Raw genomic sequence first — 576,716 nt, 5'->3', positions numbered from 1 at the left:
GAAATAAATATGATTTTGTTGATTTCTTAGTAATAGTATTCATCACTAGACAACCAAATTAATTGGGAAAGATGAATGATTTATCATATCTTGAATCAGCACTGTTTCAAGCTTATTTTTTTCATTTACATATCCATATCCATCTATAACATAATACATCTGAAAACCATCAAGACAGTGAATGGTATGGAAAATAAACCTTTAAAGAGATGTCTCAGAGCTGTTATCATGTAACTTGTTTAGAAAATGAGTGCATTCAGCATACATACAATTACACACCATATTGCTCTGTAGTAATACTTTATCCATGTGTCTCCGCATGATCATAGAATCATAAAATCATAAAATAGTTAGGGCTGGAAAGGACCTTAAGATCATCTAGTTCCAACTCCCCTGCCATGGGCAAGGACTCCTCATATTAAACCATGTCACCCAAGGCTCTGTCCAATCTGGCCTTGAACACTGCCAGGGATGGAGCATTCACAACTTCCTTGGGCAGCCCATTCCAGTGCCTCAACCACCCTTACAATACAGAGCTTCTTCTTTATATCCAACCTAAACTTTCCCTGTTTAAGTTCCAACCTATTACCCCTTGTCCTATCACTACAGTCCCTAATGAAGGGTCCCTCCCCAGCACCCTTATAGGCCCCCTTCAGATACTGGAAAGCTGCTATGAGGTCTCCACGCAGCCTTCTCTTCTCCACGCTGAACAGCCCCAACGTTCTCAGCCTGTCTTCATATGGGAGGTGCTCCAGTCCCCTGATCAACCTTGTGGCTCTCCTCTGGACTTGTTCCAACAGTTCCATGTCCTTTTTATGTTGAGAACACCAGAACTGCACACAATACTCCAAGTGAGGTCTCATGAGAGCAGAGTAGAGGGGCAGGATCACCTCCTTTAACCTGCTGGTCACGCTCCTTTTGATGCAGCCCACGATACAGTTGGCTTTCTGGGCTGCAAGCACACACTGAAGCTGGTTCATGTGCATTTTCTCATCAAACAACACCCCCTTCTCTGCAGGGCTGCTCTGAATTTCTTCTCTGCCCAACCGGTAGCTGTGCCTGGGATTGCTCTGACCCAGGTGTAGGACCTTGCACTTGTCATGATTCAACTTCATGATGTTGGCATCAGCCCACCTCACAAGAATGTCAAGGTCCCTCTGGATGGCATTCCTTCCCTCCAGCGTATCAACTGAACCACACAGCTTGGTGTCATCAGCAAACTTGCTGAGGGCGCACTCAATTCCACTGTCCATGTCACCAACAATGATGTTGAACAAGACCTGTCCCAGCACTGATCCCTGAGGGACACCACTTGTTACTGGTCTCCATCTGGACATTGAGCCGTTCACCACATCTCTGCTTGCAGCCATCCTGCCACTTCTTTATCCACCGAGTGGTCCACCTATCAAACTGATGTCTCTCCAATTTAGAGACAAGGATGTCATGCGGGACAGTGTCAAATGCTTCGCACAAGTCCAGGTAGATGACATCAACTGCTCTACCCCTGTCCATCAGTTCCGTAGCCCCATCATAGAAGGCCACCAAATTGGTCAGGCAGGATTTCCCCCTAGTGAAGCCATGCTGGCTGTCACCAAGCACCTTGTTGTTTTTCATGTGCCTTAGCATGCCTTCCAGGAGAATCTGCTCCCAGATTTTGCCAGGCACACAGGTGAGACTGACTGGTCTGTAATTTTCTGGGTCATCCATTTTCCCCTTCTTGAGAATGAGGGTTATATTTCTCTTTTTCCATTTGTTGGGAACTTCACCTTACTGCCATGATTTTTCAAATATGATTGACAGTGGCTTAGCATCTTTGGCTATGAAATATCAGGAATGGTATCCTGTTTCTTTTTTAAATCTCTGAAATAGATGTTTGATGGACTTTGGGAGAAGGCAGGAGAGCTTAAAGAAAAATATCTTAATAGTGAGATTTTTCTCAAGTTTCTCAAGCTGTATTGCACAAAAAGGCCTAAACATGTACAGGCTTCTATGCTGTAACTTAAACAAAATGCATTTCATGCTAAAAACTATTGGCTATTTTAATAAACTCTGCTCTGTTAATAAATATATTATGAGAGAGGAATTCTTCTGCAAATCTTTATATGAGTTTTTATTTTTAATTATTTTTATTAGAGAGTATCAGGGATAGGCTGGGATGTGTGAGAACCGAGTTTAATTTCTGGCTTTTTGATAGTCTTGAATAATAATGGGAAAGATAATTAGAACAAGAACCTCAAGTCACTGAAAATATTGCCAGTGATTATAATAGGATCAGAATTCGGTCTGTTTCCTTTCCACAGAATAAAGATGTAATAATGCTTACCAGTCTCACATGGGAGTCCTAAGAATGAAAACATTACAGTAAAAGCAATGTGGGTCAAGTTATTACTAAGGAAATAAGTTATAGATACCTATTTATAACTGAGAGATTCAACAATAATATCAGGGTACCAAAATATTTTTTCCATGAGTAAAATCGTGGAAACTGATGGTTTTTTTTCCCTCAAAATATAATCTAAGAATTGTAGAATATATGTCCTTATATAGGGTCAAAGTATAGTAGCTGATGAAACTCACCAACTACTGTAAAAGTCACGGTGTGAATGCAGTACCGGCCCTTGCCTTTAAATTTGAGTCTTGAAAGTCAAGGAAAATTTGGGTGTTTTTTTCTTCCTTCTGTGTTTTCAAGTGTTTTTAAGAGAGACAGAAGATTTGTCTCTCTTTTCCATGCACACTACTTAAAATTCCTGTATGTAAGAAATCAAGACAATATTAGCCCCCTACAATGGTTTCTTGATTAAAACTCCAAAGACAAAAACTAAGCCCATGACCCAGATTAAATAGTATCACTCTGTTCTTCTCCAAATTAATGTGAAAAGAGAAGGAAAGCATTAACATTGTTAATTTGGAGAGAAAAAAAATATGAACATCAATGCTCTTACCATGACTGCCTTTTGCTGAGGGGGAAAAAAATTACAATATCTGGGACTAAATGTTTTAAATTATAGTGGATTGGAGTATAGTCAAACTGAATTTAGTAAAATGGAAAACAGGTTTTACGACAGCATAAATGAGTGAAAGGGAGCAATCTCAATCTGAAACACATAGAATATAGCAAAGCAATCACTCATAAACCAACTTATAAACAGGAAAGTAATGTTCACGCAGTCTATGATTAAGTTTTAATAATGGTATACTATTGAGTATCTGTAGGAGCACTTTACACACCTTGAATAAGTTTTCTTTTTAAGTTACCATGCTGTACCCTTCCATTTTTTGGTATGAAGTTAAATCCACAGCATTAATTCCTAATTAGAGAGGAAGCAGCTCTTTCCAAAGAGCAGCTCTTCCTATAAGCCTAGATTCATATTGCCTGCAGGAAACATGTATGGAAAACACAAATGAACTAGAGTTCCACCACAGTAATTTGTTAGTATGCCTACACAGGTAAAATAATAATTAAAAAGCCCAACCAAATCTTCCTCTTCTAATTCATATCTGCTAAAGGAGATAGATTTTATGACTTGTTTGGTTTCATCTCCATTTTCCTTTCAAATGCAACTGCAGTGAACTTCTTGTAGGGTTGTAGCAAGATTTATTTAAATATTTACATATTTAACTGAGGAATACATATTAAACTGAGGAATGAAATACATATTAAACTAAAGAATATCAGGTGAAATAAGCATTGTCATCCAGACCTCGAGGTTTTTGCCAATATTTGACAAAGTTCAGATATGTGTTATACAAGTTCTTCAGTATTTTCTAATTCTGTAGCTGGAAAATATAATTACAGGCATTATTTCTGGCTTTGTCAGAATGAAAAATGCAGTTTTACAAGAAGTCTGTATTTTCGGTAGTTTTACAAATGTTATAAAAACTACTGTATGTTACTGGACCTGATGAGACTATACTAAGCCTCTGGGATTTCAGTGGGAAGGCACCACGAAGGGTCCCTCCTAGAAAGCAGTTTGAAAGGTTGGTAGGGAAAAGGTACCGAAGAATAACTTCAACTTGCTCATAACATCTTTCAGACATCTGGTTAAATTACCAAGTAGCATATTTAAAACAGAAGGAAGTTCTTTTCTTACTTCTATTATTTAAATTATGTACATTATTGCTGTAGGATGTTGCTAACGCTGAATGCATAAGGGGGCTCAAGAAGGGATCAGGAAAATTAACCCTTGTGGAAGGTAGAAAGCTCAAATCTCTGATTGCCAAAAATTACGAAGAGTACTTGAAGATCATAGCACATTTGGTTTGTATGAACAGTACTCAAGATCACACATTGTTTCCACAGTCTAAAAGTTGGGCAGCACATTTGGTCCTGTTTTAGTCCCTCTGTGTACATCTTCCCAGCAAATGTCTTATTTTAATGCCAATAAGTAAATAGATGATTCAGGGGAAGAGGAAGTGTGCTTCACCATCCTTTCTCTGTTAGCCAGACAGGTTAACTTGTCTGGCCTGACTCTCTTTGACAGCTTTTTTTTTGTTGCCCAGAGAACAAAAGACCAGCAAGCTAATAAACAATGAAATGAGCTTCTTCAAAACACTGCAACAAGGCTGGGTTATAGTCCCCATTCAGTAGCTTCCCCCTTTGTTCTTTCGTTAAGAACTGTTGTTATGATCCCTTATATCTTTTTCTTCTTTGTTTCCTTTTGATTTTATCTTTATAAAGCTGTGTCAGATAGTGTCACACAAATCTACTGAGGTGAGCATGGTATGTATATATACTAATACAAATACTTCTTTATTACAGTAATCTGAACTTAGGTAAGTTTCACTTACATTTGCAATAAACAATTGAAATGGAGGTTGTGGAGTCAAATTAGCAAAATTTAAGAGGGCAATGAAGACAATGCACAACAAAGTCTCCTATTATACAAATACAAAGCAAGCACATACTTTTTTAACATACCATTTAACAAGCTTCAGATCATGATGCTTCTTCAGCATAAATCATGAAAATAGTGCTTTATATCACAGAAATTGTTTAATCCATCAATAAAATACTGAATTAGTTTATTTGCCTCTAACCTGTGTTTTATGTTTTGGTTTTTAAATTGAACTAATCAGCTATCCTCTGTATTCATCAGTTTCCCCATCTATAAAGTGGGGTTAATGCTTTCCTCTTAAAAATCTTGAGACTTCATATATTAAAAACAATTTCAGATCCTCAGGCTGAAAGCACTTTAGCAGTGCTATGCGTTTTTATTATTAGAGTATTTATAATCAAACCCTTTATCGCGGGTGACAAAATGCTCTTCTCTTAATGGAGATTTCCTCTTTTGTTAAAGCAGTCTAGGAAAATAGCTGTCAGCATAGCAGTCAAAATCCTCAACAAATTACTATTGCATGTGTTTCTGCCACAAGGTGGTGATTAGATAGCTGTGCGCATCATTTCACATAAACGGAATACTGTTTGGTGAATGTTGTGTGATGATAGTGAGTTAAATGCTAAGACCTTGACAATCTGCATATATAAACCAAATATTTTCATAATATGAAAAATAAAACCATTCTTTTCTTGCAAGATTGCATAATTCCAAGATCATCATCCATCTGTGTATATCCTCTTTTTTTTCCCTTTTCACTTACTTTAATAGCTTTATTTTGCAACTTAATGTTTTTCCACCAGCAGGTGAAAGCATTCATGAATCTGTCACAAACAGTTGCCAATGAATATTCATACATGAACTATCTGATTGGAGTACTTTGACATTTTTATTTGATTCTAGGAGGAGAGCAAACTTAGACATGCTTCTTATTTCCTAATGTATTCTAATTGATACCTCAGCATTGTACTGCTGAGTAAGTTAATGTAATTGGTGACATCAAACTACTAATTTGGAATATAAGCATACACGAAACAGTTTAAAAATAAAATCAAATGCCTGACTACACGGTAAAGGAGAGCTAGAAACCTTTACTCTCACAGTTATTTCTACATCTGGCAAATACCTAGGGCCTTTTAAAGCCAAAACCTCAAACTGTTCAGTCTGAAACTTACCCAATTATTTCACTGTTTATCTGTAACATAGAAGGGGGGAAAAAGAGGCAGTCAAGTATTTCAATTCAGTTTGTCTCAATTATCGTTCCAGTATTTTTTTATTCTCTACTGGCTTTGTTATTTAGTCATCAGGAAAAGAAAATGAGGGTTTATAGTAACTCCTTATAAACCGGTATTTTAGCTGCTGTGGCTGCTGTGTTTAGGAAGTTGCACTTTTGTCCTTCACAGTTTGTTGTGCTACTGACCTGGTATGTCAGCTACTGACCTAGTATGTTGGTTTTGCTTTCTACAGCTAATGCTTCTCTTTCTATGAGTTTGGTCATGTATGACAAAAAAGAGTGTGCAATGTTTTTGTTGTGTCTCCCATCATCCCTCCCCACCCCAGCAGCAATCTTTAGTTTATGCTTAGAAGGGACCAAGAACCTTAATTTTTCAGCCTTTTATCTCTGGTTCATCCATCTCTTTTTCAATTCAAACTTTAGAGTAGGAGTCAAGGGAGAATCTTGGGAAAGTTTGATACATAAATCCTATGAAAATCAATGATATCTGGAAGCTTACCTTCTAGATAGGTGTCTTTGGGAATGTAAGCTTCCATAGTTTCTCTTCGTTAGAAAAAAAACAAAGTTACTGCAAAGGTAGGCAAGAAAAAATATTCTAAGGCTGTTTTTCTCCAATCAGTCATGTAAAATAGCCATGAAAATGTGTACTGCCATTAATTTATGACGAGATCAGGTCAAAGTGAATACTTCTGACTCTGAAGTTGAATCCAAGTAACAATTGTATCTTTCAAGGAAGCCTTCTGACTGTGTCACAGGTTGTGCTAGCCCTACCTAGTTAAAGAGGTGTGACATGACTTACACCTTGAATTTTCAATATCCTCAGCCATATCTCATAATTCACCATTTAAAGTAAACATAGAGGACAGAGCTATGGGCAGCATGGTCTAGTGTGAGGTGTCCCTGTCCATAGCAAGAATTTGGAACTGGATGATCTTAAGGTCCTTTCCAACCCCAACTGTCTGTGATACTATGCTTATTCATCATTTATTGGTTTTAACACAATATAAGTAGCACTTAGCTTTAAATGAGCCTGGAATTAAAACAATTTAAAAAAAGTTTTCTTTCTGGATCACTAGCACATCTTCATCAACTTGAAGAACCTGGCAGCTGGTGAATGAAACTAATGTTATTCATTAGCTGTGTGGAAGGCTAAGTCAGTTTTAAAAACAAGATTACAACTATGGGGTCACATAGGCATTGCTGAAAATTAGATATAAAATTAGATCTATAAAATCAAAACTACGCTCATGAAACAAGGGAACAGGATTTGAAAGCTTCCAAATCCATCCAGCTGATGTTGTATTAATGTTTAATAGCAGTTTTGCATAACTTGACTATGAACACACATGTGTATATATTATATTGTAGGTTTCAGTCACAAAGAATAACAATGTATTGTCTAGAAACAGGTTTATGAATTAATGCAAAATACATAATTCTGCTTGTGCATAATGTGGGGAATATTTAGCTTACACAGAACTAGAAACATGGAGTTAGTGGAAACTGACACCAGCATCTGATTGGATGTATCGGTTTTGGTCAGTCAGGTCTCCAGTGCTTAATACTAATGCCCAGAATCATAGGAGAAGTCAAGATGTTCATAGATAATTTATCTGAATGACATAATTTGATTCCAACTGAACACTGATGTTGTTGACAAAGTTATTCTCTGCAGAAGGATTTTTCTGAAGTGTGTGACTAGATTGTCGTGGAAGGTGATAATTTAGCAGCAATACGATCTTTAGTTCCATACAGCTTTGGAAGGCAATTGGAGGTTTGTTTTATCTTAGTGAAGTAAGACTGCCCATTTTTTTAAATCAGTTTTTTACCATCAGCAGGATGGAATTTTATTTTTAAAGTAATGAACAAAAGGAATACTGACTTTGCTCAGGAGAAGGTTTGGGTTAAGGTGTCTTGGCAATTAATTCTGGTTTTCAAAGTAGCCTGTAAGAATGTCAGATCTGGTTCTTTATTCTCTAGTAGTCCCAGTTAGAAGTTACCTCTCATTTATTAGCATTTTCTACAGAATTCAAGCCTATTTTGTTGACTCTCAAATTAACTTTGTGAAAGCAGAAGTGTACTCATTATTTGATGAGTCATTTTTCAGGAGTAATGGACTAAATTAATGCTTTCTATATCACAATGTGAAAGTTGATTTGAGGCCATTTTGTCCTTTATAAGACACAGTTCTTAGCATGAAACTAACACTTTGATGTAACTATATTTCTAGGTCTAGGCAAGAGTAGGTAAATACACTGTAATTTCCAATTCTAACTTGTACAGTGTGCTAAGCTCCAGTAAACAACAAATGCAGTTCTTTTGTCCTGTATCAAATTCTTATATGAAAATTTGGGATGCCACTCTTGATTGGCAAATTACTAGTCTTATATTAACTCAGCTTTTCTGTATCAAAATAAAGCATGTCAAATGCAAAGTATGATGAGGGAATATTTGTATAAATAAGTTTCTAGAGTTCTTCTTTTGTGTTGCTATTTGGAAGTTTAGCCATTTCAGTCAGGAAAATGTTTGTGAATCCTAAAAGCTTGCTGAATGATTATCCATCTAAAGCATCAAAACTCTAGGAAATTAGAGACAAGACAAAAATGAAATTAGAGGAGAGATATGAGTCATGAAAAAAATTTAATTCGTAAGGAATACATGCACAGAAGCCAGAACTTGTTTATTTATTAACCAAAGCGGGGTACAGTTTGAGCATATAATTCTCTTCTGATGAATAATTTAAACAGACCTACTCCTTAAAAACAACTGGGAAAAACAAAGAAAACAACAAAATGAAAACAAAAAAGAAGAAAAAAAGGAAAAAAACCCCAACAAAGCAAAATAATAATTAAAAAAAAAACAACTCAACACATGTTGAGTCAAAATTAAGGTAGTGTTATGCATAATACAAGGCTGTCTCTAACCCCAGAGCAGTTTCTTAGCCAAATGTATGGATCTTGAACCTTACCAATACTAGTGCAGGATGTATTTTTTTTAGTCACAACATTTGAATTAACACTGGAAATGTACTATAATTTTACTTTTGTTACTTTTTTCTTTTCCATGTGGTCTGAAAAATGCACTAACTTTTGAGCAGATCCATTCCGTTAGGCTTCACCAAGCAAATTGCACTGTAATAGCATCTATTTGATCTTTCAGTACCTAAAAACTGCCTAAAGGCTACATGTTTCACTTCATTTCATTGGATCAAAGAGAGGGAAGTCTAGGGTTTTCAAAGCACATCCAGACTCCAAGTGGTGAAAAGTGTTCTTTTGATTTCAACCATCCAGAACAAGCAGTGCAGATTTAGTATGAACCCCATTAGTCACTGCACTCTCTTCCATTTAATAGTGAATGATTTTTTCCAAAGTAGCACGGTTATAAATTTGTCCCAGACAGTTCACTATTACACTCTGTAGATGTTTAACAAGGTTCATGTAAATTTAGGTTCAAACAGATTTGATTTTAATTACATCCTGGGTTTATGCACAATTTTTTCCTATTGAACAGACTCCAGTGAGTAGAAGATGTGTTCATGATGTGCTCTCTTCCTAATGCTGTTAGTTTGAGACACTCATTTGCAATTTTTAGTCCTGCAAAAGTCCAATTTTAATATTATCATGGAACACTCTTTTAGAATAGAAGCAGAAGTAGTAATTACCTTTTTTCCTCTAATATCTATGCATATCTTTGAAAATGCTTAGGAGAGCTTTAACAACTGTGGCATCTCTAGGAAGATGAGGTATTTGAATCTGAAAGAAAAGAGGCCTTTTTAATCCAGTGTCCCTATTTTGAATGAGAAGCCTTAAGATGCCAAAAAGAAAAATGTAAGAAAACGGAATGTAGAAAACAGGCTTTCCTCTGTTTAACTCCAAACAACATTTAGATTTAATAGATGAATTTTCAGTGGTAAACAGCTGTGGTGATTTTCACACTAGAACAGTATTTCAAATTGTAACTATATACTGAAAAATTCAGCTCACAATATTGGTTTTAGATTCTAGGATAAAATGAATGATCAGATATCTTCCTTCATGAGTCCTTCAAAAAGCTGAACAACTCATGAGAAATTAAACTCCAGGAAATGACTCTTTGTCTGAAAGGTGACCTGAATGATCTAATATATCTCTAATTCCAGCACAATTATGTATGGTCTTCATCTGTGAGTGCAATTCGGTTGACCTTTTACAGTTACTGTATCATGCATAAATTTTTAGCCGCTTAAAGTGCATATTACCCAAAACTGACCAACAGCTTTTAGGAAAATAAATATCCAATAGGTTTTTATCAGAGAGGTCAAGCAAATTTTAATATAATGGTGGAAACATCAATAGGATTTCACTGAAATACATTTGAAATAACTGCTGGCATTTTTGTTTTGATTTGAGTGTTTGCAAAAGTGCATCTTTGAGACAGTTATTTTAAGGCGTGAGCAACAATAGCCTTAGCCTTCTATTCAACAGGTATTTGGGGTACACATGCAGTATAGCCCTTACAGCAGTTTACTTTAGAAAATGAGTCATGTATAAAACACTAACAACATTTTGCATTTGAAATTAGATTGAATTAAATAGGTGCCAGAAGAGGATAATTTCCAGAAACTGAGTAGTAACACCTGCACATCTGAACAGCTACTCGTCATCCTGTGAATTTCTCAAGAGTCTGATGTAGTTCAGTCATTTAGCAAAGACTTAATCACTCAGCCATTCCTACTGGTTGTATAAGAGAGGTTGACTTAACTGACCTCAACTATGTAGCTAGAGAAACATCTCATTAACAACTTGTTTCTTTGTGAACTGTGTTCGCTTTGCTTCCTTTTAGTCATAGCTCCAACACTTTGAATTCTCTAGGATTTAAAACTTGTTGCTGAGCAAGCGTTAGGAAAAAAAAAAAAAGCATTTCAATAAAATTATTTATAAAATAAAAGATAATTTTTGCTTCACGATGTTATGCTTCATCTTATCTGACTCTCCCTGAAGTGCAGCTGTGGAACCACGTCATGTGTGGACATAAGGCAGTCTCTAATCCAGACATGGAATTCAGATAAAATCTGTCCATGTGTTTTTCTAGTTTCATGTATGTTCAGCTTTATTCCTCTTAAGCCAGAACATATCCATTTACATATCTGAACACTGTGTTACGTCTCTGATGGACATTTATATATGATAAAATGCCCCCATAAAGTATGTAAGCAGATGTTAAAGCTCTAAGACCAATGCTCAGGTCTAAATAGTCCATGGATGCCCTTATATGAGATTCAGACTAATTTTTTTTCCCCTAGATGCTCATAGTGACATACTTTGAGGTCTAAGAAGTCTGGGAAGTAATGAGTTGAGCTTATGTATTCACTCTTTGCAAGCTGCCTTGGCTTAACCTAAAATGCTACTGTAATTCTTTCTTGGCATAGTAGACTAAGTAGTTTATTTCTCCCTGTATCACACCCAGAATATGAAAACTGAAATAAAAATAATGTTTTTTGTTGTTTTCCTGATGGCATCCAGGACACTTATCTTGACCTCTGTTTTCCATTAGTTTCATCAGCTGGATATGTGTTACAGCAATCTTCCCTTATTAAAGTAACCATATACAAAAAGCTTGAAAGGTTAAAAGAACCACCTAAAAGTAAAAAAACAAAAGATAATATTGGATTTCAAGGAAAAAAAAAGTGAAAGGTAATATCTCTCTTTTTATCACACTTCAGTCTCATGTTAAATGAAAGCAGATGTACTCTGAATCCAGTCTAAAGATCAGGAAGGTCAGAAGGGTCTTTGATAGTTTCTGTGAGCTTTTGTTCATAGACTCTCAACTAGACTTTCTCTAATGGTCTAGGTTTTGGACCTGGAAAACGTTTTGGGCCAGTGCATTAGCAAATAAATTTTAGTACCACAATTTATAAACAACTTGTGAAATCAGTCAATTATCCAATCCTGCAGTTGCACAGCAATTTCAGTAAATACTCTCACCATGACCATGAGACTCAGCCAGAAACGACTAAAGTTGTTCAGGGCTCTCAGTCTTAGATCCCAGCATTTCATTCGAACATTCTGACCCACACAAATAACAAATTACCTCATATCCAAACAGCTTATTTTATAATTAGGGTTAGGGTCTGTGACAAGTAGAGGTGTTCTATAAAGTATCATACATTATTTTATCAAACCACACACTTTTTAATGGTCATTATACATTTGATTACCTGAAAGAATGATCTTTTCAATTTCAGCTGTTTTTTGTCACTAATTAGCCAAGCCAGTGACAAGTCAGCAGCTAGTAACCCTTTGTGGTATTTTTCTCTCACTACTTTATTTTCATCTCCTCGCAAAGGGTTCTTGTGTTCTGGAGAAGCATCGTGTGTCTGTATGGACTTCTTTATGCATTCAACTTCAAGATGCTGCCTACCCTCTCCTTTTTCTTTCAAGGCTATCACCCCTTTAGTCTCATAGCAATTTCCATTAGGTACGTTTAAAAGGTTATAATTGTTAGGTCAGTGCAAACAAGAACAGCAAACAAATCTTAGAAAACAGCAATAGGGGGATGCAGGTCCAGAGGACTCGGAAACACCACATGGTCCTGGGAAATAGTGGTAACTGGAGACAGGATTAGAAAAGAGAAATAGTACAATTCAGGTTTCAGCTAACAGCAAATATTTCCAGCACTGAAAATCTGAAAGAGGAGGAGACACTATGCAGTACGAGCCCATGAGAGAGATTTTTTTTAAGGCATTGCAATGCATAATTGATAGAACAAAGCTTGATTAAAGATTCAGGTGTTTACTGAGATCAATTTGATCTTAGTATTATCTCACAGAATATGTTTAGCCTTGATTTCATTGAATTCCATTCAGTATATGAGGATTATAATGTTGTTATAATTATATATATGGATTGATCATACACAGTTTTCAATAAACATTCCGTTCTTAACTTGGTTTACTTAATTGCATTTAGTCAGGTGTATTTCTTGGAATTGCTTTTTCTATCCCAGTGGTGATAATCTCTTCCAGTGAAAATGTTTGTGAGTAGTGGCATAAGATATCTGGCAGTCATTTCCTATCATTACATGTGAAAGTAGAGCTCAGCTGCACGCTTTTCATGAAACAGAGTAGTGATAAAGTCTACAAGATATATGTGTGTTTTGGCAGAAGTGCTAAATACTCCTCTGAAACACAGAGGACTGATAAAATTAACATTAAAAGAAATTAATTAATAAATGATATTTTCATTTGACAAATAATCCACACAGAAAGAAAATGTTCAATATATACACATAATATATTTTCACAATAGTTTAGAGTTTGGAAACAGAGGGAAAAGAGTTTTCTTTCTTTTCATTCTTAAGAGATTAGTGTGACATTCATTTGTTTCAGTCTTAAGAGATTAGTGTGACAAAAGGGAAGCTGCTAGATATGACTCTGGAACCTCATCCTGGGTGCAAGGAACGAATTTGTTCTTATTAGAAACGTAGATGTGAAATTCAGCTTCTTGGTGAGGCATGATGAAAGGTAAATTCCAGTATTACAATACACAGTTTTGTTGCATTTACAATATATGTGTTGGCTTTTAAGATGATCAATATGAGTTTAAAATGTCTGTTAAAAAATTACCTTAATTTTAATTCTGAGAAGAGCTAACTGAATATCACAATCTAGAACTGTATTTAAAAAAGCATGGTAAAAATAAAATCCATAACTCAGTCATGCCATGTTTTAAAGTTGTTTATTAATTGAGTTTCAATCTTTCATTCGAGATAACAAGACTGCAGTAATAGTTTTATATTTTATCATAGGCATTGCATCCCTGTAAGCATCCCACAAAGCAAAAGAAGCTTTATAATATTTTTCAGCAGATCCAGGTGCAGGTTAACAAGTTACTTACAAAATTAGCACTCACGTTATTTCATGACTCTATAAATGACCAACCTTTCTGCTTCGAGAATTGCATGTAAATAATACACTAGAGAAACCTCATGCCATAAATCTACCCATTCATTTTATGGCCCCGGTCTGGTTTTACTTCCACTGTTCAGCATACATTCTGTTGCTGGCTACAGAAATGTGATGACAGTCAAAGTTCTGAATCATGAAGAGTTACAGAAAATATTAGATTTAGTAAAAATGTGTATTAAATTTGTTTTCCTCATTTTCTTTATTTTCTTTCCTGAGTGTTTACCAAAGGGTACTACTTCCATATCTTACAGTACTTACAATAGATAAGTGGGTTTGGGATTCTTGCAGCTTCAGCAGTGTGTTTCTCCTTAACATCAAAATGAGAAGCACCAATGTGCTCTGTACATCACCATGACATATTGTATTAATATTACCATGTCACTGCCATCTTTCAATAGTATAGGCATGATAAGCAGTAGAATCATCCCAAACATCCAGAATCCTTACAGGAGTGCAGTATTAGACAAGGATATCCTGCAGTCCACATTAAACATTGTGTAGGCTAATTGATATCCATTGATGATGGGTCACTTAATAAATGTTAAGCCTTTGCTGAGACTGGCTCTGAGTCTCCCAGGGCAATGGAAAACACTTTATAAATATTTCACTTTTCTTAAAGACTTACTCCAAGCTACAAAATGTTTAGGTTTGAACCAAAAGGATACAGTTGGGCTTCAAGAAACAGTTTAGTATTTTTATTTTACTGAATCTTCCTGTAGTTTTCAAAGTTGGAAGAGAAAATACGTGCTAAAGTTTATTTTATAATTTGGATACATTCTCTAGAGACCTATGATACTGGCTTACTGAGAAATATATAGGTTATCCAAACAGCCATTTGTACTCTAAAGTTGTTTTGTTTGCCAACATCAGTTTCTAGGGCTCTATAAACTTTAATTTTAAAAGCTCTAACCCCAGATACTATTATTAGGAATAAGTAGTCTATTCTTTCAAGTTTAAGATGTCTGTTTTATAATTTCTTTATACATTGCACATTCTTGGCAAAAATAGGTTACAGTGATTGATATCACATTGTTAAATGTCCTATAATGTTAAGATCACTTTCCAGATTTGTTATTATTTGTTTGCTTGTTGAAGTTGGACCTGATGTAGGACAGCAAACCAAAACCTATGCAGCACATAAGACAGCAAAACACCAAGACAGGTGTTTGCATATCCTCTGTAGAGAGTAAGAGAGATTTGGTTTACTGCTTATTGTTTCCTCTGTTAATGTGTATAGCACATTAATGAAAAATACTTAGCATAGAGCTAAATAGTATGTAAATGACTGTTAGGCAGAGAGAGTCTTTGCCTAATACCTGCTTTTTAACTAAGTTTCTTCTACTTGTGTAGAGTACTCAAAATATAGTTTCTCCCCAGTTTTGAACTACTATCTTGCCTCTTATATAAAAGCTCACTTGGTGTGCTTTTATCCTGTTCTGCACAGGCAGAAGGCTTGTTAGATAGAGGTAAATTCCTCCTAGGGTTTTCTTGCCATTTGCAGGGCAGAGACTCTGCTCTTCTTATTGAGATGTTTATGGTTCAGACTGAGCAAGAGGTCCTGTGGAAAGTGATCTTAGAGATGTACATACAATGCAATCAATCCTGGCGGCAATGAGAGTGAGAATTCTTGAAAAAATAGCCATATTTAAATCTTTGGATCCCATAAATTACCCCACCAGCATTCATGTAATTCTTAAACTATATACTATCTGAAACAATATTCCATTGGTAAGATGAAAGGAAATAAATCAGAGAGATATCTTGGAGGAGCATGAGCAATGCCCAATCAAATCACTTAGATGAACATCTTCTTAGAGGTTTTCTTTGTGAAAGCATCCAAATGCCTCTAACATTTTTAATGTTGCTGTGTTACATTTATCCCCAAGTTAAGGGAAAATCCTAGCCTTATAGTGCTGTTTTGGGCCAAGGAATAATACTCCATTCAGATCTTGCTTCATTTGTGTGGTCCTGGACAAATCAGTTAGTCTCCACTTGTCACCTTGTAACTCCTTGTCAGTTGAGTTGATTTAAACAAAGCCAAAGCTTTGTTTAAAAACAATGGCAGAGCCCAACTGAGTGTAAAAATCTCTGCTACAGACTATAATCATTCACCATCCTATTTGAGAGGTAGGAGAACAAATCCCACCCCTATGACTGTCACCACACCCTTTCCTGTCTTTCAGTCCCTTTGGCAAGGTAGAGCCATGTTGCAAGCATTTATGCAGGCCACTGGCCTTGGTGAATTTGCCCAACCTCATAACCATAATACAAGTCAGATTTTTGGGTTCAGGCGATCATTATTCCTACCTTCTGTGTCATATTATTCATTAAGTTTTATTAGGTAGATATGTATCTGTAGCTTTTACTTTCTCAGTAACATCTACATTTTGAAAAGTATTACATTTACCTGGCTAAACCCTAACAGTTTATAGAACAGGTAACAAAATATTCTGCTCTCTTTTACAAAATTATTTCTTTTCTTTGCACTAAACACGTGTTAGGAGGTCTAGAAGCTTTTCTGATTCTACCATGATTTAGATTGTACATCACTGTAAATAAGAGTTATATTGTTTGCTAATAAGCAGTGAAGGAATTTGTAAAGAATAATAATTTTGTTAGGAGGACATTTAGGGAAGAATACAGATAGGCCTTAACCACCATATCTGATACACATCTTGCATGCCTGTGGGTGAATTCATATGTCCTTTTTTTCTTTATTTATAACTTAGTTTTACATGGAAAATGCTTGTATGAAGAGTACATTTATATAAAAAAATATTCTGCTTATATTTTTTCTTTCTGTAAACACAGAAACTACTCAAGAATTAGTAATTCCACTCCCAAATACACAATGAAGTTACACTGCATGCAAGAATGTGGCTTATTAAATTAATATTAAAGGCAATTATCTCTGGTATTCCTCTGAAGATTTTGGAACACAGTGTAATAATAGCTTATCTTCTCTGTTAAATTCAGTGTGGCCTACTTAATCTGACAACGTAAAGAACAAAAGTGTGCAAGTCATGTGAACAAAATTACTTGCCCTTCTTCTCGAAGAGACCTTTCTGCCATGTCCTGATTGCATTTGAACATGTCATCATGCTAGAAAGTGTTAGCTAAAATGTTCTGGAAATCTAGTACAAGAAAGCTGGAGTAGTTTTACTGTCAGCTAACAGGATTAACTTGAAAGCTGGAAGCAAGTCTCCTCCCTTCTTTCCAATATGTTTCTAATTGTGCTGATTTTAAACTTAACCAAGAAACTTTACATGGAATTGGAAGAATGAAGATTGGTGTGGCATAGTTTGTAAGAAACAATAAAAATGTATATGGCTGTATATGGCCTGGCAGTTCAAGGAAACATACCTGGCAAGGCTTCTTACTGCTCTGGAAATATGTTTTCTTTGGTAAGCATCTGTCTTTATTCTGTCTTATTTAGCAGCTAAGTACTAGCCAGCATGTGGGCAGGGTAGTTGATGTGTCTGAGGTTGTACCCTTGCTGCCTTAAGGCTGCATATTGAGAGGGGAAGGTGAGGTTTCCTTGCCCCTTTCCACTAACAAGAGAGGGGAAGGAAAGTGCCCCAGGATAGTAGGAGGAAACAGTGATTATGCTGTGTTTTGTGTGGGGCTAGTTGTGAGGATTCTTTTTCTTTAATCTGAATATGAATTCAGACACTCTTAAACCCCAGATACATATGCACTCTACAAAGTCTTCTGACCAGAAAATCAGAGTGGTATTAAATAACTTGGATGCCTGTTTTCACACCAAAATCAGGGATGGGAATACTTAGGAATATTGAAGCAACATATTATTCATTAGAAGTCAAGGAAAAGTAGCAAGAATAGTTGTTAAACTAAATCATTTAAGGGCAAATCTTGTATGTTTCCCAGGGACCATTATGCCTATAAATAATTCATGCCCTTCTATTTCTACGTTTTTGATTTCTTTCTCTGAAAATGTATTTTATGACCAGGTCACATGGTCAGAGTTATCCTTTAATGTCCTTTAATGTATTTTTTCACTTTATCATTTTTCCATTTTGCTGAGGAATACATTAGCCTTTGCTACTTACCCTTGAAACATCTACTTTAACAGCAGGCTTTGAAGAGAAAATGAATAGTGAAATATTACTTGTATCATACATACATGGGGGCGAAATTTTACCTGAAAGATTGAACATGTCCAGGGGAAAAAATAAAGGCTTATATGTAATTTCTTAAAATGCCAACTATGTTAACTTTATATATTAAAACCAAAGTTCAGGCTTCTAAATCTAAAGAAGAATGTGTGTTTGTGTTCAAGCTGCTAGAAAAGGAATTACAGATTTGAGAATGTAGCAGGACAGTGCAGTGTTACAGTAGCCTCCAAATAGGAACCCTCAAGCTCCTTCCTGTTCTTCTATAAAGCTTAACTAGTGGTTAAGCCTTCCAGTAAGTGATAACATCTCAAATTGTTCATATTTCTGTGGATTCAGGCTTGTAAAACCATTCTTCCTTAGTCTTTCCCATGTCTGAATTTTGGACGTATTTCTTATGCATTGTAACAAGGTATACATTTCCTCTGAAATGCATATGAAGTTTCCACAGGGAAGCTTCAAAGTCAGGGGTCCATAATCATACATTCAGAAACCAAATTTCAAATCATCCCAAGATATGTATCCAAAACAAATGTTTTGACTTTTCAGGCTACTAAAGTTTTGAAAATGGATCAAAATCTTTATTCTAGCCATTCTTCTGGGACAGCGCTCCTACTGACATTGAAGGATGCTTCAGCAATGACTTTGTTGGTCCCTCCAGAAAGTTGTACTATTCAGAGGAACTGGAAGTATTCTCTTTTACGTACACATACATATGCATTTATTTATTTATTTTAACAGTGCTGCCTTTCCAACCTCAGGAGAGTTTTCCTATATTAATTGCCTCTGTGCTTAGATGCCTCCAATTATTAACCTGCAGGTGTCTCTAATCACTGCATATTCCCATGGGCTTTAGGTTGAGGGCTATTAGCTATGGTGGTTAAATACAACACACATTATGTGGTCTCTGTTTACTGTTTTATCCCTGAATTTGGCCTCAAAGGCTCCAGAAAACAGTCATCAGCAATCACTTCTTTTCATTAACTGCAGTGCCTTGGATCACATTTTCCTCTTTCCTTTCTTTCTTGGGGAAATACTTAAAGACAGTATGTAGGCTAAAGCAAGAAGAGCTTTCCAGACACTATTGCACAGAATTGAACTTGGAACACAGTTTAGCCATCCAATACTTCTGCTATCCAAAGCCATATATATACCACTTGGGAAGCTTACATATTTTTGCTAAAACTACAGAGCTGGGATATATGAAAATATAAGAAAGCAGTGGACTCTGTCTTCATTTGTATGGGGTTATCATGGCTTGCTCAGCAGTAAAATTGTATCTAATTATGTTGGTACTAGAGTGAATCTCTTTTAATTGATTAATTATAATTCACATGTAGATTAACAGCTTTTAAAGGTCAAAACCTTTCAAATTGCTCTGAGTACTTGTTTATCTCTCCCTGTGCTGTGTAAACCTGGTATTCTATTGCAGTCTGAAAGTGACACTATAATTACAGTTTTAGAGGATGACAAAAATTGATTAGCAACCAAGGCTACTTAGGAACAATGGAACTGGGTCTGGTTCTTCTGGTTCTCTGTCCTTCCTCCTGAAATGAGCTTTGATTGTGTTTTAGAACATGAGATTTTGATAGCATAAGGTGTTTCAGAAGTGAGCAAGCACTGTTTAAATAATAGGTGTCATTGATCATGAAGCTAGCACACTGCAACCCAATATATATTCTTCCTTTAAATTCTGAATAGCATGAGATATTGGTATGATTACTTTTTAAGCAAGAGTCAAACAGATAAAAAATTAAACAATGTTTAATCTAATACTCCATTATACTTTGTTCTTCCTCTCACTCAAGTGCTAACACAGAGCACTGTTTTTAGTGCGTGCCACCCCAAGGGCCTGGAAGTGGTTGAATAAAACATGTTATTTTCACCTGCTGGAAATATCTCCAATGTTTTCTGTACTCTACTAGCCGCATGTGATTGTTATCACATCTTAAAAAGTGCTCTAAGTGACAGACATAAATGAAAAATATCAAAGTTTTCATTTGTGGTGGAAATGAAAATACATTTTTCACAATATGAAATTTGCCCTTAACTTCTAAGAGAAGGACTGCTTTTTCTTGCCACCTTTGAGGTATGATATAGGAAAACAATGGCTTGTTGTTGCTAGCTATTTTACATGTTTTGCGATAGAATTAGCATTCTGCATATCTGAGTGATTGTTTTTGTGACCCCTGAGTTTGTTGAAAAGAGACAATTTAAAGCTGAGGGATGTTACTCTCTTTAAACAACATAAAAAAACCTCCTCTGAGCACTATTTCTTGTTTGCTAATTTGCCAGCAGAAAATGAATGATATCCATTCCTGAAATACTCTCTTTTTCATAGGAGAAGAAATTAAGGAGACAGTGAAAGTATTTGATTTCAGGTGTGCAAAACAGCACAATGCTGTTTCTCAGAGAAAAAGAGAAAGCAGAGACCAGATCTAGGAGGGCAGAACCTGGAGGGAAGAGCTATCATACTTCCAGGTTTGAAGCAGCATTTCCTGAATAATAGTTGAACCTGAGATGGCTGGATGCTTACACAGGGGACAGGGCAGTGCAAATTCCCTGAGAAACCAGTTCTGTCAATCCCTGTCTTTCTCCAAAGAGTGGGCTCCTATCCTATGCTAAAAAAGAAGCACAGTAAAACACAACAGTGTACAAAATATGATCAGTGTTACTTATGATTACATACACGTCTTGTTTGTCTGTATTTAGTCAGGTTCCTTCCATGCTATTTTTCTTATATAAGCTGAATGATGCCGAACAGTAGAGTGTAGGTTGTCTTATTCTGTTTTGGAAGTGATTGTGAATATGACACATTTTAAATACAGACATATATGTATGTATATATAGATCTACACACACTCACTCTGTGAGTCAAGTTGAGGACAGGACTTGAAAGGGATCAAGAATCATTCTTGTTGAGTTGGGTTTACTACAGACAGGTTTCCTTACTAAGGCTCAGGGTTTAACGCTGAAAAACACCTTTTGATGAAATCCTGGACTCACTGAAGTCAATGTCAATTTTGGGGAGAACTGGATTTCATCCTTTAAAAGAAAAATAAATTCAGGAGTGATGTTCGTTAGCAGGAAGGTGGAACACGATGTATAAATACATCTTGCAAGAGCAAGGAATAGGAAAAGCTGGAAAACAGCACAATAGCTGTGAAGTCTGGTTAAAGCTATTTAAGTAGCTTTTCAGGGCAGGGCATATTGCAGAGACCCCTATCACTCAGAAACTGAGAGAACATAAAGTATTAAAACCAGCGGAAGTGATAAAGATCAAAGTGCATTTTGGCACAGTTAATAAATTTAACAGTCAGAAAGATGTTACTTGGAAGATATCTGTAAACTGTAGAAAAATAATTATAGAAATAAACCTAGCATGTTTGCATTCGCTCCACAGAGAGAACAGGAGATATGAACCATAAGCCACTCACAAGTTTGCACTCTATTTACTTCTGGGTATTATGAGGGTAGTCAGCAGTGTGGTAGTCAGCGGTGTACTGTCAGTCTGCATTATGGAGGGAGGAGGGACAGCCAACTCACAAAGCAAACAACAAAACCCCAAAACCAAACAAAAAAGAGGCTGTGGTGTCTGGGGAAGCTGAAGTTCATCCCATGTCCATGGCCCTGCCTTAGGCAGTGATGACAAGGTGGCCACCATGGGGCCAGCTCTCCCTGCAAGCCCCACAGCTGCTCCCGAGCACTTTCAAGGTGGTTTCCCTGATGCTTCCCCTCCGTGCGCAAGACATTGAACCCAGTGCTCCATAAAAACTGACATTTTACAACCATTTCAGACTCCTTCCTGTCATCCAATGCTAAATACTGTGTTGTTTTCTGAATGGACTGAATTAAATTCACATCTTGCCTGCAAATATCATAAGCTGAGGTGGGGTAAGAGTATGTATTGAGGGAAAGGAATCATCATTATTTCTGATAGTGGTGCTGATTATGTAGTAACTCTTATTTTCATTCATCTGACTGTTATAACAATGAAATCAATTTAAAAACCACAATTGTCAGCAACTTGGCAAAACAGCAGTAAACATCTAAGCAAGACTGGCAACGGAACTTTGAGATTAAGAAAATGTGTATTTAAACAACATCAATCCTCACTTTCTATATAAGCTCTTCCCTGTCTAGCCTCCTTGGAATTTAATTTGGCTCTGGATCAAAGGAGTTATGAATGAAAGTAATTTAAAGATGGATGCATGTTAATTTAAAGGTGCCATTATTTTCTGACCTAGCCGGATACTGAAGTGTAAGAAAATGTATAAAGAAGATAGTGTGTAATCAGGAAATGCCAGTCAGGCAACAATGAGATAAATTGATGAGAAAGAGGTGTAATACTTCTAATAATCTTTAGTCTCTACAAAATAGAACACATTTGATGAGCTAATTTTTGCTTTGGTACACAAAGCAGATTTCCTAAATAGTATTACACAATTGTGTATATTTATATCATAAATTGAATTATTAAAAAAAATATAAGAGCAGTATCAATATTACTTCTACTAAGCAGTAAATTGTTTAATATAGAAACGTTAGCATGTATTGGAAAATTAATTAAAAGAACAAATCACTATAATTATGATAAATAAAGCTTATCTTCATTGCTAGCATGCTTCTCCAAGCAATCTGCCTAAATGAGAGGAAATTATATACCATCAACTTTCCCAAGAGCTAAAGTCTCATTTTAAGAATCAGGTATGCTACACTGAAATAAGGAATATAGCTGCTTACTCAATTTTAAGGAAGGTTATAAAGTAGCTGTTTTACCACCTGTTTTGTGCATATAGAACACAATTCTTGTACCATTAAATTTAGTGACTTCTGTCACTGAATTTCACTTAATGTGGCTAATTTAGTTGGATTTCTATGCCAGGAAAGCTAGTCATTATACTCTAATGATAATGTACATGTAACCATTAAGTATGCAACATTTTTAAATTGGGCTATTTGAATTTGCTTGCTGCTGTGCTATTTTATAACCCTAACATTCTCAAATAATATCTAGTATATTTTCATGTTCACCCAACCCTAATCACCACTTTGAAAGAAAAAAAGAAGTAAACAGAATGCTCTTACAATTTTGCTGAGCTATGAGAAAATATATTGTCTAACTGTCCTCCCTTTTCTGGTTGGTCTTGTACATCTTTTCTCAATAATATATTTATTCACTATTTTGAGAGGCCATGAAATATTTAATTATCTGTATCGTTTTTGAACAAGAAACATTATATTGAAATACACATGTTATATATTGTTGAGTTCTTCATTGTTGCTTTAACCCAATAACTCTGGTGATCACCTTTCACAACTTCAAACGATCTTCTGCGTTCAGGTGTAGAGAAAAATGAAGTAGATCAAAGGACATCTGGGGATAAGAGAGGAAATAGAATTGAGTAAAGCAGATCTCTGGCCTCTTTTTGGTACTTTGTAAGTCTGGTACACGCATGGAAAACTTCTCTTCCTCCTGAACTAGTCTGGATGCACATAGTTGGGATACCAATCTGTTATGCTGTTCTGACATCATGGTAAACAACTGGGGAAGTTAGAAATATATGCAAATGAGATTCAAATAATTACTTCCTATGTTATCTCAGTTGCATAATCATATAGTAAAGTTACATGTAAGTTGAACTAGAACTTGTGTTTGCAGTTATTATTGCATACCAGAACAGTTACATTAGCTAGGATGTGGTTGAGTTTTCCAAATGACATCACACTCTTTATAGTTTATAAATCACCATCTGGACGCACCCCTTAGAAAAATGGCTTTATCTCATGTTGCTGGGAAAAACTTGGCTCCAAGTTTTAATCAGTGCCATAAATAGAGGAGGATGCTGATTTATAAGTTAATTGTCTAGCGTAGATGTTCACACATGCACATGTGGCATGTTGAAAATCTTGCCATTGCTGATTGAACCCCTACCAGCTCATTTTTCCCTATGTTCAACTTCTCACAATACTCAAAAGAGTCACATTAATTGGAATACAGATATTTACAACCAGCCTTAATGAGAAAAGTGTGAACTTCCTCCTAAAACCACTTGCAGACCATACAGTATATAATTACGTACATTTTACTTCTTGCCTCATTTCACTGTACAAATGAGATACTGACTGTATATGCAATTCTTGCATGAGTGCCTGCAAAGTTTTCTTTGACAGAGGTTGCACTGATGTCTCTTAGTCTTCTTTGCAGCAGCACTGAAGTTGCTTAGCCAAGATTTGCATATTATCTCTGTAAAACCTACTGTGCTTAAGGTCATAAGGTGCCACAGTGTTAAGGATCTCTGTAGAAGACTATTTCTTCATTTTCCTACAAAAATTAATAAACCTCTATGAGATTTGTGTCAGTTCACCTCATAGGTTACATGTATTTGGCTTAATTGGTTCGTGCACTGCATTCCTGGTAAAATCTTCAGTAACCAATTTTGTTTGCCACAAACTTCTACACATAAGTGTGTGATTCTCTTAAGTTAATGAAATAAAAAGCAAAGGCCAAATTCCCACCTGAACTAATAAAGAATAAGCCTTTCAGTATTTATCCACTGGGGAACAAATCCTTTAAAGGGGAGGTGAAATCTGAGGTCCTCATAAAATTTGTGGTCATTTAAGAATCTTGCATGTGCCAAGTTAAAGGTGTTAGCTCTAATGTCTTGGTGAAACTCCAGATTAAATATTTATGTTCTGTGTACCTGAGATTTCTGTCTAATTTCATTTCAATCTTATTTCTTTCCCTAATGGCACCCATCCATTGTCATTACTGTATTTCAGTGGTGCTTTCCTGCATCCTGATGGTAGTCCAAACTTTTGTGAACATACAGAATATGCAAGTATAGCACATTCAAAGGAATTAAGAAATTTATCTCTCCTTTGGCAAGTCCTTTTCATATAGTTAAATTGTTACATAAAGGGACAGTGGTAATTGTGGTTATTTCTGTGTTAATTCAGTGATTCTGATTTACTGAACTGAAACTGGTTTTACCTCATTTTAAACTTGGAAGTGGCTCAGATACAGAACTCTGGTATGAAAACTAGTATGTGCAAGTCTTCCTATATCCAGGAATAACAGTTTTCCATTGTGGTTGCAGTTGGGACTTTCTGAGCAGTGATAATAAAGTGTACTTGTATGTATCATTTAAGGATCATTCCTCTAGGCTACCCTGGGCACATATTGAGGTGCTTTATCTTTCCAAAGCACATACCTAAACACCTTGGATCAATCCCTCCTGGCCTTATGTGTAAAACTGCTTCCCTTACTACATAAATGGGCTCCTAAAGTGAGGTGGGGAGATATGGCAAGATGATCAGAGCAAAGAAGGATGACGGTAATTAATAAATTTTTGCTCCAAAGCTCAAAACAGTTCTCAGCTTCACCAGTTTTAGTACAAGTCATATAGAAGCAGTCAGTAAAAAGCTGTTATAACTGGTCACCTCCTTATTTTCTTTATGTGATGAAGAAAATCTGCTAAAATGCTAACAATGAAGTCAAAGTCTTAACTTTAGATTTACACCCACTTACAAGGAATGTTTTAATGCTGCTCACATGACTCGGTCATCTGCACAGGAAGGTAGATGGTAAACATAGACATATACTTAATAAAAATAATCTATCTGTTTTCATAGTGGGTAACTCATTAGGGGGAATGTTTTCTTTATATGGAGCAACACAGTGCTGGCTTATCATGGCTCAAACCAAAACACAGGGTGATGACACAGATAAAAATAATACTTATTAAACTGAAAAGCCAGTTGCTAATTATAAAGTAACTGTCTGGAATATGGAGTTTTATGATTTTGAATTATGTTTAGTAATATAACTATATGAGTCTGCCAATATATCTGGAACTTAATCTCAGTATATGAATCATTTTGAATAGGAAAAAACTTCAAAAATTGTTTAGTTGAAAATGTGCAGAAGTACAATTCATTCAGGAATAGGATTTAACCAAACTCCTACAATTATGTATTTCTCTGCAGTTTAGATGTGCTTTTTTTTATTATTATTATCTGGCATAAAAGCAGAGTGTGTGTAATACTCCCAGGCTGCTGTCTACACTGTCCTACAAATATGAACACAAGAGTAAGAAAAACAAAGACCTCAGTGCTTCCTATCCCCTGCTCTGAATTTCTGACCGTGCTGATGTGGCCTGTCTGCAACACACAGCAGTGTGGTCTCAGTGCTCTAGAAACATCCCAAGATCAGGGATTGGAGAAGAGGAAGAATCTAGGATCTAAAAATCAAAAGGAACTAAAATCAGAAATAATGAGAAAGATCCCTTTTCAGAACAAATAAGGGTTTTGCAGTTTAAATAGTTTGTAATCTGAAATAGTTGTAATTACTTTCTTTACATAGTAGCGGCTTTTCCCTGGGCTGACCATTATATGCAGTGTTTGTAAGGTATATACAGCTGACATGTGAAGCAGGCTCTACCCCACTTTTTAAGTAGCAAAAGATTCTTTGGGAGAGTGTTATTGCATGTAATTCATGGATTTGTGCCAGGAACTGTGGAAACGTTAAAACAGCGCCTTTTGCCTTCATGTGCTATTTCCGCTGCCTAGAAGAACACAATTCATAGTCATTCTAAAAAGGGCAACAGGGATAATTGGGTTCCTGCTGCTGCACATGTTTATCAGTGCGCTACTGCCAGATGTAGGACATATGCTACAAATGGTCTTCCTATCCCCAAAATGAAAAAATCCCACCCAAACCCCTTAGCTTTCCCCATCCCCCTGCTATATTAATACTAGACATATTAGTATAGCACTGGGACTAAAGCCAGGAAGGATTTTTATAGCCTTGATACCCACACCTCTTAGATTAATGTTTTTATTCAACTGATGTTTGCAGAAGAGGGATTGTTTTAATTTTGAACACAGTATAAAAAGTCATAGCGTTGCATGACAAATTTAGAGCCTATGTGTGATGTTTAGATAAACAGCAGTTCATGCTTTGCATGTGGCTGGTAATGATTGGATTGCAGCTCAGTTTTAAGTATTAGATATTTCTTACATTGGGAGGTGTTTGGATGATTTTGCTCAACATGCAGAAAACAAAGCTTTATTTTGACTCTGCTCAAAATGGAAACAGTTGAAAAGAGAAAAATCATGTTTAATTCAGAATTCTCTAATGGAAGGTGTCCATGCCCATGGCAGGCGGTTGGAACTGGATGATCTTTAAGGTCCCTTCAACCCAAACCATTCCATGATTCCAGAATTCTATGAATTTTATGAGTAAAGAACATAACTGGACCTAAATGAAAAAAGGCACATGTGTTTGGTTTCAGTCTTTTTTTGTGGGGTTTATTTATTTTAGCTGCATTTCAGGAAACTTTCAAAGTAATTTTAAGTTTTAAGTTATTCAGAATTAGTGAAATGCTTCAATTCTTTAAAAAATTATATTGTCCTAAATGTAAGTCACTAAGCTGGAAGCAAGACTATCTGCAAATCAAGCTACACATTCAGTTTACTTTATGACTCTACCAAAGTCATTTAATCTTACCACATGCCTTTTTTCTTCATCTGCAGAAGCAAAAGTCCTGTTGTGATGTGAAGTTAGTGAAGTGGTCCAATTTTATTACAAGACTTTCACAACAGATACAAAACACATGATGGGAAACAGGAAATTAACAGCCTCATATATGTGGAATAGCACATGCTCTGCTAGGCTTTCTCCCTGTTAACAGACTGTAGACAGTACTTAACCATCATAGAATCATAGGATGGTTATGGTTGGAAAGGACCTTAAGATCATCTGGTTCCAACCCCGCTGGCATGGATAATAATAATTTGTTTATTATAGGTCTCTGAACTGCCTCAGGGATTAAGCTAAACTTGTGTGGCAACCAAAAATTACATTCCAGGCATAGAAATATGCCTGTGGAATAAATGGGACTGAGGATTGATGTGTAGGTAAAAGCCAAGGCAAAAGTACTCAGTGGTGATTAGCTGGTAAAGGACAAGTGTTTTGAAAAAACTCTTAATAACTGTAAAGACATATAAGTGGTACAGCTAATGCTGTAGTAAATTGGAGCAGTTGGAGGTCAGAAGATCATGGCAGAGAGACCCTGCATCGCTCAAGGGCAGTGGGGCAATGCAACCAGAAATGTTGTTTCTTTTTTTGTTTCATTATTAGTTCCCTCTAGATGGCATTTGGAATAGATGGTTTGTGATTCAGGTGCACTGAGATATTATTTTTGGTAACACAAATGTAAGACAAAATAATGTTTTCAAAACGCCAAGCCGAGTTAAAATGGCATATAATGTATGGACACAGTTTATCTCTCAAAATGCATGCAGTTTGCAAATATGGATCTTATTCATATATGTGTACCAAGAGACCATTAAGGTTTTCTTTAAAGTCTAAACAAAGTTTATTTATCCTTTCATACAGTGCTGTATCTGTTTAATAAGTGATTTATGATTGCTTTACACTTAATGTTTTAGAATGCCATCCTTAAAACCATGCAAAGAAATTGTTGCCTAAATAAAGAATAACATGTACTGTCACCACTCTGAGGTGAATGTCACCTCAAGGAATATAAATGTTTAGCAAACGAAACTGAGGAAAAACAATATTGAAAACCCTAAAAGCAATATTTTCCCACAAAAGCTTTGTTTGCTGGTGATTGCATATCCATTCTTTTTAATGTGAGTCTTAGGTTTCCTATGCTTTTTAAAGCTCTGAAGTCAAAGAATTAATCTTGACTACTAAGGGGAAATAATTTTAGCATCAAGAACATTCTCCTTTAATTTTCCTTCTGCCAAGGCTTATGACCAGGTCTATATAGAGACCTTGTCAACAGCTTGAGCTGTGTGCAGAAGCAACCACAAAGTGAGTACTGTTCCTACACATATGACATATCCTCTAGGTAACACCACTTGCCAAGCAGATACAGTGCACCTGGCACACCATAACAACTTCTTCCCTTCTGGGCAAACACAGTGCCCAAATGCATATACTGGATTGTTGCAGGTATTTCAGCACAGGAGTTCTAGGGGTTGGCAACTGAGAGAAGCGAAGCATGCAGATGCTTCAGAAAATGCATCCCAGGGCTTTCTGGGTCTTCAGAAACATGACATGAAATCACATCACTGTAGCATTAAGATAAAATGTCAGAGGCATGTTACACATTTCTAATTAGTTGAGACACAGCTATTGGCTGTAAGTTGTCATTATTGTGCATGGCTAGCGGACCTTGTGTTACGCTTAAGATTCTTCTCCTCATCTTTGGCCTCTTGTCTCTATGTTGTCAGAATTACTCACATTCAGGTTATTATGTTGGATCTGTTGGGCTGTTTCCCTGGTGCCCCTCTCTGGGATATGTATTTCTTTATAAAGAAGTCTCATTCTTTCTCTAAGAAAAAGAAAAAAGCTGAGGCACAGCAGCTGAGACCCATGAGTAATGTATCTAAACTGGAAACTAAGAGTAAGCCTTGGATTTCTAGTCTGTTATTTTGAGGCCAACTGAGCCATTCTCATTGCTTCTCCAAGAAGATTAGATAACACTCCCTCTAAAGAAAAGGCACGCTATAGGTCTGGTGAAGATAAGACAAGGCAAAATGCTCCATGTCTAGGTAGCAGTTCCCTTTTGTTCTATCCAAAATCACTAGTAGTAAGGGAATATATATGTTATTAGCAGTGATAAAATTTCTTTGAAGAAGGACCGTGTCACTTTGCATAAATGTGCCAGAGTTTCAAGGCACAGCAGATTATTTAAGCCTCTTTCATTCTGGGAATCTTTACAACAAGAAGCTTAAAAAAGAGAGCTGATTAAATCATGAAAACTGTGGCACATCACTTCCCACAGAAAACAAACCCAAATGTAAAAATTGGTTTCTTTTTCACCAAGTTCTGAATTGTGCATTTCACTGTGTATAAACTGCTGGTTACAAGGTCTTTCTATCGGCTGGCACTAGAACTTGCAATTACTTGCAATTTCTCATCAGAATGTTTAGTATTAGGTTAATATTTTGCTATTTATTCTATACAAAAACTGTGATCATCTTGACACAAAGCATCAAATGGCATTTTTGGAAGAAAAATACTGTATTTCTTGTGAGTCTGAGTAAAATGCTTTTAGAACGGTATAAACAGAAAATTTTGTTTGAAGAGAACAGCCTATGCAATTTAAGATCAAGAAACACTGGGCAGATTTCTCCTTGGAAGATGTCATAATTTTGATATCCGTTCTTTAACTCTTAAAGAAATGTTAGTAAGTACATTTACTATTCAACATTTGAGTTAATTCTAGAGCAGTGCTTTGATTTTTTGATCCCTAATGCTCTATTGATGACCACTTTTCAGCTGCTCAGAAAGGGCCACCTTGCCTAAAATGCAAGACAGTTGCTGGAATCCACATTAGTTACCTCCTCTTGCTCCCTCTGAGCTGAAATTGCCAGCTTAGCAGGACTGCAGTGAATTCTTATATGTTTTGTAGTGTGAACTGCCATCAATTAGGAACTAAGCTGAAACCATAAAAATACTTTTAATTAGAACCTCCAATTGGATTTGTGCCGAGATCCCAAAGGTGAAAAATTAATGCAGAGATTTACCATGTTTTCCAAGTAAAATTTGTAATTCTAGTCAACTCTCCTTCCTCAATATTGCATTTCCTTTCTTGGTGTGAAGGTGTGGGTGTGTATGACATTAAGCTTTATTTTCCTAGGCAGGTAGTGGAGATGTGCATACACAGGCTACTGGACTGAGAGCATTCCCTTATTTCTTCCCTGTCATACATGATTCCATTTATACTGGCAGGCAGAAAAACAATTTTCTCTTTCACATTTTCATTCTATATATTTAATTTCTATATATTTAATTTCTAATGAGATCCAGGGATGCTCCCAAGGCACATTATCTTCCCTTATTACTACAATACAATAAAATATATAAAAAATAAGTAGAGAATAATAATAACTAATATGTAATCATTCTGTCTTGACTGTTGTTACGAAGTCTGACAATTGTAACCTGCTAATAGGAAGATCTATGGATGTTTCAGCTTGGAAAGATAATTTCTTATTAGTTTTGATGAAAATTTTTTATTAGTTTTGATGATCATCATTATTATTTTAACCTTCACAATCTTTAATTTGAAATTCATACTTAGAGTTCAGTTAGCTATAGCCAGTTCTCTGAAATGCAAAATGGTTTCCTGTGTGGCTGGAAAACTACATAAATATGCTTTCCCCAGTGCTGGATATCTCTGAGCAGTGCATGCATTTGTATATGTAGAAAATTCCATACATTATATTCTCCAGAATAGCCTTCGTATGGAATAGCTTTGAGATCAGTGAACCTTACAAATAGAATGATAGCTGAGGGATAGTTTTAGAGTTCACACACACAAAATCTATAGGAACCTATGTAAATAGCTGGAGGCTAGAGGAATTAGACAGAGAAAAATTGTGTCTGCTCAGGGAATAGACAATTCAGACCATGTTGTTGACCCATTAAGTCATTTATGATAATACTGAGACAGAAGCCAGCAGACTTTAGTTAAGTCCTCAATTAGGTCATCCAATCAAAATGTATTTAGGAAGATATCTAACCAGACGAGCTGCATGATGTCTCAACTCCTGCCCTTTCTGTATCCCAGGTCTAAATCTCAGCCAGCTACACCAGAAACAAAATAAAGATGAGACCACTGCTACAACAACAGCTTGTGGTTGCACTGAAAACATCACTTAGGTATAACTTCATTGATATTGATGCCATGTTTCAGGAGCCATTGCTGAGATTTGGATGTATTTACAACTCAGTAAGTACTAAGAGTTAATGAAATGGTATTATAGATATATAATTCCTTTCTCCATGACTTAACTTTATGTTTTTAGGCCAGGCCCCAATTTAAAGTATATTTTAAAGAAGAGCTTCCAAAGTTAGATGTCATGTCCTAGGCAAGCCAAATCCTGAAAACCAAGAATTAAAATTCTCAATGACATTCCAAGGAGGTTTAGGGTTTTTTGTGATATTGAAAATATTTCAGGAGGAGTAACAATCCTTAAACAGCTCAGAAACTCTTTGAAAATCTGAATTATTCTGTCTTGTGAAAAATCCTATGTTAGAACAATTGATTTTTTATCCATTACATGCATAATCTGTTAACCTTGTAGGTTCAGGTTGTTGGAAAAGCAGACTGGACAGTACACTTTACAGGTACAAAATGTCCAGTGCAAAAATAAGGAAGGGAGAACTTGAATTTCAGATTTCTGTTTTGGTCTTCTATTTAGAAATAAGCTAAAAAAGGAGACATCATGTTTCTTAAAATGTTTCCAGTTGTTGCCATCATGATCCCTATGTATATGAAGTCCTTTTCCAGGGAAGGGTGCCTTGTAAACTTTGAGCTTCACCACTTACTTTAAATTATGTTGTGATAGCTGCTTAGGGAATGTAATTCAACTGCAGTTTCTATGATTTAAAATCATACTTACAGAGAATTTAATTTCCTTGTGTCTTCCTTTATTTTATGATCATAATTTTTGGTCATTGGGAGAAACCCAATAACAACTCAAATGGGCATTGAGTAGTCCCAGATACAAAAGTTAGTAACTTGATTAACTAAAATAACACCATATTCTTTCTGAATCAAATGTTTTCTGCACAGCCTATTGTTTTTTAATTAGGTCTGTACATAAGTACATAAGTACTATAAAGCAAGGTTTTTGGTTATAGCAAAAAAGGTAAAACTCTCATAAGTCTGTGCACAACCATCTGTTAAGAAGTGCAGATAAGGCAGTACACTAGGTAGACTGCAGTTCATAACCAGCCATCCCTTATGTGCCAAATTTGCAGAGAGAAAGAGCCACTAACTGGAAGCCTCATCTTCCAACTTTAATCTATACTGCTTCTTGTAGACAAAAGTTTAGAACAATCAGAGCAAAAGCCTTTCAGGCAAAGCCACACTTCTCTGGAGAGCAAATCCTGTTACATTTGCAGCCTGTATTCAGCGGAAGCATTTTTCCCTGCTCCAGCTTGTGAATCTTTGACTGAGGCAAGGAAATAATATGATGTTCAGCAGACTTCAGTCATCTAAGATTACATTCTTTGTACTATGAGAGTAAGGGAAAAAAACACATTTGTTAAGACCAAAGGGCACACAGAGGCAGTCCTTGAGTAATTCAAACATAAACAGGAAAGAAACTTGATAGAAAAGCCTGGCGCTGGTCCATGTCAAGGCTAATTACTGCCACTATTTACATGCAAAGTTCTGCATTAATAAGGTAGGAGAAATAGGGAACAGAGTGTGTGCACTTTTCTTCAAGGACACGGCTTCACCTTTAAAATCCTTTGCTTGCTTTTGTGTTTAGAAGATTCTCTTAGTACTGTTTGACAAAAATGTGTTGATTGAAATACACTGGCAAAAAGAGGACATTCTGATTTCATTGACATTAGAATAAAGCTGCTGTTAGGTAGGATTTCACAGTTGTAGCCTTGTATTTCTTTAGTCAAAAACAGTGACAAATTTGTTCTACAGTAGGACAATCTTACCTGTCTAACATTAGGCAACTAAGCAGTCAGTTTTCTCCTATAAATATCAGTAGTTTTGAAGTGTATTTTATAGATTTAGCATTAACACATGGTGAATGTAGTCATTATTTAAGTAAAATGACAGCTTTAGAATTTAAATGGAGAAGGTAAAAAATGTTCCACTGTTTAATACAATTGTGAATATAAAATTATCTTGCTTCCCAGAAGTTTTGGCATGACCCTGAAAATCCTGCTTCAGAGTGTAAGTCACCAACCTTCTAAACAGTCCATTTGGAGCCAGTGGACTAACCACTTGGGTGATGGATTCTAAGAGGGAAGAGAAGGGAATAAGATTTTTTAATTATTTTTGATAAATAAATAAAAATAATACAAAACCTCTTTTAGTAAACTAAAATTCCCACAGTGGAACCACTGGCAGAATGCCACTGATTTAACAGGAGAAGAAAGGATGAAAGGATTCCAATGGTTGCAGATTTTTCTTTCTCTCTTTTTAAATGGAAGTCCTCCATTTCCACTTGATGTGTTAGAGGACGTTGTCACTGGAGTGAAAAACAATGAAGCTGGTTGAGAAAACGTCCACGCTTCTTTATCCCCCCTGAGATTTTACACAAAATGGAAACAAAATGCATGTTCCATACCAAACAGCTTTCTCATGAGTGGAGTCCAAAATAAGCTGTTTCTAATACAGTACTCTGAAATAGATGTGTGCACACACATGTTAATGCTGAAAGAAAAAGTCCTGAGAACTGATAGACCATTGATAACCATTATCTGTTTAATTTCTCCTTGAACTTAATGCCAAACAAGAAAGGGTTCATGTTTTCGAAATACCGCTTTGATGTTTTATTGATTACTTTTGTCAAAGCAAAATGTTTGAAAACCAGGAAGTTGCAATAACTTTGTACAACATGTGTGATATCACTTTCTGCTGTTTGTAGTCAAAGACATGCATTGTTTACCAATGGCTTGAGATAGCTGTAAGCTGATTTTATGTGTGCAGCCTCACACACCCTATGGATCTGTGGTCACTGCCAAGTGTTAAATGTTCTCAGAGTTCAAAAATATCTGTAGCTTGGATGTGTTGCTCAAGTGACATCACTGAAGCAATTTTAGAACATTTTATAGAGGCAATATGAATACCACATTTTAAATTTGCCCAGGCCTTCTTGCCATTTTTATGTCAAGAGCTGGAAAATACTCGAAATCAGATCCTTTAGTTTCAGTCCTGGTTGGTCTTCTGCATGCATGGAAAAATGTAGTTACTCTACAAACTGTACTTTTTAGTGTGTGCACAAGTTTGTGTTCTCAAGGCCAAAACCATTTGATACTTCCAGGCAGATTAAGAGCAATTCTAACAGCATAAATGCAGGACACAGTATGAAGGCAAAGACAAATCTACTGTTTCGCTGAAGGCCATTAAAAACTGTGATTTTTGGCAAACCTATCCATTACTGTGTTAAACTATAACAGAGATACGTTCAGAGGGGAAACAGTATCCCCTTTGTTGAGCCAGAAAAAAAAATCCTGTTTCCAAGCTGCCCTTATAAATTCTTACTGAACCCTTTCAAGTAGCTTGCCAAAGCATTAGGCAGTTTTAGGAGAACACTGGGGTGCAGATTAATTCTTAATAAATTGATTGATATCCCTACAAGTAAGCAATCAAGCTGTGTGCTCAAATGGCATTTAGGTCCTGTGTATCTGACAATTTCTTCTATAAATTATGGTTTAATTCTTTAAAAGACCAATGTGTCATCTGTATTAGAAGTCTTCGAGTGCTTACAGTTGTTTCACATTATAGCTTATTGTATTACAGTTCTGGTATATTCTTTCTATAAGTAATCTTGTGGGAGCCAAAGAAACAGGAGCCCTTCAGAGTGCAAGAGCAATGACTTTTCCATGTTTCCGTTCTGCACTGTGCTAATGGAAGAGCAATCTGAAGAAACTAAGGGAAGCTTCCTGGGCATTTCAGTTTCTTAAAATGTGATCCAATTTGCAATAGTTTTGATTTTCATTTTAAAAAGGGAGCGGGGGATGGCTGGTGACTCCTCACAGGCAGTAAATATTCATTGTGTGTTGAGTTGAAAGAGGCTGAAAAAAGGCCTTTAATAAAGTAAGTTGCCAGGGAAGAAGAGACATGTATAATACATACATTTCCTTGCACAACCTGATCAACTATGATAATTGAAAATGGTTATATTTTGGACAGATGCAGACAGAGACACTCTTTTTTTACTCTTCTCTATGTTCAGGTGAACCCGAAAGAGGCAGGAGTACATTGCCCAGGCCCGTCTTCAAGTACTCATGGACAGGCAGTACAAAGAGACTAGTGGGTTTGCTCAGATCATCAGTCGTGTTCTTTGTGTATTCACAGAATCATAGAATGGTTAGGGTTGGAAAGGACCTTATGATCATCTAGTTCCAACCCCCTGCCATGGGCAGGGACATCTCACTGTAGATTATGTCGCTTTGTCTGACTTGCTAATTACTCCCAGCACCCTGATCAGGGCTTTGGTCCTGTATTATCTGCTATAAGGTGGTGTTATACTAGAGGTACAGGCAGCCGTGCCATCCCTGTCCCTACAGGGAGTTGGCTGCATGGCCATCACTATACTGCACTTGTCAGGAACCCTCAAGTGCCCTGTGCTCTGCTGCTGCTACCAATCCTACCCATTTCTACCCTGCACTAGTCTCATTGGAGAGCTGCCCATGGCAAAATGAACATGTGGGGACTTCCAATAATTGTAGCGTACTTTCTGGGGGATGAGATGTAGGATATTAGAAAACATTAACTCCCAGAAACATAAGCTCAATTTCAGTTGATCTACTTGGGTCTGGGTGGTGGTGGTGAACGGCCAGCACCTTCAAAGAGACTGGAAATTATCAGAGTTAAAAAAAAGGATGGAAAAACTACTTCAATGGTAAAATTACCCTACAGGTAATAATATATTATCATATGCATTCCAGTGGAAAATTGTGTGTGCGATTTTTCTCTTTCCTGTAGTCTTTTTCCCTATTTGCAGATAATAATCTATTCTGGCACCTAGATGATCATACCTTGCATAATCATGTACAGTATTCATGTACACTCCAAGAACACTATGCTAGCATCTAGTCAACTCAGAACTACCAAGGTTGTGGCACCGTATTGATCTTTCCTAACCTATTAAAATGAATTAGCCTGTTGCAATATATCTCTGTTATTTAGGCAACCAAACAGTTTATATACAGGCAATTTTACTTTTTCCTTTTTTTTTTTTTTAATAGGACTGTAATAAGGATGGGATACCAGAGGGACATTCCATTGTGTTGTTAGGATGCAGTACATTGATCCCAACTGCTAAGTCATTTTTATGGCACATTAGCAGTATCATGACAGAAGGAAACGTATATTTCAGCTTGAGGGACCTTTTTGCAAACCAAATATATCCCACATGAACACTGAAAACAAATCATAGCAGTCTGCTCTGTAGTGGACTTACATATGCCTTTTTCAGTCTTAAAGTGTCTTCTGAAATCAGTCTTTGCTCAGACTTGGGATGATATTTAAAGATTTGGAAATACCTGTGTTTTACTTAAGCTTTGCATTACTCTCTTAGCTTAAAATCGTGGTATTGTGTTTTTTGGGGGGATTTTTTTGTTTTTCTTTTGGTAGAATGCATTGGGTTATTTAATCAGATGTTGATGAAAATAACATCTATTCTGAAGTAAATTTGCCACCACTTATTGCTATTTGATATCACGGTGAAGAATAGGAAGATTAAGAAAGCAATGGTTTGGTCTTCCTGTATTTCAGAATGTGTGCAGAATTCTTTTAATCAGACTATCAGAATGGGGGAAAATGTACTGCACTATGTTTTGACTGCATCACACAGGCAGGCATTGTTTCTCAAGCAGGAAAGTTGAACATCCAAATCCAATGTCAGATTTGCGGCATGCTTTACTTCGTATTAGGAGACTTTTTCTACTTAATATGTTCACATGTACCTACTTCTCAAAGAACAAACTTTGTTTATCTTTCTTTTCCCTTTATTCACATGATTCCATCCACTGTTTGTTAATACAGTTTCCCTCTTTTCAGAAATCAAAACGGTAACTGCTGAAACAGCAAACATTTGCAGCTTCCATTACTGCCTCCAGCTTCCCTTTGATATGCAGCCTCTGTTTCCATATTAGCAAATGAGGTGAAAGTGGCTGGGATGGGGAAGGCTGAAGGGAATAATTTGGCTGTAGTTTTAATGTATCCTCTTATGCCTTATTAAATTAGAGCTGATACTACCTTTGTAAAAGCAAAATGAGTCCTAAGAAATCTTAGCCAGGGAATGTAATCCATTGTTTTTTTCTAAGTAAAACAGGAGGTGTCTGCCAAGAAAAAACATAGTGCCTGCAAATACCCAAATTTATCTTCCATTTCCAACATGGATGATGAGTTTGTCATCAAAAACTTACCCCATCCTTTTATCTCACAGAAATTCTCAGGCAAGTTCTGTATTTGTTAGGTATCAAAGTTTATATTAACCAATGCCATTAGGTAAAACCTGAGGATCTTCCACTTGTAACAGTATTTTTCTAGGGAGAAAAAGGTGTCCTTTACTCTTCAAATAACATCATTATTAGGAGTATGAGTTTTAATTTCTTAGCTGTTTCTTATTCTTTAGGGATAACATGGCACCTGTGCATAGTAACTGTATTTTCAGTTTGTTTTCCCAGGTACCTGGTTCTCTGTATCTCCTCTTATATGTTTTATGGGGAAGTATAGTGGTCATCCCATTGGACTAGAGACTCAAAGACTAACTTTTCAGTTATGGTTATGATGGGATGAATTAGGTTAAAGTAGTCTTTTCAGTAGTTAATAACTTCATCAAAAGTTAATAACTTCATCAAAAAAAACAAATGGTTTTATTTCTTTCTGTTCTCTGAGGTAAAAAAAAACACACCATACAATGTCAGTATAAAGGTAACACTAGAAGAAATGAAGACTATGCACATGCTAATATACAAAAGACTATATACATGCCAATATACAAAGGCAAGTGTATGTGATAGCTGTATGACTCATTGCTTTAGTATCCTACCCAGAGGTATATACAATGGCAAAGCATACTTTTTCTGAGAAGAATGAAATGTATATATATATTTTGGCAACTGACATTTGACACAGTTTTTAAAGCGATTTTGTAGTAATGTCTGGGGTTTTTAAAAAAACCTCAGCCACAGAAACAGGGCATTATTAATGGCTTTCCTCAAGTTTTTGTCTAGTGTGGTTGTAAAACACTGAAAAACTTCAATATATGATATGTGCCCAAAAGAGTAAGGGGTGTGCTTGTTTCATCCCATGCACAACGTTGCCTCTCCCACGTAAATGCATGCACATATGCACACAACTTTTATTTCTTTTTCTTTCTCTTAACAGCTTCTACATGCAAAATGCATTCTATTCTGTCAAACTTTTTAATTGAGTGAGGGCTAGGTTTCACTTTCTGTACCTAACTGTGGGAATGAAATGATTGGCACTTAATCACACCTGGAGATACTGTCCCCAAAGAGACACTCCTCTTGTACTGTCAAGAAATGATTTGCTGCTTCTATGTGCATCCTCCTTTTCAGTAACTTTGAGCAAACACAGCTCAGGAAGATGATAAGGCAAGCAAAGTTTCATCTCTTTGTTTCATGGGTTAAGCATTACATAGATAGGTCTGGTTGCTCATCTATGTATTGAGTCTGGAAGAAGGAGGGGATCTTACAGGTTAACACAAGATGCATCCAGAATAAAAGCATATTTGGCAAAACTGTACATACATTTTTTAAAGGCTCTTGAACAAAGACTCTGAAAATAAAGGGGTTCTTTTTACATTCCAGTTAGACTCCCCAGAGAACTGACATTTCTGTAGTGCTTGTGCGTTATTTTGGTGTTGACGATCCATCTGCTTGGAATATAGCTGAGGCAGCCATTTGATTTCCTGTCAGTAACAAGATATCAATCAGAACAAACATTGTTGGTTTCTGAGCCACCCTCTTGATGCAGATTAATACAATGAGATCCCTGCACAGTACTACTTGGTCTCCTCCAGAGTCCTCAGTATCTTTAGGGGAAGTAGATGTTCCCTACATACACAGCTGCATTATTGGCATGGAATTTCCCTTCCAGGAAAAGAAGAATTTTAAGAGCCCAGCACTGCACTAATGGCAATGAAAACTTTATGGGCAGCAATAAGTAGGAAAACTTATTATCCCCTGATTATCAAGGTTTTTGGGTTTTTAAAGCATGCACTGATATTTTTAGAGTTCAGCACTGAGCCACGGCGCTCTCCTCATACAAGGCATTACATATGGAGAGAAATAATTGATTGCCAGTTAGTTGTAGCTGTGACTTGGGTTTCGATTAGAATAATAACTTTAAAATTCTAACAGCAGCTATTTTGCACATTGCTAAAAATCATTTGTGTAAGTTTGGTGTGTTTGACTCATACATAATGCATACTCCTTAATGACCTGCATAGCCAAAGGATGGCACTTTAAATTGATGACTGTGATATATTCATATGTAGAACAAATTAGTTTAAGGACAGATGAAGACTAGATGTGCAGTCTAGCTAGCATGAACTGTTACAATTATAGAGATTATTGCAACCATGGTCTAACACCTTCCAGACATCAGAAATCATTAAGTGTCAGAGTTACATAGACCTACAAGCTACTTTTATCACAAAAAATATTACTGTACTACAGAAGTTTCAATTCTGACTCTATATTTGAGGTTAGAATAATGTTTATACGGAAAATATTTATTCTCACAGGTTTCTAAATTAACCTTGGAAGCATGCTGAAGAAGCAGCATGATAAAAAATAGCCCCAAGTGAAAAGGAAAGGAACACAAGGCTGGTAAATTTTGTCTTGGAGCGTTTTATTTCCTATGCACAAGAAGAACACATTGGTTTAAGCCAGTGGAAGTCAGGGAGAAACTGCTGATCTGAGAAAAGCCTGGCCCTCAGACAAGTATGCAACTGAAAGGAGCTTATTTGCTTGAGGCCAACTTTGAAAAGAAGTCATTTGGTCATATCTATTATAAGAATCTGTAAAATATTATAATATATAAACTCACTTCGGGCTGCACTTAGATTTAAAAGTGAACTTGAACTAGATCACTAAATCCTAATATCTGCAGGTTTTACAGGTACACTTTGAATTGAATATGGCTAGGTTTCATGTCTTGGACTGCTCCCAAAATTTACTCTGAAAAAAAATAACTGGAAACCACAATTGATTAGATGTGACATTCTTCCTGTTGCAGACGCTGTGCAAGAATGACATGCCTAGTTATTGGTTTCTTCACTACTCTTAATCTTCCATTTGAAACTTCATTGGTCATAAGTCCTTCAATCACAAAGGCTTTGCTTTTTACCTCCATGAGGTAGAAAAGGCATGTACACATGATGGAAACCCCAGATTGTCATGGTAATGGTCAGAAAATATTTTTTTACCCAGAAGATCTCAATGAAAATAAGGATCACTGGCATCATATTTTGTTCTAGTATTTTGTTGATAATGTCATAAATTCAAGTGGGTTGGTTTTTGAAAATCAATATTTCTTCTTTATGAAAGGAGCTCTGTTGAAATGTAATTTCCTGCCTAACCCCAGATATTTAAAAAAAGTACATATCCTTTGCAGAAATCATATTTAATCTGTTACTGACACACTGAGAACATGCTATGCACAGATTCATACACGGTAGCAGCCATGGTGTGAGTAGTGATGGTTAGATTTCTGTGTTATTAAGGTCTGGTACTGATAGGGCCTACAGAAAATGTTAGGAATGGCATTAGCTGGATGAGAAAGTGGTAAGGCCATCCAGCTGCGAGGACACTGCACTAACTTCATGGAGCTGTGATGATAAATATACCAAAGACACTAAGTGAAATGCAAAGGTTATTAAGCCACCTAATATTTAAGCCCTGTGCTACTCAAATTTAGTTACCTGCCCTCATAATGCACCAAGGGTGCTTACAGAAATGCAGTATGGCTTGTTTTCAGATTTACAGAGTAAGCCTTCTGCTTATTTGGTATTCAGGTACCTTAGCACTTTAAAAATTATACTTAACCAGAGGAAGCCTTATTATCCCCAAATCAGCATACACAGAGTGAATTGGCTTAGGGCTACATGGTGAGAAACATTGAATGCAAAAGGGAAAATCCTAATGCTAGTCCATCTGCTGCCTTCACCAGAGGAGGAAGACTGTATAAGTGAGGTGTGGTCTCAACCTTTTGCCTTACTACCATATCTCTTCATTCTTAACATTAAATAGAGAAATACTCATGCATGCAAGCGAGGAATAGAAAGGAATTTCAGAAAGTTAAACAATTCTTAGCTGTCATCCTGCCCTGGTAAAACAGGTATCATCATCAGACTGTCAAGGAATAGGTGAAATCAGCCACCTCCACCTCTCAGCAATCACTCCAACATGTTCTTTTATTAAGATATGAGAATTGAAATTCTTTTCAAGAGAAAGAAATAAGTTGATGTGGTGATTTTTCAACAAGCCAACCCTTGGTATGTTTCTGCTTGTCATCAAAATGCTATGGACTTTCACTGTAGAAGGCTCTTGGTTATAATGAGGTTTATATCTGATTTTTTTTGGTCAGCTGCTGCATCTGCTCTAGATTAGGCCATGTATGGAATGCAAAAAGTGAAACTAGAAGCAAGGAGGACAGCATTTTGAGGATAAATTGACAAAGAGCAGGTATTTTCTGCACTTATGTATTTAATCGCTCATGCTGACAGTGATGCAACTCATATTCAGATGGTGAGGCCAACAAAGGAATAACAGATCAAGTATGACTTTTTCTGGTCCTAGAAACTTTTGGACAAATTTTACACAGATTCTGCCTATATCAGGTTACATTATTACTCAAACCCTCACAAATAAGGGCATATTATTCATGATGAATTGATAGATCCAAAACCAGAAGCTCTGTGACTTAGATAAGATGATGCTGAAAATCAATGTAAATTCAGAGGAATGTGGGTGTGTCTTTGGTTGATTGTTTGGTTTTGTATTGTTTTTTTATGTATTCCCACTGTAAAGGAAAGATTTAGGGTGAAACCATGAGTGATCCTTAATGAAGACTGATTTTAAACTTTGTTATATAACTACACTCCACTTGTGTAATTGTAGGTCCATCAGATTGTCTGTATCTTCAGTTTACATGTAAATTGCTGAAATAACCCTCCAAAAAGTGAAAATTTTGGCTAAAAGAGCAAATAGCAGTTTACATGATAAAGAGCCATGATAAGATTTCAACTTTAACAATAAGCAGGATTTAATTTTCAGGAAATTTACCCAGTGTATGCCACTTCCTCAGATCTTCACCCATGCCATGCTTAAAATTATCTGATTTTTTTTCTGCAGGAAATTATTATTTGCCTCCAGTCATTTATTATTTCCAATCCAAGAAGCAGCTTGTTGATCCCAGGTTTGTTGTACAGCTACATTTGGGTATTTTGAGGGGAGTATCTGTGCACAGGTTAAACCCTCAAACATATTTCTCTTCCAGATTCAAAGTAGATCCTACTGTGGCCATAGCCAGTCCTCTTAGCTTCCTTTGTCCTTTATAGACAAGGCTTCATTTTGTGTAGGCGTTGCTCATCCGTGCAGGCTCTTGTGATTGGTTTACTGGAGGATACAAAGGAGGGAGGCCCCAGCTGTGAGTTGATGCTAGCAAGGGTCTCATCTTAGGGGTCCTTTTACTGCATGGCTTTAGCAGAGGTTGTGCCTTCCCCTACCCTATTGCTGTGCCTTACAGTTGCACTAAGAGGTGGTGATTGGTTTTGGCATCTCAAATTATGGAGTAGGAAGGAATGCATCAGTGCACTGCCAAAGTAAGAGCTACAAACAGTATGAAAGGAGAGCATTAATTAATTTGAAAACTAATGTGCCTTTTCAGTGATTGTTAAGCAAAGTTCAACACACCAGTGTATGTGGCAGCTGAGTCACTACAGAAGTGCTTGTTCTTGTTCCTTAGGGGAGTTCTGCATCCCATGCTCAGTTCTAAGTTGCTGCAGTTTCATTGCTAATAATAGCTTTAAAATAGCTATGGCTATACCAACGCACAAAAGTGACTGAATTAGATGTGTCCCAGTTATGTATTGACCGGTGCACAAAAAAGATGGGAAGTATCAGTTTCTCCCATAGAGAAAGCTGGCTCTAGTGCACTGAGGGGATTACAGACTTGGCAGAAAAGTGTGGTTTTTAACCTGGCTGTACAAAGACCAGAAGACTTTTCCCATTGCTACTCTGCACTAAAGAGCAAATCCTATATCCAAACTCATCTCCATTGGAGGTAGAAATTAAAATGTAGACAGTAAGCCTGGCTTTAGGCTTTCTTTTTTTTCCTATTGACATTCTGGCAATAACTTATTAATGCTACTCCCAGCTATATAGTCAGAAATTGCCCAGCAAGTCAGGAAGGTCTGTACTGTTAAGTGCTGCCTTGGTGCCATGGGATCCACGTTCAGGAGATTCCTTTGCACAATGTTGTAACCTCCTTATCTCAAGCTGACATTTCACACCACTCATCACTATCTGTGGCAGAAGCTTTATCAGCATCTCCAGCAAGAAGCGCCATTCTCTAGTTGGAAAAAAATCTGTGTTTACAGTTAGAAACATCAATCATTTTGTCCCGTATTCTCACTATTACTTACTGCCTTGCCTGTCAGTGAATAGCAAGTTTCCTGGCTTTACCTAAAAAACTGATATACTCTGAAAAAAAGGAGCAAGGAACAGTCTGTAACAGTGCAGGATATACATTTTCTACTTAAGATGTTGATGGCTTTTTTGTTAAGTCCCTTACCAGTTCAGAAAACGGTAGGTAGGATATGGTAATAGACTAAGCTGGTAGTTTTGAGATATTTGGGCTCAACTTTTGACCAGAGACTGGGACACCCTTACAAAAGTCAAATTTGTTTGTATCTTTCATGCCTATCAACAGTGCATGTGCATTCCTTCTGCATGCTAAAATGGCATGTAAGCCTAATCCACTGGCTAAATCCCTGGGTCATCCACATTTTCAATGTTATGTGTAGTTTTTAATCTATGTTTGAGTTGCACACAAGTCATGGTCAAATAATACACTCAAGGTAAAACATGCAGGATCTGGTTTCACTGGCAGGAAAAACCATTATGAAAACTTAAGGAAACCACAGAATCCTTTTGCACAGGGTGTGCTGCTCACTGACATTAGTACAAAGCAGTCTTTACAAGCCACAGAATCTTGTTAAGCAGCTTCAGAAAACTTTCTTTTCTCCTTCAGTCATTTGTAGGTGCTCAAAGAAAGCAGAAAGTCTGTACTCACATGCTAAGCTATCCAATATCTCTTATTCCTCTGGGTCAAGGTCACCCAGTTCTGTCAGATAGGATATAAGTTTCCTGCACAGCATTGACATTTGGGGGCTAGAAGGTCAAATATGAGATTACTTCTATGTTGTGGTCATTTTGTTTTGGATAAAGCATATAAGGTGACATCTGAAAGTACTCAGCTTGTACTGACATTTAGCCCATTTCCAAGTCGTAGTTCCAAAGTTTCACTTCTCAGGTAGTAATGATGTATATACCATGTATCATACACCTGTTATCTACCAATGCTTCCTCTGTTAATGATCACAGGTTTTGTTTCTCTGCTGAGCTTTTCAGCAAACGCAGCACAGTATTCCATTGGGTTGTAACTCCCTGTTTTAATTTGTGGGGTGGCAGATTGTTTTCCTCCTACAGTTTTTACCAGCTTTACAGGTCATTACTAGTTGACTAAAATCGGTGCAATTTGCCTCTGCCAGCTGATGTTTAATAATAACTGTCATTCCTGCCAAGAGCATGCACCAGTAATTTCTGACAGTATGTAACACCTAGCACATATGTGGATGGACTGCATTACGTTCTTCTGACAAGCCATTTAACTGACTGATAAAAATCAAAGAGTGAGCAGATGAACCTTGAGAGGAAGCTAATTTGTGTGTTGGTTGAGAATATGGTACTGCAGTGACCTCTTGTTATAATAAAAGTTTTATGCTGCACATAGCTTGTTTCAAAGGTAACACTAGGAAATGTCTTAACTTTGCCACTTGCACTACTAACACAATGCCAAAAACCTGAAGCAATGTGCACTGAATGTCAAGCCATAGAAAAACTGAGATCTGATGGGGCTTTCCTGACCCTGAAACTGAAGGCAGTTTCTTTAGTTGCTACCTGTTTAAATCGACTTGCATGCAAACTTTAAGTGAGGGACTGCCAAGATTTATGGTTCCTTACAGGGCCCTAAGTGCTGCATGTAGTGAAAAAGCTGGAGTGAACAAATGTCTTTTACTTCCGCTGAAGAAGTAGTATTGCATGGAGGTAGGTCAGAGAGCCACGTCTGGCTCGCTGTGACTAATATGTGACCTGGACAAGTTACATAAGCCCATTGTTTCTGCTTTCTCAAGTGTAAAATAGGTAAAATACTTTAGAGGTTACTCGCATGCTTTAATTGGTTGACTGTTTCCTATATGCCGGATACAAGGAGATTACTGCATATTTAAGCATCACACTTCCACTTTATATTTTGTTTTAACCAGCAGGACAAGTTTTCCTCATTCTTCCTCTTATGCTTAGCTAGCTTTGTGCCTGACAGTTCTTCTCCCTCCCATTTCTCTTCTGTTTTTCTCTCTGGACTTTTATTCTCTGTTTCCTGCCTTTTGTATTCTGCTTCTCTTTCTTCCTACTCTGTTTCAGCATGTTTATGACATAAATCATTTTTACCATACAGTCTCACTGAGTATTCAGTACACTGAGGCATATTTCTGTTGCTTGCTGTGTACACACTGTGGAGCATCAATTCCTGTAGGATGTGTGGGTACACGCTTCTTATCCTCAAGTACTTCTACCTCCTGCATGCAAATACTTCAGGGTCTGCTGGATTCAAACCCACCCTGAGAAGCTCAGGGTTACAAAAAGAACAGCTTCCAGACTGGTTTTGCCTGTGATTCTGTCTGGTATCTCCCAAGGAACTTTACCAAAAAAATCCTATTGCTGAGTCATAGCCTCTCACTTGAAGGGGCCTGAGAAAGAAATCTGTAACCCAACTATTGACTGGACTGTTGTGTCATATGTAGTAAATACTCAGAGGCAATGGAAGGAAAAAAGGAAGAAAGAGAGTTTCCAGGTCACAAATAGGGTGAACAGGCTTGAGGGGCTGGGGGACTATAAGGAAGAAGTTCTTTACTGTTAGGGTGGTGAGGGACTGGAATGGGTTGCCCAGGGAGGTAGTGAATGCTCCGTCCCTGGCAGTGTTGAAGGCCAGGCTGGATGAAGCCTTGGGTGACATGGTTTAGTGTGAGGTGTCCCTGCCCATGGTAGGGGGGTTGGAACGGGATGATCTTAAGGTCCTTTCCAACCAGAACTATTCTATGATTCTATGATTCTATGACTGAGTTACCTTAGAAGGGCCCTGTGCCAAAGGGACAAACATTTACAGTAACAGTCATTCAATCTGAGTGCTTATATCATTACCATAGAAAGATTTTTTAAGTAATAAAGCTTTGTTATATGACAGTGGTGATGCTTCCTTAGTGTAGACAAAGTGAAGCGGTACTTAAGGCATCCCAGCACATCTGGCTACAGCACCACAGCGGTACATTTGCAGCTTGTACAATATAGAAATAACAAAAATTTCTACAGGGAAATTAAGGCAGTATTTGAAACAGTTCATTATTGTCATTTTTACCTGTCACTTTCATTCTATTCTTTGCTCTTTTAGCTGTCAAAACACTCATTACTACTTAGAAAGAGACAGAACTGCTGTCCTTGGACCTCATAAAACCAGCTAAGGTTGGGATATTGGTTTACAATAGGTCCTCACCACCAGTGCCCTCCACAAACCCCCAAAATTACTGTACTGTCCTGGTTATGCACTGTTTTTGTTGTTGGCTTTTTTTCCTTTGTGGGTCTATAAGTGCTGTAACTAATGTGTTCATACAAGGTGTACCTGATGGCCTGAATGGGAACTCAGGGATGCCAAAAGTAATATTAAAGAGGGCTTGTCATACAGTGAAATTTGAAAATGCTGATATATTTCCTTACCATTGCTTTTTCACCCAGAAAGCAATGCCTAAAGAAAGCATCCATCACATGCTGGCATATTCTAACCCTCACGAATCAGGTATCCACTGGAACTTTATTGGCAGATTTTTATTCACATTAATTTCATGTTATTTATGTGTTGGATTGTGTAATTGGTGATTTTTCATCTCTTGCTAGGCACACACATACAGGTTCTCGCCCCTACCCTCTCAGAACACCCAGGTACAGAAAGAGAGGGCTGATCCCTGGGAGCCATACAAAGTATCTTCACTAAAAGCCTTGAGTGTAAAGAGGAGAGGGATCAAAATGAGAGATCTAGAGGAGCAAGGCAACTGGTTTTCAATATGTGTTCAATGGGTTTGTCTTTATTTTAACAGAGGCTGCTCAAATATATATGTTCTGGGGTGTAGTTTGTTTTGTTTTGAAAACACTGGAATGTTCTGGCCTAATACAGCCAAAACAGAATATTCTTGGGTAGTTCTTCCTCATTATCGTGAAAAGAAACAAAACAAATTGATCTCCCTGGCTTATATTTCCAGGATATTCTTTGCATTTCTCTAGCTTTTCATTGAGAAAATGAAAAACACGTTTATCAAATGACCTTTAGTTTTTGCCATCTAGTCAAGTGTTCTTTGCATTGGCACAGTAATACCATTATCTTGACCTTTGTCTCCCTCATACAGTTTTTATTCATGCCTGTCACTAGCACTGGCTTTGCTAGGAAGAAGGAGAAAAAGATTACAGAAAGGGAAAAAACACAACCTGATTCAAATTTCTAGGCAATGTAAGCCTCTGGAAATGTTTGTTTCAGCTATGCTTGCTTTCTCTGTGCTTATTTTTACCTTTTCAGCCCCTGTTTTCTATTTCTGCCCTATTTTTTTCTCAATTCTTCACTCTAATTCTATTTAGCCAGGTATATGTGTGTGGAGAAACAAAGTTTAGGACAAATTTAATGTGAGATTTTTCTTGGTCTGAGTCAAAGTTGCCTTATTGTAAAACCTTCCACAACAGCATGTTGTTGCATTTCCATGTGCAAAACAGTTGTATTTCTTTGAAGTTAAAATAAAAGGGCTTCACTCTTTTCTCTGACTTAAAAATAATCAAGCAGCAAGCATCTATGCTTACATTTAACTTTCAGTCTGACCTTGGATTAATCCCTTTACCTCACCATGCCTGTGTTTCCTTTTCTGCCCCAGATCAGCATGCAGGCAGCACAGTGAGAGTTGGGGAGCTCAGTCTTAATTCCTTAATACAGCTGGAAAAAATCCCTGAAGACATAAGCTAACAGATTTCAAGCCATGCTTGTTGGCTACTTTCCAGTCCGAGTGAAGTGCAGAGCTACAGGACGAGTAATAGGGCTTGAAAATATCACTTGAAAGCCTTTACCTCGATAGTGTTTTGACTAATGCATAACTTGCAGAAAGACATTCAGTTTCTATCTGAAAACACCAAAAGATTTACAGTGTGCCAGTTCCTTCTGTAATTTTGTCCTTTGTTGTGTGATTTATTTCCAAGCACACTTCATGTTGTTGTAACACATAAATTTAATAAGAAATGTAATCTACTTTGTTTCCTTCCTTTCCTGATATGTAGGAAAGAACTATGGAGATTATACATTTAAGGACAAGTGACAGGGCTTCATTCTCTTTCCTAGTGACAAGGACTCCTGAAATGGGGCTGATGTGCATACAGATAGATAATTTCCTGTTGTTTGTTTCTAGTCTAATCAAGCTGATTGGGATGAATGAATGATGTCTTTAGCACATCCCAGGAATTTTCTTTGCTTGAGAGCTGGAAACCATTTGCAGTTTTCAGCAGCAATAGTAGTTGCCTTAATATGGAATATTTAATCATTATCCTTGTAATGGGAGTTGCTGTTTTGTTTTGGTTTTGTTTTTCTTTTCCACAAATGTGGCTGCTTAGGAGCTTAGAATATAGCAGCATGCTTCATCTATTGATCTGAAAAAGCTCTTTGTAAAAAGGGTTACTGCTGTTATTCCCATTGAACAAATGATGAAATGGATGAGCAGACAGAGAGAAAAACTAGCTCAGAGTGATGAGCAGACTGCCATCAGAGGCGTCAGAGAACTCGGGTCCTTCCGTTGTTTGAGCCCCAAAGGCCCTGTGACTCCCCACATGGAAGCCTGAGCGGATTTACCCCTTCTAGACTCAACAGAAATTCAAAATCACAGTGATCCCAAGAATAGACTGTTCCCCAAATGAAGTCTATTCCTATTCTGATCCTTTAAGTTCATTAGGGTTTCATAGTTCTAAACCTATAGTTAATTGTAGCTGCTCTCATGGTCACATTCAGTCTCCAGTACCAAAACCCAAATACAAAATATTAGTTGTATAAACCCATGGGTTCTTTGAAAGGGAAATATAAATATATGAGCAAGTCTGTGTAGGGATGGTTTTTTATGTATGTTCTTTGTGGAATAGGAAAAGCATTGTAATTTTGGGGAGTACTGACATCTGCCTGTGTGTTGACAGTGCTGTCTGTCCACAAAGCTAACTGAGGACACATTCCATGTGAAATAAAAGGAAGTGCTAATTACTGTGTATCATACAATACCTGAGATTAGTGCATAATTTCTTAATTTCCTATTACCTTTTTGTTATCTCCCCATTCATTGACTTAATTGATACCCTACCTAGCATCTTTTGTGCCAAATAAGTTTGTTTTCTTCCTTCTAGGTCACAGTTTTACAATTATCACCATAGCAACATCCCAGCTATAATAAGAAGATACATCTTCTGAATGGCTGGTGATACAACATTAACTGTTAGAACATAACATTTTTTATGTTGGAAACATCTGGAGTTCACAACCAGCAAAGATCTGTAAAAATGTCTGTAGATCTTTAATAGTCACCCAAGGCTGCGCTTGTGAGCTTTATTAGGATGCATTTACAAACACTCCTTAGTCACCAAGCAGGGACTGTGATGAAAATACACTTTATTCCAAACCACACAAAAATATAAAATACAAAGTTCAGTTTGCAAGTCATGTGGTTTTAAAGACAAAAGAGAGAATTTGAATCGGCCTTCATATCAAGGACTTTGTTTTAGAGAGTTGGGCCATACTCCATTCCTCTGCTGTTCCCAGCCTACTGCTTACTGCACTAATATTGCTATTTACTGGCTGATTATATCCTCTGGCAAGATTTGGACTGTGTCTACTTCCCTGCTGCAAACTAATCAGTTTTCAAAATTAGTTATTGATCTGGGGCTCATTGTGGAGGACAAATTTAGTGGCTGGTTCATTGAGTATCAACAGCGCAACATTTTGTGTGAGCCACACAAAAGTGAAAACAAACAAGATATTCAGGCCCACGTACATACATAATCATCTAATATAGGGAGATACAAGACAAGTATAAATGTGTTGGCAAATTAAATAGCTTTTCTTTTATGAGAGAGATGACCTAAAGAAATCCAGGATTATTCCTCTGTTAAGGTACACATGTAATTCTTACTATCTACTGTGGAGTGTTTATCTGAGAGAGAATATGGGTATCAGCACTATTACTGGAAAACATTACTGTTATTGAATTCAAAGGGTTTGGGGCTTGAGTTTCTTTGGGTTTGTTGGTTTTGTTGGGTTTTAATGAGCATTTTTTAGAAAATGAGTTCTTTTTCCATTTTTTTTTAAGATAGACCATCCCTGACCTTTTAAGTTGCAAACACATTTGATGAAGTCAGAAAGATTTTCAAATAATAAGTGCTTGACATTGGGATTTATGTTCAAGTGACTACCCATATGCATAATAGAAGACAAATAATGAAGCAGTAGAGTTACCTGCTTTGTTGTGTATTTCACAATTAGTTTCTGTTACACTGTGGTGCATTTGAAATATGCTATTTCTTGAATGAAGCCAGTGTGTGAGAGCAGCCTTCTGACTTACCTTTTCAACCTATTAAAACATAGCATAGAATCCATATATTTCATTACAAAATCTGAGTTAAAACCTTCCACTATTAACATATACTTTGAACCAAACACTCCTTAGTTGCCTATGTTCCTGCATTAATGCATCTGAAATGTTTCAGATGGAAATCTGGATCTTTGCTTCGGTCTTCTTAAGCAATAGTTAATGTATCCTCTAGTCATTTTCACCTGGTATGCTGACACTGAAAGTAGGAACTATGATGTCAGAACATCACATCATACTTCTCTAAATATAGTCCTATTCTTTCCTCAGATTATTAGAGGTGTAGAATTGTTTCCTCACAGAAAATGTTATCTGGAATAAGTTAGCATAGCAATTAATTTCCATAGAATTGTGCTCTGATATAATACAGAGGAGTTGGTCCCCTTCTCTTATATTTTAAAAGACTTCTGTAAAAACAAATGCAGTACAGACCTTTTTTTTCCCATTTGAATTATATTATTTGAATAGATCTTGGTGATTGCTGATGCCATAAGCAACTTCTGTAAAGTTTTTCTTCAGGTCTGTTCCATTTATTAAATCCAATTGCATCTACAAAGCAAAAAAGTATTTGAAAAGATATGAATGAATTAAATATGTAATCAATTTAATTTGAAGATGGGCCCCAGAGTTTAAAAAAAATACGTTTGTTTCAGTGCAGCAGTCGGTGGACAAAGAACTTTGTATACAATTGATCTATAAATATAAGTAAATCAATAACATATTTTAGACCTCCATTTCTTAGCCTATCTAGGTCATGGAACTACTCTGTCCTCAAGGGAATTAATGAAATTAAAAACTACATTACTTTTTTATTTGGGCATCCTCTGTCTGCCTGCAATTTCTGTACTTTCAGATCTAGAGTGAATGGTTCCAATAGTATCTACATTAACAGAAGCAACACAAACATCTTTTGTCCTAAATTTTGATTAGACTAAAGCTACATTGAAGAGCAATATGCTGAAAAATATTTCAGAGCACTCAAAGATAGGACTGAGCAACTAAAACAAAAAAAAAATGAAAATGTAAAGGTTTGTATGCAAGATATATTTTTCAAAGAAACAATCATATGGGATTTAAGCTATATTTTAATTGACTGTAGTGATACAACAAGGGACAATGGGTTTAAACTGAAACAGGAGAAGCTCAGGTTAGATATAAGGAAGAAGTTCTTTACTGTGAGGGTGGTGAGGCACTGGAACAGGTTGCCCATAGAAGTGGGAAATGCTCCATCTCTGTCAGTGTCCAAAGCCAGGCTGGACAGAGCCTTGGGCAACATGGTCTTGTGTGAGGAATCCCTGCCCATGGTGGTCTTAAGGTCCTTTCCAACCAAAACCATTCTGTGATTCTATGAATTAAAAAAAATGGCAAAATTCAAGTTCTGAAAAATTCAGATGTCAAGGTGCACTACTGGTGTACTGGATGCCAGTACTGAGGTACAAAAAGAGAATTAATTGTGTTTCTGAGATGTCACACTAAACAACAGTACACTAGAATGGAGTAAGCTTTAGATTTGTATTTAGTTATGATACTTTTTGGAACTGGTTTTCTTCCAGGAATTTTAGAAACTTTGTGTGGTTGTACGGCAGCTGAAAATGCTTTAGTATCTTTTTCTTCTCATGAAAGTTATGGTAATTTTAGAGGGGTTTATGGTTTTCATAGTGGAAAGTTTGTTTGTTATTTTGGTTATCTCACACACCAACCCTCATGATAAACAGTTACTGTCTATTAATATAATATGGGATTCCTGATTCAGGTATTTAAGATTTTTGAATCTTGAGTACTGTTTTGGAAATATTTAACAGTTTAATTTTTGTGCTGTGTATATATATTATCTTTGCAAAATGTTTTATTTCACTTGGATGTTTTCAAGGCTGGAAATTAATTTTGGGGGAATTATTTCTTCACATTCAAGTAAGATAATGAAACAAGAATAAGGCAGATCTTTTCTCCGTAGACTATTCATCAACAGAATCTTATGATGGCATGGCTGAACTGGAATCCTATGGTTGTTTTTCAGAACTGTTTTCTTGAATAATGTCAGCTAGCAGATATTTTGAAATATAACTGTTATTCAGCTCTCTAGATAGTAGCAGTGTATGAAATAAATGGAATTTCACTTTATAGAGAAGACAAGGATCTGAGTTGTAGTTTTGAAGAATGAGTATCTTACCTTCCTGAGTCTGTTGGATATGGGACGATTTCCAAAGCAAAAACAGATTACTGCTTACCAGCATCTCCTTGGACATCAGCCCAGCTGTGTTCCTACATGGTCTGTCCAGCAGGGAGTCAGAGGAAGTGATGAACAGGTCTTTGTACCTTGGTACTTTGGGCTGCAATAAATGAAGTGTAAGCCAGCAATTTCAGCTGTGAAAGCTGCTGTCTGAGGTCAGCTTTCATATGCCATCTAGGCCAATTTCATAGGCAGCTGTAACTGAGAAGTGCAGGCAGTTGGGCTTGGGTACTTTTCTTCTGCTCCTGGGATACATGAGCATGCACCTAGGGAATGGCGAGGTGGAGTTGGAAGGGATTCTGCATTTTGGATGCCATTAATTCTTAGGTCACCTTACTACACTAATTTGCATCAAGACCAGCATAGCTAAATGTAGCTAAACATTGATCCTTTTCTAAATGAAGTATCTGCTCTCTTATTAATTTGCATGCACAGAAAAATATTTCCCAAACTAACTAGCTGCACAGAATGGTCAAGGAAAATCCAGTCCACAGATGGATAAAGAAAAAAGAAGTCCTCTATCGTGTGCATAACAGGAGTTGTCATACTGCTGAGAGCTGATGGAAACATGTTTCTGAAAAGCAGTGTTTGCATTATATGAGTACATAATAACAGCATTCCAGTTACTAAATTCATACCTAACTCCTAACCAAGAATAACAAAAGTCTTAAGATCAAAAGATCTTAAGAGAAGCAAGAAAAGTTGATGCATCTGCATCCTCCTTTAGAGTCTGATTACTAAATAGGCCACCAGCTGTGACTACAGCTACATCTGTAATGTTACTGAGCTGTAAAAAGGAAAAAAAAAGAAAAGGGACAATAAATGGTTTAATATAATTTACATTTATCTTTGATGCCAAAAATCAGGATTAATAGAATGCGAGAATTTATAAGAAAGTAATTGAAAATGGCATCTCCATTTCCACACCCATAGGACATTCATCATCCAAGAGCAAGATAAGTTACACACATAAAATCTAAGTTAGAAGCACAATTCCATGTGATTTTAAGTGGTTTGAATTGTTGGTGGTGTTTTTTTCATTCTAAATCAGTAGCTGCTAATAAAGCTAACTAAATTACTACAGATTTAGCACCTAATATAAATGAATTTATCATCTGTGAAATGCAAGGCAACTGCATTTGGAGTCCTTTTGAAGATGCTTAGCAATGCACAAGCTATCCCCATGCAGGAGTGATAATCACATTCACAACAAATAGCAGGTTTACATTTTAAATTTGCAATGTGCCTTTTCAGTACAGAAGGAATTAATCCTTTTTTAGACTTTATGCAAGTATGATTGCACCAAAGCTTTTGTGGCTGATCAGGGTAAAAAACACCATTACATCTTTGGTGTAGCATTACTTTCTTTTATGTCGAATTTCTTTCAGTAGAAAGTGAAGGTCATACAATGTGCAACTCACCTTAAGTCAATCCCAAGCACTACTGAAATAAAGAAATCCAAATAGTGTTAAGCAGTTGATATTGTGCAGCACTTGACTAGATTCCTCCTATTAAAAATATTCAGGTTTGCTTATACAGTGCCACTGAAGTTCAAAGCACAGTATTTGGTTCATTTAACAACTGCAGATACTCCATTAGCCTTTTTCACTACCAACTTCGCATCCCATATGCCTGCCTGATCCATCTGTCACGTTTTGTCAAATAGAAGCACTCTCAGGGAGCAGCCATGGTTTTACAGTGCATTGCAAAATGGGACTCCAACCTGAATACCCACTGAACCACAGAATAACATTTTAATAATAGAAGAGCAAATGGAACCTTTGTAATCATGAGGACTATGAGCAAGAAGGAATGTTTATATTAATGCAGGTATGTGGTGGGCAATAAGATACGTAAATCTTCACTGAGTGGATAAGATAAAGACATCAGTATCAGGGTAGATTATACAGTCAGTATTCTGCCTCTGAAAGTACCCAGTAAAAAATGCTGAGAAGAAACCTTAATAGGCCAAGTACCCAGAATCTTTTCCTGGTGCTTACCTCCTTGGCTAAAAACAAAAAGAGCACACAAAAGCTAAGGATTTGACTTTTTAGAGTGGACATGAATGACATGTAATTTATTGCAATCTAAATATACATACCTCAGCAATCTGGCCACTGATGTTTCCATACTTCAATTAATATACAGTATGATTCCTGTGATGATAGGATGCTAAAAAGTTATCATTCCAAACAATAGTAGTAGATGTGTTTTAGAATGTTACTCTCAATAGTTATATATTTATATACATAGAAATCCCTCTTTTTGTCTCTGTACATGCACTCATACACACACATATATCTATAAAGAGCACACAACTACAGCAGAAATGTATTACACTGACTTCTTAGTGTTATTCTGCAAGAAATAATAACTTATATTCAGTGTTGAATGTCTAATTTTACACAATAGCTGTGTCAAGATCTAAATTTCTTTCCTGTCTCTAAGAGCTACCTTTTTCTTTTCATACTTGTATGCAATTTGCAAGATGATCTCCTTGAAAACAAGTCACAAGTCTCTTGCTGTAAAATAATAAGAAAATTAATATAATACTGGCACTAAAACTTTGCTATGTAACAGAATGCTTTTTTTGCCACTTGAGTTATTTAGACTGTATACATATCAAGCATGTGCATAATGCTAGAAGAACAGATGTACTAGTTAAGTTATATAGTCACTGTTCCGCTTGAAGAGTAGTCAGTAAAAGTGCTTAGGAAAAGAGTTTCATAAAAAGAGAACTATAGAGCATTTTCTTAGTATATTCCCTCATTTGCAGACAATCTGTGGCATGGAGATTTCCTGAGCCAGAGGCTGCATGCACATCTTTGTGCTTAATGGCCCTTAATGGATCTTTATTTTTCTAATCATTTGCCTAATTATTTTTTTAACTCATTTATCCTTTTGGCCTTGCAGCATCTTGTGGCCATAAGTTCCACAATTTAATTATGTGCTATGTGAATAAGTACTTCCTTTTGACCCTGGATGCATTAAGAATCCTTTATCTGTATTTCTTCTTTTCTTTCTTTTTTTTTTTTCTTTTTTTTTAACCTTTTTTGCTGATGCTTATGAAGCAGGAGCTGACTGCTTGGAAACTTTGTTCTTTAGACTTTTACATCAGTGATCCTTGAATCTGAAATGGCCCTTCTGATACTGGCATAAGCAAGCATATGGGCTCTAAACTGTACATAAACACTGGCTATATCCTGAAGCATTCAAGAAATATGTTCTAGTCTAGCTTTTCTTTTGCTTGCTTACCAGAATGTTCTCTTTCCTTTAGTTTTAGAGACCATGGGTCCCTGATAAACTTTTGTGGTCTTACCTTTTATGAGTCCAGACCTCTAGGGGCAAGGAAGAATGAAGGAATTCTTAAATAAATAAATATAAATAGCCACAACTAAACAAAAATCCCAGAAGACATTGTAAGTTTGTAATAAAAACTTACAAAAAGACGGGATTTGACTTGAACAGTATGTGAGGATAAGATTAGTCTTCACGTTTCCTAAGTCAGATGAATTCGCTATGGCCACTGGTAGATCCAGCTTTATTCTGTCATTAGTTAAGTTGGCCTAAAGAAATAAGGCATAACTGAATATCAAGATTTGATCAATAAAAATAAGGAAGTAAACTTGTTTGCTGGAAGAAGTGAAAGCAAACAGGAGTTTTGAATGAGTATAAAACCATTCAGAATCAAGAAGGTTTTTTCACTAAATAACTAAATGGGGATTTATGGCCATACCTGAAGTGCTGCAGTCTAAAAATGTCAGCTTTCAAGCTTTGATTTAGTCTGACAGAGGCAGAAGAAATAAGGCAAAGAATAAATCTGATGAAATCTCTGAAGCTAAGGTTTTATTTCAGGCTAACTGAAAAAACCACTCTTGTGGAGGATGTACTTTATTTTAATCTGACCGCTAGCTTTTTGTGCCAGTTTTACTTTAAATCTTTCTTTCAGAGTTCACAGCCGAATGTTCTTCCAATGGCCTTGAATCAGCCACTGCTGACCAGAAGACAATAAATAATAGTATATAATGCGGATAATATCCTTCCTAGGGAGATTATCACAAATTATTTTGCACCCTGTTGAGCATATCAAGACTCCTTGTGTGATACTTGGCACTTCTCTGCCTTCCAAATGTACTGCTTGGTCATTTCCTATATCCTGCAGTTTCTGACTTTGTCATGTAGATTCTTTCTCTTATTGTTTTGCCATCAGCATGGATATAAAATTCTATTTGTAATACTAAAGCTACTAAGTGATTTTTCAGAACCTTAAGGGTAACCTTACAGTCAGCTGTTTAATACATTTTCCTGTAAATTCTTAAATTGGCTACATCACATCTTGGCTGTAAAACTACACTGAAGTTCAGTACTTCATAGCAAAAGAAAAGTGTAAGATGTGCTTTAATAGAAAAGATAATACAGTTAGATTATCTGATACAGGTATGAGATGGTTATGAGGCTGGTTTTCAGCTAGCTAGGCCTGGTTGTAAAATACGTCTTCTTTTTTAATGAAAGAAACACACAATAAAGCTAGGAGAATATGTATCAGATCAGATGTCTCCCATGGTAAATGGTGGCAATCAGTGTGATTTGAATCTTGCTGCCTCATCTCAAACATGTTTTGAAAGGACAGCTGGATCAGCTGGTGATTATGATGACTCTTCCAAAGGAAAAAAGGGAATGTGTTATAGAATCGTTTGGGTTGGAAGGGACCTTAAAGCTCATCCAGTTCCAACTCCTTGCTATGGGCAGGGACACCTTCCACTAGAGTAGGTTGCTCCAAGCCCTGTCCAACCTGGCCTTGAACCCTGCCAGTGATGGGGTAGCCACAGCTTCTCTAGGCAACCTGTGCTAGGGCTTCGCCATCCTCATAGTGAGGATTTTTTTCCTGATATCATCTAAATCTCCCCTCTATCAGCATAAAGCCACTCTCCTTTGGCTTGTCCTTACACATCCTTGTAAAAAGTCCCTCTCCAGATTTCTTGTAGGCCCCCTTATATCAACATGAAAATAAATATTGCACCTGATTTGATATCATTAATAGGCTAGTAAGAATAATAGTCTGTTTTCTGAAATCAAAGGGTCCTAGTGTCATGCCACATATAAAGGAAAAGGGTATGTTGAAGCATCTGCCTGCCTGCTTCCTCTTGCATGACCAGAGTTTCATAGCTCAGTCTTCCGTTTCCTGGACATTTTCCTTCTTGTTTTTAACATTTTGGAGCATGGGCATGCACATGGAATTCAGAATTAAAACCAAAACAGCCTCAAGACATAGCTGACTGAAATGTTTATTTGCCTCAAAATGTATCTTATTGTCATAGCCACACTTCAAGGAACAGATGATTTCTGCTTGAGAAAACGACATTATGAAAATCTGGAAGGGGCTCAGCGCTGTGAGTTGTTCAGACTTCTTCAGTTGCATTGTTTAGCCTAAGACATAAGGGTACTGTTCCTTTTCTAGGAAATAACTCACAGTTTGCTATTTTAAACTGAAATATGATTCAAATATGACAATATTAAAAATGGTAACATATTTTCTGTTTAAAATTTCCACTATAATGGACTTTTCAGCTTTCTGTGGGAGGTAAGAAATGTTAAGCAATGTTGTCTTGCCTAGCTTTAAACACTTTAGCTTGTGACTGATTTAGATGCCTGTTAAATACAAAACAATTCTCCTCTAAATATTTTATTCAGCTAAGGAATAATTGATTTTGGGACTCTCGAGTTCAAAGTTTTTAGAGTGGTTAGAGCTGATCTCTACGTCTTCTTTGCAACCACCACTTATACACCTACGCTTTGAGGGAGGCCAGGGTTTACCAAAGAAGTCTTTTGTCTCAGACTTGTTGAATACTGGAAATAGTAGTCTCTAATGTTTTGGATGATTTGTACAAGTAGCAATCACCACAGGATGTTAGAAACAGAGGAAAAATGCCCATGGGGAGTATCAAAAGGATAGGGTGCTCTCACAGGGGTCTCTTCAGGTTCTAGTGAGCTCTGCCAACATTCCAGTTCAGTTAGTTTTAGGGAAGGCAAGGTGTCATTGTTTGAGTACTAGCTTCCCTTTAGGGTAAAAAACCTCATGTGTGTAAACATACATATATATATGCATATATACATGCACATAAATGCATATATACTATATATGTGTGTATACCTATACATATATAGAATCAGAGAATCGTTAGGGTTGGAAAGGAGCTTAAGATCATCTAGTTCCAACACCCCTGCCATTTGCAGGGACACCTCACACTAAACCATGTCACCCAAGGCTCTGTCCAGTCTGGCCTTGAACACTGCCAGGGATGGAGCATTCACAACTTCCTTGGGCAATCCATTCTACTGCCTCACCACCCTCACAGTAACTTCTTCCTTATATCCAACCTAAACTTTCGCTGTTTAAGTTTTAACCCATTACCCCTTGTCCTGTCACTACAGTACCTGATGAAGAGTCCCTCCCCAGCATCCCTATAGGCCCCCTTCAAATACTGGAAGGCTGCTATGAGGTCTCCATGCAGCCTTCTCTCCTCCAGGCTGAACAGCCCCAGCTTACTCAGCCTGTCTTCATATGGGAGGTGCTCCAGTCCCCTGATCATCCTCGTGGCCTCCTCTGGACTTGTTTCAACAGTTCCATGTCCTTTTTATGTTGAGTACACCAGAACTGCACACAATACTGCAGGTGAGGTCTCACAAGAGCAGAGTAGAGGGGCAGGATCACCTCCTTTGACCTGCTGGTCACACTCCATTTGATGCAGCCCAGGATACAGTTGGCTTTCTGGGCTGCAAGCACACACTGAAGCCAGCTCAGTTTCAGTTTCTCATTGATCAACACCCCAAAATCATTCTCTGCAGGGCTGCACTGAATCTTTTCTCTGCCCAACCTGTAGCTGTGCCTGGGATTGCTCTGACCCAGGTGTAGGACCTTGCATTTGTCATGGTTAAACTTCATGAGGTTGGCATCAGCCCACCTCACAAGTGTGTCAAGGTCCCTCTGGATGGCATTCCTTCCCTCCAGTGTATCAACCGAACCACACAGCTTGGTGTCATTGGCAAACTTGCTGAGGGCACACTCAATCCCACTGCCCATGTCAGCGACAAAGATGTTGAACAAGACCGGTCCCAATACCAATCCCTGAGGGACACCACTCGTTATTGGTCTCCATCTGGACATTGAGCCGTTCACCACAATTCTTTGTGTGCTTCCATCCAGCCAGTTCTTTATCCCCTGAGGGGTTCATCTATCTAATTGATGTCTCTCCAATTTAGAGACAAGGGTGTCATGTGGGACAGTGTGGAATGCTTTCCACAAGTCCAGGTAGATGACATCAGCTGCTCTGCCCCTGTCCATCGGTTCCATAGCCCCATCATAGAAGGCCACCAAATTGTTCAGGCAGGATTTGCCCTTAGTGAAGCCATGCTGGCTGTCACCAAGCACCTTGTTGTTTTTCATGTGCCCTAGCATGCCTTCCAGGAGAATCTGCTCCAAGTTTTTGCCAGGCACAGAGGTGAGACTGACTGGTCTGTAATTCCCTGGGTCATCCATTTTCCCCTTCTTGAAAATGGGGGTTATATTTCCCTTTTTCCAGTCATCAGGAACTTCACTTGACTGCCATGATTTTTCAAATATGATGGACACATATATATGTGTATATATATATATATACACACATATATACACAGATCTGTGGGTATGTCTATATATGGGTGGGCAAAAGCTATCTTGTAAGCTAATTGGAAAATAAGTCTTCTTACCATCTGGAATGAACTTCATTTTCTCGTCTCATCTTGTTCTTTCTCACAGTTTCTGTTCTTCTCCCCTTTACTCTTGATGTCATGGTTCAATCCTATTATCTCAAATCTTCACATTTTTGCCTCTAGTAATAGTTTGGCGTGTCTTATACTGTATAGAGATGACACAGAACATATGGTAGATTACTGAGCATGGAAGTAGTAGCTAGGATTTCTACAGAGAAGCTTTCCATGCTATCATTCTGGGTATCGCTAAACTTAAATAGCCAATGAATATTTAATTAAATACAATAACAAAATCAATTGTTCTCACAAAAAAAAAATACTGATGTCCAAGGCAAAAACTGTTTCCAGATTTTGAATGCTTTGTTGTTTGTTTTTCTTGGAAGAACTGAAAAGCAACTAGATCTACTCAATCAGTACTTTCTCTTAAGAGATTTTACTGATGCTGGGTTTTTGCTGTTTGGAAATAACCCTTTAGTTTCTTCTCACAAACATTGATTGATGGATAGGTAAAAGCATTCTATGCATATACAGATGGATAGGTAAAAGCATTCTATGCATATATAGAAATATTCTAGCAATACTTTAGTGTCATAAATAGTTTAGCCAGCGGGACTGGGGAAGTGACTGTCCCCCTGTATTCAGCACTGGTGAGACTGCACTTTGAATACTGGGTTCAGTCTTGGGCCCCTCACTACAACAAAGTCATTGAGTAGCTGGAGCACATCTAAAGAGGGCAATGAAGCTGGTGAAGGGTCTAGAGAACAAGTCTTATGAGGAGCAACTCAGAGAAATTGTGTTTTCACTGAAGAAAAGGAAGCTCAGGGGAGACCTTACTGCTGTCTACAACTACCTGAGGAGGTTGTGGCAAGGTGGGTGTCAGTCTCTTCTCTCATGTAACAAGTGATAGAAAAGAGGAAATGGCCTCAGTTTGTGCCAGTGGAGGTTTAGAGGTATTAGGAAAAATTTCTTCACTGAAAGGGTAATCAAGCATTGGACTGGGCTGCCCAGAGTAGTGGTTGAATCAACATCCCTGCCTTCTGAGACCCACCAGATTTCAGATCCCCCTGTTCAAACATACCTTGGGCACTTGGACACAGTGTGCTTCTCTGCACTGTTATCAGGTGTCTTCAACACCACAGACCCAATAACTACTCCTCAGAAGGGGCAGAAAAGCAAGGCAGTGAGTTCTCGATATATTTCCCTTAAATTGGTGCTCTTCTCACAGATTACACTGGAGTAAGCTCACAAACATAGCTGATGAAAACTGTGAATATATACTCATCTATCACTCATAGAAAAAAATAGAATCTAGGTCTAGATTCAATCCTGTTTCACTCTGATATGCACTTAAATAAAAATTGAACCCATCCCACACCTTTTTGAGCAATTTGTAGTACAAACTTGTTTGTTTTATTTTTGAAGTAATCTTTTACTGCACTTATGAAAAATTTTGACCCCAGTTCTCCCTTAGAACATCACTGTCATGGCATGCAAGATCAGCTTGAATTTCAGGCACAGGAAAGGGTCACATAGCATAACTAATTGCACTTTTATGGAAGACAACAGAAGTTCACCCATTTAAGCCTGCAGTGCAACCACATTTAAATGTTGAATACCCACTTGCACCACAACGCATATTGCCTATACAACTTAAAAATCTAAGCATAAAAACTCCTTAGAGAAATGCACAGCACAATCAGCACATTCTCTGTCATGTTTCCTCCACATTTCAAAATTATTACCAGTAAACTGTGTGATGAATTTGATGATTGCTTTGTTGTCAGCAGTGTGTGCTCTTCAGAGTGGATTTTCTGATCTTTTTAAGCTGTTTATCTTTAGGTCTTCTATGAGAGCATTTTTTCATTCTTCCCTCGTGTTCTCAATCAGTTCAGTCTTTATGTAACTCCTTTTCTGTAGTTTTCACTTCTCCATTACAAGTATCTATCGATAGTTGGGTCTGCAAACAGAGAACCTGATGTTTCAGAGCTGTTTAGCATAACTATTCCATGTTAAAACCTTCATTGCCTCCTCCTTATGCTGAAGATGACTACACAAGGTTTTTCCTTCTCTACATGTCTGCTTAAAATGATACAAGATGGTCTTAAAATTTCAACTTTTAAATGCTAAATTTGCTTCCTTTATGACAGTCTGTGGCAGCTAAGGAGATTTAAGTTTTCTATCTTTACTTTTTACCACTCTGAAAATACAGATTGTTAGAAAGCCAGATTTGACCATATCTACCCTTTGAATTGGTAAGGGAGCATTTATGTAATGTTATTCTTCAGGAGGTTATAGAAGTACAAGTCTGGTTTTGGCAGGAAATTTGCCATGTTCTCTGCTTTCAGTAGTACACTAGAGTAAACATAAAAACCCCACATGATTTGCATTCATAGTTTACAATGCTGGGAGAAATAGTATTCACTGCACAGCCTGAATTTCCTGGTCTGACATCAATCTGAAAAATTGGAGAAAATTCGCATTAAAACGTATGGAGCTATTGATGCACTGCAATGAACTGGAAGCTAGATGAGAACATTTACAAAGCTAGATGATAACAGGATGCAAATATGATCATGGAAGCTGCAGCCACAACCAAGTTTTCCCTATTCTTTTTCAAAATATGACAATGGTTAGGCTGTGTGGGATAGCTACATGTCCAGTTGTCATTTTATCTCACTTAAAGCCACTTGTTCAAACATGGAGAGCTAAATGCAAACTGGCAGTCACTCTTCCTTGTAGGAAGCAAGTCGATATTAGGTCCATGTGCAGCAGATGCGTAGCTAATGCAGTAAATATGGTCCCTAAATTTTCTATATATAAAAATGAAAACTGCATATATATCTTAGCTTCTTTTTTCTTTTTTCCCCCTGCATTTCACAAGGAAGGCTTTATTCTGGATTCCACACTTGAAAAGCAGACAATTGCTGTAAGTGACTCTGAAGATTTTTGAATGCTTGTTTATCAGCATAAAAGATGAGAAGCTTTGTGAATAAATATAAAACTTCTGCAATTCAGACACAGCTTTCTAACTTCAGAAATCCTCTTGTGGTAGCTTCTCAAACTAATAAGTTATAATCTGGACATTGAAGACACTCAGCAGACCTATAATGTTTTATAAATACCATTAAGCATATTAATCAGCAAGCTTTTGTGATTTCATTCAGATCAAGTCCATGAGGATTCCTCTCGCTTTTTAAAGTCAATCCTTTCCCTCCACCACCACCACCCCTTCCACAGTGTTTTAGGGGGTGTCTACTTAGTTCATTTCTCCAGGGCTTTATGTCACCTTCCTGTACACTTATAAGCAACAAAGAAAAGACAACAGAGATTGAGGAAAACAGAAAGTGAGCTGGGTGCTCGATAATACTTTAGCAGTTTCAGCCAGATCTTTTGTAGCAGAATGGAATATCTAGTTCCACATAAACTGGATTACTCAGCACTTGTGTAAACTAACCTTATACCCCTTCCTTCAAGTTTATCCAGACACTGATCATTCCTCAGTTAAATTAGGGTGGGGGTTTCTATGTAATGTGATGCAATATAATATTAAGTGCAAGCAAATATTTGGCTAGACAAACATCTGTATTTTCACTTCTGAAATCAATCACAGTCTGAAAAATGCTGGAAATGAATGAACCAATATATATGAGCAAAGTTTCTAGTCATTTAATGAACAGTGCCTGCTTTGTTAGGTGCAGACTGAGTATTCACTCAGATAAACCCGAGCTTAGGCTAAAGGATATCTAACCCTCTCACATTTTTCTGCTATTTACCACTTGGTAGAACACCTTTCTCAGCAGATATTCCTTGTGAGAGAAGACAACATTGTCAGTGCTAGAAAACAATTAATCAGGTGGGATCATTAGGCAAAATCTGAAGTACCAGAGAAAAGTTGTCCTGTAGGTTCTAAAAGCACATAGAGAAGCACGAGTGAGGGGCAAGCATGGTCACAGTAATTATCGAACAACCAGGATACATATTGCTAAAGGATTCATCTTTCTCTTCCTTTCTCTCCTTTCATATGAGAAGTTTAATTCTATAGCATGTGAAGTTTCATCCTATAGTGTGCATGATATAACCCCACCTATCTCAGAAGCCAGTCAGCAACACTAACATTCATTCACAACTTGCTTCCCATACTAACAGACTCTTGCCCTGCTGAGCTGGTATCTTTCCTGGAGATGTATAGTTTAGCTGGGCACTGGCAGCTCTACTGTATACAGGTTCTTTTCCCCAAACCCTTTTATTTGGGTTAGCTCACTGCCGTATATTCTTTATTCTCTCAGCAAACTGATACTCAGAGTTTTGGGGGTTTTTGTCTTCCCTTGTAAAGCATTTTAGGATTTTCTCTCTCAAAAGGCTGCACCTGATTAGCTCAATGGATTTGGAATAAGACTGTTTAGCTGCTTTCGCTAAGTGTTGTCACTGCAAACCCAGCTGAAGTAAAAGCACTTGTCAGCTTGGTGCATTGTATGTATTTAAGCACTAACTGGAACAGTATAGCTTTTTTGTCCTCTTTTGAAAATCCAGCAGACCCTGATTCTGCACATAAAAGCTCTGGCAACAAGCCCACAGATCTCTGTTCTAAGTGTATGCCATGAGTTTGAGTTAAAAATTTAAACAGAAAAGATTTGGGGCAATGTGGGTAAAACTTCTGTCATCTCTTTTGGCCAACTTTAAAGCTCTTTCTCTTTATGATATCACAATCTCTAAAATATATTCAATATTATTCATGCTTGTCTTTGATTTAGCAGCTGCTCTTGGTAACAAAACAAAGAAAATAGCTCTTTGGAAAAGCTTTCTCTCTTAGCAAGAAAAAAAGAAACCTTTCTCTGCTCCTCTTTAAAAGACCATGTGTTCAATATCTAATTCTTTTTACATGGGTCACTAATCATTATGGTTTTGTATTGTCCTGTCCAGCTCTGTGGAAGGTCTCGATGCAGTTAGCCAGTGCAGGAAGGTGGTGTGCCATTGGCCTGGCAATGTTTCCCTTTGTTTTGGGAACAGCAGTGCTTACAGTGGTGCACCAGCAACTATTGCCCCCCCTCCCCAAACCATCCCATCAGTTCTTACCTTTGCTAACAGCTGCAACTGCCGTGCTGAGGTTTTAATTAAAGAGATGATGGGATTAAAAATCAACTTCAAATGTGGCCAGTGAGTAATTTGAAGGATTACAAAGAGATGTTGCCTGTTTAAAGACAGAATGGAAAAGGAGTTGATAATCTGGATGCCTTAGAGATAAGAATTACAGGGTGAAGGTTCAGCAAATGTTCTTCAGAAACTTAATTACTGGAAAGAAAGTAGGTTTTTCTGTGTATAATTTTCCCATTTCAAAGTCAGTTTCTTCACTCTTGCTTTTCATTTCTACAAATGACTTAATTATAAAGGTGGTGTTATTTCTTCTGTATTTGAGTATATAGGCATGTTCATAGCTGAGCATTTTCCTTAGTTGTAATTAGCTTATAATACCATTTCCCAGGTGATGGTAGAGAGCTGTTCATCTACACATCCACACTCAGGAAAAACAGTGTAGAATCATATGGAAACACATTTTTTCTTTCTGTTTAATGCACAAGTGTAGTACTCAGTATAATTAATGGGGTATTTTGGTTTCATAGACAATGCTGCTAGGCTTTAACACTTCAATATGTTCCAAAGTAGATCCTGGAAAAAAAAAATCATTTACTTAAATAGCTTACATGGCAGGCAAGTATATGAGAGTCAATGGAAATCAATGCAAAAAGAGACATTTCTACTACCAGGCTTTTGAAAGGGATGTATAGACAAGGTTGTTAATTGGTTTTCAATGGAATATTTTTCAGTGGAGTTCAGAATTATTCAGTTGTATGTATTTTCAGTCCACTGTCTTTTTCCTCTAACTTCCGAACAGCCCACTTTCCGTGGAGCATTTCTGAAAGAATACTATTAATTTGCAGCTTTCTGACAGTTCAAGCTTGATTTCTGTAGTACCAAGTGGCTTTGTGGTTTTAGTGTCACTTGAATTGCCCCAAATTTTCCCAGGAAAAATACTACAAACAAATGTTAAGAAAGAATTGATAACTTCTATTCTCCAGCTCAAAAATATTTAACAGTCTTAATTTTTCAGGCTAGTTTTCAATATGCTGTCTCTGAAGTTGTTGTTTGGTTCCTTTTCAAATATCCCATGGGAATAAGCCCTGGTATGCGTGTGTTCTCTCCTTGCACCCATTCCTCCCCAGTCAAAGCTAATTATAATTAAGCCCTGACTATAAAAAGGAAAAGACATCTGTCTGAGGATATTATCGCAATATTCTGAAGTTTGGTCAACATTTTGTTGCACGCACTACTCACTAACTGGATTTGGTAAAGTTCTACTTAGACAGGGAACTAAATTACCATGGAATATAACACTTTGTGCTACAGGGGTTGTGTCTCCTTTGAACACAGTTAAAATTAAGTGGCAGAACAGTGTAGGTAGGGGTGCCTAAAATATATCTGCCAACTCTAGGCATGTCAGTTCAACCGTCACTACCCTGACAACCTTGTGCATGCTATATATAACTATAGTGTGGGATAGCAAGTCCTGCAGCAGGGGAAAGTTTTTCACTGGAAACAATTCTGTGAAAGCTTTTGGGAAGACAAGCTGGGAACAGCCCTAGATAGAAGCAAGGCTGAATAAAAGACAAGTTAAAAGCCAGAAAAGATACCCAAACTTAGAAAAATGCTTCATCTCTCAAATAATGTGGTGTAAAGCCTATAAATTTCAGATAACAGAATGAATTCTAAGCCTATGAACAATCACCACCCCAAATTTGGGAACATAGAAGTAGTTTTGGAGCTATCTTGAATTACATCCAGCCCCCTTACAAACAGATGAAATTAATATTTTTTTATAACAATACATGAGGACAATAATGTAAATAATAATTAAAGTATAATAACACTGTTAACTTGATACTATGTTCAGATGTTGAATATTAAGAAACCAGGCGTGGGGCATTACATCCAACAGGCTTTCTGAGTCAGTGGACTCATTTAACAGTGTCCTCTCTTGGGCAGTAACTGATCAGGGTACTCCTAGAAGCAGTTTAAAGCAAGTCATACCACGTTCTTTTGCCAGCATAACCTTCCAACAATCAGTAGCATCAGAACTTCCTACTTGGAATCATAATCTGGACGGTCATGTTCATCTGCCGTCAGTGTACCTGTTCCTTATGAATTTATCTAATTGTGTTGTCGTGTTTTGCATTTTGAATATCCGATGGCCATTGGCCTCATGTTGCTGTCTGAAAAAAATTGTTTTGTTTTATTTGCTTTTAAAACTTTAATTTTATTTTTTAACTTGGCCTCTTAATTATTGTATTGTGAATAATGGTTCTTGATTGATTTGCTTCACATCATTTATGATTTCCTTTTTCCTTATTTTGAGTACAGTTGCCTCTGTATTAATTGGGGACTATCTAGTCTCTTCATTACAGAACTTACTCTGTACCCCATGCTCACACTTGTCAGCATTTTATGTTTTTATTACTTGTACCATATAATTTTTTCAGACAGCATAGCCAGAACTGCATAATTACAGTTGGGCACACACCAAAGATCTACAAGCAATTTAATACATCTTTGTTTATACCCAGACTCCTTTCCCAATAACTCCCAACAATCTGTTTACCACCCTGACTGCTATTGATACCAGCTAAATCAAATACAGACTTGTATATGTTTGTTGTATTTTTTTTATTAGCCTTAATTCGTATTTATTGATAGCAAATTGTAATTGCTATGATAGCCACCGCTGGCTAAATCCATTTGATCTTTTTGGAATCTTCTGTTTTTCATACATAGTTTCAACTTCGACCGTGATGAATAATTGTGTATCATCTGCATACTCTGGCATCTTTCTGCTAGTTATTTTCTCATGGTATGTGAATGGAATGGAATAAAGCATATGGAATGAAATGAATGAGACAGATAACCACAACAAGGAGAAGGTGATGGCTATTAGACATGAACACTTCTTTCTGAAGCAGTCATATTAAATTACCACTTGCAAAGTCATTAGCATACCATATTTTCTTGTCTGTGTTTAAGAGGAGTGTAGTTCTGAGGAGTTACTTATTGTGGGAATAGGGACTTTACAGAACTAGATTCTAAGCTTTATTTTCAGCTTGAAAATGTGGCATAAAAGAAAATGCTACCTAGAAAAACAGAGGATCAAGCCTGTAATGGATGATCTTAAAATAGTAGTATATACTGCAGCTCATTCAAGATTGCTGTTTGTGTTATGCCATTCCCAGAGATTGTTTGGGTTTATGATCATCCCTTTGTTACCCTGCAAAGGTATTTCTGTGCTGTGCTAACATATAAGAAAAGAGAAACTGAAATGGATAAATTTGTGTTTCCAGGTATAATAGATTATATTTCTTCTATTTATCAATTCTCTTTGAAGAAAGTCTGCATTTTTCCAATAATGACCTTTCTTAATGTGTTCTTTATAGATCCATCCTTATAGATGGTATTATTTACCTTTGCAAATGGGGTTTCTACATTCTGCTAATATTTTAGGAACACAATAACTTTCCAGGAATTGCATCTCTCCCCAAAATGTGTACTTACATTCTTTCAGGCTGTATGGAAAGAAGAGATGACTTCACTTCTTCAGATAGTCCAGTTCTTTAAAGAGTATAGGAATACTAACACTGGCTCAGACCCAAGTTCCTTCTCTTCTGGCAATACCCTATGTAAAATACTTTTAAGAACCATTATAATAACCTAACAGATGGCTTGTGTAGGATAATCTGACACTGTACACTTATACTAAAGGTTGTTTTAAACCCAGAAGTGTAATTTATTTCCATGGTTTTATAACTATTATTTATCTTAAACAAATATTATTCTCTGTATAGGTGTCTCTGAATCTTGTAATCCTGATGCTGGCAGCAGTCAGTTCTTCAGTCAGACAATATATCTTTATGAAAAAAATGTTCTATTTTCTTTTATTTTATTTTATTCTTATGCTACCAAGTGAGAAACTTTATGTCATCATTATTTCATACACGATTACTGACAGCTGTTATTCCTCTACTCTCAGCAGTAAACAATCTCATACCTTTTCAGTTCTGACGTGGCTTCCAGATTCATGATCATTCTTACCATTTCTCTCCACACTCATGATCTATTCCTAAATAACTGGCTTCAGAAAGTTCCCAGATACATTTTAACCACTATTTGCAAATACAAAATTGCTTTTCTGTCCTCCATGTTCACATCTTCGTATCCCTGGCACACCTCTAAGCAACGTTAAATGAAGCTGAAAATGTGTGAAAAAGAATAGCTGTTGGGAATTAGGAGGCCGAAGTTTTATTACTTCCTGTTGATCACATAATGGATTTTTGTATATCCTTAACTGTAGAATGGGCATAATAGTAGCTCCTTGCTTACAGAATAGCAAATACAGGCACAAGAACTCAAATGATATAAATACCTCAGGAAGTCTTCTCAAATATCTAATGTTACAGAAGTGTAGATTATCTGTATTCAGACAGCCCAGTGGCTTGAATCTAATTGTTTCCTGAGAAAATACAAAATACAATAGATTTGACATGTAAAATTCTAATGTTCCATTCGTTACAGGCATATGTGAAAAAAAACCTTTGAAATTAAAACAGGAGAAATAATAATTCCACCTGATAATAATAGCTGAAGCATTAAGACGATGGCAGGAAGGTTAGCTAGACAATAAAATACTGGCCTCTTTCTTCCCTCATAGGGGCTTCTTCAAAAGGAAGTAACAGATAACGAAGTTATAAACAGGAGCTATTGTTGTGAAGAGCTTTTGGTTTAAATAGCCCAAAAAACCTTCCTTCACTGTTCATGTAATCCCTAAAGGATGTTGTTTATTCTTCCCACAGATTTTAAGGGTGCTCCACACTTTCTCTTAAGCTTTTCTCCGAGCCTCACAGCACTGCTGTACTGGAATTGTCACTGAGTATTTCTTACTTGGCCATTTTTTGACCAGCTCAGAGTCTATGATCTTGTTATAATTTGGGAAACAGGTTTCAATAAAAATCCATGAAGATGAGTAGGTTACAACTTAGACAAAATAAAAATACAGTGTTTTTTCTTGCAGAGGTGCAGCACACCTGGAAAGACAGAATTCTGTTCCTCTGCTGCAATCATAACTGATATGTCTCCCCTATTGGTTTGATATTAATCAGACAATATTGATTTAATATAGCAATGATTTACCATATAGAAAAAAAGTGGAATTTGTGGTTTGTTTGGAGTGTTCAGGTTGTTTTCATGGACAGCCAGATTAGATTTTATAATTTTCGCTTTATTATGGGATTTTATTTGTCATCCTTTGACTTGGTCACTTCATTTAACCTCGTCTGGTTCTTTTTGACTAGAAATGCCATTGCAACTCTTCTGAGTACTTCCTGTCTTAAACTCTAAACCAGATTCATTCTCATACCTCTACATGAGTTTTCATTTCATCTTCAGATGTAGGTCGGAATCTCAGCAACAGTTTTCAGACTTCCTTTATCCAAATCTGAAAAGCTGTTTCTCTTGGTTTATAAGAAACAGTGTCCATTAATGTTAAGCAGATATACCTGATGCTGTTTCTTTTTTTCAGAAACATCAGCAATATTTTCACAATGTCTTTATCTCAGTGCCTTTATCTCTCCAGTGATTTCTCCTTGGCTCTTCCTTTTACAGTAGCCGAGTCTAAGTTAAACTTGGACAAAGTTGGTCAATCTCTAGCAAGAAAATGCACTTTTGACTAGATCTCAGTAGTAGGATGACTTAGTCTGTAGATAGAAGAAATGGAAATTTGGTTATGTCTTTGTGTTGCCCATGAATTCTCCTTAGCTTTGGATGTGGCAGATTAGACTTACCATTTTGCCTTTTATTTCCTTATTAAGCCTTCACAAAAGTTCCTGCACTGAACAGCATTTTATTTAATGTTGATCTTTGTTTTCAAATTAATAGATGTGGTTATCAAAAAGAATAGTTCTGTAAGGTAGTTTTTAACACTTCAACAAGGCCAAGCTTCTACCAGCTATAGGTAAGTGTAAAAGACAGATGTTTGAAAGGTAAAAGCAGCTGAAAACCAGGGCCTTTATATTAGAATTACTTACCCAAGCTTAGCTATAGCTCGTATTGTGTGACTCAGCTATAATTCTATTACCAATAAGACACTGCAGGGAGTATATTTCCAAGCAATTATTATACTTGGGTGATTAAAGTAATTCTAGATATGACCTTGTCCCATATAACACCGCCAGAGGCATGTTATAATCTTACAGAGGTATATTGCTTGTCTCATCTCATTGTTTAATTATAAAATATACATAGTAAATATTCTGGGGATAGGAAATGAAACTCATGGAACCAACACTAAAAACCCCTCAAGAATTAGATTATAAAATAAAGTTTAAATTATGACTCCTTATTTTGCCACGACTTCATCTTCAATTTTATAACAAAATAAGCAAATCAACAGTTGCAATAGAGCTACTTATTTTGGAACACACAAATGGAAAGTCATTATATCACACAAAAATATGCCTTTTCTCTTTTTTCATTACTTTTTTCCTGTGTTACTGGAGGCTTTTCATACTAATGTAAAGCAGTTCAGTCAGTAATCTGTGGTCTTCTTCAAAGATGTTTCTTCTTCATATAGCAAAACTTAAATCTTATTTGGAACAGGTCCATTAAAATCTATTTCCTTCTAGACTTTTTCTGACATGCACAGAGCTGAGATTCAAAGTAATTCTCTTAAAGGGGGGGAAAAAAGGTTTATGTAGCCATAAATAGGATAGTTTTGCTGCTGACTTTTTTCATTCTGAGGATAAGAATATTATCCAAATTCAGTGGTAAGGAAAAAAGAATAAAACCTGAATCCTGAAGGAAACACATGAACTTATAATCACTTCTGCCTTTATAGAAAACATGTACGCAAGAAATTTCAATTATGACATAATAAAATCAATAGTTATAGAAGTAGTTTTTGGGTGTGATCAAAAGCTGGCTGGAATAAACAGAGCTTCTCTATGGGTTAGTGTAATTCAAACACAAAATATTGTGAGTTTATTTAGCAATACAAAAATATAAATTGCCACTATTATTTTTAATGTATCATTCTACAATATTTTTAATCTATAGTTATATTTCATTAAAAATTGTTGAATAAGGCAAGTATTTGCCAACATAGAACTTGGACATTAATAATTGATGTACAGGGCATTTTCTAGGGATTAATAACCAGCTGGGAGAGCTGATGGCCTGAGGCAAAGCCAAGGGCCATTACCCTGTGGCTGGTTATTAAATCCCCAGGAAATTACCAATGCCAAGGTCAAGATTGCTATTAAAATCCTTTTCTTTTTTTTTCTTTCTCCCCCAAAAAAACCCAAAACTTGCTTCATTTTATTTCTTCCTTTTCAATAACTTACCTTAAAATACTGGATGTAAGGTGAATGATATGCCATTGCTGTTTGGACATTCCTATGGATCTACCGCAAAATCCTTCAATATCAACAGAAAGTCTTCTATTTTTTCTGCTAGCCTGTGGATCTGGATTTGAGTATCTAGTACATTTTCAAGGTTAATTCATACTAAAGAAACAAAAAAACACAACCCTTTCATTCTAAGTTAGGAAGAAAAATGGCAAACCCCAATATTGGTTGGAAGAGTGGTAGATAAGAAGTGTTAAATTGTATCATTTCTATTATAAAATGATAGGCAATATGTTATAGTCAAACGCCTACTCAGGCCATTACTGTGCCTTGTGTGCAAAATGATATATTTAATTGTGATTGGATGTGATCTACAGTACAGCACACAGCACTAAAGTATATGATTGTCAAAAAGAGAATGCAGTTAGTACCCTATATGCAAATGCTAGCATGCTATTAAGGAAATCAGCTACTTGGTAAAACAAGTCTGGCATCAGACAATGAAGGGAGAAACAGTCATATTTTATTGTCAGTAGAAGTCATGAAAGCATGCATATTAGATTAGAACTAACCCAATTGGAGATATGGGTGGTTTGCAGTACGGCGGGGGAAACAGGCGTTAATTTGTGTCATGCTACGCCATGTCACTGCCACTTGAAATTCCATTGGGCAATATTAATTCAAACAGAGGTCTAGGCCACTAATAAATGAGGTAAATTGAGTCAATTACTAATTTCATGCTTTTCTGATTTTTGGTTTGGATAGATAATATCCACAATTTAATGCACTGTCCTCTAGAGATCTTTGCTGCTTATGAAGAACATGTGTTCATAGAATTACTTATACTATTCATTCTGATAAACATTGCTACTATACCCAGAGCAACAGGACAATGGATAGGAAAGGAGCCAGGTTTTGTCTGCTTTTTCCTCTTGATTGAAATCTTTCATTACTTGTTGTACGGTTTTCTTGCCTTTAGGCAGATCTTCACATTCCTTGTCATTTCTCCTTATCATTCAGTGGCACAACAAAGTCTTCATTCATAGGACTACACTGTCACTTCCCTATCAATATCTTATCACTGCTTTAAGCAGTTGGGAAGAATATTTTGTATCACTGAAACCAAAAAGGAGAGACTTTTATACCCCTTTCAGGAGGGACCCCAAAGCCGATCCTGCATACCGTTGTCAAATGTACTTTGATTGTTCCCTTTTCTTTTGAGACAGCTTTTCATAAAGCACTGGCTCTGCCACGAGGCTCTTGCTTCACTCCAACCTGTGACTGATAAGGCAGGAACCATACTGTCAACTCCAATAGCTCACCTACTACACAGCCCAGCGAGCACTCTCTGATTCACTAGCTCACTTTCAAGTACTGGATGCATTCCCAGAAAACCCACTTCTAATTGAGTCTCTCCTATTATATCAGTGTAATGTAAAACCCAACACCTCTGTTCAGGAAAAACAAAGCAAAACAAGCATGATGGAGGGAGTTTGATCTCTCTGGCAGAATTCTTTGCCTGCTTTGCTGTATCTTCTTACAGAAATGGCATGTCATGTATTCTTGGTAGTTGAACTCACCACGTTTTAGTTCAAGATGTATGTCACCTACTGCAATTTCTTTCCCTTTTGCATAGATGCACGTCCCTTACTTATAAAAGTTAAAATAAATTACAAGTACATAAAGAAAGAGTCTCCCCACCCAAATAAATAAATAAATTAACAAACCTCCCTCATATAAACTAATTAAAATGGAATGGTATTGGAGAGAAATAACAGTATAGAAAATACATGTATCAATCTTCCTTCTTGCTTCTGTGGTTCTATGGAGCAAACTCAGTATTTCTCCTTCCCTTTTACTTTCCTATCTTAAAATTTAAATTTAGATGTAAAATTACTGAAGTGACTTCAAAAAGATTACTTTACAGGTTGGTCTTTGCCTGTTGTATCTTCCTTGGTAGGATACATTCTAATCTGGTTTTAGCATGTAGAGTTAGAATCATAGAATCAACTAATTTGGAAAAGACCTGTAAGATCTTTTAAAGTTTTGATGTCCTAATTCTGAGCAATAATGAGGGTAAATTAGATTGAAGAAACCTTCTATACATACACAAATATTGTGGTAATCAGGCTGATGGAAAAGGGAATACAGAAAACTGTAGAGGCAGCTAAACGACAGTTAAATGATCTGAAGCCACATCCCATCTTTCATGGTTCAGTACAGGTCATTGGGTGAATTTTATTTTCCACACTAATCTTTGTCTGGATTTGTAAAATGAGTATTCATGACTACATCCTGAGGAGACGTTTAAGTTTCTACATCTTATGGACATAATGCAGTTATCAAGGCTAGGTATCTATTCCTTTCAACCAGAACTTGCCTCTATTGAATGTGGCTACTTCATGACTGCAGACTTATTCTGATGGAGCTTTTCGTCTCTATTTTTCAGTAAAAAAGTAATAAAAAATTGCTTCCTAGAATACTGGCTTTATTCTGAATATAATGGAGAAATGCATAAGTTAGTCAATCCCGATCAACATTTAGTGTTGTCTCACTTTCAGCAGCAAGTCTTTTCAGTAGTAGTCTTTACCCTCAAACTGCTTCCACAGACTTCAAACCCACCATTTTAAACCAATATATTAATTTCTTTAGTACTATCATTTGCTTTATGATTTACTAAAGCACACTGTATAAAAATATATTTTTACAGAATGTCACAGGACTCTCTTTACAGTGTTTTTTTCCAACACATTTTTTCAATGCAGAAATTGAAAGTAAGGGATGAAAAAAATCGCTTGACTTTTAGCTGAAATATTAGTCCTCAAATGCAGATAAAAATTAACATGGCAACTTATTAATATTAACACTAACCTATTAGCATGTATAACATGAATATCTCGACAACTACTCATTCTCTAAGTTGATAAACCAACAATGAATGTATCACTCTGCAGAACACTGTAAGCCTTTAAGTGCAGGGGAGAGACACTGGAACTGAATTATGAAACAGATTGGTTCTCTGCTAGATTTGTACTTTGCATGTTTGTGAGGATATTAACCCCAGGATGCGAGTTGTGTGCCCCCTAATTACACACTCAGGCTATTTTGAAAAGCTTTTAATCGGACTTTCACATAACAGTGAACATGAAAAACATACAGATAAAAAGGGGCCATGCCTCTGAATTTACATGGGCAAATAGTACTTTCAAGCCTTCAGCAGTAATTTTTCTGTTGACATTGCAGATGTGAGGTTTATGCCATCTGGGTCAATAACCTCCTTGTTTCAAGAAAAATGGCTTCTTTCTCTGGAATGTTTAACAGACAGTAGAGGAGATTAAACAGAAGCTCTTACATGATCTTTTCATTTGTGTGTTAAAAAGAGATGGACAGGATGCATATAGAATGATATTTGTGAATTTTTTTTTCCACTGCAATAGAAATCTGAATAGAAATTAGTTTTCCATTACCATTATTCACCATTTTGTTCAGGTTTAGCAGGATAAATTGTTGGCTTAAGCCTTTTCAATTAATTAAAAGTATTAAGGAGAAGATAAATACAATGGGTGCAAGTCCATTTTACTGCTGACATTATTGTCTTACTAGCTTAGTAGGAAATACTCTCCTGCCATGGGGGGAATAGTCCTGCCTGCCTGCAGGATTCCTCAGAAGAAATTCTGGTTCCACTGAAATGAAGAGAAACACTCGCTTGGTGTCAGTGGGAACAGGATTGCATCCTGGTGCTTGACACCATGGATGCTAATTTGATCCTCAGGGGAAATGTATTTGCCAGTTTCCTCAAAGCAGACCTTTGTAGTATTTATTATACACTGACTGCTCTCTAAGACAGCACTAAATCTTTCTGCTGATTCTGAGTGCAGATAAAATCTAGGTGAGGAATCATGAAGGCTGCCATCTTTCTGTCTTCTGTACCTTACAAGACTAATTTTCTTAGTATTTTGGCCAGTTTTGACAGACATTGAGTATTTTTATTAAACGATTCATATTTTTTATAAAAAGATTCACTGTAAGATATGACAGTTACTGAAAGCCTGAGGACACAAGTTTATCACCTATTCAAGAAAAAAACCTAACAGGCATGACCACCAAATAGATGTCATTTTTATTTGAGAAGCTTTAAACTTACAACCAACAATCTGCTTGTTTGAAGGGCAAATGTAGCTTTCATATCACATCTTAAGAGGTAGGAATTTAGAAATGTGACTTTTGGTAGACAAATTGTGTGGTGCATGGTTATCTGCTGCAGACTAAAATAAGACTTTTCTCACTAGAATGAGAGATATTGAAACTCTAACAATGGTACATCAACAGCTGTTGCCATCAGGCTCCTAGTGGAGTATTCACAAAGGAGTAAAAGTGCAACATTTAGTGGACAGTGACTTGAAAAGTTACCTATTAAACTGCAAGCCACTGTGTAAGCAAAAGGTAAAAGACTTCGTCAAATATAACATAAATATGTGCTATACTTTCTGTCCATCTACAGTTTTTCTTGTCTTGGAAAGTAGGTGTCTTTGCTCTGGAGGAACACTGGTCTGCCCAGCAAATGTATTAAGGACTAAACTTTTAAAATATCATAGAATGGTTGGGGTCCAAAGATCATCTAGTCCAATCCCTCTGCCACGGACAAGGGATATGTTTCACTAAGTAAGGTTGCTCATATTGGCTTGTACTTGCTATGGAGGTACTGCATGTAAGACATAAAGCATGTATACAGATGCCTTTCTCTGACTAGAATAAGAATGAAAAAGCTTTATAGAATAGTAGATAAATAAAATATTAGCAGAATTGGCTACTTCTCTTGGTTTAGTCAGTACTTGGGACATAAGTAGTCTTTAAACTTTACCAAAGCCCTTAGGGGTGAAGAGAGAACTTCCATCCCTTCTACTCACTAAAAGACAAGCCAGTTGTCCAGTGGACCTGGATATGAGTCATATCTTTAACTCAGGCAGATTTGTGGACAGCCTGGATAGGCAGATGGCCCTGGCACATGATTGTGAAAGTGATGTAAATCATTTCTCATCGAAACGTGGCATCCCAGGCTGTTGCCATTTAATTGTTCAGTTTATACAAAGTAAATGACAGTAGAAAAAATTGAACTACTGGCATGATTAATCTGTGAGGTGCTGCTTGTTTGTCAGCTGCACATTGTTTCAACAGTTAACTTCTGTCCCAGAAGGTCACATACTGTTTCACCACCTCATTTTACGTGTTTCTGTCAGTTCTGGTATCTTCACAGATTTTTCAGTTTGCATTATTCTCTTTTATCTTTCTGACCCAAAGCCAATAAAATATTTAAACTTCCTACTCATACTGAAATAATGTTTATTTTACTTAATCTGGGCCTCTCTGCTTTCCTAGAGTGGCAAGTCAAAATAATTTTGTAACACTCTCTACCTAATACATAGAGGCAGGTTTGAAAATCTCTATTTGTCTACAGGCTGGGAGTCATAGTATAAAGTAGGAGAAAATGAAAAAACACATTAGTAATATCTTACTACCATAGCAAAAGTGAGGTAAATAGGTCTGTCCACACTGGTGAGTAGTCTGTACTATGAACTAGAAAGTTTACCATTTCCAGAAAACATGGTTGTATACTTATCTCCCATACTTCTGGTTGCAATTTTTCTCTTAAAATGTAGGATTCTTTTTTTGATTGGGAAGTAGGTAGTATGTTCTTGTATGTTTCTACCATGCATATTCGACATATTATAATCATAATCTAGCTATGCTGTATGTCTTTGTATTAAGTGATACAAAAGAATGCATTTGCTTAATTGTAAGTCACAGCTGGATCATAAAGAATATCCTGGCCTTTAGTGTGCAGCAGACATAAAAGTATATGATGAAATTAATTAGGAACATATTGGAAATATCTTTGTGACTGGCAGATTTAAAAGGCAATGAAAAGATTAGCTTCTTGGTCAAGTGTCTTACCTTAATGACAAATGTTGCAATGGGGCAGTATTAAATACTTCAACAAGCACTACCAACATTCAGGCTGGTAGTGATAGAAAAATGCTTTAGACGCCTTTAAAAAATAGAGTTTGTTGGGCTGCAGGAAAGTGAGGCCTGAGAGAAATAAAGCACTAGGAAATAGGAGTAAAAATGATGCTTTATCTTTTCTGTTTGACTTGTGCTGCAAGAAAGTCATCACTACTGATAGAACAGCTCTGATAACATAGTTCAGCCTTTAATTGGTTGAACTTTAGAAATGGAATTAAAATCCATATTATTCTGCTTATAGCAATTATAAGAAAACACTGAGAAACAGAACGGGTGAAACAGTAAACAGCACTGAGAAGTACCACGAAACTAAGTATCAGAGAAATGGGAGCTTATCCATTCATTTCTGACATGGTTAGTCTTGGGACTGTTAAAAAGGGGACCATTTCAACAAGATTTGCATATCAGAAATTATTAGATATTATTATTATACAGAAGAGAACTGGGATACCATACAGGAACACCTGGAAGTAACAGAAATGATTAAAAATTTCAGTAATGCTAAGGGCAGTAGTTTCTGTCTGGAACATGGCACTTTTTATCCAGAAATACCTAAGGATGAAAAGAAAAGGAGTCCAGTAACTGATCTTGGGATATTGCAGACCACTATCTACCCTTAATAAGACAAAAGTGAACCAAGACCATGACTGGAAAATATTTTTAGCAGAAATACAAAGCCATTAGTACTAGCAGAATAGTCTCTACAACACCTGCTGCTCATGTCCAGGAAGGTTGAACTGGCACATGCACAGCCATATAGAGACTTTTCAGTCCACCAAAAGCAAAGGCTGAAAGGAATTATGATCCCTACCTATAAGTATATCTCAAAAAGAGTGAAGAGCTGTTTAAGCTCTTTAAACATTAGCAGAACACATGCATAAAAATATAGCTGGGAATAAATGTGAAACATCTCTGAACATTAGAGCACTGAAATTCTGGGGACTGTCTCACAGTCTGACTACATCTAAAACAGACTTTGAAAAGTTTATAAAAGGGATTATGTGATATGATTGTGATATTAAATCAGTAATGGTGAAGAGAGCTATATTCTTATAACTTCCTACCTTGACAATATGGAGAAATGTACCTTGTGATTCTCATTCAGTTGGATGTTTCTTCTTAAGACACAAGACACTAGTGTGAAGAAAAATAAGGAAAGAAATAGAGTTAAAATTTGGAATAGAACTTCTTTCTCTGTAAGAAATCCAGATTGGAATGTTGGACAATGCCAGTAGTAACAGAGTTCTGGCTGCAAAACAGTCAATTTATTGACTCATTAACAGTTCATAAAATTTAGCACATTCCTCTGTTTCTTGTCACTGGTAAACATATGCTCTGAATTTACAGTGGGATCTGCAGTACCATTCCATAAATATTAAAAATAGTTTTGTGATCATTACAATGAATGTGTTTCAAACCACATTGGAATTCTGATCTTAAATAAAAGAATTGCAAATTGTGTTAGACAAGGCCACATGATTCATGACCTACTGAACTCACTGAAACAATCCAGCATGCAACCCACTGAAAGCCTTCAAGAACACTTCTTTTCCCCAGAATATAAAAGCAATTTCTGATCATAAACTTAATTTTAGAGGTGTGTATTAAACATACTCTTGCTCACTATAGTGTATCATAAGTGGAACCAGTGAAAGGACATTCTAACAATAGTGATAAACACATGTGATGATTACAGATTTTTTCAGTATGAAATAGAGACATAAATACTATTTTATCTAGTATGAAATAGGGTCTGGTATATCTGTTTCTGCCAGGTTCTCGTAATATTACACATGTTGAAAAGTGGTATTTACTTTGAGTTAGGGAATTAGAATTTGACAAACAAGTTTTAAAAGTCTGTCACAAGTACATATTGACAAAAGAATTAATGAATGGACTAAACTCATCATTGTGATATTTCTGTTCTTTCCAGTGAAAGATGTGATAATGGCTCAACAATTAACACAAGCAGGTATATTCCACAACATGAGCTTTTACTTTCTGTTTTCATCAGAAATGTAGTATGGAAATAGTTCACCACAGAAAAAGAGAATCTCCTTTCCCCCTAATTCCTGTGAACTTGTCTTGTTCAACTGTATGATTTCCATGTACTCTTTGGCAACACCGTTTGGCTGGTAGGGTCTTCAACAATTTTTGTAATAGTTTCAAAAGTAGCTAACAGTAGATGCTTACATATAAAAATATCTGTAATTTCCTCAGTTGGAAGCGTTTCTACTGGCTGTCCAGTTTAAATTTAGTTTGAGTTGATGAGGTTAAAAGGCAGAAAAAGTCATACCCTTTATATGTAAACATGATACTTATAGTGATTTAACCCCAGCTGGCAGCTGTGTACACGCAACTGCCTCCTCACACCACCACCTCTGATGGGATGGGGAGGAGAATCAGAAAAAAAGTTAATACCCATGGGCTGAGATAAGAACAGTTTAATAATTGAAGTAAAATAAAATATTACAATAATAACAATAGTAACAATGTAGTTTAATGAAAAAGGAGAAAACGAAAAAAAGAGAGAAATAAACCCCAAGACAGACGTGTGATGCACAATGCAGTTGCTCACCACCTGCCCCAGCCGGACCCCAGCAACAGTTGATCCCTTCCAGGTTAATTCCTCCCAGTTTCTATACTGGACATGATGCGATGTGTTATGGAATACCCCTTTGGCTAGTTTGGGTCAAGTGTTCTGTTTCTTCTCCCTCCCAGCTTCTTGTGCCCCTCCTCACTGGCAGAGCATGAGAGACTGAACTACAAATTCTTGTTTTCAATGTGGGGTAAAGTAGGAGCTGGCTGTGTAAACCATGTATCTTCCATCTTGTCGTTAAGCTTCTCCATTCAGCTAACTATTCTATAGTCTATGAATAACGGAAAGCATATGCAAGAAATGAATGAGGCAAGGCCAGCATTACTAAGATTTGTTCCATAGCACACTTGCTGCTTTCAGTCAGAGTTTTCATGGATACAGCACACTAACCATGAGATTGCACATATTTGCAATCAAGTTAAATACATACTAAGCAGACGATATATCTAATTAACACTTCCTGTATGAAATGAAATAACACAGTCCAAATTCCCTTTTGACTAATGGGAAAGTTCCATAAACTCAAAGAACTGAAGCACAGATAACACTGCCTATTCTGACCTTCTGTAATGAACCAGATATTGTGAATATTTCAGTAATCCCTACAGCCAGTTTCTATGGTCCTTTTCTGATCTGATGAGATGTGCCATAGAAGAACATTCAATGAGAGTTCTAAAGTTTGGTACTGACTTTTTAACAAATGCAGTATAAGCATACCACAACAGCTTTTCTTCAGCTCCTGTGTACAAAAAATTTATAAATTAATATTAATCTTTATATATTTTTTAAATATTTATATTGAAGTTTTCTAAATTATTCCCTGAAAACCTGTTAACTTCAAAATATCTGGTAAGTCTCCACTGAATCCTTTCTAGTTAGGAGTGCAGAACCAAAACTTGATGCAGTACTCTGCTGTCTGACACCAGATGAAACAGTATTCTTATCCTTGATTCTGTATCCTTACAGGCATCTGCGATCTTTATGAGTGATCATGCAACTAGTCTGTGACTCGTAGACTGCATATATATAAAAAGATCCTTTCTCGTTTCCTGCCTTTGCAGTGCTTTAATTTGCCAGTTTGGTTGGTTGTTTAAGCTTAAGAATTGATCACATAGACCACTAAGGCATTATATACGTGACGTGTTACGTTACTAGGTGGAATATAATTAAGTATTTTATAACTAGATAATTAAATGAGAATGGTCTAACACATAATTGGACATGTAAAAACAGTTTTAAGTATTTATTTTATAGTGTGTAGATCTGTTTGATTACAGTACAGTAGTACTGAGAATATGGCTTTGACTAAGACCTGAAATGGTGAAAGCTATTAGCATATCTGACAGCATCTTGGTGCTGAAATAAATCCTATTAAAATCCAATAATTGGCATTGATCCCAGCAAGCTCAATAAAAGGGAGGGTGTTCAAAGACACAGATGCAGAGTATGTCTTGGCAATGCTATTGGTTCTGGTCAACAACAGGCAATCTTACACACTAGGCACGTAATAGTGCCTATGATATTAAAGCAAGTGTATTCACCAGATCCTTCACATATAATGCCACATATTAGCAATAGCTCCTCTTCTGAAAGTGTTTCACATAAGACAGATGGTAATAATAAACAATTGCATGAATCCTCACTTTTTTATCACATAACAAATAATAACCCAGTATATGGTAATACTGTTATGTTCATTCAGTCATGCTGCCTGAAAAGCTACTGAGCATGTAGCTGACATCTCATTCATTTTCCTCCCACTTTACTTTCACGTCTCAGTTTGCATCATCCAGCCCTACATAGGCATTGTCTGGTGTTAATCATATGTAGTGTTACTGCTCAAAAAACTACAGCTTTTACTTCAAAAAGCTGTATTGACTTTTGAACTAAAACAAAAACCCTTTTAGAAACCAGAAATCAACTCGATTAAAGCAATCTTATGTGTTCTCTTTGACTTTTATAATACTGTGAAGAAATGGAAACATATCCTTCCTGTGTTTGAGTTTACTATCCGTGGTACAACTGAGATGGTATGAACACTCTAGTACTTGTTTCCAAATAAATAAGTAATTTTTTTTGTGATGTAAATAGTTGGTTTTAACTTGTCATACTACATTTACCAGCTTTGTATCATCCACTAGTGTCATTCATGACAGCAACACTAAAGAGTCAGCCTTTACTGAAATGCATCTGTAAACACATTGTTGAAAAAATAAAAGTAGAAAAAGTTGGCAAGATCACATTTTTAAATTAGAGTGTAATTGCAGTTTCTATTCTCTGTAATTTGTACTTTCTCAGCAGGCATCTAGCACTAACTTCTTTACAGTTCTGTTTTTCACTTCTAGATCAGTAGTTAGTCGTATGTCAGGCCTGATCTGGGAATTCATTGCAGAAGTATGACTGACCCACAGGTATTCTCTAGGGGAGGCAGGAGACTGTTCTGCAGCCAGGAATTGCCAGTGTTCAGAAGCACGCTCTCTGTTCCCATTACAGAATCAGAGGTTCTATGGCACTTCTGAAAATATGTCTATAAAGTAATCCAAACAAATGGAATAACACAGGCCACTACTATTTATTGTTTGTACCCTGCATCATTTTTCAAATGGTCAACAAATCCCTTATCTCATGTAATAGGGCACATGCATAGCCAACAAAGAATTACCTGTTACTTATACCATAGCAGGGTTATTTTTAGTTCATAGTCAGTAAAGGATTGATACACTTGTTCAAGCAATATAAACTCAGCCTTTATACAGGAATATGATCTCAGAGTTCCTTAGTTTCTTTTTCTTTGATGTGTGTGATTTGTGCAGTGAAAAGGACTGCCTGTTCATTCAGCTTTCAAGACTTGTAAGGCAATTTGTTCTATCAGTCAAGAGCTGGAGAAACGCCTTGAGAGTGAGGGTCAGGTTGTTCAGAAGAAAGCAGGATATGAAAGGGGAGAAAACTTACCTGGACATACTTTATAAGCAAGTACACCTTTTGAGTGGTGGTTTGGATCTTAAAGTTTGTTCCCTTCAGATAAAAAATGACTAGCATTTGAAAATGATACTATTTAATCCAGGGTATATTTAAATCAGTTTGTCAGGTAAATACTACCTTTAGAGAAACTAGTCCTTTAGGGAAGTTTAACGTAAAACTATTTTCAGACAGGTCAAGTAAGAAACTCAATAAGGGCCTAGAAAAAATGTAGCATAATGGACTCTGAAAAGGAGAGGAGATAGGAAGGCAAGGGAAGAGGTCTTCATTAGCTGTTGAGTATTCCTGTTAGAAACTCAGCAGAAGAGTTTCAGGTCATTCCAATAAACTACCAGAACACTGGTAAAGCTACTACCTGTTTCCTCATACCTCAAGCGCCCTACTTTGGAACTCAGTATTATTCTGCATCTAAAAACCACATTCCTTCTAAACTGTTTTTTACCATTAGTGAAATATCTGTTCAATTCCTTCTCCAACAAAACACTGTTATCTGAAATAGATTTGTCAGCTGGGCTTGAGGAAACCTACAAGGTGCTAGAAGTTCCCTCCAGCATTGCGCATATTCCAAGGACAGTTTTTACCCATTTACTTAATGCTGATAATGGGAGAAAAAGACTAATAATAGAAAGACTAACTGCACTAGCAAGTAGAGCTGAGATCAGAGCAGTGGGTGGTAACAATAGTACACACAAGTACCAAACAGGTATAACACAGTCAGCGATAGGACAAGTTGTCCATATCTCTCATATTTACATCAACTGTACACTAAGCAGATCACAGAGGTAGGTGAAAGTAATTCCTTCTTCAAAACATGCTTTGCCAGAACTCATCTATTCTTGCAATCTTCTACAGGCAATAAAACCTGTTTGATTTTCTACCATGCATATATGGAGGTTTTTGTGAACACAGATTTTTAATAAGGTTATCATGTGAACATATGCACTTGCCATTTTATCTTTAAAGTGTTTTTTTCCAATCCTATCATTGACTTTTACACTGAACCCAGCAGATCCTGGAATCCCCTACAGCTTCTTTAATTTGATTGCTTTTTATTTTATGCTGGTACTGTGACTTTCTCAAAATTGAAGATTTTGGAAAAGTGCCCATTATAAAATATAAAAACCTTGTTCTATACTTCCAAACCTGGAGAGTTTTGAAAAGGCATAGACAGAAGAAAGAGATATTCACAAATCTCTCAGTGTTTCTGTGTGAGCGCAAATGTGGACATTATTCACCTCCACTGTACTTACTGAAAAATATGGAAGTCATAGGGAAAACATTTTTTTTCTGGGGAAAAAATATGTTCTTCCCTAAAATGTACTGTTAAAGGCTTATCCAAGTTAAACCAAGGGGGGGTGAACAAAACAGCAAGGAAAAAAATTTGCTTAAATAGTTTTCCATGGTCCGTAGACACAAACACTGATGCCAGTGAAGGGGGAAAGCAGTAAAGATGGAGTGAAGCCACTGCTTCAAAAGGCCTTGCCAACTTAAGCTGATTTGAGATGTATATGAGCAACAGCTTTACAGGGCAGCTTTGGCTAGCAATCCTCACCCATCTTCCTTCTCTTTCCATTTACTCTTACTTTCCTTGGCCCTCTGCAAGCCTGCTAAATTCACTAAAATCACAGAAAATAACAACAAAGAAACAAAAGCTATCCCTTCCCCCCGTAATAAATTAGATTTGTTGTGAAGTGAGGAAGGGGAGCAAGCTTTGTAGCTAGAAGAAAGGGGACAAATGAAGAGGAATTAAGTGCTGAGATGGGGAAAGATAGGTTGTTAGACTTCCCTTCCCCCTGTAGCAACAAAATGTTAATCAGCATTTTGTCCTGTGGATGGTATGCTCAAGTTTGATAAGTTGATGTGTTTCAAGTGGATGTAAGAGCTTCCCATCGCTAACAGGAGATAAGCTTTCCCTACTCACTTGATCCCTTCCTCTCCCTTCCCCTGCTTTGCTGTTGGCACTCACTTGACTTGTACAGAAATAGTTCATATTGCTAAGCTGGCAAAAAATATTCCAGACTGAAAATACGTGCCTTGGAGCTAGGTAAGGAAAGGTGGGGACTGCATGGTCAGGATCATGTTGAAGGAAAACAAAGGCCTGGAAAACAGTAGGGGGATCCTTCACTTGCAGTTGTGGTAAGGTGGCAGATCAGCCCAATTACAACATATAACATCACTCTCAAAGTGACAAATTGATAATACTTAGACACAACGACAGATTTTTGGTTTAATAGCTCTGAGCATGAGACCACTGCATTGTGCTTTAATATTCATAATAGCTTACATATTTTTTGTAAACCCAGTTATTCAGATAGCATGAACAGTTCTTCAGTTTCACAATGCAAACTAGGGCACTTCTATGAAAAAGTTTTAGACATATAACATATACACGAGGATTAAAAAAAATAATTTGAATATGTGTTGATGCTACTCTCAGCAGTTGGTAATTAAGCAAGGAAAGGACAGTTTATGCATGTTTCCTAAACTGCAAGACTTTTTCCCTCAGCATTTTAGTCTTTTAAATGACTTTATCATGAAGCACAGGATAAATGTTATTAGCATTCACTTTCAACACAAAAGTGGCTTAGTTGTTGTCTACATTAATTTAATTTATCACTCCAAGCAGAGACTGCTCCACACTGATTCCTAGTAGACACAGAGCAGTTTCTACACACAAGGCAATGTTTTGCCGGAAGAAATTACGTGTGGCTATTAAAAACCAACAAAAAACAACCCAACAAGTCTTTATATTGATCTTTAGAGCAGCAATCTTCATATAGAAAAGGAGAAGTCTTTGGGTGATGGAGTAGCTACTTACTGTGCTTACTGTGAAGAACGTTCCTTTATAGGCTCCTAACTCTAGTTAGAGAATGGGGAGTGTCTATATAGAACTATCCTAAAACAGGAAGTAATTATCCCACAGATATAAAATAACTTTAAAACAGTATCTGAGACCAAGACAGAATTCTACTACATTATGTTTCAACAGTCCTTTGGAACAACACCTGTGAGTCATTATGTATTTGTTGTACATTACAGCTTATTTTTTTAGATTGCGTGGAATGCTTTTTTGCAGGGTTCTCAGAAAATTCAGAGTAAAGAACATACTGTAGAAAAACTTATCTGGTGCACCTCTAATGAAATCTATCAATATTACCACAGCTTTCCTAAACATAGCATTTTCACTGCAGTGAAAGAGAGATTAGGAAATATGCAAGCAAAACATGACTTTTGCTTGAAATGGGAATTAGGTATTTTAATTCTACTACATTTTTAAGATGATAGATTTATTTTTAAATTGATCATAAGAGATTAAAAGCAAAATTAATTAGTACACTACAGAAGAGATTTGCCAAGGCATGCATACATACATACATATATAGAGTGTATATATATACACACACATAGAGTGAGGGATAACACACCAGTAACAGAGTGTAACTAATTTCTAATGTAGGGACTTTTGTATGTTTGTCTCAAATTTATGAGATGTACACACAGAAGATTACAGTGTATTAGAGATTACATCTCTCCATTGTCTCTGAGTGCTATATTATCAGTAGACTTCATTTTCATTCGCAGTTTCCTTGGAACATCCCAAAGGTTACTGTAGGATCATGCAATATTAAAGTTTTCCTTCTATCCATGAATCAAATCCAGACTCCCCAAATTTTGTTTTTCAGGTCCATCCCACAGTCAGATAATAACATTTTTTATGAATATATGGGTATTTCACATTTAGGTATTATAGAAAAGAAGGCACACCCAAGTTAGAAGGAAGTATTCAAAGTTTTGAATCCCAAGTCACAACTTTCCCATAACTTTTCCTTCTTGCTAAGCAAACTAAGTCACAGACTTGTCTCACATGCTAGACCAGGCTAGACATTTTCAATTACATTATTTTTCTTCAAAAGCATGACTTGGTATAATTTAAACTCAATTACATTAATGGTGAAAAGAGGAAAATGATTTCTGTTAAAAACTTACTCCCTGCCATGATGACTATGTTTTAATTCACGTTAGAGTCAATGTTTGGACTTCACCACTGCTTTCAGTGAGATATAACACAAGGCTTAACAACAATATATCTTCCTTTTATATGGAACAGGAATTAATGTAGTTTTGAGACATACTTCAGGGCAAGTTTTCAAGTAATGTTACGTGGCTGTAATGCTATCTGTGGATTGTTTAAAGGTTTTATATTTTTAAGTATATTTCTAACACACAGTGAGTGCTTTGCTTTATACAGACTCCTAACCAAGAGTTACTTTGCTTAATTCTCTTGAGGTAGTTCTTTCTTGTTGAGAACACGATGGGTCATCCCTGGTGGTGCTAGAGTTTGTATCTGATAAAACTAAACGGTTTACTTCTTTTAGTCGCCTTATCAAATTACATAGACCTTTTCTTAAGTCAGCAATGTTCACCTTGAGCAGATAAGGGAGGAAAATTAGAAACCGCTCTCTCAGGTAGCTGCCTCTCTTCAATAGCAAAATTGGAACTTTATCTCCTAGTATGTAGATGTTCCCCTTGGATTCTTTCTTTCTTTTGATTATTCTGTCAAAATATGTATCCTTTCTGGTAACTAAAAAGGAAGGAGTTAAACAGAAGCTGAAAGGAGCTTATATGAAAACAAGAGATGACTCTGTTGTAGTGGAATTAATCAAACATGGTGATAAGATAGACATATCTAATTTCAGAAGCTGCAGAAAGAATATCTTATCACAGTTGTTTCAGTGACCTCACTTTTTAACTTTCAAGGGAAATGCCCTCAGTGTGCAAACTTACACTGAGGAAAAAGAACCAAAATAAGTAGACAGAACAATATTATTGAGATTGCCAATGGATTTTTCAACAGAACTTCTTTTTTTTACAGTCCCTGCCTTATAAAAACAAACCCAAATCACCAGTTAGAGAAATTCTAAACTGGTTTTATTTCAAAATAGTTGTATGGACTTGAATAAATCATGTGTGGCTGTAAGTCTTAGATGAGAAACTTGTTCATAAGAGAAATGGCAGCATCATGTCCAAACTCCTGTATAAGAATGCAAACATGCAGTAGTACATGCCTGTATAAATAAAAACGGTATCATAACCATTTTTATATGCAATATTTAGGGAAACAAGTTGGATGAGAATAAAATGGCAGCAGGATCTTTTATCTTGAAGTACCTTCCTTAGTAGTCTAAACTAACCATAGGGTCAACCTCAAAAGCAGTACAGTGATTCAGCTGAACTCTACTTTTCAGCTGGATCTCAGCAGAGAAAAGGACAAAGAGAAACAAACCAGCTCAGTTGTTGTAGGAATAACATGCTCTTGTGGCAGTGGGATTTAATGTGGATTGTGATTATATTACAACTTCAACTTCCATATAATTATTAAAAAAAAAAGGTGAACGTAGTGATCTACAAATAGACTTTTTGAACAGACGTTAGAATTATACTTCCCAAGGAAACAACAGTGAAAACAGAATGGTTTTATCAGCTGCTGTTGTAACCTAACACTAGATTTTTGTGTAGAGATCTGATTTGATAGAATATTTGCTATTATAAAATAGCAAAAATAACCCTATATTTATACCCTATATAACTTGTGTAATTTTGTAAATACAAAAGAGCAACATTTTCCCCATAGTTATATTTGGTCACCTGCATTTTGTGACTTTTTTCTTTAGGGGGTGACACTGAAGCAGGTTCAATTCTTCCTTCAAAGATTAGGTATTCTTTTCTGTGAAAATAATAAAAATAGCATTAGGAGTAGTTTCTTTTCTCAGATGTCTCTAACTTAACTTTGTGTTCCTGCTTTTCCCCTGGAAATGCCCTTCTGCTCCTGTTTTTGGCAGTTCTTATTCATTACAATTTTATTCACTGTTTTCTGATCTTCACCTTGGCTTTCTCCATGCGTTATTACTTCAACGCACATGACATAGCTTCTGGCCAAGCCTAGCCATGCTGCTTGATGAATCCCATGGTAATGCCTATTAATACCAGGTATCTTACTACTTAAAGATTTGTAATTGCACTTTTTATTTTGTCTGAAAGAAGAGTACTTAGCACTTCAGAGTCCCTCTGAGCACTCTTTAATTTATTTTCTAGATCTCCAGATCAAAGACTGTATGATGGAAGTTTTCATACACTGCCAGAGTAAAAATATTTAGATAGGTACCTGTTAAGAACCTTCAAAAGAAACTAATTGCTAGAAACTGAACTCGCACTGACTTGCAACACTAGGGAGGCTTCCATACAGATGCTATCATCAGCACTGTGAAGCACCTTTTAATAATTTTGATAAACCTGGCCTTGGAGAAACATTTTTTTTTGCAAAACTATTTTGCTCTTAACACTGAATAAAACTTGGTAGGTATTTTTATATGTATTAAAATAATGTAGACCAAATGGGAGTTGGTATACAACTATACATGGTATACAGTATACAACTGTTACCAGTCTGAACAGCTATAGCTGCAGTAGATGATGCTTTAATATTGACAGGCATAAATTAATGATCAATAATAGAGAGATTATGAATTGATTAAAAAATGGCCATCTTCTCTACCGAAGCACAGAGCACTCTTCTGCTTAAGTAGTTCAGAACGTAAGAGACAACCACAATATCATCAGTTAGTAATGCCTCTCAAAAGAAAGAAATAAAGTTTTAATGATACAGATTTCTCTTTAAACATTTGGAATTAAAAATGGAAGATTTCCTACTGTAAGTGCCTGAAGTGCATATGACAGCAATCCTATTCAGCTTAATGAGCCTGTCAGCCCAGAATATTAAGCAGTTTGCTTTAAGTATCTTCAATATCATGTAGATCTAAAATGTTAAGGGTAAGCAAGAGTTTGGAAAATGTAATAAGGGACACTTTTCTGTAAAAAAAAACTTCTATCATCTGCTATTTGTCTAGATTATGAAATATTATTAATTATTATAGCTTTGATTTCTAGGTTCAAAAAGAATTCAAATCCCTAATTTTCCACTGTATTATAAGATGTCTTCATAAGAATCCAGAGGTTCTTAAAACTTACTTGCTGTCATTCAGCCCTCATTTCATTTTCTTGCTCATCTTGACAATCTTTTAAGGAACACTTTCCTCAAGCGTTTGATCCACCATTGTGATTTGACTTAGCAGTCTTCTGATTAAGTCCCTGCTTACAAATCCAGGATTTAGGAGTCTGGATGTCCTAACCTTCCTGAGCCACTCCTGCATCTATAATCTTATTTCTGACAGAAGAGACATATCTGCATATATCAGATATCCAGCTCCAGAGCCATTGCTCCCTATTTTTGTCATGTCGGTGTTAGAGATGGCTTTGTAAGTTTTTCTGCATATTGTTTGTTCAAGATGTGACTTAAGCAACTGTAAGCTTGTATGCAGGGACCAAAAAAGCACTTGTCTGTAAATATGCTGATCACTCATAATTTAGGTATCAAAAGATTTCAGAAATAGAATCATAGAATCATAGAATATGTAGGGCTGGAAAAGACCTTAAGATCATCTAGTTCTAACCCCCCGTGCCATATAATCCTTGATACCTTTATGTTGTTTAAGGATAGACACTGTGAATTGCTGATGGCTAAAAAGCAAGCTCCTTCTTGACTCAGAAGACATTGTACATTTAATTTGAGCAATGTAGGTTTATGGTCATTGGAAAATTAACAGATTCAAACTTGTTCTAACTGAGCATATGTTGAATCACTAACCAGCTTCCAGGTCATGTGATGGGAAAGTTAAATGGATTAATAGGGAAAAGAAGAAGGAAAAAATAAGTTTGTACTCAGTTTTGTCACGACTGCTATGATTAAATGATCAGCATTATCTTATGTCTCTAAAACCCTACTAAAGAACAGTGGTGAGTGACAATAAAGTACATTAGAACTTAAGCCAGTTTTCTTTGAAATATAGATCACTTGAAAGGATCCCTATAACTCCCAGAGGAAAAATTTCCCAGATGGCCTGATGCATTAAGTCAATGGTTTGAATTAGCTGTACTGTTTCTTCCAAAGAATACTGGAAAAGGCTTCTCGTGTTTTTCTGTTATATGAGAATTCAAGTTCTGTAAGCACTAATGGAAATGTCTCAAGTAAATTCTGTGCAAACTTAGATGAGAGCACCTCTTTCCTTCTATTCTTCAGCATAGACTGGTGTTTCTTTTTAATTATCAACAAAATATTAAGTCTAGCACACATCTTCATTATTTCATGCCACCTAAACATCTATAGGCATAACTAACAGTACTTTGACTTTCATGCATAGGGGTATTTCACCCTTTTTACTTTAAAATTATCTTGTGGCTTTACTATATATATTGGCTCATTTATTTTAAATCTGACATTTTAATAGCCATGTCACTTGCGAATTAAAGAACTAATATATATTTTTTCCTTGGGAAACAATAAAAAGTCATTTTTTTACATAACTTTTTGCCAGAATCACATAAGACATATTGCCTTTAGAAAATGCTTCAGCAGGTAATGTGGCAGTGCGATTTAATTACCATTTATATCACAGAAGTCCATAGATACTCAGTCCTGGTTACAGGATCTCATTGTGGTAGATGCTGTTGAAACCCAATTCTTTCTTCATTCTCAAGATAAGTACCTTCTGGGCCATGGCAGTGCAAAATACCCTATTCTTCTCAAGGTTGTCCTAGAATGCTGAACTATTGCTGATTGTCTGGGTAAGATAAACTCACAATGTGTTTCTCTTGTCTACAGAAAGCAGACTCAAATAATTTAAGCTGTGAATCAAGTAATAACTTTTGGTCACCATCAGCATGGGCAAGATTTAAACTGATGACTTAGATTGAAACATGCTAAATTCTAGCATCAGCCACAGCATTGCAAGCTGTATGATGAAAAGAAAAAAGAAGGTATTTTCTGTTGTGTGGGTAGTGTGCTTTAAATGTGAAAGAGTCTTCCTAGCTGTGGCAGCAAACAGCTTTGAGGTAATTGCTATTTTGTGTTTCAGTTCAGAGACAGACGTTAAAATGAGTCATTGGCTTCTGTTTCTGCATTCTGAGCTGGCCCCTCTTCATGTACAGCTTTATTGGTTTTAAAGGGACTGTGTACTGGTACAACTGCTCCCAGTACAAGAGAATATGTAGCATAGGGGAAAAACATTCCCACATATTTTCCTGGAAAAAGTTTGGTGATTTTGTATACAATTTATGCAGTTATACCCTACAATAGCTTTAACTGCAAAATACACAACATACAATAGTTCCTGTAGTGATTACACAGGATACTTAGTGTTTACATTCGTGCTTATTTATTTGTCACTTTAATTAAATGCATGCTTGTTAAGGAGAAGTCTCTCTCTGAGGTTTCAGTCTTCCTCTTTTATGTTTCTTTTCAATTTACTTTAGAAATTTGTGTCAGTCTTGAGCACTCTTTTTGTCTGCCATGCACGGGAGAGGTATTATCCCATATTCTGCTGCGGGAACTCTCTGCTTCAGCCTCCTTTAATAGGATCACACTTTTAAAATATAAGTCCTATACTCATATAAAAATTTAGATAGAAAACTAAATTACATCAGCAGTGAAAAATCATATGACTGAAACATCAATTCTAATTTAAAAGCATTTCTTGAGACAATGCAAAATGTAATTCTATTGCTGAAGTGAGGCAAGGCTGTTCTGGGACAAAACTAATATAGAAGTCTGACAAATATTGTTAATAATCCACTGATATGTATAACTGATGAGAACAGTGTTGACAGCACCATATTGCAAAAAAGAATCATAGCCTGATGGGAACATTACAAGCCACTGGTAGAAACGTGCAAGAGCCTCTAATGCTGTTAGAGTTGCCACCATAGTGATGGACCAGATTCTCAGGAGCTGACATCTTCATAAATCAGAAGCTCTCTCGTACCACAACAGGTCCTTGGTTTGACTAATATATGATTACAACTGAGGACTGTAGTATGGCAGAAATCATGCTAAACAATAACCTGTCCATGCTGCTGGCACTTTGGAGGCCAGAGATAACAAAGGGAACTCAGGAAGTCTGGCTGCTTCTTCTACGAAACATTAACTGTAAAACCCAGCTGAATTCAAAAGCCATTTAGGATTTAAAAACAATACTGTATGTGTCTATTAGAATTTTCAAGTGAATTGAAAATCTTGTTTCCTACAATATCAAACACTACCTATTGTAAAAATATTTGCCCACTGACAAATGGATATCTACATAATGGACATTTACAGATGGATCTCCTTGGATGAATTTCTGCCCCATTAGCAACTTGTGTACATACATAGTTCCAGATTTCCATTTTAAAAGCCGTAATTAAAGTGTAAATATTGTTGGCTAATGTAGTTGGCTGTCAATATGCACTTGTTATGGAAAATGTGACATACATCATTAAATAAGAGAGCATAACATGTTATTTATAATTATGTAGGAATATGGTGTTCAGCTTAAGACTTGTTTATGTATTGTGCACAGTTTTTAAATGTTGTGCTGCTGTATAGCTTGATTTTCTGATTCTTGGAAGTCAGAGTGTGTCTTGGGTTCAGCTGTAACAGTCAGTTTTCTTCCTAATAGCTGGTGCAGGGCTGTGTTTCAGCTTCAGTCTGAGAACAGTGCTGATAACACAATGATGTTTTAGTTGTTACTCGGTAGTACTTACCCTGATCAAGGACTTTTCAGTCTCATGCTCTGCATTGAGGAGGGGCACAGGAAGCCAGGAAGGAGCAGACAGGACACCTGATCTGAAATAGCCAAAGGGGTATTCCATACCACAGCATGTCATGACCAGAATGAAAACTGGGGGAGTCATCCAGAAGGGACCGATTGCTGCTCAGCTCAGCCTGGGTACCGGACAGCAGGCTTAAACCATAACAGAGCGCTGCACTTATTTTCATATGAATCAGTCTGATCACACCCTGATGAAATACATTTTTCTAGTGAGAATTTCACCTTTGTGTGTCTCATGCAGGCAGGGGAAGATTTTCTCCTCCTCCAGTGCTTCATTTTAGATGCTCTTTCTTTTTATGAAGGATATAATGACAACCTTATGCCCTCTGGAAACCTAATTGTCTTTTGAAATTAAGCTGAACTTGTCACTTAAGGAATGGTTTTATCTTTTGTATGTAAATTAGGGCAGAGTGCATTTTTGTTAATTTTTAATAAAAATGAATGTCTGGATAGACGACATTATCAAAGGAACAGACAAAATTACTCTAGGAGTCTTATTTTATTTGTAGTTGATGGAATATGTCTTTGATATCCTTATTTACATAGATTAGCACTTTATTCCATAATTGGAGCCTTCATCTTATTAAGTAATTGACTCTTCCTTCATTAGACAAAGAAATGCATAACTTACAGTCCTGGATATGAGAGAGGGAATAGAAGTTCCTGATGTAGCAGATGGGAGCACCCAAAACCCTTACAAACAGGAGATGTACAGACATACAGATATGATAAAAGTATCAGTGTATAAGAAGAAATTCTGGACATGGAGATGGCTAGCTCAGTGTAGTCTGGGGAAAGGCTGGAAGGGATGCAGTGTGCCCTGTTGCAAAAAATGAACTCATGCTACAGGCTACAATGTGCAAGCAGCCACAAGCATGATGTGCAACTTACCACATTCAGTAGAAAGGCGATTTCAGATACTGCAGTTGTGAAGAGAAGCATTTCCAACCAGAAGGGAGCAAGAAATGGTCTTCTATTCCTGTTATGTTCACTGTTCAGTCTACATAGGAGTCACTCAACAAAGGCTCTTAGTGTTGGAAGAGGAATGGTTTAAATATGAGGGAAATCAATCAATTATTTTATTTATAGCTTGTGTGTGCAGTTTTATGTAGTTTTATAGCAGAAGTGAGTATTACTGAACACTTCAGTACTGATCACCAAGGTGTGCAGAGTCAAGTACACATACATGCTCAGCACACTGCCAGCACTGCCAGTCATAAATTCATGGAATCCTATGGACCAGAAGAGACCTCTGGAGACCCTTTAATCCAGCTCAAAGCAGGCTCACCTCTAACGTCTATGACATTGTTAAGTTCTGAATACCTCTAGTGACAGTGAATCCACAGTCAAACCTATTTGACTGCCTTCAGGGTAAAAAACTGCTTCTTGACATCTACCTAGAACCCTCCCACATTGCAACTGGTGTCTGTTGCCTCTTGTCCCATCCTTCTCCATCTCTGAAGGGAGTCTAGATGCACCTGCTTTGCTGCAGGTATCTTAAAGGATGGTGTACATACATTCAACAGGAAAACACAGCAGTAAACTCACCAATTCTTTTCCCTCAATTAGAAGCTTCCTTTCATCTCTCCATTTTGCCCCCAGAAAGGAAAAATCTGACCCGGTTTTATGTATAATCCATTTTCAAGTTTCGTTTTTAACTAAGAATTACTCCTCTGCTTTCTTGATTTTTTATTTGTTTTTGACCAAGCTGCAAAGTGTGAAAGGAACTCTATCTTTTTTTTTAATGGGTGGTAAAAGTACATCCCTAGAACAAATGGACAGTAGGATCTACAAACTCTTTATGTGGTAACACTGTATCTCTCATAAATATTTATCCTTATTGCCTCCTCTGAATCTCAGTTAAAAGCAAAGGAATCAAGTAGAATATATTTCAGGTGAGGCTGTTTTAAAAATTGTCAAGAAACTACCATCCTTCAGGTACCAGTTTTTGCACATTTAATGAGCTGGGGATGCAAAGTCTAAACTGAACATATGATCTATATAAAAAATTTGCAGTAATTTAATTTACCAAATATTTAGCTTACAAACACTATAGACATTCTGATAACTGTGGGAAGCACTGTAGCTGTACTAGTAATTAAAAATAGTGCAGGCATACTAACACAGTTTAGCAACGTAAGGATGTTTCAAAATAGGGATTGGTATTTCCAAAGGAACGCTCAAGTCATATGCCACAACTCAGGTATTTTTAATGTTGAAGCAGAAGGTGACCCTCTGTGCTGCAAGTAAGAGACACGTGTGAGACAGAGAAAGAAACACATGCTTTTGGCACTTATCTTCTTTATTCTTCGTAATCCACTAGAGTGGTTCTAGGAAAGTAAATTAGTTAGAATTGTGGTAGCCAGGGACAGCAAAAAAACTGATTTTCAGGGACTTCCATGAGAGAGATCTTGTCACAGTGCTTACACTGTTTCTAGCAACGTTTCTTCTTTTCCTGGACTGAATTCCTGATTTACCTTTCAGTGTCCAATCTTCCTGTGGAAGACCCCGTCAATTGCAGCAGGAATAATAATCATGCTTCAGCACTTATAAGGCTTAAAACATATACATTCTGTTCTCTCATTATGTATTCAATAGCCAGGTGACATCAGAACCCAATGACCTGGAACAGTATAGCGCAGATGAAGACAAGAGAATGTTCTCTGGGAAAGTCCAAGCTCACTTTGCTTTTTCCCCCTTTTTGTGTGTGTTTCCAAAGCTGTCTACCATTACACATTCTGACTTATCCTCTGGATCTACCTTTTACTCTACTCCAGAGTCTAGACCAGGCTCCTAACTTAAATACTCTAATTAGTTGCCTACATTTAAACTATATGGCCATCAGACCATGTGTATATTTTTGGATATTAAAGATCCTCTAGTCACTTTCAGCAACTCCCTGGAAGTGTAGCTGTAGCATCCAGCTGCAGATCCATGATCTACCTCAACTGAGCCTCTCCTCTTTGAGAAGATAACAAGAGGTTTTAATGGCACCCAGGAAATAGAGTATGTTATATACATTTGTAACACCAGAAACGGTAATATAGATTTAGAAGAAAAATGCTGCAAATGGTGGAGTTCCTCTGAATAGAGTGAGTCTTAGAACATTCACACTTTAAACACTGGACCTGATATTTCACATACTAAATACATATTTTAATGCAGGTGTTTGAGTCTAGGAATCAAAGATCTGAAATGTCAGACTGGGAAAGCAATGAAACCTTGACTTGTACCACTGGCATACATCTGATCTCACTGCTGTTTCACCAGATTAGTCCTGCCTCATTTGATGGCTGACCTTAGTATGAATCAGGGCAATCTTACCGTGCCTTTTCACTGTTTTGAAGTCCCACCTCAACAATACACTTTTAATTGAACCTTTATGTGCACCAATACTGACGTGTCTTTTCCTCATCCTGCTCACACAAGCATTTCATTAGGTGGCATATTGCTCATAGCCAAACAAATAGTTGGCGTACTCTGTTCTTCTGTATAGACTTTGCTATTCAAGCAAAGAACATCTGTCTTGTTGGCCATGTTCACAGGCAGTTATTGAAAGACTGGAGAGACATCATGTGCTTTTTTATTCTAGGATCTGGACTGCATCTTGTAATGGAAGTAAATGCTGTTCCAAGCAACTCTGCTTATAGACCAGTGACTCTGACCTGTGAGAGGGCCTGTGCTTGGAAGCTGTTGACACATGAACCTCTACTGTAATGCTCCAGCAGACTGCTAGGTTAGCTTTTCCTTTTTTAACCATTTTTAATTATTCTATTATTAGCCAAATTTTCTGAATTTGGGCAAACAATGCCAATACAAAAACCAGTTTTCCTGTGCTCTCTGACTCTGCTGGCCATAATAGGCCTGTTCATTCTTATCAAAAATCACTGAAATACGTATGGGCAAAAAAATCAGGCTTGAAAATGCTTGATTAAATTTGGCTGAAACTTCAGAGTTTTGCAAAGTGTTTAATAGTTGAAAAGCAGTTTTGTGTGGAAGTGAATGAATCAAACAGTAGTAGCTGTAATGAATAAGCCATTGATTTCACTGAGAGTGTTTATGTGGGTCATTATACCCTTTTACAGGTACCTAAGGGTTTTGGGGACTTGCATAGATCTCCAAAGTGTTCAGGAGCAGCTATTATTAAATTTATCTTGAATTTATTTGGGAAGAAGAAAAGTACTGTAGAGTGCAGAGCTACTTCCCATTTAAAATTTATAATAAGCAAGTCAGCAATTTCATCGTGTCCTTCAAATGTCCACTACAAAAGAAAATATTCTTTAATATTTCATATGTGTTACACATACTGCTGTCAGGTAGGTGATTTATGGGTTTCTTGTTTTGCCAATTCACAAGCACACTGACAAAGAATACCATTTTGATCACCTTATCCTAATTAGCCTTAATTATAGCCTTCTTCACAAGGTAGTCTTTAGACTCGTTCACATATATATTTATCTGCAGGGCATTATTGTGAGTATAGGAGGACACTGCTCGCTGATTTGCATAAAGAGGCTTTGGAGTTGTCATCTGGCTTTTATTCGGAATAGCAATAATCTCAGACACTTAAAAAGCCTGCAGACACCTCACACTGTCACATTTGGCGATGGTAAAATATAGGTCACTAATTACACACAGGAACCAAGTAAGAAATAAGTTGCAGACTGTTTGAGTACGTGTAGGCAGCGCACACTTTGCAGAAACAGGATTCACAGCATTTGTGTGAAGAACTTATTAAAGGAGTAAATCTGTAGTATATACAAAATAAAAAGGAGAGACTCAATGGGAGAATATTTGGGACCAGTTGGCCAACACTGAAGAAAGGAATTCTGTTCTGTTTAAACAGCCCTGCTCATGCTAGTGAACAGGCTGCCCAGGGCAGTGCTGGAATCGCCATCCCTGGAAGTGTTCACACACAGTGTAAATGAAGTCTTTTGTGATATGGGTTAGTGGTGGACTTGGCAGTCCTCGGGTAGAGGTTTGACTTGATCATCTTTAAGGTCTTTTCCAACCTGATTGATTCCGTGATCAAAACGTGCCTCTGATAGACTATACTGAGATTACATAGGGAATTTATGCCGTATAGAATTTAAACATTGCTGACAGCGCATTTGCCAGTTAATTTTTATCTAGCATCATCATGTTAAAACCGATCCTCAGTTTCCGTGTCCCTCTACGAACTAGAGAAACCCACCTCGCTACATGTGCTCACAACGCGTGTGAACAGGGCACATTTACGTGTAGCACCACTTGTTCCGGGTTCTCTGCTGGAGAAAACAGCCATCGCCCCCTGCAACCGCTCCGCGCTCCTCCGCAGCCCAGCGCTTCCAGCCGCTCCTCCCGCACCACCCCTGTCCACCGGGGCTCCCCGGGGTCTCCGCCGCAGCCGATGGGGCAGAGCACGAACCCCGAGCGGCCCCCAACACCGCCCTACAGCCACCGACCCGCTCAGCCCAGCCCAGCCCCGCCGCGCCGCAACAAAAGGCAACGCCAAGCACCAGGTGGCGGCCGCTGCTCGCCCACTGACAGTAGGGGGCGCTCAAGCTTCACTATGCAGCGCTGCCGCTTGGCCGCTCTTAACCGGCACCTCGGGGCCCCCTTCTGCGTCCGTCGGACTCCCGGCGTGGCGCTGCCCGGTCACCCCCTGCCCCGTCCTGATGCCCGTTTCGTTCCGCGCTGCTGCTTCTTCCTGTGTGTTCCTGGCTTCCTCTGCGGCCGCTTGGCAGCTCTGCTGTGCCTATAGGGACTGAGCTCCCTCACTGCCCCCCGCGGGGGTCGCGGTCGGTCCCGGGAAACTTTCCCTCTGCTGGGAGCTGCGCCGAAGCCAAGGGGCCTGGGGTAGGGCAGAGAGGCGGCTCCTTCCTGGCTCTCTGCTGAGCAAACCCCCAGTCCTATAGACTTCATAGGTCGCGTGTCATCCATTCTATTTTATATATTGTATACATAAAATATATGTTTTATTTTATTATTATTTTCACCTTCCTTTTCCGCACAGCGGATGAGCAGAGAAACCCCTGGAGAAGACCCTTTCCACGGGTCTCGCTCCCAAGCGCGCAGTGTACGAGGGGAGAGAGGGAATGAATAATTAGAGCCCAGTTCCATGAAACCACTTACCGAAAAATTAGCTGCCCATTAACCGGGAAGCACCCATGTAAATCCTACCTATGCCCAACAGCGGAGGAGCGGCGGGGGGGGCAGGACCGTGCCCGCATCCAGACCCGTTCCCCGTCCCGCCGCCCTGCCCCGGCAGACAGGGACTCGGGGGTGTGGAGCTCCGCGCTTTAGTCCACACCCCGCAGCCTCCCTTCCCCAGGCAGCTACGCTCATTCTCCTCCCTCCCTCCCTCTCCCTGCAGCCGGTGTGTCCGCGGCGGCAGGAGGCGGAGGCAGCGGGAGGGGAGAGAGGAGGGGAGCGGAGCCGGGCTGCCGGGGCCGCCCGGGAGAGCTGCTGCTGCCGCCGGTGCCGGTGCTGCCTTGGCGGTGGGAGGCCCCGCACCCCCGGTCGCCACATCTGCAGGGCAAGCAGCCCGCCGCCGCTCCAGCCTGTCCTCCAGCAGTTTCCGCTCTGGGCTTCAGTGAGGAGGTGTAGGGGACAGGGGGTTGTTTCGAGGGGATGCTGAGGAAGCCGTTCCCCTCCCGTAGCACATTGCCTAGGCGTTCCTATTATGGAAGTTAAGTGAGAAACTCCCAGCTTGAACTGATTTGGTAGAGAAAGAGAGAGAAAGGGGTAGGGGGAGGGCAAGAGGAACGCAAAATTAGCCGAACCAAACCAATGATTTTCCTGCAAAGTGCTGGGAAGTTTGTGGAGCACATTCTAGGAATCAGGTCCTTTCTCAGAGTCTTTCCTTGTCTTCCGAAGAAAGAGCTCGCTTTTGGATTGCCATGGATCCTAAAGAGAGTCTTAGACACACTTGAATAATTCCTCTGCCGGGGCTGGATTGGTGGGAATTTAGGAAGGAGCGTGTGTGTGCAAAGCAGAATCTGCCTCCGGAGCTCACTCGCTGCTCTAATCTGTATGGATCTAAAAGTGTCACATTCAAGACCTTTCCATCTGCAGCTTTTGATTTCAAGATTTCCCTTTCTACTTTAAGCAGCTGCTAGGAAACTGAAAACTTTTGGACCTACCTCTTACTGGCTTTGGATACTTTTTTTTTTCCTTTTTCTTTTTTTTTTTTACATCTCTCTGGAATTGGGCTCTCAAGCAATCGGGATTGCCTTTAATATGTCAAAATGGGTCTGCTGACGCCACTCCTGCTCTTTGGATTTGCATTTTTCCAAGTCTATGGTAAGTTCCCTTATTTTAGAGATGCCGTTTCTGTGCAGAAATCCCCTTCATCTGACTCTGATTTGGGACAGCACATGTGGACGGCATTATAAGCTTTAACGTTACAGAGCCTTGAGTTTGTTTCTGGTATAAAAATGGTATGGGGAGGTGGGGGGGAAATATATGTTTCCAATAAGCAGTCCTTCCCGTCTGCGAACTTAGTGGAAAAGCTGCTTGTGAATAGAAGGATGTCAGCTTGAGGTAGCAAGGAAAGAGGAGAAACTACAGTGCTAAATCCTTTTACTCCGGGGTGGTGGTGGTGGTGGGAGGAAGTGGGGAGGAGAGAGGAAAAGCCGAGCGCTGCTGTAGCTGGTTTTACTTTGCCTCCTTCTATTGTTAAACTTTCCGCCGGGAGAGCCAGCTGATGAAATAAATAGGTTAGCTGTGCCTCGGCTCCAGGTGAGGCGTGCTGGCCCATTTCCAGAGTGCCTCAACGCCTCCTTTGGCGCTGGCGAGCGAGGCAGGGCGGGCAGCACAGAGGGCTGCTCAGCACCGAACACAGCGCTCTCTCCTCCCTCTCCCCCGGCGGGGCCGAAGCGGGCAGGGCAGGTGCGGCGATGCCCACCCGCCCCGAGGGGGCTCAGATCGGGGGTGGGTCCGACGGGAGGGTCCTCCGTCGTCTCCCTCATGTATCCCCCTATTCCAGGCTTCCCGAGGGAAGTGTTCTCGTGGAGTTTAAGCAGCGTTGGGAGGAAAAGGGGAGGTTTATTACTATATTCTTTTTCCTGCACTCCCCACCTCCAGCCTCCCCCTGAGCTCCCCCTTTGGGTCTGCTCTACAACGCTTGCCGTTTTCCACTTGGAAGTAATGGGTGTGGGACTGTAAATTAGCATCTTGGGGAAGCGCGCTTTAGTAGGGCGAGAACTTGAGCGCAGAGGTAAATTGGCTTTCAAAGTAGTGGTTGGCGCTGTGCTCTAGCGTAGACGTTACATTACAGTAGTTCAAGCGCTTAGCTACGAAGGAAGCATCTGTAGCAGCTTACAGTTGTACACGGGTGTGTGCTGGCACCAAATGCTCGGCAGTCCTCCTGACATTAAGTATTTTCATCTCTAAATAGTCTTTTAGGCGTTAGGTGAATTCAGTGTCTGGGCCCCTGGCTGGTTTTGCTTGTCTTGTTTGAGCAAACTTCGTTCCAGGAAGCTGCTTACAGCATTTGCTCTATCAGTCCTGAAGCAAGGACTCTAGGTTTATTGTTTGCAATCGCAGGCTGCTATGGGTATTTCTCCCCCTCCTCTCATCTTCCCCACCCCTTAGCAAAAAAGGAGGCAACATAGAGGGGAACAAGGAGACATTCAAATACAGTTTTACATTGGTTGCATAATATGTGATGCAGGTTAATGTTCATTTTGGTCTACTGACAAGAAAATTTCTGTGTAATATATGCACATGCTAAACAGTAGGAAGTTCTAACTGTGAAAGGATTTAATGGAACATTTGTGTCTATCATCATATGATCATAATTTTGCAGAAATGTTGTTTTCTGGCTTTTTATTTTTCCCACTGTAACATATCTTGATCTTTAACCTGAAGACCATTGGGATCGAAGATATCTTTGTATACAAACTGAAAACATCAGGCTGTAGCAATGTAATTATTAGTAAGTGTTTAAAATTGTATGTAGCTAGAAGGAATACAATTAAAGTGCTCAGTGGAAGTGACAGAGTGAATCAGAGGAGCTTGGTGTTACAGAATGTAATTAATGTACCAGGCTGTTTGGAGATATATGAAACAAATGCAATTAACCAGCTTGCTGGAATGACAGGAGCAAGGACTAATTTATTCCCATTTTGTCATGGGGAACGCAAGTAGAACCTTTGTTCTGATGTAGCCTTATAGGACAAGGGTGGTGGGTGCACCTGAAGTACATAGCTAATTTAGAGCTGGACCATTAGGCAAAAAAGGCCAAGAAACTGCCCAGAATACATGTGAGCCTTCCCTCTTGTGGGAAGATATTGCAGAGACTGTAAAGTTTGCCTACATTAACAACTCTCTTTAAATAAATAAATAAGTTAAAAGCCTTGTGGATAGCATGCCATGACCAAGTAGAGATAAGCTGTTATTGTCAAAATGGCTAACAAGTAGCTTTGAAGAGATACTGGCATGGAAACTTGGCACGCAATACTTCTGTCTCTTTGGAGGCATAGTAATTATGATTACACCTTGGGGTGACATATTGCACCAGTTGCTCTGAAAACATGCATATCAACATTAGAGCTACTTGTAATGCTTTAATGTGAGAAAAAAGGCAACCCCAATAGACCACTTGTTTAACAAGGCCTTGTTTTGATTTCTGTGTTTGAAAGTTACCTCTTGGTGCATTTCTGTTTTTGAGGTTTTGTTGTTGTTTGGTCTGTTTAGGTTCTTTTTGTTGTTGTTCTCTTGGCATAGGGTCCAGACAGAGAAAGACCCTGTAGAATTTGAGGCATGTTAGCTGTAGAATCATAGGATACTTAGGGTTGGAAAGGATGTTAAGATCACCCCTGCCATGGGCAGGGACACCTCACACTAGACCATGTCACCCAAGGCTTTGTCCAACTTGGCCTTGAACACTGCCAGGGATGAAGCGTTTACTCCTTCTTTGGGCAACTTCCTTTTCCCTTTGACCTTAGTTGTGTTTAGTGATTGAGAAGTGGTATTACACAGTGCATGAATGTGTAGATCAAAATTATGAATTAAGTGTTTCCCCTGAAGTTATCTTCTGTCCGTGGTTTGACAACATCTGGAAATTGCAAAGCCAGTGAAAATGGCAGAAAGCATGCCATATATAATCTATGTATATTTTATTATTATTGTGCTTATGATTTTCCTGTAGCCCTGCCCATATTCTTGCAGTTTGTTTGGGGAATAACTGCAATTCTCCTTTTAACTATCAATCTTGGTCACTGTTCTTCTGTGTGGTTTCCTCCCACCCTAAAAAAAACCCAACCACCCCAACAGGCAGAGTCTGTACCATAAAATAAACCACTAGCAATTGGAGTTAAGCTAGCTGGTTATTTGAAGGGTGGGGAAACAAGGTGTTACAGTGTTCAGTTGGGTATTGTTTCACTGTTACATGGCTGTTATCTTTCTTCCAATCATTAGTAAAGTTTGAAAGCACAAATATTAACAGAAAAGTTCACAACTGCTGTGAACACAAGTGTGTGGATGTTGCCACACAGTAGCTGTAGTGGGCCAAACTCTGCCCTGGTAGGACTCTAATGCTTGCAGTGAAAATGACCTTTTATGTCAGCGGTAGCTTTTAGCCATTGTCCTTTGAGAACATCAAGTTGATGCTCTTGAATATGTGATGGTGTTAAAGATACATGAGAATAATTTGTAAAAGCAGCATTTTATCTCTGTATTAGTGTATTCCAAAGCACTTCCTTTCTTAGCAGAAAGTATACATCTGAAATGGTGGGGTGGCTCAAACCTTTTCTGGTTTTTTCTTTACACCACTTCATCTGTGGCCTTGCACAGGTCTCTATTGCCTGTCAGAGAACATGGCTTACATATAAAGCTAGAGTATATTCTTCCAGTGAGTATCTGAGCTGACAAGGTCTTGATCTCTCATGTGAGTTTTGCTGTTGATGGATAACCTTTGCTGCTGTGGAATGTGTGCATCTTAATGCATGAAAAATACAATTCTGAAGTGTTTGTGGAGTTTGTGGTTTGGTTTCCTTTGGCTTGTTCTTTCATAAGATCCAGTTCTGCAGAGCATTTAAGTGTGTACTTCCGTCTCTTATCCGAAATCTTGCTGAAGTTAATAAAACATGTGTTCCAAGTTAATCATATGCTTTAAAACTTTGCTGAGTAGAGATGAATTTATGCCCATGATGAAATGTTTCGCTGAATTAGTCTTAATGTTTTGCTTTCTTGACTTCCTGTCTGGGAAGTTGTTATTGCAACATATATTTATATGGAAAATATAGGCAATGAGGACATCTTGTCATTTCACTTCGAGAGGTGAATATGCTTGAAAAGTCATGTGATAACCCAGATAATTCTTGTGCCTTTGCTAATTTGCTATGCTGGGAAAGGTCTGATAGTCTTTCAGGAAAGTTACAATAGGGCTCTTTAAACTTTTCCGTGAGTTCCGCTTACTACAATAATCCTTCCATTAGGAACTTTCTGGAATGATGAGATTGATGTTGCTCAAGGAAAATAAGTTTCTAGCAGTGCAGGCTAAACTTATGTAAGTTTAAAAGCAGACAAAAGGATTTAAGTACATTTTAAAGGATGCATAAAAAGCATCAAGGAGATGTGCCATCAACATCTGGCTGTTCTGTCCAGTGAGCTCTGTTTCCAAGTGTTGCTTTCCCACAGCGATGCTGTGTGGACTTGTAGCACTAAATTCAACACACGCTCTATCCGCTGCTGAACCATTTAGAGGAAATTACTGAAGAGTTTGCAATGGCTTTTTAGCCACTTTCTACCCTTGAATTACTATTCAGATATTGATCTCAGCTAAATAGATTGCTAACATTTTCTGTACATTCTGTTTCAGCTACCTAAAGAGGAGCACTGCTGTCAGGTTTTATCTGTTCTCTCAGCTGGCATGGCAGAGGTTGCTCTTCCTGTGGCTGCCATCTGGCTCACCACCTCTCATCCCAACCTTGTGGAGGGTACTTAGTAATCATACTGATGCCGTTTCTTGCCAAAAGACTGAACTGCTGAATTTCTACAGAACATTTGTTGTTACCCAGGCTTCTTGCACTTGCATCTTTATGCCTTGTATATTCCAAAATATGTGTATGCCTTAATACATACCTTGTCTATTGCAAAAAGTTCCTTTACATTTTGGTACGTAAAGGGGTACAGAATCTGATCTTAAATCACAATCTCAGAGAGAATGTTGAGGGTACCTTTTATGCAAGATTAGTCATGTAGACTGTTAGTTATGAGATCTTTCAATACAGAATAATTGCACAAAAATAAGATTTGTAGTTTTTAGTCTCACCATCTTTACTCTCACACCTGACTTCTGCTATACAATGCAAACTGTGGACTCTCTGCCCTGGAAGTTATGTGTCCAGAACTAAGATTGAGTTGTCAATGTTGTCCTCACCTCAGACCCTTTCCTTAACAAAATAACTGTTCATCACCCATGGTTAATACTTTTTATTGTTACAGTGAATAATTAATCAAGGCTCTGTTAATTTAAGACCTGATTCTGCACTACTGAAATCTGTAACAATTTTTCTATCCAGTCCTGTGTGCCAAAGGCCTTGAAAGCACATGATATCTTTAAAGATGATATCTTTATTTGCTGTAAGGAAAGGCTTGCATCTTAGTTTATGTAATGTGATCTTGTTACAAGATGAAGTTGGCTTGCTGCTACATTGTCCCATGGAGATAGCTTCCAGATACTGGAGGCTAAAAGTGTATGTTGATGTCTCAGTCCTCCTTAGTCCTCACTTGTTCCTGTCATGCTCTCTTTAATGCAGGATACCCCTTTGTAATCATGAGGATGCTTCTTGTGCTGGGCTGTGGATATAATGATATGTGTTCTTAGGGTTTTTTTAAGCCAAAAATTCATGGAATAAGAAATGGCTTTTTAATTCCATCTTTGCAGCTTATCTTGGCTTTGCTGCCATGGAAGAGATCCAAGATGTGCTCTTAATTTTGTTAAAATAATAACTTTCATCAATAAATACAAGAACAATAGACAAACTAACCACTAATACCCATGGAATAACTCACTGATATCTCTGTTGAGCTACTGAGCTCTAGTGGCCAAGCCTAATTAAGTTTCGTCTTCATGTTATGGACAAATGTGATGTGAAGATACTAATTTAAACAATGTTCTGGCAGAAGCAGCTTGTGCATATGTTTGAACTTGCTGTCTTTATCACTCTCCCACAGCTGCTTTGTTGGGTTTTTTTTGGCTAAACAAATTGTTTATAAAGTCACTAAATAATTATTAGTATCTGCAGATCTCCGAGGTAACACATCTGTTTAACTGAGGTTTGAGCTAACTTTCTGGATAGATAGATTTGCAAACAGCCTTCCCTGCACTTAATTTTTTCTTGGAGCTCAGTTGCACTGCAAAACTGTGTTAGCAAAAACCACACAACTTCATTTTAATTAATGATAAAAGCATTTGTCTCTATTTCTACTGGGAAACAATGTACTGTGGCTTGCTGGGAACTGAAGGCCACTGATCTTCTAGTGATTCCAGTGGGTATTTTGGAACCCACTGAGATTGTGTGCATCCAGGTTCTGTTGCAAACTTATTATGCTGTTATTTGTCCTGGTTGTGGAGATAGTTATTCAGCTTTACATACATACATGAATGGTGACTGTAAGAACACAAAGCATATTCAGATTCATTCTTCATTTTTACATGCTCATTGCATAAGACAGCAACCCAAGATTGATTGGGAGCAACCCTAATGTGTGCTATCTGCTTGCAGATTTACCCTTTTTGTGAGTCTTCACTCTGCTCCTTCAGCTCCAATAGAATTCTTCAGTCTGACTACAGTGAAAGACAGTGGCCAGCCATTGCACTATTTTATGCATTGTTAGAATATACTTCTGTTTTCTCACTTGTTCTCAGATTAATTGGGAGAACAGCTTATTTGATCTGATATATGGAAAATGAACTGCTAGAATGAATGGGGATGCCAGGAGTTGAAGTGAGACCTTACTCATTAGAGTTTACCTAGATGATTATACCACAATGGTCTTTTAGTTTCTATTTCTGCATGCCTGTATAGCTTCAGTGTAGTGTGCCAAGGCAAGGAGAGTGTCTCTGTAATATGCTTGTTACAAATGCAGATTGGACAAATACATAAAGAGTAAATGGCCAGCAGCAAGTTGTAAAACACAGTAAATTGTAGTTCGCTTCTATTAATCACTTACCATTGATTGCAAGAGAAACGGAGTGGAAAAATTTAACCTTTTAAAACCAAAATGTCAGGTAACTAACATCAGTCAACTTGTTTCTTATTCATAGTGAATGAAGGGGCTGCTCATGCCAGGGTACCACAGCACTTTTTTTACTGCTCTGAAAATGCCAAGAGAAGAGAAGCAGTTATAAGAAGTATTTTAATTCTTCATGATCCCTGTAATCAGGGGTTTACAAGCTCTCATTCTGTCCAGTTTTCAAAGTCCACAAGTCCTATAGCCCAAATTACTTCATCCTGGCAAAAAGAGTGGTCAATTTTAACAGTCTGTGGTGTATACTTAAGAGAACTCCATAACTAAAGGGTGGACAGCACTTTCTTTCATATCAGTATTGTGAAAAATTTGAATGGCGTTAGCAATGCTGTTGGACTAGGAGCTAGCTGGAAAATGTGTCATTTCTTCACCTGGATTTCCTTTCCCCAGTCAACTTGATCTTCTCTTTGAAACTGTCACCACATAGTGGAGGCTGCAGGAAAAGGATCTGTACATACATCCTCCTTCTCACTTTACAAAGATGATGTCTTGTGCTCAATGCATCATTGTCTCCTTCAAGACCTGGAGATGCTTAGTGGTCCTGCATGTACAGGTAACACTGTCCTGCTGTGACAGTTTCCTTGAGAAAGAAATGACACTGTAAGCTGAGACAACAATAGGATAGTAGCCTGATTCCAGGCCCATGGCTTGATGGATTAAAGGTCTGCCTCATTTTAAAGCAGAGAATGATGAGAGAGAGATAGACTAGCAGAAGATCTGGGCTACAGAGCATGTGGCTGAGTTAGGCAGCATAGGGATTGAAAAGGGGAGAAAAACACTACTGTCATGCTCAACGTGGTGGTGCTGATGCCTAATAACATCACGGTTGTTTTGTACACAGTATAGTTTGGCTTTTATAATTGCGATGTCATTTGTACATCACTTATCCATGAAGTGAATAAACCTTTCTCTTAAGTTGTTTGAGTCCCAAGTTGTTTGGAACAGCTTCAAGAAATGCTAAATTGTAATTTGATGCAGTAAACTAAGGTCTTTGGCTTTAACTTGATGCACTGCAGAAGTGCTGTGATAGATTAGCTGGGGGTTTGTGTATATGTTTTTATGATATGTAGGAGAAATTGAGTGGGCTGACTAAAATAGTTGGTTTATGTCAAGGCATCAAATATTAAACAAAGGACTTTCTGTGGAGAAATTAACTATCAGAAATACTGCAGGCTGCATTTTAATCTTGATCTATTAGATAATAAACTGGATTTTAAAATACAATGCTTTGATTTTAAGCTAGTCCGTGCAATGCGTCTGTTCAAATGTATGCCTGAATTATAAACTTATGTGAGATCCTATGATAAAATTTACTTCCAGTCCTGTTGTCTTTAAATCTCTAAGAATGGTTGTCTCTGTGTGTACATCTCAATTTTTTCTTTAAAGTTTGTATCTGTGTAGAGATATATCTGCTATATCCTTACTGTGAAAGAAAATAACTTTAGAAACTGTAAGCAATAGAGTTTATCCCTGAAGGCAAAACCGTAGAGTAGTAGGAACTGTTAGAACACTGAATTAAAAGAAATTGAAATGTGTGACAAGTAGACAAACTGATGTTTAATTAAATATGAATCAGTGTAAAACAGAGCTGTTTATTATTATTTATTGAATCCTTTTTGACAGCCGCACAATTTGAGATGAAATGCAAAAGAACATATGTCTGGCTTTGTATGACCCCGCATTTCTCTGTTCTCCCTTTCACTAGACAGCATGCCTGTTTTCCCCAAAGTCATTTTTGGTTGCTAGGAGAAATGCAGTGGTCTGCCCTGCTCTTACCCAGCAGTAAAACCATAGAGTGTATTGAGGTAAAGAGAGGGGCAAAGCACAATATAGGCCATGAATCACAAGTTGTCTCTAATATGTCCACTTTGTTCCCACTTTTTCTTTTAAAACTTTTGTTTTTACTAATGGTGTTTCTTTCCAGCTGATCTCTCAAAGCCATTCAGAGGGTAAAAGAAATTGTGCTGTTAAGAGTCCACTCAGAGGAACAAAAAAAGGAGGGGAGACTATGAGGCTTATTCATGGGGCCACAGTGGTAGCAATTCGCAACTCGATGAATAGCTTCAGTCAGCTGCTGTTAAAACTGGGTGATCGATACCTTCTGGTTTTTGCTAGGACTACAAAGTACATGGAAGGTCTCCATAGTGGTCCTGCCAGTTTTAATGCAAGATAGTGAAGTCATTTACAAACCATCTTCAAACTTCAGTATTTGCAGTATTCTTGAAGCAATGTCTGCAGAATTCAGATGCATTTGCTAGAATTAGAATCATTAATAATTGTGATACTCTTGCTCTAGCTTGTGAAACCCTTTATTCATTCACTCTCTAAATCATGCTTTTTGAAACTGTGTACTGTGGTGGTGGTGAAGGTTCACTTCACCACTACATCCTCTAATGATCTAGAAGTGTGCTTAACCAAATACAACTGGCTACTTTTAAACCTTTGGCGTTAAAGATGGGTTTATCTAGCTAGCTATTACAAAAGACATAAGTGATTAACCAGTATTGTCTGTATTGATAGACTATTGAAATAATGAGAGTTATTGAAATCATGGCAGATTTCACTTGAAATTGATTGCTGGATGGATGTATAAACAATATGTTCTTTCCTTAAGTGCTTAATGAAAGCTAGCCTTAAGAGCAGCTTTAAAACAATGATTATATCTCTCAAGAAAGATTGCTGAAGAGGTCATACGTGTGAGTCCTATGAATGAGAAAACAGAACATGTGACTGCAGAGAACTGTGATTTGTGCTGTAGTAACAGATGACTCCCTGTGAGCAGAGCAGGCCTCTGTATCATTCCTTCACAGGAGTAAGTGGTGAAAGGCTAAGGGTCTCATTACCAATTTAAAAGATCTTGTTGACTCAATTTAGCAGCATGCAGATGATGGAGAAATTCAGTGATGATGTGCTTGGAAATATAGTGTGGCAAATTGTACTGATATGTTATTCCCATCTGAACAAAATAGGTTTCACCCATATTTCTGAGGGTGTTGGGTGACCTGGCAGCACCAGGCTCAGTCCCAGGGTAGTTTAATGGAATTTATGTCTGTTTAGGTCAGGGCTGAATTTGCCCCCGGGGAAAGATGAAGATGGAAGAGTTGCAAGTTAAATTACAGGAACTGTCTCTATCTTACAGTCTGCCGACCGGTAGGAGTGTGAGTGTGTGGTTCTTTTCTGTGTGGCGTTCTTGTTAGGGTTTTTTCATTTCTTTTCCTTCCTGATCCATACAGACTTTAGGAGTAATTTAAATCCCATCTACAGAACAACGGAGTTCTCCTTTGCTTCCAAGAAAGTTGCAAGTGTTCAGACCAAGAATTTTCTGCTCATAAATTACAGCAGATGTTGCCTCAGTCATTCTTCAGTGCTAGCCCAAAAATGCTGTTGTCCTTCCTCCTGCTGAGTCCTCCTTCCTGATGAAAACTGCATGGCAAAACAGGCTTTTTTTTTTCACTGCATATCAATATTGATTGGCAAAATCAGATTAAGTGTTAATATGTTAATATAAAGGATGTGACTAGTACTACTCAGGAACACCATTGCCAGAAGAGAGAGTGAGATCTGGTCTGTAAGAACACAGCTGATGATGAGAGAGAGGTGCTGTTGTTAATGGTGACTTAAACTGATGTTTCTGCTGCATCTCTGCTTGCTATTTAAAGCAAGGCAACTTTTGAGGTCCAGAAAGATGGGAATGGTGTAATCGTGGACCATGAATCTGTCATTTAGTAACAGTTTTTCTTCCTGTTACTTAATAGTTCTCCCACACAATAATGAAAGAGAAAAGAGAGTGATTCAGCACTGCTGGATTTTGGACAGGGACTAGAAGGAAGCAGACACTGGCACAGTGAAACATCAAGTTGTGCCAGTCCTTCATCATCTTTTCCTTCTGTCCTCAGCTATGTGTTTCTGGGAGTCTAAATATGATGGGAAAGGAGTCAGGAAAGAAGTGTCAGTCTGAAAAAAACTCTGAAATTGGAGGAAGCCTTTTGTTTTCTGGTGACATTTCTATTCTTGCATTTCCTTCTTCATTCAACTTAACATGCCAAATGCAACATCATTTCTTCAGAGAACTCGTCTGTCCCTCAGAACCCAATTCGTGGGTAGAATAAACAAACTTTGTTTCAGATTGAATAGTATGTATTTAAGTAAAGACCAGCTATAGACACAGTATTGAAATGGAAAAGTAAGGAATGAAGACTGGTTTGCATACACTTTTTTTGTCATATATGTTCTTTCTTCCTTCCTTCCTGTTAAATTTATTTCCAAGATTTTTGCTATAATGTAATATAACATGTAACTTGCTTGGCAGGTTTCAAATATGAAATCTCCTTACTGTTGATGCTTTGTGTTTGTAACTCTAGAATGTATTCCTCTGCATTGACCAGAAAAAGAGAAACTCAATTACCTTGATACATAGAAGTCTCTGTAGTTGAAATTTCTGCATTTACTCTAGGCCATGGAGGAAATTATGCTCTTGTGTTTACAGATTTTCGATCCCTGTGCTGCTAGCCTGGTATTTCTGTCCGTGTTCCATGTTTCATTCATGTAGCTTGCTTGCTTATATTTCACAGTTGAAGACTTTCTTCTATCTTGTTTTCTTGTCAGTTGATTTAGTTTCTTTTCCAGCTTTTTTTCTGTTCTTCATTATTCTCTGGGTTTTTTTATGTTGCTCTTTTCTAACCATGTTGCTTAAGTATGAAGAATGAAAGGACTGAAATAACAGGAAAGGTTGGAGGAAAGGCAGTGTTGGTGATGGAGGAGCAATTATAAGGGACTTTGTTCTTGGCAGGATTATTTGGTGAATTTTGTGTACATGTGTAATGTTCTGTGGGAACAAAATATTCTGCTAGGCCTAAAAAGTGCTTTGAGTAAATAAATAAATAAAAAAAAAACAACAACAAAAAAAAAACCCAGACAAAACATTTACAAGTGTAAGCCAAATTTTGTGTGAAGTTGGAAAGAGGTATGTACCTTCCTGAGCGTTTAGTTGTATCTCAAGTCTGCCTTTTAGTTTTGAAGCATACAAGTCTTCACTCTCCACTGCAGAATCCTCTCCAGTCCAGAGACAATTACATGAAGCTATGTTTGTAAGTGATTTGTTAGGTTTCCTCTTCTAACAAATAGTTGAACGTTATCCGTGTATAAAATATCCATACAGAGCTGGGCAATCGACTTTAAATATCTAAGCTGCATTTTAATGTTCTACAGTTATAACCAGGCAATTAACATTAAAAGGAAAAAGATACTAAGTTTCTCTTATGTGTTGTATAATCTATATATATGTGTATAATATTATGCATACTACAATAGATAGTATGCAATACATCTTGTAAGAGACCTCTTACTCGGTAAAAACTGGATTAAACTCTGGGTGGAAGTTTAAGTTTGTTTTTGTTTTGACTTGTTTTTTTTCCTCTAATTCACAGTTGATCTTAGTTGTATTGAAGAATGGATGTTATTTTTTCTGTAATGGGAATGAGTTGTATATCAAATCCTGACACAGCAGAAGATGATGGGAATTTTGTCATCAGTGTTACTGAGGCCTCAGTTTTGGTTTTGGAGTGTTTGGCAATGTGGGAGGCTAATGCAGAGAATGAAGTTTTTGGTTTGGTTTTATGATTGCACAAAACTTAAGAAATTGACTTACAACTAAACATAAAGCTGTAATCAGGAGGCTGGCATATGCAAGTACAAGCTTCTCTTGTGCTCAGTTAGACAACTAGTGGAAAGTCAAGGTAATAATGTGCAACACATCCATCCGATGGTCTCTGCTTAAGAAAGAAGTCTAAAGCTATGAAAACTGCATTGTTTCATCTCCAAGTGAAGGTTTGTTGTTGACCTTGGGTGATATGGTTTAGTGTGAGGTGTCCCTGCCCATGGCAGGGGGGTTGGAACTAGATGATCTTAAGGTCCTTTCCAACCCTAACTATTCTATGATTCTAGGACTTATGGAGACCACCTTCAGCTGTATCTGCCCTAAGGCCTTCAACTTTCACAATTAGGGAAGTCACAAATCTTTTAAAACAAATTTGTTAGAAATTTGCAAAGTAGAAAGGCAGATTATTTAGCAACAGGTATCTTCCATACCCCTTAGCATTTATGAACAGGTATCTTAGTCTGCTTGGTATTTCCAAAGCACTGACAAGGATGAAGTAAATTCTGTCAGTCTTTGGATGAAGAATGATACAGGAGTTAACAGTCATTTGAAGGAGATGGAGAATAACTGTATACAAGACTTGGTGTCCTCTGCTATCTGCAGTGGTACTTTTGGCATCTTTTGAGATAGTCTCAGCGTGTACTTTAAGGGCCCAAATCTATATTTTACCATATATGCTATATTCACAGTCTAGGCCAGTCTTTGTTAAACGCTACGTCACATTAATCATAGAATCATAGATTAGTTTGGGTTGGAAAGGACCTTGAGATCAAGAAACTGGCTGCTCATGACCTGGATAGGTGGATTCTTTGCCGGTTTGGAAACTGCCTGGATGCCTGAGCCCAAAGAGTGGTGGTAAATGGCATCACATCTAGTTGGTAACTGGTCACTAGTGGTGTGGTGTCCCTCAGGGCTCGGTGTTAGGGCCAGTGTTATTTAATATCTTTATCAATGACCTGGATGAGGTGGTCGAATGCACCCTCAGTAAACTTGCAGATGACACCAAGTTGGCTGGATTGTTATTCTGCTGGAGGGTAGGAAGGCTCTGCAAAGGGATCTGGACAGGCTGAATTGATGGGCTGTGACCAATAGTATGAGATTCAAGGTAGAGTGCCAGGTCCTGGACTTGGGCCACAACAACCCCATGCAACACTACGGACTTGAGAAAGAGCAGCTGGAAAGCTGCTCATGGGAAGGGACCTGAGAGTGCTGATTGATGGCCACTGAATATGAGTGAGCTTGTGCTCAGGCAGCAAAGAAGGCCAATGGCATTCTGGCTGGTGAAGACTGAGGCAAAGAAGTCATTTTAAACCTCAGCCTTTTCCAAATCCAGGATAGCCAGTTCTCCCATTTCCTTCTGGAGAGGGCCCACATTATCCCTGGTCTGTCTTTTGTTTGCAACATACCTATAAAAGCCCTTCCCATTATCCTTGACATCTCTGGACAGACTCAATTCTAATTGGGTATTAGCTTTCCTGACCTGATCCCAAGGTTCCCAAACAATGTCCCTCTATTCCTCCCAGGCTGCCTGTCCTTGTTTCCACCTTCTATAGGCTTCATTTTTCCTTCTGAGTTTGTTCAGCAGTGCCTTACCCAACCATGGAGGCCTCCTTGCTTTCTTGCCCTATTTCCTTCTTTTTGGGATGCAACACTGCTGAGCTTGGAGTGGGTGATCCTTGAATATTAGCTAGCAAATTCCATGTTATTCCTGTTAATGTAGTGTGCAGGTTATTCTTGCCCTGTGGGAAATCACTAAGAAAACTTCATGGGGCAGTGCCTCCTGGGCTTGTCTTCTAATTGGAGTGAAGGAATTATTTCTGATCACCTGGTATGTTTTGCTGTCATGTCCAGGTAAACATATAAAGGGAAAATGGTGGAACATGAAAGAGCAGAGATGGAGCCATGGGACTGTGTGTTACTGGGACTATGAAACTTCTGTTGCTGCCAAAACTGTGGATGGGGAATATTTTAGCAACAACTAGAATAAAGCACAGTATTTTTCCTGGATGCCCAGAATACCCTTATGCCAATGCAGGTTATGGGGTGCTGGGAAAAGAATTCTGAGGTCATTTTTAGGGGGAAAAGGATTCCTGAGGGTTTGAAACTTCTGAAGACAGATGCAACAGTCACAGATGCAATATATCTACTTCCTTCCCTCCCTAGCCCCACAGTGCCTTTGGAAATTAATTTCCTAGTGCTTCAGACTTTTGTTTAACACTTTGAACAGACAGGCACCAAGTGTGATTTATTAAGCTGGGGAGAGAAAACGTAGAGAAAGTTAGTTTTAATATGGATTTGGCTGCAGGCATGCTACCTAATGAATCACTAACACCACATCCTGCACTATTATAAGTGCTAGTGGTCTCCTGTCCAAATACAATTCTTGTCCAGCTTCCTTCACTTAAGAGTCTCACAGGGTTGTAATTCTTACATCTATTTTAGAAATAAAGTAGGTTACAAGTTGGACTAGCTGGAATGGAGCATTTGAACAAGCTTCCTTGGAAGTGAGACTTCGGTGGAGAAATTGAAACATGGAACAATGCTATGCAGGATCGAAAATGTTCAGCCTGTGCACTGAGTACCTGAGAGGAACTAGATTTGGTAATACTCTGTGCTGAATGTTCAGAAGGCTTTTCAGATCATAGTTCGATTGTGTATATTAAAGCTTTTTTATAACTTGGTATAAATTGGTTGCATATGCGTGGGATATAAATAAAACCTAAGTGGATGTTGTAAGCCAAAGAAGTAAATCAGCCAGTGATTCTATTGCATATACTCTTGGTACAACTGTCTTAGAGAGCTATAAATAGATATTGCTTATTACTTTTGTTTGCATTTATTTTTGCTTTAAATGGAAAATAAAACTATTCTTAACAGTTATTGTTAACAGATATCAGTAAAATCGCTTGGAGGATATTTACGTAGATTGTTTTGAGGAAAAGAAGGAATGTCCTTGTTAAAATATTGGTTAATAGTGTCTCAGTGCTAGGACAATAGATAAATTGCCAGTACAAATGACTAGAGATTTTTCTTTCATGTCTCTAAGAAAGAACTTACGTAGAGAGTTTATAAGCACTTTTCCAAGTACTTATGCTATGAGTTACCTTTTTTGTGTAAAAAGCGAGAATCTTACTGTATGATTAAACCAGCAAAAAGTTTAATTAAAGAATAAGTAACCCACTGATCATTTCACCCATCACGTTAACATCAGGAAGAACTTCTTTACTGTAAGAGTGACAGAGCACTGGAACAGGTTGCCCAGGTGGGTTGTGGAGTCTCCTACGCTGGAGATATTCAAGGCCCGCCTGGACAAGTTCCTGTGTGATGTACTCTAGGTTACCCTGGTCTTGCAGGGGGGTTGGACTAGATATCTTTCGAGGTCCCTTCCAACCCTTGGGATTCTGTGATTCTGTAATCAAGAGGAGAAAACCAAGAGAGCTGCATTTTTGGTAAGTATTAAAAGAAATAAGTAAAAGAAACAGAGTAACAGAAAAATAAACACTCATCACACAGACATATTCTTTTGCTTCTTTCCAGATATGTCAAAATCAGCAAACATACTGCTATAGTTTCAGTAATACCTTCTTTAAAAGTAGGTCTTGCTGGCTTTGTTTTTCTTTTGTGGTAATGGAGGAGCTTTTGCTTTGTAAGGAGTTTTGGAGGCTTTGCTCACTGCCAGTAAATATGGCAAATACAGAGCAGGAGATCAGTCCACTGAAGTGTTTGGTGTTCATGGAATACATACCTAATATAATGGAAATTTCACTGGCTCTTGTTCCCCTTCCTCTTAATGGGGGGTAATCAATACATATGCTTCACAATATTTCCCTTGACAGAAAGAGATAGCCAATAATGATAGATCTGGCTGTCTGGCAGCGTGCCTGTGTCTCTGATAAACCAAATATTTGGAACTTTTAGAGAAATATTGTTAAAAACATATTATTCCTGCCATCTGGTACTTTTTGCTCACTTTGGTGGGATGCTTTGGAGGTAAGTGAGAAGTGCTGTTTAAGAAGTTCAGAGAGACAGAATTCAGAATACAGAGACTTGATGAGATTCCTTTATTATATAAACAGTTACTAAAAGTAGGAATGGGGGTGAAACAGTTGCTGATTTCTTGTGCTGTAGAGGTTTAACTTCAGTTGCATAAGCAAAATATCCCTAGGTATTCAAAACCTCTTTTAAGCAATGACTACTTCTAACACAGATTTTAAAGTTTAAGATACACTTTCATACCTACACATGCAAATAACACAGGCAAAAGAAGTAAGACTCCTCAGACAGAGAGTGGGTTTAGAAATCCCTTTAAAAAGTATGGTGAGCATTCCATGTTTGCAAATAATGGATCTTGGATTTTGTTAAAAAACATACTGAATGGAATGGAGTTTATGTATAATAAATCCTAATTGCAATTCTGAGAGCTGTTACGTAGTTAAGACAAAGAATATTTGGGCCACAGCTAAACTAGGCACTTGAACAATGCAAGAATGAAATATCCCTATATACTGGTGGGGAGGGGTTTATATTTATTGTAAATAAGAGGTATGGATAGGTTGCTGGATGAAGTGGTGGCCTTTCACCTCTAAGGCAACAGTTTAAATTAATCCCTAGACCCTAAATTAATTGAGATAAATGGTTTTAGCTTTGTCCCTAGTGTAAAGCTGTCCATATTGCAAAATCTCTATACATTCTTTTTTTTGTAAAGCTGGCATAATTGGTGTTCTCTTAGGACTGAATTCAATGTTCAAGGCCAGGTTGGATGGGACTTTGAACAACCTGGTCTATTGGAAGGTGTCCCTGCCCATGGCAGGGGGGTTGAATTAGATGATCCTTAAGGTACCTTCCAAGCTAGCCATTCTATGATTCTATTATGTGTAGATGTGGCACTTAGGGACATAGTTCAGTGGTAGACTTGGCAATGTTAGGTTTATGGTTAGACTTAATGATCTTAAAGGTCTTTTCCAACCTATGTGATTCTATGATTCTGTCCTTCATCCAAGAAAAAAAAAGCATGAAGTATCATACTGCTGTTGGCTGAAGAGTTTTTGCTAGTTCTTCTGATCTTGTTCTTATGTCAGCTGGACTGAAGCTTTGGAGCTAGTGTTCTGTACTTCACTTCTTTAGCTGGCAGAAGATCTGAAGGAGTGAAAGAGTGAACACACAACTTAACCAGTGCCTGAGTTTTAACATGTAGTGTGAACTGGAGTGCTGGGAGGCAATGAAAGAAGCTTCATCTGCATTTTGACCAACATATTCTGTTTGGTGTTCCAGGTGAGGAGTTAGTGCACTAAATGCTGCCAGCACAAGTGGAGAACATGCCTTCCCCAAATCTTCAGATTTAGACAAGGATTGCAAAAAGTATCTATGTAGAACACAAATTGGGATAAAAATATCCACGGAAACAGTGGGTCATATTCATTGAGTTCTGTTCTGGTACCAAGAAGAAATGGAACTTCAAAATGGGATGCTGTCAAATTGCATATACTTACATACATTTCTTAGCTAATAAGGGAACAATTTTCTAAAATTCAGGGAAGAACATAACATTTTTTAAATGGTGATTTGCTGATGTTCCTGTTTTAGAGCAGAAACATTCTACTTGTGTATAAAAAATAGTAGTTTTAAAGATAATTTGTAAAAATTCTCTAGTTTATCAGATATCTTTTTATATGAAGAATTTGAAAAATGCTTTACATAGTAGTGTGTGGTTCATTTTATAATGTACACAGACAGGCATTTATAAAGGAATCAGAGAAACTGCCACATATGTGTCCATAGCAGGATTTTACATAGCAAGTTAACATAGGTATCTTAAATCTGAGTAAAATTTGGGCTACATATTAAGGCTACATATTAGGTCAGGTATGCACCTCTTGTTTCAGTACCAAGTGTCTGGGTAGAGGGAAGGTGAAGAAAAACCTTATTTTCTCCAATTGTCAGACTCTCCAAAAATACATGTCTTGTTAGCTGTCTTATTGTGTGATTCCTGCTAGCTAGTTACTGTGATTCCTAGTAATAGTAGATGGATAGAATTTTGTGGTAAATTTCCTTAGATGAGGAGTTTGAATAAAATACATATCTCATGTAGTCTTTTGCTGTATCATGTGTAGAATTTATTGGCAGGAATGGGAGATTTGAGCTGTTCTAAGCCTTAAGTAGCTAAAAGGGATTAACTTTTCAGAGAGGATTTACTAATGAAGACATCACACTTAGACACACAGAAGTAAAGTAGATTGTTGATCAAGAGATCATTTTATCTAGTTATCTAGTTTTCCTAAATGCTTTTCTTTTTCTTTTTTTAGTGCTAGTTAAAAATATCTCATAATGTATAACTGTAATTGGATACTATTCTCATTTTGTTTTCATGCCTTTATAGTTTCACAATATACTGACTGTCAGAATAACGTTGTCTATGGACAGATAGACATGCTAGTCAAACTTCAGGCTTGTAGTATTTGTTCTTCACTTCCATATGCTTGAGGGTAGATCCTACTACTTGAGACAGTAAATAATCGTTTCTCAAAGGGATGGTGCAGGTAATTCTAATCTTCTCTGGGAGTTGTTAAAAAAAATATATTGCAAAAATGAAAAAATAGAGACTTTTTAAATTGAACACTCCTGCTTTGCTTCTATTCTGTAAACAAGGAGTTAATTTCATAGCTGAAGGCCAGGTGAGCATCAGCAAGGTTTAAAAAGGGACCAAAAGACCAAAGCACAAGTAAGAAATAGAAGTTTCTCCACTGAAATGTAGGAAGACTTGATGAGAACTGTCTTCATGGTCAATCTGTATCTGGATGCTGATTTGTGTAATCATTAGTTGGAAAGGGCAGGAGGACGTGTGTATGGCTGGGTATCCTCCCTTATTAAAATGTTGTTTTCCTGACAGTTTTATGATCTTGTCAGAACACATTAGCTTCAGATTAGATTAGAGATCAAGCACATATCAAAAAGTTAAGAAACATGCCTGTTGCCTTTGATTTCTTCCCTTGCTTTCTTATCATATCAACTGCAGGTTCTGTAGTGAGATAGGCCACCTCGATCTGTGTCTCAAATGCATCTTTGCTGCAAAGGGTTGAAGCAGATTTTAAGGTATTTTAGATTTACCATCCCAAGTGGAGCTAATAAACCATAAGGTAACATTTTGTGTACTTTAAAATGTACTGTTATTGATACTTTTTTAAATACATTTTTATACATATGCACATCTCCATATATGATTGGAACTCTTAAATGGGGTGTTGTAATACAGATGTTCTGTTTTACTTGCAGGGATGCAAAGATGTTATTGATAACAAAGAATACTGTTTTAATTGGATCCAATATAAAAGTGAACAGTCATTTAAGAAGCAGTATTCAAATAAGGAACTGTAAAGCTATTGCTCTGGCAACCGCAGTATGATCTTTAAAACCATATAAGCTACTAAGAAGAACTAGTAAGAATGTATGACATTCAAAAAGAAGTTTATTCTAGCTTTCCAGTATACACTGGGTATATGTAGTGACTTGGGTGTCACAAATTATTAATGCTATTCTTATACAATGTATATAGAAAAGTATGAGATACACATTTATTTTCTAGATTATTACTACAGAATATTTCTCTTAGAGATTATTGGTTTTTCTTCAAATAAATGAACATTCTCAGCCATTACTAGATATGACTAATATTTTAAAATAATCATTTATCCTCTTTGTCTTTTGTCTCCTGGTAGATAAACAATGCATTTTGGAAAGGCAAAAATGGGGCAAGCACTTAGTGAGACATTCCTAGCTTCTAAGTGTCTGTGGCTTATTGACTTCCTGAGGTGCTTGTCTTTGTGGTTAACTTATTTTGGGAACGTAGCCAGCTGGTTGGTTTTGTTTGTTGTTTGTTTTAATGGGGATTTTTTGTTTGGTTGGTTTGGTTTTGTTTTCTTTTAAAGCTCAATACTTATTTCCTCTTTGCTTTTTGAGGTCTTTCGGAGTAGAAGTAACAAAATCGTTCCAGCAAACCATTTCCTGTAGTATTAGCTGATATGTAGGTCAGTTCTCTTGCCCAGTGTTATTAAAGAGTACTGACAGAACTGAAGGAATTACTGTAGACTTGTTTTCTTCTTGCTAGAGTCAAATGAGAGAATCCTAAACAAACAACAAACAGGCTTGGCATCTGTTCAGCAGGACACCAGTATAAGTTGTAGAATGCAGGCAAGTCCGAAGATTTTTGCACCACTGTAGTGACATTGCCTGCAAGGTTAGTGATATAATCATTTGAGGTTGTTGCATCTGATATTGATGTTAACCTTTAGGATAGCTGATAAACTGACTTTCTTCTGGCAGGCATCATTAATAGGAGGCTCTGTGCTGTCCTGACTAATTTTCCTCACAATTAGCAGCATTGATCTTGTAGGTGCAGCAGCAGCTGAAGCTCCTTGAGGCAATGAGTAATGAAACCGGTTGAAACTCACACTGAAATGCCAGCTAATTTTTCCCACCTGACCATTACAGCAAGCACTCTTCTCTAGTCCTTGGTTGTTGGTTCTTGAAAACAGTTTATTCTCCACGTTTAAATGTATTTCTCACACTTCCAAGGCAAATGAAAGCCTGGATTCACCAAGCTGTTCTCTGTAGGATCAGTTCTACTTGGTAAGTCATTCTGAATGTGAAGATATTCTGTAAGTTACTTTTGTACAGAGGGACAGTGTCCCGATACCTCAAATATGATGAAAACTGTGGCTTTGAATTACTTTGTTTGTGGTAGGGGCACTAGGTTGAAATAATTTCTAGTTGAAAAGCCACCTTTATCTGATTTATAAGTAATATTGATTAATACTGATGGAGTGGGCTACAAGAGAGGCTTTACATACCTCTTCTGCCTACTAATAAGGTCTCATCTCTGATGCAGTAAAGCTTTTAAGGTAGTTAGAAGAATCACTGTATGCTTTTGTAGTGAGGACATCTTGCCTAGTGAGCAGGCTTCAAAGAAAAACTTGGTACTCATGTAAGGGAATAGACTGTGAGCTGTAAAGCTGCTGAGGATAGAGGGCTGCAGGGCTGGGATGGAGGGGAAGAAAAGAGTGCTATGGGAGAGACTTATAATGTGTTAAATGAATATCTTGATATGACTGTAGGTGTAAGCCTTCCTTCATTAACTTTATCATCTAGTCAGTTACAGTTCAATTTGACAAGAATCTAATCTTGACCTTTGGTGAAAAATACCATCTTACTTAAAGCACATCTGAACTAGTATCCCAGCTTTCTGTTGGCTCTAGTATTCTGCAAAGTGGTTATCTGTGCTGTACTATTAGGAGGGGATTCATCAAGTGAGCAGTGCTTTTCTTAAACTCCTATGATGTATGGTAGAACAATATGGAAGTTACAAGAAAGAGGCTAAAACCAGATAAAAAGTACACAGATGAGGGAAAATAGTCATATTTCTTAGAGTTACAGTTACTAAGCGCCTGGGAGACTGCTAGAACTTGCACTGTGTTATGAGAAGGAGTTCTGGAAGATTAAAAAGAGTCTTTCAATGCATAGCATTTGCTGGGCTTTATTTGTCTTTAAGGGGTCATCTCTGATGACAGCAGGTTCTGTATGTCTTTTTTTTTAATCAACTTGTTTAATTTCAAGGATGCTTGGAATTTAATTAAATGGCTTTTTTTTTTGTTTGAGAAATAGCACACAAACAATAAAGCAGCATCTGACTTTTCAGAAAAAGGTGATAGGAGCACAATGTGTAGTCCTGTAAATACAAATTACAGAGTTTCCATAAATACTTCATTATCAATAGTGCTGTTGATCTTTCTGGTACTTCCTATATTCTGAAATATTATGGTGTGACACACTGCAACTGAGTTTATAACACACGGCAGTGGCCTTGTCTGAAGTTAAGCCTTATTCTGACAGTGTGTGAACTATCTTATGTTGGCAGTTTTTACCAAGCTACAATGCAAAGTGAAGTGACACTGTTAAGTAATCCTATCCTATTGCAATCAGTTGTAAAACCTGTAAACAGTTTCTAGTACAAGAAAAGGGCAAGTCTTTCCAGAGCTACTGTGTCAGTAAATAAAATTATCGGTGATGCTGTTAATGTCTTGGTTATACTATGTGGGAAAAGAATGATTGCATTATCCCTATAGTTTATGGGGCATATGGATATATAACACACAAATCCTTATGGAACGCTAAGTTGATTTGGGGTATAAAACCTGCTCTGAAACAAAAAGGATTTTAATTTCTAGTATTAGCTTATATGTCTTTGTCTGCTGCATTAACATTATCAGTATTCTTACAGACTTATCATGCAATAATTATTTTAAAGCAAATAAACTGTTTTTTGTTTGACATGGTAAGAAACAGAAAATCTTGATAATATAGGGAGGTAATTTTTTGTGTTTGTGTGTGTGTATATAGCATAAGGATTAATGAGTAGATATAGCTCTTATATGGGCTTTTTACACCCTCAAAGGTATAAATTGGTTAAGGAATTGGACATTCCCAGAGCACTAGTTTTTATTACAACATGTTATGCATGAAAAATTGCTTTCAAATTGTGATGCACATTCATTTGATGACTAAAGTAACATTAGACACTTAAAACCTGGCAAGGTGAAATTGCCTCTAAATGGCTTTAGAAGCCTGGAGCTTCCAGGCATTCCAAGAGGGCAGAGGGTAAACCTCATACACAGCAGATCAAGAACCTGCAGGTAAATCTTGCCTGTGACTGTGCAGGGGCATAGCAGGAGGAGGGTGGTATTTGCCACATATGACTGTAAGCCATCTGTGCATGCAGGTTATAGGTCAGGAAGACACCGTAGTAAGCTGCCAACACTACTTGTTACATGGTGGTTTTGTCAGTGGATCTCAAAATGCTTCACAAAGGAGATGTGCCAACATCTGCATTTTAAAAACAGAAAAATTGATATAAGGGGTGAGTGAAATATCTACCATGTAGCATAATGATATTAAAGTCTGGAGCTGAATTTGTATGTTATGTGTGCAGGAGCACACATGACTGTACACGGGTGCTGGAGTGACATATGTACCCTGTTAAAATGGATATGGCTTGGAAACAGTTCTATCAGTGTAGAATCCAAGCAAATAAATGTGTTGCCATTCACAGGGAGAGCAAAGGGTTGACAGGAATAGAGAACACTGTTTTGTAGCTCCCACTGTGCTTAGCTGTCCTTATATATGATGTCTTGTCTCAAAGTGACTGAATTTCTTGTTACTTAGATCCACAGGATAGCAAATCTTCATGTACAGTGCATGTAGTGATATGTAACAAACATCAAGATTTGGTGCTATTCTATTTCAGCACTCTCTGTGAGGAAATATTCTGCTTTCTTGAACATATATAAGATAAATGACAGAAGTTGCTAATGCCAGTTTAAGTTTCAGAATACTTCCAGTGAAGAACTTGAAAGCAGAATAATGTATTGGTATTCAAGGAAGTTGTACTTTGTAACAACAGAAAAATGAAAATACAGTTTATGTATTGTTGGTTTTATTGGTTTGGGGGTTTTTGTTTGCTTTTATTAGGGAAAGAATTACATGTGCAACTTTAGGGCATAATTTTACCAGGTCTTTTTTAAATCATCAGAGTTACCAGTTTTGCTTTGAAAGAACACGTTCTGCAAGCTGTGATAATACCACATCCTTCAGGTAGCAGCAGCAGGAAGAAGCAAAAGCCAATGTGTGTGAGTTAGTCCAGCTTAAAATATTCTTGTTAAAGACAATCTTAAATGGAAAATTTTATGTGAAAATAGGCAGGAAGGTGATGATTTTGGCTTTCAGATCTGAAATGAGTGAAGTTACACAGTTACTAATACAAAGGGATTCTGGGAAGTTTGTAATATGGTTAAGAAATAAAATGCGTTGTAATCCAGAAAAATTCAATAATCAAATTGTATGAATCAAGAAATAAGATGATTGCCAGAGACCTCTGAAAGGCATTTTTATACTTGCCTTTAATACAACGTATCCTACATAAGTATAGGATGCATGCCTCAAGTTAGCCACTGCAAGACAGAGGATGCTCAACACGAGAGATCAGTGGTGTGGCTTAGGAAAGCACAGCATTTTTTAGGAATAACAAACTATTACATCAGTTTTGCAAGAGAACAGAGTGAAGCTGAAACTTCAATTGAATTTAAACTTCATTCCAGGTTTCTGTAGATGGAGAAATATAGCTTTCTAGCATGTGCAGTTCTAGGTTTTGATTTAGAATCATGTTAGCAAACTAGAGAAAACTGAAAGGTGATGACAGGGGATTAGTGAGAACTTCGAAGTTTTATGAGCAACTGAAAGGGAGTATGCCAGAGGAGATAAAAGAAATAGGGCAGACTGTTGCTGTTATGAATCTTATATGTGGTTTTCCTCATCTTTGAGCTGTTTCTTCATCATCTTGGGCAAAATACTTAAGATGATGGTTAAAGTATGTCTGTATCTTACAAAAACATGATGTAGTGTTGCAACTAATTTAATTTAACCTTGAAATTTAAATTAGAGTTAACATAGCAAGGCGCTGAAATGTGTAGTTAAATGTTAAAAGGAGGAGCTGTGATGATTACAAGTCTTTCAGAAGTGTAATAGAATGTGGCTCAACTGGATATAATGCACTGGCATTATGCACATGTCATTTTATTCTTCAGCATGGAGCTCTCTCCTAAGATAATGGAAAGAACCTGCCATTTAAGTCATTTTAAAGTGGACTGAATGATGCTAGAGAACACTCTGTAGCTGATGGATGAAAATGCTTAATAGATAGTAAGAGAAAACATGCTGATTTCTGTAATCATCCTCAGTTATGTGCAGACAAATCCACTGTATCTTAAAACGTTATTTTAGGCACACTATTTTAGACATTCAATACTGAGAGCAATGTGTTGTACTATAGTGATTGTTAGGCTGATAGGCTCTGAGGAAGATGCGGATCATGAGCAGGGCTGCTCAAGGCATGAGAAACAGGAAAAGATTTGCAAAACATTAGCTAGGTTTGTTCTGATCATTTTGAGAGAGAACAAGGAAGGGAGTGGGTTTATTGTGTATGGTCTTTCTTCCCCTTTCTGCCCCAAAGTACAACCAGATGATTTTCTAACCATGAAGGCCATATGTAGCTACACAAATAAAACATGGGATGCTTAATCAAAGCGAGTTCAGGGTGTAACCTGATCATCTGCAGGTGTGTATCCAGCTTTGTACAACTGCATCAGGTTAGTTGTTTTCTACTCTTTATGCAGGATCATAAAGTAGATGATGTATTTAGAGTCAGGTGTGGCAGGGCAAGCACTACAAGGCTAAAATCTTGCAATGATTGCTACTGCATTAAGTAGCTCTATATGCTGTACTAATTAATGTGCCCCTCATTATGGGCCAAACCAGCATTTTTTATATCATTTGGTTTATATCTGTAATTGAAAAGTCAAATCTAGGACTTTGTACTGCATGGAGAAGGGCACAGAAAGGGAAGAGTCAGGGAAAATAAGAATTTTCATTAAAATTTGCAAGTGATTCTAAACCAACTGCATTAAGACATTTCATTTGTTGTGTTTGTGTCATTTACAGTAAATACTTACTCTTGAAAGTTTGTCTTTAGAGGCCTAATACTCTATAGTATTGTACTGCCTAGTGTGATGCAACTCGTCTTTCACAAACATGTTCTCTCTCCATTCCATTTCAGCTTTATGTATATGCTCATACAGACTTGAAGGTAAAAGACCCAGTATGTTAGTTGTCATGTACACATCAGCATACACTTTGATTTAAAAGTCAAATTTCATTTTTATGGTGTTCATGTTATTTTATCCAAATACTTGTATTTGAAAGACTTCATACTTGTGTACTGCATTTGTACACAGTGATTGTATTTTTTACTTTATAAATAGTAATTATAAAATCTGTGTATTGCAATTGTTTCATGTAATTTTTACACCATTTTTCTCCGTGCTAAGTAACTGGAGTTCTGATTATTTTTTTTTTAACCATTAATCTGTGTAACGTAGGAGATGGCTTAAAATTAACATAAATGCGACAATATTTAAGAGAGATAATAGTGCACAGTGCCACTGCAACACTAACTCTGAGGTGAAAATACTAGGTGATGCCCTTTCAATAGAGACCATTTTTCCCCCAATAGAATTGAAATCTAATTAAACAGATTTCTTTTTCCCACATGAATTGGGAAAAAAATGAAAAAGAGTAATAATAATAATAATAATAATAATGATAGAGGTTCAGAACACACATTCAGGCATGGAAAGACCAAGGGCGCTGTATGATTAATCTGAAGTAAAAGTAAAGAAGTCTTTCATTATTCATCAGTTAATGACAGTTAGGAGCAAGCTGCAGTGTTTCGATAAATGAGAAATGTAAAGTGGTAGTGTGAAGCAGCCGTCTTCCTCTCAAAGTAGAACATAAGACTCAACCAAGCTCCTCAATGAAAATGCTAATTCCATATGATTAATCCTTTCTTCTTTTCTGTCAACATGAATATTAAGTAACTTCCTCTCCAGGGTCACTGGTAACTTGTAACTGTTTTACTTCAGGCCCCCCTGCCCTGAAACATACAGCCTGACCTTGGCACTTAAAATTACCCTTTTTGTTTGTTTCTGCCCCTTTGAACTGTAGTTCTTATTCAGGTCATTCTGAAGGAGGGAGGCAAATGGCAGAACAAGCAGTCAGTGGTGATTGCTGATATACCAGGACTAGGGTTTTGTCAAGTTCCCATGGCAAAGAGGCTAGATATGGGAAGAGTTGCCTATGGGCAGTGTGATCCTGATCTTGCCTTCACTGAAGATAAGGGTTTAAAATCAGCATTGGATGTTTTTCTCTGTATGTTTACAAGAGTGCCTGTGTATTTCATGTGTCTTGTTTGTGTCATTTACAGTAAATACTTATTCTTGAAAACTTGTCTTTAGAGGCCTAATACTCTAAAGTATGGTATTACCTACTGTGATACAACCATTCTTTCATATGAATGCATGAATGTTCTCTCTCCATTCCATTTCAGCTTTATGTATATGCTCACATAAACTTGAAGGTAAAAGATCCAGTATGTTAGTTGTCATGTACACAGCAGCATATTAGTCACTTTGATTTAAGTCAAATTTCATGTTTATGGTTTTCATGTTACTCTATCCAAAGACTTGTAATTGAAAGACTTGATAGTTTGGCTTTTTATTTGAAACAAGGCTAATAAAGCACTTAAAAACCTTCAATCTCTCCTTACTTTGTGTAAGGGAAAGAAACAAAACCTGGTTTCAGAACTCAATTTTTGATGTCGTTCTTCATGGTGTGCTGAGTAAATTTGTAGTGTAAAGATATTATTAAATCAATACAGGCATGGCTATTATAAAAACTGATTTAAAAGATGGCTGTGCCCTGTGCACACATTCCAGATAATAACTTGACCCTCTCTTTCCTTTCTACTACCCCTCAGTGACCTCTCTCACCTGCATACACTTCTGTTGCGTTCCACTCGGCTCTTAATTGTACATTAACACCAGCTGTTTCTTTGGTGTAGCCAGGCTAGCAGATGTAGCATTGATGCTTTGTAGGTTGGCTCTCATTAATGGTTAGGTACACTGCCCCTCTTTTTGTCAATATCTGCAGTATCTCCAGATTGAGCTGGGTTAGCTAGTGTCTAGCGATGTCTGTTCTAGAGAATGGAAGTATCTTACAGTATGCATAGGTAACCACTGTCTTAATGTTAGTTGTGAAACACAAGCTGTTTTAAAATATGCTGCCTTACACTCCGTGGAATTTAGGTATGCTTGTTTCAGTTTTTAGGTAGATAATACACACCTGAGTGCTGAAAGTAAGTGGCAGTTTGCATTGTTTGAGTCCTCTAAAAGAATAAAAGTTTCTACTTGTATGTCATGGTTTAAACCCAGATGGTAGCTAAGCAGCACACAGGTTCTCTGATGGTAGTATGGATTTGAGTCCTCTGGGACAGGCCAAGTAAAATTAGGTGTCTAACCTAAGTCTCTCAGTTGAGTTCCTTCTCACTGGAGAGGCTTGTGCTAATGGTTTATTCTGTTCCTACTGGCCTTAAAAAATACGTTAGGATGGTATGAATCTCTGAAACGGAGTTCTTTCTCCTTTTACTGTCAAACAAGACTTTATGTATAGGTTAGACAGCTGATCTCTGTTTAAGACCTCGTTTCAGAAGAAAGGATTGTTGGGAAATGAAAGGCTCACCACCCACTGACTGATGCCCAACCTGTCCCTGAGCAGCAATTGGTCCTTTCTGCATAACTCCACCCACTTTATATACTGGGCATGATGTGCTGTGGTATGGAATACCCCTTTGGCTAGTTTGGGTTAGGTGTCCTGTCTCTGCTTCTTCCTGGTTTCCTGTGCCCCTCCTCACTGGCAGAGCATGGGACTGAAAAGTCTGGGTAAGTGCTACTGGGCAACAACTAAACCATTGGTGTGTCATCTGCATTGTTCTCAGACTGAAGCTGAAACACAGCACTGCACCAGCTACTAGAAAGGAAATTAACTGTATCCCAGCAGAAACCAGGATAGCACTACAGTGCAATCAGAATGGAAGGTCCAGGACTTTCCTGTTTGTTATTTGAAACAGGCATAGGGAGTGTCTGGAGTGTTAAGTTCATTGGAACTACTTTGAGGTAATTTTTTTGTGATTACTCAGTGGTTTTCTAAAGAAAAGACTAGAAGAAAAACAAATATTCCATAGATAAGCTCAGAGGAAGTTTTTATTACTTATGTGCTGTGTGTGGCCACCTGTTTCAGAGATGATTTGCATTTGGCTTTGGACTTCAAAATGTTCACTTGTTTCATATATTATGGCACTTTTTGCAAAGGAAAGAGGACTCTGCTTAATGTTTTGAGCTACAGGTTGGATTTGGTTTACGAATAAAGGGGGGAACATCTATATGTTTGCTTGTATTATATTTGAAAATACATATATTTGTGTGTAAATATAGTGATAAATTCTGTAAAGTTTTCTCAAAATGTAAGTCTTATCTGTATGTAGGATTCCGTCATGGCAAACTTGTTTGTCTTTTCCCCAGATGTGATATGCTTTATTGATGAAATGCCATTAAATTTGTTTTAATTTCAAATCCAAAAGATCATTATTTTAGTTTTGCTTATCTGATGAATAAAACTGTAATGTTCTTAATGAAGCTGCTGACTCAGAGTAGTGCTCTCAGTACTCTGAAACTGAGTATTTTCTCCCTACATATTGTTTGCATAGTTCCCAATGCTGCTAATCTGTTGTTTCAAACCCAATTTATAGAACTGTTAAATACATTAAGTCTGTCCCAGTCTTGCTCTTTTAAATGATTCTGCCTCCCTCTGCCAGATTTCTATGGTTTTAGGTTATGACTGTAGAAAGAATAGCAAATGATGAGGATTTTTCATGACCAGCATTTAGAAATTATTGTGTATGTTGCTGAGGAGAGGCAGATGAAAGAGTGGAAGTAGGAGGCTAGATATTCTAATGTGATGTGCAGAAGATGATGAACTAGCACTTTGGAGATGGGGAAAGTTCAGTGTAAATCTGCTGTATACAGTATATCACAACACTTTATCTGGAGAAAGAAAATAATAGCAAATTTACTTGGATATCATGTAGTTGAGCCATTGTTTGACATCTGTAAAGAAAGGGTTACAACAGATAGCAATAAATTGATGTAAAGAAAGGCATCAATTGGTTTGCCACAGGGATTTTTTGTATTTGGGTTGTGTCTTGTTTAACATCTTCGTTAATAATCTGAGCGAGTGGGTAAACTGCATGCTAATTAAATTCACAGATGATACTAAGCGGGGAGGTGTTGCAAACATAGGGTGGCCAGATTCTCTAAGTGAAAATCTGGACCACCTGTCATGGCAGGCATGAAGGTTTTTAGCAGGGATGAGGGAGGGGGGTGTGCACAGAAGGACTTGACAGCTTGTGGGAGGGGAAGAAAGACTGCCCACTCCACCCCCTCCTTAACCAAGCACACCCTCACTTTCTTTCTCCAGCATCCTCTGGCTTGGATCCATTGTAGTTACTGTTTGCTGTCCTCAGGTCGTGAAAAATTTACTAGGTACCTATTAGCTGAAAAGCAAAACCTCTTAATCAGTGATAGATGTGAAAGACTGAGAGGAGGGGAGGAAGCAGTAGCAAGCTCCAGGCAAATCATCTTGCTAAGCTCATCTTCCTGCTGCTGAAAATTTGGATGACACAAGTATTTTCGACATGAAGGTTGGAAGCTGACCCTTCCATGTTAAAGTGATTTATATTGCTCTGACAAATGTGGAGTTGCTTATTTTACATAGAAGCCGTAATGGTAAAAAGGCGGTATGCCTCCCTCTGAGTTTGTAGACGGTTGTTTAATAGCTGATCTTACATAAATGGTTGTGGCCAACAAGAATATAAGTCATGATGCAAGGCACTGAGTGCCAAGTGGAAATTTTCTTCTCTTTTGCTTATGTGTGATAGAGCCAGCTATTTTTCTGCCTCCTCCACTGGCCCAGCCTGCTGTTTCTTGTTCTTTCCTCACTATTTGCTAAATACCTGGTATGTTTGCTTTTCGCTTACCATTGCGTGGGAAATATAAGCAGCACATTCACTACTTCCATTTCTGTTCTTTTGAGGATTCTGAGTAACAGGTTTGAAAAAGCTTTGGCTATAACTTTGGTAGTCCCCAATCATGTGAACACTTGAACCACGATGTGCACTCTGTGCTGAACCTTCAGCTTTCTGGAGGTGATATAGCATTGATCAAGGGGAAAGATCAAAGTGTTATTCATAGGAAGCAGCCAGTTTCAAAGGAGTAGCATTACTCTTTCTGCCTTTTACATGCAGCTCAGAATTAGCTGAGAAGGTAACTTCATTCCTGTTGTCCATTCTTTTTTTACTCATCCTGCTAATGATGTACTGAATAGCTTGTGGCCCTTGCTGTCTTGGGGACAGTTTTGGAGAAACTTGAAGATCTCTTTTACACAGCTGCAACTACAAATAAAGCCCAACTTGTGCCTACCAAAAGCTAATCTGCTTAGGAGAGAGGGTTTGAAGTTCTGTGGTCTGGCAAAACAATGTGCTTTCTGATTTTCTGAGTACCATGTTCTTTTCTTGGAATTTTATCTGGGCAGCCCACTTGCTCTCTGCAAGTTCAGTGGCAGCAATGCCAAAAATCACTCAATCCAATATTGTGTGTGGATGTTTGCTATGTATTTAGCTGTAATCCAGTTCTGTGTTTGTTAACACAAACAATAGCTGGTTCAAAGTGTAATGGCCATGTGACAAATGATGAGCATGTCATGCTGCCTTTTTGAAGCTTTCTGCTCTTGGCTTTTGTTTCCTAGGCATCTTTCCCTGGCAGTGTTATGCAAATGAACCAATTAATGACAGACAAAATGGCCTTCCTGCATCGCCATGTTTGTAATCAGAAGGGCAATGCTGTAAGTCACGTACCTATTCAGCGTGCTCTGTAGGCCACTGCGAGGGCATGATTAGCCTGACTGTGGAAGACAATTGCAGAGGCATCTGCTCGGTTAATTTTGAGAGAAAATTTACCAGATGGAGGCTGAAGATTTAAGTGATTAGAAGGTAGTAGATTGGAATACAAATTGGATTAAAAGAAATTAGATTGATATAAATCGAATTGAGTCACAACAGTTTGGGTTGTGTGTACCAAGGGGCAATGGATTATGGGAGAAGCAGATGCTCCAATGAGATAGGAATTAATGTGGCTTTGACGGTCCATCTGGGAAGGCCTGAATATCGAGTACATCCCTAATCTCTCTCTCCATTTATCAATGCCATAATGTTAATTAGTACTTCATTCATTAAGTTACTTACAGAGGAAAAAAATCTCACCCCTAGCCCCTCTCTGCTTGAGGATTTGTTGCTGTGCCAAGAAATGGAAATCTCTTTTTAGCTGAGCTAGTTACAGTTGACTGTTACGCTAGACCTGGGTCATTTTCCTCATGCTTGCGGCTGCTTTTGGTGTAAATAAAACTTATGGGGCTTTGTTTTGCAGTAAAGGTCTCTTTGTAAATCCAGCAGCATAGTTTTTTAAGTCCTTTTCTTGATCCCTCCAGCACACCAATCCTGTGCTACCAGTAATAAGCCTCCTTCCCACAGTTTTAATAAGGTACTATATATTCTACCTGATATTGTTGCATAGCATTTTGGTTTATGACCAAGATATAGGTATGACATTAATAGTGAGAGGCAGGTCTTCTTTGGGAGAAAAACAAGAAAGTGTGTGTGCATGTGTAAAACCTGTATTAGAAAAAGCTGTGTGGGAGAAATGTGCTGCACCTGAAAGACCTGTTGAGAGGCTTGCCCTTAGGTCTGCAAAGCTGGCTGATGACAGAGCTGTTCGCTTTCAAGTGTATTTCTATTACCTAAGCAGCATTCTAGAAGGTAAATGTTTGGGTTTCTTAAACTCTGAAAAGTGACATGAAATAATAACTTGATTTTTTTTTCCATTAAATGGAGAAAATTAGAAAAGGAAAAAAGTCTGTAAACAAATACACCAGGATTTTGAGTTTAATTATTTTCCTAGCCACAGTCTTCTGGGAAAAGAAGGAAAATAATAAATTAGAAGTATGTTTATTGAAAGTTCCAGAGATAGGACTTTCTCTCTTCCCCAAATACACACATAGGTATAATGCAGTTGTATTAAGATACATAGAGTGGAAGCACTGGTAAACATTGGTCTTCATGCAAGCACTGTTGTAGTGGCAGGGGGGTTGGAGCTAGGTGATCTTAAGGTCCTTTCTGACACAAACTATTCTGTCATTCTATGTTTTTCCAGATATATTTGATTTGTTTTTAGATGTTAAGGAAGCTTTGATTTCACTTCACAGAGAAAGCCACTGCAGCTGCAGTCCTAAAGTTATTAATCAGAAAAGTAATAGGTATAAAAGCATGTTGCTGCTCTACCGATAGAACCTAAAATATCAAAGATATCTACAAAATATCTTACATTATACCCCTTTTTGTAGTTAGGGAAAATAGGATTTGAAGCTTTCTTTGTAGAACTTGATCTCTGCTTTCATCATGTTTTTGGAAAAACTTTTCTATAACCAGCTAAAGCTTCGTAAGAGAAACTATTTGACAAATGGCCAAGGTGTAATCTGTAGGTTTCTAAACTGAGAGATTACAGTGAGCTTTAGATAATCCATCATATTACTTTGGATTTTATTTTGAGTTTTGCTGCCAAATTGATATTGATTGGCTGATAGTGCCTTGCAGCTTTACAAAAGCTTATTTTAGGATGTCTGCTTGGAATTCCCTAGGTGTTCACAGCTGCTGTAGTTCAGAGGAACAGGGTGGGAGCCTTGTTGCCAGTGTCAGCAGTGAACAGTGGCTGCAGGGTGTCAGAACACCAAAGTTGTATGTGTGCTGTGCTTACAGTAGGAATCCTACACCTTCATAATATCATTTCAAGACTGCTTTAATGGATGAAATCATATTTATTTCTGTCACTGTTATCTAGTGTTCTTTTTGTAATACTTAGAATCACAAACCTGATTTCCATGGCATGCAAAATATGTAATTGTTTACATCTGCTGACTTGAATAGCATTTTTCTAAGTTGCACTACGTGAGGATAGCTTTGTTGAATTGAGTGGACCAAACTGTATTGCTTCTGATTTGCAAAACTCATTACCTTGACTACCTTGAGGTACATCTACCTGTTTGCCACCTCAGAGTTTTTGTCTATCTGTGAGATACCCGACTGTTTTTTTTCAGGTTTTAGGATTTTGGATTGTTAGCGACAACAGAGATGTTTTCATAAATGTGAAGATGTAGGAAGAGATAAGAAAGTAAGTTTCCTTGGCTGAAATAGCTCTGTGTGTAGTCTTCTGTAAAAGTTAACGTGTCAGAACTGTCAAGAATACCTAAAAATATTGATAAAATTGACATTAAATTTGTGTTGTGGAGTAAGGATGAGTCATTAATCAGAACTAAAACACAAACAAGATTCATAATTGTTTTTAATGGCACAACATTGTGGACATTTTTACTTTGTATATTAAAATATGCATATGAAAGCCAAAGGTCAGATAATTGTAAGTTTATTTGAATAGGCTTTTTGAAGACAGGTTCAAAGTTTGTAGCTGGAGAACAGCCTTCTTTTGATTTTGTGGAGTTTATATAACACTTTCCTTACAAAGTTAGTTACATAGCCTGATTTCACAGATGGCTGACAACTATTTGACTTACAATTTTTGAAGGGATCTGGACCAGATTGTCAAAGCTTTTCTTATAGCTGTTGTTTCAGTTTAGTATTGTTAAAGTGGATGTAAAGTTTTAGACTTTGGAGAGCCTGTGGTTATCAACCCTTCTATGTAAAAGTCTAAGATTTGCTTGCTCCTAGTTTGCCATTGGTTTTTACAGTGATATGTGGGCAGATGGAAAGCTCCCCTTTGGCTGGCTTGTAAGCCATTGTTAGTTCCCCAGTACTATGATGACAATATGCTAGTTGTATAATAAGTTATTGTGCTGTATATGAACATTGTCTGTTGTTTTTCTTTCTGTCCTTGACCTGAAAATGAGCTAAAAGATATTTGGTAGAGTCAGACATACACTTATGCTTTGCCAAATTCCAGAGTTATTTTGAAAGGCTCCCAAGGGAAGAGCTGTTGCGCTTGAGCTCTACTGGATGAATAGAGAAAAGCTTGCTCTCTGCTTCTGTTACGTACATATCATAGATTAATTTGAATTAAAAGGGAACTCTGGAGGGTAGTCTGGCACATATGTGTGTATACATTTTATGTATGTAAGAATGGTTTCAGTTTGTTTTTTGGTGGGTCTTTGTGTGTGTTTGTGGGGGGGGGGGGTGGTTTGTTATTAAGTATCGGTGTGTTATTAAATAAATAGTTGTTTAGTATCTGCTTCCAGGGAGCATAGCAATGGTGGATATTGTGCCAAGAGAGCACAAGCATTGAGACTGTACTGATAGGGCAAGGGACAATGGCTTCAAATTTAAACAGGGGAAATTCAGGTTAGATAAAGGAAGAAGTTCTTTACTGTTAGGGTGGTGAGGCACTGGAATGGGCTGCCCAAGGAAGCTGTGAATGCTCCATCCCTGGCAGTGTTCAAGGCCAGGTTGGACAGAGCTTTGGGGGACATGGTCTAGTGTGAGGCATCCCTGCCCATGGCAGGGGGGTGGAGCTAGATGATCTTAAGGTGTTTTCCAACCCAAACCATTCCGTGATTCTATGTTAGCTGCATTTTTTCATCTTACCTATTTGCAATATGGGTGATTCTAATGTACTTTTGAGAAGTGCTGCATGAAAAGGAATGGAAATGGATTTTGTTATTTCATGTTACGTGAGAAAAGATCCATTAGTAAAGTTGTTAATCAAGATGGAATTTTCACTATTAAAACCAGCACAGAGACAGTTTCACTTTGTGCTGGCTATTCTAAATTTTGACTTGTAATTCAGATTGGGGTTTTTATTATCCTGCGCTGAGGCCCCAGAATTGGAGTGTGACACTTGTATGTTGGTTTGTGAGGAGAAAAATAGTGAAGTGAATTAGAATAAATTTCCATTGCCTTAGAATTGATACAAGGAGGCACAAAATGTAATCAGTTCTAAGTAATGATAAGTTTGATGGCTTTGTAATGGAAAGTAACCGTTTTGCCTGAAGGTAGTTGACTTAGTTTCAGGTCCTCAGAACCTCAGTACAAAAGGTGTGAGAAAAGCAGAATGGAAGAGCAGGACCTGGGGATGGGGAGTATCTGGGACTAGCTGATGGCCAGGATGGGAGCAGTTAAACTACCTGATAAGTAGGACAGGATGATGGCTATGTCTGTAATGTTAATTAAGCTGCGAAAAGTAAACGACCCTTAAAGACCACTATCACAATTTTGTATGAATGTGGGAAACTTTCTGGAAATGATGTAATATGCCCGGTGACCATATAAGGATGGCCTGTAGAGCAATACGGGGACACACGTTAGGAGGAGCCATCCGCCGTGTCTCCTGGCGCCGCAATGAAGAATACCTGCTGGTCAGCTTCAAACTGTTGGCGAGTTTGTTCATGGAGTTTTCTCCGAATCAGAATAGAACTTTAGAATGCTTCCCCTGAAATAATTTCCTGCTTATACAATGGAATTTTATGTTTGCAGTGTTTCTTTATGATTAAAGTTGATTACACCTTACTTAGCGAAGTTACACTTTCATACAAGAGAAACTTAATAGGATCAGCCCTCCAATAAGATTTGGTCAGATGTTTTTAATGACAGTTATTGATCTCTCATGTCAGCATTGCCTGCTATCCCTTCTTTAGCAGACATGCACTATAAGAAAGGTGACTTATCTGCGGATACATGTCCTGGGGAAGTTAGGATGTGTTGCTTAATGGATTAATTTTGCTCGAGGAAAAGCTTTCAGAGAGGACCTTATCATCTCTGATGCAGCTTTGTCAAAAACCTTACCTTGGAAACAGTCATATCATTGGAGCCTGTTCCCATCTACCAAATCTCAGGGGAGGGGGAGAGATTGTGAAGTATGAATTTCTGAAATGTAATCTTTACCATGTCACTTTGCCTAGAGGAATGCGTCTGGGATAATCAGCCTGATGCCAGCGCATCAGCCTGTGCTCCAGTTGAGTTTCCTCATTATCTTGACTTTTTTTGTACATTATCTTTTGTTCAAACTAGGATGTGAGTGACTGGATCTCTATCTGAGATCTCTGCTTGCTTTCAGTCAATTCTGTGGTTAAAAGGGTAGTGAAAGCAACATACTTATTCATTATATCTAAGAGATATGTGTAATAAGTGTTTCTGATAAGTACTACCTAAGTGGAACAAGGCATATGAAGAAGCAGGAAAATGAACAGTAACTGTGACTGTCTTTTAGTAGATTTAACTAAGTAGCTGCAGGAGTGTCTTTTTGCAAGCTTAATGTTACGTCATTCAGAAGTGTTAGAGCCTGTGTAAGCTAAAAAGGAGCCCAGCCAACAGATTCTACATAGCTAGGAAAGATTCTACAGAGACTTTTGTAGCTATCCATCCTGTCCTAAAAGAACATTATTCTTTCAACTGTGATTTTAGTATCTTAATTTCAGTTGTTTTCTTGTGTTTTGTTGTTTTTTTTTTTCCTTATTTGTACAGTGAAAATAACCCAAGATTCTAGCATAAAATAAGTTTCTTCTGCATAAAAATATATCTTTGGAGCTGTCCTCTAACCAAATTCAACTACCTTCAGGCCTTTTACTTCCTACATCTATTGTTTCCTGTTGCGGGAGTTGGTTTTGGTAGGTTTTGTTGTGGGTTTGTTTGTTTTTTGTTTTCTGTTACAGTTTTGCTATTTCTTTTCCTGATAAACGGCCCTTTTACACTGTCTGATGTAGAATATGCGTTATTGGCAAAACTTTTACAAGGAATTAATTCAAAATCCTGTCAAAAGTACTGAACAAGCTAATAACCTCAGACCCAGTATTGATTGCTTTCACTTCTAGGCATAAGCTGAAATAAATTTCAAAGCTGCATAAGCTTTGAAATATCGGCATGACTTCTTTTGGTTGATGTTTATTTATTCTCCTACTGTTTTCTAGTAAAGTGTATTATGATCTTGTCTTTCAAGTTTAGTTGTCTGTCAGGCATTATTTTTTTTTTCTGAAGTAAATATATAATACACCTATGAAGCATAACTTATCAGAACTATTGAACTGAAAGTGTTTCAAATGGAGTATATCACATCATATATTAAACTTCCCTTTGCATAGCAATTAAATGAGAACAGTAGGGGGAATAGAATAGTAGGTGACAGATCTGTAGTAGGGATGATGTTTGCTATGCATAATGTTAAATGGCCATTAGTCCTGTTACTGAAAGTCTAGTCCTGGCTTTCTTTCTTGAACCAAGTGGATGATCATAGAATCGTAGAATAGTTAGGGTTGGAAGAGACTTTAAGGTCATCTAATTCCAACCCCCTGCCATGGGTAGGCACACCTGCCACTAAACCGTGTCATCCAAGACTCCATCCAAACTGGCCTTGAGCATCACCAGGGATGGAGTATTCACAACATCTTTGGGCAACCCATTCCAGTGCCTCACCACCTTCACAGTAAAGAACTTCCATATATCTAACCTAAACTTCCCCTATTTAAGTTTGAATCCATAAATTAAAGCTATTATTAAAGCTATGTCTTTAAAATGTTAAAGAAACCAAATTGTGAGCCTGAGTGATCAGCGTAGGGAGAGCTTTCCTGTGTGTAGAAAGTCAGGTAGAAAAAAAGAAAGAGGTAAAGAGATACACATAAATGGTATGTCAGTACCAGTAGCCACAAATATTTTGTTGACTTAAGAAATTAATGTAAAGGCTATGAATTTAGTGTGTACTGCTGCTTTTCTTGTATGACAGACCATTGGCTTTGTAGATGCTTATATAAAGAGTAGTATTAATAGATGAAATCAACTTTAAGTCTTGATGTGAAGTTAATAAATTAAAACTGGAGGAGAGTGAAGTGCAATAAATAAAGATTTTTATTTTTTTCCTTGAAATTTGAAAGATGGTGGTTTATAAGGACTAGGAATTGAATTGTCAAATGCCTTTGGGATGTGGACCTGCTTAAGTGAGTCCAGCGGAGGCCAGAGAGATGCTCAGAGGGCTGGAGCACCTCTGCTGTGGAGGCAGTTGGAGAGTTGGGCTTGTTCAACCTAGAGAAGAGAAGGCTCTGGGCAGGCCTTGTAGGAACCTTCCAGTACCTAAAGGGAGACTACAAGAAATCTGGAGAGGGACTTTTTGCAAGGGCATGTAGTGACAGGACAAGGGGGGATGGCTTTAAACTGAGAAATTATAGATTTAGATTAGATATTAGGAAGGAACTCTTCACTGTAAGAGTGCTGAGGCACTGGTACAGAGTGCCCAGAGAAGCTGAGGGTGCCCAGAGAAGCTGTGGCTGCCCCATCCCTGGCAGTGTTCAGGGCCAGGTTGGATGGGGCTTGGAGCAACCTGTTCTAGTGGAAGGTGTGGCTGCCCATGGCAGGGGGTTGGAACTGGATAAGCTTTAGGGACCCTTCCAACCCAAACCATTCTGCAATTCTATATGTATCACACATGTAGGTATACACACACAGAGAGCACATTACCTTTAAGGTAAGGATTGCATGGTGGCTTTGTGGAAGTGTAGCAAAAAATAGAATATTGACTCTTTGGTTTAGTTTTCTTCTTATTGCTGTGTCTCTATAGTAAATCTGTTTCTTTGATGGATAAAAATTCTTTCATCTGATTATTTATGTATTTATTTATTTATTTAATTCTTTTTAGGGTTATTTGACTATAGAGTCAACCAGGTTAAGTTGAAAATAATAGGTACTCTGTTTATATGCTGTATGTGTAACTCTAACTGTTTGGTACATTGGATCCCTGAGGGAATTTATGAGGAAGTTTGAGCATATTATATCAAATCCATGAGTGTTGTTGGTGATCATGAAAAACAGCCTGGCTTGGTCAGAACACTGGTGGTGCTGAACTGATCAGAATGAATGAGTGACTGTTGTGTTTTACACCCTCCAAAAGAGTAGTCTGGAAGGTGATTGTCAGGAAATGTCTTCTCTAACACATCTGATTTGAATTAGCACAGGGGAAGTGGAAGAGCAGAGTGTCTCAGGCACCTAAAGCACAATATGTAATGTAGATCTTTTTATTCTACTTTTCTTAGCTGTTCACCTCTTTATTTCACAACTTTGATTAGGTGGTATCTAAGTACACAAATTCATAAGGCATGAAGGGGGAGTATAAGAGCTGGTGGCAAATATATTTCAATGCATGTGCGGTACCTGGACATCCAAATAACTGGATCTTCCTCTCATCTGTTTATGTCAAAGTGTTTCCTCCAGCAGATTCCTCTTGCTTGGCTCTGGTACAAGGGCTCCACAAGTTCAGTGTCCTGACCTCTATAGACATTATTAATGAGTGATGCAGAAACAATTAATACATAAAGGTAGATTTGAAAGCAAGTGTTAGTTACCTGTGAAGTGACAGTTTATCAAAAATCTATAAACTCATCAATTATTATTAAGGAAACTATGCATTTTCCATTAGTCAACATTTATCAAATGAGCAATTATCAGTAGTTACCAGGCTTTGGTATCTGAAAATGACAGCTGTGTTTTGTTAGAGTGACAAAACATTATCAGTGTCTTAGACAATTCAAGTTGATAACTTGATGTTCCCTTTACAATGATGATGACTTTATTCACAAGTAAACATGCAATAGAACAGCATTAATGTTTAGTGAGCAATTTAATACAGGATTTCATGAGGCATATTTTAGTTTTCATTAACTGTAGACTGTAACTTAAATTTTATCATAGGAAGTTCAGATACATTCTTTAGGAAATATGGAAAAAAAAATCTGCATTTAAGCAGAAGTACTAGTATCTACCAGTAAAAACAAATACTATTAGAAAAGCTGGACTTGGCTGATTCAGTATTTTATTCCTTATTTACTCCAGGCAGTGTTTGGAAAAATTTCATAGCTTTTCACTGGAATAAAAATTGCTATTGGTGAAGTCACTTTGAATGTGACTTGCTTTAATATATTGTTTTGTGTTTTTGACTTGGTGCTGGCTTGTGGATTTGAATGATAGCAAACAGGGTGAACAGCAGCAAACAGTCAGCAATATAGTCTTACTTTCTTGTTTACCTGGGAAGAAATCGGTGAAAATATACTTACCTGTTCAGGTGAGCAATTAACATGTGAGATAAAGCAGTGCATTAGTACTGTTCCATCAGCTGTCTTTTGCTACTTGGCAGTAGTTCTGATTTACCCACAGAGGACTACTGAACTTAGTATCTTACGTTACTAATTGTCTGAGCACCTCACCCATACTAGGTTTTCTAGCTCTGGTAGCATCCACTGTACTATGGCATTCACATCTGTCCACAGCCTTATTTTCTGGCAGTCTGAATATTTCTACTAATTGACATCTGCTGTATTGTGAATGCTGCTTTCTACCTTCCTTTGCCTTATCCCCACAGAAAAGCTGTTTGAAGGGGAGAATATTGAGCTATCTAGTAAAGCATGGTAAAAAGATGTGGTGTTTTGCCTATAGTGTGGTCTTAGCAAAACTTTATATGGAACTTCAGCAGCATTAAGGCAGAACGTTTTTTATTTATTCGTTTCCACTCCCATGCCCCAAGGCTATTATATTGAACTAATATTGAAATCCAAACATTCTAAGATTGTTTATACCTTCACCACATGCCAGAAAACATCTTCATCCATCTTTTTCTAGTTTAGAGTCTCAGAAAACTAACAATTATAGGCATTGCTGGAGTGTGATTAGCAATCTTCCAGGTGCCTCTGAGGTTATGTTAAATGCAGTACTTATTTCTGTGCTTTTTCTGCTTTACCTGATAACATCAAGACACAATGCTATTATAACTAATTCTTATAACTTCGCCTGTTTTCTTTTTTCCCTTGTTTTCTTATTGGTACTAATGTAGGAATATCTCATGTTGTGGCAGATGCTAGAAGTGCACTAGAATCACTGCTCTTTTTTGCCTTTATGTGAGATAATACTTTTCACTGCTGAGTTATGCTCAGTAATATAAAATGACATGTTAAAGATACACCAGGATAAAAGTACAGATGTAAGTTGAGCAGAGATGGCTTTTCTTGACTTCTGTTGTCATAATCTTAGTAACCTTTTGTTTAATGCAACAGTATGAACAAGGAAACATTAATAGTACAGGTAGTGTACTATAATAGGCCTGAACATTACCTCTTTTTCATGTATGTTTTGGGTTATGCTTTTGAAAGGGTGCTTTTAATTGTGCTGTGCAGTAATAAGCAAAAAGATAAGCCTAAAACTTGCCCTGTGAATTAGCTGGGCAGGTGTATGTGGAGCTAAGTTTCTCAAGATGTGTAATAACCAGTCATCTGCAATAGCTGTGTGAAACTTAATGTACAGTAGATACTCTGTTTATTTAAGTAAATATAAATGCTCTCCTTTTCATAGCTGCAGCTTTCAGTTATCATGATACTGTAGGACTTTTTTCAAAGGCATGTTTTACTCAACAGCATATAACAGCTAATTTGAAGTCATTGCAGGTCATCACAGTAATGTCTGCTTAGGGACTTTTAAATTCAGGGTTACTCGTATGTGCTCTGCATGCCTGAGAGATTACTGTATTGGAAATCCCTGGGGGAAGAATGGAGAAGGAAATAGTCCAGGATAGAACACATCTACCTGCTTCAGTGAAACCACTTAAAATCTTGAGTAGAACAAGGTTCCGTCTTACTCTCCAGTAAAAGTATCATTTTCTGCCCAGTTAGTTCATGGGGTTAAGTATTTTTCTGTTCCTTCTAAATTAGGTTGTATTTGTAAGAGTATTGTGAAGTGGGGTGTAAGGGAGCCCTGCGGGAAGAATCAAAACTGAACTAGGAAAACACCATTTGGGGCTGTTAACTTTCTGTCAGGTAGACAGTGTCTGTGTCTTCCAGAAGAGAGGCAATGGAGTCAAGGTTTTCCTTGTTTTGAATTAGTGTATCCTTCTGGAATAGCTGTTGGTACTCAGTTTGATTTTGGAGGAGGGAGTCTGCTGTGCTCTCTGACTAATTTCTTGTGTGTGTTTTTCTTCCCCCCTGTTAAGTGCACATTAAGGACATAACTTGCAGCGCTAGACAGCTGAAGGTACACCCGGCCATCACAGGAATGTGTGGTATGAGCTGGCCTCAGAACACTTCTTAGGTCTTTCTACTTGCTGATTGGCATGGTCTTTGCTGCCCACATTTCAACCCCCCTTTGTGCACAAATTGCTTAATTAGGATAGAGGGAGGTAAACATTAGTTTTGTGAGAAACATCTGTACTGAAGAGGAAGAATTAGTCCTGTTATGACCTGAGGAGGGGTTTTGAATTGGGCTGTATGAGGTGGGAGGTTTAACTGTTTAGAAAGCCCTTTCTAAATGATTGAACATGGCCTATGATTCTCTGTAGAATGTACTACTTTGAATTTTGAACATTATCAGCAAACCTTTGTGTATAAGAAAATGAATATTTTGGATTTGCACTTTTGCTGCCAATTATGTTACACTCTGCTAACCATTTATCAGAATTTAGTCTTATCTCCTTTTTTTCTGACTTAAATCCCTCTAAAGTTTCACCTTTGTTCCTATTGATAATGTTAGTAGGAATTTCTTAACACAACTAGTGGGGTTTTGTTCATTCCTTTTGAGAATAAGCAATGAAGAAAGTTGATAGATTTGTGTGGAGAGTATTATGCATGTGTTTAGTCGATGTACAAAGTTAGTTTTTTAGTCCATGTACTTGATTCTATGGTTGTTTTAAACTTTAATGGAGGTTTTAGTCACTTTCAGTGTTGTGTGTGGTGTCATGGTCTGGGGACACTCTTCAGTTGCAGATTTTCCTGTTAGATTTCAAATGTCTTTTTGTGACTAGAATGGGGAATAAAACACATCTGTGTTTTCTAAATGTGCTCTAAGTTTATCTGTGCTTAGATATAAACTGTTTGTGGGTTTTCGTGTACTGGCAATATAGATTATGGATACTTTTGCTATATCAGTAGCATGGTCTGATAGCCACTGAAAAGAGCCCCTTTGCTCAGCAGTGGTACAACACTTTATGGCAAGCCTGTATGGCAATGACCTGGGTGTTAGTAAAACAGAAGTCCAGAGATGGATTTGCTCTGTAGAACTGAACCCTGTTGCTTTCCTCTTAACTTATAGAGTAAATGAAACATAGCAAATATTTTAAAATATGTAGTGCCTAGAATATAATGAAGATCCTGATGTTAAATTGCTTTTCTATGACTCTGCAAAACTGCTGGTCAGAAAATTGAGCCAAATGCTTTGCCAACCTGCCAAAGCTGGTATCTTATGTATTTAAGAAGTGTAGTCCAATAGTTCTAACAGGGCAGCTCCACTCAAAGGATTTTCAGGATCTGTACTAGAAAAGATGATTTGTGCTAACAATTAGGAGAGCTGATTTCATTTTTATGAGAAGCAAGGTAGGTGCGCGAACTACTGTGATGTGTTTGTAACATCAGAACTGTTTCACAGGCCTAATTAAGTATGCAGCAATGAATTATATCTGAATGATGCTGAAGTTGTCAGTGCTGGACTTTGGTTTTCTGTTGGGTGATGCTGTTCTTGTATTTTCTCACCTCTACATTTTGTCTCTTTATAGCTGTAATAAGGAGTATAATAATAGTGAAAGAATTATCTTTTTCAGAAGAAGGGTATTGCAGACTTTGACTAGAGTTGTGATACTGTTGTTGGATTTTTTTTTGACAAGAGTTCAATGAAGATTTGCAATGCTGTGACTTGCTTAGTGAAACTGCACTATATGAAAGCTGTAATGGAAGGCTGGCCCTGGGACTTTCCCCAGGGTGGCAGACCCAGCTCACATCCTTTCCCCATACCTTACTTTTACATGGTCTCACCTCTGCCAGCACCTCTCTTCCTTATTTCAAGAGTTGAGTGATAGGGCAAGATTTTGTTGGGGAACGTGGAGGACAGTGTTCAAGCTCTGCTACTTCCCTTTCCTAGGCAGTGGGCAGGTAACTAAGTGTAAAGGAAAGACAGAAAGGCAGAAGAACAGTGTGCTGAAGTGCCAGCACAGAAAAGTACAGGTCAAGGCACAAAGTTGTTATTGTAGAGGGCACAAAATTAGTATTGTAAGAACTTGAGTATTATCAATACCTGGTAGTCCTGATAGTTATGAACGTTTAATGATGGTGTATTCATCACCAATATTGTAAATTCAAAAACAGTATTCTGGTGGGCATTTGAAAGAAGACAATATGTTGGGTTTTATTACTTTCCAGTGGTAGAGCAAATAATTTCTTAACTTAATCCCTAATGCTAAAAATAATGTAAGTGAAAAAAGTATAACCACATTCTTTGCAATGTATGCTGCACTTGGGCTGAGCTCTTGGAGTGCTCTTGTGGACAATCCAGTGTTCCAGGTCCTTGGTTAGATACACTCTGTAGAAATGCTGGCGATGTCCAGCTCTCAGTAACTGTGTAACCAGCTTTATGATGCACTGTTGGTAGGAATTCGGGGGTGCTAGAGATGGGTTAGGAAGTACATTTTCAGGTAAAACATGGTGTAAACCAAAAAGAAAAGTGAAAAAAAGGATGAATGCAGAGAGGAGAAAAATGGAAATGAACCTATAATGATTTATGAGACACAGATGTTTGCAATGCTCTTTCAGGCACATGTATGCCTATATTGAATTTGTGTATGTGTATATATACATGCAATCCACTGCACATTTCTAATGAGCAGTTACCATTTGAGTTGCCAACTGTTGTACTAGAAATTTATGAAAGAAAAAAATACTTTTCAGGTTTGTTTTCGGAGCTTTTAATTCCTTATCTTTTCATACCTGGGCTTTTTGTGGAAAAGGGATATAAAACATATATAAACTTCGTATGTAAACTGAAGTAAAACTTCAAAGATCTGTTATGCAGTAGGTGGTAAGGCAGTGTTTTTGGATGTCCATCTGTTGAATCTGGCAGATAAAAGGATGGGAGAATAGTAGCCATGGAATCCAGAAGCACACAGGAATCTAAAAGCAAATGTAAATAGATTATTGGAATAAGGGAAAGATTGTCATGCATTTATGTGTAAGGGATCCTCCTTTAAGCCCAGTCTGCATGTGGTATAGATTTGGTAATGCCTTAGAGGTGTATATCTGTAGTTCAGCTCAGGTTTTGGGACTTGAAAGTGCTAGATGCAGTCTCTGATATCAGACAAAGCAATATCAGATGTGTACAGGATTTAATATTTTCTTTTCTGTTTTGAAAATTTTTGTGTCATGAAAGGAGTAACTTGTGAGAACTTTTTGTGAAGTCTAAAGAGGTAAAATAAATTGTTCTTTCCTCCCTTTCTTCTTTCACTCTAGGATCCCGTCTCCGCCAGGAGGATTTTCCACCACGGATCGTTGAGCATCCTTCAGATGTCATAGTCTCTAAAGGAGAGCCAACAACTTTGAACTGTAAAGCTGAAGGACGGCCAACTCCTACTATTGAGTGGTACAAGGATGGAGAGAGGGTGGAAACAGACAAGGATGATCCGCGCTCCCACCGCATGCTGCTGCCCAGCGGATCTTTATTTTTCTTGCGTATTGTGCACGGACGCAGGAGTAAACCTGATGAAGGAAGTTATGTTTGCGTAGCAAGGAACTATCTTGGAGAAGCTGTGAGTCGCAATGCATCCCTGGAAGTGGCATGTGAGTAGTTTTATATGATTAGGATTGCATAAAACTATAAATGCTTTTTATGCTGTTATCCAGCACTTGCACACAGTCAGCAGTCTGGGAGACAACAAACGTAGGTAAGTATAGCATTTTGTCATTAGTTATAGCTCTCAGTCAAGGCATTTTTACATGCATTTATACAATAGCAGTGACCATACAGAGTATGTGATTTATACTGAAGCAAGGTTCTAGCCAGTGTCTAATCATGATTGACACAAACATAGACAAGGGCTAATCTTCCTCTGAAGAATAATCTAATTTTTAAATTATGACTGAAGTTGGTTATACTGAAACTAATGTGGAAAAATACCTATCAGTTAATATAAGGTGCACTGTCTGTTTCTCTTTATCTAGTCATCTGTTACCTCAACAGAAGCAGACAGCTTCTTGGTGACTCACATTCTGTACTGCTGGAAACCTTGATATATACTCTATCATAAACATGATACAGGCCTCATTCATTATGTGAATGGCAAGTGAAATTGTTGACCATTTCTCATATCATCCAGAGCAGTCTTAGTCTTTATTGATTGTCTTAACAGAGAAGTCGTTATGGCTCTTTCAGAGACCACCCGGCATACATGATCTACTTCCAGTAGAGTTAGTGGGGACATTCGTTATATTCACAGATCAAACAAGCTCATCATACATAAAATGTGTTGTGTTTGTTGTTTGGGTTTTTTTTCCTGCTTAGATATTTGGGTTGAATAAACACTGATCTTTGTATTCAGAGTATCAACTAAGAGTAGCTGTGTATCTTCACATAAAGGTATATTTTAGTAGATTTATGAATGCTCTCCTCTTGCTGGACTTCAGTTCTCCCCACCCAGTTCTTCATCTGGCAGTAGCTTCACTAATATGTGTTTGATTGAAATAAGGCTTTAGCACAAACTTGTATTGCTCTACTTGGTAAAGAATAGATTGAAGTACACATCAGAAAGTATGAAAGTCTAAAGGGTGAGAAAAATAAAAGCACAGAAATTGTTATTCCTGTTGCAGTCTGAAGATTTTTATAGCAGATGTGATGTGATCTTGAGGCTTCAGTCTTGTCATTGCAGAGAATGCTATTTTGGGGAAATATTTAAATGCTGGTATAAGCCAAGTAGAACAGAGTTGTTCATTACCTGTCACTTGGCATAAACGAGATTCAGAACTGTTGCAAACAAAAACTGAAAAGGGTTTTGTCACACACTTAAGGCACAATTAAATGTATAACTTCCAATGAAAGCTTCACAGAATGTTATTCAGTTTTGGTAGGTATTTAAGAATTGAGAAAAAAACAATGTAAGGAAGGCTAGAATCTGGGTGAGTATGACTGTAGATAAACTTACTGTATTATTTCTGTCTCTGTACGTGTGGTTTTAAAGCTTTTGACAAATCCTATGAGAGGGGCATATACATGTTAAAATCCATATTGTAATCCTGTTGAGATTGAGATATCTGTCAAAGTTCAGAAGATCATTCAAGTTATACCTTAAGTCCTCAAATTGAAGTAAGAAATTAATTTTAGATTTAAATGTGCTCTATATTTTGTTGGTTTCACTGATCCCTGCTTCCGTTGACTGCTGAGAGACTCTTGTTATAATATCCTTACTCTCTATAGTTGCTGTCCAGAATCATAGACTGGTTTGGGTTGGAAAGGACCAACACCTACTTCCACCCACTTACCATGGGCAGGAATGCCTCACACTAGACCATGTCACCCAAGGCTCTGTCCAGCCTGGCCTTGAACACTGCCGGGGATGGAGCATTTACCACTTCTTTGGGCAATCCATTCCAGTGTCTCATCACCCTCACAGTAAAGAACTCCTTCATTATATCTAACCTGAACTTCCCCTGCCTAAGTCCATTCTCCCTTGTCCTGTCACTACAGTCCCTGATGAATAGTCCTTCCCCAGCATCATTCTAGGTCCCCCTTCAGATACTGGAAGGCTGCTGTAAGATCTCCACGCAGCCTTCTCTTCTCCAGGCTGAACAGCCCCAACTTTCTCAGCCTGTCTTCATACAGGAGGTGCTCCAGTTCCCTGATCATCTTCCTGGCCTCCTCTGGACTTGCTCCAGCAGCTCCATGTCCTTCTTATGTTGGGGACACCAGAACTGCAAGTGAGGTCTCATGAGAGTAGAGTAGAGGAGCAGGATCACCTCCTTCGACCTGCTGGTCACGCTCCTTTTGATGCAGCCCAGGATATGGTTGGCTTTCTGGGCTGCAAGCGCACATTGAAGCTGGCTCATGTTCATTTTCTCATCAACCAACACCCCCAAGTCCTTCTCCACAGGGCTGCTCTGAATCACTTCTGTGCCTGGGATTGCCCCGACCCTATTGTAGGACCTTGAATTTGCCTTGTGGAACTTCATGAGGTTGGCTTTGGCCATCTTTCAAGCCTGTCAAAGTACCTCTCCATGATTCTTCCAGGCATAGAGGTGAGACTGACTGGTCTGTAGTTCCCTGGGTCTTCCATTTTCCCCTCCTTGAAAATAGGGGTTATATTTCCATTTTCCCAGTCATCAAATCACTGTAGCTGGTGGCAGGTCATGCATGAACTTTATGTGAGATAGTAGAAGACTTTAAAAATAATAAAATTATGTATCATTGTCAGAGCTAATTTAAAGCGGGATCACAGAACATGAAACTGGAGATCTGAAACCATAGACAAAGTTTTTCCTATAGCAACATGAGCTTGACACTAGATTATTTTACTGTTTTCATAGCTTTGAAATTTAACTGACTGAATTCCTCAATTAAATGGTTTAGCAGTCTAAAGTAGGCACTTCTGTTCCACTTCAACAGTGCTTTTCTTCAGCCATGCTATGGCTATGATTACAGGAACGTCTTCATCAGAGAAAAGAAGTAAATATTATGTACATTGCCTGTTTACTTAAAGATTCTGCTGGGTTTATATTTGCTGGTTCTAAAAGCACGTGGCAGTTTCTGACATGTATCAAAGGCATCCTTTGGAGGATGATAGCAAAGCTACCTGGCTTTCCTTGGTTGTAAGACACCATTTTATATGATGTTTGGTTCTAGATCAAGTTTCCAAGTGACTTTCAAAGAATAGTTATTTTGAGGCTTTCAACTGTTATCTTAATGTCCTTGTTTCTGGCCTGAGGGAGATGGGCAGCTCTGAAGCAGTGCATTTGCTCTCTAGGGAAATGAGTTGCTGCTGACAGCCTGTTGTCAGCAGTGAGTCCTCATTCACCTGTTCTTAACTGCTGCTGAAAACTGTTGAGTTGCCTGGATAGTGTAGCCCTGTCCATGGGAGCTGTACATGCCATTGGGTCTTACTTGTGCTGTTCGTGATGGTGTTGAAAACTCCTCTTTCCACACTAAGTCAAGCTGTTTTCATCACCAGAAAAAGGACGGTTGTCTGCTGACAACAGGGCTTGGATTGTTATCTGACTGTAGGCGGCCTCAAATGGTGTCATTAGTGACAAACTACTGTTTTTTACAGGTTTAAAATGCTTGAGTCTGCTGTTTTAGTGAAAGAATCAGTAATTGTTTTACTTTGCTTATTAAATTACCAGTTACTAATAATGTGTACTTGCAACTTCTGAATGATTTATGAAGGAAATATTTATTGGGTTTGTGTATCTATTAAGTGTGCTTTTGCATTCAGATAATAAACAGTGTTAATTGTGGTTCATTCTCTTCTGTTTCCTCCCTCCCCAATGGGCAGTGCAATTGAAAATGCCCCGATGTATCCCTTTTTATATAAAGACAGAAGAAAAACTCTCCTGTGAAGTTCAGCTGGGGAATAGAGTGATTCAGAACAATGTGTGACCCATCTTGAATGCAGTCATTTTGCCTGTTGTGTTTTTGGAGTGATTTTTTTGCAAGTTGCTGAAGTCCCAAAGCACTTTTTGATGAAGTAGGAGTTAAGATCTTTCCCAAACATTATGAATTTAGGTACCAGCCCATCCGAAGCATCTAAGTGTGTTTTTAAATCCATTCCTATTCGGAGCATGTGCATACAATCAAGGGCAGATAGTTCTGTGCTGATGAATGTCCTCAGAAAAATTTCTCTGTGCCAGTGAAACTGTGAAGAACTGTGATTTGGGAAGTTACTTTAAAAACATCACTAACATATAGGATGTGCTTTTAGAATTTCTTTGCCTTTAGTTTAAGAAAGTCTTTATTCCAGAAGACATTTAGGGGGAAAGAGTAGTTTGTATCTGAAGGCACAGTTTCGGGTTGATATGATTGATTCTGTTTCCTTCTTCTTTTAATGCATTAATCTATGGTGTGCTTTGTTTGGTTTCCTTTTTTTTTCTATTTCACTAGAAGCTTCCTTAGAAGGAAAAAGTAATGCTAATGCTAGCAGCAAAACTATTTTTCCACTATGCATGTGGCAAATTCTGATGTACTATTTATATGTTTCATGGTTAAATCATTAAAAATAAGCATTCTAGTCTCCAAACAGCTACAAAGAATTGTACTCAAAAGAGTAAAATGTCATTCTTTTGATTTTGTGTGTTAGAATATTTTCATTGAGCTTGAATAAGGGTTGGCATCAATAGAAGTATGTTGATGCTCGGATTTTCTTGGGAGGATTTTAGAAAGGGAAGCAGGCTTGAAATAGTTTGATCTTTCACGAAACTTGTTTTCATATTTGAAAGCCGGAAGTATTAAAATAAAAAATAGTTTTCCACCACGTACGAATTGACATGGTTGGACCTATGTAGTGGAATTTTCCAGTGGGAATATCAGGAGGCACATTTGTAGCTAGGATTTCAGTAGCGAGCACCAGGACGCCACATGTAAGTGAGAGAAAGAGCAACGAGGGTCCTTGCACTGACTCAGGCTGCCTCTGATCTAAGGCTGAGTCAGTGGCAGCCCCCAGAGATAGCAGCTGTAGCCCCAGGTGTTAAATATGTGACAGCAGCTTGATCTATCGACCACTGTTAGAGGGGGCTTTGGCCTAAATGAAAATTCATGAAAAATTGATGAAGTCCCCAGATTATTTTTTTTCCCTTTTCCTTTTCCAGTGCTGTGCCAATGCAGCGAGGAGAGATTAAATGAGGTGTTGAATGCTTTAGTGGCAAGGAGGTTATGGTTCAGAGGTTGAGGGGGGGGAAGGGGAAGAGAAAAAAAGAGCCATTTTCTTCCTTACTTTCCTTTAAAAGAAAACATGAAGTGCTTCATATTAGCTGGGATTTGCTGCCATTTTAATATAAAGCTCAGGAATATTCACAAATAAGATTATTTTCTCCATGGGTTGGCAAAAGGTAGGAGTGTGTGGGTTGATGCTAATAGAAAACAGTGGAAGACTCTGAGTCATAATTCAATTGGAGAACCAGAAATAGATTGAATTTTGTAATGGCAATATAAATTTGGGCTTCCATCTTTCTGAGTCTGTGCTTGAACTGAAGTCATTTGGAGAAAGAAAAGGTCTTGCATTATTTATATGTCACAGATTGCTTGAATAGCAGGCTTTGGAACACTCTCCAAACATAATGATCCTGTTTATGCTAGATCTAAAACTGAATTATGTTTTTATCTGTAACAAGAGAGGCTAAGTACTACACTGAGTTTAGTGTGAAGAGTCACAGGTGTATTCCAAAGCAAGCATAAGCCAGATCTTTAAGATGGGAGATAGTAATTTTTCGAATAAACCAGATATGTTTTAATATTCAGTGAGTAAAGGCTGAAAGGTACAAAATACAAGCTATGCACTCACCTCTGCATCATAATGCTAATGACTCTTTGCTGGAGCATGTACAAAAGGCTGCAATATGGTCATAATAACAGAGTTAATTTCATTTGAAATATTCAGGGTAAATACCACTTGTAAAATAGGATCTAGAAAAAACCACAATATATGCGACTGTAAAATGGGTGGATGATTATTTTTTTTCCCCATGTAGTTTCTGTGACATATGACTTAAAATGTAAAATTAATTCTGTTACCAGTAATTTTGAAGTCTGTTTTGCTTTGGGGTTACTTTCACATGTGAAGAATACATCCTGTTCATTTACTTCTATCCCTCTTGTCCTTGTCCTTCTAAACAGAGTGTGAAAAGCTTCCTGTCTGAACTGACAGTCTTTTGCTTTCATCAAGACAGCAGTAATTATTGTAGAAATTGAAATACTGGAGACTGTGGTCCTCTAGATGAGCCATATCAGGACATTGAAAAGTATAATGTTTTTTCTTACTCTCAGTTTCTCTGAGGAGAAATAAAACAAACCATTGCTTTTATGACAGCACACTTAATGGAAATAAAATTCCCCTCAAAGAAGAAAATCTGATTAGATGCAGAGAAAAGCAGATTTCACAAGATGGGGGGAGACCACGTCTAACCTCCTCTGTACTTCTGAAGTTTGCAATAAGCAATTTCTATGGCTTAGACTGGAGCCATTGGGAGTACTGTTGTTAGAAACCATTGCATTATAGAGCATTGCTGTATAGGACAGAATTTAATTTGTGCAGTCACTGTTAGAAATTAAAGCTGTTGTTAAATACCAATGAGTGAAGTCACAACAAATAAATCAAGACCTGACTGATTTCTCATTGCAGTTTCCTTTTGAGTCATAGTTCTGATGATTTACTTTATTAGTTCAGCTTTTAGCTGAATATGTGTTTCTAGTGTTTCTAGAAACAGGAGTGTATCTCCTGGCATTACCACATTTCTCACAAACTGTTTAAAGATTGTACTTCAGCACTGAGGCCTTCAACATGGACAAAAACAGTTCTTCCCCTCATCATCCTGTAGCTCCTAGACAGGTGACTGCATCATTACATCTTCATTTCTTATCTTTTGGGCTCCACCTGGACATGCAGGTTTCAATGTTTAGTTCAAGGCTAAAGATGCTAATGTTTCCTCACACATAAGAGCTATTACAGGGATGGTAGATTCAAAGATACTTAACATGATTTCAATCATAGTGTCAAGCTGTACATTACCTGTAGGCTTCTCCAGACCTCATTCTTGTTCTCCATTTTCTTTTTCCTCTTTTCACCCTGTGCTCGTCTTAAAATAGATGTTATTTTGGTAGGTGTTCATGGCACAATGAGCTCTAAAGAAGGATATGTAGGTTCATATAAGATACGAAGGCCTAGGTACCAGAATAGTGTTTGTTATGAGCATTTAATACTTAGCTGGTTTTATTGACCAAGAAGGGTATATCAGTCTAGCAAAAAGCTTCCTTAACAGCTGCAAATTGGTTCCACCATGTGAATTAATTCCTTCAGAACAGATTAGTATGTTACTGCAATATGCTCTCTTGCACTATGTAGTCATGCAGTCTAGTATCATCCCTAGTGTTCCTGTAGTAGAAATAATTTCTCACATCCAGAAATGTTTAGAGAAGCTTTCAGTGGGATCTCTAATTCATTCCTTAAATTCTTCTGCACGAGATGTATCTTTTTTTCCCCATCTGAGAGAGAGCTTTCAGTGTAACCTTTTTAGAATCTATTTGTAGTGTGCTCAATCTGATTCTGCTTCTAATAATTTCTTGTGCATTTCCTCATTTGATTTTTATCGGCTTCCTTCTTCCCCTTCCCTTTGATTTTATTTTTTTAAATCAAATCCTGCTGTTCATAAATCTTTGAATGCTCTACCTGATAAAATGTTGACAGCTAAGGAACTGTGGATGACTTTACAGAACCCTTGAAAGAGATCAGTTGTTGGCTGATCTGTTAGTGTGTGCGTTACCATGTACTGATGTGTTTAGTTATGTTTCTCTATTTTTAGTTCATGTTGGAAATGAAGGAGAAGATATCACTGCATTATTACAACTGTGCTCCCTTTGCTCAGGAATCTATAAGCACTCTGAAAGTTAATTGAAATGCTGGTTATTGTTAGCATACGTTTCAGACATGTTGTACTATTCTGTAAATTCAGTTAGGCTTTAAAAAAGTACTCATTTGAAGTGGTATTTCACACCATTCCTTTGAGATCACGCAACATTTGCAATTCTAACAAAGTTTGTTGCTGTGGTAAGTAACAGTAATTATTAGGGTGAGATTTGTGGATATTTTATATGTACATATATATATATATGTATATATATGTATGCATTTAGGTTTTTATTCTGTTAATCACTGTATTTGTTTGAGGACTCCACAACCTTTTCCTTCTTCCTTTCCACCCCTCCCCTGTCTTTATTCAGATGAGTTCTTCCCCCTGTTCCCATTCTTAAAGGACTGAAATCTAATTGTATATTTGGTCATATTTCCACTTGAAATGCTGCCACAGATGTTATACTTTGAATAAGTTTCTAATACTTGGAATTTATGCAGGAAATGAAGTAGTGGTTTTGTTCCACTCCTCTGCATGAGTTTTTCAAGTGGGAGTGATTTGAATGTATACTGACACTTCAGAAATTGCCTCATCATGTTGGAGAAGGAAGGCATACACAGACTCTTTCTGCTGTCTCATAGATCTCTCTGCCACTGTACAAAGGGATGTAGAGATGTAAAGAACTGGGAGCCTTAGATTGCTGAGTCCAATGTATTCTACACAGCTGTATTTTGTAATTCCATTCAGAAACTTTTCCAGCTGCACTTTGAAAAGCAGTTTGATTGCTTTCCCTTTCATTTCTGTTTCTCTTGGAAGCCTGTTTTGGAACTTACATCTTCCAGTGGTGAGAAGAATAATTCTAATGTTTCCAAGGTAAATATAAACATGCTTTATTTATGTTTATTCTTATGATCTCATTTTCCTTTAGTTGTTTTCTCTCCTTTTTATTGATAGACCACAGTGGTATCACTTCTCATCTCTGATTTTGCTAAGTTAAACAAGAAAAGCTTGTGTTCTCTTGGAAAGTATGTTAGATCCTAGTAGTTATTCACCTGTTCTAGTCTGCGTATATTTTCTGAGACCTGGGTGGGTAGATGGTATATAATATTTTGATACTTGCATGCTGTGTATTATGAACTAATGTTAATAACTGCTTTCACTGTTACCTTATCTATCAGTTCTCTGATCATCCTTAATTTTTTCTGTGCATTTGGTAGCTCATAGTCATTCCATGGTAATCTAATGCAGATCTCTCTCTTCCTGTGTAATTTGTAACAGATGAGCTTCTACTTTGTGGTAAAATTCCCTCTGATGAGCTTGAAAGCATATGACCTTGCAGTTGCTAGTAATCCACTTCATTTAGTGTCTCCTTCACTAGTCTTCAATGGCATCCAGTTCTTCCTGTTTAATGTGGTACTCTTGTTGGATCCTGCTGGGTTTGTTGTCTAATCTTATGTGCCAAAGTAGAAGGTGGCCTTGGTTTTCAAAATTGGCAATTTCTTCATCCATCTGCATTTTGCTGGAGGACTTTGCTTCTTCTAATTGGACTTCAACCTGCCTCTTGTTCACCCTTTATGCAAAATCAATTGATAAATAAATGGGACAGAAACCAGTTTCTGTCAGCTTATGAAAAGAATACCAGCTCAGAAAGGTCGAGTTATATGAACATTGCCCATGGGAAGGAGGTAGTTTCACTGACTCTCATTAGTTTCTGTTGCAATCTCAAAACACCAATGCATATATGAGAATCTGAGGAAAAACATCCTCTGTTTAAGTGAATAAAGCAAGTAGCAGTCTTGCAAAAGATGGGTTAATCTTTTGAGTTATTTTTTAGATCATAATGTATGCAAAAAGTTCTCCATCTGCTGCATATGTACATACATACAAGTATAATTTAGAAGAAGGTAGGCGTGGAAGAGGAACAAAAGAATTCCTTCCAGTCCTTCGTCTTCAACTCTTGGAATTAATTATTCAGTGCTATTCCTGAAGTTGTCTGTATTTTAGCAGAGATGGTTATTAAATGGAACTTTAAGTGTGGTTAGAATATAAGAACTCCTGAGTTTTGTCCAGAAGAGCACTATTGAGGTAGTTAGATAAAATGTTTTGGTTTTATTTTACATGGAAGAAAAAAATTAGTGTAATCAAGAGAGCTTTTAATTTATTTTAATGATAGATGCTAATTCTTCACAAGTTTTACATGCATATATAGCCTCTGGAATACACAGATTATCAGCTGTAAATATGAAGAGACATTTTGGTTGCAATGTGGTCACACTGCTCTTGAGAATTATACATTTTTATTGTTTCCTAGTTTTGAAGGCTGGAACTGTAAGGTTGGTTTTCAGGACACATTTCCTCTTTTACACTGGAGGCAGTGCCAAAATGCCCTACTGGGTCACACCAGTTAGTCCACCTAGTGCAGTGATCTATCTTGGATAGTGACAAAAACAGGCGCTGGGATTTAAGCCTCATGCTCCACATGCTAAAGATACGTACGCTACAGCCCTCATAGATTCAATTAGCATATATACAATTCTTACCCTACAGTAGAAGCAACTTAATTACCTGATTCAAACCTATAATTTCCACTCCTAGAGATGCATGCCTGAAAGTGGTGGCAATACTGAACATCAGTCGTCTTTTCTTGGACATTCAGAGCCATCTGTTCAAAGTCATGTGTCACACTGATCGCAGAACCACAACCAGAAGCCCAAACTTCTGATTGGTAGTATGATATTTAAGAAAATGAGGGATATTCTATTTTATTTGTGTCTCTCCCTACTATAAGCAAACCAAGTGACTTAATGCTGTTGTTCAGATTGTGTTCCCATTGAGCAACATCTGATTCTGAATGTATTAGTTCTTGTAAATAATAGACTTTTTAATATATTTTATATGCATTATGTAAACTTTGATCCTATCAATCTTATTGAACAATGTGAAAACATCCTACCCCTGAATGCACCTAATGTAAATAAACTTTTCAGAAGGTGGACCATAGGGAAATAGATTTCAGCCATCCAAACAAAAAGGTTTCCTTTGTCTCTAAGAAATTGACATCTTACAAAAACAATACAGAAAGCAAAACAACCCACAGAAATAATCATCCCCAAACAAGTAAGTCCTGCCAACACCCATCTCTCACCCACCCAAGAAGAAGGCAAACAAGAAGGCCCACCAAGAAACCAGGGGGTGGTGATACAGTTTGATCTGCAAGTTGTTTGGGAATTACTTTACCTACTGGTGTCATAGGTCTAAATGACATTTCCACTGAAGCCCATGCTTTTACATTTGTTGTGAAATTGGCAATAGGGAGTCTGGGACAGAGCCCTGGCTTTTTTAATCTGGGTTTTCTTATCAAATAACTTGATCAGATTGTAAGGATTTGTTTTCACTAGCTAGAATAAAAGCTTGTCTTTTGAGTATTCTTTATATAATTCATTTACTAATTTTGCCATTCATCAAAATATTTTGACTAGTTCTCATAAATACACTGTGTATATGTGCAAAACTAGGTTTGTATGTCACTTTTCTCATTATACACCTGTATACTGAGAATGAGAACTTGGTTTCTGTCATATCAAACCCCTTTCACAGTTGTTTTATTCCAGTGATGCAGATGTGCTTAAAGGTAGTTTAATACTAATTTTCATCTCTCTTGGAAATAATTTCACTTTTTCAGAATGGTTCATTATGAGGAGTGGATGTAAAAAGTAGAAATTAAGAGCTATGTGGAAGGAACAGTTTTGTATCAGCATGTCATCACCTTCCTGTCAGTGACAGAAAGAACCAGTGAGCAAACAGGATTTAGAATGCAATATATATATTAATAATATGAAATACATATACTCTATAAACACATATCTTTTAAGAAGTAGGCTCTATCATTGGTTCACAGTAAAATTCCCAAGTGATAGACAATGTAGGAGTTTAATGTCATCTGTCACTGCCTGTGCTTCAAAGAAACTTCTTTGTCAGGTACACAGTGTGTGCAACACAACCACAGTATGAAATGTATGTATTTCTGTCCCGTGTTTCTGTGTGTTAGAGGCAGTTTATGATTTTATGTATTCTTTTTGCTTCCTTTCCATCAGTTAAATACATATGCAAATAGGGACTGAAGAAATACTAAATTGATTTTTTTTTTCTGATTTTTAGCAGTCCTCTCTTCAGCCTTCATGCTTCTGTGATAACTATTGCATATTTGTATAAAAAAACACCTTTTTTTTCGTTATTGAGTAGACTAAAAGCAACTCTAGGAAATCAAGGGGCAGTGCAAGTAAGGATCTGTACTTGTTTCCATATGTTGCATCAACTGCAGGGAATATGTGTACACCTTGTGCCAGCTGTTTTTCCATCTTCTATCCTGAACTCCTCAGTTGAGGTGACCTCTGAAGTGCCTGCTACAGTGAGTGATGGAGTTATTGAGATCCAGTGACATCATGACCCTGACCCCCTCATGGCCTTGGTTTCACTCATCCATCTTTCTAACCCCGCAGACCGTGATGTGCTCTGTGGAGACAGGATTAAACAAGTGTGAATAAACAAGTTCAAAGCTTTCTGTCATGGCTGCCAACACAGAACATCAGGAAAATGAGGCATTAATAACCTGACGCTGGGGAGGCATGTTGTTTTGCCATAAGAACACCTGGGGAAAATACCGCGTTCTATGCAGTCAGGTTTTGCAAGCCAGGAAAAGTTTGCTTAAGACTTCTGTGAAGGGTGCAAGATTGGGCCTGCCATTCTTCTTAGTCATGAAGCTGGCAGCAGTCAGACCAGAGGCAGATACATCATCCAGAAAGGTGATGAAAAATCTCCTATGGAAGCAGCACTCTGTGCTTGTATCGTGTGTTATTTGGGCTGTGGTTCATCAGAAGTGATTGGAGGGTTGTTTTTTTGTGGTTTTAACCACAAAAACCAGTCTGATGTGTTTTGCCAAGGTTATTCTCTTAAGGAAAATCTTAGGAATTTTGTACTTTGTCATGAACAGAACTTCTTTTCTCTAGTATGATTTCAGGTTGAATCTATCTTTGGAGTAAGATGCTGTGATAAGGTACACTTATGGTTGTGACAATGGTTTAGGTAGTGTCTGTCTTTGTCAAAATACTCTCTTTGTGGCACTTTCTGATCAATTGACTGGTCAGTGATTAAATAGATTCATTTAGTTCAGTGGGTCAGAGCTGTTGTGGTGGGTAGAAAATTAGTGATGGATTATCAGTTTCATCACCTCTGACATCCAGCCTTAGTGTAGTTCATCATCTGAGAATTCGTAACACATTTGCCTGAGCAGTAACATGCTCAGCTATCTGTGTGATCATGAATATAGGGGATCATGGGAATGTTGTGCTCAGGATTGATAGGAGAGATGTCACAGAAATTAAAAGGGTATCATCTTTTTTGGTGATAAAAACGTACATTAGTGCCAACTACTAAAGGGTGTGCTAGGTCAGTAGCAGGCTAAGTAAGTTACAGAGCCGTAATTCACTGATACTTGTCCTTTTCTGGGATGTTTCAAGAAATAAAAGTGCTTTGCAGAACTGGAGTAGCTTTGGCTTTAGAGTAACTGGACACTTTTGAGGCAGAAAAGATTTAATGAGTTTTGAAATATAAAACTAGCAAATTTATACTGAAACAGGTATCCTTTTAGAGTACCTCATTTCATGCCTGGTACATGGTAAATCTTGCTACTACTCACTGACAGCCTGTCTAAGATTAAGGGGTTTTTTCCTAGAATCCTGAAGTTACTGTGAGCAAGCCCAGCTGGAGATAGTGCACTACTGTATTTCTAGGTGACAAAAATCAGAGATTTCTTATATTGTGACAAAAGAGAAGGGTGCCTGAGAGATTTAGTGAATGAAGTAGTACCATTTTAGACACCTAAGCACTGTCAAGGTTAGCAAAGTAACAGTGACTGTCATGGTGGGGAAATTACTCCTCCAAAAACACCTCTAATGTTTGAGATCCATCTCCTCAGTGATTTCTATTGTTGTGCTTGTGATTTTTATTTATATTTTACTAAAATAATTTCCACTCTTCCTCTTACGGGACTATCACTGCTCGTTTGTTGGCCTTAGCACTGAAGAGAAGATCCCTCAAGTACGTCTGGCTTCAAAGAGAGCACTCATACCTTCTGTGTTCTGATCTTTAGAATATGAATTGCTATTTTTTCTAATGATTCCTTCATGCTTTCTTGCAGCATTATCTCTCCCAGTTGTGTCTTCCCAACGTATTTCTACAAATCCTTTTTAAGTGTGGGGCATAGGGTGTTAAACCTAGTTTGAAATTACACGTGTATTCAGTAACCAGATATCCAGCAGTTCTTTTATCAGTTAATTCTTTTCTTCCACAGAGAAAAAAACCACTGCAATGTGGGAATAGCCAGTCAAACAAACTCCTGCACTTTAGTCTGTGATTTTACTGAATAATTCTTGTGTTTCTTATTTGAGTTACACACTTTAGATGGCTGATTCTTCTACTAAATGTGCTACTGTTGTGTAGAAGTTCTAGGAGAGGAGGAAGATGAGGAGAGAAAGAATGGTGACTGGAATGAAAATGAAAGATGTAAAGTTGTTGTTTCCTCCTGATGGCATACCCTTATTTTCAGGAAACACTCAAAATATAAAACAAACTTAGAGGCCCTGGGTAAAAGGGAGATACCCTCCCCTTCTATGGAAATAACTTCATGTATGGAGCTACAAAGGAAGATAGCAGTGATAGAACATCTGCTACATTCTTCTGGTTCATTTTGTAGTGTAGTTCACTGACTATGTGCACTACTCACAATGTAGCTGCATTTATTTACCTTAACTTAGGGATGCTGCTATCATAGAATCATAGAATAGTTAGGGTTGGAAAGGACCTTAAGATCATCTAGTTCCAGCCCTCCTGCCATGGGCAGGGACACCTCACATTAAACCATATCACCCAAGGCTTCCTGTAACTTTGAGTTTCCTAGCTCTCCCTGATAATGTATACATTTTGAACCATGTCACTTTATAGGGTTTGAATGGTTATCTCTTCCTCAGTGTATGTTTTGTAGTCTTATAGGCAGTGTGTGGAAACATTTCCTATGTTGTGACTTGTGAAGCCCATTCCTCTAGTACTCTTTTGGGATGTTGATCTGAAAGATGCAATTGAGCATAATTGATGCATGTAGTAGTGATGTATGAAGTGAAATCTAACATTAGCAAAGAATTTAAAATTTGTTTATTGTCATTATTCTTCATCTTGGTCCAGACAACGCAGCAAGAATGGGGTTTCATTGTATGTGGCTTTGAGCAAATATGACTTTTAATCTATAACCCACTGGACTTCGTCCAAGATGATGAATGGGAGTTTCTAGAGAAGTGTTATTTTCATCATTTAAAGTTTAATAATGCTTCTGTGTTGGTATTATACCAGCTATTAACAAATGCCTTTATAGAAGCAAAATTGTTTGGTATATTTCTTTTAAGTACCTAATTCCTATCTATCTTTTAAATCAGAAACAAGCTAAGGATCCATTTAATATCGCAGTTCCATAGAAATGTCTTTTAATTCCAAATAACTTACAAGTATGACATTTGAAACCAGAATGTCATGTGCAGCCAAGGAGGAAAGATGCTTTGAGAGGAGGTAAAGTGGCTAATTTTATTTCCAGAGGAATAAACTATGATTTTATTACTAGTACTAAATGAAAGTCAGACCCAAACTTCAGTCAGTGCTTGTATCAGTTAACTGATGAATGGGTCTCATTCAAGCCTTGAAGTTCTTTTGTGAGTTCAAAATGCTGTCACTATGAAAATAAAGCCGAGTTAAAGCTTTGTAGAAACAGATTGCAGAATGATTTTCTTTTTCTTTCTATTCATTTTGTAATGTCCATTGCATAAAGTATTTGCTAGTACAGAATTTGATTTCCATGTTTTAGTTAGTATTCCTTCCAGGATTAGAATGGAAGAGAAAATACTACAGTTTCAGTTCTTTCTTCTGCCTCAGACTTCTAAATATTACCACCCCTCTTTTACAAATTGCTAGCCAATACTTCTTTATCTCAAAACAGATTGTGAGGCTAAGCATATTGCTGATGTGAAATGCTAAACTCATGCTAGCACGGTAGGTAGCTGTGAGACATTCTGCTCCTGTTGATACAAGAGCAGTTTACTCATTGGATGTGATAAGTGTTAACTGCATGTGCAGCTTTGTACACAAGTTCTTTTAGCGCAAGGAGACTTCACGTGCATACAGCTGCTTATTTTCTTACTTGTCTGCAAAGGTACCTTAGTTTCGACTGCCTACTTGAATTGAATTTTGCCAAGTATTTTGAATATATTGAAAGCAGAAAAATCATAAGAAGGCATTAATCTACAGGGGATTATCCTAAAGTATAGAAGAATAAATGCAGTACTTGAAATGACTTTTAACCCAAGTTTGACATTTGACTTGCTTTAGAGTGGATAATATCCTTTTTGAGATCTCTGACTTACAATCAACCTCATTAATTCTTGTGACTTCTCTTGTTTCTTTTTATTGACACATAAGATGTATTATTTTAGAAAATGAATTCCAGTTCTTTGTCACAATTCCCTGTTACAAAAATGGAGTAAGGTTAAACTACACACAGACTTATAATATAACAATAGTTCTGCTCTTTCACTGGGGGAAGCACACAGGAATTATCAAGTTAGACCCTAGAATTTGCATCAATTGTTTTGATGTCAAAGCTGCCATATTAATATTCTTAGTTTTCCAATTCAGTGGTTAAGTATAATGCAGATCAATCTAGTGAGGTTTTTGGTACACTAAGTACTTCTTGGTTTTACAGCTGTATGGTCTTGAGTTAAAAATAAGCTTTTAAAAACACATAGTCATAACTGATAAAAACTTGTAGTTTCAAATAAAAGTGGAACTTGATATGGGAGAAAATTAAGTACCTATTTTTGGTCTGATTTTCTTAAAACTGAACATGCTATATTTATATTGAGAAGTAGTGATTGAATCTTTAAAAAATTATAATTTATTTTGATCTACTTTTTAGGTGACCTTAATGAAAACTGTAGTCATAAAACAGAACTATCTTTAACAGTTATTGAGTAGATGATGCTCATTGCTCTAAGATCTAGGTGTATGCCCCACCTAAATACTGAGAGAGAAAATAAGAAAGCTTCCTAGAAATGAATGCAATGCTTAGATTGTTAGATTCAGAGCTGCAAAACCAAAGCTTTCTCAAATTAATGCCAGGCGTGTGAAAATTTGTTACTATTAAAGTCTAACCTAAGGCTTTGTTTAGTACATTGTGTTATATCACAAGCATTAGAGTTTATTAAAACAATTGAAACTTGGAAAAATTCTCATCCTGGCAGCACAACAGTGATAACGTGACAAACTGTGTCTGATAGAATTCAGGTTAACTATGGGTGGCATGTATTTTCAGACCAGCAAAAGTATTATGCATCCTTCTGTGTCTCTTGCATGACTGCTGGCTTGTCTAGGGAATAGAAGTGTGGCTTGATGTTATGATAATTTAACGTATTGAGTAAAGAATGAAGGGGAACAGTGAAATTTGAACAACTTACTAATTCTGTCACATCTCTGACTTATTCTGCCAAATTCTCAGACTTGTGGTCTAGGCCAGAGGACAGGTCAATAAATTTTTCATTCATTTGAAAAGGGGCTTTGCAACTGATTCTAGAAGATTAAAGGTCCAGTGGGTAAGAATAAGTAGATGATCACTACTTGGTGAGACTACATCATAGTACAATTACACAAAGAAACATTGCAAGTAGTAATAAACTAGTTCCTTTCTATAATTATTTAGTATAGGCTTCTACCTCTTTTTGAGCAGAATTTTCAGCTTGTAAGGAGCAACTGAAATCTAAACTGGTGACTCCATAGATTTCTAGAAAGTATTCCAGTTAATATTATTTTTTATAGCATTTAAGTATGAGTTGAAGTACTTTGTTAGACAATGGTCTCCCTGTATACAGACTTTTTACCTGTTAGGCACCTTTCACCTACCTCTCAAACAGTAGTGAACTATCTATTATATATATGTCTGCATTTACATTTACACACAAAGAGCCAGTGGACGCTGGTAAGTTAACCATAGATCTCACCAGAGAATCTGATGCATGTTAACAGAACATTAGTAACTCTCATTTAATAATAAGCAAAACACAAAGGATTAATTTTCACTTGAACTCCTGATACTTTTTCAGTCTTCAAGTGGGAAAGTGGCTTTAGCTTCAGCTTCCCTAAAATGGCTGTTATTGGATTTTTATCTTTTAACATTTTTTCCCCCAAAATTTTATATTTTGTGTGCTATGTGCTATGTCTAAAATTTGTAAAAGTTAGTTCCTTGAAACAGAAAATGCAAGTTAGAGTATCTTGATTCTGGGGGTGTAAGTGAACATGTGCCTATGTAACATGAATGCATTTGTGTTTGTATACCAGTAGTTTTAATTTAAAACACTGAAATATATTCATCTAATATCAGATATAATCAGGAAAGAAAATGCATAGCATTCATATAATAATCAAACAAATACTTGAAAATTTTAAGGAACCTGATGCCATTTGCTTTTTTTCCGACCTGATGAATCCAGATACAGATGTATGGAGCCACATTTGTTAAGATCATTGAGTATCACTTGATACTCATCCTCTGTTCAGAGATTTGACCCTTAGCATGGATTTCAGCAGCATTCAATCAAGACAAAAAAAAAGAAAAAAAAAGAAAAGAAAAGGCATGAAACCCTTTGAAAACTCGCCCAATAGCAAATTACTCTTTTATGAAGCTTTATCAGGGCCATAAAAGTTGGCAGTATGACCCTTGTATGTCATGAAGAAACTTGGTCACGTTTAGCCAAGTGATAACATCATTCAACCTCAGCACAAGAAGAAAGTATTCCTTTAAAAATGCGGCTATAGCTTCTGAAAAAGAGAAATCCTGGAGCCTACCATGAAGTTGAAGTAAGGCTTCCTATTGTGTATGCCGCTTCCAGCCATTGTACACATTTGACCCCCAAATGACAAAATAAATGAAAGCTGCTCTTCAAAGTAATGCAATCAGTTCAAAAATATTGTGCTAATAAAGTTATAAATTCTAATTGAAAGATTTATGGCAATCCATTTAGTTGTTACTAGGTTATTTGTGACAGACAGATGCAGAGTAACCTGATTAGAGTCAGCATTGTGATGACTTGTAACTGCAGAGGGGAATAAAGCTTTAAACCATTGTCACAGCCCATTCTCCAAGATGCATTTGGAAGCTGATTTAAAAGAAAATATATGAAGGTTAAATATATGTTTGCAGCTGCCTCAGATATTTTGGCCCAAAGAAAGTGCTAAAATGACTGACAGGTCTTTTTTTTACCCGAGTTTTAATTTGTAACTCAATTTAGCAGATGGATTCAAAAGGCATTCTATAGAAACACTCTTTCCAATATAAAATTAATTTGTCCATTCATTGTATATTTAATATCAGGTATTAGGAAAAATAGTCTTAATTCAGTTAACCATAGTGATATTAAAGAGTTTATTCTTTTCTATGTGATGAACAAACTATTAAAATATGCTACCTATATGAACATGCCCTTGAAAGATGTAAAAGCAATACTTTTATTCACATGTACCTGTACCATTTTAGCTTAACTTTATAGGAACCAAATGATAGTTTAATAGGTGCTACAAATGGAAGATACCTTTTGTCTATAACATATACCTAGATTTAATACTGCAAAATGGATGTTTTCATATTTTCTTTATGATATTTATTTTTGTAGTGATTCCTTTCAAATCATTTTACAAGTGAGAATTAATTCAGTTTCATATTTGATTTGTTTGACCTATTTATCATAAACAGGACTAATTGATGAAAAGGTACAGTTCTGCATAATGAGGAATAAAATGTATGCAGTTTTTTAATAGTGCTGTAGTAATGTGTATTGCAAAGCAGTTCTAACTTCAGTGCATTTCGGTGCTTTGGCACAATATAGCAAGAAAATCATCCAAGTTAAGGGTTATTGGCAAGTGCTGGTCTTAGCCTTTCTGATTAATATAGGTCTTATCTTGCAATATATCACTTTATATTATATTCAAAGTTATAATCAAAATATATGTAGTAGTTACAGCTGTCAAAGGGGACTATTTTGACAGAACTGCTTTTGTATTGAGAGTTAAATGATTCTTATGGCTCTAACCTTATAGAATAGTATGCTTTACTTGCTAGCATTCATTTAATAAACATTCTTTAATGCTATAGGGAGAAATAATGATTTAGCAGAACATCCAAAAACAGAGGGTGAACTCTAAGTCTGACCAATGAATGTGTTTATGTACAGTAGGGGGATTTCTTTGGCAAGTTGCAGTACTGATTAGTTTCCTGGTGGCATTGGCTAGCAAGTGTGTTAAAGTAGTAGGAAATGCCAAACAAGAAAAATTGTAAATTGTATGTGTCTATATTGATATATTGTAAATTTGTGTATGTTTGTGTGTGGTACCTGTACATTTATTGCATCCTGATTGTGTCATTTTAAGACTGTCTGCTCTTTTCTAAGGTAAGACTTCTGTCTGTTGTCTTATCACTTTACAAAGTTGTGATTGCTTCATTTGAAGAGGGCATGTTTGACTGTGCCTTCAGGATGACTACTTGTATGTGCTGTGATGGGGAAAGCAAAAGGAAGAAACAGGTATAAACTTTTCCCCTTTTTTAACATTAGCTTTTTATGAATCAAGATGCTCTGAATACATCCTGCCAATGTCTTTCCTAAATTCTTGAAGTATTTTGGAACAGGTTACAGTATCTAGATATGACCGTGGACCTGGTCAGAAACATTCTTTTCACCTTGTTGTCAAAATCTGCTCAGGAAATCACTGTTTACAGATGTGAATTGCCAGGTTCTGAGATCCTAAGCAGTTATGTACCTGAAGAGTTCATCAGTGTGATGTGTGCTCAAGCCCAGGTGAAGAAGACATTCCCAGCAATTTTAACTTATGTAGCTTCTTTCTAATGATGTTCCTTTGAAGCTCAGGGGTCTGGAATGGTTAAATAATTCCCAAAGGTATGGGTTATCATGCAGAAAGCAGTTGAGGTGGTCAAAGGTGCATGATAAATATAATTCATCACATGGATATTACTGGCTCTGTCTCTGGTTTTTCTAGCAGACTAACATAAGCACATTTTGGAAACTGACAGAGCTTCTATTTTTAATTTGCAAGTTCTTATTTTTAATTATTTAAATAAGTAACACAATTATTGTGATTAAAGCTATCAGTACAGCTTTGTGTAAAATATTAGAACTGATTTTCTGCTATTTAGGAATAACTAATATTTGCTACAAAAGCAAAGAAGACCCAGAGCTTGCCATCTTTTTTCAGCTATTTTCTATTTGTATTGGATATGACTCTTGCACAAAACTTAGAACCTCAAATAGACTTTATTAAGAAATGTAATAATGAAATTTGATATTTTCCAAAGCTTCTTCACTTTGCAATTTGTAGTGAAGCACAGAATTGCTATTGATAATATAGAACAAATACCAAGACTTTAAAATTCTGTGGTCTTAATATTTTAAGGAGGCTACAGAAATACTTTTAAGATAAGTGACTGAAGTCATCAGCTGATGTACATGGACTCTATATCATTTACTTAAATTTTGTCTATATGCATACACCTCTGATGGCCTGGCCTGCTGTTGCTAATTAAAGATATGGTACAACTTTGCTGCATTTGTAGCAGTCAAGGTGATCCTGGAAGGTGCTAGTACACAGCTTCCATTAATACCAGTGATTCTCGTTAATTCTAAATCTAGTACTTAAAAGCCAGCATTATACTCTTAGTGCAGGATAAACATGTGCTAACTGGAAAGAGAAACTCTGTTTTGCCAGTTCTTATCTTAAATATATATTTTCCATCTCTATCTTTACACTGCTTCCTTGCTTCCTAATTTCTTTTGTCTTTGTAAAGTCTTTCATTTGATTCACTGATATTGATGGTTCTAAAATCTGGAATCTTCTTTCATAAATAAGATTTCTTACATGGGGGAAGATTTCTTGCAAATTGGATTTTGGGTCGGTTCTAATTTGTGGTTGAAGCATGTCACAATCCAAGTCATTCCTTCTCAATCCAGAAAGTGGCAGAGGTGCTGCTGATGGTTGCTCTGGAAAGTCTCAAGTGTTTGTCTCAGGTACATGCCATTGCTGTGCTGTTTCAATCAAGAAACAGAAATGCTGAGATGGGCATATTATGTTTGTGCACATCCCTGTCTGTCAACACTTCAGGAACCTTTTCAGTACCCTTTTTCCTATGCTTCCCTGATCAGGGCATGACTTGCTTACTAAGATTCTCATAAGATAATCATTTAATAGTAATTCTGAGCCAGAAGACAAAAAGAAAGACAGTTCAAGAGCTCATTGCTAATTTCTCTCCCAGTGTAATCAGATCAGTACAGCTCTCCAGCCAGGACTTAGAACCCTTAATAAGTCACTCGATTCGATTAAGAGGAATTGATTTTCTTCTACTGCGGATCATAGTGATTATGACAAATATGGTATCTGCTGCTCACTTCCCTATCTTCCTTGCTGGTGTCCGTTTGTTTGCAGGGTCGGCAGGTAAACAAGCCAGAGAGGTGATGTGGTGTCATTAACTGCAGTTGGTGTCATCACTCTGACAGCTGTGGAATTGAGTGGTTCCATAGACCAGAGCAGAAGCCAGTTGTGAGAGACTTGCACAGCAGTTACATACTTTTGACAACTCTACTGACAGCCTTAAATGCAGGAAATGATGGGACAGTAATTTGTAATTGCAGCTAGGGGAGCAGTTTGCAATTGGTAGTGGTGTGGTGGTCATAGTTTAGAGGCTAGCCAGCATTAAAGTGGGAGAAGGGGAAAGGAGAGCTGTCAAGCTGACATGTTTCAAAAGTAAAGCAGCATTGACCTTTTCTTCAAGAAGAAGTTACCAGTGGAAATGTTTCTTGACAAGGTTACCTATTTGTTTGCTTTCCCTAAGCTTATTGCAAGTAGAAAATGTAATTGACTTGAATTAATTTAATTTTTGGGAAAGCAGGGCTGGCCTAGAGAGGGAAATTGGGTGAATGACAGTTCTGCTCAGGATAGTTTTGGGAATGGTCATGTAAAAGCACATAAATGTTTGTTTATACATGTTTAACTCTTCAGGCTGTCATGAGTGCAGTCAAACAGCAAACCAAGATAATATATCTGTCTAGGAATTCTTCTTTTCCTGTTATGGTAAAAGCAGCTTGTACCTGGACAGCTTTCCTTTCTAGGTGCTGTAGGCAGCATATCAAGTGCAAGTGAACTCTGTGAAGAAGTGAACGGGTTACATGGTTCAGTTTTTTCCTGCTTATTTTTTACATTGAAAATTACTTTAAAATGTAGCAGACCTCTTTTTATTATTATTGTTTTCCTGAAGTTTTGCCTAACCCATATCTAGCTTTATTGTAAAAGCTATTTAATTACCTTCTTTCTGAGCAAGGTCAACTAAATGACCATCTCAGTGTTGAATTATATAACCTGAGTAAATTAAGGCAAAGTTTTCAAATCTATATAATCATGTAGCTTGACATTGTGCATAACCCCGGCCACAACTTCTGTAGTAGGCTTCATAATTTGTGGCTGGGAATATATATACTCTTGCTTTATGGCTGGAATTTGTTCCATGTTATCCTGAATATATATTGAATACCTGTACAGAATTAAAAAGATTTCAAGTGAAGGAAATCACATCCCTTCTAAGCTGTTTTAATATTGGGATGACTCAGAGGCAAAGCTACTACTCTGTGAATCTTAGTTGTTCTATTCTGGTTAGGCTTCAGTTCACATTTCCTTTCAAATTTATCCAAACTAAATAATCTTCAGACAAGACGGTTTTGATGCCCACACCATGTAGTATTTCTGAGATGCCATGTATGTTTTAAGTATTGCAGCTGTTTCATGCAGTTGACATTTACTTTCCCTGCATAGCTATGTGGAACAGTCGTAAAATGGGATTCGCATCGCTAGGTTCTATCCGTAGCATGTAAGTACAGCTTTCAAGCCCTGATTAATTAGATGTCTGTCTGATGGTTTTGGAGTGTCTGAAATCTACAGCCTTTGGATCCAGAGGCAGTTTTGAGTGAAGCAAGATAGAGGGATTAAAAATTGTGAGGTTTCAGAATGCTTTGAGAAACTTACGTCAGGAAAACCAGAAAAAATCCCCCTCAAAATGCCAGTTGCTTCCATTTCAGTAGATTGTTCCCTTCATTTGCTTTATTTACAATTTGAATTGTAGACCCGTCTTCCACCCATGGAATACTGAAATCCTATAATAGGAATGGCACCCTAAGAAAGACTCCTTGAAAAACTTCAACTTCCATAAATACTTAGTACCTATTCCTTCTCTTAGCTAGGGCCTAGCACTTTGTTTTTTCCAAGTATTACATTCTAAATCGTGATTTTGAAACTCCAATTTATTCTTATGTCTGGTACTTTACTGCGCTTTAAAAGTGTGGACAATAATATTGGGCAAAATATTACAGGAATAGTCTAATAATTGGTAGTTACACACTGGGTAAACATCTTTGTTGTTATTCTCTTACATCCAAAGATCATTATAATAATTTTTACCTTCACTGTTAAATCAGGAGCTTGTGTTCTCTTGGTTGTTTCCCATTTCCTCTAGGATATAATCTTCCATTCTGTCATTGTGGGGTTTTCTTGTTTGTTTTGAAACATGATCTTGCCATGAATCTTGAACTGTGCCCAGTTTACCAAGCAATGTTTATTTGTATAGATTGCTTACCACTTCATTATCCAGTAATGTGTGTTTTCTGAAAATTGGATTAGTAGTGACCTTATATTTTCTTCTTGATTCCTGACAGGTATTGAATTGTTTTGCGGGTGTGAACCAATGCATAAACTAGGAACTTGCTTTTTCATTGGTGATTCCCCAGTGATATCTCTTTTTCTGGGTTTATCAATTATCAGGTTCAAATCCACTTAGTGTGTGTCAGGTTTAATTTGTATGGTGCTAATTTTCTAATGCAAATATCATGTAGTCAGTGCTTCACTGTCTATATAACCTCTTCTCTATGAAAATGTGTTGATCATAATATAATGAGATGTGATATAGTCATCATCCTGCTTCCAAACAGCAGGTTTAAAGCTTTTATTCTAGATTATTGGACTATTTGGTTTCTCTTTTTTTTCTTAAAGCAGTCTTGGTTGTGTAGTGCAACTTTGGCTTGAAGGCTGCTTTAGTACTCCCTGTTGACATTGCTTTTGGGTGTGCAGTGCTGCTTATGCTGTAAGAGAAGCAACAGAGTCTGCTGAAGTATAGCAGTATATGTCATAATACTGGCTCATATGCATATAAAACATGGTTATAGTGGACTAGAAGTGGAATAATGATGAGAATAAAATACTTCCCAGTTTATGCAGGAAGGAAATTCTTCAGCAGCTTCTTTTCTTATGGCTTTACCTGGTTGTATTTTTTTGTAATTTTGGTAGCAATAGTTGCTGGAAATAAAGATTTGATATTTAAATTACTATTGTTACCTTAAAATTATCTGCTTAAATAAAACCTTATTATGGACAGCTCCTTTCTCTTTAAAACCTATCAAATGTTCTTGTTCAGGTCCTCTGTACAGTGCTTTGGCTTGTGCAATTTGGAGACGCTGGAATGTAGTTAGGGCCCTGGGGAACCCAAGGTTAGAATAATATAGAGGGGGCTCTTATTCTGTCCTAGGTTGATGTCTCAACAGTACTTGGAGGATACATAGTGTCCCTGAGCCAAACTATTTTCCATCTAGGAAATCTGCCAATGACAGTGTATGACCTTAGTTGTCACCTACTTAATTATATATTGCAGACTTCATACTTAGTATATTCTTCCTCTTCTTGTCATCACTTGAACCTTAAGGTTTTCTTATATAAAGATAATTAGCATATAGTTAACTTGCTAGAGTTTCTGGAAGAGTAAATGGTTAAGACCACTTGATAATATAGAGATAATTGCATTAACAATACCTTACCTTAAATGTACACTCAGCTCAAAGGTAAGCCTCATCTCAGAGTGAAAATTCCAATGTGTTTTGGTAGAACTGTTCTTCAGTTGCTCTTTTAATACTTGGTGCTGGTTTTATATTGTAGGTTCTCTAGAGTCTGATAGTTCATTGATAATTTTCCCCCTGTGCTTCAGAAATACAGGAACCAACTAGAATGGGTATCAACAGTTTAACATTCCTCCCCCTCCCCTTGGAATTCCACTAGGAGGACAACAGAGTCTGTAAGCATCATAGGTGACATTGCTAGAAGGCACTGATTCTGCTTTTAGAGATAATTCCCTAATCCCTTAGAGCTCCAGGGTATGCTAAAGAATAGTGAATGCCTCCGGTTTTGTACAAAATGCACTTTTGTCAAAAGTTGTATTTATGTCAGAAAACAGTTTCACACATATGAATGCTAAGAATTACAATCAGTATAGATTACAAAAAGCAGTAGACTTAGCTTCTCCTTGCCTTGTAGCAGGGGGCTGTGCTGTTCTTTTTTAATATTTTTCCTTGAGTCTAATGTGAATCAAGGTTGAGAATTTCTTTGCTAAGCAAAACGCTCTGTGTGCATTACAAGCCCTTGAACAATATGTTCAGAGTGGCAATGCGCTTTTCAGCCTAATGTGAAAAATGCTGCTATTAAAATAAGTCATGTGCTTAACAGAATAGCAAAGGAGCTGAAGGAATGGTTGAAGAGCATACCTAGGTGGTGGAAATCACAAAGATGCTTTTGGACTTTGCTGTGTTTGCTGGCTGCTTGCTATGAGCTCATCGGATCCTGTAAGTGAAGCGAAGGAGTCTCAGTGGACGTTTGATGATTGCTCATGATACATCATTAGAATTTTGAATAGAAACAGTTAAGGACATAATTAATTAGTTTATGTTAGTAAAGTGCTCTGTAAATACTAGCTATTATAAAATAAACTGACAGTATATTCTGGAAAAATGGTACAAGCATCCTCATTACTGTAAATCATTATGTTTTCTAACAGAGTTCTGCTCATTATTAAGGAGAATTTATAACTGATGAAGGGTTCAAAAGTGACCTGGAGCCTTGAGTCCTTAATTTATCACAGGAGCAGATCATTGCTGACAGAAAAAAATAAATGCTGTGGTGCTTCCAGTGCACCCTAACCTTGACCTAGAGGAGACATCTCTGGGTATGATCAGGTAATTCTTGCTCCATGCCCTGTAATTTGTGACCTCTCAGTCATGATTACCAATAAGGATATCCATTACTCTTTGCTGAAAGTTGGATTATATTAGTAGAACTATAATTTATATTATGCTAAAGGTCTAGAGAAATGGCTTCACAATGTTGTAAACAATGTAAAAGCACAACAAAAAGACCATCTCAGCCCCAGAGAACTTACACTTAAACTCCTGTGCTGGGGACACTGGCATGTTTACAGATGACTGCCAGTCAGACTTTCTTGTGAGGCACTCAGGATATCATGGGTTGAGTTGCTCATTCATACACTTGGGTGCTATGGTTAGTGTGGGTTTTATGACTTTTTCCCTCTTTTTAAAGGAGGTTTACCTATATTTCAATTTGAATTATTACTGCACAGCAAGCCACTGATGTAATAACAAAAATCTGTAGCTGAATAGTCTCCGTGTGCAACCACAGGGCAAAGCATTATTAGGCATTCCTGTTGCTCTGGTGACTTCAAAAATCACTGCAGTTTTCTTATTTCATCATCAAGTTTGAGAGCAGCAGCAGACTTCCTGAAATCACTTTTCTTTGCCTGGCTTTTTTAATTATAATTATGAGCAAAGTTGTTTTTTTCCAGTCAAGACGGATTTTTTGAGAGACTTTAATGTGAGTGAATAAAGCTACAGTTGATGTGCCTGTCAACATTAGAATATATATATGTCTCCATCCAGAATACATCTTTACTTCCTTGTGACCACATGGAAGTCTGAACCGACAGAAGACAATTGGGAAGGGAGAAGTTGTTCAAATACATTGCCTTTGTCAGCGACATATATATAGTATTTTGTGAAATATTTCTCAGTTTAAGCTTCAGGAATGAACGGTAGTATCCAGGCTATTAAACATGTACTTTGTATGTTTTACATTCTAAAAGCGTGCAAATGTCCCAGTTAAAACTAGTCCTTGCAGAGGTTTTTGCTTGAATACTGCTAAATGAAATGCATGCCTAATAGAGAAGCAAACATAGAAAAAAAATAAGGAAGGTGTAATAAAAAATAAGGAAGACAAAAAATAGTCTGCTTCTTACTTTCCCTTGTAAATGAAGAATAAGCGCTCTTGTGTTGTTGCTGCTTAAATATAATAATACCAGACCTCAAAACATGCAGTATTTATTATTGGAAAAGCTAAGAGGCTATGGTTTTATGTACAAGTGTGTTGTTTTGCTGTTAAATACCATGTCTGCTTTTCTTTATGAGCTACTGAAATTTAGCTTGAGCTAGCAATAAATCCATAGGCAAGAATATATTCTGGTTTCTATTATGTGATGCACCATTGTGCAAAAATGTCCATGTTGTCTACTGAGCGGGCTAGCTCAATATCTGCAGGCAGTGTATGTTCCATAGTAAATAAATAGGATTATTTAGGGTAGGTGTAATAAGTAAACTATGGCCGTTGCTGATTTTGGAATACAATAGAAATTGTCATATTGGAAAAACAATTTGTTTGGACTAAGAACATCAGTGTATCTCCAACCTTGTTTTGGAGGCTTATCTCTAGAACCATTAGGTTACATTAGTACTCTGTTTTCATTGATGATTTGAACATCTCAACTCCTGAGCAGTTGCATAATAATCTGGGGGAGGGGGGTTGTGGGGTGTGGAAACAACCCACAGTCAAGTGAAGAAGAGAAGGAATAAACTTATAGGTGGCAAAAAGAAGGCAAAAAGCTGAAGTAAATGTAATTTTTCTCTTATGGTTATCTGTTAAAGGTCTTGTATAAACAGTCTAGAAAGGGGTAAAACACCAAGACTTTACATTGCTTTGTGGAGACTTAGCTCTGTATTCCTCTTCCCTTACTTGGACCACTGCTGAATGTTAACTAATGAAGCTGGAAGTGTGGTGGAAGAAAGCATGAACGGTTCTTACAGGAATTTTTAAACCTGCTGAATTCTTTCGTCTATTTATCCTCTTGAGAGCATTGCATTGATCCTCTATGTAAATCAATATAGTCCCTGTAAACAACTGTTGAGGTACTTAAAATGCTTGGTGTTTCTAGGTGATTAATAAGTAGGGGCTTTAGTAGCAATGATGTGCTGCATTCTGAATCTGGAATGGACAAAACATTCATTCACTTCATAAATATAGGGAACTAAATGAAAACTTGGAAGCATAAGCAATGTAAAAATGTGGTCTATATTTAATGCCTTTCAGTCCCTGTGCTGAATTTACTAAGTCATTGCCCTTTCAACGAGACCATGCACTACAGTATTTCTCAGGTTATCAGTGACAGGTGGAAAACACTTCTTGTAAAAAGGTCAGTGTTAGAAATGTATAGATGTGTATGTGCACCTGTATTTATGGATTGATGTATCTGAAGCAGAAGATTAAAAGCAAATTCCTCTTTTAAGTTCTGAGCTAGGCTGTGTTAATTGATAAAAGACTACATGTATCATTCTTAGTAAGTTTCAAAGACACTGAAATGGAAGAAAATGCAGTAAATGTTGGTATGTTAATGATAGCGGTGCTCACAAATCATCTTGAAAATACGTGCTTGATGACTTTAGGAAAAAGAGCAGGGAAGCCACTATTTGTAGAAATAGATACAGTATCAGGTTTTGTAAAAAATAGAAGGTGTTATTGGGTTTGATGGTCTTAGATTTCCATCATTCTTGTAATTATAAATAACTCTTTTAGTGATTCTCCTTCTGTAGTGTTTGGAGAAATACGGTCAAACTCTTGCCTGGCAATACATGGGTATTTTTGACACTTTTTTCCATGGGAGTTATTCATTATGGTAATGGTACTTTGTGATGTGCAGTTTCTGGATTTATGACCCATTCTCGATAAGCGTGAATCCAGCCTGCATGTGCATCTTTGATAAGGTTCTAATTGGATAGCAGTGACCTTTCTGAATGTAATTCTAGGAGGAAGATTAAAAAGCAGTACAGAAAGTGACAGGTTTGGGACAATAACATATGAATTCAGCTCTGCTGGCAGGCATGAGATGTAAGCCATGATAAATTAGAGGCAGGCCAAGCAGCCTTGCTGAATGATTGCTCATTTCTACTGCATCCTTGGGTAAAATCCCATGAGTAGTGCCAATGGCACCATATTTTTCCTGTATTCCAAATTCAGTGTTTACTGATTATGCATTCCAGAAAATTATACAGCTAGTAAAGTTTCAGAAGACACTGAGGAGAGCCAGCTGAGCATTACACATCTGACATTACACATCCCCTAGTATTACAACGTTACACATCCCCTAGCACCATCCCTTCCTGTGCTGGAGGAGTCACACATTTGTTGTCCTCATTGAATTGCTTGGTAACAGGCTGCTTCTGCTTGCTGCTTCTGATGACTTTCTGCTCTGTTTAAACTACTTTTTAAGAAGAGATCAGCCTCATCCAGTGTCTGATTAGTAAGACAGTACTGAAGTTGAGTTACAGAACTTGTTCTGCATACATGTGTAGAGGCCTAAGTAGGAATTCACTAGAACTGAAACCTTAAAGTTGCAAATTTGTATCAAAAGTTCAATAAAATCTTGATAGTTTGATAAGCTTAGCAATTATCCAGAAGAGTCACTAGATGTTTCCTGTACTGAAAGACACCTTTTATTTCTAGGTGAAATTTGGGATATATTGTAGATATCTCTTTATATCTGCATTGTTATTTCTATGTAATATATGTGGAGTAATATAAGGCAGAGGAAGAAAGCAGCAGAAACCTTTTTATTAAGTTTTATGTTGACTTCTCAGGTTTTATACATACGTAGCTTAAGGGCTGTTTTTACTGTTGTTCTTAGTACCAACTTTGACATCGTGACCAAAGCATTAAGAGTTTGAAATCACTTTTTATCTTACGAGAAATGCTTGTTCTGTTGTGTGAAATCTGTGATCACCAAACTGAAGGGAAAAATATTTGTCACTGCAGTAAAGCTGATTGAATAATCTATTCTTACAGCTTTGTAAGCTATCGCTGTTCAACTTTCAAACTACATAGTGGACAATTTAAATGGTCATGAGCTGAGTGCAGTAGTCAGGAGCATCCTTGTCCATTGTCCTGGATTCAGCAATAGCAGTAATTTTTTCTCCTTCTTAGTAGCTGGTGCAGTGCTGTGTTTTTGACTTTCAGCCTGGGAACAGCGCTGATAACACCAATGTTTTTAGTTGCTGCTCAGTAATGTTTAGTCTGACCAAGGACTTTCGGAGTCTCATGCACTGCCAGGGAGGAGGGGAAGCCAGGAGGAAGCAGAGACAGGACACCTGACCCAAACTAGCCAAAGAGGTATTCCGTACCAGAACAAGTCATGCCCAGGGTGTAACTGAGAGTTACCTGGAAGGGCTAGTTTACTGCTAGGTCAGGCTGGGTATCTACAGGTGGTATTGTATTCTCTTCCCTTGTTATTTCCCTTACCATCATTATTATTATTGGCGGCAGCAGCAGTGGTTTGTGTTATACCTTAGTTACTGGGCTGTTCTTATCTCAACCCGTGGGAGTTACATTCTTTTGATTCTCCTCCCTGTTGCCTCTGGGGCGGGGGCATTGAACAAGAGGGCTGCATGGCTGATTTATGGCTTGGGCTTAAATCATGACCACTAACTCTGCATTTCTACTGTTCTTTATAAACTGCTATTTTCAAATATAGCTCAACTATGTAGTATGAAACCATGTAAACTTCGGTAACTATTTCATAGCAATCCACAGAAATGCGTTAAGGTGGCTGTTACTTCCTGAATGTGTGGCTAAAAAAAAGATTAGATGAAAACCAAGCCGGTGGAAAGAAAAGACAGTCGTAATTGCTGTTGTAAATTGTTGCTATTGCACTTAAGGTGAACTTGGTGCAGTTTCTGTAGTGATGGTAATTTAGACATTTCAGCTAATTTTCTTCATTACCATATCAATTGTTTGGATTTTTCTGGGGGAAGGTTGTCTTTGTTTGTTTGTTTTATCTAAATGAAATTGCCATCTTGCTACATAACACCTCTGAAAGTGGGCATATGCTTTGAGATGGAGATAATGCTGGCTTACTGACCAACAGTATCTAAACATAATCAAGATTTCTGAGACAGCAGAACCTTGAGCTTTTGTTAAAGTGTTTGAAATGTCTTAACTTCAAGTCTAGTAGGATAAGAAAAAAGCAAAAAAGAAAAAAGAAAATATAAAAATGGAAAAGGAAAGTAAAAAGAAATAACAGCATGTAGTAATAAGGTAAGACTGTACTTGAAATCATCTTTCTAATAGAAAAGAGTCCATTTATTCATTTTATTACTGGAAGATCTCTTATATAGAGAACTCATAAAACATACCTATCTATTTGTTTTATTGCAGAGTTTTCTCAGTTAATCATCTCTTTCCAAGCAGATGACAAGGCTTGTGGGTGAATACATCCTGATTTGCATTAGCAATTTTCCTGATAAGAAATAGCATCCATGCTCCAGATGCATGTTGGTTTTCTAGCCCCAGTGCTTTAATGTTCTGTGTGGAAGGGCGGCAATGTTTGTCCCCCATAGGCAAACTCCCATACTGCTGTTCTGTAGAGAGCCAGGGAAATCAAAGAGCCACCTACTGACCCTACCTATTGTCTGGCCTTGTCGCCTTCTATCAGTAGCATGCCACAATCAGCAAGCTACACGTGTACCTCGTGCTTGCTTGGGGTTTGGCAGACCCTGTCCCTTGCACCTGTTTGCTTATGCATGAGCTGTGCATGTTTGAATCCAAATAGCTGACGGAGAAGGAAGGCGAAGGGGGAGGGAAGTCACCGTCAGGCACTTTTCATCAGGCTGCTAGGAAGAGTGAAGGCACAGTGATGCTGTGGAGGCAAAAGGAAGCACTGGCGGAGTCTACCAGTGTACTATAAAATTGGAGGTTGTAATAGATGCGGACAGCAGATTGTGGATGAATAAAGCAGATCAGTAAATAAACAGTCTGAGGAAAGCCATCTGATTTATCTACTTATTTCAATTCTCAGCTTTGATCTCTGATGATAAAAGATGGTGTACTTTGTGGATGATGGGAGAATCTGTGCTTTCGTTGAACAGAACCTTACTTAGAATAAGAGCTGATAAAAGTGCTATTCAGCATGAGTAAGGATGACAATCTAGTGTGTTATCTGCTAAGAAATCTAATCTATATAGTATGCTGGCTCCTGCTGCTCTGTGTTTGCAAGTATTAGAGGAAGGTCCTCTTGATTTTTTTCACTACTATGAGTAGGATTCACATTCACCTTGTTCACAAAATGCTTTTCCATTTTTTTGCTTTGTGGCGCTTCTTTCATGCATTTATTTCTGACTTGTTTTAGAAATCGTGCTCTTCCTGAAAGCATTGTATTTAGATAATGTCTAATTTGGCTACTGTTACTCATGATATAGCTTTATTGAAGTGGGGATAGTTCTCTACAAGTGATAAGAACATAATCTGTGTTCTACAGTTAATTAACTAAGTGCTGTGGAATGAGGCTCTTTAATAACTAGATATTAGCTATATTAGCTAATGTATAGGCTTGTATAGTGAATATGTCAAGTAATCTTTTCCATTCAGAAAATGCCTGAATAATTTTGGTTCCCAGATGATGCATTTCCTATGCATATATAGGATTTGTTAATGCCAACTAGACGTAAATTAGTAAAGATGCATCCTTTATGTGTAGTCCCTGAGAAGGAGTTGCACGTCTGTATAGCTTTGAGAACATAGGCCCTGTGTGATTGCTGCCTTTGAAAATGGGGTTTAGGTTCCGAGGATACTTTTGCAATGTTGCTTTTACTCAAAAGGAACCTTGAATAAATAGAATTACAGGAGAATAGGTGAAATTGAAAGTTGACAAGTTCTTTGAACTTAGAGCTACTATGAATCATATGTGCCTTCTCAGTGGAATTTTCTACCAAATACAATCAACTTTATACTGATCACTCCTTCTCCATCCCCTTAATGTTTTTAGTGCTCCCTTTGTAACTTGATGAGAACCAACAGAGTTTTAAGATGACTAAAAGTTTTGCACTTCTATGAGAAGGCAACGTTTGCTTCTTTTGTATGGAGAAGGGTCTTAAATGGGATTTCCAGAATTAGCTGCTGTTAATAAATTCATATTGTTACTTCAAGTATTCCTGTAAAATCTGTTCCTAAAGTAAATTTTTTATGCTGTAAAATGTAATTTCAGTAATTAGCATATTAAAGTGGATTTATTTTATATAATTCATTACTGCATCAGAGAAGCTCCTGTGCTTTTTCCTAGTGAGAATCAGCCAGTGCTTCTAATACGCTTCTTCCAGTTTGTTTCACCTTTAGTCCTTTGTCTCATACAGCTGTTATCTGACAAAAGGGAACACAAAAAGAAAGAACAGGATGCATTCTTGTGGTCTATTTTGCACATTCAGCTGTTGTAGGAAAAAATGTGGTCAGTCCTGTCGTGAGTGGAGTAGCATTTGCAATTGAATATATATAATGAATTCTGGGAAAGCTCCACCTCTTACTTGTGTTGCCCAACAAAGTCTTAGAGCTCTTGTCTTTCCATACCCCAAGCAGTCTGAACAAATGAACGCTTTCAGACTTTGCAGACAGGGTTTCAGTGCTTGGGCAGAAGATAGTACATCTGCAGGCCTTTGCATGACTAATTTCATGTCAGCAATGATTTTCCTGCCATTTAAATGAGAATTTACAATAATGGCTGTAAAGTTGCCAGGTGGTTACACTGCTAAGTTTCAAGACCTCTAAGCTTAAAAATAGTTAGATTTTGGTGGTTTTTTATTTGCCTGTCTCCTTGAGCACAAGCACACTTAGATTTTGTTTTCACTTCATCTTTACCACAATTAGTTTTGGTTCCACATACTGATTTACTCAAATACGGTTGTCTTTCAGTAGATTATTTTTTTCTTTAACATCTGTTTTGATCAGATTGCCTGTATACCTAGAGAGTGGCAATACAATAACTCAACTCAAAGGCATGGATATAGAACTCTTGAATTTAATGGGAGTAATGGGAGTTTATCCACATTGTGACCTCTTCCCAGTGAAACTACTATATACAAAACCAGTTACTTCCCATTGGGAGTTTATGCAGCATTGAAATCTTGTCAGGTTTAATATTTCCAGAGCTAACTTTTGCCACCTTTACAACTTCTGTAAACTTACACTCTATGCCACAGAGGCCCATGTGTTTGTCCTCTGTGGTGCCCTCACCAGTGCTGCACAGGCTGTGGGAGATGGTGCAGATAGTTTATCTATGAAAATACCCATCAGTCTCCATTAGTCCAAACAGAGTTTAAGCTTTAGTAAACTTCAGAGTGGGAGAACTGTCACTCCAACACTGTCCTCTGTTATTCTGTGCACAATTCCAACAGATATTGCAGTTACAGATTCAAGTACAGTTCTTATAGCAGTTAAGCAGTGAGCACACTCCCTTTGCACTTTTCTACAGGACCTGACTAATTCTTTAATTTTTTATGGTTTTGGGTTTTCCTTCAAGCTTTGTAAATTGCATTAACCTCATTTTCTCTCTTTGACATTGAAATTTGATTTTGAAAGCATCTTTAAATATTCTTCTTTTTTTTTTTTTTGATGGATTTTGCTTGTTCACATACAGTGTGTCTGTGGGCTTGTTATCTCAAGAACGTAAGATCATAACGTAACCAAGCATGCAAATAAAGCATTTTGAAGCCCTGTGAATTTACATATCTTACAAACATTTTTTTGTGCAGATAGTAGCATTTATTATAGATTAGCTATAATATCTCTGTGGATTATTTTTTTCTGTGAGCTTTTGTAGTATTTATTAAGAGTATACAGAGATGCATTCATGATTTCCAGTGTAAGACTATGTATTTTATCAAGAATCTAGCACTAAACACTGAGTATATTCCCACAGGTCACTGTTATGTTGTACATCTTTCAATAGATTTAAGTCCTTTACTACCATTGCTCAGCCTCTAGAATCACTCCCATCCAATTCACAGCTTGAACTTCCTCAGCTACCAATAATATATGTGCTGGCTGCCTAAAAAAGCAAACTGTTGAAGGAGTGCTTTAGGAAGAAAAGATTATTGGCTTCTTTACATTCAGCTTTGTCACAGACATGATCTGTATAAAATATTTGGGTGACAGAATCTTTCATTTCTAGTTTCTCTTCTCTTTTCTTGTTGTTTCGGCTGTCAATTAGTGTTCTCTTTCCCCATTTTTCTTTAAGTTCTGCATATTTTCTTCTGAGCTTAATCGCATCTAACTATGGTTACAGATAATTTACAAAATAACAGGGAACCACATAAAAAGCACAAAAGCAAGGGGAAAACACTTTCCCAGGAAAATGTCAAAATTGGATAATTTCTTGTCTCTCTCTCATCTGTCTGCTTCTTTTTTTTCATCCCCCCTTCACTGGATATATAATTACCTCATTGTTTCAGTAATGTGAAACAAAAATTAGATGCACAAGGAAAATCTAAATAGAAAGACTCTAAATGCTTTTTCAGAATGAAAATTTAACTAAACCACTCTAAAGTCCCCTGCTGGGCTCAGGCAAGCTGAAATTAATTCAAGAAGGCAGATAAAAATTTTAACCAGCCCGAGTGGAGATGATGGATGTGACAGCTCTCAGTTAAAATGTCTTTTAGTGGCAAATTCATGCATATTAGTCAAGTGATGTGACATAACTGTCCTGGGCAAGGGAGGATGAACCAATGACCATTAGCATTGAGAACAAAAGGAAATTTAGAAGGTGACAATATAGAAAAGAAGAAGGAAAAAATGTTAACATCTTCTTTCTGTAGGCAAACCTGTGCATATGTATGTATACTCATGTGTGTAAGAAAGAGGTAGCTTAAAAGATCTTGTGAGTGATGGGAAGTAATTTATGATGAAGATTTTTGTTTTATTTTTAGAGAAGAATTAAACCCTGTAGACTTGTTTGAATAGAATCCATGAAAACTAGTGGGTTTTAATTTTTCTGTGCTTAATTGCCCAAAAGAGTTGAGATGTGTGTTATTAATATACACACGCTGCATTTTAGAAGTCTTTCTCTTCTGAAAGATGCTTTTGGCTCTTCCCATGTGTTCTCAGACTGAGCAGATGTACAGATCTAATATGAGTGGAATTTATTCAAGGATCATCCAAGGGTGCATAACACTGTGAACCACTACAGTGGCAATAAACAACAACAGGAATAGACCTTTAAGAAAAGAAATAAGCTGCAGATAATATACTCTAAGAAATCTTGGTCATTTAGCCACATTATTTTTTTCTGTTTCAAGTTATGATTTAGGAACATATGATACCAAGTCACAGTAGCTCCCAGTTAGAGCTGCCCAGGTAATTGTGTTTCAGTATTACTGTTATTTTATTTCCTCAGTATAATTGAATTGTATTATCATAATTCCGTTATTCCGATGCACCTCTTATTGTGTACCTCAATAACGCTCAAGGCCACATCTGGAGCACACTATTCTTAAATATTGTAGGAGGATAGGAGTAGAAGCATCACAGTATCTTTCTAATAACACTTGATTGCAAAATCAGATGTAGCCCTAACTGCTGTTATAAAGGGAATTCTACCAAAAGGTTAATGGTTGAAATCTCAAAGCTAATTGGATGTTTGGGATGGCTACTTTTGGTATTTTTGTATGTGAGATTGTGCATAAATTAATCCCCAACATCTTAATTTTAATGCAAAGTCAAAAAAATGTTTATTTTGATTCCAGTGTGAGATCTTAAAATATACCCTTGCTAAGCATGTTCCATTGTATTCCACTTAAAAGAAGCAGTGTTCATTAAAGGAGTTTCAACTATTGAGCAAAGTACTCTAAAACAGGGTTGGGGGTAGGGACTGTAAAATGCTGATCCACTCAGAAATAAATTGCAATTCAGCAAACCTATGGCAAGCTACTCATTAACATTTTAACAAGGTAGCTAATAATACAACCACCTTATTACAGCAATGTGTCTGTATACGTTTGCAGATATTTTTATACCTCTTCTTTGTGGTTTGTTTGAAAATAATGTTTATAAAGTTGATCTGACCTATTATATTTTCTAGAGGAATTTAGTCAAAAGAGGAACATTTGCTTCATTTATTTTAATTAAAAAGAAGCAAACATGTTATGGGTTATTGCGTTCTTTTTTCTGCTATCCAGTGTGGTTGTGTACTTTGAGAAGATCAGTGTGTAAATCAACTCTTCATAAAGCTCTGTCTTGTCACAGTTTGGCTAGATACTAGTTTCTAAGCATACATAATTTCAGTTCTCTGCATTGTCACCTATCCCACTGACCTTGAGCAAGGTTCCTGTAACCTTTCTGTGCTTCAGTAACCAATCTGTAAGATGAAGACATTCACTTTTCCTAGCATCAGACAGACACTAAATATTAACTGGTTTTTGAGTTATAATGTGAGTACAGTTAATGTACACCTTTATGGACTGTATACAGTTGTTTTTTTTCTGGGGAAAAACACCTAGGTAATTTCTATAATCTTGTGCCTGAGAGCTGTTTTCTGTTCTGTATCTGGAGATGACTGAGATCTGGATCCAGGAAAGATGTCTGCAGGAATCTTACAGCTTCATGTTCCCATCTCATTCAGTAAACTGAATAGAGAAGAAAAAGTATGAAATAAAATGCAGAGTACATTACACCAGAATAAATACTGTATGCATAAAATATCTCTACATAAGAGTTTGATTGCCTCATTAACTCACTCTTACTTACTGTGCTTAACCTGTTATCAATAAGAATATAGATTCATAAAGAATCATAGAATGGTTTGGGTTGGAAACGACCTTAAAGATCACCTAGTTCCAACCCCTCTGCCGTGGGCAGGGCCATCTTCTACTAGACCATGTCACTCAAGACTCCGTACAACCTGGTCTTGAACACTGCCAGGGATGGAGCATTCACAACTTCTTTGTGCAGCCTGTTCCAGTGCCTCACCACCCTCACAGTAAAGAACTTCTTCATATCTGACCTAATTTTCACCTGTTTAAGTTTAAACCCATCACCCCTTGTCCTATCACTGCAATTCCTAATGAAAAGTCCCTCTCCAGCATCCTTATAGGCCCCCTTCAGATACTGGAAGGCTGCTATGAGGTCCCCATGCAGCTTCTCTTCTCCAGGCTGAACAGCCCCAACTTTCTCAGCTTGTCTTCATACAGGAGGTGCTCCAGTCTGTGATCATCTTTGTAGCCTCCTCTGGACTTGTTCTAACAGTTCCATGTCCTTTTTATGTTGGGCACACCAGAACCGCACACGGTACTCCAAGTAGGGTCTCCTCATTATACTTGGTAGATTCTACCTCAAAAAAAAAAATGCAACAGATGCTGCCAGGGTGAATTCTATGAGTAAATTTTAAAAAGCAGAACAAAGAGAAAGAAAGACAACACAACTGTTCGAAAAAAGGATTAAAGGATGTTTGCCATTATTCTGGTGGCTTCAGAAAGGCTGAGGAGTTTTCTGGAATATAGTGAACCTGCTGGTTAGCAACAGGTAATTTTCTTTTGGATGCTGAATCTTTTTTACTATTCTTGTAGGACTCCTATTTCAGGCTGACCAACTTGTAATGTGCTTGTCAGATACGATGGACTTGTGCATCCAGAAATGGTGAAAATCAATAACGCAGGCTGTCATACTGAGAGCAAGAGTTTCACTGCCAACAGTAGCTGGAAACCTATTTGTGTGATTTTCCTTCATGTTTTTTACTGTTATTTTAGGTTTCTCTTAGTGTCAGCTGCTTGTTGGTAAATTTAGGATGAGGTTCTCTTCTTAACATTACTAATACCATGCCATAGCGTTTGAATACATCATGTTTATTCAAATGAGAGGTCTGGTCTCACAGTAGTTTGGGGCTTGAAAGGTGTGTTAGTATACAGAGTTAACTTTTGTATAGAAGTATATAGAATTAACTGTTTTCTTGGCCTTGGTTCTAACAAACTGAATATTTAAGAACTTATAAGCTAGGGTGACTTGGGGAAGGATATGGGAAGTGGTTTTTAACCATTCACATAGTTTTATTCCCTATAGGCCGATCCCGTTTTAGATGTTAGTGCTTAATCACAGAAAACATGACTGAAATACAGAATTCATATAGATGTTTTAAACTTTCTCTCGGTCTAAGTAAAACCTAACCCTCCCATAGTCACAATTTAGGTTTTGTAGCAGGCTTTACCTTACTATATTCACCTTCTATTACTTCATTATGTATAGGCCTAAAAGTTTTGTAATAAGGTATTGAAAAGAAAGACTGAAATGTTCTTATTATCTCTGTAGCTCATTTGAATCCATAAGTCTACAGGCCTATCTGAAGGTGGGCATTTTCAGAGATAATTGCCTAGCTGAAAAAGAGAAGAACTCATGGCTAGTAGAAGATAAAGTATATAAAGATCAGTCTTTCTCTCAAGAAATGAGCATGGAAACAGTGTCAATGCTGTGTCAGGCTGAATTAGGATTTTTCGATATTCTGTTGTCACTTACAAAGTGATTGGTTTGAGTCTAAACCAGCTAAAACAAGATAGGCATTTAATCTGGTTTTCTCTCTACGTACAGCTTAATTACCAGAGTGACTTACCTGTATGGGTCAGATCTGCGGTATTGTGGAGATGCATATGTATATGTAAAGTACATAATAAGACAACATAGGAAAAATAGTATAGTTAAACTCAGTGCAAGATCTTATGGGAGGGGAAGGTGGTATTTATGTACCAAATGTTTAAGCAACTTGTTTGTATGCACTTACACTTCAAAGCTACATATTCAAATGAACCAAGATGTTTGTGTCTATGTAGTCTGATTACGATGACTTGTGCATGACACACAAGACAAGTGATGCCAGTTCCTCTTGACAAGCAACAACAAACAGGTCTTTAGACAAATCTTTGCTCTTAAGATAAACATCACATTCCTCAGCCTTATTCCTGAGAGCAATGTCCTGAGAATAACATCCTTCACTGTCAATATAGGCCATTGTTCTGGTGCTGACATACAAAAATTTCCATTTATATGTTATTTATACCAGTCTTGATATTTATTTCTTTTTTTCCTGGTAAAATCTGTACAATAATCTATTAGGAAGGGTATATACATTTCTCTTCACAGTAACTCTAATGTTAACTTATTGGAGACAATGGGTAACATATCTTCTGCAATACTGGGCTACAATACACATTTCAGCTGGGAATGTGTTGAAGTTGTGATAATAAGTAGAAGACATTCAAGCAAAATGATGAAGGGGCTATAATTCAGTGCTTATCAGAAAGAGTGATTTCGGATATGAAGAATTTCTCAGAATTTTTAACAGTGAATTTGAGGGTGAATTTGCTAATTGTCTTGGCAATATTAACAGGCAAAACGTTAAACATCCTTCTGCTCCTGATGCTTTTAGTTCTAAATTTGTTGGGTTTTCAGGTAATATGGATTACTTTGCTACAAGTGTTGCACTGCTGTGATCTCCCTTTACTGGTTTAATCTTGTAATAATTCAGAAAGCTAAGGAATAGATGGATGTTCTCAATCACTCTTCTACTCTGTGTGCTCTGGTTTGAACCTGGCTGAAACTCATAGTTTGGGTAATGAGTTTTTCTAGTCATCTCAATGACAGCAGGATAATCTGTAAGTAAGCAGCTTTGTTTTGCAACATAGGCTATTTCTGAGTTATATTTTATATTACTGTCAATATATGAGCTTTTTTTAAAACCAGATACTGATATATATCCATCCCATGTGAAAGCATGAGGTGGAAACTGGGGCTGGTGTCAAAAGACATCATGGAAAGAAACCGATTCAGTGATAGCTGTCCTGAAACACTTGTGCTTATTAGAAGAATGTTTATTTAAGCAAATGAAGTTACTAAGTAAACAACAGATAAAAGATCAATGTTCATGCATTGACTTCCATTTTGGTTTGTAGTAGGGTTTGTTTTATGTTTGTTTTGAGGATTTTTTGATTTGGACTAAACCTTATGGTTTAAAGAGACCAATAAATATGACTTCTGTTTGCGGGGTACAGGACCTCTGATCTCAGTTATGGTAACTGAAATGCTTGTCATGTCACAGCAAGAAATGGTGGAAGCCTTTATGTCATTTTGGCAAAATTTAGAGTGACATTTCCATTTATCATCTTCAGCATTATATTTGCCAAAAGCACTACTTGTGAAGGTCCTTGTGACAGACTGCAAGCAGAATTCTGTTCATTATTTAATATTCATCAAGTGAGTAATCTCATGAACGGAATACTTGCAAAGTTTACTTGAGCTTTTGCATTTTGGGGAAATAAAATATTAGTCATGGAAGGAGTTGTCAGGTATTCATTCTTCATTATAGAAGGCTTAAAATCTTGATTACGTTTTTGCCATATTCCATTATTTCACTAGTCCCATATAATGAAAAGAAATTTGATGAAGTAAACCTTGGGCTTATGTTTCTTGGTTTTGGGGAACGTCAAAATAATAGATGGAAATAAAATATAAAGACAAAAAGCAAGTTCTAAAGTTATATGTGACATAACATATAAAGCTATAATTTTGCCAAACATTGTTCATTCAGAGTAGTAATATTATAATCATGGGAGTGAATACATTATATTCACTCTCACGATTTCTGTTCTATATCTCCTGTTGAGTCAGACATTTGCATAAGCTCATTTTATAATGTTTATTTTTTCTGTCATCTGAAGTTACTTTGCTATTGTGCTTTCTGGTTGTGCTCAGTTTTATTAATAGGCAACTGAAGTACAGGGACTTAATCATCATCCAGTTGCTTACAAAATAAGAATAGAGACAATACTAATATGTAGCACAGCATGAAAGGTAGAGCAGATGGTTTTAAAAATCATATCTGTTATGCCTTTTGGGTCTGACAATCAGCTCGTCATGTAACTTAGAGCACTTGCTGGCTTGTTCATATGGTAAACTTGTTCATGCTGTAAGCCTCGTTGACCATTGAAGTTCAACTTCATAATCTGGGAGATACGCAGGTTCTTCAGGCTCTGGTATAATTTCACCGTTATCCTCTTAACTGAGGTGCAACCATCAGTAAACCATTTAAGGAGATGCCATTGTTGAGTTCTAAATGCATGTCACCATCAGACAGCATTAAGACACTGCTTGTTTGTTAGTGTAGGGAAAAACTCATTTTAAGACAATGAAAGAAATTGGAAAGAATGATGTTTTTAATTCAAAAGTTGCTTGACATTGGTATAATATGAATCTGTGTGTTTTAATAAACTTTAATAAAACAGTGTTTTAATTCTTTTCTAAGATACAGTCATGAATGTCTGGTTGCAATTTTTCCTTTCAAAGAGAATAGTCTTTGAGTGGATTCTGGTTTGTGGGGACTAAACTTCAGTTTTTTAGGTGGTTAGGAAGTCAAAGAATAAAATATCATTGTAAAAAAAAACTTATTTGGGGAAATATGGTACCTGTAGCAACTGTTCAAATTGTGGTAGTTTTGGCATATGCTGGAAGAGAGTTAAAGGAAGATCAGTTAGATTGCATAGGAGTACAAGTGTTAAACAAGTATGTCTGACCTGTCCAAGGAAAATATACTCAATAGTGTGCTGTACTTATTAATATACTGCTAGGAGAAGTCAAAATAGTATAAGTTTGAGGAGTGATAGGCATACTTTCATAGTCATAAATCAGTTTCTTGTGTTTATTCAGTTGTTTCAGAACAGATTCTGTAAAGGTAGTTTCTTAGTGAGTTTGTCTTATAGAAGTTCTCAATCTGTGTTTTATTGTCACAGAATGCATATAGCAGTTATGTCATATGTTGTCATCGGTTATTTAGACATCTTTCAAAAACACTTGGTTGAGTTAACTTTAGCTAAAGAGCTAGATGCTCACCAAATCCTTTCTAAGTCCCCCTCCTCAATCTGTTCCAGGGGACAAATAGATGGAAAAGGTCATGGATTAAGAAAGACAGGGATTTGCTTCCCAGTTACCACTGTGGGCAAACCAGACTCAACTTAGGGAAAATTAATTTAACTTATGCCCATTAAAACAGGTTTAGGTAGTGAAAAAAAGACAAAACGTCAAAATAATACCCACACACACACCTTCCTTTCTAGATTCAACCTTGTTCCATTCATAACTTCTCTACCTTCTGTACTCTGCAGTGCAGAGGTTGGACTAGATGACCTTTAAAGGTCCCTTCCTACCCAAGCCATTCTGTAGACGTAGGGGATAGGATGTTGTAGTCAGTCCATACGACATTTTTGCTGCTGCTGCATTTTCCTCATGTTTTTCCTCTCCTCCAATGGGCTTGTGGGTCCCTGCCATGGGCTGTGGTCCTTCAGGATAAACCTGCTTCTTTGTGGGCTTTGCACTGGACTGCAGGGAAATCTCTGCTGCAGTGCCTGGATCACCTGCTCCCCCTCCTTTTCCTCTCACCTCTGTGCTCATGGTGCTGTTTCTCACTTTATTCCTTACTGCTAGGCAGCATTTTCCACCCTTTCTTACACATACATCCCTCACCAGCTCTGTAACCATCCTCTGTCAGGCCTATATGCAGCTTACCTATAAGCAGCTGGTAGAGCAATATGATTTTTTTCAATCTGCTGAAAATGTACTCTATTATGAATATAATTATTTATGCTAATCTGATCTTTATTAATTTTGTCAGGAGGTACTACTTTATCAAGAAATAAATGCTGATGCCTTGATTCCAAGTTCCATGTTAAAACAGGCTTTGAGGAGCTGGGCATGGAATACGTATCCTGTGGTCTCAGTAGAGTCCTTAATAAGATAACACTGTGATTTGAGTAACCTGTAGCCACTTTCATTGAACCCATCCAGGCACTTGGAATAACTCTCTACCATGCTTTTTTTTTTACCATGCACAGTCTGCTCTTCCTTCTCTCGCTGTAATTCTGGCACCACACTGTACTAAGAGATTCCATGCTGCAGAGTGTGTTAAGGGGGGATGTTTTCCACTTTATGGGGAAAATTCTCCCAGCCATTTTGAAGTATTTTCCAGAAGGATGATAACTAAGTGTATTATTCCCAAGTGTTTGTAATTGTGATGCCTTAAGGCTATGGTTTTGCATTTGTTATTACTGGATCTGTATTTGGAGTAAGAGATGAGAGGTCTAAGCTGTTTAGGGGGAGGCAGATGGTATCAATATAATGAGTTGTTACTGGTTCAGCACTAATGTTGCGTAACTGTTATTTATCTCTTACTTCATGATTCTGCATCCTTATACCAAATTTACTCCTATTACAGAGCCACTGCCAGAATTTGCCTCAAAAATCTCAACATATTGATTAAGATTATAATAACAAGTATGATTGGTTCCCACAGGAAGGGTATGTAGATGTTAAGAGGAAGGTAGAAATTAAAATCTTGCAGACACTGGGATGGATTGTGCTGGTCTAAGTGTGCTTATTTTGAAACTCTTATAGGTATGAGACACTTCATATCTTCCAAACCATTTTAGTGTACACAGAGGTTTAAGACTTGCTTCCCAAAGTCTATAAACCAGCATAAACAGCCAAAGTTGTCTCATCTTGTCTCCTCCTCTTTCCTTGTTGTGTCTCTCTAGACATACACTGACCCCTCTAAAGTCAGAAAATCTGTAAGGCCAGAAAGTTCCCTCAGAGTGGGGAACTAATCTCAGTTAACATATCCTCTTTGGTGGGTGAGTGCATGTCTGTGTTTAGCCAGATTACTTTTAAACTAGATTACATTCTAGGCCGGTTCTAAGCAGGTCACAGAAGTGCTTGTATTGGTCCAAGAGAGGGGAGGATGCAGGGCTGAGAAAGTGCAGGGTGCAGCACAGAGAAACTCAACTAGGACTGAGGTGAGACCTGCATTTGGCATTATGTTAAAACTCGGGTCTTGTTAAAACATTCGCTTTAAGCAGGAATGTGCAAAGAGAGCCTCAGAAAGGAATTTCTTTAGCGAAAAAGGTGCCCAGTTTGCCCTGAGGGTTGGACACACAGAGGCACGCTGCGTTGCTAAATATGATTTATACATTCAATAGGTTAATAGAAGAAGATAAAGTAATAATTAGTATGTTATGGATGAACTATACATGGGGGGGAAGAATGACCTTCTGAAATCTGTTACAAATCATTTATATATCTACTTAAAGGTTTAGTGCTGATTCATCACTGTTTTCCACCTGCTGCTTATTCACAGCTTACCTTTAGTTGGGTCCTCTAAATGTCATGAATTGATCAGCTGCCCTGTTAAGCCTTTTAAATGCTAGAGAATGACAGTAGGTATTACTGTAGGGACTTGGTTAAGAAAGCCTTTTCTTTTCTCCTTCCCACTTATCTTTTTGTTTCCATTCACCTCTTTGAATTTATTTCTGTTCTCCGATACTTTTGGTATTAATCACTACCTAGTAGTCACTATTGCTATAATGACTGCATTGTGGAAGTGCTGATCACCCCTGTTTTGACCCAGCCCAGGTAAATGGGAGAGCATTTTTGCAACTTCCAGCATTGAAGTCTTAGCTTGTTCATTGGTGATGAAGTCAGATCTTGGTAAGCGATGTAACCTGCAATAAAGTTTTTGTTGATATGTAATAAAGCTACCTTTTAATGTTGTTCTTAAGCTTTTCTTTATGTAATACCTGCAGGTCTATAACACCTACAAGAATCATAACTTCCTGTGTACTGTTCCATCGCAGAACACTAATCAAAATGTGCTGTCTAGTCCCTAATATTACTCTATTCCTTTTTACTTTTGAATCATAAAATCATAGCATGGTTAGGGTTGGAAAGGACCTTATGATCATCCAGTTCCAACCCCCCTGCCATAGATGTTATAATAATTATTCCATTAAAAACTTCCACACTCATTTGTGGTATTGCAGGTGCTGTTAAACATTTAGATAGTGTCATAAATATAAATACTGCTTAACTTAACATAAAAAACCTCGTAAAATATTCTGAAAAAATGCTATATTATATAGCTTATAATACAATATATGGTATCTATTTTACAGTGTTTGTATTTATATAATTTTTAAAATACATTACAGAGAAGAGGGACTGTTTAGATATCACTTGAAAGGGCCTAATGTGGAACTAATAAAAGAAGTTGATTATAAGGGAGGATTTGAATAAGAAAAAAGCATTTGGTTGGCAGAAATGAAGTGGCGGATTCATCAAGCTCATTTTCTTTTAAGCTTTCAGGAGCAGCATTCTAAAGGATGTATTGCAGGTAGTCAGCACTGAAAATGTATGTTCCATTTCTGTGAAAAATCATTTAGAATCCATCTGTTTATATTTCACAGAAGTGGTGAGCACAAGATATATAAGTGATTGAAGACTGTGTGACTTCCAAAGGGCAAGAGTGTGAATGAGACTGTCTGTTTTACTTCTCTTGGAAAGAGAGTTGCATTTTATAGCCCTATGCCTAAACCTGCTTCACCTGCTGCCAAAAAATTAATTAGAATTAGCGCAAACTCATTCTACAGGTGGGATTTTTAAGGCAGCTTCAGGGAAATAGGAACAATTGTCGTTTCAAAATGGAAGTTAGGTGCTAAGGCCTTTGAGCTGTTCAAAGTATCTAGTTTTAAATGTAGTGGGCTGAGGAGTATTGTTTTCCTCATGTCTGTCATATGGAAAGAAGGGGAATGTGAAAAGGAAAGGTGCTCTGCAATGCACTGCATAGGGACTGCGTAAGTCCCACTAAAGGAGCTAGGGAAGGAACAAGAATGTTTCTGTGAAACTGCCATTTCATAATTGTTCATCAGCAGGAATGGACTGAATATGGCCTATTTCTTACCACTAGGTTGAGTTTAGAATACTCTTGTAGGCACTAAATGCTTGTTGTGTCATTATAGCAAGTAGCTACAGAAACTCAGCTATGTAAGCAGGTAAATGACAGGGTCAGACTGATGGCTTTTGTAAATCTGAGCAGGTATGTTGACTCTGTTCTGATTCATGTTTGTCTGTAATGTTCTATGAGGCTGTGTACCTTGCAGTTACACACAGCACAACATGGTTCTCTGTCAAAAAAGCGAAGGATTTGCTCCGGCAAATCCCATGGCCTGTCCAGCAGGTCTGAGAAGATAGTACTACGTGTACGAATATCCCTGTACCTGTGAAGGTTTTGCACATAGTTTAGCAGTACTCTTACTTTGTATGCTTAAAGGGCTTCTTTGAGTAATAGAAATCTACATGAGGGTCAAGGAAAAAAAAACCCATAAAGCATTTTCTTCCTTGTAGGGCTTTATGTTTCAATGCTGTTTAAATAAAAAGTTCTATATTGAGCTGATTTTTAGTTAGGATGGGTACTGAGTTGTCTTTACTGCTGCATGAGAGCCAAGGTGTGAGTAGCAGCAGTGGGAAAGACTGGAGAATCTGGAGAATTGAGGAACCTCCCAGGGTTGATTACATAGGAAGTGTATGTGTTTTTATTCTCATTCTGTTGAGTGACAAGTATCAACCCCTTGAAGAAGGCCCTACCTTACCTAGCCTTTTCTCTCTCTTGAGTCACATTCTTACATGTGCACGTTTCTGACGAAACCAAAGGAAATTACTTTTTATGTATCTGAAGAATCATCTCAAAAAACTCAAACACGAAACAAACACGCCTAACATTAATACTAAAGTTTGTCCAACTTTACTGCATCAGCTTATGTTCTGATAGTTTTATATGCTGGTTTTTATCTATTTAGTGGGGAGAAAACTCTTTTTTTACATTCTTTTAAAAAAGTTCACAAACCAAAACCAATTGCCTGTAGTTAGATAAAATTCCCACAAAACTGTCTGCTGTATTATTTTTTATTATTATTTATTGATTGTTGTTGTTTAAATGCCTTAGCAGAAATATTCTTTAAAAGTGACCCTTCTAATAAGGACTGATAAAGTAGGATGACATTGCTATAACCTCTCTGCACTCACAGTGTTCCAAATCACTGCCTGGAATGAAAGGGAGATTCTAGCTGCAATATCAGTGTTACCTGTCTTGGTTAAGAACTAATTAAGGAAGAGGAATGTTTCCTGTGTGAAAATTTAACTTGTTCAAAAGTTGTTCGCAGTTTAAAGGTCATGTGAACTTCAATGGCAAGGTTTCAGAAGAGTTTATGGACAAGCCAAGAGTATTGTTAAGAGAACAGATGTTGGAAACAGATGCCATGTATTTGTGTGTTTAGCAACACCTCTTTCTGAGCTGTTTCACTGCAAGCCAGGCTGCATTAGAGTCCAGTAAAATGCATCATCATATCCAAGGGCTGAGCTGGTTAAAGCGGAGACAGTTGCATAAGCCACTGAGAATTCCTAGAATTCTACCATTTCACTTCTGAAGGGCTGGAGTTGGAGAAGGAGGTGTAATATTGATTTTTGTTTCTGGGCTCAGTTTCACCTCAATCTAGTCAAAGGGAATGTTACAGTGGTTTAATATGCAAAGTAGCTTTCTTGATGAATGCTTAGTGTAGCTGGCTGGGTGGAAAGGCAGGTGAAATTCCCAGGAAATCTGCAGAAATTCCAATAAGAATGAAATTCAGCTTTTTCCTTTAATTTAATTAAAAAAAAGGAAGGAAATATTTCTGTTTCTAAATAATCTCAATTAATTCAACTAAAGAATGAGCATAAACCTTTTTAAAGATTAACTAACACTTGTAGAATGTTAAACTCAAAGTGCCAAAGAAGTTGACTTTCTTAATGTTGATTCTTTTTTATTATGTCTTTCCCCTTGCCTCTTTTTCATATTGTCTTCTTCATATTGTTTTGTATGGACTCAGTCAGGCCTTATGTATATAGAAAAGTTTTACTGATTTAACTTAAAGGAGTTTTAAATGTAGTTTAAGCTTAACAAATACACTTGCTTAGAACATTTTATTTGGTTTACCTTGATGCCTGGTAGATTGAAAACAACCACAATAAGCCCCTTTAACTAAATGACAAATGTATTCTTTCCTGTACTTGGGCAGTACAAAAAGGGAAACATATGATTTCATGAAAAAAGTGCATTACTTGAAATACAAAATACATAACATTTATGCTATCCTTGATTTTGCCAAAGATGGTTAAGTACAATACAGAATACCAGCTTTAAACTAGAGTTTGGTTTTTTTTTGCTGTTACATACATGCAAACACATAAGCTGAAATACAAATCCAGTTTGCAAGTGATGATGTGCAGTTTGCCTTCATAAGGTGAAATTCTATAGTTTTAAGCCATTTTGCACATGGATTTGCATATGAATTCAAAGTGGAAAGCTGTATTTATAATTAGAACAGTATGCTATGGACTTACTGCTTAAAAGACTTTAGTTATGGAGTCTCTAGGCTGGAAGCAGTTGCATTTCTAGGTGTTTTTATTTGCACCCTTGGTGTATCTTACTGAAGAAAAGTAGGCATATAGCTTGTCATATATAGCATGTCAGGTTTGAGATCCCTTTAACATGATGTGTGATACACATAAAAACAAGGTTCTGGGAGAGTATGATTAGTAAAAGAGTATCTGCTGAGATGGAATGATACTTTTTACAGTAATTTGTAATGATCCCCTCAAATTGTGACCAAGGTTGCTGTGTAATTGTGGTTCTCAGAGCAAAAAGTGATTCTTTCTTTTAAATAACATTTTTGTTCCTATGGCTAAGTACTACCTCTTGTCAAGCAGCAGTCAAATGAAGTTCTTTCCAACCAGTGCTTGCATAAACACTTCAGATGTGGAGCTTTGTTATGATAAAATATACATTTTAATTCCCCTGGAACAGGAAATTTAGGATGCCTTACACTCCATCCATCTTCTACCTAAGCAGCAGGTATGGTAGCTGCTCTGTAAGGCCAGCACGGTTTGATCTGGGATGCATGTAATGTCAGTAAACCTGTTAACAGTGTGCTGAATTTATTTACTTTTATTAATGGGCTTTCAACAGATATTCTGGCTGCTAAAGATGTATGGAAACAGCCGTACCTCTTTTGATATTATGGATCCGTAATGCTAAATACTCCAAAACTCCATAGGAAAAATAATTGTTCTCTGTACTTTTAAATACTCTAAGCTTGGAATTCAGTACTTTTTGAAGGCTGCCTAGCATAAGGGACTCATCTGCAGTAGAAAATAATAAACACTTGTTCATTAGAGAAGATTGGAAATGCTGCATAATGGAAGAGGGAAGCCAAATACTATAGTAAAAGTCCATAGCTGGGAAACCTCAGTAAAGGCTTAGCAGTAAGATCTAGAAATAATCAACAGATTGTGTATGTGTCACCTCCCAAAATGAAGGTGGAAAAGCCAATCAGGAGAAAGATGAAGATAGTTTTCATCTTGGTGTCAGCCTATTTGCATGGAAATACTGTTAACAGGAGACATCATGCGGCCTTGATGAGAGCAGGTGTGTTCCCTCATGGATCCAAGCCAGTTGTGGGTGGTAATGAAACCAATCTGTAATGAGATTTTAAAGGGTGCAATACTTCATCCCTGGCACTGTTGTCAACGTGCAGAAGGCCTTTCCCTCTATTTAGTGTGCAATGCGATTACTTGCAGATTAAGAGTGATGACAGAACAGAGTTCAAAGCACACCCTCCATAGTGTCAACAAGCCTTAATGATAACATAGTGCCGCTTCCCTTAAAGTTTCATGTCTTATTCAACATAAATGGTAAAAATGGGGTATTTTAGAACCAATGATGTGTTTTTCTATTGATGCTGTCATAGTACACAGCTGCTGAAAGAGGAGCTGTTTGTCAGATCCCATTTTCCTCAGTGATTCATCAAACAGTGGCAGTTCACGCATGCAAGTATCAGAATGGGAATAAATATCTTGCAGCAATGCATTGAACAGGGAGTGTAGTGTTTTATTAATCTCCCACCCACTCTGAGGCCACTCAAGGTGTTTGGGTAGGTTCATCCAAGTATGTGTTCAGCATTTTGCAAGTCATATCACTTCTGTAGGAGCAGAACTTTATGAAATAGCAAGTTAACAAAAAGCAGAACTATGTATTCACATTTTTCCTACTATAGGAGTTTTACACTCTACAGAAGTGCCATTGATGTAACCTTTTCTCTTTTAAATTCTGTATTTTTAACAATTACAGCCATTCTAAGAGAGTAAAAAATCAATTTAAATCAAAACTCAAAAGCAATTCAAATCTAATTTACTCACATAGTATCTCCTATCACCTATAGTATGCAAATGCCTGATTTGACATAGTGGTGATAAAATAAATGTTTCCGGCTCAGAAAGGTATTGGCACTAACAAATAGATAAGTACTCAAGAAGTTCTGTATGTTTCCCGGATGAAAATCCAGATCTTGAATGTGTTCTATTTGCCATCTTGGAAAGAGCAGTGTGTGGCTTCAAGTTTTAAAATAACTGGGAAAGATTAGTTTCAAGTATGGTGTGGCTTTGATGGTTTAGGATTTGATGGGAGAGAGAGTGGGTGTAAGGAAAGACAGCTGAAAAGCCTGACACATCACAGACTTCTCTTGAAAAGTAGGTGTTCATCAGTGTTATGGGAGTTGTGCAGATTTTCTAATTGGAAGTATTGTGGAAGTTTAATACAATCTGACTTAAGGTGCCTGAATTAAAAGGCTAACACCTAGAGACTACATAATCAGTCATAGGTTCCCCTAGAATCTGCCTAAAAAGGGGAAGGTACTATTGTAGTTTACATGCAAATTGTACAGCTCAGTTTTATGTGTGAGTTTCAGAGTAAGAGAACAGATCAATCTGTAGCACACTGCTTGGGTGAAATTTAAGTTTCCATTTCATACTCTGAGTTCAAGATATTCTGGGAAGTTTTTCACTGTGAAATGTATTCTCCAGAGACTGCTCAAAGGACAGTAAAAAAAGAATAATTTATTTTCTTCTGCATCCCTCTTTGTTCACAGCAGTTGGCACTCACAGAAGTTGTCCTAGGTGGGCCTTTATGTGGGCCTAAAGGATAAAAACCTTCTAAAGGAATTTAATTGGCATCATGATCATCTTTTTGCAATAGATACTTTTGTGACTGTTTTGTTGCTTCATATTCCAATCTTTCAGCCCTCCTCACTGAGTAATCAGCTGGATGACAGTTCTCTACAATGCCCTGCTGCTTTTTTTCAGCCAAAATCACAGGAGAAATGCCAAAAGAATCTGCTCAGGATAGTCCAGAGGGCACAGTGGTTGAGCTCTCCTGTAGCAAAGATGATAGTATCCAGCAGGACATTTTATCTCTCTAGAGCTGTATAAATTAGCATAATAAGAGTATAACAAGCATATATTAATTAGTTTTAAAGACAATTGTACACACATACATATGTGTAATCATAATTTAAATGCATATATTACATTTAAATGTACCAACATATATAGGATTCCCCTCGCTCCCCCCAATATATATTACTTATATACCGTCACAACAGAGTAAGTCTTTTTTCATGTGTCTGGTTAAGTGTGGTCAAGATTTTTTCCATTCTTTTCCACCTAAGAGCTCATTTACACATCAGTTGGAGAAACACAGGGAACTGTGATATATTTTCAGTGTGGTGTTAGCAACTGCTTTCATGAAAAATTTGCTGGTAGTTTTCTGTTACATTTTGTCATGTTTTGATCATAATCCCCAGCAGTGTTCTGCTCTGGAGCATCCTCATAATATGAGTAGCAGGCCAGAAAATGTCACTACATTGAAGATAATGATTTATCAGTTCATGAACAGAATTAATGGGTTCTGTAAGCTTGGGAAACCAAACTCCAGTATGCTTGAAGAGGGTTTGCTCTTACATTGCTGATCTCATTAGGCATCTTTATCATTGCCTTTAGTAGGCAAAGGGTCAACATAAATGCATCAGCAGTTTGTTCGATACAGGTAATACAGAGGAATCTTTGGGCTGCTTGGTAAGCGATCACAGGATGCAGAGAAAGTAGCTTTCTGGTTAGAGAGTAGCAGGTGTATACTGACAAATGAAACTCTTTGTCTTTCTAACTACAGCTCTGGGTTGTAGATGGCTGTGTGTGGTACATACTCCATCAGCATAAATTCACAAAAAATTTCCATGTGAAACTCCTTCTCCTAGAATAAATCTTCACCATTCCCATTCAAGGGACATCAAGGGCAGAAGTTTTAGCAAATTAATGTATAGGGAAGAATACTTTTTCAGAAATGTGAAATGAATACTCTCTGCAGATATTTATCATGTAGTTGCGCAGCAGTAACATGTTAGTAATGGCGGACTAAATAATGCAAGTTAGACATAACTCTCCTCTGGGCTGAAACCACTGCAGTATGTACTTCCTTTTCTTAGCACATGACAAAATATATGGGTTTCTCAGGTTCTTAAAAGGTTATGACCATGTAAAATATTGCTAAAGCATCTTATGTGATTGTATAATTAACTGATTACATATGAAGACGTACTCTGGACTGGGGGAACCTGGTAATTACAAGTCTACTTCACGTAGCATTGTAGCATGTAGACTTTGAAAGAGATTGGCATAAGAAAGCCAGTGAAGCAGGACTGTGTAGTGTGTGCAGGTCCCAGAGGCTTTGAAGTACTTGAGAAGAAACCAATCTATAGCACATGGTGGGTATAATAATAATTACATATTTTGAATTTGATTTTTGTATCTATATCACAGAGTTGTTTCTTGCATGAAAGTGCAAACCCAACATAATTTTATAATGCTTCATTTGCTAATGGAACAATGTAAACTAAGCTAAATATAGACACACATGACAGGGAATGCTATTACAATTAATTTATGAAGCATGATAAGCTTATGAATGCAGTCTTACATAGAAAATCCGTAGTTTACCTCTCCCTAATTTCAGTTGACACATCACAACTATGGTGATTTTTTGGGGTGTTTCAAGGACTGGTGTTTTCATCTTTTCTCCAAAGTAAGCTCAGTGCAAGGAGATACCTGGGTTCTTGTCCAGTTCATTTCTTAAAAAAGTTATGGCCATGCAAATTATTGCTAAAGCATCTTATGTGATTGTATGATTAACTGATTACACAAGCAGAAGTACTCTGGATTGGGTGGGAGAACACTGGGTAATGTTATGGGTAGGTAACTACTCAAAGTGAATAATATCCTTCTAATCCTTGGCCTTCCCATTCCCTCTGTTTGTGTTATACATGTTAGCTTCATCTTAAAGGCATCCAGCTGTTATAATGTCTTCAAACTGACTCTGGGAATGAAGAACCTGCACAGAAGCCTGCAAATGTAACTCCCCATTAAATATCAAACACCCATGAATATTATATGAGTGAGAATTGACCATTCCCACCAGTCAGAAAATATAATAAAAACAGCTGAGGTCTCAGGCAGAGGGTTTTCATCACTTATTAATCTGCCAACTTAAAATAGACTGAAAGTATAACAGTGTAGTTACTTATATAGTGGTATAACGGCTATGTTCTGCATTTTATAATGCCATGTATTCAAAAAAATCCATAATCAATTAGCAAAGGTCATTTATTCCTACTGAAATTCTGATTCTGAATAGTGTGCAGTCCCATGCACATTAATTTCCACTGACATTTGTGTCCGACTCTGTCTCTCCCCCTGTACCTCCATGTGTCTGTGTTAAGGGAGCCAAAGTTTATTAGTCACAATAGGAGATGATCTTAACTACCTCTTGCTTTGAATTTAAATGCGGCCAATCTGCCTACTTTGAAATTAAAATTAAATTCAATATTAGTACCCTTGATTAAGAAAGAGAGTGTGAGAGAGCAGTCAAGTGTGGTATTTCTGAACAAATTAACCTTCCTAGATACTGCTATATACAGTAGTTAGTTACACTGGAGTAGGTTGTGATATATCTTTTTATACACGTGGACATATGCGAGAAAGACCCATTTCCTATTAACCCTCAACAGAGGCTGCTTGAAAATCAGAGTGCTTAAACTCAGCAGAAGATGCTAGCAGAGTCTCCACTGATGTTTAGGAAAGGAGTTTTACATACACTGTTTGGAAGTATGAGGCACCAAGAAGAGTGAGCTGGAAGTTTGGTTGTGATATGGTCCCTCTTAGTCGTTCAAAAACTCTGGTTCCACTTGACAGAAAAGTGCAGATTAGGTGTGAATTTATGGTGTTAATTCAGATTTATACAGATATTTTTGATAGGCAAACATGACAGCAACAGGCATTATGCCATGCTGTCAATCTTCCTGCATCTGGCATGAAAGCCCATGGCCAGCATAGACTTTGTAGTGTGTGCTGTAGTGAAGTTAGCAACAGTCTGCCTGTGTGTCCATGCTGATCTGGAGCAAATGTACACTGTGAGCAGGAACATGCATCTGCTATTAATAATTATAGAATTGTAGCCTCAGTGGCAGTATTGAAAGAGTTAGAGAATTACTGAGGTATTTGGGGAGAGACTGCTGCAGCTGCCATTAGTTTAACATGTCATCTTGTAGCATGGCCTAGAAGAGTAATGTGCATGCTTACTGAAATGAGAAATGAATGTTGGAATTTAACAGCTCTTTGTATTTGCTGCTCCTGAAGGAAACACAAAAATGTTAAGAGTTACCTCCAAGTTAAGTACATGGATATCACTTCTGTCATTATTTCACTGGCAAACTCTTGAGTAAGATTTGAATATCTATTCTTCTTTTAATAACTCCTGATTTCATAAATGGTTCTGTGCATGGAGTTTGCCCAAGCTTATTTCTTGAATTAATGGATTCAGGGTGAAAACCAGTCAGGTTTGGATACTTTGGTTCTTAATTGAAATATGTTAACACACTCTCAAAATAGTGTTTTAAACTTTCTTGAAAGAGGTGTACTATGCCTTATTAGTACCACTGTATTTTATCTGAACTGATGAAGTTAGAAGGAAGTTTTGATAAGATACAATTCTCTTCCAAACCTTTATTAACTCTAAATACAATATCAGAAGTGTTTCATTTAAACTTTAAACCTTTCTAACAGGTTTTAATTAGAAATGTAATGATCAATGCAAAGGAGAATGGGCTGTTTGCTCATTAAATGAAATTAAATAGCACATTTTGGTTTTGTAGAGTGTGCTCTTGTTGTGACAAGCATGAATATGTTTCTAGGAGAGTTGATTAGCCTTTTGGCCTCTCTGCTTAATATTTTTTGCCATTCTTCTATGGAAGTTCCTCTGTGCCTCCCATCAGGATTATTGGAATTTGGAACCTTATCTATAATTGTCTACCAATAGGGGTGACATGATGTCTCTCCGCTGCATTAACTTTATCATTCCCTGTAAAACATTAACACAGCAAAAATCTGAGCTTGTAAATGAGAGCCGTGTCTTCATCTTGATCAGAGAAACAAAATTTGTAATTCAAATGAGAGAAGTTAATGAACTTAATGCACAGGCTGGAAAAAGTGTTGTAATGTGCCAATTTGGTCTGCCTATGGATGCTTCCAAACATTCCCATTAAGGTATTGATTGTGTCCATTTAGCAAAGTGAAGGGGACAGTGAACTCCCTAATGGTTTAGCCATTACACCAGTGGTGTCTAGACCCCCGAACAAAGGAAATCTAACATGATAAGCCTTGAATTTCCTTAAAAAAAATTAATTCAGGAATGTAGCTATTAATGCTAATATGCTCCTTTAGAAGGCCAAATGCTGTTGCAGAAAGAATAAACAGCCTCTTGTGTTTACTGATATCTACACAGAATTTAACACTCCCAGGTTGAAATAATGGTGGATTGTGTTAGCACTTCAAATAATATAGAAAGTCTCCTATCACGTAGATGATTGCAGTAGTTTTATTGCAATGTGTTATCTGGAGACATAACATTGTGATCATGGTGATAGTTTGGAAATTCAGATTCTGCTCCTTTTACTTTCAGAGAGTTTTATTTCTACACTGGTTACCAGCAGTTGGTGTGTTATCTGCTGTCACTAGTTATTGGTGGTGATGCACTGAGGATGTTCAGGCGTGGTTACGTGCACAAAGCTTTATTAATGGGGTTTGTGGCTAATGGCATACGCCAACTTCAGAGTTATCTTAGGGGAATAAAAACACCAAACCCAAAAATAAACCACAACCAACAAACCAAGGGGAGAAACAAGACACAGGGGAAAGGAAAGACCTCTTCCTAGTGGCTGCCGGGGAAGAGAAGTGTGTCCCTGGACAAGTGTCTTCTGCAGTGAACCAGGTTTCCCCAGGCACTTTCCTCACAATAATATGGGCAAACTCCAGAGTGGGATTTCCTGGTTGTTCCTGCTATCAGTGGTGAGAGAATATGAAATGAAGGGCCTCTGGCTTTACAAATATTAAGGCAGTGAGCAACATAGTTTAGCCTCCTGCAGTCTCTGTAGGATATTTGGTACTGTAACAGCCCCAGTTGATTTTTAGATGGCGAGCATAGGAGAGATGTTTATGAATGGGACAGTAACTGCCGCTTAGTGCCTCATGCCAAGTAATAGAGGAAGTACTGATCTACAGCTACAGTTGCAGATTTGCAATTTCCCTGCAAGTTGTGAAGTGAGCCTCCTACCATTCTTCCTCTCAAGTTGAGGAATCTCGTGTCCCATGAGCTGTGACTAACCGGTTTTATCTTCAAAGGTTGTATGTGCCAGCTTGCAATCATTTTACTGTTTCACCAAGCTAATTGACTACAGTTTTAGGTTACTGGGTGATGTATAAATGGTTGTGGACTTCGTGTTTAACAAACTGTTCTGATTGCCTGACAGCATTTTCAGTATGTAAATACATTGTACTTTATTTTAAATAAGGCCAGCTTTAACATAGCATGCATAGATTTCCTCTAAAGCCAGGGTATATATAAATGCAAGTCTATAAAGGATAAGTAGTAAAAAAAATGTAGTGATTTTACATACAATGACTTAATTTCACTGTTAAAGAAGGGAAGATTTAATCAAGAATATAAATCTGCTAAATCTCCTGTGAATCGACATAAATGCGTCAAATTAATGGGTGTAAGATGTTTTACATGAAAATGGAGGATTTAACAAACACCCCAAAATCTGCTTCCTACATTTAAGTTTTCAAACCCTTTCCAGGTCTTTCAAGGTAGCCTGTGCTAAAAACAGGCCTTGAGCACCGGCACGCTTGAGCGCAGAAGAAGTCAAAGTACTATTGATTGGAGTACGGTGGGATAAATGGTGGCTTCTGCCCCTAATGGAAGCTGATTGTTCAGGGATGTACGGCAAGGCTGGTCGATTCTTTAGCTGTTGTTTACTGGGGAGGACAATATCAATTTTCCGGAGGGATGATTGGTGGGATGTCAAGGCTGTCACCCTTTTCTTCTCATCACTGACAGACAGTTGAGTGACAATTACAGTGATGGGACATTGTCTGCATTGGCATATACACCAGAGGATAACTGGCAAACAAAAAAAGGCAGCAGTGCTTTAAAAAAGATATAATCAGCAGTTGTCAGGACTAGTTACATATATGATGTCTGAATAACAAGGCCAGAATGTCCCACCTCAGACACTGACATATACTGTACTGTGTATTCCCCAGCCCACAGTGAAATTAGCCCTGGGAAAGTTATTGACTGATGCTAGAAGTCACTGTTAACCTAATTGGGAATTAAGCTTCAAGGGACTGTGTTTTTATTTGGTTCTCTGAAAATAACAGTGATTTTCTGCAGAACTCCAAAACAGTGGAGCAGTGTACCGAATTTATAAGTGTATGCCTAGCTCCTGAAGGAGTCCTGTGTTGGAATTTCCTCTGCATACTACCCCAACAGTTAATTTGACAGCAAACTTTGAGCATCTTCTTCTATGTATGTGCTTTAGGTATTTAACCTGACAGTCGAGGACACACAGACTGAACTAAGCTTTTGGTCTTAAAAGCCTTATTTTACACTTCATAGATATATAATAGGTGTACGTGTGTACATCTTGTGAATTACTACAGGCCATTATGAAAAAGACTTTTCCCTGTTCCTATGAAATACCCAGTGAAACTTCTTTGATTTCAGTAGTGCATACTGAGCACCAATGAATCCAGTTGTGCGCTGCATTAACAGCTGTCACTTCCTCTTGCTTCTGGAACCTGAGACGAGAATGTGGCTATAGGAAAGAGACGCAGGGAATGACTTACATCGATATAAGTGTTAGATTTACAGTGCAAAACACATCTGCCTCATCTCCAATTATTTGTATTCTCCTCTTTGCTGCTTTTCTTGCCCCTCCTCCCAGAAGCTGTAGATTGAGTGGACCTTTTCAAAGGGTATTTTAGATGTGCTCTCTTCAAACCTCAGTTACTCTTTGACAGTACACTTTATTATTTATTTCAAACTTTTACTGAAATATACATCCTGCTGAGTCTTTCCTATGATCTGTTTCTAAAGATCTCCTGCAGCAAGCACAGGGAAGAGCAGAGCACTCAGCTGGACTCATATCACTTAGTCTGAAACAAGGAGATATAATGAAGGCACAGTGGTTTTAGGAACGATCAGGTTCTTTACTATAGGCCTATAGCTCTATAGCTCTCATCCTGCTTATAATGGATTAAGAAAAATGTAGTAGTGGTCAGTAGTTCAACAAAATTGTAACTCTCCAAAGACAAATGTATGAATTCACTAATGGAATGTGAATATTGCCTCTCAGTCCTACATATTATCAGTCGGAAAATGGTACAGAGAGTCTTTGCAATGAGGAATTGATAGTCTGAATGCTTTTCAGGCTAAGTGGTTCCATGAAACCCATTGTGGCAGTGTTTGGATAGCTTCCACACCTACTGAAATTCTAAGTGCTGGTTATTGGCTGTACCTTCTACAATATACATTTTCACAGCTGTAGGTAGTACATGGTATGAAGGCCACACATATGTTTGTTTTCCTTGGTTTAAATCCCTTTTCTCCTTTTTTTCCCTCACTTTTAAAATCTCTTTCAGTGTAACTAATGTGCTTTAATAGGTTAGTTCCTTTCTCCTTTCTATTCTAGTTTTCACTGTAGAGTGAAAATTAGAGAGCTTATGTATGCTTCTGATTCCCTTATGCAATTAGATCTCTCAAACAGCAGAATCCAAACTTCAGCAAAATAATTTTGCTCATCCTTCCAGGCATCCATCCCTTGAATTCTAGGCACTGATGTCAGCAGTAGTAGTTAGGAGATGCCAGTAAGCATAACTCTTCCTGTTGTACATTCTGGATCCCAGTAGAACAATTCCTAACAGAGAATACTGAGAGATGTAGTTTTCACCTTTCTGATACAATGAGTGTATATAAAACTTAAACTAATTTGCTTGCTCTCTGATTTTTTCTTGCCTATTGTTGATACTTTAGCATTATGTAATTACACTGCTTTTTGTGGAAGTTCAAGGCTTTTTTATGTTCTTGATTCTTGAATATCTAATGTTTCTGCCCATCAAGGTAAGGCATTGGTGATCTTAGAAGAATCTTCACAGATAAAGGCTATGATTTGAGACCTGTTAGTTTCCAGGTAGAAGGAGAATTTTATAACAAATTGCACCTTGGGAAGAATTGCCTACTGCAGTAGAAACATAATAATGACATATGAAGTTGGCTCTCTCCCAACTGAATGGCATTAGAGAATTATACCAGACACTTATCTTCTGTTTTTCTGTTCTTTCTGAAATTTTATTTTCCTTGAGTGCCTTCTGGTTTGGGGCTATGCTATTTTTCGGGTTGGTGATGTGAAGACTATGATATAGTGATGTAGGGATTTTTGGTAGTTCTATTTTAAAGAAACAGTTCTTCAGGCTGCAGAAAAAACATCAATGCATGTGATTAATATGAAAGGTTATATTTGATGGGTCTCATGAAAACACAAAATAAGTGTGGTGATTAATTTCATTTTCTAAGCTGCCAGCTAATTGATTTTGCACTGTGCTCATTAAAAATAGATACTTTGCCTTTCAGAGGACTCTCTGGGAAACCTAAGGCAGAGCCTGACTCCTCTGGGATGCCATCAACTGACCATTCCATCAGGCAGGGTGAGAGTGGTCATGGTGCTTGTCAGAGCTGAAGTATATTTACCTTGTCTCCCAGCAGATAAACCTTTGCAAGGCAAATAATAAATTAACCATTAATCAGAAGAGTGTCTGTGTTTTGATGAACCCTGAATAGAGTGGAGATGTCAGGTAGCGATACAGAGTCAACTGACATTTCAGACAGATCCGTATGGAAATGGCTGTTAGCAGTTTTGAATGCTTTTGTGCTGCGTTTTCAGGAGACTTGCAAGGTTAAAGGAAAAGAAGACTATAGATACAAGTCAATCAGTGGTTACTAGTTTTCAAAATGACAGCATTGTGCAGTCTTCCACCTCGATTAGATCTCCAGCGCTATTCGGGGGCACAGTTGTATGTGATACAGAGCAAAGATGGTTTAACAGAAAAGGTACAGAATGCCCTATTATTACCAAATAATGCAAGGCATATGTCTGTTCAGACTTAATGATCTCAATACACCTCCAGGTGAAAGTTCAGATTTCTGATTGACAGTGTTTCTTAAATATTAATTTCGGTTACATTAAACAGACTATTTTACAGCATTTGCAGCATAAATAAGTATTTTTTCTCTAAACATATTGGAAGAACAGTGGGGAAGTTCTACTCTGTTATTAGCCAGGCAATTTTGTGAAAGATTGGGCATGCTTTAATGGCCATACTTGTAAACAGAACGGAAAATAATGACAGAGTTTGGTAATTACCATTTGTGGGTGCTTAATTTGAGCATTGTTCTAGAATTGCTAAATAGTCTAGGGAAACTTTGGTTGGTCAAACTACTGAAAACTGGGCAATTGGTGTCTCAAAAGGATTAGTCCTAACGGGTTTTTCTTCATATGGTGTAAATGAAGCATATACATAATTTGGAAAGTAAACCATGCAGGGATTCTATAAGACTTCCCAAACTGTAATAAGGCTTGTAATATTTTTCTTCTTAACTGACAAGCAAAATTGCTGTCCTTACAAATTGTGCATCAATTGTTGATTCACATGGTACAGTCTCCACATTGGATGTGCTTTTACCCTTCAGGTGTCACAAAACACGGTTTGCTTGCAGCAGATCTGTACCTTTTTTCTTGAATGCATTTTTCCTAAAATAGATTTCGGATACAGTTGCAAGTTTTTAAAGTAATCAGAACATTCAAGACCTTTCATTTTCATCCCCACTCATTCAGTGCAGTATAGCTTCTAGAAGTGGGTTTCCAGGGTCTCAAAGGGGCGTTGTTGGTTTCTGTGATCAGCCGTGTTTTTGTTAATCTCAGTGCTTGCCTTGGCTCTTGAAATCCTTTAAATAATTAAATTAGAATTAACACTTTTCCGGCTCACTAGCAAAAGACTTTAAGGCAAACACTTTTAAGAAAAAAGCAAGTTACTGTATGTGACTAGGTGCCCTCTCACAAAAGTGATAGATTTGAAGGTAAAAGATTAATCATTAGTTGTTTATTGCTTGTTCATCACACACACAGACTACCTGATGAGACTTTGGTTGAGAAATGTACTGTTTTCTCTTAGCAGTCGTGTAACTGACTTCAGAAAAGATCTGCATGTTTTCCTTTATTTAGTTTGGAAAGAAACTGGATGCTTTTCTACTGGGTTGGGTTTTCTGCCTTTTTTTTGGTAAATATCCCCAACAGTTCAAGATAATCTCTGGCTCTAAAAGGCTTATATTGTAATGTTTCCTATGTATTAAAAAGTATCATTTCACTACTGCTGGAAATTCTGCTGCAGGTGAATGTCTCAGCAGGTGAAAGGTTTTCTTCCTACAACTCCAATTCCCTTGCAAATTGGAAATAGGGACTTTAGGAGAAAGAAATCTCTGACCGAGAAAGACTGCTAACCTCTGCATTTATAGTAAAAGTAAATTGGAGGGGGTTAGATGTCAGAAAAACTAGGGAATGGAAATTCAATAAGAATGTTTTGCCATCCGCATCATCTGGGGTGCTACTGAAAGGGAGCTAAATGTTTAATATTATACTTGCCTTGAGTTCTCTTGTCAGTTTTTGTAGGTCACAGAAGATCTTTCTCTTTTTTAATCTGCCTGTGTATAGAAAAGAAAACCCACAGAGAGAGAAATCGAGAGGAATTATTCTCAAATGTAGATGTTTTCTCTTATCTCTTGTGATTGCAGCAAGTCTCAACAGTCATTTATAATATAATAACATACTGTTCATTTTCAGTCAGCAGTAGGATTCCTAAATTAATGGTGACCCTTCAGATTTCAATTTTCTGTAGGTTAGTCAGGTTCTTAACTGAGCCTCAGAATGGAAAGCTAGCCTTTAAAACCTGTTTTCAAATACAGGATACTAGAGGTAAAAGTAATGTGTAGGTATAATAATGGAAACATGACTTTGGAGTGAAATGGTGCCTTCAATTTTTTTCCATAGCACTGTTTTGATAGAAAGTATATCTTTTCACAGTGTGTTGTAGCTAATAAATCTGTAATTTGAGCAAAAATAGCTGAGGCCCCAGAATGTGTTTAAGCAGCTCCTCATCAGATAACTGTCGGAAGACTGACCTGGAAACAGCTACCTCTGCAGATGAGTGGCTGGGAGGCTCATGACTGGGGTCTTTTGAGTTCTGCTATATCCAGACAGGGAGATTAACTGTTGTTGTAACACTGTATTATTATATGTTGATATTGAAACAAGTGTTGTTGATTGCAGAGGGTTTCTCAGAGAATTTTCCAAGATTGAACATCCCTAAATGCACAAATACAGAGGGTGCAGGACCCAAGGCATATGCTGTGAACTGCTCCTTGGCTGGTTTTAGGCATTACACGGTGGGCCTTGGTTGCCTTGGTCCCTACTATGCTGGTATGCTGCAGAAAGAGAACAGCATGCTGCACTGCACAGTATGAATCACCTACCTAGCAGGCAGAATTTGAGAAGTATGGCCTTTAAAATGTTTAAGATCTTGATTGCTTCTAATTTCTTAAGAATCTTAAGAATTTTCTCCTTGAAAACAGTGAATTAAGAATATGCGTCACTTAAATTCTTTACAGTTCTGAGTTTGGATTTCTAGCTCAAAACCATGAATGGCTTTGATGGCAATAGAGGGAAGTTATGTTACAGCAACTCTTCGGATTAGTATCACCAGTTTGTAAGAATATGAAAACCTTTCCATTATTTAAATTTTTGCCAGACTCCAGTTACCTTACAAACAACTTTAATTTTTAGCTGATTATTCTAGTGCAGTTTACAGTTGGGTTGATTTAAATGGATGTTGGTTTTCTTCTGAACTCTTCAGCTTATTTACCCCTTATGTGTTTTAGGACTTTGTGGAAGGCTGTTCACTGGGTACCATGCCATATATTACATAAAGGAGCTTCATAAATAGAAGCTCTTGTAACTATTTTAAAGGTGGGGGTTTTGGGTTTTTTTTTAAGGAGGAAAAAAAACCCAAGATGTGATTCTCTTCTTTTGGTCCAATTTCTTTTTGATACTTTATATTTTGGTAGTAGTAGACCTCAGGACACTGAATAAAGGACTTGTCTTTCATGTGCAGTTTTAAAAGCATTCGGAGATAACCTCTTCCTGTGGCTTTTTTTTTAGTTGTTTACTTAATGACTTGGTAATGGTTTGGACACTAAATGGAATGGACATTTCAGGCTTTTTAGTTGAATTTTGAAATTCTTAAATTAACAGCAGCAGCCTTGTACTTAGCTTTCTACAACCCTTATACTCAATGGAACAGTGAAGTGTATTCATATCTACATAACATGTATTTGTGATTGACTTGGTTATGTTTCTGAAAATGGCCTTTAGCTTTTCTATTGTTCAGTTGATTAGCAAAGTTTAGTAGAGGTATATTTCAGAGAAGACAAGTCTTTTGTAGAAGGATCTTTCACTACTTTGCAGATCAGAAATTTGTCATTAAATGGAAAAGCAAGATTTTTGATATAATAGCATGACAACAATGATATGTACATTATGCAGTAAAATAGGTTTAGCTTTAGCTGGTGTATTTGCAATAAGAGTCTGTTCCAGGAAATGTTTTGCTTAGCTACGCAAGGATACATGAGTCCTTGCTCTCCAGATACTTTGCACTGATATTAGTGTCTCAGGATCACTAGCTTCCATATATATTGGGTAACAAGGTAGTTTGAATTTCAGTTCCTTAATTTATTTCAGACCCATTGGTAATTCTCGGGCTTTGACTTTGTCAATCTTGTATTCTAATGGTAATGGTAAAATGGAGATTATAATTTTTCCTATCTAATGAGTAGAGGAAAGGGACTATATTAGGTTTGCATGGTGCTCTGAAATAAGGTGAGAAGGTAAAACGCATCTCTTTCTTTTCATCTTCTGTCAGAAATTTCTCTGGTAAATAGGAGAGAATTATGATAATGAAGAATATCATTTTATTAAGTCTTGGTTATCCAAGTAGCAGGGGAACTGGGCTGATGCTAATATGTCTTCACCATTACAGTAAAAAATAGTAGTATAAATGTAGACAGGTTTACTGGTATAAACTGGTACTATCTTCCTTCCCATAGAAATATCTTTTCAATCTAGCTGTGGATGTTACGCAGTTCTGGAAGCCTGGGCTCTGTACCTGCTCTTGCTATCTGTGATTTATCTTTGCTCTTTTCTTGGCACATATCCTTGCTTGTAAATAAATACCCTGGTGAGTTCAATGTCTGCCGAGTTTGTTATCTTCCTTTTTACTCAGTCACGTTGCACGTGTAGTGACAGAGAATGCACCTTAGGAGGATACTGCATTTACCTATAAAGCTAACCTGACAAGCACACAAACACTGGAGAAAGGCAGAAGTTGAGGCTACTGTTCTTTCTGAATTAGTAAATCAAAGTTTCTGCTCTTCTCTCTAAGAGAAGAGAGGCCACCTCTCTTGGCCTGAATTTGTTGAAATCATAGTTCAGCAAATGAACTTTACTTCCCAGCTTCAGTGATTTTTATTAGACTATTTCCACAGCTGATACTGCTTTTTTTAGTCTGTTAAAATATTTAGGCTGTCATTTCTACTTTGTCTTTTCGTTGACTGATCTGAAAGTTTTAGTAATGTTTAAAAATACAGCAAAGATAGTGTGGAACATGAATTCAGATGGCTTTTTAAAATCTATTTTTGCTTTGGTTTGGGGTTTTTTTTGGGTTGGGTTTTTTTCATGATAAGCCAGTAGTATGGTGGCAGAATTCCACATATTGCTAATAGGGGTTCTGTATAACTAACTCAGTAGCATTTAAAAGATTCTGTGATGATAAACCATAATTTCACTTTCCCAGCAGTGACTTTTCATAAGCCCCAGTAAGATTAGTAGAAAACATAGGTATCAATTACAGGAGATTCTTTATCTTCTCTTGTTTTATCCATGTTGTGTATGCTGTTTCACTCATGTGTTCTCATATGAACACTTGCGTTTGTACCTGTTGCCGTTACATGTATAAAAAGGTCAGTAAAACTTGTTAGTTGCAGAATTGCATTTTCATTCTCAAAGTTGTCTGATTACACATGTAAGTCCCACTACTCTTAATGCTTTCAAAACTTTTAGTCTTTTAACCACCTTTGGCTTTCCTACAGAAAAGTTCTCAACTTCATTACCATGCTTTACATTAAGGACTCTTAAAGTGATGGACTGACCAAAACCCCATTTCCCATTCTTCTGAGACACAGGGGGGAGAGTAAGTAGAGCAAATCTGGAATGAAGTTGAGCCCAGAAAAAGAAGAGGGGGTGGAGGGAAGGTCTTTTAAGATCTGGTTTTATTTCCCATCATTCTACTCTGATTTGATTGTTAATAAATGAAACCAATTTCCCTAAATCCAGTCGGCTTTGCCCATGATGGTGAGTATGTGGTGAATGAGCTCTCCCAGCCCTTATCTCAACCCATGAGCCTTTTGTTGTATTTTCCCTCCCCTGTCCAGCTGAGGAGGGATAGTGATAGAGCAGCTTCTGTGGGCACCTGTGATCCAGCCACAGTCAACCCGGCACGGGAATGATCTTCCCCCTGTTCTACATGAGGGTCTGACCTGACTGTGTGCAGTGAGGCAAGGTCTTACAATCCGACTAGAGCTCAGTGGCAGGTTTGAAATGTCTCCTCTGGGGCACAGCAAAGTCCTGTCTCCTATGTGAACACTGAGCTCTCTTGGCTTAAGCTGGGTTGAGTTAATCATCTCACCTCTGCAAACATGTTTGTTTCTCTTGCTGGCTGTGTTTTGAAAGGACTTTGTTTGCAAATTGGTAAATCTATTTGTTTGTTGAAAGACAGGACTGAAGTGCTTGTCTTTGTGAGGGAGTTCTTGTGCTATCTTGTGTTATCTTCTGAGTAGAGAGAGGGAAATGGATCCCAGTAGTGGCAAATCACAAAGAAGAGAGTGGACAAAAGGTTGCTTTAGATAGCTCTGTGCTTACAGAGGCTTTCTCCCATCCACTCTGACTCCTGTTTTATTTCACTTAGTCTGAGGATGGACTTTTCCCTAAAGCAGGGCAACGGTTTCTATCTTGAGGGTATCAAACCTTAGTCAAAGAAATGCTCAGCACTGTGATACCTTTTTCCACCTTTTAACTTAGCCTTATCTGAAATCAGATTAAGGCTATACACTATGACACATGCTTCCTTGGCTGGGAGACAGCTAAAAATACTTCATTTTATATGAAGCAATTCTGCCTGCTGGCTTTACCTGTACCATAGAGCAGTTATAAAGCAGACCAAAATATATACCTCCCTAGTTTGCCCTATTTCAACTTTATAAACTGGGTTACTTTCTTCTTTGCTTATAATTTGTCAGAGCTCTCCACATGTGGGATGTTTTCAGAGGTTCCAAAACCCTTCTTTTCCCTTGCTGTTCCTGGAGGGGTGGTTTTGAATTACTGTATATTTTACACAAAAATAGAGATTGCCGAAGGAGTAGCAGGAGGGAATTTATAGAAGAGGCAGGCCCTGGTAGCTGCAAAACTGCAATATGTGTGGGTCAGTCTGTGCTGAAAGTTGCAGCAGAGGTGGACCGTCTAAGGAGATAGAGTTGCTCTAACTGCAGTCCATTTGTAATTAGATAAGGAATACTGACAGGAACAGTGAGTTAGTGGCTCCCCTCCAACGAGAGCTATTGACTGAACATTAGGTTTTGCATGAGATGGTGATGCAGTCGATAAAAGCATCAGGCCTTGTTTGGAGTAACACTGCTGATTACTCTCTAATTTGCCGCCTGGAAGTGAGCCACGGACATTTCAGCCTTGTGTTTAGTGTTGATGAGATCTAGAGCGAACATTTAATCTTATGTTTACTAGCAAACCACTTGTAAAGAGGATGCAGTACTACAAAAGGGTAAGTCTCTGATGGCTTTCCAGCAGCAAAGCTTTGTTTTAGCTGTAACCGAGTTCAAAGCTAATACATGATAAGGATTGTTCATTTTGTAAGCTGTAGCTTAAGGCAGCCTGTTAAACCTTTGATGAGTGACTCTTTTTCTTCAGGTATATATGATGTTTACCTTGTGACTAAAACACAATATTAATTTCCCAAATTACAGCAAAGTCTCAGTTCTTCAAAACGCTCTCGATGGAAAGGGGACACATACTGGCTTGCGCAGTCTCACTGCTAGGGCTATAGTTTTCTCTCAATGCCAAGCAGTTTGCAGAACCAGAGCTCTTCTGCCAGCCACCTCCTCTTTGTTTTGATAGATTTCGTATGGATAGCACTTTACAAATGCTGTTATGCTTTTAGGTTCACTCATGCATTTCTGGAGCATGTATGTGGTGATATCTGTGTGATATGTGTATGTATGGTATCCAAACTCTAAATACTTACAGTAGGAAAGAATAATACCACATACAAAGCAAATAAAGTTCCCCAAACCATCAGTAGCCCTAACTGTGGTTTAAATGCTTCAAAAGGGGTCAAGTGTCATCCATTCAGGAACCTTACCCCTTTCATTACAGTTGACTGGTCTCTCTAAAGATGTCCTCTGTTTGGATTAGGCATGGGAAGAGGTGCTTTTTCCCATGTTGTAATTCCTGTTGCATGAGAATGAAACAAGTTTCTACTCTTGTTCCATGAGAAAGTTGAGGTATCTGTGTACAACCTATGAATTCTGATCAACCGTATAGATTCATTAGTGCTATGGGATTTGGTCAGGCTTCTTTGTGGATATCTATCTAGCATTGTTGGCAATGGTGGCAGAGCTAGCACACAGGTCTTTCACTTCAAAACTGATATATTAGAGCAAAACCAGCTTGGGGCAATCAATTAGATGAAGTTCAGGAAAGCAACCTATGTCAGAAGAAGACATGGTGCAATAAAAAGTTTTGAAAGACAGACTTAGCTGTTAAAAAAGAGATTGTTGGAGTTTTGTCAAGAGTCTTTGAAGTTCAGGCATTCTCCATAGGCTTCCTGTATGTCAGAAGAGCTGACACAAATGCTCTTGCTTGCATCTTGTATTAGCTGCATCCAAACAGGTCCATACAGTTTATTGGAAGTCTTGGATTTACTTGAATGCAGGATTCAAATTCTAGGCACAAAGTCTTGGAGCCTCATGAATTCTATGTCATGTGTTAGCACTCATCTCTCCAAAAAATAAGGAAAAGTATTTTGTATAACCCAAATATTGATGACACATGACTTGGATTTAGAGATGGGAATATCTAGTTCAGATCACTTCTTTGGCAAAAATTCCCGTCAGCTTGGCAGCAAGGTGGCAGAAGGTTGGCCCAGTTTTGTGGTTGAGCTTCAGGCTTAAGGAAGACCTTTGTGTTTGATACTGCTTTAGCTAAAGGCAGTATGGATTTGAAAATATTTGTAGTATTCTATAGCCACTCTAAAGGTTCTGTTCAGGCTTAAACTACCCTGTCCACTCATTGAGATCGTTCATGGGGAGATCAGTTTTCTCAGCCCTGCTATATGTCTGCTGTTAGCTTCTGTTTGCCTTTAAAATGGTCAAGCCCCTTCAGCATGAGAAAACAGTCATCCTCTGCCCAGTTCATCAGCATAACTTCTTAACAATTCTTGTATTTATCTAAAACTTATAAAAATATTAAGTTTTTGTAACATATGAGTCTTAGGTTTGTAATTTTTGTATACACTAAAGCAGTGCAAACACAGTGACACTCCTTTGGGGAAGCATGATATTTACTTTTATGTTTTGAGTGAATTGCGACTAACGTGAGCTTTTCAGAGTTACTTTGATAGAGATGTGTAAACTGGGAGAGGCTTCCAAAAGCTCTGGGTAGGGCAGAATATAAAGAGCAAAATGGTATGACTTCAAAGTAAAGGGCTTGTTTAGGTTGTAAGCCTGGAAGCAGTCGTCAGAGGTAGAGAACTGGAAACAACAGATTTTAAAGTTCAGAAACTTGAGAACAAGAATCTTGAACTATTCTGGAGAAATTGATGCAGGAAGAGGACTGTTTCATGGAAACAAGAAAGGAAACTAATTTAAGGAAATATATGCAAGCCTTATTTTGTCTGCCTCTGGGTCTGTTTGGTTATGTGAAGGCAAGAAAAAATAGGGTTTTAAAATTACCTGTGTATCTCTTTGTGTCTGTTTACATAGGCCAACATAAACCGTAACCTGGGCCTTACAAAGCCCAAAAGAGATGAGACTTCTGGGAGAAGGTGCGTTTAGTTTTGCCATTTGCTGTAGAAGCTCATCTAAGTTTGGATATCATCACTAATGTTCTGGCAGCTTAATGGGTGGGTTGTATGAACTTATTTGTGTTGACGGCTAGCTCTAATTAAAAGAGGGCCTATGTGATACACCAGAGAAGCAATGGACTAAAATAGCACTGCTATGCTGCTGGCGAGATTAAAAGTGATACTGTTCTCCGTTTTGCTGGAGGGTAATGTTTTGCTCAAAACAGAATATCCCCAAGCTAGTGTGGGGGATATTAAACTCATGCAGATATATTCAGGCTCTTAGAGCTGCTCAGTGTAATGATTTAATTAAATTAATTAAGCCAGAAAAGTACTTGAGCACTGAATAATTTATCAAGATAGATTTGAGGGAAGAATCGAACCCGTATGTCACCCCAGATTTTGTCTTGCATGTGGGAAATTTCATCCTGCTGTGCTCATCCTCCATAAAAACCTGGGCACTGCACAGAAGTCCTGAAAGCAGTTGAGGTGGACTTTACCTCATGGTGAAGTATGAAGTACCATATGAATGCTAGGTGCATGTAATATGGTACTGAAATTAGAGGCAGGCTTCTAGGCCAAGGCTGCTGTAATGAACGATAACACGAGAGTGTGCTTGAAGAGATGTGACACCATGTAGGGAAATGGATAATCTGCCCAGACTGAGTTTTCTTGTGATTAAATTATACATAAAGTTGTATTCAGAATCCTCTGTCTCTGGTCTAGGGGAAAGTAAGGAAGTGTTTGCAACATTTGATAAAGTGCTGCTGAGAAGTAAGCAGGGATGGCTGGTCTTTGCTAGCCTTTGCAGGCCACTGCCAACATGAGGGGTGTCTGATGGATCATATTTTCTTGAGGCTCAAAAGTCACAGACTAAAACATCAGTTTAGGTGAAGATATTTCTTCTATCTGACTGTGCTCTGCTGGTATAAGATTTTTTCATTTCATCAAATGGGTCATGTTTGTGTGCTTTACAAGAGTTGATGCTTGTAATAAGACTTAAAAGTGAACAGCTAATCATCAATTACATGCACAGTTGATCAAGAGGAGAAGAAATGAAGTGCTGTAGGAAACCTTATTTTTCTAATAATAGATTGTGGCTTAGTTTTTGTCACAAACATCAGCGTTCTTATGCTGTTTCTGACATTTTCTGCATCTTTTGTGTTTCTTTTCTTAAAAATTATTTACCTGGGATATTGGAAGGAATTGCCTGTGTTTTTCGGTTGAAAGTTGGTACCCTTATCGTGTTGCCATAGCATGCTCTGGTTAGTATCCTGCGAAAAGGCAAACACTTCAACTGTGTTTCACATTTAAGCTGTACACCTGCTTGTCTTTCAACAGATACATGCTTATTGAGAGATATGCACCTGCTAGTTCATCTGAAGGCCTGGTCAGTAAATAATGATGTGTATCAGGCGAGAAGTGTACAACTAGACAGTTTTATTATTAGAGCATATGCTGCATTTACATTTTTCACAACATTTATTTTATGAAAGTCACTGAGATTCACTTGTCACTGACATTCAGCTGCCTTCAAGGTGCAAGATAACTCTGTAATAGCACCTGTACAGAAATAAATATGCACTTAATAAATTGAATCTGTTGGAGATTATTTAGGTAGGCAGAATATAATTGGTTAAATTGGAATTTGGTCTGGATCTTGAGAATAAATGGTATGAGGTATTAAATAACAAGAGAACTTCATAAAAAAACCAAGGGCTCTCAGAAATGCTGTTCTGCCTCGCTCCAGCGCTGGGGTGTAGATTGAATACCACATTGTCTCTGATTCAGTCTTTATCAGAGTTCATGGAGGAAAGAAATCCCCTGTTTTTAACAGGCTTCGGATCTGTCCCTGGGAGGGAATTATGTCAGCATTGAATCATCAAACTGGTTCCTGGTGCACCTGTGTTTTCTTTGGAGGATTTCCATTGAAACAGGGGAGGCATGGTCTTGCTCAAACCTGTGGGATCTGAGAATATCAAAGCCCAAGGGCAGGACGGCTCTAGTGGCAGGAGCTAAACAGAACCAGCCGCAGTGCAATGGCTGTGCAGTGGGATTTCCTGTTGGGAAAATCATCAGTCCTGCAGAGGTGATGGCCTTGAGGAAAACCACAATCGTGGGAAGAACTCAAGTGGTACTGGGCTGGATGCAGTTGTGATTAGGGGAAAGGATGCGCATCTGTGTTCATGCCCCTTGGTTGTAAAGCCTAGAAGCTTTCAGACTGGACTGGATTGACAGTGGTACCACCAACTGCAGGCATCATGCTTCCCTCCCTTTCCCCTCTCCCCTTGTAAATCAGTGCCTCTGATGCATTGGAGGGTTTTTTGTGATTAGTAGAATTAGTTAGCTTCTACAAGTAATTGCACAGTAAGAAACCATGCTAAACTTTGCTTCATAGAATCCAAAATTTAAAATCTAATTACCATAAAGATGGCTACTTAATATTAATGTCTAGCAAAGGTGCTGACAGTTTGATTTTAACCCTTTATAACTGTGGCTTTACTCATGATATAAAGATAAATGCTGTTCTACAGGACTACTTTTTGCAACTTTGTGATAGTGAGCTGTATTAAATCTATCTAAACAACCATGTGCCCAGAATGCCTATAGGTAATTATGATCCTGTTTGTTAAGATTAGTGAAAAGAATAATTACTCTAGAGGCATCCATATTACTGGACACCACACCTGCATCTCAAGGGACAATGGCATTAATTGTGAAGTGTGTATTTTCTTTCTCCCTGCACAGCTTACATCAGCCTACTTCGCAAAAGCTAACATCAGCAAGCAATTTAGCTTGCTTTCAGTGCTTTGTAGACTGGAAACTGTGAGGATTTAAACTTTAATTTCCATAAAGTGCTAAACCCAACCCCCCCACCAAAAAAAATCCCAGCCATTAATGTGCACGCTAAAGCTGCTTAATTGGAGAGGCGTGTTCACTGGAAATAACTAGTTTGTTCTTGTCCTGTACCCACACTATAGGATTTCTTTTGTTGATGAGTTTGCATAATTCAGACCAGATGGTATATTTGTTTCAATATCCATCAGATTTTATAGGTTTTAGTTTGAAATACCTCATCAGTAAATACTGAACTGTTGCATTTTGTTCACCAGTGAAGCCTTTTGATATAGAGGGGAGGGAAGAAATGACCTGTGTCATTGTCATCTCCGGTATGAATGCACTGTGGGAATTTTAATGGGAAAGAGTGTAAGAATTCTATCAGAGATGCTTATAAGGTTGGTTACAGTACTAAATCATAAACCTGGAAATGTATGGTTCTGCAATATCTCTGAGCTCTTTCTATTTAATCGCTCCAGGGCCCTGCTTTTATAAAGAGGTTTATATCATGGTTTGTTTTGTTTACAATGCATGGAGGTAGTATCACATATTATTTGGATGAGTACACAGAGGCACATTAGCTGTTTGACTCCATTTGAGAAATATGCTCTACAGATGAAGACTTACCATTTTGAGCAGTGTCCTGTTTGCACTGAGAGTATCAGCTACATAGTTCACTTGGGAAAAGTGCACCTGGAAGTCCCTATACTGCAGATACTTTTATGAAGTGAGCCTGCAGATGGAGTGACTTGGTATTTACAATTTTAATACTGCTTTCTTTAATTAACAATTAAGTACATAGTTCAAATAGCAAAGCCTCTGGCATGGCAGTTGTTTCTAGCTATAATGAGAGCACGAAGGACTAAAATTGAAACTGTGTTGTAACTACATTCTTTTATAGTTTACTGCAAAGGACAAAAGCCAACTGAAGACTAATTGTCAAAATGTGCCTGAATTATTCCCCCTCTCTCCACCCCTAGTTTGGCTAGTAAAATTCTGAGATAGATTGCTTGTCATAAACTACAATAAGACATTGCAGATATCTTAAAGACTTGTTAGTATAAGACTGTAATATAGTACATCGGTATAACTATCCAGGCTATCTAAAGTTAAATTTTATCTTATTTATGAGATAGTAACTATCTAATGTAAATTGCTTCGCAGAATTTTTCAGTGATTTGAATTTAAACTGGTGCATCTCAATGGGAATCATCTGGAGGCACAATTCTCATGTAGATTTAGGTTAATTTATGTGGCATCACTTCTGACAAGTCCAAATAAATTTGTTCAAAGTGATTTAAGTCCCATTGCAGGAAGGCTTGTCACATAATTGATCTTAACAGTATACTAAAAGAAATGATAACATAATCCTTCCTACACAATGCATGATACTAGGTTTTTGAGGAGCTGTAGAAAGGGAGGTTTGGTTGTATTTCAAGCCTTGGGCTCTGCATTTTGTGCTTTTCATGTTTTTAGAAAACCATCTTAGCTATAGGCATTTTTTCTCCATTTTGTTGCTCTCCTCCTTGTAACACAATATTATTTTCTTAGATTCTATAGACCAGCAGCAAAAAAAGGTACCAGTATTACTGTCGCTGCAGGTAATTCCATGATCTTTGCTATTAGATCAGCAAGTGACCATATACACAGAAAAAGGCTGCTCAGGGGCTTTCCTTCTCATGCCTCAGGGCTGCTTGTCACTATTATTTCTTCCTGGATGTGTAAATTGTTTTAGAAAGGCAGTAACTGTTGTAAGGAAATGCAGGATTTTTCTGTGCAGTGTGAATTTTTCAGCATTACTCTTCTCCATTTCTTTATTTACTTACTTGTTTGTAATAAAATAGCTAAAATTAATACTTCAGGCATGTTTTCTAAATAAGCAGACCATGTTTTCAAGGATCAATGACTCTCCCACTATTTTGGATATAAGAATATTGGTTTGAAGTAATAATTCATTTGTCCATTTTGCCTGCTCTTCCTCAAAATCTTTCCAAAGCACTTTTATAACAAAATCAGGGCATGTAATGCCAAACTTGGATAAAGGAGCTCTAAGCTGTTGTTTTATATTATAGAAAACTCTTTACACATTTTGGGAGGAGTTGTATAGATGCAAAAGGTTTCATAATTGAACATGGATGCACTTTTATGATGAACTTAAAATGGAATGAAGTATTCTAGAAACTGGAGAAGTATGTCATGGTGCAGTACTGAAAGCTACTTTATGTTTCATTTGCAGCAGGTGAAGTTCCATGTTAAGGAGCGTGACTACCCAGCCATACAATGCTCCCCTTAAAGAGCTGTGATTTGTAGTTTATTCAAGCAGAAATTTCCTAAGACAAGGATAATCATTCTGAAAGAGAAGTACACAAAACCTGACCTACTAGCCTCTTTTTTTTTTTCTCTGTAAGCTTTTATCTCGCGATTCATCTGGGGGTGGAGAGGGGAGGGAGAATTCTATCTGCTTCTCTGACAGACTGTCATAATTTCTACTCAAGAGTGCAGAAGGTATACATTGTCACATTTGCTATAGCACACAAGGCCATCCACAAGGGGCACAGATCTGAATAGAAAGAAAGGGAGTTATTGCCACACGTACTTTGGTCTTTGGCCTTCCTGAAACCTATTGGAAGGAATAGTGGGAAAGGCAGACAGCGAAGATAATTTCTGCTTTTCCCCAGAAATGGTCATGTCCATTTCCAGCAGTTACATAGGCACTATGCTGCAGGAGTAAGTGGAGGAGGGATAAGAGAGAATTGACAACAAGCAAATAATTCCATTTGCTGCTGTTTCTACAATATCCATCCTTCTGCAAAATAGCTGAAAGCTGTGAGGTGGTCCTGCCCAGAAATATATGGTATTTATTGTAAGAACAGTAACACTTAATTCCTCATATGTATTGATCTTCTAGAAGAGATAGCTCATACTGTGAATGAGGACAGCTCTTCTTTAAAGATTCCATTTTAAGTTGGAAGCAAAGGCTGCAAGTATTCAAGTGTCAGGTTTGGATGGGGCTTTGAGCAACATGGTCTAGTGGAAGGTGTCCCTGCCCATAGCAGGGGGTTTGGTACTAGATGATCTGTAAGATCCCTTCCAACCCAAACCATTCTGTGATTCTATAATTTATTCTTTATAAAGGCACGTAACTACAGCACTTACCCCTTACCTCATTGTAGGCAAGATGAGGAATAAATTTCGTTTTTATGCTTGGAAAAAGTATAGGGTATGTCCAGAGTTACATGCATTATTTAACCTTCAGCATTTCTTTCTAGGAAGCACACTGTTCTTTTTTGTGCATGTCAACTTGACACCATTCATAACATTGTAACCTTAATAATTAGAATATGTATGAAGGAAAAAAGCAGGGGAAAAAAAGAATTAGAACAAAAGCAATAGTGTGGGATATATTCATGGTCCCATGTGCTAAACAAGATAAGAATTTTCCTCTTATTAGAGGAAACTGTATCTCTCATCCTTGAAAAAGCATAGGCTTTCCCTTATTGCTCTTCTGCTCTCTCTGCATCTCTTGACTGTTTTTGTGGCCACAACTCATTTTGAGGTCCCTTGACAGAACTGATTTGTACAGTCAGATTCTGCCCCTCCTGCCCATTGTGCATGTTTTAGCTGGTTGAGTCTGGTCATCAGCTGAGGTTCTGATGGAGTGTTGATAGGTCTGTTGGTGCAGAGGAACTATGTAACTGTGTTTGTGCTTTCCCAGGGTTTTTTCACCAGAGCTGATAAATGCAAAGCCTCCCTACTTTTGATTTTAGATTCAAGACTTCATTTAGCACTTGTTTCTGCTGTAATAATGTTAATTAAGGGTGCCCTTTACATAGTGCTGCCAGCCCCTAATACAGAGTTTTATTAGAGAGATACAAACCATGCCCAAACTTGTTACCATTTGACCAGTGAATGAGAATGCTGACAAAAGCATTCTTTTGTTGGGAAGAAATAACCAAGTTTACAGTGGAATAACCTCAATCAGTATAAACTGTAATAGCTCAAATAAAAAAGCTGTTTTTTATCAGAAGCATTGTACTTTGCCATAAAGATAAATTATGTTTTTCAGCTGTAGGTGCCCTGTCTTCAGCATTGTGCATGCCACTTCATGTTTTACAGTTTAAAAAAATCTGTTATTTTTCTTTTACTGTAAAGTGTACACTGAATGAAGATGCTACTTTATTAATTCCAGTAGTTCCAGAATTTTAAGTAACACTACTTGGGGAAAAATAAAAGTAATGAGCTGCAGGAGTTCACCATGTTGATTTCTGCATCAGAAACAGAGGTGTAATATAATTCCACACCTCTGGAAGAGGTTTCTGTTGAGGAAGTGTATTACTTGCTTCTTTCCTTGGATACATATGTAAATGCGTAAGGAGTTTGTACGATGGAAAAGTATATAAACTACTGCAAGATAGCTCTGCTCAATCACCTTAACTCTGACTTGTAAACTGCCATGGTTCAGTCCTGAGTCTCAACTTTGTTGAAAATTGCTAATCTTAGAGTTGGCTCGTGTGGTGGCTAAACATCCACTAGGGATTAAGGCGAGATCACAAATCTCTTAACTCATGACCTCAAACAGGCATGAATGTTGGCCTCCAGAGATGAAAGGCTAATGTACAGCCCCATTGCTGCCATCTCCCTATCGTGATCTTGTCCTCAGTAAAATCAAGGATTATCAGTGCTCTGTGGTTTTCAGTATTGGCTGTGGGTGAACGCAGAGTAGCTAGATGGCAAAGAAGAAAATGTGGACCCAAAAAACTTGAGAAACTTTGCATGTTTCTGACAATTCCATGTACTTGGATGAATCTCATGAGATCCGGACAATGACCAGTTCCTTTACAGTTAACAAACAAAAACATATGAGCAAACCCCAAAATTCTTCTTTTGAGACTTTAATACTAAGCTTTTAAAGCAAACAGAAAACATGGGGTTTAACAATCCTTGTTCCTGATAGGAATTACAGTGGATCTTTAAATTTCTTGCAGTGTGATATTGATAAAAGTGTCTGATAAAATGTGCTTAACAGGGACAGTAAAAGTTATATATAACATTTCCCTTTCTGAAACATGATGACCTGGTGATTCAGAGCACAGCTACAGGAATGAATAAGTAAGCTCTTTGCTTAAATGGAAATGATGCTAATGTCCTTAGCAATGAGATGATCAAAAAACTTGGGAATTTTTGCAGATGGCATGGAGTTAGCAAAGTGTCTTGTGCAAGATTTATTTGAGAACAAATTTGATAGTTTGAAATTAGCACTATAAATGCAGTAAGAAATGGAGAGAGAAGAGAAAATTTTACATGAACCATTTCTTTTATCAGCAAATTCATTCCATTTCTTTTTTATGAAATAATAATTTTAAAATATTTTAGCATATATATTCCATGCAGAACTGCACTAATTTTGAAGGTGATTATTCCTCATTTTAAAATGTGCAATGAGCTAAACAAAAAAAGACCCCTTACGAAGACCATTGGATTGCAGAAGATGTAACCATTTGTAAGGAATTATATTGTGACATACAGCATCTACCAAAGTGTTTTCACACAGCAAGTGTTTTCCACAGTGCAGAGGTACCACACAAGACCCTTGCATTTGCATGTCAATGTGCAGCTGTCCTGGAAAGGGAGGCCCAGAGGGTGGGATTCTTGAAATGAGCCTGGTCTGATCGCAGGTCTGATCCCAGTGCAGTTGGGGGGGGGATGTTGGTCCTTGTTTGGCATGAGGTAAGGCTGCAATTTAAACCAAAATAATGGGCATGCATCTCTCATTTTTGCATTTAGAATTGCTGTCATGAGAAAGGCTGCTGTGAATAGCAGAGGAGGTTTAAGGTAGCTATTAAAGATTTTTATGTTGTTAGGTTGAACGAGCTCTTTTGTACTTTAATAATGTTGCTAATCTTGCAAGTCACTTTTTTAAAATAAGCATGATTAGCAATTTGAACCTTAATTTATGATTTAGGAATTTACTGTATCTCTTGTAGTAGAAGAGAAAATAACTTCATTAAATATGAAGAGATCTTCTTGAAATGTTCAAAACATAATGACTGTTTCTAGGGTCTTTAGGATATTTGCCAACCAAAGCACTTCATCAGATCTGATTGCCATGGAAAGCAAGATTACAGACATTTCATATTGAATGTGCAGACTTTTGTATCATTTTTAAATATACCTATTTTATTAAGAAGTCAATGGAGATAATAATTTGTTTTCCTGTCAAGCACTGAAAACTGAATGGATGGCAAATTCCTCACAAGGAAATCTTGCTTTGTATCCTAAGGCGATGTGTTCCCTTCAAGTTACGAATTTTCAGAGAAATCCCATATGGTTGCACTTACATTTTCCTTCCTAGTGGAGGACAGAGCCATCATTTCCTTGTAAAAATAGATGACCCTTGAGCAAGCTTGTTAGTTGTACTAACAAATCCGTTTTGTTAATTCTACTTTTTTTTTGACAGAACATTCTCTGAACATTGTGAAAATAAATGGATACAGAATGGATAGAGAGTTATCAGGCCTTGACAGGAAAGCATTTAACCACATGGTTTTACATACTAGAACATTTTCCATCCACCCTTTGCTTAATTTCAAGTCTATGATTTAATCTTTTAAAGTTCAGCATATGGTTACTCTTTCTAATTGGGTCTCTAGCTGAAGCTTCTGATGTATGTGTTTTGGCAGAGTTTAATTTCCCTGTGATGCTATGTTTGTGAAAATGCACATGTTTTGCCAGCACCTCTATGGTTTCTGCCTACCGTGTTCATAAATCTCACCACCCTCTGTATGACAACTGAAAGGATAACTTTGGAGGCAGCATTCGTGTGGTGCCTGGAGCTTCAGCTTGCATCTCTATTTCACTATGAGTTTGATTATTGCGTACCATAGACAGCCCTTTGTAACATCAGCATTTTAGGGAAAGATGTTTATAAGGTATGATGCAGATTCCGTTATCTTAATGAGATACTGCTCCTCTAGTATGTAAAACTGCTGTGAATATTTATGAACCAGACACAAAATCTACTTGCCCACCTTTCATTATGTTGATGAAATTGTAATGAGATTTCACTCGCCTGTCAAAAAGTTGCTTCCCTTGGATGAATTAGCAAAGAGATTTTGCAGCACAGTTTCGCACATGGCTTGTTGTCTGGGTTTTTCTATCTAAATAAGAAACTCCCCTCTTTCCAACTGAGACTTTGCATAGGGATATCTTGTACTTGGGAAGATTCACTGTAGTTGCTATACACTGTCTGCAAGATAGATGATAAGAAGGAAAGACATTTCAGACAGTGTTTAACTGCACGATACGACCTCCCCTCTCTCCTGAGGCTCATTAAGCCAGGACTGCAGTGTGAGATCCCACTCTCTGAGGCAGGATGGGTGTTGTCCTGATGAGTCAGGGGGCAGCCCACCGCTTGGCAGACCCAGTGGGTGATAAATGTCCAAAGCCCTCCAGGCTGACTACACATTTTTCATCATTAATCCGGCCTATTGTGAGCTGGTCACTCACATTGATTCCAACTAGAGGGCATCATCTGCCGTTAAGAGGGTGATGACTCGCTAAAAATGAAGGCCTGAAACTAATCAAATATAGTTAGAGCCTTTACTGGCAGCTTGCTCTGGGGCACTAATAGGAAAGCGGGAGACATGTGGGCAGATCCCTTCGGGCATTGCATGGCTTTGTATAGGAATGTGATGGTTTCCTTTGACAGCATGTCATGTTATCACAGCTACGATTGAGTCAAATGCTCTTATGAGAAAGTGTCCTTTTCCTTTTTTCATTTTTTTCCTGGTTGTTTTGCAATAAAAAAAAGCCTAAAAGAGGGATGAATTTGGAACCATAACATAACACTCGTCCTGTCAAGCCACAATCACTGCAAAGAGAATTCCCTCTGTAGAGATCTTTGCCTGCCTATCAAAATTGTTTGCCTGTCTTTCTCTTCATCTGCTTTTTCATCTATTTATCTAAAGGCTTCATTTCTTTGTTTAAAAGTAACATGTAAACCATCGTGATGTTCTATTCAGTGTTTGTCTTTGAACAGTTATAATTTGTTTGTATGGAGTAAGTCCAACTGAGAAGTAAAGGCTGAAGATCTGTGTAAATCAAAGCCTCAACTGAAGTTACAGATTTGACAGGAATTATGAAAACTACAGAGTTAGTCTATTTGTAGGCAAATTGTCCCTGTTTCAAAGCTGTGAGGTTTCCCCCATGCGTTTGCTTCTGCTCTTCACTGTGTCCCTCTTCTACAATTTCACATCATTAGAGGTCCCCCTTGGAGGAATTTAACACTGCTGGAAGAGAGCCCTTTTCATGAATGTATCCTTTGTTGGCAGGAGGCTTTCCAAGAGTCTGCACTGCTGGGGGGCCCCCCACCCCTCCTGAGGTTGTTTTCTGGGGTTCTCCTACTCCTCTCACATTGGAGAAAGTCAGTATGTTTAATTGGTAGCTCATAAAGCTCCCTCATTGTTGAACCCCTTGCCCATGGTAAAAGGTTCATAAATGCGTTAGGCAGCGTTCTACTTTGTTTTTATTGCAAGATGTGCAAATGATGCCTAGTGGCAACTTTTCAGAATGTGAAGCTGTTGCTCTTTTTGTGCATTGATTTAGTCCCCTTGTAAGCAGGTTCAGCTTCCAGGTCATGTTTCCTTAGAGAGCTGTTTATGCTACAGGAGTAACCACTTTATATTGGGAAGAATTGCTTAGAGTGCCTGTCTTGGCCATTCATTTGGGCATAATGCATTGATGAAGTGGTCTACTAAAAAAAACAAACCCAAACAATAAAAAAACCCTTCTCCCCCCAAAAAACACCAATGCAAGACAAAACCCGAGGCTGGTTTCCTCAAAAACCAGGACAGCTGTTGATTGGACCTGGGGGGTGAGAGGAAATTCCCTGCTGCAGACTTTCTTAGCCTCAAACAATCTCATTGAAAGCAACCTAATTGAGGAGCTCCAAACCGGCTTTGTGATTGGAATGAGTGCATGCTGGGGAGGAGCGGTCAGGGAATTTGCTTCACAAATGCCCTACTGCTCTAAAGGAAAACATGAATATAGATGAAGCCTGAGGGTCAGAGTTTTGTAAGGATAAGATGAACTTAGATAACCAGCTCCCACTGAACTCATCTAGGCTGCATATCTTTTCTGCTGACCCGTTAAGTTTCAGTGTCTTTACCTGTGTTGCTGCTGGGGCAACTGTCTTAACAAATCAGAAGCAACACAAGATGAAAATGCCCTCCTTGAAGGCATTACTACAGTTATGGATTTTCCCCAGGAAAATGCATTGTAATTCAATTACTTGTTCACATTTTTAAAAGTAAAAGCACATTCTTTTGAACTTCTTTGGATCATTTAGTTTTGTGTCATGGCCATTGAGGGGCCCCGCATTTGAATGAAAAAGGTAAGAATACTTGGCTGTTAAGGTATCAGTTTCAGTGATACATTTCTTCTCAGAATCCCTTTTATGGAAATCTTTGTTGTTTGTATAGCAGGTATCCTGATAAACTATATAAAGAGTTCCCCAGATTTCTCAAGGATTTTATTTCATTTTCTTCTGTCAAATCCAGTTATAGTTAGTCCAGAGCAAAGAACATTCATGTTCTACACTGTTGGGTTTCTTAAAACACTCCCTTAGGCTTTGCTGCTTGTTTATATATTTCTAGCATTGTAGATGGTTGAGTATTTTTTAACATAGTTTATGACATATTGGTAATTTTAATCAGCAAATGGGATATGTATTTCTTCAGCATCTTCAATAAAGTCAGCTATTTTAATTTCTCCCACCCACAAGTAAATGAATGAAATATTACTTTGCTCACACATTCAGAAGCCAAGGAAAGACTTTACAAATAATATCAAAGAGGAGAGAGTCATCCAACTGTGAAATTACTGATCATCTGGATTTTCCCTCTAGTTTTGACTGCATATACTGAGCTGGAATAAATGCATTTTCTGCAGTATACAGCACTTCTACTTCATAGTAGTTTATACCAATTTGCTTCTATAGATTACATGTCCATCTTACTAGTGCAGTAGCAGTATACTGCTTTGTTTGTAATATATGTTCTAGTGAACCTTCAGGAGAGGTTATATGGGGCAGGATAAGGAAAAAGCCTTGTTTATGTATTTGCCCTTAATGTCCTTAAGAAAAATAGTCTGAAGAAAGATTTGCCTTCTCAAAATGGAAATAGCCTTTCTTCATAGTGTTTTAGTACAAACAGGCACTACAAAATAACTGACACATAATAATCCTTTTTCACTGACAGTAGTGTATAATGAAATGAAATGATCTTTTGTTGGGTGTTCAGAAGTACACTGGATGTATTAAACCTTAACTTCAGTTGCTGGTTGGGAAGGAATGAGCTCAGTCATCTAACAAGTCTGCAGTCCTGCTAGTCAATCAGATAAGCAGAGCTAAGCCTTTTTCTTGAAGAAGTTGGGCTTTAGGAAGTTGTAAATAAGGAGCCTCAACACTGATCTGTCATTATGCTTGTGGCAGTTTCTGGCTGCCCTGTATTACATATGCAAAGGGTGATTGATTATGTATATGATGAAAGGGGAGTCTATAAACAGTGACCATGTGACAAAAAATACTTCAAGGCAAATTTCAGAGTGAGAGTGGTATGTTTATAATAGAATAGGTGTGATGCTGTGCTGTGCTCTCAGTGTAGCATGGCCTTTAAGACAAAAAGACTCAAAACACTTCCTTTCTTAAGAGGAGATTACTATTTTGTAGGCTGGAAGCTGCATTCATTGTATGTGGAGACTACACTGTTTCCTTGGTGGTAAAGCTGCTTTAAAAAGCCCCTGTTGCTGATGGCTAGAAGTGTAACATGGGGCTTGGCTGGTTGGTGGATTACTTTTCTGATGGGCTATTTCGGCAGTTCAGAGCACAGCTTCATCGTGTGCACAGATAGTTCCACTGGCAAAACTGGGCAAGCCAGGAAACTGGTGACAGGGTGACAGTGCTGGGAGAAGGTGCAATGGGAATTTGGAAACTTGCACTGTGAGCTGAGAAAATGCAAGGTCAAATTACACTCTGATACACTTAAAAGTTATGTAAGTGCTCAAATATTTTGCTATTCTAGACCCTCTCTTGTTTTGTGTGGACAAAGAGAAGCATAAAACCAAAGATGTTGCTCATATAGGCAACTGTGCCTGGTTCTGTGATACTGATGGGACATTGTTGAGGGGTAAGGTATGATTTCACAGCACCCTACTCACACTTAGAGACTGTGGCAGGCTCTGGGGGCTTTGCCTTCACATTGTTTCCTGCTGCAGTGCCCACAGCAGACTGTCCCAACTGCTGCATGGTATCACCTCAGGAGGAGCTTTTTGTTAGCTCAGATCTCATGGTGGAACTGGTTCTGTGACCATGAGCTAACCTGCCTTGGACACAATGAGTTGCCTTAGCTTGAGCAGCTTAGGTCTTTGGTAGGCTGACTGAATTTGACTGAAATCTCTTAGAGAACTGTGGCACAATCTATAACACTGGAATCAGAACATCGGAGCTGTATAGCCAGGTGCAAAGTGGTCACAATTGCATCTTTGGGCGGACAGAGCCACAGGCAGGATAGGATGCAAGAACAGCCCCTGAAGTTATCTGTAAGTGCTATTCAGTGCATCAGAAGTGTTGGGCATTAGAGAGAGCTTATGTTGCATTTTTTTTCTTCCAAAACATTGATATTTTGTGTTAAATAAAATCACTGTTTTTACCTATGGTAGAGCAAGGGTGTGGGTTTTGTCATATGCTTTTTTACTTACTGGAAACACAGCTTCCGTTCCTTTGCATAAGGAGGGCTTCAGCCCAATTGCAGATGTTGCAAGTATTGAGGACACATCAGACACAATGTCCAGCTGAAACTATCTTTCTAGAAGAGAAAACGTACCATCTAGGTAACCTAATTAGTCAGATCAGTGGGCATGAAGGTGGAGATGTGCCAGGACCTCATGCCAGCATCTGTTGCCTCGTGGTCTTACACCAGCTTTGTAATACACGTGACTAGAGGAAGCATTTCTCCTGTCTGTGGGGTACAGAGGAGATGCTCCTTGGCTGTATTGAAGACAGTGATTCTCGAAGAAATTGCAGGTTTCCTCCTGGCTGTATTCATAGATTATATTATGATATTTGAAACAGATAAATCTCCTCAGACAGTTGCTTTTCAGGGACCTACGCAATTTAGCATCAAAGAAACAGAAAAGAAGGACCTTTTGTCCCCTGTATTATCAACATGCTGATGCTTGGATTTTGAGAAGTCCCATCTGTGCATAACGCATTAATATGTCATGCAAAATTGTTGTGGTTTAAGCTATTCTGGTGTGTTTGCAGTAGAAAACAAAAGCTGGTAATGCAATGCAGTGATTCCTGGTATAGTGAGTGATAGGGTATAATAATTTTCCATTGTGTCAGCAAACATTTGTGTCATAACAGATGCTTTAATTATGTTTTTAGATGTTCATTAGGCAGGTATTGGTTGTGTTTAAACTCTTATCTTTCAAGCTGTGTCTTTCTTTACATGACCATAACACTCAGTAGCTGGGTGTAGGCCCAAGGCCATGCATCTTGGAAAGTTTATGTGTGTCTTGCCATAGATGTGAAGAATGAAAGGTCAATACATGCTTGCAACTTCTTGGTATGCATATAGTGCAGCTGCTGGAGCCAAAATGTCAGTGTTACAGATGAAATGTTGTTAGAAGTGTAACACTGAGAAAGAAAGTTATAGTGGTGGCAGTGCAGTGGAGAGTATATTTTGGCCACCTTTGGCACACAAACCCCTGAGGTGGAAGGGTAGCACAGCTTCCCATCACTGTGTTACAGGACTTCCCTGTGCTATCTGGTCAATTTTCCCATTGAGCAGGAGCAAAACGGGACTGTGTACAGTTGTGTGCTATACAGTCTGCCTTTTTAAACTGATTGTTCTAGCATTGTGGTTTTGGTTAATAACTATGCTTACTCAGAATCTCTAAGGAAACAAAGCCTCAGCATCTCACAATATATCCATGTTTAGTCTCTGTATTGCTTTTTTTCCCCCTCCCTGCTAGATATTAGGTTTTCAAACTTTTATTCCTCTTTGCATTATTCAGTTGGCTCAAATGTGCTATATTCCAGGGAGGAACTCAGTTTATGCATGAGCCTGAGGACCAACACCTGCACCTTCATATCCCTCCTGGTCCTGAGCTGTGCCAAGCATGGATAGGTAACTTGAAGTCAGGCAAATAGCCGTGCAGTTTGAAATGTAGAATTTAGTCAGTAGACAATAAAAATGTAAATAAATTTCTTCACCAGCTATATATACATTATAAATAAATTTGGGTTTTTTTTTCTTTTCTGTATTACTGGACTTATGATTGTCTTAGATCAGACTAATTTTTGTTTTTAAGAGGAAATGTCCTTCTTTTGCAGCTATCATTGCATTAAGTCTCCAGGCTGAATTAATGCATTATGAGACAAAAAAACCCATCAGCTTGAAGTAAAACCATGCAGGAAAAGCTTTCAGTATTGTGACTCTTTGGGAGGAACCTCAATTTTTGCATACCTGAATTGAGGTGTTTCTAAAGTATTTGGTTTGCACAAGGGAGGTGATCAGTACTTCTGTAAAATTATGCCCATGGAGAATAAGGTGAGAATGGCAGGTGGGGGATTCTGAAGCAAAAACAATCAATCACTGGTAAAGAAAACATAAAAAGGTTCCCAATATGAGCCATACTCTTATGGATGAAATCCTGTTATTCTTGCCAACAGTTGGAATTGATCCCTCTGTAAAAAGCCCACCCTTGGTCTCTGCTGTACCTTGCTTCCACTTGAAAGCTATTTTGAGATTTCAAGTGGAATGTAAGTGGTAGGGATGTGTTGGACAGTCCTTCTGTTATGAGTGTAGTAATAGCAACAGGAAGAGTTTCATAACATAGCACAAGAACAGAAATTTAGTCCATGGAAAGAGCCTGTGTTGCCTTTTGTGAACAATGCAAATAAGAAAACTACTATGATTGCAGAGTGCTTTTCCAAATACTGTTATGGTCAGACTTGTGCAAATGCCCTGTGATGAAAATGATTAAATGAGAGGTTTAAATGTTCTCTGCTTATGAGAATAAAGTAGTAATAAAATGATTTTTAATGCACACTAACATTATTGCATGCTTTTGTCAAGATACTTGTTTATAACTAAAGTCCACATACCGTTCTTTAAATTTACAGTGAAAGAAATCTTTTTTCTATTGATCAGAATGTGTTAACATCCAATTAGAAAAAATCTGAACTTGATCTTTGGCAATAAACATTCTCCTTAATTGGATACATGTCCACTTTATGAGTTGTACTGCCCAGGGAACATCTATGTGGTAACAGATGTCAGGCCCAGCAGTGAATGAATCCAAGTGAAGAGTGAGCTGGGAGTGTCCTTTCTTCCTATGAGGGGGCACTTAGAACAAGCTGGAGTATTCAACCTGATGTTCTCGGATGCACTAAAACTGTTCTCTGCATGGAATTGGAGGCATTTTTATTAAAACTGTTTTATTTAAAGTAGGATTTGGGTGTTTCACATATTATCTGAGCAGTCAAATAATCTGACCATTGTTTAGTAATCTGACTTTGAGTGGCATGTGTAGTTACAGTGGTAGAGACATGTGCCATGTGCCTGCAAACTTCAGTATACAGTGAATTGTTTACCACCTTTTCACTGCCTCTGACCTGCTAAACAGTCCACTCATGAGAACCTATTAGTCTTGACCTAATTAATATTAATGGACTGAAGCTACTTATAATTCAGGTTTAAATGGGTAATCAATCTTATGTTTGCTTGCGAATGGTGCAAGCCTCATTGCTTTGTTCCCTGTCCTATATCAGTATCTTCAGTCATCTGGAATTACTGTTATATTTAAGAAGAAACACCTGCCATGTTTACCAGTACGTAATTTTAGCACTGTATATTTGTTAGTAACAGCATCAAAAAGAAATCCCAACTATACTTGTAAAGGCTCAAAAGGCAAATCAACCTTTCCAAATCTGACACTTCCAAAATTTGACTACAAAGTCATGAAGATGCAGTATTACAAGCTAGTGATGTCATCTTGCTACAGGTGTCTTCATCTTCTGTTTGTCAGTCACATGAGTCTTCCTCTTCAGACTTGGAGATTTGAGGTTAGTACCTGGTACTGTAGATAAATAGGTATTTAGTTTGGAATGAGAACTACTGAACTGCAAGGCCATGCAACAGCAAGTAAAGAAATATATGATGCTATTTTTGTGATTATCATCAGTGTTGTGCAACCAATTCCTGATTGATAACAACCATGTAAGCAATATCTGGGATGCACACATTGACTTCTAATGATTATTTTTGCATTTTACATGAGGAACAGAAATTAGCATTTCTTCAGCTCCAAAACGCCAATGGAAGCTGACTCTCCACTGCCTAAAATTCCTGTCACAATAATCTCTTTGCAATTCAGGCACTAGAAGGCATAAACCCTTGTTCAGTTATACAATCTAAAAGAAGGAATTTGAGGACCATTTAGTGGCCATAAAATCTTAAGGTTTTGTTAATGTAAAAGAATGCTTTTATTCGGTATACTTTGATTGCCTACAAAAATAGAATTTGTTCAGTTGTTTGTGCCTAGGATATTTGATAATAGGCTATATCTTAGAACTTTTTGAAGTTCTGCACTTTTTTTCCCAGAAGATATTTATACCACTGATAAGGGACTAAAAATCTTCATTTCTGTTCCCTTCAGACATCACAGTGAAAGCTGAATCAGTGGAAAACCCATTTAAAATAGTAAACAGTAACAACATGATAGTTTAGTGAGATTTTTGACATAATTCCTGATATGGAAAAGTATGTCAACTTACTGTAGAGACTGCTCTAACCCAATGGAGCTTTTATTGTTCTTTAAATACCTTATATTTTGAAAGCATCTCACTCCATCATAATGTTCTTTTAAATATAGTTTAGTTTTTGTTTAATGCATTGTATCATCTGATACTCTGCATGGTATTCCGGAGTTTATGCTATCTATATATGACAGCCATTTATTCATGTAAGAGATGCATTAGAATAATTTTCCTGAGTACAATGCATGATTATAATGGACAACATCAAAGAAATTTTTCCAGTTATTTTCCGCTTTCCCTGTTGCTCACAAGAGTTTTTTGGCAGAGTAATAGTTCAGGCATAGTCATTGGAAATCAGATAATGTCTCAGAACATTTCTAACTTGTCTTGGCTAATTTTGGGGAGCTAATGAAGAGAGATTAAGATTTGTTTCACCATTAAGACATTAATGAATTTTAAGTCCTGGGCACCCAACTTAGCCATTCATCTTTCCTAAGAGACAAATTATTGCATAACTTTCAATAATGCTCCAGAGTTTTGTTACATCTATAATGAGAATACTTGTTTAAACAGCAACATTTTTGTTTTAAATGGCTAAGGGGCATAATCCGGTTGAAGTATAAATAACTGCAACTTGAATGATGAGGAAGTTCTTAATGTAATTTGATTAATAAATCTCCTGAGTTACGTTCAGAGCAACAGCCTGCCTGTACTTCTGACTTTCCAGAAAGGGAGCAAAGACAAATACTTTTAAAGTAATGATTTGAGTGGTTTTCACAGGGTTTTATCTGTTCTTATATGTAAGGCCGCTCCATTATAAAATGCTGAACTGTTCACCCCAAAATGAAAGATGCTCTCCCCAAAAAGAAAGGTTTCTTCACTCTGGACTGCTGGACTTTTTGCTATCTCTGGCCTGTAAATAACATGCCTTCTATTATAATTTTGCCACTAGGGATACTGCTAAGGGGTTATGCTCTTCAGAGATATACATGTATCTTCAAGATGTCATAGCTGAGTAATTGTAAAGAGATTGGAGTCAGAGTGGGGTTTATGTTTTATGCATGTGTGTAGTCTCTTGCATGAGGGATCTTGATTCTTGATGGATGCCTCCAAGCTGTTGCAACAGTAGTAGTAAGTTGTTCCTGCAGATTCTGTAGAAACATCCATTGAATTTCTCTGTGAGCCATCAACTTAATAGCTTCCCCCAGCTCCTTGGTCTTAGGCTTTTCTCTTTCTGCACACCAATTGCATGCGGCTCAGGGTTTGTTTGTGTGGGTTGAAGAAGTTTTATTAAAGAAAAATCTAATAAAGATTGTTCCCCTATTTCCATTATGTAGTTCACTGCCATTATTTTGCTATTGCCACTGATTTTCCTCCTTTAACTCTTTTTCCTCTTCATTCTTTATCTAGCTGGATGTTGCAGAATTCAGGCATACTGTGATCAAAACTTAAACTGTTGTAGAATTGACACTGATCTCATTGATACGTCAGTTTAGTCCCAATTTATTTTCTTTCTCAGAATATGAAGGTCCATTGCACTGCAGACATCTGGTGCTTTGGACACTTAAAACTGCAGATCCCAGACAACTGTTATTTCTGTTTAAATATGCATTAACTGTTGTTTAGGTAATCCACCCTGTCAAAATATCAAGTGTAATATATTGCTGACCTTCTCTTTTGCATATTGGAGGGGATTGGAGGTGTCTGCTTATACTTGCAATTACATTGTCTACGTTGCACTTGTTGCATATTTAAATCTTTGGAAGTGTGAAGATTAGAGAAGATGTATGAATAAATGAAAATGCAAATACTACATTTTATTTATTTGTCCCTAAACAGGATATAGCATTAATATTCTACAAAACAGTCTTGCTCTTAGGGCTAAGAATATGCTGAGGTAACTTGGCAAGCTACAGACAGCTTGTGCAATGCGCACCGTGAAGAAAGTACCTGGACCACTTCCTAACCTTCAGCCTGGAAGGCTGGGAGAACCTGAGGTCTCTCTACAAGTGCTGGAGGAGGCAGGCTTATCATTACTGTGCCTTCAGAGGCCCCATGAGATTTTGACAGTGATAGAGCAGCACTTCACTCACATACTTTCTCCTCAGCCAACAGGGTCTGAGGAGAGAACCTCTTGGGTCCAAGAGAGGTCCAGACATGGGGCAGGTGGCTGGCACTGCCAGATTTGCCATGCTCAGAGATAATCCTCAGTCAGCCACCTAAAGTAGTTTAGTGATTTAATTGCTGCTGGACTCCTGTCGAAAAGAAGCCTCTTGGGATTGCATTGCACACAGTTTTTATTTCATGCAAAAAAGGCTCTGGGTTTGCAGTCAAGCTGTGGCAGTTTACCTGCCATGTTAACATACCCCTTTCAGTGGAAATTACAGCCTGTGTCAGATGAAATGAATAATGTCTTTTGATTTGATCCTTTTTTTTTTCTTGTGGACAAGCTGAAGTGCAAAGTAATTTCCAAGGGGTCTTCTGAAATCAGTCATTTGCCATTTCTGCAAGTATTTTGAGTTAGTAGAATTGTCCTTGCCTAGTCTTGATATGTTTATTGATTTCTGTGCTATAATTATGGGAGAGAGACCCCTTTCAGAATGTGTAAAAATAGAATTTTGTATAAGCTTTGCAATTTGGTTTTCTAAGGCTGAAATAAGATTGACTGTACTTTCTGTTGTTCTTTTCTTGTTTGTTCTTAACTTTGCAATGGGAAATATTTCTGTAATGACAGGTGTGATTTAAAAGGTACAAACTTGTCTTCCTGATGATGAATGTATTTTCTTAATAGGCACTTAATCCTTCTGAAAGGTGCTGGATTGTGACAGCATTTAAAGATGTATTTGTGTATATTTCTGCAGAAGGTGTACAGCAGGAGATAGTGGAAAGCAGGTTTCTCCTACAAATATGTTCCGAACCCTGACCTAAAGAGATCACCTTTAGAGATGACTCTCTGTGCCCATTCAATCCTTGACCTCCCTGCCATGACTCTATCAGTGCTGCCAATTTATGATGTGGACCTGGGGCTGAGAGTACCGGTTTATTTCAAGTCAGCTACCAAACCAGTTGTGAATGATGGCAACTAGATAATGACTTGGCAGTGGTTTCAAGCCAGTGGTCATTGGAAAAAGGTTCCCATCCTATTACAGCTCTTTTGAGCCATCTAGCTTGCAGAGAAGGTGTCTTCATCGTTGGAAGTTACTTCCTTTTGTCAGTGTTCTGTGCTCATTTTCATGAGGCCTGCAATGCCTTTTTACCTATCTGAAAAAAAAGAGTAAAAACTCTAAGGATTGCTTTTACATCAGGAGTGTGCATATTTAGCATGTGTGCACAAAAAATGCAGGAAAAGAACTGTATGCTATGATAGAGGCATCAACCTGTGCTTTTTAACTTGCTGAACCACGCATGTGAACAGTGAGCTTCCATGCACACACTTTCACCTTGTGGATATGGCAATGATGGCAGTGGCAGCTCCCCCCATTCAGTGGCAGGCCATGAAAAAACTGAATGTTGCCCAAGCAGATGCTCCCCATCTACTCCAAGGAAATGAGTGCAAATTCTTTTCATTATTAAAAAAAAAATCTGAGGAAAATAGTATATGTATGTTAAGATGCATCTATATGTATGTGTAAGTGCATGTATATTCTAAATATGTGCACATCTTGAGTTAAAGTATTCTGCAAATAATTTAAGAAATGCTCACTTAGAGCATTTCACAAAGAATTGGTATTCCCTAATCTGAATCTTTACTAGGCTTTATCCTACACTTACAGTGAGAAGTTTCCTGTTATCTAGTAGCATTTATTCAGTCCCTTGCCCTTGTTAATATTTTCAGCAAGTTCTCAGGCACACAAAAAAAGAGAACTTTGGGGTGATTATTTAGCCTATATTTCTTGGTTTATTATTATTATCCTCCTTCACATTAGGACGAATAAAAGCCAACTAATGCATTTAGTGAGATTTTTCTCTTGCTTATCTTTCCTTTAATAATTGACCAAAACCTAGCCATTTGTTTTGTACGAACCATAATGGTGTCAGAGCCCTTTTCCTCTTTCCATTCTGAAGCATTTGAATAACATCGCTCATTTGGAACCTGTCTTAACCCCAGCAATATGCTTAGGTTATTTGAATTCTTGTTCTCTTTTTCCCTCTTTGTTATTCACTGTACAATTTGTTTAATGCTGCTGTAGCCATGCATTACTAGTCAACCTTACATATAAATTCCATAATAAATTAAATCAAGCTCTGTATGGGTCAGCTTAGACTAGCCCGATTAAGAAATGATTTACTAAAGAGATAGAGGTAGCAGGATGGTAGAACGTGCTTCTAAATCAATTATGAGTCCATTCACTGTCGGCCTTGTATGTAATAGTGTATTAAAATGCATTCTATATTGTTAAAAAAATTGACTCTTTCATTGAAACTGAATTAACATTTGCAAGCGCATAATAGTGTTTGGAAAGCTATAAACATTTAAATTCAATCCCTTGTTGCAGGCTAAGTATATACAGCTAGAATTGTAATATCCAGATAAGTCTTTATGTTGTGCTCATTTCATTATTATAGCAAGATGTTGACCATACTAAAGGTAAGATTGCTCAACACTTGTATTTAGAAGCCCATAATTATAAGGAAAAAGCAGTACTGATGGACTGTAAAAGTGAAATTCATTTTGAACTGAAAATTAGTGTCTATATATATATATATATATATATATATTTGTGTCTGTATACACACACATGTATAAAAATCCCTACAATACTCTGAAAATACTTCTTAGAGAAAGAGTTTCAGTCTGAGTGCATTGGCTGGCCCTGTAAAACAACATCTGGCCAGCCCTTGTGGCAGAAGATCCACAGTGCTTATGTGGACTTTAATGTTCAAAATTTTCCTGTATCCCGGCTGAGATTGTACTGAGGAGCATCATAGGTTCTCCTTCCAACCCCCAAAGCCTTTTACCTCTCTTGTTCTTATGAAGGAGAAGAGGCAGGGTGCAATGAAATAAGCTGTCTGTTACTGATGAACTGGAAATGAAGGCTGTGCCCATGCTTGCAGCTTGGCACACACCCTGTTGTCTGTGAGCTGCTTTCTTCGTTTCACCCAGGTACTACAGAAGGTCTTGGTTCTTTCCAGGGGCTGTGTAAGGATTTGCTGTGGCATTAAATGACCTGAATGCATCAATGTACTGGATTCAGGTGCAGCAGGCTTGCATCTTGGTACTCCCATGTTAGCTCTGAGACAAGAGGTGCTGTGGATTTCTGTTCCTCTAGAGTATTCATCTTCTGGGACTAATACTGTCTTTAGTGGGATTTGCTTATTTCAAGTTCAGCTAATTAACTTTTATGGCATAAATTCAAAGGGAGCTGAAATTACAGCTTTCATTTTTAGAATCAAAGAATTGTTTGAGTTGGAAGGGATCTTAAAGATCATCTAGTTCCTGTGCCCAAGCCACAGGCGGGGACATCTTCCACTAAACCATTTCAGTTTTACTTAGATTTATACTTCCTTCTGTTTATCCAGTATAACAAAATGAAATGCAAAGTTCTGCAGTGAATAGACCCAGCAATGAAATCTGCAGAGTTTGGGAGTTTTAAAGAAGTTATATTCTGGTTTCTTTCATAGAGTATAAATACTGGGGCTGCTACTGAGTCATTTTGCCATTTTTATATACTGCATTTTCTTCCTTTATGTACTAACTTGGTTCTTTGACTGAACACCTCCATGCACACTCACACACGTGCTTACGTGCATAAGTCCTTAACAAGCAGCAGTTTGTATCTGAAGCAGATGATCTTAAAGCAGTGCTGTTTTCTCTGTCAACACTGATCCATGGTAGCTCCCAGTGCAAGAACTGGGCTTGTATCTTTTGGAAGCAATAACTGAAGATGCACAAGCAGAACGTGATAATCTTTTGTGACTTGGAAAGAGGGTAGCGAGCATCTTGCATAAGGTTTTATGGTGTCTAGTGTTCATACCTGAGTTTCCAGAAGTGCACTGACAATTTTTTCAGCCTTTAGTTTGCCTAAATTTGTTGTTATGGAAGTGTGTGTGTAACTTGGGTCAACATCCAGGATGTTCACAGAAACCTATTGGAATTACCTATGCATTCTTATTAACCTAAGAGGGACATAGACCTGAGCTAGTGTGAAGACTGATATATTTATATCTCTGGAGAAGTGTAGCCCTTCAGTTCTCTGAAACAATCAGCTGAGGCATTTCTGAATGAAAGAGAAACCTGTATGACTTTAGATGTTGTGCTTTTCAAGAAAAATACAGTTCTACAAGTATCATTGTGGCTAACCCTTCATATGAAATATAGATAAACACTAGCTGTGCATCTAGAGGTAAATGGGTTTTGCTGCATTTTCTTAGCATTGGAAGAAAGCTATGTAAAGAGGAACACAGCAATCTGCCAAAGGCTTTATGCTGTGGAAAAGTATGGTAAGGTTTCAGCTTCATTTTTCTGTCACTTTATGATAAGCATGAGTGGTTTGAGTTTTTCTTTAATTTACAAGACAGTTTGAAAAAAAAAATTAAATGTTGTGTGTTACACATTTATATGTTGCTTTTTCCCAATGAGAATAAATATTATGACAGATTTTGGTAGGTTAGAAACAACTGTGTGAATGTTTAAACTTCCCTCAGCCTCCAGGTTCATAGTGCAGTGCAGGGGCTATCCAAATGAAATAATTGCTTTGTCTGGCAAATAGATTGTCTCATAAGAGGACTGAACTGTATTAAGTGATTTTCCTCTGGTGATTGGAAGTATCTCTCTCCACTGGTTCAGGTAATTCTAAGGTTGTGCCTTCACTTTTTCATGCTAGACTGCTTTTCCAATAAAATAAAAAATGTAGAACCTGCTACACAAATGTAATGTTAACCTAGATTTCTCTGAGGACAAAGGTGAATGCTATAAGGCTTGCTGAAGGCAGAGAGGGAAATGATATTAAAAGGATATTAGAGATAGAATTGGATGCATAGGATTGTACAAAGCTAAAAGGTGCAGATTGGGGTATATGCATTTTATATTAGTTTATGTTTCTCTGAGACTCCTTGAGGCAAATCCTAACAGACTTTTTAAATACTTGAATACTACTTTCTTTTCCATAGCAGATGTATATGTGAGCTAATGGGTTTCCAGGATAGAAAAATACTGACATAGGCAGAAAAGGAAGAACTGATCATAGAAAAAGAAAAGCATAAAGATTGTCTTAGATCAGGCTTATATATTTCTATGCATGGTTTTTGGTGAATACTTCAGCAGGGCTATGGCTGGCAAAACTACACATGTGCAGGTGAACCAAATAAAAGAAGCAGGAGTTTTGGTGCAATAAGAAGCTCACTTTCCAGTTTAAATCCTGAAATAACCTTTAGTCCCTGTACTTGTCACTGTTCCTGTGACATGGAACAACCATGAATGCCCAAAGGCACAGCTGGATATTTCTGCATTACTGTACATATGTTGAAATTATATATGTAAATGTCAAAATGCACTTCATGCCTAGCAAACCATCGTATTCAGCAGAGAAGCTGCTTTCATTGCAGCTAAATGGGGTGCAATCTGGATGTATATTTGCTGCTGTAGTGGAATAAATATACACATCTGGGGAGATATTAGGATGTAGTACTGGTGGGAAGGAGGGAGCATATCAGTATCTATTTTGTGAACATCTCATTAATGTGCAATTATGCAACTTGTGTTCCGTTGCATTGCAGCTTGCATGCGATCTGTTACTGGTGAATATTTGGTGCTTCATTTTACTACAGGGACGTTGAGTGCCATGGAACTGTGGGGTCCCTGTTACTGAAAGGTACCCAAAAATCTGTATCTCATTACATTGTGCATGAGTAATTTAAAAAATTAAAGTTTAGCTAAAATAGTTCTGAATAGAAAATATCATTAAAATCATGTACTTTGAAACTATAATGGAAAATACTTTGAAAGAGGTAGGGGGAACAATTATTGTGGCCATATAACATATAAAATAGATTCCCTCTGTAATTTTGGTATTATGTTTAAGCTCTAAGATAAGAGCTAGAGGAGAATTTAATAATGAAAAATATTTAGTACTTCTTGGACCTTTGTTCATTCTCAACCATTGGAAGAGAAAAATAATTTGGTATTGGTCTTAACACAATGATCATACAGTGATGTGACTGCTTGGTAGCCAGTGTAGCTTCCTTAGGGCTAATGATTGAAAGGCAGAGGTGAGTGAAGACAAAAGAGTGGTTAAGATGATACCACTGCTTTGCAGATGATAAAGCCAGATCTAGCAGCAGCAGTTAGGATTAGGCTTTGGGGAAATAATTAGGCTTTGGGGAAATAACTTTTGCCTTGATAGTTTCTCTGTGTCAGAACAGCTGACCTGGATCCTCTGCTGATCAGCTCGTTACCTATAAGACAGGTCAGATTTGGAGAAAAGCTGTATCTCTCCCTGACTCCCATTCCCATACACGCACCCACCCATTAAGTGAAAGGAAGCTTGACTACTCAGAGCTGCCCTTCTTAGGCACATTGATCCAGGCACATGGAAGAAGACACAGTCACCACTCATGTGGCATCAAATGTGTAAGTCCTGTTTGTCTGTTGCTGTCAAGAAGATCTTGAAGTCTGTTGCTGAAAGTAGGTAGGTGCCCTGAAGTAATGATTTCCTAAATCCCACTATGGAGAACATTTTAAATCTTTTGGCAAGGTAAACATTCAAGGAAATTCCAGAGCAATTTCCAGAATATAGCACAGTTCTGAGTTTTTAGTCAGTTGTTAGCTAGTGCCATGGCCTGTGTTGCACTCAGAGTAACTCTGAACAGTGTTTGGTGGGAGCAGCCTGCAGTACAAAGAATAAATGGTGGAAATGATTTTCCTTTATTTCACACTCCTTTTTGTTTGACTGAAGAACTTAATGACAGCTCCTGTATCTGCCAGAGTGAGCATCAGAATAAGAGCACGCTAGTTGCATTGTGCTTTGCTGGTTAACTGGCGAACCAGTTACTTGCAGAAGAAACTAGATCGTCCTGTTAGTGCAGTCAATTTCCACGATACCAGGGAGCTGTTGTCTAAGGATGGGTTAAAACAGATGCTTGTAAATTACAGTGGTTCCCATCATGCAGCCCTTCTCCGCAGTTCCAGCAGCCAGGCAAGCACATGGGCTGCTGGTGCTTGAGGTTCCTGGATATTGTGGAGGTCTCTTTTCAACCACTGTTGTGTTCTTGGGCTTGCTAAAGGGGAGAATTAGTGGGCTTTGGAGAAATACCTGTCTGGACTCTGACAGTAAGGAATGTGATCACAGGGCAGAGCCTGCAAAGAAGAAATGGAGAGGGAAGTGGAAAAGGCTTGAAAAAGTCCTCTTAAGGCTTATGCAGATATGCATGTCTTAGCAGCTGTGCCCTTTTTGTGTATCTACCAAAGGGTCTGCACTCATCTTGATATTTATACTTCAGTGTTTATTCTTCTGGCACAAATTATGATTGGGCATCGATGTTATGGGCTAGTTGTAATGTTGTCTTTGTTGTTATAAGAATACATAGAAGTGCTGTTCTAGCTGTGATAAGATAGAAGAAAGTTTTGTAAAGTGGCAAAAGATTTTTAATATGACTGTGAAAAACATGCAAGCTTTATAGGCATAAAATAAGCATATAATATGAGCTCTGTGAAAGATTATGAACATTCTTCTCTCTACACAAGTTCTAGTATTTTAGTGCACAGAAGCTTGTTTACTGAAAGCTGCTATTTATCCACCTGCCATGGAAGGGAAGATTTCATGGCATATAGGCTGCTGTTCAGCATCACAGATGATGTTGTTGCTCAGCAGCCATTAATATAGCTTTATCTGTAATTAGTGAAGGTCTAACACCTTTCTGGCCATATGGAAAATGATAAGTTAGTTCCTGTCATAACAGGGAAATAATTATTTGATAAAGTATAAATATCAAAATATGATAAATAATGGTTACCTTAGCAGTCCTCAGCTGGATTAAAGTAGCATCTGCCTTCACTTTCTGAATATCACACATGATTAATCTGGAGACAGCAAGGCACTTTCTCAGCTCTGCTGTCTCCAGTGGGCAAGCCTGGCCAGGCAGGCAGTCAGTTCCATGAAGGCAGCAGAGGCAAGAAGAGTCTGAAGCCTTCTCTTACCTTTAACTGTGGTGGTACCTTTGAATTAAGTTTCCATCTAGATGTTTTTAAGGAAAAGTGGGAAATAGGAGTAAGATGAAAATGTGGCATTGGCTGAAAGTATTCACTTTGCTCTTCCATTTTTTGTTTGTGGAGCATGCATTTAAACCAAGTTTTGCTTTATTACTCTCAGAATTTCCACTATACTTCTTAGATGAGAGTTTCTACCAGCACTCTTGTGTTGCAGAGCTTGCTCCCCATCCACTGTCAGGTTACCCATAGAGGTACTCAGAATCTCCAGCTTTACTCAGAGACATGACCTAACAAAACTGTTCAAATCTTAGTTGAAATTCCAAAGCTGACAGTGGGTGGTAGATGCTGTGCAAAGCACATCACAAGTTTCCATTGAACTGAATCTCTGACTGATGATGGTGGTGTCACTACACCAGCAATGGCCTAAAACATTAATCTTTATAGGTATTTATTTGATACCAAAAAATGAGAGAACACAGATCTTTGTGTATGCATGTGTGTGCACATTAAATGAGAGAAAAACAGGGAAACCACCAATCTGAGGGAAATTCACTGGTAGAAAACTGAAGTTCTCCTTTCACTGTTCCTGTGGACGCTTTTAAATAAAACTGTCTAGTTTTCTTAAAACTGTGAAGTGTATGTAAAATCTTTAGTCCTATTTGACACAAATGGCAATAGCATAATACTCCAGCGTATGCTGAAATTAGTCCTGTAAGCTTAGTGCTGTTAATCCACCCTGACTTGAGAGATTTAAGGGTCGCTGATTTTTGTGTTTAATAATTTCATATAATCTCAAATATCTGTATGTGGATAGAATTTCTTAAAGTATCATTTTTTTTACCCCCTAATAAAACCTTTGAATCTGCTGTAGCTTCTGCACGGGTATTTACCACTTAAAATCAGCTTATCTAGCTTGAGGTCCATTAGCTTCCCTAGAGCTTTGGGACTTTGCCCTTTGCCTCTGGAAATTAAATATTTAATATTGCTTTGTCTGTGCTTACTTTGAAAAGCATTCATCCTTCATTTGGGTACCATGTCAGAATTCATTGGGAAGCAACAGCTAATGCTGCCAGTTGAAATCAAACCTGACCCTCTCATTCTTTTTCTACCCTCAGGGGCTCTTTTCATGTTACCATCTAGGGAACCCTTGGGGTTGCTCATGATAAAATGAAGTGAAATTAGGACCCTGGTAGAAAGCAGTCTGACAATCCTAAGCAGTAATGTAGGAAACGACCCCTTATATTAGTTTGTTGGCAGTGAGATCCTTCTTGCTCAAACAGTTACTGCAGGATAACTTAATGTGTATATGACTGAAAGGCATATAGTAGGTGGGTTGGACTAAATACATAGGAAGAATTTTTTTCTGAAGAGCTTTGCTTGAAATGGACAATGCACATACATGGAGCTTATTTTGCCAGTTAAAAATGGGTTTCTTCCAAGAAGCATATAAGATGATGGGACAGGGAAACTGACAGGATGTGTGTGGTTTTAACATTATATTTTAAATTACTTTTTTTTGTTATCTTTTTAACTTTATATCTCTTTGTAGTTTTTATGCTGACCTACCTGAGTGCTTTGCCTATGAAGCATCTTTCCTGGGATTAAGTATAGTGAATTTATTTGAAAGATCAAGAGTCAGTGGACAACTTTCACATAGTATGGGAAAGATTCAATTCATGTCAACACTAAGCATTCCTTGTAAACTGTAGGGAATGTTTTGAACAGGCTATCCAAATGTTTAGTTGTATGATATCAGCATAGGTATAAACAACAGAATCATCCCTGGTTTTAGCTGTTTCATCTTGTTAAAGTCTTGGGCAGAGCCTTTTAACAGTGCAAGTTCACATCTTTGGAGACAGATGCTTACATTTTATGGGACCTTGTTGTAAGTTATTAAATAAAATATCATTTTTTATTTTTTTTCTTGGTTTGGTAGTTAAAAATATTGTTGATCCATTCAATAAGTATGTGAATGTTTTAGAATTAAAAAACTCAAAATAGTAAAAAAGCAAAGCATTTTTGTTCTATAAGAATTACGTTACTGATTAATTAAAATCAATTGGTGAAGATATGAACTTCTGTATTTCATAAAACAAATAGGAAAGAGCATTGTTGTCTGTGTCACTAAAGGAGTACATACTGATACAGTGCTAGTATTTTCTCAAAGCTCATACTGAGGTTTTAATGAGTATTTTATATGATATAAAGCACTCCTAGGAATGCAGATAATGTTGTGTGATTACAGGTGGACAATGTGCTTCTGTAAGGATAAAACCTTTTCTCAGGGGCCCAGAAATCTGGGCAGGTGATGTGGAGAGTTAGCAGGGGTTCTCCTAGTGGTGCACTGGGTCTACTATAACATCTTTTCTGGAGGTCAGGGCAGGTCACCTTTAGTCCTGGAAGCTCTGTGGACGCAGGGATTGATCTTACTAACTGTTGGACTTTTACTGCGCAGTTATTGAGCATGAGTTTTGAGTTCAAATACCTGGTTTTCCAAATAGTACTTGCTCCCCCATATGCCCTTCTGCTTAATTTCTCATTCATTATTCATATTTGGTTTTGATATGCAGTTGAAGACCCCTCATCATAGAAACAAGCCTGTACTTAATTGCATGTAACCCTTTTTAGTTATGAAACTGAACTGCAATATTAACCATTGTGGCATTTGTGATTAGAAATTGGAATGAGAAATAAGAATGATAACTGTTGTATTTTGGGGTAAAAGTTGTTTTTTTTCTGATAATGGTTTTGATCTGGTGAATTATTGTAGTAAATTCCATGTAAGTAGGAAAAAAAAACCCAAGTATCAAAATTAGTACACTAACAAGAATGCCCTATTTCCTTTCCAAAAACTGCTTCATAATAAAGTTGGGGAAAATGAGATCATGACTTTAAGCAGCATAATGTTTCTGTTTTATTAATATGCCAAGTAACCTGTCAAAACAAGAAATCAAATGCAATTTGCCGATTTCTAACTACAAAATAGACCAAAATACAGTGCTCCACACAATGTATTAGGAATTTTAATTTGATCTTGTCCCTGTAGATTGAAGTTAGCCAACAAGTTTCAAAGTAAATTTAATGTCTTATAAATGTGATTGATTACTGATGTGGTAATCCAGTTAGCTGCTGGAATGTTTAGTAGCTGGAGAATCTTGGAGAAGAATAAGGATCTTGAGGTTAAGATACTGGAGTATTAGACAGAAGGTCGAATTTCAGCTCTTAGCTTTTACGTTCATTTGGGATAAATCCCCTTCTCTGTGCCTCTCTTAATGAAATGTGCAATTCCGTCTCATTCTCTACCTTGTAGGCATGAACATGGTTCTACAATGGGATTTTCCATACGTTTTAGAAAGATAAAACAAGCAAATGTTTCATACATGTTGTGTGATATTTTAAACTATTTTAGCCAATCGAAGAGAAAAAGGAAATGAGAAACTTGTCCCAGCTTGATCTCTCGGCTCCCATATCTGTCTGTTCAGGATGATCATAATTGTAGTTTTGAGCCTGGTCAGAGGTTTAGCAGCTTTCAGTGCTGCTAGTTTCACACTTAAGTTACAGCATCTCATTAGTATGTCACTCCCTCAGTAACAGCGGAACTTTACATTTAAAATGTTCTTTTGCTTGTACTCGCACGTACAAGAGATTAATGGTTTTGGCTTTTGTCCTTTTCCTCGGAAAAGGGTGAATGTCAAATTATTTCTGTGACAATTTATGTCAGACTTGTGCCTTTCTTTTTTCCCATTAGACAAATCCATTCCACTTATTATCTATGTTAAAAAACAAATCTTGTATGTAGTATCATGTGGGTGTATAAAAGCAAAAGACAATGCTGGTGTGACAGCTAATTAAAGCCAGGTACTTTAATGCTGAGAAACAAAAAATCTTTAAAGTTACTGAAAACCAAAGTGTTGTGAGCTTAAGAGTATTGTGTGCAGTTCTGGTGTCCTCAACATAAAAGGGACATGGAACTGTTAGAACAAGTCCAAAGGAGGCCATGAGGATGATCAGGGGACTGGAGCACCTACCATAGGAAGACAGGCTGAGAAAGTTGGGGCTGTTCAGCCTGGAGAATGCTACATGGAGACCTCATAGCAGCCTTCCAGTATCTGAAGGGGGCCTACAGGGATGCTGGGGAGGGACTATTCATTAGGGACTGTAGTGACAGGACAAGGGGTAATAGGTTGAAACTTAAACAGCAGAGGTTTAGACTGGATATAAGGAAGAAATTCTTTCCTGTTAGGGTGGTGAGGCACTGGAATGGGTTGCCCAGGGAGGTTGTGAATGCTCCATCCCTGGCAGTGTTCAAGACCAGGTTGGATGAAGCCTTGGGTGATACGGTTTAGTGTGAGGTGTCCCTGCCCATGGCAGGGGGATTGGAACTAGATGGTCTTAAGGTCCTTTCCAACCCTAACTATTCTATGATTCTATGATTCTAAAACATGATTACACAAGGCTTCTGCAATGGGCTATTCAAAAGACTTACGGAGCACAAAGGAATATGAATGATTTCCTGGAGGAAAGCTGTATTATTATGGCTCCCAAATGATGAGTCGTTGTTGGCTTGCTGCTGGGAGACTTGCTAAAACTGCAAAGCAACTGTAGGTGACTTTAAAGCTTCCAGTACTATATTCCAACAAAACTGAGTGGTTTAGATCAGTCATATCTGCCAAATCCTTTTGCAGATGATCCTTCAACATGAACAGTTGAGTTCGTCCTTCAAACTACTCTAGTTCAAACATCCTCATCAGGCAACTGTGGTATCATTCATGTTTTTGTGTTATAAAAATGAACAGTAGTATCTAATTTTTATCCATAGGTTCTTTTGGCCCTAGTACAAATGTTGCTAACCAAGCAAAAGCAGTGTTGGGAAAAGACTATACATTTAGATTGCTGATTTGCTCTCATCTGAATGCAGGTTGTAACTAATATGTTTTTAAGTAGGGATACATTAATGTAAAGCCTTCACATACCACTGTGCTGTCTTCCTTTTATTACCAGGAGACCTTATGTTAAATACAGTTATTTTGCAAAGCCCTGTCATATACTGTGGAGTACTCTGTAGAGGTTTTTCACTTAATATTTTAAACATAAGCATTTTTGTTTAAGTTCTCTTTTGGTGTTCTCAACACTCTTTATGAGGGTGTGTGTATGTATATACATGATGGGCTTCTGTTTCAGTGAAGTCTAAGCACATACGAGGCCACAGAGCAAGAGTATAGGGAGCAGGCTGAGGGACAAATTAATATCTACTGCTGCTCATCCTCAAGAGAGAAGACTAAGGGAGAATCTAATTGTAGTCTTTGACTGCAGAGAAGGCAGTCCTACTGTCCTTTGAGGTGTGCAGCAAAAGGGCTGGAGGCAATGCCCATTGGTTGCAACAAGGACCATTTCAGCTAGGTAAGGGAAAATAGTGTTCTGTGGCATGGGCACTTGATGCTCAGAGGGGGATGGAATCTCTGTTCCTGGGTTAGTCAAAACCCAACTGGAAAAGATCATGAGCAAAATTACCCTACTTTGAAGTTATCCCTCTTGAGAAGAGGGTCTCACCAGCTCACCTCCAGAAGGCCTTGCAATTGATTTTTTACTGTGATTCTGTGAGATACATATGTGTGTGTGTGTGTATATATATGTATATTTATTAGTGATGGAGGATGTATTGCCTTATGATTTGCTGTTGGCATAGCCTCTCAAGATGTTAACCATACACAGGTTAAGTAGAATTTGGGATAAGTAGCATTTGCTTCAGGAATAAATGAAAGTAGCATCTTAGAAGGAACTGAAGAAATGCTTTGAAGTGGCAGCAAGATGTCATGTGTTTGGCAGTTAGAGATAACAACATTTAGGCCTTGTGGGAATAGATTCCCTTTTCCCCTCCTCCTGCTCTGTTTTGCTTCTAGAGAATGCTTTTGGCAATAGAAAATGTCATCCTATGCATCATGTAACACTTTGGTTACAGTTCCTAAAATAGGATTCACATGAGGGTACACTCGGCATTTCAAACCAACTACTGTACATGGAGAGGAGACATAGAAGCCTAGTGCTGAAAAAGATGAACCCACTGCTATTTCATTTTCATAACATGTTGGCAAGAGCTGCAATTGCTGACATTTTGGGGGCAGTTCCTGGGAAGTGCAGAACTCAGTTGTCTTGCTCTGTTATTGCCACATCAACATTGACACGATTTGTTTGTGCAAATATGTTGTCAAAGTGAAAGCATTTGTTTTAAATCAGTCCCATTTTATTTCAAAAGTGAAAGAAGATTTTGGCATGTATTTTCCAGAGCCATAGTAGTTAATGTCTAGGAGGCAAAGCAGCAGAAAAAGGGAGATATAGTGTGTTGCAGATATGAAGAAGCTGTTTGTAGAGGACATACAAAAGCCTGGGAATGAATAGAGTCCCTTGTCATTAAGTTCATGACCATCTAAACACCACTTGACTTTAAAAATCAAGCATGGCACAAACTAGAACAGAGACTGCGTTCACTACAGGAATCTGTTTGTCCACAGTTTTGAAGAAGGAAGCAAGATGTGACCTTGGCATGAATATCATGCCTTTTTTTGAGTTTGAAGGTTATGAGATATTAAAGTACAGAAAACGATGGTGGAGGAGGTTTAGTTAGCTATGTATGATATTTGCAGAGGAATGTGGCTTTAATAAGGCCTGGAAAGGAAACAAAATCTCTCAAGTGAGATTCAGCTTCAGCCTGAATCCTACAAACATTTCCACAAATGCATGACTTGAGCAACTTGATAATTTCTGGTGGAATTGTTCCACTGCTCTTGTGTTTGTTATTATGAGCATTCAGGCAGTACGGCTTCCTTATAGTCTCATGTGTTATTTAATAAGTATATATATGTCTATAAGGAAAACAATGATTTTGTGGACCCTGGATGTAAAATCTCATTGATTTTATGACACCCAGGATTCCACCTTATGTTAGGAAATTTAAAACCAATTTATGTGATTTACAGATTTGAATTTTAGTGTGGCACAGTGGAAGCTGCCCTAATATGCCTTGATAATTCTAACCCATATCCTAATTTGTATACATTAAATTTAAAAGTAAAATATTAAATGGTGTCTTTAGCTGTGAGTGCTTTAACTGTGCTTTCTCAACAGTCTTTCTGTTCAGTTTGGAAGAGTTTTAAATGGGATTAGCTTTGTTTTTCTGTTTTATATGGTTGGAGAACATGGTATGTACAGACCAGTCCGTGTGCTTTGATAACAGTCTACCTGACATAGTGGTGCTCCTAAGGATGTACAACAGGATAGTTAGCTTCCAGGTCTCCTGTGCAGATTGCGATCAATAATAACGGAACTCAAGCACTGAACATAGGACAGGGAATAGAAATTCCAGCTTTTATTTTCATGAAAATAACTGAAATATCTGTGCAACCTCTAAGCCTTTTAATGGATTTTAAAATGTAAGGCATGACACGTTGTTTTAATTTACATACAACAAACACCACATATCTAAAGTTGCTATTTGGGTTTTTCAGAAGATGAAACTGATGATAGCTAAAATGAAATGAAGTAAGTTTTATGCATGTTGCATTTTAACAAGTCTGCTGTCTCATTGGAATGCACTGCCTTCTTGTGCTACATTTTATTTTTGGAATTTAATAAGGCGCCTGTCATAGCTGCCTCAAGGCTAAAGAATATCATGAGGGAGAAATCCAAAGTACTGTCATGTTTGACTGACAGGGGGCCAATTGTAATTTTGTTATGGGAGGTGGCTGATATTAACAGGCTGTAGTGCTGAAGATGCATTGCTCTACCATCTGCTTTGAACACCCTGCGTTGATGAGCCAGTAATGACGTTGCTCAGTGACATTTATCAGGTGAATTTGGCTCTGACACTCGGTAGAGGATTTTCATTAAAAAATTAATTCTGTGCATTTTACAGTGAAGCCCATTGTGATGATAGATTCTGGTACAGTGCCATGTATCTCCAGAAGCTGCTCTAATTACCTGGGAAAGTTGGGAAAGCAATAAACTACTACTTTCCATTTCTTGTGTGTACTCCCTTAGCATATAATTAACACACTGACTCGCTTTGCTTAAATCTCTGAAGATCTATGTCTATGTGATGATTACTAGCTCTTCAAAGTAATAAGCAAATGCACCTCAGTGGCTCAGTGGTTGGATGGCAGTGGGATCGGCAGCCTTTATGAAGTGCCGTCTGATGGTGGCATTCCCTAATTGTTCACTGGAAAAGCAAGGTACAGTAATAATGGAAATGCTACAGTTTAGGCAAACATTTTTTAAAAATGCAAAATTTCCCAGAGGGTGATCTAATAAAATATTCCATCAACCTCCTGAATCCAGTGGGAGAAAAAAGGTTTCTATTCAGTCAGGATTCTGAGGCATGGGCATTGCCTGAACTGGAGAGTCTGTGAATGCCTGATAGTGATAGAAATTAGAAGCCTTCTCTTTCAGTATTTGTTGTAACATTATTCATCTTGGTTAACTTTCTCATTAGCTTATCATTAGGAAAAAAAACAAACCCTTGTCTATGAAATTAATGCATATTCCTTAAGAAGCAGAATCTCTTCATTAAGTTTGGCATTTAATCTAGCATCTTTTCCTGTTCTTAGATGTGTCAGGTCTGCATGTATTCTTCGCTTCAGAGTGACTTTCAAGTGACCTGGAAGGAATAAATACTCTTACCATAGCTTTTCAAGCGCTATACAAGTGCATTTGGGCAGGTGGTGGCACTTCCACTCGAAGTCTTGGTCGAAAGAGTAATAGCTTAATAAAACATAGTGGTGTTATGGTTCAGTGTCCATCAATACTCATCTCTGTTAAACTGGATTATTTTGCAGTGCCTATTTGATTTGAATCAAGGCTGAGCATAAATTCTACTGAAATTATAGTAGCATATGCTAAGGGGCTTGTGCCAAGTTTATGCAGCTAACTAGGAGAGATGATGCTTCCTCCAGCCTATAGTTAAAGTGACATACACAGAGCATTGCAGATGCAGCATGAAGTGTGCTGAGGCCAGATTTACTGTATCATGGAATATGATGATATCACCTCAAATGACTGGGGATATGATATTTAAGCAGAGCAGTTGAAGGAACAACTCCACTTTTTTTGTGGGCTGAGCAAACACATCAGACAGATTGCATAGAATGGTGCTGCTGATCATCAAAATACTTAAAAACAGCTTTACGTAAACCAGGTGAGTTACACATTAATGTCTCTGGAGATGATTTGGTTAGCCATTTCATCCAGTCAGATAAATTTGGATGACAAACATTCTATTAGAAGTATTATGACTATTATTTTATTGGGTTTTGTGTGGTTAGAGAGGTTTATTATTTAAAAACAAGCTCTATGCATTATTACCAGCATTTTCATTGTAAATTTGCAAATAGATTTCAGACAGCTTTGTCTTTTTGTGGGGGGGATAAGTGGTTTACCTGTCCAACATTCTGCAGTGCTTCTCCTTCCTTCTGTGACACAGGAATCTTTTTTCATTGTCTGGTTTAGTAAATGTGAATACTTACAAGTCTATGGCGCAGCAAATCATTTGCTGTAGAGTGGTGATGCCTACACCTGGCTTGAGAGTCATATGCCAGTAAGAGATGGAAGAAAAGAATACTTAATGGTATTAATGAAATAAGTAAGTTTGTGACCTTTTGAGAAAGCTTCCTTCTGAAAGCATTTTCATAGCAGGCGAGTACCATATGCATTCATCACCTTAATGTGTACCTGCCTGATGACCTTCCCTACAGAGGTCATCCGAGTCAGGTCTTCAAGCAGCTTTCCTAATCAGGGACCCCTGGTAAGCATCCGCTTGATCTGCCCCTGGCTGCTATATGATCTCCCTTTATCCTCTGTGACACGGCTCCCTCTTCTCTCTCTGAAGTGAATATCAGTCAAAGGGTAAATGCAATGTATCTGGGAGATGGGGAGAGGCAGAAGGGGCTCGAACGCAGTTTCCTCCTTCAGAGATATCTAGTTTCTAAACCCTCCTTTCTCTGCCCTTCTCAAGTGGAAATGTTTCCAGCTGACTGCCTGGTCCAGGTGTTGGTCCTCCTGTCACCTTTGAACCTTTGTAGTGTGTTGGACCTCCTGCTGGTGGTCAAGGCAGAGTTAAATAACCGTATGGCTGCCTGCTGCTGAGCTCAGTTAGCTCGTCACTCACAACCTGAGCAGATGGCTGTGCTGCTCAGCCTTGAGAGACAGTCTCTTTCTCTGCTAAGAGCAAATTAGCCCATGGCTGGAGACTTATGGAAGTGGTTTTGTTGCTTGCTTTTTTGTTTCTTGCTTGTTTTCACGCATAAGGAAAGGTCTGTGGGGGCTAAACATGACTGTCAGAAGTAGCATGAAAACAGGAAAATAATAGATGACCATCACAAAAGGAACCTTGATTTAAATATTAATATAAAGCCTAAACATTTTTTCAATTTTATTTTTATCATTTTTTTGGGCAAATGTTCAGTTTCAGCTATTGTATGTTCATATACTTGCCCACCTCTCAAGGCTTTGTTTGATTGTTTCATGTTTGCATTACACTGGGAAGGAAGTTGTGATTCTTCTTTACAGGGAAGCAGGTTTAAAGCCATAAGGTTTTTCTGATCACCAGCTGCCGGCCATGAGTGACAAACCATGACACAGAATACGTCTTGTTTGGCTGGGTCTTTCATTTAAAGGGAGGAAAAAAAATCACCTCAGCTGATGGAATGATTTTTGTCCCTTTTTTCCTCCTTCCTTGTAAAAGTGGTTGGTTCTGGATGTATTAAGCCTTTTTGACAAAATAGTGATTCATCACTGTTCATTTCAGCCACACTTCTATGATCATTTCCTACTTTTAGCAACAGAATGGTAGATTAGGTGCATCCCTAGTGTTCTGCAATTGGAATTAGGGGTAAGAGGAAAATCACCTTCCTAAAGGGAAAAAGTGCAAAGGGGATGCCTTCCTCTTCCTCTCACCCCACTCCCTCTTTTATCCTCTCCCTGCTGATTTTCTCTCATGAGTATATAGCACTAGCAGCTGGCTGAAGCCAGCTCTTCAAAAAGGGGAGAAAAAAGGGCCAGAGAAATAGAAGAGGAATACATTTTCCTTTGATCAGAAGAGATCATATCTGAATTAGCAGAAAGTATTCAATGGACATCATCAGGTTAATGCAACAATGAAGGATTTTATGATTTTAATAGTTGAAGCAGTGGTGTTGTAGTCATTATAGTATAAGCATATAAAATAAGGATTTTTCAATTATTTTCATGAGGTAAGGACTATGTGTTTGTATGTCCATATTTTTCCAGCAGTTTTGGCTGTTGAAGTGAGGGATGCTTCCTTCCAACCATGTTTCTTCTCTCATCTTGAATTTCTAAAGAAGAAGCTTAAAACCTACTGTTTGTGCACCACAGAATCCACAAACCATTGGCTCTGTTGCTCAAGTTTTGTATCCCTTACTCAGTGGGCCATTATAATGCTATCATAGGGTACAAATAGATATGAAGAGAAGCAGAAACAAGTCCTGCCTTTTACTTTAAAAGAAGACCTATCATTGTAAAGGGATTACAGAAGAAGGGGAAGAGTGCCCTTAAACACTTGTGGAGCAGCGTGTTCCAGAAAATTCCCTATGCAGCTGTCTGTTTCAGCATGGAAACAACTTGCATGAACCAGAGAAATTGCACAAGAAAAAAGATTTTATTAGCATGGCAAGGAAATTGTGTAGGCTTTAAAACTTGGTATGGTTGCTCCTACAATTTGTGGGAGCATTTGAGATTAGAAGCATCTAGATAAATGTTAGTTCATGTTTGGACACTATGGAAAAAACTGTTTTGTGTGTGTTGAGTTACCAAAAAAAGCAGCAGTGTTTGGCTTCAGTGAGTAAGTACTTTCTGATTCCCTGCTTTTCCCCCGTAGGATGCAAAAGGATAGATGCTTATTAGCAGAGATTACTAAGCTACATAGTGAATCTTCAGTAGTACTGGAGAGAGCACACTGAATAAATAAAGGCTGGTTTAGATGCTAAGAAAGCTGTGTAAAGAATTGTAATGCTCTAATTGAAATGAGGTTTCTATCTAGGTGAAGCAGGTGGACTTACCAGATCAGACACCCATCAGTGTTGCTGTCCAACAATTTGCTTGAGTTCTCCAAGCGTTAAATTTTTTAATTCTTTAGGTATTCCAATTCTTAGTGTCATGTATCTTTTCCTCTTTCTTTTTTTCCTTCTTTTTCCCCGCAGTTCCACTTACTGCTGTTGTTTCTTACTTGCAGTTGTGTAACTGCTGATCTACAAATCAACCCACAACCCTTTCAATAAAGGGATGGGAAATAAAGGGTCTGAACAGACAAATATTTGATAAGATAAAGCAATTAGCATTTGCAGAGAAGAAACTAAAGTTACATAGATGTCTCACCATTCTCTTCTCTACACAGCAAATCTTTCCAGGTTAGACTGTGGACTAAGAGATTTGGTTGATACAAAGGACAGAACCTCTACTGTGTTCATAGCCTTTTTTTGCCATGACCAAGTGTTGATCTAATAACTTTTTGGCGTGTTTTCTACATTACAATTAAAGTCACAGGATTATATATATAAAAAAAAACAACAAAAAAACAGAGATAGAGGTTTTCATAATACCTCAAATGTTTATTTTTTTGGTCCCCTTCCATTAAATTCCTAATGCTAACAGGAAGAAGAGTATCAGTTCTATCTTAGTTATGCTAGCTTGGCTTTATATTCTTGTAGATGCATCAGGATGAACAACTCATAGATATGGGGTGTACCTATACAATTTAATAAAAGTCTTATGGTCTCTTTTATACTATGTACCATATGAAATCCCTGTCCTGTGAAGAAGTTTTGCCACATGATTATTGGTTCTTATGTTCCTGAGTAGAATTCACAGACTATCTAAAGTACCATTTTCTGAAACCCCTAATGAACTGTTTCTAGCTTAACCCAATTTTCAACTGTTTTTTTTCTGTCATGATGATGATTTATATACGTTAATAAAAAACCTCAAAAAGTTTAATATAATTAACGTGAGGCACTTATGTAATAGTATCCTTATATTAGTAGAATTTATAAGCAATTAATAAATATACCAGTATTCCCAACTTGAGAGTCTTGAGTCCCATAGGAAGTAAGTTTTACTGATTTTTTTTTTATTATTTTTATGGGTTTTTTTTAATACAACTGGGAATTTCAGAGACTAAAAGGGATAATAAATTCCCTGAAATAAAAAGTAAGGGGTCTTCTCTTCTTTTGTGTAAGAAGGCTATTTGCCTCCCTCATTTGTCCAGTTTTAGGACCCAAATCTGCCTTGAGCATCTGCTTCTTCTCATCCTTAAAGGTCACACTAGATTTTCAACAGATTAAATTTATCCCGTAATTGCTCAGAGCTGGAGAGTAATAATGCGTATATTGCAAGAAGGAATAAATGTAGTCTTCTGAGAAGATAGGATCCACTGAAGTATTCCATCCAATTTTCTGAACACTGTATAAGTGATTATACTGGAATGAGAGGATCTGCTGGAAGCTGCAGATATTTCAGGCTGCACAACGGGACACCAGCCTTTTCAAGTCTATCAGCTGACTCCAGTTGATGTGGTCTTCAACTTTCTTTTTCTGTTTGATTTTTAAATGGGATGTAGTTTCAGTAGGCATAGTTTCAATCACAAAAAAGATGTTGGATCATAGTGAGCGTAGACTGAAGTCTGCAGGAGCCTGAAGTTTCCCAAGAGCAGCTGTGGCCCCTGCTGAATATTTAATTTCTTTTGTGTGTTTTTTCTAATTTTTTAATTTTTTGAGGCAAAATTCCTCTGGAGCAATGCTGTCATAATGCAAAGTGCCAAATTGAAATTAAATTTAATTTTCCATCATTTTCTCTTGCAGTGCTAGTGTAATATTAAATATGGAACATGATATAATGATTGAACCAGCATTTCTGTAAAGAATTTGAGGCAGTTATTTGTATATTGGATTATAAACATCTGTGTATTTTTCTTCTGTTTTCTGTTACCTCATTTGGGCCATTTTTCTTATGTAAGGAATGATGCCAGTAAATTTTGGACTATAACTGAGAGTGAGACTGGAAGTGGTGAGGTATAACTGCAAATATTCCAAACTCAGTGTTGAGGGTGTCCCAGTATCTCCCGTCTTTAAAAAGAATGAGCCCGATTCACAGCTTTTAACATCTGCAAATGTCTTGTAGGATAAATTTGCTTCTGTCTTTTATGCACAGCAGGTAGAAATTTACACCTAGATATATGGGTTGTGCGTGTGTTTTTACATACAAAAAACCATGAAATTTGATCATCTCAAAAAGACTAACTCTTTAGTTTACTCCTCTTTGGCTTTGTCCACCACAGTTCTGCTGTTAAACAACACTCTGGTGGCTGTCCTGTGGTCAGTCATGTCATGTATGATCTTCCTCTCTTCCATACATTTTCCTTTGTGATGTAGATGAAAGACATAAGACTTTCAATAAGGTGTTGTATTTTTTAGATGGAGACCACTAGTTCACTTGCTTCCAGATGCCTTTGGCAGGCAAACCCAATACAAACTGGTCATACGTTTAGGAAGTACAAAGATATAAATATGTCACCAAACTGACATGTATATTTGTGAAGTTTAATTGTTTATTTTTTATTTTTTTAAAACTGGCACTTCCTTTTGGAAATGAGTTTTGCTCTGCAAAAAGTAGGATCTTGGCTTTGTGAGTATGTGATAATAAATAGGACAACACTCTCTTCATGAAAATCTGTTACTCCATGCTTAGCTTTGGCATCACTCTTTTGCATAGCAGAGGGACTTCTGTTTGACCTCTACCTCTGACCATTTCAGAGCCAGCACTTATGGCCACACATGGAGTGGCAGCTGGTGGCTGCAAAATGCAGGTGCTAGAGTTGGGAATGTATTTTTACAGCTGGGCCATCTGGGTCTTTGGACATACTCTTTTATTGTGTCTTAGCTGTCTCCAGTTCTGGCTTTGCTGAACAGCAGAACAGTCCATGGGATGTTTGCTGGGTCAAACAGTTTATGATAGTCCCTTCTCATCCTTGATGCTATTTGCATTGAATCACTCTTAAGCAAGAGTAATTTAGCTCCATTTATGCATCATTTGAAAGAAACAGAACAGTTGGTCTTGAAATTCAGGAAGGCCACTGGGTGTGTTAAATATTGCATAAACATGATCTTCTGTAGATTTTTTGCTCTGAAAATCATTCATAGGTCAGAAATAAAATCACGTCCTCTTGTCTCAAGGCACTTCATATAATTGTGTTATTTTATCTCTTTATGATTGGATTGTATCTCTAAAGCTTTTGCCAGAGCAGGTAGCAGTGTTTTCTTAGCACCAAATGTTTCATCGAAAGAATACAGGTATACTGGAATGTTAATGGAGAAAAAAAAATAGTCTTTAAAAACATTTTTCTAATATAATAAAAAGAAATACTTATCAGTTTGCTCAGTAAGGTTCTACAATAAGCCAACCAAACAACCCCCCCAAAAAAGCACAACAGAGATTAATTAGGATTTTTTGTGGGTTTAATTGGTTTTTGTTTTCCTCTCCTATGTTGGGGAATGTAGTTGCAACATAAACCCGTTGCTTCAAAATTAAATAGGTTTCTATGACATGGAGTTGTAAAGTGTCCAAAAAAATCAGTGTTATGGTGCAGGTGTTCTCTGTCAAGAAAATATGCAATTTGGAGAGTTGGACCAATTCGGCAATTAAAAGTGACTGAGGACTTTCCTCGGAGGAGAGCTCTCTTTTAAACTACTGGAAAGCTGCCTGTATAATGCAAGGTAATACAAAGTTATGTCAGTGAGCTATCCAGATCAGGGCCCTCTTGTAAACTTTATGCTGCACTGTAAAAATATGCCAAAGCTGGTAGTGAGTAACATCAGTGGGTCATACTCAGCCCCTGCACTGAATCCCAGTGACAGGATGGCAAAGCCACCTTTCGCAGTGATGGGGATGAAGGCAACTGTGCTTTGTGATGGCAGAGAGAGCAGCTGAGCAAGCCTTGTCCGCACCAGGCTTCCACCCTGACCTGGAGGACGCTTTCTCGGGGTGAAAAAGAGGTCAGTCCATTCTGCAAACTCAACAAGCCATTCAACCCACAACTTGTGTGCTGTGACTGAATGCCGAGGGTGCCAATTAGTGGCAGCTGTATTGGTGGGGTTTGGGATGTGGACAGCTGGCTGCTAGGAGCCGATCCCAGACAACCGGCTCTTTCCACATGGAAACGCAAAATTAGAGAGGATGACAACAACATACTTTTTTCTTTCTGGGTCGTTGGTTTTACTCACTTTCATTTTCTTTATTGCCTTTTGGTACTTATGTGTTTTTTATATTTCTCTGCTTATTTGTTTTATATCTATGTGATACTCCTTCCAATGGAGCAATGTTAGCTGTGATATGTACTTCAACACCCGTCAAGATTCTCTTGTCTAGCCAGGGCATGCTCATTGTCTAAGATTATGTGACTGGGCTAGATTAAAAAAGAAACAGGAAATCCTGTAAGAGCCCTGTGAAACATGAGAGAAATTATTACTTAAAAAACTTCTGAACATATTTTTGAAGTGTGAGCTGAGCAATAATCCAGGTCAGATGCTACTGACAGACTGAAAATGCAATTAAAATATCTGAAATGATCTTCATACTCAGCAGAGAGGGCAAAGGCTCTAAGATGAACTACCCTCCTGTCTTTAGACAGTATGCCTGGGTCAGGTTTAGTAGGGTACTGTGGAGAGACTTCTTTTACTCTCTCCCTCCTTTAAGTTGGAAATACTTTATCATTTCCTGTGCAAAGAAATGGTAAGTCTGATGTATAAAAAGGTGCCCAAGTCCTAATGACAAAGATTTTTTTACTGAAATCTTTGCATTTCAGATTTCAAAAGATTATGTTTTTTTTTTTCAATCTTTGAAATGCTCTGAAGGTGTTCTTTGTCCAGAAGGATCCCGGACAAAGAAAGAATTACACCATCACAAAGCTGTCTGTTTTCTCAAATAATGAGTAAAAAGAACTGGATCATCAGACTTGTTTTAGCCTCTACAGCAATGCAGCTTAAGTAGAAACTGTGAAAATACTTCTTTTTGGAACTGGGCAGCCACACAGAAAAATAAAAAAGTAATAAGTACATATTACCTCATCCATAGGAAACCCTATAAACTGTAGCAGCTCCTTTAGGTTGCTCTGGTGCCAAAGAACACATTTCGAACTTCATCTTGCATATGAGTAAGATTTGCAAAGAGTTTACTGTTATTTAGTAAAGCACCATTTCTCTGACTGGCTTCATCTCAGCCCTTCTGAAATATAATGCCTTGAGGCTGCCTATGTGGTAATTTTCACTGCTTCAATTTGGTGCAGTCTGTTTTTAGCTGGAAAAATATATATCTTGAAAAACTGTTATGGTTATATCCGCTAACCTTTGTAATGCGTACAGCAGCTGTGTTGTAGAAACAGACCTTGTATCAATAAGCATGGCAGCAAACAGATGACCTTCTCATGACTGCTTCAGCTTTCTGTAGTACCTGTGTTCAGGATGCAAAGGGAAGATCCTGTGGAGGTTGTAATATAATCCAAAAAGCATTCTCTTTGTATGTATGTGTATGTTTTTCCATCCATTGACAGCAGCATTAAGAAATTAGAACTTACATCCATAATCCTAACAAGAAAGCATCTGAATGCTTCAACTGGTCAGAGTGTGGGTGGCTGACAAATAATTTGCGTTGCTCTTGTACTCACTGAGATACCCAATTGTTCCCTGCACTGTTTTTAAACAAAATATTCTTCTTCATATCCAGGCCTGTATCGTATAGTGGCCTGCTTCTCATTCATCACCTCACTTCTCTCTTAGATTGTCTTCTTCTTCATAGTCATGGTAATTTTAAGTCATTGGCCCAAGTTCTGTATGGGTTTATGACTGCATCTTGAAAGACCTTTGCAACTTTTTCTGACTTGGAGGGTCTTCCACTAATAAAAATGAGCCTGTCATCTGGGGGCTTGTTGGCCAATAGATGTTCAAAGTTCTACTTCCTGGCTTCTTGTTGTCACCTCACTGGTGGAGCTTAAGTTCTTCTCTGACAAAAACTCCCTATCCCAGAACACTTACATATTTTGCAGGAAAAAAATGTACTTGGGTTTATGATAGCACTTGGTTAGCTTTTCTTTACCATGTCTGTCAATTTTTACTTACAACTGTCAATACACATACAGGTTTTAACTGGGGAAGGGTTAAATAAACACCTTCCCATTTTTTATTATGTGAATGCTCTCACACATCTGCAGTGAAAATTAACATACAAATTATATTGCTTGTTCTTTGAAGACTACATATGATACAAGCAGTATTTAACCAGTGCTCATGGGACTGTTTTAAGAAAATGAAGAAAGTTAAATCTGTTGTCAATAGATGCACATTTGCTAACAACAGGTCTGCAGATCTGTTTCAGAGGGAAAAGTTAGATGTCAGTAAGTAAAAGAATGCTGAAAACCTCTGTGATAAGGTAGTGCATCTACTTTTCCACTGTCTTCTGCATTCAGGGCAGGAACCAGAGCAAAGGAAGAACAGAGAAAATGCTTGTGGCAAAAGGACTTTTGAAAGTGCAGCCTTTGAGTAGGTGTCTTGTAAAGAATTTGATTTTCTGCTTTATTGGTTAATGGTTGAAGTAATTTAACTTCCTTTTCAGTTAAGGATTTACTGTTGAAAGTTAAGTATTTTGCTTATTCTTGGTGTAATATAGTCTCAAACTACCCACCAAGGCCATTTGCTGGGTTTATTTAGTCTTCAGCATTCTTCTTAGTGTAGTGTGACAGTTAATACTAAGTATCAGGGTGACTGGTTTGTCCTGTAGAAAGCTGCTTTACAGAAAATCTGACTGAAAATAGTGACTTAGTTCATGAAACAGGAGTTATTGAAAGCTTTGTTTTTATAATGTGGTTAGATAAAAAGATGTACAAGTATTTTATACTCAGTGCTGCAATCCATCTCTCTTTGTATTAACATGAAATAAAACTATCTAAAATATAAAAATGCAAATGCATGCTAGTTTTTGAACCAGTGTGACTTGTAAAAGCTGAATCAATACATCTAAAGAGGCACAACATTTAAGTGTTAACTATAGTCTAGTTTAAAAGTAACAGGTACACAATGCTGTTAGGTACTTATAATTTTTTGACCTGTAGGTACTTGAGAAAGTAGCATGACAGCAGCAAAGGTATAATTTTGATGATTCGGAATAAGATCTTCTGTATGGCTGATGACACCCACAAGTCTACTGAAGTAGGTGTTGTCATCTAACATATACAAGATTGGGCTGTGATATAAGTGGAAGTGTGAAAGGGAATTGTCAAGGCCTGCTTTTCAGCAAATCTACCTCTGCAGGCAGTAGTTGCAATGCTGTTAGCTGACAGTATGAGATTGTGGACTGGGTAACTGTAAAAATGCACAAATGAAAAGTAAGACTGTTATTGCTCACCTCTGAAATTCACACGTTTTCAGCTTCTGACTAGGTAATATTTCATCAATGGTACATGGTAGGAGAATGTGTTTGCTTAGGAAGGAAATAAGGCGGTCAGAACAAGCTTGAGGTGCGCTTGTTAGTACATCTGTCTGCAACAAAATCCCTTTATGGGAGGGACTTGATCATTGTGAAGAAGTGAACAATAATAATAATGATAATAATAATAAAGAAGCATTTTCTTTGTAAGTGGGGTGGTCCCTTCAGCTCATGCATTAGTGCTTCCACTACAGAAGACTAGTAATTTATTGATGCAGATGGCTATGTAAAGTGCATGCAATTTGTGAGGGGGCTTGACCCTTGACTGATGGGCCATATGTTGCAAAGCCCCAGAGGCATCGTTTGACTGAGTTCTCTTCCTCTCTCTGTCTCTGCACCTATGGTCCTTGTTCAATCACCACATATTGGACTATAGGCATACTAAGTCTCCCAATAAATCTCCAACTAATGGCTCATGAAGGCTATAACTTAACCCTTTACATACAAAAGAGCACATAATTTTGCATTGAATTTTTCACACTCATTGAAATAAATATTGCATGACCTAGCTAGTTACCAAGGACCAAGATGTCATAAAATACGACCACCTGCAAGCTTGTCATTGTCTGTATACAGCAAATTTACTTGGAGCATTCTCAACCTTTATTGTGTATGTGATGTTATTGAGAGCTGCACCCTAAGTGCTCACTTTGGTGTTGCAGTTGAGTTGCATTTCTAAAATACCACTAGTGAAACACAGTGGAGTACCTAATTTTTCTAATTTACTGTCTTATCTTGTCTGCTACTCTATATTGTAATAGGGTTAATAGTACATTCTTCATGACCTGGGCATATCTCTAGTTGCATAGTGATTTGACAGGCAGTTGTCCCAATAGACTATCTTTCCATAATGTATTTAAATATATCAGCATTCTTCTCTCATACAAACCCTTAAGAACAGTTAATGTATTAACGTGTGGTAAACTTACAGCTGCAGTTTATTTCATACACTGTCGTTACACTGTATGATGCTGCAAGTCACTCCTCATCTAGGCTGGCAAGTGGGGTTCTGTATTCTTTTTCTGCAGTAGGAGCTGTAGGCTGCTATATAACCAAGCAGCCTTGTAATGAAATTGGTTTTGGTGCTGTTAAACTATTTTTATATAAGAACGTACGCAAAGCAGGACACAGTGGTGATAGGCATAAGATTAGCACTGATACCGGTCACTTTAGTTTTAATGCTGTACACCTAGCCAATGTAGTAAAAGGGATTCAACCTCGGTTTCAGTAAGTTCAAAAAGCAGAGGAAGTAAACAATTCCAGGTAGACAGTGACTGTTCCTCTTTCTCTGCAAAGTGGCACCAGTTGACAGTTTATCTGGGTGGAAGTCAGTGGGAGTTTTAGCATTGACTGCAGGTAAAGAGACATTGGAAAAGCCTTGTCCAGTAGCTTCATGTGAGAAGCTTTTCCTAATTGCCTTAAGTTTATTCTGGCAAAAGTCTGATTAATTGTGGGGGATTGTGTGAGTAAGCACTGTGGCAGTGCTCAGTTAAGTTGTTACATACTGTTAGACTTAGAAAAGGTATGAAAACTTTAATTCACTTAGATAGTTACTGTTCTGTGGTTTCAGTTCTGTGTACAGGTGATGCTTTTCTTCTGTGCATGATTCTTTGGAAGTAGAAAATGAGAAAAAAATTAGAGCTATTTGGAGTTCTTCAGTGAATCTGAACTAGTTATGGTATGAAAAAAGTGAGCTTATGGATTGCTGATGTGAATGAGTAAATTCATATCTCAAAACTGCTTCATTAGCAGTTTGTAGTTAGAAAATGAGGTTATTTCAGCACAAATCATGTGCATTAATCATGTACGTTTTTGTTTTCAGTCATCTATTTTAAGGCCCACAGGTTTAGTGGATTTATTAATATGGATCCTTTTTCTGTACTGTAGGCTCAGAACCATTATTTTGTTACAAGTCTTCAGGCTTGAAGTATTCCATGTAACCAGAAGTCATTGATAAGCATACCCTCCTGAGGTTGTTCCACAATTTAAAGTGATGATATTAAAAACATAATGGCAGTGGGATTTATAAGGGTAGAGGTCTTTACTATTGCCTAAAATATTGGAAGCAGTTGAAAACATCAGTTTTCAAGTTTCCTACATACATCAGTCGCCATGGAAGAGCTGTATATGGATTTCATATATGTTCTGAATGATTTAGGGTAGCTTATAATTCAGTGCACTTTTTTTATAGCTTCTGTCAGAATTTGATCTGCATTTTGACTCAGGTATCCCAGGTGTGATTGTATACTGCACCCAGTTATGTTTCTGTAGTGACCACCTTTTTCCAGATTGAGTAGGCTTTATTTCCTTAGTGTAGTCACTGAGTTCCATTCAAGATACACAAGCAAGGTAGAACAATATAAGGAATTTATCTAGTGTTTTCCAGTTAAAACAAACTGGACAAAACTGCAGAGTAGTGTTTGTGTATTATGCAGATAGGTCATCATTGCTCACACATTAGTGTGAGTCACACATAGTCACACATTACTGTAGTGTTTCTGAAAAATGTTAATGTCAACAAGAAGTCTGGAACCAGCTAATGTGAAATATTAGAAGGCAAAGAAAGACATTTGTTCCCGCAGCTCATAAAAGTTGTAGAAAGCTGCCTAGAAGAAATAGTGTTAGTGAGCAGGCACACTGCTGAAAGTCATTACCTTCTTGAGTTCCAGGTGTCAGTTTGTCTATTATCACTGCCCTGTTCCGTGCAGTGAAATGTGCTGTCATTGATGAGTTTGAGTTTTTGGGAGAGAATAACAGATTATCTTTTCTGTCAACCACATTTCTGTCAACTGCTATTTGGTTTTCTAAGCCTTGGGTTGAGCACTGGAAATACTGGTTGAAAATTAGTGTGGGTTTACTAATTTTTTAAATTTTTGGAAGTTTTATTTAAAAAAAGGTACTTTTATTGAATGCTCTTCCCAGGTGAATGGAAATGAAGAGAACAAAAAAGATGACAGTAATTCTAATTCAAAGTAGTGAAGTTTCAATAGCTACTGCTCAGCTTGTCCAGGGTTAGGTGTTGCATGCATCATTTGAATTGGTAAACACCCGTGGTTTAGACCACAGTCTGAAATTGTGTTACTTGTATTGACATGATGGAGATAAAAAAAAAGGATATGAAGTTACCACCAGAGTGGGCACTGTACATTCTGAACTCTGTTCTTCCTTATGACACAGTGTGCTCTATAATACTGAGCAATTTACTGCTTGTGGGCATGCCTGAGTTTTTCATCTGAAATACTTTTATTTTCTTGGTTTGTTGAAGTCTATTACTTACCCCCAGTCTCTTAATCAGGCATATAAGTGAGCAAAAAATGCCCAGATAATTCCAGCATAGTAAAGTGTAGGTCTAGAAATTAAGCTTATTGCTGGGAATATCTTGAAACATGGTAAGTTTGATGCAAGTAAGATTTGTTGCTACCTTGTAGAATAAAGCATCACTTAAGTGATGTGTTTTGTTGGGCCTTTATGTCTTTGGAAAAGGTAAGGAGAATAGGTCAAATTGCTCTGTCCTGCAGCTTGAACCACTTTTACAGTCAGATCAGCTGAACAATTGAAAAACCCTCAAATGCCTCAGCCAAATAAGAGAATTGTCAGTTATGCTATTTTACATTTAGAGTAATTTCACTGATGCCATTGGAATTGTGTTGTCCAAATCCTGATGCAGCCATCATCAAATTTTATGAGTTACAAGAGAAAGGGACCTTGTGAACACATTTTGGAGCTGTAGAAAACAGCAGTAGAAGCAGTACACCAAGAATAACAGAAAGATCTCAGTCTTTCAGAGCTGTGATTTATTTTTCTTCTTCAGCTTCCATTATAGTTTACTCACAGCAAGCTTTTATCCTGAAGAAATAGTAATTGAATTGGTGTTGAAGAGAAAGTTGACGCACATATATAATAAAAGGGACAGCTTATGTCTATATATTTCAGATGCATTTTCATTGTGACCAAAGGCTTTAAAGACACAAATAGTAAATTTCAGCTACTTCCTTCAAGATTAATTTATTATGCCATAATCTTTGTTTATGATACAGGCAGAATAGCTAAGTAATATCAAATAAATCAGAGTCTCTTACCATTATAACCTGGAGCACTTTATTGTATTGTATTTTCTTTCCCTCCATGAAATTTTAGGCACACAATTCTGTACACTTGAGATACATGCAATGAAAATAAGACTTCTGTATTGTTAATGAAAGCTAAGAAAACTAGGTTTTTACTTCATTTACTGGAGAGATGATAAGGATTATTTGGGGTTATTCTAAGTCCAGTAATGATACCACATGATTTCTTTCTGAAAAAGTCATCTTCATATACATAGACAAATTACCAGTGTCATCACCTGTGTTTTGTGTTTGCTGACTCATGAACTATTAAATGCACTTAATGGGGTTGAATGCCAGGAAGACAGCAATATGACCACTGCAAGAGCATTAGCTGTGTGTTATGTTTGGCGTTATTTTGTTAATCGTTTTGAATATAGGCTTTGTTTTGATTCAGTACACACAGGCTGATCCTGCTTGCCATTTGTTTCAGGAGGAATATGACTGAAACCCATTGCCACCTCTTTCTCTGATTTCAGTTGTCTTTTTGCTGATTAGCGCAGAGGTTTTAATGCAGTTTTATTTACAACAGTCAAAGTAGTCTCACTGGAATAAGGGAAGCTCAGGGGGACTGAGCATGTTCTGCAGGGTTGTTATTTGGTGCTGCATATACTTTAACCTGACACAGAGCTAGTTTTTTTGGTTAAAACACTGAAAGCATATAAACCATCCACTGCTATACTCATCAATACCACAATGCCTGTCACAGACTAAATAAGAAGAAAGTTGTTCTTCATGGTTAAGTCAGCTCCCAGTCCATTTTTCTTGGGTGAAATAGAAAATAAAGGTCCTATGAGTATTTGTGTGCCAGTTTCAAAACAGAGCCTTATCCCTAGATAGAAATTAATGTAACAGGCATTACACAGAAGAGTATTTATAAGCAGCAGCTGAAGAATTAAGGGAACAGCAGAGTTGTGTAAAGCAAACAAAGGTACGCTGTATGATTAAATCACCACTTGATGTGCTATTCTTAGACAGCTTGTTTGCCACAGAAATCCACCCATTATCTTCCCATTTTGTGTGTTGCTCTGATTTTAGTGTTCCCGTGAAAAGCTGATGACTTTAATAAATTGTGGAAACCAACACAATAGGAAGGCAGAATAGAGAATTCATTACCTATATGTCAAAAGCAGTTTCATGGATGTGGGTGGTTTCTATATCATGTAGTGGAAGCTCAGGAATACAGGATAATGTCATAGCAAAAATGTTTTCTCCATTACTTCCCCAGTACAATTTTTCATTGTTCCTTCATAGAATGAATATATTCATGCAATCTTGCACCCAGTTTTGGGGGGCTTCTTTTGCCTTCTGAATGCCTTTATTAGGTAATGTAATGCAATGCTTCAGTATTATTTTTTATGACATTGCTTAGTCTAGTTGTGGGCTTTTACTTCTTCATTTTTTTCTCTTTCAGTGAATTCATACATTTCCCTGCAGATAGCTTAAGGGAGCATTTAATTTTAAGCATTTACATGGTTAATAACAGCAGTAATATAGCAAGTGGAACAGGTGACTATAATTCCACTCTGAGTTAAAATGTTCCATTTCTGCAGACTGTTCTGCACTATAAAGTTAAGCTATCATATAAATACTTTCAAATAACTTTCTAGGCTGGGGAGAGAAAGGAAGGACAACTGTTGAGGTATTACTGATTTTTCTTCAGAGGAATAAAGTGTTACAGTAATGAAGGAACAGGATGCATTGTCTTTTCTAAGGTGTTGAAATGATGAAAGGAAAAGTAGGAAAACTGTTGAGTGTTCCTGTTGGGTTGCTATCCAAATGATCTATGCTTTGGGGAGAGATGTGAAGGTTTCAGTTGTGGTTCTGCAATTATTTTTATTTTGCTGTGTTTTCAAGACCTCAAAAGAGTGACCTGTAAAACCATTTGAAAGCCATAGCTAGAGGCAACTTACAACCTTATGATAAAATGAAATAGAACATTCCCTTGCTGGTGGTGTTTGCCTGATGATTTGGCTGGTAGAAGATGGGGCCGTTCCGGATATCATGTTTCAAGTGACCTTGAGGAAGCAATTAAAGTTGTAGTATAAGTTGCTGAAATAGTGTTGATTTTGTGTGTGTGTTCTCTCTTCTGTTGAACAAAGGAGTGTGTTTACAGATTTTATATAAATTCCTTTTGTATCTAGAGGTAAACTGAGGCACAAATAAATTCACCTGCCTTTTTTCAGGGGGGTAAAGAAGCCTCAAAAAATAATTAGGAATAGAGAATCTCTATTTTCTGCCTTCTCTATGTAAGCAGCAGACTGACTGCATGTAAGGAAAGATTAAAGCTTTGTTAATCCATGAGTTAAGAGTGGTCATGCAGTTTATGTATACTAAAGTGATTCAAATAAGTTGTTTCACTGGTGACATTTTGCTTGCTGCATGTAAAACAATCCTTTTAAGTTCACTAAAAAGGGAAAGTTCCAAGAATCTCATTCATCAGTTTCCAAGTCTGTTTGCTTACCTAAGCACATATCCAAAGCCAGTTAGTTTTGAGATTAAGTTGGAAATCTCAGAAGAATAAACTTCTCTGTAGGCATTTTTCATTTTATTTACATTCAAAATGAGCTGACTATCATGATGCATAGAATCACTCTGCTCTCCATGTCTCAAATGGGTTCTATGTGGGAGTTGCTGAGAAGTTAAAACAGGATTTTATAAGTACTATGTTAGTGTAGTCTTAAAAGTAAAGCTTTTAGCCTAGCTGAAGACATTTATTTCTAAATGGGCTCTGGAAAGGGAATTCTGTCTTATTTTTGTGCTGCAAAAAAATGATTATTTGCATTTAAGATAATCTGTATGGACCAGAACATTATTTTTGTATTGATATTAATGCCGTACAAATGGTCTTACTAACCAGCAGGGTTACTAGTGAAAGCAAAACATTGGCCTTCCTTACTAAAGCAAGTACTTTGCAAAGAGTACTCAGCCAGAAAACAACCCCTCAACCCCATTTTGTCCCTCAAAACTCAGCAAGTTAGTCTCCTATCTCATTTGTAGCTCAGGAGGTGCTCCCTCAACGTGATGCTCAAGTGTCTATTAATGTTGTAAGCACCTGAGCTGCCACTTGTTTAAAACCTCATAATTAGCCGAAAGTGTAGATGATGTGAATGGTTCATTCCTGGAAGTCTGTTACTCTTCTAACTCTGTAATCTTTGATGAACAAAGAAAACAGTGGGACTATGCCTGAAATTGTACTGAACTAGTGGAAACGAGACACACTGTAGCATCTCAGAAGGAGGCTACAAAAGCTTGATAGGAAAAAGGTGGTGGGAAGTGACCGCTCTTATATGGTGGTTCATCTGAGAAAGCAGAATAAGAAAATAGCAATTGATTCACTAACCATGACAGTGTCAATCCATTCAAGAGGCTTAGTAAAGGATCCTGTTGCAGGTCTAGATCAAAGGAGCTAAATTAAAGCAGGCTTCCTGGAAAGGAGTGAAAGAGAGAAGTAGCATTAGGGAAGGTAGGAGGGCATCTAAGAGCAGCATCGATTCTGAATTTTTCATCAGTCACGTGAATTTAAAATCAAATTACATACCTTTTGTGGCATTGTCATCTGCATATTCCATTATGTCTCTCTTCCCAAATTACAACATTCTTTTGCTGAATGTGCTGTTTAATAACAGGTTCCCAGTGCTATGCACCCAATTTATCATTTATTCCTTGAAAATTGCAAGTAGTTCCTTATTCTAAGCAGAGCAGTTTACAGTGGTTGCTCTTCAGTAATGATACTGCCCAATTACATCAAATATATTACCTGCTATCCTAAGAAAAGAGAAATATCATAGAATCATGAATATCAATTATGTCATAACACTTGGTAAATGGCAAATTTTTAATGGGAGCCACATTATGCCTTAATGTGAGCCAGTTTTACAGGGCATATAACTGTAAAATCCTTTCCCTCTTTCCAAATAAATTGTCTCTTCTTTTTCATGGGAACCAATGTGATAATAGCGCTTTCAGTAAAGATGGCAAAAATGCAATTTCATACAAAATAAATCTATGTCTTAGGATTCTTTGAGAATCTATGTTTTTTCCTCCCTGAAAATATTTTAATTGATTTTATTTTGGAGACAGTAATTTCTTTTAAAGCATCTGTCTGTATTTTCCCAGGCTTCAGCATATGCACATTGCAGAGTGTTTATAATAGATAAAAACATTTTTGTGCTAAGCTAGGCAAACTGCACACTGATGAACTATACAGCCATTTTATGAATAATGTAAACTTAGGCTATATCATTGTTGTGCTCCCCTTATTGATTTAACTGATTAAACCTTATGTTTGAAAAGATGCTGTCAAGTCCATAGAATAAGAAAACACTTCGAACTTCCTTAAAATATAGTAAGGAATAACTGGTAAGTCTTCTTACCTGGTTAAGTTACAAGACTTAAGTGGAGAACAGTGAAGCTTTCAATTTTGTGAATAACCACCAGTTCGTAAAAGCAATTTAATTGTGGTAGGTGTGATAGTACTGATAGGAAGCTGGGGCAATAGAGAGATCATGGGTATGTTGAAGATGAATCAGGCAGTGTGTTTCACGGCCTCTGAGAAGATGAATTGTTAGGGTGAAGGATGTAGTAACTAAAGTCCAGTTCTGGAAGAAAACAGATGTTTTGGGAAAGAAAATAAAATACCTACTTTTTGTTGCTCATGAAAATGTTTCTGCATTTGTGATTGAGCATTCTCTTTTGGGACATCTAGGAAGAAACTCACCTTTTTGGGGCCTGTGTGGATTATTTTGGGGGGGTAATGGCTGCTGCAGACACACATGCTGCAGATATATAGTCAGTTCCTAATCCTGAATGTACCAGCGTGCAAAGTAAACAGTCAGTATCTGTGAGAAACAGCAAAAATATTTCCAACACAATGGGACATTTGCTGTATAATAGAAATAACACTGAATGCAAAAAGGCTAAGTTTAGGTTTCATCCACTTTTGGCATCTCATCAAGTATTTTGTTCTCAAAGATACAACAATGTAACAAAATTCTTTTTTACTCTAACTTCTAGCTAGGTGGTACCAAGCAAAGTGGCCAGTTCTGCCCAGGTCTAGCAAATTCTATCCTCATGTTGGATTGTTTAAAGAGTATATATAACACCCCAAAATCAAAACACAGATCTTACTTGTATATAAGCTTCTGAGGTACAGATTTCAACACACATAAAAAAAAAAAAAAAGCTTGGAAATGCTTCTTCATCTCATTTTTGAAGAAATAGGAGTTTAATTCCTTGTCTGTTTTGAGTTTTACCATACAGAGCAAATATTGTTCTGAAATTTCACAATCATTAAATGCTTTAGTTCACATTGTTTGAAACCCACATATATAAAACCCTGCAATATTGGTCAAAATGTTGCAAAAATTAATTGCATCACTTTTCCAGATATTTTATGATTTATTTATTTGTTTGATATAGCCATTTCTACATATACTTGCTCTTCATAGTGTGTCATAGAAAATCTTTTGCAATTGCTCAGTAAAGAAAAATATGGATGGCTTAATAAGCTAAGACACACAACAAAGCCCTGCAATTGAAAAAAGGAGGTAAAATTGGATGAGGAAAAGAAACCCATCCACACAGCTATGCAGGCTGATAAAAATTAAGTTAGATCCTTTAGGACTACTTGGAAAGCTCCAAGAGGCTTCAGAGAAGCACTGATTTGGGGTTTGGTATTTTCAGGAATACCCAGAAGTGGTGTGTGTTGAGCTGTGCGATGGGTTAATAGAAGAGTTTTTGTGTTCAGATGTGTTATAGTGTAATTTTTTGCAGTAGTACCAATCAGCAATATCACTCTGCGTATTACGTATTTGAAAACTTGTTCTACAATTGTGAACTTGCCTGAAGTCAGAGGGGTCGGGATTTTGCCTTGAGAGTAACCTCAAGGATAGCTGAAGACAAAAGGATTTGGAAGGTAAAAAAGAAAGTTTCAGTAGAGTGGGATTTTATTCCTGAACTGTAAACCAAGCCAAATAATCAAATAGAAAGTTTAATATACAATAATATTGGGTTGGTAAAGGAGACGATGATAAATCAGGCAGCAGATGTCCCTCAGTTGATACATACTAAGCATATGTAAGCTTTCTTTTACTTTCAGATTTTTCTCCATTACCATTTACCCGTCTTAAAAGAATCTGAGTCCAAGCAGGTTATGCATGATGAAGTTTATAAAGCAGATAATTAATATGCCCAATCACTATACGTAACTGGTTTTAATAGTCATTACACCATGTTTTTACAAGCCATATATGTATAGAAAATGGTAGCACATAGCTCTGTTCTCTGATTGAGCCACACCACATATGCCAACATTTCTTGTAAATTAAGATGCAGTATGATTAAACTGCTTGACTGAAAGAAATATTTCAAATGTTCTGATACTGACAAAGCTGGTACTTGATTCTTGCCTAAGCTGTAAATTGGGTATCACAAGCATGAGAAAGAGATATCTATGACTGTGCGGGAGATCAATACTGGAATTCATTTTCATAGAAAAAATATTATATTTGGATAAAAATACAGGTTTCCAGACTGCAAAATACCACTGGCTTTGGTTGTAGGCTTTGAGTCTGGTAAAAGGTGAATGTTGTGTTACAGGAAAGGACTGTAAGATGTTAAAAGTTCGTATTCAACCCAACTGCTTAAAGCCTCCTTAAATACCTATAAATTTAACTAAAATTACATTTGGGGTTCAGTATCAGTACATCATGTGGAAGTACTGTCTTTTAAACCTTAGTTTACAGTCATCTTCATTGTCTTCACCAATCCCATTTTCTCTTATCATTAATGTTCTTCTTTGAGCCTTTGATGATGTGGGTGGATGTTACTTACCTCCTGCCCTTGAGCAAACAGGTTTGTTTCACACAGAGATGTAACCCGACGAGGTATGCTTGTGATCCAGTGAGACTTTCCTGAGTTCCCTTAGTTCAGAAATAGTAATTTCCTGGGCATAAAATTCTTAATGCAAAAGTATTAGGGAATCCTTGAGAACTTTGTTATCTTTTATCCTATGGACTTCTATCTGCATCTGAGCACAAGAGCTGTATTACCAGAGGAATAGTTCAGGTTTTGACTGCTGTCTTCCCTTGGTAGTGTCCTCATGTACTTGAATGCAGAAAAGATTGCATGAACCAAGGAGTGTTGAGAGGCCAGGAAAAGTCAGGGGCATGGAGTGTGATTGATTTTTATGGTCTCCACAATAGCAGGAGTCCTGAATCTTGCTGCAGCTAGTGGTCATGCAGTAGCCCCAGTTTCCATCTAGATGGGAATGTTTCCTGGCAAGGGCATAAAGGTAATGAGGAGCCTGGATTTTGCAGGTAAACTGAAGATACTAGTTTGGGAGGGTTACAGTTTAATCCAGTGTATGGAACCACTGATGCAACAGACATTACTGGTGAACTTTCAGTGTCTTACCCCAGATTTGCCTGAAGCTACAGCAGTTTTATTCCCACAGTTAACTGTGAAATGGGCTCAAAAAAGTACCACAAAATAAGCTTCTAATATACCTGGGCAAGTGTAAGCAGAGTAACAGGTTCTGCTGAGGGATTCTTGCACACAAGGGAAATTGATGTGGGTGTTCAAACATGACTGCCAGTCATGTCTTGATGTAGTGAAGTTAAATCTGGGTCAGGAAGAACATGGCCACTCTCAAATTAGTTTGTAGAGTCATTTCATAACACTTTCTTATCAAAATGAGTTGCTGTTTCAGGTTTTCATTCATGAATGTGTAACAGAGGATGACAGAATATTCCAAGACCTCTCACAAAACAAATAACATAATATTTGAGAATATGTTTATTTATTTCAATGCCCTGTGTTGGTCATTTATATTACACTGATTTGGATTGAGGATATGTTTAGACAGTGTAATATTGTGCATGGAAGTCCTGTTCTGTATCCAGTCATAGTTGAAAAACCAGTAGACATTAGGAAAACACAAGAACCAAAAGACTAAAGCAGTAAAAAGAAGATTTTAAAGTGTACTGGCATTATGAAGGAACCATGAACAGCAGGTTTATTCTTTGTAATTTAGACACTTAAAGTCCATCTGTCTAAAATTACAACTGTAATACTACAGAACATGTTCCCATTTGCTTGCTTTCCACTAGACCACCCAGGGATTTACAGTTATTTTGAAAGAGGAGCTGCTGTGGAATTGATAGTGGGAAGAATGTTATTCTTTTCATCCCCTTCAGCTTTCCCCTCTCCACCACCAAATCAAATACAATAGTTTCACTGTGGACTACTCATTCAACTGTTTTACATCTGCATAGAGCAAAAATGCAGGTATTTAGCAGCTTCTAATATCTTTCAGTTATTCTTGTCCTCTCCTTTGAGTTATAAAATTTACTTTTGATTGTGATGAGATGCTCCAGCATGTATTTAGAAACCCCCAAACCTGCAGATCAAATACTGTCGGGTTGAACGTGTAGAATTACTCACACAATATATGCAGGGCCACGAACGTTTCAGTTTTTGGGATGCCGTCTTCTAGGACCTGTATCAGACAGAGCTCTGAACCTGCTCTTCAAGAAGTATCTGTCAGTTGAGCTGTTGGAGAATCCTTATTAGTTACATAAAGCCTGCAGGAAAGAGTTAGGCAGGTCTGATTCCAGCTGGGAGAGGAGTCAAACACATATCCAACAGCTAGCTTATTATAGAACAGTGTGAAACATAAGGCTTATTTCAGGAGCATACTGAGTTTTGTAGTTCATCTGTTACGTAGTGAGGGTCATGTTTTTTTCCTTATTTGTTCATTCAATTTTTATTTCTGCACAGCAGCATCTACACTTTAATCTTTTATTTCTTTGAGTTGTCATGCTGATCATTGGAAGATGTAGTTGGATTGCATTGAGTAGCTCTATATTAAAACATGTAATGCGTGTATTTATTGAAAGAAATATGAAAAAGTATGAAAATATCTGATTGTGTGTACTGTTTGGATGGAAAATTAAAGATGATAACCCCTTTTCACCATTCACCGGAGTGTGAAAGAGCAAGGGATTCAAAAACTTCATTAATTGCTGTAACATGACGTTGCAAGCCACCTGCACTTCAAAGAATTTACAGTGAAGCAGATGGATTGATGAATATGCTATCAAAGATTTTAAGAATGTTTGTTTTAAAAATAAACTGCTTTCTAAGTCATTGACAATCAAAGCATACAATTTACAAAAATGCCACTGCTCCTTTTTCCTTGAATCTTGCATACTTTTGAAAACATATTCTTGTCTTTAAGAGCAGGATTCAGAGACAATGTTTTCATAATCAGTGACTGCAGTAGATTTGAAACAATCTTTGTGTCATAAGAAGATCTATAACCCCTTTTGTTTCATGCATGTCTAGTAGCTGAGGGCAAGAGTGGAGTGTTAGTGGCTTTTTAATTTGGCTCAGTGGGTCTGGGTCTCATGGAGGTACATCATTAGTCCTCTTGACTAAACTGAGTAGTGTAGGAGGATGCTGGATGAGTACAATGAACATAATGGCAATTTTACAAAAATCTTCACTTTTCAACAAAAAGGATGGAGATTTGTGCCATGGTAAGTTGTGTACAGTCTTATTCTTCCAAGGGCCCAGAAATCAGAAGTCTTGAACTGAAGTAACTTTATTACAGAGTTGTGGTTGACATCCTAAGTCCAGTCATTGCAATAACAAAATCATTATTTGTATGAAATGAGGGAAATGTTATTGTTCAGAACTAAATATCAGATACTGGGGGCATAGCAGAGGAAAACAGTAATATACTTCCCCTCTTTTGATGTTGAGATTGCTACATGGTTGTTTGTGGGTTTTGTTCTTGTTGGTTTTGGGGTTTGTTTTTTTTTCTAGCACAGATTGATTTAGCAAAACTTCTTTCCATGGTTATGTATGGCTTATATCAGAAACTTGCTGTTAAGTTACTTTTAGACTGACTTTCAGTGTAAATTTCACTATCATCATCTTCATTTCCTAAAACCATTATAAGCTAAAAAACTGCTAATTTTTAAGTCTATTTTAGTACCGTGTATTAGTTCCTGCTAGATGAGGTCTACTAAGACCTGAGATGTACAGTCTTACTTTATAAAAATAATATCTAATTCTGCAGTTTGATTACATGTTGATTGCTTCCTAAAGTCCTTTCCTTGTACATTGAGAGTCACTAAATATCTCAACTTCAGTTAAAGGAACATAGAAGTAAGCTTATTTCTTGTGAAAAACATCTGAATGTGAAAAATAGTGGAAATTATCTAAATTTACCAGGAAGAACAAAAAAAAAAAAAAAACCAGAAAAAAACCCCAAAAAGGAAATTAGGGAAAACCCTAATTATGTTTTTTTTTTTTTTTTTACTTAAAATATTTTCTATGCAGATGCTTGGAATGTGTGAAAATGAAAATTGATAAAGGGGAAAATGGTGGAAAATCTTTATTAAGAATCTTTATTAACTCAAATCTTTATTAACATTTAGCGTGAGATTCGTTAAGAACATCAGTCTTTTGTTTTCTTTTGCTATCAGGTGGTGGTATGCTTGCCTAGATCTCCAGTAAAGAACATTCAGATGTAAAAGGATTGACATGTCTGCAGATAGCAGGGTAATTTAGCCTGCAGACTGAGTTTCTCACTTTAAAAAGGAAGAGAAAAAATGAAAGACAAAGTCAAAGGAGATGAGGAAAATGGAAATACAGCCGTGTTGTGTCAGGTTTGAATTCTCCAAAGGTTAAAATGTCCTTCCAAGTGGCTTCTTTTGACCTTTGTACTTGGAACTCTAAGCATAATAGACTTAAGTATTTACTGAAGTCTTAAGTGATGAGTATTTGAACAATGGCAATTTTTACTTACAATAACAAAGAATAGGAATAACAAAAAGAAATACTATACTAAATACTGACAGTATATATCAAATACTTAACAGTGTAGGAAATGAAAGAAAATGTTCCTTTTTTTGTTGTACAATTTATCACTGTGGTTGGAAAGGCAGAGGAGAAAATGAAATAAAGGAAAAAAGCTCACTAGCTTAAAGAGATATTTAAAAGCAGAAAAAAAAGCAAATTAGTTTCATTAGGTTAACGTTTTCTAAGAAGGGATTTGCATCCTCATTGGAAAGGAAAATGAGGGCGTCTGCAAGTCAAAAGGAAAGACTGAAAACCATTCCTTTCATTAAACACAGAATTGCTTGTAAGACATCACTGTTCAGAGGCATCCTTGTCCTTGAGAGGCTAGTGGGGCTGTTAGACTGTAGATTTACAATGAAATACCTGGTTTGTACCCTGGCCAGGTCAGCCTGAGGCATAACTGTACCCTCGGAAGTGATTCCTGTTTTGTTACATGAGCTCTTTAATACTTTCTGGGATACTAAGTGGAGTACTAAGTGTAGTAAAAGGTTATGTTTCTACTTTAATGGAAAACATTTGCTATTTTACAATTTACAGCTCTAATCTATGTGCAGCAATCTCCCTTACTGCTTTTCCTCCTTCTCCTAAGGACAAGAAGATAAAATAAGCTTTGGTGAACTATTATTGCCTTTCTGTCTTCCATTATATGAAAAGAGAATGAGATGTAATCACTGCGTAGTTGATTGGTTTTTATAATGGGTAAAATTTGTCATTTGCATTCGGCTAGGTTTCGTTAGTATTATTCAGTGTATGTCAAAGTAGATGTTAAGATGATGCATGTCTTTTAACTACCTGAGATACACATAATTTGGTGAAATAACTATCTCTGAATAGAATAGCACTTCTGTTTTCCACTGATTTTTATTATCTGAAGATAAGACAAAGTGAAGCATTCCTCTATGCAGTTTGAGGAAATCTGAGATTCTAGACAACAACAAAATCCCTTTGTAATGCAGACATTACTGGAGAGGTTGAAAGGCACAAAATACAAGGGGAGTGTGTTATTTTCCTTTTCAGAAGGAGGGATTTGCAGCCTTTCATATAGCAACTTGCTCAGATTTCACTATCCTGTCAGTACTTTGGAGTGTCATTCTAAAAGATGACTGCAGTTAAGATGTGGTAACTAAGTGCTTTGATGTCTCTGTTCATCCTTTGCAGATCATAATCCATTTTCCTCCTCAGATGCTTAGACTGCGATGTTAATCAGCATAATTTATATTCACTCTTTAGAAGAGTCTGGGTGATATCATAAATGTAATGGAATCTGCTTAAGTAATGTGTGATCTTTTTATTTTGCTTTATTTTTCAAAGGCTTGTTGCCTTTGAATGTTAAGTTTTTGGGGAAGATATTGTCATTCCAGCAGTTTATCAAGATGAGATTAAAAGTACTGTTAATATTTTGGGGTTTGGTGCCTACATTTTGTGACAAACCATTAGCTTCTGTTGAATTTAGTTGTGGTTTAGTGCATAAGATCCGTTTTAATTTGTTTTTCCTGCCATTTTTTTCTTCTTCTTGTTGTACTGAGATCAAATATATGACTAAAAAATTGGTCAAGCATGAAATTGTTTCTCAGTGTTGTGGGAGATGGTTCAAATGGCAGTAAGATCAGAAGAAGTGTGAAGATTTTTTTAAGTGCTCAGAAAGATAAAAGCAGTAAATCATAAAGATAACACATACAAATACATGTGATGCTTGCTTGAAAACCTGATAATATAAATAAACACTGTCTAGTCGGGGCCCATGTTCAGCTTTGTCAATACCTGTAGCCATAGCCACAGGTGCAAGAACTGGTGTAGATTTTGCACCTTATGGCAACTGCCACTGACAAGCAATTAGAGTTCATGATGACTGTGCTTATGTTGTACTAATTAACATTTCTGTTGTGCTGTTTTCCGTGTTTGACCGTGTGACAGCCACAGGTCTGGTGGCCTCTGTGAATAATCAGCTGAGGAATTGCTAGCTGTGGTAGAATTGGTGCAATATGCAAACCCTAACTATTAACCCTAACTATTCAATGATTCTATTCCCTGCCCATGGCAGGGGGTTTGGAACCAGATGATCTTAAGGTCCTTTCCAACCCTAACTGTTCTATGATTCTATGGTTCAAACACAGACACAAACCTACCTTCTTACACGCAGTATAAGCAAGACCAAACTTCTACAGAAGTCCCTGTGAAAGAACAGTGGTAAAGCATATGAGGGCTAAAAGAGTTGTTTGCACCCATAATCATCTGCTGATTTATGTCTACAAAGACAAGTTCTAGTGATCAGACTGTAAACTATTGGGTATATATGATAAGAGTTGTTTATAGCTTGGTGGGCTAAGCAAGCTTTCCCAGTCACAGACTGTCCAATCTCCTCTTCAGAATAGAAGTGCTGTTAAACTAACTTCTTTGTCTCAAGCCAAAACGAAACTGATTTTCCTTGTTTGGGACTTGTTGCATTCGGTTTGGAAAGGGGAGCTTGCAGGTAGTAAAACTATCCCCAAAACCACTGTGGCTATAGTCAGACTGTGCCCAGCTCTTCTCTGCAAATACCTATCAGCGTAACACTTTTGCTTCTTGTATAGGTCTGGAAGAAGGCAGTGTAAAAGGCTTGGGAGATGAAAACGACATGAATGAGCACAGCAGATAGAAGGACAAAATTTGAATAATTTATTCTCAAGTGTTACATTTTTATACATTTAACGAAATAGAACTGCTTTCTGGTAAACATTTTTGAAGTAAGTTTGTATTTTTCCCCCTCTAAGAGTTTGGAGGAATGCAGTATTCACTGTGGCCGCAGATCAATGGACAGGTGGCATGACTCAGTCATGGTATAGTCAGATGGTGGACAATTAGCACATTGTGCTGATATCTGAAGGGTGCCTACAAGCCTGCTGGAGAGGGACTCTTCATCAGGGATTGTAGGGATAGGACAAGGGGTGATGGGTTCAAACTGAAACAGGGGAAGTTCAGGTTAGATATAAGGAAGAAGTTCTTTACTGTGAGGGTGGTGAGGTGCTGGAATGGGTTGCCCAAGGAAAATGCTCCATCACTTGCAGTGTTTAAGGCCAGTTTGGACAGAGCCTCGGGTGTCATGGTTTATTGTGGGGTGTCTCTTCCCATGGGGGGGTGGGGGTGGAACTGGATACTCTTAGATCGTTTCCAACCCTAACTGTTCTATGATTCTGTGACCAGGAGCAGAAGCTCTCAGATGTGTGAGCATTTCCCAAGCAAGGTAATGCACTGCCTGTTGGTCATGACAGATAGTTTAGCAGCTTTATGGCCAGTATCAAATTGATGCATTAGGTCTTGAAAACAAATTTTCATTTGAGTTCCTGCAAAAGCAAAAGATACTGAATGGTTCTGAGAGAGACCAAAGGCCCATTATATTAGGAACTCATTTGCCTCCTATATATATGGCCTTTCTTCATTATTCATGTTTGCATTAGAGACAAATGTGTGAAGGTGGAAGTTACCTATCTTGATTTTACTTTTTGTTCAGTTGCTAAGTGCCAGGTCTCTGGCAAAGGACAGTATTGTGAATAATGTATGAGAAACAACCTGTGTATGAGGATATTATCCTTTGAAACAGCTATAGTGGGAAGGTATGGATTATTCAGAGTGCAGTAACTTTGCTGTGCAAAGCCCCAAGTAGTTTATTGTGTGTGTAATTAGGGAGAATCAGGAATTCTTGACTGCATCTGCTATTCTGTCACAGTAATGGAGAAAGCAGGGACTGTGTATAATGCAAATGATGACACTTTCTTTCCTCCTTAAATTGGAAGCAGACTTAGTTGGGAATATTCTGGCAGAGGAGTTTTTCTTCAGGACATACAGAAGGACTTTGATTTCAGGAAACTTTCACTGCAGCTCAAGAGAGATTCTAGCCTATTGTTTCTCTCGTCTTGCCTGGGGGTTCCTGGGGAGCCAGGATCACTGTATCCATGGCCCTGAGGTATCTCAGCTCTGCTGCCAGCTTGCATATCAAGTCAGCAGAATCTATGGCTGAAAAAAAACCCTAAGACCCTGGAAGCCTTGAGGGCTTTGTGACAGGCACTGTTGAGGCTCAGTTTGCAACAGAGAGCTCATACATGTGTCAAAATCCAGGCTGAAGCTGGGGCACTCTGTATTTCTGCAGTTTTGAACTGGTGGGATGACGTTTGGAGGCAGAGTGCAATGGCAGTGCATTCCCACAGTCTCTGGGAGCAGAAGTATTAGCAACTTTCTTTGGGAAAAATGAAATATTTTGGTTTAATACCAGGTGTAGCTTAAAGTACTGAAATTTCTAGAGAAAGGAGATGAGCTTTGTCTTGTATTTAGAAGTTTGTACTGTGCTAGCTCTGTTAATGGATTTTGTGGTCTTCCTGTGAGCCTTGAGGCACTTTGAGAAATTTGGATGATCTTTCCAGGCTCTCTGTAATTTCTGGAGGAAACTGTATTACTGAGAAGCTTCCTCCTTTTTCTTCTAGTCTGTGGCAGCAAAGAGGGGAGATTTCCGCATCCTCTGATGAAGCAGGAAGTCTATGCTCTGGGGGGAGATGGCTCACCAAACGCCTTGAGGGGTCTTTTTCAGCCACAAGAATTGTAGGAACTGATTTCCAGTATGAATTTTTAATTTGTAGACAGCGATCCAGTACAATCCGTCCAATGATTGCATCCTCCTAGAGTTGCCCCAGGTACACATGCAGGGGATATCACTGCTTAGGAGTAGAGAAGATACTTTAACAATAGTCTTTGCAGTTGGGAATATTAATTTTATGATATTCATTGGCTGAAAGTGATGATAAATGTAACATACATCATGGGAGAGGTTTAGGGGGAGTTTCATGGAAGGATGGAAGTCATGCAATTAGCTTTACTGTAGTGAGAAATATTCTTGAAGTTAAAACTTCTTGTTAGAACTGAACGGAAGTCACCTCTTCAGGTATGTTAGAGAGCTGGTGTGGCTACCACTTTGCTGCCACATCCAACTCATGTAGGAAGATCTCAGCTTTGGGAATGCAAACAGTGTGTTTTGATACTGTGTTTTATACCACTTAAAAAGGAGGAGCTTCAGAAATGTGATTTCAGCACTTAAAATGCATCAGTTTTGGGAAATAAGTGTGGATGGTTAAAACCATTCAGGCATGTTTTTAACTCAAGCATCTGTAAAGTGTAAAACTATGTTATACAGGAAGTGTTCAGCCAGTTGTGATAACAATTCCATATAGAAAAGTGACTTTACTATTTCAGATATATGCATATTGGTACATACAAAATCCAAATATTGATGATGTGAAAGAAACTTATTGTAGATATCAAAACACTAAATCTGAAAGATATCACATAGTATCTGCAGAATACATGAGTCAACTAGGAGCATTCCAGTATCTGAAGGGGGCCTACAGGGATGCTGGTGAGGGACTATTCATTAGGGACTGTAGTGATAGGACAAGGAGTAACAGGTTAAAACTTAAACAGGGGAGGTTTAGATTGGATCCAAGGAAGAAATTCTTTACTGTTAGGGTGGTGAGGCACTGGAATGGGTTGCCCAGGGAGATTGTGAATGCTCCATCCCTGGCAGAGTTCAAGGCCATGTTGGATGAAGCCTTGGGTGATATGGTTTAGTGTGAGGTGTCCCTGCCCATGGCAGGGAGATTGGAACTGGATGATCTTAAGGTCCTTTCCAACCCTAACTATTCTATGATTCTATATGTATTGAACTTTTACCTGATAGACTATTGCCCCAAATGGAGGAAACCTTATTTGAATTGAAATGCTGCCTCAGTGGGCAGTAATATAACTATTTGAGCACATCACAAATTTTACAGTAGTATATCTTAAAACCTTCATGCGATGCCGTTCAATGTAGAAAATGGTTTGTATCTTTAGACCTCTAGCTTAAAGTTTAAAAACAAAAACAAAACAACAAACCTTCACAGTTCAGAGCTCAGAGCAATTAATCAGTATCTGGAATGGTCAGCCATGTAAGGTAGATAGCTGGGTCACTGCCAAGAAAACATTGAGAGAAATCTGTTTTATTCTCCTTAGGTAATTCAGGTATAGATGTAGGAATTAAATGAGGATTTATAAATCAGTTTGTTCTTGCTTATGAGATAATATTTGTCCATGTGAATGATTGCTAAAAGGGGGTGGAGGGTGGGTGGAAATATGCTTTGTCTGCTTTGTGCCTTCACACTCCTTCCTTATCCCAGTTTAAATAATGTTTCTCCAGTTAGACCTATAAATTGTATACCTCATTAAGCATAGGAACCAACAATGCACATATGCCACCAGTGTCCACTTTCCTTTGGAGATTTAGGGTGATGAGAAGATAAAAGGTCTGCCTACCAGATGGAGCTTGTCAGATTAGCAATTGGAGCAGCGTCAAGAGCACTGTCATATTGTTTTTTTTCTTTTCATTTCCCCCTTTTTTTTTCTTGAGGCACAAAGCAATCCCTTTATAACACGTGCATATTTTATGGGTTTTTTAGAAAGAAGGGGAGGAAAAAAGGCCTCAGCAGAAGGTTGCTGGTGGTTGTACCACTGGCAGAGTAGCCATTGCCTTCAGGCACTTTCCTGCTTTCTTCATAATAAGGAACATTAGCAACCAGTGGCTTAGGAAAGACAGAGTCAAATAAGTCTCTTGGGGACAAGGAGGCCACATGAAGTGAGAGCCATTAGACAAAGCAATGAGATTACTGCTCCAGAAAGGGTTTACTACATGTATTACCACATAGATTTTGCAGGGCTGCCAGCTCACTCAACTTACAAATGTCAAACATGATTTAAAAGGTTATTATACTATGGAGAGAGAATGAGGATGATTTTCTATCACTGAAATTTCTATTTCATTCTGTTGCACATACAGCATCTTGCAGAGTTCACTATAGCCAAATAATATGCTTTTATCTTTAATATGTGTTTTATGGCTCTCAAATTGGGAAAAAAACATTTTCCCTTTATTTGTATTAGGATATTTGTCACATAACAGTGTGATAAATACTGCATGTGAGTCAGGTATTGAGAATTTGAAGGCTTGTCTTTCAGACTGTGTTTGTATGCTCTCTGTCGAAAAGGGCACATATCCTTAATTATTGTGAAACTGGAGTGATATGTTTCAAAAACAATATGTGTTTTCTCAATACACTCAATACAGAAGTGGGGCTCTTTAAATATAGAAACTTAGATACACTTGTCTCTAGTTTAGTAAATTATATGAAGTTTTTATTGTAACTAATCCTTAAAGCAAAGCTGGGGGCAGGGGGAAGAACTTGTTTTACATTGTATACTGTAGGTATTTTTTTCCTGTCTTAACAGGGGCTTATGTTGGGATATACATTTAGTTGTATTTTATGGCTGTATTTTAAGCCATTGCTTCAGTACTAGCTATGCTGGTATAGTCTGCTTCCCAATCAGAATTAAAATCGAAACTTAGTAAGTAATGGCTATTTTGAACCTATAACTTCCAGCAGAACTGCTAAATTACACAGTACGATGCATCTTTACTTCAGAGTTTTACCCACGTAGAATCCATTGCAATATGGAGCAAAATCTGATTCCTGTGATCTGGAAACTTAGAAAGAAACCTTTTCTCCTTCTTCCTTCTGAGACATTTTATTTCAGCTACTCTAAAGCAGTAATAATTTCCTCAGGCTTGCTTTCCTCATGGACAAGTCACCCCCATTCCCACAGTGAATGGGAACTTGTATTTATTTCTATATATCTGTAAAATCTAATATTGCAAAGTTCACATCTTTGGCTGACTCCAAGTAGAGCAGTAGATTGGAACTTGTAAAGAATGATGGCATTCGCTGGAGTTTGGGGTAGTAGATTTGAGTCTTTGATATTCAGGTAACACAGATTGTGTTTTTTGTTTTTGTCTTAATCCTTTAAGCATTAAATGTAATATTCTGAGTTCACACAGGTAGATATGTATCAAGATTAAGTTAAAACATTAAAAAAAGCTTATTGCTGAATCTCTGCGTGAAAAGCAACTCTGAATTGCTCCAAAATCAGTATGTCTGTAATCTGTCACTGGAAGTCTGGGAATCTTCATGTTAGGGCAAATTTAAAAAAAAAAAGTTATTTTTAAAAAAAAGTTATTAAAAATATGTTTCAGATTTTTAAAATATTGTTTCAAACTTCTGGAGACAAGTATCTTTTCTTAAACCAGAACATTTTACATTATACAGAGTGTCAGTCAGCTGGAAAAATCCATGTACTTCATTCTTGTTAGAACTTGATATGAAAACAAAAAACAGCAAGATGAAAATAAATTAGGACCACAGGAATGAGCTAAGTGCTCTATTTTGTCCTGCTCCATTGATGTGGAATTCAAGTGGCATAAACATGGAAACCTATTTAAAAGATTGCTTGCAAAATATAAATTGCCTGCTCCCTTTTGCTTAGGTATGGAGGACATAACTAGTTGAATAATAATGATATTTTTGCACTTGTATAACAGTTTTTGTCTGAGTATTTCAAAGCACATTGTAAACATTATCACATGAACTTTGTCAGCTTGTGAATAGGATCTCAGCTTTACCAACTGCGATAACAAGACAAAAGAGGGAAATGCCAATTGTGTTTTGTGGGCAGAGCTTGAGAAGGAACCCAGGAATCCTGATCCTCAACATCCTTGTTGAATCATTAGAAATTATGCATGTTATAACTGTCTTTAACAACATAGGGTCCCCATACGGCTTGAAGGAAGGCATTATGTCTGAAGCATAATAATACTTATGAGAAAGATGGACTTTTAGCATTGTTTAGATTTATTACCTTATAAGTGAATGTATTTCTCAAACTGCATTTCTCTTAAGAACATATTAAGAGTCTTGTTTCAATGGAAAGCACTGCATAAACAATTTAAATATTCTCAGAAGACCAAAAGATCTCTTGTGAATTTTAATCTGGGAAAAGAACACAGAAAAAGCCACCTGGTTTATAAAACTTGTTCATACTGGTTTTAAGGGAGGAAAATTCTTATTTTTTTTTTCTACTGGGCAACCATGTTTAATAAGAACTTGATAGAAAAGGAAGTAATTTTTGCAAACCTAACATAAAAAACCCCAACTTGATAATTTATGCTTCTTTCAGATTCCCAAATAAACTTGGGAGGAGGACTGTATCATTCTTTCAGATGAAGGGAGAGAACAGCAGTGCTTGTGTCAGTGGTGGTGATGCAGGCTGTGCACAGACTGCCTGAACCCTTCTTGGGATAACCTTGTGTGAAATTCCACTGGAAAGAGAAGTAACACAGTAAAGAATTATGGGTTCAAACTAAACCAGGGGAAGTTCAGGTTAGATATGAGGAAGAAGTTCTTTACTGTGAGGGTGGTGAGGCCCTGGAACGGGCTGCCCAAAGAAGTGGTAAATGCTCCATCCCTAGCAGTGTTCAAGGCCAAGCTGGAGAGAGTGTTGGCCAACACAATCTAGTGTGAGGCGTCCCTGCCAGTGGCAGGAGGATTGGAACTAGGTGATCGTAAGGTCCTTTCTGACCCTAACCATTCTATGATTCTATTCTATGATAAGAACAAGCATGTAGTAGGATGGACCTTGCTGCATTTTAGATAGTTTCACTGAATTGGCAGCTGAGAGTTTCCTGCTATGTATCTGGGTTTTGAGGGGAAGAGGGAACCTTTTGGATTTTTTCTATGAGCCGGTGATAATCCAGAGAATGTAAAGGAGCAGTGAAAGAGCAATCTGTTTCAAGGGCTTGGATATGAGTGAAGATAGAGTCAAATGAGTCAATTTGTTATATCTTTTGAAAAAATGTTTGTTTTCTCTTTTCAGTAGTTTGTCCTTCTATATGAGCACTTAGTCTGACTGGATTGTAGTGGTTTCTTGCATGATGCTGGAGTCTAATTCCAGTTGAAACTCTTGGGTACTGCTGCAGCAGAAACAATAATGAGGAATTTGTTTGTCAGGTTTCCCTTTGTTTTTAATTGGATCTGTCAGCCCCTGTTAGTTGGAATAGACTTCAGAAATAGTGTAGTTAGGGGACTGTATGGTCAAGACCTTTTAAGGGATAGATTCTTTTATGAAGACTGGTAACATTCATTATTTGGCATATTTGGTTAGCATACATTTCTGCAAATAAAACTAAACTTCACTGTTTGCCTGTTCTTGTTGTATTTGTATAAAGTCAGAAAACACCATTATTATGGCACCTTTATATTCTGTGTACTACTTTCCAGACATTTACAACTTTGTTTCTCCAAATTTGTTTGCCATCCGGAAATGCCTGATGTTAAGGGGAAGGAGACTGGAAAGTCAGTGAAAGAAATTTGGGAATGATAAGTTATAGCTGGGAAATGTCCTTTGTAGGGCTGCTTTGAACTGTTGTTTGTAAGATAGCAGTTGTTGCAATCAGTATCTGTTCTTTTTGAAGCCACTTTCATGCTTGCATATATTTATTGATCTGTGCTGACTTGCTGGGGTTTTTTATTTCTTTATTAATTTTTAAACTGGTAATGTGTGTTCTTTTCTGGATATTCTGTAATCAGACCCTGATTATGCTGGAAGTAATCACAGAGCTCCCACTAGCTCCAGCTGATCTTGGCAATTGACTCCCTGTAATGAATGCCCACCATGCCAGCTTCTGTGATGAAGATGGTTACTGAGGCTTCCTGCCCCATTAACTCATGTCCCTGGTTTCTGCAGTACCATGTTTGTTCAATAGTCAACATATGAAAATGGTTCATTAAAAAGTTTTCGTTTACAAGTTGCCTTTAAAAAGACAGTCCCTATAGACAGCAAGGTGGATGAAGGTAGGGTAGGCTTTTTGGGAGCTGTAGGTGTCTACCATCTCTGTGATTTAAATAGGAATAGGCATCTGGGTAGGAAATGAATGTGTAATGAGTTTGTGGAAATATATATCCATAGTTTCCTACTATAGTACTACATCCATTTTCTTTTTCTCCATCTCTAAAAACACACATTGTAGGAGATTCAGTTACCTAAATGTAGTCATCTAGTGATATAAGAGGTGCTCCAGGATGTTCTCCAGTTGCTGCTCTACCAGCACAAGTGTCTGTTGCAGATCCTCTTTTTTTAGCCAGCCCTGTTCTTTAGAAATGCCTCGTATAACCAGGGAATTGTCATTGGCTTAGGAAGGTATTCTAGGTTTTGGATTCGTACATTTAGGTGTCTAACTGAAGGTGGCAATGGGTGAGCCAAATGTCTAAGTGCCCATCTTAAACAATGCAGGTCTGGTCATTGAAGTTAATGGACTCAGAAAACGGCTAGGTCTGTCCTGTCATTCTCCTAATGACACAGGTTTTATTGACCACCTCTTTACTGCCCTGTAATTAGAGCTTAGGCACCTACCTGATGTGTTGCCATCTGCATTTAGCCATCTGTATTTAGGTGTCCATAATGAGAAGCTGAACTCCTTTAATTACTTTATTGTGGTCCCTTTGGGCAGAATGAAAATCACAATGTACCAGGGAATCTCAACTGGTTTAGGAAACCTCTTGTCATGGATGCTGTATAAGAAAAGGGGAAATACAAGGATGACTTTCAGATCGCAAATGGAATTTGAAGAAATGTTAGTTAGGATTCTGTATATTGTCTTCTAAACTCAGACTATCAGGGAGAAAAGTTAATATTAGTGTGGAACTTCTGGTGCCATTTTTGTATGTGGATTTTAGTTCAGCTTAGATTTTAGAGTTTGCTTAGAATTGTAAACTTGAGAAATTCCTACGGTATGCATAATAATGTTAGCGTAGGAAGCCTGATGGTTTGCTTTGTTATAGATGTACAGGAAACATTTTACAGTGCTCCAGAGGAAATATTTTGGCTTTAGAGAGACTATTGATGGAAAACTTTAATTCAGAAAGTTACTGACATACTGGAGAGAGTTCAGCTAAGAACAGCACAAATTAAAGCGCTAAAGGGTCTAATTTACTAAGAATGGTTGTGTTAAGCATGCAAAGTTTGATGAAGTGATAACTGTTTTTACCTATTAACAGTGGATGATGCCAGAAAGGAAAGAGTAATTAGCCTGGAGGAACTGTAAGTAAAATACATTTACTAGGATAAAAAGAAGAAATGGACAAGTCAAGTCATACACTTCTCATGTCCTAATTGCTTTAATGTTCTCCCCTACTTAAAGCTCATATTTGCACTTGCAGACTGTCAGAAAGGCTGACTGCCATCTTGCCATTTTTTCCAGTACTTTCTGTGACCCCTGATATGAAACACTTCCATCTCGTTTTTGCTCTCAGTGCCTGTGTGTTGTACAGCTCTAGCCTAGATCCTGACCTTGAACATCTGACCACTGGGACGTAGGTTTGTAAAGTCCTTTTAATAGGGAGAAATGGGTGCCGAAGTAACTCAGAAAATTATACTTTTAGCTTTTATACCCTTACTTATCTTTTCTTCCAGTTTTATAAACTGCAGTGCCTCATTTGTTGCTTTTTCCTTTTCCTGCCTCTGTACTTCTTTCCATGCTGCTTTTCATGTACCTGTATCAAATTAGAGCTCACAAAAAAGCTTGGAAGGTTGGAAGAGGTGAAAGGTTAGCATATTTCCTGTTGTATACATGGCAGAATGACAGGGAGGACAGTTAAAAACTGTCAGCAGATCAACAGTAATTTGTTAAGTTGCTGTGATTCAGCTGTTACCTGCACTCACCATTTCTCCCTAAATGCATAGCTCCAGCATGCAGGGCTTTACAAAGCTAATAAATTGAAAGGAATAAAGGAGTTGTAGTGCTGCATTAGGAGGCTGGGAGTGTGAAATACACTAAAATATAAAAAGTCATCAAAATCAGAATGAACACGGTCTTTTTGGTCCATTTAGTGATTTATTTTTCACCACTCAAAGTATATGATCCTAAGAACAGCTAAAGTTTTCTGCATAGTAGTAAACACATCTCTGGAACCAAGCCAATATAACAGTAGAATCTGAGTTTCACAGCTGCTAAGCCCATCAGATTTCAGTTGCCTTACATAGCTCCCCATGTGGTCTCTTTTCCTGCCCTAGATTTGCTGAGCATATGAAGGGGGCTTCGAATCTCTTGGCAATCTTGGCTGAGTTACTTTTGGAAAGTTCCAGTAAGCTCTCATAATTACTTCATTTGCTGTTTGTAGTCAGTGCATTGGTGTTATCACTTTATGTTTCCTAGCTAAAGAAATTAGGTCCCATGGTGAAACCTAATGGCATTCATACATATCTTAAATATATTTTAATAAATCAGTACCTAAACCAGTAAATATAAAAATATGCTCTAACTATAAATTATTCAAGTGTACATTTGAAAAATGTCAGGCTTATGAAATAGTTTCTTTGAACTCTCTTCTCATGTCAAGAGTAGGGCAACATAGCAAAATATCAAATTTGTCTATAATGGGCTAACACTTTTGTGAAGTACAGAATGTACTTGAATTGATAAAAGAAAGTAGAAGAGAAAAAATCCAGTTTTTGGCACAGCCAAGTGACAGTTCTGTTGCAGGGTTCTGTTCCTTCTGTTATGTGCAATGAGGGGTTTTAAATAGGCCTTGCTGGCAAAGAGAAACAGCAGGGTGAAGAAAGGTATAAAAACTTTTGTCTTCCTTTAGCTAAAAGAGCATAAAATTAATAGAAAGCTGAGCTAGAATACTTGACCACCTAAACTATATCTGGAAAATGGGCACAGCTTCTCACTATATGTGCAGGGTGATGTGTATTGTAAGGGCAGAATTAGGCAGTCTTACTGCATAAACTCTTTTATATGAAAATTCAGCTTTGGATGAAAAGGTGCCTTTTTAGATTTTGTAAGCCTCTCTTGAGTGCTGAACTTTCCAAATATGCCTTTAAAGTATATACAGTGAGAGAGAAAGTCAACCGAGCTTTAGCTCATGAAACTTCATTAGCCAGTTCTAACTCATGTCAGCTGAAGGGTAAAGAGAATAGTTAGACAGCAAGTCTGTTAGGTCTGCACAGCACTGCAGGCTGCTCTCTGTGTCCTCCTCTTAGCTTTTCTGCCTGCTGGATAGGAAAGCAGTAGTGAAATACTTCAGTGTTTATAATGATGAAGTGGTTGCCCATGTCTCAGCAGGTTGCCAGAGAAAAAGGAGCAGCACAGGCCAGTTTGATGGGAGAGCTCAGCGAAGCATTCTCAGTCAGAAACTCGGAAGTTGTGATGTATGTGACACCTCTGAGGTGGTGTTGACAGATGAGTTGTAAAAGAAGTACAGTTGGTTGTTAAGGTGCTATGTGGTGGATCCAATGCAGCTTGAGCAGGAATGAAAAGTGGAGCTTCTTTTGTAAATAAATCACAAATCATGTTTTGTTTAAGCACCATATATTCTCTCATGGTTACTCCTTAAGTAAGCAATTACTGATAGGCAACCATAGTATAAGGACCTGCAGATTTTAATTCCATACTAGGAATCAAATAATAATACCCAGATCTCAGTTGTATATGGAATAATTTCCTTTGATAGAAAACATTGCACTGGTTTCCTTTTTGAACATCACTGTTCTGGGTTAGCAAGATTGATTATAGGTATAGAAAAAGCCATCTTTTATGTGTAGTTTCCATAGATTTTGACAAAGGAGAGCAAAAAGTCAGGACTGACACCCTGATCTGCATGTCAGTTTCTTGTGGACGGGGTTGAGAACTAAAGGGAGTATTGATGTAAGGAAGAATTGTAAAGATCAACACTCATGCTTGGTTTATGCATGAACATAAGTCTGTGTTGAAACAGACTTACTGTGAGTAATTCAGTAGTATGGAAACTCTTTTCCTTCAACAGAAGGTATGTAAAATACTGCCCTTGAAGAAGGCCTTTGTTTGCGACCAATGGTTTGACGCAACATCAAACTCACTGTAATGGTTCTTCATAAAGCAGCACATCCCATCCATTGCCCATCAAACCACAAGGCAAGAAAGCACATTTCTTCTGTTTGGAAGAAGCAGAAAAGTGAATTGGAAAGCATTTTGAATTGGAAAATATTTTAAGTTGAAAAAGTGTCTAATGTAGGATCATAATACCTGAAGTCCACAACTACTTATTACTGGACAAGAACAGGTCTTTGTTTCCATCCACTGGGACGTACTTCTCCATGTAAATAACTATCTGCAATTTTTATGTATAGAGCTTCAGAGAAAGAATGTGAGGTTTCCTTAAATGGTACTGTGAATTTTATATGTGCTAGCTAGCCAAACTGCTTGCTGAAGTTCAAAAGAGAAGGATGTAGTGCTAAGGAAGCAACCATTATATATGTTAAGCCACTTCTAAAGATAACCACAAAGTGATCTTTTTTGAGTCAGGGAAGGATGGCACAATTGCTACGTGTATTACACCTCTTTTGTGAACAAAGAATTCTACTTTTAAGCAATATCAGTGTTCATATTCTTTTTATTATTAATATAATTAAATATATCTTTATTACTGGAAATATAATATCATTATTATTAAATTCTAAGAAGTAGCATGTTTACCAAATAAGTAATTTTAAATTTACAGACATATTCAAGTCATCATTGCTGCTGCTGAGATACTTTTAGAACACAGCATCATAATAACAGTCTGAGATGACCGATTTTATCTGAGTACCAAAAACAACTGGTTTCTTGCTAAGTAAATTGAGGCCAGACATCATGAGCTGAATCATGCAAAACCAGTGTTCATTTAAGGAACTGCACAAGTTTTTGCAGTAAAATGGTCACATGATTGGTTGGACTGTTTATTGAGTTTATTCCCAGGAGTGCATTCATTTAATTTCCAAGGAATTTTTTCAGTAACTTTAACAAACTTTAATTGGATAACATACATACAGGCCTGACTCTACTTGCATGCTTATTTTATATACTGTAGTTTGGAACCCAACATTTTTTGAAGATATAGTAGAAGGGAGAAAAATATCTATATTTATGTTTTTTATCAGGAGTTAAGGCATGAGCTTGTCTCCCACTGCCTCTATGCATTTGTAACTGTGTCAAAACTTAATTCTCAATTTAAGTCTACATGTTTATCTTAGATCTCTTAATTTGAATGTGGCACAGGATACAGAGCATTTAATCTCACAGTAGTCATTACGGTTATGACATTTAAGTAGTAAGGTTTTGGGGATAAAATACTAGGGCGCATGGAAGGGAGAGGCTGCTCCGTGGCTATCTACGCCATACCCTGTGCTTGTAAGGATAAAATCTCAGTTTCTTACTTGGGCATTAAAATTCACTTGAAAAATGTAAAGAATAGAAATGGGGTGGTGCTTTAAATTGACATATTTTATGAAATACACGTCTTCATCTGCGCAAAGGAGACATTACAGGTTAGTTAAAGTGTGATTCTATGAAAAGCTGTTTTTAAACGTAGGTAAGAAATTCTTAACTGGAAATTTATTCTGTGTATTCTAGATGACAAAATTTTACAGGTCCTTAAAAGTGCTTTAACATTTACTATGATTCTGAATCTAATAACAAGATTTTCTGTAGTTAAAGATGTTTTTAAGTATACATATACACATACATGTATATATGTACATATGCATAGACTTATATATGATGCATGTGGTATTTATATATCTAGTTGTTTGCTAGGTCTGGTACTTACTGTTCTGCTGGTTTCCAGCTAAAATTGTTGTGGGAAGCACTATATTAACAGAGTTTCAACTTCAGTTTGCCAAAGCAACCTTTCATAGATAGATTCTCTTGGGGTTTTACAGACCCTGGGAAACGTGGGAGGGTAGAGAGGTGGTAGCTGTTCCCATGCAGCCAGCCTTTTGTTTCCTCCTATCCCTATTTCTGTGGCTCATACACACCGTTCCTGTTGAGTTTCTCACTTTTTCAGCTGTCAAAAGCTTGCTGGGTTCTGACGTTTCTGTGGGTTTCCCTGTGCACCATAAAGCACACTTCATATTTGACCTTGAGATTACGTTAATGCCAGTTGGAACAGTATTGCTGAGTGTGAGTTGCTGGCTTGAAATAATATAGGAGCCACTTGAGGAGGAGGAGGATTCAGAAGGATGGATGATTTAGAGGAGAGTAACTGCCACATACTTTCATTAGACATTATACAGCCATATGGAACTGTAAGTGGAGAAAGATACAGCTTTGAAATGAAATTGGCTTACACCTTCTCTTGGTATTTAAAATGCAAGCTTTTCTTTCTCCTTTACATTTCTTTCAAATCTATAATTTCCTGCTACCCCTCTGTTGACTTCAAACTGTAGTCCACCACAGTAGTATCTTAATGACCTTCCATGCGTAGTTGATACCAGCAGAGAAATCCCTAGCACCTGCTTGTGTGCAAAGACTTGCTTCCATTGGAATTCAGAGCTTTTCTTGGATGATGATGTTTTGTTTTCAGACAGTTGCAGTGTCCTTTCTGGGGCTTTGTTGGGTGTGAGTGGTAGGAATGTCTGAACGAGATATATTAGTTTTGTCAGGGGTTTGTTGGTATAATTTAATCTCAGTGTTGTGGCCAAGCACATTAGGAGAACAAGCCTGAGTTGCAGTGCTTGAGATTGAAAATGTCACATTTTCAACTGAAGTTCCTTGCAACCTGGGAATCCAGGATAACAATACCATCATCCTTGGATGTGACAAAATCAGTTCAGGTCTTTCTGTCACATTTAGTGACAGATCAGGTTTTTGCAGTTACGGATGTTTATGATTGCAGAAAGTAATTCAGTTCCTGAAAGAGATGTCTCGGGCAAGACTCCTGTTCAAGATTTATACTGGAACCAAGTATCCCTATATAAAGATTCAAGCATCATGTTCTGTTTTGGTTATGATGCTAATTTTCATAACCTTTTTTAGTGGTCCTAAGACAGCATTTCATTATTTTCTTAACAGAATCTCTAAAAGAGCAAACCAGCTACCTGATATTTGTTGTTTTCTCTCCCCTACAAGAAGGAAAGAAGAAAAAAAATCACAAGTTTTTATTCTGCAGTCAGAAATGGTGAAATTTCCATTAAAAATAAGAGTAATATTAAAATATTGACTGGAAAATTATTATTGCAGGCATAAAAGTGTCTGATTTCTCTTGCAGTGCTATGTTTATTTTTTTCAGTCTACAGGGTATAGAATTCTTTACTCAGCAAAGAACAAAATAAAGTGTAAAATAAAAGAAAAATAGCAAAACTAATTAGCCCCCAATATGGTGGTGTTTCTCCTTAACTACATGCATATCTCAAGGGTTCAGTGTGAGCTCCACCGAGCTACTGCTGGAACCAATAGTGTTGGACCTTTGTCCTGCTGTATTGAGGGATTATTAAGAGCTTTACCCATTTTATTTGGCTTTTTGATGTTTATATGTAGCTTGATTCAAGATGCCACCTTTCTCCAGTGCTCATTAGTTGTAGTGGCCTTTCTAAACTAGGTCTTTTGGGAATGGCAGTGATTGTGACAGATGGTAGAGGAACAGTATTGCTCTGGGACACTGCTTCTCACTCTGTCTCTGTCTCTCTCTTGCCTTCTTTCCTCTTAATTCAGTGCTGATGTTGGATTCCCATGCATTTGCCCCTGGAGAGACACAAATTGCAGTAGTTACTTATGCAGCACTTCACAGAGTACTTGTTAGAATGAACTCTCTTCTTTGTCAAATAGAAATCAATTATATTTTTTGTTTTTTACTATTGGATTTCTCTTTTTCCTTCATGTAAAAAGTAAATGCATTAAAGGTACTGGAGCCTAAAGACACATATTTGTAAGAAAGCATGTTACAGCTGAGCCAAAGCATTCTTCAGCTGCTTTTCTGGAGTTACTTTTAATTAGACATGCTCCGATGGAGAAAAGTGGTATTTTAATTCTGGCCACTAAAGAGCCAAGATTCCTTACAGCAATACTCTTCCAATTTGTATGATCAATATATCCTCCATACTTGTCCAGTGCAAATGGGAAAGGCATGTCACTGTTATCTGAGCTGCAGAAAAACAGTGAAGCAAAGCAAACACAGAGAAATTTTCAGCTAGGGAAAAAAAAGAAGAAAGTGAAGAGGGAAAAAAGTTGTCAAAATGGTGGGAAGCAATGGAGAAATAGAAGAGATGTTAAGCTTTATTATTTCTGTCCTTTTTCTTTCTCCTTATTGGTAAGGTAAAACTTCAGCTTCTTCTGTGAGTCATGTGTGTGAGATTTTCTCATGATGTTCTAAAAGCATGAAACCCCAAGACTTAGCATGAGAATGGCAGCCATTAATATCTCTGTAAATTCAAATACATGTTGGAAAAATAACTTGGACTTATCAGGAATGTGATGTGGAAACACTTAAAATGCAATGTCACAAATGTTTGTGTCATTTGTATTTTAAACATAAACACATTTCAGTCTTTTTCTCTAGCCTGCCTAGCACTGAAGCCAAATTTCCTTTTCTTTATTTAAAATAAAAACATGATATAGAGAGTACTGTATTGTCTCTAGTCTTCTTGAGGTGACAGGCATCTTCCTCCTCTTCTCTGTGTCTTTGCAAAGATTAATTGCTTCTTCAAACCTATGTGCATTTTGCCTTCAAAGCATTCTCCCTTTGATCCCCCTCCTCTTAGCTGCCTATCATTGCTGGACTTGTACAAGGGGAAGCTAAACTGGATTTGCCTGTGTATTTGTGAAATTCACTGTGTGAAAGGGTACAGCTTGCACATTCTCCATTGCTCACAGAGTATTATTGGATTAACCCTAATCGTGAGCTGCAGTGTACCCTGGAGGGGACCTTGGAAAAATGGGTATGGTTCTGTAGTTTCAGGGTCAGTGCTCTGCCTGTCTTGGTGTTCTCTTTTCTTAGTTGGAAAGTAAATCTTTCTCTTGAGGTCTCTTTCATTTTTAGGAGATGGTCTCCTAAACCAAAACTGTTTTGATCTGTATACAGTACCACGGTGGAGAATCATAAATTCATTAGTGAATAGTACATGAAAACAAACTGAAAGAAGATCAGTGAACGACAAATACTAAATTGTAGGCGCCTAGTGAAAATAGTGCTATTTGTCGTCTTCTTGCTTCGTATAACCTTGGGACTTAATATTGCTTAACTGTATTTAAAATAATTGTGATATACATTTCCATATGCTTAACTGTAGAGAAGATCCTGTCTTCTGCTGCAGATATAACCTTGTTTTTTGGGTTTTTTTTTTGGTTTTTTTTTAAATTAAATGAAAAGAATCGTCCATTATAATTCTTAGGATCTCAGTGTCTTGCTTCATGTACTAAAAAGATTGGAAAACAAAATTTTACTCTCATATGACTGAACTCCTTTTTTTTCAGTGGTAGATTTTCTGATCTGCTTTGTGTTGCAAGATGTTTCAGAAGTTATTCAAGTGGAAGCAGGCATGTGCTGTGTACGCCACAGCATACAATTTTAATTTCATGGGGGGCAATGGTTTTTTTGTTCTTTGCCAGGCCTTTTATAAACATGCTGCTAGATCCCCTGTCTAATAGCACCTGCTGTGCTAGTGATGGGGATATGTATAATGGTATGTCTATCTTGGGAGATTATGGCTGCGGTAAGGGCAGGGGACCAACAGGGAGGCCAATGTGTGTGTATACTTTCCAAATTCTTAGCTACGCCCCTGGCTAGATTGCACTGTTCAAAGAAACATGCTGTTAACACTGGAATATATAAAGTGAGGATTAAAAAATAACCCATCTCTGCATGTTAATGACTGTGTATTTTCAGTGCTTCCTAGCAAAACCTGCAGAAGAATAATCACCTCTCTAAGGCAGAGCTATAGAGCCCAGTCTCTCAGACTGGCAACCTTTCCTTGAGCTTGGAAAGTGATGTGATCTGTTCCAGCCTCTGTCACCTTGGGTTTCAGGCAAGGTGATGGTAGCTTTATGAATTTCACCTTATAGGGACCTAGTTATTAGGGCAGATGCAACCAGGGAGTTGACAACCTCCTACACACATTGAATGGACTGACATTTGCTTAGCGGTAACAAGCTGCCATGGTGTGGTGCCATGGGGGCCCTTGGGCTTGATTTAAGAGTGCTGACACCAACTGCTTGTTATTTCGTATTTTAGAGCTGTCAGGGAAGCAACTGATGTCAGCATAAAATTATTTGATAGCTTTAAATCATGAGTAAACTATGAATGTATTGACAGCAATAAGCTAGAAATCAAACTGTTGACCCCCTCACCAGGGAGAAAATCGACAACTGAATGGTGTACATGCACACACGTATGATGTGTAGAATATGTAGCTGTAGCCCATCCTGTGCCTTTGCTCTGAAATCCACGTGTAGTATTATATCTTTTAACATCCTACTACTACTGTTGCTGTTATTGCCCAGCAGGTTTTCTAGAAAAACACTGCATTGTGACTTCCATTGTGTCCCCACTGAACTTTTATTTGGCAAATTTGGTGATGGTAACATTCTCATATTGTACATATAATGGCAATGACAACTGTATTGACTAATGGCCTTTTTGAAAACCTTGTGTTGAGAGGAGGCTTTTGAAGTACGAAGATAATAGTGGGCTGTTAGGTTCACAGTGAATGTTTATGAAGCATACTGCATTCCAACCCCAAAAGCTGTATCAGTCGTTTTACCTTTATTTTCTTTGCTTTATTCTGGTGTAGCTCCATTACCATACAGTGCATCAAACTTGTAAGCTCCAATTCAGGAGTATTTTTGGGTTGGGTTTTTTTTGTTGTTTTATTTTTTTACCTCTGCAGTGTATCTTTCTTTTTCTATCCTGCCACCCTAAACCCATCACATGGATTTTGGGAGCTTCTGATTCTCTAATTCTGTCCCAATATATACCAATTGAAAGCATTTAGTTGTGATTAAAGCAGATTGAATGAGATAATCCCTCTGAGTGAGCAGCTTCAAAAAGCTCAAACACAGCTCTTTGGGGACATGAACTAACTCAATGCAAGCTAATTCCTGCGTCATCTCCCATGTGATCTGTTAGGCACACCACTTATTTGTTTTGTTTACCAGATCCCATTAGATTTTGCTATTGTTTAAGAAATTAAATTTTAAAGCAATTTTTTTTAGCAGTCGTACAGCACAGGATTGTAGAGTTTATAATTCTTTACACTTCACACTTTAATTTCTATACTGGAAATAAGAGCAAACCTATTTCCAATACAAGCAGTGATGTATTGAGAAAAGACCTGTGGAGGAAGGGTAATAAGAGGCAAAGCATGGGAAACAGTTGCTTCACTTTCAGCAATATAATGATTTGGTTAGACAGTATCATGCTTTCCAAGCCCCACTGCGTGGCCTCATGTTTAATACTTTGCACTTTTTCCAAGTAACATTAGAATGGTAGCCAAGATTCTGAATCTGAGGCCTTGTAAGTGCAGCTGGAGTTAAGAATGTTGTAATGCTGACAGCTTTTTCCAGTAAAGAGGTTTCGGTTGAGATTATAGCAGTCATTATTTGTTTATATTTAAATTCCCTTCCTCAAATGTGTTATAAACATTATTTAAGGGGACCTAAACCTTAAGTTCTACAACCTCTGTAGATATTAAATTATCTGCATCTTTTCATTTCACTTTTAAAGTATTTTAAACTGATTTTTATTTATCTATTTTATTTATTTTTGCCACAAGTCTGCAAGATCCACAACTGATCTGATTACACTGGTTATGTGCTAGCCATAAGCCTACGATAGAAAGTGATGCAATTGCTGTCCTCTACTGTTCACTGGGGAAGACAGGCCTAGGGGATATGAGATACTTTACTGCATATATATAAACTAGGTTCAGTCTTTGCTGAATGCTGTGGTCTTTTGAGTTCAGTCCTAAAAAGCAATGAAATCGTTTCTTCCTTCTGGTCTTCTCAAAATTTCTTATAAGATCATTACTATTTTTCATTTTTAATGAGCTGATTCCCCACATTTCTATTAAGACCCATGTGCACTCATTTCTCTGCCTTTTTTCCATCTGAATGGAGTCTTGACATATAAACACTGGTAGAAACAAGGAAGATGGTATTTGGAGATCTTACTTGGTTTTGTTCTGAGTCAGGTGCAGAAAGTCTGTCATCTGAGGCAGAGAGGAGTGAAAGGGTGCCTCTATTTCAACATTTTAGTGTAGATGAGGAGCGTGCTGTTCTTCAAAAGTGGATCTTGTTATTAACCCCTCTTACTGTACTTTGGCTCCTTTCATAGAGGGATGTTGGAGCATGAGAGCTATGCTCCTTTCAGAAGGAATCAAGTCAAAATGTATGCTTCAGGAGATACTCTAACATGTTCCAGCAACCTTTGGAGATTCAAAGATGGTAACAGACTAAGTAGTTTACAATGTCTCTGCTAAATCAGGTACTGTGTGGATGCTGCATTCTTGGTTCCTTGCCTTTTATTCTACAGATCTATTCCTGTTATACTACAGTTCTTACTAAAAGGAGCATGACAGACTAAGGTGGCATGTAGCTGTGAAAGGGAATACAAGATCATAATATTAGGTTTTTTTCAACACATCCAGGTTTTTGAGTTCTGAATAAAATAGAACCATTATGATAATCATATTTATTTTTATATACTTCTGCTATGGCAAAAATATTTGTGATTGAAATCTGAAACTCCATCTCTACATAAACTCTAACAAGAACTACTTTACTGTGTTATATTTGGACTGGGGAGAAATTATAAGCTAGAGTTCGAAGCAACTGTAGAGATCATTGGCACATGCCCAGTTGGTGACTGTTCATACATTGTGTTAGCTCAGTCACCAGCCTTAGAGCAGAGAGGTGGTTGATGAGTATGGGACAACTTGCACATGTGGGAGAATGTAAATATGTTGGCCACGTGCCACCTACCTCAGTCTTTTTACAGGAGAAAAACTAAAGCATTAGTGATGAGGCAAATTCTGCTGCTTTTTGCTGTTGCTCACCAACAAAGGAAGAATTAGGAATAAGCTTTAAAAGTTGCATAACTGAAAGTGGGCTTTGATGTGTCCATGTAAAAGCAATCTTGTATACTAATTAAAGGGGTTCCAGTCATGTGTTAAGTGTGCTGTTCATCCAAAGTATAACTTGCCAATTCATACCACTTGCAGTTGTAACTAAATATATTATTGACACTAGATTTTGAGTCTGGGGCTGATCTACTGGACCTGTTCTCCTGAGATGTCTCCAATCATCTCTCACCTATGGAAAATGAAATTTTACCGAGCAGGGAAGGAGATGTAGAGACTTCACTGATACGAAGCTCTTTTTGCAACAGTAAAGGCAAGAATCAGAACTGGGGGCAGACATTTTTCTCTTCCAGGAAGCCAGAAGAAGCAGAACAGTTGGAGCCACTTTGGCAAACCCGGCTTTTCAAGATTCGGGCAAGATTTTTTGACTTAAAAAGCAGTGCCAATTCCCTGTCTTTAGCTTTGGTATATTGTAGGGTTATAACAAAATAGAATTACTCGACAGTTGGAATTATGCGGGGCTTTCGAAATTAACACTTACACATTGGAATTTGTCATTAAGATTATCACAGGTCAGATAAATAGATGCAATGGGGCAGGAGAGAAAATACTGCTGGACTAAAGGGAATGGGCAGACTGAAGAGAAGGACAGCACTTTTCGAGACATGAAAAGTTTATCTGTGTCACTTCACATATGACAGTTTCATTTTTGCCCTTCTACTTTGAAAAGGGTCATACTTGTTTTAATACCAAAATACTAATGTACTTACTTTTTTTTCTCGTAGTAATCAGTTACGAAACTGCTTCAAAATTGTCTGGTTTTGGCCTAGCCATGCTGATTTCACTGTCTGTTTGAAATGGGCAAGGAATTAATCCCATACACATGGACCATTCATCATCCACAAGCAAGAACACTCCCAAAGTCTAAGGGAAAATAACATTACAAACATTTCTTTTTCTTGACAGTATTTTATCTTTTCATGTAGAGCAGATACTCTAGAAAGGTAGAAGATGAGGAACACTGACTGTTATTTTCTAGAGAAACAGAATCATTCACATTTGTCTTGGCTTAAAGACTGAAGTGATAAATCTCCTATTAGGTTGGTTTTATCCTTGTAAGACTACAGGAAGATGAGACAGACATCAGAAATCACTAGTTTTCACGTAACGCATCTAGGAAAATTACACTGCTATGTCCAAGCTGAGAGGCCTTCACCTTGTAGGAAAAATCTAGTATTGTTCCTAGTCCTATAGGATATACGAACAAAGTCAATTTGATGGGGGGTGAGGGAACTGGGAGCGTAGTGGTTGGGTTTCTTTTGCTTTTATGTTGCCCCCTGATGAAGTACCATACATTGAAATAGCCCAACTTTAGGCCTTCAACATATTTTTCCAGAATTTTGTAGAACACAGAAGATGAGCTGCTGTTCTGAACCAGCTTCTCCCAGCATCTCTCTTTTTGCAATGGTTATAATGGGACTTCTGGAAGACAAGCCTTTTGTTTAGGTGTCTATACTGAGATGGCACTGTATCACCTCCTTAGTTTTCTTAGTTGGCATTTTGACAGACATATTTATGAAATAGAAAGATAGGAACCTCTCTCTTCCATTGCCACAGGTTTTTTTTAATGTGATTTATGAAAAGAGAATTACAGTTGTTGGAGTTTAATTAGTTGGATCTATTGAATGCCATTCAGTAACTGCTCATTGAATTTTTACCAATAAGTGGACTGTAATATTACATGCATTTACCTGTAATATCTATCCTTGTAAAAATGAACTTTCTTATTATGATTTTTATTGTGTCAAGTTTCTTTTCTGATGGATCTTGATAAAGGCTCTACATGCATTGTTTAGGGAAAGGTTCTCTTTGGGGCTCCATTAATAATGGATATCATCCATCTGTCCCTCAAAAATGAATTTTCATGATCTCATTGTTTTGAATGATATGGCTAAAGCTCACAGTTGTCATACGTGGGAAGAAGAATTTGCCTTAGTAGATTAGACCATTGGTCCATGAAATCAGGAATCCTGCCTTCACTGGCAGCCAGTTCGTTGCTCTACATATTAAGGACACTATTCTGATCAGTTGGTATACAGAATTTTCTCTAATTTAAATGAAAAAGCAGCATGATAGGGCTCTTTCATTTCCCTCCAGGATATTAGGGGACATTCATGGTAATGCATCAGGGACAATATCACATGCTGTGCATATCCTAAAAGGGGAAGAAGAAATCTATATAAGAGGAGTAGCGAACAGTACAGATTGTCATGTTGTACTGATGTTTTTTGTAATATTTCTTTGAAATCTTTTAATAACTGTGTAAGTAGCTGAAGCCCTTGGGCAGCTCTAACTTTCTGTGGCAGCAGTTCAGCAGTAGCACAGCCTGTGCATTACTGACCTTGGCAGGATTACATAAACCATATTTTCACCTGCATAAAATGTTCTTCAGCAATTTTTCTTCTGCTTTAGGCGTAAACAGTGTTTTCTCCAATGTCACATTGGCATGCTAAATTTCAGTCTGTGTGCGCTGATCATGAGGACACTTCTCTGTTCTCTACCCTTGCGAGGCGTGACATGCTCTGTTTTTTTGTGTTATTGAAGGGGTGATGTAGGATGCCTCGTAATGTTATCGCCCTTCTCTGTTTGATGACATCATGTGGAAGGTTTTGCAGAAGTCACACTCATGTTCTCAAGCCTTGACTCCACTGAAGCCAAAAAAACCTTTATCATTTGTTTTTGCAGGGCTAAATTAGGAAGAGGGAATATTTATCCCCTAAAGCAGGTTATTTCTGATGGGATTAACAGTCATCCTCCAACAAAACACCACCTGACAGATCTCTCCAGAATTTGTAAACCTAAACTTTCTTTGGAAACTGCAGGTATCTTGAAAAATGAGGAATTGTAAAATATTAATACAAGGAAGAAAATGTTGACAACAATCACACGTGTGTATTTTTGTATAAGTGTTCCTAAAGGAAACAGTCATATATGAAATCTTTTGGATTTGAAAACCCTTCAAGTAGAGACCCTAAAAGCTATTGTGTGATGTGTATAAATAAATATACACCCCAAGCAGTGAATTACAAAGGTCAAAAAAACTTGCCAGAGGAAAAGTCCAATTAAACGCTTTTTGTAACTTATGCACGTTCACATATGCATGATCTAAACATTGATTTCAAACAAAAGCATTTTGAGGGAGTAAGGATGATCCACAGTTAAACTGTGAGTACCTTTGAAATATGATTGTGAGTTTTTTTATTGTCTTGCCATCCTAGTAAAATGACAATAGTTATAGTATTTTTTAGATCAGATAAATATTTTGCAAATAAGGATTATGAAGTTGTCCAGCACTAGGGACCCAGTACTTACGTGTCTACTTTAACTAATAGATAACTCACACAAATAGAATGGCACTGAATTAGTTGGATATGCTCTTCTTTCTGGATATTTTGTTTTATGTTGTTGTTGGCTATCCCATTCCCTTGGTCTGTTTCACTTCAAGTTCTTTTTTAAACACACCGAGAGCTCTGTGATAACTTCTTTTTGAGGAATTTAGCAGGTCAGTAATGTTATCCCAAAACTATACTTGGGAACATCTTAGGAAAAAATGCTAGAAAGAAAAAAGATACTGCTTTTGTAAAGAACCAGTTAAAGGCAATCTTCCTCCTCTCCTCAGACTCAAAAATCAGGTTGTTTGGATTTGGACATTAACTGATGGGTACCATCAGGTTTACTTGTTCTGACTGCAGGAAAGGGCATTTACAGCAGCTGACAATCTCACGACTGAAATCTTCACAAAGATAATCTTCTAAATGTCATCTCTGTGTCTTGTGATCTACACTTAATCTGCCTTTTTGGATTTTTGTCCAAGTTGCAGTGGACTAGTTAAGCATACACATTAATTGGACTAGTTAAGCACATACATTAAAAACCAACAGTAATGAAAGAAAGGCAGTATATATTAAGACATGCTGTCTTTGGAAGCATAGAAATAATTTTCAACATTGCAGTTCACAGCATGTGATAACTTGGTGATTAGTGTCCAAAGGCTTCAGAAAAATAAACATAGCAATGTAATAAAAATACAATTTAAAACCAAGCAGTGCTTCATCAAGTAACATTTGATCCTAAATTAATGGAGTTTCCAGTAGTGAGTATGTACTGCTGTGGAATATTTGTGTGTGCCTTTGAAATACCAAAATGAGGGATATTACTTGCTTTGCATCAGAGTGTCTGGTGAGCCCTGAGAGTACACTGGCTTTTATATATGAGTTTGTGTTAGGAAATAACAGTGCAACAGGGTATTCCCATACCTACAGTTTGAGCCTGTTGTCTTGGTGCAGCAAACTGGCTTAACGCTGACAACTGATTATAGAGTAATGTAGTTTTCAATTTGCTAGGTAACCTGAAGTTCTTATTTAGAGTCGGCTTTGAGATATACACATATTCTAAAAAAAATAAAACCATGGAACTATTATGTTCTTTTAAACTTAGAATTTTTATATAAAAATGAAGACTTGTGATGCTGATATTTCCTTTTAAGAACTATGAGGTTTTTGATTCTCAGCATCATTTTTGCAGCCCTCTGAGCTCTGTTGTTTCTGATGGTTCTTATTCCAGTTCACTCCGGAGAAAGCATGAATAGATTTTAGGCTACTGGTTAGTCCTTATTTGCTTGTCCTTTTTTTGCCTAGTGTTTCTTAGTGAGGGCAATGATTTTGCTTTCTTAACTGCTTTTGTGCAGTGTAGAGATTACAGCAGATAGCATGCAAGAAAGAAAGAAAGGAGAAATAACCAAGTCAGGTATGCTCTGAGGACAGGTCACTGTTGTTCATTGTCAAGAGTGAGTGGCGTGGGCCATCACACCAGTTCTTGCCAGCAGAAGTGACAGGTGAACGGCCCCTGGGGCTTCAGCAGGAGCAACCTGCCAATCATATTTCAAGGGTGCTCATTGAGCGCTGCAAAAACCAATCAAATTATTAAATAAACATAATTTCCCCCCATTGTTCTCAACTGGGCAGTAATTAAATACACATATAATGTATGGAAACATATATTGAATAAAAAGACTGTGAAGTCACCATACCTAGGTTGGCCAAATGTGTAAATAAGGTAGAAGGCAATTTCAGTTTGTGGTCTCTTGCCTTAGGGAGTGTCTTTTAATGACTTGATGTGATGCCTTTTACAGTTTATCGCTGATGACATTTTGAGGACACACACAGTTCGTAGAACAAAGAACAATAAAACTAGGGTATTTTCATGAATGTGGTTTATGTGCCCGACAAGTTATCAGCCTGTGCTACTGTATATTATTCTCCCTGAAGATAAGAAAAAGCCTGCCTTTCTTAAGGAGAATGTTGTCTATGTGACAATAAACTGGTAGCAACCTAACACAAATACTGAATTTGAATAAATACTTATTATTCTATTATTCATAGTATTTGTTTTAGTTTTTATGGTTTTGGGGTTTTTTTCCTGATCTTTAAGGTATCTGAATATTTCCAAATTACCTATATATCATTTATATATATGCATATTTATGTGTGTGTGTGTGTTTACTTCTGTGTTAGAAGATTGCACGGTCACTTGTGCAGTGGCCCTAACTTGGACCTCCAAGTAATCCTAGATGCACTTAATCCTCAGGTTAGTGAATGCCTGGAGAAGACAGACAAAGATGTTGAACTTTGCTTATTTGCTTGTTTAAGGAATGAGAATCTCAGCTGTTTTGGAGGGTGCTCTGGATTTCCTTGGACTTGGTTCTCAGTCATGTCCTTCACCTGTCTCAGTCTTTGAAATGGAAAGCTTTTCTATTGTCTCTGTACAGAAGAAATGGTAATGCAGCTGAAATATGTGTACAAGCTTATGTGTGTGTATACAAATAGACATAGTGTTCTATACATGAATCTTCACTGGATACTACATATTATCTGTAGATACAATTTTAATAGAAGTACAGCAAACAATCTGACAGGTATTATGTAGCTGAAATCTGTAATCACATTTGAGTCTTATCACACCTTGTGTGATGTGTTCAAAAACTAGCTGGACAGTCCTGATCTCTTAAAACTTCTTGTATTGTGTTACTTTTTATTCAACTTCAGAGTTTCCTCTCGCTTGTGCTTGTATTGTGCAGGCTTATCAGTATCTGTTCCAAATAAATGTCTCTTTTTTTGTGATGGCTAGGCAAGAATGAGAATTAAAGCTAAATTATCTTTCTGCCTTGATGTGATCAGGAATTGATGGTGGCAACTGGCAACTACTGAAGGACTACTTTCCAGTTTTGTTTGACACAGTCATAGCAGTGATGCTTAATCAAAAGGACTGAGGTTAATGTAGAATCCATTCAATACAATTATGGAATACTTGGCCAAAATCTTTTTGTGTTAATAGAGGTTATAAACAGATATCAATGTGTATCTCTGGTAACCGTCACAGTTAGTAGGTATGTGTTTTTATTAATCAGACGGGTATAAATATTCTGCTGCGCAAAACATGAATATCTGATCTGAAACAATAAAAAATAGTTCTCCATTAAATCTTAAAGCAATTTAAAGACAAAAAGTGAACTCATAATCATATTTTCTTTCAGAAAACTTATAATTTACCTTACCCAAAGCCAATGGCTCACTGAAACAGCCATAGTAAATGGGGAGCTTACTACTGGAATTACGTTCTCCTTACTGGTTTCACAAATCCTGGTCCTCTTCCAACCTGTATTTTCCAACTTAATAGGTGATGAATTGGTTAGGATTGCCAGGGAAAACAATATTTCATTGTAAATTGTGTTGAATTGGTCCTACAGTAATTGTTAATAGTTAATTTTCTCTTGTGTCCATGTGGCTGCAACCCCCTGGTAACGTTCAGCATCATGACAGGGTTTCAGTAGCTGGCAGCTGCCACTGGCTTTATGCTCTTCTTCAGCAGGTTCTCTTTGCTAGACTGTGCCTTGGTACCACTTGAATAAAAATGACAGCAGCCAGTGCAAAGGAGGCATTATTTTCTTCTTTAGTGCAGTTGTTAAACCAGAAAGGCTTGCCAAAGCTATAGAGACTATCAGTGGATGTACTGGCCACATTCCTGTTCTGAGAGCTTCTGTCTTTTGTTAAAGCTGATATTTTGGAAGCAGCTGTGTTGCAGACCAGCAGCTTATGGCAGTGAGGTGAGGAGCTGAGGTTTTGGTTAGATACAACGTGTAAACTGCATAATAAATATCAGAAATGCAATAATGAGGAGCAATAATGTGTTAGCATTGCCTCCATATCGTAACTGAATGCAATCACAGGTTTGAAAGAAATAATCACATATTTTTACTTGCCTGAGAACACTGTAAAGGTGTAAGAAAGGAAGGAAAGCATCACAATGTTTGTATTGCTCTTTATATTGCACTGAGATGCAGTATCATTTATCTGATAATAACATATCTTAAAGGGAACCTACAATTAGTTTTGTCAGCATCTTCAGGCAAACTAAGTAGCCAATGAAAGTAGCAGCAGTCATAATCTCCATGTATTGCACCAGCTGCATTTCCGATCTCCAAGCTCTGTAAGAGAGCATGAATTTTGTCATGGAAAGGATGGGGTGCTGCATCAAAGCCCCTTTCAGTAAAGGTTAATTGAAAGGTGTAAATGGGTGTGTTTTGTTATAGTTTATTGCTCCACTTTTGTTTAATATGGCAGGATGGCAGAACCTTGAAATAATAACTGCAACAAGTTTTGCTAGCTCTCTCCACAAGCAGATTTGCTGATCCTTCTGGTATCATAGCTTCATGTTCTAGAGGATTCTGCGACTATTGCATTTCAACTCTTTTCTACCTTTCCTTCCTGCATGATAATCTTTAAGTTTAGCTTATTTTCATTTGCTTTTCACTCAGGACCCAATTTATTCTCTTTGTGTAATTCCTCTTGTTCCTGGTAATCTTTTCAGTCCCAAGCCTTACTGAATCTGATTAGGTCAGATAGAGGCAGGCAACCTTTCTTGTTGGAATTGTCAAGTGCTGATGATGTCCCATCAGTGGAATAACTTGAATCAGAATGGTTCTGCCTGGAAAATCTACAGACAAACATGTTATCATTGACCTATCTGAGAATTTCAGTTAGGTGGAAGAGAAAAGCCGGCTAGTGATGGGCTAGCAGGACTGTTCCAAAAATTAAAGATTAAAATGCATAAGGCACAGAAAGTGATGCAGTGACTTCGGGGTAAATCTAGTGAAATAGGAATCTCCATTGCCCCTTTCTTCCATGTATCCCTGTACCTCCATAGCACTTGGGGCACCACAGCTGCCAGTTCCCAGTGCAGTTGTATCACTGACATTGATAATTTTGCCCCCACCAACAGCTCAGGTCCTGTGTGTAGTGCATCAGCAATAAAGTGTGATGCACTGTTTGATGAGCTGTCATTGTCTCTAAAGATTTTTATTTGTTTAACAAATAATGTTCCTTCCATTGCAGAATTAAGGGGAGGGTGGAAAGGGGCAAGAGGAGCAATTTATAGCTGCACATGACCAGTGAAAAGATTTATCTTTCTTGTGGTGCAAATTAAGTTAGTCAAGTGGCTGATTCCTTGCCAGCAAAGGCTGACTGAGCCCTAGCCTTGGAGTGCACATCCTAACAAATCAAATGTTTTGCATCATGTAATAAATCTATAGGCATTTGCTGAAGTCTAATTCCATTGTCCTTGAAATGCTCCACTGAACTTTTAGGATTTTAATAACCTCTCATTATTAGGAATATCAATGTCTTGGACAGTGGACTGTAGAGGGTTAATTTCTATCCAGGTCAAAGATCAAGGGTTCAATGAACTGTCATGAGAATATGAAAGAGAACAGTAGAGACCTCTGAATGGCCCCCTTTAAAATAGATAAACTTGCAAATATGTTTAAGACAGTAATTTTCTGTCTGAAAACAAAAAAGATAATGTAATTTCTGTAGCAAAAAAATGACAGTACCATTGGTTTCTCTGTGCATCTCTCCCAGCTATTTAATCCTCAATGAGTTATGATACAGGTTATCAGATAAATGATCGTACAAATACAGTGCTCTTTGGCAGTGAATGCCCTTGATTGTACTTTAAATGTGCACACAATAGCCAGCAAACTGGCAGTTTCATATATCTTCCGGTCCTCAGGAAAGCATCCATAGTTTTCTGAGTATCTGGGCTGTGATAGGCAGAGTGATTTCCATAACAAACAGCCCCAATGTCATGCACAGGACTCAAGGGAGGCTGAAGCCTCACCACTGATTTAGCTGACCTGTGTCTTTTTACACAGTCGAGGAACTGGCCTGTGACTGCCAAGCAAATCAAAAGTCCACAAAATATAGTGTTTTTTTAGCTATTTGTGAACATTGTGGGAAGACAGAGGAAAAAAAAAAACCTCCCAGAGGATTCTAGGGAAAAAGCTAATTTATGTTACAATTTTTAGGGACTTCATAGAAAGAATAATCCAAAATATTACTTAAACTATGGGAGACAGGGAACAGTAAGGGTTAAGACTTTTTGTGGAAGATAATTCTTTTCTTATTAAATTGCTTTATTTTTTTTGTGTTGCATAACAGTGTTTTCCTACTTATGTCATTGTAAATAGAAGTGGTGTAAGTCAAGTAGTCTGTTTCTTGAAGAAGCAGGAGGTTATGAAAACATGTTTTCTTGGCTCATTTATCTTCTTTTGTAAAAAGGAGTTTATTAAAACTGTTTTTTGGGCATGAGTATGTTATCATAGGAATTCTTCACTTTTGGAGAGCACCTGGGTATTTGCATTGATGAATCCTGTGATGCGTAGATTAGAATACGATGGAAAAATCTGCAAGTGATAGAACAAATAGAATATAACATTCCCCCATCTCTACTTCAGTACTGTCCCTGAACTGTGAGATTAGTGAAGGAAACTCTCTTTTCCTGATGCTTCCAGATAAGGTTGACCCCTCAGCTTCAAGGTTGTGTGCTCGTATTTGCAATGTTTATAGGCACGGAAGAGCAAAGCACATTTCACTTAATAATGCCTTCTGTTTGTATTGCCATAGTAGTAAACACTGAACTGAACCGAAACAATACCACAATAGGAATACAAGGGCTCTCCCTTGATTTTCCCTATTAAATGAATTGAAGCAGCTTATATCTGTGTGACACATCTAAAGAGATTACCATGCATCTAGGCTTGGAGGCCTCTGGGCAGGCTAAGTGTTTCAAATACATAAGCGGCAAAGAAGCTAAACTATGGTCATGTAAAAGGAATCCTCAAGATGTGAAGTAATTTATCACAGGTGCTATTTTAAAGTCCATGTTTACATACAGAATATGTACAAAATATTCATCTCTCTTTCCTGTATCTAAGAATTTATGTGTTCCTCCAACCTTGTGAATGAATTTTGACTTGTCTGAATGAATAATAAAGGTTTAATGGCAAATCTTTTAAGCACTTACTGTAGGCAGAATGAGTTAACAAAGCAGGTGCTTTCTCTGTCACCTGTAGGCTTGGCATGACTCTGGCAATGTCAGATATTTGATAAATGCCACAGCTCATTCAAGATTTGGGGTTTCTTAATGACATATAAACTAGCTTTTTAGAATGTTTATCTATGAGAGGAAATCTAAATTGACAAATCAGTGGAGTAAGCCATCTTGGAAGAGGTCAAAATCCAGATACAGGAGCCGGTGTAGTCACAATAGCTTCCTAGCAGCCCAGCAAATGATCTTAGAAAATCTTCTGAAGAGATGCTCTTTCCAAATCCATGTTCTTTCCAGGTTCACTGTGGAACTAAAGTATTTATATAGGTGTAGAAAAGGATGACTTGGAGTTCAACTCTGTTGGTTGGGATCATTATACCATAAAGGAAAAGGTGTGCCAGTATAATTTGTTGTTGGTTTGATTTCAGCAGAGTATACATGACCTTGTGTGAGCATCTTTTTATGGCAATGTCCCCCTTTATCTCTTCTATTGAGAAACCATTTCTTTTCGCTCATACTACTGTGGTTACACTTCATAGCAGAGAACAGCTTTTCTTTTTGTAGCTGCACATCATGAATAACAGCTTTATTTGGTGCCAAATGAGATGCCTTGATTTGTGAGCTTTCCATAAACATACCTGAATTGTTCAATTTCTTTCTCATTGCATAATTTCCATCTTGGCCTTCTGCCTGCTGATGTTCAGATAAAGATTGCATTCAAGTCATTTACAAAAATGCTGTGAAACTATTTGAACGTAGCCTGCTATCAAACATAACAGGGTTGTTTGATTTTTATTTATATGTAATGTAAGTGCTATTCACCATTTTCTTTTAACAGCTGCTTTAACAACTGTCTTGCAGTAATGAATGGTAACAGGGGAAAAGAAAGAGAATTAGAAGTTACGTGTTTAAATGAATACATTCCATGTTCATGGTAGAATGTACCACTGATTATTATTTATAGGTTTGTTTTAATGCTTTTTTGTTGTTGTTTGAGGAAACAAGCAAGGTAGCTTACTGTTTTCTTTTTTCTTCCTTTTCTTTCATGTCCTTTCAACACGGTGATGGATTCCTTACATGTTTATCGGAACTGCTCTGCAAATGAATTGACTTTGATGTAACTTCAATAGGTAAGTGAATTTACCTACATTGCTACAGTATTTTTGCTGCAAAATCTTTATTTAAAATTTATAATGTAAAAGAATTCAAATGAATTTCCAAAACAGCAGTGAAAACATGTGTCATACAGGGTCCAGCAAACAGCAGATTGAGTTGATAAAGAGGGAATCAGTCTGATTCTACCTTTTCCCAGGGAAAATGTGTCTTGCCATATTTTGGCCTCAGTGTCAGGATAAATTTGGCACACGCTTAACTGTATTGTAACATTTAATCTTTGTGGTTAAACCTGGAGAGTTACAATGGAAAAGGAATTATTTGTCTTTGAGAATACTTTACGTTCTCAAGGAATGGAAGAAAAATGGTAAGGAAAAAAAACCCTCTCCAGCCATTAAATTACTGGAGTGTTGTGTTATCAGTAGTGTTCATATATATTGAACTAGGAAGTCCTTAATGAAGAAGATGTCTGAGAAAGGGCAGCAAAGCAAGGTACATAACTGTGGAAAACTGTTTAATGAAATCCCTCTATCCAGTGGGTGAGTGTCCACTGAATAACATAGTTACAATGTCTACTATTACTTTATAATAGTAAATATGATGAGATAGATAATAGCAAAATGGTGTTCCTGAGGATGTAGACCTTTACTAAGATACCTCATGTCCAGACATTTCATGAGGTGGTCTTTCTTGCATGTATAGCAGAATGATTAGAATATATTAATAAAATTAATGCTGTACTTCATACCGCAACCAACCAGTGGAAGATTTTAAGCTATGGTACTTAGTGTTATATCAGCTATCACTATGGCAAAGCTTTATTTTGTAAATATGGACTTCCTGTGTATTTGTCTCTTGTAGAGGCAGGGAGGGAGTGCTGGTGCTCTCTTTATGTTTCAGTTGATGGTTGAACCTGCGTTTGTCCTGACATTGTCACCTCCAAGACCCCAGGCTATGTCCTAACCTTCCCATGCCAGGGCACCTGACTGTGCCCTGGCAAGAAGGATCAGGAGAGGACCCTGGCAGGCATTGGAAGGGTGATCTGCAAGAAAAGCATGTGCATGTTTAGTTACAACCGAGTTTAACTGATTGCTAAAATTGTGTTTCTTTAACTGTTTGTTTGCTGTTACTGACACTTCATAGCTGCAATGAAGGGTTGCAGTTCCAGTACAGGAGCAATAGTTCTGGAGGGTCCCCCATTTGTATGTTCTCCAAACACAGAGCATAGATGTGTCCCATGATGACAATTAGAGCTACATGACTCTGGACAATGTTTCTGCAGCTGCACACAACCAGCTGCAGTATAATGCTGTGCAATACAGATCTTGTAACACTCTTTTGATTTTTTTTAGACTAAGGCATGGAAGAGGAAGAAAAAATGGAGCAATCCTCTTGTTGAGATTGTGTTTTTTGTTGTTGCCAAAAGCTAAATTTGGCCTTTAGTGTGCTCATTTAGCACACTTACAGTATTTACTTTGTCTCACTAGGCAGCCAGTATTTCACAGAAGCAGATATGCCAGTTTGCATTGTTACAATAAATGTTTATGAGAGATGTTAGGAAGGAAAAGATATGCTTTAGAATACTGTGACAGGGAAAGCCACAATAGTATGTAAAACCTGCTAGCTGGTAAGCAGACAGATTATTTTGCTGGTTTATATCAGTCAGATGTACAACTTCTTTCTGTGTATTTGATATATGTGGACAGGAAGAAAGAAGAGTTGAATGTACTGTACTGGTCAATGTAGAATACAATTACTCAACATTTTTTTCATGAAACAACTGTACTTCAGAATGGAGTTGCAGGGCTCACCAGGGAAAGAACAGCTGGTTTCCTTATTAGATTTTGTGTCGTACATAAGGAGGACCATGTTTCCCACTGTCAGAGTGTAAAAGAAAATGAAAGCTCTGGGCATCATCATTAAAATCTTGGAAGTGTAATATGTATCAGTTCTATTTCCACAGTACCCAAATCAAAAGCTTAGTATGAGGCCACTTAGCAAATGAAACCACACTGTTTTCCACACTTCGGATTTTTTGCATTAGGTTTAGAGTGATTTTCTGTTTCAGCTGTGTTCGGCAATATTGTCTGGGATATTGTACTTCTGTACTGAAAAAAGAAAGTAAGCAACTACAGAAAACAGCTTTTGTATGTACTTCTGAGTATCTTCTATGCACTGTGAATTAATGTTAGCAAAAATGTGAATTGGACAAATATGTTCTTTGATCCAAAGAGATAATAGGGAGATGTCTCTCCATCTCTTATTTTGCCTCTCTGCATTTTCATATCTACTAGAATGCAATGCATATTACAGATCTTGAGTTGCACAGTTCCAGCCTTACCATGGGGTTTGCTGAATTAGGTCTTGGAAGGCAGATGTAGGGACTGTGAGAATGATGACCTTAGGCCCACTGTAGGAAAGGATCTGGTTCGAGACCATCTTAAGAACCTGGATGTACACAAGTCCATGGTACCTGATGAAATCCATTCGTGGGTCCTGAAGGAGCTGGCAAATTAAGTTGCTAAGCCACTGTTCATCATATTTGAAAAATCATTGAGACAGGTGAAGTTCCCAATGACTGGAAAAAGGGAAATATAACCCCCATTTTCAAGAAGGGGAAAATTGATGACCCAGGGAATTACAGACCAGTCAGTCTCACCTCTGTGCCTGGCAAAATCTTGGAGCAGATTCTTTTGTGAGGCATGCTAGGGCACATGAGAAACAACAAGGTGCTTGGTGACAGCCAACATGGCTTCACTAAGGGGAAATCCTGCCTGACCAATTTGGTGGTTTTCTATGATGGGGCTATGGAACTGTTGGACAGGGGTAGAGCAGTTGATGTCATCTACCTGGACTTGTGCAAAGTGTTCGACACTGTCCCACATGACATCCTTGTCTCCAAATTGGAGAGACATCAGGTTGATAGGTGGACCACTCGGTGGATAAAGGACTGGCTGGATGGGCACATGCAAAGAGTTGTGGTCAACGGTTCAATGTCCGGCTAGAGACCAGTAACGAGTGGTGTCCCTCAGGGATTGGTGATGGGACCGGTCTTGTTTAACATCTTTGTCAGTGACATGGACAGTGGGATTGAGTGTGCCCTCAGCAAGTTTACTGATGACACCAAGCTGTGTGGTTCTGTTGATACGCTAGAGGGAAGGAATGCCATTCAGAGGGACCTCAACATGCTTGTGAGGTGGGCTGATGCCAACCTCATGAAGTTTAACCATGACAAGTGCAAGGTCCTACACCTGGGCCAGAGCAATCCCAGGCACAGCTACAGGTTGGGCAGAGAAGAGATTCAGAGCAGCCCTGTGGAGAAGGACTTGGGGGTGTTGGTTGATGAGAAACTCAACATGAGGCAGCTTCAGTGTGTGCTCTCAGCCTAGAAAGCAAACCATATCCTGGGCTGCATCAAAAGGAGTGTGACCAGCAGGTCAAAGGAGGTGATCCTGCCCCTCTACTCTGCTCTCGTGAGACCTCACTTGCAGTATTGTGTGCAGTTCTGGTGTGCTTAACATAAAAAGGACATGGAACTGTTGGAACAAGTCCAGAGGAGGCCATGAGGATGATCAGGGGACAGGAGCACCTTCGGTATGAAGACAGGCTGAGAAAGTTGGGGCTGTTCAGCCTGGAGAAGAGAAGGCTGCGTGGAGACCTCATAGCAGCCTTCCAGTATTTGAAGGGGTCCTATAGGGATGGTGGTGAGGGACTTTTCATTAGGGACTGTAGTGATAGGACAAGGGGTAAAGGGTTCCAACTTAAACAGAGGAAGTTTAGGTTGGATATAAGGAAGAAATTCTTTACTGTGAGGGTGGTGAGGCACTGGAATGGGTTGGCCAGGGAGGTAGTGAATGCTTCATCCCTGGCAGTGTTCAAGACCAGGTTGGATGAAGCCTTGGGTGATATGGTTTAGTGTGAGGTGTCCCTGCCCGTGGCAGGGGGGTTGGAACTAGATGACCTTAAGGTCCTTTCCAACCCTAACTATTCTATGATTCTATCATTTGTTCAAAAGGGAAGTTGCAATGAAACAGATACTTGCAAAAAAAAAAAAAAGCCATTATTTGTTCATTGTGCAGATCAGAGGCATCATTCTGAGAAAATAATAGGAAAGAACAGGAAAATTTGGGGGGGGAAGTAGAATTCATAAGTTAGGCAGAGTCTGAATAGATTATTACAATGTCACAAGGGGGCTCTTTGTATTAGCAAATTGGTTGAACAGTCAGAAACAGCAAGTCAGAAGTGATGTTAGGACTGATCGTGTTTGGAGACAGTTTGTGCAGCCCGCTGAAGCTTACTGAAGTAAGCTGGGGAGGTGTTCAAAATGTTTAAATTTTATTGGCACGAGTCTTTTCAAGCATTTCAACATTATAAAATTCAGTGTTCTTCCTGTTTCCTTCCATTCCATATACAGCACAAATTAAAGTTTTTATTATTATTATTACTTTCACTACTACTACTTCAAGTAAGAGCAGTCTGAGACTTTCCATCTTTCTGCTCACAGTGCATGTTAGTTTGTTTCATGGCCAAGCAATTCAGTCCCATAACCTCAGTCCCTGTATTCTTCCTCTTTCCTGTGGCTTAAAGTTGTACTGGATGTGGTCTTATACACACTGAAATTTCTGTAATTCACTACTTCTATTTATATATGTCTATATATACTTATAGATCTGTGGTGTGCCCATATGTATGTTTGCTTTGGTTGCAAAGGATATTATACTTTATGTCAGGAACACGTTGTAGAGAAATACTGAAACATTAAGAATCATGTAGCATTAAATGCCAAGAGGTCACCTGTTGTTTTACCTTGCAGCTGAGACTCCTCTTTCCTTTCTGCACACATGATTCTGTTTTGTTTTCCAAATAACATCTTATATAGGTTCCTACCTAGCAGACTGGCTGCTTGCTGCTTGGTAACTGGGGTCTTAATAAGTTATTATTTATGAGATGCCCAAATAATTATAAGTAAGACTATTGAAACCCATTGACTTCCTGCAGCAGTCTTCAATGCTGTTTCTTTCCAGAACCACACTTGGTTAACACCATGAAAATTTAGTGAGAAACATATAATCTATCCTCAAGTGAGAAGTCATGGTACTGAGACTGTTTAATATGAGGGACTTAATCTGGATCAGCACTTTATATGCTTAGGTTTTGCCTGGAAAGTTAGAGCAATAGCAGTTTAGTCTTTAGATTTTGATACATATTGTGCATCTACATAAAGACACTTTCCAACCATTTCTCTCCAGTCATGTCTGTATGCACATTTGTGTTCATCCTAGGAGAGAGCTACCACAAATGCTGTAAAGACTTCAGTTTCTAATTAAGGAAATACTGGTTTGCAATAAGTCAAACTGGCATTTATACTGTTCCCACTAATTCACGGTAATATCTACCACTGACTGTCATGCTATTTTGAACACATGACACGTGGCATGAGGAAGCTTACTTGATTTCACCAGCCTGAGTGTGGCATGTGCAGTCATAGTTGTGGAGTCACTAGTGTGCTGTAAATTCACAGCCAAGTCTTCTGGGCTGTAATGTCTTCATTTAGAAAAGCCCTTTATTGGAAATGGAGAGGCTTTGTGAATTATTTTGATCAATCCCTCCTATCTGGGTTTTCTCTGGTCCGTTTCTCATTAAAGGTCTATTACAACTTATATCAACATAGTAGATCTCTGTGAACTCCCACTATCTTGCCATTATTTGTTGTGTATTTTATTGACATCTATATTTAAACACTTAATGCTCTTCATTATGCTCTCAGGATCAGTAACAGCAGGCCATCACCGTAAAGCAGCTCAGTGCCATTAGAACTAAGCTACTAACTTATGCTGAACTAAAATAGACTTGAAGATGCAGATGTTGTTGCTGTTGTTTTACCCTTTCCATACTGGTTTCTGTTTCTTTTGACTAGAATGAGTTAAAACTTAGAAACTTTATTAAATATAAGCTGTTACAGTGGGCTTCAGTGTCTGGTTAAAATTGTCGTATGAAAAGCTGACTATTTTGAACTATTTTCTTCAAAATTAAATAAATTATTTGCTTGATATTAGGTGAGATGAAAATCAGGAAAAAATTGATGCATCTACATAGTAAAACTATACTGAATGACAAGCAACACTGTTGTGTCTCAAGATGTATAATCTGGATTTTAGTCTGTTCCTTGTTTGAAACTTCCTTTCTATTAAAACAAATGGGGAGCAAAAAAAAATCTGGCAAGTCTTTGCTAACTCAGAATGTGAATTTAAAAGACAAATGCTTTTACATATCACTTTTTTGAGAACTAGTGTATTGTGGCCAAACTGGGGTATAGAGAAAGTTAAAGGACGAAGACTGTTTCAGAAAGCAAAAAACCCTCCAGAAATAGCAGTAAATGATTTTGTCCCTGCCTCCTAATAAAGCATGTATATTTTTTAAACAAACCATTGGAAATGCTTTTGAAATGTACAGTATGATGCACTGCATACATATTGTACCAGTGGTAACTTCTTTAGAAGGTGACCTTTTCCATTATTTTTTTCCATGTGTAAAATGGACTTATATTAGCAAGTGGCTATATGCAATAAGCCATCCATACTGCTATTATAGACAGTTGTTATAGAATAAGCTATTTGATTTCTTTTTTTGAAAGAAGTGGAAGGGGGAGCACTGGTTACCTTGGGCATTCATAAGCATAAAAATGTAATAGATTTACTCTTGGAAACCTTAAAAAAAGCCCTTGATCACTATTGTTTCAGCCTTGGGATGCTCTTCTGTGTTTAAATAGCAGGGAAAGCAGTGCTAATATCTTTGTTGCTTTTCTAGGCATAATAGTGCTCAGCAATAGAAGCCGTAACATGGCAGAACAACATAGTTCTGCCTTGCTTATGCCTGCTATCTGTTATGTTGCAGATAAATCAGTTATTTTTCTTGTTCTGTCCATAACTGTTTAAAATGTGGGGAAATTTGGGCTTCTGAAATTCCTGATGTTGATTCAGTGGCCTGGCAGTCGCTATGGGAGACTTCTATGAAATAAGTTATCCATCAAATAATACATGTTATAGTTACTCTTTTTCTGTAAGTAAAATCATTAGCTTTTAAATATTTTTTTTTTTCATTTGTGAGAATTGAACACATTAACATCATCCTTCCACTTTACCTCAGTATTTTTCCCATTAAACATTTCTTACCTTTGGGTAAGATATGGAATTTTCTGAGAACGTAATCAGTCATTATGCATGTTTTCATCTTACTGTTTTTTTTAGAAGAGGGACTTGGCATTTGCTTTCAAATCAAACTAGATGCATATACAGGCTCTTGGACTGATAGGATTCTGTGGCATGAACCTCTTTCAGTTCCTTCTCTGAGCATTTTCTGAAAGAAAAGAGTGATAGGCTGATATATATATATGTATATAGCAGTGAGTAAAGCAAATAGTTGGAGAATGGAAGCATCATATTTTAAAAGAAGTAATAGACTGGTATGGACTAATAAGTAATAACTGAGACTTTGGCACCTTTCTTAGATGAGCAATAAAAAGAGCATTCAAGATGAAAAATTAAAGGTGTTATGGAGATGTTGAAAGTGATTTTCTGTTTCTTACTGAGGGATTATGAGAGAGATGAAGGATTCCAGTCTTTGAGAACCGGAGATAGTAATTTCTCTAGCTCTATGGGACATACTATGCTTAGGAACGAAACTGTTTCTAATAAAATCTGAGGCTGAAATATTACCTCTGGCTTCCAGAACTTTATTCCTTTTATCCTCTCAAAGGAATGCTACATTCCAGTTAACCATTGGAGTACCAGAGCTCACCAGTACTTGAAGAGTTATTTGCAATGTATCATCTGTGTATTTCTGTGTATGTTATGTGTACCTGCAGGGTTTTTCTGAGAGCAGGCGTAGAGAGGGAGAAATATTTCTTATCTGTAAAGTTGAATGATAGTCTAATGAACAGCTTACACCACAGAGAAGCCTTGCTGTATGTGTTAACCAAACTATTTTCTCACCATCATTTTGTTGTTAAACAACATTAACTATTGATTATTAACTCATCAAGGGAGAGTTGGGTACTACTTGCACATGCACATTTTAACGGGTCATATGGATGTGAGACAGTAATACTCAAGTTGTGATTCTTCTTTGTGTACTCAAACTATTTCTAATAGATAACACAAATTTTAACCTCCCATGTTGACAGAAAAAGCAGAATCCTGCAGGATTGACACCAACAATATAGGACATTAAGGCTGCAGTCTCCTTACTAGGCATATGTTTTTCCTGGCTTTGCCTGCTTTCTGTTAAATGTCTTGCAAAGACATATTCCAGTACAGAGCTATCTAGAGTGTGAAAACAGTTGTTTAATTTTGAGATAATGTAATACATTTATCCTCTAACTCATGCTATTTTATGTCCTGCAGTATTTTCCCTTTATTTTCATATATTTCCTTTCTAATTTTCTCTCCTTTCTGAGATGTTGTTAGAAATAAGTTGGATGAGTTTTTATTGTTGTGCCTTTTTAAGGTGGGGTTTGTAGCATAATATTTTACAATAGGAATATCTCCCTCGGTAAACATTTTAGAGGGTGTATTGGCTGTGGAATTACTGGAGTGTGTTATCACCATCTTTCGCAGATTACAAATACATCTGAATTACCCTCCTTAGTTTTGGAGCACCATCCAAATCTCATTAAGCTCAACAAAACCCCGTGCTTGTAGGTCACTTTCCCTGAGGCCGGTTGCTTAAGGCAATCTTAGCTAAGGACACACTTGTGAGAATTGCAAAATCACTGTCTTGTCAGTTAAGTGCTTCTGATTCTGTCGTTTCCTCAGTGAACGCTTTTTACTCAAATTGGTTGCAAGTTAAGAATATAAACTGAAGCAGACTTACGGAGATAGCAAGAAAAGTTCGGATGGGGTCTTTAAAGCAAAATCTATAAACTTTAATCAATTTCTAGTTTGGTTTTATCGTTATAGTAAGTACAGCAGCCATAATTTGCTTTCCTTTGGTGTGCTCGGTTCCAGTGCTGGAGACGCTGCTCTAAATCAGTTGTATTTGTCTGTGTTTGTTTTTTGCTTCAGATTCATTTGTCTCAGGAAACGTCAGAAAAAGACAGTGTCACCCTATAACAGTTTGCAGTCACTTTTCACAGTTGAAAATACTTGTTAGCATCACAATGGCAGTAAGGAATCAAGCTCTTCTTAACTACTAAGTTTTCAGCCCTAGGTAGTGTGTGTGACCAGCCTTTGTTTCCCCGGTGAAACCCGCCTTAGGGTTCAGAGATAAGAAAGACAAGGTATAGCATTTTGTCAATAATCCTAAATGCAGAAGGCTGCCTTTTGTAAGCGAATTTAAATTCCAAATGGAAGAGAGCATCTTATTAGTTTGCTGATTCCTTCTCTCCTGGAGTTGTAGACTTTGCTTGAAGGACTCTTCAACTGCAACTAAGTGAAGGTTTTTTATCCCATGAAGTAAAGATCCCTTCTAAAAGAAACCCCAAATTTTGTGAGGAGTTGCTAATTTGGTGTAGTATTCTGAGAAAGGAAAGGGGAATATGGTGGGGAAGAAGGTCTGGGCTTACTTTTCTTCAAAGATTAGAAGTCAGGCAGGGTCTCTCACTAGATTTGTCATAGTTCAACTGACACAGAAATGTATTTTAAAAGGGGAGCTCTGTAAGTTTTTGTTAGTTTATTGAATAAATACCACATATATTTAGAAAACTGACTGAATTAGGAAAGACTTTGTTGCACCTCCTTGATTCTTAAATGCAATGGAGATTTTCCTGCAGTAATTCTATATATTTATTGTACCGCATCTAAATCGTGACTCAGATGTGGCATTTCGTTGGAGTAAGTACATAATTAAAGCGCAATGTGTAATAATCCTAGAACTTTTTCAGGAGGAAAAAAAATAATCCACAGATTTGTCCTAATTATAAAAAGAAAGAACCGAACACAACAAATTATCTTAATTAGACCTTTCCAATGCTCTTTTAGAAATGGTTTTTTCTTTAATGAACATGAACAAACTACTGACTTTTCTTTAACCCTTCATATTATAGAAATTGCTTCTCTTGCACCAGAAATAATAGTCGTGTGAGTTCATCATTATGTGGAACTTTATAATTCAGTTACGGAATACTTTATCAGAGCTATAGCTTAATAGGTATTAAATAGCAATGGTTCCTTTATTAACTGACAGCTTTAAGAGCAAAATCGCGGGGAATTATAAAAGGTAACTTGCAAATCAGTTATATCCTCACTGTTCCACTACACCTGGAGAAAGGATGTATCTGAGAGATATTTTGATGGAGTAAGGTGCAGAAATTATAGCTTGTAGCGGTGTCACTGCAGGGAAAAACTGTAAGGCGGTGACATGGGGAAGCAAAGGTGACCTGAGTCATCCCTTGGCAAGCTGAACGCCTTGAGGGCATGAGGGAGTCCCGGTCTCCGGAAGGGGTCAGTGCATACCAGGGAGAGCCTCCGTCCTACCACCGAGCTGGAAACAGCCAGCCAGATCCAGAATCGCCAAGTGTATTGTCATTTGCAATACCTTCTGCCTGTGTAATGATAATGCCCTTAGCAATTTCACAGTGAGGAGGGAAAGCATTTATTTAATCAATTTGAAGGCTTGGTTATGGCTTTCTGATGCAAGTCTCTATGCAGAGGGACAGGTGAGGAAGACTCAGATTAAGGTGAGCTACGTATCAAAATTCCATTTGCAGTCAATAAGGTTAATAGAACCAAGAAAACATCTTAAAGCAGAGATCTCCTGGCTGGCTTACTGAATCTTTCAGACTGCTTTGACTATACTGACTAGATCTTGTTTGACTGTCATAGGAACATAATCACTGATCTCACACTTTGACCTGTCTACATTTTGCTCTGAATCCCATCAGCTGACTTCAGTAGGATTCAGTTGTGTCAGCACTGACTATTATATATTAATAATATTATCTTAGAAGCCATTGCATATTCACTTCTTCCATGAGTTCCACCTACCTAGGAGTGAGTTTCCCTTAAATCATATTTGCCAGTCCTATACAGATGCCTTAGATATGCCCAGGCATCTAAAATGGTACTGGGCACCCATATTTTAGGGTATTCTTTTACCAGTAGTTGCAAAGAAGTAGTAGCAAAATAAAAAGCCAACTTGTCACTTCTGGTTTTATAGGTCACAAATGCAAGTCCACCACTGTACTTTCACTGAAGATACTGGGTCTTTTATATTAGACAGATAAGTTTTAGGTATACAAATTTGAAGGACGACAACTGTATTATTACTAAAATAGTCCATATTAATAAAGAGGAAACATCAATTCTTTCAAAGTTGCTCCAAGACACAACTATTCTTATCTGCTTAGCTGAGAAACCAGAGTAACACTGGCTACCTAGATTGTCCTCCAGCATCCTTAATCAGCAATGAAAAGGTTATAATCGTCATTTCTCCTGAACTAATGGCATCCTCGGTTAAATCATAAAATGCTATAATCAGGACAATATGAAAAATTATAGTTGTTTTCCCTCTCCAGCTGGTGGCTATCCTGAACTGTATGTTTAGCCTGCTTTTGTCTTCGCGTGGATAGTTTCACAGTGCAAAGTAAAGGCCCTGCTGGTTCTGCCTCAAAATGCACAATAGGCAGTACACCACTACTGCATGCGCCTCTGGTTAGTTCATACATGCAGTTCTGAACAGCCTGTAGCTAGAAAGAAGTACAGATCAGGCTAATGTTTACAGAAGTATAGAAACAATGAATTGCTCTCTATATGCAGGGACTTAGCTCTGTGGGATAGATGAAGCTGTAAGCTTACAGAATGTTTGAATGGGATGAAGTTGCAGATGGTTTTATTCACAGTGAATAGATATGTAAAAAGGGATCTTAAAGTCATTTCTGTTTAGCTCTGTTGGAGCTAAACAAGAACAAGGAAGTACATTAAGCACCGAATCGGTTACGTGGAAGCCTGGTTTCTCCCTCCCCAAATGGTAACACAGATTTGGAAATCATATTCTGGTAGCACTCAGGAAAAATTTACTGCCAACTGTTTGGAGTCCCTTAACAACTTGATAGAGATAGGGTTAGCTGTCTAGATATTCTTTATACATTTCACTTCAATTGAATTAGGTTGATTAAAAAGCACAAAACAACTGTTTTGTTTATTTTTTTTAGACATACTTGCAGCATCTCTGGCTTTTCCCCTTTTTTCTGGAGCACCACATAAGCAATGATTTTGTGTTGATGCTGCTATTAGAAAAAGCTTATGAATTTGCATGGGTTCTGGCATTTTTGTCCACCTTTATGGTGTTTTTTAATGCAGTACAATGCATAAAGAGCCTTCTGTTCTCCTGAAGATCTTTTCAAAAGCTTTCTTTTCAGCTTTAGTATGACTGTTTCAGAGATGGAGAGAGATTTAAATAGTCATTCTGATGCTGAACACTTATTTAACATGTTGCAGCTGATCCTGGTGGAGTGCTGTGTACAACTTAAGTATCAACAGTGGGGTTTCAACAGAGCTCAGAGTTGCTGCAAATTTCAGTTCTTGGCAAGAATGTCAATTTTATACGTGCCAAGTGTCTGTTATTTAACCAAGCAGAGGAGATTGAGTTACTGTAGCAGAAGCAAGATGTATGATTCATGTTTGCATATCCTCCTTCAAAACAGAAACAAAGAGGTTTCACTTTTAACACATCATGATTCTCTCACTAGCCTTTTCCCATTCACAGTGCCATGATTTGGCAACAGAAATTCAAACATTAAATATTTATTCACTTATTCAGTGTGATGGGCAGCAGAACATGCTGCCAGGTACTAGAAAAAACTAGCTAGGACCAAAAACTGCAGCAGTGTAGTATGCTTTTTAAACTTGTAGAGCGATACTCTGTGTTGTTAAAATTCTCCACTATCAAATACAGTTTATTTTCAATAAGAGTTTAAAAAATCCTATGTAAAAAAGCAATAATAATTTTAAATCATTAAAGTAAAAAATATAAATAAAAGCTATTTTTGGGCAATTATGCTGGGAGTGGCGGTGATGAGTTTTGGCATACTTAGGGTTAGGGTTTTTTGGCTAATTCCTCCTTTTGCCTGATTGCCTTTCCAAAAGATACGTTTTGGGTCAATTTGGATTTGATGCTGTTCCTTTAACACTCTATCTTAAATCTGCAGCTACTGTCAGAACAGATCAGAGGAGCGCCCTGTTTAACCCAGTTTTGTCAGCGTGCCACTGAACACCCTGACTGCATCCGCACTCAGGGCACTGCACGCTCCCATCTGTGTCAGCTCCCTGCAGGACATTCAGCCATTCATTCACCTGGCTGCTGCTGCCTGCCAGCTCGGCTTGGTCGAGGTTCTTGAGAAAATGGTGTTCATAGGACTTTATGAAGTTTCCTACAGAAATGCTAATACGATTTCCCTGGTTCAGCTGTCCTAGCTGAGGGTGGCTGTTAATGCCTCTCAGCATATAATGAAGTGGGTATACACGCTATTAACTTCAGGACAGAGATTAGTTTTTCTGTAAGAAAACTCAGCGGAAAAGAAACTTTGGTGTATGTTTCATTTCTGGTTCCAGATTAATATTTGGGGTGGCTACTGACAGAAATTCAACCTAAGTGTGTCTGGATAAAAAGTTGGGCTGCAATAGCATAACCTGTGCTGTCTGCTCTATGGCTTTTCCCCTGTTATGGGGTATGTGTGCAGAAATAACTGTGAACCTAGCCTTGAATCTCTGGTAGCTTTGTATGATCAGAGAATCATGCAGTTACCAGCGCTGAATCAGTAGGTGCCGGTGCATGTCGTACATGAATATGCCCTGGACAGGTCACCTGTGCATAAGTGACACTGCCGTGAATCACAGAAACATAATAAAAGTAAAGTCTCTTCAGTTCATTTGTAGCTAGCTGTATGACATTCATTTTTGCTACTTTGAATCAAAATCCCCAGTATATTTGTTGGATTGTTAATGGTCCAATAGGTCTATGGGATAGCATTTCCAGTACTTTGTCAGGCACGCTTTTAAGATTAAACAGTTCTAGTTAGTCTGAAACTCCGAGGTAATTGTAAAGGTGACTTGATTTAAAACAAATACAGCAGTTGTGACCAAATAACAGCACTCGTTTTGTATTTCATCAAAACTTTGCAGTATTTAATGTAGGATATTATAGTTCACCTTAGTTCACCACTTTTGACCTTTGTGTCAAAAAATGTTTGTTGTTGACTTTTGGGTCTAGAAAATAGGATAGGAAACACAGTGAAAACCAGTTTGATATAATTTTTATATGATGTTTCAGATGGGATCACATAGTGACAACATGGGGGAGGGCAACTGATATGGATTTTATCAGCCATACAGGGCTATTCATAGGAGTCAGGTGTCTAGTCTGGGTAAAACAGACAGCATTTGGCTTTATGGATACAATTTCCAAATAAGAATATCATAAGTTTGTACAAAAAGTTCTTACTAGTTCTTCTGTACCCAAAAACTTAAGCTGAAATAATCTGTTCATTGAAGTTATTCTTACAGAGCAAAGCAACCAGAATGTTTAAATGCTTTCTGAAGCAATTGAGAGGCAATATTTTGTATTGGAAAGGGAATATCCGTAGGTAGAACAACTGTGGGCATTCATATTTCATGAAACTTCCCAATGATTTTTTTTGCCAATTTACTTCAGAGTTTTGTTGATCTTTTTTGTTACTAATATACAAAAAGGTTGATTGTTAACTTCTTAATATTGCTTGAAATAAAAATTGGATCCGAGCTTCTCTTCTGGGATTGTGAACAGCAATAGCAAATGGATAAAGCAAAAAAAGAGTTCTGGTTTATTGCATACAAGGATGTAAATTGAGTGGGTCATGGGAGGGCAGAAGTAAACAGGAAAGTTTGCATGCTGGTAATATCAAAATACCAAAGCAGGCTTTGTTGCCTAACTAAGATGAAATATGTATGTTCTCTTTTTTGCATTTCCCTTGTGAGATATTTCATTACCTTTTTATTTTGCATTTTAGGTTTTTTTCCAGGTTCTCTACTATTTTATCATAAATATGGTATTATATTGATATTATGATATTTTTTTCATGATAATCAGGCTTCAAAAATAATTTCAAAGGTTAAGTTTTCAGCGGGTATAAACTGCGAAGTCCTGATTTAAATCTGTGTCCTTGAATCTGTCATGAAATTGAAGCTATGAGCTATTTTTTCTTGAATATTTCATTCTAGGGAGAAAAAAAGCTAATTATATATTATATGGTACTGAGATATTTGGTTTGAATTCTTTTAGAGGAGGAAGAGGGATCATTTTAGTGATTAGAGCTGCAGAGGTAAAGAGAAAAGTAAGGGGAAATGGCTCCAGTAATGCATAAAATCGAGGAACTGAAAAATAAAGGAACACAAAGGAGACAAGAGTTGAAAGAAAAAAATGATAAAGAAAACCAGCAGATGGGGATTCTGAGGAAACCAAAGAAGTAACAGAAATAACCATGCTTTGTTTTCATGTACTGCTTGGCCTTAAAGCTGTGTTAGGCTAAAGTGTCCTTTTTATCAGAGCAGTGGGTGTTGCAGAGATTATTTCAGTGGCGAGTCTGTACAAAGATGAATGTGCTTCTGTTTCCCTCTGCTGATTAGCACAGTCCCAAATGGCAAGTGTGATAAACCCTGGTCTTTTGATGCCCCTTTTTTCTCTTCAACGCAAAGACTTTGAGATCACAGGGTATTTTTTTTTCCCCTAACAAGACACCGGTGTTTTTTCCTGAATTCTTTATAAATCAGATTTTTAAAATGCTTAAGACGGTGTCCTTACATTTCCTGTTTCCATGGAATCTATAGGAGGTTTAAAGTATTCCAGGATGCCCTGCCAGCCCTTAAAGCCATTATCAGATTTTCAGTCTCTTGTGTCTCACTTAGATCTTCTGAGGTGTATTGCATAGCTGTTTTCAGTTGAGCAACTCTGCATGAGAAGCTCTTAAATGATGCCTTCTAAACTTCCTGTATTCCTTTGATTTCACGCTGGGTCTATTTTTTGCATCTTACTGACATTTGTCATTCCCTTGAGGCAAGTGCTACAGCATATACAACACCCACAGCTAGATAATCATAAGCTTGTTCATGTGACTACTTAAAGCAAAGTCTTTCTTAAAGCAAAAACTGAAGGAAGTGGTCTTGTAGTTAGTGCACTGAGATAGCATCAGAGGGAGGGCAGCTGTGCAGCATAAGGACTGTTTATCCTGTTTGCCCATTTTCTTTTTTAGGTAGCCTCTTTTAAACCCACCTTTCCCCATTTTTTGTTTCTAGATAACCTCTCTTAAACCCACTTTTCCTAACCTTTCCCTCAACTTGTCCAGGGTCACTGCAGTGCAGCATGCAGACTCACAGGACAGCTACATTAGTGACTGTTCTCCTCCCTGCCATGCATGAAGACAAAACATGGTCATGTTTCAGGCAGGACTTGGGCCATTTTCTTCAGAGGAACCAGGCATTGGACCTGAGAGCAGATGAGTCGGAAATCTTGGCTGACTGGTTTCTAGTTTGGCATAACAAAACAGCAGAGCTCAATAGAGTAAACCTCCTGACCAAGGAGAATATAGTGGACTTCAAATCTCTGCTGTAATGCTGATGCTTGATTTTCCTTCTTTCTTTTTTCTTTACTTTGAATGTAACTAGTGAAAGGTTTTCATTTTCCACAATCCTTTTCTGCATCATGTATTTCAAGCATTCCCTTGTGAGCTGTAAAGCTGAACAACCAGTAAGTTGCTTGTTAAGCAGTGCTAAAGCATGACATAGCTTCTGTGTGCACTAATGTATTTGTTCTGTTTATTTCATTTTAAATGTTCATCTAAAATTTAAAAGGAGGATAAAACATAGCAAATAAAAGCATACAGGAGACCAGAGCATAAGAAAGAGGTGATTAGAGTCTCTGCAGGACTAGAGAACAGAGATTTGACTTTTGGAAGAGCAAGAAAATTACAGTTTGGGGCAGTGGTACTACAAAAAGAGCTATGACAAAGGCGGTTTGTCATGAAATATGGGAAGGCTATGCTAGACAGCCTGTAATTATGAGCAAGTTTCCGTGTTTGGCAGCAGTACCCTCTGAAAATGTTGCTGCATCCATTGTTTCTTGCCAGGCTATGGAACACTGGCTCCCTCAGGTGTGCTGGCAGACGTGTTCATAGCCTCACGCTGTGAGCCACAGTTCGGTTCCACTGAGCAGTTATACAGTGCATATTTAGGAAGGACACAAGTGAAGATGTGGTAGATTAGGCTGCCTGAGCTGTGTCACGGTGTGGTCACAAACTACTGCACTGTGCTAGCAAAATGAGAGAAGGAATGGGAGGGAAGCAGCAGCTGTTGCACAAGCTCTGTAGCTGTTGAACTCAAGTGTAGATATTTGGTGCCTTAGTGCCAGGATGGCCTTAAGTGGTTGGAATTGAATATTACTGAGTATTTCCAAAACCTCTTTACACTTCAGGTGCAGCAGATTACCAGACTTACTGTTCACTGCCTTCTGGCATGAAAAATGAACTTCCCACCTCTTCCATCTTACGCTTCCACATGCTTGCCCCTTCCCTTCTGCCATGCCAGGGCCCATGGTTGGGGCCAGGGGATGTGGGCAGCAGTGTCGTGGCCGCTGTGATGTTGCAGGGACTGGTACCCACTGCTCTGGCCTGGCTATGGTGGGGCAGTGGGGGGCCTGGGCTTGCCACCAGGCCCTGACAGCTTCTTGGTGTGCTTTGAATGATTCTACCTTTGCATCCATATGGTATAGAAGTGATCTAAAACCTGATTGTATCTATATATGAAGTCTTTTTATTTTAGTCCTAATTATCTCCCTTTCCAAAAGAATTTTTGGGATGTTGTAGTTACGTTGTCCCTATATTCCCTGAAATGATCCCCATTGTTTCTAAGAAAGGTTAGTTTCTTGTTCATGTGAGCCATTGATGCTGACACTTCACTGGGATAATGTTCTACTTGCTGTTAAAAACAATGCATAAGGGTATTGGATGTGACCCAGCATTTGATGGGAAACCTTGGAAGAGCATGCAACAGTTTGCTGGTGTGCTGTTGAAAACCTAAGTAGCAGTCACAGATTTTGTCTGGGGTTTGCTGCTAGCTAAAGCTCTCTGGAAAAGAGGAAATAATCATACGACAAGGTCCTTTTACGCAAAACACTGTTCAAGCAGTAACTGTTATTCGCATGCCTACCAAGTAAGAATAAATGCTCTCCTTCACTAGAATGAATCCTGATTGCTGAAGCAAATAAGAGCAAAGCTGAACCAAAATTAGGGCCAGGGCTGCTCAGGTAAACCCATTAAAGGACAATAAGAATGGCATAGAACAGGCAATGGAAAATTGTAATTAATTAGTGTTAAAACATTGTTAAATATTTCTATTCACTTTTTCTTAAACTATAATGGGCTTCACAGGGAGGCAGAGCCCTTTTAAACGTGGAAGGTTAATGGAATAAGAAATTCTGTTTACTTGCAGTGGATGAAATCTACACAGCCCATTGGAGTCAGTAGAAGTTCAGTTATTTAATTCAGTAGGGTCAGGTTTCTGCTGTTAATAATGACCTACTGTATGCTTGGACACCTTTTCAGTACAGGAATTAGCTTCCACTAGTTAAATGGTTTTAATACTTGCAGAAATCAAGTGTAATCATTTGGCAGCTCTTTGTATGTGTGTATGTAATCATTTGGCAGCTCTGTGTATGTGTATATGTTGTACCTATGTATGATCGTTTTACTTCCTAAATCATACTATTTTCTGGTAACCAGCTAGTGCCGACAGCAGTAAGATAAACCAATTTAATGCAATAATGTAGCTGTCTCCAGCACAGGTTTTCCCTATATTTTGTATCTCGTGAAGAAGAAATAAAGCTATTCTGCAAAAGTGCAGGAGGAAAGCTGGGTTTCTTTCAGTTTTGAGTAAGGTATTTGTCCATGGATAATCTTTCTCACTGTGTTGGGTGTAAATGCTAAATCCCAGTTTGAGCTGGGATGTTATCACAGCTTTTCAGTTTATGTCCTTTTACAGTCTGCCTTTTACACTAAATTGACTATAAAACAGAAAAAATAAAACAAAAAGCACTTTCAGTATGCCAAATGGAAACTCAAAATCTTCCAGAAGGAGTAAAATTCTTGAAAAGTAACTCTTAAGTGGAAGGGGGATTTAACAGTTTTAGGTCAGCATTAAAACAATGGAATTGCACGTTGATTGATACTGCCATGTTTAGAAAGCTGACGAAGAGTTAGCTATTGTCAGAATTATGCCTTGAAGGGTTTAAAGTCCACTATCCAATGATCTCGTCTGCATTTGTCATTAACTTGGGCTTTCTCACTGTCAAATCCCTTAGTGATGCGTTTCATTTCCTTCATCCTGATTTTCCAATATTCTCCCTTTTTTTTTTGTCAAGTGAGCAGTTTTACAGCATCTCAGATGTAATTTCTTTCATGTATTCTGTGAATTGCCAACTTTAATTTCATTTGACTGTCTCTTTGATAGAATTTTCTCTACACTGCAATTGTTTTTATAATTCCAGATGGGTAATTATGGGCTAGATGGCAATGCTTTGGGGGAGGCAGGAGAAGTAGGTAGTGTGCATAGTGAGCAGGGATTTGAAAATGCTATTGAGATTGGCAGAGAAATGGAGAAAGGCAGAATCCTGTGAGAAGAAGTTGCTGTGCCTTTTATTTAGCTTTAATTCAAATACATGAATCTCTCTATGCTGGGCTTAGAATGTGAGATTGTACAGCTAAAAATACAGCAGTGATGTGTACAAGAGGAAGAAGAAAAGGCCTAGCTTTTCCTGAGGGATGTGAAGGCTCTTAAGTCTTCCCATTTTCCTAGATTCTTGTCATCTGTGTGCTCCAAATTAAATTGGAATAATAAATAAAAAATCCACTGTACAGCAGGGCAAAGGTTTCTTCTGTAGATCTGTCTTGTTAGCAAGTGTTACACTTCTCTGTGGAGATGCTTACCGATTCCTGCTGATTCATTATGGCAGGAGTGGCTCGTTAACTCTTGCCAGAAAGATGAGTGACAAGTGTGGCTTTCTGGTGAGAAAGAGCAGAAGGGCTAAGACTGACCTCAATGCAGCGGGTATGGATTTTATTCAGAGCAATGTGGGATGCTGACACGGGAAGTAGATTTGGCTTTTATCAAGCCCAAATTGTGTTTCTGAAAACTTTTCAAGCAGCTGCTCAAACATCCTGATCTAATAAGATACAGGCAGACAAACTGCCAGTTCAGCTAGCACAGGGAGAGGGGCTTGAGCACAGAACTTGGAACAGCGCTTCCTGCTCTGTGAAACGTTTGTCCTTTTGGCAGCTTGCTTGATGGGATCGTTTGACTTCATATATCTAAGTGATTTATATGGGTTGGATCTGTGGCACAAAGCTCAACTGTATGGAAGCTTTGTGGGAGAGCATAATTTGATCTTGCAGAGCAGGAATACAATTTGTAATGTAAATTGTGATAACGGTTCCAGCTTTTGTAGTTCATTGATTTACTTATAAAAATGTGTGTTTATATATATATATAGTGTATGTATAATTACAGTGTATGCATGTATACATTATAGTGTATGCATATATATACGGAGCCCACACTTCTCACTTTTAATGTGCTGTTCCTTCTGCATGTTTTATTACGGTTGTGCACATGATGCACAATGGAAATGTATTCTGAAAGGGCACAAAGAAACCTCTCAGTGCTGAGTTTGTGTCTTGTTCTCATGCTTAGAGTTTGAAAGGAATTTTTCCTACAACAAAAGGGAAGTTTTTGGTTCTCTTGACAGTGTGAACATTGGCTTGCTTTCATGAGCTCATCAAGGTACGTTTCAACTAACAAGTTTACTGGCTTTTCAAGTACCCATGTATACTCTAACCTTCTGCTGTCTGTCTGTAACTGAATACTTCAATTGCTGAAATATTTTAAGTAACATTTGTAAGCCTATGCTGTATAGGATGGTTTTTTACTTATCCTGCTATATAAAGAGGGCCAAACGAAATGGCATCGCAGAAGTTCCTTTCATAGATAATCACCTAAAGATGATACTGGCAAAGAGTAAATGAAACAAAAATTAAATCAAACCAGGATATTTGAACTTTCAAAGCTGTAGTTCCATAGCTTGCTTATTGAGACAGAAAGTAGGGCAGCTATTTATTTCAGTGATAAAATTGAATGGCTTTCTTAAAGTTTCAACATAGCTTTCAGATCTCATGGCACATCCTGCTATGTTCTAATAGTTTCTGAATAGGCAAGATTCTTACAGTACAAAACCATTGCCTATTGTTGCTTTCTATGCATAGGGGGAGAAGAAGGAATACAGTAGTTGCTTCAACACTTATCTGATGCTTGCTACTATTAAAAGATTTCCATTAGTCCAGCAAATTGTAATTTTCCTCTATGCTTCCCTTGGTCTATTTAATAATAGAATAGGCTATCAACAGATAGGCTGCTTAGAGAATGTGATTTGGCTTTCAATTACCCTGCATGTTGTAACATCACCTAGGAATTAGTTAAGATTTCCATTAAAGTTCACTTAAAATATTTGTTTAGCTACATGTAAATACCTAATTTGCACTATGCTAAATGGTTTATTTCTGTTTTAACTACTACAGTATACCCCGAAAATTACTCTTTTCCTTTAGTATGTTGCTTATTTCAGCGCACCTTTTTCACGTGTGTATTTCCAGTTACAATAATTCATCCGTTTTGTACACAGTTTTAATCACTTGAAAGTCTGAATTAGTCTTTTAATTATTAATAAGGTAAAATCCATTGATTTTCTCCAGTTGTTCAAACACGAGTCTGGCCTAATCCTGCCTCAGGCTTGAGGAGCACTGAGATGAACAGCAAATCCTTGAGCTAAACATTCATTTCATGGGATTTAAAGGGGGGGAAGGGGAAGGAAGGCATCTCTCTTTTTTCTCCTATGACCTTTTCTTTTAGCTTTTTCCATATTCTCATATGCAAGCATATATTTGAAAGCCATAATTTCATGATGCCAAAAATAAGTTGAAACAGAGTAGTTTGAAAAAATTCTTCAGAAGCAAGGTTATTGCTTACTTAAGTCTACTCAATTTATGTGACTGTCTGAGCAACTGATAAAAGTAGACCTGTGGTGCAGAAAGCTTTACTACTGAGACTGAGAAGTTGTAGAGATAATAGGTGAACCTGCGAGTGTTCTAGCACATAAAAGTGCATCAGATACTGCAGGACTTGTGTGCTGTGTTAATGCACATGTGTATGTGAGGTTTATCCTATGATTAGTGTCAGATTTTCTCTTTTGTGTGAAGGACTTTTTTCACTAAAGCCTCTGGCTCAGCTGCAGCTCTGTGGTTTGATGCAGTTTTGTCACAGTTTATTTCTTTAATTGATGTGATCCTCCTTGTTCTTTACATGTGACCCTAATTACTAAAACTTGGCATCTATCCATCCTACAGGAGTAAAATAATTTGCTTTACTCCTTTGTCTTTTATCTGTTTAGTTTTGCTTTACCTCAGACTCCCTCATGTTGTATTATACCATAAGAAGTCTCTTCTGTAAGATCTGAATCCATGCTGAGGTAGCTTTACAGGAAGAGGGGGTGGGGGATAAAATTCAGCAAACAAAGACTGTGGTTAGAAACCCCCATGATTTATTGATCTAAAAATATGTAATTCAAAGCTGTTCTTGATGCTTTTCTAGAAAACAGTGCAAATTTCTGAGCCTTAATGCGCTGTTTTCAGAATTTTTAGCCTCTGAACAAATTATTTCAACTCAGAGTCCCTGATCTTAGGCACTTAATTCCCAAAATGATATAAGCATTTCAGAAAGCATCCATGAATATAACAAGTTCAAAGTGGCAAGTATCAGTACCTCAGTTGTGCACAGGAAGACTGTATCCATCTTCTGTGAAGAGAAATAGTGTTTTTCAGTGCTGCCACTAAAGGAAATCCTCCTCTGGGACCTTGTTAGGTGCTTTCATGTGAGGACCATTTGACCCACTTCTGAGTAGTGAGCAAGCTTAGAAGGCAGTAGTTGTTGGGGGTATGCCTTTGGCTGATCTCCTCCCCCTCTTTGCAGTGAGAGAGAACCCTCAGTGGAATATATTAGGGATAATAACAGGGTAAAAATGTCAGTTGAAGAAGGGTGATGGATGGAGGTCCTAGCCAAAAATAACAACAATAATAATAATAATGATAATAATAAACAAAAAAATCTCCAAAAGCTGTTTCTCTTTACCATGAAGACAGCATTAGAATAACATCATCATTCTTTTTAAAACATAGAAAAAGCATACTTGTAGAACTAATCTCTGCTTTAATAACAAATAGTAGTAGTTTCTGAATATCCTTAATATTGACTTTTAAATTAACCCCAAATTTCCCTTTAACATGATGAGATCAACTTAATTGAACTGAGATATACACTGTTTGAAAGAAAATTGATTGGTTTTGTCTGCATGTTACCAACAAAGAAAGGAGGAGTGCTTATGGAGAGTGTATGTTTACACTATCTGAGGACAAGGTGTTATAAAACCCAGTTTTATGACAGGGAAACCATAAGCAAAATAATTCAGAATACATATCTTTAACAGATCCTTCCTGTCTCATATCTAAGACAAAAGAAAAAAAACCCTTTCAGCTATAATGCTGTTTCTTACCTTAGACAAAATACCTGTTATTTTTCCATCTTGACAAGTGGATTCCTTTGCCAAATACAGTAATTTTGGTTGTTCAGTAGGATGACTCCATTGTAAGGTGGCCAGTTTGAAACCAGTTATATCTATTTTCTCTTAAGATACTGAAGATCTACAAAACCTATTTAGTTTTTTTTACATGTTACAGCAGGCCTTCATGCAGGTACCAATGTGTTCTGCATTACAAGATTATTGTACTTGTGTCCTTGGGAAAGCTGGTTTTGATGTATGTTTTCTTCCCCAGTCACCTCTAAATATGCAAGAGTGGATCTGCAGCATTACATGTGGAAGAGATCAGGAATAAGTGACTTCTGAAAAGAATTATTCATCTTAAGCCATGTATAACTACATGAAATACGAAATAGTCTCCTTTTGGGCCATGTGGGTTCCTCATAGATAATCTGACTCTGTACAGAACACATGTATAACTGTATTAAGAGAGAAGCCAGAGAAACCAATTAGATTGTTGTGGCAAGTAGAAAATAAACAAGAGAGCACTGTTTATAAAACACAAAATTTCTGTTATTCCGTTGTGCTTGGAAGTCCACTTAAACATTGGCTCTTTGGGTCATTTTTCAAGGTTTTATTTGTATTGTTGGAAAAAAACTGGAAACCAACAGATGAATGTCCTTAAGAAAAATTCTTCCCCGGCATCTTCTGAATGCCTGTCAGTACCTTTCACATAATGGTAAGCCTGCAAAACCCACCCAAAGGGATAAAACCAGAATGCAGAGGCAATGATGGGCCTGAGGAATCCAACAGGATGTAAGATGAAGACATCTGTAGCTGAATAAAGATGCCGCCTTTAGGAGATTATCCTGAAAATGATTGCAGCTGCCACCAGAGAGCAGAAGTGCCAGATGCTGCCATTGCCCCCGGGGAACTGGCTGTGTGTGATGAGTTGTCCGAGACAGGAGACTTGGAGGAACAGGCATCCTTCTCCAGATCTTACAATAAGAAATCAGGCTGTGATAGCCCTTAGCCTTTGTCACCAGTAAGGGAAAACTTGCCTTAGGCCTCTTGCCATCAGTTATCTTTTTCTGGCATTCCTGATTTGTGGGAAATGACTACAATGGCGCTTTGTATGATTGGTTAAAGCTGTTTGCACAGACTTTGAACTGAAAATGTGTGTTGCTCCTTAAAGTGTTAGGATTTTAATTTGTTAATTATATATCTTATACCTTTGAAAGGGAAGTAGCTACGTTTTTATAGTAGTGGTGGTGTGTCATGGCAGGAAAATCAAGTTGTTTTATTGATTAAGTGTAGCACTGTTCAGTTTCTGTACAGGAAGCAAGTATGAAGCTGTGTGCTCTGTGAAACATTAGAAGTAAGATCAGAGAAAGCTGAAGAAGCTTTCCAGCAGCTGGCGAAACTGAGAAGCTAACAATAGCTTCTAAATGTAGGAACAATCTTCTGAGAGAAAAGTTGCTGCAGTTGTGGGCTTGTTGCAAGAAAGTTTTGTTCAAGTTTTCAAATGAGATTTTTTTATATCTGCAGGTATCTCACACTCATCCTTTCAGTCTGAACATAACAAATAGCATGGTAGAAAGTTGGTTCAATATTCACAATCAATTTAATAGCAACTTTCCAGAAACTAACTGAAAATTGTTGCCATTGTGAAGAAACAGTGATTTTTCTGATTACTTCATCAAATCTTTGAAGAAAATATACTTACTATAGCCTTTGCCTTTATGTAACTATCTTTTTTACCTCTTTACTTGCTAGTACTAAGAAACTAGTTTTCTGGTTGTCTGTTAGGAAAGGTATTAAAGCAATTAATTTAGTGCCTTTAAAGCAGCTTGGCCTCCTTTTATTCTTTAATGCTAGGTCTTTAAAAGTGAAGAAAAAAGCAAAAGTCCAAACACTGTGAAGAAAAGCTTGAAAACATGAACTCAGAGGCATAGAAAATATGTTTTCTTAATTCTTACCTTTGACATGTATCAAACTTTTATATAAAATGTATAATTTCACAATTCTGAGGCAAATTCTGTGATTTTGGCACACGTTTCATGATTTTGGAATGCTCACACAGACAGTGAAGTGCTGGCTTGTAAAGACAACTTTCTTGCCTAACTCTACCAAATGTTCAAAATTGTTTTAGTAATAGTTCTTAAACCTGAATTTTCACTGCAGTAACTGTACATCGTTCTTGATCATGAGAATGGCACTCATAAAAGCCTAAGCATCTTATCTGTAACTCACTTATTTGATTAGTATAGGGAATCTTTCACACAAAGTGACAAAACAGATTCTGTTCCTATACATATATTTGTTTTTCCTCTCCATGTGTTTGTAGATAGTTACATGTTTTTCCTTATTGCTGTGTAGTTATTTCACATTTGAATGCCTCCTAAAATATTCATAGAATTGCGGACTGGTTTGGGTTGGAAGGGACCTTAAAGATCATCCAGTGCCAACCCCCTGCCATGGGCAGGGACACCTTCCACTAGACCAGGTTGCTCCAAGCCCCATCCAACCTGGCCTTGAGCACTGCTGTACAGAATTCACAGTGTGAATTAGTGCTTTCAGGTTTATACCAGCAATTCTTTAACTGCAGTGCAGCTGAAAGGATTTTATGATCATGTCCTGTAGTAATTCCAAATGAAGCTGAAATGATTCAGGTCTGTGTGTCTGTAGTCTGATTTTAATGTACTTTTTATTCAAGGGGAAGTTTACATACACATGAAAAGTCATATTAATTCTTTTTTTCCTTTTCTCTGTTGCCTGCCCTCTATAGTGGTATCTCACTTTGATTCTGGTGTTACTAATTCCTTCTCTATTACTGTGTTCACATCAATTATTTTACCACACAGGCACTTAATTATGCTATAAGTAACTCTTTGCTCGTATGTTCAACCCACTTATCATGTTGGGTTGCTGATTTTAGTATCTATCTCAGAGTTCACCATGTGTCATATATCTTATAGACAGTGTATAGAAGATAGCCCATATGTCAGGTGATAACATCACCATCCTATCCTGTTGACCTCACCCTTTGACCCCACAATGGATAGATTGCTGTCTTGCGCAGTCACAGTCGCTAAAGTGTTCTGTCCACCACCAATTAGGATGGATGTTCTGAGTTTTCCAACATATACAAAATACTTTAGCCAATCAGCAGGAAACTGTTGTACCATTTGTCTTCATCTTGCCAACTTCATTTTATGTTGTGAGGCAACAAAGGAAAATGGAAGAGCTTTTCTGGTCAAAACCATGTTATAATGCTGTGGGAGGTAAATGATGAAGCTTTTCTCCTCTGTTCTATAAGTGGTAATTAATTCAACGTAGTGATGGCAGATCTCAACCAGTAGGCTTTAAAGTGATGAAAATGAGAAACAAGTTTGTGTGTCAATCATCTGAACCTAAATGCAGTCTAAAAACTGTAAGAATCACAAATGGGCGTTATTGGGATAGAGTTTGAGAAAGAATATGTTTTTTTATGTATTACACTTTTTTCACAACATAGATGTTAACTACATAGATGATGCTTGGTTCAAGGATACATGGATCATACTCTTGCCAGTGATGCACAGATTTGAATTTGTTAATTTCTGGGTTCATGCATACAGCCATGGACAGCTAAAAAGGAAGTATTTGTGTATGTTTTCCACAGGCTGATTTTATTAGGTGCTTGGGAAGAAGAAATACCATGTTTAATTCCTCAGCCAAAGAGTTGTCCAGTTTCCAAGTGAAAATATCTGCAGAAATATTCTATAAATGATGCTGGCCTTTAATTATTTTATAATTATCCTGGCATCCATCCCAGAAGCCAACAAGATGATAATGCCTCTGCAGTTCACCTGTAGGTGCAATAGGTTCTCACCAGTTTTTAGCAGTTGTCCACAGCTTTGTTCATGATCTGAAGTTTCTGAATGAATTTTAAGAACAATTCTGTAAAGACTGTACTGCAGCAGAGTGTTTGAGCTGACGCAAATTTGAATTTGCTTTGATTAGACTTTGTCACTGAAGAAGAACTGAAGTTCCTTTGCAAGGAGCAGATGAAGACAGCATTTTCAACTGCAGCGAATCTGAAGTTTCCTGCCGCTGTTATCAAACATCTGCTCTCTGCTTTCTGCGCTTCAGACTTTTTCCTGCTTGTGTGCGTTTCTTAACTGATGACTGGCAAAGTCTGTCAATACCCTCTTGAGGCGATTCTGTACTTCAGAGTTAGCGTTTCTATGTATCGTGAAGTCTTTGACCTGCCACCTACTATGGCTTTATAGGACTATCTATATCAGAACTGCCAAAAAGGAATGTGGACTTGTTATCTAGAAGTTTAATGTGTTCTTGATGTAAACTTTTCTCAGCCTTAGCTGTCTCCTTTATGCCTTTGTGGGTCCTTGTGTGAGGCTGAGCAGCTATTACACACCTGATTGCCCATTCTCTCTGGTATGAGTCAGCAGTATTTCACTAGCATTTGCATCAGAAACTGATAGTTCTCATAAACTCATGGGCATCTGACCTGTATTGATCTTTAGAAATATGTCATCAACCAAAGGTAAAAAATATTGTCTATATGGAGAGATGTGCAAGTAAAATCTTGCCACAGACACAAAGCACAGTTAATCCCTGTGCAGATAAGCACTTCTACATGACTATAACCTTTTTGATATTTCACCCTACCCCCTCTCCAGCATTCCTAACTAAACAATGATTTGGATCAATTTCTGGGGACAACACTAAGTGGTATGGAATCAATGGTAGGAAGTAAGGGCAGAAGAAAAAAAACCTCTGTTGGTTTGCTCCCCATCTCATTACCTGTGAAGGATTGTTCCCTATTGTGTGTTTTCTAGTTATTTGTCCGTTCTGCTCTTAAAAGTTGCAGGCCCTGGGTTTCTCCTACATCCCTTGAGAGACCAGTCTAATGTATCTTCCTGTCAGGAATTTTGATAGGTCTTCTTTCTTCTTCTTAAGACTTTTTCTGTTTCCCTTCCTTTTGTTTCCCTGTTACCCTTAGTTATGTTATAATAAAGGTAATTACTATTTGAACATGGTTTAGAAGGAGCAAATGAGTTTTTACAGCATATATTTAGAGTTTTATTTGTATTTGCATCTTCTAAATCAGGATGTTAAAAGTCTTTTACAGGCCTTAAACAATCTTTGTCTTTTTTATCAAATTTATCAGTATGGGTTTTTTTCTTTAAAATTGTTTAGAAATAAAGGTAGGTTTGTTAGTGGTGCCTCAGCACAGTAGTATGGAGAGGATTTATAACTATATGGCTTTGCCCCTTGGTACATCTTAGTGTAACAGAAACTATGTTAGACTTTCTGTAGACATTGCTTCAAATATATGTCTAACTTCTAGTGTATTAATGTGGTTTAGATGGCTTTTCATCCCCTTATCCTTACTTATTTTAGATTATTTCCCCTGCATATGTTGTTCACTGTTAAAACATAGTACTTTCCCCCTTGAATTTCTAGGAATCATTGTTTGTATTATATCTTCTATCCCAAGTGAACAAGTCAGATTTTCAGAGTTTCTGATTTCTATGGCTTTCCTTTGATCTTACTGATAAAGAAACTAGGAAAATTATATGTTTTTAATGTCTTTAGAAAGTCACAGTGTGGCTTTAGCTGTTATTTAAGTTTTCTGTTGTTGTTTAAAATTCATCAACAGAACTTGATTTCTATGATTTCTCTTGCTTCATCCATTTGAATATGCACTGTAGTAGCAATATTACCCTGTCAGTAATATTAGGGGGTTTTTACTCCAGAAACCAATTTGAAATCATGCATCTCCATTTTGCTTATCTGATATACATAACAGTGAGATTTGAATATTGGCTGGATATTGCATGCTGCAAATCCTGTCCAATTTCCAATAATCCATTACATAGCAGTTCAGATTGTTGATAATCTCAGCACTGCAGGTTTTGCACCAGTTAACAGCCAGGAAAACAGAATTTCAATAAACATGAAGTTGTATGTGGAGATGAGACATGCTGAAATATCACATCTCCCATCCACAGAATTGGAAATCTATTATCTGACTTTCCTAAACCTAACTTTATGTAAAGAAGGAAGAACTGGCCAAAATAATCTAGTCTAGCTGTATTCCTTTATAGGTAATATTCTCTCACCATCTAAACATTTTCTTTGAGCTACGTCCACTTCTGCTGTAGCTATTGCTGTAGGAGAGGAGAGCGTGCCTATGGCCAGTGAGGTGATGAAAGGCCCATGCTTGGATGCCTTGGGCCACTCACTGGCACAAAAAATATGTATTTTCAGTGGTGCATTGTGTAAACTTAATCTCATGGAGGAACAAGCCTAATTGTGCATAGAGAAGAGATATGTGTTTTGAACTGAGAGACAAATTCTGCTTTCCTTACATGTCAAGATACTGGCAAAGTAAGAATATTTGCAATGATTGAACACAAAGTAACAAAATGCACAGTATCTGTCCCATCTTGCCAGTGTTATTTTTATTCAGGTCCTCCAGAAAATGTTGTATGCACAAAAATAGCACATTTAGGAAAAAGATCTTCAGAATCTGGAGAGGAACATGTGTCTTACTGCTGCTTCATCTCTCTTTCGGTTACTTTCCCCTGATTTTCTGTCACTAACTAGCAAAGTGGCATCATTCAAAGTGAGACCAGAATACTGAAAGCTGAAATGCACAATAAAGGTTCCTTGTCGACTTTTGCTGTTAACTTCAGTAGGAGTAAAAGAGACCATAAAAACTTCATTTGAATTCTCTAGAGGCTTATAAAAGTCTCTCAGATTTTAAATGGCTTGATTGAATTTGCTAGTGCAATTTGGTATTTTGGTTCTGACCATTTCTTCACATGTATCCTGGTTAAAGTCAGGTGTTATTTTCTTGGGGTCTCTTAATATCCACATCTGTGTCGCTAACTGTACAGAGATGGGAATCTAACTCACTGTGCCAGCAGCATTCCTAGTCTCATACTTAAAGGTGAATTTCTATCCTTCGGTTAATGAAAATCACTTTTTTTCCTTTGTGAATTTCCTTATTTTGTTTTTTAGCTCTGAGCTGATCCTTTCCAAATGTCATTGTGTTATGGGAAGATCCTGGATTCATTAAAAATGTTCCATTGAGAACTGGTGGATATTTTACAAATGTTCCACTTGTTTCCAGGTGACCAAGAAACCTAGGCAGGCAGCTTACCAGTCAGCATTTCGTAGAACAGGCAGACAGGCAGGTTTTAGCAAAGCAACATTTTAAGTGGTTGTTATTTGGCTTTTTTCTTCCCCTTGTTTAAGTATTTTCACTTAAATAGCAAAGCAGTGCATTGGGGGAGAGAAAGAAAGGAAAACAAAATATTAACAATCCCCGTGGTATATCAGAAAATACAGTTGCATGTGTAAGATGTCCTCTTTGACCTGGAATATGCATGTGCTGAATTACAAAGTGTTTTGGTTTTTGTACAAATATCTCCTTTTGCAAATAGTAGTTGACCCAGAAAATATCCAGCTCTGCTGTCTTAGAAAAGATGGAGAACAGCAAAGAGATTTCTGACAAAGCAGTTACCTCAAATCTCTGCAAGAACATACAAAATAAAAGGATTTTCAATTTAGGAAATACTTGGTTTCTCCAAATCCGTGTAGTGAGATCATTGGTTTGTCTTTCGTTTGTACAAATGACTCTTCAATGGCATATGGGCATCATCGTGGGCCACTGGGTCAGTATTGCTGCCAAAGGGAAATATTCAGCAGCTAAAACATCTCCTTCCTTAGCTGTGGTGCCCTGAGGGTGCTTTGAGAGATTTCACATTGAAGTATTTTCTTAGCCCCTCCCTGCTGAGTGTGTGAGAGCTGATGAGATCACAGCTTGATATCAGATAACTGCAGGCCAAATATTCTCTAAGAAGAAAAATACCCCAGCTATATAGGTCTCTGGAAGAAAGCCTGACTTCTCTAAATCCAATGAAGGCAAGGTTTCACCTTATAGGTATGTAGGTAATCAATTCACTGTCAAGATCTATTTACATAAGAGAAGGTTGTTTTATTTGAAAATGGGCTTACTTTTCCCTACTTGCTGATGGAACTTTAACATTTTCAAACAAGTTTTTAGTGTGTGAAAAGCATGTAGGATTATAATATAGCTCAATAATTAGGCTAATAATGAATAGTCAAAGAGCTGACCATCATCAAGGCCTGATTAGGCTATGCATAAATATACATGATAAAACTACTGCCCTTCTGTCCTTTTATACAAAAAGGGATACCTGTATTCAGATAAACAGAATCCTTTGCATTTTTTAACACATGAACAAACCAGCCAAATCACATAGGAAAAAGGCAGTAATTTATAAAGTGATATGGAAGTTTTAACACATAGATTGAAAACATCTTGAGGCTGTCATTTGGGGAAAGCAAAATCTTCCACTGCGTTCATTTACAATAAAAGAGTAGAACTTTGTTTCCATTTACTGCATGTCATGCAATATTAAGTTTTTTAAGACTCAGACTTCTTTATGGGTCAATTATAAAATCATTACACAACCCTATATGAATAGGGTTGGGTTTTTATTTTTCCTAGCACTGTTGTCTCTGACTAGCAAATACAAATGTGCCCAGAGTCCTGAAAGTCCCTCAGAGCAATTATAGCTTAAGTAGATGTTTAAAGCAAAGAAGTAAGACTGTTTACAGCCTTTATCTCAATATTCACCTTCTGCAAAGTGAAGGGGTTTGTCAAACAGCCTTTTAGAAACTTCCATTACAGATTCAGTTTTTATTTAAATGTTTTCCAAAACCTTACCAATCAAGTAAGCTGTTACAAATTATTGCTCAGAGCATAAGATCACACCACAAGTGAAATAAAGCAGTGATCTGGAATAGACACCAGTCACCAGTGAAATTACACTGTCCTACCCGGAACAACAGTTTTTCAGCCATGCAAAGAAAGTGAGATCCCAGGGAAAGTTGTCAGTTCTGCAGCACCTCCAATGAGCAGCAAGTGGTCTGTGAGCCTTTTCAAATAGGCAGTGTGCATTTCCATGCCATTGTAAGCTTTAAATGAAGCAGCAAATACAAAAGTACATTATGGAATTAGGAAAACTCTGTGGGATGTCTCTCAAGAAGGTAGTGCAACCCTGGATGTTAGTTAAGGATGCAAATACTGTAAAATGCTGTTTAGGAAACAGGCCATGACACAAGTAGTTCCATGGAAAATTCAGTTTTTATTATATGCCCTTTTGTCCTTAAGATTACAGTAAAACGCTTACACTAACAACTTTATTTCATAAATTTAATTGACACTTGCAGTACAGATAAAGTCTCAGGTCTTGAACTTTAAAGCAGAGTTAAGACCTCAGTGGATGCATTTGATTTAAGATTCCAGGGTTTTGACAGAAATATTTCCTAATCCTTTATGGTGCACTGCATTTTGTTGCCAAGTTTTGTTTTGATCAGTTTATGTGTTACATTAAATCAAGGTTACCTTCCTAAGGAAGTATGTTCCTAATTTCTCAAATGCGTTCTAGGTCAGAGGAGCTTGGAAAGCTCGTATTTTGTTTTGCCTTTATCAGAACAACTGCAGGCATCTATTTTGAATTAGTTTCTTTACCAGCAGAGTAGCAGCACATGGCAGATAACTTTTCCCCTTGGTTTGACTATTATCTTTTGTACAGATTCTGTAATCAGCTGTGCTTAGATTCGTACCAAATCTGACGATCTGGTAATCTTTAAGGCCTGCCAAAAGCAGATGAGAACTGATAAAACAGAAGAAGAAAGCAGAGTCTCAATAATGGAGAGTGTACAGGACAAGAAACAAGACAACCTTGTGATCTATTTTTAAAATATATATTATATTCTGCCTTCTTTATTGCTGCTCCCCCACTGCTCCCAATTTGCTTGTTCTTGGAGCAGGGATGTATGCAGGAGGGGATTGCCTTTCACAATGGAGAAGCACAATGGTGTCTGCTAGAACAAAGCAAAGATCCTTTCTTGTATTTTTCTCCCTCCATTCGTGTTACCAAAGGCTGGGGTTTTTTTTCTTCTTCACGATTGATGTTGTCATAACCAAAGTTAAACGTTGATCCTTTGACAATCGGCCGATAGAGAATGTGCCTCTAAAACTGTTAGATCGCATGTGCAGAGCACACATGAAAATTACATAGTATCTAGTTAGCATTGCTAATCAATATGTAATGCATATCCTTCAGCTAATCTTTTTGAGCAATTAAAGCAAATTCAAAAGAGAGATTATCTTGTGTAAACAATGACAGCTTAGATATCTTGCCTACTGGCCTAAGGTCTCGCCACAGATCCTGCAGAGTTTACCTTCTGTATCAGTAGTTAATTAAGGTGAAACATGAGGTAATTAGGGCTAATCCCAGTGCTATCCTGCTGGCCTATTGCCTCTCAGGCCATGCCCTGAACCAAAGCATTTTCACAGCTTGTGAAATGCTGCCATTTTCAGAGCAGCTTTTAAAAATTGATGCCCATGTTTATTACAGTATTCCTAAATTTTTAAGGAAGCTGCATGAGCACATTCCAAGTGGAAAAAGGGGAAAGGATGGCTTCATTTATTTTACTGTGGGTTTGAAAACTGCAGTGTTGATACAACTTTACACTAGGACATTCCTTGTAATTGACAAGGGATTAGGAGGATTACATTTGTAGTCTACACTTGTTTCCAACTGCTTGTATGAAGCTTCTTTCTTTTTTTTTCAATGCTTTACATTTGTTGACACAGGACTGGGATGCACACTCTTAGAAGATGAGTTTGTGCACAGACATGCCAATGTGATGTAAATGAAAAGATATATGGTGGTACTTGGAAGAGCTGCCTCAGAACAACATGGGGTGTTTTCCCCCAGGAACAGTTTGGCCTTCGTGAAGCAGTAGAGAGGCCCTGCTGAGTTATGTCTGATCTCTGTCCTTCAGTATACATATTCCATTTGCATGAGGAATATTACAGATGCTAGAGACTACTTTTATTATTGAAAGAATGGATTTAACTGCTCATTAGCTATATCTAACTACACAGAAAGGCTCACCCTCTTAATAGAAACTGTAACAGATTTATTTTAAACCAATAATAAAGTAAGCATTCGTGCCAGAAGGGATTTTATTAGGCTTTTAAATTTTTAGCCTAGCTGTATGATCTTGAGTCACATGTCAGATAAAATGACTTAGTTTTCTAATTAGCTGTAAGTTAGTATGGACACACTGTCGGCCAATGACCCTTGTTTCTTTTGTACTTCTTGAGCATAGTAACCTGATCCAGTGCTTCTGAGTTGTACCCTATAGCAGGGAAGAATTCAGGTCCCATTACTCCTGTACTGGAGTCATCTTTGATGACTTGGTTCCGTGAAACTCCTGAAATAAAAAATGAAACAGAATGGGAAGAGGTAGTCAAAATGTAACATTCCAAATTTACAGAAAGGTATTTTTGCTGTCAATGGACATGTATTTGTTTAATTCTGAACCCATCGTAGATGCTGATGGTTACACTGTGGTCATTCATCCCTGCCTTTCCATGAGCAGTGTTTCGCTCAGCTCCACCATGTGGCTTTGAGTATCTGATAGTGCCTTTAGCAAGTCAAAGAGCTGCCCTTCTTTGACTCTATTAATAATTTGTTTGGTTGGTTCTTTAATACTGCCTTCCTCAGTTTTCAGAAGCCAGGAAAACCAAGACTGTCAGTCTTCAATTTGGTATCACTTCCCTGACTGTACGTTTCAGGGGGGTTTAAGTGCTGGAGAGTGGATGGATTCATTTCCTCAATTCCATGTCATCCAGTCTGTTTTTCTATTTGGAATCATTATCTTTCTGAGTGTTATAATCTTTACAGTTTAGAAGAATAGGTATTAAAAGTCACACACCTAGGAATAAAAGATTCTCTCTCAGATTTACTGTTTTTTAGAAACTTAATATGGTTTTTACTTGACTTCAGTTTCCAAAACTGGAGGAGGATCTTCTGCATAAATGCAAAGAGGATTTGCAGCATGACATTTAGAAGTGTATTGTATGAGGTTTGCTATTGATCCCTCTGGTGGGGATGAGTGCTCAGAGGGAATAAATGGGCTGCTTTTATGAGGCTCCTTGTCATCATGGATTTAGCTGTTTCATTTGCAGATTCCTGTAAATGTTTGCCTGATTTATGGCCAGTAATTTTCACTGGAGAAGGAATCGACGTATCGTCAGCAAATGACTGCGCATCGTTAATACTTTCAAGTGGCATCTGAAAATGTTCATGCACTTGCATTGATCCAGACTGCTTCCCACTTTACAGCTCCAAATGGTTTAGTGTTTTGTTAATACTACATACACGAGGCTTGGGACGCGTTTCATTAGTGGGGTGTGGGAAAGTGTTAGAAGAATAAATCATAGTTCAGCTTCATTGTGTTCAGTGAAGTTTAAGCAAGAAGAGGAACAGGCTCAGTTTCAGTATGTAGCAGTTCCACCTGATAGGCTGAAATTAATTTTGATGTATTTCACTGACACAAGCAGTTGCTTGAAAGCACTTTTCCTGGTTAAATACAAAACAGTGGCCCAAGGCGTAAAGACTTGGTAAAACTTTTCTAGATTCAAGCATCTTCAGTTCCTGTTCTGTCATTCTTAAGGCAAATTGATTATATTCTAATTCTTTGGAATATGTTTGTTCTTACAACATTTTATTTGTTTGCATCCTATTATTATTGGCATTTAATTAGCTGAGGCATCCCATAGCTAAGGTTAATGCTTTGGTGCAGGAATTCACATGACTTTGATAGTTGTTTGGGGTTTTTTCATGCTTTATTAAATTAGGAATTAAAAATCTATTTTATTTATAAAAACATGAAAAAAAAAATCTGAGTTTTGAAGCTGATATTAGAAAAATGTGAAGCCTAAAATCATCTCTGTTTTTACTTTAAGTCCTCTCTGGGTGTGGTATCTAAGTGTGAAAATAGTAGCATTGAGTCTTTACACTTATAGTGAGATTTGTTCTTTGGGGAGGCATTCATATTAGCATGATAGCATTAAGTTACATATTTTTTCAATCTTCTGCTGATAATGTGTTGGGTTTTTTTTATTTCCAGTAATGTCACAGGAGTTGTTGGGCAGGTGGTTTTGTTATTTATTCTATATGCTTGATGTTATTAAGCTACTGGTCATGCTAGTAATATGGTCACTAGCTATAAAAAGAACAGTGTACATTATCCTTTTTGATACAGCCGAGGTTGTGTCATCCTGGTATAGCTATTCATTCCCGAAAGATGTGAACTCCAGGGCAAATGTACTTTACACTGTGTATTTAATGGTGCCAACTACTTAACTTGCTAGCACAGAGCTCTAATACTGTTTCCTATTTTGTATAATCTCTAGGGTCTCTGATACCTGTGCAGAACTGTGGAGTACTTAATTTTAAGCATTGATATATCAACAAGTACAAAAAAGCTTTATAGAAGTTTGTGTGAAAGTGTGAATGAATACTACTGTAACATAACTTATAAAAAATAAAGGCATCCATTTCTGTGGGAAGTCCTATATTGGCCTCCCTGTGTGCATACATATTTCATACAATCATAGAATGGTTTGGGTTGGAAGGACCTCAAAGATTGTTTAGGTCCTGCCCTCTGCCATGGGCAGGGATACCTTCCACTAGAAATTCTTTAGTAGGAAGTTCTGCAGTACTTCCAGAATAAAAACAGTATTTAAATTCACATTCCTTTTTTGTTATTATCATTGAATATGTATGGAGCAAGACAGAAATCTGTAGCCATGAGAAGAAATGTTAGAGAAGGATATACCAGGTGAATCACAGCTTTTTCTTAAGTAGAGTTGCACCCAAGCTTGGCTGTACTATTTGTGATAAAAAATATTTGTACTATCTAAAGCAAGATAAGGAGAAAGCAGGTTACTCAAGCAGTCTTTTCAATGAAATCCAGTTCAGCTTCAAGGTCATTACAGACTGAAGCCTTCAACAAGTATAATCTGTCTTGATACGGGAACACAAGTATCCACAAACTCTTCATAAAGACACTGGTATAATCACCACCTTGTAATGATCTGAGGAGGTGCTGTAGTATGAATGGGAAGAAGCAGAGAGGTAGGCTCTCTTTTCTAGAACTGCTCATCCAGGTCAGAGCCTACCTGTGTTTCCTGGAGAGATCACATTGTCTGACTTGTAGGTGTTAACATTATTACTGTGGATGATTTTTTGCGAACAAACTGTATGTATGCTTCCTTATTGCAGCCCAACCCAGCTTTCCTTTCTGCTTTTTGCAGCCACTTTAGCTTGCCTTTTATTTACTCTCAGAAATAACAGTTTCACACAGAACATTGGTAAATGAAATTCTGTCTGGCAACTAAGCGGTAGTGAAGAGGCATTTTTATTGTTGTAAATTTGAAGGAAAATGTATCTTGTTTGTTCTTCTGTTGAAGTATTCCTCTTGTATAGTCAATGCTCCTGTGGAGATATCACTTAATTAGTCAGAAATTTGCTGTGTGTTGCCTTTATTATTCCACGCCGTGACTGCTCCACCTCTTTCTCACCACCAGCCGTCAGCAAAACAAACCCCCTAGAAAGATGAGCTGTGGGAAGCAAAGGAGAGGATTATTCATTATTAGCAATTGTTATACAGGGAAAATGTGATCCACTACAAGCAAGCCAGCTGCCTCGTACATGAGGAACTCTGTTTAAGAGTATTTTATCCTGGCATTAAGAAAATCAGCAAGAATATTAAATTTTCAATGTAAAAGAAACAGGTGTTACTATGCAGATGAAATCATGACTAAAGTATGTCTATTTCTTTAATGTGGTATTCCTTCCATTTGTGTTATGGAAGTGCTGTACAAGAATGTATTTGTCTCCAAACAGTGACTCTCCAAGCACTTTTCAGGAAGTTAGTGTCTTTTATCTATTCTAATAATGGGAAAAAACAGTAAATACATCTTTGCAGTGCCAAATCAGCAGGTGAGCTGGCAGAAACAAGCTGACATCCACAGCTCCTCATTCATAGTCTACCCAAGTTCTCTGGTGTACAAAAAGACAAAATATAATAATATAATGATATATAATATATGTATAATTAATAATATAATTAGCAGATATTGAAGAATTTCAAAGTTCTGTGGTCTTCTTAATGAAAAGATAATTCACAGTGCTCCTGGAGAAATGCTTGTGCCAGTATGTGAATGTGGGTGGACTGTGAAACTGTTCTTTCCAGATACACCTGGTTCCAGTGTTTCCTTCATGTCTGTTAAGGAAACTGAATGAAACTGTGGCAATATTTGAAGCAGCTTATCATCCTGTTTCTTTTTCAATATCTTTTACAATCTTGATTATCTGAAGATACGTTTTTAATTTTTAGGGCCATAATGTATCTGTACTATGACAGAGCTTTTGTTAATGCCTGATGAAAATATAAAAAGGAGTGTAATTGAGCTATGCTGAGTTATTGCTAATATCAGAATCTTATGTTTATGTTCTCTCTAATTAAGGTTTTGACTTTGCTGTCACTCATAATTTCTGCTAATGCATGAAATATATCATGTGCTACTACTTAACCTTAAAACTAGAAGAAAAAAGCAGTTTTAGTGTATTTATTTCTGCTTTTTTAATTCTTCACTGAACATGGGATTGTTAAAGGGGTGAAGTAGATGTTTCAGTGGTGCTTTAGAAAATAATTAGCCTGAATGACTTTGAATACACCAGAATCACACATTTGAGAGGAAAAGTAAATGAATGCATGAATGTGTGATCAGGTTTTTGAGAAAACTACATTTGAGCAAGGCAGTTCCATTTTATTCAAATAAAAAAAGTGGATGTCTTACAGTATTAGAATTCTAAGTTGAGCTAATGTAAATAAGAGGCAACAGAAGTTTGTGAACCGTGTGAACAGTGTAGCAGTGTAGACTGTTGGTTTTCAGCGCTCAGGAATATTCCTTGGGCCCCATTAATACTGTAGCACAGGCAGAAGTTCTCAGTGTCACCGTGGTGGAGAAGGATTGCTTTGGAGTTTATGGTGGAGAAAGATTGCTTTGGGGATTATGCAGCTGAAGCAAGCCCAGAATGTTGTTGACCACTGGAGCAACGCTCCACTCTGACTTCAGTATGGAAACTCAAGTAAAATGAAGAGAAGGGGAAATGATTAAGTCGCAATGCTAGCATATGTACAGGAAGGTAATGCAGCCTATTCAAGCCCGCCAGTCCTGGGCAGTAACAGTCTGCATGGAAAAGCATTAAAACAGGTTAATATTTCAACCAGCATATCTGAACCATACTACAGAAAGCTTATGGTTTTGCAATACCTGTAGTTACGTCTTTTTTAGTAACTAAATAGCTAATCATTTTGGTAGCAATTTGTTATCAATCATTTGTTAATAATAATTTTGGAGTATTTCTTTGGATTGCCTCTGGTCCCAGACAGCCTCTTCTCAATATTAAGAATTCATTTTAGGGGAGAAGGTATTTTTGGAAGCATGGCATAGGTTTGAACAAAGTTATTTGGGCTTTAACTCATGCGTTAACTCAAAACTACTGAAAGTACTTTTTGGACCATGTACCTTGGATTATTCTGAATGGTCAGTTCAGTCTTTTGCTTTCTTCTCATGGTCTGTTCATGCCCATTTCAGCACCTCCTACAGGCTGATTAATGAAACTCATTGCTGGCAGTCATGAAATATGTTGCATGTAGCATCATCCCAGCTGGAGGAAATGTTGCTTGTTGATGGTTGGCTGCACGTGAGGGAAAGCAGCTACCCAAGGCTGAAACCGTGGGCATTTCCTGCAGATAAAAGCTGGATGGTGAGTACTGGCAACAAGAAGAATAGACAAAAAAGCACAGCAGGCTTTTGGATCCATAAAATGTTTGTTCCCCAACTGTCACACTTGAAGTCTCTGCATCTGGCGTTCTGTTGACTCGTTTTACCTGAATCAACCAGCCAGCTTTTATTGAAGTGTTCAGATTTAACACATAACATGAAGCTCTTTTCCCAAATAAATCTGTACTGCACCAAATTCATAATTTTAATATGCAAAAGAACCAATTTTACTTACTCTATTTAACAAACCTAAACATGAATTCCAGATCTTAGCTATTTCTGGTGATCAGCATTTACATTTGGGCAGACAGGAGAACTTTGTGGCATCTTTTAACTCCTTTTGGTTGTTTTAAAAAATAGGGAAAAAACCTGAACTATTCTCTTTGCTGTTTGTGCCTTTTGTTTCTCAAGGATGATAATTATTCATGGTTGCACTGACTAGTCTGATAATATTGGAAGCTTCAGGCAGTCTTCTTTTGTAACAGAGACTAAAGCATAAAGGAGGAAAATCTAAAGTGAAAGATTTAAGAAGGAACAATTTATTGCCTTTTTCTTTGAATTTATTTATTTTCTTTTGATTTCTTTTTTACATTGGCTTTTAACAGGCAGAGGCTTGAATCTTTCCAGAGTTTGGTAATATTAGAGGTCACTCCAGTGGGAATAAATGTAATAAAAGGAGGACTGGTGAAGACAAAATTGCATGCATACATGTACTCAGTTACTGATGTCCTTTATTGAACCAAGGACAATATGCTCATCCCTGTTGAGGGCAGAGAAGATGCAAAATCTTTTCTTAAGCAAAGTGCATTATTGTGCTGTGCCATTTTATTGCCTGTGACTGGTAAAAACTACCTTGTGATTATTTAGGCAACTCTGTACCACAACTGCAACCGACTGTTCTGGACTAAATTGACATTAAATGCAGGGGAGGAAATATAGAGGAAGTACAAAGAGAGGAGGGAGAGTGAGAAGAGCATGTCTGTTGCTCAGACATATATCACTGTGCACTCTAGCCACCGAATACTGACGTGTGGGAGAAGGTTGGATGAAGCCACCCTTGTCTCAGATCCCATTCCTCCTAGAGCTTCTTGCTCCATGCAGAGCCACCCCATGGACATGGCATGGTCCCTAACAAGTGAACATGGTGACAGATAAAGGTAGAGAAGGATGAGATCATTATCAGAAAACAGCAGGCACTGATAGGGTCTTGGCTTTTTATTTCACCAAAAATACATGTGTTTGACTGGATTTGAGTTAATAGTGCTCCACAGGACAACTGTGCTGGGAAAGTGCATGTATGCAATGCATACAGTAGCATTTGCAGTTCAGATTTTCTTTTTCTGTAGCTACAAACTTGGAGCTTATGTTGTAGTCCTGGATATTGACAAGTGAAGCTGAATGTTGATTACACAGAGAGAGAGGATAGCAAAAGATGGGATTATAGAGGAAATAAACATTCTTATATTCACAGACTCATACTTTCTGGATTTAGAATAAAATAGAAGAATTTCTGTACTGTGCTGCTGGCCTTTCTTTAAATCTAGGACTTCACACATGTGATAACGTGCTCCTACACACATTTTCATTTTCACAGAGCAAAACTAAAAACAAAGCACATCCAAAGGCATCTACTGTGGTGTCTTTCAAGTTTTCTGGCAACGTGAAAAGTAGCACCCAAGTAGGATTAAATGAAACCAAGAGTATTTCACACCTGACATGTTTAAGCATCTGATTTTGTTCCAAATCTAAATCGCAGTAAAAATCACAACATGAAATAATATTTTGTAATTTCTGACAGAAAAATCATTAGAAAAGGAAAATGTTTTTCGGAATATAGTGCAAAGAGGTAGGAGTCCTTCTGGACAGAGAATCCCAAAAGGCAGTTTATCTCTCAAGGTCCAGATGCATTTTTTCATACACAGGTGCATGCAGGTTTGGAATCCTAGCTCTTTTGGGGTTTGGTGGGGTTTTTTGTTTGTGTGGGGTTTTTATTCCTTCCCAGAACCAAAGATTAAAGATAAAATCAATGGTGTCATTTCCACTGATGCATGGAACTTTCAGAGCATAACACTGGGTAATAAAAAGCAGGTTGTCTGTATTTGATCTACTGTTGTGATACATGGACTGTCTGTAACTAAAAGAAAAGGGAAGAGTAACTCTGAGAAATGTATCAGGTTTTGCTAATGCTGTGGAAAATAAGAATCTGTTTTAATCACACTGTAGAGGAGAATTTTAATTAATACTTCTTAAGACATAGAAATACATTAAAACCCATGAATTAACCTCAATATTATGAGGTTCCAGAGTGGAAAAGACTTGGTAGGATTACTAAAATTTTCAGATTGTTAGAACAATGTTCTCAGCTGAAGCGTGCTTTCATGGGTTCTGCTGATCTCTTTCTTGCTTTCCATAAGCATCACCTTGCTTTCATGATCTCCTCTTGGAGCTTGCACGGATCATTTGAAATTATAATGGGTCTGGGTGCACTTGTCCCCCACAAAACCTGACAGAAAGTAACAACCCAAAACCAAACTCCTGCAGGTCCTTACAAAGTAGTGGGGCTTGGGCATTCCTCCACCCCAAGGGTGAGGTCTCTAAGGGTCTTGATAAAAGAACATCAGGAGGTCAAAGCAAGAACCATTCTTGATGAAGAAGCATAGATGGGCTTGAGCAAGTAGCATTAAGTTTCAGTGCTGGCATAGCTGTAGTGGCAGTAGTGATGCCCTGACTCCTTGGGCTGATCATCTGCCTCTCAGGGCCAGGGCAATTGGGCTGTTTCTGGTGTGGGAGCTGCAATGTCCATGTGTGGGCCCCATTTCAGACCCAGAGGCCCTGTGGAGGGATGATGGTGATTTGCAGCTCTGCCCCTCTGGAAGCTGCTGGCCCTCACCATCTGTGTGCGAGCAGCATATGTTATTCAGCACAGCATGCAACACAGCGGGACCTGCAGCCATGCCGCTGCTGATTGCTCACCTTCAGACATCTGTTACTTCCTACCCAGGAGCTGGATATCCTTGTGCCACCACATACAGCCTTGCCACATGGACAGTGTTTAATACTCATAAAGTAAGGTGTTGTTCACTCTGAGATTCTGTCATTGAATCTGTATGTAAAATTAGTGACAACGTATCTCTGTCATGTGTGCCCTTTAACTAATGGAAAGAGGCAACCTTTTACATTTGGTAATGTTTATAATGTCCATTTGTAATGTTTTAGTAAAAGGAAATTAAAATAGTGATTTTCTTTTTTTTTTCCTCCAGGACTTTATCCCCTTTATTCCGGTTGTCTTCAGACTCAAGCAGGCACTTCTTTTTAATAACATGAAGCTTATGTTTTCCTTCCTTCCTCAACAGTTATTAAAGAGTTATGCTTTTCAATGTGAGTGGAGAGTCTGATGTAATTACATGACTCACAGATTAGCATTTTTCTATATTCCCTATGCCTCTTATGCAGCCTTTCCTAGACTTGAGTAAACATTGAGGGCTTTGGACCTGAATTAATGTGATACTTAAAGATGAGTTCATAATGATGGGTGGTAGGAAAGGACAAAGACAGTCCATTTAAGACATCTCTTGGGTCAGCAGTGTACTGCACTTACCTAGAATATATGTAAGTTTGCTTGTGAATTTCAATAGTGAGCGGTGGTGGGGTGCATTTCTTGCTCTTAAGAGTGAACATACTGTGTTTGAGTGTGTCTGTTCCTGTGGAGCTCCTGAGCCTGACCTCTCTCTATAAAGCATCTCAAGTCAGGCTCCTCAAACCAATAGTTTCTGGAGAGAAAGAAAAAGAATATGTGGAAGAACAGCATGGAGGAATAACATAGTCATGAGTAAGGAAAATAAGAGTTTCAGGTGACGCTTCAAGGATGCTTCTAGGTAAGCAGAGGAGCAGGACACCAGGGAAACAGCAGAATAGCTTTGACCAAGTGAGAAATACAAAAAGGGACACAAGTCAGGGTAGGAGAGAGGAAGATGTGGAGAAGTGTCAGAACTAGATGATCTTAATGTCCTTTCCAACCCTAACTATTCTATGATACTGTAATAATGCCAGTGCCCAAACAGAAGTCTGTCTCATTGAACTCTGAGCACTTTTGGCCTGAATAAAAGTTCTCTAACAGTAACCTCCATTAAACTGCAACAGGCCTAGAGAGTTTTGACACGAGAGCTGTTGTGCATGATGAGTGGCAAATGGTTTATGATCATGCTGATTCTCTACTCTTTCAATGAGAAACTTGATCTGAAAAAGTGTTAGTCCAGAAAGCAAATGCAGGTTTCATTGCTTTCCTGTTGTTATTTTTAAAAACACACAAATAATACTTCTCAGCAGCTTCTCTGTCTAAGATGTAGTCATGTTGATAGATTTTAGCAGCTCTGCTTTGCTATAAATGACTCTAGGCATAGATCACCTTTATTTTGGCCAAGTTAGAATTAATGTATTGCAGTTAAAATATTGCACTGGATCATATCAAATGCATCTGTGATAAGTGATGATGTCTTCAGAGACTTGAAAGTTATTGTATGGTCTTAACCATTTATGAAATCTTAGCATAAAATTAAGCATTACTCGAAATTATCATCTTAACCTAAATCAAAGGAGAGAAGAGTTTTAGCTTTATTCATTGCTGACATTCAGGTTTGATGATTTAATTTTGTGTTTCATTTTAATCACTGCTTCTTTTCATTGTGAATACCAAGTGAAAACTTTTTATGAAACCATTAGGGACATGATTTTTATGGAGTCTAGTGCCTCCTGAGTTTCTTTAAAATAGCCACCTACTCACAATTGAGCAGAGTTTGAAATCTTGTGTTTAACTAAAAAAGGCTGCGTGATATTTTAGCAACTTGTTAACAGGCCTGCAGACAGGTACTAATTACACCCCAATTTACTATACATCAGTTTAGCACTATTGATCTGTTAAAAAAATGAAAGTAAACTGAGCAAAAGCCAGTCTTGTTGCTGAAGGAGTGATGTATTGATTCCATCTGACAGTGCTTTGTCTACAGATCAATGTAGATGTTCACTATAGACCAGAAGAATGAGACAGGGTCACCAAAGGTCAGTAAAAGAACAGGGTATCCAAGATTATTGGAGACAATGAAATGAACATATCATAAAGTAGACCTGATTGGTATTTGTGAAGGAATCCACCAGTAACAGGTTTTGTCTTGTAGGACAGGAATAATATATTCTATTTTGCAATTAGCTTTAGCTGCTACCCATTTAAGAGAGTTAAGGAGGATTCAGTGTCTACTCAGAAACTAGCTGACTTCAAGGAATCTCACAAGACTGACATAATAAACTGCTTACAGCTCTACATGTGTATGAAAAGTGAAAGCTACACTTCTGATAGGCATTAGTCTTTGTCCAATGCATTTAACATTCACATATTCATAAATTCTGAATGCCTTAAAAACTGCAGACCCTTATTTTGGTGGTTATAATTGCTGGGTTTGCAGTATACAAAGGTTCTAGTACTGTTACATTTCAGCTTTCCACATTGAAAAAGTAAGTAGGTACGTGCTGGTTTAATTTGACAACAGCACTGAAGTGGACTTGTACCACTTCACGTCTTGTATCTCACATATTCATTTCCATATTTCTTGTGTTCTTGACGTCCTCTGAGGAGGAATGGTACTATAATATTATTAATCCCATACAGCTTTCATGCTTTCTAAATCCTTTCTCATTCTGCGTTAGAAATGTAACTTTTATGATGAGGGGAGCGTTTGCTCCACACAAGTATTATAATTTAGGGCTTAATCCCCAAAATTAATGTTTAATTTGCACTGCTGTCTTATTTTAAGAGCTGTTGAATAGGTGTCATAAAAATGAAAATGCTTCCAGAGCTTTCTAATCCATATTTTTACATCAGTGCTGTGATGTTCTTAAGTTTTACCCTATTTTGTAGCTAAGTATCTAACACTGGATGATGAAAGGTTGAGAGTGCATGTTCTTCTGACATAATCACAGAGGAACAGTTCACCACACTGCCACTTTAAGCTGCTCTCTAAGGAATCAGATTCAGCACAGTTTAGAGTTATAAATGCATAGTCACTGTATCTCTTCAAAGTATATAAGCTGGTTTGGTTGGGAGTGGCTTTGCAGGAAGGGAAACAACATCTGCACCTTTTGTCTCAATCCCCCCTTTTCTGTCTTCTGAGGCAAGATACTTTTTACAGAAGATGTGCTACACCAGCATTTAGTAAAACTGCCTTTAAGAATAAAATTGGTTATAATATGAATTATTCACAATAGAATACCTTGGGGACTTCAGGTCTTTAAGATGGTCAGATGTGATCTGTCAAGACTATGTAAAGGGAATGTTAAAGTTTTTACAGAAAATGTTTTCAGGGGCAGAGCTAGATACCAACAGTGACAGTCTCGCTGAATTAAAGATTACTTAATATAATGTACATACGTGTTCCTAGAATTTATCTTACCTCTGCCTTAAAGAAGCAGATATGGAAACAATAGGTGAGTTCTTCAAAGAGCTGCTAGATTTGATTTTGTGCTTTTCAACCTAGTCATAATTGGAAAATCAGTTCTCATCCTTTCAAAATCCTGCGGAAGTTTTCAAAACAGGAGGTAAAGATGCTGAAATCACTGCTTTTCCTGTTGGTCAGTTGTGAAGTTCACTGTCTATGCAAAGTCAGGCATAGAATCTATTCTTTGTTTTACTGATGTACTCTATTTACCTTCGGAATAAACAGTGAATTTCAATTTTTTGGTATGATTAATCCTTTGTCATTTGTATGCACAGTGTTCATGACAATTTGTCCAAGCATATAAGGTAGGTCAGAATTTTCCATTCATTTGTCTCTTTTATGAACATTACCTTGTTAACCATGTTGGAAATATCCCAAATAATGCATTCATTAGAGATACACACTGTCTGAAATTATAATTTCAAAATCTGTCTCCCCAGGGATTTGGATTTATACATACTGAGTTAAATGATTAATGAAACTATGGCACATTAAGTGTTCAGGATTTCAAGTTACTGGGAAGTTTCCATCAACATTAAGAAGATTTTAATTTAAAACATCACAGTCAAAATTTCTATGTTTTCATTTGTAATTTCTTCTTCCATTTTGTTGCAGTCATGAATGACAATAGTAACTGAATTCCATTTGCAAGGTGTCAGCCCTCCTAAAAATCACCGCTTTTCTTAGGAGTTGATAGGTTTACTCATTTCACAGGAAGACTTGGTAACTTTCAGTTTTTAATCCACTGTGATCAAGAGCATGTTGACTAAATAGCATACAATAGGAGGGCATTTTTGTTTGTATAGTCTCTGATAGACTCAAGAAATCTGACCTCTCTTGTTTAAATAATAGATACTTATTAAAAAATAATACTTGTATCTCTTCCTTTGAGGTGAAAACAATTACACTGGTGGTTTTGCCTTTTAGATTTCTAAGACTGTAAGAACAGGGACTTGACTTCGCTGTTAATGCACACTAGAGATGCTAACAGATACATATTGGATGGTGTGGTCTGCTGCCATACATGCTCTGGTACAACTTTAAGTCTCATGCTGCACTGTTTCTGTAGATCTTGGACTCCTGTATGCCATAGTGGAGGTTTCTAAAAGTTTTTGACAACCCAAAATACCAAATTTTAACCAAAGTGTGAGTGGGTTAAAGCCAACTCTTGCTGGCTTCAGGAATCAGAATATCTTTCCACATAATTTCATGATCTTAGCTGGGAGAATTTTCTTATTGATAAGTATTAAAATTACTGATATATTCAGCTTCATACTCTTCAGAAATACTGTGTCCCTTTGTACTTAAAATGAGGTAATGTTTCTACTGAAGTTGGTGTCTTGTGTATTCAGTATCTGTTCATGGCAAGCCACTGTGTTTTAAAAAGAAATAAAAGTATTATGTGAGTGTTTGATCCTGGTTTCTTATGGAAATTAGGCTTGGGTCATCAGTATTAGTCACTGTGTGTGTCTGCCTGCTGACCTTTTTGCTCTCTGGTCCTTCTAATTTCAGTTAAATCTAACAAAGAGGTAGAAAAAAATTCATAGTATTAAGTTTATTTTTTGAGACTAGATGCTCAGATTGAGAAGATACACTCTGAAGAGGGAGAGAAGGAGATCAGTCTACATAGAAATCTGCAGAATTAATTGTTCTTTTAAAGGATGGAAAATAGTGTGGTAGCAGTTAATACCCAACAATGTCCTATTGAAAGTAAAGGGAATATGCTGGTGAGTAAATTCTAAAGCTCTCATATTATCCTGATGAAATTTACCAGATAATATGATACATGCTACCAAAATAAGATTAATATTCTCATGGCATTACCCTGGCTATTGCTGTTACTCTCCCTCAAAGAATGTTCTCAAGTGGTTTGGGTAGAAAAAGACATTTAGGAATGCAGTCCCATACAGCCTTACACATAAATGAAGAAGAATACCTTATGCTATTTACAGCTGTCTGAGAACCATTTACTTTAATAATGACAAATTAGTCAAACGTTGTAAATCATTAACAAGCAATTAACTTTCTTTATAGAGTTTGAGCAGATGGGGCTGTTCTTATCACTGAAACTGCCTAGGAACTTTGTCTGCCTCCCAAAGTAGCTGACTCTGTTAGATGGCAATATGTGATAAAGTTGATATGTCAGTGGTATCTTGGGAAAAGAGACTGATAAACAAATTGGCCTTTTCAACTACCTCTGAGGTACTCTGGAACTGTTGCTGCCTTCTCTCCCAAATGCAAGTCTGTTGGTACAAATTAATTTGTGCAGCTTCAGTGGGAATCAGTGCAATGTATTTTTCCAGTACAGTGTATATCCAGACAGGGAAGACAGCTCTACCTTATACTTACTTCTCTAGCAGTATAAAAACTATCTGCAGCTGACAGGCTACTGATCTAATGTAATGTTTTTACGTACAGACCTGGACTGTATTATATCTTGCAGAAGAAATATAGCATTATCCATGAAAGGTTTTCACAGCTTGTTACCTGAAAGTAAGCTCCTATACATCTCCTTTAGTTGTGGTGCATTTAAAAAGTGCTAGTTAACAGTACAGAGGATTCAAATACTTATTTGGGAGCATTCAGGGTATGGGTTTACTTGATTTACTTCTAGATTTCTGTTCTCTAAACTCCTGGCTTATACAATTTTATGGATCAAAAAGATAAGCCTCCTTTTGCAGAAAGTTATATTTTTTAAAAGTGCTATTCCAGCTTAATTACTGAGTTGTAAGACAAATGTGCGTGACATAAAATGAGTTTGTTTAAAGAGTTATAGATGTCTCTAGCTATTAAAAGAGAAAGCAACAGTAGGTATAGGTGAATCTCTTCCAAGTTATGTTTTCTAAGATAAAGTTGAAATAGATCTCTTCTGGGAACTTAGTGGCAGCTAAGCTTATTTCTGCATGGAGAACTATTATATGCTGTAACTTGCGTAAAATGTTTGTTTTGTTGTAACTTTTTAATTAGGTTGCCCTTCCTATGAGAGACTCCCACTACAGTATTAAGAAAATGTTTTCAATCTTGGCATCATTTCTAACTTCTGCCACAGTCTTGGGATTCCAAATCCCTACAATGTAAATTAAATTAGGAACGCCTCTCCCAGAGAAGATACATAACCTTTCTGAAGTGTGAGTGAGACAAATACGCAACATTACTCTCTGCTTTATCTAATCGGGGCGGCTTAATCCAGTCCAGGTCTAAGGAGTCAAGCCTCTACTGCTCCTAACAACCACATTGGAACAATTTCTCTGAAGAAAATAAATGTGTTTCTTGTCAAGCCATTGTAACAGAAGAGCTGGGGGCATTGATATTGAAGGGGTCATTTTTTTCCCTGTTGTATACTAATTTGAGGGTGACATGTTGTAAACGTTGCAGTTTCATAAGTTGCGTGAGACATCGCTTTGTCTTTTCCCTTCCAGATATTTTCTAAACATGTCATCATCAGTCATATATAAAGCATGTAATCTTTTATCATCTTTATGCACATTCTGACACTCTGGTGGTTTAGTCTTAATACCATCCCCATTACTTTGTAAATTAAAATCCTGTATTGTATTAGTTACACAGCTTTTTCCTACCTAATCATTGTCACTGATTCTCTTCTCCACCTAGTGTTTCTTGCTTCTGTGTGTTTGTTAGTAAACAGTTTCAAGGAGTAATCCAGGGTGTTAATTTAACTGATAGCAATATTACATCAGTGAAAGTATTATGGGGAAATAAAGAAAGAAGAGGTAGGCCAGTGGTTTTCTCACAGAGCAGAGTTGTGACTGGTAACAATTCTCTTGAGAAGTCATTGAGAACCAGCGAAGGAATCGGACAGCTTTTAATGAGTCGGATCCTCAGGGTATTACTGAAGAAAAGTAGCTACTGAAATATCAGCCCTCGAGGCTGAAGTCTTATGTGTGTATGTAACTTTATGCACTGTGAGCATTCCTATTGACTTCAGTGGGATTACTGACAATGCCTATAGTTAAACATGTACATAAATCTTGGGGGCATACAAGTCTTTAGTGTTTTTCCTCTGTTTATGACTGAATGCTTCGAGGTTTATTTTGGAGAGGCTCAGGAGAAGCTCATTTATCCTCATTGTTTCAGGCTTCATCCAGAAGCAGGAGCTCGATGATTTGTGTGTGCAATTTCAACAGGTTTTTCAAATAGTTAAGAGAATATGTGTTTTGTGAGTGTAGCTGTAACAATAGGTGATTTTAGCCTTCATATGAAGTATGGGCAGTTTCTGGTGGCTTAATTGGTGTTTTAAGAGAGGCAAAAAAAAAAGCCATGTAATTACTGAATTTGTTTTTAAGAATGCACAGATACACCCGGGTATACACACACAGGCACACATGAACACATGTGCAATATTTATATGATTTCCTTGGGGAGATGGGAGGTTTTTTAATATATTGATTTTTACATTTCCCTACATTTGCTGAATGGGCTCAGTAAATAGAAGTGAAATGTCACTTACTAATTCTTCTGTGTTCTTTTAAAACTTCAGATGAAGCAAGGTCACTCTACAGCCATTTCAGGCAGAAGAGGTTTTTGAGAACGCAAGCATGAATTACCATAGAAGTGGTTTTGCCTAAATACTAAAGGTGACTTTTAACGGAAAAACTATAAAGTACTTTGCTTCAATACCTAAGATAGCTTTTAATTGAAAAGTGTAAGTGAAACTACAAAGCAAGGTTAACACTTAGCGGTATAATTTTATACACGCACTTTGGCACTCACAATGGCTTTGATTCAACCTTGACTTCCTACAAGATCATAAAAAGGCACAGAATAATTTGTTATAAAAGAAATGAGGACTAGAGTACAAATATGAGTTGCATAACAAATTCTGAAGATGAAATGGTAGCTTTCAAATGAAGTGTAGCATTTTATGCCAGTGTCATAATTCTCAGACAGTGTTAAAAAGAAGCATGGCCTGCAATTTCACCTTCTTCCTTCTCCCTCCCTGCAGCTCTGTAATGATGTTTAGAACTTCATAGCTAGGTTAAAAAAGGTTTTAGGGAAACAATGTCCTGTAGCCTTCTATAGAATACTGAATTCATAATCACCTTAAAAGCTCTGACTAATCATGCCTGCTTCTTGCCAAGGGATGCTGGTAAGCAACTGGTACTTTAATCCTCACGTTCAGAAGAGCCCTGCACAACTTGCTTTTTGGGTAATCCTACATGCCAAGCAGCTTAAGCTGATTGCCCAGATCCAGTCTTGTCCCATTTCATTTATACATGCAACCACTAAAATACTAGAAAGATCAAGTGAGTATAAATAAGACCCAGTGCTCCAGTGAACACAGCAGAAGATATGGCTTGTCAAATTAAGGCCACAGGCTGAGCTTCTCACTTTCATTCATGAGCTGAAACTGAGCACTACTGTTTTATTCTCAGTTGATATTACACTGCCAAGAATCATTAAATCATTTAGGTTGGAAAAGACCCTCAAGATCATCGAGTCCACAAAGTAGATAAAATCTGCATGATCATGAGATTTTTTGATTACAAAAACAAGAGAATGTGATCCGAAGTGTATTAACATCCACGTAGGTTATAGAATTCCTGAATATGACTTGGAGTAATCAGGTCTGTAATTCAGTTACTCCAAGCTATTGTCTTCTTTGGAGGTGTGTCTTGATTCTTCAAGTTGGTGGGATAAGCTTTTTGTTAAAGTGGAACTAAAGGATATTTGCTTGAACTGAAAGATAACAGCCTTTATTTCTGAAGACCAAAAAGAGATCACTGAATTATTTGCTAATTGTGAGAAAAGATCCTATTTGTTTTTTGTGTGTGTGTCTGGCAGTAGGGCCACCAGCTATTTCTTAGTAGCATTTAGTGCTGAGGAATCTCTTGGGAAGAGGCAAAAAAAGTAAGAGTTAAATCCAAAAAGGAAAAGAAAAATGCCGTGGTGACACACAACTGGCAGACTGCGTGTTTTGATGGCATATGATTTCTCTAGTAAAGGGTTGTCAGGATGGAAGTAATAAATACTAGCTCACAGCAGTAGCCTAAAGTGAAGACAGATTCATCTCTTATGTGCACTCCATGTACTTTTATGATTTATTGTGATTTTTACTCTTATGTCTAAAGAAAAAAATCAGTTTATGAGCTAGAAATTTAAACCATTTTCATGTTTCTTTGGAAAAAAATGCCAGTGACATCTTCTTCAGAATAGGTGATATTCATGAAGTAGAATGTGTTACTGTAGCTGTAAAATATGTTATTTATTAATACATTTAATAATTTCTCCCTAAAATGCCATATTAGTTTCAACTTTAACTTTTTGGTTAATTATAGGAATGAGTTCTACTTGTAGCTGAGCTTTTCTTGAAGTTGTTTCACATGGAAAATCCGTATGGGCATATGTGCGTATGAGAGCTAGGTTTGGTTTACTCCAGAAACAGAAGTGTTTGCTGTTGACAAATGGTGCTCTGTGTCCAGAGTTGTGTAGGTTTTAAAGCTGTGGCAGATTCACTCTTGTAATGTGATTGGTACTGCAACAATGAACTGCTTTCACAAAATAATACATGAGCAGCAGGGCATTAGTAAACAACAGTGACTGGATAATTTTGAGGAAATTTAGGAGGGTATAAATATAGGAAAGAATGGAGACAGATCCTGCTGCGAACTTTTTATACAGGGAAAAAAACTATTCCCATATGTCACCAAATAGGTATTAAAACCAATGTACCTCTTCTTTGACATCTGTTAGAACAGAATGAGTCCATTTGAAATCCCCCAAACACTCGCATAGTGACAAAGTGTAGTAAATGAAGCAAAATGATTTGGGGAAATGGGGATGTGTAAACAAGCCAGTCAGATGTCATTTACTTTCTTGGATCACTTTGCCATTTTTTTTTCAGGTCTGGCTGTATGAAGTCTTTGTACACAAAGCTGTATTTACTGCACTGAACATAGATTTTCCACTTTAAAGGACAAGGTTGTTTAAATCACATCTGGTTTGGAGCTGGTTCTCTCAGTTGTGTTTGATTTGCAATAGGCAGTGTACCTATTTTGTGAGGTTCATTACTGTTGTCACTAGTGACCAGGCAGTTAGTGGTGTATGCTCTACAAATATTCATTGTTCTCTGTTAACACACACTAGTTTGCTGCACATACGTCAGGAGCTCATCACATATTTTCTTGCTTTGGATGCTTAGTAATGACATTTGTATCATTTCTTGTTCATATGCCATTTGACTGCAGTGTAGCTGAAGGTGCCAGAAAAACTCCAAACCACACATAATGTTATGTGGTAAACTCTAGCTATTGGCAATAATTTAGGGCCTTCCTTTTTATTTACAGTATTGATTTTGTATGCAATGGTATTCCTCTTTGTTTTGAATGAGATGTGGGGAAAACAGCTTTAGTCAATAGTAGATTTATTTTTATTTCTTTATGGCACATTCTTACCCATATTGTGGTTTATATTTTGGAGTATATAGGCCAGAAAATGAGTCACATATTGTGGCATTTACAATCTAGTTTGTTCCCAAAATGAATTAAACTGTTACTCAGCAGAACCTGTGACTAGCCTTTGTTCAGTATCCTTAGTGGAATTTGAGGGTCAATCAGTAAAATGTGATTTACCTCTGACTTCAGTGAAGAAAAGAGTTGCGACAAATTTTGTGAACATTTTTCTTTCCTAATCCCTTCCCTCTAATAGATTAGCACAACATAAATCAGAGTACATTAGGGGAAGAAACAGGCAGTATTTATACACACAGCTCTTCACAAAATTCTATCTACTACTTTATGGTTTTAAGGAAAATGTCTTTGTAGTGGGGATTTGAAATATATTTACAGTTGTCATCAGTGTTTTCAGCATGCTTTGAACTTTTTTGGGAGTACACCATTTCTTAAATACAAAGGCACTTCCAGGATGATCTAGATGTGCTTTTTCATTACTTCTGGAGAGCCAACGCTTTAACAATAGAGGATACATGAAGTATCCAAACCTAGTTCTATCCGATACCATTTTCCTCTGCATTATTTACTTTAAGCAACTGCAATTTTTGTTTCCTGTAGTCATTGCTAATGAACTGTATGTATGCATCCATAGCTAAAATCTGTATTTAAAAAAAGCAAAAAACCCCAGGTCTTGTACTTAAAACTCATGTTTCCGCTCAGTTAAATTTTCTTCCATCATTCCCATTTTAATTTTTGTTAATCTAACCTGTGACCCAGAAGATTTACAAGCACAGAAACAAAGGGTGTAACACGAAAAGGATAAAATTATCATCCAGTTGCCTCAGTAAGGAATGTTTCAAGTATATCTTCAGCATTCTGAACTTTGATTTTAAGTTAGGGCTTTATAGAATTACGATAATGTTAAACTGTATTTTATTCATTATTCCCATTAAAATCATGTTACTGCTTGCAAGGAACATATTTCTGAACATGTCTAAAGGATGAGGATTCTGACTGCTTGGCATGTTTAAAGCATAGTAAGGGAAAACAGTAGAGTTGGTAGAAGGAGTACATGGGTTTAGGCTGTGAGGATGGACCTGCTACTCATGCTGTGCAACCATCAACAAGTGATTTAATTTTTCAATGAATCTTTTTTTCTTAAATAGAAAAACAATGACCCAGAGATGTGAAACTGTTTAAATACTTAGGCTTCACTATGAAAAGGATACTGATAATTATCAACATTAATGTAACTTGCCTGTTACCATTAACTTGCCTGTAACCAATTTTGCTAGTCCCTATATGGACTGCATTTCAATTTAGTCAGTTTACTTTGGAATATTGCTTAAGGTAGATCTCACAATCCAATACTGGAAGTCTCATCATATGAGCTATTTCCTTTGCACAAACCTATACTAAATTCTGTAGGAGCTGTGTGAATGGGTACTGCTAAGATAGTCTTCTGTGGTCTCAGGATGAAACCTATCCTGTTCATATAAAATATACTGAGTTAGTAACTGTGGAGTTTAAAATAGTTCAAAATCCAATTCTTGTTTTTAATGATACTTTAAAAGCACAATAACTTTTCCAAAAGGGCATTTGATTCTAAAGTGTGGGAAAGTGAAGAGGTCCTTATAAAATCCAGCCCATAGGAGCGTTGTAGTCAGTGAGAACTGAAGACAGTGGAAGATTAAGTCTGTAGGCTTTTACTAATATGTGTTTTTAAAAGACAAGTGTGATATAGCCTATGCTATAATTACTAAAATACATGTAGTAAGAAATATCATGTATTGACTTGGAAGTTTGTCTATGTAGAGTATGGTCTACAAACAGATTTATAAAAGGTATTTTTACACCCCAGTTGGGAACTGGACTTTCTACAATTCAGACCTGAAGTGGGAAATTGGGTATTTTTGCCATCAGGCAAAGATACATTGATAATATGTATGTTTAATCACACAGCTCAATGTGAAGCCTTATAAAACCACCTTGCTGGTGCCTTTTAACACTAACAGCCTTGCGATTTTTTCGTGTATTAAATTTCAAATGCTTATAAATTTCAATTGATCACAAGTGTTTAAAACAGCATCTGTGTGCTTAGCTTGCAACATTTCAATTTATTTGTATAAAAAAAAGGTGAATATTTGTAGTTCACTGACTAGCTAGACTTTCAGAAAGAGAAGTAAGACTGCTGGTAGCTTTTTAATACTAAAAGGATACAGTCAAGTTCCTTAAGACAGTGGCAACAGTAAGTTGAATTAAAGACGTTTTGCTTTCCCTGATGCTTTCACTCTTGTACTGAAAAGGATCAATGAATCTGTTCTCCAGCTATTCTGGATATGACATTATATCATCTCTTTCACAAAGTTATTGAGCGAGCTCCATCTGAAAATCTGTTTTATTCCTCCACTATGCTTGTTTGAAAGTCATTTCAGGATCTGATAGCTCTAATAGTTAGGGGCTTTCTAATCTCCAATATAAACTTATTTATAGACAAACTATGTCATTTTTTTTACCCTTAATATAGGTCCTAGCAGCTTTTTTCCTACATATATTTTTAAGAGGCACAGTTATAGATTTTATATTATAAAACCCACAACATTGTCTCCAAATTATGTCTCAAAGGCCACCTCATATAATAAAGCAAAAGCTATAGCTAGTTTAAATATCAGAGAAAACTTCCCACAAGCTTCATATCCTCATTGCATTTATGAAGATTATTTTAAATGTAGAATATTCTTGTTCCATTTCACTGAAAAGCAGTCCTACTGCAGAGCACAGCATTACTGCAAGGGCTTGAATAAAACTCAGCCTGAATCCGATTCTGCTTCTGGAAAACTTCCATTAGCTTCAGTGTGGCAGTATCAAGCCTCATGTTATCAGATAAGCCTATAATGATAAAAGAAGCCAATATTTTGGCTAGGTAGTGTGGCTCACACAGTGATAGGAGCAGAGGAGGCAACAAATATATGCCTTGTATGGTGACCCTGCATTTAGCACAGAAGGGACAAACTCATGGAAACAGGTGGTGATGTATGCATTTTTCCACATCCATAACTGTTACAGGGGGTCAGAAGATTGATAGAAGAGAAAATGAAGAGAAGTACCATGAGATTGAGACATACAAAAGACTTAAGTGCCACTCAATTGCCTTGAGGCATCCCCATTAAACATAATTACCCTACTTACTAAGCACCAATCATAGCTATTAAGCATCATCGGGTTTAAATTAGTTCCCTGGGAGACATCCCGTTTAAGAGGACTTCCCAGTTAAGCACAGGAAACCTTTTTTTTCTTTAATCAGGCCTTCCTCTGTTCCTCCTCCTCATTTTACCTGCCATAGAATTGGCTGTTCCATAACTATTTGTCCTAGGTATGACTGCTACTGCTTAACCCAGGACACTGTTCAAGCAAAAGAGTTTTCGATATGTTTAATAGGTCCACAAAGACAAGAGAAATATAGTGTTTGATTCACATTTCCAAAATAAAGAGCAGAAGGATCAATTCCTTCTGTGCTCAGTGAGGACACTGGAAGGGTTTAGGCTGGTCTTGCTGGTCTACATCCATTTTGTCTACACTTGTCTTGTTTTGAACACACTGTGGGATGTCAGTGTTTACCCAGAGTGCTTATTCCTTCGAAGTATGCATGGATCATTATCACATATAATTCTCTTAGAAGTTCATCAAACATGATTATTCTGATTGATCTGTCCACATATAAGTCAATTCTTCCAACAGAGAATCACAGCATAATTGAGGCTGGATGGAGCTTCAGAGCTCTCTGGTCCAGCCCCCTGCTCAGAGCATGTCTGAATTGGTCAAGGTTCTCAGGGACATGTCTAGCTGACTCTTGAAGTTCTCCAAGGATGGAGATTGCACAGACTGTCTGGACAACTTGTGTTTAACCATCCCTATTGGCAGAAGTTTTTCCTTATAAGTTACCATAATTTCTCATGTTTTCACTTGCCTCTTGTCCCGTTGCCATACACCTCCAAGAGAAGTCTGGCTCTTCCTTGTATGTTCCAATCAGTAAGTTATAGACAGCAATAAGGTCTCCTCACCCATGCCAAACAAAGGGAAAGGATCACAACCTGTACTCTTGCTGACACAGTGTGGGATGCAGTGGGGCAAGGCAGCACTTATGCCTCATGTTCCCTGTATGAGAGCAACCTGCACTCAGGTTGCTTTTTCTTCTGACACCCCTAAATGTGTCTGTGTATTAAGTTCATGGTGTAAAGGTGAAAGAGAAAAAGATTTGTTGAATATGATGCTGATTAAGTGTTTAATCTATACCTCTATTTTGCACATTTCTTCACACTTTTGAATGAAGGAGGCATATCATCAACTGCTAACAATTGGTGTTAATTATTACATTAGATGAATCTTCATCTTCAGTGGCAAGATGAGGATGACTTAGACTATAAACTTCAAATTCTAATAAAGGAAGGCATTTAATACTTGGGAAGTTAGGGACAGTATTTCTAACAATGTAAGTTTAAACACCCATACATGAAATAAATTATTTATTTAGAAGACCAAGAAGAGATTTCCTTCTTACATTTAAACTGCATCTATTATAACAAAAGAAACTTTTTAATTTACCTTAAAATAGAAAGTAACAGAACAACAAAAAAATCCAGATGCTTCTTATCACTTACTGTCTTATATATGCAGTGATTTTTATAAAGTGTGTTTTCCCCTTTCTTACATAAAGACTATTATGACTGATCTATCTTCTTGCTCCAAGCATTAAATTCAGTTTGCTTGGATGTTTTAGTTAGTGGAGCTGGGCTTTTTTCTGTTTTCCAATTGAAGAAAATCACTCCTTTTTCAGTATTTTCAATATCTTTGTTAAGTGTTTTTATTCTCTTTTGGGTTTGTTCTTCTTTATAAAAGACTGCTTTGCAATGCTAGCTGCTACAATGTCTGCTAAATCTGTTGTTGTCTTAGAGCAACACAAAATCTGGAGGGGCTTGTCTTCCAAAGTGCTATTGTCTAGCTAGCAGTTTGCTGCAATTCTAGATTTCTCTTTTCAACTCTTCCTTGTGGATGTGCAATAGATAGTTTTAACAGCAAGTCTCAAAGGAGTAGTTTAATTTAAAGAGCTTATTTTCAGTGGAAACTATTTTCTATGCCAACTCTCCCCCTCCCAGGTGTAATGAAAGTAAAGCAAAAGTGGTGGTTATTTTATGCCTGCCATGTTGGATGCATTACTGATTCATATATAGATTAAACCCTTATCTGTTTAGTACCTGTATTACTTAAGTATTAGGTGGAAGTTGACTAGTATGACTCTCATTAAAGTTATTAGAAGATAACTGTTTTCTAATTACGATATGATTATAGTTTCTGATTCACACTATACATGTGCCAGCACTTCTAGTTTACATAGAGGAATAGATTTCAGGTGCAAGCTAGAAGAGGGTTATTAAGATAAGAGATGAGGGAAAAAAGGGCTGAGTTTCAGGACTTTGAAAGCAGACAGCTCTTGAAATGCTGCCATACCCTATGATATCTGGGGTACATTTTATGAGGCCCCTGCAGCATTTTAAGAAAACTGGTATTGTGTTTAGAGCAAAATGCAGGATGCTGTGACTGCCAGGAATGTTGTTATTGGAACAATATTATAATCACAGAATGGTTTGCATTGGAAAGGAACTTAAGATCATCCAGTTCCAGCCACCTGCCCTGGGCAGGGACACCAGGTTGCCCAAGGCTCTGTCCAACTTGGCCTTGAACACTGCCAGGGATGGAGCATTTACCACTTCTTTGGGTAACCCATTCCAGTGCCTCACCACCCTCACAGTAAAGAACTTCTTCCTTATATCTAACCTGAACTTCCCCTGTGAAAGTTTGAATCCATCACCCCTTGTCCTTGATGAAGAATCCCTCTCCGGCATCCTGGGGAAGAGTGGCCCTTAACTTAGTACTGACCAAGTAAATTAAATAATAGCCAAAAGATAACATAATGCCCAGACAAGCATCTATAGATGACAGATAATCATGGCTTTTCCTGAGGAGAGGCCTGCTGCCCTAATCTGCTATTGAGAGTGATAGCCTTTAAAATATACATATGGTCTTGAGATGTAAGATAAAGCACTGTCCTGGAGTAGAATCTAAGAAAAAGAACAAAAACTAAGCTTAGAAATAAGAAATTATTTTTCATCACAGTGATAAGATTACAAATGAATTGCCTTGAGTTGCATAGTAGTTCAGCGATGTTTAACATGTATATTAACTGTGAAGGAAGAAAAGGAGTGGGGGAAAATAATATTCTTGCAAAAGGTTTAGGTGCTTAAAAGGTGAAAAAGACTGATAACTTTTAGGAAAGCATAACTGGGTGAAAGGCAGTTTTTTACTATTGAAAGGAGCTTATAATAAGTGTTTCAAAACTTTTTGTTTGTTGTTTCAAGTCTTTAAAGGTCTATAGATGGTAGGTTTAGGTCTACTGATATTGGGTACACTTGAAAACCACATATTTAAGATCTTGTAAATAAACTGAAATTGCTGGAAATGTTGTTCTTAGAAGAAAAAAAGAATGATGATATAGCTCTTTTGTTAGCAAGATAATGCCTTCAGTTACAGGTATTACAACTTTTGTGGATGAGAAGCCTGGTCTCCGGCCTTGCAGTTGTAGAGGTTTTGATGTACGTTTGATATGCCGTATATCCCACATCAAGTAATTCACAAGTAGTTTAGCCTTTCTGCTAACCCAGCTTTGTAATTTAGAGTCAATCTTACATATGGGCCATGCACTTGCTTAGCTCCCAGACTTACCTCCTCTTCTTTCAGCTCTCACCTTCCTCACTCCCACGTTTGATCATTTTCTGTTCCTCCATTGTCTTGCTCTTATGTTGTCTAAATCACAAGGTAATATAATAGCTGTCAAAGTGGGTAGTTGAACACTCCCTAGCAGCATGCTTCTTGCCTCGATTACTTGTCTCCAGATCCAGCGAGCTATTTCCAAGGTAGAAGGTGAAGTGATGAAACACAGGGAGCATGGTAGCAGTTTGCACAGTGCTTCCCCCTCACCTACGATCTAGAGTGGAAATTGAACACTGAGAAAAAGGCAGAAAGAAGGACAGAAAATAAAAGATGGAAAATCCCTATTTATTTAATAGGTAACTTCCTCTGGTTTCTTTCAAGAGGTTGGCAGGTCTTGAATATATGATGCACATACAACTGCAGGCTCTATTTATCAGGAGTCGCAATACGGGAAGCATCTTTTTTGCAGTTGGAGAAAAATCAAGCATCCAAATCCCGCAGTGGGGAGGCAGTTGGTAGAGATTATTATTTTATTTTTTCTCCCCTGTTCTCTTCTGCATTTGTATCCATTTTAAAAAGGGTTTCTCCTATGATTTTGTAGAATCATAGAATAATTAGGGTTGGAAAGGACCTTAAGATCATCCAGTTCCAACCCCCCTGCCATGGGCAGGGACACCTCACACTAAACCATATCACCCAAGGCTTCATCCAACCTGGCCTTGAACACTGCCAGGGATGGAGCATTCACAACCTCCCTGGGCAGCACATTCCAGTACCTCATCACCCTAACAGTACAGAATTTCTTCCTTATATCCAGTCTAAACCTCTGCTGTTTAAGTTTCAACCTGTTACCCCTTTTCCTGTCACTGCAGTCCCTAATGAATAGTCCCTCCCCAGCATCCCTGTAGGCCCCCTTCAGATACTGGAAGGCTGCTATGAGGTCTCCACGCAGCCTTCTCTTCTCCAGGCTGAACAGCCCCAATGTTCTCAGCCTGTCTTCATATGGGAGGTGCTCCAGTCCCCTGATCATCCTTGTGGCCCTCCTCTGGACTTGTTCCAACAGTTCCATGTCCTTTTTATGTTGAGGGCACCAGAACTGCACACAATACTCCAGGTGAGGTCTCACAAGAGCAGAGTAGAAGGGCAGGATCACCTCCTTTGACCTGCTGGTCACACTCCTTTTGATGCAGCCCAGGATACGGTTGCTTTCTGAGCTGTAAGCGCACACTGAAGCTGGCTCATGTTCATTTTCTCCTCGACCAACACCCCCAAGTCCTCCTCCTCAGGGCTGCTCTGAGTCTCTTCTCTGCCCAACCTGTAGCTGTGCCTGGGATTGCTCCGACCCAGGTGTAGGACCTTGCACTTGGCATAACACTATTGCATTTCGCTTAGTAAGAGGAAAATTTTGTCCATTTTTCAGTAAGCAAAGTGTGGTTAGTCTAAGCTGAATGATGACTTCCAATGATAAGCATTAACACATAAAGCAGTGTATGTTTAATTGGTTGAACACAGCTAGGTTTCAGCTCACCACTGCTGCCCACTCCTGCAAAATGAGTACAAAAGTGGATAAATCCAATATATTTCCTCATATCTGTACATGCTAAAAAGCTTTTCTATATTTACAGCATCAATTTAATAATTATTAGGAACAAAATAGTAATTACACCACTGTTTCCTTGGCCTTGGGGAAACACACCCCCAGTTAAAGAGAGTGCTTTGGAGGATAACAGATGTTTTATCTCCTGGCCTCTGACTTCAAAGGAAAACAGTTATCTGGGAGGCAGAAAAAAAAAGAGGCAGTAATCAATTGTACTGTCATATTTTCTGAGCATGGCAATTGCTGACTCAGCTGCTTAATACAAAGCATCTGAGACTACCTGTTTAGGCAGGTTTAAAATGTTTCAAGTAATAGTAAGAAGTTTGGAATGAAGTACTAGAATTAATCAGTTTGTAGGTTTGGGGTTTTTTATGAATTATTTTATTTATTAAAAAACTCCTTTTTACTGTTTCTGATTTCTCAAACATAGAGACTGAACATCTCTCAACAGTGAATTTCACAATACTGGCTTATCATTCAAAAAACTTTTTTGTTTCCAGAAGAATGTTTAATTAATGTGTCATAACAGGTAGAGAAAAATAAACCTATGTTGATGTAAAGTGGTTGGCAAGGCGATGTTTCTCTTTATTTTTCTCTTTTTCAAGGTTTTGGTAAGTGTCAAAACACGTCTTTCCTACCCCAAAAATCTACAGCAGGCGTTTATCCTTTCATGTACTGCTATTCTTCTTTTCCCTGGAGATTTCTTCAAGGGCAAAGTGGATATTATTTTATTTGAATGCTTATACTAACTTTGGAAGAAGACTATTATTCTCACTTAGTAGAAGACACAGTCTGTAGTCTATGTTCAAATGACCTTGTGAAAGAAAAGACACAAAATGGCAAGGGCTTAATCTTGGATACTCATAATTGTTCCACAGCAGATATAGTTTATTGGTTTCTAAATACTGAGTTAAAACAAACTGTGCTACTCTTTCATACTCTTCCAGGGAAAGGAAACAAACAATTCTGTGGGGTTTTTTTAAGTGACAAGAATGATACACATTTAACAAATAATATCCACAGAGCCATTCATTTGCTTGAAACGGTTAAGTAGTAGAAAGAAAAACTATTAATTTCAAGCCCCATTGGTAACCGCAAAACCAGCATCTGCTAAATCATACAGCAAAAAATTGTATTAAAGTGTTTCATTACAATACTTTTTAAGATGTTAAGAAAAAAAACCCACTAGGTGGGGATGTGTTAAGCTAATTAAAAATATTCTTTAAAAACACACAGGCTGATGCTTCATTCTTGTGTCACCAGATCACCCCAGTGCTGCAAATACTATTCACGCTGTGTTTAGACATGAACCTAGACAACAGCAGAATTTGTTTTCTTTGTTTGCACATAGTCACTGGCTTATTAAACCAGTCATTTAAAAATGTTTGAAGAACATATCCTGTTGAGAGGTATACTTTCTTCTCCTTTGCTTCTTTTCTCACCCTATTCTCTCTCTGTTTTCCTTCCCCTTTCTTACTTACTTGTGGTATATGTATGAACAAAATAGCATTCACTCTGAGCCCCTGAGGATGCAGTAAAAGAATCAGGTAAGCCCAAACCTGGCTCCCTGCCCTGTGGCTGCCTCCTCTTCAGCATGTCCAACCTTGCAACAGCAAATGGAGATTACATATCAATGCAAGAGCGCAGCCACAGTTTGACCTCCTGGGAGCAAACATAGGGAGTTAGCTACAGGCAATCAGATACTGGCCTGGGATTCAAGGTAATGGTAGGGTGAGGCTGGAGCTTGCTTTTCAGGAATTTGGGGTACAGTGATTTCGTAAAGGAAAGAAGAGTTGTAGGGTTAGACTGCGATTCAGGTTGGAGTATGGAGTTATGTCAACAGGCATGCATGCAAATGAAGCAGTAGGAAGGCAGAGGCACTGCGCTACCAGAGGAATACTGGAAGAATTTAGGGTAACCTAAGTAGATGAAGACATGCTGAATTTTTACTTTTATTGAAACATATATAGCTGAGTGTTTAATTTCTGGAGGGGTATTTGGGAAAGAGCTGAAAAGAAATCCTTTTTTGCATATGTTTTAAACTGAGTCTTACTTTAGTTCTCCATGTGAAGGAGGCAGCTGGAAGGCATTCACATTCTTGCTTTTGGAAGAGCTCTGCTTTTTTAGGATAACTTCCTTTAGGCAAGCAGTTTTCTTTCCATCTTGCATTACCATATCTCATCAGTGCACCCAACCTCACAGCACCCCCTTCCATTTTAAGATTACTGGACAGGTAGGTGTGCTGTCAAGATTATTTTTACAACTACGAAGAGGTGCAGTGAGAAAATTATTCATATACTATGGTTTAAAGTAGTACCATTTTCATTTCACAGCTTACTATTTAACGTGGAGACAGTAATGTATTTTGGGAGAAGGGCAGATAAAAATGTGATCAGTTTAAGCATTGTTTGTCACTCTGAATAAACATAAAATTGAAATATTAATCAAACAAGTTATTAACATTGCCAGTTGGATGTGTTCTGTGTATTTGGTACTGTAACTTCATTAACTTTCCAAACAATCAGCCTCTATCCAGCTGTCCTCTTTGGGTACGTCTGCATGTCAACGGCTTTAGTTTATGGTAACAACATGATGTAAACTCTCCCAGGATTCCTGGCAAACACTCCAGAGTTGCTACTGAGTGCTAAAACTCAGGCTGTTCATCTTGACTGTATAGCTGACTGGGCCAGATAGATTAGGCTAATGTAAATACATCAGGATGTGTTATGCTTAGTTCTTAATGCGTCTCTCTAGCTGTGCCGTGTAATTGCAGCTGGTATATGATAGATTCTTTGTTTGTGCTGTGCTTTATTCTTTTTATATTTGGACTCAAGGCAGGAGGCAGAAGTACATGTTTTTGGAATCAAATTTGAAAAACGCTTCTAACAGATGTTGATAATTGTATGGTACTTTTGGCACTGCTAGAAGAAAGGATGAACACAGCTGGTTGAACTGTATTTACTGAAAATAAAATGCTGTGGAAAGTTCTGCTTATTTTAGTATAGTGATTAGGCTGAGATGATGCACAAGTATTTGAACAAAAACCCAGTAGAAACTTTGGGTGTCAATTGTAAAATACTATTTTGGTGTTCAGAAATAATCTAAATTGACTGCAAGGCATATTGCTGTATTTTTGGAACCTCGTTGCTTTTATCTTTCCTGACTTTTTCACCCCTTTATCTCCAGTTAGGTTGTTATTCCAAAACTATTTGGAGCACAGAGATGACCTTCAGTAATCCTCCCAAATATATATACCTTCATCCTCCTGTAAAACTAAATGTTGTCTGCTGATTCAGTATCAGTATCCCAGTTTGAATGGATCCTTGTGGCATATCTCAGCCATATTTATCTTTTGGAAAATACTTTTATGTTGATCACTGATTTTCCTTTACTTTCAGTGTGTTTCAGCTTTGTACCCATTAATATATGTATTGAACACCTGTTCTGTTTCAGCTCCCTGAGGTACCCAACTCTTAACTTCTCTCTACTTGGAGAAGTAACATTAATTACCACTCTGTTTCCTACCACTTAGCTAATCTTTAATCCACAATAAGAATTTACCTCTTACCCTGTGGTTCTTTATTTTCCTTAATAGTTTCTTGTCCAGGATCTTATCACAGGATTTTGTCAAACCAAGTAAGTTATATTTACCAAATCTCCCCCCATCCTCCCTGTTGCATTAACTATGTTCAACGATTCAAACAGGGCAGAAGCAGTATTTTCCATTCAGGTAGGTCCATCTTTATCAATGTATATTACATAAATGCTCTATTATTCTGATCTTATTTGTATCTATCAGCTACTGTACAGCTAAGTGGAGACTTCATGCCCACAGTGTCTTTAGTTTCTTTTCCTTAAAGATTACAATTACATTGCTCCCCTCTTCCCCCTTACTTTATAGATGGATACCTGTGACAGCACTTCTCCTGTGTTTTTATTTAGATGCACTTTTTCAACATTCATAAATCAGTACCTTCACAGTGGGGCAATCAAGTTGAAATCACAGATGATTTGCTGGTTTTCCTAATCTTTCTTGAAAAGACTTTTAAAATGGTGTTTTAAAAATATTTTAATTATTAAATATATTTTAGGAATACCTATGGGATAAAAATATGTCTATCACTTTCTTTAGTGAAAATTAATGTAGACATTTATCTTCTCTGCAGTCAAAATACTCCCTCTGATCAGCACTGCTGCATTGTGCAGACACCACAAGTACTCATCCTGCTCCCCTAATTCTGTAACTACTTGGGCATTGTTGCTATAGGTACAATATGGAAGATAGAAGTGAAATTACCTGAGCAAGAAAGACTAGGGGACATGTAGCCCGGCTTCTTTGCAGCACTTATCAAGGCTACTTGCAGGCTTTGTGTTGTATGATGCTGCAGAATATTCATAGCTGCATCACTTACTTTCACATGGTAACTGCATGGGCCTCTGTCAACTCCCTGTTTGTTTCCCTATAAGGCTTTGAATTATGCAGTAGGTTTTTACACTAACCATCAAATTCCCATTGCAACACGTATTAGCATCATTGCATTTCTTCTTCTAGACTCCCAAGTAGTATTTCTGTATGCCTTTAAACATGATTTGAACCATTGCATTTTAGGGAAGAGTGAGGCAACACTTAAATATATCTCTTCCTAGGAGGCAGTGGGGCTTGTTTGAAGTTTGTGATGTGTTTCAGTCTTAAGTATGAAAACGTTTTAGATTTCCAGAGTTCAGTTAACCACTGCTAATAAGTTAGTAAAAAAATGTGATGTTCATGTGTCTTACTGAAGTTAGAGGAGAAATGCTGATAGAATATAAGGATCTTAAAAACTACCTCTTCCTACAAGAAGGAAGTCGTATCTCTCTGTGAAGTATTCAGTCACAGATAAAAATCAGAAGCCTGCATTTCTAGGTGAGACAGACTTATTTTTTAATTATTGAGTGTCATACTCTTTGAAATATCCTTCTGATGTACTAGAAGTTTCATAATAGAAAAGTTAGGAGATTCCATGGGTGACTGCCAACTTTATCTTCATTTTCCACTTCCCTTCCATCTGGGGAAGAATACTTTCTAATTATTTGTTGTTTTCCAGATCACTCGTGGCCTTGGCTCCCACGCTGAGTGGAGATTACACTCTCCTATTAGCCCTTTTAAGGTCCAAGGAATGCCAGCCATGCCATGTGTGAGCAATCTGCAGGCACCATTAGCACTGCTTGAGTAGCTCTTGATAACACTCCCTATGAAGTCAATTAAAGACGTCAGGGGGTGGGTTGGACTGTTTCTTTTTACTAACAACTCTCATTAGGGGGTGGAGGATGGGGAGCTTGAACAGGTGATTTTTAGTATTTTTAATGAGAAATGGCAAAAATCCCCAGACTAGCTTTCTCCTTTGTTTGGCATTCATTCCTTTCTCTCTCTTGCCCTTCCCTATTTCTAAAACAAATCAATGACAGATACGGCATTTTACGAAGTCTGAAAGAAGCAATAACTACAGATCTCAGCAAAAGAAATCTGTACAGATGGTAAAGACAACTGAAATCAGATTAGTGTTTCATAAGTGAAAGGAAGTCCTTGGCAGTCATTTTTCAGATCACACTCTGCTTACAGACAGCACCTTGCCATGACTGGGGCTGAGCTGAGGACATTCTCCCATTTATAGAAGTGCTTCATACTGCTCAGCTTGGGAAACTAGAGGAATATAAAGATATTTAAGAAATTAAGTAGAATGTTATGTGTTTATACATAAGCATCTAGCAGCTATGAAACAATGTATTGCTACCACCAAGTGAGGGTGGTGTTTTCAGTGGAGATGCTGAATACCACTGGTAGTTAACTCCTAAGGTAAAAGAATAGGTGTTTCATAAAAGAAATGTAAAATACAGAATAAGGTGCATATAAGCTGTGATAATTAAAAAAATTAAAAACACAGTTTATGATTTTGCATGTGTTTTGAAACAAAATCTGAGGGCAAGTATTGTCACTCACCAATGAAACTCATTTTACAGCTGTCAGACAGAAATATTAGGTAAAGAAAAATGTAAAAAAAGCTTTGTTTTTCATAGCAAGTTTGCAATTCTGCTGGTTTTTTTTTCACATTCTATTGTGATATTTTTTACAGATTTTCAAATGGAATGTGGGAACATACATTTCAGTTTTCCTCTTCCAAGGCTGTGCCTTTGGTAAAGACAGTAAAAGCCTCAGTCTTAAACTGAATCTGGATATGTATTTCTGCTCTAGGAATCATTGATATGATAGAGATTGATTCCAAGTAGGCAGTGGAAGGACTTCCAATATTTTTCAACAAATGTTATTCCCTGGTATGGAGGTTGTATCACTCAAGTGTCTTTAGTCTTGACATGGAGTGAAAATGAAAACAAACCCCTCAAGTCCACCTTCAAGTCTTCCACTTCCCATATATGACCCACAAGGTGTTCAGGTGTCTTTTTGAGAAATAAATTCATTAATCTAAAAGCCATCATCCGTTTGGAAACAGCAACATGTAGTATATAACCTCAGCAGGGAGGCACTATGTAAGAATGTATTATACAGTGTTTTAACAGGAAAAGATTTGATGCATTTTGAAATTACCATCGTATCATCCTAAAAGTGCAAACCACCACTTGTATCTGGCAGTTACTATACTACAAGATAAAAAATAATCTGTAATGCTTACTTTAAATTCTTCAAGCATTTTCAGTTCACAGCAGCACATCACTCATGTTACAGCTCCCACCCTGTCCTGCTGGTGAGTGTATCTCATCTCACAACAGCTTCCCACTCCCCACAGCAGCAGGGGGATGCAGTGAGCAGTTTGACTTGGGCAGCAAGAAACCACTATTTCTCTCTCTGTTTCTCTTAAAAATTATTATATCAGCTCTGAATTAAACTGGTATCAATTTTATTTGCTTACACGTTCATAAAATTAACATAATAGAAAGAATTTCCACCTTTGTGGTTTTTTGATATTCACAGCCATGAGTTCACAAATCTTGCACTAATATCAGTTGTGCTTACATGTTCTGGTGATCATTGAATTTAATAGACTAGTCATCCCTCCTATATATGGCAATTGAAAGCTGAGACTTTAGTACATTGCTGGTTGTTTAATTTATGCAGTGCTTATGTAGGGAAAAAACTATTTAATAGGTAATTACTTTTTTTCCCTTCAGTAACATCTATCTACTATTTTATATTTATGGTATCTCATTTAATTTTACTTAGTCAATACAAGGAAATACAATGGAGAAGGTTTTCAACATTAATATATATTATGCCAGTTATTTATTTTCAGAATTATTTATTTCCAGCCATCTTGCTGAGTGTTTGAGAGAAATAACTTATCTGCTAGTGTGTGCAATAAAGATAGAATGAGAGATTGTTTACTCAGCTAAAAAGACACATGATTTTTTTCCTTTTGAAATAGCTGAGAACATGAGATGTAAATTAGTGTAGAAACAGCAATATGCATCTCCATCAGAAGAGTTTGATTTGTTAAAGGAGTATCTGTCATGGTTAAACCCAGCCAGCAACTAAACTCTGGGGAAGAGAATTGGAAGGGTAAAAGTGAGAAAATTCATGGCTTGAGATAAAGGCAATTTAATAGGTAAAGCAAAAGCACAGTATCAAAAGCAAGTTTAGAAAAATGATCTGACTTACTGTATTAAGAACAATTTTCAGCCTATACATTGTTATCTCACTGAGTAATTGTTCTGGATTTATTTTTATGAATTTTGTTATGATATGCATTATAGAATTGTCATTTGAGCCACTGTGTGAGGAACTATCCAGTACATAGGGGAGACTGTAAAAATCTATGAGACTGATTCATTTAAATAACTAAAAGGTGAGTAAAAGAAGTCTGATCATCCATTTACATCTGGGAACTGAGATCACTTAATTGTCCAGACTCACCCAGGAAAACTATGGTTAACCAGATAACTTGATTTCATATTGTACTCGCCTGGTACCACAGGAACGCTGTCCTATTAGATATAAGTAGATTTTTATTTCCTTGCTTGGGAGGCAACAATTCCCAACAACAGCTGCTGAAAATGTTTAATCTGGTTAATATTTAACTTTTTTTTTTTCTTTAGATAATTTCTAATTTTGTCTGTTACTCCCTAGTAATGGTATAAAGGTTGAAAGAGCACAGGACATTTTTTTCTGTTGTTCCCATTACAGTGATGTGTCTAACCTGCTGCATCCGTATTTCAGTTTAATGGTCTCTTTGGCATGCTAGTCATCTTTCATAAACTGGAAAAATCCATATTGGGTGCATTGTGGTGCATGTATGTTAAATAGTGTCTGTTTTGTAAATGTGGAAATAATATTTAAAAGTCATGGAAAAGAGCAGGGTTTGTATTAAAGTAATACTTCAAGGAATCTTAAATGGTGTTATATTAGACAATTCTTTGAATAACTTAGGGCTTCAGAGTTGTACTTTTCCCATCTAAGAGTCTAGGCTGCATACCCTAGCAAGGTGTGTCAGTTTTTCTAGTAAGCTTTCTTTGGCAGTTAAAATGAAAGCAAAATATCTTCCACATTAATGTCAAGTAATGGACACCAGGCTTTCTTTGTGCTGAAGTTATGGAGAAAATGTATCTTTTATCTCTAGCTTTTGATTCTTTTGTTAATGCATTTTTACTTGCTGTTATGAGGAGATATGTTGAAAACTGGCCTTCAACTTTCACACTGAATTTCTCTAAACCAGAACTATAGTTTATTCCAATAGAAATTGTTGAAATAAATGTGGTCAAGCTTACAAGTTAAGCATAAATCTATTAGTCACATACCTAACCATACTTATATCCACTGTTATAGTGCAGACAAATCCTACTCCTGGTGCAGATGCTTACTATTGATACTCTCCTCCTTGCGTAGCCAGTGAAATGTAAGAAGGTGGCATGTAGTTAGCAAGACTGTGAAGGGAAGTCCTTTTACCTTAGAGCTAGGAGGGTCCCTGCCAAGAGGAAAAGCAGAAAAGCAGGGTTGAAGCTACAACGCTGTTGTATGATCAGTACCCCATCTTGAGGGCTTCTGCCTCTAAACACAAGTTAGGGCAGATTCATAGTTACTTGAATGTCCTTTAAACCTATATCTAGGTCCCAGCTAACCTCTGTTCAGGTATTCTATCATGTGTGAGTGTATAGTAACAATAAATGATGAAAATTATAGGAAGGCTATGCACTTGAAAGGCCCTTGCATAATTCCTGGTTGTCCCTGGTGTTGAAAAAGTAATTGGAGAGACATTATATGACTTTGTTAGAAAGTCTGACTTGTAAACTATATTGGAGACAAGTTTAAATTATTCTTTTTAAAATAGAAATTTGCTAAGGGTTTGGACTGTTACCTCTTTTAATATCAATGCAGGTATCACTGTTGCTCGATTCTTTAAACTCTATCAACATGAGCACTTCTCCCAATTGAAAAAAACAACAGGGAGTAAGCAAGAACATAAAATTATTTTTAGATAATGCATTTTTAATTACTGAACTGCTTAATTATTGAGTACTACTGAAAATATCCTGTGAACCTCATTACTATGCAAATGTATTCAGTTTTGGAAACAATTAAATGATAATAAAGCATTCTTTTTTCTTTTACAATATATTACTGTAATGAAGCTGTTACCTCTCAGTGTGCATTTTAATGAGTTTTAAGTAACATTTTAATGAGCTCAACATTACCATAAACCCAAGGATTAGTCAAAATTGAATTTACTGGGAAAAGGGAAAAGTTCATTAAGAGTTAATTATATAGTTTAAGGAGAAATATAATTCATTTTATGATGTCCTATCAACCCAAAATCCAACAGTAGATCTATACTTATTAATAGGTATAGAAATGCCGTTATTATATTGACATAAAAACATAGCTTTGCACACTATTGCTGAGGTTTCCAGCAAAAGTTTCTGTATTGAAATCCCTGGGTCAACTTTGTTCTTATCCAGCTCATTATTACATCTGAGGAGAAAAAATACCAAGCTTTGTACTACAGGTTTGTAATTCCACGTACAATTTTTATAAACATCATAAGCAGTGAAAGCAAAGTTTAATGGATTCACCATTGCCAATAGGATCTGAAGGCAGGTTATGAGTAAATGTCTTGGACTGATTATTTTAAAAAGGACTGGCAGAGATTTGAATCAAAAGTGCCAGCTCTATTGACATGCCCACTCTAACAGTGATCTGTTGAACATTTGCAGTCCAGGCTTCTGGATGCCCAGAAGTTGCAGGTAAATTCCCATGCAAGAGCTGTCCATGCTGTACTTTCAGATATACATTCAGGTGTTCAGGCCCTGAACAATGCAGAGTTCAGGTTGGATATAAGGAAGCAGTTCTTTACTGTGAGGGTGGTAAGGCACTGGAATTGGTTGCCCAAAGAAGTGGTAAATGCTCCATGCCTGGCAATGTTCAAGACCAGGTTGGATAGAGCCTTGCATGACATGTTCTAGTGTGAGGTGTTCTACCCATAGCAGGTGGTTGGAACTAGATGATCTTAAGATCCTTTCTAACTTTAACTATTCTATAATTCTATGATTCTGTGAAACTGTGTAACTGAACTCAGTTCAGTTGCACATTGGGTTCCCTGCTTTAATGTCAGTCTTAGCATTTATGTTTATCTATTCTGTTTACCTATATATTATCAATGTGTGCCAGTATGGAAGGTTGTAGCTCAGTGCCCTGAGACATCTGCTTATAAAAGAGCAAGAAACAGATTTTAAACTGTTAGGCAAAGTGTTAGTTGTGCTGAATTAGGACAGTGCTCTCCTGTTCACAGGGTAGCCCTGTGACCTGCTATTTAAAAATACCCAATATGTATTTTATTGAGTCAAAGCCACTTAGTGGGGTGAGGGAAGCCTCTGAGAGGTTGAAAGCTTTCATGAATTTCAGTAAAATGGAGTTGATCTTCTGTACCCTGCTGCTACAGGAGGAAGAACATTCTGGCAAGTGTCTGTTTGAGAGAGGAAAATCATGAGCTGTGGTCAGCAGTTAAACCTGCTGCAGTTCCATCACTCTTGCATGTGCCAGACCCAGAGGTGTGCCCCAAGAGTGGCAGTTCTGATTGCTGCAATTCATAATGCTACAGTGAACCTGCAGACCTACACTGGGGATTCCTTACAACAGAAGTCGGGGTACTGGTGGCATTCAAGAAGAAAGTCTAGCTAGTATGTTGGATTGAAAGGTGCTCAAAGGAAGTGCAAAAAAGAGTCATTAAGCAGGTAATAAATTCTGGATATGCCAGGAAGAAGGCAAAATGCCACTGAATGTGTGATTATGAACGACATTTTCCTAAACTTGCATTTGTTCAGCAGCACAAGTGTTTCCATCTCTTCTGAGTTGCTTCCAGCTGACCCATCTGTTGCTAAGTAAGGAAGGAAGCCCTGATGAAGAGAATTAAATTGTAAAAATCAAACATGTACCAACTGTTGGCTGAACATTGTTTAGTGCCCCACGTTTTCTCCCCCAGAAGCTCATCTCTCTGTATGAGTGTGGCAGCATAGCCAGGCATGTGGAAGTCTTCAGAGAGAAACTGAAAATGTTCTACACCTACATCTGGAATTGTTCAGAAAAGGAGGAGCAGAGCTACAGAGGTCCTCCTCGAGGGAGAGTTTAATTCAATTTGCCTTAATTGAAGCTGCACAAGCAAACTACAGAATGTTTCCAGTTCTCCTGGTCCCAGAGAAATCCCACAGCATGCACTGGTTATATGAGCTATTGTATTTTATATATTCCGTATTCTAAATATAGGGAAGTATAATGCATAGTTTAACAATGTATTTTCCTCAGTGGAAAATCTGGTTTAAGTAGTACTATTCTCTCCTGGCTAGTTATTTCCTCCGTTTGTAATAGCTTGTCATTCTCTGAGATGCTTATGGATCTGAGCTGTGAACTGGGTCAGTAAAGAGATCTCGGTTAAAAATCCTTTAAGGATGTGGTATTTTTTCCTTTTTCCTTTTCCCTTTTTCCTTTTTTTTTCCCATTGGCATAGAAGAAAATATTTGTACTACTTGGCCTAAAATCTATCCCAGGTGAATACTATGGCAAGCTAAAGGTTTCCTCTATCCAGTCCTGACTAGTCTAATAATCTAATCTGCCTATTTCAATATTATACGTTGTCTATCATATGGTGCTTGAATATTTTATCTTGTCAGTATAGCCTCTTGTTTTCTAATGTAATTGAAGAATGATGGCAACTATATAAAGGCACATAAATCTTTTGTGGAAGCTACAAACACAGGTACTGTGTCTCTAGATAAATTCCATACTAAGGAGCAGTGAAATGAATTACTTAAATGTGTGGAGAATTTCCTGTTTAAAATAATACCTATTTCAATATTTAGCTATTAATGTGACTGCGCTGGGATGGTTTGTTGCACTAATAGTTTAGGCACAAAAAGCCGAAGAAGGATTGTGGAAATGGTTTTATGCTCTGGTTGTGGGGATCTTTCAGACACTTAAGAGGAATGTGAGCCCTTTGTGCAAAGGCTGGTGCTCCAGCTGTTGAATAACACACCCATTAAAGGCTGTTTTACAGGCATATCTGAGATTGCTTCTTTGTAGTCTAGGACACACAATTATTTGACTTGTGCTGTTTGCCATTCTTCTCTTATTTTAAAGCCATCAGCAGATCCATAACTACCCAGATTTTCCCTTGTACTGAGCTGCCAGAGGAATGTTCATCTCCGAGGGTTTATAAGGGCATGTGGCATGGGGGGGATTTATTTTGTTCTTCTAGTTTTATTGTACTGTTCTTTTTTCTATTATGCAAAATGTGTTGTACATGAAATAGCACTTTGTGAAGGTGGTATTAGAAAAAAAAGGGTTGTTTCACCTTTACTGCAATTCAAAACCTTATTCCAGTGTATTTTCAACAGTAACCACTCAGCTGAAGGTCATTTTGATTCTCAGGCACAGCATAGTGTGACTGGAGGGTGGAGCTGGACATCCAGGTGCTGGTTTCCCTCTGGATGCTGGAGCTCCCCTTTCAAAATTGCTGCTTCAGGCTATTACGACTGGTCTTTGCTCCTGTTTCTTTATTTTTGTTTCCTTTCCTCTGGCACAATGTAGTGAATAATGATGAGGGCAATGTGAACTCTTATGTTCTTTTTATGCTTTGAAAATAAGTGGGAGAGTTATATTTTATATAGTATAGAATAATTCCTTATGTTATTTGAGCAGATCAAAACTGCAAAAACTTTCCTGCAAGTTACACTAGTCTCTCCCTTGTTTTGCATTAAATCATGAATCTGGGGCTTCCTTTCCATGTTTGGACCATAGAAAATTACTGTTTTATCTGGTTGTCTGTGGATTATTTCCTAGTTGGTAGCATATCAACAGAACTCAAATGACTCTGTCCTAAGAGCATTTAATATAGGGTCTACATATCATGTTGCTCCTTTACGTCTTTAGAGCTCTGGGAATTTAAATTCATTATGTGTGGAGACCTTATAGTAACCTTCCAGTATCTGAAGGGGACTTAGAGGGATGCTGGGGAGGGATTCTTCATCAGGAATTGTAGTGATAGGACAAGGGGTAATGGGTGTAAACTTAAGCAGGGAAGATTTAGGTTAGGTATAAGAAAGAAATTCTTTATGTGAAAGGGCTCACCGCTCAGGCACAGGAACAGGCTGCCCAAGGAAGCTGCGAATGCTCCATTTCTGGCAGTGTTTAAGACCAGGTTGGACAGGGCTTGGGAAAAACTGGTCTAGTGTGAGGTGTCACTGCCTGTGACATAGGGGTTGGAACTGGATGAGCTTTAGATCCTTTCCAACCCAGACCATTCTATGATTCTGTACAGAATGTTGTGATGATAAGTGACAGGTAAATTATTCTGCAGTGTTCAAGATGATCTAGAAAAAAAGTAGTCTAGCATTTTTGGTCTGTTGCTAAATTTGAAAGGAGCCTTTTATGAAGGCAGAATCCAATGATGAAACTTCAGAAAAACCCAGTGCTTGAACACTGAAACTAAAACATGTCTGCTCAGAGATGGTAGACTTGGAGTTATAATGAGCAAAGTCTTTGGATCATGCATCCTTTTTAAGTTTATTGCAGAGTATTAAAACAATATTGCATTAAAATAATACAAAAATCATAAGCAGTAGAGGAGTTTTGGGGGGTCAGGTTTTGCTCTAAAGGCTTGGAGAAGGGGTGCCAAATGTGACTGGAGCATTAAGCACACATGCTGGTGACTTGTAGCCTTTTGCCATCCCACTCCCGATACATGGGGAAACACAATTCTTCTTTTACATGGCTCCTATTTTCTATTAGCTTCAAATGCCTGGGCATGTCTTAGTGACAGCCATGCACACACTTTTATTGCTTTTCCAGTTTCCAGTCTCTGTTTGCTGGAACAGGTACTAAAAATGTAAAGAGTTGAGCCCTTTGGAAGGTTAACAATTAAAGAAGGCACACTGGGGTCAGGTCCAGCAGGAGATGCCACTGCTAAGCCTGTGTGCAATGACATACCCGTTTATGGGACAGGGGACATGAGGCCAGCCAGGCCTATAAAGCAGGCCTGTTTAAATGGCATCTGGCAAGCACCCCAAAATGGTCTGTTGACATGAGGACAGTTTGCAGGATGGAAAGTGAGGTATTCAAGAAGCAGCAGATGGCTCCCACTGGTTCTGCATACCAGCTGTGTATGCATCTCATGCTCCATGTCTGATGAAGTGAGGCTTCACAGTGCCCTTGCAATGGAGTTATGAAAGCTTATCAAGAAATATGTGCCATGCTATGTCTGCTCAAATATCTTGTTTTCAATCCTGACTTTGAAGGGAGCAACACAAAAATCCTGTTCACAAAAAAAGTGAATAGACGAGGTTTAGCTCATAATGAACAGATAAAGCTTGATAGGGACCAGGGATAGGCACAGAGGTTGGGGGGATGGAAAAATAGATGGAGAATTCCTATGTTGAGCAACAGCCTATTTTGTTTGATGCTTTGCCTAATGTGGCTGAAGTATAGCAGTAATGTGGCAGTGACCCCCTGCCAAGATGGGAAAGCATCCCAGCTGTTGTGTATGTGTTGTGCATGTGTACACAAGAAGTTTATTAGAGGCTATTCACACTTCAGTGGAGCTCAGAGATTGCAGTCTCCATTATATTGGTTAAATGAAGCATCTAACATTCTATATTTCTCGTACAAGAAATATTCATTCATTTGTATTCATTTTCATGATTCTCATCTGTTCTTATTCTTTTGTTTTATGGAAGGCACATGTACATGTTAGGTGTTTTGGCTGGGCTTGAACTGGAAGCCCAGGGGACTGAAGCAGCTGAAGTGGTTGCAGGAGGACCAACTTCAGTTTGGAAACAGAAAACATAAAATTGCTCAATGCTGTGTCAGACTCTAGATAGGATTTGTTAGGTTGAGCATAGTGCTGCAGGTACCTCGCGATGCTACTTTTGTACTCACAACAGTAAACCACATTTTATACTGTGGATTCTGAGCTTACTAATTAAATCTGTACTTCCTGGGGAATCTGTGCTGGACTCTGCATGTACACTGCAGTTTCTGTGTGCTCTTCTGAAACGTTTAATGAAAAGCTGCTATCTGAATTTTCTTCATGTCTCTGACAGTAACATCTGAGGTTTTTGGATATAATTGTTTCGGAAAATTGGTTATATATTTATAAATCCTTTAGGTTTGGAGTGGATTTGTGGTTTGTATTGATTTATTGCTTGATTTAGCTTCTTAGAACCTAAGGCCTTTGCTTTCCTGTATTGCAGGAGGGCAGAGGTCTGTTTAATCTGGTTTATCCTTTTTCTGACAGTAGCCTATGAGGGACTCTGGAGGCCTGTGTATTTTACCAAACATGATACTCCCTATTGCATTGCTGGGACAGAAGCATAGTTGATGTGATTTGAAGAATCCTCTGATGCTTTTGGTGAAATATAGTCCCATATTCTCGCTGCAAAGAAGGGATGCTGGCATACGAGTGACAGGGAAAGTACGCTTCTTATGTTGTGATGTGGTGGTTTTGAAGCTCACATATGATATCCATCCGGGAAAAAAAAAAGTTACTTGCCTGCAATTTTCTTAGTATGTGATGAGCACATAAAAGCTAACGTCAGACTTGAGTTTAAAGGATCATTAAACAACTATTCCAGTAAACTGTTAAATGCCTGATCCTTGTTAAATCTTAAGACTTACAGCAGACCATGCACATTTTTCAAAGCTCATCTGCAATTATGGTACCAGTTCTTGTGGAAAGTCTCTGAACTTTTAAGCAAGTAGTAGAGGTTTTAGTTTCAATGAAATAAAAGTCTTGGTAATGTGTCTCTTGTTAGCATTAGCAGTCTGTGCAGTGCATTCATCAAGAGTGATTATTCCTTAAGAACAAGAAAAAAGAAATCTGCTCTGTATCCTAGAGAATATTTTTCAACATATTATGGTGTATAGCTTTAGATTTCTGAAATTACTTAAATGTGGTCTTCAGGATATTTACATTCATAGAGAATACTGGGTTGTGTTCATTGCTTCCCTTTGCCTTTCTTGACTGTCAAAACACAGTGATGCTTTTGAAGATTTATAGCAGATGGGTAATGAGATTGCTGACTGTTAACTGCAGCATTCAGAATTTGTTGGTGGAAAGAGGCAGGAGTTTAAAATGAGAGAATGTTGTTGGGACTTCATTGCAGTGAAGGCAGGTGATAGAACTTTGGTTTTGATCAGGAAGCCTAAATATAAATATGTTATGTTCCAAATTAGAAAAATATCCACTCTTCTTGCCATCTAATAGTCAAATAAAATATTTCAGAAAAAAATAGGAGATGTTTTATTGCTTTCAAGTGATCACAATGAATCAGGAAGGGGAAGGACACTATACAGTTTTTCAGTAAGTGTATTCAGATTGTATTACTTTTAATTCAGCACAAGTAGCAGCCTTTAAAAAAACAGAAGCAAATAGTCTGTAATAGCTATCATTTGTATACCTGTGTAATTGTGTAAAAGGGGAGGTAGGTCAGCAGTGCCTTAATTGAGTTAACTATTGAAGAAAGATTTTGTAGTCAGATTCTTGTAGTGTGTGCTGCACGCAGGAAAGGAAAAAGCTTTTCTTCTTTCCTGGTCTTTGTGCAATCAGCTAGTTGGGGTATACCTCAGACTAAAATTGAGAGGAGAGCAAAAAAATCCAAGTATCTCCCACTAATTCCATTTGGAATCTGTCTAATTACTTGTCAGTGTTGGCTCATGCTGGTTTAGTAGTTTCTGTGTGTAGAAGAAAGGGTTTTAACTTTCATGTTTAGACATTAATGCACAACACAAAGTCCAAATTCTATAAATGTCTGTTTCTGAATTCATGAGTTGTTGGAAGTTTGGAGGATCAGAATTGAGTGGTTTTACCATATTTTGGTCTTTGCTGAGGCCTGAGGACAAAGAGCAAGGAAACTTCAACTATAACTACTTAAGCAGGTTACTGTGTTCGGAAGCCCATGAATGAGAAAAAGGGATGAAGCCACAGAAAGTTGCTGAATCTGCAAGGAAGAATACTCTCCTTCTTTTGTTTCTTGATGCAGATATGTCCCTGCTGCTGTCTTTCTCACTATTACTGGTAGCCAACTAATCAAACATTATTGAAGCTACTAGACTCCTTGAAAATATCCTGTCACCTCTGAAAATTAACCATGTGGGTTTGGGGCCTCATTTTAAAGCACAGTCTGAACATTCTGAGTCATGATAAATCAGCTGGCATTCATATCTCCTGGGCAACATCTGTATCAGGATATAGGGAAAGGATGGGAAAAATAACAAGAAGGAAAAAATGTATCGTTCCTTATTGTCTTTCTTTAAAAGAAAGATGGCAGCTTGTAGCAGGCAGTGCACATGCAGAGGGAGCTCAGGATCCCTGGGAGTCTTGCCTAGGATTATTGCCTAAGTTGTGATCTTTTTTAGTTATTGTTTTATTTTCCATACAAAATATGATAGAGGCAGTTGCTGAAATAAAGAGGCAGGCCAGCAGCATCCTCAAAGATATTAGTATTCTTCACAAAGAAGGTTTGTCTGTGACCCTTTGTGTTTTTTGCTGTCCCACCATTTCGCAGGTGACAGCCTCACTCAGGTAGTGCTGCCTTGCTCCGGGACCATTTCAGTAGATCATACATACAAATACCCTTCTGCACCATATGCTACCTAAAGTATAATAATAATCCTTTCATCTGTCCACTGCATGGCATATGGGCAGTTATTTGACATAATAATTCATGTTGATCGTGTATATCACTATGTCAGAGGAGAAGAGTGCCAAGGCAGTGGTAAAGGAGATTTAGGAATATGCTGTGGGGTGGTGACTTGAATCAGGGGAAATCTACCTGCATGTGGCAGGTGACCAACTGCAAAAACTTTATATGAGAATAATAATACCCTGAGATAAGCACAATATAGAGGAGGAGGGGGAAGATAAACTACCAGGACCCAAGCTGCAGAAGCACATAAATATTTACTCGATATCTCTTTATACCCTCTAGTCAGCACGACAGATGTAGCGGTGTTTTAAGACATTATCATTCATTGAAAAAGGCAAAAAAGATAGTCTTTTCCTCTCTCTCATCCATGGTAATCTCAGATGTTTGCCCTGTGCGCTGGGGGGAGGAGGTGGAGAGCCGAGTGCTGGTGGGAGAAGAATGCAATTATCCCAAAGCCTCCTGACGGGCATCCACTTCTTCCTTCCAGCTTAGTTGCTCTGACCATAGGCTGGGGGCTCATGGGACATGGACCAGATTGAAAAAGTAGGAGCAGACAGATGGTTATTTGTAATCATCATGTAAATGTAAATCCTATAAAAATGTTTTCTTTCTAAGGACCCAAAAGCTGTTGTACTGGAAAGCAGGATTAAGGCATGGATATCTAGCCTAGAGTAATTTTGACCCCATCACCTTCCCTCCTACCCTATAAATGTTGTAGCTTTATCTCCGCTTCCTTTAAACAAATTGCTGGAGCCTCTGTCAAGGAAATTAATTCAGTTTCCATGTAATTCCCTCAGTTTATGAGCATCAGTTTGACCGGGGCCTGGATTTGGTCCTAAGCTGGCAGGTGCTGGCAAGCAGTTGCCTTGGTAGCAGGGACTTCTTTTTCCCTCTTTCTCCCTGTCTCTGGCAGGTGCATGGCCTCCAAGTGTTTATCTCAGCACTGCCGCTGAGAGATGCACTTGCTTCCCGTGATTGCACTCACAGGTACCTGTAAATGGCCACACAGGACTTCACATCCCTTAAAGACCACCGTGACAGCTTGCAGACATCTATCTTGTTTGAGCAGCATCAGCTTGTTCAAGCTACAAAGAGACTGATCAAACTTTAATTAGCTTTTGTCTGCAGCAGCATCGAGGCTGTGTGTACAGTTTAGCTGTCCTTTACAGACAGTGAAGTGTAGCCATCTGGAAGCTTTTGCCCTTCTGAGGCTTTGCCTATTGAAATGTGAGCATATTTGAGCTGCCATGGGGCTGGAAGAGTGGAGCAGCTCCCCTCTACATCACCGTCAGGGCTGCATGGCAGCCTCCAGGGTCTGGCTCTTTGAGGAGACTGGGGTCCTAGCCTGGGCAGGCAGGGTGGGATGCCAGCCATCATTCTCTTTGGTGTTTGGTGTCCCTTGATAATAGAGGATAACACCCATGTGAGCACAAAGGGAGCTGTGTAACTTATGTTAAAATTGGAATAAAGGAAAATAAGAACATGGTATGAGGAAGAGGGGCCTGACAGAAAATGGACCCTGTCACTTGTACTGGACTTTTAAAATGTTAATATTTGTGCACTACCAAGAGGGCCCTAAGGGTAGGGCTGGCTTCTCAAGTGAACAAAAGCCTCTTGCCACTATGTGGAGAGGGAGATCTGCTCAGCCCTACTAGCTATTTGGAAGTATCCAGCAATTGTGGATAATTGGCTGAGGAATATTCTGCAGCTCTCAACCATTTTGTCTGTTTTCACAGACGATTGTGCCATTAGATATGGTGAATGCCTTAAGCGGTGCTGCAGCTTTTCCATTTACTGTGTGCTAATAAGTGTGAACTCAACTTCCAGTTGATGCTCCCTTCATCTGTGGCTTTCTGTGCCACTGGAGTGGGACAGCCAAAGTTGCCAGTTCACGTACTTCATCTTCTCTGCTCCTTCTGTCTCGGGGTGATGTTTGGGTGTGCTGGGATGGGTGTGCTGATCAGATTAACATCTGTGCTTTCTATCAGTGTTGTTATATTCCATTAAAAGCACAGAATCACAGGAGTGACAGCCTATTCCTTCTGCTCTTTACCTTGCTTTTCTCTCTGCTTTTATTCTTACTCTTTTCCTTCCTTTACCTTTTTGTTTTCACTCTCCCTAAATAACAGTGTTCCCCCTCTTCCCCTCCAAGTTGTTTTCTCTCTTTACATTTATATTCCGCACATTTTTTCTTATCTTTGTCTTTCTGTCCCTGCTTTATTTCCCCCCTATTTCATTTTCCTCCAGCCATTTTTGTTTTTCTCCAAAACTCAGAATGCTTTAGATGGAAATGATGAGATATATTTATTCAAGATTCATATATGTGCTGAGGTACAGAGCAAGATTAAGTAAACCCTGTAGCATCAATTTTGTCTTCCATTCAAGCCAGATTTGCAGTAAGACTTGGGTAAAGGAATGTGATAAAATCAAATCACCTCTTAGCCTCATATTCTGAGGCTGATTGGAACCTTACACAGTTGCTGGGATGATTCAGAGAAAGTTAATGTAATTTACTGTGTATCACCCCAAGAAACTGTATTTGTCAGCTTCATAAAGCAGTGAGAAACGTTCAAAGAAAATGCCTTCCTTAGTGTTGCTGCTAGGGGTTAGGGGACAGGAGTATATAAAGTCATTATGTTGTGGGATCTGCTGATTTTGTGGGAATGTTCCACTAATGGATTTTCACTGAAGTTCTGTAATTGTACAAAGAATGAAACCAGTAAAAATAATATTTCTTTTGTGGGTAAAAATAATGGAAAAAGATATTTATACAGTGGCCAGTTATATGAAAGAGGGCATAGTATTGTCTAGGATTTTTTTCTTCCCGGGTTTGATAGTGATCACAGAGATGTATGAAGATGCTTCCTAAAATATGTGATTTTGTAATGCTTCTTTTTGTTGTTCTTTCGCTGAAATTCCTGTGATATGAACTTTCTTGTGTTTGCATAATGCCAGATAGCCAGCAGCCCATGATCTCCAGCATACTGTTTCAGTGTTGTTCAGTCAAAGTTTCTTCTTTCATCTTGAAGCTCTATAATTCAATTTCTAACAATTTGATTATTGCAAAACAGAAGTGTATAAGTAATTTGTATTAATCTGTTGGAAAAAAATATATCAATTGGGTATATCACCGAGGAAGTCTGGTGGCTCTTGCCAGAGCTGCATTTGTTGCCAGTTGTGTCCTGTCACTTTTATTTTATACTTCAAGAGCAATCAATCTTTTTTTCATGTGTTAGAAAAGGAATTAACTTCCAATTAATTCCCTCCTTCCTCTGGGACCTACCTGTGTATCCCAAAATGGGGAACAATAAAAGTTACTTCCTATGTCATTTTGAGTGCTACATATATACAGCCCTCTCACCTCAGCCCATTCAGAAACCAATTCTTGTATGCATTAATCATATTTTCTTCTGGCTTATTACAGAACAGAAAAATATTCAGTTCCAAATGTTAAAATGGGGCACATTTTATTAACATTGAAAGCAGTAAATTATCTCTGCTTATGAAATGAGACTGAGCAATTTCTGATGAACTCTTCTTGACTTGCCCCCTTCACTAGGATACAGTGTTTTTTAATTTCTCAGAGGGCCCCCGTTCCATTAAGGGCGAGAACTGTTTTAAAGCTGTAATGAAAGCCATACACAGCTGAAATTCAAGGAGGAGAAATGCCCTAAATTCTATTTCAGTAGCTCATCTAGAGCTATTTTCAGTTTTATGTTTATAAGAATGTCAATTAACCTAGAGACTAGGACACACACAGAAGAATGACGATGGAGTGGATATTATTTTAACACACTGAAGCCAGCTAGCTGGACCTAATCCTTCTTAATAGAAGCCTGATTTACATAAGAATCTGTCCTGTGTTGCCTAATTTAGTTCCCAGACAGCTTGGTGATTTAAATGCTCTTTTCTTTCGATGTCTTGGGGCAGCACTGGTCAAAGTTGCAGAAATACTAAAACTAAAAAAAAAAAAAACAAAAGGAAAAATTAAATATGCTGGAATTACGTTACCATCAGCTTGATTTCTCTGACAGCTTTTAGAACTGGTGGTCTCTTTGGCATGCATTTGGTGATAGCAGTAATAACAGTAGTAACAACAGTACTCTTCATCAAGGTGTAACTCCACAGTTCAGCATTAGTTGCATCATTTTTTCACCTAGCTTATGCTGAGTTGGAAATCCAGGCAAGCCAGATATTCAGCATGTTGTTTTCTGTTATGAAAAGAACTCAACATCAGGCTTGCAATGCTAGTTTTGCAGGTGTGGGAAGTGACCCTGTCAAGGTTAAAAAGAGTCATGGGTGTTGCAAGTCTAATATAAACGCAGATCAGTGTTCTTATCTGGAGAAAAAGGGAAAAACCCCATGTATGTGAAATCTGCTTCCATTGGACAAATGGTCATTCCTCACAAACTTCTTTTCTGGCATCTTTTACAGTAAATACAGGATGCAAAGTCATCACCTAGTAATGATTACGGCTTGTTTGTATAATATTACGTGTACCTGCATGTGTTTTTTTCGCCCACTTGCAATGGCATCACTTCTAGTAATTTTGTTCTTCTTTCCCTCATTTATTGCATTAGTGCTACGGGATGACTTCCGCCAAAACCCTACAGATGTTGTGGTGGCAGCCGGAGAGCCTGCCATATTGGAGTGCCAACCACCTCGTGGACACCCTGAGCCTACAATCTACTGGAAGAAAGATAAAGTCCGCATTGATGACAGAGAAGAGCGGATCAGTGTGAGTATAACTCTGGTGCTTGTCTATAGAGGCAGGGCCTGCATTGAAGCCTCACAGCTGAGTGCAGCAGAACTTTATGGCCTTTTAGTCATTAGTCTTTACAGTTTGCCTCTCCAAGCTTTCCAGATGAAGGGGAGAGGTTGTTCATTTCTGCTGGTTTGGGTCTCCAACCTGCACTTTTTGAGGTCTGATTTGTATAACCATTGTAAAGGAGGTCCATTAGAGCTGTAGATTTTGTTATATAAGGTGCTCTGTTAGATGGAGGACACAGTGGATGTCTTTGATCTATTTGGCCTTACCTTTTCTATATCTCAGTTCATTGAAATGAGATCTCAGTTCAGTGAGAGTATCAAACCTTATATAAGGGAGGTGTTTTAAAGATATAATCAGTCATATGTATGAGGTACACAAATACTCTATGGGGAAAACCAACAGCTTAGGATCAAGTATTTTTATTTAGTATAGTAACTGGGGTGTGTATTCTAAATAAAAGCTAAAGTTATCATCTAAAGAATGGTTGCTCCTGATTAAGAATTGAGTAAATAAGTAACACTGGTTGAATTCTGTGACAGTTCATTCTATGTACTGAACAAAAAAGGATCCAGCAGAAATACCTAACTTATCAAGTGATTAGAAATTGTCGTGGTTTATGCAAGCAAATTGACTAAATTAAGGGTGTGGGGACAATTAATTCCTAATTTTGAAATGCTAATACTATTAATATTCATTAAAAAAAAGTTTTACATTGTACGTAATGACATGTAGCTCGTTCAGTGCTGACCTTATTTGGTATGGAAGTACTATTGAGAAGCTTGTTTATTGCTTTGGATGCCTGAGGAGGTATTTGAAGCTAAACAGTCTAAGTTGTTGCTATTTGTGGGCCGGGCTGTCTCTGCTAGGGCCTACTCAAGAGTAGAGAAAGGAAGAGTGACAGGGAATGGTTATTATTCCTGGACTCTGGTTTCTTTGGCTATATATTCTTAGCTTATTGTGAAGCACCCGAGTAACTTTTGACACTGTCTGTGACTTCACAAGCTGCAAATGTATTACTTTATTGCTTTCAGGTACTCTGCTCTTTCACTCTGCAAGCACCCTTTGTAGGCCAGGAAAATGTTTAGTCTTCTGGGAGACAGGTGAATTCTCATTTTGGGCTAGGTTCAGTCTGTTTGAATCAAGGAAAAGAGAAAATCTGTCTTAATCAGTGAACAAAGAAACTGCTCAGACACCAGTGAAAAAGGAAAGAACTAAATAAAACTAAGTAAGATTGCCTTTTTCTTGAGGGAGATGTCAAGAGTGCTTTGCATATCATCATGAACAAATTATAAGCACTTTGCATTGCCATAGAGGAAGAAATGTAATCTTTGAAATGCAAAGCATTTAATGAAAACGGAGGAAAAAACTGAAATGCAGTTAAAACCAGTCAGTAGGATAAAATGTCTTCTGTAACAGTGTAAAGGCATTTAAGTATATAGGATTATAATTTTAAAGCTATACATATATTTACAAACAAAATTTTGAAATGCCTTAGTCTTAGCCTTTAGAACTTGCTGCCTGAGAAGGCAACATTTTGATGGTATTGTTTGTTTACCTGAAGTTAAAAATACATTCCTTGTTTTGAAACAGATACGTGGTGGGAAGCTGATGATCTCCAATACAAGAAAAAGTGATGCTGGCATGTACACTTGTGTTGGCACAAACATCGTGGGGGAGCGAGACAGCGATCCAGCCGAGCTGACTGTCTTTGGTAAATTAACTTAAGATTTTGTTTCATTTCACTACAAATGTCATAGACCTGATTGAACTAGGTGACTCATCAAAACAGGCAGCGAAACAAGGTTAACAAAATGCAATAGTACTGCTTCAGATGTAGTTCATAGTTTCTGCAGAAGACCAGGTTTCAAAGGCTGCAGTTTGTAATTATGGAGCTGTGATGGCTCAACATTTTCTTTCTCAGCACACAGTTTCAGTCTACTTGGAGGTCACACAGAATCACAGAATGCCAAGGGTTGGAAGGGACCTCGAAAGATCATCTAGTCCAACCCCCCTGCAAGAGCAGGGAAACCTGGAGTACATCACACAGGAACTTGTCCAGGCGGGCCTTGAATAGGTGGCGTGCATACAGTCAGAGACGGTAGTGCAGAACACAATGCTCTCCCTCACGAAATGTAATTAAGCTACTTCTAATATGGTTGGTAAATGCCTGCTTGCCAGAGATTTGGATCAGCGTTGCCTATTTGAATAATTCCTTATTGCTGTGGGACTGTGAAATCAAACCTTTGTAGGAGAGCACAGAAGAGCTCAATTGATCAGTAAAAAGTCATTGGAGAAAACCCCGAGATCAGTTTTTTTAATATATAGAGATACTTCTGTATTTGTTTCCTTTTAAAGGGCATGAAACAGTTTTTCATCCTGCAAGCCAGGGCATCATTTAGGGTTTGGTGCTCCTGAATGAATCAAAATAGAATAGGCTTCCTGCATGAAAGAACTTCCAGACCTAATGGGCAAGACAAGAAGTTGTTAGGAACATTTGCACTATGGTTAGGGTCTGCAGCAAGAATAGAATAATACTGAACCTAGAGCTGGATCCATCCTGCCAACAACTGGGAAAGAAACAAGCCTTCTTTCCTGCTGTGGTACATCCCGCAGTCATGACATTTCTATTTACCATTAGCTGTGGGTGTGCAGGAATTAGTCAAGAGGTCTTGAGCAAAGAGAAGAAAATCAATAAGGAAAAAATCCCTCACAGCTAAAGAAAACCCATACAGGGATAAAAAAGAGAAAGAGAAAGCATTAATGTTGCCTCTTGCTACAAGCTTTTTGATATCCTTGATAGAATACTAAAATTCCAAACAAGACTGCTTGTAATCCTAGTAAGACTTTCCATAGAAACCCTAAGGTCCTTTCTCAAGCAGATGCTCCTGTTTTTTTTCCCTTCTGCCTGATATGGTGCACTGAAAAACCTGGTCACATGGTGCTGTCTGTGCTTGTATTTATGGGCAATTCAACATTTGTTTGTCCACTTCAAAAAACCCCAAACATATTATGGTATTCAAAAGGCATAGGAAAGCTTCTCCTAGACAAGATCTGTGGATGAATGGGGATTTGCTGCTTTCCAGCATTACAAGGCTGTAAAAGCTTCCGTTCACCTTAGTTTGTTGTGGGTTCATGGACTTTCAAAGGCAGAACTAGTATACTTTGCAAAAAAAGCACAAACAAACCCAACACAGAAATGATCTCTGTCAAATTATTATGTCCTTTGCAGCCCATCTGTTGAAGATGTGCCTTTTTACAAATGTAAAAGAGACATGACATATCTTCTTCATCAGTTTAAGTACTGATAATCTCTGTTAATACTCCCTGTGGATAGCAAGCAGATTGCAGTCCTAAACTATAAAGCCTTAAGAAATGCTTAAGAAAATAATTTGTTAAAAAGCATTGAACTGTAGGAATAAAAAATGAAATATGCATGTAATTTCATATCCTGCAGAGCTACAAAAAACATTAGATTTGTCTTGATATGTAAAATAATACATAGCCAATTGCAATGTTCTGATTTTTTTTTGCAGGATTTAATCATAGCAATCAACTCTTAAAATACAACCTAACCCTAATTTGTAAATAGTGAGGAAAATCAGCAATAAATGAAATTAGGTATTTTAATTCTTCATAATTATGTTAGGCTGCTTGAAGAAAATTGTATTTTAAATTCCTTTCCTATCTGGGTATCTTCCTATCTAAAATTCCCCTTCGACCTAGGTATTGCCTTCCTATCTTCCTTTCCCTGTACAAGTATAGCATGTGGAAGGCAGGCACTCAGGTCATTATCTGCTGTTTGACAAGCCAATCTGACTATCCTGTGCCCATTTCCTGGGTGCCACCTAGCCCTGAAGCTCCATGCTGATGTATTGGGCTCACTGGATAGATGTGCAGAGGTTATCTCTGGTCTGCCCTGTATGATATGAAGTGACTTGGCTTTGCCTTCCACGAGCAGAACAGTTGTATTCCATTCCTGGGCTCCAGGCAACAGCTAGTGGGTGAGTGGGTGCATGCACAGTGCGCTGGAGAGCATTATCCATGAGTTTTCCAGGAAGCAACTTATCTACAAGACAGTCCAATCAGTCTCAGCATGCACAATAAATCCAGTAACTCTGGGAAACATCAGATTGACTGTGCATGTTCAGATAGACTTCACTGAATGCTGGCAAAGCTACAGGTCATTTGTTAAGTCCAGCGCCTTCCTCTAAGATGACTCACAGGTTTGAGGAACATGGGAATACTATGCTAAAAATATCATAATACTTATATGTTATTCATGTGCGCAATTTTAACTGTTTTGAAGAGATTTGAAAATGGGCTTTAAAGTTAAAATGAAGATCTCTTAGCTAAGTAAGAGACTTAGAGAATGCAGCAAAGTGGCTGACAAGCCTACAGCTGGTGCTGATTTTGGAGAGGAATGTGTATAAAGTAGCTAATTATTAATGTTTCTGTTGATTTTCCAAATAGAGAACCCCCAAAACCTTTCCATAATCTGAAGAAGTCCTTAGTAAACACACTACTCTGTAGGAAAAGGAACTTTCATGCTAGTTTACAAACCTTTCCAGGAATCGGCCACTTGTTACTTTTGGCTTTGCAAGTTTTTCTGTAATAGCTGAAGTTAATTTCTACATGTGATTCATGACAGATCTCTGGCTTCCTGTGCAGTAAATTTAGCTTGAGGTACTGCCTCTGGAAAAACTGAGTCAGTGTGGCAGTAATTGGTGGCCCAAGGGGAACAGCATGGAAGCCTAGCCTAAAAGATTATACCTTTCCTGAGTTTAGAAACAATAAAATACATGGGCAATAAGAAACTATCTTGGAAAGAAGAAGGAGATAAAATTGAAAGTTTGCCATGTGCAGAATGTAGCCACTTGGCTGGGTACCCATTCAATAGGAATTATTGCTAAGAGACAGTTGTGGATAATACATGTAGAACTTTCATAGAATGAGTATTGTATTTGTCAACCCCAAGTGCACCAGAAACCTAGTTTTCAACATTTAGTTGCTGCTAACAGCCTACTTTCAGTGTCAGTGCAGATTGTGTTTCTTTTGTTCCCAAGTCGTGTTTCTTCTTCCAGCAGAAAATTGCCAAACTTTCACGGTAAAATATCACAAACAAAACTGATGATATAAGTAGTGCTTCCAAAAAATTATCCTGGTGTTGTGAATAGTGGCAATGATGCATTACAGTATGTTAGTCTTTGCTGTCAAGCATTCGTGATACTTTTTGCCTTTTATGATACTCCAAGGGGTAGTCATGGATTAAAGCAAGAAGACAGGGTCTGTTGCAGTCCAAATTGGCCTTTAAAGGAAGTTAATAACTAATCTATCCTAACATTCACAAAAAGAGGTAGCATGGTACTTTATGGCTGCATTATTATAAAGGCCAAATTCAGACGTGTAAGTGACAGATATTAGGCTGCTTTGCTTGTGTTTGGGTCTATAGCCTTTGGCAGAACAGAATTAAAGCAAGATGCCAGCCAGAAACAGTTTCATTCCAATTTGTAAGAAAGCTTTTTTTGTAAACACAAAATATAGGGCCAAAAATTAAATAAAGAATTACTGTTTAAGTTAAGCTTTTATCATTTTGTCATACTACTGCACTATTCTCAGATAACTTTTCAAGTTGTTTTAACTATTTCAGACTCTTGTTTTTTTTTCCTTTGGACTTAAAATGGTATGTTTGAAGAAAATGTACAAAGGTATATCTTGTATATTGATTCTGAAGCTTAGTGAAATCAATGAAAAAAGCCTTAATATATCAACTTCAAGAGGCTGGCATCAAGCAGTGCACAAAGTTATATTTAGAAGAGCCTCAAAAGGATATAAAGCATAACTAGGACAGTACAAAAATGTCTTAAAAGATATGTCAATGCAGACATATTGAAGATTGTTTTGGATTAATCTTTGATTTCTGCTTTGGTACCTGAACCTTTTTTCAGTTAATAAGGTCCTGTGGGATCAAGGGGTATTTTTGTCTGATGCTTGAAGAAGTATTTGTGTTTGATGTTCTCTAGACATTGTCAGGCCGAAAGAGATATCATAGTTCCAGCTGAAAGAGATACCATAGTTCCAGGAAAAGTATGCCAGGATGATATGATGTTAGAGGAAAAAAGTCCAAAAATCCCTTAAAGAAGATGTTGTGCCACATTCTACTTTCCTGAGCTCTGACTACAGGAAAGGCCATATCAGGGACTTGTCCCACCATATCATGGAGATTAGTCCCAGAAGCTTTCCCAGTTACATGGAAAATCTACCAAAACTGGGTATACATTCACAGTTCAAGAGAGATAAATTGGAAGTGTGTATTTTGTCCTTCAGAGCGAAGCTCCTCCTGTTTTTCTTCAAATCCTTGTATTTTCAGTTGTAGTGTACATGTGGCAGTTTGCAATAAGCCAGTTTGACTTCGCAGTTGTTGAGATTTAACCTCGACCAGCAACTGAGCACCGGTCTCCTGATCATTATCCTCCTGGTGGCATGGGGGTGAGATTCAGAAGATAAAAGTGAGAAAACTCACTGATTGAGGTACAGACAGTTTAATAGTTAAAGCAAAAGGTGTGCATGCAATTAAAGCAGCCCAAAGAATTAATTCACCACTTCCCATCAGCAGGCGAGGCTTCACCCATCTCCAGGAAAGCAGGGCTACATCATGCTTACTGGTTACTTGAGAAGACAAACAGCATAACTGAATTTTCTCCTCTTCCTTATTCCCCCAGCTCTATATGCTGAGCATGGCATTCTATGGTCTGGGACATCCCTTTGGTCAGTTGGGATCAGCTGCCCTGGCTATTTTCCCTCCCAGCTCCTTGTGCAACCCCAGCCTACTCACTCGTGGGGTGGGGCGAGGAGCAGAAAAGAGCTTAGCTCTGTGCAAGCTCTGCTCAGCATTAACTAAAGCATCCCTGTGTTATCAATGCTGTTTTCAGCACAATCCAAAACATAGCCCCATACTAGCTACTATGGAGAAAATTAACTCTACCCCAATCAAAAACAGCACAGCAGTATTTGTTATCTACAGGTGCTGACCAGTTGTAAAAGAATTTGGTCTCCAAAATCCGTATGTAATGCTCAGTAAAACCCGAAATTAACACAGAGATGTGTATGAAAGGAGGAAAACACTAACAGTTGAGAAAAATCATTCTACTTTGTATGTGCCTCTTAACCGTGCTCCATACCTTTACTGTACAATCTCATTACATCTTGAGTACCGCTTAAAGTGTAGAAGTTTAAAATGTCTACAGGAGTGCTAATTTCTCAAATGAAAAATGGTGAAGTACCTAAAAAGAGGCAGTAGAAAAATGTCTTTAAATATCAAACCATTTGCTTTTGCAATTGTATTTTCATTTATTTGGCTGACATAGGTAAATTCAGGGTAATCCTAATATCATGTCTTCTTTCACATCTTCATTTTTGGAAGAAAGCTTTACTTTATCCAGACCGTGTTGCAGTTAATGAAGTATCTAAGCTCTTGACAGCATTCTGAAGTGAAATGTACTTCCAGCCATCTAGTGTTTCTTTTCTTTTTTCTCTTGACTTCAGAACACTGTGTGAAAAAAGCTTTTATTTTTAACCATTTACAATTAAATTCCTCCCCAAAGCATTTTAATTTGTGTTTTAATACTTCTTTCTAGAACACAAAAACAGTTAAAAAGCCCCTATGCTTTTTCCCACCAAAGACAGAGAAAACAGTTCTAAATCAGATTGAGCCTGTACATTATGGGGACCATCAAATCCTTTACTCTGGCAGTTGCCTCAGCAGAGAAAATATATTAAGGATCATTTTAATTAGATTGAGGTCCCATATATGGCTGTCTAACTTTTTGAGGAACAGAGAAAGGGCAATAATACAACTGAAGGTCATCTGAGCCTCTCTAATAGACTGTTGCTCAGACCAATTGTTAAATAGAGGAAAAATTGAGTTCTGGGGTTAACTTGTGTCAGCACCCAAAGCAAGGAAAGGATTTTCTTGTGTTTCTGGTTAGGATCGGTTCTGTAGGTTTTCTTGCAGTGCAGATCTCAAGCACTGCAACAGATTGTAAGTGTGTGTCCAGATTGCATTAACAATCCTCTTTTATAACTGCAAGCAAAGTTTATTCTGAAGTTATAAAGGTCACACTAGTAATAGCACAACCGGTTGACATGACATATAACCGTGACCTATTTTATAGTTCTCCTCAAAGATTTTTAATATTCATCAGAGAAAGTCTGGGAAGTAGGTACTTTATTTACTCAGTGAAAGCTTATAAAATAGCTATATTAAATTTTTTATATATGTCTATGATTTTAATTTATTGCCCTTTCTTCTTGTTTCTCAAATATATTGTGTTCTGAATGCTGTTGACAGAGTAACAATGTTTAATTATACCACAAGGCTTTATTTATGGGCAAACCATTTCAAAGGAGGAAAAAAGACAAATAATTTTTCTCAAGTTTAGCTCTGAAACTAAATTTGATCTGGCTGCATGAAGAAACCTTTATTTAGCATGCTTGGGCAAGCAGCGCTCTGTCTCTTGAGAGATTAACATTGTAAGCAAGTTATGCAGGTGACTCAAATCCAGTTAATCTCACATAAAGAATGTTAATTGCATTGGCAATGGCATTCACTCTGATCACTTTATAGCTGTATAATTAGCTATTGGACATATTCACAGGGTTGTCTGAGCAATACAAATCCAGGAAACAACATGAGAGAGAACTTGTTCTTTCCTGATTCATCCCATATAAAATGCAGAGATGAGGGAAAAATGGAAAGAACAGTTATTGGTATTTGCATGTCCTTGCCAACTGGGATCTGTACTTACATAGCTATTTATTTTCTAGCAATTTCTTAACTGGTTTGGGAAATACACAGTTTGAGAAGCTGATCTGAAACAAATGTGTGTGTATACTCCTAATACATCAAATCCTTGATGTGGAATCAAGTGATTTACCTAATGACCTTTGGGCCATTTCCTGTCTTATCAGCTGGGTTCTCCTAAAAATGTGATAGGAATTCATTTTCTAATCTCCTGTGTAGAAGGATTTACAGCCACAAGTAGCAATTTCATAAACATGCATACATTAGTTTCTTAGCTGTTTACAGGCAGCTTTTATAAATATGGTCTAAAATCCTTTTTGTATGCAGACTAAGCCAACATACAGGCACATGCAGAGTTATTTAAATTCAGTGTGGATGAACCAGGGTCTCTAAATCACCTACGAGGATGCCGATCTGGATCTAAATTTCTTGGTGTAGGATCATCTCTTGAAAAACAAATATGAAAATATAGAGTGTGCTTTGTATGAGCTCAGAGCAGGGTTTGGTCTGAGCTCTTCTTAGGAGAGAAGCTGAGAATAAGATACTGTTGTAAACTTACATAAAGCTTCATTAAGATATTCCATTCTAGATCCACATAATTACAGCCAGGCCAAGTGCACTGCTAGCATTAAGGTCAGCAACTAATACTTCTGTTACTTTGTCCAGTTTTAATAAGTTTGTCAAACTCAAAGGCTTTATCCAAAAAATCCCAAGCTGGATTCGAAAACTGAATTTTTATTTTGTTTTAATTAGCAAAATAATTCTTTCCTAAGAATGTTGAAGCTCCTGCAATTTTGAGGTGAAAGTGGTGTTTGGAGGGAAGTGGAGAAGGATTTGAAGGAGAGGAATGGAGGTAGCTTTTTGTCCTGAAAAACATGGGACCTTCATATTGAATAATTGGGACCTACAATTTGATGGGAAATACCTACACTATGCCAGAGATGCAATTTCTTTGCTTGTCCAAAGATTTTTCACTAAATTTAGCCAAATATGCACCTGCCTAAACAAAGAATAAATCATCAATTCATACATCAGAGAGACAAGGTAGAATGCAGGTCTAATGAGCTTGGGAAATGAACTTCATTTTCCTGCGACTACACTGCACTCCTGCTGCTGTCATTCTCTTGGGATGATGCTTGGTTACTTCAACCAATTCTTCTTGTGTTAATATTGTGGAAAGCAATATTCTGGTCTAGGAGCAGACAAATCGGGGATAAGAAAGAAGTCATCAGCTCGAAACATCTGGCACAGCCAGCAGCTGGAATGAAGAAGGGCTTGAAGCACTGTCGCAGGCTGGCAAAGACACATAGGTGGGGGTAGGAGCAAACCTAGCTGGAGCTGGGGAAGGGTCAGGAAAGTACATACACGGAAGAAAAAACCTGATGAAGAACACTCAGAACAAGGAGCTGTAGTGAAGGTTATATGTGACTTGTACACAGACTTGACACAGGGTATAAAGACAGACTTCAAGGTGAAGAGAGAGACTAGAACTGAATTTACTTACTCAAACACTAATGGAACCTGCAGGTCCTGGGCAGGACTAGGAATAGAATAATAGCAATGGCTTGGAATGGGATAACTGGGTGGAAGAATCTCTGCCCATTAGACATGTTTTTATCTCGAGCATCTGGAAAAGTGCTATAGATTCTTGAGCATGTCTGTTCTTCTGCTGACAAAATTTGTTTTCCCTGCCAATAAGTCCCTCTGCTCGTATCATGGAATTCCTATGTGATGCGGTCACTCATTTACATAATTATTAACAGGTGGTTTTGTGTTCCTTATTTTCTGACTTAATATTCTGATTTCTACAAGTGATGAACATTTTAATAACTGCAACTGAAATAAAAATTAATGCCAAATTTCCTCCCCTCCCCCCCAAAAAAGGGGCAGTTTTGTGTTTCAGGTTGAGCATGAAAATTTAGCAGATACTTCTTGCCGTGCTTTCTTAGCTCTCCATTGCGCCTCAGAGGGGAGCTATGAAAATAAGATAATTGTTTATAAAACATTAAGATGGGTGCAGTGGAGGTCATGAGGAAATGAATAATTCTGCCTTTGAAGTGAAGTTTGAGTAGTCTGACAGGAGGCCACCCGCTAAACAGAACAACTATAGTAAAATATTAAACACCTGCTCACTAAATGAATACCAAGAACCTAAAGATGTTTGGGAAAAAAAATAGTGTGCCATCATATAATTGCAGCTGGTCCCATAAGGCATAGATAGGAAGGGAGTGATTAAAGGGCTCACAGAGAGCCTTAGTTCTGGCGCTGAGGTACTGTGTGTTTGATTTTGCAATGTTATCAATGTTATTTTAATGCTATACTATTATTATTGTACAGTAAACATGGACAGCCAACCCATAAACTCATCTCTGTATTTGTCAAGACAAACTGCCTGAGTCAGTATCTGGTACCATTTACATCTGTGTGAATTTTAAATAAGTTTTTAAGTGACATTATACCCTTCAACTTGCTGAGAATGAAATGTGAAACTTAGTGTGTAACCAGCTTTAAATATCTTTATAATAAATCCCTGTCTTGAAATACTGCTTCATATAAACCCAGTGTTACAATGGTTTGACTAGCAGAAATAATTTATGACTATAAAAGTGTGGTATGGGGAGGAGAGGACAGAACAAAATGCATGCAATCCAAAGGCAACTTGGAAACTAACCCCAGTGACATCCTCTCAAATGAAATTACCGGTACTTTGAGTTTGTACCAGTATAACTGAGATCAGATTGTGGCTCTGCATCTGGATTTTAAGCAGGCCTGTACAACATTATGATGATTAATAATATTTGTAGCCGTGCAGGCTAACATAACAAGAGTAAACAGAACTTATTATTCAGATCTTAATTTAGTTTTCCATGGTGAAGTTAGAGATGGGGATCAGGGAAGCTCTGACCTCTGTAGAATAGTCCACAGCTGGCTGAGATTCATAACAAAGTTTGGTTTTCATATGAATCATAGAGATATTGATTGTTGCCAAAGGCAAGATATCTCCATTGGCAGCTCATACATAGCTAGGGCAGGCAGGAGCTTTTAGATCACACTCTGTGTATGCGGGAGTGCAGAGCCAAAACGCTCGCAGGAAAGGGCATGGCCTTGGAGACCTCTCTGCTTGCATGGTGTGTGGGTAGTCATTGCTAGCACAGGCTTCCTTCTGCTGGCACCGAGCTGCCACGTGAGGGCCAGATGCGACAGCTCCTGGCTCTCCAGCCTGGAGTCTTCCTAGTTCTTTATGCACATCATCAGTTCCACTTGTCTGAATTTGTGGAGCTCAGCCTCCTTTCTTCATTCTGTGAATTGGTAAGCAGAAAGATGCTGAAAAGTCGAAAGTGTTCGTTTCAACCCTCTGACTCACTAAGGAATTTTAATGTCTTTTTTCAAGAGCGGCCCACGTTTCTCAGGCGACCGATTAACCAAGTGGTGCTGGAGGAGGAGGCTGTGGATTTCCGGTGCCAGGTGCAGGGGGATCCCACACCCACAGTCCGGTGGAAGAAAGATGATGCAGACTTACCAAGAGGAAGGTGAGACCAACATTCATGTTCCCCACACTTTCAAATTCCAACTCTTGAGTAATGCTGGAATTGCTCCCTACTACTTATAGTTTGTTATTTGACATTACGGCCAAAATTTATTTCCCATAAAGTGGTCTTTGGCACCACAAAACCTGTTCCAGAGCCAGCTAAGTAGGGAAACCCAATCTGGGTTGAGTTGTCCAGATAATAGATTCCTCTGGAAGGAAGAAAAGTGATGCGTAGGTATTGTGAACAAATGGGTGTTCACTGAATTTGCTGGAGAAAGTAAAGATGTTTTAGGAATGTACTGGTGATAACAGCCTTCATAATAACATGCTGATACCAAAGGGAGAAAATTTGGCTGCAGAGTTGCAGAGCCGTTCCATTGCACTTAGCAGGATGAATTGGAAGCAGAGTGCTGTGGTAGGTTTTGTTGGCTTCTTGGCTCATATCTGTTAAGTCTTAGAGAGAAACCTTCCTCTTGAGGAATCAAAATACAAGGCTAGCAGAAGTGGAAAACAAAGTTGAAATCTGGAACAGGCCCCTTGTGTTCAAGAAAGATTCATTTAGTCTGGAACAAACGTGGAGAAAATTCCAAAGAAAGCAGGAGATGAGAGTCTGTCATAAAAGGATATTAAATTATCTTGGCTCCCTTTAGCTGACAGAACAGAGTTTGGTCCTTGATTTCTGGAACTTTTTCTAGTTTTGATGTTGAATCATTATTAGATTAAAAGATGTTAACACAGAAATAGGTCTGGCAACAGAGATTAGAACCCACCCAGGTCTGCATAACAAAACTGATCCTTCTGGCCCTGTGACACCTGATTCACTTTTGCACCATGCTTTTAATTTCAACGAGACAATTGATTGTTCTTTCTGACCAGGGAAAGACAAGGGTTGGTTATTCCTGGGATGTTGCCAGAGGAATTTGAAGAAAGGAGAAAAAAAAAATCTAAAACTTCTGTTCTTCAAACCAGTGCTTTAAACACTGGAGTTACATAGACTGGCTGTCAGTTGTTATTTCTGATCCTCCACTCATGATCTTAAGAAAAGAGTAGCTGCAATGGTGTTTTGTGTTGTTTAAAAATTACATAGCTGTTTTGCTAATTGTATTGGTAGATGTATATGCATGTAGTACATAGAATACTTTGAAGATCAGAATTCTGGATGGCAGGATGACTTTTTTCTCTTTGCTTGCCATTTAACCATGCATATGACTATAGTCATAGTAAATACATTGTGCTTCTGTGATTTGTTCTTACTGCTGTGCTACTTACATTGTTTTAAATCATGTCTGCTTCTAGGTCTTATAACAGAAGTAATAGATGATGAACCAACACTGCCTTTGATTAGGTTTAACTTCTTATTAGTTTTTTTCCAATGACTGTGTTCCTTTGTTTTCTTTTATATCTGTTTGTGAAAAACATAGTATTGTGGCCTTAGGGGTAATTTTTACTGTTCACTCTTGATGTATTTGTAAAGAAGAAATGTAATAGAATCATAGAAAGAGATTTCACTGGGCTTTTAACTAGAAGAAGAGAAGGTTCATCAGATACATTTTGGTCATAATCAACTTCAGACTCAGAAACTACACACAATGTTTTGCAGTGTTTTTACACTGCTGTTTAACATTTAGTTAACAGCGTTCCAGCATCTTAAAGCAGAATGTGAGGGTATGTCTTCATTTATCTCTGCTTCCCAGAGCATCAGAGGTAAAGAAGGGGCAAAGTTGCCAAATCTCACACTGGAGACCACCTCAGGTAATACAGGACTACGACTGCCCCTGCCCATGTAGCAAGTTATCACCACCTGAGCCACACTCTGGTAGAGTCCAACATACACTTAAAGAGCAAATACATCTGATGATCAACACTTTATGTTTACTTTTCTGAATTGTATTCATTTGTATAGCAAGGTATATCAGCAGAACCTTCACTGGCCAAAAAGTAGAAATTTCCGAACCATGCTGTATGGTGCTTAATCAAGGAAGATAAATTTGGAACAGCTAAAAGAAAAGCTATTATTTTTTTTTTCTGGATTTTTAATGGAAGAAAAGGAATCTGCTCAGATGTAGTCTAAACGTATAGATGAATGAGAAAATTATAATATAGCAATTTTATACATTAAGAAGAAAATTTCTTCTTAGAAAAAGTTTTTTCTTCCTTGACAAAGTGGGCAGAGTTTTATTTTCCTTTTTTTGAGGCAAAACCAAAATTAGCTTTATCTTCTGAGCTTCTGTATTATAAAGATCTGCAGTTAATATGAATTCCTCAAGGAATGTCCTTTTTAATTCTTTCTGTATACAGAAATTCTTCTGAGCATATCTGTGCAGCTGTTTGTCTTACAGTTTTCAATATCCATTTTCTTGTTTCTACACCTAATGATGTTCTTTGCACATCTGTCTGTTTTCATTCTGTTAATAATTTCCTATGGCTTCATCCCTAGATTGTGAGACAATTATAGTAGGTATCTGTTTCAACAATTAGTGCACATTTTCAAATGTGTCTGGTTTTAGTTCAGCTTTCAGAAGTGTCTAGTTCAGTGCTAGCAAAGTGGGATGAATTGAAATTGTATATGCATTTTGTTTCTGTGATTCTCCTGGTGAATGCCAGAATCAGTGATACTGCATCCATAGCCTTCAGAAATCCTTCTATGTTTTTCCATCTTCTTTCCTTTTAGCTTTTTTTAGTGACATATGTGAAAGCAAAGAGAAAAGTAATCACAGTAATTTCTGGTGACAAATATAAACAGTATTGCTGCACCGATTGGTGTGTTGAGTAATAATTGGAAAATAATTTCAGGCTGTTACAGTTTTAATTATAAAGGTCCCTGGTGAACTGTAAGCATCTCCAGTTGCAATTGGATTGAATGAGGGGGAAAAAAGCAGTTTCTAAAGGAATTATTATGTTTGAAAATATGACTATGAAAAAATTTTAATTTGGCCAATTTGTTGAAGTTTCTATGTAATTATCCAGAAATTTATGAATAACCATGCTTTAAAACTGAGAACAGATGGACATCAATTTATTCCGAAGGTGCAAGGCTTGATTCCAAATTTTAGCTATTTTGAATTGATGATATAAACTGACTATGATAGTCTATATTTTGAATTTAAAACCTTAAAAAGGTTCTTATAGTGGAAGTTTTTGAAATGCCTGTGAAAAAATAAGTCTCACTACCAGTCAAGGAAGTTACTTGTCCAACATCTTGTACACCTGACTTGAGATTTCAAATACTGTGGTATACACTATGGAGCTCTTCTGTGTATGGCTGGGCTGGAATTAAGGTGGTGATAAGAAGGACCAGTAGGAAACAGCTTTGTGACTTATGCTATTTTCATAGTCCTTTTACTATGAATTTACTAGACTTTCATTATGAATGAATTACATTCTTGAGGGTTGAAATTCTTTTTAGAGACTAAACCAACCCCAGCATATTAAAGCTCACTATTGACAATGTTGATACTACACCAACAGGGAAAACAAAGTACACTGCTAACTCTGGGGTGTGTAAAGCTTTTTTTCCTAGAAGCTGTTGATTTCAGATCAATGACCCAAGACTAAAATTCATTGTGAGTCAAGGGTAGAGACGCATGGGATATATTTTATTTTAGTTGCTCTAAAAATTCAGCATCATACCATAGCTTCCACAGTACACAAAGGCTAAGGAACAGTTAATCAAGTATAACACATATCAAACTACTGGAAGTGAACAGGGTATTGTGGGGTCACCAGTCCTACGCCTTTGGTTGAAATATTAGGTTCACTCTTTCATGCATGGAGTTTCTTTTCATTATAAGTGACACATGGAAATGGCACAAAAATTGTACTGAAGCAATTCAGACAATTGTGGCCATGTATAATGACCAGGACCTATTGAAAATTAAACAAAACTGGTCTTTAGACATTAAAGATTTTTTCCAGCCACATCTTCAGGTAGTTTTTGCTTTGATATCTGCTTGGCAGAAACAGAGATGATGTTTTCCTGCTAAGGAGCTGATGGTCTCCTGCGGGGAGAGGAACTCATTGTGGCCTGGATCAACTTCTGATTTGTCTGCTTTTTAGTCCTGGTAACAGGAAGAAAGTAATATTATTTGAGAGCCTCCAGTATGAAAGTGGTGTATCTGTGACTAGCAATTGAATCAAAATTTGAATAAGTTTTGTACAGTATTTCATGTCTTCAAATTTTCTAGCGAAGCTGAAGAGAGCAGCTGCATAGCCTGTAATTACATAGCAAGTAATATGGACTTTTTTATCTATTTTTTGGGGGGGGGAAGTGCAGAGATTTTCAATTGCAAGTTAAAATTTATGGCAACTGTAATAACTGTTCAAACCTCTTACATGGAAGAAGCTAACAGTGCCAGCTCTTTGGGAGAGTGAGGTTAGCTCAGCAAATGTATTTTCCAGTTGCCTTAAAAATGGCTGAGTAGCAGTCACATGGGCCTTTTTTTCTTTGCATTCCAGCTCAGAACAGCTGGTTTAGCTCAGTAAATACATCTTTAATGAAATTACAACCTGCTCTTGAAAGCTGCATTTACAGGCACTGTCTGATTAGAGGAACATTGTAGTAGAGATGAAAAGTGGCAACTGCACCAGCAGGAAGAGGTGTTTGTTCTACGCACCTCTTATGCAACATGAGCGTAGGCAGAGAACCAACAGTGTTGCTTCAGAGCGAAGATGGTGTGTAGTTTACACAAAATATATTGCTAAGTGTTAAGAGATTGTAGGTTCTTAAATGAAACAGAGCAGTGACACACAGCAATGAAAATCATAAACAGCACAGTAACCTTTCTTATTTACTAAAGATTAGGAATCTCTGTGGAAAATTATTTGGGAAAATGCATTCTTAATGCATAGACTTAACTGTATGTCAGCTCCAACAAAAGTCTGTGTAGGTGTTATTTTTTATGTCTGTGTCTTGCTGGTTTTAAAACTGGCCTCTTTGTGCCTGAAAAGTAATTGTATACACATAGCCTGTGCAGAAATACTGTCTGTCATACTTCTGATAGGTGTGCATTTTCTGTAATTACTATAATTTCTGTGCTTTCCTCCATAGCTTCTTGTGAGCTCAATACTAAGGGTAAATGATGAAGTTTAAAAAAATACATAGCTGTCTTCCAAAATCTTTGAAGTGGATTTAAATGCTACTGAAAGCAAACCTTATCCCAGTAAACTCAGAAAAGCTAGATTTTCTAAGAGTAGATAGAGATAGGGGCTGATAACCAGTGATGTTCTGCATTTGTATTTCTCCACTGTGGTGGGTTGAGCCTGGCTGGACACCAGGTGCCCATCAAATGCCACTTTATCCTTCCCACACCTCATCTGAGAAAATATAACAAAAGGTTTGTGAGTCAAGAATTGTGGTCAGTTCATCCCATATTGTCTCTGCCTCTCATTCCTCCTCAGGGCAGGACAGTTGGTAGGCATCTGGCATCTAACCAGGGTCAATCCACCACATCCATGGTCACAGGATAGCGCCTGTAAGCCAGAGAGACAGTAATTTTTAAGAATCAACACAATGCTACATAATTCTATTTGTATTCTGTAGATGGAAGAGTGAGGTATTTAACTACAGCCTCCTCTAGATACAACTAAGGGGAGAATGACCTTTCCATGAAATATGAGTTAATAACACTACAGCGCTGTGTGCTTTGGTATACCTAATCTCTGTGCAGATTGCAACAAAATGCAGTCTAATATGTATTGAAAATTAATTAAAGAGTGTGTTTGAGTTATGTAATTGATATAATCTTTGGTTACATCAGCAAATTTCTGTTGCAATTAATAACAATTAATGGTTTTAAATAAAGGGTCAGGGAAAAGGGCTGTTTTTCATATTAGCTCTATCACATGTACTATTCATCACCTCTGGTTAGATCTAGTATGATTTGCATGCCTATCTTTTGTTTCCTAAGTGAAAGCATCAAGGAGAGATTAAGTCCCTTTATGAGGAGCATAGGGGAGAAGATTGGATGAACTTAATAGCTTGTCAAAAAGAGACAGTGAAAGAAGGAGGTTTAATATGCCATTTGTATTCTTACTTACATCTGGAGGGAGTAGAGGTTGTTTTCAGAGGATGTTGTTATCTTGGGTTTAATGCAGCACATGTCTGGCACAGGGCAAACAGCAGCAGTACTTGCAGAGAATCCATGTAGCCTAACTGAACACAGGGAGATCTCATTGGAGTGCAGTAAGCCTATTTTTAGCTGTTATGTTGAATCATTTGAGAAAACTACTTCTGTAAAGCCGGAGATATCCTTTAGAGATAGAGAGGTGAAGAGGGGTAAAAGAGAAGCAGAGATTGGTTGTTTTTTCTCTATACAGTGTCAAGGTGATGTAGCCCAGTGCTGGTGGGGTACCCCCTTCTGTTGGTCTTTTGGTTGAGAATGCCTCTTCTCTGATTGGTATTTTGAGTGTTAGTAATCCCTTCCTGTTCTGTAAGTGAAAACAATATTCCTTACAGTTTTCTGAGGAATGCATAGCCAAAAGAAAGTGTAAATTAGAGTATTTTTTTAATGTTTTAAATTCATCAAGGCATTGCATTGAAGCATGTCCTGTAAATGCATTGTCCCACAGTTACCCCAGAGGTTTACAGTCTAACCCAGTGTTATCTGCCATTCAGTTTGCATGAAATATTAAATGCTGTGAGCAAAATGTTAGATGTGTGGCTCTGCTGGACTGATCAGCAGAGAAATGGTTAATAACATTGACATTTAAATTGGCTTCATGTTAAGTGTCAGTCCTCACTACAGAGCTGAAGAAGAGCTATTGTTTCAGGCAGTCTGTTTGCAGATGCATGAAAACAGTCTCCAGTTGGTTACATAAGGGTCAAGGTTGGGCAAATAGCTTTACAACTCCACGGACAGCAACCGTAAAGGAATTGTGTCCTGCCTACATGTTTTCTCTTTATGCTGTGTGAACCTCTGGTGATCTATGAAGTGATGACTAGCAGTGCACTTGAAATAGGATTGTTTTATTTTTTAATTCTAGCTTATTTAACATCCTAAAATTGTTACATTTCAGGAAATTAATGAAGCCACTAGCAGAGTTCTGAAACAGAATTCAACACCAGTAGTAGTAGCCTCAAACATGGATTTCTGTGAATTTTCTACTCACAGAATCACTTAATTCTACTTAATGTAGAATTTCACTCAAAATACTCATTGTAGTGCTTACAAAGCAGAGTATATGAAGTAAAAGCTTAGTAATCACATAGTTTATACACTGTATTTATGAGTTTCACAATATTGAGATAGCCTGCTTTCTTAAAAAGTATAAGGCTATCAAGCAGTTTAAGCTCACTATGATCAGTTTATTAACTATTAAAACTGCAGAATGAAAATGTGAATACAGTTAACTATGCAGTTTTTCTGTAAAACCCACAGGAAAGCAGGGAGAAGGAAGCTGGTAGTTATGTTCAAGTGGGACTAAAATTCAAGAGCTCTGAGCATCATTGATGCTACTGGAATGGCTGGCCTGCAGGGATTTCTTCTGCTGTAACACATTCCATCCCTTCATGAGATACAAAAGTTTTCATCTCAGTTAAAAACAAGCAAAAACTGTCTGTTAAAAGTTAAAGGGTTAAAGTTTTAACCCTAAGATCTACCTTCCAGTTCCTATTGGTAAGTCCTGTTCTGAGCATTACTTAACAATAGCAAAATGTACTTTTTAATAGTATAACTTCTGGCTCAACCGCAGTGTTGAAGGCACTTTCATTAAAACACGAACATGACTTAATCTTTAATTAGCACTTCAAGGCTGGTTACCGATTTGAAATACAGATTAGAAGATATTCAGTTCTCTGACAAATTTATCAGAATCATTTATCATGCTTAATCATAGAATCATTAGGGTTGGAAAAGAGCTTAAGATCATCTAAGGCAAATAATAATAGACAGGCCAACACTAATTCTGTCTATTTCAAACTACTCAATCTGTGTGCTCATGTTACAAAAAAGAATGCATTAAGCCATATTTAGTGAGTGCAAGATGCCACTCTGAGCTCGGACTTTCTTGCTGTATCCCAGCCCTTGCAGTATCCTTTCAATTTTAAACAAAAAGATGGACAAATCCCAGTGTTTTGCTTTTCTTTAACTTCAGTGGCATGTGCTGAGCAAGTAACCCTGAGAATCGAGGGTGCTTTTCTAACAGATGAATTTATGTCATAGGCATTAATAATGCAAATCTCCCCAAGTGCCTGACAAATGTGTCTCATCTGTGAGGGAAGGGACTACTTCTGGTGATAGGAGGATATGTCTCCATGCCAAGTCATTACATGGTCTCTTAGCTCATACTTCCACTGATGTCCTAGTTTTTGAAATGTGGAGCTCTGTCTCGAACTCAAATCAAATCAGAAGCCCATTTTGGATAATTATCATGTGGTAATTCTGTGAGTACTTCTCTGTTCAGACAGAGATGTAGAGGTAGAACACGCAGCCTGCATCAGTTTAGAGTTTACTGAGTCACTGATTTCCAAACATGTGCTTTGTTCTTAACTTATGCCTGTTTCCAAATTATTTCAAAGCAAATGAAAAAGCAGTCTTAATTTTTCTTCCTTGTCTCTCTCCTGGGTGCACAGCTACTGATTTTGTGAGGCACTAGTTACGTGCCATCACATATGGATGTTTGCATGTGAGAGTAGTACTGACAGTGCAATGCTTCCAGAGAAGTTGTAAACCGCTATTTCCTTTAACATAGGTATGGTTTCACAGTGTTGGCCCAATGACTGTTGTATACATCTTTGATGAGATTTAGGCCATTCCATGGAATTTAGGCCATGTTATGGAATGCCTTGATTTAAGGTACAGTGCAGTGTGGGTTTGTATTTTCTGTTAAGGCAGTCAAGAGTGTCCACTATAAAAAATTACAAGTAATCTGCAGATCACAGCCCATAAAAGATTTTGGACTAATGCAGAGCCCACTTTCAGTATATTATAAAAGTATCAAAATAGTCAATCAATTATACAAACCTGTATCAGTTATTTTTCTGGTTTGTTGGCATAAGATCAGTGAACCATTTCATATGACTGCTTGTACGTATGCCTTGCACAAAGAAATTCAGGGCAATGTCACATTGCTTCATACCTTTCTCTGAAATGAATGGTGTAGCCAAAGAATAAATGGGAATCTGAACGTGTAGATGTGAGTGGCAGACATCCTGTCAGCACCTTGCGGATAGCTCCTGGTAGCTCAATTTGTCATAGCTCTAAGCAGTGTATTAGAGCCACCCTGCAAGAAGCAGCCTTGATTTTAGGGCTACAACAGAGTAATTTGAGACCAGTGCATGCAAATATATACATCTCCCTGTTGCTGATTCAGGTTTTGGTAGTGAGAGATAAACAGAGACTCCTTTATCTTTGCCTCAGAAAGCTATCACTCACATGGGTTTGTGCTCCTTTATTCTTCCACTTATCAATGCATGGAATGGAAGTGGAAAAAAAACCCACCCTTTCTTATAAGGAAGCTGGCAGTAGGGCTGACTGCATCACTGATGGGAATGCAGGTGGAGGCCCTCTGTTCTTCTTCTGGATCACACAAGGCTGAAGCAGGTAACTGAGCTCATGCTTCCTGTCTCACTGCAGTTCCTCTCTGGCTCCCTCCATCTGGCACAGGGTCTAGGAGCCAGTGAAAAGCTGTGGCACTATACTGGGAGCTGAAGTGCCAGCACCACAAAAGAGAAGTGGAGACAGAAGCTTAAGCCTCCTTAACTACCTCCTGTTTACTCTGGTTTTGGCCGGTAGCATCTCTCTGTTTGGACTCCCTAATCATTTATGTTGTGAGTAATCTTGGAGCTTTGTGCCTGTTTTGCAAAACTGCCTGGCAAGCAGGCAAAGGAAAACAGAGCAAAGTCATTTTTGTGCCATCTCTAAAAAAAAAGAAAGCCTGCAAAACCCATATACAAAGATTATTAATTTATTTACATATTTTAAAGTAACATTTTAGGAGAAAATAGGGGCCTGGTATAAATTGATGTACATTTTATTGAAGCCAGTTTGCAACAGTTAAGATGCGATGTTTTTCTCTTGTAAATTCCTGTAGCAAGAAATACGACTTTTTGAGTTGGATTTGTTAAATTCAGTAATCCCTTCTCACAGCTTTAAAATACACTGATGAAGCAAGTACTTTCTTGTATTACCAGTTGGACCTACTTGGATATCTAGGAATTTGATGACTCCAGCTGTAGACACAGTTTTGCTACCTGTGCATGTGAAAGATAAAGAGGTGCATGTTTTTTTATGCATAGCTGCATGCACATTTTAACTGGAAATGCAGGGGTTCTGTGAAGCACTCAGTAAAATGTATACCAAATGCAAAGCAGCACATTGCTAAATCTATCTAAATTACTGAAATTTATCTTTTTGTTATTTGATAGCCATGGAAGAGTGGTGACTGAGTATGGACAGATCACTTTTGAACGGGGGGGTGTGGGGGATGTGTGGAAATTATAACTGTGACAAAACCAGTTCAATTCAAGAGCATTCTTAGATGCTTAAGCCAACACATGAATCCAACCTCAGGATATTAATTTGTGGTCCTTAAAAACAGTTAATGTGTTTTGTTGTTTGTGTTATTTGGTTGAGCAGATGGCAATGGTTTTGACACAATTCAGTTTTTTTATTTTTCCTCTTTTCTTGCAAAAAGACAAGGCTCTTTTTCCCACTTTGTCACAGCTGGTTACCAATCAATCTCAATTCACGGTACAGTGATGATAGCACATGTTGTTCAGGGGCCAAATCTGATTGGGTTGCATTTTCAGCAGTGTTTCATACGAAAAAAATTGTGTCTGTATGGCAGTGACTGTCAGCATACTATTGTACAACTGTCATTAATCAAAACCAGCAATAATGAATGCATTCATATGTGCCAGAAACTGCCAGATTTCACTCAAAATCACCCAATTTCTGTTAGAATTTCCTCACCAGCAGTGTTTTCTCATCTGCTTGTTGTCTCTCTTTTTTCCTTTCCAGTTCCCTGCCCACCCTTTCCTTCTCGGTTAATTAAAAGCAGACCTGCTCTAACCATTATTGGTAGAACAGGAATTATGTAACGTGGTGCCCAAAAGTGGCTGGTTTATATCCAAGGCTGTTTGAAAGACTTCTCCCAGCTCAGTCTGATGGCTGAAGTCTGAGCTGAACCAAAAGGTTAAGCACCTCCAAATATTTAGCAAAGAGAAGTACTTAAAATCAGTTAGATGGCCATAAACATGTGGAACTGGTGTCTGACGCCCTGTGTTTTTTACTGAATGTTGGCATTAATTGGCTAGGAGTCAGCAATATTTGGGCAATGTGTCAGAAGGTGTTTCTTGACACTGAACATACTCTAAAGGCATTACCTTCTTAGTGCACTGGCAGCGTTTAGGACCAACTTAACCAGTAAACCCTGGTTTTCTGCCATTCCATCATCAGTCCAGGAGTCTGGTAATTGGGATTAGCAATCAGAGAGGCCCTGATCCTGATTCCCAAGTGTTCAGTAGCACTAATTTAGATGAGAGTGAATGTCTCCACAAACTCAGGTAGAAGCATCTTGCTTCTAAAGATGCTCCTCTTCAAAAGAGAGGAGACAAGAAACTCTTCAAAATGGATGTTTGAGAAACTGAAAACATATTCAGGCTTCACTCCCTGTTACTTCACAGTCCCTTTCTCACACAAGCCCCTTGTGCTGCTGTGGACCAGGCTAAAAGCCAGTTTCCTTCCTGCTTCATCTGTCAAACCTCTTCACCGAACCGTGGTGAGTTCTGGGGACAGTGTGGGTGGAACAGATGACTGAGGGGCAGTGTTTCAATACTTTAGCACAGCAGATGGTTATAATGCCCCATGGGTCCATCTATGTATGAATCTAATTGCTAGACGCCATGTTCTGTCAGGGTGGTCCAATATCCCAGTATGGCCTTGTTGGAGAAGCAAACCAGGAGATCTGGACCTGTCCTAGAAGTAATTGATAACTGGCCTGAAATAATGACATGTTTACACCACCCTCTGTTTCACGGCCCAATGGGAAGATGATGGCTGTACCCAGCTCTGCGTCCTGGCATGCCATGCAGCCTTTGCACAATGTGCATGATTGGCAGGTGCAGACATAAAGGCTGCCGAAGCCTCCAAGGCAGCTGGCTGGCATGCCAGCACCAGCACCAGCACATTGGTGACATGAAGAAGAGCGAGTCAGCTGCAGCCCAACAACAGACTGGAGGGCCCTGTCCCAGGCTGCCTGCATCCCAGTTCAAGCAAGCACTCAGGTTCAGTCCCACTGCCCTTCTAGTTTTCTCTCAGCAGTGGTAAATGAGACACAATGATGTTATTTGTCCCAAAGAAAAGCGATGAAATCAATGGCTAATTGTTGCCCAGGTTTATAACTGTGATTCCTATATCCAGCTCGTGTTTATATTACAACAGATCTTAGTTTTCTCATCTTACAGGAGCTGAATGCAACGTTATATTTCTAGTCCCCTAAGGCTGGCCTCATGTCAAGAAAATAACCATATTTTCTTGCTGCAATTCTATGGTCGCCCAAGGCAAATAACTGCTCCATCATTGTGGGGTACTGTTGTCATATTCTTGAGATTTTTAAGGGAGGCAATTTGCCTTTTCTGTCATATGAAAACAGTGATTTCTATTTGCCATTGACTAGTGCAGCACAGCATGCAAAATGACAGAATTTGTGAGCAGGCAAAAAGAAATGTTCCTCAAATGCATATAGCTATTGAATGTAGTTGTAATAGATCTGTACTGCTCCAGACACTGCACAGTAAGTTCTCCAGTGTTCTCCCCTATCCCCTTCAATGTCACTACACTAGCAAAAAAAGTTGTCCCTAAACGTTTGCCATGGCATGTATTTATTCTTCACCTTGGCATGTCTCTTATTTGTTAGTTAAACCTGAGGTACTGCATTTACATGTGGTTAAATGTAACTCCTAACAAAAAGGTATTATATGTGTTTGTGCTTATCTCTGACAAAATGGTTGACCTCAATTTGGTCTTTCTAAATGTTTTTGTTTTGCTAATGAATTGCATGGACTTAGTGAATATGGAATTATGTATTGTGGTGAGTGTGAAAAAGATGTCTTGACTTGTCTTTATTCTTAGAATAGCTACTAATGCTCTAATTGATGTTGTGAGCTTTAATTAGACATAACAGAACTTTAAATGTTTCAACTTACAGTATCCTTTGAGTTAAGATGCTTTAAAGTCTGTTACCACACAGTGCTCTCTCTACAAATCTATCCTACAGGAACCAACAGCAATGTGCATTATGTACACAGAAATTAGGTTCAGATTCTCAAAGCATTAAAAAATAATCATAGAGGCTCACAACATTCCTGTAACTAGCTGCTTTGCATTCTTATTCATCAAAACATTTAAGGGTGCTCTTCCATATGATTTCAGTATGTTTGCTCAACAAGTCTACAAGGTCTTTATTGTATAACATAGAGAAGGTAAATTAGTTCTTCTGAAGTTATGTCATAAGTGTGTATACAGGAAGAAAGAGTACTGACATCTCCTGCAGTCTAAGATATCTCTTTAGTTTCATATTCAATTTCACTGTTTAATGCATGAGAACCTGAAGGTAACTCTAGGTCCAAGGTGACTTGAAGTATCATGGGCTTATTATGTCTAGAAGAAATGTTGCTGAAACTAATTTTATAAGAAAGTATTTCAAGAGTAAATTATCAGTGCTGAACACCAGGGTTTTCCTGATCTGGAAGCCAAAGAAATTTCATACAAGACGAAGTCTCCCATTGACATTAATGAGCTTTGGATCAGAGCCTACAATAGGTTGTTAGAGCCTAAAGTGTAAGCATCACTTGTGCAGGATAATAACAGTTTAACTGAAAATATTTTTCTAGGTGTAAGCACTCTAAATGCCTCAAGAATGAATGTTCACTGCATGCTGAAGTACTTTGTATTATTTCAAGTTTTATACATCTTCATAGTTTTAGAACTATTATGGCAATAGCAACAACAAAAAAAAACCCAAAAAAACCCCAGACAAAGCGTAACTGAATTATTTCTGATTTATTTTAAGAAAGAGAAAATGTCATTGTCCACCCTTAATGAACCATTTTGTGAAATTGATAAATCTCCTTTTATGTTCCTCTTCAATAAATGTCACCTTCCAGAGCTTAAATATATTTTTTATTGTTTGTAATCGTGTCGTGTCAGGTCCTGCCAACATGTTCGCAGTGTCCCTGTGGGGTTGCTGCTGTAGAGAAAAACTATATATAAAGGGAAATTTCCAAATCAGCAAAAGGTGAAAAGCAGAGCTCACATAGTTAAAGGCATGATAAACCTGAGCTGTCATGTATTGATAACTGATGTCTGATAGCTTAATTTTATCTTATTGCTCTAGATCAAGGACAAAGTGAATGATATTATTAATAAAGCCCTAATACTGAGTGAACATAGCAATACTAATTTTATGTAAAGTTTTTAACTAATGCAGAGTGCAATAAAAATGTCATGAAGATTAATGCTTGGTGGAATTATCTAATGCTAGATAATAATTTATCTTCCAAAGTTGGCTCCAGGATAGATTCAGACTGGCATGTTCCAGGTGAGAGTTTTTGTTCATTAATGCTGTCCAGAGAGAGAGTTCTCATTCTTTTTCTGTAATGCAGGTATGACATCAAAGATGACTATACTTTGCGTATTAAGAAGGCCATGAGCACAGATGAAGGAACCTACACATGCATTGCAGAGAATCGAGTTGGAAAAGTGGAAGCTTCTGCTACCCTTACTGTGCGAGGTGAGTGTTTTCATGGAGGGAGGGAATGTCCCCTATATGGATAAATTGCTTTCTGATGAAATGGGCCATGTCCTTACCTGGCGTTGTTTGGATTTCACATACCCTTTGCAGTTGCTGGTACTGCACTGATTTACAACAAAGGTGAAATCCTGGTCGTGTTTATGTTTCAGGCAAAATCTGAACTGACTTCAGTAGGATAGAATCTCCCTGCAGTTAAAGAGCTGTTCCAATGTTGTTGTTTTTTATTGAACAGATGCATATATATGCATAAGCAAGCACTATATAACTGTGGCCATAGACATTAATATGTGAGCCATCAGCTTAGGGTATTCTTTCTCTAGTAAGTATAAAGAATATAGTAAGAAACCATGTTTATTAATGGCAAACATAATGCAGATGTGTTTATGTGACTAGCTCTGCCATAATTAAACTCTCTACCATTACTCTTTATCTGAAAGATAAACCCTAGCCAAAGGAAAAGAAAATTCTAATTAAATTTTGTAAGTATTACAAGGTAAAGACTAACCTATTCTCTTCTAAAATATTCTTGGTCTCTGATATCCACTCATTGTTTATGTGCTGCTCTTTGATGTGGTAAGGAGGTTTTAAGACCAGCAGAATAATGAGTTGCCAAGATGTCTTTTGTGGCAGTAGATATAGACATGCTAAAGATTACGGGGAGAGAAAAAGTTTCTAGGCTAATGTTTCCATATGAGTAAATAAAATATAATAGTTATTACTTTATTGCAAAAGATAAGCAGCAATTTGGCACAATGGATATCATGCAGACACTATTTCACAGTTTAGTGGTGCATGCTGATGGTTTTCAGTAGAGCTGTGAAAGGTTAATAAAAACATTTTTAGCTTTATCTGTCCTCCTCTTTTCATACACATTAAATCAAATGTTCAAAGTCTCAATGGATTGCTTTATTAGAACTGGGGTCAACTGACCCAAGAGGCCAGCTTCCATTTCCATCCATTTAATGCATGGACACAGTTCAGTTTAATTTGCTGAATTCAAAGGGAAAAAAAAAAAAGAACAAAGTGTCTTTGCTAGGGGGAAGATGTTAGTATATAACAAAGAAAAGAGATTATTGTGATAATCCATCTCCTAAAATATCACCTCATTGTTCACTTTAGACAATCAGTGATAATGCAGCTCTTTCCATTTTAAGCTGAAGAAATGGGTTTACCTGCTATATGCTTGTGTAAGAGATTGTTCTTCCATTTTGTATTATAAGAAAAATAGTCACTACAGGGAGCTCCCAGATATACTCTCACTTTGTTTTGTCACAGGCACAATCATGGTATCCGACAAACCTGGCAACCAATTCACTGGGCTTTATACGCTCCTAGACCTGTGTCTACTTTATACATATTGGAGCCAGCCTTTCAGATTTGCTACCGAGAGTTGTGATATAAACAATGGCTAGAACCAAGCAAAAAAAAATCCTTTGAAATCACTGAAGCTTGAACTTGATGAAATTAAGGTGGAAAAAACCTGAGGAAATATATAATTTAATCGATTTTCCTCCAGTAAAAGCAGGTTTTCATTATCTTGGGTATTCTCCCCCCACCACCACCGCCCCAGGTTTCTCATTTACAGTCAAATAGATAGTGTTTATCCAACACAAAGGAAGCCACAATATTATAAGCATATTAAATGTTCAGAATATGACAGAAGATGAGAAGAAACAAGACATTCAATAGAGAAAGCTATTACTCTGAATTTTCTGAAAACAAAGGACTGGGCAAACTCACATTAACTTTAATAGGACCACAAACAACAGTCTTTTTAGTTAAAGGAAGCCTTTATTATAAATTCTTAAACTTTTGCCAGTTTTGTCTGAAACCACTTTTACCATGCAGAAGAGCAAAACCACATAGCATTGCAGAATGTACTTTGAGGGCGCCTCGCTCCTTGCAGGTGTTGTGTAGTTACTGCTGTAAACCTGGCAACAACAGCATAATCCTTTGCTCCTTCATGCATGGCTCCATCTTTTCAAATCCAAGGAATGATGATGCAGTCAGGAAGTTTGTGTTACAGAGTCACAAACAACAGAATTTGAATTCTGTGACTGAGCCTTCATGCCCTCTCTTGGAAAGATGCATATCACCCTTATTCCTCATCTCTCTGCAGAAGGAATAAGTCCATAATACCAAAAGCCAGAAAGTCTTCAAATAGATGATGGGATTATAAAGGGCAGCAGGCTTGAGATAGTTAAACAAAGTGGATATTGCGAAGTACAGATAAAGCCATAGAAAGGCTGAAAAATAACAATGTCCTTGCATACCGTGTTACCTTTGTATCTACATATATTGCATTTTGCCCTAGCCTGCACATAAGCATGTAGAGCTGGTAAACCTCTTAAAAAGAAAAAGAGGGGAAAAAAACGCCTGTGCTGTTGCTCAGAATTTTGTAGCTATTTCTGCTGCTGAAATAAGGGAAGTTTTGCCTACACAGTTACAACCTGGAGTCAATTTTATGTCCAAATTTTCAGCTCTTCTGGAAGGGGATGTCTTTATTAACAGAGGGACTGACAGGCCTCTTCCACAGCACAAGTATAATGAAGGGCTGTTGCTATAATCAAGAAATCAACTTGTTGCAGCACCAGCAGCAGCTTTCAATCTTTATATCAGCCTGAAACAGTATTAAACTGTCGATCATTTAGCAGCAATGTTTTTAGGAAGTAGAAGTTATCTAAGCAGTGATTTGGGAAGTTCTGGCTTGAAATCCCTGCGGCCATTTCAGCCTATTTGTTATATTTTCATCAGCACTGTCAGTGAGGAAAAAGCAGTGTGCTGTAAACTTTCACGCCCTTTATTGAATGAGAAAAACTGTCCTGGGCTTTCTGTAGCCCTTATTGCTGTACTGACTGGTCATGCTTAAAATTCAATTGGTATTTGACTCAGAAAGCAAACACCTTGCATTTACTGGCATGACATTTGGCAGTCTGAGGCTTAAATTGATGTGTTCATCTTGGTCCAAAAGTTTGTGCTAATGCAATGCAATTTTTCTTTTATCAGGCATTAACAATGATACTTGATGATGGCATGTGAAGATAATAAAAATGCTTCTCAGAGAATGGTTCCAGTCAGCTTGTTTAGATGCTATGCTCAAGTAAATGTGATAATAGTGGCACGTGACTAAACAACAACAGTAAACATTGTACTTAGGCTGTCATTTGAGGGGTTAGCAATCATGGTAGTATCCATAGTAGAAGGTAACATTACACGTCATGCATTCTGACAGATATTCTTTTCTTTTTTTAATTTCTTTTTTATGTTCTCACTACACCATTGTAATGTCAACAGCTCGCCCCGTTGGTAAGTAACCATCCTTCTATCCATTTTAGCATGGCTTCATGCAATGCTTCATCTTTCATTTGCAACAGCATTTAACTGGCTGAAATTAGCAGCCAGTGCCTTATAGTTTTAACTGTCTAACCCCAGGCAAGTGATTTTGACTGACAAAGTGCTATTTCCAAACTTTGTGTTTTCTGCTGTGTCATGTATAAATGCATTTGCCTAATCACCAATAAATACCAATCAGCTAAACAGGGTGGGTGTGATGATACCTAGCCAAAATCACTCATTCAGCTGCTTTTAACAGTCTCTTTAAGGGCCTGGTATAAAAGCCATTGAAATCAACAGAGAGGCTTATTTTGACTTCCGTGAGCTTCTACCAGGCCCTACACAATCAGCTCATTATGCTTTTATTGCATAGCAGTAAAAGCACAGGCTTTGCATGTCCTGTCTTACTTGTATCTTTCAAAGAGTTTTGAAATGAAGCAGTCTCAAAATTGAAGAGGGGATGGAGTGGATATCTGTGCTTGTTATGAAAGCTCATCATTGCTTTTTTGTCTTTGGTCATCTTGGAGTGCATTCCGGAATGCACTGTATAGGATGTAGACTGTTTGCAATAACAAGTCTGGAGGAACACAACCCCTGGATTTTTAATTTTCACACTGAAGATTTTACTTTTTTATTCCTATGCCTTTTAAATTACTTCTGAAGATTTATAAAAGTATGACAACATAATGGAAAATTCGCGACTGTCAGTAGCTGAAATTCACTTTTGGTGTTCAGAAATATCCTGAACAGATTATCTCATTTTCTTTCATGGATGTTTCCTCTGTGCCTATATGAATTTTCTAGATAATTTAACTGCTCTTCTGATTTCTGTAGTTTCTGTTTAGATGTATCTTTTAGAATAATAATAAGGTTACTCTGATCTGTTTGGATTAGCGTGAGAAATCTGTACTGGGTTTTATGGAGATTGCTGAGAGGTTTGGTATTTATTTAGGCAGAACCTTTGTTAGGTTTTGACTAAAGTTCCTGAGTTTCCACTTTTCACAGCTCTTTATTGTTATGAGTTTGGAGGAAGAAATTTTGGAAAAATTTAAAGGTAAAATCCAGGTCAGGCCTCTCTTTCAAGAACTAGTGTGATCCCATGCTTATTAACTTGCTTGGACTAGCATACATAGAACCAAGCCAAGTACCTCTGCAGTCACAGCATAGCTTATTGACATCTGGAGAGTTCCCTGTGCAGAATGGAAGGTCACTGTTCTCTAGTTGGGATTTTGATAGCAAGCTTTAAGCCCCAGTCACTACTGTATTACTCTGGCATTATGCTAGTTCTCAAGACCTTAATTCCCAGGAGATGTAACAGTGTAAACCTGGAGTAAACTCGGGAAATTTTCCTTTGCTTAGAAACTCTAGTGTGAATTCTACCTGCTTTTCTAACCCTATCTATGTGCATTTGGACAATGTCTTGTAATGTAAATCTCTCAGAGAGAGGGGGGTTTATGGCTTGTTCTTCATTCCCTAAGAAAATGCTGCAGGTTTAAAAGTATTTTACTTCTAGATATTTTTCTCACTTTGCTCACTCTTAAAAGAAAGGCAAGAAGAAACATTACAAAGTAGAGACTTTCAGGCTCTGTGAAAGCCACATAAAACAGATGAAAATGGTAGGTTTTGGCAATGTTAATGATATCTCATTTCTGAATGCTGATTCTTTTTTCAAGACCTTTCATTGAGTCATTCATGATTCCATTTCCAAAGCTTATACAGAAGCTCCTGGTCTCAAGTCCTTATGTGCAGGTTTATGGTCCACTTGTGTGACCATTCTGTTGTCAGTTTGGCATATTCCCTACCTATGCTATTTTATATTGTTGCAAGAGAGCATCTGGTACAAAGAAAATCCTTCTTTTACATGGCTTATTCAGGAAACAAATTAGAATGGTTGATCTTAAAATAATTATTATATGAGCATATGGTCTTTATCAAACTCTTTAATTGAGTGATTATCTTTGTGAGTTGTGAAAAGATTGTTAAGTAAGTAAGTCCAACCCTGAAGATATTTAACATATAGAACTACTGTACCAGTATGTGTGTAATTGCCATGTATAAGCAGATCAGTTTCTTTAGATCACTTTCATCTGTTCCTGTGCCTGCAGAAAAGGCAATGTTGTCCATACAGTGTTTATAATTTTCTTGTTTTCTGCTTAAGGACCTGAAATAAAACTGATCTCTACAGTTCATATCTCTGTTTCATTCAAAGAGTAGGCAAAGCAGGCAGCTACCTATCCTGGGTTTTGAAAATTTAAAGCCCATTAAGTCAAAACAAAGTAACTTCCCTCTCTGCCACCAGTTTTCCACTGAGAAGCCCAAGCAATCTTCTGTTAAAAATGGCATTTGACAAGAATGGTGAGTCAAATCCTGTTGCATCTGTTTCTTGTTCAGGAAGTTTACCAGAATGCAGAGCAAAAATACCTCTCCTTAGAGAAAGGTAGCTACGGCGAACACTACTCAATGCTAGTAAGCTAGCAGCTCTCAAGGAGGCTGCTGTGTTAAGGAAAGTATACTTATTTAATCATATATATATGTTAAACTGCAGGGAAGCAGTTTCAAAGTTTATATTCTTTTGTAACACCTGAGACTTTTATAGGTGCCTCTACCTTTCATCACTACCTCCAACTCAAAGCAGACAGGTTTTGTCTTTGTTGCGTTTTAAACAAGACCAAACCATTTTCTTGCAATGGCTTGTCACTGAAGAATAGAGAAACTTATTTTTAATGTTCCAGGATTGCAATACTTGTTGCAAATGGAACAACTTTAATTTTCTATTCAGTTTTTCCTGTTTCAAATATTTATATTCTGTTACTTGGGACATTTTTATTTAAATTTCAGCTTGAGTGGAAAATTCAGGAGTGAAATTACCAATGGGCATGTTCGGTTCAAGCAGTTATTAACATATGGTACATACTACACAGACAAAACGAAGTATGATTCTGCCCGAGGTGGATGGCAGCTGGTGAATTTAACAGCTCTATGCCAGATTACTCATCATGTTTGGATTTGCTGCTAGGCATAAATGTGTTACCCATTTCTAAAATAGATGTTCTCTTATTTATAACCTTTTGAAAAGATTTCTGACAGGATTTACACCAGATGGGTTTAGGAAACAAGATATTTATCCCTTTTTAGACCATTTTAACTCATTAGATGGATTTTCCAGATGAGCAAGTCAGTGGGGTTTTTTTGTACTTTTGCATTCTGCTGTGTTTCTTATGGCAGTTGGATGGGGAAATAGCTGCTAAAGGCAGCGCAAAAGGTGGGAGGAGCAAAAGTTTCATATAGGCCCACTGAAAGTAGCACGGACCTTTTTTTCAACAGCAGTTGTTAAACTGCTTGGAGAAGGGAGACCTGAAGTTCAAATAAAAGATCTATGAAGATCTGTCTGATGTTTCAGTTACCTTTTTACTAATCATCCAAGAAGTCATTCAGATGACAGAGTACTCAGTTTTCAAATTGATTTCAACTACATCCAAGTGAAAATACAATTCTGTACATTTCAGTTTCCTTGCAGTATGTCAGGTTTACTTAGTTTAGTGTCATTTGTTATGACTTCTCTTCCCAGAAAGAAGCAGCATGCAGCAAATAGCAATACTTTTGCCACATGGATAGGAATTAAGTATTTGGAATTCACTAAGGAGAATCTCCCGCTAATGGGAGACCAACCAAGCTACAAAAACTTCACTTCCCTCCCATGTTAAAGAAGAGAGAAACAAATAAGACACATGCTGTGAATTTTCCAAATTTCATAATAATTAAACACAGTCTATTCACTTTTAAGTGCAATGTGACTGTATGATGGATTTCACTCTGCTCTGGGAAGTTTTCATGACATAAATCAGCCTGGCATGACTTAATGATCTGTTAAGGGTGGTGCAGCATGAAATGTAAAATAGAAAGGACTGTATTTTAAAGTTGCATTAGGTGTTGTGACTAGAAACCATGTTGTTTGATGTTGTTAGATGGTGCAGATTGGTGAGAAGCATCTCTCTCTATTGTTCTTCATTCTGACTTTTGCAGGGAAAGTCTGTGTAGGATGAATGCTTTTCTTTTAGTATATTCATGAATATGTCACCTTCACTAGAAACACTGAGGATTTATAAAATCTCAGTAATGGCAATTGGTGTGTGTCGGAAGAGGTGAGATCATGCTTGGCAGTGACTGAAGTCTCAGATCTGTATCAGTGTGGAAAATAGCCTGTCTGCCTGCTATCACCTATAAAACTTTTCAGAAGAGGGTAAGGACACGAGTGGATATTAGGCTTCTTGGATTTGTTCCTTCCGTAAGTGAAAGAATAACACGTCGTTCTTGTGTAAAATAGACACATTCTTCAGATTAAAGAGAAAAGGTTGCTGTGGAATGAAACTGAGATTTCTTTGTATACCAGGAAGAGCTAAAATATGAAGCTGACTTGTCCTGACACTTTTTAGCCTTTAAAAAAACAAACTAAAAATCCTAAAGTCCTATCATTTCTACTTTGGCAAAAGTCCACTTTTGCCACTGAATGTGAACATGAATCCTGTAATGACTTCAGATACCATAGAAATATGTTTGGAGTATATAGGCCAGAATGGCTCAGCAACTGAACCCTGAGCACATTAACCACCAAGCATTTAAGTATCAGTCCACAAAACTTGGCTTCAGTTCCAGCTGCTCCAGGTCTTCTTAGGTATTCCAGATAGCAGTCAGAACAGAGACACAGAAGAGCTGGTAAAGGAGGATTCTTCTTCAATAATAGATGTGAAAGATAGCAGTATATGTACTAGAAGTTTTAGCATGTCATATTGTGATACTCTGGCTCATTCCACCATGGCACCAAGTACTTACTAGTACTTCTATTAGAGAAAACCCAGTTACAGCAAGTGCAGGAAGTGATCAAGCACCAATTTTTTTTTTTGCTGAACTCCAGCTTGGGAAGGTTTTAGGAAGTTCAATGTGTAAATCTTTTTTAACCTTCCAGAAGCATGCTCCAATCAGTAGGCATTATTTTCTTACTTCAGTGGATTCTGGGTCTCTTCATAAGTCTTGGAAAATGAGTGTATAAAAAAGCCTTTTGATGTGTTGGTTGCTCCCCAAAAAATTTTACCTTCCTCTTTCTAAAAGGAGAAGTCACTTATGTTTCTTTTAAGAGTAATGTGGAGCTCAATATGTTAATCTATTCACTTTTCCCTTTACTTTGTTTGCTGAGTTGCTGATAGCCATATTACAGTTAGGTAATTACTCGGTATTACTCAATAGCAAAACTACTGTATGCACTATTTGTTGAACACTAGCATTTTCAGGCAGCATAAAGAGTCTCTTTTTCTTCCTCTCTCCTTTTCCTCTCTTCACTTAGCAGTGGCTCAAATTGAGCAGAGATTGTCCTCTCTGCCTTTTTTATTCTTAAGGGTAAACAAGCCAGGAATTCATCTTTCTCACTGTAGATGTAGCCTATTAGCCCATCTAAGCTCTTTACTCTTCTCATCGTCTTAGCTCTTCACCATGTGAATTCACGTTTCTTTTCTGAAGGAGATAACCAGATTATGCTCATTATTTTGATGAAATCTTACTATAGCAGCAAGGGGTATGCTTTTCTTTCTCAAACACATTACCAACAAACCCTCCTGCTATCTCCCATGACAAAAGGAATCATGGCAGATTACATGTCTTTTTGTTGGCATAATTTGTTTTGTTTGCTAAACTCACAGAAAGTATAGTAGCAAGAGCCATTCCCTAATGGTGGGGTTTACAGCAGCAAACAGGCTAAAATGTGATGATTTGGGGAAACCTCATCTTTTCTATCTGATCTGACAAGTGGTATATCCTGAATCTGAGGGACTTGAGGAAAAAGAAAGAAGCTAGAAAGCATTGTCTAGAATAAAGTCCTGATTAATGTAAGTTATTGGGCACACAGAATCAGTGTTGCCTCTCCTTATATGCATCAAAACTAAGTGAAGGACTTTGTGGAAGGGATTTTCTAGGAGCATCTGTAAAGCACAGGGATCTCTTAAAAGAGGTGGCTGGACAAGATATAATAAAATAGAGATGTATGATTAAATGAGAGCAGGCTACAGTCTAATGCTGAGATGAAATTCAGACCAGGTATTTAAGCTTAATATTTAAATGTACCATAAAACAAAGAGGAGGAGGGGTTCAGAAACGCTTTGCTGTTGAACTCAGACAACTGGAAAAGGTGGTGGAAGATACAAAATAGATGTCCTTCATTTCTGCTATGTAGAAATCAGGGATGGATTTTTCTAATTATTCTCACAGTTTTGTTTTATTAACATTAGTTCTAGAGTTCTAAAGAAGGGAGAAGAAAATCCTTGATAGTATTTTTTGTGTGTGCATGTTTCAACAAATGCAGATTTTGCAGTTATGTTAACTGAAATTGGCAGGGAAACTTCGACTATAAACCAAACCTGCTTCTTTCATTATTGTTTATCTTGCTTCTCTTTTTTCCACCATGAAGATTTATCCCATTTCTGTCTCTTAGGTCATCCAGGGATAAAAGAGAGATTTCATGTGTCAAAATACATAGGACAGTTAGCAGTTTTTATTGATTGATTCTCTAGACTTCTACCTCTGGCAAAGAAAGAAAAACAAATGCTAATACTTCCATGCTTTCAGAGATTATCTGCTTCAGAGTTTCAGGGCGACTGAAGATAGAAATGTTGCTCTATGTGAAATTCAGAACCTGAATTTAAATTGAAGATTAGCACAATTAGTCCAGGTATGAAGGAAGATTTAGTGTTCTCAAATGAATGAAGTGTGATCTTTTCGCGCTAGTGTTTTTGTACATGGCTTATCTGAAAACAGGAAACAGAAAAGAAAACAAAGGGAATTTCTCACTTTCCATGAGTGAGGAGCAGCGTGAAGGACACTCACAGGAGAACTGGTCCTAGTAATAAACTTGCTGAGGCCTCACTTCCCCTTGCTCTCTACCTCTGCCCCACTGTAGCCTGATTCCACTTCCAGGGCTTCCTTTCATTCAACCTTCAAAAATTTCTCCCCACTTGCCCCTGTGCTTCTAATTTTGTATATTTGATCTGTTGCTGCAGGACATATGAGAATTAATTTTGAAGCAGTGTCAGTGTTAGAGATGGTATCAGAGCTATGGATTACTCATACTCCCCTAGGTTATGGGAAGCTGCTTTTCAGAAGAATCAAAACCAAGTATCCATTTTGCCACCTTCAACTGTGTAATTTTAGAATAGTAACACTGATTTAGTGAAGGGGGCTTCATGAATCATTTGTTATCCCCAGAACCTGCCCATTCTTCATTTTCATTGGAAGAACCATCCACCTGAAGACAAAGTCATGGAAGAAAGAGAGCACCGTACATGAACAAGGAAAGAGAACATAGCTAAAACATAATGTCCGCAGAATGAGATCTGTGCTCTTGTTTCAAAGTCCAACTGCACTCATACAGTCTAGGGAATTAGCCTGGTTTCAGCTGAGGTAGTTAATTTTCTTCCTATAAATTTTAACCAAGACAGGAATAGTTATAGATTCCTATGTTAACATAATACTCATAGCAGAGAAGAAAAAGAAACTGTTTTTTTCTGGAAGCTTAGTTGTAGCTAGCATACTAAAAAGTTAATTCCTTCCCTGTCTGTGAACACACCAAATCATCAGAAGTCTTCTCTCTTTCTAGAGATGACCATCCTTAACTTATATTAGTTTAACCCTGGCAAGAAATATCTGAATTAATAGTAGGCCTAGGCTGACATCCTCCAAGGCTTCTGTAATGGATCCTGTGTTGGAGGCTACACCCTTGATTTATCATTAGTCATAGCTAAAGATGAATGTACAACTTTGTGTCCTAAGAACCACACATCACTTTTGGTACCCATTAGAAAACTCCAGAGGAAATAACTGCTGACTCAGCCCAGGTTTCTGGTGTTTGAAACTGCACATATTTTCTGTCTTTTTCTATTTACTCCATCAGTAATAGTAGCCTTGCAAAGCTTCTTTCAAAACTCCTAGACTTTCGTAACTGCACTTTTGGGCAGATCATGTTATCCAAATAGCAAATCATATAAGTAGGGACTTACATATTTCTTTTACATTTGTATCACAAAAGCATCCAAAAGTCCAGTATCTCCTAGACCACCTAGGCAAATTTAACCAATGACACACAAAACCCCACTGATATTAGTTGCTGGGGTAACATTTCCATTTCTGCTTGTGGCAGCAATGTTGGACTAGACCTTGCTACAATACCTACTTTTAATTAAAATCACAGCAATATAATGTATGAGCCCTGGGACACGTGGGCTGGGGCAGGTACTGTGAACAAGTCGTGATTATAAAATTCCTTTAGGATCATTGAAATCGATGTAACCCACAAATCACAAGATCAACTTAAAAAATGTTAGTGGACAGAGGGATGAACTCACTGTCTCAGCCTAGCAAGCAGCTTTGTCAGCTCCTGGTGACTCAGCATAACCTTTAGTATTCAGCAACAGTACTGGAAAAGAAATTAATTAAATCCATCCCATGTGATTAGAGATTCTGCTAACTTATTAAGATTGGAGAAGAGTTGAGAAATCCCTTTGAAATAATTTTCGGTATTTGTTTTTGGTTTTATTTTAACCCAAAGCTCTCTGACACTTGAGTAGAGGTTATCTTCATGTACATTTGTTAGTGTAATATAAGATCCATTCAGTTATGTATAAAAAATCATCTGGAAAGAATTCAATGGAATTCACTCTTCCCATTTTGAATAACACAACTAATGATCACTACTGCTCATGCTTTTCTATCTACATTTTAATTGTTGCAGTAGAATACTGTTCTGTGCTGTAAAAACAGTTCTGAACATGATATGATTAACCTTAGGGTCCCCCCATCCCCTCATCTCAAAGCCCTCTTGCACATGGCCTATGCTGTCTATTCATGTTCTTCCATCTGATTTCCATATCATCCCGCACAGCCTCACAAGCGGCTATTAGCATAACAGAGCTTTAGTGTGACATTGATTGAAACCAGCGCTTGCTGAATGTAGTATCAAAGCATAATTTGCCAGAAATCAAATCTAATTTACTGTGTACTATTTACATTTCTCAAAAAAAAGAAAAGAGAAAAGGCAAGATGTTTCAATAGAAATACATTATAGTCTATAGCCTTAACTGTTCTTTTTTAACATTTTTTTTTAGCTGGTCCCCTGGAATCCAAGCAATATATTTCCATTTAGAGCTATTGTCTTTGTCTTTCAAATGTCAATTAAACAAGAGCTTTTCCATTCTGTTTATCCCAATCTGGTTAATATTACATCTGAAACAGTGAAGGATAATAGTCACAACACTTGGTCTGCTGCTTCATAACAGTTTTTTCAACAGATTCTTCTAATGACCTTAATGTTTAGCTAGAATTAAGCATTAAAGTACCATATAACTTTAACAGCTGAAGCATATCAAGCCTGCTGTTATTTCTCTCACTATACCTATTGAAATGTTCTAAAAATCCACCTACTCTGAGAGAAGCCATAATGGCTCAAATGAGATTTTGTGCAACATTCCAGTGCAGGTGGGCTTTGAGCAAGTCATGATCTCAGTTAACCTTTCTGCAAAATGGAAGTAATAATATTTATCTGTTTTTATAAACAGCATCTATATATGAAGTTAATGAGCTCTTTTTAGGAAAATTGAGGAGCCCAAGTGCTTATTCTGTCAAAGTAGTCCTGCTGTGTCTGAGCAGGTCATGTTGCATTCTCTGGAGATAATGGGTGTCTTACTGATTGGCTGTCTTGTTCTGCTGACCAAGAATTTCTCTTGTGATAAGTAACTGTTACTTTCAGCTTTCAATTTGCATTATTCAACTAGAAATTGATATAAAACTGATACAACAAGAACATTTTTTGAATGTTATAAGGCCATGGATCTTCTGTTACACCTAGTACAGCAAAAGCTAGAGATGACTTGCTGTGTGTCAAGGAGAAAACAGAACAACAGAGTCAGTCCATGTCATTTAGATTATCTGGACTGAGCCTTAATTCCTGCTTCTTTTCCTTGTCTCTTTTTGCAAAAGAAATAATCCTTTGTCTGCTCTCAGCAAAGTGAGAGGTATTCAAAGTTGAGGGTAGGTCAAGAACTAGAAACGAGTTAGAAAGTAAGATGCTTATATTTACTGTTCCTTGACTACCAAATTATGTTAACTTCCTCCTTGGGAAGTCTGCTACAGCAACAAGTCCAGTTCTATTGAATCTTCCCAGAGCTTTGGATTATTATCTTACAGTACAGCCCTCTGTGTGTGAGGATGTTTCCAATGAACCCTTAAAATTACCTATTTTACATTTACTTGGTTACATGATCTGAAAGGTAGGCTCATTGAAATGTCATGCCCTTCCTCCTTCTGTTGAACTGTCTCAGAGCACTGCCTGCATAACCTGCTTACAGTACAACAAGGATGTCTACAAAGGGATCTTAGGCATTGATCATGCTTCCACATGATCTATAGAATTGTCTTCTGACAGCAGGTTTTTAGCATCACAATAAAAGGTTTATGGTCTTTAGGCCATCCATAAAGAAGCATAGACATAGGACCCATGCATAATTACTGTCAAATACAGATGTAACACCTGAAGAGGTTAGAGGTTTCCTGTTCTTTGCTCTGCCAGAGGTTCCTATTGATTCTATATTAATATCCAGGACAGTGAATTTCTATATGGCTGAGCATCAAACAGTGAACAAATTCAGTGACCTTTATTAAGTAGGTGGTCAGAGCTGTAGAGATACCTTAGTGTAAAGTAGCCTTTCTAATTCACAATCTAAAGGTCTTTCTCTCTTTCCCTTCCCATATGACTGAATTAACAAACGTGCTGATTGTTACACTGCAGTTTTCTGACACTTGTAGGGACTGCATACAGGTATGCCAGGTAAAACAAGGTGAAGGGAAAACAACTAATTTGCTGCAGTCCAGCACTTCAGGAATAGTACAGCATGAATTGGGATCCTAGGTTATGTGTAGCAACACCTAAGCTCTTATAGAAACCTCAAAACATGTGGGTATAAATGGGCAGCAGCTGCATCCCTTTCAGAAAAATTACACCTGCTGAGGCCTGAGGAAGGGGTGGACACTTCTCTCTCCAGAGAGGCCAAAACCTGTGTTTAGAAGGCAGAGAGAAGACGCCTCATGTCCTTACCCTCTGCCTTCGAAATTGATGGTGTTTCATGTTTATTAAGTGTTTTACAGTTCCTGTTGTAAGGGTACCTTACACAAGTGCTATTCAGCTGGTGCTCTCTAGACTTCTGATGATCTATAAGCCTTGGGAATGGCATAGTGTAGTCCAAAAAACTCAGGTCCCCTTATATTTTGATGCAGTCAGCAGATTTGCGTCTGTGCTGTCAGCAGGTGTAATTGGAAGCTGGGTCTTGATTGCTCTTCGTGCCTAATTAAATAGTTTGTAATTATAATGGTGAAAATACGGTTTTCTAAAACACTTAAATTCTGTTTACCTAAAAGCTCAGTGTTCCTGAAGCATCCCTCTCCACAACCACCAAACCAATATTGGAATAGAAGAAAAGGAATGTCAGATTTTGGTTTGTGGGTTTTTTTGTTCTTTTGTTTGTTTGTGTACTCTTTTGTCCCCTTCTTCAGTCTCTCCCAACAGTTAGTTATTTTGATGGAAATACTTGGAGATTCCGCTTACATTTTTAAGATATGCCAAATAGTATAAATCCAGTTCCAGTGAATTCCAGTATTGAGCCAAGACTGGAGGGTTTGCATGTCATGCATAAAAAAGTCATTTGTTTTATTGCATCATGCTTAACATAGTCACTGATGTCAGGAATTTTCTCTCAAATCTTACAACACTGCTTCTTCCTCACTTTTCTTCTGCCTATTAACACCTTTTTTCTCCCTTCTTGTTCTCACCAAGCATTGACTCTTTATTCTCCATCACTATCTCCAGACAAGACAAGCTACATGTCTCTCTTAGAAACTGTTCACTTCTGACTGTGCTTTCTGGTCCTCTATTTCTGAACACTGTTAATGCCATCTACTTGAAAACATAGCCAGTTCTGATTCTTCTTTCTCCTTTTTACTTTTCCTTGTCTCTTCCTGATCTCCTGGAATACCCATTCCTTCTTACTCACCACTCACTGCTGCCCACTAACTTTCCAACTCTTGCTTCTTTCTTGTCTTTACACAAGCTGAAATCTGTATCTCCCAAATAGGTGTTGTTTTAGCAAATCCTCCTTCCACTTCATTCTTGACCTCACTACCCCTAAGAGAAACAAAGGAGCTCTTGGGCTTCTGGCCTTCCTCTGTCATCCAGACCTTCCTCTTTAAAAGTCTAGAGGGGCAGACTGCAAAGGGCAATTCATATATTGCAATATGCAATAGCTCTAGCAGAACAGCAAGCTCTGTGAAGCGTAGAAGGTATGTATGAGAGTGCTGCCCAGTCGAAAGGTAGAATGCATCCAGAGCTGGCATCATAAACACCTGACTGCTGCTCCTTAGCATTTATTGTCATCAGAATTTACTGTAGCATGTATGGTTGTAATGTTTCTTTCTTTCTGTTGTTTTTACTGCTGAAGATATCACATACTGATATTGCTGCTCTTTTTGTTGCTGCTGTTGTTTTTGTTTATCTATGAGTTCTGTCTATACTAATTAATGTTTCTGGTGTCATGTCCTCTGACATAAACCAAATCTTCATAATGTTGTCTTTTTCCTTCGATATTCCTCATCTCCCCCTTGCAAAATATCCTAAATTTACACCATTATTTTTCTTACTTTCTAGCTCCCCCACAGTTTGTGGTGAGGCCACGAGACCAGATTGTAGCCCAGGGTCGAACAGTGACTTTTCCTTGTGAAACTAAAGGAAATCCCCAGCCAGCTGTTTTCTGGCAAAAAGAGGGAAGCCAGGTAAGTTATAAGCACCCTTACATTCTTTCAATCCTTTCTAAATAGTTATAGTCTTAAAATTTTAAAGAAAATTATTTATATTGCCTTCACAGATTCTTTAAATCTTTCACAGGAATTTGTCTTTTAAACTATCACTATTCTCTACCAACATTCTTATTACTGTTGTTTAGAAAAATTAATATTGTGAAGAGCTCAAAGGCCCTTTAGGTTAGTAAAACTTGTGCTAGGTGCTACGTAAGTGTATAGAAAGCAACAGTATTTATCTTAAAGACTTTTCATTCTGAAACCCCAACAAACAGGTGGGTGAGACAAGCATAGTAGATAAAAAAAGGTATGACTCAGTTTTTAACTAATCAGAGTCAGTAATTACAGTTCACAACCTGTCTAGACATGATCAAGCAGATATATATCTAGCAAGCTGATTTGCATTGGCATATTCTCATAGTGCATACAGATACAGGTTTTGAGTAGGCAGATGCTTTCTTAGTAAAATTGTCTCAGGAAATTTCCAAATCTGGATTTGGAAACATTTCCTTGATCCTTACTGTCTTTTTTTGAAAGCAAAATTTCTGATGCAGTAATCAACATTGCCATCAGCCAATGCTAACTTATATAGCTTGCCATAATATTTCTTTACTGCTGTTGCTGTATTGGCAAGGTGTTAGAGCAGAAGAAAGTTCTTCTCACTTTGAACATGCAGTTCATGTTTGTATGTTAAATTCTAACACTTTAGGTGCTGTATTCTCTTTTGTACCTGAGAAAAGGGGCAGATGAGTGCCCAAGGACAGTGCCTTTGCAGCTCCCTGATGAAGACTGTCATAACTACATCTATGTATCTATACTATGTACCCTTCTCCATTAGCTAAATTAATCCTTTCGGAGCCACACTGTGCCACACAGTGCAGAGGTGCCTTTTTTCTAATCTGGAGGCACTGTGTGTACCAGCTCAGTTAAAACATGAGATAAGAACTGAACCACAGATCCTCCGCACTGCTCTATCTGTTTCTGCTTCACCTTCTCACCACGTCAGGTTACTGGTCCAGAATGACAGGACCAAAGCTGACAGCAGTTTGTGCTCTGTTACATTTGTGGCTTAGATAGAAGACTATTACTTTATGGGTGTAACCTCATATGAGTGTAAGCCTAATCTTCAGTGTGCATCCTTCAGTGTATTATTTGAGAACTTTGGATCTAGCCTTCATGGGTTGCATCCTGAAAAAGCAGAGTATTGTGAGTCTCACTAAGGTGAAAATTGTTCCAAAGGGAAAGTAGAATAGCATAGTGAAATTAAAGTAGGAAGTACTGATGTGCTAGCAAACATTTCAAAACCATTCCCTGTAGAGCATTTTAATAACATGGTAATGTTTATGTAAAGTGAGCTTATAGTGTCACACTTAAATCTAATAAAGTGGACATCCATCATGCTGTAATAAAGAGAAGAGCTTCTAATTAAAGTAGGACATCATTTGCAGGATTAAAGTCATTTACCGTAATTGAAAAGTGTTAATACTCTATTTTATCCTCTTCTATTGGTAGCACTTCAAGGGTAAAAACATTTTAAGGTGAAAATGCATCTTGTGTCTTTAATTGAATGTTATTACCTACTGATTGTACCACATTGAAGCTGTTTAATTACAAACCTGGAAAATTAATTACCATATTGAGAACCAGATCCCTGAGGGTTAGAATGGTCTTTTTGGCAAATAAATGCAACATAAAAATTGATACCTACATGGTTTACAATCAAACCTTGAAATGTAGCTCAATGTGATTCACTGCACCCTCTTGTTAATCTTAATTGAGCATCAGTGAAGTATCACAGGTTAGTGTTACCATCTCAATATGCAACTTGCCAGGTTTTGCAATGAGATGCAGTAAATAGGTGAGTTTCGCATACTGTCTATTATCATAAAAATCCGAAGGAAGGTATTTTGGCCAAATTACGTGACTTTTCACCTTTGCATGCCTGGCTATAACTTGTTGCTTGTCTTTACAACACTTGCTTCTGCTTTTGCTGAAGGAACCATCCACAGCACCATTGTTACTAACAGTAACGTTATGTAGTTGTGTTAGCCCACTCCAGTAATTGCAGAGCATCTTTCATTATGTATTCAATTCCCAATCCTGTGTTTCTGAGCACAACCAGCTTGAAGGGAGGGGAGCTGCTCCCTCCTGAGTCATTTTTTGTGCGAGCTTGTGCGTAAGCAGCTGGTCCTTTATAATCGGTAGCTTTTTCCCCAGAGCCCAACAGCTGCCCACCAATGAAATGCACCAGGGAAGGGCATGTGTAACGTTTAAACTGTCTGGATTAATGTTTTCCTTGAGATAAATTCAGTGCTATTACATCAGGGATGACTCTGCTCCCTCTTTGCAACCCAGTGTTTCACCACTGTGGCTGACAGCTAATTAAAACCAGTGAAATTGTAAAAACATTTTTCAAAGGGGTTGCACTGTAATTCAGGACAAGTTACAATAGAGATAACTGGTCTTTGAAGGGAGGAGTCATGAGACTGATTAATGCCTCCTGATGTGTAGAATATTTACTGGGATGTGGTACCTTTCCAGAACAAGTCCATGCTAAGGATAAAAAGAAGGGTAACCACCCTTTCTAATGCAGTGGTAAAGAGGGTTCTGGCATGTGTACTTGGGTGCATATTGAGTTTTGAGTGAGAATTTGCTGTGAAAACATTCTTGAACATTGACAGTGAAAGGGGTAAGGAGAAGGACTCACCCTATGGTGACAAGTAGCCTCATAGGGCAATACAGTTATAAGGATATTTGGAGTGTTGGATCTTATATAAAACATATCTCTCTCCTTTTACTGCCAAATCAAGAGAGAAAAAGATGAATTCAAACCAGAATTATTTTTTATCCAAGTTTATTACTTGTCTTTTCCAAATATCTTTTTTTGTAAACCATTAAGGTCTACTGCAGAATAAGCAGATCTACAGAAAATTCATTTGATACCCTACTCTATACTTTTAGATTTTCTTTTTAGCCCATATAGTCAAGTTTAACAGTTAGTAGGAACTTGTCATTAGAAAGCACAGAAGAGCTCTGCAGAGCTGCAGTAATGACTGAAAGCTTATCATAGCATGGTAACAGTGTTTTAGGTTATTCCTGTATTTTTCTTAGTGTTGACATAACAGACATCCTATCTCCTTGGATTTACTATTGTTTAATTATTGTTTAATTTCTCTCCTTTTCTGTCTCATTGGATAATGCTGCTGACCTTTCTGTTCACGTTGCCTCCCTCTTCCTGTTCTTTGTTATTTACAGCAAGAGCTGTGCCAAAAAATACAACTTTTTCCTTGAAAACACAGCCCTTTCCACTAAAACCTTTTTCAGTCCTTTTCTATATTATTGATTCATTCAGTCCTTCATCATATGCAATAACTACTACATCCATTCCGGTTATTCTTATTGACATCTCTCTTTCCTCCAATCCAGCCCAAAGGCAAAAGCTAATCTCCCTGTTTTGTGCTAACTGATGTCCTACCCTACATGAAATTATTTTTTCTCTCTGATGATTTCCACATCAGATTAATACCATGTCTCTTCACCCTCAAGGCTCCATGCTGCTTTTGTCCTCTGGTATATCTTACTTTTAATTTCCTTTTTCTTCTCCTTTAAGCTCTCATGCTCTGCCAGCTCTTCCTACTTTATGACCTGTTTGTATCTTCCTCCCAGCTTTCTTTCTGTGCTACAGTCTTACTTTCTCCTTTGCCTAGAACATATTCAACCAAACAATAGTGTTGTTCCTTCAAGTGCTCCTTCAAGTCTCCAGGATTCAATTCTTTCTGCTAGTTGCCTAATGTTTCTTGTGCTATTGTGCCCTCCTGGTTTTGATGGCCAACTAAGTATATTATTACAATTACATTCACAATGAAGATGAATGTGTCACAAATACAAATCTGTCAAGTGTGATTGTTGGAAAATTTCTCCTTGCCTATACCCCCATCCAGAGCACACCACTGTGTGCTGTCAAAGGGCTGTTTCTAATTTAAACTGCGAGTTGCCCAAGGCAGGGAAAGCTAGCTCTATGTGTTCATAAAGTCATAACCACACTTACCTTTTCTTCTAGTTTGTATATAGTACTTTTAAGGGAAGTCATTGTCTTTCTCACTGCAGGAAAAGTGGTGCTTTTGTGTTCTGAACTGATGTAAGATGAACTGTCTTTGCAGAATCTACTCTTCCCAAACCAGCCTCTCCAACCCAACAGCAGGTATTCAGTGTCACCAACTGGAGACCTCACTATTACCAGCATTCAGCGGTCTGATGCAGGCTACTACATTTGTCAAGCACTGACAGTAGCTGGAAGCATTTTAGCAAAGGCTCAGCTGGAGGTTACTGATGGTGAGTTACAGAAATTCCTATTGTTTTTTTCCTGTCAAAAGTATTTTTAAAGCAGTGCAAATGAAGACATATGAGATAACATAATTCACAAGTAAATTGACAGGTTTCTACAGAAAATGCAATGAAAGAGGGTCTTTGCAATTGTCTATGGTATCAGAAAGGCCATCAAATTCTAGTTTCCCTTTTGCTTCCTTTTTGGAGGTTCCTCAACAAAAGGGACAAACCCACTTAGAATAGGACTGGGGAGAAAGGAAGCTGCTCGGTTCACTAGAGATAAGACAGGACTGCAGGAAAACATTGTGAAGAATGAACAGGTTTACAATTAAAGCGGTGAATTGGGATGCAGAAAGATGAGGTTCAATTCTCACCAGTCTTCAGTATTACCTTAAGCAGGTAATTTGGGAATTTGTCATTAGCTCAAGTAAATCAACACAGTTGCTTGAACTTACTGAGGAACTGTTGCTTCAGAACAGCTACAACACATAGCCCTTTAGTTCCTATGTGAATAAGTCTCCTGTCTCAGAGCTATGTTCTAAGAATTTCTCAGTGTGGTTGGGTATGAAAACACACATGGAAATATGCAGGTAGAAAAGAGTTTTCAGGAAAGGAAAAGCTCTGTTTTGATGCTTTCCATATCATAAATTTGGGTTTGTAATTTATCCTCCCTTGAAGTTTACTTTAGTCCCATCTACAAACATGAATCCTTTTCATATGTCAGGAATCCTACTGATATCCCTCTTCATCCCATTGCAGATAGAAGGCAGTTTGCAGCCTTTAATGTTAGTGAACAACAGAATTCCTCTTATACTAGGAGATTGTGGCATTCCCCAGCATCATTATTCCTTATCTTAACTGACACATTAAATATCTCCTGACAGACTTTGATGAATTTTTGCCATTAAAACTGTTGTTATATGCAGAGGTCTACTTTTACTGTTCCCTTAGAGACCTGCCTGCACCACGAAAGTTTGAAAAGATGTCTAATTCTGAATAATCTGGCTTTTCACAAGAGCATATTCATCACAAGTGACAGGTAGAGAGGTTCAGGCTCATGTTATAGAGGTTTGAGCATTAATTTGATGCCTTTTCTTTGTTTTCCAAAAGCTGTCTATATTTTTATGACAAGGGGAGATAATTTCTGCCTTATCCTTGCATCTTTACAAGCACATTGCTTTTCTGTAAAGTAGTTTCTGGACACTAAAGGCTAACCTTTGCTCTGCAATCTCTCTGAGTCCTTTATTTCATGGTCTACAACGACATGATGCATTTTCATTCAATTCAAATTTAAATGTAGATTAAAAGGTCATTTAAAATTAATGGAAAGGCAGTATTTTTTAATATCTGTCCATAGTGCTGCCTGATTCAGTGCCATGACTGTGATTGGAATAAATAGAACACACAAACATTGGCTAAGAGGACATTGAGCTGCTAATGGCTGCACCTGCAGATGCTGTACAGATTTACTGCAATGGGCTGAGTGGATCAAATCAGGTTCAAGGATACTAGTGATGAGGAATTCTTCCTTTTGACAGACAAGGGCTGTGGTTCATCTTTACTTATTCCTTGTGCTGGTAAAAAAACCCTAATTGACCTCTTTGCAATTTTTGTTAGTTAATTTAAGTGAATGGAAAGCTCACAAAAGTGTCCCTGCTGAAATGCAGTCTCATCTACAGTTAATTCTGATTAAAGGCAGTGTGCATTCCACATTGCTAGAGAAAGCATAAGCTGGTGGCTGTGCTGCCTAAGGAATGCAAAGCTGGCGTTCTTCAAATGCTTGCCAGAGCACACTGTCAGCATGATTATGAAATAATATAAGTTAGCTTTCTAGAAATACCATTTCATACTTGAGTCAAAGGGCAGGTGAGGTCAGAAGAAAAGTGCCAAAACAATATTGTGGAACTGAGATTATATAAATGAATGTACCATTAGATCACAGATACTTTTAAAATTGCTTTCAGTTAGGAAGTTAACCATAAATGTCTAAATAATCTTTTTTGGTTGATGCTGAGCAGAAATTATGGAAGCTAATGATTTTTATCAGTAAGGAAATCTAATTTAATGGTTTAAAAAATGTAATTAAAGATAAACACTGTGCATGCTAGCTATATACTTAAGCATTAGTGTTCTAGTTTTTGGCTGGTGGTTTCAGTTTTACTTCATAGCCCAGAATTTTTCTGTTTGGTTAATGATTTAATAATAGTGGCGAGCCATCTTTTTGATTTTGAACACATTTTTGTTTGATCCAGAGTAATTTAGATCCAATTGAAGTTCCAATACAGAATGAAAACATGTCATGAGCAGAAAAACAAGTGCTTAATTATACCATATATAGCAGTGTTTCAGTTGTTACATCTTTGCACTTACAAGTCTTTACTGGAAATATTTTTAACTCAAGTGTTCACATGAGAAGAGATTACTAGCTGTGATGAAATTGCTGAGTTAAGTGATAATTTTGCTGCTTATGGACTGTGCTAAGAGCCTTCAGTGTATTTGAAATTCAAATCTTGTATTTTCTTGAAAGGCTATCATACAATCCACTGTCTAACGCACATCTGGAAAAGCAAAATTGTTTTAAAACTGGAGACAACCTTAGCAACCCTTTCAAACTCAAGAAGTGAATATGCAACTCAGTCTTAAAATGACAGATCATGCAAATAAACCAGATGCTTCCATCTAACTATGTCTGTGCTCAAGATAATAGTTTACAGTTAACAGTTTGTTCCATGCACAGAACATTTTGGACAAGATCTTAATTCCTCCTTATCTACTCATTATTAATATTTATTAATAAAAAATTTGACCATTACATGCTCAACTGTAGGATCTGCCTACTTTGCCCAGTTTGCCCAGGAGTTGCTGTTCAGGGTAGGATTTGGATGGAGGAATAAACCTAACCTCCCACTGCGGATATTTCTGGCAACATACGAATGAACTGGTATAGGATGTTAGATCAATTAAAAAGATGGTGTTCCTGGGCTTTTGAATAATTCCTTTTCGTCATCAAACGTATATAATAATGTGGCAGTTTCAAGCAGGAGGGATTCAGAACAACTTCACAGCCTCCTGCGAAGCTCTTCCACAAAACAGAAAGAGGATGAACTGGTTTCTGCTGTTCTACCTCTCAGGAGGGCAACCTGCCCTATTGTCGTAGTGTTCATAATGAGGATTTCATAACTTGTATCTGATTTCCCCCATGAACTCACCATGTAAACCTTTGAAATGTTGATTTTAGAAGTAAAGACTTCAGTTTTTTATTATCATATTTTCATTTCCTGTTGCAATTTGATCAAATTCCACCCAAATTAAGACATGGTTTCAGTTGATCAAACTGCACTGTAGAGAATAAACTGTTGTTCATTAACAAATACAATTTGCTCTTTTCTGATAATCTGCCCCAAATTTAAGCTGCATTTTATCACAAAAGGAACCTCATATTTTTTCACTTACCGGAATACTGTGACTGTATATATAATGCTGGCAAATAGATTCAAACACATTTTTTAAATTAAATTAATTTTTAGATCAGCTTCTCTTTTACTATGCAAATAAATTTTATCCATACAAAATGTTTCTGTGGAATGGTTATAAAAGATTCCTGCTAGGAGAAAACTATGTAAAATTTAAATAAAAAAAATGTAAATGAAAACATCAAAACCCCCATCCTTTTTGTAGATATTTCTTATTTTTTTCTCTGCTCTTCAGAATGTTTATGGTATATCATTTTAAACCAATAACCAAGTTTTGGGTTCTTTCTAGTGAGACCTACATAGTAGGAATACAAGCACATATACACGTTTTAGAGAAGATTTACAAGTCGTAGTTGTGAAGACAATACAGTCGTTCACAGATCAGTGGAAACCCTAAGTGTTCATTTAACCTTTAGCCTTAGTGTCATGGAAACCTGTAGTGGTCTTTCACCCATAACACCCTTGAAAATGAAGATTCCTTCTGGCCAGGAGACTTTCAATTACACTATTGATCAGAGCTATTTAAAGGATTATGAGCTCCTCATTTGGGCTGTAAAAAAACTAATTATGTGCCAAAGAATAATATCTGTAATGCAGTAGGTTTTCAAAATACCTACATTGCTACGCATAGGAAAGGCAATTAGATACAGCAAATAACTGCAATTGAATAGTTAGCAAATGAAGTCATTATTTTTCCTTAATTTTTAGCTGCCTAGAAAAATGAGATTTGATAGTTTACATTAAATCTAAAGGAAAACTGACACAGCTAAATTTTCATTTGAATATACTCATGCTGCGGGTGTGCTGATAGTGCATATAAGCTGAGGTAATTTTTATTCCACCAGATGGCTGAACTGTGTAGTCATAAGGAACCTTAATGAGATTTAAAAACTTCATATCAAAGTGAAAATTCATTACATTTTCTCTTTTCTTCTTATATAGTTTTTCCTGTCTCTGAGTTCAATGGCTAATAATTCAGAATTTCCAAAATAGCTTTCACATTCTGGTGTTAATAAATAATCTGTATTGACTTTCTATTTTCAATTTCAATTTCAATAAATATGGTGAACTTGGACTCCAATAAACTGCTAATACTAGTGATTTTATCCTTTGTATATCTTGTTAACAAAAGAAGGTAACTAGTATGTTTGCAACATTACAATTATTTTAGTTATAAAATATACCACTAGCATCTCCCTAAAATTTTTAGTTTATTAAACAGCATAATGAAAGATCTGGATCTGCTGAAGATTTCTCATCCAGCATCATCTCAAACAGCTCAAATAAAATAGAAACTGTATTGCTTCATAATAATGTATTTTCACTTCACTGCTAAAGTCAGGTGTTGTGTATGAACTATAATGAAACAGATTCTCAGCTAGAACAAATGATTCAAACTCAGTTGACATCATTGGAGGCTGGCTAACTTACTCTGATGTAGGAGCTAATCCTGCCTGTTAAAAGATTTAATACCAATCATACAATTGTTCAGTGGCAGGTAAATATGTAATAATGAATTCTTGATTCTGTTATACTGGATTTTTGCAGAAGTCATAACCTCATTGCATTCAAGTATTTTACATTCATTTTGTATAACACATTCTTTAGAAACAGAGTTTTATGTTGCTGTTTAACAGACAGCTTAGAAAGTAGGTTTAATGGCAAAATTATTTGTGAAGAATTAGTCTTTCAAAAAAAGTGAAAGTGAGCATTTTACCCCCATCTTCAAATTATCCCATTGGTGGTGGAATGGGGTTTGTACGCAGCCATGCACTTGCTCACTGGCTTCAGAGTGCTTTAAGCAGTAATTCAAGCATGCAAATCTGAATTATCAGAGGAAAAAATTAAGAGAGTTCACAGCTTTAAAAGACAGTGAAATGGTTTGATAAGTAAGCTGTTAAATGCCTTGATTGAGTTTGAACTTTCCTCCACTGAAAAGAGTGGTACAATAATTTAGATTACTTAGATTATGAAAATGTTTTGTATTACTGTTTGCTGATGAAAACCTGCAAGTTGAGTATGAATGGGGGATGTGGTTGGTCCCCATGCTAGAATGGCTATGGTGTTTCACTTTGAACTTTTACAGACTCTCTCTTTTAGGCCCTAAATCAGGTAAGCAATTAAGCACATTTTGATGTGACATTAAACATGTGCTTTAAATGCTTTCCTAAATAGGAAGAAATAAGAGGTGTACATCAATTCTTTCCTGGATCGATATCTTAATTCTTATCTTATCTTAATCAAATGAACCTGATGACCATTGCTAGCAGAAGTTGTTACATCTAGGTGTTATCTTGCAGTGGTGAAAACAAATTCTTACAGAAATACTTTTCAAATATGCCAGTTATTCTGTGGGTTTTCCAAAAATTGTATCATTTTTAGCCTTTCAGAGGCTTACTTAAATTAATGCTTAAATTAGTGCTGTATCAAGCAAAGAAATAACTTCAGCAGAGGACTGTTAAAGGTGTGGATGCCAATGTGGGTGTCACTGTTTTAGTCTTGACAGATAGGCCTCCACCCATCATCCTCCAGGGGCCAGTCAATCAGACACTGGCGGTGGATGGGACAGCTTTGCTGAAATGCAAGGCAACCGGTGACCCTCTCCCTGTCATCAGCTGGTTGAAAGAAGGATTCACTTTCCTCGGCCGAGACCCTCGAACATCCATACAGGATCAGGGGACACTTCAGATTAAATCTCTGCGGGTGAGTAGTGATAACAAAACAATTGCTACAACTGGTACATGGCTAGTCTTGAGCTATCAGTGTGTGCTGCACGCAGCTCTGCTGTCTTCATGTCTCTTGCCTTCAAAATTAGCTTAATGATCTCTTTTACTATGAGATTCTCACCAAGTCCACATCCTATTGTATTCTTTGATACTGTGTAGGGAAGGGAGGAAAGGGAGAGAAGAAGAGCCAAACTAGTATCAGATATTTCTTTTAGAAAAAAAATAATAAAAATTGCAGTTGTGTTTAAAATCTTACATAAGTTGCAGTAAAACACAGGAGTTGGGAATAGAGAAACACATAAAAGGACAGGCCCTCCTCATCTTTTCAGTCTGTTTTACTGTGAAACCACTGGCCCATTGTCTTTCTTAAAACTTGGAGCAGTTCATTTTCAACACCCAGTCATAATTTTCTAAGGAGCTATTGTGCTAGCAAGTGATTCTGGAGTTCATCAGGGTTTGGCTGTGTACTATATCCATCAATGAGTCTTGGCTGTCTTGAGCTGTCTGATTTATTCCAGTGTTACACTTGCTGGAGATGTTTCATCAAGCTGCAGATGTGAGAAGACAACTAATACTGTAACATGCATCCAGTCATATACAGAAGGGTTTCTGTTCAAAATGGAATGCCTGTCATAATATTTACATTTTGACACCTGAGATAATACAATAGCTTAAAAGTACAAAGAAATCTTATACTGTTTCAGGTACCATAATGTCAGATTTTGTTCCTAAGCATGGCATCTTTGCCTGGGCTTGAAAGATAAAATGGCATATACGCTTGTGTGTATACGGACAAGAGTGTATATGGAGAAACAGTAAGTTAAATGTAATTATTATCAAGAACTTAAAGGTAATTTCAGTAACCATTTAATTTCATCAACAGAAATTTCTACACCTAGCTTTGCCATCCCAAAAAATGTCAATAAACATACCTAGCAAGGACAGGACATAAAGAACAGATTTGTTTTCTGATGCCATCTCATCAGTGATCGTAGATGAATTGTTAACTTCCTTGGAACAAAATGGAATTTATTAAAAAATTTATGCCAGCTTTCTTTGAGTAAACAATTTATCCTTCCTTCCTGGGCTGCAGGCAGGTTTAGGCCATGAAGGTTAATGCATTTTTCCTGTAGAGCTGGATTAAAGAGTGCGCTTGAATAGTCAAGATTCCCCAGTAGTGTTAGAAAGCAGCAATTAAAGGTGGAAGCTTAGTGATTTCAAACAAACTTTCAGGCATCGATGATGGGCTTCTGTGGAGTGTCCATGAGGCAGAAGCTCCTGGGATACCTGTCTGCATGCAGCTATGCAAACAATGAAATTGGTTCTGAATCATGCCAGTGCATTAATCTCGCTGTTAGAGGCACAAGGTCTGCAAACGAAAGGGGAAGAAAAATGCTTGCAAGGAAAGAAGAAAACAGTATTAGCAGTGAGCATGGTTTTGAAAGACATGAGGCTTTTATTGATCCATAAGTGGCTCATTCACTAGTAACCAATTTTCCTTAAAGGCTCAGAAAGACATTTTTTATAAAGCCCTCGATTGCAGTAATGTGCACTGTTTGACTCCGACTGAAGGATAAAAAGCACACACAACCATCAAAACCAGATTTCTTCTGTGCTTTGTAATTTTATGAATTAAATGTGGATTTAAATCTGAACTGTTTAACTTTTCTCTCAGATGTACCTGAGTGAGGACTAGCAATGCTTCCTAAGTAAAAAATGGCCATGAAATACATTCAAGTACACTTACATGCATACCCAAGTTCAAAACAAATTCATTTTTATCACCCAGATGTCCTCAGCCTTATCCTCCCCTCAGAAGTAATAATCACTGCTGCAATCATAAAACATTCCAAGACAAAGAAAGACAAGCTACTACTATTTAAACCTTTGAGACCTTCCTCTTCTGCTATGTAGTGCTCTCGGTGTGAATCAAGTTATTCAGGAGTCTGCAGCAGTCACAGTGAACCATGGGCCGCAGTCCTAATCATGAGCCTAGACATTTGTCTGATGAGTCAGTCTTCTCAGTTGCTCTGAGGAAGACAACTGAAATCTCACATACACCACTCACTCAGTGCTCTTTCAGACAGGCCAGCACTGACAGAAAACTCACTTATGCTCCATAAAACTGTACCACACCATATTTAGACACCAGCATTAACTAAGGAAAAAAGCTATTTATTTTACTGAATAGCAAAGATTTTCCATTCACCTGCCCTGTTGTTTTTTTCCATAGTAAAAAAAAAAAGCTAAAGTAATTGAATTACCAATACACTATGTCTGTATCTAATCCATCCACAGTCTGGAAGATAGATAATTCACCATAACTTGCAAGAAGCAGCATCTCTCCAGCTTGCTTTCTCTGTTGAGTTTGCCTTCTGCAAGTTACTCAGTTGTGTGTATCCCATACTTCATTGAGTATGCCATACACCATCTGTCACAGTAGTACACAAATGAAGCTGAGAACCATAGCCTTCAGAAATATTCTCCATTATCACATAATGAAGAACTATATATTTAATAAAAGCTCAGAAGCAGCAAAATAAAACACTACTTCAGAATGCTATAAGGCTCTCTCCTCTGGAAAAATCTGTCTCCTTTCAAGAGCCTTTCTTATTTCATTAGCAGTGCCTCTATATTTTGAGTCTTTGAGCCATTGTCAGAAGGGTTTAATTATTGTTTCTATTTAATGAAAAAAAAATCTTCTAAAATGCAATTTATGCTCATTCAGACAATTGAACTGGCATTAATCAGTTGCTTCCTGCCCCTAGGAATGGTACACAACAGTCCCAGTGTATCTGAAGAAAATACCAACAAAATTCAAACATGACAAAGTTAAAAATCAATTAAATTATCTATCAACAAGTAATCTAAAGAGCATCTCACTTATTTGCCTTGACATTCTTTTTGAAGAGTGAGATATAAGCACATATGCTATACTGCCGATCTGCATTTAGCAGAAAACCAATTACAATTCCTTAAAGTCCAATAAAGCTTCTTGGATGCAGTCCTATTTCCGTCAAGTAGTCTGATGGCGAATATAATTCTTCTCCTTTATCACTAGAGTCAGCACTCTTCCTCTTCTGCTTCCATCTCCAGATTACCATGCTTTATAGATAGCGGTGAGAGGGTTCCTTTGTATATTTTATGCTTTGTGAAGTTACTGTTTTCCATCCAGCTCTTTAGTCTTCATTAGTTCCTGTCTTAGAAATCTTGAAATTTATGTAAGGAATAGCAAAACACTTGGCACGTTTTACACTAGAAAAATTCATACAGCATTGAGATTAATATTGACAATATAATTCAGAATGGTTTTCCCAAATAGATTTGAAATATATGAACTGACAAGGGAATCATAGTAGTTTTACACAAATGCATAATATTTTTGTTACCAAAGTGTCTTGCAAGCCTGAAATAAGATCCCATGTGAAAGAGAAGAAAGGTAAGCATGGTGTAGGATCTAGTTTAATTTTGCCATTTGAAGATTGCTTGGAGGGCTGTCTGTGTAGAGAGAACCACTGATAAGTGTCAGCAACAGTATTTGTATGTGTGGTGGCCTGTGTAGAAATGACTTCATTTGTCATAAGGATCTAAGTGCCTTCCTGGCACTGGAAATTGTATCTCTGGGTCAGGGGATTATGAATGGTGAGATTTTACCCTCTAAGAAGTTAAGTGTTGTTATGTTGTTACCTGATTTCACCTGCATTTGTTGTAACCAATACAAAGAATGACACTAAAACATCCATCCTGTAGCACTTACATGCTGCACCGGTACAATTAACAACATGAAAATTAGAATTAGAAAAATACTAGAAGCAACTAATCCTATTATAGTTCTCTAAAAGTAAGGCACCATTAAATGTTTGCTTGAAGTGTTCGGTGCCCTCTAGTCTTGTCTAAAATGTAGGCTAAATCCTTCTTAGCAAAACACTTAGAGAAAGAAGACCAGAGTAAAGTCAGTCATTTGAGTCTAAAACTGTTAAAACTGCCCTTAACTATTTTTAATGTCTAGCTGTCTGATACTGGGACTTACACTTGCGTTGCAACAAGTTCCAGTGGGGAGACATCTTGGAGTGCTGTGCTGGAGGTGACAGGTAAGCGATGTCCACTGGCTTTCTTTCAGTAGGCACAAAATGAAAGTGCAGGGTATATTAGAGTCCAAGTCCAATAATATTTTCTGGAAATTCTGAGGTTGAGATGGAGAAGTTTTAGGTGGGAAGGCTGGTTCCTTCCCTGATTTAACTGTGCTTTAACGCTGCAACGGTTCACATTTGTATCCAGTGAAGAGTAGTATGCTATAACTCTTCTCAACAGGAGTATTAATAAATTGAGGATTCATCCAGTAATTGGCTCAGGCAAGAAAACTATTATGCCTATACAGAGGCCTGCCAAAGTCCAGTGTACTCTCTGAATGCTGGAGTTGATCTGGATATGGGAGCTTTCTCAGACTTCTAGTAACTGAGGTTTTGGTATTCCACGTAAATTTATACGTGGTAATGAATAGTTGTTGACTTAGTTCTGTGTAGGTTAAGAACATCGGTTGTGCTCATTTTCCAGATATTTGGCATGTTTTTCCTTTTAATCTTCTTGATCAAATACATACAATCAAGGACAAAATGTAATTGTTTTGTTTTGTCCCCTACAGAATCTGGTGGAGCAACAGTCAGTAAAAATTACGATATAAATGACCTCCCTGGGCCACCATCCAAACCTCAGGTCACTGATGTTACAAAGAACAGTGTCACCCTATCCTGGCAACCAGGGACTCCTGGAAGCCTACCAGCTAGTGCATATATCATTGAGGCTTTTAGGTATGTGAATTACTCTACTTTTAATCTCCTTCCTTTCTAATTTTGTTTAAACCCTGTTACCAGTTCTCTTGGTATTATGGTGTTCTTTTGGACTCTACACATATCATTAGAAGCTAATTAAAAGACAACTCCTATGGCAGGCATTGATTCTTATTTTCCAATGTTTGTTTTTTTTTTTAATTTATCACTTTTTTCTAAGTGATTAATGAGAGGAGCATCTATTTCTTCAAGTCAATAGGGATATAAACAGGACAATACAGTGGTGATTTGTTACTTTTCCCTCAGTGAGTTTCCTGTGGGAATGCTGCAGGTCAAATCATTTGGGCCAGTGTTATCTTGACTACCATAGTACAAATAACCTGAAAATACATGGATGATCCTGAAGCCTCTCTGCATACTGTGATTCCTGTTCTTGTTAAAGCACCACCTATTAAAGAGTGAAAACACTTTCTATTTTTTACTGGTTTAGATACATTGAGCTTTTTCAGCTAAAAGTTTTGTGTTGATAATTTAGGATTTCACCCTCCAGCATGAGGCTGAATCCAGCTGCTCCTTTCCACACAGCAGCAATTAATGCATGCTATGAAAGAACTCATGGGCACTGATTCAGCAAGTTTGTTTAAGCATGGCAGATACCTCTCACATGTATCTGTAGTATATGCTTCAGCCTAAAAATGAGCACACTCTTAAATGTTTTCATTAATCAAGATGTTCAACAAATGGCAAATAATTTAATTAATCTTTTAATTAAAATTAATGCAGGAATTTTTCAAAATCATATGCATACAAATTTAAGAAACTAGAGTGATAATGCTTCATCCTGCTATGTTAATATGCAAAGAACACTACTGCATGTGCAGACTGTTGATTTTGGTCTGGAACTTACTCACTGTGTATTGTGTGAATGAAACAATCGAAGCAATGTGAAACTTGTAGCTTTTAATTTTCTTTTTCCTTTTAATATATCTGAAGATTTTTTTTATCAATGCTATACACCAAAGCACAACAGAATAAAATTTTATCTTTAAACTTTGTGATATTTCACCCTAGATTTGCTTTTAGTAGCATCCCATCAAAAACTTTAACAAAAACCAGGCATTTTCATTAAAAGCTGTTTTTAACAATCACAAATTGAAATCTCTTCATACAGTGCACTGTAATCTAATCATAATAATGTCCAATGGAAGATGTAGTGACAGAAAAAAATATTCATATGCTTTCCTTCATTTACAAACCTGTTTTCAGCAGGATTTTTTGTAAATTTGAGTATGTGTTTAGTTCAAGTTTTTTAGTTCCTCCAATGATAATTTATGGACATAATTCACTTAGCATTGTGAAAAATTATTTAACAGGATTTTCTTTTTTAAGGTTTATGTTCAAGAGTGGCCTATTTGTAATTCAGATTCACTTTCCACACGTTTCTTTTGCAGGTGTTTATTTTAGAGCAATAGCAAAAGCTTTTGCTTCTACTGAAAGGAGGAACACTTTAGACAGCTATGTGATTTTTTTCAATCCCATCTTGATGAGTTAACAGAAACAAATATTTTTATTTTTAACCTGCTTTTACAACTTTTTCCTATACTTAGACTTTATACAGGGTTACAAAAATAGGTAATTTCATTATATTTTTCTCTTACATTAGTCGTAATCTTCAGCTCTCTTGTCATTGCAGTCAATCTGTGAGCAATAGTTGGCAGACAGTGGCTAACCATGTGAAGACCACTCTCTACACTGTGAGAGGACTGCGACCCAATACAATCTACCTGTTTATGGTGAGAGCTATCAATTCACAAGGCCTGAGTGATCCCAGCCCTATGTCAGATCCTGTCCGAACGCAAGGTAATAGTAATCATTAAGGTTTATATGTGTGAGCCGAAATAAGAAAGAGCTAACTGAGAGTTGACCTATAAGTCAGTCTGGCCATTTGACTCTAGCACCCTGACTGAAGGAATCATGAATTGAGCTTAACCAGTAAGGGTAAAAAATAGTCCAATGTTTGCTGTATCAATCTAGAGTTTAGGAGCAATAGGTTAGCTCTTTAATCCTTTGTACACTGTAGACATTTTGGCTTCCAGTTTATTTAGACTCTGTGAGCTCCTTGATTCCTGGTTTCTATTGAAAGTAATGTGAGTTATCCAAACTTTTCTGAGAAGTGCTCAGAATACCATGCTCTCCTCAGTACTTTTTCTTTCTATGACCTGACTTCTTCTCCATTATTCTAATAGGGATATTCTATAATAACAAGTGCTTATGATAGACAGACACTGTGATTTGCATTAGTTTTAATCAGAAGATCTTCAGAAAATATCTGCAGTGTGTTGATTAATCTGGTCCAAAATCTAGGCAGAGAATTAATGTCAATTAAGGCATCTGCATGCTAAGAATACTTTTAAGTTATTCTGAGAAAAGTATGGGTCTGCTGCTTACTTACCTAGATTTCTGAGTTCTTATATTAATCCATTGCATGAAGAAAGAGGAAAGGCTGAAGTGATAATAATTGGTAGCTGTGATCCTCTACTGCTATTGAATGGACTTTTGAATTCTGTTCACCATTACTTCAAGCTCTAAAAACTGTGTCTAACGGCCACAAACAAATTTCTTTTCACAGCATGTTTTTGGCTTCAGTATTTCATATTAGTGTAGTTCTGTGTTAAACAGGTTGGAATATAGGAATTAATGATTTTTTGAATCACAATTTTCCTCAGGTCCAAAGTAATAGGCCCTCTCACAGTTAATTTAGAATGACATCTTCTGTCCCTGTTTATGGAAGTTATAATAGTGTGCCTGAAAACTGCATTCTGTGTCAACTTCCAGCATGTGTTAGTGGTTTGGGTCCTTTGTTGATCCTAGATGGAAAGAGAAACAAGACTAGGGTGGAATTTCTTTATCACATAAAGCATCACATCCAGCCTCTCATACAAGTCTGTTCCTAAATAAATCTGAACTTAATAATTATCCCCTAAAAATAGTTATCATTGTTGTAAAAGGAGAAACAGAGCTGCTTTCTGAAAAGTGGGAAGAGTGAGTTGGGTAGGAATTTCATGGCTTCACTATTCACGGAGTATGATAAGTTTTCTTCACTTTCTCACTCTCCCATTATTATAGGGTGACTCATGCTTTTCATTGCACCAGCCTTTTAGTCTGCATAACTTATCACCTAGTTAAAACAAAAACAAAACAAAAAAAACTTTGTTTGGCATTTGAGTGTCAAGTATAGACTTTTTATCTGACATACTGACAAGCAATTTGATTTCAGTAACAACATGTCTTTTAATTAGCTGCAGCATGTGTTGTAGCTTCCATTTCCAGAAGCTGTTTAGCAGTCAAGCACACTGAGACATGTAGAGGATTTATAGCTTCTTTGCAAGCCTGCAGTTTAATAGAATTAAATCATAAAATCAATTGAAAATTAACATAATGTTTTGATGTGATTTCTAATTATGCCTGAATTCAATTCAGGCTCACGGAAGAAGCTGACACATGGTAGAAAGTCTATTCACAGTGGCCATGGAGGAACAAAAAAGCAGCTATAACAGTGCTATATAATACTAATTTGCAACAGGTGTCTGTAGTAATTTTAATAGCTGAGCTTTTAATTTCCTGGTATTAAGTATAGAAAAGATAAGTAATAGGATTTTATGCCTATTTTCACCATTGGACCTCAAATAGAAAATTGGAAGCTTTCAAAAGGTTTACCTTATATGACTTACATCATATAAGGGCAGATAAATGCGTAATTAAGAAAGGAGCTGATTTCTTGTTTGGATTATTAACAGATCAAACCATATATTAAAAAACACTTTAAAAAAACCATATATAATCCTATATCTGGAATCTAAATTACTAGCAGCTAATACTAACTCTCCTGGAAGCTGTTAAAAGACAGGTTAGAGGAAATGCATATCAAATTTAATTTTGGAGATCTCTTAATTGTAATCAGAATATAGCTTCTCATGCCAGTTTTGCTTCAGTTGTGACTTTATTATTCCAGTACTTGATGATATCTTTATAGATAGATCAACTGCTTTTCTACCAGGAGTCTGCTAGTAGTGTGAAAATGACATTACAAGGTATTACACTGTGAGCATCATGTATGCATATGTATCTAAGTGTACGGACTGGGAAACAGAATACATCTTGATACTTATTTCTTACCAATATTAGCCCATGTTATTCCCTTATGTCTGGGCATACATCCCATTAAAATTGTGAAAACCAGTCTCAGTTGCTATCTTCCGGATTTGTTTCACTGTATCTGTCTGTTTGTTGGTTTGTTGGATAGGCATAATTTGCTAGACAAGCCCCTTCACTGACAACCACATTTGGATTATCTTCCTTTTGGAGATCCATGGAGCCATTTTCATTTGAATATCAATAGTAGCCTGTTGCAATATTTTTTATTGATGGCTCAGAATCCATAACTATCCAGAATGATGAAGTTGAAATACTGATGATTAAAACCTACTCTCTTCCAAAATCTGGAGGCATGTGATTCAAACTCAGTTATATTTGTAAGAGCACTAACATTTCTTCTTAATAATATTAGAAGATAAAAAGATGTCACATGCTGCATACTCCCATATCTAAGACCATCAGAGAGGGATGAAAACCTTATATGTATATATTTTCTTCACAAGGACATGAGGTTGATCCAGAAACAGGGAAAGGGTCTTTGCTTGCAGATCCCGTGAGAAAACCAAGCAGATGCCCGGGCAGCCATGAGCATAAACAGCAGAGGTTTAGATTGGATATAAGAAAGAAATTCTTTACTGTTAGGGTGGTGAGGTACTGGAATGAGTTGCCCAGGGAGGTTGTGAATGCTCCATCCCTGGCAGTGTTCAAGGCCAGGCTGGGTGAAGCCTTGGGTGATATGGTTTAGTGTGAGGTGTCCCTGCCCATGGCAGGGGGGCTGGAACTAGATGATCTTAAGGTCCTTTCCAACCCTAACTATTCTATGATTCTATAATGTATTGGGCCTTTTGAATATAATCTGTGGTTGTATTCCAAATTCTCTCTTCTGGAAAATTCAACCAAATTCCAGCAGAAATAAACAGTATACATAATTCTAACAGGTATTATTCAGTCCCCAAAGATAACTGACATAGTAAGGGCATCTGTAACTGTTGTTCAAGAACATCATTGTAAGATCCTTGGAGGATCTGTTGAAGGGATGCAGAATTCACTGGCTCATAGGAAGTGCATTCGCTTTTTTCTTAAGATGGAAGAAGGGACATGCTCTGGTGATATATAACCTAAGTGATAGCTGCAGCCCAGCATTCTTCTTTTGGCACAATAGAACAGAAAATTAAGATTTCCAGGAACTATCACTAAAAAGACACATTGAACATCTCCTGCTCCATTTTCTAACACATACTTTGTATTTGCAGTTCCTATTTAGCAAAGGTAATACAGCTTCATTCAATTTAAAATAATGGCATAACTCAAATGTGGTTCCTGAGGACTAAGTACCAGGGCCGCACGTGGTGCTGCAGATGGAATCACAGTTTTCCTTCAGATTTTGACTAAAATAAATAATTTCCACACACACTTTGAAGGAATTTTTGGCATAGTCTTGAAGAGAAAATTTTTGTGGTATAGAGTTTTTGTTGGCCTTTTTTCAGCTCAGAATCAGAGTGGCTTAATGGATAATCTTTTTGTTTGTATTTGCACTAGCTTTCATTATCTATATCTGTAAAGGAAAAATTTGCCTTGCAGAAGAAAATGCTATTCTTGGAGTTCAGTTTCTTGTGTGCATGGTATGTGGGAAAGGGAAGCTTAGTTAAAGTTTGGAAACGCGTAATGACTTAGTGTCATGTATGTTCTAAGAACATAAATAAATAAATAAATAAACAAACAAACCTGTTCATTTTCTCCAATTATACTAACCTTTTTGGTTCCAGATGTCTGGGCAACATTATTAATATCTGAGTATTTTGGAACTAGTGAATATTGCATTCCTTTCATCACTTACCACTTTCACTACTATAAAGGGTGTTTAAATCAGGTCATCAAGCTATTCAGTAATTCTTACTGATGCCATATATAACTTCTCACTAAAATAATGCTTTCATGTGTGTGCCTGGCAGATATCAGCCCACCAGCACAAGGTGTGGATCACAGGCAAGTTCAGAAAGAATTGGGAGATGTAATTGTACGACTGCATAATCCTGTTGTGCTGACACCCACGACGGTTCAAGTTACCTGGACGGTAAGGCTTGTGTTATTATTACCTTAAAGGTATTTCATTTTGCTATCTATCCCTTAAGTTTTTTATACCATACTGAAGAGCTCCAGTCTTGACCTCAGTGTGAGTGCTCTGATAAAATAACATTATAACAAGCATATATATGTGGTAATGAAATGGTCTTTTATTTTCTGTTTCAAGTCAGGTAGGTTCAAAATCTTCAGCATTCAGCTCAAAGTGAGCTAGCTGTCTGACTAGAAAAATACAATGAAAATGAATATGGTTAACACCATAATCTAAAGGATAATTGATCTGTGGGCTCACTACTGTGAATGTCAAAAAATAATCAAATATCAACGTGAAATTGCTATATGAAAAAGCACTTTCCACTTCAAGGCGTAGGGACCTCCAACAATACCCTATTTTGTGGTGACTCTAAAATGCAAAAATAGGTTTCATATAGGGCACTTGTAGTGCAATCAGAAACACATGGTGCTGATGCCTGATCCACTGTGCAGCATCTGGTTTTTTAGCATAAGCCTTACCCACAATCAGTGGATATCCTTTCATTAGAATCTTTTTGGCAGTACTCAATAACTTTCTATTTCAAGGGTCAAACTACTGGGTAGAATTTTTAATACAGTGCTTGGCTTTCAAAATGCTATGTTTTCCTTCCTGAGGCTTGAAGGAAAGGATTTGTAACCATAGGAGGAGAGAGTTGGCACAGTGCTGCGTACCGAGTGTTTTGCTCTTAGGGCGTCTTCCCCAGAGGAAGGAGAGCCACAGGCAGAAGAATGAGAGAAATAGTACTGCATGTCACTGAAACAGTTGTATTGTGTGGGGTGAATTCTGCTAATGGAGTCTTCACAATACTCAGGGGTTTTCTTCTACGTGTAATATTGCTAAGAGCTTAATGTGTAGAGGGGATTATGCAGTAGGAGATAAGTGTGGTGATAGATTATGTATTATAAGGATTACTGTTGGTTTTGCACAACTTAGCCATATTTACGGGAGCTTATGCACCATACTTGCTCTGACAGATTTCGGTGGTTGAGAGGCAGATTAAAATAAATAGAGAAACCAACAAATTTGTCTTTGTTAGGAGATTATTGAGAAAATGTGTCATTGCACATTGCATTTGATGTCAACATGCAGCTTGCCTTTCTAAAAAAGCTACATCACTCCAGACCACACTGACTAACCTTTATAGCAAACCCTTTGCCCAAGCAGATATTTGCCCAAGCAGGTGGGTCAGTAGTTAAGAAACCTTAGATGCTATCAACCACGAATTGCAAACTTGGCTTACATCTGTACAGTGCTCCTTTGAGTCCTTTCTTGGACGTGACAGCTATCAGAAAAACAGTTTCATAGGCTTGCCTTTGCTTTAGCGTATACTACGAAAGGAAGCCCCAGTATAAACAGAATTCAGTTTTATGCAATGTAACCAATTGTTATAATGAAATCTGTATTAATGTGTGTGTGTATATATCTCTATCTAAAAGAGTCTCTTGGTGTCCCTGCTGAACATGTAATGAGTGAAGAAAACATGGACAGGTAAAGGTAAATTGTTAGGGATATCAGCTTATTGGGAAGATCTCTCAAAGCAGCGACCCTGTACAACATGACAAGCATATAAGCCTCTGCAGAGACCTTTCAAATTGCCTAAGGGAAGAAAGACACAACAAAAGACCTCTGGAACTACTAATTAGAAACTTTCCAGCAACCAGAACAAAACCAATTAATTAACCATAGTCTCTAGGAAAAAAAGCCACTCTATCCAGAGAATAAAGTCCCCTCTATTGCTATAAAATGGCTAGATAGCACAGCTATCATACAAAAGGACAGAAGCACCATGAGAGTCGTACGACTTTCTGTGATTCAAAGAGTGAATGCCAAGGAACATCCCTGGTTATTCAATTATTAGCATCCTGACTCCCAGTGAATTAACACCAATTTCTGTTTTCTTTCTGAAAGGATTTGGGTTTTACTTTCTCTTTTATTTTCAAATATGAGTTTAAAATTCCAGAAACAGTTCTCTGCAGGTGCGTTGCAATGTTAAAATACACAGAAATGTTTTGTCTGGTTTACAAAGTCAGTGTTAATAAAAAAGAAGTGGCATGTCTCTTAAATTTATTCCTCTTGTGCATAGGTTTTTAAAGTGTGGCTGTAATTATGAGGTCACATACAGGATCTCTTCTTCATGGAGCTATTCAACATTTCTTTTTATCTTCTTTATTCACTGTGTGGTGCTAGGTCTTATTAAATTCATAGCATTGAAGCCTTTCATTGAATAAAAAATTATTAGTTTGTCTCTCATGCTTGCTTATCTGTCATGCTCTCAACCGTAACATTTGTGTGCTTCACAAATAATACTGAATTCAACATCAGGATGATAAAAATGTGTCATTATCCTAACTTTACACACAGAGAGGTGAGGTGCAGAGATATTTATTGCTGATGAGACTTACGGAATCAGACATGCCCAGTGTTATCAAATGGCTAATTTTAAAACTTGGGCCTGATTTATTTTCACTTTTCTCAAAACATTTTGCATTGCAACAGCATATTTTGTACTCCAAGCACTTTTTTTTAGCTGACCTCAACTACAGTTAAGCACTTCTAGCCTCACTGGGCATTAAACTGAGAGTTTCATTAGTGGTCAGATGTAAAGTTTCCTTGTGTTAGAAAGGAGCCTTGTGGCACAAGCAGGAGTGAAAATCAGTTCAACAAAAGAATTGTTGCTCTGAAACCCTGCCTGCCTTCTGGGCTGCTACCAGGCAGAAGGAGAATTTATTTACCTCTGTCTTTTAATTTGACATTGATTTTAAATTAATGTAATTCACTGGAAGCTTCAGGAGTCAAGTCCTTTAGACAGTCTTGTAGTGTATCATCACCTTTTGTCTTGTTCCTGTAGGACAGATAAATGCTAGTGCTGTTTGAATTTCCAGGGATTACTCTGAGTGTGTTCTGGTGAGTTCAGCACAGTGTGCAAGGTATTCTCTGCAGATAGAGAATCGCTGTGGGTATTGATGTGGGAGGAGAGTATTTGTTAGGATATTTTGGGGTAGAAATTTACATACTACACAGCATATTGCAAAATCTCTTTAGGGGGCAGATTAGCAGCTTTATCTGAAAGGAGTTTATATTTGCAGCAGGAGCTGCATTATGAGTTTCTTGCCATCTTTTTAACAACCTAATAGTCTAAATGAATGATCTAGTAGCCTTTGAACCTGTTTCATGTTCACCTGTGGTATGTGCAGATTTGAACATGCAGGGAAAATGAGTTTCCTGTTCTGCAGAAATGGAGAGCTGTTGTCAGTTTTGAGATACCTCACGCACTATGTATTCATGGTAAAAGAAGGTAAGAAGGAGCATGCAGGACCAATTATGCTTGTAGGTTGCCTTAAAGGATTAGGTCAGTGCTGAGAAGAGTCTATCCAGTAATTGCTCTCTTCTACCTTTTAAAAGAGCATCTGCATTTTCCCCATCTGTCTTTTGAGGGAGAAAGCGTATCTTTAGATCAGCAACTGGTGCAGCTTTTCTGAGTGGATATCACTACTTCTTGTACAGATTCAAGAGTAGTTAAGAGTGTCACAGGAAGACTAGAAATATTCTCTGCTCCCGGTATTCAGCACAAGAGAGTTCCTGCAGCTTCTGTAATAATGCTAAGTACTCTGCATAAGGAAGTGGCAGCCAGCAATAAAAAAAGGAAAAGAGGGAGAAAGAAGAATAACTAGCAATGATCACATTCTTTCATCAAATCATGGTGCATGTTTCTGCAACTACCTATGTGTGAACTTGCACCAAACCTATTGTTTGATGCTTAGCACAGCTGAATGCAGTTCTTTAATGCTAAGCATATTTTTAATAGCCTGCTATTGGTGTGACACATAATTACCACATAACAAATGGAGGGAACGGTGAAGTCACAGGCTCTGTATTGTATGTAAGACTGTGTGTACATGTATATATAGACATATACATATACACATATGTATGTGCATGCATATACATACGTATAGAGGTACACGCATATACGCATGTGTATGTATATGGGAAACACCTCTGATTAATCCATATTATTATCCAGGAGTAGTTTTTTAGTCATCAGAAAACTCCAAACAAAACAAAAAATCCACTTTTCTCCATATGTGAAGTGACCTTTGCATAGTTTCCCAACATTTTAACCGTGTGAATGGCTCTATTCATTCAGACTAGCTTTAAGTCAGCATGAGAAATAGCTTTGTATCCTCTCCTTGACACTGAATACAACTGAATGCTTATAGAAAACATTAAAAAAATGTGTAGTATTTTCTAAGTGCCTTCCCAGACCCTGACCAATGGAATCACTGTCAATAAACTGAAATTCAATCAGATCACTCAGCCCTGTTGTAATCAAACATCTCATTTAAAACTCTGTGAAACTTATATGAGTTTATAGCTTCCATATATATGAAATCCTTGTTGTAGCACTGTGTTTTGTTATCGTAGTCCTTGTGTTGGTTAGTCTTTTAGCTTGGGAGCTTAGAAGTATAGCAGAAGAAGTATACTTTGGTATACTTTATGAATACTTTGAATATGATGAATACTTTGTATATTGCCTGTATATAAGTAGCTAGGAAAGTGTGATGGACTCAAAATTAGTATGCTATAGGTGTGCTGTAGGGATCCATTTCTTCTCAGTGAGTTAGTGAGTGTGTTTGTGTTTCTGCCATGCTGTACAAGAGTTTCCATACTGTTTCATAGCAGCATACTGTCACTCTTCAGCCTAGTCAACTCTGAATTTTCAGATGTTGTCCACTAGGCAGCAGTTAGTAGAGTTTAAAAGCACAGCAAAGACAAGATGGAAAGTTCTAACAAAATTATGTTGTCTTTCAGTATAGCTTCTAATTTAGGTAGGAATCAAACCCAGTGTTTGATTATTAAACATCATAGCCTTCTATTGTAACTTAGGTTGAGAATATGTATTACAAAGTGAATGAAAGTATTATTCTTGCTGAATTTTTTAGTAAACATGAGATTCGCAAAGTCTTTATGTCCGTAAAACATTTAGTTAATCAAAGTCAAACATGGATAAAAACAATTTACTCTGATTTACAGACTCCCTTCATCTGGAAACAGCTGGTTAATGTTCTTCTTAAAAACACAGCTTGATTCTTTCGGTATTAACAAGCTATTATTGTGAGTTATATCCCTCTTTCAGTGCATAAATTCACTTAAAGTGAATGCAGAGAAGTTTATAAAATGCAAGCTTAATGTTGTTGTAACATATGTTGCAAGGTTTTTAACAGTGACAGTTTTGATGAAAGACATTTCTGCTTTGCTCTCATAAATAAAGCTTTCTTCTTGCTTGCCCTCCTTTCTAATGTCTAAGAATCTGTGTCCCCTCTGAATGCCCCAGTAAACTGTAACAGGATTATAGGAGAAGCATAATAGACCTGGTTTTTGTGTTTAGCCTTAATTTCATTTATTCTTAAGAGAAGTGAGACAAATGTGCCTCTAATTCTGAAATACTTCTGAACTAGCAAATTGTCAAGAGTGGAAAAGAAATCCTACTTGTTGATCTTAGCTAGAACCCAGAGATTTACCAAACAGCAATTTGTATAGTCTGCCTATTTGTGCGGCTCTTTATTTGTTGTCTACAGAAGCAGCTGGGTTTGGTTTGATTTTATCCATCAAATTGGTTTGATTGTCTTTTTAGAAAATTCATGCAAACATCATAATGCCTCAAATCATTGTTTCAGACATTTTTTTTCCCCCTAAGAGACAAAACACATTTTCAGTTTTTCCTTCACACAAATCCTATTTATAGTTCCAATAAGTTAGAATTGTTAGACTTCTGTGTATGGTCCAATCTGGAGTTTGGCTCATCTAGCAACGTACAAAAATGTAAACCAAAAACAGCATTCCATTTCCATCTGATGGCCTAAGAGCATCACAGCCCCAGGACATAAAGAGATGGCTTAGATTGTGAACACAAGAAACAGCACATGTCCTTAGAAGCTGTTTCCTCTGCGTCTGTCTTATGTTTATTTTACTTACCTGTGCATCTCATGAAAAGATGAGCTGTGAGCCAAGTAATGACTAACTGAAAGCATGTAGGGTATCTTCAAAGACTTGTCCCTTTCTGAAAATAATTTGTTTTTCTTCTCCTATTTCAGTGCATCAGTAGCCAAGATGTGCTTAATAAGTTTACATGCATTAAGCATTATGCCAAAGTTCTCTTTTCATTATTTGTTGCAGAGGTGGGGCCTTGTTTTGTGATTTAAGGTGGTATTAGTTATGATATATAGAGCTGGGGAAAGTAAAATAGAAATATTCTATAACAAGTAATGTGAGAAAAATGTTTTTTAGACAAAGTGTCTTTAGACACTTTAATCAACAGTGACTTACAGGAAGGCAGTTTGATTTTTAAATTCGGCACTTAAACAACTGTTAATTTTTTCTTTTTCATGAGGACAGAATGTCTTTCTTTTTATACAGTTTTGTTACTTTAATACATTTATTAATGCATTATTTAATGCCCTTTCTAGGTTGACCGTCAATCCCAGTTTATTCAGGGCTACCGAGTGATGTATCGCCAAACATCTGGCTTGCCTTCTCCAGCTGTATGGCAGAACTTGGAGGTCAAAGTCCCAACTGAGCGCAGCGCTGTCCTCGTCAGCTTGAAAAAGGGGGTCACTTATGAAATTAAGGTTCGCCCCTATTTCAATGAATTCCAAGGAATGGACAGTGAATCAAAGTCTGCTCGCACCACAGAGGAAGGTTAGTAAAATAGTCAGAAAAGCAATTGGCTTCCACACCTAACACTGAATGGTTTTGGTTATTGTGTGTTATGAGTATATTCAGCTCTATTTCTTCCACATATTTTCTGTTTGTTAGATACAGGTTTGGAGTTAGAATTCAATATCATGATTAGAATTCAATATCATTATTATAATGTTTGGTTATATATTATTAAATAAAATTCGAATATCCAATATAATTATCAGAATTCAATATATTCAATATAATATTCGGTTTTGTACTATTAGTATTCCATGAGAAAGCACTGGACCAGTCCTATATTGTTCTGGTTGTTACGTCCTTCTGATCTAATGGTGGCACTGGGTCTTCCAAAAATTGTGCACTGCAACCATTCTTTTATAGCCAGTATTGCTGCAATAAAAGGCTTTGGTCTGCACTTTGAAAATAAAACTAATAAATGAAACCTTCTACAGGCAAGTGTTTGATATTAAGAACATCTTTCTGAATGGGTAACTATGTAGAGGAGCAGTTTGGGAAATGGGGACTAGTGAAGGACAGATATTTGACTGGTCTGAAGGAGCTCCAGTCTCAAGGTCAGGCCACTCTGTTGTTTCTCAGCAGAGCTCATGAAACTGCCCTATTTAGTTCTCCAGAGGATTCCCTTAAGTACCTTTCAAGCCTCTGTAAAACATTCAGGATGCAGACATAGTAAGCAGTTTACTGAAATGCACAAACATTTATATCCATAGCATGTACCATGGTATATAATTTTCTAAAACATACACAGTCCAAGCCTGCTTTTTTAATTAAAGGTAAAGGGAGTGAGGTGAGATACAAGTTTGGGGTTTTTTTCTTTTAGAAAAGTATGAGAAACCTATCTGTATGCCTATCTAATGTATCCTTTCCCTGGAAAATTTCACCTGCAAAAGTAGAATAATAATCATAACAATGAGAGTTCTTCTTCTCTCTGTTTCGTCTATTTCTTTCAAAGCAAGGGAAAGAAATACTGGTGAAGTATAAGAGTGCTCCTATGGTTTTCAATGGGTTTGAATGCACACTTTCCTTCCTATTGAAGATGCATCTTAATCATTTACAGTGGTCTCCTGAAGTTCAGTTTAGTGCTGATTGCCAAGTACTTCTTAATTCTAAAATGGATTTGCTTATTACTCACTTTTCTGTTTGATTTGTTATGATTATTACTCAACAAGTAAGTAATCATGAAGATAACTTGGTTGCCATTCATACTTTCTCAGTGAGAAAATTCAGTGTCCTGCAACATGTAGAACACTGTGTAGGAAGGTGTTGTCCAAGCCTTATTTAGAATTTGGGACTTTATGTTTCCCATTAGTTTGTTCAGACTATCAAGCCTAAATCAGCTGGCAAAAAAATATCTTTGCTGGGTTCTGAGCAAAGCTTTAAAAAATCCCAAGAAAATGGAAAGAAGCTTTCTACAGGTACAATTGCTTTTCTAGACTTAAGATATAGGATTTTGTCCCCTCCCTGGCAGATATTCTTCTTGTCCAATTTTAATTGATTGGGTTTTTTATTTATTTAGTTCATCTAACTGTCTCTTGCTAAAGGTAAATTAAGAACTACTGGAAAAGAGAGAAGATTTTGTACCTTCTATTTCTATAAAATACTTGAGGAATGACATTTTCTTTGATAAACCTCATCTCCCAGCAGAGCCTGTCACGTAATTTTCTACTTTAAAGGCCACTTTGTTCATGTGGAATAACTTTCCACATAGTGAAAATTTAAAGAACTTTTCTTGCCTACAGATATGTATAACTCACAGCCTAGGATACGCTTTGTAGATTAATGCAACCTTCAAGGAGTCTGTTTACAACTATCTCTCTCAAAAAAACATCAGCCTATAACATGTAGTATTACCACCAGACAAATGTCAGCCCCTGCAAATAAATCTTCCTCTTGTTTAGGTGATAAAGTTAAGTGCTTCCATGAGAGAACTGAGACATTCAGTAGATGCAGTTCTACATGTGTTTTCTTTAATTCCTCATAGCATATTTGCAATTATATTGTTGTTCATATATGAAAAAAATAACATCATCTGAATGTTTAATGACAGCAGTTTGCTTCGTGTCCAGTGAAGGAAGAGGGCAGTCTCTAAAGTGATCCCACTTGCTGTGTTGCCTGTGATTCCATTTTGAAAATGAGCTTTTTTAGGCTTGACATTTAAAAAATGTCAACTATGCTATTTTTAGAAAATAATTTGGAGAAGTGATACATGCCTTGGAATTTTTTGTTGTGACATCAAAACAAATAGCCCTGGTAAAGCCAAAGCACAACCAAAAAAGTAGTGGCAGATTTCTGCTGGATTAAATTTTATGTGCTATGTTATTCCTGAGGCCTACCTCCAAAAATCAATCGTGCTGCAGTTAGACCTTTCCTCTAGATCAGACATTTGTCACAGTTCAGTATCCATCCATCTCCTGCCTCTTTGGCCTTGTGAAGGTAACAAATGGAATTCTGTTTGGCTGCCTCTGGAAAAGATGAGCAGCGATTTGGGTGCTTTCATATCTGTAAGAAGAAGCTGAGCACTGGAATAATTGACCTGTCAAGAAGCAGGCAAGGTGTTCTCCACAAGCCAGCAGCAAGGGAAATGAGAAAACGGTTTAAAAAATGTTATTTTTCAATGTGATCTATTTAATAACTGCAGCAGTGTCAGAAGAGGGCCTTAATTTATATCATGGTGCCAGCTTACAGAGTGATATTATCAGAGAGAGGGAGCAGAACTGTTGTGTACACATATGCGTATACACATACAAATATGAGCAAAGTAAAATATTTTATTTTATCATTTTCACCATTTCTTTCACATTTGCTCTAAGGATAGTTTATTTCTTTCTTTTTTTTCTGTTTCTGCAATTACATCCACTGTTTTAAATCTCTTTTGTGGAGTAGTATTTGTTCTGGAGATTGTTTGTCACCACAAAAATATGACAGTCAGTAATGGAAGCCTCCTTAGTTTTTATCAGCTGCTGACTGCAAATTCCTTCGTGCAGCTCTTAAAATGATACTTTCAGCTGCATTCATCAGCTGCAATTTTAATTTTGCTTCAAACTTATCATTTATCATCTGAAAAAGCCCCAAACACACATTGATAGAATATTAACTAGAATATTCATGCAGTTTAAATGCAAAGACAAATGAATACAGTATGCTTTTCTTTAAATGTTACAGTATTCATTTTACATTTCTTTAGAATTTACTCTTCCCCTTCTCTTTCTTTCCATGTATTCATATATAAGAAATTATATTTCTGGATGTGTTTGAGGATGAAAGTAAATACATTTCAGCAAGTTGTTCCATAACACTTAGAACCAAAAATGAGTTGCATAGTGCTAAGCATTGTCATTTTAATGTTTATAATTTTCACATAATATGTTCTAATTAATATTGCATCCATGCATTTATTCATTGTTTGGTTTTTATTAAATAATTTGAAGACTGTTAAAATGCTATTTTTTTTGCAGTGTGGCAAATTATTTCAGTTACCATGAAATATACAATGCAACTATTAACTTCACCAATTTTATTCTTCTCACAATGGCAAGGAATAGACCAAGGCCACCCTTCTGTGCTTCACTTGAGCTGGCTAAGAGTCAAATTATCCACAATACAGCCCCATTTCTCACCTTTAGTACAGTGTTTCTCTGTGTCATGCAAGGTCACAAGGACTCTACCAAGCACTATTTCCTTTGCAGCTGAACCAGCAACTGAAAATGTAGCTGACAAAACATGCAACCTCACAAGACAGTAATGCATGTGCTACTTTTCCTCTAAAGTATTTTTTCTGATGTAATCTTGTATGGTCTCTTGTCCCCACCCCTGATATAATTGTTTTAAGTTGTCTAATTCATGCAACAGGCTACTCTTAACTCTTCAGGGTTATCAGGGTAAGGATTTTAGCTCAGTTCCATGGGCCTGTGCCAGGTCAAATGCTGAGGAGCATCTGAAGTGGGAACATAGCCAGTCTCAAAGAGGCCGCAGGGAACAATAAGGAAGTCTGAATTGACTCAGGAGACTGGAATAGTCCTGATATCTGTGGCTGTGTTTAGTTGTATTAACCTGCCAGGCTTTAACATAGATTCCTGTGGCTCTCTGCTTCTCTGAGAAGTGTTGTCCAAGGATGTTCATGCAGTTAGAAGTATCTGTTACAGATAAGACTAGAGTCCTGTTGCCAAAGAACTTAGCAGTGAAGGAGTCCTCTCTGAATAGGAACACTCTAGACCTGAGGGCTAGAGTCAGGGAGCTGTGACACATGACGTGAGATGCCCAAAACCAGCAGGCTATCAGGATTTTAAATTGGGGGCAGGAGGAACAATAAATATTTCAGGTTTTGGTACAAGGTCTACTATAAGTCTCCAAAATCTGCTTCCATATTCCATATTAAATGTTTTAAGATCATATTAAAGGTGATGACAAATACATGGATGAAAAACTCCATAAGGAGTTATTAGACACAAAGACATCACCCTGGAACAGAAAGTATCTAAGCAACAGGCTTCTGTGAATTGGAAAATTGTCCTGGAGAGTTATCACTGTATGCTTGATTTATTAATTCACACTTTCCTAGCCTCTTTCTATTAGTTTTATTGAAGACTGGATAGATGGACTAGGGTAAATGGACTAAATGGATCCTAGGACCGGTTCAGTGCAGCTTTTATGGATAATTTTTTTTCCTCAGGGACTATACATTATTAATACAATACACTTGACTTTGGTGACTTGGCTTGCCACTGTGGTGGTTTTAACACTTGCCTAGAAGAAAGGGAGAGAGGAGAAATGGGGCTGCAAGGAGTTTTAGGTGACTGAGGAGGGCCATATGCCACAGCCCTCTGCCGTGGCAGCTATAGCTATGGTGGGAGAGCCCCCGCGTGGAGATGCAGCAGATGCTCACAGAGGGGACTTTCTGTAGCAGAGCTGCTGTACCACTTCCCAGGCAACGTGATGAGTCAACAGAAGCACCCTGCTGCTGGTGTAGCTGTAAGAGGGGTTTGCCAGCAGAGCTCTGATCACTAACAGCTATCATTTGATTTTTCCATACTTCTAGCCAGTGTAGCAAGGCTGGCAAGCAATTGTCTTGTAGATGTGGCCTTGATACGCAGTGACCAGCCAAACAGCTGTGAATGGTTGAACTGAACAGGACTCTGAAGAGAAAGCATTTTGCCTAGGGAAAAGAGGACATAAGTATATATCTGACCTAACTCAGCACCTCCCCTGTTCACTGGTATTTGATATAAAGCCCTGAACACTTTAACTCTTTTCCACCTAGGACTTGCAAGGTTTTATGTTTGAAACTGTTCAGTTAATGTCTTCCTGGAGAGCAAATAAAGATCCTTAAATGTCTGCCACTCACATTATTATTAGGCCATGTGGAAAGAGAATTAAAACACTTTTCAGTCCAGGTGAAAAAGCCTCCAGGTGAAGTTAGCCTTACTAAGTTATGACTTAATTGATATGCCTGTAGGTACCCATGTATATTACAGAAAACAAATGCAAGCATGAGAATAATTCCAATGCAAAACTAAGAAATGATAAATATAAATAAATGAGGAGTGATTTGTATTGATTCTCCATTGCCACAAATTTCACATTGTCATCGAGCTATGCTTCTCTTCAGAAAGGCATTTTTCAGGATTATCAGTGCCTAACGAAATGTGCACACCTTGGCCTGCAGGGAGTGTGAACTTCATATACTGTCTAGTTGCTCTTATACTGCTTCAGCAAAATTTGTGCTCTAGCAAATGGGTTAATGTCTTGCTTCTGTTTGTTCCCTCTCCTTGGTGTAGCTCCGAGTGCCCCTCCTCAGTCTGTTACTGTCCTGACAGTTGGAAACCACAACAGCACAAGCATCAGCATCTCCTGGGATCCTCCGCCTCCAGATCACCAAAATGGAGTCATCCAGGAGTATAAGGTAGAAATAATGTCTAATGGGAGAGTTATGTGTGGAGGAAATAGCCTGTTTGAATTACAGACCAACAGCTCTGTTTATGGATTTAGATTCTGACAGCATTTGCAGCTGCCCATATAATTGTATGGAGATTGCTTGTTATAGCAGAAGCAAAAATGAGCTAGATCTGGAAGAGAACTGTAATGGCCAGCTAGTTTACAGTACTTCTCTTTCTTGCTTTTCCCTGCTGTGGAAGAAGGAGGATTTTTGTTAAGGGCCTCTGAACTCTCAAGACAGGCAGTGAAGGCCCTGTCTCAGAGTGCATTCAGTTTGACAGAAAAGCTGCCAGAAAAGATACCTCTTCTTTCCTCTGCAAAAATGCTAATCCTAACACTTCAAGTTCAAAGTCAAGGACTGTGGCTCTGGGAGAATACACAACTTCCTCCAAATACTCTTTCTGTCAAGATTCGCAACTTAAAGTGCTGGGTTATTCACTTTGAGGTCAAGCACCACTACTATATCCAGAGTTTGTTATATGACAGTTGCCTGCATTGGTTATATTTTTTCCTTCTTGGTGGCTGTGGTGGCTCAAAGTATCCACTCCCTATATATCATCTTAAATTTTGCTGTAGTCTGTAATTCCCCATTAGGCTCACTTTTGTACAAGTATATTTCCACAACATGGCAACAGTGCAGTGTGTTATTGGCGTGGGGGATGACTGGGGAGAATCAGACAAGGTTCAGCATTGACACGGGCTTGTGACATGGAACACATCATTAAGTGATCTTGCTGTGGCTAATTTGTATACCTAGCATGAAATCTTTAGTTGAGATAGAGCAGGACAGCTTTCTTGACAGTCCCGTAAAGGGTGGAAGTGGTAGATTCAGCTTATTTCACGCAAAAAGATGTCTTTCTTTTTCCATTGCTGTATCTTGAGGGAGCACAGCATCTAGAAGAGAGAAGGTGCTTGACTTTTAAATCAACTAATGGTTCAGCTTTTTCTAGTCTATCGCTTGGTCAGAGGGATGCAGCAAATGTTTACAATCATAGAAAGATAGACTGGTTTGGGTTGGAAAGGACCTTAAGATCATCTAGTTCCAACCCCTCTGGCATGAGCAGGGGTGCCTCATACTAGACCATGTCGCCCAAGACTATATTAATGTTTAGCATAGCACTTCTTTTGTTTTGCTTTTAGTCAATATCAAGATTTATTAATCCCAGTTTTTATTGATCTAATTTTCATAACAATTAATAATTATCTTTTGCTTTAATTAATCTTGATACTGACTTCAGTATAAGTCAATATTAACCATCAAGGACTTACAGGCAAATAACTGAAGCCCACTTCTAAACCACACATATGTATATATGAACCAAAGTAGACTGATGGTTAATAAAAGCTGTGTTCCAGGTGAGTGCTCAGTCCTCTAGGCTGTTTATAAAAACAGCTGGAGTCACTGCCTCTTACATCCCTTCTGTGTTCTATTGGGTGGCTGCGTGATTAGTGAGCTGGCTACAGGGAATGTAGTGCAAATAATTTAATAGTTCCTTGAAGATAAAATGAGTCCTGAGGTTTTACAGTGCATTTTCTAACAAATTGAATGTAGTTCTGTTGATTCTATTGCAAGCGTCAGAGTGCCAGTAAATTCATTTATGAATTAAATGCCCTTAATTAGGGGCATCTCATAACTACTGTAACCTAAAACCAGGGCAGACAAGGAGTGAGAGAATGAGTGTAATAGTTTCTCACCCTAAATCATTCTGGCCTGAAAATAAGGTCTGCTGGAGCTTAGAAAAACAAGGATTTCTTTTGCCCTCCAAATATTCCTCAGTGTTTCACAGAAAAAAGATAAGGTGAGATAAAACACTGAGCAGGGTCAAAAATAAGTGTAAAGAGAGTGTTGCTGTTGCTTAAACAAATCACTTGGTTGCTGATAGTGGTTCCATCAATAGTGCTTTCTTTTGCTATTATAGGTATGTAGCGTACATGTGGTATCTTTATGCATTGATTTTCTTGACTGGTAGTAAATGCTTTCTTTAATAACACAAAAACAGTATATGCAGATAACACTTATCGAAGAAGAATCCCTAAAAGGTCTTGGTTTTGAAACTTCTTGGAAAATGCCTATGGAAAAATGTAAGAGAGACATAACACTGAAATCATAGATCTTTCTAATACAAAAATGCCAGTTGAGATTCCAGAGTGTTTTTTTCTGTTTAATTAGAGAGTGTTTGAGTCAGGAACTGATACCTGAAATCTTGAACAGTGTAAGCAATCACAAAACTGGCAGTAAAAGTGAGTTTGTACTTACTCTATTTCAGAAACTTCACATATCCCTGTTGTGCTGTGAAAGGAAGTAGAAAACTATTCTGAAAATAGTTTCTTCTTTAGTACTTTAGAAAGTGTTTCAAGCTGTGCATGTATAATTTGTTGTCCTTTTGCTATTCAGTGGGAAATTAAGAATGAAAAAAAAAGTGGGCTTTCTTTTCTAGGAAAGGTTTGGTGGTAATCATATTACTGAACAAGAGTCCAGTTATTGCATAATGCCTCTTTTTCACTTGGATGATTCTGATCTGTTCTAAGAAGCTTAACCACAGAATTTGTACTCCATGGAGAGCAAGTGTCCAGAGAGGTATTTGCAAGCGGTCGTTGCAGCTGGCTCAGTCCTATGCTAAGATGGTACAGCTTGCTGAGCTAAATCATCCCAATTCCAGCTACTCTTGGGTAGTAACATTATTAAGAAGACCAGTATAAGTGATTGTCACGCAATACCTTGGTATGTCATATCTATGTGCATTTGTATATGTTTGAAAATTTCGTATTTTTTAACACATCAACTTTTGTCCCAGATCTGGTGCCTAGGTAATGAGACTCGATTTCATATCAACAAAACAGTAGATGCAGCCATTCGGTCTGTAATAATAGGTGGCCTATATCCAGGTATTCAGTACCGTGTGGAAGTTGCTGCAAGCACCAGTGCAGGTGTGGGAGTAAAAAGTGAACCACAACCCATAATAATTGGTAAGTTGAATGTCTGTTTTGTTGTTCTGGTTTGCCCATTTCAACTTTCAGAAATGCTTTCATAAATCACTTCTGGAAGCATAAAAATCCATGGAGCAACAGACGAGTTTTGAATAGAGGTAGTTAGTTAGCTTTTAATGTCTCACTGCCTGCAGACGTCGTGTCTTCTCTTTGTGCAGAGCTCTCATGGTCAATGGAGGAAAATGTGTTCCTGAAACACAGGAGAAAAGGGAGATAATCTAGTGAAACGGATTTTTCTTTTTGCAAATTTACCACTTTATCAGCTTGATGGGTTTATGGAACTGACAGATCCAGCTCCCTTTTCCTCCTGCTCAGATGACTGTAATATTGCCTTACTCTTACCGTTGGTGCCTAAGGCACTATTTACAGCTGGTTTTATGAACATTTAAAGTCAGTGTTTCTCAGGTATCCCAAGCTCAAGCAGATGAGCTTCCTCTATCAAAGTATAAGTGACTTCTACTCCAAATAGAGAGAGCAAAGGTAGTGTGCACAAATCTGTGCCTTTGAAATGACTTTCTCAGTAGCGGTTTCCATGCTGAATTCATTTCCTGACCCGAGGGAAACATGTATTCTGTTTCTTCTGAAATTCTTTTCAAGTATCAAATATAAAGGCAGGAACAATACAGGAAGGATAAGAACATAATAGAATATAACATGTTTAACAAAACCAAATAGAATTGTGTAGGGAAGCACCTCATATGACTATTTTGTTGCATCTGTATGATCTAATTTTATTACTTAAACAGGGTTTTGTTTGCTTTTGTTTTTGTTAAATATTTTCTTTCTAGAAAATTTTGTCAAGAGAATGTCCAAAACATGAACATGTTAAGTGTAGACCTTTACAAAAAGCCAATTCCCTAAGCATTGCTTAAATGTTTAATGATATGCATGTTCCCTATCCATCTAAACAGTATTTGGGGTATGTGAACTTTGAATATCTTGTCACTGGAGAAGGAATGAAGAGTGGATGTGAAGATAGCACTGGTTTTTGGAAAACAGCAGCTATGGAAAGGCCAAAGAAAAGAGGAAGGGAAAGTTTTGTAGAATTGAAAGCAAGGAATTGATTTTTGCAAAATGAAAGAAACCTGTCCTCTAATAGGCCTGAATTTTGGACCTCTGTGTAAAGAACTGTGTAAAGAAAGTTGTGCAACTAGTCTGTCATTGCATTCTGTTGAGAAGGACTTTTTTCCTTAGAGAGTTCATTGAGCAAGGCACTAAACACAGGGGGCTTGTTCCAGCAAAACACTTAAGTGTGTTGCATTCTAAGCTTGTGAGTAGCCTTGTATCATGTAACGTGTTGTGGGTTAAACTTTCACTAAAGTGCTTTGCTGGATGATTCCCAGAATGCTCAGCCCTGCATCTGGCTACACCTCTTCATCCTGACTTTTTCCTTGCAAAAAGTGACTAGTATAATCAAGAGGTAAAAGTGAAGATATCTGTGTTGCTGCAGGAAGGAGAAAAGGGATATTACAATGTAAATAGAGTAGAAAAGAAAGCAAAAATGTATTTGGTATTTAGAGACATAGTTTTGCATTGTCAGACTTACAGTTATATTTATTTGTTCCTTAAATGATTCCAGAATTTCTGCTTCATCAAGCTTGTCTGGTGGCATCTTTGCATGTTTGAGAGTCTTGTGCATGAAATAAAGAAGAGTATTCTCTGTTTGGGTTGTGTTGCTGTTCACATCTCTGTGTTCCCTCTTGGGAACCCAAAGCTGGGTGTGGTTACAGTTACTCTTATGGTTTGTATATCCCTTTTCTTTAGGTCCCATTTTTCTATTGTTTCTGAATTGCTGGCAGTCATTTCTTGGACCCTAAATTTGCCTGATAAAGATAACAGTGTTTAGGCGATACCATTTCCGAAAATCTGAATTGATACCAGTCAATGTTTGACTAAGAATCAAGAATGCAAAATAAGAACTTTGTTTTTTAGATAAATTAAAAAAAAAATAAAAATACATGGATTAAAAGAAAGCTAATGAATAAACCTCAAAACATCACAATGAATAGGACAACATTACTGAGTGATTGTATTATAATGTAGTTCTATATGGTCTGGTGCTTAGCTATACTATTTAACAGCTTGCATACATACTGAACAACTGCAGAAATGCTGAATTATGGAGAGAGCAGGTCAGTGATGCAGAAGAGTTAAGCACTGTTGCTAAACAGCATGACTGTCATCAAGTATGGAGCCCATTGTATAAAAAGAAAGATGTTATTCTTAAATATAGGATATGTTTTTCTAAGAAGAAGGGTTTTTTTTTTCAGAAAATAACTCATTTCCATGGTGGGTAATCTACTACTGACTTCTTAGACCAATTCTAGATGACAGAGCCATGACAATCCAGAAAGTGTACCCAGGACAATATGAAGCAGTAGGAAGTATATTACTTCTTCAGTTAGAAATTTTATTACTGTTACAGGATTCCTATGCCCATACTTCAAGCAGGACATTGAAAAGTTTTATTGAAGGCTCAAAGAGAATCGAGAATAACATTTTTGTGATCACTGTTGGTATACTAAAAAACTGCATTTGGAAAATCAGAAATAAAAATGAAGATAACAACAGTGTTGGTGAATGGTATAGCTATTGTTTCTCTTCATCAGTTGGCCTGTTCAGCTTTACATTCCATCATTGGTATAATAACATGAGGAACAGCTGCAAACTTTCACAGTAATAGGTGCAATTGAATCTGATGTGTCTAATTAATTTTTAGTCCAACAAATTAGTTTTGTTCTTCATTACTCTCCAATGGGAGGAAGACATTATATTTCATTATGTTTTTGTCTTCAGGAACAATGGAGCGTTACAGGTCGCACACTTCCCATGTCTATGTTGTAATTAGTTGAACTGACAGCATTGTTACCAAAACACCTGCAGTATATAAAATAGTACAGTGGTACCCTGGATGACATATTTATTACCTCTGCTTAAATATTAACTAAAGAAATACAAAATTAATGCCATTTGTTTCCCCAAACACCAACAATTGCATGAATTTTATCAAACATCAGTGGGTAACATACATCTGTATCCATTTATTTTTCAGTCATCAAACTCACAGGACATATGTTAGTTTGACATTTAAAAGAATTATTAGTTTTGCAGTTGTAATTGCTAGGCACTGAAGGGCAAGAGTAAACAGCCAGATGGAAAACTTTAGAAGTTAACTTGGAGACAGATTGCACCTTCCTCTAGAAGAGACGGATAAAGTCCACTGAAAGCTCTCTCTGGGCTCTCTGCAGTTTGCTCTCACACCCTGCATTCTCTAGAAGACATTAGAGAAGAAAATGAGATCTTCAGTCTTTTTGAAGGCTTTAGCTGGAAGCAGTTGTTCTTTTCGTGAGTGCTGGAGCATCTGCTCCCAAAGCTGGTGCCCCTGAAGCGCTTCCCTGTCTTCTCTTGTCCGAGGCAATACGGCTGCCTCTGAAGCAGTGCTGACATTACCTGTTTCCTCACTGTCCCACAGCTTTTACCTCTCCTCCAAAGGGCACAGAAATTAACTGAAAGTTAATGGCAATTGCAGCAGCATCAACTCCCATGCTGATTTCTACTAGAAAATCAATTGTGTGCCTGAAAGAGTGTACCATAGAGTGCTTCCCTCTATTAGTTTTACTCTCAGTACTTCCTGTTTCAGCACTGGAGTGCACCTATGGACTAATTCCATGGGCAGAAAAAAATGGGAAAATCTGATAATGGAGCCACCACTGCCTCCCTTCTTTTCCTTGCACAGGTCCTCACTGAGTTTTATTCTCACTTACTGCATCAGGACCGGAAACCACCCGGCCTTTGGCAGCCACAAGTCATGATAGGGAAGTATGGGAAAGGACAGATAAAGCTGCCAGGACCTGATGTTAGCAATGCTTGCCAGCATGGCCAGTACAGACATGATACCAGTACTGGTGTACTGCCTTTTTATACATCAGCAGGTGTTGTTCTGTCAGCATCCTTCTGTGGGACGTATTTTGTTTGCAGAAAGCCTGTTTTGTTTCCTGCACAGAAGTACTGAAAGCCAGCCAAGCTCTAGCACAGTTTCAACAGTCTGTTTGCAAAAGCAGACGGTCATCATTACTAAATATTGACATGGTGCTGAAACAGAGAAAGCTTAATAAAATCACCGAGATCATTAACAGAGTGATAGCAATGTAATGCAGTGCATCCCCTTTCTTCCTGAGTAACTCTGTCCAGCTCTTGAACACAATTTAGAGCCTGAAGCTGTGTCTTGGCTGGTGCAGAGCCAGTCCCTGTGCCAGGGGTGCAGGCTGGGGCAAGGCAGGCACACTCAGCCCAACAGGCCCACTGGGAGGTTTCCTCAATCACAGCTTGACTGCTGTAAACTCTTGGGTCTCCTGCAAAGAGGTGTCTGTGGAAATAAATGGGAAGTGTCAGACTTCTCACATCTGCTTTAGCCAAAGGCCTTGTTTATTTGCTTTAGGCTGAAGCCAGTGTGCTGACAGAGGAGCTGTTCTGTTGAAAGAAGGAAATGGTAAATTTACCCATTCCTGAATTATAGAAGAGGAATATGAACATTTTTATGGCAAAGCGTAATGCTACAATACTTTAATTTTGGGAATGACCATTTTGGTGTTGTATTGCCATACTCTACCATCTTTACTTTTGTGCTATAGACTCTCAGAATTGAGAACCATAGTATTTTTGTCTCAGTAGAGTGGCTACTCTTGCAGTTCTTCAACATGCATATGGGCATCTGATAACACTACAGCATATTTCAAGGACTGATCTATCTACAAATGGCATCCTAGGGTGCATTAGAAAGGGTGTGGTTAGTAGGGCAAGAGAGGTTCTCCTCCCCCTCTACTCTGCCTTGGTGAGGTCACATCTGGAATATTGCGTCCAGTTCTGGGCCCCTCAGTTCAAGAAGGACAGGGAATTGCTTGAAAGAGTCCAGCGCAGAGCCACAAAGATGATGAAGGGAGTGGAACACCTCCCTTATGAGGAGAGGCTGAGGGAGCTGGGTCTCTTCAGCTTGGAGAAGAGGAGACTGAGGGGTGACCTCATCAGTGTTTACAAATATGTAAAGGGTGGGTGTCAGGATGATGGAGCTAGGCTTTTTTCAGTGATATCCAGTGATAGGACAAGGGGCAATGGGTGTAAACTGGAGCATAGGAGGTTCCACGTTAACATCAGGAAGAACTTCTTTACTGTAAGAGTGACAGAGCACTGGAACAGGTTGCCCAGGGGGGTTGTGAAGTCTCCTATGTTGGAGATATTCAAGGCCCACCTGGACAAGTTCCTGTGTGATGTACTCTAGGTTACCCTGCTCTTGCAGGGGGGCTGGACTAGATGATCTTTTGAGGTCCCTTCCAACCCTTGGGATTCTGTGATTCTGTGAAATGAGGGGTAATTCTTTCATCCATTTCAAAACTGCATATGTGGGCAGCTTAGATCAAATGTACATACAATCATTAGTCATACCTTTTGCAGAAAAATATTTTCCTTATTTCCTAATTTTAAACCTAACCATTTTTCGACAGGGGAAGGTTTGCAGTAGAAAAGCACTGGCTCTAGAGCTAGATGCTTTAGCATTTCTTGAATTTCCAGTCACATTTTTAGGAGCATTTGTTTTCAAGCCAGACACTGAGTTTTTCCTCTTAGCAAAGTACCCTTTTAGACAAAAAGGGGAGAAAAACCAGTGGGAGTGTCTACTGAAATGTACAGCTTTATAATGTAATATACATAGTTTAAAATCCTATATAGTCACTTTAATTGGTATTCTGCATCATAATTGTTTCTTACAGCTTGATGTTTAGAATTTTTCATGCATAGTTTAGGTGAAAAAAATAGCATGTGGTGCTGTGATTGTTTAGAGCTTACAGTTAAGTACATGATTTTCTTCTTTGTGTCAATGCCGGTGCACTTAAGATTTGTATGGATTGTTTTCCACGTGAAATAATTGCCGCAAAAAGCATCTTTCCCCAGCTGAATATATATATGTTGTTATTTCTTTTTAATTTATGAACTTCAGCATGCTGCAAAACCAAATGAGTTAAGTAAGAACTTATGCCATTCGGACGACAATGAGCAAAGGAACTGTCTTGGTGTTGCAGCATATTTTGTATTTGGATTTCTCATTTTGAAATAGCTAGTCATTGATTGCTTGATTTATTTCTTGATTTGTTCCCCCTGATCCATTTTCTCATCATTGTATTCTGTCTATAATTATGTAAATACAAACCAACAAGCATGTAATTGTTAAAAAATCCACTCTGGACTGTCATCTGTTAGATTATTTGGGAGAGTCCTGTAGAGCTATGTTTTCAAATATATGCATGCAAAATCACTGTGGATTATGGGTTTACTTTCTAGAAACACTAGTTTTCCAGGTGCACATTGATACTCATGAAAGATCTCCTACTATGGATAATTCTTTTGAGGCACATTACTATTGGGGTTTTGAGTTTATTTTCATTTGCAGTACTTGCTCCCTGTTTGTATTGCAGAATCCCTAATAACAACTTTCTGTTGAATTTCTTTTGTGAAGGAGGTCGTAACGAAGTTGTCATCACTGAAAATAACAACAGCATAACTGAACAAATCACTGATGTTGTCAAACAGCCTGCCTTTATAGCTGGCATCGGTGGTGCCTGTTGGGTAATTCTGATGGGTTTCAGCATCTGGCTGTACTGGCGCAGAAAGAAGAGGAAGGGGCTCAGCAATTATGCTGGTAAGAACGGTAACTATTTATTACCATCTCATCAGGTTCTATTAAACAGGTGCTGTTAAATCCACTTTAAAAAACATGTTGAACTTACTTAAAGGTGGCCTGGGTGAATTTTGTATGCTTGTTTTAAATGTATGCTGTGAAAATGCTGGTGTATGAGAAGCTTTAAATGCATTGCTCAGTACAACATTTCATCATTATCATAAGACAGTCTTTATTTTTACATCTCCAGCACATCTAGCATAAGAAAGTTCAGAGAGGATGGACTATTCCTCTTGCTTCCTGCTCAGAAGGCACTCTGTTTGCAGTCTGGCTCCATTTATGTGCTCAAATGTGAATTAGACTAGACCCTTGGAAGGAAGGTTAGAAACAGTATTTGGTCGTCTTCTTCATTCCCATGCATTTCCATGTCTTTGAAGCCATGTGCATGGGAAAAGAATGGAGATACTAAATTAGTGACTCCACAGCTATACCTAGAGGAGAAGAGAATGGTGAATTAGAGAAGTGTGGTCAAAATTTACCTATGGCATAAGCCTTAAAAAGCGTTGTCTTGGAGGCAGAACACCTTGGAATGCCCTCACAATGTGATCCCTCTTGGATGAAATGTGTTGTTCCAGCTACAAATCAGTTTTCGATAAACACATTTAGAAAAATAAATACATTTGCCAATTGAAAATGTTTTCTTCTTTCACAGCCTGTTTGTTTTGTGTATTACTCTGTGTTTCTGGATTTTCATAGATTTTTTTAGGAAGTCAGGTATATTACCATAAAATTGGTAACTCTGAACCCTAATTTAACACCACAAAGCTGTTCTTCAGATGTCGGGGTAGGTTCTCTTGTAGTGCTTATTGACATTTAAAAAGAGAAAATTCCTTTTCGAGCAAGATTTGCACAGTTGACAGACAGTATTTAATGTTGACATGTATCACACTAAAGTTATACTAGTACTATTCTCTTTTCAAGTTATCACATGCAAACCCAAGGACTCAGGTTCCTTAAGTGGATGAGCATCTCTAACAACTTGCCAAAACTCCAACATTCATTCCCTGCTCTCAGCCCTCAGCTTTAATCATCATCAGACTCACCAATGTCCAGACTGGGCTCACTAAACCAAAAGGAAACTCTTCTATGTTGTTTTTCAATCCTTTCCGATGAATTAATTTTCCATTGGCTTACTGAAACAAGGCAACCCAAGAAGAAATCAGATGAACAGTGGAAGCAGAGGGAGGAGAGACCCTTTCAGTGGCTCTTGGGCTGACTTGGTTTTTGTGGAACCTCATCTTGCATCACCATGTATCTTTCATAGGTTATGCTTTTTGCTGAGGTGTTTTCCAATTTCCTTTAACAGCAATGACTTTTACTGACTGAGAGGTGAGGTGGTGTAGCTGAGAAACTAATACATATCACACACACCTACCCATCTGTTTCTATGAAATACCAGTCTAGATCCCAAGATATTTCATATTAGAAGATAGCTGTACTGTTACTGCCCTTAGGGAACAATCCTATGGATAAACTTTGGACACAAACTAAGACTACTCTTTTTTTAAAAGCAGAATTATTAGCCCTGTGTGTGAGTTGGCATGCTGGGGGTGGGAAGGGAGAGAGATTGAGAGCAAAGTCTTGTATACTTTAAAATGTATAGCTGTAAATAATTATAATAGTCATAAACAGTGTGTGTCCCGCAAGTCATTCCTTCTCATAATGTTTGCTGCATCTAATTGTGGTGTGAACATTGCATCATGCCATGGAATTCCCATTGTCAGAATTATGAAATAGTGTATGCTTTCAGCAAGGGAAGTTGATAACAGATCATGCTTCAAACTTCATCCTCATGCTCACAATTTGGAGAACAGCATGTCCACACATGAAATCTTCAAATATGACTGTCAAAATTCACTGCTCATCTTTCTAACCATCATTTCTCATTGGCTGCTGGCTGGTTAGTGCTTTAAGCTCAACTGTTGTGCCTTGCTTATGATATTCAATCACAGCTGAGTAAATTCCAGAGGAAATTCGTGCCCTGCAATTAGTGCTTGTTATCAGGGTATGTAACTCACAATGTGTTTGCTTTCTTGTTTTGCAGTTCAGTCCTTCACCTTCACCCCTGCAGGTACTGTCCATTAGTCTGTCTCTTGCCTCACCAACACATCATTGCAAACATTAGCTATCTTAAGTGCTTACAAACATATGAGAGATGCAGAATTAGAACCAAATACAAGGAGAAATACTTATGCTGTCTATCTGTGATAAAAATGGTGCGTTCCTTCTCCTAGTGATTCCAGGGTACCATCAAATCTATCACCATTAATACCAGTCATTCTAATTCTGCATGCTTCTTATTCATCTAAGTCCTCAAAATTATGCAGTTTTGAAAGTAATTTGCAGGACAGGATGCTTGAATTGACTTAATATAAACAAGCATTAATTGTATATAACTGAATTTTTATTTTAAAGCTCAAAAAAATAATCCCAAACATTTTTAAGATCAAACTGGAGAAATGAAACTTTGTCTCCAATTCAGCTGTTAGTTGTGCATAAGTCAGCCTCTACTGTGAGGTGTTAAAATCTTCAAGCAATCTAGTGAATAACCTATACATGCCTTGCTTTTGCAGTGTTTCTGAAATGAAAGCGTTTGTTTTTCTGCCTATCCAATTCAAAGCTGATATCCTAGTTTTCATATCTTCAATGAATATGGCAATACAGTAGACCATTATCATAAGCGTGATTAAAGATGGGTGAAGAATAAACAAAGTGTGGCTGAAACAGCAGGTTGCAAACATCTCAGTCAACATACGGAGAGTCAAGAAAAATAGAGCATACAATCAATAGCACTAATTCATGCAAATAATTAGCTTCTCTCATACATAAGCTCAAGATTCAAAACTCAAAAATAATTACACTCCCTGGTATGGTATAAAAGCTGATAAATCTCAGCATTTCCCAGTAGAAGTCTGTAAAGTCTTTTGCATGTAGCTTGGCCCCTCGGTGGCACTTACCAAAGCTGTTTCTTCTTCTGTCCCCTCTGCTATCCTGTCATCTATGTGATAGAGGCTAGTCTTGCTACTGCTCTGCTGAAAAGGCCTTCATGCTTGGTTAGCTGCTTTCTCACTCTTGCTTGTATCTTCAGCCACAGCCTGAGTGTTTAGCTTAGTAGGAGAGAGCACGACTACTAAGGCAGATAAATAAAGGTGGTGGTGTCTGCTCCAGGGCTGTGTGACATTGTGAGGGAGAAGTGTCCTCATGGAGAAGCTCCGGGGTCTCAGGAATTGCTCCTCTGGCTTCCAGGCAGGTTTGTTCAACTTAGTCTAAGCTGTGGCACAGAACATGCTACCCTAAATGCTTTACTTGCTTTTCTTTGAGACACAACATGGGATTTTTCCAAAATGAAATAATGCATCTTTGCATTTGGTTCCTTTGAACATGCCAAGGTCAGCTGTCTGTAACTGTGGTGAAGTTTTTCCACTGTCTTGATAACGTATATTGGCATGACATGGGATTGTGCTGGAGCCACAATGACTGTGCATGATTCAGTGTACTTCATCCACATGTACTGGGCAACTAAGATATGTCAGAGGCACTGCCAAGATTTGCTTTAGAGAATTATAACAGCACATAGCTCTGTTTCCTGGCCTGTAAACATTTTTGGAGGTACTGAGAACCTGAGTCATCCAGGAGTCAAGTCCAGAAAAATATCATTAATCTAATAAGCCAGTTGTTCTTATGAAAGAACAAAGTCCATATTTTTTATCTTTATATACAGAGCTCCCTAAGAAATATTGCTAGTTCTCTAGTATTTGAAGAATTTGTCATTGGTAATATCATTTAGACCAATATATCTATGCTTGTGGAGGTTTGACAACACTCACAACTTTATGTTGTTCCCTGTGAAGTTATGATTCATAAACAGTTCAGTTTCAGATCTAAATATTTATAGGCAGTTGTATGTAGCTTTCAGAATCTCATCAGAGGCAGCTGTCAGTAAAGTTTTGCTAAATATGAATTTTCCTAATATACTCAAGTTTTAGAAGGTGCACAATTTTTGTTCAGACATCTGTTTCCTTCAGAAAGTTGCAGAATGTGCAGATTTGACAGTGTAATAAAGAGAATCAAATGTGTTAGTATAACATTCATACACTTTCTATTTCAGACACAAAAGAAAAACTTGTATGTTTCAGTTATTTCTGTTATAATTGGCTTTTTTTTCTTCAGTTGTATTTGCATATATGTAGAACTTAAAGCACTAGAAATAGTTTTAAAGTCTGGATTTTACTTGCAAAAAAATGTTCTTTTGGGTCATTTTCAGGTTATAGGTGATTTACTAGGACTGTTTTATTATTTCTGTTCTGTTATTAGGCTCCTAAAAGATGTAAGTTCTGCTGTGTTACTAAAGTACTATAACACTGTGTAGGAGAAGAGCAAACAGCAAATATCACAATGGGTAAAGACTTATGTCAGAGAAGAATGAATTTAAATTCATTAAGCTTTCTGTCTTTGTGAACATTTTCATAAACACTGATCAATTGCTCAGATGGTCACAAATAAAGTGACATTGAAAACTGTAGCTTCTTACTTATTTTCAGTAGTTACTGAGCCACAATTCTGTATGACACTTCCTCCACTTCCCTTTCCCCCTTCATGACTCATCAAGCACTGATGGCAATACCAGTACTACAAAGCACATGATTTTTGGCAACGTTTGTTAGATTACTGCTGGTGAGTAGTAGTGTCATCTGCAGCTCTACAAGGAGCATGTATTTTCAGGGCCGTGACGTATTACCGTAAGAACTTCTTTACTGTAAGAGTGACAGAGCACTGGAACAGGTTGCCCAGGGAGGTTGTGGAGTCTCCTACGTTGGAGATATTCAAGGCCCGCCTGGACAAGTTCCTGTGTGATGTACTGTAGGTTACCCTGCTCTTGCAGGGGGGTTGGACTAGATGATCTTTTGAGGTCCCTTCCAACCCTTGGGATTCTCTGATTCTGTGATCATCAAACCCAAATCTGGCACAGAGACATTGAATACAGTTGTTACCCATTTTCAGCTGTCTGAAAAGTGATATCTGACCAATTATTAGATTAATTATTTTGTTCCTGTAGTACAGTGATGGAACAGAATTTGTTTATTTTGTACTGGAAGTTGCAATTGCCTTCTCAAAGTTTGGTATAAGGACTTATACAACAGAGACATGGAATCCACCTGTAGAAATAAGAGCAGTTTCATTTATCAGCTTATCTTTCCTGCACTCTCAAACTCATTGTTGTGCCAGTACCCACTCCCTTGAATCCCCAGGTGTGTTTAGACCATCAGTCATGCAAGGAAAGTAAACACGTATTTTCACTTTTGAGTAGGCAAGCTTATGTAGTGACTAGTGCTCCTTGGGATTAAAGATTTCATGAAACTGAGTAAACAAAACCAAATTAAAATAGAGAGTTATGGAATGCTACACATTTTATGCGCAGCTCCTGAAACCGTTAAAGAAGGATAAATTGTTTGACAGAATCATCCAAAACTAGACAGAAGATTTGATGGAATTTTTATATGCTGATTATCTGTTCTGAGCTAATGCTTATTAAAAGAGGATTAATCTACATTCATATTTGAGGAACAGCTTATCAGAAAAAGGAATGAGACTTGCCTGGCAACATTAAAGTTTTCATTTGCAGTAGGAAAATGTGGCCTACTAGAGATAGGCATACAGAAAGCTTTCTAAAGCTTTCGAAAGCTTTCTTGCCTCAGAATGTCAACTTACTATACATTTGTATTTTTCCAATTCTAGCAGGCATGAAGATTAAGTTTAACCTTGTCAGATAATATTAGTAAATGGCTCGGGTACCTCCTTATATATTTCATAAAAAGCATGTGGAAAGCTCCTTAACGTATGCTGTTCTTCGCACAAATATATACAATATAATTTCCTTAAATATTTATGCATTTAAAATGCACTTTGGATTATATTTCTGCATTTTTACAGTCCTTGAAGTATAAGCTGGTGGGGATTCCTTCAAAATCTCTCTATGCAGAGGTTATTTTTTCATCTTCGTTTGAAAACCAATCTCATCCCTGCAGGTCTTCAGCCTTTCTAAGAACATATATCAGATGCAGAGACTGCTGAAAGAGCTTTTTTGCTTCCTCGGTGATAAAAAGCAAGGGAGATGGGTGGGTCAGGGATAGGGACATCCTTCCCTCCCTCCTCTTGCATTGCCCCTTGAAATTGCTCTGCTTCTTTTTGAAGTGGAGACAGGATGAATAAAGCCAGCTGTCTGTGTGTTTTATTTTTACAGTGACATCTACAAGCCTGCATTGCATTAAGTGTGCTCCTATTCAGGCATTTAGACTTGTTTTGTAATTGCAGAAATCAAACTGCAGGCAAAAACCCTGACAAAACGTACGGCAGGAATGATAAACATAGTGCTTTTGTTGGCAGCCTGACCATATCTTCTGTTGTTAGCTGTCTTTCCTTTCACAATATTGATTCTAAAAGAAAGGCATCTTCTCTATCCTGGCTTAGGTAGCCCATTTATGTATGGCATCAGGAATATGACTTTTCTTTCTTTACCATCCTGATACGTCCACATTTCAAGAGGAATTTTCCTAGTTTAGTTGATATCCTGGAGCCTTTTCCACCAAGAATAGTAACTAAAATACTTTTTTGTTTATTTTCTAATGAAGATTATAACCATCTGTACACTGGTACACAGGGTGGAGGGTAAGCAAAAGAATGTGTATTCCTTCCCAGTTCCATACACATCATTTAAGCCAAGCACAGTCTTTGCAGGAAAAACAGTGTCACTCCAAGACAAGTTCTTTTTTTAATAAACTAAATTGAACTTTTCTTCTAAAAACAGTGTTTATGTTGGAAGGGTGTAAGATGATTTTATGTAGGAAAAAGCCAGGAAACATTTACTACAAGCAGTATACACAGAAGTAAATGGTGTGATACCTGTCTCTTCTCAACATACTCATATGCCACAGCCAATCTGCAGCAATTACAGCTCCAGCGAAGAGATTCCAATGTCATGTCTTCTTGATGTGTTTCTCACAGCATACCTTGGAGTTTTTTCCATACCTCACTACACAGAAAGTAAAATGTGCCTGACAAACACCGCTGCAATCTCATACTAGCTCTGCCATTTCAGCTTTATTTATAAAGGTACACAAGGGATATCAATATTTCGAAGGCCACAAGTATTGATATTTTTTCTCCCCAGGATATTAAATTCTCACACACCTGTATGTGCTATACAAGCAGTGACAGTATTATTTCAATAGTGTTTCTGGTAGATGATAGCTTAAACAACAGCATTAATCCCAAGAAGTTTTCAGAAAATATGTTTTACTAGAACTCCCTTAAATCTGTAAACTTCATTTATAAGGGTTGTTAGAGAATGCACCGTTATTGCTCACTTTCCTTATTTCTTGTCACTTTGACAAATGCAGAAAGCTGGAGAAATGGAGTGTTAAATTTGAAGAGGAGGAGGAGAAAGGAAACATTATCTAATGTGCTTTGGCCAACACACTTTTAAACATAGTCTGGCAGTACCCACCTCTTAGCATATTCACATGTGATATCCACAGCACCTCAGATTATTCATTTTTAAGCAATGAGAGGTACAGTCATTTGACAGCGTATTAGAAACAATGTGAGTGAAAGTAGCATCAGCTCTAAAATTAATTAGCTGCAATGTTTTGCCATGTCTTGTTTTTTAAAGCAGACTTTTATTTAGTACTTCCCATACTTTGCATTTTGATTTTCTTTTCATTAATTGGTTTGATTACATCCTTTCAAAATTCAGCTATTAACCATTTTGATGTGACATATGACTGCAGTGATTTTCTGATATTGATATTAGTCTGTTCTTCGGTGAAGGGTAATTAATCACCCTACCCAAGCGCTCTTCCAGCAGTGCTTCCACTGGGGCCAGTGTTGTCCCCTTTGCTGAATGTGAAATTATCCTAGGAGTTAATAAAGTGACAAGGATTCTATAGGGTATCAGAAGTATTATCCCAGTGGATTTCTGTCATTGTTAATTTTTTTAATGATCACAGTATTTCTATTGGCTGTAGTAATTTTGTCTGATTAGAATGGTGTATAAGGCAAAGCCTAATCTTGAATCAATCTACTTTGGACTCATATTTGGAAAATCTTGCAAATACTCTGGGAGCTATAATTTAATGATTGGAATGTCTGTGTTACAAAGGCAAATAGTATTTCCTAACTGAAGCCAATCTGAAATTAAACTGGCCACAGACTTTTCCATTCCTCTCTGAAATTCAAACCCTCAGCTTGTCAGTGGCCTGTAAGGCTGCAGGGGTCCAGGACACTGATATAATTTAATAGTCTGCCTTATCTGTGCCTGACAATAAATAATGGGATATTGCCACTGAGAATGAGAGTAGTCTGTTGGCCTTGATTCAAAATGTTTGCCAGTGCTTCAAAAAGGAGCATCAAATGTTGTCAATTAGCATCTCACCAGTAATGTGGGTTTACCTATATTGCCCTGAAATGTAATCCTGTTAATAAGAAAGATAAGGGATAGGCTGTTGTTTTTCAAACACCCATGAATGGAGCCATAAAAGTAATTGTCTCACTCTGAATATGTCCTTGGCATCCTCCATGGCAAGACTGGAAACACATTTTTTTTTTCCAGTGATATTGGCATATATGCATTTATGTGTGGGTGCTGGTTCTTATACTATACTTCTAATGGAAACAGTGCAGCTCCATGCTTTTTTTCACCCCTTCAGCTCTAATAGAGCTGCCACCTCTTTGTATTTGTCCTGGGAAATGGCATATTTGTGTGGTGACATTATATTACTGCATTACGACACGATATTAACTCACTGGTGCAATGTCATTATGTACTGAAGAAAAGCATGCCAAGAAAACAATTTCATCACATGGCTCAATCTTGCAAAGCAAAGTCATATGAAGGGGCCTGTGGTAAATTCAGGCCTTTTGCCCAGGCATCAGCTTTGCCTTGCAAGCTACAGAGCAAATTGATGTTAATCAATAACGTGCAGTGAAATCCAAACCAAATTGTAATCCTCATGTGTTTGATGCTTTTCTTACCATTTCTGTACTATGTTATGTGATGATGCCAAGAGGCCTCCAATCTTGGACACTGAGCAGTTTGAATTGTTACTTTTAATTATTACTAATTAATTTTCCCTGTCTTATATGTGTGTGCGTGTGTGTATGTATGTTCGTTTGTTTCGTTTTTCCAACCAAAACACAGTCACTTTCCAAAGAGGAGATGGAGGACTAATGAGCAATGGAAGGTACGTTTCTTTGTATAAAGGTCTTTCCATTGTGTTAATTGTTAAAATTAGGGATCTGAAAAATGTTATAGGTGATGCACTTGGGTCATAACCGATCATTGGGAAAACTGACAACACTAGGAGGAGTTCAATAGCTTAACACAAGGTTTAATGACCTATCTGCTGTGCACTTTGGAGGATTCAAGCCCAGATGTTTCATATCTCCCAGATGCCCTGGAAGAAATGAGTAGTAAATATCACAAGGAATGTGTTCATTTGTTACTGGGATGTTTATTGCATTAATTAGACATTAGCAAATGAAGTTGCTGTTGTTTAAGACTCCTTATTGGCTCCCCTTAAATTGCTGTGAGTGAACAATTACACTTAATCGATCACAAAATAAATGATTCATGGATGATGAATAGGCTGTAGATTGATAGGACTGGATTCTACAACTTTGGCTACTCAACTGAAATTGATAAAAGTTGATAACAGGCCCATATATCCTCATCTGTTTTCCCTTTGCCAATATGGAGATTGTAATTAGGCCCTGGTAATAACTTCCAATCTCCTGTTTAATCAATATTTTAGCAAAAAGAGATTAGGCCTAATGAGAGCGAGTAGATGTGGCAAGAAGGCGGCTGGGTCTTCTTATTGCCGTTGTCATAGAAACCGATGTTTCTCTTAGGGATTGTACCAGGCAGGGGTCTATAACGTACAATGATCAGAGATGTTGCTCCAACTTCATGAGTGCATTAATAACCTGGAAACGCTGCAAAAGTGTAGACAGGGTTTTCTTTTCATTTAGGGGAAGGGGACGTCTGTAGGAAATTACTGTTTTCCCTGTTAAATACAAATGCAAACAATCCACCTGCCTTGCTAAATTTCTGGCTGTTTATCCTAGAGTGAGCAAGACATGGTGCTTTATGGCCCAAGTGTACCTTCTCTTTCAACAGACTCCCTGTTTAATACTGCTCTCAAAGCTGGGAATTACAGGGATATAAAAGCCATGCAGTAGTGGCACTTAAAGAGAGCTGTGGATTTTCTATTTATCCTGCTCAAACCTGTTTGCCTCTAAACTGTCCAAGAGTGCTCAAAGAAAGACTTACCAGCCTGCGGATGACAGCCATACATTTGGGATGCAAGGGGAAGAAGAAATAGTAGCCCAAAGTCCTGGAAATGGCTGATACGGAGCAATCAGTTTGAGTGATGGCTCCCTTGAGGCGATAATTTATCCTGCAGCCCTGGTGTAGGATCCCATGATGGTGCTGCCTAACCCCTGTTTCACACAGACAACGGAGTTCATTTGGATTCTGGCAGAATCACAACAGATGCCTAGTCCCACTTCTACTGACAAAGTTGATTTGTATATAACCTTAATTAACTGCTCAAGGTCTTTAAATCATCAAAGGCTACACAATTTTAATTTGAAAGGGATGGAAGTCTCCTAAACTGTCTTTTACCTACAGTGTTAGGAGAACAGTGATACAGTCTCTTCAGTCACTGGTTGTCTCACAGATACTTTGATTTTTTTAAGTGTGTCTATATATATTTGTATGTATATCTTTTTTTTTCTATTCTGCTTCAGTCGACCAGGTCTGTTGAATGCAAGTGACCCCAGTTATCCTTGGCTTGCAGACTCTTGGCCTGCCACAAGTCTGCCGGTAAACAACAGCACTAGTGGACCCAATGATCTTGGCAATTTCGGTCGTGGAGGTAGGTTTCCTTTAATTAATTCACGGTATAGTGCACAATAGAATCATAGACTGATTTGGCTTGGAAGGGACCTTAAAGAGCATCTAGTTCCAACCCCACTGCCACGGGCAGGGCCACCATCCACTGGACCAGATTGCTCCAAGCCCCATCCAACCCTTGAACACTTCCAGGGATGGGAAAGCCACAGCTTCTCAGGGCAACATGTTCCAATGTCTCACTACCCTCACAGTGAAGAATTTCTTCCTAATATCTAATAAAAATCTATTGTCTTTCAGCTTAAAGCCACTCCCCCTTGTCCTATCACTACAGGCCCTTGTAAAAAGTCCCTTTCCAGGTTTCTTGCAGGCCTCCTTAAGGTATTGGAAGGTTACTGTAAGGTCTTCCTGGAGCCTTCTCTTCTCCTTCTGTTAATTAATACCTATGATAAACACTGTGTAATATTTACATCATTATAGTTATTTCTATGTTTGACTCACAATTTGATTTAAAATTGAGTTTAGAAAGCTTTGTTTCTTTCTACTTCTTTAAAATGTAGGTCTAATTTGTAATCTACCCCACAGTGGTGAGACAGGGTCTGCTTATTATCTCAAGAGAAATGTATTTTTTGCTCAGACTCATTACCTCTTATGTGAAGATGAGCAATCTGCATGCAGGGCAATGTAGTCAGGGATAGAGGATGGCTGTAACAGCAGAGAACTCCTCAGGGGATGCAGGAAGGATGCTTCTTCAGGAGGACAGAAGAACATTGTTGCTGTCAGCTTACCCATCCTCCTCCTGGTGAGGGACTGCTCTCAATCTCAATCATAAGCCATGAAGAAGGTTTCAAAAATCTTCAGAAACTTTCCTTCTTATTGGAGGAAAAATACACAAAGAGGGGAACCATTTAGATTTTTTAGGGTTTTATTTCCATTTTGAAATGAGAGAAGCCTGTTGGGGAGATGAGGTAATGATTAAGGTGATGAATCTTTAGAGGGGTTATTTTCTTTCAAGCATTTTACTTAGATGGGAATTTCAAGATGTGTGGTTGGGATTTCTAAAAGTGATAGTAATCTTCACATCTCTCCTACTTCCTTGGTTTCTGTGATGTTGTAACACCGTTAGCTCTCCATAGTGGTATTCACAACAAGAGTTCCTAATGTAAATGAGTATAGAAATATTTCTAAGCCATAAATAAGTAAACAAAAGTCAGGACAACTTTATATATCAAAAATACATTAAAATGCAAAAAATCTATAAAACCGTCAAGCTGATAAATGTGAAAAGAATTCACGTTTGAACTGTACCAGAATCTGCTTCTGAAAACCATCTCTCACATTGGTTATATGTTCCCATACAAAACTTCTTGCCTGTGGTTTGAGTACTGTGACTTCAAATTATAACAAAACACTCTAGATTTATTTTCCATATAAAAATGTTGTAAAGCTTGTCTTACAAAAATATTTTAAAGTAAGCAAAACTTTATATAATACTGAGAAGGCAACTGAATTTCTACCTTCTTTCTTGTGAATATCTTGAAAATAAAACCCTTCAGTACTTTTCCATCTTTTCTTAAGCTCACATAATACAGAAAAATTACCATTTTTCTTTTAGCATTTGGCTTTATACAACTGAAATTAGAAGCATGTCTTAAGGGTTTTGGCTTCAATGTGGATGAGGCATAGATCCAAATTTGTCCAAGTGATGCAACAGTTATATCTTGAAATTCAGCAGCTTAATTCCACCCGTCATCTTTACAGTTAAGCTCATACTTTTATTCTGGCTGGTTTGGGACCACTTTTCCATATCTGTTTCAGCAGCTGAGTTTGGACTCTTCTTCATTAAAGATGCATCACAAGTCAGACATCTCTTAACATGAATTAACTGCGTAGATAGGACTTGGACCTTTACTTGTTAAAGGGTTTGTGAAAATATAAAAAGTCTCTAAGAATTCTGAAAACAGTAAGGTGGCAATCAGTCACTCTTGAAACTCAGAAACTGAGGCAGGCAGATCTAACATTGCCTTTAAGAATGAAATAAGTTGTGTCCTAGATAGGCATTTGAGAGCAAGGCTATGAGTAGGACGCACAGGTTGGGTTTGGAGTTGCACAAGGCCACACAGAATGGTACTACATCTCAGGAGGGAGGAAGAAAGACTTTTCCTCAGGAAGTCCTTCAGCACTATTTCATTTATTTCGAGAGTTACAAAGCAAGGTGGATTTTGGAGTTTTTGGGAAAGCGTCCAGTGGGAAATGTTTCTTCATCTTTGGTCTGAAATGTTCAGTGTGGGTTATTTTGCTATGATGACTTGGTGGGAAAATCACACTTGATTTTTTACTAGGTGATTATGGCTCTTTGTAAAATAGCACTTTAATAGTTCTTTGAGTGCTTAGTGTGTACATTTCCTTGCGGTTAAAAAAGTAATCTGTGGTTGCACTAGAAATTCCCAGAATGTCTGGAGAACCTCATCTTATTCGTAGGAATGACTGAAAGTTCTTGGCTGGTGGGAAGCTATGCAACTTTCCTTTCAAGTGTTTGTAAATGTATAGTTCTCCATTTTAAAATGACTGTATAGGGATGATACCTCTTCAGTTGCCTGAAACTTATAAGGATAGATGTATGTCTTGAGAGATGAGACATTTTGCTAGTTTTCACTTGTGAGTCTGCAAAGCCAACACGGACATCTTGAGCTGGACTTCCTTCATTTTATACATCAAACAGAATTTATTTACTAAACTTCAATCCACTATACTTTGATGAAACCAGTTGTGGAAAGGAAAACTCTTCATATTGTAAATGAAATGGCAGAAAGACAGGACTGCACATGTTGTATTTGCACATAGATGCTATTATGATTGTGTGCTGGCCCTAGAAAGCACAGTGGGTGAGTGTAGATAGATAGTAGCAACCTGATTTTGAAATATTGCCTGTAGTTTGCATTCATGGTAATTTTTTTTTTTTACTTACATTTTATCTGCAGATAAAAGTTAATACAATTAAGGCATTTTAAATATTTGATTGTGCCCATTTCCCTGTTGTTGTTGTCTGCAAAACCAGATCATAATGATAGACCCAAATTTAATATCTGTTCCTGCACTCTCTCTACTGAGCACTTGTTATTGCCATATTTATTGTTAATAATATGTTGTTGCCCTGAGACTGCAGATGTTATTAGGATCCATATTAAAATGTTTGTTATTGCACATCTGAATGCAGTAGAAAATAGTTCCATGGTCTAAATGTTCATCCCAGGGAAAAACAAAACAACCCAAATCTCCCAAAAAACAGTGTGAGGGAGGCCATATCATATCTCATTGCTGGAAAAGTCTTGAAACAGTGAGAGAAAAACTGTATTTCGTAAGGTACAAACCCCATATCTGAGTCTGGAACTGAACCTAAACTCTTGTCTAGATTCAAGAATCATCTTTTTCTCTCTGGAACTTAAGGTATATAAAATGTCTGTGATGCCTAGAATTGCATCTGGGAATCCTCACTATAGAAGTACACATTATCTCAAGTGTGGTCTAATGGCTGGAATCTGTATCTGCCATTCAGCTGTCAATAGCAAGTGGCATATAAATGATGCATTTTTTTAACAAGTAAAGTCCAAAATGGATTTAACTTTTCAGAGTTCAAATAAGTTGTAAAAAAGTTCCATTTGATATATTGACCTCTGAGACAGCAAGAAAAGGGTTATCTGCTGAGCTGTGGTTCTTCTTGGGGCATCATGTCAGTCATCATTAAATTCTTCACACTTCACTAGTCTCAGCTTCTAAATCTAGTATTCCACCAGCAAAGGTCACTACAATGTTTAGTAAGGAGAGAGATTGCCAGTCTAACTGATTAAAGGTATAAATTGCAGTGTGTGATAGGATTCAAAAGATGTGAAAAGTCAACAGATATTTAGTTAAATATGCTGTACTGTTTTCCAGGTAAACGTACTGGAGTACTTGAGCAAGTTGTTCTCCATTATCAACACTGCGTTGCCATTTTAAGAGACTAATCACTTAAATCCCTCAAAAAAACCTAGATTTTCTTAAATGTAATGGGAGCAACTTGCCTTTGTCAGGGTTTTCTTTTGTTGAAAAGGAGAAACATACTAGCTAATGTCACAAACAAAATTAGATAAGCTGATGCATAAAACTTCAAGGAAGTCAAGGTGATGGCCTTAGAAAATTACTTTGAGAGCTTTGGTATTCATTTAACAGTTCTACTATGTATTTGCTAGGAAAGTTTTCTCTGTGGTTTGTAGATTCACTCCTTTCATCATTTCCCTGAAGCCCAGACAGTTTCATTGCTTCTGACATAGAGTGAACAATTGAAAACATTCTTCAGGAGAGAAATATTCCAAACTTCCCTTTCACAGTTGAAGGTATGGGAAAAAAAGAAAAGAAAGATGGTTTTAGGCAGCGAGACGTGAAGGACAAGTGGTAGGCCTGTCACAGATGCTGATAGTATGGTGATGGTTGTACATCATCTTCCCTTCGCTGGCTCATGGACCTGTCTCAGCTGAAATGCAAACATGCAAAATGACACATTTATTTTTCATCTTAAACCTTGATACTTTCAGGCTTCCTGTGCATCAATGATTTGTTTCATTCCCCTATGTTCACCACAGATGTGCTGCCACCAGTGCCAGGGCAAGGAGATAAAACCGCTACTATGCTTTCTGATGGAGCCATTTACAGCAGCATCGACTTCACCACGAAAACTAGTTACAACAGTTCCAGCCAAATAACACAAGCTACACCATATGCCACCACCCAGATACTGCATTCCAACAGCATCCATGAGTTGGCTGTCGACTTACCTGATCCTCAGTGGAAAAGCTCAATTCAGCAAAAAAATGACCTGATGGGGTTCGGTTACTCTCTCCCAGACCAAGGCAAAGGCAACAATGGTAAATAATCTCTTGTTTTCCAGAGCCCTTATATATACACCTATGCATGAATTAGAAAAGTCTTCTTAGTATGTGAGATGCTGTTTATATTTACCATAACTAATGCTTACATGCTTTGCATGCATAGATTGTGTGCTGAACCTCACACAATCGCGAAGTGTATTGTTCTCTGCTTTTAACGGTCTCTGTCCTGTGCTAATCACCAAGCCATCTGCCTTCTGTTAGGCTAGGATAGGTATACATTTAAAAGAAAATTAATTAAACTTGCTGCCCCACCACATCTGACTTGCTAACTGCATGTGTTGCATGTGCTTGTGCTGTCAACTAATCACACGATGCCACTGTGACCTTTGCCGTTTAACCCTTAGCCTTGCTTTACATCCCTGACTACCGCGTGGCTGAGGGATTGGCTAATAGATTACCACACAACCAGTCACAGGATTTCAGCACCACCAGCTCCCACAACAGCTCTGAAAGGAGTGGCAGCCTCTCAGGTTGGTTCCACTGCCGTGGGTGGGTTAGGGACGGAGGGGTCTTGGTCAGCAGCTCACCAGGGAGGTGGAAAACCTCTCACACGCACTTCTTTGTGGGTAGGAATGTGGGCACGAGCCCACTGGAACATCAGCAAGCAGCGTCACGTTGGCCTCTACTGGAAAAGAAAGCCTTTTGCAAAACCTATTTGGAGATAATTGGAGAATCCTCCCACCCAGCTTGCTTGTTGGTGCAACTGCAAACCTTGCCTTGTCACATCCCTTCCCTGACAGCACAGTTCATGGAGCAACTATATTTCCACATCAATCCTCACTTTATTGATCTTCCCACACTGAACTTCATGAGGAGATGAATATTTTTGTTGGGTTGTTAACAGATTCCCCACTCCCACGAGCTGTTTCAAAACGCTGTTTTTCAGTGAAGCAGCTCAGAAATAAATGTAGGGCCCTGCAAGATGAGTGGGGTTTCAAAAATTGTGCCAAGTCTGCATAGAAACCAAATGTAAATTTTATGTGTGCTGCATTTTATATTGGAAACATGACACATTTTCATTAGATGAAAATGATTTTGGAATTATTTTGATTAAATGAAAATGATATTTAAACACACCTTTTCTTCATTTCTTTAATTTTGCTTACTTCTTGCTTATGTACCACTATGTCATTTTTTGTTTTCAAGACAAAACCTGAAAAGCCAGCACTTAAAATGCAAGTCTGCTATTTCATTTAAGTGAAATATGAGAGCGCTGAAGTGACTTAAATTTCAAATTCATACTATATCTGTAGCCTTCTGAATTTCTACTATAAGTTGGAACAATCCTAACCATAACAGATCAGTCCTAGAAATGGCTTCTTTATGTCAATTTAAATGTCTGTTCAAATTGAATGTTGAGATTAGAAGCATATAATCATCGGCACATAACTCAAATAGCCGAAGGTGTTTGCAGGTCTTGTGTTCTCGTAGAGAGTATTAGCTGTTTCAAGTGAGACTGAAAAATAGGTTTGTGGCATTGACAGAGAGGTATCTGGGAGCTAAGTTCAGACAATTCTTCAAGGAGGGTTCTTGTTCCTTGTTTGTGAGATGTATTGGCAAGTAGCTTAGGAAATGGGCTTGCTCCTCTGGCTGCATGGATATGCAGAAATTGATATGCTGAGGTACATATGTGCCGCTTATCAGAGGGCAGTGTCACACATCAGATGTGTTGACAGCTACAGCTGCCTAAGAATTTTCTCAGAAAATACATAATTTCATTGGAAAATAGTAGTTGATCAAAATCTGGACTTTGAACCAGTACTTCAAGGGAAACATTATATTTTGTGTAGTGTTTTCAGTTTTAAGTAAATTTTCCAACAACATACAGAAACTTCAGGTTAGCCCGTCTTTTTGTATGACCAGATCCTGTTGTGATCAAAGCAGCTGACATCTGGATGCCCCAATGCTCAGATGAGTGTCAGCCTATTGAACTGCAGAGTCAGTATTTTGCTCTCCCTTGCCCGCTAATTATGTCTTTAATACAGGCTAATTATGTCTGTAATACGTGAGAAACTGGGGGAGAGCTTCAAATATTCTGACAACTAGAGCATCACTGGAGTCAGAGACCAGCTTTGATTATGTAGTCCCCATCAGGGTGAAGGGATTGTTCTCTCGCTTCCTTTGTTAGTACCTTAAGTACTACTTATTATGCCGACTAAGTTTCTCTCTCTCTCTCTCAAATGAATATAATGAGAAATCCTATCCCACTGTGGAATGGAAAATAGCTAAAAAATCAACTGCTTTGTGAGGCAGGGAAATTTTGTGGCTGTACTTTGCACAGCTCCCAGCTTATGTCAGTGCTATGATCTTCAGCCTGACTGGCAAATTCTTTTTCTGGGGCCTGATTCATCTAGAGATTTAAAGAACATAATTGAATTTCAGTGTGAGGAGACATTGAAACATCAAGCATCATTGCTATGGGGAGATGGAGTCATTGAAACATCAAGCATCATTGCTATGGGGAGATGGAGGCATTGAAACATCAAGAATCATTGCTATGGGGAGACAAGGCTTCAGTGCAACAGTTTTCAGATACACATCAGGCTTTATGTATTAGGTGTCTGTTCCACTAGTCTGACAGTGGAGTAACTTTGCCCATGGGGACAGAAGAGAAATCTCCTGCCCAAGTGTACAGTGTAGGCTGCTTTCCCCACCAGTAATGACCTTGGAGTTCCTTTCTTCCTCTTCATCTCTACAGTTCCTCAGCTCTCAGTTTCACTCTTTCTAATGGCTCCGTTGTCTTTGACCTTTCCCTCCAAAACCCCCCAAATCCGAGTGTTTCCATACAAGCACTTCACACATCCAACCTCCATTTGACCCATCTAAGATTACCAAGACACTACACTTCCAAAATCTTCCTCTGCACCTCAGCTGATCTCTGCATTTCTCTTCTCTGAGTTTTCCTAGTTTAAATCCCCCTGCAACATACAGGCACACACTCTTATGCACATGCTTTCTTCCCAAAGCTGCCCCTCCTGCCTTAGCTCTTGCTTCCTCCTACTCTTGCTGACTTTTACAGAATTGGCCTATGTATGGCCTGCAAGTTGCACTTAGCATACTTCTTTTATACTGTTCTGCTAACTCTGCTTTCCACCGCACCTATGCTCTGAAAGCTTCATTTTCCCTCCAGAAAGTTAGTTCATTTGTTCCTTCATTGCCACCATTGCGGGGGTGTCTTTTCTATTGATCAAAATGTTCTTTCCCTTTTCAAGAATGCTTCCCTTTCTGCCAGGCTACAAAAAGGAGGAAAGAGCCTGTCTTGCATCCTGATAAATGGAATATCAGCTCAGTTCACACACAGTGAATGACATGATCTTGGCTGGATTTACACTAAATACTCCAAGACAGGGAAGGAAGAGCTCTGGTCTGGAATTGAGTAGTAGAAAGCAAAGTCTTGTTTTCAGTGTGCTGCCAGCCAGGCTGATTAGAAACCTTGCTGGACTCTGCCTGTCCATGGCAGCCAGAATAGGAGGTGATGAGAAAAGTCTTGGTTACTTCTGAATCACAGAATCACCTTGTTCTTCCATCTCTATTTGTTCCTATTTTGGTCCAGCTGACATCTGGACATAGCAGAAGAAAACCACTGCCTCTTAGATGAAAAGTCCTGTGACACGTGGTTCAATCTGCTGCTGGAATTGTACCTCCTTTTGTATGTCTCTATGCCATGGCTAGAGCCATGGCACAAGTTGTGCTGCCTGCTAGTGCACAGTGTCACCCTGCCTGTCAAACCATTTGTGGCCTTTTTAATTCATTGCTGTTGAGAACTTTTTACATAGGGTTATTGGGCTGATCCATATAAATCAGCAAGATACATTAGTGGGTAAGATGGATTAGACTGTGCTTTCTGCAACAGGCAAGTGATGAGTGGCTGCCAGCTGGGTACCCCACTGAAAAAGCATATGACAAACCATCTTTCCAGCCAACAATACAGAGGGTTTGAAAACCACAACAAAATGGCAATAAATAGATGGGACTCCAAGCAGTCAAGGGATTCAGAATCTTGTGCCATTCTTCCTCTTAATGAATTCCTGACAAGAAAGAGGAGTCAGTGCTAAATGAAAGAACTGAAACAAGTGGGATAAGAGCTTTCTCTGTATCACTTTCCCACAAATGGAAGTGTCTCAATGGGAGAAGTGGGTACAAGGATGCTAATAGAAGAGAAAAGGGCTTAAGCAAAATGCATAAATGCATTGCTGACTTCATTTCTACTAGCTTCCTCCATTAGAGTTGGACATCTGAAATAATGCCTCTTCTCTGTAGTGCTCAAGATATGTGAATCCTGTGAAAAAGACCATTCTAAAACATTGCAGATGACTTCCTGATGTTTTTATAAATGGAACTTAGTAAATTCCTATCAGCAAAACCCTGTTTCTTTCTGTTTTGACAAACTTACACTTGACATTCTGTCTGAAAGAATGAGTCTGACAAACTTTTTTAAATGGTGTCCTTAACCTCTGTGTTTTCCATAGTAAGAGATTATGCAAAACAGTGTTAGAAGCACATTGAATTCTGACACTTGAAATAATTACCTATGGTCTACTATATTTTAATCTAGCAGTGAATAAAAGTCATAAAACAGACTTGAATAAATCAGGAAATATGTTTCTGATTCAGCAAAAAATGTCTTTTGGTTGTTGTGCACTACTTGGTTGTGCAACACTACTGTGGTGCAAATGGATGGAGTATTAAAAAGACATCTTCAGCAATTATTCTGGATATTTTTCCATTCCACTATTAGTATTTATAACCTTCTAGCAGCATTAGCACACTGATGCCAATTCTGCTGAGATATAAATACATATTCCTTTTTTGGGGCATGCCATCTGGAATCAGAATTCTTTAAAAGAAATGTAAATCACTAGCTTTATTCCCCATGTTATATCTTTAACATTTTACTTTTCCTTTTGGATTTGCAGGTGGCAAAGGAGGGAAAAAGAAGAAGAACAAAAATACTGCCAAGCCCCAGAAAAATAATGGTTCAAACTGGGCCAGTGTTCCCCTCCCACCCCCTCCCGTGCAGCCACTTCCAGGCACAGAACTGGAACACTATGGGGTGGATCAGCAAGAAGCAGGGTAATTTTTTTTCTTTTTCTTTTGAAGAAAAGTCTGTGGTTTGCAGAAATGAGGCTTCTTCTTCAAATTTTCCTAAGTGACAATAGTGACAATATTATACTGTTTTGTTTAACAAAAGAGAAAGAGCGCCTTATCCTATAATCCTATAGACTTATTCAAGGCTACGGAGGAGGAATGTTTGAATAGCTCCTCTTGAAGATGGAAATAGAAGTGACCTTGCTTCATCATCATGTAGGGCTTCTCTGCTTACTCATGCTGAGAAGTATCTCGCCTCACATGTAGCTTAATTGCATTCTGTTGGGACTGCTTGCACATGATGGGACTCGGCGCGGGTAAGGATGATATAATCTCGTTCCATGTATTTTTTGACTACTTTGATGTCTAAAAATATTAGAGCTAATAAAACAACACACACATACACACACAAAATTGGATTAATTTTAGAAGATCAACCAGTGGATAATAGCCTTCTCATTGGCCTTTAGAAGAAATTTCACAGTTGAGGAAGGCATGCTATCTATAAGCTGTTAAACAACTGGAACCTTACACTTCTTGAACAAGCTTAAACTTGTTCTCAAGGACACAAAATTACACAAAAAGCACTAACTGAGAGGAAAGAGACGTTTCCTGCACAGAGAACGATTATGGGATGCTTTTTTATAAAGTGAAATTATGACATACCAGGTTATCTGGAGTAAAATCAGAGTATGTAGAAGAATAGTTTACTGTGGTCATCTCTGTTGGAACCTTGTTCTGTTCATTGTTCTGTCAGGGACAAATTTCTGCCTGTTCAAATACATGGATTAATCAGTATTTCCTAAGGATGAAACACATGTTTTAAAAGTCATTGTAATAGCTTTACTGAGTAAAAGTATTTCAAGTGTTATCTCTTCTGGAAGCATGAATTGATCATTACTATTTTTATAATGAAACTTAGAAGAATTAAATATTAATATCTGAGTTTGTACCAAGTCTTTCAGCTCTCAATATGAATAATAACTACCTGTGTAAGTCAGTGTAATTCCTTTTAAAATGAAGATCCATTCAGGCTGTATTAGAGTTAGAATTTAAAACAAATATAAGGGAAAATGAATAACCTTACTGATTGTAAGTGTTGTTTAAATCTCAAGGCAAAAAGTGCATGTAATCATCGTGTTCTGTATTCTGTTGCAAAAAAACAAAATAAATTTAAGATTATTTCGCCTTATAATATTTGTCCTTATCACTTAAAACACATGTGCAGCCTTTTCACTGAAACAATTATGCTATAGAAGTCAAACAACTTGGGTTTTCTTTCAGGATAATGAAATAGCATAAAAGGCAAAAGGAGATACCTTCTGGAGAAATGACCTGTGACTTAGGGCTTGACTCCTCTGTTGCATAAAGTGTCTGTTATTTAGCTGGAAGCATTGATGTTGGTCACCAAGATAACACTGTGTATTTAAGGATAAGGTAATCACCAGTCTTACAGGTTCCCAACAATTCAGACTTAATTTTTCCTACCTTTTGTATTACTCTTCTTAGGTTTTTTTGTGGGTTTTTTTTCTCATAATATCTCATTAATAGTGGTTGTAACAAGGCCTTCTAATGTGCATTCTACCAAACATTAAAAAGGACCATTGAAGATTAGACAGTATTAGTCTTAAAGTACCGTAATTTGCAACCAGCTTTGCTGAACCCAGTGAGTCTGCCATGCCCATACTTCCTGAGTATGTGTCCGACAGTAGTGGTCATTTGATATTCAGGGGTTGATCTTGTTTCTGTGTTTTTCAACATGCTAAAATCAACCGAAACATAGACTGCATTCATTATGTTGTCTTTTTGACATATTGGGTAAAAAAAAGAAGCTAGCAAATTTTGTAAATTGTTTTGGTTTTCTTGATTTGCTTTGATGTGTACTATGTATGACAAGTTCAATGTGCTTTAATTTAAGAATTAATCACATGCTGATATAATTATATTGAAGATTACAATTGAAAAATGAACTTCCAGTCAGGAAAACTGAAGGCTTTAATAAAGTTCTCACTATATTATATGAAAGGTGAACTTTTAGAGCAATAAAACAAGGAAGTTGGCATCTAAACAGAACTTATTTTTCTGTGTTCTTGAATTCAAGTGTGAGTTTCATTAGCATGAGTATCCCAAATAAATTAAACAATTTTGACACCTATTTTTGCTTACTAGAAATTAGCAGTGGTGCCCTATTGACTTATAAACTGTAAAAGAAAATCCCCAACAGCAGCAAGTTGAAAAAAAGTTCCCTAACTTAAGCATAAGCAGGGAAGAAAAATACGCTCTTAGTTACCCCTATTGTCTTCTCCCCAGAAGAACTGATGCTTGCCTTCACTTCCATTTTAACATGAACTGCAACACACATAATGAAAAGTGAACATGTTAGTCCAAACAGTCATTTTATTTAATATGGTAGCTTTTAGGATGTCTTTAATTCCTAGTTTAAAAAACGTGGTTTTCTGTAGAAAGTCTGTCTATACTGTTGTTATCCTGGCACTCTCTTTCCTGTGAAACATTCCGCTTTTCTCTGATCTTCTAGAAACTCTGTGCCTGTTCCTTGTTATTTTCCTTAATTTTCTGTTGTATATACAGCAGAGTCTTTGAAGCTTCTCTTTTCTTCTAGTAGCTCCCCAGGAAGCATGTTCCCTTTCTTTCCCTTTTTGGAAAAGATGCTTTTGTTTGGTTGTATCTATAAAGTTGACAATAAGGAAATGCTTATTACTTATTCATTATCACCTATTTATATTTTTTTCACTGATAATATGTATGAGTTTGAGCCAACTCCAGTAAAGGCAATCTCCATACTGTTATCATTTATTATTTTTGTTTCTTTCTATTAATTACACCTTAAAATGGAATGTTAGCTGCTGGATGTCCAGAAAAAGTAAAGAATACCTTTTACATTAAAAATTCCTTTTTGGCAAGGCCTGGAGAGGGAAGCTTTCTTTGTGTAATGAAACACAATTGTTTCAGAATGTGCCCCTTATCTATCACCTCTGTTTTCTATTTTGAAGAAAAAAAAATGCCAATGTAATGAAACAAGCTCTTTAACAGCAAAATATTGCTAGAGAATAAAAGTGCTGAGAATAGAATAAAAGTTGTTAGAAGTATAGTCATGTTTGTTAATCAGAACTTTTTTAGGAACTTAGTTATAACGAAATTACAATCAGAGGTCGCTAGTGAAGTTAAGGTGCTTTGATTTTAATGAGTACTTGAAAAAAGTTATATTTTTACCAAGTTTATATATTCAGAAAACCAAAAAGAACATGGATATGATCAATATTCACTATGCTGGTTCCGGAAGTTTCAATAACTATCATTTATATGAGGTGTAGCTGCTGCTGGCTTTTTCTTGAAGGTATCTTTTTTCACTTTGAAAATTGTAGGTTAGAATTGGTGGCTTTTCAGCCATCTTACATTATAAAGACAAAGGTTCTTGGACCTGAAATCTTGACTCTCAATGTCCTGAACTTCAGGCTTAGGCTCTTTAACACTTCAAACAAAATCTAGGTAAAGGTATGGTGCAGAATCTTTTTGCTGAGAAATCTTTTTAGTAAGAAATCTTTTTACTATCAAGCTGAACATTTGGGGATTTGAAGCAAGCAGGGTCAAAAGGCGAGCACATCCAAAGTTCTTTTATGCATTACTGAAAAGACACTGGGGAGTATCTTTCTGCCCTGCCCCTTTTAAAGAAGAACCCATTATACCAAAGCATGAGGTTGAGAGAGTAAAAGTAAGTGACAGAACTGTTGCACTGTACATTTTTAGCAGCATGAGTTAGGATGGTCCCTTCAACCTTGGCTGGCAATGTCATGAGTTAATATTGCAAGGAAAGACAAATTAGAGTTATTCATAGCTTAATTGTCTCCTAAGGAATTGGATATGTAACAGAATGTTTTCTTAAATATCTGTGTCATAAAAGTGGTAATGATCAATCACTCAAAAGCTCCTAAATGCCAAGTGTTAAGATTCAATATTTATTTGTACCTCTGTACGTGTACATATGTTTGTGTAACTCTATATCGTTATATCTAGATATAAAGTGATATGAGCCATAATTACAAGATGTCTTCTACAGGCCTTTGGATGATTAAGTCAGGCTGTTTTGGCTATTCCGAATCTGTACTTTTAAATACAGACTTCTGAATAAGGAAAAAGTAGTTACTTTTAGAAATCTTTGGGTTTTGCTAAAAGTAAATGTTCTGTTCATTATGTAGGTTTTAAAACTTCTCTGTCTCAGTGTTCCCAGCCTTTTGTAACCCAGCTTCACACCTAAGAAAATCGACAGTGATTCATTTTTTCTCTGGGAAACTGGTAATTCTGTCCTTCCACATCAGAAGCATTAAAGGAGTATTTCTGAACTGGTTTGGGAAATTACCTGTATAATGCAATACATTGCTTGCGTGCACTGCAGAAAAAAGAAGTGCACCCTGTCAGCAGTCCTTGAAGGCGGAAAGAAGATAAAGTGACTTAGATGATGCTTGGGGAATGTCTTTTGGAGGGCAAGATGCTTTGACAGTGAAAGAACTGTGAGAGCTTTTGCTTGTCTCTTGACTTTTTGAAAAGAGCTGTGTATCTTGAGGTATTTTGGAGTACACTGGGAGTTAAGAAATGTGTACAGATGCTCAAGGGACTGCAGATGGGATGTGTTGAAGACGGGAAGAATAGTGTTGAAATCTTAGTGATGTGATCATCAGCAGAGCTGTGTACAACTGAAGCTGTGTTCAGATTAAGGAATTACTCTGGGGAGATAATGCGCAGGGAACAACCACAGTCACTAGGGCCTAGACATCTTGAGTGACGCTGGTGTCTCTAAGGGACAGGGTCCTGGGATGATACTGTAATACAGCACTGACTTGAAAGGTCCTGTGGTGAGGACAGAGACAGAAGAGGGTTGAATTGCTGGCATATCTTGCATAAGTGGTAATAGAATATAAAGCTTCTGTTTCTAGCCCTGGTCAGATGTAGCATCATCTCTTACACCTTTGGTATTAGACTAAAACCAACAAAAATATATCAGAACATCTCTTATATGTGAGGAGAAACTTTGGTATTAAAAAATATTGGTAGTTGTTATTTTTTTATTTACTTTGAGCAGGTATTTTGAAAGTGCTCAGAAATTTAGCACTGCCTAGGTAAGTCCCTGTAAAGATTGGTTAGCAGGTGGGGTGCTGACAGAGCTGTCAACATGTGTGCTAATGTGTCTTATCAGCTGGTGCTGTGACATAGCATATGCTTTGGGTCAGTGCTGCTGCAACATGAATATATTACACATCATAGTAGGTATCTATGTGCAGTGTGGAAAGACTGGAATTTATGTGGAAAGTGCAGCTTTTTCTTTAAGATACAAAATAAAAACAAATAGCAAATTTATAGACTAATGAAGGGAGGGATGGGAGTAAGGATGTTCGTAAGTGCATCTACATAAAGCTCACTCTGCCTGTTAAGAATGCTGCTATTTTCATGTCTAGGTCAATCTTCATGTGCTCTCATAGGTTAATGATCCAGGATGCGAGTTAGCTCATTTTTGTTGTCGATTGTGGTGTAGGATTATCTAATCGCCATTTGCAAATGTTATAATGGATCAGTAATTTTTTTGTTGCACATCTTGTTCAAGTTGCTTAGCTGTTGTGGGAAAAATTAGACTCAGTAAAGACAATTTAAACAATTATGACCCTATTTTGAATAAATGTTAAAGCTCACACTGCATGTGAGGGTTCAAACTGTGGCAGAAACCATGTATGTCCTCTACTGCACAACAAAGATGGTGTTTGATATATACTATGCTTACTTGTTTTTTCATTTTAGATATGACAGTGATGGTTGGTGTCCGCCTTTGCCAGTTCAGACCTACCTACATCAGGGCATGGAGGATGAGCTTGAAGAAGATGATGATCGTGTCCCCACACCTCCTGTGCGAGGGGTAGCTTCATCACCTGCCATCTCCTTTGGGCAACAGTCAACTGCAACCCTCACCCCTTCTCCACGAGAGGAGATGCAGCCAATGCTTCAAGCCCACCTTGATGAATTAACTAGGGCTTACCAGTTTGATATAGCAAAGCAGACATGGTAAATGTTTGAAGGGGGAATGCTGGGAAATGAATAAGTATAATAATAATTTATTCCTTGATGGCGTAAATGTCAACTGTGTTCAACATTTCAGTAATATTTCCAAAGCAGTAGAATGGAAGAAGGAATAGCAAAACTATTTACAATGTGAAGGCCTTAAATATTAGGTGATGCTCTTTAAACTATAATGCTTGGTAATATGTTGAATCTTGACTAAAAGCTCATAAAAATAATACTTCTCTGGTTTTAACATATATTCAACTAACTAGTTAACATCAACCTCCTGAAAACCTTTATGCAGTTGAGAGTAGTCTCCTTTCAGGCTAGCAAAATATACAAATTTCTTAGGATTTTCAAAAAATTCCTGATTAAATAATAATGCCAGTCACTGGAAATAGCAATGTAGCAGCTTTTCACCCTGTGTCACGTGGGAATAAGCATTTTGCATCTCTGACTGTAGTTTGAAATACATGAATATTTCTGATTCATAGGGAAAAACCCCAGAAATACCAGGAAGGAAGTTTTTAGTATTTACAAAATGAATTTGGTGTTTTAGAGTTCTTTATGCCTGTTTAAGGGAAGAGCAAGCAAATACCACACTAACATTTCCACTGCAAAACAAACAGAAGCAGTCTCTTCAGGGACTGAAAAAGAACTTGTCATCTGCACCAGGCTGGGGATACGGTGAAGGTCAGTTGCTTTCTGGATGTTCCCTAAGCAGCAGTTGTCCTTTTACAACTTTTCTACCCAGACAAAGCCTGCGAATCTCAGAGGAGAGGAGCAGAGCTGGTTACCGAATGGCATGCTGCCAGCAGAGGAGCAGCCTTTCTTTGCTGGTAAATAAAGCCACAAAGTTATTCAGCTTGAGCTACCATAAATAGATCAAGCAGGTAGGCAGGCAGTGCCAAATCAAAGCCAGCTGTTTTCCCTGGACACTGTCGAAGCCTCAAGGCTTGTCTGCAATCTGCACTTAATCAACAGGGTACTTTGGTCCTGCTGCAGTGCCATGCTGCCAAGTACGAGCCCTGGCCTGCCTGTGGGACAGACCCAAATCCCAGGCAGCAGCTAGACCTGGCCTATTGAAGGTAGCTGACTTCTGAGCCAGCACACAGATGCATACCCTATCTAAGCAGTCATTGCTGCTGCATTTTGCATCTGTTACCCTTTCTATGCCCTACAAACTGTGGGTGCCAGTCTGGGAACAAATAACAGTAGGACTCTGAAACAAAGCCTCTTACAGCTGACAGGAAAGGTCTTACTCCCTTTTTGGAGAAGCAGAAGTTGTTTGGGAACTTTCACAATGCTGAGGAATATACAGATTTTAACATTGCTTTTGTGTAAGGTCACAGTAATTGAGTCTGAAATGCTGGAAAAAGAATATCCAAGAGACAGACTTTTCTTCGTATTAGGACCTTATAGCAGATATTGGGATGAATATTGAGGGCTGCAAATACAAGTGATTTTTGTAGTAGTTGTGACACGGAACTGTTTAGTGCTTGGATATTTTGGGCTGGACACGTATCATGCTGTTCAGCAAATGCTGTTCAGGTTCAGTGGAAAGTCCTCCATTGCCTTAAGTGGGAAGGAAGAGTTCTCTTCACAGTTAACCTGTCCACTGTAGTGGGACAGAAACAGAACAAGATGGGACCTGTCAGATAGCTTACTGCAGGAGTAACAGAAGAGAAATATAGAGACCAGCCAACTAGGAATTTGAGAAAGAGCACATTAGAGATTACTGGAAAAGTACATAATCATTATGGCCTTGATCCAGCAAATCACTTAAGTAAAAGCTTAACTACAAGTACATGAGAAATTGACTTCAATTGTTATATCACATGCTTAACACTAAGCATATACTTAAGTATTTTGCTTGATTGGGAGCTAATCACACTGTTTATTGAGGGTTAGTTAGATGGTAGTGCCCTTTAGCTTAGTGTTTTGAACATTACATAGCTAAGAAACTGGTGTCCATGCAGTAAAGTATTCAAGAACTGCTAATCAGAAGGGGATTGCATATCAGAAGGGAAGCATTTGCTCTGCAAGTAAGCTTCAGAGTGAGCAATAAGTTAAAATCTACACCAAGGTGGCAAGAGATTCCAGTGGTACATAACATTTCTGTGACATTCTTGGATCCAATAGATTTGTGTTATGGAGAAAGAAACACTCAAGTGCAGGCAATAATACTGCACAGTTTTCATCAAAAATGTGTTAAGGCTAGGAATATAAACAGGTGACAGTTGTGATTTTTTCTGTTATGCTGATAGCAAGAGACAGCAGAATCCTGGATTCCATCCAGAGCGCTGCTGATCCAAGTCAGGTCACTCCATCTCATGACAGCCACCCAAGGATTCCCAAATGCCTAAGTGAGCAATTTCAAGCATGGTACATGCTCTTTTGCCAAAGCCAGTCATTCCTAGGTCCCCTGGCACAGCTTGCTCTGTACCTATAGTGCTGTGGGAAATGCTGCATTGAAAACTGATAGTTGTTTTCCTTTCTAGCCTCTCAGATACCACGCAAATGAAGCTCCAAGTCCCATTCCATGCTTGCTGTTGGCCATTTAGTTGTCCAGTGTTTTTTTTTCATCTTTGTTTTATTTTTTAATTGTGATTGCTGCATGCAGTAATTTCACACATGCATGCCCTAATACTGCTGCAATTAAATCAAGTAAATTACTTGGAATAAAACAAAACCGAAAAAGGCCTCCCTGATAATGGGTTCACTGGATTTGATGCTTTTTCTTTCCTATTGGTTATTTCTTCCTCTTCAGAGTGACTTCTGCTTAAGGGAACTGAGTCTGTTTAATCCAAAGTAGTAAAAGTTAATTTTGGTTCAATGTGTGATTTGCAAGATGGAATATCGGGTAAGACATTTATATACTAGGTTGGGATTCAGAAATGTGCTTTTCCATGGACTTCTCACCTGATGTATATAGCTTCCGAGTAAATAATTTCTAATCTGCAAAAGGGCAGTTTTAACCTTCCCTATCCTACAGGAGGACAAGTATATTTAAGACTGGAAAGTGTGCAGGTACACTGGTATAAGAAGCTGTGGTGAATAACTGAGCTGACTTAGGATCCTGAGTTTGACCTAACAAGCATGTTTTGTAAATGTACTTCAGGACTTAATGAAAGGCTTATCTTCTACTGACCATGGAGTTGAAAGTCTCATCCATTCTGATGATGTTTTCCTGTTTGTTTGTGTAGGCACATCCAAAGCAATACACAACCTCCTCAGGCTCCAGTTCCGCCCCTAGGATATGTATCTGGAAACCTTATTTCAGATTTGGAAACAGATGTTCCGGATGATGATGATGATGAGGATGACATTGAAGAAGAAACTGTAGAAATCAGTAGGCCGCTAAGAGGTCTAGAGCATACTCCAGGCTCCAGTATGGACAATCTAGACAGCTCTGTGACAGGTAACCAAACACAGTTAACAGTGCCACCAACTTGTTCCTAACAGTAAAATCATCAGTCAAACACTTTCTAAGTGAAAATTTATTCCACTCTATTTCTGTAACATTTGAAATGTGTTAGTATTAAACACTAAAGTTAAAGAAGGATTTGAAAATACTTTGCTGCAAAATGATAAGAAAATTCATGAATTTTAAAAAGCTTTAAAAACTTGAAAGAAAACTCAATTATATCCTAGCTTTCATGAAAAGTTCACTCTACTGGAGAAGCAAGTCAGCTACATAAAAAGGAGGGGGAAGACCTCAGCTTAGGAATGTACATTTTATAGATCAGGATCAGCATAAAAATGTTATCTTAAAACACTTTTAGATATTTTGCTGGGTAAATGCTTTCACAGGTGAACACAGGGAAGTTAAAAGACATCAGGATAAGTGTATTTAGATCAGCACAGCATTTATTTGTAAATACAACATTTATGTAGGAAAATGTGTATTTTGAGCTTACTTTGTATTGCTGAATTTGCTAGTTGTTCCCTGTCAGTGAATATATTTAATTACCCTGACAATCCTTCCTTCACTTCTTCTCACCCTTTGCATCCTTTGGAAAGTTACAACAGGGATAATCAAAGGGGACCTAGAAAGGCATACAAAACTAATGCACAGAATCTGAGTCAGTAGAATTGCTGTTGATGAAATACAGGCAGCAAAAGACATTTTTTGAAAACTATGGATTTTGTATGGAAATAATGCACTTTTTCTAAGCATCAGTATATTTCCCTTTAGGTTGAACTTGACCATCTATATAATATACCATGTCCATTATGTACAGCTGTAGTGGAGACCCAAATGTATGTAGTGTTCATAGCCCATAAATCTAGTGGGTGCTTCTTCAATCTTTGATCTCAGCAGAAGAACACTTGATTGTTAGTTGTACATTAAGGGACACTTGCTCAGTACAGCTTACTACCATAGCACCACTGAATTTCTTCCCTTTTTAAATGAAATTCTGGACCTTTAAAATTCCAAGAATTTTGCACCCTTACTTAAACACTGCTATTCTGAAAACACACTGCAGGAAGATTACAGTGATGGAGCATCAATACCTGTAATTTTCTTCCTTTTCCCTTGTTGAATTAAATAGTGTGTAGCTTAATTCCACTTTCCAGGTTTTCTTTCACCCTAGGGCCACACTGCTTGCCAGTCTAAGATTTAAGTATTGTATCTCTGCTGCTTCAATTTGAAATCCAGATTCAATTGAAGACCGTAAAGTTAAAGTTTAAATCCCTGAATTGAGGTTAACTTATTAGTGCATGAGTATGTTAAGTCACTTTGCTTGAATTTCTAGTGTAATCTCCTTCAGGCTATAATTCTGCATATTTTTGCATATCTCACTAGTGGCTCAGAAGCCTTCCCATTAGGAATTCAGTAAGAGGTTTGCAGTTGTAATACAGCAATAAATAATAATAAAAAAAATCAGGTTGCTCTGTATTTTCCATTTGGTATGTATTAATATGCCAATGCTGATATATCTGTAAATCAGAAAATTAATGGTTTTCACATTTTCATCTTCACCTAATATTTTGGACCACCCTAGCTAGTGCAAAGTAAGGAATGGCTGCATTTCCACTCCAATTTGTAGACATCTGTGTTTGTTAACATTTATCCTTTTATATATAACATTCAAGCTTGTTATAATAGTTGTAAATCTTGTTTAATTATTAGAGTATTAAAAACCTCCTGGTGTGTCTTTTTTTTTTGGATGAAATTGGGCAGAAGCTGGTGGTGTAGATTAGAAGTGTACTTAAGGTGATCTAAATGCATTCCCACTCATCTCCACCACTCTCTTGATGTGGCCTCATCCAACTGAAAATTAAGGTTTTTCTTTTGCTTTTGCTTGCTTAATTACTAGCTGTGTCTGTTCCTTGATCTGGTTCACATTGCATGGCAAGGTGTTTGCTGGCACTGCAGGAAGGGAGTGTGCACCTGGGAAGCAAAATGGTAGACTGCCCTTAAAGCATATAGCTAACAGTGACTTAAAACAATTACAGAACTATAGCTTTATGAAAACACACTCAAAGTGTTTGTCTAAATGATCTGTTAAATGGCAAACTGAATAATGACACTATTTCTGGTTTCCTCTATTTCTATGTGGATAAACCCTCAATTTTCTGAAGGCTTTTTTTGGGATTGTTTTTTTCTCAGGGTAGGTGATTTCTGAAATGTTAATGTTTGTTTTTCTGCTTCTGTTGACTCTTCCAGGCTGCATTTGCTGGTGTTAAGGAGGGTATATAACAAATTACACTCATTGTTTCTAAGCTGCTTCCCATTCTTTAATTTGATTGCTATTAGAATACTGTAGAACAACTAACTTGTTTTTTCTTGCACTGAGAATATATAAGCTATTTCTTTTCACAGGGCTTTTGGTGACTTAAGCAGCATTTTCCTGGGAACTTATATGCAATGTTTTCACTACCTTAAACATTATATTAAATAATGAATGCAAATGGCAACAGCTCACCCAGATGAAATTATATTAATGTTCATTTTCAAGCACACCTTGTGAGTTCCATGTTTGTGAGAACTAAGTTGACATCCCTTAGTCCAGGCTTCCTCCAAATAGAGTTGCTGTATTGTCAACAGGGTGAGCTTCCTTATCCTATGTTGTTAGCATGCCTCAGCAATGACTTGAAGATACCCACTCTTGGAGTGAAATGGTACTTTGTTCTTTATGGCTGAACTGAGACTGAGGTTTTCATCCAATACCAAATGTGGGATTCTGTGAGGGGAAACACTGGTGCTGGGTGAGCCAAGCTCAAACTGTTAAATTCCTCTGAAACCACAGTGTTGCTCATTTAAACTGTTTGAAAGTCAGATTGTCTTCCAGGCCCTTGAGTTTTAGTTACAGCTAACCAAAAATTCAGGCAAACATTTAATCTGTGCTATTAAGCTTTTCTCTTTGCAGGTGGCAAAGACATAATGTTGACATGTATAATAAAGTGAAAAGAAAGGAGGAGTGCACAGTAACTGTATCTTAACATTCTCCAGATATTGCAAAGGAAATTCAAGGAGGGAGGTTTAGAATTTAATGTTTGTGGGATGGAACATGAAATTGAAGCCAAAGTTTTCTTTCATTCCCAGCATAGTTTGTTAAGATACTGAGTTACTGATTCTGATTAAAAGAAAACCCCAAACTGAAAAGCAGCTGTAAAGCGTTTGCTCACTTGACCACTTGACTTTCAATTCACAATTATTTAGCATTATTTTGAGTTTTGGAGACACACTGAAATATGAGGGTTTTTTATTTGCTTGTGTTTAATGTTTGCCTTTATAATGAATTGCAGTGCAGAGTTATGGCATGAATGGTCAAAAACATTCTGTTACATTTAATAGACTTAATTAATTGCATATGATGACTGTATAAGAAATCAGTTTGCTTCTCACTGAAGTCACTGAAAAACACTAGGTTTTGTCAGATCACAGTATTATGGTTTGGGGGTTTTCTTTGCCCACTCCTTATCTTCTCTTCCCCCAGCACCACCACTGAAGATGGTAGAGAGAGCTGCTCTATCTTCAGTCCTTTTGACTGAGAGAGTCACCTATTAGCTAGCATGGAAACTAGAACAAGACTGATACAGGCTGATATAAGCAGAGAGATATTCTTGTAAACAATATCACTGCAAATGGATAACTTTTTTGGTTTTAATCAACAGAATTATATAGATCTGAAATTATAAAGACCTCCATAGGCTATGTAACTCAGCAAGGAGGAAAATTCCTTATTTAGCTTGGCTTGGTCTTGATTAAAAGAGTCTCTGATCACTGTCTGTGTGGTAAAAGTTATTCATTCATTGTGTCTGAGTACAAATGGAATAATTCTTGAAAATTATACCAAATCATTTTCATGAGTCATATTTTAACATGGAAGAGTTCAATATTTATATTGATTTGCTTAGGGATACCTATTGCAAAAGATTCTGTTTTATAAGCAGTTAGACAGATTGCATTTAATAGGAAGAATGTGTTTCACGGATTAAATATGTGCTCAGAAAATAGGAAACTGCTACTTTTTGTATCTCATAAAAATGGTAATGCAACAATTAGCAGGGTCATATTATAAAGCACAGACTTTACTCTAGCTTAATGGATCTAGGGATATGCATTCATCAGCAACGATAGATTTAGCATAAAACGACATGTAAATGAATTGATGACTGATCATAAATTAATTTTAGTGCTGAAGAAGTAATAGAGACACAGCAAGATGCCACTTTATCATAGTATTTTACTGCTCAGCAACATTTGAGCAACTACTTAATGTTCTGTGTGCATTTCTTTTCTAACAGCTTGAATAAATTTGAGAAATTTTTGTGCCTTTCAGCAATATGGAAACCAAAAAATCCAGAAAGATTGAAAATGCAAACACCAATAAATTTGGCTAAGTGACATAAATTCATTTTTCATTAAATGTTTATGAAGGGCATTAATTATGGTTGGACCTATGAAGTGCTAAATATATATGTATGATTTTGACCTCCCTTTGTTTAGTGTTTCCTGCCCAAAATACAAATTTTAAAACTAAAGGGTTATTTCAGGTGTATATGTTTAAATATTTGGGCATTTATGTTGAGTATAAAGTAAAGTACAAGACCAGATCTCATTTTTGAATCGTGATCCTATTTATATTGTGCATTCAGCCCCTTCAGTTATTCTTTCATATTTTAATGGTACAATGACTTTTGCCTCTTTTAGTCCCCCATTTCCACCAGAATCAGCAGACATTTTTTCTTTGTAATCATGACAGCAGTTAGAGTAGAAATAGGATAATACCTTCCTCTTGTTCAAAGGCTAAAGGAATTCTGTAAATGATTTCAGCTGAAGTCTCATCAGTCCCGATGGACTCCATCTGTACTTCACAAACCTCAGCAGTCTAGCCCTGTTCTATCAAAAATACCTGCAGAGGAGCAGGGGCTTTATATTTTCATGGTCTTATGAAGAAAATCTCATAATCATACACATCCCCATCATTTGTTACCTTTAAGCATGCACATAAAGTTTGTTGCAGAGAATTATCTATTCGAATTTTCAAAAGTGTTAGGTTTGTAGTGAGAAGCTTTTACAGCTTTTACTTCACAAGTGCATTAGATCTTATTTTTAAGAAAAGCAAGAGTACACTTTTACAAAGAAAAATAGCATTTTTTATTGCCTGCAAAATGCCACTAAAAGCAGTAGTATTCAACCTAGAAGAAGTTAGCACCTCTATTCCCTTCACCTTTCCCTGAGAGCAAGGAAGCTTTCTGTTTGCATTAGGTCCAAGAGATATTTTATGGAGCAAGAAAACAGAGTTCAACTTTTCACAGAGTTGATTTTGTTCTGCATAAAGCATTTACTGCTGCTGTCAGCAAGAGTAAAATTTACAGTTGCCAGAAAGTGTAAAAACTCAAACGTGCTCTTGGAAAACATATAGTGAACTGCATGTAAAGGAGACACTAAAAGCCTGTTTCATTCCATTGCAAAACACACAGTTGATATGAAAGGGACATCAGCATCTCTTAATTCTGTTTTTATTCAGAGAGAAAGAAATGTGCATCTGATTTGGAATACAAGAGGCCAGTGGATGGATGCCTTTAAACAACCAGTTTACACGTTAACTTACATGCAGCTGCCTGGTGGCCTGAGGTGCCTGGGCTGGGCTCCAGCATTTCCATGCTTTCCAGCCAATGTCTACACCTCTGGAGGGCAAAGCAAGCCAGGGTTTTACTGCTACAGGTTTTGGTGGGAAAAACATTCTTTATGCAGGGAAACTGAATAGCTCAGCAAACCGTAGAAACGATGTAGAGATTTCAGTTATAGCTGCCTGGTCACATACAGCTTTTGTAGATTCTTAGTATATCTCATACTTAACATTGATTTTCTTTTTGGATTGGATGGATTTTAGTCCAGCTCTTTAAAGGGTAGGTAAAAAGTAGCCAGTGTTCCTGGACATACCCTGAAAACATGGCATCCAAATTATTATGTGTATTTTATGTTGTGTAACAGCTGAGTGATTGGTTAGCAAACAAACATGTGAGCAAATGGAAATTCAAACCTAAGTTCCTCTAAAACATCCATAGCCTTGTGCCTGTGATACTGAAAACCTATTCTGTACAGTATATGTTTTTATAAGTCTCTGTGTAGAGAGCAGAAAGTACCATACAAAACCTGTGGGCCCTGACAGTAGGAAGATACACATTAAATTTTTAACACCCGAGTGTCGTCCTTTCATATCTGTATGTCTTGTTATATTTTTATGTTTCAGCTTGTGCGTACGTATCTTGCAGAATATGTCAATAAGCAGTTGTTTGAAAGTCCTCAGCTATAGCATTTTACTTTCTTACATCTTCATGAAGTGTTTTATCTGTAGTATCTCTTTTCATACATCATAAATAACTGTTGCTAAGCCTTTTTACTCTCCATTCTCTATGAAGTCCTATCACACTTTGATTGTTAGTTCAGAAACTGTCTTCTCAGAGGAAATTCAGTTTTAGCCTTCCCTTGCTGTTATCTCAGCTTCCTTATATCTGTCTGCACCAGGTCGAGTCTGTTTGGAAAATAACAATTTTGTGTGTGCTCTTGGCAAGCAGAATGAAACTCTGTCACTCCCTGTTGCACTTAACACACTTTCTGCCTGTCAGACCTCTATAGACCTTTTCAGTTTCTTTTCTTGTAACTTATGAGTGCATGGACTTCTGTTTTTATAGCCTGCCACTTTGCTGACATCAAAAGTTTTGATCACTGCAGCATCACAGAATAATCCCTTGTTCTTGGGCTTTGTGGTGCGGCGTGCTACTGACTAAATCCCAATATTAATTTATTGTACTCCTGACTTGTTTTTGCATGATATTTTTAATATTTGACACCACCAATAATCAGCCTATCCATATGGTACTAAAAAGCAAGTCAGTATTGATTTACTAGTTAATAATTTTGAAAACAGCAATACTTTCTTTTACATGGATTTAAAAAAGACTACTGTACTGCTATGCATCTCATATACATTTACATAAATTCAGTTGTGCTAACGGTCAAGTCAGGGCTATGATGTATCTCTCCACGTGTATCTTCTTCATATCTTTGAATATCAGTTCTTTACAGATCCTCATAGATTCACTGGTCTTTTTGCTTTTTCAACATATGCATGCCACTGTTTTTAAAAAGCAAATCTCAGGTATTTCAGGATAGGTGCCTGTGCTACTTCAGAACAATACTCTTATGTCTACACAGCACCATGCAATGCCATGCAGGAGCTCAGGTCTCAGAATCAGTCTGGTAGCTCTGCACCTCAGCTGGACTTGGCAACTAATCAGCCTGGCTGCCCTCTTCCTATAGCAAAGATAAGCACTTGTTGCAAGCAAAGTTTTCTTTGCCTCCTGCTCTGCTTCACAGGGTAGAGTTATCCTATGACATTTAATCATGATTCTTAGAAGTACAGCACACCATCAGCTCCATCTGATGCCACAAAAGAAACAGGATTTCAGTACTTTAAAATAAGCCTGAACTGAGACATAGTTTTTGAAAGTAAGTTAAACTGACACATTGGGTAGTTGATTGATGCTTCATGCATTGGAAAAAATAAAAGAAAATATAAATGAAGAGCAAATAAGAGGAATCTTCACTGTTTTGCTCTTTACATTCCAGTTACATCAATGTTTCTATATTTCTTTCATGTGTTTTTTCCAGTATCTGTTTTTCTGACTGTACTTTTATGATATTATCACTTTCCTTTCCTGCAGTGGTGGTAGTCCATAGCTAGTAGGTATCATGAGGCCAGCACTGGCTCAGTGACTGTCTTAGTATCAAATCTGAATATACATAGTTCCATTCTTGAATGTGGTTTCTAACCTTTTAAAAAAGCAAGTTTAATCCATTAGAATTAATTGCTTTAGGTCAGATTTTTTCAGGACATTAAAATTGCTCATCTATTTTAAGGTTTTGGTTGAGAAAATGACATAATGCCAATCTTATTCATGTAGCTCTTGAAGCCCATATCTGACTTCAGCTATATCTACTGAGACTTGTGCTGTCTAAATTAAGACTTTGTTTTGCAAACATCAAACTAGATATTGATTTATAATGTCAAGTAAAATAAAAACAAAATGCATCACATTCATTTCAATCCCAGGGAAAAACTGCTAACTTTCAAATGAACTTATTATGGAGCCTTCACAATTGTAGAGAATATGTATCATTTTGTTTACAGGATCAAAGCAACACAGGGCAAGCTATGAATGAGATCCCATTAGCTTTAATAGTGTTTTTTTATACCAAGCTCTCTCAGATAAACTTTGGGTTTCCTGCTGTGAAAGGACGTATTAAGTGTGTCTTCAATTTTAGATGAATGCTGCTCTTTTGTACCAAGCTCTGTCAAATGAATTTTGGTTTTCCTGAGCAAGGACATGTTAAATGGGTCTTTTAAGCATTAGATGATACAAATATATCAAATATGCACAACTCACTAGACCCCTACATTTGTTTTTAGGTTCAATGGTAAATGGATGGGGTTCTGCGTCTGATGAGGACCGTAACTTTTCTAGTCATAGATCTAGTGTAGGTAGCTCCTCAGATGACTCGATCTTTACCAGCGGCAGTTTTGCACAAGCACTGGTTGCAGCAGCAGATAAAGCTGGTTTTAGGCTGGATGGAACCAGTCTGACAAGAACAGGTTTGTAGATTCAAAGTTGATGCTTTCTGCATGAAGGATGTCTCTGCCTATTCTTCTCTTCTTCTCAGTGAACCTGCGTCTCACACCTGTCTAACATGCATGGAATAAGGTGGATGGAGATATTTTTATCAATATATTTTAAATGAAACCTTGCATTAGGTTTCATTTTTAGTGATTTGAAGTAGTGAATAGCATAAGCTTTTAATCTGCACCTTCAGTCTGCTGCAGTTTCCCTCTGTGCTGACTCTGCTATAGATTTACTGACATATGCTCGGTTTAATATTTCGATGAAGAAATCACTAATTCTCCTGTGCAATCTTTTGATGATTTTGGTTCTTGCAAAATCTCCTCACAATCATTCACATTTCCAGTGATGAACAGCATATTTAAACTATTATCTCCATCCCTGCACTTCTGTTGCATCTCTTCTTGCAAAAGTGTATTTTTCTGTGAAGTTCTTCTAAGCATGGGGTGGATCAGTGTGCGTTTATTTATAACAATGCAAACTGTTTAAAAGCCTTTTTAATATTTGATTTAAAACCACTTAATTCAATAAGTAAACATATTTTGATAAAATTTAATTTTTATTATGTCAACTGAATCTGCCAAGATAAGTGCAACAAAGGTAAAGTGATTATTGTTTTTGAAAACAGCCAGTCTTCTAGAATGAATGAATGGAAAATGAGCATAACTTAGTTCATGTTATTAAAGCTCCAAAAGTTTTATTTCTAGTAAAAAAAAAAGTTATTTTTAATTATTCTATAAAAAATGAATGTATTTGCATTCGCTTTGTCTCATGAAAATAGCAGAAGTAATTAATTATTTAAATCCACAGATCTAATAGCAAAGTATGAACTTGGGTCATGTTTTCGTTATGCTGTCTCAGCTGATTCCTGCCCTTAGATCCCAAAATGTTCCTATCATTTAAAATTTGTTACTGTTAGTCTGGTATGAAGTCTGTCCTTCAGTAAAATGTGTATATTTGTGAGAAATGTCTCCACAGTTAGGGCTGAAATACAGGCTCTCTACATGCAGTGATTTGGCAAACACTGCCCCATAGGAACATTAGAAATGAAGAAAGGAATCTGTGGCAAAGTCCTGTTTGGCCAACAAAGTAAAGGGTGGACAGATACAGCTTTTCTCATATCACTGAGGCTTTTGCCATTGACTTTGATGACCCTTAAATGAGAGTTATTTCACTGTTAAAAGTAGTTAAAACTCTCACTTGCTTGTTACTATAGCAGGAAACAGTAAATTTCTCTCATTGTTTGGAAAAAGCAAAGCAAAACAAACCAAAAACTGATGCAGATCTTCATTCATCTACTATGATTACTACTGTAATTTAAGATACACTGTTTTGCTTGAAGAGTCTCGTAGTCTTGAATGAAAGGAGCAAATCCTTCCCAACTTTTTTTTGGTGGTGTAAGAACACCACCAAAAAAAAGTTGGGAAGGAAGCCTTAGTAAAAGCTAATACACAGATTCATCCAAAGGTAATTTGGCTTGTATCAGGCCATTGGGAAATGTGGTTTCCACCACAGTCACACACATAACAAAAGTAAATGGGCACACAAACACACACTTTTAAATAAATATAATTTCTTATTGTAGCTATGTAAATGGAATGTACAAGAAAAGGATGAGAACCCTTTTGTCACTTATATTTACCTAGCTTAATTAGGTCACAAATGCATTTAAACTGAGTACTTGTACGTAATCCCTCAGACAGACTGCTAAAGTTTAGGGTATCTAAAGTATCCAGCATTTGTGGTAGAGATTTATGATTATTACCTTCTTAATCCTTAGTGATCCAGCAGGCAAAACAGAAACAAAATAAAACCCACATGTAAACAGATAGCCCTCCCCTCTTTTCCTCACAGAAACCTCAGCAGGTGGAAATAACTCCCCAGTGCTTAACTGCAGTATGATACCTCCCAGGGTAGCATGGGTCATCAGACATGCCTGTTATGGACCTGCTGCACCATAATAAACCCCCTATCTTGCAAAATAGTGTTTTATAGTGGAGAAGCAGCAGTATTATTTCTGTTCATTGCTCTGGAGGGAATCTGAAGGTCCTGATTCTCTATTCCTTTGCAGTCTGAGTTTCACCCATTTAGAATAGTGTGAGATATTGTCATTGATATGAAAGGAGAAGTCCAACTTGATAGTCTCACATGAGTGTATCTGATTGCCAAGCATAAGAAGCTCTGGTAAATCTTGGTGTATGGTGTTTCTCCTGCCAGACTCTGATTCCAGTTTCCAAAAGTGATCGTGTGATTTGCCATGAAGTTCAGACAGCTTTCCTTTCTAACACCCTTGGGAAATTAAATCCATAGATGCATTCTTCTCTCCACTTACACACTAAATCTACTACAGAGAGGGTGACACCGCTCAGCAGTTCTTACTGGAAGGGCTGCATACAGATACAAGAAGCTGTAATCAGTTATTAGGTGCATTGAAAAATGTGTTTAGGGAGCCTGCACATCATTTGTGTTTGCCCCATGTCTGATTTAGGTCAGTGCTATTTATTTTTCCTTATTTTCATGGAGGTATAAAAAGAGAATGTTCGGTGCCTATTTCTTTTTCAAACCAACATTCTGAATGAATAATCACATTTCTTTAGTCAAGAGAATAAGTGCAATGACTCTTTGTCCTGCACTCACAGGTTGCACTTGCATGCTGCAAGTTTATTTTAGCAATACATCTGTGCAATGTGCTGTGAGCTAGGATGGAATTTCAGGCTCATGTCTGAATTTCTTTGCATTTGTGTTCTTTTTATTTAGTTTTAGATGAAATTTTGATATTTTTTCCATGTCTATTTTACTGTTCTGTCCTTGTCTATGAAACAAGGGCTTGATGTCTTGTCCTTGTCTGGCTACAGCTGTGCCAGCTATAGAAGTTAATGTTTCCAGCCTTTCCCTAAATGGTTATGACTACTTTCTCCTGGTTCCAGAATTAGCTACTTGGGTGGGTGTTCTGTAACCCATTACAGTTAAAATGAACCAGATTCACAAAGGCATACCTTCTGTTTAAGTTCAGTTGGGCATAGGGAACATCCACATGAGGGATTCAAATGTGGTAACTTCTCGTCACTGTCAGTGACATGCAGCTGGGAGACAAGCCTGCCTAAGAGCAGTGTCTTCCTCAGGGTGTACATCAGTTAGAAGGTTTCACTAGGTAAAGTAACTCACAGCAGGGTAGATCCTATTCTAAGTTAACCAGAAGATAAAAGAACTCCTTACTATTTTGGCATCAGTTCCCACTTCCCATGAACTCTTAGACAATTTGGGCCTAAAGTGGCATTGAAAGGGCAGAACTTTTGACATTCTCCTCTGCAGGTAGTATAAAAACATTTAAGACTTTGAAGTACCAGTTCTAAGCAAATTAAAATATACTTGTCAAGAAGCACATACAGATGAAAAAGGAAGGTAGAAGATGGTTTAATCATTTTTTTTATTAAACAATAAGCATAATTAACTGAATAAAAACATCATAATAAGAGGAAGTGAATGTAGTAAGTGGACTGTGCTTCAGCTGTTCCTGCATGATGCTTTTAATGATCTGCTCCATAGAACAGCATCAAAGATTATTTTTAAGAGAAATCATGTAGCTTGATTTGTGCATATATATATACACATATATATAAAAAGATGTGAAGAATAAATTTAGTCAGAATACATTGTTTTTTAACATGTAAAACCACTGAAAATTCACATGAACATTTTAGCATTTAAATATACCTCCATTTTTATTTCTTGAGAAAAGAGAGCTCTTAAGCATACAAACCTACACTGCTACATAGCTTGCAAAATCAGTTATGTTTGTTTATCTCACTGGAGTTATCCAGATATACAGTGCATATGGGAGCCCCTAAAATGAGAATCTGGCTCAGCAAATGTGAAGGTGGAAGGCAGGAGGAGATAAATTTGATACGATTGTAGAACTGTATTCCTTCCCTGCTCAAGGCTGAGGAGTTGTTATAACACATCTGTTCAGCACACAGAGCAGGTATGATTTACATGGCATACAGTAGTTTTATTGCAACAGATGGAATAATTTTAATTATAAAAGTTAAAAGAATGCCAGGTTTTTCACTTCACTTGTTTTGGTGTGTCTTAGAGCAGTTGTCATCAGCGAGTACCTTGAGGGGACACTTGCTTGCCTCTGAGAGTTATGTTGCAGAACAGACATTAATAGAAAGCCCATTCCAAGGCAATAACATTGTTTTTTTTTCATCTAGTTTCTCTTTTTCTTTTAGGCAAAGGATATCCTTCTTCTCAGAGACCTCGACCAAGCAGTCCTTTTTCTACTGACAGCAACACCAGTGCAGCTGTCAATCAGAGCCAGAGGCCAAGGCCCACTAAAAAACACAAGGGAGGACGGTTGGACCAACCCTCGTTGCCTCATCGTAGGGAGGGAATAACAGATGGTAAGTGTTGTGGTGAAGTCCCTGATGATAACCTGCAACAAGCAGTTGGAGAATATAGAGTAATCTTTTAAAGAATATATATTATGGTATATTATTTGCTTGATGAAGTGGGGTTTCCAGGTTGCCATATGAGCAACATGGCAACACTAGCATTGTGGAGCTTGGTTAAGTGAGTCTCCAAGGAGCCTTTCTTTATTTCAGCTCTGAACATGTTAGCATCGCTTAGGTTTTCTCAGGTCTCAGTAATGTACCCATAAATGACTGCATTAGATGTGAGTTGACATTAAAAAAATAGCCTGTGGTTAATTTTACATTAAATGAAAGTAGCCACCACAAGCAATAGCAGTATGCCATGAATTCCTAAGGAGAAGGGTTAGTCCCACAATGCTTTGGGGTTTTGTGCTGGTTTTGATAGCTGCCCAACAGTTAAAGTAATACATGCTACACTTTTCTCATGATTCTGTCTCATGTCTTGTCCATGCTGCTTCGTTCCTGACATCCACTGACCTCAGTGGCTGTGTTTCTCTCCTTTACATCTCCATTTCTTTCTGACCACTGCTTCCCATATTTCAGGCATGTTTATTTTGCTCTTTTAATGACTAAAATCAGCTAAGTCTTCAATCATCTTTGTTTACCTCCTCTTGAGTTTGGCAAAGGATGCAATTGCTGCCCGTAACTCTTGAGGGAGGTCTGGTTAGAAAGGTGGCTGGCTGGCTACCTCCCCTTCATTTCTTCTTATTTCTGCCCTGGCCCCTGTAGTTATTGAAATGATCAGAGGGCAAAGCCAGCAAGTGGAAAAACAGAGTTAAAGGAACCACTAAGGATATCTGTACAGCCATGCAGATGGAGATGTGATCATTTTCCTCATGCTTTCAGTGTTTAAAGTGGTGCAATTCTGAGAACTAGACTGTCCCACCTGCCTCAGTGGCTCTCATAACACTATCTGGACCATGGTAGTGGGTGTGATGCCATTGAGTCTATCTCCTATGTATACCTGGACAAATTTTCCAGTGAATGGGGATGGTAAAAATTACTTTAGATTTTAATATAAACATCTTCCTTATGATAGTAAAATTTACTTGAGAGTTGTAGAATCATAGAATATCTCTAGTTGGAAGGGACCTATAGGGATCATCAAGTCCAACTCCATTATTTTCTTTGGACAGGTAATGTAATAAATAGATTTGATAGAGAGTATGTTTAATTTGAGGTTTTCTTTTATAATGTGCTACTTATTACTCTAGGTGCATGTAGAAAATGTATTAAGAGCTTGCCAGGTGGACTGTGGCCACTAAAACCACCAGAGCTCCCCTCTCACTAATGTTATCAGGTGTACAGATCAGGTTTTGCAGTATGCTCTGCCAGGTTCCTTGTTTATCAGACCATGAAGGTAGAGAACAGATTCCAAAAGTGAAAGTGCACTAGAGGGTTACACATCATGCTCTGTGACTCATTCTCACTACCATATTATTTGAAGAAGCAGCTTGAAGTAGCTTAAACTCCACTCGTATGGATCTGAATTGGTTTAAGCATTAGTGCCCTACCCCTGTGGATATATTCCAGAGGCCTCCCTGCTGCACAGATCTATTAAATAGATGTGTCTTTGAAAATAGTAACTGGAAATTATGGGTGTCGCTTGTGGTGCTGGCAATAATCTTTCACTAAGTTAACCCTTCTGTGTGACATATCCTGTCACCATGACCTGTGAGCCTTTTGGGCCACAAATTCTGTGTATATGTGAGTTTGTGGTGCACTCAGTATGGTGGGACTTTAATACTTCTGCTTTGGAGTACTATTGCTATAGAAATATTTAACAATAACTTGGGTAGCAGAAAGTTAATGGGATTCCAGTTCAGATCATGAGACAGATGGAAATGTGACTCCGCAGGGAGAGGCTCCATCATAAAATCTGGCTTTGTTATCACCCCTAGGAAAACAAATCACTGGCACAGGTAGAAAGAAATGTCCTTATACTTGTAAGTTCTGCAACTTGCTGCTTTTCCCAGTTAATAATGAGAGTCTGTGCCAAAGCTTGACTGGTGCCTGAATCATTTGGCCAATGTTCTGCCTTCTAAAGGAGAGCTGGGGTAATCCCAGGCTGAACATCCATCTGCTTCTTATCAGGCACTCTGATGTCCTACATCTTCTCAATCACAATCCCTCCATTACTAAATCAATAAGACCATAACCTCTTCACCAATGCACTTACAAATTGCTTGGCAAGTTTGATAATCCTGCCATTAGAGGCTGCAAGTGGTAGTCTGGATGACATCCCACTGGCCTTGTCAGTTACCAGCTTAGTGAGGGTTTTATCTGGCATCTGGAAAATAAATGTCATTTAGATGGAACTACAGTGATAATCAGTGAGAACATTCTGTATATCTTCACTGAAAATCCTGATGAAGTCTCTAAATTTCTTGTTTCAAAAGTTCTCTGAAGTGCTAAGCATGATAGAACGAGTTGGCTTGCCTCTGTGTGGTAATGTGTCTGCTTGTTAGGAACTGAGACTACTAGTTTGTCTGGTGTCTGTTACTCCTTTACTAGCAGTCGAAATGCCAACCATTAGCTGTCATGTATGTGCATGCTTGCAAGTGTGTGTGGAGACATGTGCCATAGTCACGTGTGGACATGTTTGGCTGAGGAGGGGAAAGGCAAGACAGTTCTCTGAGGCACTGCAGGAAGAAAAGTGATGACTCCAAATACACGGGGTCTTTATATATGCCCAAGCAAGAAAAGAGCGCATATTTACTAATTTACCAAAGGCAGAAGATCTGCACTATGGGATTTAAGCTGTAGAGCAAATAAAAAGCCATGTTTCCCGATGAGGCTCTCTTCCAGCTTCTTTAATTAAAAAGGAAAGGTAGATGTTACTTTGACCACCAACCCAACTGAGGCTGAAGGTGAAAAAGCAAACTGTTTAGTCAATTGGCTAGAAGTAGAAACCATTCTTACAGATCTTCTCAGACATGTCTAGCATAGTTCAGTCAGTCTGTATGCAGGCTGGAGCCAGCTTACATTAGTTCCCCAATACCTTTAACTCTTCTAGAATTGTGTGAAGCTTCGTTAAAAGATAAGTTTCAACTTATCCACAGGTCTAAACCACACAAAGAACGTTAGAGACACAGTTTTTCATTTCATGTCTATACATAAGGCAATCGTTACACCCATTTTTGAATGGATGAAAGCAACAACTATGTTAACAGTAGATCAGCAGCATAAATCTACAGTAATTCAAGGAGTTGCAGCTAGCTGTGTAACATGCAGTATCGTTTATGTACAAACCTTCTTTCATTCTCAGTATCTAATTAAGAACAACTATTAGGTAGCAATTTCCAGAGAAGGGTACTGTATGTTAAGAAGTTTAATACTGCAGTAATTTTAACTTTCGTTTTTTGCTCTGATACTACTTAAAAATTTTGCTTCTATTGAAGGGTAAATATTGTGTCTTGGAAAATTGCATTGTCAGATGTCATGTTATGACTGTGTTCATTGGATTCAATGCATTTCCATAAAGTGCTTATAAATCACAACTTCAGTAATCTCTATTTCAGACTGCATAAGCAGATGTCAGTGATGTGGTTCTCTACATTAACTGGTTATGATTGCAGTGAAATCAATTATAAGAAATGCTATTTTGGAAGCCAACACTATAAAGCAATTTTAACATTGGCAAGATCCCATACCCTCCTGCTTCCATGTACAGTAACTCATGTATAGCCATTGTCATGAAAGGTCACATCGATATTCATAACTAAAAATTCCTCAAATAAATTAGTGCTGAACATAAAGCATACACCAGGCTCACTGACAGATTATTATAAGGCTGTTCTAGCCACAAGGCAGGTATCTTAATCTGGGATATAGCACTTCGGCTGTGAACAAAAGTATGGGAGCAACATCCAATACTACTACTTTCCCTTGTTGACACAAATAACCCACATGTCCTCATTTATCTATAAGAGACAGTGTTGATGGAATGACATCTCAGCAACTTTGGAAGCATTTCTGCCCCATATATGAGGTATGAGTACCACCTCTAACAGCAAGGACATGAAAAAAAATCCCTGTAGCATTTTATAAAGCCAGAACACAGACTTTGAAATAAATTCCCTCCAAAGGCCTCCTCACTGATCTCTAAAATGAATTTCAGTTTCACTAGTTATAAACATCTGACTTTCCTGCAGCCTAAGCAGAGGTTTACATTTCCATGTCTATTGTTGAGCCAAGTTCAATTCCTTGATGAACCTCCATAACACTGTAAGACAAAAAAAAACACTTGAAAGCAGGACATATCCATATATAGTGTAAGCTAACACAGGTTTAGTGAAGTTATTGGGGATGCGCAGATTTATTTGGGCTATGAATTACCCCAAACCATAGTTATCAACAAGTGTTCCACATATAAAATATGTATCCAGTATGAGAGATTTTTCATTACATTACTAAAGTTGCTTCCCTTTTCTGTTTATTTTTACTTTGGTTTTGTTTGTTTCTTAGTAATCTGAGACTTTTCTATACTATTATAAGTTGGTCAAATAAGCTTGAAAATCTTGAAAGATTGAAAGATGAAAGGTGAAAATCTTACATTTGGAATTGTAGTTAACCAGGTTCTATAATTGCCTTGGGTCAGGGACTAATAAAATGTACTTTTGCCTTCACAAATGTGGTTAGAAGCTTGATCTTCAATTCTGCAAGCATCTTCATAGTATGAGTGTTATACTTGAAAAGCAAAGGAGTTATTAGAGACCAGGCAAGTGCCTTTCAGTGTTCAGCTAAAACTATTTGTTCAGCTGTATTTGCAGGACTGCTAAACTTAAGAGTGGACATTATCTTGTCTGTGAAGACTCCAGCTCTTGGCTGAACTTTCAAACAGTACTTGAATAAAATGCTCATCCGTTGTTTGGGAGTTCCATTTCAACATGCATATTTCTCAGATGTATTGAGGCTTTTCCAATGACAGTAGTTTTGTGAATATTTTTTCAATTTTTTTGTGGAATTTCATTCATTTTAATAAAATATATTTAGATTTTGAGCTTAAACCTCAAGCTGAAGAACCAAAAGTGGGTATGATGAAGCAATCCCCAATATGATGGGGGGAAATTGTCAACTGGCACAGATCAGTTTTTCATAGCCTTTCTTGCTTGCTGTTACTGAAAGAGCCAGCTGGAGTATACCCCACAGAAAATAAACCCCATGCTTAGAAATGCAAGTCAGGGCTTCGTAATCTATTTATTCTTGTGGAAGTTGCAACTAGAAACACAGTAACCTAAATAAAAAAAAACTAGCGGAAGTTAAAACCACATTTCTGTTTAACATGGAATTTCCTCCTTTTAAAATGACCAAAGGAAGTGACTCAGGCCATTTGCAAGGGACTTTTCTTTTCAGCATCAAATGCACCTTCTGTTTCAATTGAAAAAAATTAGTTCATCTAAATCTTATTCACGTTTTTTAGATCTTCCACCACCACCTGACCCACCCCCTGGTCAGGGTTTAAGGCAGCAAATAGTCCCCGGCCAGCGTGGAGGCTCAGCAGAGAGGAAAGGAAGCTCTCTTGAGAGGCAGCATGCTCCGAACATAGATGAAACAAAGAGCTCCCTGGACCGGCAAGCTAGGACATCACTAGAGTGGCAGCGACAAACCCAGGAGTGGATAAGCTCTACAGACCGCCAAGAGGATTTCAGGAAAGCCCAACACAAACAAGCCTTCGGATCAGGTGTGTGTGTGCTGCACCAGCCGAGGCAATGCAGACGGCTCCTTGACACTGCTCAGCTGAGGGTTTCTGTACCTGGCAGGAGTCTAGGCTCACCTTATGCCCTTTTGTGCCAGCACTGGCAAAGCTCAGGCTGGAAAATAAGAAAAAGCCAAGTGAAATGAGAGCATGTAGTGCAAGGATTTTTCACTCCTGCAACAATGAAATCTCATTAGCACCTGACTTGGTGCATACTTTACAGTGCTTTGGCAATTAATAATGTTTTCAAGCAGAGCAGTGGGAAAAACAGGAACAGTCTGAGGCAGGCAGGGAAGGAGAAACAGATTTTTTAGAGTATTTTCTGTTAGATGTATTTATTTATACATACAGGGACATATTTTCTACTTCTTGCAGCCTGTTTCTAAATTGGCAATGGTTGCTTTTGCATACCTGCAAGAAGGCTGATCCTTTTGAGCGCTGACATTCCTTCCAGCGGTATTTAAAACAGTCTCCCATTTATTCATGGATATGACCAAGTAACATTCATCTCTTAAGCCTAGCAAGATGACAGCGGAGGTTTTCACCTTTATACAGGATCTGCTCATTGCTGAGTGCTGACTTTATTTCCTAACTGGGTTTCAAGTATGTAAAAATGGTGCAGGAGATGATGCTGAGCTGGAGTTGGAGTTCTGTAATACTTGCAGATTCCTTATCTCAGCCTGACCTCAAGGAAAAGCTGCTGTTTCAGCTTTTACCCTCATACTAGGATATTTCCTTTAACCTGCTAATCACATGTTATCCCAGTGGTAATTAGTGATACAAGAGGACAATTAAGAAGATTAAAACAAGCAAAAAAAGAGGATACTAGATGTGGTGCTTTTGTAGGGCTACACTGTTTCTTCAAATATGCCTGTAGCTTCCAAAGTAACACTAGAGGTACTCATATTCATCTTTATTCTACTATTAATGCTCCTTGTTATATCAATATCAATGACATCCTAAAAAACCAAAGTAATATGTGGGCAAACCTGTCATGGGGGCAGGATTTACTGAATAGAGACCTCCAAGGAAATATGGCTACCCATATTTAAAGTGTAAATATTTTAAATAAAATTCATATTTTAAAATACAGCAATAATGGTACCACTAAACTCCTGAATATTTCAGCTGCATAAACAAGTGAGTTCATGTTGTGAAATGAGAAGTCAAGGTTTAAAAATAGTGTGTGAAATTCATGCTACTTGGTGAAATGGCAATTTTAATTACAATGTACAAGATGAACGAACACAAAAAATAGCTTGGATATACTTTATACATCTCATTTCATTGTAAATTATTATTAAGGATGCTTCTCTGACCTGGTTGGCAAGAAGTCCCCTCCTTTTCGTCTGCTTCATAAGTGTGCAAATAGAAGTTGTCAGTTATTCTGATACATTGAGGGTATACAGTAGTAAAATTCCCATCTGCAGGACTTGCATTTATCTGTTCTTAAATAAAAAGAATCTGATCTTGACACTTCCAGTGCATACACAAGTGTTGAATTTAGGGCTGATTACAGGTATTTTGTTCTTGTCAAATGCAGGATGACCAGAACAATTGCATATCCTTTGTGCATGACAAAGGATTCCCTTAGGAGAAATAATGTTTTTACCCATCTGAGGGGTTCATAAAACTTGCTCACAAGGTGGGCCAGAGCTTTGTGTCTGTCTGTCTGTCTTCTCATCCCAGCTTCTTGTGCTACAGCTTACTTGCTCTGTGTTCGTTTCTCTGATGGATTTTAAAAAAGTTACTGTTATGTGTGATGCTTGTTTATATTACTAAATTCAGGGGGTTCAGTGATATTAATTGTGCTTCTTAATGACAAAGCTCTCTGGAAATTTATCCTGCCCTACTTTTCAATATATTGTAACATGACTTTCTCATTTATCAAGCTATCAGATTCCAGAAAATAGCTATTTGCAGCATAGGGGGCTTCATTCAGACATGACCATGCTGTGAATGAAAGTTTCAAAGCAAGACCTTTGGTTTGCAGTTGAATAGAATAAAAATACCTGATTCTGGGAACCGTGTTTCCACTGGTTGCTTTCAGTATAAACATGATCACTGAGTTCCTGCCAGTGGCTTCATTGTGGAACCGCAGTTACAGCACATCAAATATGACATTCTCAGCTACCTCTCTAAAGAAAGTAGTGCCTAGATCAAGTTGCAATAGTTTTGATAATGTTAAAAGCCTTTGGCTTATCTTATGGGGTATAGAAACAATTTTATATACATATATCCTGATTTCATAGGGCTAGAATTATATCTTCAAATTAAAGGCACTGTATTTCAAAGAGAAAGGCATTGGCAAAGCCTCCCCATATTCTTTGCAAGACTCGGGCACAGGACACTGTTCTGAGTGTTTAATAAATATGAGACTATTCTAAGGACTTAAAGACAACTACCTTTATATGCTAGAAAGCTGTGGAAAACTTAGTCTTTATTTAATGTCACAATTGCTTATTTTTTGGATTGTATTTATTTCTAAGGGCACAACAGATAATTTAACACACCATATGCTCTATAATGATAATGCACTTTATATTTATTCAAGGTCGTTTTTTCTCAATATTTCATTGAACCCAAAGGAGGCCTTATCCTGAGTCCACAAACTAGAAAAACAAATCAATTGACCATATATGTCATTTTCAAACTCTTTTGCAATGCTAGTGACTTTTTTTCTCATCCTTTAAAAGTGTATCCGGCTTTCAGCTGAACTGATTTATGCTGCTTGCTTTATTGCTGCCTTAATGCAAACTGTTCCATATTTTAGCCAGCCTTTGGAAACCAGGTTTGCATCTGATTCAATTGCTAGGGATTGGTATATAAAGAACAAGTAAAGTAATTTAGGAGACTATGGCTGTTAAATGCCATTATATTATGTCTTTTAAATATTTCTGTATATTTCAGCAAAAGCAGCACACAATTATAGCACAAAACACCAATAATTCCCTTACATCTTGCAGCGCAAATATTCTGGTCTCTTGCCCAGGGCCAGAGTGAGATACTTGGGCTAAGAATAAAATCAGCAGCCTGCCCTCTTCGGTGACAGTTTTACCTTACAATTGGATTCTGTTCAATAGCAGAGGAATTCCCATGTCCTACTCACTTGTGGCAGTAGGCACAAAGAATGAAATCCCTTGTGCCTCTGCTGCACCTTTGCAAAGGCTCCATGAGTGTGAATAAAAGCATTTTTGTCTTCTGTTTCTTTCCAACCATCCCCACCTACTTTGTCTCCTGTGTGCCTGCCCTCTGCCAAAGAAATTCTGTTTCCCCTCATCAGGTTTTTTATGTGTGAAGACAATGTGAAAAACAACATAAAGAACCCCCTTTCAGGCCAGATTCACTTTAAAAATGTAAGATTCGAGCAGGAGATATTCCACTGATTTCAGAAGGGACAATTCCTGTGTCTGAGGTTAAGCACGTATATTCATACTCTTTCTTGAATCAAACTGTATTTAGCAAAGTCTCTTTCTTCAGTTTATGAGAAAGCAAAAGTGGATCATACACAGGAAAGTAATAAAATAGTGCTTCTATTTCAGTGTTAAATCAGTGCTGCTGTTTTGTTTCTTAGATTAGGATTATTACAACAGTATTTCCTGGAAACTCTAGTAAGATGTGATGGCTTGTTTTACTTCATGCTATATGAACACATGCATATGCTTTATCGGTGTTAATCCTGCTCTTGTGAGCAGTTCATTATTACAGGTCTTCACAGAGGAAGAATCCAAATGAGAAAAAATAAGCCTTTTGCTTATAATGGTACATGAAACAAGCTTCAAGAAGATTTACCCACCCCAAATATTACAACTTCTAATACTATGTATAATATATTTTCCAATGTAATTCACAACCAGTTAAAAAAAATCTTCAGTGTACTTTGCATTGTTAGAAATTACTGAGCTGCTGGAAGCTAATTAAATTAGCTGATATTGTAGTTCTTTATCTAAATTGATTGAAGTTACCATGATTTCAACTAAAGAAAAAGAAAAAGCACGTTCATGTAGGCTCGAAGCAAAAATCCAATCATAGCTGCATTGTCTTGGAAATTGTATGTGCATCAATTTTTATTAAAGTACCTATGATTCATAATCTATTACTTTGTAATAAATCTAGACTTTTTATAATTAATACAAACTAACTCATGAATTTACATGAAAGGAGGATTGAATTCATACTGATTTCTTTGTATGTGAGATACAATACTGAGTTGTGTATTCTCTTAGGTAAAAGAGGCATGCTATAAAGCAAGACAAGATATCCGAGGGCAGGAATTAATATGATGTCCATAAAAGAATAGCTTGTTTATTCCTGTTTGTAGGAATTTATTTTGGTTTGTTTTCTTTTCTAGAAGAGGCACTCGTACCATATAGTAAACCCAACTTCCCATCCCCTGGTGGCCACAGCTCTTCAGGAACAGCTTCTTCTAAAGGATCGACCGGACCTAGAAAAGGTGAAGTCTTGCGAGGAGGTCACCAACGCAATGCCAGTGACCTTCTCGATGTAGGCTATGTGGGATCAAACAGTCAAGGACAGTTTACTGGTGAATTATGTAAGTTTATCTCTAGCTACAATTAAAACTCACACATAGGCAAAAAGAGAATAGTTAGAAATCTGTTGTGAAGAGTGTGATTATCAGATTAAAATTTACACAGAACTTTTTGAGGTGTTTGTCTGTGATGACAAACAAAGTTCTGTTCTTAGGCTGGACTATTTAAAATCTGTGTAAGCCATGCCAGTGTTACCTACATGGTACACTTTCTGGTGTGTAATGCTTGTGTAACACTGGGAAAATTGAAAACAAATTCTAGTAACTTAGAATTTTCTTGTCAAAGTGTAGTAGGCTTTTCTTTGCAGTTTTTCTCAGAGGAGTGAAAGAAAAGGGTGTTGATTTTGCCACACGTGGTGGCAAGCTTGTGATGCTTCCTTGATGAGCAGTATTCTGATCTTTTTGACCTTAGATGGAGGTCCTGTTTTTTCAACACTCTAGCTCAGTTTTTCACTTTTTTATCCCAATTCTTTCTTTAACTTCCCAGGCCAGGGGAATTGTTTTCCAAACTTTTTTCTATTATTGTTCAATATCTGTTAAACCTTGTATAAAGCTACAATGATGCTGTGTATGTGATGGTGGGACCAAATGCCAAATGTTTGACTCTACCATTTGAAGTTGTGCACGCACACCTCAGCTAGCTCAGGCATACTGGCATATTTATTAGTAAAAGCAATGTTAGCTGTTGGCATGTCTGCTTCTTATTTGCTGAAGTCAAACCCTCCTGACAGTTACTGCCCAGTAGCTCATAAGAGAGTTAATGGTAATTCCCAAACCCTGAAGGTGCTGTCTCAGACACTGTGTTGGTAAGTGCTGAATTGTAACATCCATGGCTTTTCATCTTAGAAGCAATTAGCTCTCTTCTCCCAACCTAATGAATATTCATCCTGTGCTGCAGTAGTATTGCCATAGGCTTTGTTTTTTGTTGTTTTGTTGTTTGGTTTTGTTTGGGTTAATTTTTTTTCCTCCTTATTACAACCTCTTTCTCTCTCTTTGTTTCTATAGAGTAGTTGAGAAGACACATTGCAAGCTGCTCTGATGGACCATCAGGTCTGAACTCATGGAAGTGATGACACTAAACAGTGCAATGAACATTTTCTTTATTTATGTACTATTAAAAGAACTGTAAATGCAATGTAAAGACACACAGCCACACATATCCCACAGATATTTTACTTGTGTTCTTCTCTTTAATACACCATCCACCTTAAACTTTTCCTTGTCAGGAGTATATAAAAAAAAAGAAAGGAAAAAAAAAATCACCCTCCAGGATGAAAAGAATTTCCTTCTGTATATAATTTCTTTTGTTGCATTGCTATGCAAGCTCACCTTCTTTTTAGCTATGTTCATATTCATGTCTGTTTTTACTGGTCTGTTGTACTATATGTGAATTAATAGGCTGTGGTGCCATATATTAACTTTTAATTGTGTAACTTTTATGTTTAAAGTTTGCACTGCAATTTTATTTGGTGATAAGCACAAAACTCTACTCCTCATGACATGAAGAAGAAAAAAGACTGAATGTGTGAAGAAGGTTTACGTAATGTAAGCTACTTTGGATAATGCTGGATGTAAAGCAGTATGTTAGGTGGGTTTCCATTGGGGTGTAGAAATGAGAAAGTGACAGGCAAAACTGATGTCAGTGGAGACATCAGAGACAGATTTAAATCTTTTAAAAGCAAGCAACATAGTTGCTCTTCCTATTTAAGAAAGGGTCAGAAGTTGGAAGTGTGAGATTAAAGAGTGAATATGAAAATAAAAGGTAGCATGAGATGGCCTAGATCCTTTCACTAGAATGATGCCCTTAGTATCTGTTTTTAGCCATCCCATGCCACTAAGAAAAAGGAAAGGAAAACAAACCTTGCTACAAACAAAAGAACTTAAGGTGTTTCACTAAAGCTGTTTTTATATTGTAGTTTGAAAGAATTATTACCATTAATTTCTCCAATCCAAAATATAGACAGAAATTTCCCAGGAGAAACAAACAATATAAACTCAAGGAATACCTAGTAAGTAGTTAAGGATGCAATTTATTATTAAGACATATTCAGGCTGCTTCCAAAAAAAAATGAAGTGTCATAGTATCTTATTTCATCTTTCCAATACATGTACAGTAAAATAGAGGATAGAGCTGCACCACTGAAATTCATGACATTAATTGTTTTAATGCAGTCTAAACAATCCATTGTATTCTATTACCTGAAGTCTGCAAGAGCTGAAGCTGGATCCACTAAATTCACAGTAAAATGTTTAGTGTTTAGAAGGAAAGCAACAGTCAATTATTTTTGGCTTGTATTTAAGTACATTCCTGGCAATACAGTACCTCCAAAAAGTTAGGTATAAGCAAAGAAAACCTTTGACCTGTGTTTTAGTGAGTGGCTTCAAACCCTATGATGAGGAAATAACGCATGTTTATACACTTTTTGAATAAACCAGACTCTGTAAGTGGACATTAATGACAGCATCCTGTCTCTTCATTAATTTTCACGACTTTGTCCAAATCTGCTGTACATCTCAAATCTCAATGAGTCAATTGTCAAGCTTTTCTTAGAATATTGTATGTGGATAATCCACTCATTCGATGCTTAATTTAAATATTGCATCCTACAGCTTATTTCTGCTAGTTATCTGACCATGAACACAAGTTTCCATTTGAATACCCTTTTCCTATAACCAGTCTATGTTGTTTTATATATTGCCTTGGAGCTCACCAGTATTAAGAACACTTTTAGTAATGACAGAATTTTAGAAAAGTAAATTACAATGCTAAATATGTGTTGCTTTTCATTTCATTAACTTGTTCCATGATAAGATAAAACACAACAGCCATCAACTATAACTCAGCACTATTGAATATTAACAATACTAGTTAACTTCCTTAAGGTCAAGACTGTTATTTAGCAGGTTACAAACCAAAAAAGTTGAGAAAAAAAATGTATGCATTTATATATGTGACCCATGAATATATGTAATTTTCCTGCTTGTTAAAACATTATAATGAAAACCATTACTTAAAAGTGTGCAAAAATGTTCTAGAAAGATAAAGAAGGCATCATATTTACATATGTATGTTTTTTTCTTTTGGTATTATATCATATGAAGCGAAGATTATTCAAGGTACAATTCAAATTTAATACTCTGGAAAACGTTTAACTCAGTCACTGGTATATTTTTTTGTGCTTTTAATTCAAAAGCTTGTGCTGAGCTTTGGTGGAACACCTTACTCACTATATTCTAGTCAAAATTCAGTATCATTAGACTTCGATAAAGCCATCCCAATTACTTTCGAATACGTGTTTTATCTCTTCCACTGGAAAGTAAATGTGTGTCAGTATTAAAGCTGTGCAGTACCATGATATTCACTAACTTGTCCATCTGCTTCTGTACATTTTTGTTCATTAATAAGTTGCTTACAATATTACATAAGGTGGTGTTGTGTATCGCAAACTGTCTCCATTATCTTACAGGTGATGTCTCTTCTTTTTTTCTCTCTCTTTCTCTCTCTTTTCTATACAGTGTACTTCCAATGAACCACAGTACATATTTTTTAAAATATGCCATTTAATTTACTATTTTAAAAGAAGTATTCTTCTTTTTTTTAAAAGACTCAAAAACATTTATTGTGAATAATGTGTTTAAAGAAAAGGGATGTTGTGGCAGCACTTAGAATTGTTTTTTAATTTGTTTTTTAAAGAAAATACCTGTTTATTGGCTACAGTTTGTTCACGAAAAAGTATGACCTCTTAATGTGTTTCATTGGTATTGTTAGTGCAGCGGAGTTTAATTGGCATAAAAAGTTGGTTAATAGTACTGTTGAAGTGTGTATTGTATATTTACTGGGGAAAAAATAAAACATATTCACATTTCAAATCTATGTTAAAAGACCTTGAGTAAGGAGTCAATATGTGAAAACCCAAACTGGGAAAATCAGGCAATAATAACATAGACTGAGCTATAATCATCACTGTCCACTTACAGGTAACAAGGAGCATTTTATATGCTGGTTTTTGAACCAAGCTAAGAGCTGTTTATAAATAAGCCAGTGGTAAATATTGCCTGTCACAGGGATTTCTGTTTAAGGCCCTGTCTATATTGGGAATAGTTGTACCTATGTAATTGCATTGATACAGCTATTCTAGTGACACATCTTCTGTTTGTAAACATACTATCTCAATGTACAGTAAGGGCTACAAGTGCATAGCTTACCATAAATCAGTGGATGTGTAAAACCTGTGTTCAGCAGGTCTGAACCCTTGGACTTGGGGTTTTGTACTGGTGGAGCTACTGCCAATCCAGTACAGAATATCCTCAGAACATATAGACAGATGCTAGGTCAATTTTTCTCAATCTTTGCATTGAATATATGCTCAATTTTAACTGCAGGAGGGGTGAAGGACTGAATAATAAATTGTTCCATGTGCTTCAGTGGTGTATTGCTGTATGGGCAGCCATTTCAGTGATGTAAACAACAGAAATTTCCTTTTTGTTATTTATTATTTCTCAAGTCCTTACGCAAGTCATTAAACCTTTTGAATAACTTCTGGTTATCATCCAACAGGGTCTTGTTGGGTGACAGAAAATATGACAGAAACACTGTAAACACTGTTCTTTGGGAAAGCAACAAAAGGCGTATGGAGTGGTTTGATACTGGTTTAGCTATATACCAGTGCAAAAGGGAGACATGAGTCTGAAATAATGATATGCTGGTTTATGCTTGCCTCAGCCCATGCATTGCCAGCCAGGAGAAAAGGTGTGTGCTAAGGTTGAGGAGTAGTTCTCACAACTGACAGAAGAAAGGTAATTGGGGTGGGGGAGATTGTGGCAGGGACTTTTTAACAATAATGCAGGTAGCTCCTTTGTCTTTTCTATGATTTATGTAGTTTGGGGTTTTTATGATTAATGGCCTTGTGGAAATTTAGCAGGGGAACTAGAAGGAAAAAAGTTGGCCTTTTTTTGTAAAGATTGGGGGGAACTTTTATTGCTGAGGGGAGGATTTTTTAATTTCATTTTTACTTTTTTAACATATTTTGTGTTCCATCCATCTGGAACACATTAGCTACGAATAAATTATTTTTGAAAATCACATGGGCAATGGACAGTTCATTTAGGAGGTACATTGAAATAGCAGGAAAGATGGCGAAGACTAATACTGAAAAAAGGGCACATACACTGCCTTAGAATCAGCCAAGTCCACTAGTTTCACATGTAATTCCAAACTGTTGATCATGCATATAAGCTTCATTACTTTTAGTTTCCATACAAAAATAAATGATCCAACGGCCATAGGAGGCCTAGATCCTCGGAAAACTAAATTTGGTACTTTATTTTAGAGGTGTGGTTAATCCAAGCCTGTGGGAGTGGAGTTATGGTCAGCGTGCATGAGCCTTCAGCCCTGGGTGCTCATACCCCAGCAGTCTCCAGCTGGGAAGCACATGTGGCTTCAGGCTCAGCAGGTTTCAGTGGATCCATTTGCGAGGCACCTTGTCAGGCTTCATGTATGTAGAGGAAGGGTACTTCACAGAGGATGGAGTTTTTCAAGGCAGGATATGTCTCCAATGAGTTAGGCACTGTGGTGGTTCTTAGTGGCAGGCAGGTTTCACATTTTGGGACCACTTTTCCCAGTCCATGTCTCCATGTTGTCCTGTTAGGGTCTATGTATTTAGTGCTACTGCTGTCCTATGGATCTGGGGTGGCTGGCATAGGACAGGGGTGCAAGACAGAAAGAGGCACAGTGATGCTGGAGGGGCAAGTAATGCTCTGCATGCTTTGTGTGGCTGAACATATACCCTATTATTTAAAAGGGAACTAGGAAACACAGAAGAGCAGTGGTCCAAAACACCTGTTCTCTTGTTTCTAGCTTGTTCCCTCCTTTTGTTTCAGGCTGACATCTTGCCCTGCTAACCACTTTACCCAAAATAACAAGAGTGACTTGGAAACATCTCATAGGACCCAGAGGAGATGTAGGGCCATGCTTGCATGCTGTGAATGTGGACTGGGGATTTGGGGAGAGCTAGCTCTGAGCTCTAGTGGTAGCATGAGGACTAGACTGCTTTCTAGCCTGCCTTTAACTGTCCAGCTATATGAAGGAAGACCCGAGCAGAAAACAAGTTTCTAGAGCACACCTCACTATTGCAGCATCGCTGCTGGCATACGAGTCCTCATTCAGTCTGTTATAGACCATGCACTGGCTTCTCACCAGATGCTGAGGACTGAAATGTCTTAGGCTGACATTTAGGCAGGTGTGGTTGCTCCTCTTTCTGCAGCAGAATTAAAACCCCCAAAACAGCAAACCACCAAAGCCCCCAAACCTGTCAAATGCAATTCTTTTTAAAGCAGTCCTCAAGCATTCTAGAAAACAAAGCATTTCAAATGCACATTTGAGGATTTTTTTTCCTTTTGTTGGTTTTTAGTCTTTGCTACCATTGAAATAATCTGTTTAATTTTTTAGAGCTGCTGCACTCTTCCCCCCCTGCACCATTCTCCAGTATTTATCTTTCAGCTGTAAAGAAGTTATGGCAAAGAATAATCATATTTGTGTACTTTCTGGTTTATAACTTTAAACAATAAGGTGCAGGGTTGCATTCAGTTCAGTTGATCAAAGCCAGATGGGGATGAAATGTTTCTGGTTTTGTTTCTTTGTTTACTTTTTTTCTCAAAAAGCCTGCTACTATTTGTGCTGATATTTGTTCCCCATTTATGCTGATCAGTGCATCTTTTGCCTTCAAGGATGCCATTAGTAATTCTCCTTTGTGTTCAAAAGCAGGAATCCATTGTGCAGCACTTGGAGAGCCACTCGGATGCAGGTAAAGAATATAACAGCTTGAGCAAGTGCTAATTAGAACCAATTAAACTTAATTGACCTCCTTGGCAGTAAAATGCATAATAGAACTTGCTCTGTCCTTGCAAAATGGAGATCTCGCCTTTAAGCATAAGAGTGAAGCATGGTTTCATGTATCAGCCTGTAGTAATTATGTGGGTATAACAACCAGGAAGCAGCTTGCTCCAATTTGTTCTAATAACTGAGCTCTGCTGTATCAGGGCAGTGCAGTAAAAGTGAGATTCGTAGCTCAGCCTATTTAAAAACCTGATTTTTACAGAGCAAATGAGCATCCCAAGATACCAATACTAATCTCTAGGAATGAGCTGGCAGAAGAATACAAGAGTCCCTCGTATAGGTAAGTAGTGGTGTAAGCATGAAAAAGTAAAAGCAGTTATATGCCTGCAAGTTAGAAATGCCTCTGGTACTCGGCGACTTTGGCTATCCTGAGTAATGGGTGTAAGCTCTGGTGTGCCTGGATTGGTGCCTTGTCCAGGTAAATGATTGGCACCTTGCAATGAGGATGCCTTTGGCAGACTTCTGTTCAAAAAGAGGCACTGACATCCATCCAGTTGAGGTTTGCTGTCCTGTGGGCTGCACCACTACTATGGGTACCAAGTTTGGGCATAGTCAGAGGTATCCAAATAAAAGCAAGGAGAGAGCAGGGGAGAGAATGAAGGGCAGGAAATGTAAAATTGTGTGCATTTGAAAGCATCAGTGGTGGGTCTAAACTATACATCCCTGTGAAAAGCTGAAAAGCCATTCTTATTAGGAAAACAGAACCAATCCAGTTTCAGTAACGATGCTTTGCTGACTTTTTCCTTAGCAGGAACTGAATGCGACTGATTTTGCTGCTAACTTGGCCTTACTATGAACAGCAATAAAGGTGTTAGTCAGGTAGGGACTTTGATGTGACCAGTAATACCACTCTCCCTTCAGGGAATGTTCCATGTGCTGGCTTGTTAATGAATTACTTTCCTAATGAGTATCATTAAAAACCCTTTGATTAGCTATTTGTGTGAATGCCCTTCCTTTTTCCTCTAAGCTGCTACTTGCACTAGTGGCACATGATTTTGCCCTAGGCAGAAAATATGCAGTTGTATTCCTTACCTCATGAATACAAGTCTGAAGCTAATGGCAATAGAAAAGAGGGGCGGAGGGGAGAAAAAGAAGACCTCATGGATGAGTTGAAGTTGTTTTCTACACAGGTACAACCTGAGCAGGCACTAGCATTCAGATGAGAATGTCATTAGGGGAAATGAAGAGCAATAGGTAGTGATGGTGAAGCATGTAAGAATAATTTACATACACCTTGAGTGCCAACAGGCAAGGAAACAAATAAAGCTATAACCTGGGGAAAGGGAATGCCAGAGAATAAATGGGCCGCAACAAGCAAACAAAAAATGCCATGTCATAAAATGCAGCAAAAAACCTGGAAAACAAAATTAAAAACAAAACAAGGCATTTCAAATCCCAGGCCCCTTAATGAGATATTGATGGCATAGAAATTGCCTACTTCCATGCAAGACAAAAAGAAGACTGAGAAACACAAAAACAATTAGGAAACAAATTTGGCTATCTGAGGTTTAATAGAAAGAGATGTGGCATAGCAGAGCACAATTAATCACCAATTGCCTGAAACACTTTCTTCTCTGAGCTACTGCAGACCTATCTCTCCCCCCCCCAGTCTTAAAGTGTCAGGCACCCAGTTCAGTTTGTGTTTAAAACAAACCTCTCTCTGCCATTCCTTCCCCAGTCCCCCAACTCTCCCAGTGAATTTCAGATTCTGATAAACAAACCTTTTGCATTTACTCTGGTGTCACAGGCTTCAAATTAGCTTCAGCCTACCCACCCCCTTCTTCCTTCTCTTTTCCCATGAGGCATAAGCTTAATCTACGTATTTTCTACCTTGTTGTTAGGCATATAATGAGGCTTTTCTATTTTTGTCCCTCTTTGCCCTGAAAGCTGTCTTGGATGTGTCACACTTAGAGATTAATACGAGTTCCATGTTTGATCTATGTGGAATATGAGTTTTAAGTTTAAACTAGGTCACTGGGTGCCTTTAGAGCATTTGTGAGGAAGAGAGAGCCATTGATGAGTCTCGATTTGAGTGTTTCAGCCCTGTACACAGAGCCTGAGAATTTCAGGGTAAATGATCTCACTTGCAGGAGGAGTATGTACAGCTGTGTGTTAGAACCCATGTCTACTGTGACATAACGTGATTCTCTAAATCAATGTGCATGTATTAATAGCAGCATAGGAATGTACCTTAAAACATCTGAAATTGTGAGTAACTCTGAACAGTGACAGTTCATTACCTGTGAGTAAACCTTGGCTATGGTGAAATTTTAGCCTTTAATCAACATGAAGCATTAGTTTCCAGGGTAATCTCTTTAGAGTAGTAGCAGATTTTAGCCCATCAGAAGACTGCCTTTCTAGTCGGTGTACCATATACCCCTGGGACATTCCAACATATTCTGATTTTCTGTACATGAATATTTGTGTACATAAAAAAGCAGTTTCCAAACATGGGTCTTTGAATTCGCTTCTGTCATAGCCTGTATGTGCTTTTGGATCTTTCGGGAGTTACTCATATCCTAGGTGTTTTCACAAGCACTTATTGCTAACTAAGAGTATTCAAAGAACAACCTTATTTTCATATTCTTTACAGTCTCTTGCAGGCCCATGAAAAAGAACAGATACCAGTTTCAGCTTTTAGTTGCTGATATGTTATGCTTCTGATTTCATTGAGGGGTTTAGGTTTTCATAGAAACTGATGTGAAGTTGTTAATTGGAAACTAATGGTAAAAGTTCTAGACCTCTGAGATCCAGTAAGCAACTTTGTAATTTAGCTGAGGGTAAAACCTTTCAGTACTTGTGCAGCTGCTTTTTCTTTAATTAATGGGATCATAGGATTACAATATTTTGTAATATTCTCAGTAGAGCTGTCTGGGTGAAGAAACTGCACTTTGAATCCAAGTTGCTTTGATCAGAAACTTCTGCTTGGGCTGATACATGGACTTCTGTGGGAGAAGTAAATCTTCAGCACTGCTGAAGAAAAAAAAAGGTTAGTAAAAGGCAGGTAAACACAGAGTTCTTTAGTGAGTACTTGAGGTTTCCCCTACTTTGGTCTCTGCTTGGCATAAGCCAGGAAATGTTTGGTGCAGGAATATTGTTGTGCCCGCTGACATCCCTAGCATCTCCTGCCTCACCGGTCACACACGAGTGGAGGGCAAGAAAAAGAAAAAGGAAAGGGAGGAGAGAATAAGAAGACATAGAGTATTTCAACAGTTTTTAAGTCATCCTAATTTTCACTGGTTTTCTAATCCAAAGAGATATTCCATACCAGAGAACCTTGTACTTTAGCTCGAAGGACAAAGAGAGGGACTCAAACTTCAGCAACAAGCATTGTGGCTACTGCATTCACATGAATGGTATAGGGACTGTTTATCCGTAGCCAGCAGTGGAGTACCATGCAGCCACTTGCTTACCCCTCACACCTGGTGAGATGGGGAGGAGGACTGGAAGAAAGTAAAGCCTGCAGGTTGAGATAGGAACTAAAGTAAATTATAGTAATAGTAATGATAATAATAATGATGATAAGAACAGATGAAAGAGAGAGAGGACTAAAACCCTAGAAAGAAAGGTGATGCATGATACAATTGCTCACCACCCACCAACTGATACCCAGCCTGATCCCAGCAGCGATCAGTCCCTTCTGGATAATTCCCCCCCCAGTTTCTACCCTGGGCATGATGTGCTGTGGTATGGAATATCCCTTGGGCTAGTTTGGATCACGTGTCCTGGCTCTGCTCCCTCCTGGCTTCTTGTGCCCCTCCTTGCGGGCAGAGCATGGGAAACTGAAAAGTCCTTGACTTAGGGTGAGCGCTGCTTAGCAACAACTCAAACATCAATGTGTTATCCACATGATTTTCATACTAAACCCAAAACACAGTGCTGTAAGAAAAAATTAACTCTATCCCAGCTGAAACCAGGACACAGGACAAAAAAAGGAATTCATCTATTTTTTACTTCCCTTCACAATGTACTCTGTAGCGCATTGTAGATCTGGTTCACATAAATATGCCTTTTGTCCATTGCCCATTTTTTTCTTACAATTTCTATAAATGTAAATACCTGTCTCAGAAAAGAAAATTATATAGAAAAGCTTATGCTAACTGCCAGAACAATGTGGGGCTGTCCTCAGTGCAGACCTCTGACCATCAATATTAAGATGTGTCAGTAAATTGATTATTGTTCTTACACTGTTTCTAGTGCTGACAATGGTACTGACAGAATGCTCCTAATTGGTCCCAGGGAACAAAAATGAGACACAAAAATTCTCCCCTTTTCTTACAGTGAATAGTTATGTTGGGGTTTTTTTTCTTCAAACACTCAATATTATCATGGTTGTCTTAAGAGTGTTCTGAAACATCTTATGCTGTTCATTTTCTTAAATCCATTTATTAAATTGAATGTTGTGGAGCATGAGGCTGACATTTGGTGATTCTCACGCAGTTTCTAATAGCTGCAGGGTGCTCATTTTTGGAAGCAGTTTTATGATGCTACAAAATGTCTTCTCTGCTTTTGCTGGCACATATCATACCATATAGCCGAAACAGAGCTGTCAGGACATCACGTCTCTATTTAGCAGACTATTGTTTGTCATTGAACTAATATTCTTGGAGTTTTTTCAACTATAGCATTGTTGCCAATGGTGAAAATTTCAATGCTTCATAAATGTGCACAGGGAGATCAATCCAGCTGGCAAACTTTCTACTTTTACGATTTTTGTAAAAGTCATCAACAGGGGAGCCAATAATTTTCACTCTCTGATGAAGTCTTCATTATGGAGCATCTGAATGCTTGTTATAATGTGGATGACTTTGACATTATATCTGCAGTTATGTGCTTGCACTTCTAATAGCACTCATACAATGGGAATTGTGCACCACCAAGAGCCTCTAAAACTAGAGTAACACAATCTTCCCCTGCGTTTGTGCAGTATGCAGGTTTAGTAAGGGTCTTTCATGCTATTTACAACATCTTTGTTTGTCAGATTCTTCTTAGTTTAATTCCGTGATATATAACACCTGGTGAATGTCAGCCCCTGTAACTAACAGCTTTCAATAAACACAGTCTACAGGGATGTGAGTTGAGTAGGTCACTCCGTAATGAGTACCTGAGAAGGGAGGACAGGTTAGCTCAAAACACTTTCTGTGTTTGTCAGATTTAATTTGAGGTTTTGACTGTGTGCAGATTCAGAATAGCTTGTCACAGATGGTCAAGACATGCTAGGAAGAACTACAGTGAATAATAAGGCTATTGTGCTCTAATGGTATCATAACACCTGAAGCAGCCACTGTAGCTGTTGCTTCATCTTTCTTCAGCATTGATTTTATTATTCTGAAATGAGATTACTGCAGCTTTGACCTGCTAGTAGGTTCTGTGATATGGAGGAAATACTAATAACATTTTTTTTTGTCTCTGTTACTCTTCCTTTTTTGGCTTTCTTCTTGCCTCCCTTTCCCCCACAATAGACTTGGGTTCATCTTGCTTGAGGCATAGGCAATTATCAGCATAATCCTATTGATGAAGCACTTCTGAGTGGCTGCATTGGAAAAGAAAAACAAACCAAAAAGAGCCCCCAAAACTCACCTAAACCAGAAAGCCACAACAAACCCGAAACCAATGGGCCAATTGAAGAAGTTGTATTTCCTTTTTCTCTTTACAGATCTTTTGTCAATCTTCACAGCTCCTCAGAAGGAAAATTCTTATTAAAAAAAAATGAGGTTTCCTTCAGAGAAACAGTTTGATAGATGCATTAATTCCTTGACAGACAGGACCTAACCCTGATGCTTTCATACACATTAACCACCATCTTACCTGCAGCAGTCCTGAATAAGAAACGGTATTACTAAAGGAACATTTATCCCATGATGCTCATACAAGACATTTGGACCTCCCTTGTTCCCACAATTCTTTCCTGACACCACTATTCATAGATGTCTTATGGCCTGTGGTCTGGATTGTAACATTTGCAATGTATTCTTATTTTAGTACTAGTTTGACTATTCTTAATTCTTAATTTTCTTACCTTCAGTTTTCCTTCTTTTTTTTTTCTTAAAGATGTTTTTTGTTTTTGAGCCCCTTCTGCAGATGGTACATTATTTCTTTGCTTTTCAGATAAGGGAGATCAGAGCCTAAGCATTCACCCTGCATGAGCAGAATCATTTACAGGCTGACGATGCTTATATACATGTTAAGATTGCTGTTGCCTCTTTGACATGCTTGGGTATGTGTTCAGATGTTCCTTCTTTTGGTGCCTTATGTGACATGAACAAAAAAAGACCAAATAGAATTTTAACTTTAAGAAGCTTTTTCACACCTCCCAGCCAAGCCTATCTCTGTGACATGTTGTATTTACTAAAGTGCGATGCAGCTTTGAACAGATTGATATTCTCTCCCCCAGAATTTTCCCTCAACTACAAAAGTTATTGGTGCTGATTGTACCTGGGAATTCAATAAACGACCTCAGCCTCCCTGAGCATGCATCCACATAGCCAGCAAGTGATTTGGGATGGCTTCAGTTCAGCACAGCTAGTTAGGGAGAGACAGAACATAGCCAGCATCCTCACTTGGCTACAGTCATAAATCATCATACAACATGGCATTGACAAATTGATCTTGGCCTAGAGCATCTAGAAGCTTTGTGAGAAACCTGGCCAGCATAGGGCTAAAATACTAACAGCAGGCACCCTGGGACATGCTTTCAAACTTCTGGATGGAGGTGGATATGTGAACAATATGCTTTGTGGGCGAATTTCCAGGAAAATCTATTGAAATTCTTAATCTGTCTTCAATTACTTTTCCTAGAATTTTCTTTCAGTTTGGTTGCTATCTTTGTTGCCCAAATGAGCACGAGCAAGGTGGATCTAGGATGATAATCGGGCTCATCTGTTAGCAGTGATATGAGAAAAATAGCAGGCCAGTTGCAATTTAGTGCACAAAACACTGCTGTTAAAGGGTAACCAGTTTATCAGACTTTGCTGAAAATGATGAGGTTTTCTGTGGTAATTTGGACTTGTAGTTGGAAAACAGTTCCAATCGGACTCCAAGGCTGAGTCACGTATGGTAAATCTCCATACAGACTGAAAAAAGCTGAGGATTAATGAGTTTCTAATTTCAAGACTGATACCTCTTGAATATATCTCCTTTTTTTTTCCCCTGGGATTTTCCCGTTATCCCTCCTCTCCCCCTCCCCAGTCTTACCCTTTCCTTTAAGAAAATTCTCATAAGCAGTCATTGAAGCACTTTTCTACGCATTGCCCATATGTGTATAGTAGAGCTCAAACTGAATGCTATGAGCAGGCATTCCTGCATCTTAATCTAACAGCAAGTGATTGGCACAACTGGAAGAGGGGGGCACAACAGCCCAAGAAAGTTACTCTCTGAAAAAATGGCATCAAGTTTGTACACAATAACACATTTCTTATTCATTAGTGTCAACTAAATGCTGTTTCTGAATATTTTAATGATTCTATTAGCTGCTAATATTCATGTTTTCACTTTAGCTCTTCCTCAGATCCTTTACTCCATCTTTCAGTCTTTATCACAGTTTTTTCCTTCTTTTTCTAACTAATGCCATTCTGCTTTTCCCATTCTGCCTCCTCTCTAATACCATTTTCTCTGCTTTGTTTAGGATTTCCAACTCTCATGTGTTACTCTCCAGTATCAGGTTTTCCACTGTCTAATTTTCCAAGATCATTCATTCCTCCATCTGCATTGCTAATGTGAATTTCACTATTTTAAATATGTCATTCTAATACATGAATAGCTAAATCTCTGAGCATGCACATGGCAAACTAGGTGTCTACAGAAGAAAGAGGCAAATCAAATTCACTTGACTGCTGAAGTGACTGATAGCCCTGTTTTTTCACCTACCTGATTTCTGCTTGTTAAAGAGTGTTAAAGGATTTTCTACACCTGTATGTAGGTGTAGAGGAACTAGCAATTTACTATGAATATACTAACTCTTTAAGAAGGTCTTGTAAGGAAGCATCAATCCTTTTGAGGAGTGGGGGGCAGAGGAAATTGGCAATGCTTATTTATTGTCTGTAATCTCCATGGTGCTGTTACAGAAAGATTTAGAACTGCTTACAGGTCTATTGGCTGGGTAGCGCAAGATGTGACTACAGTAAAATAGTATTTTTTTTCCTCATTAAAGTATTATGAGTCCACTTTGACATAAAATCCATAAAACGTATGGATTTGGGGAACTTTGGATCATTAATAATACAATGGCTTGTTTGTGGAATAAATATAAAGAAAAGATGAAGTGGAAATTAAATGTAATTGAAAAGGAAGTGAATTTTTGCAAAGATAATATGCCTTACCAGTATGGTTTAGTCTACTGGTTTACCCATAAAGGAGAGCAGATTAGGATCACATTTCAATCCAGGTGGTTTTAAGTGCAGCTGAAAGTCATCTCCTGACACTGGAGAATCATCAGGCAAATTATCTCCACCGTGGGGCACAGCTTTTATTTCAACCAATGCTGATGTGACAGTCAGGTCTCAGAGTACCATGACCATGAGCAGGACCATCCAGTGAGCAGAGGTGTTATGGGGACAACCTACAGGGCTTTGTGTACTCTTTGGGTACTCTTATGTGCTAACTGCTCATTTGCCTCTCTTGGGAATGGGGGAAGTCAGTTCGAGCTTCTCTGTGTCCTGTGTGACACTGAGACAGCAAATGCCAGGTTTTGGTCTTGTTTTGTTGTAAGCCTACACCCTGCTGAGGGTTTGGAGAATTGTGATTTCCCTGGAACAAAAACATGGCTTCTGAAAGTCTGTGACGACTTCTCTGGTGCTTTCTGTCACCTGTAAGGCTGGATATGGTTGGAATACCTCAAAGCATCTTCATGCTTTCCTCACACTGCTTGCAGAGGAAGCTGGGGTAAGCCGATAGAATGAGGAGGGGAAGAAAGTACCAGTTTTGAGGAGTCTAAGAGGTGGTCAGGGGTATGGAAACAAGGAAAATGTTTTGATTTCCCTTTCTTTGCCTCATGTGCCAGATCTTTCTTTTTTACCCTCACTACTTCCCCTTCCCAATTTTGTGGGGTATGTGTCAATTTCTGTATGTTATGGAAATGTTTCATCTTTCGGTTTTCATTGCTTGGGTGCTGAAAGGTAAGCCTCCTTCCTGGTGCAAAGATTAACAAAATAAATCCATCTATAGAGCTGCCATTTTCTCATTTGCCCCTTTCCATCGTGAGATTATGGTTTCTGTGGAGACTAGAACCACAAAATTACACTGATGTCTCTGGGGTGCTCTTGTCTCCTGGCAATGTAGGGATTGGGATCTAGCTGGGAATGTAGAGATTTCACAAGGAAACCTCTATTTCCATGAAATATTTAAATAATCTGCTATAGTTATAGGTAGAGAGATTCTTTGTCCATTTCTTTTCTAGAGAGCTGCACTAGGTGAAGTTGAAGACTAGTTGGATTTGTTGCTGGTATTAGTTGTTATGGCCGTTCTCTCACTCCAACCCCTTTGAAAAGTCCAAGCAATCCTTCATGTATCTGTTTTGCAAATTGTTGAGCATTTTCTATTGACACCAAATGACAGGTAAGTCGTTTCATAGAGTAGATTACAGACTGGCAGCATTGTATGGAGGGCTAGCAAATTTAGAGTATTAGCCAGCTGATATTTACAGCATCACTTACCAATAATAGAGCATTACTGTTCAAGAAGGGATCAGGGTTTTTTTATATTGTGTAAAATAGCACCTGACATCCATGCTTGTTTGCTTTTAAGCAACTCATGACTAAGCACAATTACACCAAACTGTACTAATGTTAAGAACAAGGATTACACTGGGTCGCTCAACCTGATTTCAGTCAATACTGTAGCATGAATTTATACCAAATCATGAACATAAAAGAAGATGTGACATTACATTACCAAAAAAGCTGTATTACTTATTAAAAAATAATTGTTCTGTCTAATACATATGAAGTCTGAATAATATATGAATACACCAGCATTTTACAAAGATTCACAAGCAGATGGATAAAGTATGCAATAAACTCTGTTCCTCTCTGTTACTGTGTTGTCAAGACTATAACTAATGAAAGCATGTTGAAAACAGTCCTCACAACCTGAGTAAGATTAATATTTTGTCAAAGGAATGCTCACAGAAGCAGATTTCGTGAACCAATAAAGCAATCCATGGATGTATGAATTATAGAATTACCTATTCAATGAAAAAATAAATGCCAGAGGTTTGGGGGACATTGTGTTTGGTGTTGCTGTCTGATAAATCTGTTTTAAAATGGAAAAGGATTACCAACTATCATTACTTAGGATAGGATTAGCAATAAATAAGCAAAAGCTTTCTTGCTAAAGCCCTAGGTGAACGGTGGCACTTGAAAATGAAACACTGGCAAAATGCCCGTCTCCTCTGGGAAAAGCCCGAAGCACCAGCAGTTTCTCTTTGTAAGCAAACAGCCTACAGAACGCGTCTTCCCAATGCATTAAGAGCATCTCAACAGGGCGCATGTTTTGTGTGTTTTTGTGATTACTTGTTTAATCATAAGTAATGGTTAAATTCACAGAGGCAAATAAAGGGATTGTATGCTTTTCCCCATCTGTTTTTTGAGGGTCATATGTTTACATCTAAACTCATTTTTCCCTCATCTGTGTGTATGTGGTTTCGGTTTTTTAATTTCCTCCCTGAACGTGTCTCACAAGAATGAAAAGGCCAAGATGTGGCCACAGGCTTTAAGAACTGATTTTTCTCACACATGTTTTTGGTTTTTTCTAATATATGTCTTACTGGAAGCAGACACATTCCAGCACGCACACGCATAGAGCAGAACTTTCCTACTGCAGTAGCAGCACAAGATAATTGTGCGATTCCTCATAATGATCTACCTGCGTGGATGGTGTGGGGAGGGTTCACGCATTGAAATAAATACCATGCCAAATTCAGCATTTACCATACAAAATGGGGAAAATGTGGATCATTCTGTGATGTTTGGCAAAACGTAACTTGGATTGTGGCTTGCATCCGTAATTTCAGGTTATGTTTCCGTGCAGAGGTGAGTTTTATAAAATCATGTATAAAGATTGTGAAGATGGATAAAAGATCATTTTCTTCTCCCTTTTAAAAGATGGGTGGCAGCGTAATTATAAATATGGCAAAAAGTTTCTAAAGTGCTCCCACATGGCGGCACCAACAGCCTTGTTTCATCACAGTGATGGCAGCATGTGGTGGGGCTGCCACACAGGGCACGTCAGTGGAAAGCTGTGGCTCTTCTCAGAGCAGGAGTTGGGATATAGAGGTGAGCTCTATGGTTTCTTCTGTGGAAATGGGTGCCAGAGTTTTTAAACTTGTTTGGCTTTTCAGGAAAAAAGAAAGGGTTTGTTTCCACCTCCTGCAGGATGCTGAATGCCTGCTTGTGCTGAAGAATCACCTGCAAGAGTAACCAAAGAGGTCTTGCTTCGACACTTAGGATATGGTCTGGGGAAAGGCTGCATTTATTTGTACCATAAAAGGCTCCTGGGGAGGCTCATGCTTGTGACTTGCATAAATAAGAGGGGATATACTACCTTGATATACAAAGTGTGCCAGAAGATCTGATAACTGCATCCAGGACCAGCAACTCCTGTCTTTGGGGTCAAGTGATGCAGAGTGGTTGTGTCTGTGCTCCTCTAGAGCCTGCTGGCCACTCTGCTTGGCCTCCCATGGTAACCCCACAATGCTCAAACCTCTCAAAGCTATTTCCTGCAGGTTTCTGCTTGAAATAAAGTGAGAACTGTACTGTACTATGAACACTGAGGTATGTCATGAGAGCCATGGGATGCACAAGACAGCAGAGGCACTTGGGACATTTGTGTTTGCTTCAGAGGGAATTTTCTTTGTATTGCTTAAGCTTGAAATGGAGCATAGTAGCTATGTATTTAGTTTATTCCTACAGCAAAAATAACAATTCAAATCCTCCCTGAAGTCAATGATCTTGAGGTCCTTCGCAACCCTAACGGTTTTATGATTCCATGATTCTAAACTTGTGTTGACAGACGGCAGGCTGCGTTAACCTTCTGGCTGTGATCAGGCCTCAAAGGGGTGTCCAGCAGCTCTGCATTAATAGTCTGCATGCAACAGTGCTTTGGTCACAGTTGCTTCTGCTTCCTGAAATAGCTCCTATTTTTAAGCCATCAGTTTACAGACTTAAAACACGCTGACTTTGTAACAGGTACTCCCTAAACGGATAATGCTTTCAGATAGGAGATCTATCAAGTTTCTGGGCCCTATATAAATGGGTAACATCAACAGGCCAATGTATGATGACAGATTTTTGGGTTATCTCTTAATTTGTGTTTTACCTAGGAATAACTTCTTTGTGACTGAGTGCTAAAGCTACCCCAAACCAAGGAACAAGCACGATTCTTTTTGCATCCCAGGAAAATGTGTGGAACTCTTTTTGAACTCTTTTTTTGTGGCACATTTGTAGTTTCTAAGGAATAACTCAGTCAGATGCTGCCATTATGATTGAAGAAATTAATTCAGATTTTCCATATGTCTTTGGTCCTATGGATTATGACAAGTTTTTAATGTGATTTATTGTTTCTGTTCAATTCAAACAGTTGTGTTTGGCGTTTTGTCAGCCTTGGGATTTTCTTTTAATAAAACAGAGTAATTTCCATGTTTATATTCTGTTTTTATATTTAATGCTTTTGGTATTAGGTGTGCATTCTGTGTGTGTTTTACAATGCCTGCCCCCAACACACACACTCCACATATGTTTCCTCTCCTGATTTGAATAGAAATCTAACACCACAATTGAAGAATGCTGAACTACTGTTTCACAAGCTGTCATTTAAGTGATAGATGGTAAATTGGAATTTTGCCATGCAAATTAGTTAATGCTCAGATGAAGACAGTGTTTAACTATTCAAATAAGATCTCATTCTTGATCAGCTGTTTCAGCTTATATCTCCAGTGAAGCAGACAACTAGCTTTCAACTGGAGCAGACAACTAGAACTCCACAAACCATCATCTGTGTTCACTTAGTATCATCTCAGTAGATCAAATGATGTTCAAACAGCACTGATCTGTAGCTATCAGCTGGAAACAGCCAAGGATGCTGATCCTTCAGGCAAAAAATTGTATAGTTGCTAGTATTTTGAAAGAAGAATTTACATCTCTGCAATCTACCACTTTCAGAAATGTAGAAAAAAAACCCAGCAGACTCACAGTGTGATCTTTCTCTTAACAAAAACATATGTAAAATTCACACACAAAAAATAGTTTCTTTAGAATCTTAGTGGGAGCCAGGAGAGACTCCTATAGCAAAGTTTCCTAAGCTTCCATTTTAAAAGAGTATAACCTTTCTTTAAGCATCTTGCTACTGCTTTTGTTCACAGGAGACCTTTGAAATCTGGGAGGAAGAAAGCCCTTTGGCTATACAAAATGCTCTGTCTTTACCTGATAAAATTCTATGCTGTTATGCATTTATAGCACTTCATTTCAACTTACTTTTCTTAGATGCATTAGGGAATATTGGGCAACCTGTGAAATAACTGAGAAGGGGCCACCTACAGAACTAGATCTGCTTCCTCACCAGGAGACCTGCAGCAGCCTTGCTTACCAGGAGACCTGCAGCAGCCTTGCTTACCCATGGGAGGTACCAAGGTAAGCATAAAGGCAGTGGGGAAGGAGAGCATCTTTCCCACTGCAGAGCCTCCTCACAGCCCTTTGTTGGAGTCTCCTTGGAATAAGTGCTGCAGTCTTTTGGAGGTGAGGAATAACTAGTGAATTTTGCTGCATCTGGGTCCTCACAGTTATTCTCAGCAGTTCAGGTATGCCTTTCTTATGGGCCAGAGCAATAGGTGCTTCACCAGCTTTAGTGCAGGTGATAGCAGTCTGTGCTGAGAGTTCATAGTACAATGCTAGTGGGATGATGGATTATGGGGAGCATAGTACAGCTATTATGCCGTTTCAGGAAAAATAATTCTGGCTACCAGTATCTTCAACAGTGAGAATGCCCTCATCCATTTGATAGTGAGGGTGACATGTTGTCATCAATACTTCTTTTTTCATTATTGGTCTGCATGTATCTTCTAACAAGGCTGAAAATACTGCCCACTGTAGACACATCTGATCTTCTCTTAGGTCCTTCAAGAGAACTTTATAAAGGCTGCACCTAGCCAGATGCTGCCTGCCACAGTGGCTGGTAGGAGCAGAAGGACCAGCCTCATCCACTTGCTCTTCCTCAGATGATGGGGTGCATTGCCTGCCTCAGATATTGCCAGGGTGGACAAGCTAAACAAGTTTCTGAAGAAGTACAGAGTACTGAGTTTTCCAAAAGAAGGAATCAGGAGGGAAACAAGGCATAAAAAATGGACCCTGGGTTGAAATGTCCATAAGTGGGCAGAGAGGCATAAAGAGGAAGGAAGAGAGTGAGGCAAGCTCCAGAAGGAATTGCTTACAGAAACTGTAGTTGGGTAACGAGTGCTGGAATCAGCTCTAGGTTATAGAAGTCACTAAGGAGAGGAGGAGACACAGCAGATGATGCACTGGAGATGTTTGGGAGGGGACACTGAACTCAGTTTAAAGAGGAGGGCTGTCAGTTTAGTGTTACAGCTAGCAATCCTAGCAATGTCCTATGGATGAGTCTTTATGGAGTCTTATGTGCATATTTATGGAATGGGCCATATTGCTGCTCATTAATGTGTAGTCTAGTCATGTTCCATTCTTTACATGCATTTAAGCAGCATCTACACTGCTAAGACATCTGCTGGAAGTGATGTAGGTAACCAAATCAGTTTGGGCTAGCCTGGCATTTCTCCCAGTGTTCTGTCTCAAAGCTGAAATGTGTTGCTATCTGTTGCAAGATGTTCACAGAGCACCTCTATACAAAAGGAGCCTCAACAGTGTGCCACCATTTGAAATGTCTTTATGGTGTTTTTCCATTAAAACAACAAAACTTGGCAGCTACCATCTACTGTTTCCTGATTTGCAGCCAGCCAATTACATCACTTAGAATGAACTTGATTATCAAGGACAGAAGCTCAGGGCATTGTCATCTGCCTTTGTGAAGTTCTAATTGTACCTTAGGAGATGTGTACTTTTGTCTTCCCTTCTGTATATTTATCTTCTTCATTGATTTTGTTACTTCCTGATTCATGCAGTAGTTCCGTTGCAAGCAAAATTTTAGCAGCATTCTGAGTGCCTTCTAAAATGTCAGATATTAAGAGAATCTAGTTGCCTCAGTCTTTTGGTGTGACCTTCAATCATGAGAATAGAACTGATGATTTCAGTAGGAAGATCTGCAAGGGTGACAACTGCTCCAATGAATTCGGGCTTGGGAAACCGTATTCCATTTTTGTGGCTTACCAGATGGAAGAGTTACTAAGGTCTGTAATCAGAAGGGCAGTCATGCTAGCATGGAGATGAAAACAATACGATGACCTTCAGTATGGGCTAACCTTCCAAGCATGATCGCATGACATAGCTGAATGTTTACAGTGTATGCTGAGACCCATAGAAGAAGCCTGGCTTCTATTGCTCCAGAAGCATAGTTGCCCTATCAGGTGTGGTATGTTACCCTGTACAGTGATGCATACACCATGGCTCAGTAAAGAGGAGGCTCACTGTGAGTTGGATGGCTTCGGCCCACCAACATACACACATGCCACGCACACCACACACACACACACACAAGGAGTGGTCCAGGTTGCCACTGTTGTATCTCATAAGCTGTCTTCAGATCATGATGGGTGAGAAATGATGCCTGATCGAGTTAGTCATAATGGTCATGGAAACAGTGCTTCAGTTCAAAATAGTGATACAAACTTCACAGTTTCAGGGCAGCTCTAGATGAAAAACTTGTCCATTATAATGTATTCTGTCTTGGTGAAACCATGATTAGACATATTAAATAGTCTTAATCAGAACTTTTCAACAGAGGGTCCCTGGCCAACTTTTCCTTTATGCCTATTCAGATTACACCACAGTGGCCCCAGACTGCCATAGGAAAGTATGACATAATATAGCAATGTTATCCACGTGCAATGCAGGTTACCTAACATGGATTTGAAGCAAGGACCTGAATGATTTGTGTATATTCACCACGTGAACTTAACCTATTCCCATGATCAAAAGTATTCCTACTTCATTTGGTGTTTTTCCAGTCACAAGTGACTTCATTTTGCAAGAGAGAAAGTAGACTTTTTGACAATGAAACAGGTATTATGTCTCTATACTCATTTTTTGTCCATGGTAGGAATTAGTTGGACCCCAAAGCCATTCAGTTTTCCTTCCTTATGTGCTGCTTATCTTCCTCAGTTGCTGCATTAGGCAAAAGCCGTGTGAGTCTGAAAATCTTATTTAAAGAGTGATTTTAACAACACTCGTAAAGCCACCATAGAACCTTGAGAGGAAAAATATATGCTGCATGAAAACTATAGGCAGAAAATAATTCAGCTGCTGATTCTTTATTCATGAGACCTTCCTTTTGTCTTCAGAACACTGTGGAGTGTGAAGCTTTCTTTTGTTTGTGGCTGCCTTCTACACCATTTTTCTTTCATGTTGGTATATCGAACCAATGTTCCATAGTAGAACAAATAAATCTCTTTGCAAGCAAAGTTGGGGAATAGACTGGAAGTTCTGGGTTTTAAGATAAATGTTTTCAGATGTCTCAAGTATCAAAAACAATCTAGTTTTAGGATCAAATCTAACTTGGGTTTATCTCATTAAAAGATTCAGTCAATTTATTTAGGGTATTTTCTGCTTTACTTGCTTTCAGGGATGTTTCTCTACTAACGGACATGACACTCTTTCATTTTATCTAGTTTTTCTCATGAAGACTAGTAGTGTGATCGTCATCAGTAATGTCTTTGCATTTTCTCATTACTGCAGGACATTAAGTTGCCAGGATATGATTTACTTTAGCAAGTGGCTTATGTGTCATCTATTTTTCAGGAATTCTGTGACTTGTTTAAATTTCCATTTCCCTGGCAGTGTATCTGCATGCATAGTGAGACAAAGAAAGAACTGACTAGCACATTAAGAGCATTAGGCGTTTGAAGCTGCCCTGTTAGATTAAGGCAACAGCAGCATGCTGCACCACATGAAACTGAAGCAGCCACCTGGAAGAGAAAGAGGGAAGAGCTTAGACTATTAGCACAGACTTTGAAACCATTTTGTCAACAAAATACTCTTCTTTAGTTTGACAGCAGAGATAAGGCATGACACGAAAGGAAAAAAATTAGAATATACAATGATCCTAAAAGTCTAAAAATATGCAGTGTATTTCTTCTGGTCTTTTGCATCTGATTTAACTTTTGTTGACTTACTGGCAACTGGAATTTCCCCTTATTCAGCTTGGTTAATGTAACAGAAGTGAATGGTGATGTAAGAATCCAACCGTACTCATGATTTAGCATACACCATATGTATGTAGTGACTGCACTGTAGAGTCCTTGTGCTGCTATATGCTATAGGAGGGCACTTGAAACATGACCTGGTGTGCCTACCAGGTACATGATATTTAACTGAATTCGCACAAGGGTAAAACACAGTGGTGTAGCAGGAAGCAGTTGGGATTGGTGTTATTCATATGAACAAATGACCTTGAGAAAATAAGTTTGAGTGCTATTTTTTTTATTAAACTCAGACCTCAATAGCTGCTGCAAGGATATTCCCCCCTGTTGCTGATTGTCAAACCAAGTACACTGTGTTAGTAGGTGGTCCTTGGGCATCTTCACCACCACAGAAGAGTTGTAGCTTAAGAGAGCAATGTCCTTCCTGGGACTCAAAGGTATTTCCATGGAGGCATGTACTGACAGAACAAGGGCAAATTGCTTTAAACAGAAAAAGGATAGATTTAGATTTATTCTTCCTAATAGAAGAATCTCTATACTGAGACACTGGCACAGGTTACCCAGAGAAGCTGAGCAGCATCCTTCACCATCTGAGCAAGGCACAATTTAAAAACACATAACAGTTCTTTTGTGGGTTTTTAAAAGCACTCAGGATTAATAGGCAAGCAAACATTGTCACCAGCATTCAGAGCAATTGTAATTATGCAGAAATCTCCTAGAACTGTTTCTTAACTATTCCCATCATATCCCTCAATTGGGTTTCAGGTATACCTTGAAGACTAATGGACTGCTCTGGATGCTGCTTGCATAGCAACACCTTCCCTGGTAGCTACAGAAGAAAATGGCTTTTTGTAACTGGTTTCCATTTTGGTGAGATTGCACAGCTACATATGTAAATAGACATATAAACCTAGATAAAATCAGTAACTGAATGATGAAAGGGTATTTAGTGGTGCTGTATGTCCAGAAGAAAGAGCAGGTCTGATCCCTGTCTTTATCCTGGCTCTCTACCAAATGAGCAATGATAACTGTTGGAACAAAAAATCTTTCCTTTGAAACAAATGTGGACATGGAGGAAGCCACTGCACTTCTAGTTTTCTTCCTGACATGCAACCAGGATCAGGCCATCAGATCCTCATCCAGGAATACGGACTGCAGGGTTTACCATGGAGCAACACTTCCTGCACAGTATGGAGGGAGAACATTTGTGCCTTTCTTGGAGCTTCACAAACTGACCTGCAAAATTGCTCAGGGGACAGTGAATATCTTAATATGTTTCAGTTGTTGAATTGATCTTTTTGTGTTCTTTCTGGCACTTACATTTTTCATATAAATGCCACTTAGAAAATAGAAGCTCTCTCTATACAAAATAACTTTAGTGTTAATTTGGTCCTTAACAATTACTTTTTTGATGTACATTTTAAAATGTTTAAACAGGCAGAAATACTGTGATACTTTCATGTTGCTCTGGACTTATTTAGTTTGCCAGAAATATGGCCAAAGGAACAATATAAAAATACTTGTGGAAAAATTCAGCTATACCAAGTTTAGAGTGTTATCATAGTAAAATATGAAAGAGTCTTGCAGAATATTAAAGCAATGCATAGGCTCCATATATTTCTCACGAGCAGCTCTTGGTGCTGCAAAAATGCAGGACAGTACCAGTGAGTTATATGCAGAAGTTAATAGGAAATACTGTTCTTGGATACATAATTAATATGCAGCCTTTTCTTCCCTTTCATGCCCCTGAAACATCCCCTGGAGATTAGGTGAAAACCTTTTCTTTAAAACCAAGCAGGTATTGTGACTCTATTGTGAAACACTGGCGTGGGTGCTCTTTTTGTGCAGTCACTGGCTGCTAAGGACACTTAGGATACTGTTCAGCATCCTTTATCTGAGAGGATTTGACCTCAAACCTCCAAGGAGAGTGCCCTAATTGGCACTGTGTGGGCTAGCCAGCCTAGGATGAGGATTCACACACTCATTACCTTTTGTTGGAGCTGTTCTAATGTCTGTCAGATTTTATATTTACAGAATTGATGTTTAAGCATGTGTACATGTCCTGACCATCAGGCTAAGGTGACAGACTGCTGTCTCATATTAAGGCGTGTAGGCAATTCTTCTGTTGGAAAGTTTGGGTTGCATGGTTGTGCAATACTATTAGGGCTAGGGATGGGTTTTGAAGATCTAAATTAGGCATCTAATTGATACTTTAGATGCCTAAATCTCTTTTAATTCCCCATGGGACCTGGTCTTTAGTACATATTCTTGTGGTTTTCCCAAGAAAGACCTTTTTTAGCTGAGTAAGAAAATTATGCAGAAAACCACTACCTACAGGTTTATTATAAAATCCTGACTGTGCAGTAAAGATGCAGCTGCTTGCAATTCATCACCAATCGTTCCTTAAGTCCTATTGGTGGGTGGCTTTAATAGCAACATTTTTGCAGCAGATGTAGCAGAGCTTGCTTTTATATGCAATATTTAAAAATAGATATACAACTGCATAAAGCATACAGTTTTTATGTGTGTTGTGCTCTGTTGTTTTTTCTTTGTTACATGAAAGCAGCATAAATCTGCACGTTTTTTGTCCACCTACTAAATGGAGCTCTAATTTTGTTGTCTATTCATAGGAACCCTCATTGATATCAGTGAGATTTCAAGCTTACTGAGGCCTGCCTATGCAGATCAAATTGTTTACACCCTGTTTCAGTAAAGCCATTTAAGTGCATGCTAAGTCCATCTCCCCTCACTAACATTTTTACACGTGAGGTGTGTTCTGTTGATGCTAGTTGAGTTGAGCAAAGCCTTCAAATCAGCCATATGCTAAAGTGCTTTGTTGATTAGAATGGACTAAATCAGACAATAAAAACGAAATATATTGACACATCCTTGTGGATCAGTGCCTGCTTTTCCAACACAGGTTTTGAAATCTGAAAAAAGAATTCATTAGCTATTCCTTCATTTTAGTGACAATTTTCTAAGACTTTTGCTGAATGACAACACTTAAAAACCAAAACAGAATAATTCTTCCTACCTTTGTCTCTGTGATTTACATTATGTATGAAAATTTCCATGCAATGTTTCAAAATGAGTTCTGTCTATGTGTGCTGAACCAAGAGACTCTGCTGCTCAGTCAGTTGAAGGTAATGTGGAAAAAACCTCATTTGTTTGCTTACAGTAAGTCTGATTCTCTGATTATAGTCATAGATTCTACAAATTAAGAGCTCCATCTTTATTTTGGCTGGTTATGAAAAAGGAGGTTCTTGCAGATGCAGAATCAGACATATTTTTTGCTTTAACCAATAAGTTATGTTCCTCTTGCAGTCCTTGCTCATTTAACACAGCTACAAAATAAATCCAAGTTGCTCTTGATAGGGTAATGAGAAATATACTTAGCTGTTCAAACTTCCTCTTTCCTTTTGGTGCTATGCACAGTGTGCAGACATGCAAACTGGAGCTTCGGAGAGCTTGAGTGATAAAGGCCTTCATCTCAAGCAGAAAAAAAACATTTAGTGATGAATCTAGAAAACCTTGCTGTTGTCCATGGTTGTTCCATTTCTCACTTCATTTAAAATAAAAAATAAATTGACAATCATCTTTGGATGAAGCATTTTCAGTATAGATTATGATCTACTTGGAAATCAACCCCAAACTTAATTTCCCTGATTAATCCTTTATGGATTTTCTTTTGTTATCCAATACAACAGACTAATGATTATTAACGCCACTTGGGAGAACGACATTATGCAACACTAGCGCTGCATGATGTCTGTATACTAGATGTGTGTTAATTCACCATGCATCTGAAACCCAAAACCAGAAACAGGGCCTATGAGTATGTATAAGAATCACAGAATCCCAAGGGTTGGAAGGGACCTCGAAAGATCATCTAGTCCAACCCCCCTGCAAGAGCAGGGTAACCTAGAGTACATCACACAGGAACTTGTCCAGGCAGGCCTTGGATATCTCCAATGTAGGAGACTCCACAACCCCCCCGGGCAACCTGTTCCAGTGCTCTGTCACTCTCACAGTAAAGAAGTTCTTCCTGATGTTGGAAAGGAGAGGAATAATGATAATTGTCTGAACAAGAAATACCATAAACCTTTTGACATCTATGTCTGCACCTGCTGGGTAGGTAACTACAATGCAATTGGATATGATCAGTGGTTTCTTGTTATGGACCATTTGCATTCTTCATCTATCTGCAGCATTTGTTTTTACACTGACAGTATAAGAAGTCTCTCGCCCATCCTTTTTTTGTACAAAATGAAAATGCAACTCAGCCACAACTTCTACAGTAACAATGTACAATAAGCAATAAGCATTGTATAGCATTTCTATTGTGAGAAAAAAGTTATTGTTATGAAGCCTTAGTTTTAGAACCTCAGAACAGATGGTCATACTTTGAAATCATGAGTATTCTCCACAGACAAAGGGCTTTTGTCCAAATGGATCTGATTGCAGAATCAGGGTCTATATATATGGAAATACAAACTTGTACAATATTACACAACAGGGTCAATAGATACACAGGGATTTTAGGAACAGAATGCAGGTGCCACAGTCTAGGTGACTGTGAATACCTTGAAGACTGTGCAAAGCTTGGTTTTGCTCCAATATAAAGTCCCTTCAACCAGGGAGATGTCTTATTGTGAACTAAAAATTAGGGAAGAAGTCTTTCTGAAGAATTTTCTCATCTCAAAACCGGCTTAATTATGTAAGAATTTTACCAATCAAGGCTGTAACAATTATGAAGCATACAAGTTTATTTTGATAATGTAAATTAGAGAGGTTTCTGCAAGAATAAATACTATTGTTTTTCAAACTCATACATTCTGGACTTCGAATTCTTGAATAGAAGTTATATACATCCATAAGGATTTTTTTAGGTTACCACCTTTGATTTGGTCAAAAAAGCCATTATTCAGAATGAAAATCAAGTTTTGCTGAGGATAGCTTTCCCAGCTTTATTAGGAAAATAGAAAATACCTAGATTTTAAAATGTATACAGAACACTATTCAGATGTTCACTAGGGGCTGGTTTGTTTGTTTGTTTTCCTTCTGTAAAAGAGAGATCAAGATGGAATTGTGCAGAAATATTCAGAGAGTAGAGGGAATAAGAACTGGTGTGTAATAAGGGGAGAAAACAAAGCTGAGCAATTTGGGACTAACTGGTTGAGGTAACTGCACAGTTAACATTGCTATTACAGTTGTACTTTTTTGGTTATCTTTGCTTTCTGTTAAACATACTATAAACCAGTGAAATGTTGGAAGAACAGTTCCTACAGGTGTCCATCTTTTCACCAGTGACTGTCGTGAGAAGACACAGATTCTGATTTAAAACCTCTGAGTAAAAGCATGAAAGAAATTATTTAATTTATGGTTCTTGTTAAGTTAGTAACCAACATCAAAATGAATGACAGAAAGTGTGAATAAATCTATGTTAGAAGGTGTTATAGGGCAAACTTCTTTGGACAGGTGAAGAAAATAAATTACTTGTATTGTCAGGCTGGTA

At 37.7% G+C, this 576,716-nt stretch overlaps 1 protein-coding gene across 5 annotated transcripts; it reads left to right on the top strand.

The window, feature by feature from the left end:
• Positions 1-150,145: 150,145 nt before the first annotated feature.
• Positions 150,146-550,876, top strand: ROBO2 (roundabout guidance receptor 2). 5 transcript variants are annotated; one of them, XM_034073041.1, is made up of 28 exons: positions 150,146-150,466; positions 405,758-405,915; positions 407,539-407,659; positions 418,140-418,278; positions 432,880-433,007; positions 436,323-436,334; positions 449,092-449,216; positions 453,401-453,572; positions 459,537-459,742; positions 463,775-463,856; positions 464,408-464,573; positions 466,246-466,412; positions 470,660-470,781; positions 477,291-477,522; positions 483,318-483,442; positions 486,270-486,441; positions 492,968-493,150; positions 502,386-502,428; positions 503,996-504,123; positions 508,718-508,999; positions 513,940-514,096; positions 519,917-520,177; positions 523,381-523,595; positions 532,105-532,287; positions 536,545-536,715; positions 542,168-542,428; positions 546,795-546,896; positions 547,998-550,876. In XM_034073041.1, exons 1-28 carry the CDS (start codon positions 150,325-150,327, stop codon positions 548,000-548,002), a joined length of 4,260 nt encoding a protein of 1,419 aa, XP_033928932.1. In that variant the 5' UTR covers positions 150,146-150,324; the 3' UTR covers positions 548,003-550,876. The 5 variants fall into 5 exon arrangements, with proteins under 5 accessions (XP_033928932.1, XP_033928929.1, XP_030902774.2 ...); XM_034073038.1 differs by having other exon boundaries at positions 546,795-546,995; XM_031046914.2 differs by lacking the exon at positions 532,105-532,287 and having other exon boundaries at positions 546,795-546,995.
• The last annotated feature ends 25,840 nt before the right edge of the window (positions 550,877-576,716 follow it).

The sequence above is a fragment of the Melopsittacus undulatus genome, chromosome 2, assembly GCF_012275295.1.
Source record: "Melopsittacus undulatus isolate bMelUnd1 chromosome 2, bMelUnd1.mat.Z, whole genome shotgun sequence".
Classification (NCBI taxonomy): Eukaryota; Metazoa; Chordata; class Aves; order Psittaciformes; family Psittaculidae; genus Melopsittacus; species Melopsittacus undulatus.
This window is presented reverse-complemented; position numbering and strand designations above follow the sequence as displayed.

Coding starts and splice junctions, on each gene's coding strand:
- ROBO2 (XM_034073038.1), top strand. CDS start 150,325: ATGCTGCTGCCCAGCGGATCTTTATTTTTCTTGCGTATTGTGCACGGA. Junction 405,916..407,538: donor ACAGAGAAGAGCGGATCAGT/GTGAGTATAACT, acceptor GTTTTGAAACAG/ATACGTGGTGGGAAGCTGAT. Junction 466,413..470,659: donor AGATCCTGTCCGAACGCAAG/GTAATAGTAATC, acceptor TGTGCCTGGCAG/ATATCAGCCCACCAGCACAA.